At 47.3% G+C, this 437,335-nt stretch overlaps 7 protein-coding genes, 2 long non-coding RNA genes and 7 other non-coding genes across 45 annotated transcripts; 7 read left to right on the forward strand and 9 right to left on the reverse strand.

Moving 5' to 3' along the window:
* The first annotated feature begins 251 nt into the window (after positions 1–251).
* Positions 252–9,301, forward strand: BEST4 (bestrophin 4). 2 transcript variants are annotated; one of them, XM_016961438.3, is made up of 11 exons: positions 252–375; positions 3,009–3,126; positions 5,165–5,328; positions 5,416–5,510; positions 6,185–6,418; positions 6,653–6,807; positions 7,205–7,282; positions 7,576–7,773; positions 7,896–7,976; positions 8,102–8,256; positions 8,402–9,299. In XM_016961438.3, exons 3-11 carry the CDS (start codon positions 5,177–5,179, stop codon positions 8,673–8,675), a joined length of 1,422 nt encoding a protein of 473 aa, XP_016816927.1. In that variant the 5' UTR covers positions 252–375; positions 3,009–3,126; positions 5,165–5,176; the 3' UTR covers positions 8,676–9,299. The 2 variants fall into 2 exon arrangements, with proteins under 2 accessions (XP_016816927.1, XP_063658858.1); XM_063802788.1 differs by lacking the exons at positions 252–375; positions 3,009–3,126 and having other exon boundaries at positions 4,712–5,328; positions 8,402–9,301.
* A 2,814-nt stretch (positions 9,302–12,115) lies between these two features.
* On the forward strand, positions 12,116–13,659 carry LOC129137041 (small ribosomal subunit protein uS8-like). The gene has a single exon (XM_063781298.1). It carries the CDS (start codon positions 12,160–12,162, stop codon positions 12,550–12,552), a length of 393 nt encoding a protein of 130 aa, XP_063637368.1. The 5' UTR covers positions 12,116–12,159; the 3' UTR covers positions 12,553–13,659.
* A 504-nt stretch (positions 13,660–14,163) lies between these two features.
* Positions 14,164–17,423, reverse strand: RPS8 (ribosomal protein S8). The gene is made up of 6 exons (XM_513132.6): positions 17,292–17,423; positions 16,752–16,858; positions 16,128–16,227; positions 15,113–15,288; positions 14,773–14,902; positions 14,164–14,326 (listed from the first exon to the last, which is right to left on the reverse strand). The coding sequence occupies exons 1-6, from the start codon at positions 17,293–17,295 to the stop codon at positions 14,217–14,219; spliced, it is 627 nt and encodes a 208-aa protein (XP_513132.1). The 5' UTR covers positions 17,296–17,423; the 3' UTR covers positions 14,164–14,216.
* Positions 14,444–14,512, reverse strand: LOC112207303 (small nucleolar RNA SNORD38). Its single transcript, XR_002941734.1, has one exon. It is a non-coding gene; the product is annotated as a small nucleolar RNA SNORD38 (small nucleolar RNA).
* On the reverse strand, positions 14,990–15,059 carry LOC112207304 (small nucleolar RNA SNORD38). Its single transcript, XR_002941735.1, has one exon. It is a non-coding gene; the product is annotated as a small nucleolar RNA SNORD38 (small nucleolar RNA).
* Positions 16,309–16,412, reverse strand: LOC112207305 (small nucleolar RNA SNORD46). The gene has a single exon (XR_002941736.1). It is a non-coding gene; the product is annotated as a small nucleolar RNA SNORD46 (small nucleolar RNA).
* LOC112207296 (small nucleolar RNA SNORD55/SNORD39) lies at positions 16,949–17,028 on the reverse strand. Its single transcript, XR_002941727.1, has one exon. It is a non-coding gene; the product is annotated as a small nucleolar RNA SNORD55/SNORD39 (small nucleolar RNA).
* Positions 17,424–25,141: 7,718 nt separating the features above from the next.
* Positions 25,142–53,929, reverse strand: KIF2C (kinesin family member 2C). 4 transcript variants are annotated; one of them, XM_001151337.7, is made up of 21 exons: positions 53,270–53,929; positions 52,256–52,350; positions 45,766–45,867; positions 45,551–45,599; positions 42,862–42,984; positions 39,622–39,744; positions 39,043–39,143; positions 38,038–38,133; positions 36,901–36,955; positions 36,647–36,809; positions 35,244–35,334; positions 34,919–34,982; positions 34,750–34,841; positions 33,543–33,685; positions 32,408–32,612; positions 32,189–32,299; positions 30,907–30,974; positions 30,439–30,544; positions 30,232–30,345; positions 25,938–26,061; positions 25,142–25,789 (listed from the first exon to the last, which is right to left on the reverse strand). In XM_001151337.7, the coding sequence occupies exons 1-21, from the start codon at positions 53,337–53,339 to the stop codon at positions 25,707–25,709; spliced, it is 2,178 nt and encodes a 725-aa protein (XP_001151337.1). In that variant the 5' UTR covers positions 53,340–53,929; the 3' UTR covers positions 25,142–25,706. The 4 variants fall into 4 exon arrangements, with proteins under 4 accessions (XP_001151337.1, XP_063637350.1, XP_009454392.1 ...); XM_063781280.1 differs by having other exon boundaries at positions 32,189–32,296; positions 32,405–32,612; positions 53,270–53,585; XM_009456117.5 differs by having other exon boundaries at positions 53,230–53,568.
* Positions 31,840–32,540, forward strand: LOC129137045 (uncharacterized). The gene is made up of 2 exons (XR_008539189.2): positions 31,840–31,929; positions 32,373–32,540. It is a non-coding gene; the product is annotated as an uncharacterized LOC129137045 (long non-coding RNA).
* An 8,184-nt stretch (positions 53,930–62,113) lies between the features above and the next one.
* LOC112206944 (U5 spliceosomal RNA) lies at positions 62,114–62,229 on the forward strand. The gene has a single exon (XR_002941420.2). It is a non-coding gene; the product is annotated as a U5 spliceosomal RNA (small nuclear RNA).
* Positions 62,230–67,639: 5,410 nt separating this feature from the next.
* On the reverse strand, positions 67,640–118,978 carry ARMH1 (armadillo like helical domain containing 1). 18 transcript variants are annotated; one of them, XR_010146788.1, is made up of 13 exons: positions 118,706–118,902; positions 105,251–105,374; positions 103,671–103,898; positions 96,394–96,462; positions 95,335–95,501; positions 92,449–92,645; positions 89,376–89,460; positions 68,980–69,102; positions 68,832–68,904; positions 68,556–68,685; positions 68,392–68,469; positions 68,014–68,198; positions 67,640–67,940 (listed from the first exon to the last, which is right to left on the reverse strand). XR_010146788.1 is itself a non-coding variant. In XM_513134.7 (13 exons), the coding sequence occupies exons 3-13, from the start codon at positions 103,874–103,876 to the stop codon at positions 67,828–67,830; spliced, it is 1,323 nt and encodes a 440-aa protein (XP_513134.3). In that variant the 5' UTR covers positions 103,877–103,898; positions 105,251–105,374; positions 118,706–118,941; the 3' UTR covers positions 67,640–67,827. The 18 variants fall into 18 exon arrangements, 10 of the variants coding, with proteins under 10 accessions (XP_513134.3, XP_009454358.1, XP_016816838.1 ...); XR_010146795.1 differs by having other exon boundaries at positions 68,014–68,095; positions 68,832–68,887; positions 118,706–118,881; XR_682085.4 differs by having other exon boundaries at positions 68,832–68,887; positions 118,706–118,881.
* Positions 69,039–139,417, forward strand: TMEM53 (transmembrane protein 53). Of its 8 annotated transcripts, none has more exons than XM_054682327.2 (5): positions 69,039–69,189; positions 71,194–71,274; positions 86,158–86,236; positions 133,305–133,426; positions 138,388–139,417. In XM_054682327.2, exons 2-5 carry the CDS (start codon positions 71,215–71,217, stop codon positions 139,036–139,038), a joined length of 912 nt encoding a protein of 303 aa, XP_054538302.1. In that variant the 5' UTR covers positions 69,039–69,189; positions 71,194–71,214; the 3' UTR covers positions 139,039–139,417. The 8 variants fall into 8 exon arrangements, with proteins under 8 accessions (XP_054538302.1, XP_054538305.1, XP_063637511.1 ...); XM_054682330.2 differs by having other exon boundaries at positions 138,478–139,417; XM_063781441.1 differs by lacking the exon at positions 69,039–69,189 and adding an exon at positions 69,545–69,676.
* Positions 71,330–71,448, forward strand: LOC112206943 (U5 spliceosomal RNA). The gene has a single exon (XR_002941419.2). It is a non-coding gene; the product is annotated as a U5 spliceosomal RNA (small nuclear RNA).
* A 2,469-nt stretch (positions 139,418–141,886) lies between the features above and the next one.
* On the reverse strand, positions 141,887–388,003 carry RNF220 (ring finger protein 220). 2 transcript variants are annotated; one of them, XM_016961307.3, is made up of 15 exons: positions 387,569–388,003; positions 380,372–381,113; positions 179,313–179,445; positions 170,814–170,859; positions 167,196–167,297; positions 161,218–161,260; positions 158,015–158,058; positions 157,441–157,573; positions 148,804–148,900; positions 148,517–148,603; positions 148,322–148,377; positions 148,110–148,188; positions 143,833–143,941; positions 143,645–143,719; positions 141,887–142,907 (listed from the first exon to the last, which is right to left on the reverse strand). In XM_016961307.3, the coding sequence occupies exons 2-15, from the start codon at positions 380,994–380,996 to the stop codon at positions 142,836–142,838; spliced, it is 1,701 nt and encodes a 566-aa protein (XP_016816796.1). In that variant the 5' UTR covers positions 380,997–381,113; positions 387,569–388,003; the 3' UTR covers positions 141,887–142,835. The 2 variants fall into 2 exon arrangements, with proteins under 2 accessions (XP_016816796.1, XP_054538199.1); XM_054682224.2 differs by lacking the exons at positions 167,196–167,297; positions 170,814–170,859; positions 179,313–179,445; positions 380,372–381,113; positions 387,569–388,003 and adding an exon at positions 161,395–161,636 and having other exon boundaries at positions 157,937–158,058.
* Positions 148,133–158,365, forward strand: LOC104007758 (uncharacterized). The gene is made up of 2 exons (XR_682045.4): positions 148,133–148,238; positions 157,146–158,365. It is a non-coding gene; the product is annotated as an uncharacterized LOC104007758 (long non-coding RNA).
* Positions 388,004–402,260: 14,257 nt separating the features above from the next.
* LOC112207003 (U6 spliceosomal RNA) lies at positions 402,261–402,362 on the reverse strand. The gene has a single exon (XR_002941482.1). It is a non-coding gene; the product is annotated as a U6 spliceosomal RNA (small nuclear RNA).
* Between the last annotated feature and the right edge of the window lie 34,973 nt (positions 402,363–437,335).

Here is a 437,335-nt window from a genome sequence, read left to right on the forward strand (position 1 = left end):
GGGCCCACACCCAGGCTGGGGCTGTGAGCTTATTATCTTGTCTTCCTGTTCTGTCTTTTGTTGTTGTTTGTTTGTTTGTTTGTTTAGATGGAGTCTTGCTCTGTCACCCAGGCTGGAGTGCAGGTGGTGCAATCACAGCTCACTACAGCCTCGACTTCCTGGCTCAAGCGATCCTCCAACCTCAGCCTCCAAGTAGCTGGGACTAGAGGCATGCGCCACCACACCCGGCTAGTTTTTTGTATTTTTTGTAGAGATGGAGTTTTGCCATGTTGTCCAGGCTGGTCTCGAATTCCTGGACACTGTGCTTGGGCCAGAATCTCTTGAGTGTCAGGTCACAGAGGCCAACGGAGGAGGGTCAAGAACAAGAGATGCCAGGTAAGGTTAGGACTTAGGAAGGGCTATTGGCTTCAGCAATAAGGAGATGGCAGGTGTCCTTGGTGGGTGCAGAGGTGGAAGGGATAAAGCCAACCTGAAAGAAGAGATGTGCTGATAGCCACAGTAGCACTTCCCACTTACCTGGTGCTATTGTGAGCACTTTATACTATTAACTCACCTAATACGCACAACCACTCCATGTGATAGGCATTATCATCCCCGTGTTCCCATGGGGAATTTTTTTTTTTTTTTTTTGAGATGGAGTCTTGCTCTGTTGCCCAGGCTGGAGTGCAATGGCATGATTGGGGCTCACTGTAACCTCCACCTCCCAGGTTCAAGCGATTCTCCCACCTCAACCTTCTGAGTAGCTGGGATTACTGGCTCCTGCCACCAAGCCCGGCTAATTTTTGTATTTTTAGTAGTGACAGGATTTTGCCATGTTGGTCAGGCTGGTCTCGAACTCCTGACCTCAAGTGATCCACCTGCCTTGGCCTCTCAAAGTGCTGGGATTACAGGCGTGAGCTACCGCACCCAGCCTCTCATGGGGAATTTAAAAGGTTCAATGGCTTTCCCAAAGTCACAAAGCTTGGTGACTTTGGTGACCATGGTGAAGCATGGACTTGGGAACCTGGGCAGTGTGGCTCCGGAATCCATTTCACTGCCAAGCCATATAACCACTTCTCAGCTGTGAGGAGGAGACAGGGGAATGGGTGGGCAGGACCAATAGGGAGGGAGAGGAGAGCTGGAGGATAAGGAAAGGTGGGGCAGGTGATTTATGGGCTGAGTGGTTCCCTCTCCTGCACCATAAACAAAGGGACTGGTCAACAGCTGAGAAGGAGATAAGGTGATTCAGGAGGTAGGGACTGGGTGGGCCTGGGGACCGCCCTCTTCCTCTGGCAGAGGCTTCAGGTCACGTACTTTTATCCCGGGCTCTGTGGGAAATTCACAGACCACAGGGCTGGGAACAAGCAGAGGTGTGAGGGCCACAGGTGCGGGTGGCGGTGCAGGATTGAAATGCAGCCAGCTGGTCTTCCTGGGGTAGAGCTGTCAGGGAGACACGGCCTGAGCTCCTGCACTCCCAGGACCTGGCTTTCCAAGTCCTAGAACATCTTTAAGTGGTAAGCAGCCCAGATGCTCTAGGAAAGCCACAGATCAGAGCATGAGAATGAACTGCCTGGCCATGATGCCTGAGGCCCAGGAGCTGGTATCTCACCCTCCCCAGGTCAGGTCCTGGACACACACAGACACACACACACACACACACACACACACACACACACACACACACATACTCACTCTCTCTCTCTCTCTCTCTCTCTCTCTGAGTCCTGTTCTTTCCTCATATTGACATCTCCCATGGAGAATGTAACTCCAGTCAGGCCATGAGTAGTTTTCCAGATCTTGGCTCATCTGGGAAATCTCACAAAATAGCAGGGGTGGGGTGGGGGACCAGATGTCTTTCATCTTAAAAGGGAAGAGAGAAATGGAGAACAAAAGAGGGGGTGGAGGGAGGCAAGAAGGAGGGAAGGATGAGAAGAAAGAAAGAAAAAGAAGCTTGCTTGGTTTCAAGTCCTCCCCAGCTTTTTCTTTTTCTTTTTTTGTTTTTGTTTTTGTTTTGAGACAGGGTCTCACTCTGTCACCCAAGCTGGAGTGCAATGGCTGTATCATGGCTCACTGCAGCCTCAAACTCCTGGGCTCAAGTGATCCTCCCACCTCAGCCTCCCAAGTACCTGGACTATAGGCACACACCACCACACCCAGCTAATTTAAAAAAATTTTTTGTAGAGACAGGTCTCACTATGTCGCCCAGGCTGGTCTCAAACTCCTGGGCTTAAGTGATCCTCCCACCTCAGCCTCCCAAAGTGTCAGGATTACAGGCATGAGCCACTGTAATCTAGCTTTACCTAGATGAATCAGATTCAAAACTGTTCTCAGGTGTCTCACAGGCTAGAGGGGAGATCTCCCTGTAAACAGATCATAGACCACTGTGATTAACTGCTGCAAGAGAGAAAACCCAGAGGGTTTTGAGGAGTAACCTGGGGAAGATCATGGAAGCCTTCCTAGAGGGTGCTCTGAGCCACATCTTGAAGGAACAGTTACAAATGAGCTAGGCATATACACCTACTATGCACTCACAAAAATTAAAATTAAAAAAAAAATTTATATGAGTTAGGCAGAGACTGGTGATGAGGGTGGAGGTGGGTAAGTCTCAGAGGGCCTTGTGTATTCAGCTTAAAAGCCAGGATCCAGCACTGTTTGGTCTGGGGCAGGTTAGCAGGACATGAAGAAAAGGTCTCTGCCTCCTCATTTCTCAGGGACTGTCTGGCTTGGAAGGCTTGGGAGGCAAGACTGGACCAGTCGTGGGAAACCAAAGAGAACAGATTCAAATTTTCATAGTAACAGCAGCCCAAGCCAACCACCCACAGTGCTTTAGGCCATAGGCATTGTTTCTGTGAATACTCAAAATTGCCCCATGAGGTTAGGCATTCTTGATTCTGATTTGCAGAGGAGGAAACTGAGGTTCAGAGAGATTAGGTAACTTGCACAGTTACAAAGAGCTGGGGTTCAGACCCAGGTTTGTCCAATTCCCAAGCCTGTGCTCCTAATCACCTCTCTATGCTTCCTCTCTTTAGGAAACTTGCAGAAGAGAACCAGCTCACAGTGTAGGGGGAGGAGCTTCCCAAAACAAGACAGAGGCAGGACCACCACTCTTGGGATTTTTCAGTGTTCACTTACCTCAGCACTGGGAGGGTAAGTAAGCTGCCAATTCTCTTCCACTTTGAGGTTCTATTTCTTTTCTTTTCTTTTTTCTTTTTCTTTATCTTTTTTGAGACAAAGTTTTGCTCTTGTTGTCCAGGCTGGAGTGCAATGGCATGATCTCGGCTCACCGCAATCTCCACCTCCCAGGTTCAAGCGATTCTTCTGTCTCAGCCTCCGGAGTAGCTGGGATTACAGGCATGTGCCACCATGCTCAGCTAATTTTGTATTTTTAGTAGAGATGGGGTTTCTCCATGTTGGTCAGGCTGATCTCGAACTCCCGACCTCAGGTGATCCGCCTGCCTCGGCCTCCCAAAGTGCTGGGATTACAGGCATGAGTCACAGTGCCTGGCCTTTTTTTTTTTTTTTTTTTTGAGACAGAGTCTCTGTCACCCAAGCTGAAGTGCAGTGGCACAATCTCAGCTTACTGCAACCTCTGCCTCCCGGGTTCAAGCGATTCTCCCATTGAGATTCTATTTCTTTTTCTTTTTCTTTCTTTCTTTTTTTTTTTTTTGATTACCCAGGCTAGAGTGCAGTGGCACGATCTCAACTCGTTGCAACCTGCGCCTCCCCAGGTTCAAGCAATTCTCCTGCCTCAGCCTCCCATGTACCTGCTGGGATTACAAGTTCGTGCCACCACACCCAGCTAATTTTTGTATTTTTAGTAGAGACAGGGTTTCACCATGTTGGGCCAGGCTAGTCTCGAACTCCTGACCTCAAGTGATCCACCTGCCTTGAGGCTGCCCAAAGTGCTAGGATTACAGGTGTGAGCTACCTTGCCTGGCAGCGGAAGTTCTATTTCTATCAGCGCCTTAGGTATTACTTCCTCCAGAGGTGAAAGTGGCCACTCAAATATTGGGCACCCCTAGGAGTCAGGATGTTGGACACAGGGCTTAACGGGGCCTGCACTCCTAGGCCTGAGCTTCCAGATCTGTGGCTGTCAGCCCCGTGGCATGGATGGAGAAGAGCTTGGCCAAGACCCCAAGCCCCTGTACAAGAAGACTGGGAGTGTGGCCAGTGCACAGGATGGGTCCTGGAGCTCATGCCTTTGCTAGGCCACTTCCAGCCTTGGAAGTCCATCAGCCCTGGCTTTGAATCCTGCCTCCAACATGTTCTAGCTGTATGGCCGACGGCGGGCAAGTCATTTACCTCTTGGAGCCTCATCTGTGAAATGTGGATGATTGATTCCCTACCTCATGGTGCTGTGATGAGGATTTCTTGAGAGGATGACCTAGTAGTGCCCTTGGCATGGTTCCTGTCACTTAGTCAGTGCTCTGTGATCAGCAGCTGGTATTATAACAGTTTATCATGCATCTGTCTTCCCACCTGAAATGTGGGACAATAACCCCTGTAATACTGGCTTGAAGGACATGGTGTCGTCTGAGCTGTGGGGTCAGTATAGCTGGCATTTCTGCCACTCAAAGGCCAGCCCAACCCTACAGGGGTAAGGAGACACACCCAGTTCCCAGCACCAGGGGAAGCTGGATGACAGCTTCAATCCATCAATGATAGGCCTCAGTCCAGCCTAACTTTATGGACCGCAGAGGTACTTAAGTCTGTGGGGGCTGAAGTCTAGCCCAGTTCATCTTCCACACGGGCTGCTGCCCAGAGCAGGTAGGCAGGTATGGGATGGGGGTGAGAGTGCCCTGGGCCCTGGTAGTTCTAGTTAATCAGCTTCCAAAGCAAGGCCCCAAGGAATAGCAGTGGATTTGGGCTGGAGCTGCGTCTCTTGTCCGCAGCAGTTCAGGATCTGGTTATCCCTAGCCCTGCAGGCTGAAGAGGAGCTTGAGGAAGCCTCATGCATGAAGGGACACAGATCTCAGTTCTATCTTGTCCAACTCTAGCCTGGCTTTGCCCATGTACTGCTCAGTTCTGCAGGGGGTGGGGTGTACTTTTCTGCTCTGCAGGCTCCTACCCCCTTGTCCACTGACGCAGGGTGAAGGCTGGGGTGTGTGAGACCAGAGTGGAAGGGAGGTTGTCTGGAGAACTAAACGACAGCCCTGGGGGCAACTCTTGTGACTTCCTGCCCCAGGCTCCCAGCACCATGACGGTTTCATATACTCTCAAAGTGGCGGAGGCCCGCTTCGGAGGTTTCTCTGGCCTGCTTCTCCGCTGGAGGGGAAGCATCTACAAGCTCCTCTACAAGGAATTCCTCCTCTTCGGGGCCTTGTACGCTGTGCTTAGCATCACCTACCGGTAAGGGCAGGGTCTTAGAGCTGGCGCAAGTGGGGAGACTGGGCCACCCACCTCCCTCTAACCCAAGCCTACACCTGCCTTCCCCAGGCTGCTGCTGACCCAGGAGCAGAGGTACGTGTATGCTCAGGTGGCCCGGTACTGCAACCGCTCAGCAGACCTCATTCCCTTGTCCTTTGTATTGGGTAAGGCTCCCTTCTAGTTTTCCCTGTGTCCTCCTTACTGTGTTCCCTGACCTCTGGGTTGGGTTGACAGCTCCGAGGGTCAGAATTACCCAACAGATGGTGTGGTGACGCACCTGCAGTCTCAGCTACTCGAGAGGGTGAGGTGAGAGGATCGCTTGAGCCCAAGAGTTCCATTCCAGCCTGGGCAATGTAGCGAGACTCTGCTAAAAAAAAAAAAAAAAAAAAAAGAATTACTCAACACGGTAGCAGAGCCTTCCTGGTCAGCCAGAGCAGGCCCAGCAGGCACAGGAGCTGGGTGCTGGGTCAAGGACTTCCAGAGGGCAGGGCCCTATCACTTGCTGGACCCTCACTTCCAGCAAGGCACAAGACACCTGCTGGCCTCACAAGCCCACCCTGGGCACTGCAGGGGAGCTGGACAGAGGTGACAACCCCTTCCCCACCCTCCTGGGAAGCAGTCTCCTGGCTTTGAATCCCCACTTTCCCTCTGCTGAAGGAAGTTTGCCCTCCTCCCTCCTCCTGGCCTAGCACAGCAGGGCACTGGAGCTGAATGTTTCCTTCCCCCGGCCACGATTCAACTGGCCTGGACCAGGCCCTTTGCTGGGGGAGGTGAGGCGCTCCGACCCCCAGGCTCTCCACTCTCCCTTCCTACTCCCTCTATCACGGCGGCCAAGCAGGTTTCTATGTGACTCTTGTGGTGAACCGCTGGTGGTCCCAGTACACAAGCATCCCGCTGCCAGACCAGCTGATGTGCGTCATCTCGGCTAGCGTGCACGGCGTGGACCAGCGGGGCCGCCTGCTGCGCCGCACCCTCATCCGCTACGCGAACCTGGCGTCCGTGCTGGTGCTGCGCTCGGTCAGCACCCGCGTGCTTAAGCGCTTCCCCACCATGGAGCACGTGGTGGACGCAGGTGCGCCGCCCGCCGGGAGCCTCTGGGGGCCCGGCCCACGGCCGGATGCAGGTGCCGCCTGGGAGAGTCCTGGGAGCAGGGGCCTCCAGGGAAGGGTCTGGACTGCGACAGGAACGCGGAACCGCGAGTCCTGGGACAGCCGGTGGACGCGAGGGAGGGGAGCCAGACGGCGGAACAGCAGCCTCCCCTGGCGGCAGAGGGTGCAACTGCACCCCACCTGCTTTACCCCCTCAGGTTTCATGTCCCAGGAAGAGAGGAAAAAGTTTGAGAGCCTGAAATCCGACTTCAACAAGTACTGGGTCCCCTGCGTCTGGTTCACCAACCTGGCGGCCCAGGCCCGGAGGGACGGGCGAATACGTGACGATATCGCTCTCTGTCTACTTTTGGAAGTGAGTGGGCTCAGGACCAGACCCATCTGCCCTCCTCCCTCTAATTTTAAAGATGAATAATAATTTTAATACCTAACAGTTGTATGGCACCAACTGTGTACCCTGGCCTTTTGGAAGCCCTGTACCCATGTTAACTCATTCATCCCTTACAGCAACTCTTGACATAGGTACTATCATCCTCCTTGCACAGATGTGGAAACTGAGGCACAGAGTGGAAAAGAAATTTGCCTAAGTTACACAGCTAGTTAGCAGAGCTGGGATTCAAGCACCCCATCTTAATACACCTCTGAGGGCAGAATGAGAAAGCGCCTCCTGGCCGGGCCCAGGCCTAGTTTGTGCTGGGCACCCCTGTTCCTTCCTCACCTCTGCTGACTTCCTGTTCCTGCTGTTCCCCCAGGAGTTGAACAAGTACCGAGCCAAGTGCAGCATGCTATTCCACTATGACTGGATCAGCATCCCCCTCGTCTACACCCAAGTAACTGCCTCTCCCCTCCCGAGTCCCAGTGCCTACTGTATGTCCTGTGCTGTGTGTGAGATGAGAAGAATTAGCGATGGTACTTGCCTGGCCATTTCAGTCCCCTGAGGCACCGGGTTCATCCTCAAAGCCTCCCACCACCCCCAACAAGGTGACCCTGTCCCCACTGGTACTGCCACACCAGGATACATGTTTGATTACTTGTCAGACTTCCCATAGATCCTCAGAGGCAGGGGCAGCATTTCTCCTTGGCCCGCTGCATCCTGCACTGAGCCTGGCTCTTCATTCTCCAGGTGGTGACCATAGCCGTCTACTCTTTCTTTGCCCTCTCCCTGGTTGGCCGCCAGTTTGTGGAGCCAGAGGCAGGGGCTGCCAAACCTCAGAAGCTTCTGAAGCCAGGCCAGGAGCCAGCCCCAGCCCTGGGAGACCCGGACATGTACGTGCCTCTCACCACTCTGCTGCAGTTCTTCTTCTATGCTGGCTGGCTCAAGGTGGGCACTGCAGATGGGCATGCCAGCCTGCTCTGTGGAGATGTGGGCACAGGGGCTGCCCCGACTTTGGGGAAAAGGAGTGGGGCTCTGAACCCAGAAAACCCTGTCTCTGCCACGTATAGGTGGCTGAACAGATCATCAACCCATTTGGTGAGGATGATGACGACTTTGAGACAAATCAGCTCATAGACCGCAACTTGCAGGTGAGCAAGCATCAGGAAGGATCAGGAGTCCAGGGCAGCTCCTGGGCCCCCTCTCCCGGTCAGCTCTCAGCCCGGCCGTGGGAAGGAGAGGAGAGGAGGATCCTTGTAACTTGCTGGTGGCCCAGGTGTCCCTGCTATCCGTGGACGAAATGTATCAGAACCTTCCCCCCGCTGAGAAGGACCAGTACTGGGATGAGGACCAGCCGCAGCCACCCTACACTGTGGCCACGGCGGCCGAGTCTCTGCGGCCCTCATTCCTGGGCTCCACCTTCAACCTGCGGTGAGTGGCTTGCACTGGGCCTGACCCGGCACGCGGGTCCTCGCTCAGCCTCTGGGGCACCGATGCCTCGGTCCTTCCCCGAGAGCCGATCCCGCGTCCCCGCTCCCGCCCTGTGCCCCGGCTCAGCCCGCCCTCCCGCCCGCAGCATGAGCGACGACCCTGAGCAGAGCCTGCAGGTGGAGGCGTCCCCCGGATCTGGTCGGCCCGCGCCCGCCGCGCAGACCCCGTTGCTCGGCCGCTTCCTGGGCGTAGGGGCGCCCTCCCCGGCCATCAGCCTCCGGAACTTCGGCCGCGTGCGAGGCACCCCCCGCCCCCCGCATCTGCTGCGCTTCCGGGCGGAGGAGGGCGGCGACCCCGAGGCCGCAGCCCGCATCGAGGAGGAATCGGCGGAGTCCGGGGACGAGGCCCTGGAGCCCTGAGGTCTCGCCTGCCCCCGCCCGGTTTCCCCCACCCACTGCCCTCCTTCCCTCCCGTGCCCGGTCCTGCCAGCCAGCGCTATTAGAGCAGCTTTTCCTGTGTGCCTTGAAGGCCAGAGCATTTAGGGACAGAACTTGAAAGAGAAGATGGCGAAAAGGGCCTGAGCCAGGGCTGGGAAATGTGTCCACTTTGGTGGGAGAGAAGGTCGGTTGCTTGGGGGACGTGAAGCTAGAAAAATAAATGAGCCCAGGCATAGAGGACTAGAGCCCAGGTGCACGGTTAGCTTCACAGCAACAGGGAGCTAGGCCATTGGTTCTCAAACTTAAGGAAGGATCAGCATCACGGAAGGTCTTGTCAAAAGAGTGCTGGGCACCACTCCCAGCATTTCTGGCACATTAGATTTGGGATGGCGCCCAATAACTTGCATTTCTAACAAGTTCCCAGGTGATGCTGTGCTGCTTGTCCAGGAAACACAATTTGAGAGTCCTGTGAAACGTGCTTGAAGGGGTATACCTTACCCTGGTAACCTTACTCAAAAGAGGGGTCAGTGTGTGCTGGGGGACTTTTGCCTTGTCTGTAATGTTAAAGTTTTTGTTTACATTGAGAATATATTCAAGTTTTTGTTTAAGTGTTGTTTAGTTTTTGTTTATATTGAGAATATATTTATTACTTGTGCAGTTATAATTGTTTAAAATTGAATTGGCATGCATGCAGTAGGATGAAGATGAAGGAAGGGTTTGGGAATCTGTCTTGGAGGCTGATTAAAGTCAGATGTGAAGGCAGCCATCCACCACCCACCCTAGACCTAGCATTTGGACTTCAGTGTGCCAAGCTCTTCTCCACTCCCACCAACCACACAGGGGGAAAAAGTACAGTTTACGAGTAGAAGCCTAGGCCCATCTCCATGGTGGGCCTGCAGTGCTGGGGGCACTCGGCTGATGTAAGTAAAGAGCCTTCTGTGGCTCGGCACAGTGGCTCACGCCTGTAATCCCAGCACTTTGGGAGGCCAAGGTGGGCGGATCCCCAGAGGCCAGGAGTTAAAGACCAGCCTGGCCAACATGGTGAAACCGCATCTCTACTAAAAATACAAAAATTAGCTGGGTGTGGTGGTGGATGCCTGTAATCCCAGCTTCTTGGGAGGCTGAGGCACAAGAATTGCTTGAACCTGGGAAGTGGAGGTTGCAGTGAGCCAAGATCACTCTACTGCACTCTAGCTCTCGGTTACAGAGCCAGGCTCTGTCTCCAAAAAAAAAAAAAAAGTCTTCTGGAAACAGTCTGCCACAGAGCACTACATTGGAATTGTGATAAAACTATGCTCCTATACGATTCTTGCTTTTTAAATCCCAGTCTTCACCTAAAGAAATCAGTGAAGGCCAAAACTGAATATTAAGGCCACAGGATAAATGCCAGAACAGAGGAGGAAGACAGAGGGGGGACACTAGAGTGCAGTGAGTAGACTCCAGCCTCTGGCAGGGTCAGTTGACTGGATTCTAATGCTGGCTTTGCTTCTTTCCATCTGTATGTCCATGGGATAGTGAATATTTCTTATTTATTTATTTATTTATTTATTTGAGACGGAATCTTGCACTGTCACCCAGGCTGGAGTGCAATGGCCTGATCTCGGCTCACTGCAACCTCCACCGCCTGGGTTCAAGCAATTCTCCTGCCTCAGCCTCCCGAGTAGCTGGGATTACAGGTGTCCACCCCCATGCCCGGCTAATTTTTTGTATTTTTAGTAGAGACTGGGGTTTCACCACGTTGGCCAGGCTGGTCTTTAACTCCTTACCTCAGGTGATCCACCCGCCTCAGCCTCCCAAAGTGCTGGAATTACAGGCGTAAGCCACCGCGTCTAGCCAATAGTGAATATTTCTAAGCCTCAGTTTCCAAATCTATAATGTGGAGACAGTAGCACCCCACAATGATGGCCATTCATTCACGAGGTATTTGAGTTTTTTTTTTTTTTTTCTGCAGCTTTTACAAGCCTTGTTCCATGGTGAGAATGGTCATCTGTGAAGGTGGTAGAAATGGAGAATGGATGGATTTCAAGACTTTAGAGAAAGAACCCACTGGTTTTATGGACAGATGTTGGCTCACTGCAACCTCCACCTCCCCAGGTTCAAGAGATTCTCATGCCTCAGCCTCTCAAGTAGCTGGGATTACAGGCACATGCCACCACACCCTGCTAATTTTTTGTATGTTTAGTAGAGATGGGGTTTCACCATGTTGGCCAGGCTGGTTTTTGAACTCCTGACCTCAAGTGATCCACCTGCCTCGGCCTCCCAAAGTGCTGGGATTACAGGCGTAAGCCACAATGCCTGGCCAAACTTCAAATTTAATAAAGTCTCAAGACTTTTTTCCCAATTAATCTTGCATATATTTGAGTACCCAGTATATGTCCATACACTTTTCCAGGTGCCAGAGACACAGCAGGAAACAAATATCCTTGTTTCCCTGGAGTACCATTCCAAAGGGAAAAGAGCAAACTTTGTCAGATTAAGGAATAAAGAGAAAAAATAGGCGAAGTGTAAGACAGTTCAGAGGGGCGACTGCAACTTAGAATATTGTGATCTGGCAAGAATTCACTAGGATGGCATAGCAAAGACCTGGAGGGAATGAACCATGTGGGTTTTTTTTGGTAGAAACAGGGTCTCACTTTGTTGCCCAGGTTGGTCTCAATCTCCCAGCCTCAAGCAATCCTCTTGCCTTGGCCTCTGCCTCCCAAAGTGCTGGGATTACAGGCATGAGCCACCGTGCCCAGTGTCCAGCCCCAAGTGGATATTTGAAGGAGCGTGCCTAACAAAGGGAATAGCACGTGTACATGTATGTTCAGTAAGCTAGGATGGTTGTGTGGTTGATGGAGGGAGTCACTATAGAAGGAGCTAAGTCACATCAAGTCGTAATACTTGGTAAGGATTTTCATTGATGAGATAGGAAGCTGTTGCATTAAAAATATAATCTTGGTGGGGTGCAGTACCTCACATGTGTAATCCCAACACTTTGGAAGGCCAAGGCAGGAGCATTGCTTGAGGCCAGGAGCTCAGGATTAGCCTGGGCAACATGAAACCCCATCTCTACAAAAAAAAAAAAATGATTATTCTGGGCCCTGCACCACAGCTGTAGTCCCAGCTACTCAGTAGATTGAGGCTGCAGTGAACAATGATCGATCCGCTGCACTCCAGCCTAGTGTGAGATCCTGACTCTTGAAACTGAGGAACATGGCAGGTGGGGGCAGACAAGAGCTCAGTTTTGAAAATGCTGGCCTTTGGGAGCCCTATTAAAATATCCAAGCACAAAGCTGGGCGAGTGGCTCATGTCTATAATCCCAGCACTTTGGTAGGCCGAGGCGGGTGGATCACTTGAGGACAGGAGTTGGAGACCACCCTAGCCAACAGTGAAACCCTCTCTACTAAAAATACAAAAAGTGGCCCATAACTCCGTGCGCTCTCCCCTCCCGTCCTCTTTCCGCCATCTTTCCACGCCGTCACAATGGTGCGCATGAATGCCCTGGCAGATGCTCTCAAGAGCATCAACAATGCCGAAAAGAGAGGCAAACGCCAGGTGCTTCTTAGGCCATGCTGCAAAGTCATCGTCCAGTTTCTCACTGTGATGATGAAGCATGGTTACATGGGCGAATTTGAAATCACTGATGATCACAGAGCTGGGAAAATTGTTGTGAACCTCACAGGCAGGCTAAACAAGTGTGGAGCGATCAGCCCCAGATTTGATGTGCAACTCAAAGATCTGGAAAAATGGCAGAATAATCTGCTTCCATCCCGCCAGTTTGATTTCATTGTACGGACAACCTCAGCTGGCATCATGGACCATGAAGAAGCAAGACGAAAACACACAGGAGGGAAAATCCTGGGATTCTTTTTCTAGGGATGTAATACATATATTTACAAATAAAATGCCTCAAGGACAAAAAAAAAAAAAAAAGTGAGCTGGGCATGGCAGTGCACACCTAGTAATTCCAGCTGCTCAGGAGGCTGAGGCATGAGAATTGCTTGAACCCAGGAGGCGGAGGTTGCAGTGTGCCGAGATTGCACACCACTGTAATCCAGTCTAGGCAACGGAGTGACTATCTAAAAAAAACCCAAAAAGCAGGCCAGGTGCGGTGGCTCACACCTGTAATCCCAGCACTTCGGAAGGCTGAGGTGGGCAGATCACCTGAGGGTGGGAGTTTGAGACCAGCCTGACCAACATGGAGAAACCCCGTTTCTACTACAAATACAACATTATCCGGGCATGATGGTGCACGCCTGTAATCCCAGCTACTTGGGAGGCTGAGGCAGGAGAATCGCTTGAACCTGGGAGGTGGAGGTTGTGGTGAGCCAAGATCCCGCCATTGCACTCCAGCCTGGGCAACAGAGCCAGACTCTGTCTCGAAAAACAAAAAACCCAAGTGCAAAGCTGGGTGTGGTGGCTTATGCCTGAAACCTAGCGCTTTGGGAGGCAAAGGTGGTAAGATTGCTTGAGCCCAAGATTTCAAGACCTGGGCAATGAAGTGAGACCCTGTCTCTACCAAAAAAAAAAATTTAAAAAAATGGGTATAGGCCAGGCACGGTGGCTCACGCCTGTAATCCCAGCACTTTGGGAGGCCAAGGCAGGCAGATCATCTGAGGTCAGGAGTTCAACACCAGCCTGACCAACAGGGAGAAACCCTGTCTCTACTAAAAATACAAAATTAGCTAGGTGTGGTGGCGCATGCCTGTAACCCCAGCTGCTCGGGAGGCTGAGGCAAGAGAATCCCTTGAACCCAGGAGGCAGAGGTTGCGGTGAGGCGAGATCACGCCATTGCACTCCAGCCTGGGCAACAAGAGCAAAACTTTGTCTCAAAAGCAAAACAAAACAAAAACAAACAAAAAGGGGTGTAGTGCCTATTGTCTCAGCTACTTGGCAGGCTGAGGCAGTATTACTTGAGCCCCGATGTAAAGGCTGCAGTGAACCATGATCATGCCACTGCACTCCAGCCTGGGTGACAGAGACTGTCTCAAAAAAAGAAAAAAAAAAAAAATCCAAGTGCAGAAGTCAGGCAGGTCAGGACTAAAGATAAGTGTTTGACAGGGCAAGTTTAAGTCAAAGAAGTGACCCTTGGAGACCAAGCAAGGCAGAAATCACTGTTAATCTTACAGTGGGTACAAGATCCTTAAAATTTTTTATAAGCAATATAGCCTGAGATTCTAATCATGACTCAGCCAGCACAATATTGCTGAACCCCAAGGTTGGGATACCCCCTCATAGCCTCTGCCACATCCCTATCCCCACCAAAATGTGGTGAGAAATGTTCCCACTATAGACATAGCCCACATAATAAATCTGGCCTTCAGGGACATGGAGTTGAGAACAGGGACTTTACAGTGTGGTGAGCCTGGATCAGGACATTAGGAGGTAGAGGTTAAGGCAAGGGGTTGCAGCCACCCACCCAGATCAGTTTTGCAGGGCAAGGAAATAAAGCAGAGAAAACAGTCATATATTCAGGCAACACAAATGTGGGAACAAAACAATAAACACCTTTATTACATGGGTGAAGACAAAACAAGGATTTATTTGCCTTTGCGGGCCTTGATTTTCCTAAGATAGAACTCCAACTCTTTGCCCTCTAGCACATAGCCATCTGCTCGGCCACACTGTCCCGGCCTTGAAGCGATGCACGCTGCAAGAGAGTAGGTGATCCTTAGCACAACGACAAGGTGGCCCCACCCAAACCTCTCCACCCCCTTAAGAATCTCTGTGGGTTCAGGTACCCTGGGGGCAAGCATGAAGCCAGCTGTCTCCTCAGACACACTTTATCTTCACTTACTGTCAGTAGCAGAACTGGACAAAATTTTCATCACTGAGACAGCCCCCTCAGCCTGGGCAGAGACTTCCCCAAATACAAAGACTCCAAGCACGGGCCTATACAGACTCTTCTACCCAATGCTTCCCATTTCAGCTTCATACGAATAGGGTGACCAAACGTTCCCCTTTGTGCTTGCAGCCTGTTATCAGTGAACCCTTTAGACCGCATGGCTGGCAGTCAAAGGAACTGAGACAAGGGAAAAGTGCCTCGGCACACTCAATCTCTGCGACTCCCCACCTCCAACACAACAGCCTTCTCACCAAGAAGCTTGCCCTGCTGGAACTGCTCCTCCAGGAGACTGCTGATTTTGGCATTCTTTTTCCTTTCATCATATTTCTTCTGAATTTTTTTAGATCGTTTTTTGTTTAAAATCTCTTCTTCCTCAGGAGTCTGAAAAGGGGATACAAATATATGAGCTCAGGGAAGGAAGGCAGACCCTGGGAGCTTTCTCGAACCCTGCACACCCCAGTGCTGGCCTTCCTCAGCCTAAAAGGCTCTCATCTCTCTCCCTTCAGTAGCAGAACTGGACAGAGTTTTCATCACGAGAAGGCTGGAGTCAGGCTGCCCTCCCCACAACCCCTACAGGGAAGTAACACGCACCAGCTTGGCTCCCTTCTTGCGGCCCAGGGGCAGCGCATAGTGGGACTCGTACCACTGTCGGTACGGTGTGCTGTCGATGAGCACGATGCAATTCTTCACCAGGGTCTTGGTACGAACCAGCTCATTATTAGATGCATTGTAGACAACATCGATGATCCTTGTTTTACGAGTACAACCTGCTCACAGGAGAAATTTGGCATCAAGTAAACTGGAGGACAAATGGCCCTGGCACACTCCTCCAGGTTCTTCAGCCCCATGAGGCCTTAAGGAGAAATAAGGGAACTCTCAGCCTTTACAAGCCACGGGGCATCAGTTCGTCTTCCACAACCCCCTAACCCACGTTTCTAGTTATGTTTGGCAACCCGCAGTCTTTACCAGCCCCAATCTCTCAGGCTGCAGAGTTCAGAAAGATCAGAGCAGGTCGGGCACGGTGGCTCACGCCCGTAACCCCAGCACTTTGGGAGGTCAAGGCGGGTGGATCACTTAAAGCCAAGAATTTGAGACCAGCCTGGCCAACATGGTGAAACCCCGTCTCTACTAAAAATACAGAAGCAGCTGGGTGTGATGGCACACGCCTGTAATCCCAGCTTCTTGGGAGGTTGAGGCAGGAGAATCACTTCAACCCAGGAGGCGGAGGCTGCAGTGAACCAAGATCACGCCACTGGCACTCCAGCCTGAGCAACAGAGACCCAATCTCAAAAAAAGAGATTGGAGCAGGACAGCCTGGGTGGAGAGAACTCCCCAGCTACCTTAAGATCTTTCAGCAAGGAGAAACTTCAAATGCCTTGGTCTAAGCCACAGACTACCTGCTAAAAGCACTTGAATCTTTTTTTTTACTGAGAGTCTCGCTCTGTTGCCTAGGCTGGACTCGAACTCCTGACCTCAGGTGATCCGCCCGCCTCGGCCTCCCAAAGTGCTGGACTTATAGGCGTGAGCCACCGCGCCAGGCCCACTTGGTGAATCTTAAGACCGTTTAGGTGCGTTTTCCCACCCACTCCCAAAGGGCCTCACTCACACTCTGAGCCCCAGGAGAAATTCCCCACGTCCAACCTCAGGGCACGGTATTTCTTGTTACCTCCCCGCACACGGACTGTGTGGATGCGGCGGGGGCCAATCTGGAAAACACAAGGTTACAGGAACTAGGTTACCAAGGAGAGCAAGGCAAGTGAGGGAGAGGAACCTGGGCCGGGAGGAGGCAACAGTCAGTGTAACTATGACAAGTCCTTGCATTGGCAAGTGGCACACAGGTGACCAAGACGGCCACAACCACGCCTAAGGATTCTTTTTCATCACCCTACTTGCCTCCAAGAGGAAAATGCTGAAAATTAAGCCTCTGTAAAAAAAAAACAAGACTAGGCTTCTGACTATTACGCGAGGCGCCACCCTCTCCAGAAGCTCAAGTCCCCACACAGTATCCTTCTCTCTGAAACCCTAAGCTCCAGGTTTGGGGGCCTGAGGGAGCATTCCCTCTTTGGTACTTACTTATCCAACAGCTAAAGGGGGACAGGACACCCAGGCCCTACTACAGAGAAATCAGAGCCCAAGAAAGAACGCACAACTGTCACACGGAAAGACCCGAGCACGCTGGAGAGCGGGGGAAGGCGACGTCCCAGGCGGACAGGCCCACGCTCGCACCCACCTTGGTGTTGGCAGCTGGGCGCCCCAACTCATACTTCCGCTTCTTGTGGTAGGGCTTTCTCTTGCCCCCGGTTTTGCGGCGCTTGTGCCAGTTGTCCCGAGAGATGCCTGCATATGGAAGCGGGGAAGGAAGCTTGAGCCACTGTGACTCGGTGCTAGAGACTCGCCAGCTCCCGGAGACCCCCGCGCCGGGCCGGTCGCACGCTCAGCTCTCCAAGGTTGGCTTCCCCACCGCGCACTCGGGAGTATGCAGCATTACCGAGTTGTCATCATACACGTGCGGCCAGGCCGGGGCCTCCTCCTCGCGGCAGCCATGTTGGCGCCGCTCGGAGCCCGCAGCCCGCGGCCCGGAACCCGGAGCCCAGAGCCTTCGCAGCCCCCAGAGACGGGCTGGGCGGCCGAAACCCGAGGGCCACCACTCCTCGTGGCTGTCCCTGGCCGGGGGTCGGGGCGTCTGGACTCCTCAGTAGGCTGTGAAGCAGGATGGGGCCTGATTGAGCTCAACCTCCCATCACCCGCCTCAATGCAGAGCGACACTCACCCATCGCTCGGCGCTGGCTGGAAAGAGAAACCGCAAAGATTCACGGTTCGGTTTGTAAAACGCTGCCCCGCCCCTTTACTTTACGTTGTTTCTGAGCGCCGAAACAACGTCGGGCGACGAGACTTACGTGTCAGCTGCCGCGCCTAGGGCCACGAGCCTGGGAGGGTCTCGCAGGCTGCCGACCGCTGCCGACCTCTGCCGACCCCCGGCGACTCGCCTCCGACCTTGGGCTGGGGGAAGGGGGTCTGCGGCGTCGGCAGATCTGGGCGTGTTGAGACTAGTTTCAGAGGCTGCTGCGGTCGTTTAGGATGAGATGTGGGTGCGGCTGCGTTGAAAAAGAGTGGAAGGCAATGGAATTGGAAACGAGTGTGGACTTGGGTTTTGTTTTGAAGGGTTTGGTGGTAGATTGGACATGGGGATTGAGGGAGAGGGCGGTGTCAAGGATTCCTAAGATTGTCACTTGATCAATCGGATAAATATTGGGGCCATTTACTGAGATGGGGTAGGCTAAGGTAGGAGCTGTACTGGACACGTTCATTTTGAGATCTTGCTAAGTCATGTTGAGTGGGACTAACAGATAGGAAGCTGAATATTAATGACTGGTCATCCTTATAAGGGATCTGCACTGAAGATGTTATTTTGGGAATCGTTGGCTTATAAATGGTAATTAAAGCCACCAGAATGAACGGAACTTAGGAAGAGAGTATAAAGGAGGGATCAGCTAACTTTTTTTTCTGAGCTAGAAGGATATATATTTTTTAATTAAAAAAATTTTTTAGGCCTGGCGCGGTGGCTCACGCCTGTAATCTCAGCACTTTTGGGAGGCGGAGGCGGGCGGATCACGAGGTCAGGAGTTCGAGACCAGCCTGGCCAACATGGTGAAACCGCGTGTCTACTAAAAAAATACAAAATTTAGTTGAGCATGGTGACGCACACCTGTAATCCCAGCTACTCAGGGAGGCTGAGGCAGGAGAATCGCTTGAACCAGGGAGCTGGAAGTTGCAGTGAGCCGAGATCGCACCACTGCACTCCAGTCTGGCGACAGAGCGAAACTCCGTCTCAAAACAAAACAAACAAACAAAACAAAATTAGCCGGGCGTGGTGGCGGGCACCTGTAATTCCAGCAACTCCGTCTGGAGGCTGAAGGAGAATCACTTGAACCGGGAGGTGGAGGTTCCAGTGAGCCGAGATGGCACCAATGCACTCACTCCAGCCTGGGTGATGGAGTAAAACTCTGTCTCAAAAAAATAAAATACACAAGTTATTATTGATTATAGTCACCCTGTTTTGCTATCAAATAGTAGGTCTTATTTATTATGATATTTTATTTTTGTACCCATTAGCCATCCCCACTTCCCCCTACCCTCCCACTACCTTTTCTAGCCTCTGGTAACCATCCTTCTACTCTCTAGGACCATGAGTTCAATTGTTTTGATTTTTAGATCCCACAAATAAGTGAGAACATGCGATTCTCTTTGCATAAGTGTGTTTTTCTGTGCCCAGCTTATTTCACTTAACATAATGACCTTCAGTTCTACCCATGATGTTGCAAATGACGGGATCTCATTCTTTTTTACGGCTGAATAGTAATCCATTGTGCATATGTACCACATTTTATCCATTCATATTTTTTTTCTTCTTTTTGAGACGGAGTCTTGCTCTGTCACCCAGGCTGCAGTGCAGTGGCATGATCTCAGCTCACTGCAACCTCTGCCTCCCAGGTTCAAGCAATTCTCCTGCCTCCGCCTCCTGAGTAGTTGGGATTACAGGCATGCGCCACCATGCTTGGCTAATTTTTGTATTTTTAGTAGAGATGGGGTTTCACCATGTTGGCCAGGCTGGTCTTGAACTCTTGACCTCAGGTGATCTGCCCACCTCAGCCTCCCAAAGTGCTAGGATTACAGGCGTGAGCAACCACGCCTGGCGCCATTCGTCTTTTTTAACTTTAATTTTAATTTTTTTTGAGACAGTCTCGCTCTGTTGCCCAGGCTGGAGTGCAGTGGTGCGATGTTGGCTCACTGCAACCTTCATCTCCTGGGTTCAAGCAATTCTCCTGCCTCAGCTTGCCAAGTAGCTAGGGTTACAGGCATGGACCACCATGCCAGCAAATTTTTGTATTTGTAGTAGAGATGGGGTTTCACCATGTTAGCCAGGCTGGTCTTGAACTCCTGACCTCAAGTGATCTGCCCGCCTACACCTCCCAAAGTGCTGGGATTACAGGAGTGAGCCACCGCGCCCAACCTGATTTCCTTTCTTTTGAGTATATACCCAGCAGTGCAGGAACCTCCAAACTGTTCTCCATGGTGGTTGTACTAATTTACATTCCCAACAACAGTGTACGAGCGTTCCCTTTTCTCCACATCCTCGCCAGCATTTGTGATTGCCTGTGTTTTAGAAATAAGCCATTTGAACTGGGGTGAGATGATATGGTAGTTTTGATTTGCATTTCTCTGATGATCAGTGATGTTGAGCACCTTACATATGCCTGTTTGCCATCTGTATGTCTTCTTTTGAGAAATGTCTATTCAAACCTTTTGCCCATTTTTTGATCAGATTATTAGTTTTTTCCTGCTTAGAGCTGAGCTCCTTAAATATTCTGGTTGTTAATCCCTTGCCAGATGGGTAGTTTACAAATATTTTCTCCCATTCTGTGGATTGTCTCTTTACTTTGTTGATTGTGTCCTTTGGTGTGCAGAAGCTTTTTAACTTGATGTGATCCCATTTGTCCATTTTTTGCTTTGGTTGCCTGTGCTTATGGGGTATTGTTCAAGGAATTTTTGCCCAGACCAATATCCTGGAGATTTCCCCCAGTGTTTTCTTGTAGTAGTTTCATAGTTTGAGGTCTTAGATTTAAGTCTTTAATCCATTTTGATTTGATTTTTGTGCAGTGCTGTACATGTTCAGAGAAACTTCCCTAGCAACAAACTATAGAAATGATCCCTAAAGTATAGTGTTTAACATTTCTTATAAAGAATATGTAGGAGGCCGGGGTGGTGGCTCACGCCTGTAATGCCAGCATGTCGGGAGGCTGAGGCAAGTGTATCACGAGGTCAAGAGATCAAGACCATCCTGGCCAACATGTTGAAACCCCGTCTCTATTAAAAATACAAAAATCAGGCTGGGCGCGGTGGCTCACGCCTGTAATCCCAGCACTTTGGGAGGCTGAGGCGGGCGGATCACGAGGTCAGGAGATCAAGACCATCCTGGCTAACACGGTGAAACCCCGTCTCTACTAAAAATACAAAAAATTAGCCAGGCGTGGTGGCAGACACCTGTAGTCCCAGCTACTCGGGAGGCTGAGGCAGGAGAATGGCATGAACCCAGGAGGCGCAGCTTGCAGTGAGCCAAGATAGCGCCACTGCACTCCAGCCTGGGCGACAGAGAGAGACTCCGTCTCAAAAAAAAACAAAAACAAAAACAAAAATTAGCTGGGTGTGGTGGTGCGCACCTGTAGTCCCAGCTACTTGGGAGGCAGGAGAATTGCTTGAACCCGGGAGGCGGAGGTTGCGGTGAGCCAAGACCACGCCATCACACTCCAGCCTGGCGACAGAGCGAGACTCCATCTCAAAAAAAAAAATATGTAGGAGCCAGGCATGGTGGTATGCACCTGTAGTCCTAGCTGCCCGGGAGGTTGAGGCTGTAGGATTGCTTGAGCCTGCAATTCAAGGTCACAGTGAGCTATGATCATGCCATTGCACTCCAGCCTGGGCAACAGAGCAAGACCCTGTCTCAAAAGAAAAGAAAAGAAAAGAAAAGAATTGACCTAAGCAGCCTCTCCATCTGCCTATTAAAAAAAAAAAAAAGAAAGAAAGAAATACAAGAAAAAACATAGGTCCAAGGCTTTAGGAATATCTACATTTCGGCTGGGTGCGGTGGCTCACGACTGTAATCTCAGCACTTTGGGAGGCCAAAATGGGCAGATCACCTGCGGTCAGGAGTTTGAGACCAGTCTGACTAACACGGCGAAACCCCGGCTCTACTAAAAATACAAAATTAGCCAGGCGTGGTGGCACACGCCTGTAATCCCAGAAACTCAGGAGGCTGAGGCAGGAGAATCGCTTGAACCCAGGAGGCAGAGGTTGCAGTGAGCTGAGATCGCACCATTGCACTCCAGCCTGGGCAACAAGACCGAAACTCCATCCCCACCCCCCCAAAAAACAAAGGAATGTTGTCATTTCAAGGCCAGATAGAGAAAGATAGCTGGCAAAGGACACAGAAAGAGAAATTAGAGTGACTAGAGGAAAGCCAGCACAGGGTGCTGCCGTAGCTTAATGCTGCTGTGAATGCTAGTTAAAATGAGACTAAAAAGTGATTATTAGGCCAGTGCGGTGGCTCACGCCTGTAATCCAGCACTTGGGGATGCCAAGGGGGTGGATCACCTGAGGTTAGAAGTTCGAGACCAGCCTGGCCAACATGGCGAAACCCCATCTCTACTAAAAATACAAAAATTACCTGGGTGCAGTGGTGGACACCTATAGTCCCAGCTACTCTGGAGGCTGAGGCAGGAGACTCCCTTGAACCTGGGGGGCAGAGGTTGCAGTGAGCTGAGATCACGCCACTGCACTCTAGCCTGGACGACAGGAGCGAAACTCCGTCTCAAAGAAAAAAAAAAGGTGATTATTGGATTTAGTAACCTGAAAGTCCTTGGTGATATTGGCGAGAGCAGTTTCTGTACAGTATAGTGGGAAAAAACTTGAAATAGAATGGGAAGTTAAAAAATCCAATGTATGTAGACAATTATTTTGAGAGGTATGACTTTAAAGGGGAAAGAGAATTAGGTTGTTGGCTGGAAAGGAATGTAGAGCAGAAGTGTAGTGTTTTCTTTTTTTTTTTTTTTTTTTTGAGACGGAGTCTCACTCTGTTGCCCAGCCTGCAGTGGCGCGATCTTGCCTCACTGCAAGCTCTGCCTCCCGGGTTCATGCCGTTCTCCTGCCTCAGCCTCCTGAGTAGCTGGGACTACAGGTGCCCAAAACCACGCCTGGCTAATTTTTTGTATTTTTAGTAGAGATGGGGTTTCACCATGTTAGCCAGGACGGTCTCGATCTCCTGACCTCATGATCAGCCTGCCTCGGCCTCCCAAAGTGCTGGGATTACAGGCTTGAGCCACCACGCCCGGCATTTTTTTTTTTTTTTTAATTTTAGACACAGGGTCTCATTATACTGTTCAGGCCACAGTTCTGAGTCTGCTTTCTAAAGCAGCAACACTCTCTCATCTTTCTCTACCCACTTACTACCTATCATTTGTTTACATGCACATTATCTGTTTTCTCCACTGAAATACTATGTGCATAAGGGTAGAAACTTAGTCTTATTCACTGCCATATTTCTAACACCTATACATAGAATAATGCTTGCTATTTAATAAGTACTCAATAATTTTATTTTTTTTGGAGACAGAATCTTGCTCTGTCACCCAGGCTGGAGTGCAGTGGCACGATCTCAGCTCACTGCAAGCTCCACCTCCCGGGTTCACATCACTCTCCTGCCTCAGTCTCCTGAGTAGCTGGGACTACAGGCGCCTGCCACCACTCCTGGCTAATTTTTTTTTTTTTTTTGTATTTTTAGTAGAGACGGGGTTTCACCATGTTAGCCAGGATGGTCTTGATCTCCTGACCTTGTGATCTGCCCGCCTCGGCCTCCCAAAGTGCTGGGATTACAGGTGTGACCAACCGTGCCCAGCCTTTTTTTTTTTTTTTTGATACAGGGACTGACTCTGTCGCCCAGGCTGGAGTGCAACGGCGCAATCTCGGCTCATTGTAACCTCTGCCTCCCAGGCATAAGCCATCCTCCCACCTTACCCTACCAAGGAACTGGGACCACAGGCACATGCCACCACGCTTGGCTCCTTTTTGTATTTTCTGTAGAGATTGGGTTTTTTTTGTTTTGTTTTTTGTTTTTGAGACAGAGCCTTGCTCTGTTGCCCAGGCTGGAGTGCAGTGGTGCGACCTCAGCTCACTGCAGCCTCTGCTTCCTGGGTTCAAGCGGTTCTTCTGCCTCAGCCTCCCGAGTAGCTGGGATTATAAGCATGCGCCACCACGCCCAGCTCATTTTTGTAGAGACAGGGTTTCACCAGGTTGGCCAGGCTGGTCTCCAATCTGGCCTTGTTTTCCGCCCATCTTGGCCTCCCAAAGTGCTGGGATTATAGGCGTGAGCCACAGCACTCAGCTCATTTTTGTAGAGACAGGGTTTCACCAGGTTGGCCAGGCTGGTCTCCAACTCTGGCCTTGTTTTCTGCCCATCTTGGCCTCCCAAAGTGCTGGGGTTATAGGCGTGAGCCACAGCACCCAGCTGAGACTGAGTCTCATTTTGTTGCCCAGGATGGTCTTGAACTCCTGAGCTCAAGCCATCTGCCCGCCTCGGCCTCACTCAATAAATATTTAAATGGCACTAAATATTTGAGCAAATTATTGTTCTACTCACCACATTGTATTTACTTGGTTTTCCCAGGTTTAATATACCATATTAATGGAGTAAAGGAGTAACGGAAGAAACAAATGGAGTAAAGGAAGAAACAAAACCACCTGATCACTTCAAAACACAGAAAAAGCATTTGACAAAATCCAATACCCTTTGGCGATTAAAAGACTCAAACTAGAAATAAAAGTGAACTTCTGGCATAGTGCAGTGGCTCATGCCTGTAATCCCAGCACTTTGGGAGGCCGAGGTAGGAGGATTGCTTGAGGCCAGGAGTCTCTGTGACTGAGGGCTTCCCACACATTTGCTTGTATGGTTCCTAGGTTAAACCTTTTAGTGGCACCTCATTACCATTCAGATAATCCATGCTCAATGACATGGAATATAGAGTTCTCCAGTTCCTAAACTGTTCATGCCCTATGACTGGGCCCTCAGTCCACTGGACAGACTTTTTTTCAAGACCAAATTGGTGTTTCCCTTTGGATCCTTCCCTGTCCAGCAAGTTAAGTGCTTTCTTCAGCCTTTGTGTGAATGGTAATGAGGTATCACTAAAAGGTTTTAAGCAAATGTGTGTTCAGGGAGCCCTCAATCAGGGAGACTCCTGGCCTCAACCCCACAGAATCTTTTAACAGGCCCTGGGCTGACTGTAATAGGGTGCCATCTTTTTTTTTTTAAGACGGAGTTTCGCTCTTGTTGCCTAGGCTGGAGTGCAATGGCGCGATCTTCGCTCACCGCAACCTCCGCCTCCTAGGATTACAGGCATGCGCCACCACGGCCGGCTAATTTTTTGGATTTTTAGTAGAGACAGGGTTTCACCATGTTGGTCTTGAATTCCTGACCTCAGGTGATCCACCTGCCTCGGCCTCCCAAAGTGCTGGGATTACAGGTGTGAGCCACTACACCTGGTCCTTTTTTCTTTTTGAGACAGCCTTACTCTGTCGCCCAGGCTGGAGTGCTGTGGCGCAGTCTCGGCTCACTGCAACCTCCGCCTCCCGGGTTCAAGCAATTCTGCTGCCTCAGCCTCCTGAGTAGCTAGAACTATAGGTGCGTGCCACCATGCACCATGCCCAGCTAATTTTTGTATTTTTAGTAGAGATGGGGTTTCACCATGTTGGTCAGGCTGGTCTTGAATTCCTGACCTTGCGATCTGCCCGCCTTGGCCTTCCAAAGTGCTGGGATTATAGGCGTGGGCCACCGTGCCCGGCGGCCATCTTCCTTCTACTTAAGAGTTTCTGTTCCCAGGCCTAGTAAGCATCTCATAGACATCAAACAAGTCACAGGAGTCTTCAGCTTGTCATTGGAATTGTAGGCGTGGATATGGCCTCCTGGAAGGAGTACAGAATCAGTACTACCCAGAGGCCAAAGGTACAGTCATGTCCTTAGTCCCAAAAGGCTCAGACTCATCCCAGGCCCTTTCCACACACTTAAACAGCTGATTTATTTTTTCTCTTTATTGTTACATACAATGTATAAACACATAAAACAGAAAACAGTAGGGATCCTCTAGGATCTCTAGGAAGACAGTAAAGTAGAAAGAGGTCTCAGAAACATTTTTTTAAAGTACAAGACATTCAGTGCTCGGCCCAAAGGCGTAGAAGGTTTAGAGCCAGCAGATAGCTGTACTAAAGGCTCTGTCTCTCTCCCCAGAGCCAGGACAACCCCAGGGAGCTCTCCTTTAGCAGCCAGTCCACGCAGGCAGGATGCTGCAGAGAAAGCTCTATGCTGAGAACATTCCCCTTGATGGAAAGAAGGGCAACACAAAAGGGTAACTAAGAGCTCCTTCCTCCCGCGAGGGCGACAACTGAGGAATAGAAAAGGAGTATCCCATGTCACTCTGACCCCCTCCCCAGCTGCCCTGGGCCCAGATGCCCCCATACTTGGCATTTACCAGAACCTGTCCCAGCTCAGACCCTGCGTAGACCCACCAGGTGCCCAAAGTTCTCTGGGGAGGGCCAGGGAAGAGGCTGGGTGTCAAACCAAACAGATTTTTATTTGCAGTCGTCACTGGGGCCGTTTCTTGCTGCTTATTTGTCTGCTAGCCTGCTCTTCCAGCTGCATGGCCAGGCGCAAGGCCTTGATGACATCTGGAAGAAAGGGTAGCGGTACATATGGGGTTAGTGAAGAGTCTGAGGAGCCCCCATTCACTCAGGGCAGAGCTGCCATCACCTGCAGCTGCCCAAGAGCCAGCAGAGGCCACCATCATCCACCTGCACCCCATCCAGCCACACCCACCTCGCAGGGCTGAGAAATGCTTGGCTTGCTGGGCCAGAGCAGATTCCGCTTTGTTCACAAAGGTCTCCAGGTCATAGTCCGGCTGCTCGGTCATCTCAGAGAGCTCAAGCCAGTCTGGTCCTTGCTACAACACAGGGAGGACCTTGTCAGTTCAATAACCATTTAGCAAATCATTCCTGGGGTCCTACCAACTGCAATGCAGACACCTGAGTAAGATGCTTTACCTCTGGTCCATGACCCATACCCTGGCTGTTCACCCTCTCCCCAAGGAAATCCTTAGCTTGAATTCACCCTCTTCCTACCCCAAGCTTGTTTTTTTCGTTTTCTTTTTTTCTTTTTTGAGACAGAGTTTCGCTCTTGTTGCCCAGGCTGGAGTGCAATGGCGTGATCTCGGCTCACCATAGCCTCCACCCCCTGAGTTTAAGGGATTCTCCTGCTTCAGCCTCCCAAGTAGCTGGGATTACAGGCATGTGCTACCACGCCCGGCTAATTTTGTATTTTTAGTAGAGACGGGGTTTCTCCATGTTGGCCAGGCTGATCTCGAACTCTCGACCTCAGGTGATCCACAGGCCTCGGCCTCTCAAAGTGCTGGGATTACAGGCCTGAGCCACCACTCCCGGCCTCCTATCCCAAGCTTATCCCCATCTCTTATGTCAAATGAATAACATCATTGGTCCTGATGCCCAAGCTAGAAATTTGAGTGATTTTATTTTTATTGTTTTTTGAGATGGAGTCTCGCTCTGTCACCCAGGCTGGAGTGAAGTGGTGTGCGATCCTGGCTCACTGCAACCTCCGCCTCCCAGGTTTAAGTGATTCTCCTGTCTCAGCCTCCCGAGTAGCTGGGACTACAGGCACACGCCACCATAGCCAGCTAATTTATTTATTTATTTATTTTTTCTTTAAGACGGAGTCTTGCTCTGTCGCCAGGTTGGAGTGCAGTGGCGTGATCTCGGCTCACTGCAACCTCCGCCTCCCGGGTTCAAGTGATTCTCCTGCCTCAGCCTCCCAAGTAGCTGGGATTACAGGTGCCTGCCACCATGCCTGGCTAATTTTTGTATTTTTAGTAGAGACAGGATTTCACCTTGTTAGCCAGGCTGGTCTCAAATTCCCGACCTTAGTTGATCTGCCTGCCTCAGCCTCCTAAAGTGCTAGGATTACAGGCGTGAGCCATCGCGCCCAGTCAAATGATTCTTTTTAAATAACAGATATACAACTCAGCCTCCCGAGTAGCTGAGACTACAGGTACGCGCCACCACACCAGGCTAATTTTTTTTATTTTTTAGTAGAGACAGGGTTTCACTATGTTGGCCAGGATGGTCTTGATCTCCTGACCTTGTGATCTGCCTGCCTTGGCCTCCCAAAGTGCTGGGATTACAGGCATAAGCCACCGCGCCCAGCCCGAGTGACTTTATTCTTTCACCCTACTTGTCACCAAATCCTCCTCAATTCTGCTCCCTAAATGGTTTTTTTCTTTCTTTCTTTTATTATTATTATACTTTAAGTTCTAGGGTACATGTGCACAACGTGCAGGTTTGTTACATATGTATACATGAACTATGTTGGTGTGCTGCACCCATTAACTGGTCATTTACATTGGGTATATCCCCTAATGCTATCCCTACCCCAGGTTCTTTTTATTATAATTTTTGCTGCACACACCACCTTTGGGATATTTATTTATTTTTATTTTTTGTAGAGATGGGGCCATGTTGCCCAGGCTGGTCTCGAACTCCTGAGCTCAAGTGATCTTCCTTCCTTGACCTCCCAAAGTGTTGGGATTACAGGCATGACTCACTGCACCTGGCCAACTGATTATTTTATTTTATTTTTGAGACACTCTTGCTCTGTTGCCCAGGCTGGAGTGCAGTGGCACGATCTCGGCTCACTATAACCTTCGCCTCCTGGGCTCAAGTGATTCTCCTGCCTCAGCCTCCCAAGTAGCTGGGATAACAGATGCCTGCCACGATGCCTGGCTAATTTTTGTATTTTTAGTAGAGACGGGGTTTCACCATGTTGGCCAGGCTGGTTTCAAACTCCCGACCTTAGTTGATGTGGCCGCCTCAGCCTCCCAAGGTGATAGGATTACAGGCGTGAGCCATTGCGCCCGGTCAAATGATTCTTTTTAAATAATAGATATACGACTGGGCGTGGTGGCTCACGCCTGTAATCCCAGCACTTTGGGAGGTCAGGGCTGGAGGATCACCTGAGATAGAGAGTTCGAGACCAGCCTGACCAACATGGAGAAATCCCATCTCTACTAAAAATACAAAATTAGCTGGGCGTGGTGGCACATGCCTGTAATCCCAGCTACTTGGGAGGCTGAGGCAGGAGAATTGCTTGAACCTGGGAGGTGGAGGTTGTGGTGAGCCGAGATGGTGCCGTTGCACTCCAGCCTGGGGGACAAAAGCGAAACTCCATCCCCGCCCCAAAACAAACAAACAAACAAACAAACAAACAAAAACCAACCAGATATATAGGCTGGGCATGGTGGCTCACACCTGTAATCCCAGCACTTTGGGAGGCTGAGGCAGGCGGATCACTTAAGATCAGGAGTTCAAGACCAGCCTGGCCAACATGGTAAAACCCCATCTCTACTAAAAATACAAAAAATTAGACAGGCATGGTGGCACGCACCTGTAATCCCAGGTACTCAGGAGGCTGAGGAAGGAGAATCGCTTGAACCCAGGAGGTGGAGGCTGCAGTGAGCCGAGATTGCACCACTAAACTCCAGCCTGGGTGACGAGTGAGACTCCGTCTCAAAAACATATATATATAGAGAGAGTACATATTTTGGGGGGTACCTTGTAAGATTTTCATGCTTGTATATCTAAATGGTTCATGAATCTCATGCCCTCATTCCAATCCCATGAACACAGACACAGCTTGGTCTAGGCACTAGTCTCTCTTTTTTTTTTTCTGAGATGGAGTCTTGCTCTGTCACCCAGGCTAGAGTGCAGTGGCACGATCTTGGCTCACTACAACCTCTGCCTCCCTGGTTCAAGTAATTCTCCTGCCTCAGCCTCCCAAGTAGCTGAGATTACAGGCGCCCGCCACCATACCCGGCTAATTTTTTGTATTTTTAGTAGACATGGGGTTTCGCCATGTTGGCCAGGCTGGTCTCGAACTCCTGACCTCATGATCCACCCGCCTCGGCCTCCCAACGTGTTGGGATTACAGGCATGAGCCACTGCGCCTGGCTGGCACTAGTTTTTCTTGAACCCTTTCCAACAATCTCCTAACTGCCTCTACCTTTGCTTTTCCCAAGCCCCCAAACCAGGCTCCACATGGTGGCCATATGATATATCTAAAGCTCTGACATGCCCATGTCACCACTCTGCTTAACACCCTCCAAAGGCTTCCTCATGATGCAGTCCAGGCCTGTGAGATGAACCATCTAGAAGACTCTAGATCAGATCCCTGTTGACCTGTCCACAGCCTTAACTACCCTCCATCACCCGTTCACTCCTTTTGCTCTGACCACGGTGAGCCTCTCATTCATCCTGAAAGTGCCATGTGCTTACAAAACTCTGTACCCCTGAGCACTCCAGGAAGGGGAGGAGAGGCCTGAGCACTTACCCTTCACAGTCCCTCCTCAGTTACACCTGCCCCAAGTTCTTCCTTCCTTCTCTGCAATCCTCTGAGCGCCCCACCATTGGGACGTAAATTCCTGCCTCCCAGTCACTTGCTCTTCCACAGTAGGGATTACAGTAGCAGGGGCACCTACCAGTTACTGAACCCTGACCACACACTGGGTAACTGTGCTGACACTTTATAAGCATATTACTGAACGCTCAAATACAACCATCCTACCTTGACCATTTCAGAGATGCAAAAACTGAGGCCCAGTGAGGCTAAATGAATTTCACAAGGAAATCAGTTTGTTAATGGAAGAGACAGGATTGATCTCAAGTCATACCCTTAGGGCCTATTACCTATACTTCATGTTTTTTGGCCCTTGGATTCAGCACAAGAGTTGCAACATTCACCAAAACACAAGACAAGATCCCTGCATATGGATCACCCTTCAAATCCTCTATCAGGAGCGTGGAGGAGAGACTAGCTCTGGTTAGTGTGATGTCAGAAAGCCTATGTGTGCCAACCTGCAGAAGGGGTTGTGATAATTAGAAGAACAGCTGGGTTAACAGGCAAAGAATTAAAGAGTGCTGGTGTAGAGGGCTGCTTCTTGCTATGTGAATACCTGTGGGAACAAGGCCCAGGTCATGTTCTGGGAATGGTGTGGAGCATACTGAGGGCCGTGCTGCATCCAGCTCCCTGTCCAGGGCCAGCTGCCTACCTGTATGATCTCCTTGAGCTCTTCCACAGCTTTCTCCTCCAGCTCCCTGATCTGAGTCATGGCTTCGTTAAAGCTGGACATCTGGGAAGACAGTTCCTCCTCTTCCTTGGATAACTGAGAGGGCCAAAAAGAAAGACAATTGTGTGACCCAGGTGCCGCCTCAGCAGGCCACACTTCTGTCTTGCTTGGCCCCATCCTGGTCCTTACATTGCCTGGAATCAGCGCCCCGTTAGAGCAGGCTTCCATCTCTTCTGTTTCCATTTGAATCAACTGCTCTCCACTGGGCCCACTGTGGGGGCTCAGCTCCTTGACCCTGAGGAAACAAGGAGGTCTCAGATCCCACAGCACCCCCTTGGTACTCACCAGAGGAATGCGGCACCGCCCAGGCTTCGAGGCTTGAGGCTCCAAGGGGATGGAATGGCAACCTTGCCTTCAGCCAAGGAGAGAGAAAACTAAAGCTGGACTGGAAAAGCCCCTCACCCAGCTGACTCTCCAGCAGGGCCCGGAGAGGATTGGGACAGACCTAGCATCATGGCGGAACTCCCAAGCCTCAGGTTCAGAGTCACAGAGGAGTATACAGTAGGCCCTGAGGCCCCAGAGCCTCCTCCCCTCTCATCACTGCCCTTCCCTTGCCCAGTCCTGTTCCGCATCCCACCTAGCTGTAGGTACTAGTACCTGTCTGCATATCTCAGGGTGTTTAAAGTATATTCACAGGAGCTTATGCCTGGTGAGATCGTGGCAATCTGCAAAAGAGGGGTGGGTGATTAAAGGCTGAGAGGCGCGGTGGGGATGCTACATAGCCTGTCCCCGAGGGGCCTCCAGTCAGGGTGTTTCTTCAAGCTTCGGAGACCCACATGGTATTGGTGGGAGGAGTCATTTAGCACCGCGCTGTGCTAGGACACTTGCCCCATGGGCATTGCAAATTAAGGTGCCTCAGACATTGGTTTCCTGCTTTCAAAGACACGTCTAATTATCTTTTGCTTCATTATTCCTTCACTGAGATAGTCTTGCTACCAAGGTCCTATCTTTTTCTTTTTTCTTTTTTTTTTTTTTGAGACGGAGTCTCACTCTGTCGCCCAGACCAGAGTGCAGTGGCGCGATCTCAGCTCACTGCAAGCTCTGCCTCCCAGGTTCACGCCATTCTCCTGCCTCAGCCTCCCGAGTAGCTGGGACTACAGGCACCTGCCACCACACCTGGCTAATTTTTTTAAATTTTTTAATAGAGATGGGGTTTCACCATGTTAGCCAGGATGATCTCTATCTCCTGACCTTGTGATCTACCTGCCTCGGCCTCCCAAAGTGCTGGGATTATAGGCGTGAGCCACCGCGCCCAGCCCAAGGTCCTATCTTAAAGCTCTGTGGCTTCTGCTGGAAACTTCAGTTCCCTTAGGCCAAAGGATAATGCCTTAGGTAGAGCTTAGTCAGAAAATCCCACCTTCCTCATGAAAGGACTCCTACCCAAAGGGTAGGGGAGAATATTCTCTTGAGGGGAAGGATGGCAGATCTCACATACAGGGGTTTGGGGATAAAACAGGAAAGAGGAAGTCATTCAAGGACACAGCCTTATGATCCAGGCTATTTCTATTTTCTAGGCTGGGAGCCAGTGAACCTGAGGGAGGCCATGGAAAAGACAAGGACTTCCCTCTCCTGCTGACCCAAAGGCCCATCTTCCGAATTCTGGAACCCCCTTTTCATCAGGTAATGCAGGAATGACCTCTCCCAAACCAAGAGCTGCACCTACACATCTTAAAGGGAATAGATCCTTTCCTCCACGCTTGGTTAGGCCACAAGGAGTCTGGTGCATTAAAGCAGGGTCTGGAAGCCCAGTCACGGTACAGCCTGGAAACCCAGGCAGCCAGCAGTGCTGAGCTTCCAGCCCAGGGACAGGACTAAGTGTCTCCGTGGAAAGCAACTCTGTCTCCTCCTGTACCATCACCTTCAAAGTGACCCTACTCACCATGCAAGTCCTAGAGTTCTCCCCAATGAAGGAGTCCCTCAGCACCTGTGTCAGCTTGCTCTCACGGAACGGGGTGTGAGCCTTGTTGTGTCCCAGGGCCCTGATGCACTCCTGTGGGGGGCAGCAGGAACAACTGAGGTCCCTTCTTTCCTTGCACTGATCCCTCCCCATCCCTTCCCAGCAGCTCTCCCGGCCAACCAGCTCTAGCTGCCCCACTACCTTCAGGGCTAAGAGACTCTTGTTGATTTCTGCGCCCTCCATGCGGGTCTGCCGGTCAGCACTGGAAGTGTCCGCGCCTCGCTCATTCCCTGCCAGATCTACCAAAGAGAACTTGCCATGCATTCTCCCTTTAGCTCGAAGAATAATTTGGAAGCACGCGTGGGAGCGGGAGGAATTGGAGTTGGCAAATGTCTGCCCAGAGGTTCTGTGGTAAAGAAAGGTTATGAGATTCTGTGGTCACCAGCCCCCATGGCACCCAAGTCCACAGAAGTTCTCTAGGAAGGGAGGGACACAGGTTAGGAGGCGAAGAAGTCCTGTTTTCCTGTCCCAGGCTTCCATCTTGCCCTCCCTGGGTAGCAATTCTCCCTCCAGCTCTGGACCTAATACATTTTCCTGGCAGCCAAATTAGTACTGGATTCTGGACTAGGGCCTTTGTCAGACCTGGAGCCCTAGAAGGACACGGGGAAGGATAAATTCCCTCTGCTAAAGGGCCCAAAGGGAAGGGGGAAGCTGTCATGAACCACCTGCCAGAACTTGAGGACCCTGTAGAGGGCACCCCCCTCCCTGGGCCTCTATAGCTGCCTAGCGCCCCACTGTACCAATGTCTACAGCCCTAGTGGAAAAGTGCTCCCCTAATTCTGTGCAGAGGGGGTATGACCCCATTACTTCCAGCCCAGAACAGACCCAGAGCTCCCAACTTCCACCACAAAGGGAGGGAAGAGCAAGGAGAACCCAAAGAAGCCAGGAAGCATGCCTTTGGGGTAACACTTTGACTTGTTTTTATTTTTATTTTTTTGAGACAGGATCTTGCTCTGCCATGCAGACTGGAGTGCAGTGGTGCGATCACAGCTCACTGCAACCTCTAACTCCTGGCCTGAAGTGATCCTCCTGCTTCATTTTCCCAAACTGCTGAGATTATAGGTGTGAGCCACTGTGCCTGACCTGACTTGGTTCTGATAAGCCTTTGGCCCTGGGGTCATATGTCTTATTGAGACCCCGTAAAGCAGAGGCCTTCGCAGCCCTTACCAAACTGGGCAAAGCAGCACTCTGTGTAAACAGAAATGTGCTCAGAGCTAGACTTTACTCATAAACCAGACATGAGAAGGTCGCTCCTTCCCCTCACCAGGACTCTCACCTGCAGGCGCTGCCCATGTCGATCATCTTGATGACATCATCAGCAGAGTTAACCAGATGCTCCTGCAGCCCCACCACTTGCACCTGTTGCTTGCCGTCCTCCAGCACGCGCAGCTTGGCCTTCTTGTTGAGCAGGTCAAACAGCTGTGCCAGGCAGGGGGAATGAGGCTAAGGCCACTGGGCACCCGGCACCCCACCCGACTGCTTCCTCCTACTAGCCTGCCCAGCTCAGACAAGAGCCAGCAGCAGGAAAGGCAGAGAATATGAGCTGGCGGATGTCAGCCTAGCAGAGGTCAATATACTTGGGATCTGAGCCGAACTGCCTCAGTTTGCTGTGACTCTGGTAGCTTACTAGCTGTGTGAGCCTGGGCAAGTTAATAACCACTCTAGCCTTGCATCTCATCTGTAAAGCTGAGACAGGTAGTGCTTAGAATAGTGCATAGCTCCTAATATCTTATGATTATTATTATTATTATTTTGAGACGGAGTTTCGCTCGTATCGCCCAGGCTGGAGTGCAATGGTGTGATCACGGCTCACTGCAACCTCTGCCTCCTGGATTCAAGCGATTCTCCTGCCTCAGACTCCCGAGTAGCTGGGATTACAGGTGCCCCTAACCATGCCCAGCTAATTTTTTGTGTGTTTTTAGTAGAGATGGGGTTTCACCATGTTAGCCAGGCTGGTCTCAAACTCCTGACCTCAGGTGACCTGCCCGCCTGGCCTCCCAAAGTGCTGGGATTACAGGTGTGAGCCATCACGCCTGGCCCCTAATATCTTATTAATGATAAATATTAGCTATTTTTATTATCTAGATCCCACTCTAGGGAAAGCAACTCTGCAGAAGCACACAGTGAATACAGTGAGGGGTGGAAGACATATATGGTGGTGCGGGCAGGGAAAGAATGAATATGAGACTGAATGTGCACAATCGGGGAAGAAGGGATGAAGAAGGTCGGCTGAGGGAGGTCAGGACACACACAGGCAAACCTTGCACCTGAAAGGGCACCCTGAGGAGCATTCTTGCCATACTTGTTGAACTTAGGTGCCATCTCACCATCAGATTAAACCACCTACATGTGTATGCCAGGGCAGGGTGGCCCATCAGTGGCTTGACAGCTAATAGGTTTTTGGCCTCAACTTCTAGCCAGCTTCAAGGTTTTAAAAAGTGCTGGGCCCCAACAGTGTAAACAAGGGGCTTCCTGCCAGCTACCTTCCCATTGTAGATCTCGAAGAATGTCACATAGACTTCCAGGCCCAACTTCCGGTAGCAGGGTTGATTCTTCAGGAGGAAGACGTCCCGGGCTGAGGGAGAGAACTTTGCTAAGCAAACAACCTGCCTTTTGGTGCCCAACCCTGAAGCAGCAGTACACAGTACTTACAGGCCATGGCATAGATCCCTTTGGATGCATTCTGGGCTTTCCCAGAGAGGTCTCCACCCATAGTCTGCAAAGGGAAGGGGTAGAAGACCATGGAAAAGGGCTGTTGGCCTAGAGCAGAGCACTACTGGCTCCTTCACCACAGTGGGCCACAACAAAGCCAGAAGGCTGGACCTAAAGCCCCTCCCTGCATCTGACATGGCAAGGCTATCTGGTGATGGGGCATCTGTAACAAGGGGCCTTTCTTAACAAACTCATTGTCTCCCTTTATAGGGAGCCAGGAGTGCACAATGGAAAGGCTCTTTCCCCGCCAGGCCTCAATACTCACATGTGTCTTGCCACTTCCTGTCTGGCCATATGCAAAACAAGTTGCTTTTCCACCTTCAAAGATTGTCTGTACCAGTGGCCTTGCTGTGAACCTAGAAGAGGGGTAGAGTATTTGTATCTGTTCCCAAACTGTGCTCCCTGGAACATGTCCTGCCACCCTTCCACTGCAGAGTTCTAGGGTCGATTCCTCCTTCTAAGAATAGCACTCCTCTCCTGCCTCAGTGGTCCCACCTGACCCCAACCCCACTTTACAAATCTGAAATACTCCTAGCAAACTGGCAGTGGGATGGGTGTTGGGGGATCACTGGGCTGACTACCCAGAAGCAAGCTGATGGCCCATACTCTAAGCCATCTGACCTTTCCTCTGACCCTGGAGACACAGCATGAAAGCCTAAGCTCAGCTTCCAGCAGAAGAGACACTACTGGCTGGGCACAGTGGCTCACGCCTGTAATCCCAGCACTTTGGGAGGCCGAAGTGTGTGGATCACCTGAGCTCAGGAGTTTGAGACCAGCCTGACCAACATGGTGAAACTGTCTCTAATAAAAATACAAAAAATTAGCCAGGTGTGGTGGCACGTGCCCGTAATCCCAGCTACTTGAGAGGCTGGGGCAGGAGAATTGCTTGAACCCGGGAGGTGGGGGTTGCAGTGAGCTGAGATCTCGCCACTGCACTCCAGCCTGGGCAACAGACTGACTGAGACTCCGTCTCAAAAAACAAATAAATAAAAATAAATAAAATAAGTAAATATCCCTATGAGGGTACTGGGTGCTGTATTAGAAAGAGCAGATCTGGGGCCAGGTGCAGTGGCTCACACCTTTAATCCCAGCACTTTGGGAGGCCAAGGCGAGCGGATCACCTGAGGTCAGGAGTTTGAGACCAGCCTGACCAACAGGGCGAAACCCTGTTTCTACTAAAAATACAAAATTAGCCAGGTGTGATGGCAGGCGCCTGTAATCCCAGCTACGTGGGAGGCTGAGGCAAGAGAATCGTTGGAACCTGGGAGGCAGAGGTTGCAGTGAGCCGAGATTGTGCCCCTGCATTCCAGTCTGGGCAACAAGAGCAAAACTCCGTCTCAAAAAAAAAAAAAAAAAAAAAAGCAGATAGAGCAGATCTGGAGTTCCCCAAATCTGTGAACCCCAGTGGGCAATGGTGTGGCTGCATAAGGCACAGGAAGAACCCCTGGAGCCTGGCCAGCCCTGCCTCAGCACGTAACGGGTGATACCTCATTCAGTATCCACTCAAGGATGGGCCACTAAGCTGCCAAAGGGTGTGACCAAAGAAAACACAAGAAGCGAGGAAGAGCCTCAGAATTCAGCACGTCTGTGAGTAGTGTTACCACGATGTCCCACAAAAAAAGGGGATGGAAGGGCACAAGGAGGGAAAAATGGATGCAAGGGACTAACCTGTAGACAACTTCATTCGAAGCTGTTTCATCAAATGCAAAGTCAAAGCAGAATGCTTGGTTCTCCAGATACTTTGTTAAGTCCACTTTCAACTTGGGTTCATGTACCAAGAGGAGACACTTGCTAGGAATGGAAATCACATCAATTTCTTTCTTGGCCAATTCTGCAGAAGGAGAGTATTTCAGGGGGTGCTCCCTGGAAACAGAAGGCCCGTTAGTCAGTCTGAAGCCTCTTCCTGACTGAACAGGACTTACCTTGCTTATTCAGTGGGCGTTTCCTAACACAGACACATATTCTGTGCTCTTCGATCTGCAAGCAGATGAGAGGAGGCAACCAACAGCAAAGGGTCAGAGCAATTTCAAAAGCGAGCTTGTCCAGAACTCCCACCCCTTCCAATCCCATGTCTGGCCCAGTCAGAGGCCAAGATCTAACACTAGGACCCCTGCATCCTCCATTAGATACTCCAGAGCACAAGAAGAGAGCACTGGATTTTGTTCCCATTTTTCTCACTCTGCTGCCTACAAGAGTTTCAGCACACTTTCATGATTCTTACTAATGCAGGAATCTAGCCAACCTATGGTATGGGGGTGGAACCCAGTTTATAAAGATCAGACCCCTCCCATGTGGGCCTCACTAGCTTCAGCCCACCAAAGGATATTAAAAAATAACCTCGGCTGGGCATGGTGGCTCACGCCTGTAATCCCAGCACTTTGGGAGGCTGAGGTGGGCAGATCACGAGGTCAGGAGTTTGACACCAGCCTGACCAACATGGTAAAACCCCATCTCTACTAAAAATACAAAAATTACCTAGGCGTGGTGGCACATGCCTGTAATCCCAGCTACTGGGGAGGCTGAGGCAGGAGAATCACTTGAACCTGGGAGGTGGAGGCTGCAGTGAGCCGAGACCATGCCATTGCACTCCAGCCTGGGCGACAGAGCGAGACTCTGTCTCAAAAAAAAGTAAAATAAAATAACCTCAGCCAGGCACAGTGGCTTACACCTATAATCCCAGCACTTTGGGAAGTCAAGGTAGGCAGATTGCTTGAACCCAGAAGTTCCAGATTGGCCTGGGCAACATGGTGAAACCCTGTCTCTACCAAAAATACAAAAAATCAGCAGGGTGCGGTGGAATGTATCTATGGTCCCAGCTACCTGGGAGGATGAGGTGGGGAGGATCACTCAAGCCCAGGGAAGTGGAGGTTGCAGTGATCCAAGATCGTACCACTGCACTCCAGCCTGGGTGACAAAGTGAGACCCCATCTCAAAAAAAAAAAAAAAAAAAAACCCTCAAAGGTGAGTAAAGATTCCTGCATGCCCTCATTCCTGTAAAGAGAAGTTTTCTGTCTCTCAATTGTACACTTAAGAAAGGGAAGTTCTTTGGATGTACTTACAGGATCAGTCATAGTAAGTGGATGACATTCCAAAGTAGCCCGAAATTCTTTAATCATTCGGGCAAATTCCCAGTTTGGAAAACTACTGTCATACTCCTGGTTTGAGACGAGAGTGAAAAAGGGCAGACTGTTAAGATATAAGTGCTCTCAGACCCCTATGCAGCAGCAGCAACAGCTCTTTGCTCACCACCCTTCATAGTTGTCAAAGTCCCCGCCCTGGCTCTGGGTTGAGAAGCCAGGTACAAAGCACTGGGGAAGAGATTGGCAGAGGGGCCTAAGCATACGCCAAAGCACGCTAGGAACTGGGACTAGGGCCAGTTCCACATTTTAGGAGGCACAGCAGCAGACCGGGCTTCCCAGAAGCAATGAACCCAAATAAGGGGACTGTACTGCAGTCCCTGCCCTCCAAATACGTACAACTTGGGGGAGGATAGGAGAGAGCAGACCAATTGTGCCCTGCAGCCCCTCTGGCCATCATGCCATGTGAGCATGTGATGGGCTTGCTTACTAGACAATCAGCATGAAATGTTCCTCATCTGAGGGCCTTCAGAAACATTTCTGAATTATGTGTTCTCTGAATCCTGATAAACCAGTTAAATTTCCTGGATATCAGAATTGGAGCGTCAGAGGCCAGGCGCAACAGCTCATGCCTACAATCCCAGCACTTTGGAAGGCCAAGCATTCCAGACCAGCCTGGGCAAAATAGCGAAACTCTGTCTCTACTAAAAATACAAAAAATTAGCGGCACATGCCTGTAATCCCAGCTACTTGGGAGGCTGAGGCACAAGAATCACTTGAACCCAGAGGTGGAGGTTGTAGTGAGCCGAGATCACACCACTGCACTCCAGCCAGGGCAACAGAGCAAAAAAAAAAAAAAAAAGAATTGGGGCCTCAAGAACTGGAGCTTCAGAAATGCTGGGGCCCAACTGTATCTCTGTTGCCCGTAGAGTTTCGGTTAAGGACACCTGTCCAAAAACCCTTACCCTAGTCTCCCAAGAAAGGTACCTGAGCTCTCTTCATTCTCATTTCAGAGTTCTGGGCCTTCTTCTCTTCTCGCTTGTTCTTCATTTTTTCCACTTCCTTCACAAGACATGATTTCCTCCGAACTATGAAAACATAAAAAAAAAAAAAGAAAAAAAAAGGAAGCCCACTCTGTTACCAGTTTAAGCCAGCCTACTCTTCTCTGGCTATTTACTGAGTACTGGGCCTTTCCCAGGGAGAGGCCTTCTCTAGATCCTTACTCTTAAATCACTATATGCAAAAAGAAGTAATAGATGTGACTCTCGGGATGGACAAGTCCACAAAGTAGTGGCCTGGCCAATATGAAGTCAAATAGTGATAACTGCACTCCAGTTCTAACTCAAGCTCTTCCTATGCATCTTGGCTTTCTCAACAACCACAGAGGTGAAACAGTTCTTGTTTTGTCTTGATAATGAAAGACTGATTCCATGGCCAGAGGAAAACATGCCCCCACGTGACAAACAGGGCTTGAACTCAGGTGCCAAGGTAGGCCAGGTTTAGGACAGGATGTAAACTATCTGTGCCTCACTAGAAGCAGAACAGCAGACAGCTCAGTGTGCCTACCTGAGTTCACAGGGTTTGCAGAAGAGCTACCTCGGATGGAATGGACTTGCTCTTCCATCTCCTCGCTGACCATCCTCAATGGTATTTCAGCCACTGCAGGGCAGGAAGGCCTAGGGGGGGCAGCTGTAGGGGAACAAGAGTCACTGGAGAAGCAGGCAAGTATACCACAGGCATCTCACCTGAGCCCATGGCCCTGGTTATGGGTGGGGAGAGCGACCTGCCTGCTCGGCAAGGCTTACAGTATGTGCAGAGCTTGTGCTTTTCCCTTCACCTCAGCCCACACTCTCACCCTTTCTGCAAGGGCTGGCTCCTGGGGTCAAAATATCTTAAAGGGTATGTGAACAGTTCAGTATGGGCTTTGACATGAAGGGAAAAGCCTCTGAGGGCGTGAACTCTTTAGACTTCACCCAAGCATGGGTTTTCAGGCCAGGCCAGGTCTGGTCTTAGGGACAAAAGCCAGGCCTTTCTGACTTCTCTCAAGCCTCAGGAACCCAGGTGGTTAACAGGAGCAAAGACTGAAAATCTAGGGTGACAGGGAACTGGGGCAATAACTAACCAGATTGATTCAATACAGAAAGGTCCAATCCACAACACCTCATTACTTCCCATACGTGGTCATGACCCATTCATTTACCTTCATCGTACTAGAGCTGAATTTGATATATGTAAAGTATAATGGTTGTGTGTCTTACACAATTTGCATCTAATTTATATAATCTATTAAAGACTGACAATTCACATTAAAAATTTTTATTTATATTTACTAATTTTCCACACCTCATCTGACTCACTTAAAAAATTTTAAAATTCAATTTATAGCCGGGCACGGTGGCTCACGCCTGTAATCCCAGCACTTTGGGAGGCCGAGGCGGGCGGATCACGAGGTCAGGAGATCAAGACCATCCTGGCTAACACAGTGAAACCCCGTCTCTACTAAAAATACAAAAAATTAGCCGGGCGCGGTGGCGGGCGCCTGTAGTCCCAGCTACTTGCAGGCTGAGGGAGAATGGCGTGAACCCGGGAGGCAGAGCTTGCAGTGAGCCGAGATCGCAGCACTGCACTCCAGCTTGGGCGACAGAGCGAGACTCTGTCTCAAAAAAAAAAAAAAAAAAAAATTCAATTTAATATAGGCCGGGCGCGGCGGCTCAAGCCTGTAATCCCAGCACTTTGGGAGGCCGAGGTGGGCGGATCACGAGGTCAGGAGATCGAGACCATCCTGGCTAACACTGTGAAACCCTGTCTCTACTAAAAAAATACAAAAAAGTTAGCCGGGCATGGTGGCAGGCGCCTGTAGTCCCAGCTACTCGGGAGGCTGAGGCAGGAGAATGGCATGAACCCAGGAGGTGGAGCTTGCAGTGAGCCGAGATTGCGCCACTGCACTCCAGCCTGGGTGACAGAGCAAGACTCTGTCTCAAAAAAAAAAAAAAAAAAAAAAAAAAAAAAAAAATTTTAATTTATATAAAGTACAAAAAGGGCCAGGCGCAGTGCTCACACCTGTAATCCCAGTACTTTGGGAGTCCAAGGCAGGCAGATCACGAGGTCAGGAGTTTGAGATCAGCCTGGCCAATATGGTGAAACCCTGTCTCTACTAAAAATACAAAAATTAGCCAGGTGTGGTGGTGTGCACCTGTAGTCCTAGCTACTCGGGAGGCTGAGCCAAGAGAATGGCTTGAACCGGGGAGGCAGAGGTTGCAGTGAGCTGAGATCACACCACAGCACTCCAGCCTGGGCGACACAGCGAGACTCCATCTCAAAAAAAAAAAAAAAAAAAAGGTATAAAAAGAGGGCCGGGTGCAGTAGCTCACGCCTGTAATCCCAGAACTTTTGAGAGGCCAAGGCGGGCGGATCACATGAGGTCAGGAGTTCGAGACCAGCCTGACCAACATGGAGAAATCCCATCTCTACTAGAAAGACAAAATTAGCCTGGCATGGTGGCACATGCCTGTAATCTCACCTACTCGGGAGGCTGAGGCAGAAGAATCAATTGAACCCGGGAGGCAGAGATTGAGGTTAGCCAAGATAGCGCCATTGCCCTCCAGCCTGGGCAACGAGCAAAATTCCGTCTCAAAAAAAAAAGTACAAAAAGAGGGCTGGGCGAGGTGGCTCACGCCTGTAATCCCAGAACTTTGGGAAGCCAAGGTGGGCGGATCACTTGAGGCCAGGAGTTCAAGACCAGCCTGGCCAACATGGCGATACCCCACCCCTACTAAAAATACAAAAATTAGCCAGGCGTGGTGGCACATGCCTGTAATCCCAGCCACCCAGGAGGCTGAGGTGGGAGAACTGGTTGAACCTAGGAGGCGGAAGTTGTAGTAAGCCAAGATCACGCCATTGCACTCCAGCCTGGGTGACAAGAGTGAGACTCTGTCTCAATAAATAAATAAATAAATAAATAATAAAATACAGAAAGAAAAAAAGCTAATTAATGCTATTAGAAGTCAGGATTATGGGTACCCTTGGGGGAATTAGGAGCTGCAAATATGCCCAACAGGGACTTTTGAAGTTCTGGTAATGCTCTGATCATGTTAGTTACATGAGTGTGTTCTGTTTATGAAAATTCACTGAACTATATACTCAATGCTCTGTGTACTTAGATCTTAGACTCCTCAACTATCTCAGAGGGCTTCTGCCTAGTCTTTCACCTCTTCCGAAAGACTGATTCCATGGCCACAGGAAAACATGCCCCCATGTGACAAACAGGGCTTGAACTCAGGTGATTTGAAGTACTGGTAATGCTCTGATCATGTTAGTTACATGAGTGTGTTCTGTTTATGAAAATTCACTGAACTATATACTCAATGCTCTGTGTACTTAGACCTTAGACTCCTCAACTATCTCAGAGGGCTTCTGCCTAGTCTTTCACCTCTTCCGAAAGACTGATTCCATGGCCACAGGAAAACATGCCCCCATGTGACAAACAGGGCTTGAACTCAGGTGATTTGAAGTACTGGTAATGCTCTGATCATGTTAGTTACATGAGTGTGTTCAGTTTACAAAAATTCACAGAACTAAATACTCAATGCTATGTGTTCATGTCTGTGTGTATGTGTGTGTAATGTTTCAATTAAGTTTTTTAAAAAAAGAGATGATTTCCAAATAAGAAAGCCGTGTTGGTAGGGCAGGAGCAGACCAGTTCTGAAGCTGGGGGAATGGATGAATCTCAGGATATTCTAGCACAGGGACCAAGCAATGTGCTCCAGGGCCTCAAACATGGTGGGTGGGGGCACATTCGTTACTCACGAGGAACTGAAAACTGCTTGCGGGAGTTTGCAGCTGCAGGCAGCTCCACCTCCATGTCATTCTCCTGAGCCGTGACGCGAAGCTCTGAGACAGTGGACATGCGAGTGGAGCGGCTTCGAAGACCTGGAGAACCGAGAGCAGTAGCCAGTCAGTGCTGCACGATCTGGAGGGTGGTCAGGGGCAAACCTCCAAGTTTCTGTACAAGGTGAAATAGGTCCCAGCCACCAGGAAAGGGGCTCACCAACTTCCCATATTCCTTAGAAAGGAAAAATTAGAAAGACCAAGTACCAGTAACCCCAAAACCTCTTTGTCCACATTGTGCAAATCTAGGAGCTCCCGAGGGCAAGGATATCTCCCACAAAGAGCGGCTGTCTTGAGTAAGTACAGGAACCTATAGCTATCCTGAAAACATTTCTGGAGAGAGAGAGACCTAATCTAAGTCCTTGAGAAAAAGTATTATGAATCTTCTTTCACCATGTTGGCCAGCATGGTCTCGATCTCTTGACCTTGTGATCCACCTGCCTCGGCCTCCCAAAGTGCTGGGATTACAGGTGTGAACCACCGTGCCCAGCCCATCTTTTTTGAGAGACAGAGTCTCACACTGCCACCCAGGCTGGAGTGCAGTGGCATGATCTTGGCTCACTGCAACCTCTGCCAAAACCAACTTCTACCCAGTTTCTGAGTATTATAAGTTCAGGCTGATGGCTATATATAATCCATGTTTTGAATTTTTACAATCGTCCTATTTCCCTAATGATTTTATTTTATTTTTTATTTTTATAATAAGATTGAGTCTTGCTATATTGCCCAGGCTGGTCTCAAACTCCTAGGTTCAAGCCATCTTCCTGCCTCAACATCCCAAAGCACTGGGCTTACAGGTGTGAGCCATCACATCTAGCCCCAAATGATCTGTAATGTTTTTCTTTGTTTTTTTGAGACCGAGTCTCACTCTGTCGCCCAGGCTGGAGTACAGTGGCATGATCTGGGCTCACTGCAACCTCCGCCCCCCCGGGCTCAAACGATTCTCCTGCCTCAGCTTCCTGAGTAGCTGGGATTACAGGCACCCGCCACCACTCCTGGCTAATTTTTGTATTTTTAGTAGAGACAGGGGTTTCACCATGTTGGCCAGGCTAGTCTTGAACTCCTGACCTCAGGTGATCCACCCGCCTTGGCCTCCTAAAATGCTGGGATTACAGGTGTGAGCCACCACACCCGGCCAGTTTTTTGTATTTTTAATAGAGACAGGGTTTCACCATGTTGACCAGGCTGGCTTGGAACTCCTGACCTCAGGTGATCTGCCCACCTTGGCCCCCCAAAGTGCTGGGATTACAGGCATGAGCTACTGCTCAGGGCCTTAAAGATTTTTTTTTCCATTAAAATGAGCTGTGTAGCTGGGCATGGTGGTGCGTGCCTGTAGTCCCAGCACTTTGGGAGGCTGAGGCAGGAGGACTGCTTGAAGCTAGGAGTTCAAGACCAGCTTAGGCAACAAAGCGAGACTCCATCCTAAAGAAAAAAAGCTATTGGCTGGGCATGGTGGCTCACGCCTGCAATCCTAGCACTTTGGGAGGCTGAAGCAGGAGGATCACTTGAGGCCAGGAGTTTGAGACCAGCCCAGGCAACATAGTGAGACCTTGTCTCTACAAAAAAAAAAAAAAAAAAAAAAATTAGCCAGGTGTGATGGGGCACACCTGTAGTCCCAGCTACATGGGAGGCTGAGGTGGGAGGATTGCCTGAGCCCAAGAGTTCAAGGCTACAGTGAGCTACGATCATATCATGGTATTCCAGCATGGACAACCAAGTGAGACCCTGCCTTTGAAAAACAAAACAAAACAAAACAAAACAAAAAAAAGCTGGGGCAATATCCTTTGAGGACATGAACACAGAATGGGACTGCCGCGAGTCCCAACTCTCCTGCATGACCTTACGGTACACCCAGCAACAAAGGGCCAGCACCACAACAGTCAGGCCCAAGCTTGCAATGGCACCACCTTCCACTCAGGGCCCCCAGAACCTGAAGCTCCAGCCAAGTATTCTGTGAGTCCCTGAGGTAGCTGGATCATTTCAGGGCAATGATGACCCCTAGACCTGGAGAGCTGTGCAGGTCACCAGCCTTCAAGGTACAATTGGCTTTAAGCTGGATCTTTTGGGAAGCTTACCCCCTAGAGTCACAGTCTATCATGTTGTCAAAGTAGGTTTTCACAGACTACTTCTGCAGAGAGACTCCCAACATCCTAGATGACGAGGCAATGCTGTTATACTCTCCAGCCCCAGCCATCCCTCTCTATAGCGCCACCAACTGTACTTCTACTAAACAACCCACAGGCCTAGTGTCTCCCGTTTTCAAAATCTCTTTCCAAGGCATATTGTTCCCCTGAGGGGGCTGAGCCCTGAGGGAAGAAAAAAGGCCTACCAATGGCTGATTCCCACTCTCCTCAGCATCAGGCTCTGGATTCTACAGAAAAGGTTTCTAGGCCAGGCAGCAAATTTCCTAAATGCACAAGGTCTCTTAAAGGTTGGCCTGATAGCTGTAGATTGGATTCTTCCTCATAGAGAAAGATGCTTGGAACACAGGTAGGACTCAACCCACATAGAAACCACCTGCAAAAGAGGAGCTTCCACAACTCTGAGTCCTAGAAACATAATTCCTGACACAAATTCCATGATAGTAAGCTAGTAGAAATCCACTTACTTTCTTTTGGAGCAGGAATTTTGGAGTTGACGGATCTCCGTTTTTGTTTCTGAAAAACAAATCAAATTGTCACAATATATGGCTCTTATCAATTCTCAAGGGCCTATCCTGGGCCCATGTACTATGCTAAAATGCCAGACAATCAATCAGCAAAGAGTCAATAAGCAAAGTGAATTCTCTGGGGCACTGGTTGCAGCCAGATGACAGGCACCTACCTGGATTGTTACATTTTCCTGCAAGGGCAGATTGTCCTTCGGATGTAAGGGAAGAAGCTGTAAGAGTTCTGGGTTTATTGCAGCCACATCATCAAAATCAATCTGCAAGGAGCAAGTAAAAGTTTCAATGAAACAACATTGTTCAATCCAAATACATTTTTTCTTTTTTTTTTTTTTGAGACAGAGTATCGCTCTGTCGCCCAGGCTGGAGGGCAGTGGTGCGATCTCGGTTCAATGCAACCTCTGCCTCCTGGGTCCAAGCAATTCTCCTGCCTCAGCCTCCTGAGTAGCTGGGACTACAGGCATGCGCCACCACGCCCAGCTAATTTTTGTATTTTCAGTAGAGACAGGGTTTCACCATGTTGGCCAGGATGGTCTCAAACTCCTGGCCTCAGGTGATCTCCCCACCTCGGCCTCCTAAAGTGCTGGGATTACAGGTGTGAGCCACTGTGCCTGGCCCCCCGAGGCTGAGGCTGGAGAATTGCTGGAATCCAGGAGGCGGAGGTTGCATTGAGCTGAGATTGAGCCACTGCCCTCCAGCCTGGGCAACAGAGCAAGACTCTGTCTCAAAAAACAAAAAACAAACAAACAAACAAACAAAAAAACAACATAGAAAAAATTAAATTTCTATAGACAGTGGTACCCCTAAATTCAAACTTTACCAACTTTAAGTTCCACTAAGTATGAATAGCTATAAAACAAATAGTTACTCCTTAATAATGGTTTACCATCTAGATGGATATGGGTTTCTGATTTCCAAGCCAATGGTAGACGTCAGTGATGAGAATGAGGTGAAGAGGAGGGCAGACAGGCAGGCAAACAGTCAGGTACTCCACAGCAGATCTAGGCCACTTGGCTCCCCTGCTGATCTGCTGGGCAGTGAGGTCCTGCTGGGCACAGCCCCCCAAGCACCTCTTGATGGCTGACACGGAGGAGGAAACAAGTTCTAACTGTCTGGTGAGAGTCAAATGGGGGCCCTTTAGGATCTTATGGGCAGGGGCAAGTTCCTGACAGCTGCTACCTAACCCTAAGACTACCTACATTTTCTTCTGGGCCCAGAAACTTCCCCAGTTACGGCTTCCTGCCCATGCCTTACCTATTTCCTGTTGATGCCTGCAATGAGGTCACAATTCTAAGTTTACATCATCAGAGTCCTGCAATTCTCCAGGAACAACTCAAACTTCACCAGGATAGCTTTACAACAGGTTCAGACATATTAAATTTGTCCCAAGTTTGTTATTTGTATTTCAAAATGTGACAGAGCTGAAGCATGTACTCTAGGGTGAGGGCTTTACTGCCTAGAGGTGAAACCTGCAGGACTGGGCGCGGTGGCTCATGCCTGTAACCCCAGCACTTTGGGAGGCCGAGGTGGGCGGATTACCTGACCTCAGGAGTTCAAGGCCAGCCTGGGCAACACGGTGAAACCCCGTCTCTACTAAAATACAAAAAGTTGGCTGGGTGTGGCAGCGTGCGCCTGTAATCCCAGCTACTCAGGAGCCTGAGGCAGGAGAATGGCGTGAACCCGGGAGGCGGAGCTTGCAGTGAGCCGAGATCCCGCCACTGCACTCCAGCCTGGGCGGCACAGCGAGACTCCGTCTCAAAAAAAAAAAAAAAAAAAAAAAAAAAAAAAAAAAAAGAAAAAGAAAAAAGAAACCTGCAGTTATTTGCTGCCTATTCAAACATTTGTTAGGCACCACGAAGACAGCAGCCTGCAGGGGGAAGGTAGTCAAAGATGAATTAAGATATATGTAGGCCGGGCGTGGTGGCTCACGTCTGTAATCCCAGCACTTTGGGAGGCTGAGACAGGCAGATCATCTGAGGTCAGGAGTTCGAGACCAGCCTGACCAACATGGAAAAACCCCGTCTCTACTAAAAATACAAAATTAGCCAGGTGTGATGCATGCCTGTAATCTCAGCTACTCGGGAGGCTGAGGCAGAAGAATCGCTTGAATCCGGGAGGCAGAGGTTGCGGTAAGCCGAGATAGCGCCATCGCACTCCAGCCTGGGCAACAAGAGCGAAACACTGTCTCAAAAAAAAAAAAAAAAAGACATATACAACCCCTGCCACCATGAGCTCAATTTCTAATGGGGATTATAAGTCATATGTACAAAGGAAATCAAAGCAGAATGAGATTTAAATAAAAAAAGGAGGATAGAATCACTAAATGCAAAAGCTGGCAAGCACTTCAGTAATCACACTTCTATCCACACTTCTGGGACAGCCACAGACTCTTGGTACATACCTCCCCCATTTCTAACCCCTAAACTACAGAGAGCATAAACAACAAAGAAAATCAGAGGTTTGTTTTTTTTTTTTGAGATGGAGTTTCACTCTTGGTGCCCAGGCTGGAGTGCAGTGGCGTGATCTCAGCTCACTGGAACCTCCGCCTCCCAGGTTCAAGTGATTCTCCTGCCTCAGCCTCCTGAGTAGCTGAGATTACAGGCACGCGCCACCATGTCCAGCTAATTTTGTATTTTTAGTAGAGACAGGGTTTTACCACGTTGGCCAGGCTGGTCTTGAGCTCCTGACCTCAGGTGATCCATCCACCTCAGCCTCCCAAAGTGCTGGGATTACAGGCATGAGCCACCACGCCCGGCCTGTTTTAGACGGAATCTCACTCTGTCGCCCAGGCTGCTGGAGTGCAATGGCGCGATCTCAGCTCGCTGCAACCTCCACCTCCCGGGTTCAAGCGATTCTTCCGCCTCAGCCTCCTGAGTAGCTGGGACTACAGGTGCGCACCACCACGCCCGGCTAAGTTTTTGGATTTTTAGTAGAGATGCGGGTTCACTATATTGGCCAGGCTGGTCTTGAACTCCTGACCTCATGATCCACCCGCTTCAGCTTCCCAAAGTGCTGGGATTACAAGTGTGAGCCACCACGACCCGCGAAAACCAGAGTTTTAAGCCTTGCTCTGACAATCAACTGATTCTCATGTTGATAATTCAGGGTGAACATCCCAGGAGAAAGGAATAAGAGTGTAAAGGCAGCAGGGAATTAGGCAGTCACAGAGCAGTAAACTGCCTCATTTGCCAGGGCATAGGATATGTGGAAGAAGAGTATGTGGTACAAAGAAAAAGGGTGATTAGAATCAGAGCTTGGGCCAGGTGTGGTGGCTCATGCCTGTAATCCCAGCACTTTAGGAGGCCGAGATGGCCAGATCACTTGAGGTCAGGAGTTTGAGACCAGCCTGGTCAACATGGGGAAACCCTGTCTCTACTAAAAATACAAAAATTAGCTGGGTGTGGTGGCAGGTGCCTGTAATCCCAGCTACTTGGGAGACTGAGTGAGGAGAATTGCTTGAACCTGGGGCATGGAGGTTGTAGTGAGCCGAAATTGGCTCACTGAGGGAGATCGTGCCACTGCACTCCAGCCTGGCGACAGAGTGAGACTTCGTCTCAAAAAAAAAAAAAAAAATCAGAGCTTGAAAAGGCTCTGAATGCCCCACTAAGAAGTTCGGATCTTATTCCAAAAGCAGTATTTGATCTGAGGTAAAACAAGGGATATATTTCTAAACAAACAACAAAAACAAATCACAAAAGACTGATAATAGCTGGTTGAAAGGAATTTTAGGAACCTCTTGATTCTTTAGGGGCAGATAATGGAAAGCATTCAATCCTTTTATTTCTCAAATATACCACCTAAATATCTCTACTATACGTACTATGCTAAGCAAGCTTTTTACATGTTTTATCTTTTTTATTTATTTGTTTTTGAGACAGGGTCTCTGTCACCCAGGCTGGAGTGTAGTGGCTCACTGTAGCCCTGAACTCCTGGGCTCAAGCAATCCTCCTGCCTTAGCCTCTGGAGTAGCTGGGACCACAGGCGCAAGCCACTATGAATGGCTAATTGTTTTTTATTTTTAGTAGAGATGAGGTCTTGCTGTATTTGCCCAGGATGGACTCAAACTCCTGGCCTTAAGAGGTCCTCCTGCCTCAGCCTCCCAAAGTGCTGAGATTACAGGTACTGTGCCCAGCTACAATACATGTATTATTTTATTAAGCTCCATGGAAGAGAGTCCAAGAGTCTGTCTCCTTCACCTCTGTATCCCTAGCACCCAATAAGTGTCTAGCATTTTGGAAGCAGTCCAAAAAACTTGCTGAGTAAATCCTCACAACAACCCTGTGAGGTAGACATTATCATCATCCTCACTTTATAGATGGGGAAACTAAACTTCGAAGAGGGGCAGAAACATGCCTGAGAACACAAAGCAGTGGCAGAGCCAGACTAGAATCCAGGTTTTCATACTCCTAGCCCAGTGACCTTTTCACTACACCACAATGCCACTAGAACAGAAATGTCTTAGTCACAGTGCTCTCCTCAAAATCCTTCCAAGGTTCCCCACTGCCTACAGAAGAAAACCTAACCAGCTCAGTGCCAGACATGAAGACCTTTGTCTCCTTTTTCAGCTGTTTTGCGGCTGCCAAGCATCCTGGGCCCTGCACTGCTCGTGGCCAGCTTCTTCATGGCCCCCATGTGTGCCATCTTGCTGCTTCAGCTAAGCCTTCACACTCCACCCTCTAAGCCCAGCCCATTCTCAGCAAGTTTCCACCTCTGAGCTGCTCTAGCAATGCTCATCTGTGCCATTCATCACAAGTTGCCTTCTGTTAGTTGGTGATTCAGAAACGTCTTTTTGTTTCCTCAACCAGGTTATTGATTTCATTCACCAAACTGATATCACAGGTAGTGTGCATGCAGAACCTAGCTTGGGCAAGCAAAGTTTTCTAAAACCTAAAATTCTGTGCAGTTTGCTTTTTTTTTTTTTTTTTTTTTTTTGAGACGAAGTTTCATTCTGTTGCCCAGGCTGGAGTGCAGTGGCATGATCTCAGCTCACTGCAACCTCTGCCTCCCGGGTTCATGTGATTCTCCTGCCCCAGCTTCCCAAGTAGCTGGGATTACAGGCCCGTGCCACCACACCCAGCTAATTTTTGTATTTTTAGTAGAGATGGGGGTTTCGCTATGTTGGCCAGGCTGGTCTCGAACTCCTGATCTCAAGTGATCCGCCCACCTCGGCCTCCCAAAGTGCTGGGATTACAGGCATGAGCCACCGCGCCTGGCTGCAGTTTGCTTTCTACAAACATACCAGAGCCGGGCATGGTGGCTCACGCCTGTAATCCCAGCACTTTGGGAGGCAGAGGCGGGCGGATCACGAGGTCAGGAGATCGAGACCATCCTGGCTAACACAGTGAAACCCCATCTCTACTAAAAATACAAAAAATTAGCCGGGCGTAGTGGCAGGCACCTGTAGTACCAGTTACTCGGGAGGCTGAGGCAGGAGAATGGCATGAACCCGGGAGGCGGAGCTTGCAGTGAGCTGAGATCTCGCCACTGCACTCCAGCCTGGGCGACAGAGCGAGACTCTGTCTCAAAACAAACAAACAAACAAACAAACAAACAAAACCCAGAAAATTATTGATTGCTTCAATTTAGAATGGACCTGACTAAATAAAATCCCAATGCATCTGGAAGGGGACCATTCTTTTTTTTTTTTTTTTTTTTTGAGACAAGTCCTCATTCTGTTGCCCAGGAGGCTGGAGAGCAGTGGTGCAATTTCAGCTCACTGAAACCTGTGCTTTCCCAGACTCCAGCAATTCTCCAGCCTCAGCCTCCAGAGCAGCTGGGACCACAGGCATGCACCACCATGCCTGGCTCATGTTTTTTGTATTTTTTGTAGAAATGAGGTTTTGTCATGTTGCCCAGCCTGGTCTTGAACTGCTGAGCTCAAAGCGATCTGCCCGCCTCGGCCTCCCAAAGTGCTGGGATTATACATGTGAGCCACTGTGCCCAGCCAAGACGACCATTTTTTTTTTTTTTTAAGGAAAGGTCTCACTCTGTCGCCCAGGCCAGAGTGCAGTGGCTCGATCATGGTTCAATGCAGCCTCAACCTCCCAGGCTAAATCAATCCTCCCACCTCAGCTTCCCAAGTAGCTGGAACCACAGGCGTGAGCCACCACACCCTGATAATTTTTTATTTTTTTGTAGAGACAAGGTCTCAACATTTTTCCCAGGCTGGTCTCGAACTCCTGAGCTCAAGCAATCCTCCAGACCAGGCCTCTCAAAGTGCCGGGATTAGAGGCAAGAGCCACCGCACCCAGCCAGTTTTTTTTTTTTTTTTTTTGAGACAGATTCTCACTCTGTCACCCAGGCTGGAGTGCAGCGGCACAGTTTCGGCTCACTGCAACCTCCGCCTCCCAGGTTCAAGCAGTTCTCCTGCCTCAAGCTCCCAAGTAGCTGGGATTACAGGCATGCACTACCACGACTGGCTAATTTTTGTATTTTCAGTAGAGACAGGTTTCGCCATGTTGGCCAGGATGGTCTCGAACTCCTGACATCAGGTGATCTGCCCGTCTCAGCCTCCCAAAGTGCTGGGATTACAGGCGTGAGTGAGAAGAGCACAGCATCAGAAACTAGGCTCTCACAGATTCCACTTCTGCACAGATCCTTTATGTAGGAAGACATTAAATGTGGTAGAGGAATTTTCATAGAACCTACCTCTTTGCCCTTTGTGGCACCTCCTTCTGCCCATTCCACTGAAACACAGGATTTCTCCAAGTTCACAGTCCTTACATTGGCACTGTGAATTAAACCTATAAAGTATGAAAAAACCAGAGTTACCCATCTCTTTCCTGAGAGCTTCACTTTTAGGATTCCACAGAGATTCCCAAAGTGGAGTTAACCTGAAGGAACAGGCAGCTACCTTAAAAACAAAACAAAACAAAACAAAACAAAAAACTAAGAGAAACAAATAAATCTCCTGGGCTTCACCTTTAGAATATCCACAGTGAGGTGGGCTGGGGACAGGTTTTTAAACTGAGCTGCATGGGATAAGGATTCACCCCTACTCAAGAGAGCCTACAAAAAAAGAGAGAGCCTACAAAAGAGAACATACAAAAGGTATGTTTGAGCACAGGATTCCCCACAGCCCTTAGATGAACTTTTCCTCAACATAGCATTGAGGATCTGGCCCTTTTGGGGTTTTCCTAACTCATTTCTGGCGGTCATATCTGTCCATTTCCCTAATGACACGGGTATCAGACCTGCCAGAACTGCGGTACCTGCTTAAGCAAAAGAGAGAACGACTACAAGCTCCTCAAGAGCAGGGATCTTGTCTGTCCCGTTTACCTGACATACCGCAACTGCGCAATATTTATTCGAGAGTAAAGGGGCCAGGAGACCGAGGTCCCCGTAAGAGCAGGGCATTTTCAGGGGAGAATTTTGGAAGGGAAGTGAATTTAGAAGCCCCAACTTCCCTGGGAGGTCTACCAGCCTTGGAGAAGGTCCGCCCACTCCCAGAGGACTGCGAAAGGGACCCACGTACAGCGCAGGGACTCTCACCCCTGTGTAGGCAAGAATGACTGCCAGTGCAGAGACCCGGAGTGAGTGCGTGTGAAAAGGAGGGAGGGAGAGAAAGAGAGTGAAAGCCCATCTGTGTGTCCGGGGAGGGGCAGTAATTTCAGTCGTCTCACCGCTCACGAGTCCCCTTGACCTAGGGACCCCGCTCCTCACCATTACTGCGTTGGATCTTGATAGCGAGACCGGGAAACAGGCGGGCCTGAAGCGACGAGTCCATGGCCATTCGGAGGGTCAGCAAGGAAGAGAAACGCGCAATACCAAGAAACCTCAATTTCGCTAACCCTACGAAGTCTTAACGCCGCGTAAACCGCCGCAGTTTAAAACCCGCGCGCAAGCGTCCTTAAAACGTCATTCCGCTGTCCCCGCCCTCGCTTCCGCCAGTCAGCGGCGCCCTGCGGAGCCTTGGGGGAGACGCAGTTCCGAACCATCTTCCGACGCTCGGCACCGCCCATGCGTCTGGCCACACCCTCGAGCGCTGTGCCTTCTGGGAACTTCGCCGCTCCGCGGGGTCTGGGGCTCCCAATTCTGGTATTGTCCTCGGTCACCTTGTACTGCGGGGTTCCCGAAAACTGGGAAACTTCAGTATGTATTTGACAGTGAGGGCTCTGGGATCCTACAGACATGGGTTCGAATCGTAGCTTCTTCAATTGCAAGTTCAGTGACCTCGAGCAAGTTGGAGACTTGGCCGGGCGCGGTGGCTCACTCCTGTTAATCCCAACACTTAGGAAGGGAGAGGTGGGAGTGATCGCTCGAGATCAGAAGTTCGAGACCAGACAGGGCAACATAGCCATGACCCTGTTCTCAAAGCAAAACAAAACCACAGATTAGAAACTTGACTTAGTTTTTCTTATTGCATAGTGGAGAAGCATGTTGCCTCATTCAAGGAGTTATGTATAAATTTCCAGAAAGACACTGATTCACCAGATATTTATTGAGTGAAGTCTACCACCTGCTAGGCATGGTACCAGGAAATGGAGATAATGAACTAGACACATAGTTCCTGTCCTTTTTTTTTCTTTCTTTCCATTTAACCCTTAGTGGACACAGCACATGTTTCAGAGAGCACGGGGTTGGGGGTAAGGTTATAGATTAACAGCATCCCAAGGCAGAAGAATTTTTCTTAGTACAGAACAAAATGGAGTCTCCTATGTCTACTTCTTTCTACACAGACACAGTAACAATCTGATCTCTCTTTCTTTTCCCCACATTTTCCCCTTTTCTATTCGACAAAACCGCCATCGTCATCATGGCCCGTTCTCAATGAGCTATTGGGTACACCTCCCAGACGCGGTGGCTGCCGGGCGGAGGGGCTCCTCACTTCTCAGACGGGGCGGCCAGTCAGAGACGCTCCTCACCTCCCAGACAGGGTGGCGGCGGGGCAGAGACACTCCTCAGTTCCCAGAGCGGGTCGCGGCCGGGCAGAGGCGCTCTTCACGTCTCAGACGGGGCGGCGGGGCAGAGGTGCTCCCCACATCCCAGACGATGGGCGGCCGGGCAGAGACGCTCCTCACTTCCTAGACAGGATGACGGCTGGGAAGAGGCGCTCCTCACTTCCCAGACTGGGCGGCCGGGCAGAGGGGCTCCTCACATCCCAGACGATGGGCGGCCAGGCAGAGACGCTCCTCACTTCCTAGACCGGGTGGCGGCCGAGCAGAGGCTGCAATCTCGGCACTTTGGGAGGCCAAGGCAGGCGGCTGGGAGGTGGAGGTTGTAGCGAGCCGAGATCACGCCACTGCACTCCAGCCTGGGCAACATTGAGCACTGAGTGAGCGAGACTCCGTCTGCAATCCCGGCACCTTGGGAGGCCAGGGCTGGCAGATCACTCGTGGTCAGGAGCTGGAGACCAGCCCGGCCAGCACGGCGAAACCCCATCTCCACCAAAAAATACGAAAACCAGTCAGGCGCGGCGGCGCGCGCCTGCAATCCCAGGCACTGGGCAGGCTGAGGCAGGAGAATCAGGCAGGGAGGCTGCAGTGAGTCGAGATGGCGGCAGTACAGTTCAGCCTCGGCTTGGCATCAGAGGGAGACAGGGGAGAGGGAGAGGGGGAGGGGGAGGGAGGGGGAGAGGGGGAGGGGGAGAGGGGGAGGGGGAGAGGGAGAGTTTTTTTTTTTTAATTAGAGACAGTGTCTTGCTATGTTGCCCAGGCTGGTCTTGAACTCCTGGGCTCAAAGATCCTCCCTCCTTAACCTCCCAAAGTGCTAGGATTACATGTGTGAACCACCAAGCCCGGCCTCCTGTTCTTGACGATCTGCCTGCCTCAGCCTCCCAAAATGCTGGGATTACAGGCGTGAACCACTGTGCCCGGCCAGGAAAGGTCTTGTTTGAAGAACTGGTGACTGGAAGGCAGTAGGGGAGAGGAGCATCAGAAGAAGTTGAAGAGGTGGGGAGGGGCAAAATCATAGAGCATCTTGTGGCCTGTAGTAATAATTTTGGCTTTTATGCTAATGAGAAGTCATTGAAAAGTTTTAAGCAGGGGACTAACAAGATCTGATTTACATTTTACTTTTTTTTTTTTTTTTTTTTTTTTGAGACAGAATTTCATTCTTGTTGCCCAGGCTGGAGTGCAATGGTGTGATCTCGGCTCACCACAACCTCCACCTCCCAGGTTCAAGCAATTCTCCTGCCTCAGCCTCCAAAGTAACTGGGATTACAGAGATGCACCACCACGCCCGGCTAATTTTGTATTTTTAGTAGAGACGGGGTTTCACCATGTTGGTCAGGCTGGTCGTGAACTCCCGACCTCAGGTGATCCGCCCACCTCAGCCTCCTAAAGTGCTGGGATTACAGGTGTGAGCCACTGCGCCCTTCCTACATTTTACTTTTATGTCAGTCAAACTTGCTATTGTGTGGAGAGTAGATTTGAAAGGGGCAAGACAGAAGGCAGAGACCACTTAGTAGGCAAGAGATTATGCTGGCATAGGCCAGGGTAGTGATACTGGATTGGAAGTATGGCTGAAAGAACTGATTCAAGATACCCCATGTTTGGGAAGTGAAGTGAATGGGTTTTGCTGATGAGTTGGATGTGAATGACAGGGGTGGTCATGGATGACTCCTGGTTTCTGGCTAGAGCACCTGGCTGGATGACGGACCATGTCCTGAAAAGGGAGAGTGGGATTGTGAAGGAATGAGTTGGGGGTTAAGTCCAGGGTTTCATTTTGTTCATTTTGAATTTGAGATGTCTACAAGACATCTGAGTGTAGGTGTCAACTGAGCAGTTGGATATACAAACTGGGAGCTAAGGTAGAGGTCAAAGCGAGAGATTGAGATTTGGCAGTCTGCATTATGTAGATGGTATTTGGAGTCATGAGCTGAATACTATCTAGGAAAAGAGTATAGATGGAGATGAGAGGAACATGTATAATTGAGCCATGGGACTTGCCAATATTTTGAGGTAGGGCAGGGGAGGAGGAGCCAGCAAAGGAGATGGGATTAGGGTGGTTTGAAGGGATGAAGAAAACAAAAGAGTTGGGGGGAGTTCCTTAGAAGTCAAGGGATGGAATGAAGAAGGTGAAAGTAACTCTGAAGAGCTACTCAAGAGGCCAAATAAGATGAGGACATTCTAGTATCCTTTGGATTTATTAGCACCTAAGTCATTGCTGACCTTGTGCAGTCTTGGTGAACTATTGAGGGTGAGAACCAGACTAGAGAGACAAGAATAGATGGAATATTGTTTAGGGATATGCTGTGGTTTGAATGAGTCCCCCAAATTTTATGTGCTGGAAACTTAATCCCCCAATTCACATATTGATGGCATTTGGAGGTGGGGCCTTTGGGAGGTAATTAGGATTAATAAAGTCATCAGGATGGGGCCCTGTGATGGAATTGGTAGCTTTATAAGAAGAAGAAGAGAGACTTGAGCTGACACGCTCTTGCCCTGTCACTATGTTATGCTCTCTGCCATGTTATAATGCAGCAAAAAGGCCCTCACAAGATCCAAGCACCATGCTCTTGGACTTCTCAGCCTCCAGAACCATGAATGAAATAAATTTATGTTCATTATAAATTACCCAGTCTCCAGTATTTTGTTGTAGCAACAGAAAATGGACTAAGCTGGATGCAGTGGCTCATACCTGTAATCCCAGCACTTTGGGAGGCCAAGACAGGCAGATTGCTTGAGCTCAGCAGATCCAGACCACCCTGGGTGACACAGTGAGACCCCCATCTCTGCAAAAAATACAAAAATTAGCCGGGTGTGGTGGCATATGCCTGTAGTCCTGGCTACTCAGGAGGCTGAGGTGGGAGGATCACCTGGGCCTGGGGAGTTCGAGGCCGCAGTGTGCTATGATCGTGCAGCTGCGCTTGAGCCTGGGGAACAGAATGAGACCCTGTTTCAAAAAAAAAAAAAAGAAGGTGGGCCAGCTGTGGTGATTCACACCTGTAATCCCAGCACTTTGGGAGGCTGAGGCAGGAGAATAACTTGAGGCCAGGAGTTCAAGACCAGTCTGGCCAACATAGTGAAACGCTATCTCTACTAAAAATATAAAAATTAGCTGGGTGTGATGGCACAAGACTGTAATCCCAGCTACTTGGGAGGCTGAGGCACAGGAATCACCTGAACCCAGAAGGCGGGAGTTGCAAGTGGCAGTGAGCTGAGATCACACCACTGCACTACAGCCTAGGTGACAGAGACTCTATCTCAAAAAAAAAAAAAAAAAAAAAAAGGCCGGGCGCGGTGGCTCACGCCTGTAATCCCAGCACTTTGGGAGGCTGAGTCAGGTGGATCCTGAGGTCAGGAGATCCAGACCGTCCTGGCTAACACAGTGAAACCCCGTCTCTAATAAAAATCCAAAAAATTAACCGGGTGTGGTGGCACATGCCTATAGTCCCAGCTACTTGGGGCCTGAGGCAGGATAATTGCTTGAACCCGGGAGGCGGTGTTGCAGTGAGCTGAGATTGCACCACTGCACTCCAGCCTTGGTGACAGAGCGAGACTCCATCTCAAAAAAAGAGAAGGTGGCGGCCAGGAGCCAGTTGTGGGGAGACTGTGACTGCAGCCAGAGTGGAAGAGGGTCAGACACCCTGACATGCGGGGCAGGCTGAGGGAGAGCTCTTTAGTTGTGCTCACCATCGCCCCTCCCTCCATATGCCACTCTTATCCCCCAAGGCCGTGGGTGGGTCGTTAACTGCCCCATTGCCACTGTGAGGCAGAAAACCAGCAGCGCTGTCTCAGTGCCCTAGCCTGGCCACGTAGGAACATACCTGACTTTAGACATAATCTCCGTACCTCCTCCTATACTGTGTATCCTGGGTTCTGGGCTTTTGTTTTCCCCTGTCACAATCACTGATGCCCCCAGGGTGATGTGAAGTTAAAGGGGAACACATTTGCAATAATAGGAAAACGACAGACTGAGAAACTAATTTTTTTTTTGAGACGGAGTCTCATTCTGTGGCCCAGGCTGGTGTGCAGTGGCATGATCTCGGCTCACTGCAAGCTCCGCCTCCAGATTCAAGCAATTCTCCTGCCTCAGCCTCCCAAAATGCTGGGATTTTTGTTTTTGTTTTTGTTTTTTTGAGACAGAGTGTTTTTTTGAGCTGGAGTGCAGTGTCATGATCTTGGCTCACTGCAGCCTCTGCCTCCCGGGTTCAAGCGATTCTCCTGCCTCAGAATCCTGAGTAACTGGGACTATAGGTGCCCACCACCACACCTGGCTAATTTTTGTATTTTCAGTAGAGACGGGGTTTTGCCATGTTGGCCAGGCCTGTCTCAAAATCCTGTCCTCAGGTGATCTGCCTGCCTCAGCCTCCCAAAATACTGGGATTACAGACTTGAGCCACCACATCTGGCCAGAAACTGATATTAGAGGAAGCAGAATTAATAGATCTGATAGTTTGAAATAAGCATAATGGGCTAGGCATGGTGGCTCATGCCTGTAATCCCAGCACTTTGGAAGGCTGAGGAGGGCAGATCACTTGATCTGGCCAACATGGTAAAATCCCATCTCTATTAAAAATACAAAAATTAGCCGGGTGTGGTGGCGGGCGCCTGTAATCCCAGCTACTCAGGAGGGAGGCTGAGGCAGGAGAATTGCTTGAACCCGGGAGGCGGAGATTGAAGTGAGCCAAGACTGCACCACTGCACTCCAGCCTGAGCAACAAGAGCCAAACCCCATCTCAAAAAAAGAAAAAAGAAATAAGCATAATGAACATCTTCAAAAGATAAGGAAGGATATTGTTAAGGCAGGAAGAAGCAACTGAAAATACCAGGTTTGAAAAATTTAATAGTTGAAATCCATACATGAATTGAATAGCAGAATGGTTACAGCCAAAATGAAATGAGGAGCAACAGGATCAAGGGTGAGGATTCACCCAAAAGACATCAGGAAGGGATAAAGAAAATAGGGTAGAAAACAAATGAACCAACTGTTTGTGACATACACTGTTGATGGTTAATTCAGCAGGTATTCTCAACCCCCTTCTTCCTAAATCATCTCCACATTAGAGACTGAAAAAGCTTTATAGTTACTATACTTCCTTTCCCAGACTCCCATGCAATTAGAGCTGGCCATGGGACACAGTTCTGGCCAATGAGATGTAAGCAGGAGAGTTCTGGGGGCTTGTGGGCAAGACTTGTTGTTTTTCTATTAAAAGGGAATGACAGAAAATGCTTTCCTGGTGTCATCCCTTTTTTCTTGCCTTGGACATGGGATGTTCTTTCTGGAGTTGTGACAGCTGCCTTGTGATCATGAGGCAGGAGACAGTAATTTGGTTAAAAGCCAACATGCTCAGGACAGCCAAGTACAGCAGGAAGAGCCTAAGAGCGTTCTTGATGGTTCAGTAGTTGAACCAATGCTAGCGACTACCTACTTCCATATATATACATTTTTAATTTCTATCTCCATATGTCTTTTTTTTTTTTGAGACGGAGTCTCGCTCTGTCACCCAGGCTGGAGTGCAGTGGTGAGACCTCAGCTCACTGCAACCTCTGCCTCCCGGGTTCAAGCAATTCTCCCAAGTAGCTGGGATTACAGGCGTGTGCCACCATGCCCAGCTAATTTTTTATATTTTTAGTAGAGATGGGGTTTCACCATGTTAGCCAGGATGGTCTTGCTCTTCTGACCTCCTGATCCACCTGTCTCCATACTTCTTGTTGTGTGAATAAGTTTCTACATTTCTAGAAAAAAAAGTCAAAAATGTCAAAACTGGCACAAGAAAATTTAGTAAATTTTTAGTAAAATTTTTAGTAAATTTTAGAATATTTAGTAAATGTTTTATCATTCCATTTGCTTTAATAGCTAATAAAGGAATGATCAAAAATTTTCTGGCCAGGTGCAGTGGCTCATGCCTGTAACCCCAGCACTTTGGGAGGCCAAGGCAGGAGGATTGCTTGAGGTCAGAAGTTCAAGACCAGCCTGGGCAGCATAGCAAGATTTCATCTCTACAAAAAATTTAAAAATTAGCCAGCTGTGGTAGTATGCTTCTGTAGTCCTAGCTACTTGGGAGGCTGAGGCAGGAGGACTGCTTGATTCCAGGAGTTCAAGACTTCAGTGGCCCTCGATTGCACCACTGCACTCCAGCCTGGGACACAGAGCAAGACACTGTCTCAAAAAAAAAAAAAAAAAAAAAAAAAAAGCCAGGCGCAGTGGCTCACGCCTGTAATCCCAGCACTTTGAGAGGCCAAGGCGGGCAGATCACGAGGTCAGGAGATTGAGACCATCCTGGCTGACAGAGTGAAACTCCCATCTCTACTAAAAATACAAAAAATTAGCCAGGCGTGGTGGTAGGCGCCTGAGTCCCAGCTACTCAGGAGGCTGAGGCAGGAGAATGGCATGAACCTGGGAGGCGGAGCTTGCAGTGAGCAGAGATCGCGCCACTGGACTCCAGCCTGGGGGACAGAGCGAGACTCTTTAAAAAAAAAAAAGTGTATGATCGAATGGTAATAAACTGGATGGGTGGGGGGGTACTTGGCAAAGCCTGTTTGTTCAGATTATTCTTGGCCTCTGTGTGACATTCATTCCCTGTGGGCATAAGGCAGGACAATTGTCACACGAAGGTCTTCATGGGAGAAGAGAAGGAAAAGGTCAGAAATAACTTCCTGCTTATATAGTTTTCTCAGTTTCCTTGATGGCTTAAAATACTCAGTATGCCAAGGTGCCATATTTTGGGGTATCATGTTCTAAGCCCTGACACCTCTGTAACAACTCAGAATTTCTTCTCCGGGCTTCCTTCAGGTAAGGTGAAAATAAACTTCTTGCTTGTTCAAGCTACTCTTTTTTGGAGTCTTTGTTACATACTGTGGAAGGCAGAGGGATGATACAAAATTCAGTATTTGCTATGATGTGGTTTTCTTTTCTTTTGAGGTGGAGTCTCCTGTTGCCCAGGCTGGAGTGCAGTGGTGCAGTCTCAGCTCATTGCAGCCTCCGCCTCCTGGGTTCAAGCAATTCTCCTGTCTCAGCCTCCCAAGTAGCTGTGACTACATGCGCACGCCACAACGCCCAGCTAATTTTTGTATTTTTAGTAGAGACGGGGTTTCACCATGTTGGCCAGGATGGTCTCGATCTCCTGACCTCGTGATCCGCCCGCCTCGGCCTCCCAAAGTGCTGGGATTACAGGCGTGAGCCACCGCGCCAGGCCTATGAATACAATTATTTTAAAGCTTTTAATTTTTTTTTTTTTTTTACTTTAAGTGCCAATTATAAAATAAAGTCACTGTCTAGTTGGACCAGGCATCTACAGTTCTGTAAATCTGGCTTCCGCTCTGCCCCCTGGTGGTGGCCTAACGCCTAGAAAAAGTAACGAACTATTTAAGGTATTTCTGGAAACCGAGGGGGTGGTGACTCAGCGTCATTTACATACCCACAATGCACTGCGCACAGACCACGTCCTACTTTAAAAGGAGATTCTCCCTTTTTCCCCCTCTTTTCCTTTACCATAATAACGAAACTCCTTTCACACAATCGTCTGAGACAAAAACAGAAGTCATTCTTTTGGGTTAATAGTAACCATTGCTAATCTAGTAGTGACCGTCCCCCGAGGACTGTGTGCAACCGCTACAATATATGTTCTGGTTTCTCTTCAAATCGTATAAATCTTTCGCCTTTTACTAAAGATTTCCGTGGAGAGAAACAGTTGTGAGTTTTAAGCCAATTTTTTGAAGCCCTACGTTGGGGGGGCTAATTAACGGTGTTTCAAAATCAGACAGAAAATTGTGTGTGTGTTGTTAAGTGTGAGATAACGTTGTGTTTGGTCATTTATTTTGGACTGTAGTGGTATGGGTGTGTGGCATTTTTATATTTTTGGAAGTGGGGTTTAGACTAGACTGTAGTGAGCAATCTTTGCCTACCGGCTTCAAGGGATTTTCTTGCTTCAGTCTCCCAAGTAGCTGGGGCTACAGGCGGCAACACCATTACCTGCTAGTTTTTGTATTTTAATAGAGATGGGGATTTACCACATTGGCCGGGCTGATCTGCCCGCCTTGGCCTCCCAAAGTGCTGGGATTACAAGCATGAGCCACCGTGCGAAGATTTTGTTTTGTTTTGTGTTTTTAATTAATTTATTCTAGAAACGGTCTCACTGTGTCACTCAGTCTGGAGTGCAGTGGCACGATTACAGCTCACTGCAGCCTTAAACTCCTGGCCTCAAGTGATCCACCCACCTCAGCCTCCTGTGAGCCACCGCTTCCCGCTTGGCCAGTTTAGTTTTTAAAGGTTTTTTTTTTTTTTTTTTTAAATTATGATCACTTTAGCCCAGTGGTTCCTAGATTTTTGGACTTCCCAATTATTAAAATTTCCGAAAAAGTTCTGGGGTACTATTTTTTTTACCATTATACAAAAGAAAACATTTCAAGACTAAAAAACTAAAACCAAACAATGACCAAAAAGAAAAAGAAGACTAAAAAGTAAAAATGACTTGATCTCTCAGCCTGACGCGGTGGACACGGTGGCTCACACCTGTAATCCCAGCACTTTGGGAGGCCAAGGCGGGTGGATCACTTGAGGTTAGGAGTTCAAGACTAGCCTGGCCAACATGATGATATCCCGTCTCTACTAAAAACACAAAAATTAGCTGGGCGTGGGCATGGCGGCAGCCGCCTGTAATCCCGGCTACCTGGGAGGCTGAGGCAGAGAATCGCTTGAACCCAGGAGGCGGAGGTTGCAGTGAGCCGAGATTGCGCCACTGCACTCCAGCCTGGGAGACAGAGTGAGACTCCGTCTCAAAAAATAAAATAAAATAAATAAAATAAAATAAAATAAAATAAAAAAGGCCTGGCGCGGTGGCTCACGCCTGTAATCCCAGCACTTTGGGAGGCCGATGCGGGTGGATCACGTCAGGAGTTCAAGACCAGCCTGGCCAACATGGTGAAACCCCATCTCTACTAAAAATACAAAAATTAGCCGGGCGTCGTAGCGCATGCCTGTAATCCCAGCTACTTGGGAGGCTGAGGCAGGAGAATCTCTTGAACCCGGGAGGCAGAGGTTGCAGTGAGCCGAGACTGCGTCACTGCACTCCAGCCTGGCAAAAGAGCGAGACTCCGTCTCAAAAATAAATAAATAAATAAATAAAATAAAAATAAAATAGGAAATCCATTTAGCTTTAAAGAAAACATAACAACAAAACATAAATATATTTTGTTAACTTTTCTCTCCTGTGTAGGTACAAAAAGAGGAAAGCTGAGGCTCAAAATAAGTTTGGGGAAAGCAGAACTGCCTTAGACCAACAATGTCAGGGCTGGTGATGCCCTCTTGTGGCATCCTGGAGAATTACTGCCATCTGAGTTCATTTCCTCCGACTTGGAGGGACTATTCCCTCACAATACCTCAGTCACTGATTCATGCATGCCAGGTATTGTCCTAACAGTATCCCTGTCCTCGTGGAGTTTACAGTCAGGTGGAGCACATACAATTAATAAACATAATAAGGTAATGCTATGGAAAAAAATAGCAGAGTAAGGTGGGAGGGGAGGTGGTGAGTATAGAGAGTGGTAGTGTGCATTGCAATTTTAAAAAGAGTAGGCCTTCTTGTAGAGTTGAAGGGAGATGGGGGAGTGAGCCCTGTGGATATATGGGATGAAGTTCTAGGCAGAGTGAACAGTCAGTAGAATAGCGTTGAGACAAGAGCTTGTTTGCCAATTTCTTTTTTTCTTTTTCTTTTTTTGAGACGGCGTCTTGCTGTGTCGCCCAGGCTGGATGGAGTGCAGTGGCGCGATCTCGGCTCACTGCAAGCTCCGCCTCCCGGGTTCACGCCATTCTCCTACCTCAGCCTCCCGAGTAGCTGGGACTACAGGCGCCCGCCACCATGCCCGGCTAAGTTTTTGTATTTTTAGTAGAGATGGGGTTTCACTGTGTTAGCCAGGATGGTCTCCATCTCTTGACCTCGTGATCCGCCCACCTTGGCCTCCCAAAGTTCTGGGATTACAGGCGTGAGCTACCACGCCCGGCCTCTTTGCCAATTAAAAAAAAAAAAAAAAAAAAGAACCAGCAAGGGAGTCCAGTGTGTCTGGAGCAGAGTGAAGGACAGACAGAGGCAGAAGAGTTTAGAGAGGTGATGGGAAACCTGAGCACCTAGGGTCTTCATTCAGCGAAATGGGGAGCCCTCCAAGGTTTGAGCCCAGTGATAGAATCTGAAGCTTAAAAGGATAACCCTGGCTGTCCTATTAAAAAGAGAACAGGTATTGACTGGGCACAGTGGTTCACGCCTGTAATCCCAATACTTTGGGAGGCTGAAGTGAGTGGATAATTTGAGGTCAGGAGTTCGAGACCAGCTTGGCCAACATGGTGAACTCCTGTTTCTACTAAAAATACAAAAATTAGCTAGGCATGGTGGCGGAAGCCTGTAATCCTAGCTACTCGGGAGGCTGAGGCAGGAGAATTGCTTGAGCCCAGGAGGTAGTGGGTGCCAGTGAGCCTAGATCGCACCACTGCACTCCAGCCTGGGTGACAGAGTGACATTTCATCTAAAAAAAAAAAGAAACTAAAAGAAAAGAGAACAGGAAGAGGGAGAAAAGCAGAATAACATTGAAGAGAGATGATAGTGGCTCAGCCCAGAGTATTAGCAATAGAGGTAGTGAGATATGGTTGGATTCTGGATGTATTTGGAAGATAGAGCCAACAGACATAATAGATATGGGTGCTAAAGATGGACATTAAAAAGCACTCCACTATTTTGTTTTGTTTTATAGGAAGGATGAGTTGCCATGAGTTGAATTGGGGAAAGTGGCACGGGATTAGGAGTTCAGTTTTAGACACGATGAGGTGGAAATATTTAGCTGGAAATAGAAATGTAGGAGTCATTGGCCTATAATGATATTTAAAGTTCTGAGACAGGATGAAATCAGCAGGGTGTAAAAGCAGATAGAAGAGAGACTCCAGACCAGGAGCCCTGCCTCACTCCAACTTGAATGAGACTGGATTGAAGAGGAGAAATCTTCAAAAGAAAAAACAACACCATGCACACTCAGGCCAGGCACAGTGGCTCATGCCTACAATCCCAGCACTTTGGGAGGCCAAGGCAGGAGGATCACTTGAGCCCAGGAGTTGGAGACCAGCCTGGACAACATAGTGAGACCTCGTCTCTACAAAAAAAGAAAAAAATATTAGCCGAATGTGGTCGTGGTGCACATCTGTAGTCCCAGCTACTCCGGAGGCTGAGGCATGAGAATTGATTGAGCCTGGGAAGCAGAGGTTGCAGTGAGTCGAGATTGCACCCCTGCACTCCAGCCTGAGCAACAGAGACCCTGTCTAAAAAAAAAAAAAAAAAAAAGCTGGGTGTGGTGGCTCACGCCTGTAATCCCAGCACTTTGGGAGGCTGAGGCGGGCAGATCATGAGGTCAGGAGTTCGAGACCAGCCTGGCTAAGATGGTGAAACCCCAGCTCTACTAAAAATACAAAAGTTAGCTGGGTTTAGTAGTGCGTGCCTGTAGTCCCAGCTACTCGGGAGGCTGAGGTTGCAGTGAGCCGAGATTGTGCCACTGCACTCTAGCCTGGTGACACAGCGAGACTCCGTCTCAAAAAAAAAAAAAAAAAAAAAGACTATGCACACTCCAGCCCCTCCTGGAAGAACCTACCTTTTTCCAGAAATCCTCAACCCAGTCTCCACCTACCTGCCCTAAGATCCCTTGAGACTCCCCCTTTACCAGGCCCCTCCCCCTGGGAGAAGGTGCTTTGAGCATGAGCTCCCCTTCCTCCATTCCTATGATGTAAGGTTTTCTTCTTGGTCACTTTGCAAGCTGGGGACCTCTGGCCAGCAATGCCCTGCCACGTCTCACTCGCCAGGCTACCTGCTGCAGGAGATGGCCTTTACTTGCTGCAGGAGACGACCCACCCACTCAGTCCAGTTGGCGGAGTCTAGCTTATGCACTGGTTCCCGAGTTCTCGTCCCACGAGCCCAAGAAGAATGAGGATGCACTGGCAATTGAAGAGTGAGGAAGGTGGGGTTTTACTGAGTGATAAAACAGCTTTCGGTGGCTGTGGGGGGTGGTCCCCCTACCTGAAAGTGGGAAAGTCCCCCTAATATGGCTGAGTCCAGGGCTTCTATGGGCTCAGAATGGGGGAAGGGCAGGCCATAAGTAGTATTGGAAAAGGCAACATTCAATTGGTTAAAAGGCATTATTCAGAAAGAATCAATCAGGAAAGGGCAGGCAAACAGAAACAGAAGTTCTCACTCTGGGTTGTGGGTTTCATCCAGGACCAGCAGTCGGTCTTTCAGCCTTCAGGCTGTTTTTGGTTTGAAGGTGGGGTTCACTGGGGACCCACCCCTATCTGCCTAGGCATTTGGCCGCCTCCTGTTGCTATCTCCTAGATCAATGAATAAAGCTTCTGCTCTGCTTTATGGAACCTGGCCTTGTTCTATTGGTGCAAATGGTTCCAGGCAAGGAAAGGACCCATTAGGATCAAACGACCCCCTTTAATGTCTGTAACAACCGGAGAAAAACCAGGTAGGTAGGGTGTTCTGGAGGAAAGGGTGCATAGGCCATCAGGGAGTGGAGGTGAGGCCCTCTATTCAGGCCATGCCCTTGAACCTTCCAGGGTGTTGGTGGCCCTTCCCTCTGGATCTGCTTTTTTTTTTTTTTTTTTGAGAATGAGTCTCACTCTGTCGCCCAGGAGGCTGGAGTGCAGTAGTGTGATCTTGGCTCACTGCAGCCTCTACCTCCCGGGTTGAAGTGATTCTCCTGCCTCAGCCTCCCAAGTATCTGGGATTACAAGTGTGTGCCACCACACCCGGCTAATTTTTTATTTTTTATTTTTTTTTTGTAGAGACGGAGTTTGACCCTGTTGGCCAGGCTGGTCTCGAACTCCTGACCTCAGGCGATCCGCCCACCTCAGCCTCCCAAAGTGCCAGGATTACAGGCATGAGCCACCGTGCCTGGCCTGTTTTTGTGATGGGGTCTTGCTTTGTTGTCCATGATGGCTTCCAACTCTTGGGCTCAAGAGATCCTCTTCCTTCAGCCTGCAGAGTAGCTAGGATTACAGGTGCAAGCCACCGTCCTAAACTTGGACCTGCTTTTTAACTTGAGGAGCACAGGCACCACAATCTAGCATCATAGCTCTCACTTGACCTCCCTTCCCCCTCCACACACACAAAGAACAGACAGGTATCAAGGCTGTTTATTGACTCTTCGCAGCCAGCGGCTCTCCCTCTGCCCCTCTGGGGTGCCTAATCCCCGTCTCCCCCTTGGAGCCAAGTGGAGTGGCTCTGAGCTTGACCCCAGGCGCCTTCCTCTTGCCAGGCTTCCCTGCCCCGCAGCCTTGGCCTTCCTGGTTTGCCACAGGGGCTGTTACTCCTTTGATTCTACATCCTCCTCGAAGTGTGTGAGGTAGGCCATCTGAGCCGAATCACGCGAGCCATAGAGAGTGTTCATGCTGTAGGAGCTGCCATGGAGGCACAGGGCTGCAGGCAGGAAAGGCAGGCGTGAGGCTGTGCTGGCGGCGCCTGCGCCCGGCTTCCCTCGTCCCACACTCACCTTTGGTAACATTGACTGTGTTGGCCGCCAAGATGTCCGCCTGAATGCTGTCTATTTTCATGTACAAGTCCTCAGCGTTGCTCTGAGGACAGGAGCAAGGGGGACCCGGCTGGGGTGCCAGGGCAGTCTGGACTTGGAGTTGGGCTTGGCAGAGGGATGTTGCAGGTGGGGGGCGGGTCGGCAGCCTGACCGAAAGGGCAGGAAAGGGAACAGGAAGGTGGCGGGTGGAGGAGCCTAGGCCAGAGCAGTCCCTCCTGCAGCTGGTGGCCAGGTCCACTCTGCATGTGGCGCGCTCCAGGATGGGGACTGTGTGAAGGGGCATCACACTGTCCGAGCCGCCATCTGCTCATTGCGGCGGGGCAGGAAGGGCGCACTTACCAGGAAGAGCTGGTAGAGTTCCTCCCCCATGCACTTGCGCACGTGCTCCGCCACCAAGGGGAACATCTGCACGAAGCACTGCGGGCGGGGCGGCGTGACTGAGGGGGCGACGGGGCTGCGGGTGCCGCCGCCCTTCCCGCCCCCTAACCAGCCGCCGCGCGCACCTCCAGCGTGAGGCTGGCCAGCCGCTGGCTGTTGCTGTGGTCCGTGTTGCCCATGGCGGCCATTAGGCCACGCACCACGCGCAGGTACAGCAGCTCCTCGGCGATGCTCATGTCGTTGCGCGCCAGGACCCTGGGCCGGGGGTTCAGGCTGGGGCGACGCCCTGGGGCTCACCCGGCGCACACCCCCGCCCACCCGGCGCACGGAGCGCTCCCGGGGCCCGCCGGCAGCGCCAAGCCAGGCTTGCTGCAGCTACCCACTAACCCCTGCCCGCTTACCCGATGGCCTTGGCGGCCGCGGCCTGCTGCAAAAACATCGGCAGGCTGGGGGTGAGCTGGAGAACCGAGGGGTCTGAGGAGGGGGCAGCCGTGAGGCAAGAGACCGCCCTCCCGTGGCCCAGGCAGCCCCATTTGAGCAGGTCCTTACCACTGAGGATCTTGGCCTGCAGTTTGGAGGTCTCCTTGACCGACGGTATCAGCAGCGCCACGAGGCCTTTGAGCAGCGCCTGGCGCACATCGTAACCGACCAGGTCCTTGATCAACTCGATGGCTGCGGAAGGGCAGAGGTGCTGGAGAGAGGCCCCAGGCCCCTCCGCCACCGAGGAAGCAAAGAACCCCGTGAACCAAGTCGCCACTCGTCAGTGTCCTCCTCTTTTACTGATCAGCACTGTGCAGGGCGTGGGGGAGCTGGGAAGGCGAACCTCAGTTGAAGAGCAGGAGGAGGGGGCTGAAGGGGGAGGAGGAAGGGTTGGATGGTGAGCCCACCTGTCGAGGCGGCCTAGGATGTCAGCGCTGGAGGCTGAGATCCCAGAGAGGGGGGCCTTCGCCTTGGAGGAATCCAGGTTTCATGGAGGAGGGAAGGGCTGGGTCTTTACAGGAAGACAAGATGGAGAAAGACAAGGGGTGAGAGGGAGACAGAGAAAGTGGGTGGGAGACTTGTGGCAGGAAATGAGAAAGGGGAAGGAAGGTAGGCGGCAGTTTAGAGAAACTCTCCTTCTAACCATCATCGAGCCCTCTCCACCAGGCAGGGTGCCAGGCTTTCCATACAGCACCCGTGGAAGCTCACCAGAACCAGATGAGGTTCACTTCCCCATTTTACCTTTGCCGAAATTAGACACAGAGAGGTAAACCACTTTGCCTAAGTTACACAGCTAGGAAGTGATGGAAGCAGAAGGAGGGGAGGATTTGGTTAGGAAGGAGAAGGGGACTAGAATTTATGGAGGGCATTTCCTGCAGGGCTTTCCTGTAGATATTTTACAGGCAGTCATTCATTCAGTCCAGCATTCACTCAGTCTTTCGGCACGGCTGCATGTGAACGCCTATGGTGCCAGGCGCGGCATTGGGTGTTGAGGATACAGACTGAATTCATTCATTCGACCAACCCTCCTTAAGCGTGCACAAACAGGCAGCGATGATATGGTGACAGGTGCTGTGGAAGGAGCCAGTGATTGGGCTGTGGGAGCACAAGAGAAAATCGGCAAGGATTGAATGTTTTTGTAAAGAAGAGAAAGGAACCACAGAGCTAGAGGGGGCAGGAGGAGAAGGAGATGCTAAGATGATGGCACACCAGCGTAAATGCTACCTTTTTTTTTTTTTTTTGAGACAGAGCCTCACTCTGTCGCCCAGGCTGGAGTGCAGTGGCGCGATCTCGGCTCACTGCAACCTCCGCCTCCTGGGTTCAAGCAATTCTCCTGCCTCAGCCTCCCGAGTAGGCTGGGATTACAGGCACCCGCCACCACACCCGGCTAATTTTTGTTGTTGTTTTTTTTTTTTGTATTTTTAGTAGAGATGGGGTTTCACCATCTTGGCCAGGCTGGTCTTGAACTTCTGACCTCGTGATCCACCCGCCTCGGCCTCCCAAAGTGCTGGGATTGCAGGCATGAGCCACTGAGCCCGGTGGGCCCAGCCAGTAAATGCTAGTATTTTTGTTTGTTTGTTTGTCTTTTTGAGACGGAGTTTCACTGTCATCACTCAGGCTGGAGTGCAATCGCTCACTGCAACCTCTGCCTCCTGGGTTCAAGTGATACTCCTGCCTCAGCCTCCTGGGAAGCTGGGATTACAGGCGTCTGCCACCACGCCCGGCTGATTTTTGTATTTAGTAGAGACAGGGTTTCACCATGTTGGCAAGGCTGGTCTTGAACTCCTGACCTCAGGCCTCCCAAAGTGCTCAGGCCTCCCAAAGTGCTCCCAAAGTGACTGAGGCCTCCTGCCTCGGCCTCCCAAAGTACTGGGATTACAGGCCTGAGCCACCACGCCTGGACTTTTTTTTAAATTTAAATTTTATTTTTTTTCTGAGACAAGGTCTTACTCTGTCGTCCAGGCTGGTCTTGAACTCCTGGGCTCAAGCGATCCTCCTACCTCTGCCTCCTTAAGTGCAGGGATTACAGGTGTGAGTCACTGTGCACCCGGCACTGCTATTCTGAACACATGTGGCTATATGGAAGACAGGACTTGGCCATGTGCTCTCCCCAGCTCAGTAGTCAAGTGCCTCTCTCCATTTACTGGTAAGAGAGAGAGGGTTTAGGGGAACTCTTGTTCCGGCGCTCAGCTCATTTGCATCCCAGAATGCAATGTAGATATGAGAATTATTACCAGGGTTATCTGTTTGAATAATAATATTTAAACTTTTTTTCTTTGTCAGGAGATTTTACCCAGTGAGAACATGTTTAGGACACTTTTCTACAGTGGAAGAAAAGCTTCTGTCTGCAGGTCCAAAGGCACCGTAAGTATAGGGAGACCAGTCAATAGCTGGGAAGCCAGGCAAAAGGACAAAAGGCAGTCTCTGGTTTCTCTTCATAACGAATAAATCTTTCGCCTTTTACTAAAGATTTCCGTGGAGAGAAACAATTATGAGTTTATAGTCCAATTTTTTTGAAGTCCTGCTTTAAGCAGGGCTGAGTGTTCTGTTACTAAAAATAGATGTGTGGGTGTGATGTTTCATACTTGTTGGTTTTCATGTTTTGGGAGGGTAGGATAGCTCCACAAAGTAGCTCAGTATGTTGGCCAGTATTAGTAGTCCCAGCTGCTTGGTGGAGCTGAGGTAGGTTAAAGGTTGGAGGATTGTTTGAGCTTGGGGAGTTAAATTAAGATTGGGGTGATAGAATGTGTCACTACACTCCAACCTGGGCAGGACAGCAAGGCCCTATCTCTGTCTCTTATCAGGCCACTGGGTCCAGAGTCTTCCTTTTTTGTTGTTGTTTTTTTTTGAGATGGGGCCTCTCTCTGTCACCCAGGTTGTAGTGGAGTGGTGTGGTCGCGGCTCACTACAACCTCCATCTCCCATGCTCAAGCAATCCTCCCACCTCAGCCTCATAAGCCTGGTTAATTTTGTGTACTTTTTGTAGTGCCTGGCCTACTGTCATATTTTTTTTAGCTTCTTGTAAACATTTAGGAAGCTAAATGTTTATAAGATTCTTTTTTTTTTTAAAGAAAACCTAGTTTTTGACAGTCTGTATCTAATCATTTGGCTGAAGTCTTATGAGTCTTTCTAGTGTGCTAGTTCCAATTTATAGTGACGACTTTGTGTGCATGATTATCTTATACTTTGGACTGGTCTCATATTTGAAAAATTAAGTGTAGGAAAAACTTAAGAGTTAGGATGATGATACTTTCTTCCAGAGATAGTTTTCTTTTGTTTTTATCAGGTACCTGGGGGCACAAACAATTCTGGACTACCTTTGTCCACATTCAACACTTGAGGTTCTCTGGACCACCTGGTAGTTATATAATCCATACAAGACCACCTGAGGGCCGGCTTACTTTTGGCCCACCTTGACCTTGAGGGTACTGTCTTCTGGGGTCCAACTTAAAGTATGTATGCTAGAGGTATTAGACTTCCCACCGAGAGCAGAATCTCGGTGCCTTCTCTTTCTTTTGCCCTTTTTTTGTTTTGTTTTGTTTTGAGATGGAGTTTCACTCTGTCACCCAGGCTGGAGTACAGTGGTACGATCTCGGCTCACTGCAGCTTCCACCTCCTGGGTTCAAGGGATTCTCCTGCCTCAGCCTCCCGAGTAGCTGGGATTACAGGTGCGCACCACCACGCCTGGCTAATTTTTGTATTTTTTAGTAGAGACAGGGTTTCACTATGTTGGCCAGGCTGGTCTTGAACTCCTGACCTCAAGTGATCCACCTGCCTCGGCCTCTGAAAGTGCTGGGATTACAGGTGTGAGCCACCACGCCCGGGCTGAGAAGTCTTCTTTATCTGGCTATTGCTACTCATTCTTCTAGGCTCAGCTGAGAAATCAACTTTCAGGAAGCTGCCCCTGGCCTGCTCTCCTCTGTCTTCACTCTTCACTCAGGAGTAGATGTCCTATGTCTCTGATCCCGTAGCACCGTATAGAATTCTTGCTATAGAATTCTAGTACCATCCACTAAATGGTCTCCTCACTAGTGTGTGAACTCCAGTGAACACATCTGACACATCTCACTTCTGTTTACCTAGAGCCTGAAACCATTCCATGTACACAATGCATGCTCCATACATCTTGTTGAAAAGACCTCATTGGATTCTGCATTCCAACAGGCTAGGCTTGGGTCATGGCAGCCTAGGACCACGCTTAGAAACCACCAGCCTGGTGGTGGATGACCCCAGAGGAGGCTCTGCAGTGGCCACTGTGGTCCTCATTCACACAGCTACAGAACTTTCCTAGCTTGAATCTTGGACAGGCTGGAGAGCCAAAACTGCGGCGGCTGTCTCCCCGTATACCCCATGGCCAACTTTTTTTTTTTTTTTTTTTTTTTTTTTGAGACAAGAGTTTCGCTCTTGTTGCCCAGGCTGGAGTGCAATGGCACGATCTTGGCTCACTGCAACCTCTGCCTCATGGATTCAAGCGATTCTCCTGCCTCAGCCTCCCAAGTAGCTGGGATTATAGGCGCCCGCCACCACGCCTGCCTAATTTTTTTGTATTTTTAGTAGAGACGGGGTTTCACCATGTTGGCCAGGCTGGTCTCTAACTCCTGTCCTCAGGTGATCCACCCACCTTGGCCTCCCAAAGTGTTGGGATTACAGGCGTGAGCCACTGCACCTGGCCCCATGGCCAACTTTGAGAGTGCTTTGAAGCCAGGACCTTATACTTCTTGGCCACCCCAGAACTGGGCACCACTCTATGGATGCTCACATCATACAACCCAGGCACAACAGAAAGGGGAAGAGTGTGGTCCTTCTCACAGTGGGAGACACAGGGCACCTGGTGAGATGGTCAGAGAAGTGGACTGCCTGGATTTACAGAGCACACAGAACAGGTCTCTGCTTCAGCTCCTGCAAACTTTACTTGTTTAACTCCAAACAGACATATGCTGCCTAAAAAGGAACACATGCTGGCGATTTCTAACTTTGTCAGAAAACTATCATTGATGATTTCCAAAAGAGCAGTGGTCTGGGAAGGCAGAGGGAGCAGCCACATCCTGTGTGCTGCAGGCTGCATGCTCAGCTCTCCTGGGTGCTGAAAACACTGGCGGAGGGGTGGGGAGCTGACTTCTCCACTCCAGGGCTCAGAGTGCCCTTCGGCAGGAAGAAGAGAATGAGTTTTGGCTGGTGTGTCAATCTAAGGAAAGGCATGGAAAGGCTACTAGTAGAGAACCAGCCTGCCTCCTCAAAATTGCCCTTGTGCCAGATCCTGCTCTCCTCTGCCTCTTGCCCATCATCCTCAGGCTCCAGAGCCTTGAGGCACACTAGAGGGGGCCTGGTCCTGAAGCCCTATACAAAGCTAGTTTTGTCTCATCCTGGTTTTCCCAATCACAGAATCAAAGAATCACCTGGAGGTGGAAGATCTTCGAAGACATCCTGTGCTACCCCTTCCAGTACTTATTCACCCTTTGGGGGACAGACCTTGTGGGGCAGACCCTTTCCTCTGAGGACCTTCCTGATTTAGAAATAGTGGCTTCATTCAGAAATGCTTTTTTTTTTTTTTTTTTTTTTTTTTTCCGAGACAGAGTTTCACTCTTGTTGCCCAGGCTGGAGTACTATGGTGCGATCTTAGCTCACTGCAACCTCTGACTCATAGGTTCAAGTGATTCTCCTATCTCAGCCTCCCAAGTAGCTGGGATTACAGGCATGCACGACACTGGCCAGCTAATTTTTCGTATTTTTAGTAGAGACGGGTTTCTCCATGGTGGTCAGGCTGGTCTTGAACTCCCGACTTCAGGTGATCCGCCTGCCTCGGCCTCCCAAAGTGCTGGGATTACAAGCATGGGCCACCATGCCCGGCCCAGAAACGCTTCTTATGACCAACCAGCCACTGCCGCTGGGCTGCCTCTTTCTTCCAGGTCTTCTAAGGTAGCCCTCGCAATCCCATCTGCCCACCCTCTGCAGCCTCTGGTTGCCCAGATGTGGTCCTATTTTGGAATCAAAGGCCCAGCAACATTGTGGAGGGAAAGGGACCAGCCCCGGGAAGGGGCAAAGCACTTGAGCTTCCCTGGCTTCCCCCAAACACTCTCTGATCTGGACAAAATGGCAGACCGGACATCTCTGGCTGCTTGGCAGCCGTAGCCTGCACTGGCTGCTGCCTGAAACCCCAAAGTATTTCTCACTTGTTCTACCATTTGGTTTCTTTCCTCTTCTTGAATTGGTGCAGCTCATTTTTTTGGAGCCAAGTGGTCTGGCCCCTCATGCATCTGATGACACTTGGCTTTGTCGCCTGCAGCACGTCCCTCATTAGTAGCTGGGCTCTTCCCAGGCACAAGCTGGCAGTGTGTAATGCCAGGACATCCTGGGCAAATGTCTGCCTGTGCCCAAGAGCTCTTCCTGCAGCGAGACATGACTTGGTGGACACTCAGGGTAGAAACGAACGGGTGAAGATATTTTTATGAAAATTTCTTGACCACAAATAGCATTTTCTGCCCATGTAGAACCAAATACTCCAGGAGACAAATGTCTAGTTCTGACTATTCACTTTACACTAAATGCTTAATCTTTTGCTAATTATGTCTTTGTAACACTCGGAGCTACTTAGAAAAATGAAGATTTATTCACTGAATCATTTCTGACTGAGTTTTAAAATTCACGGCTGTCACTGTTTATACCCAAAGTGAAAGTACTGGTCTCTGCCCAAATGTCTTCACAGGAACCACAGCCAGTTACAACTCTTTATATATCGTGCTAGTTACTAGGAAGGGCAATTCCTTCAGAAAGCAAAGGACAACAAAAGACTATCTTTGGCAGCTTTGCCTAAAGCCTGTGGTGCTGATAACACCCAAATGTCCTAAAGCTGAGCAATCACTGATTTATTCATTGATTCATCCATTTATTTAACAAAATTCTCATTGAGCATCTTGTCTGTGCCAGGCCTCTGGGCTAGGGCTATGAAGAGGAAGAAGATCTAATCACTGGCCTTAGGGACATCACAGCTGAGTGGGGGATACCAATAGGGAAACTGGCATTTATGAGGCAGTGTTATCAGGGCCATGGGAACACAAAGGAAGCCAGGTTGGTTGATGGAGTGGAGATGATAGGGGATGGAGAATCAGGAGAAGGATTCCTTGGAGACGGTGATGCGTGAATTGGCAAAACCATAGGGAGAAGGGAGGGGCTGGAATGTAGAATGTGGCAAGTGCCATGTTGGATAGTGCCATGTCACATTTGTGGCCAGGCAAGGGAGATCTGGCTGGGAAACAGGGATGCTGGGTCATGCATCAGAGCTAAGCCTGTGGAGGCAGGCCAGCCCCAGCTTCTGCAGGGCTATGCATGTGCCAACAACCCGATACAGCAGGCATTTTTCTCATTTCATTTCAGAGAAAAGGAAGGCTCAAAAAAGTTGAGTAGCTCGCTCAGGATCAGATAGCTAATAAGAATAGTTCTGATTTCAGGCCGGCCGTGGTGGCTCACGCCTGTAATCCCAGCACTTTGGGAGGCCGAGGCGGTTGGATCACGAGGTCAGGAGTTCAAGATCAGCCTGGCCAAGATGGTGAAACCCCGTCTCTACTAAAACTACAAAAATTAGCTGGGCGCAGTGGCAGGTGCCTGTAATCCCAGCTACTTGGGAGGCTGAGGCAGGAGAATATCTTTTACCTGTGCAGCAGAGGTTGCAATGAGCTGAGATCGCGCCACTGCACTCCAGCCTGGGTTACAGAGTGAGACTCCGTCTCAAAAAAAAAAAAGAAAAAAGAATAGTTCGGATTCCAAGTCCCATATTCTTCACCACTAAGTCTACTGCCTCCACTCTGGTAGTGGACTAGGAAAATGAACTGTGTGTGGGCGCCATACTGGACAGATGAAGATTGGTGTAGAGGCCAGTGCAGGTGAGCAGTATGAAGACCTGAATTACAGCAGTGGAGACAGAATGGGGAAGAGGGAACACATCTGAATATTGAAGAGTTAGAATTGACTGGTCTTGTTAGAAGTTGGTTGAAGGTGGGAAGCAAAAAGACAAGACAATTACCAATATTTCTAGCCTGGGCAGCTGGGTACTTTCCACTGAGATTGGGACCTTGGAGAAGAAAAGCTTTGGAACTGGAATATCAGAAGTCCACTGGTGACATCTGAGGGGAGGTGTTCAGAAGGCAAATGGACACACGGGTCTAGAGCTGTAGAGAGGTCACTCAACTACTCTGTCCTCCACCCATAAAATGGGGAAAATAATAGTGCCCACCTCCTTGGCTTGTTGTGAGGGGTAAATGAGTAAAGATCAAGGGCAGTATCCAGCATAGAGTTAACACTCTATAAAGATTAGCGACTATTGTTTCTGTCATCAAGGTGGTAGGTGGTAAATAAAGTCGTGGTAATTAAAGTTGTGGGAGTGAACGAGGGGCCATAGACAGCAAAGAAGGAGAAGAGGACCTGGAGTTGAATGCTGAAAAAAAAAAAACTGACACCTAGGGGACTGGTAGAGGAATGGGAATGTATAAAAGACCGAGAAGCAGTTTCTAGAGCCATAGGAGGAAGCCAGGAGAGTATGGGTTCAGGAAGGAGGATGAGAGTATTCAAGGAGGAGGTATCATCAGGAGGGTTTGAATGTTTGAGAGTTCAGGCCCCATGAAGCTGAGAGGATGCTCTGTGGGGCCCATGCTCATGCATTTGACAAACAGGGATTGAGCACGTGCTAGGTGCAGTGCTGGTGCTGATGAAACAGCAGTAAATGAAACAGATGTGGCTGGGTGCAGTGGCTCACGCCTGTAATCCCAGCACTTTGGGAGGCTGAAGCGAGCAGATCACTTGAGGCCAGGAGTTGGAAGACCAGCCTGGCCAACATTGTGAAACCCTGTCTTTACTAAAAATACAAAAATTAGCCAGGTGTGATGGTGGGCGCCTGTAATCCCAGCTACTCAGGAGGCTGAGGCAGGAAAATTGCTTGAACCCGGGAGGCAGAGGTTGCATTGAGCTGAGATTGTGCCACTGCACTCCAGCCTGGGCGACAGAGTGAGACTCCATCTCAAAAAAACAAAAAACAGATGTGAGGTCCTAGCCACTCACACTCCATGGAAACTTTAGTGGTGCAGGAGACAAATTCATTCCTCCAATCCGAAGAGGAACTTTGGAATCCACAGCCTATCAGCATTAGAGGAAACCTCAGTGATCACTGGTCTGATCATCTCATTGAATAGACGAAGAAACCAAGAACAAATGACTTGCCCAGGAAACCACAATGAACAAGAGACAGGGCTGTAGCAGCAGGCTTAGTATTCCTTTGGCAGAAGGAGCCATAGAAATGGCATTGTACCTGGGAACTGTGGATATTCCATGCAGCCATTTCCAGGGTGCTAACAGCATTGATCATTTATAATTCTTTGATCCCAGAGCCATTTATAATTCTTTGATCCCAGAGCCTTGCAAAACCAGGGTTCCGGGTCTTTCTCTGCAGGTCCAGACAAGACGGCCACCTACTGGACACATATGAGAAGTGCGCTTCCTTACCGAGGTTTGCTTCCTTTTCCAGCAGGGCACTAGCATGAACGTGTTTGGCACGTTGCACTGCTGTAAGAAACAGACCAGTCAGGCGTGGTGGCTCATGCCTGCAATCTCAACACTTTAAGAGGCTGAGGCGGGAGGATCGCTTGAGCCCAAGAGTTTGAGGCTGCAGTGAGCTGTCAAGCCACTCAACTCCAGCCTGGGAAACAGTTAAAACTGTTTCCCCCCGCCCCCCAGAAAAAGAAAAAAGGCCGGGGACAGTCAAATCAGCTTGGGCAACATCGTGAGATCCCATCTCTAAAAAGAATAATAATAAAAAAAAATTAGCCAGGCATAGTGCATGTGCCTGTAGTCCCAGCTACTTGAGCTCAGGAGGTTGAGGCTGCAGTGAGCCGTGCATGCGCCACTGCACTCCAGCCTAGGTGACAGAACAAGGCCCTGCCTCAAAAAAAAAGGAAGAGACCAGTGTCAGGCATCTTCTTGACATTCTGTAATTAATTCTGTCTCTGATTTCTGTATACCCTGCTACCTTTTTTTTTTTTTTTGAGACGGAGTTTCACTCTTGTTGCCCAGGCCGGAGTGCAATGGCGCGATCTCAGCTCACCGCAACCTCCGCCTCCCAGGTTCAAGGGATTCTCCTGCCTCAGCCTCCCAAGTAGCTGGGATTACAGGCATGCGCCACCACGCCCAGCTAATTTTGTATTTTTAGTAGAGAAGGGGTTTCTCCATGTTGGTCAGTGTGGTCTCGAACTTCCGACCTCAGGTGATCTGCCTGCCTCGGCCTCCCAAAGTGCTGAGATTACAGGCATGAGCCACCAGGCCTGGCCCCTGCTCCCTCTTATTTTATTTATTTATTTATTTATTTTTTGAGACGGAGTCTCGCTCTGTCACCCAGGCTGGAGTGCAGTGGAGCAATCTCGGCTCACTGCAAGCTCCGCCTCCCGGGTTCACGCCATTCTCCTGCGTCAGCCTCCCAAGTAGCTGGGACTACAGGCACCCGCCACCACGCCCGGCTAATTTTTTTGTATTTTTAGTAGAGACAGGGTTTCATCGTGTTAGCCAGATGGTCTAGATCTCCTGACCTCGTGATCCGCCAGCCTCCCAAAGTACATGCATGAGCCACCGCGTCCGGCCCTCTGCTACCTCTTTAACTACATCCTGTTCAAAGCTCAATGTTGAAACGATAAAAATATATTTTATGCATACCTTTTGTTTTTAAAGCCAGGCAACAAAGTAACTAATGTATGTGCCATGGTGGTATTTTTATTGCTGGATCAAGAATTACTATGGTGTGTCTTCCACTGGTATCTGCTTTCACCCAGCCCAACCAGTCCGTGTACTGATGTTTTGAACTATCCCTGAGACTCGAGTCAAGCACCAGTGTCCTCAAAAAGGACGCAGTATAAGGCAAGGGCAGGATGCAGATGTTTTGAGGGGCAGACAAATGGGGAAGTTAGAAATAAGATTCCCCCCAAGATTTTCACTTAAATCCCCTGGAAGACTGTTTTATAGACTTTTATAAACGCTGAATAAAGTGTCACAGTTGAAGTGCTCATATACTTTTGGGGAAGTAATGCATCTTTTAAAAATAGCAGGTTTTTATGTGAAAGTCTCCCTCAGTGTCAGAGCCTTCTGACTGCTGTTCAATGAAGCTGTACAGGACAGGTGGCCTCTTATACAGCAGGAAAGGCTAAAATTACTGCCCATGTCAGCTGAGAAGTACAAAGCAGGGTGGGGTGCAGTGACTCATACCTGTAATCCCAGCACTTTGGGAGCCCGAGGCGGGTGGATCGCTTGAGCCCAGGAGTTGGAGACCAGCCTGGCCAACATGGTGAAACCCCATCCCCGCTAAAAATATGAAAATTAGCCAGGCATGGTGCTGCATGCTTGTGGTCCCAGCTACTCGGGAGGCTGAGGCACGAAAATTGCTTGAATCCAGGAGGTGTAGGTTGCGGTGAGCCAAGATCATGCCACTGCACTTCAGCCTGGGTGACAAAGCAAGACTGTCTCAAAAAAAAAAAAAAAGAAAGAAAAAGAAAAAGAAAAAGGCCGGGCGCAGTAGCTCTTGCCATTGCACTCCAGCCTGGGTGACAGAGCGAGACTCCGTCTTAAAAAAAAAAAGTGCAAAGCAAAGGCATAATGTTCTGTAAGGCAAAAACACTAGTTTTTAAATGAGACCCAGGCGGTGCAGTGGCTCACGCCTGTAATCCTAGCACTTTAGGAGGCTGAGGCGGGTATATCACCTGAGGTTAAGAGTTTGAGACCAGTCTGATCAACACGGTGAAACCCTGTCTCTACTAAAGTTACAAAAATTAGCTGGGCGTGGTGGCACATGCCTGTAATCCCAGCTTCTTGGGGGGCTGAGGCAGGAGAATCGCTTGAACCTCGGAGGCAGAGGTTCCAGTGAGCCAAGATCGCACCACTGCACTCCAGCCTGGGCAACAGAGGAAGACTCCATCTCAAAAAAAAAAAAAGAAAAAAGAAGAAATCCTGATGTATTTGCTTAATCCTGTGAGGGGTATGAAGCTAAGAAAACATAATTTTAAAAATATGGTTTACTGTAATCTTAACAATGTTGTCTGTCCTTTTTTTTTTTTTTTTTTTGCGGTTCCCTGTAGCTGGGACCACAGGTGTGAGCCACCATGCCCAGCTAATTTTTGTAGTTTTAGTAGAGACAGAGTTTCATGGAGTTTCGCTCTTGTTGCCCACTCTGGAGTGCTGTGGCACGATCTTGGCTCACTGCAACCTCTGCCTCCCAGGTTCAAGTGATTCTCCTACCTCAGCCTCCCAAGTAGCTGGGATTACAGGCTCCTGCCACATATCCAGATAATTTTTGTATTTTTAGTAGAGAGAGGATTTCACCTTGTTGCCCAGGCTGGTCTCGAACTCCTGGCCTCAGGTGATCCGCCCACCTTGGCTTCCCAAAGTTCTGGGATTACAGGTGAGAGCCCCTGCGCCCAGCCAGGTCTCAAACTCTTGGCCTCAAGTGATCTGCCCGCCTCGGGCTCCCAAAGTGCTGGGATTAAAAGGGTGTCCTTGGGTTTTTATCTACTTCTCAAAGCTGGTAAAAACAAGGCAAGTCTTGTTCTAATACTGAAGAAAGAATAGTGTGGTGGTGAGGGGATGGGCGCAGGAGGCAGACTGACTGGGTTCGATCTACAGCTTTCTCATTTATCATTTTGAGACTGTGGACAGGTTATTTAATTGCTTTGTGCCTCAGTTTCCTCATCTGTAAACTGGGGATGAAAATAGTACCTACTTCACAGAGTTGTTCTGAGGAATAGATGAGATGATAAAAGAGCTTAGAACAATGCTGGGCACACAGTCATTGTTGGTCACTAGTAGTAGTTATGAGTTAACATTACCATTAGTATTACTGTTGTAACAAAGCTCTGTGAGAACAAGGACTTGTTTCATTTGTCACTATACTCTCAGTGCCCACCCCAGTGCCATTCTTTTTGAATAAGTAAATGAATAAATGAGAAACTTAAATCATTGAAAATGAAAACAACAAAGGACATTATCAAGAAGGTGAAAAGAACCTACAGAATGGGAGAAACCATATATTTGATGAGCACAGAAACTAGAATATATGAAAAACTCTTACAACCCAACAACCAATTTTAAAATGGAAAAAGGACCTGAATAGACATTTCTCCAAAGAAGAAATACAAATGGCCAACAAGTCTATGAAACACGTCTATGTTCAACATCCTTATTCATTAGGAAAATGCACTTCGCATCCACTAAGATGGCTATAATTAAAGAATCCCCAGAATAACAAGTGTTGGTGAGGAAGTGGAGAAATTGGAATCCTCATATATTGCTGCTACTGGGAATGTAAAATGGTACAACTACTGTGGAAAACAGTTTAGTGGGTTCCTCTACGAGTTAAACAGAATTACCATATGATCCAGCAATTCCACTCCTAGGTAATATACCCCAAAGAACTGAAAACAGGTACTCAATTACATGTATGTGGATGTTCATAGAAGCACTGGTTCACAAGAGCCAAAGGCTGGAAATAGCCCGAATGTCTAATAATGAATGAATGGATAAACAAATTGTGGTAGATACATACAACGGAATATTATTCAGCCACAAAAAGGAATGAAGTACTGATGCATGTTACAATGTGGGTGAACCTTGAAAATATTATGCTAAGTGGAAGAAGCCAGACATAAAAGTCGTGTATTGTATAATTCCATTTATGTGAAATATATGGAATAGGTAAATCCATAGAGACAGAATGAAGATTGGGGCTTCCCAGGGACTGGAGGGAGTGGAAGGGGAATAGCTGCTCGCTGAATTCAGGGTTTCCTTTTGGGGGGATGAAAATGTTTTGGAACTAGATAGAGATGGTGGTTGTACAACACTGTGAATGTATACTAAATGCCACTGAATTGTTCACTTTAAAATGGTTAATTTTATGTTATGTGAATGTCATCTCAGTTAAAAAATGTGCTTTTATGAAGAAAGAAGTAAACCAAATCTGTGATTAATTTCTTTTCTTTTTTTTTTTTTTTTTGAGACGGAGTCTCGCTCTGTCGCCCAGGCTGGAGTACAGTGGCGCAATCTCGGCTCACTGCAAGCTCCACCTCCTGGGTTCACGCCATTCTCCTGCCTCAGCCTCCCGAGTAGCTGGGACTACAGGCGCCCGCCACCACGCCCGGCTAATTTTTTGTATTTTTAGTAGAGACGGGGTTTCACCGCGTTAGCCAGGATGGTCTCGATCTCCTGACCTCGTGATCCACCCGCCTTGGCCTCCCAAAGTGCTGGGATTACAGGTGTGAGCCACCACGCCCGGCCAATCTGTGATTAATTTCTAGATCAATCATACCTCTTAGAATTAGGAACCTAAGTAACTTTACACAGCCAAGAACCGAAGGAAACTAACAATGAGGTTCTTGCGACCACCAGTCTCTCCAGGTTTCAGGGGGCCAGGGGAGGTGTCACACATTCAAAGCCTTGTCCATGTCTGTTCGGTTTGGTCAGTTAGGGCCACTGTTTCCCTGCACTAGCGTCTCTAGAGGATTCCACTGTGTTAGCGTGAGAGTTCGCTCAGCTACAAGCCCCACTGTTGTACTTTGGGGCTGATGAACCATACTTTCAACTTCGCTATTAATATATGAAATGATCATTTTATTAGCAAGTCAAGTTAATTCCAGGTTCTAGGTCAAGTAGACAAAAATTGTATTCTACAAATGACCATTTTCCAAATTCATAAACAGTTCCATTTTACCATGGACTTGATTCTTATACATATTTGTTAGCATATTTTCAGCAATTTTTTTTTTGAGATGGAGTCTCCCTCTATCACCCAGGCTGGAGTGCAGTGGCATGATCTGGGCTCACTGCAACCTCCGCCTCCTGGGTCAAGCAATTCTCCTGCCTCAGCCTCCCTGAGTAGCTGGGACTACAGGTGCGCACCACCATGCTCAGATAATTTTTTTTTTTTTTTTTTTCTGAGATGGAGTCTCACTCTGTTGCCAGGCTGGAGTGCAATGGCATGATTTCAGCTCACTGCAACCTCCACCTCCTGGGTTCAAGCTATTCTCCTGCCTCAGCCTCCCGTGTAGGTGGGACTACAGGCGCATGCCACTACGCCCGGCTAATTTTTTGTATTTTTAGTATAGATGGGGTTTCACCGTGTTAGCCAGGATGGTCTCGATCTCCTGACCTTGTGATCCGCCCCCCTTGGCCTCCCAAAGTGCTGGGATTAAAGGCATGAGCCACCGCGCCTGCCTGAGATAGGGAAAACAAGAAGGACAGGCTTTGGGAAGAAACTCAAGAATTCTGGCCATAAATTTAAGCTGTCTGTTAGACATCCACATGGGAAACCACTTAGGGAAAAAGTATACAGAGATGAGAAGGAAGAGGGTGACCTAACAGTCTGGTAGAGAAACAGGAGAAACAAGCAAAGGAGACTAAGGCAGAACCAGACGGTGGGAGGAAAACTTCTATCACAGAAGCCAACAAAAGAAAGTGAGGGAGTGATCAACTGGGTCGAAAGCAGCTGGGAGGTCAAGTAGGAAGGAAATGGTAAAGAAATGAATAGCTGGGGGGCAACTTGGGGTCAAGGAGGGGTGTACATCCCTAAATGCTATAATTTTACCTTTTTGGTACATGTCTTTTAAGTCTCATTTAATCCATAAATTCCCAAAGAGGGGCTCTTTTAAAAATGGAAGATAGAGAGCATATTTGCACGTCAATGGAGATGGTCCAGCAGAGAAAAAGGGAGAGGCGAGCTACAGAAGGGAAGTCTTTGAGGGAATGTGCTTCAGAGAATAAGCAGAAGAGAGGGCCTGTGATAGGAACCAGGGACACTCTCATAATGGGAAGGAGAGCAGAGGACGTGGCTAACCTGACTCACCGGTCAGGCAGGTTGGTGGGGGAAGGTGGCGTTCTTCATAGAAAAGGAGGTGACGCCACCAGCAGCTTCCTCCATCACTGACACCCACTGTAAGATAAACAATCGCCAGGCCCCCTAAGCCCCTCCGCCTCCTGTTGTCAGTGGACACTGCCCTGAGGATGCCACTTTCCCTGTAGCTTTCTAAGGGAAGGATGCCAATAACCTCCCACTCTGCCCCACACACATGCCACATGGGAGTGGAGTGGGCACCCCCGACCCTTCTTCCAAGACATTCAGTTTTCCCCTTCTCAATGCAAACAAGCAAACACAAAACCCCAGTGTCTGGTACAGTTCTTGGCACATCACAGATATTCAGTAAATATTTGTTTAAAGAAACAAACCAACCCTGCCCTTTTGAGATCAGTCCCTGTCACCTACTAAACTCTTCTCCCCGCAGTCACTCAGGCTCCTCTTGGACACAGGCTGCTTCTCCATGCTGACTACTGCCAGCATCCTAGGGCTTCACTCTGGTTTTAAAATTTGGTATACTCAAACTCAAAGAAATTACTCTCTAATCCTCTCCGGTCACCCACTGTTTAGGACCACATGTAGGACCCGTAGGAACTTTCCTTCCCTCCCTCGGGCGGAGTTTCAGTGGAAACTGAAGGCGTGCGAATTTCTTCTCTCCCTTAACTTCCGGTCTACTCTAACCATGTGAAACAGTGCCCCCTAGTGGGAAATCATTGCATACGCATTCTCTACATTTGGAGTTATAGGAAGACTATTTTGAAGCGCCTGGTTAAAAAAATAATAATACATTCATTCAACAGACATTTTTTTTGTGCGCACCTGTTATGAGTCTGGTATATCTGAAATTACCTTGAGGCACGTAGTTTCATTGTTATCACATTGTCCTATAACAAACCAAATGCAGTCACAGAGTCACGTTCCCACTGCCTCTTCCACGCTGTTAGTTGTTACTGAATAAATGCAGAAGGACTCTAACTTAGGCCGATATTGGAAGAAGCTGTGGCCAGTTACAACTCTGGAGGACTTCATCAGCATAAGAGGTTTTGTTTTGGTTGGGTGCAGTGGCTTGCGCTTGTGATCCCAGCACTTTGGGATGTGGAGGCAGGAGGATCACTTGAGCCCAGGAGTTTGAGGGCAGCCTGGGCAACATAGGGAGACCCCATCTTTACAAAGAATTAACTGGGCATGGTGATCTGTGCCTGTAGTCCCAGCTACTTGGGAGGCTTAGGTGGGAGGATGACTTGAGCCTAGGAGGTCGAGGCTGGAGTGAGCCATGACTGTGCTACGGTGCTCCAGCCTGGGCAACAGGGTGAAACCCTGCCTCAAAAAAGAAATAAGATTTTTTTTTCACAGACTTCTACTGAGCACCCATTATGTTCCAGGTCCTGAGTTGGAAAAAGATGAATCAGACCCAGTCCCTCCCTGGAGTTGCTCAGAGGTCTGGAGGAGAAAGGCATAGAGGTGAGTAATCACTAATGCAGTGCATATGTGCAGTACTCACTCACTCACTCACTCACTCACTCACTCAGCAAACATGCAATGAGGACCTAACATGCTGGGGACTGTGCTGAGGATATAAGGATAAAAGCCATGATGGCTGAGCTGAAATTGCACACAGTCTATGTAAGGGGAAGGTACCATTTTAGAGAACAGCGCTCTGATGGAGGGGGGTTAAAGGAGGGGAGGTGGGGGCAGGGGTGGTTCAAAGGAAGAAGGGCTGACATTTGGGCAGGGGTTGAAGGCAGGGTCAGGGAAGGGCTTAGAGAGTCAATGCTTAAGCTGAGAAGTGATGGATGGATGAGGAGGAGTGGGCAAGTTTGCCATACAGAGGTGAGGTGGGGAGAGGAAGGTGTCAGTGCTACCCAATCTAGTCTTTGGGATTGTTTGATTAAGCTTCCTAACATGATTCTACTACCAGGTCATCCCCTTGCTCCAATGCCAGTGACAACCCTCTGGTGCAGGGTCTGACTATTACTTAGGTCCCTGTACCACTCTACCCCTTCACTGGCAACTCCTCTCCAGCCAGGACACTCTGCTCCAGCTGCTAACAGATTTTAGCATAGCATTATTTCTCAACATACAAGGCCCACATATGCACAAAGACCTTGCAGGGGTCAAAAAATACAAAACCGACAATGTTGCTGAAGGAATAACATGCCTGACATTCAGTTTAAGCACTGCTGCTCAAAAATAACCTAGGTTGGAAGTGGCCTCCAGAGCTTTGTTGATCTTCCCCAGGATCTCACTTGCGTACCTGAACCTCAGTGCCTGGCTGCTCCTTATGCTCTCCTCCCCGGGCTTCCTGAACCTGGGGCTCAGCCTGTCATCCTGGACACAGGAGTCCCTATCCCTATACTGATGCCCAGACCATTCCTGCTTACTGGGGCTGTCTGTCCCGGTCTCCTGGGCCCTGCCTAGTGTGACATCCATAAGCTGCTTCATTCTCCTCACCAGGCAGTCCCCTGTGCTGTCCATGCTCTCTTCCTGGGACTATGTACCCAGCTGGGCCAGCACATTCTTATTTTGTCATTTGAACCACCCCAAATGCCTCCTAATTGGCCTCCAGCCTCAAGTGGTTCCCTGTGGCTCTGACCCACCTGGCACAGCACCACCCAGGCCATCTTCGGAGGCACTGCACTCGCTCAGCCCTCACCTGTGCACAGCTCACTTTTCAGCGGCTCCATGCTGCATACTGGAGAGACTGCCACCTACCTACACGGCATTCCAGGTGCCCTTCCATTGCTCCTAGCCTACCTTTCCTAGACATAGACCTTTACCATCCCTTCTCTAAAGGACCCACCCATTATTCCCAGGACACACCTTGTACTTCCCTGTCTGCCTTCCTTTCTCCCATTCCCCTTTCCAGAACGAACTCCTCTCCTCCTTTCGACCTTCCCAAATCCTCCCTATTCTCCACGGCTCAGTTCAAACACCACCGTCTCGGTGAACGCTTCCTTAATCTCCTCCTGTTGAAAATAGAATCTCCTTCCTCTTAACCACTATAGGGAAAGGGAAGGAAATTATATCGTTTAAATATCTGCCATGTGCTATATGTTAAAAGCATAAACTTTAGAGTCAGGCAGATCTGGCTAGAATCCAATAGCTGTGTAACCTTGGGAAGCATACTTAATCTCTCTGTGCTTTATTGTTGTATCTTGAAAAACATAAAAATACGTATCTTTACCATTCATTCATGGAAACATTTGAATACCTAATATGTACCAGGCTTTGTACTCTTATGGTTATTTTGTTGTTATTGCTGTTGTTTTGTTGTTTTTTTTTGAGACAGAATCTTGCTCTGTCACCCAGGCTGGAGTGCAGTGGCGAGATCTCGGCTCAGTGCAACCTCTGCCTCCTAGGTTCAAGTGATTTTCATGCCTCAGCCACTCATCTAGCTGGGATTATGGGCACATGATACCACCCCTGGCTAATTTTTTTGTATTCTTAGTAGAGACGGGGTTTTGCTGTGTTGGCCGGGCTGGTCTCAAACTCCTGGCCTCAGGTGATCCGCCTGCCTCGGCCTCCCAAAATGGTGGAATTACAGGCGTTAGCCACCATGCCTGGCCTCTTATGGTTATTTTGAGAAGTAAATGAGGTGATGTATGGAAAGTGGCTGGCACATAGAAGTTCTCAATAAATAGGCTGGGTGCGGTGGCTCATGCCTGTAATCCCAGCACTTTGGGAGGCCGAGGCGGGTGGATCACGAGGTCAGGAGATCGAGACCATCCTGGCTAACGCGGTGAAACCCCGTCTCCACTAAAAAATACAAAAAATTAGCCGGGCATGGTGACAGACGCCTGTAGTCCCAGCTACTTGGGAGGCTGAGGCAGGAGAATGGCGTGAACCCGGGAGGCAGAGCTTGCAGTGAGCTGAGATTGCGCCACTGCACTCCAGCCTGGATGACAGAGCGAGACTCCGTCTCAAAAAAAAAAAAGTTCTCAATAAATAAAAAAACTCCTGGCCGGGTGCAGTGGCTCATGCCTGTAATCCCAGCACTTTGGGTGGCTGAGGTGAGAGGATCGCTTGAGGCCTGGAGTTCAAGACCAGCCTGGGCAACATAGTGAGACCTCGTTTCTGCAAAAAATTAAAAAGTTAGATGGATGTAGTAGTGCACACTTGTGGTCCTAGCTACTTGGGAGGTTGAGGAGGGAGAATATCTTGAGCCCAGGAGTTTGAGGCCACAGTGAGCTATGATGGTACCACTGCACTCCAGCCTGAGCAGCAAAGCAAGACCCTGCCAAAAAAAAAAAAAAAACCCAGCAAAAAAAACCAACCAAATACTACGACTATTCAGTTTAGTTTCTTAGAAGAAGGACATTCCTCAGGGTGATTTCTGTTTAGCCAGGAAACATCACATAAGACTGGGAGCCACAGCCAGCTCTGGACCCAGGCAGATTCTCGTAACCGTTCAGGCACCCTAGGCACCCTGTGGCTGACGCAAGGCATAGGTGTGACTGACATTTTCTGAACCAGTGTCTTCCATCTGCCAAGGCTGTCCCACACTCAACATCAAGGCTCTTTGTGACTAAGAGAAAGCTTTTGAGAACTGATATGCCTGGCTCTCGGTGCCCCCTTCTGCAATCTGGAGCAGCCTCCCTACCTTCATACTGGACTTCCAGGTGCATCGTGCCCAGCACCTTCAGCACGCAGTCCACGATGCTGGGGTGTGTGGTCCCAATGATTGGCTGACCAGACAGACAACAGGACAAGGTGGTTAGTCTTTTTTTTTTTTTTTTTTTAAAGATGGATTCCCGGCCGGGTGCGGTGGCTCACGCCTGTAATCCCAGCACTTTAGGAGGCCGAGGTGGGCAGATCACGAGGTCAGGAGATCCAGACCATCCTGGCTAACAAAGTGAAACACTGTCTCTACTAAAAATGCAAAAAATTAGCTGGGCGTGGTGCCAGGCGCCTGTAGTCCCAGCTACTCCTGAGGCTGAGGCAGGAGAATGGCGTGAACCCGGGAGGCAGAGCTTGCAGTGAGCTGAGATCGCGCCACTGCACTCCAGCCTGGGCAACAGAGCCGTCTCAAAAAAAAAGAAAAAGAAAAAGAAAAAAAAAAAATGGATTTCCACTCTGTCACCCAGGCTGGAGTGCAGTGGCGCGATCTCGGCTCACTGCAACCTCCGCCTCCTGGGCTCAAACGATTCTTCTGCTTCAGCCTCTGAGTAGCTGGGATTACAGGTGCCCGCCACCATGCCCAGCTAATTTTTTTTTTTTTTTTTTTTTTAGTAGAGACGGAGTTTCCCCATGTTGACCAGGCTGGTCTCGAGTTCTTGACCTCAAGTGATCCACCCGTTTCAGCCTCCCAAAGTGCTGGGATTACAGGCATGAGCCACTGTGCCCGCCCAAGGTGGTTAGTCTTTAGATCTTGTCTACCTGTTAGAAAGGAAACGCAGACTTCCAAACAGCCAGGTGCCTGGGTGAATGGGGGAGAGGGAGGGAGGGCAGTGGTGGGTCACTGGGCCTAGGCTGAGGCTGCCACTGAACTCTCTAGCTCAGGAGGCATTAAATGAGGCTACCTGCTAGAGGTGCAGGAACAAGGCCGGCTACTCTGATTGGGGGAGAGAGGACACAGGGCAAGAAGAATGGAACTCATCCAAGATCGTAAAATCTTCTCTTCCTCAGGAACCTCATCCCATCAGACAGCCCCTTTTTTCCTCTCTCCTCAAACTTTACCCATGCATTGGTTCTTTTCTTTTAGCATTAAACATCCTCAAGCTCATCCATATTTAACAACATCGTCCTTCAACTCTGTCTTCTCCTTTGCTATTGCTCTTTTTTCCCTTTACATCTAAGCCTCCCAAGAGAAGCCACTTCTTCATCCCCTATTCATCCTTTGACGGGCTGCTGCGATTTAATTTTTCCTGCCATAGACAGTCTTCTAATTCACCAAAACTTTTCCTGCTGGGACTATCTTTCTCTTCTACCCTTACTGAATGCCTTTGTTGCATCTGACCCCAGCTGATCATGTCCTCCTTACGGAAACTCTTTTCCCTTGATTTTCCAACCCTATTTTTCTTCTATCACTGTCATTGCCCTTTTTCTTTTTCTTTTCTTTTCTTTCTTTTTTCTTTTTTTTTTTGAGATGGAGTCTCGCTGTGTCTCCAGGCTGGAGTGCAGTGGCGCAATCTTGGCTCACTGCAACCTCCGCCTCCTGGGTTCAAGCAATTCTCCTGCCTCAGCCTCCCGAGTAGCTGGGATTACGGGCACACACCAACCACACCCAGCTAATTTTTGTATTTTTAGTAGAGACAGAGTTTCATCATGCTGGCCAGGCTGATCTTGAACTCCTGAACTCATGATCCGCCTGCCTCGGCCTCCCAAAGTGCTGGGATTACAGGAGTAAGCCACTGCGCCCAGCCCTGTCACTGCCCTTTTTCGAAGAGGCAGAGTGGTATGTGGAAAGAATAAGGACTTAGGAGAGGGTGGATTTAAATTCTCGATTGGTAAACACCTTTTACTTAGCATGTGGCCTTGGATAAGTCACTTAACACACTTTCCTGAGCTCAGTTCCACCATCTTTGAAAAAGGGAGAATAGTATCTGCCTCCATCAGCTATAGCGAAGACTAAGAGAGAGCGTGTAGATAAGCCCCTAACACAGTGGCTGGCATGTATGAGGCACTTAATAACTGGGAACTGTGGAAATAAGATAATGATGATAATCTGATCTGTTTTTAAAATTGTTTTAGAGACAGGGTCTCACTCTATCACTCAGGCTGGAGTGCAGTGGTGCCATCATAGCTCATTGCAGCCTCGAACTCCTGGGCTCACACAATCCTCCCACCACAGCCTCCCAAGCAGCTGGGACTATAGGCACATGCCACCACAGCCAGTTATTATTATTTTTGAATTTGCTTTTTTCTTTTTTGAGATGAGTCTCACTTTTTTGCCCAGGGAGTACAATGGCATGATCTTGGCTCACTGTAACCTCTGCCTCTCAGGCTAAGCGATCCTCTGAACTCAGCCTCCCAAGTAGCTGGGATTACAGGTGTGCACCACCATGCCCAGCTAATTTTTGTATTTTTAGTAGAGACGGGGTTTCATCATGTTGGCCAGGCTGATCTCAAACTCCTGACCTCAAGTGATCCACCCACTGCAGTCTCCCAAAGTGCTGGGATTACAGGCCTGAGCCACTGCACCCGGTCTGATGGTTCATCTTAAAGCCACTTTTTAAGCCTCTATCCCCTCTTTACTAGGTACGATGTCTTCGTATGCTCACCATGCCCCAAATTCGGTTTTCACTTGCATCCGAGGGTACTGTCTGAGAGAAGGGCAAAAGCCAACAAGAAAAAAAAAAAAGCCTTCCCCAGCACTGGAGATCTGGCCTCTTCACTTACATGCTGTCTACAAATGCACCATTATTCTTTCCCTATCAAATCGACTCCTTTAATCTTTTCTACAGCCCTTTCGTCATCCTTGTTGCTTGTCTCAACCACTTTTAAGTCTGCCAACATCTTTCTGATCCTTAAGTAAACAGGACAAATCACTCTGCTGGGAGGCATGAACTCTCTGCCCTACCTTGGCCTTCTGGAAGTAACGCTGATTGAACAACAGACATGCAGTGGGAGGCTGAGCTCCGTTTCTCATGCCTGTGTGGAGTGCAACTGCGGAAGGTAATTGTAAGATTATTGCATCTGAATCAGAACCACAGGAGCATGCAGCCTTGGCTCACCTGGGCAGTCCTGAGAGTCTGCAGGGACAGCTGCTGGGCTTTCGGGGACTCGCAGGGCAGCAAAGCTATTAGACCTTTATACACTTGATTTTGGTACTTGGGATTGCCGTGGACCAAAGAATCCAACAGAACCTGCACTTCCTCCTGGGTCTCTTCTGACTTAGACTTTGCCAAAAATTCTGCTATGGATCGTACACCTGAGCAAAGAAGAGAGGAAATGCTAAATTGGAAGGGATTTATGAAAAAATCCCCACTCAAGATTACATAATATGAATAGGATTAAGAGCTCTTCAACCAAGCCTGTTCAACCAAAGCAAAATTGAGGCCTGGTTCTCATGTTGCATCACTGTCTTGTTTACCTTAGAGTTATGTGGCTGGAGGATTTTATTTCAGCATAGGCATGTCAAAACCTGTTTTAAAGTTTAAAATGGCTCTGCACAATTTACAAATAAAACATGCATTTTTTAATTGCTATATGGTAACTTTTTTTTTTTTTTTTTTGAGATGGAGTCTCTGTCTGTTGCCCAGGCTGGAGTACAGTGGTGTGATCTCGGCTCACTGCAACCTCTGCCTCCCAGGTTCAAGCGATTCTCTTGCCTCAGCCTCCCAGGTAGCTGGGACTACAGGCGTGTGCCACCAGGCCTGGCTAATTTTTGTATTTTTAATAGAGACAGGGTTTCACAGTGTTAGCCAGGATGGTCTTGATCTCCTGACCTCGTGATCCACCCACCTTGGCCTCCCAAAGTGTTGGGATTAGAGGCGTGAGCCACGGCGCCCGGCCATGATAACACTTGTATAGCACTCAGGAGTTTGCAAAATGGTTTTACAAATACTAATTCACTTAATCCCAGAAACCATACCAAGAGGAAGGTGTTTCTCCCACTTTATGGATGAAGACACTGAGGCTTCGAGAGGCCATGGGGTAGACAGGCAGGAGAACCTTGATGAGAATGCAGGGTGGGAAGTGCTTTGAAAAAGGGAGATGTTCGTCAGGCGTTGTGGCTCACGCCTGTAATCCCAGCACTATGGGAGGCCAAGGCAGGTGGATGGCTTGACTTCAGGAGTTCGAGACCAGCCTGGCCAACATGGTGAAACCCTGTCTGTATTAAAAATACAAAAATTAGCTGGGTCTGGTGGCACGCGCCTGTAGTCCCAGTTACTGGGGAGGCTGAGGCAGGAGAATCGCTTGAACCCAGGAGGTGGAGGTTGTAGTGAGCTGAGACCGTGCCACTGCACTCCAGCCTGGGCTACAGAACGAGACTCCAACTCAAAAAAAAAAAAAAAAAAAAAAGAAAAAGAAAAAGAAAAAGGGAGATGTGGGGGATGGCATCTCTTTTACATGCCTCACTTCATAGACTATATTAAAATTATTGAGGGTGTGGTGACTCATGCCTGTAATTCCAGTACTTTGGGAGGCTGAGGTGGGTGGATCGCTTGAGCTCATGAGTTTGAGACCAGCCATGGCTAACATGGCGAAACCCCGTCTCTACTAAAAATAACAAAAATTAGCCAGGCATGGTGGCACATGCCTGTAATTCCAGCTACTTGGGAGGCTAAGGCATGAGAATTGCTTGAACCTAGGAGGCAGAGGTTGCAGTGAGCTGATATTGCGCCCCACACTCCAGCCTGGGCGATAGAGTGAGACTCCGTCTCAAAAAAGAAAAAAAAAAACTATATTATTTACTTTTCTCACCAGACTCTAAACTGTCTGAGGACAGGGACTATATTGTATTCATTTTTGTATCCCTAGCACCTGGCATATACCTAGCACACAGTAGGTATTCCATAATTTTATTTCAAATTTATTTTATTTCCTTTTTTTTTTTTTTTGAGATGGAGTCTTGCTCTGTAGCCCAGGCTAGAGTGCAATGGCGCGATCTCGGCTCACTGCAATGTCCACCTCCCGGGTTCAAGCGATTCTCCCACCTCAGCCTCCCAAGTAGCTGCCATTACAGGTGCGTGCCACCATGTGTTTGAATTTTTTTTTGTATTTTCAGTAGAGACGGGGTTTCACCGTGTTAGCCAGGATGGTCTTGATCTCCTGACCTCGTGATCCGACTGCCTCTGCCTCTCAAAGTGCTGGGATTACAGGCGTGAGCCACCGCGCCTGGCCTAATTTTTGTATTTTTAGTAGAGAGGGGGTTTTGCCATGTTGGCCAGGCTGGTCTCAAATTCTGACCTCAGGTGATCCACTCGCCTTGGCCTCCCAAAGTGCTGGGATTACAGGTGTGAACCACTGCGTCTGGCCTTCAATTTTATTTATTGAGTTATTCATAATTCAATTTCTTTCTTTCTTTTTTTTGAGATGGAGTTTCACTTTTGTTGCCCAGGCTGGAGTGCAATGGTGTGATCTCAACTCACCACAACCTCTGCCTCCTGTGTTCAAGCGATTCTCCTGCCTCAGCCTCCCAAGTAGCTGGGATTACAGGCCCCCACCACTGCATCAGGCTAATTTTTTTGTATCTTTAGTAGAGACAGGGTTTCTCCATGTTGGTCAGGCTGGTCTCAAACTCCTGACCTCACGTGATCTTCCCGCCTTGGCCTCCCAAAATGCTGGGATTACAGGTGTGAGCCACCGCGCCCGGCCTCATAACTCAATTTCACAAAAGATATTGGGCCACAGCTCAACAAATCTTTGAATGGATGCCTGAAAGAGGATATATTTAAAAAGAAGAAGTATTTCTAAAACCACTACTGAAAAATGTGAGCAAATGATGAATCAGGAGAATCATAAATCTGGGTCTTCCAGTGGTGACATGGACAGGAGCACAAAAAGCTTCCTGTTCAACCAGTTTCATGATGTGTTTTTCCTATAGCAGTGGTGGGTTCTGCCACCATGTCATTCAGGCCCCTAGGGAGACACATCTTGTCACACACAGTACCCACCATAGCTTTCACAAATGAGCTCCTTGTATGTCCTGCCAGAGTTCGCAATAACCTGAAGTAGTTTGACAGATTCCTTCTTGGCCTCCTCCTTGATCTTCTCTAGCCCAAGTATTTCCAAGAGTGTTAGGACACCTCCAACCTCAAGAAATTCTATAAGGTACCTATTACTGTCCAGAGGGATAGAAAAGTAGAAATAAAAATCTTGTCAAGTTCCTTTGCACTGAGCTTTCAAAGAGATCCCAAGGTCCCCTCTTCACATACTTTGCCCTCCTATCCAGGAAATGTCCATAGGTAAAGTGACACGAGTGTGGAAATTCTTCCTTCCAGCAGGAAAGACTGGAATTACATACTAGGGACAGTTCTTGGTTTTGCCATTCCAGCATCTCTTCTTCTTCTTGTAATACCACCTCAACTGTCACTTGGGGAATCACCCCTCTGCCACTCATGGGCCATGTAGTTTTGGTGGGGTGAGGAGGTGACAGGGTATGTCACCCTTCTGACTGCAGAAGTTCGTTTGGGGCTGGGCATAGGACCTAAATTGGTCCAATGAGGCTCAAAGCCTGGGACTTTCTTGGGAAGCTGTGGAAAGGATCTGCTCTGTTTTTGGTATGTCTAGAGCTCCTGAGGACCATGGCATACAGAGGTCTATGAACACAGAGGAGAAGAGACAGAAATGGGGGAAAAGACAGAGAAGGAGGCCAAGTACTGATGACATTGTTTGAGCCCTGGATCTAGTTAGGGCTGAAATATGTATTTCTACCCTCTGGGTTTTTCCAGTTAAGTGAGCCACTAATTTTCCTTTTTCTGAGTCCAATATGAGTTGGTTTTCTGTAATTCACAACCGAGAGGGTGCTGACTAGTGAAGCGCCACTGGAGAGAAAGGGATGGGGGAGCAACTAGAGCAGGAGCCCGGTGGACATTACCTCTGGGCCCATCCCAAGAGCTACAAGGAACCCACTGCTAACAGGAATCCGTGGCCCTGGGCGGTGTGAATGCCAAAGACATCATGAGCCTAAGATGCCACTGAGACCCCCAGAATCACGCTAGAACAGAACTCACCTGCTTACAGCTGATAAGAAGATGCCAATGGACCTGAGAAGCTTTTCTAAACATGAGTCAGTCATATAGCTGTATGACACGTTAAAGAGTGAGTTTCAGGGTGGTTTTTCACACAGAAGCCAGAGCCTGTGCCTGATCTCTGGTACCACCCCGGGCCCAGGGTGGCCAAGTAGCTGAACTGTGCCTCTTTACCCTGAGAGGAGCTACCAGCTGAAGGGGAAGTGGCAGTACACACAGGGTTGGGGGAAGAAGGTGCTGGCTGTTCACTGTTCTCCAGGAAGCTCCTCTGTGGCAGTTCAGCCACCTTGGCTCTTACAGGCTTTCTAGGGAACAAGGAGGCTCTGATGAATTAAGGGTCCCTGGAGAAGGCTGGGGGTCAATATCCCAAAGCTCTCTAAGCCATGCCCATTGCATCCTTGGTGTCAGCATAGTTCATGACTTTGTGCCTCATTCTTAGATTTCCCTAAAAAGAACCAGCTTCATCATTAATTCTCAATTTTTGTACTTGTTCAAAGTTTTACACTGGAGGTCACTATCCTTATGAAGAATTGGCTTCCTAATAAGAATAATAGGAGATGGTGGATAAATTAGACTCTGATTTAAAACAACCTCAGTATTTAATGTTATTTTTTAATGTGAGTCTTTGCAAAAAGCCTCATTATAATTAAGTACCCAAAGCACGCATCAGCTCAGATACAAGGTATGAAATCAAGCCACAACAGAAAAGGAACCAGTCAACAATTACTAGGCTCATAACACATCAGAGGCTCTTAGAACACTTAAGAAATTAGCTGAAATTACTGCAGCTCATGGAGGATGACTGAGAGCTTCCAAGGCTGATAAAGGCTAATGTAATGGGTTGGAGGTAATGGTGCTTTGTTTAGGCGGGGGGTGTGTGAAGCAAATTATCTCTGCTGCACCCTGGTTCCCAGGATGCCAATAGAAGTAGAGACAGATTGGCTCATTAGGAAAGGCTCTTTACTGCAAAAATAGTGTTTGCTCTGGAGCCAGGCTCCCCTGCCTGTTGCTGCCATAGTTGGGGCCAGGCAGCAGCCCACACGGTGGTCTTTTTATTCCTACATTGTCCCCACCCTGCTCCCTCAACTTCTGCCCCTGTTCCTTCCTCAGTGCATTCTCCCCTTTTTCTTCAGGCTAGGCTGGCCAACTTTTGTTTCTGTCACCTTCTGTTTCCTCTGTCCTGGGCTAGTCTTTTTTTTTTTTTTTTTTTTTTTTTTTTGAGATAGGGTCTCACTCTGTTGCCCAGGCTGGGGCACAGTGGTGCAATCACAGCTCACTGTAGCCTTGAACTCCTGGGCTCAAGCAATCCTTCTGTCTCAGTCACCTGAGTAGCCGGGACTACAGGCACGTGCCACCATACCCAGCTATTTTTTTTCTGTATTTTTTGTAGAGACAGGGGTCTCGCTGTGTTGCCCAGACTGGTTCGGACTTGTGAATTCAAGCAATCCTCCTGCTTCAGCCTTCCAAAGTGTTGGGATTACAGAGGTGAGCCACCATGCCAGCTTTATTTTTTGTTTGTTTTTTTCTTCCTTTTTGTGGAGAATGGAGTTTTGCTATGTTGCCCAGGCTGGTTTTGAACTCCTAGGCTCAAGCGATCCTCCTGCCTCTGCCTCCCTTAAGTATTGAGATACTGGCGTGAGCCACCACACCCAGCTAGTCTTGTTTTCATAGTCACTCACTATACATATTTCTGGTCTATTATTTCCAGGAATTAGTTCCAGAACACATGGTTTGAGTCCTGGATCTAGAGAACAGGGGATGAAGGAGCAATGTTGGGGCCACAAGATCAGCAGTTGCTAACAAGTACCAGCTCCTATTGTGTGCGGGGCACTGTGCTAACTGCTTTGCTTGCATTGTCTCAAATAATCCTCACCATGGCCCTCCAGTGGGTGCTATTAGCATTTCCATTTACTTCCTGAGTAACATGAGGTAACAATCTCAGGTCAATAACTTGTCCAAGGTCCCACAGTGAACTGCTGGAACCGGGATTTGAAGCTAGGCAGTCTGACTAGGATTCTAACTCTTACTGTTAGGCCTTCTGGCTTGTAGACAAATGGAGGGAGGGTGCTTTGCAGATGAACTCCCAGTGTGGTGTCGCAGGTGGAGCTGTGGTCTGCACGGTCCACTGAGTAGGAGACACGATGGTGTATAGGCTTTCGGACAGACACCCGGTTCTAACTTTATCTCTACCATTTGCTAGTAAACTACTCAACCTTTTCAAGGCTCATCTTTCTTATCTATAAAATGGAATAATACCAATCACCTATTAGGCTGGGTGTTAGGCCCAAATGACATAATATTTGTACAGTATATATCTCAGTGCCTAGAACATAAAAAGACTCAATAGGCTGGGCCCAGTGGCTCACACCTGTAATCCCAGCACTTTGGGATCCCAGCACTGAGGAGGGTGAATCACTTGAGGTCAGGAGTTCAAGACCAGCCTGGACAACATGGTGAAACCCCGTCTCTACTAAAAATATAAAAATTAGCTGGGCACGGTGGTGCATGCCTGTAATCCCAGCTACTCGGGAGGCTGAGGCAGGAGAATCGCTTGAACCTGGGAGGCGGAGGTTGCAGTGAGCCGAGATTGCACCACTGCACTCCAGCCTGGGCAATAGAGTGAGACTCTGTCTCAAAAAAAAAAAAAGAAAAAAAGAAAAAGACTCAATAAATGGTAACTAATTTTATCATTTAATATAGAAATGCTTAGTTTTACTGATCTATTCTGAAAGTTCAAGGTTGAAAAAAGGGTTTAGGCTTATTGGGACTATGTGGTAGTCAATTTTGCAAAAAATAATGATGCTATGATGCTATTATATTGACTTGTTTTCCTCCAAAATCCACCATAACTGGAGGGCTGAGTAGGAGAAGTGGGTTTGCTAATTCAAAACACTGTTACCACATCACGCAGTCTATTTTATCTGTTGTATGACAAGGCTGCAAAAAGTTAGGGAATTATGAATAATTCTAGGTGTAGAACACTGAATCTACAACTGTTCAGTAAAAGCATGGTTCATTCATTTAGTAAGCACTGACTGAGTACCCACTAAATTTTAGGCACTATGATTGGCACTTGAGAAATGAAGAAGAATGATGTAATGCCTAATGTAATAAGTGCAATGACCAAGTAAAAAAGCACAGAATGCTCAGACACACTGACATTTAAGTGGGGGATTGGAGTGGGAGAGATCCTGCAATAGCAACTGAGAAACAGCGGGAAAAGGTAGAAGAGAGGACAGCTTAAGAAGGGGCAGTGGTCAAGCAAGGCCAGGACTAGGGTGAGGTGAGGGAGGCACTTCCTTGGGGTCTGAAATTAAAAGGGGCACCAAAAAACTCAGTAATCAAATAATATTTCAACGCACTATTTAAAATAATCAAATTAATATAAAAAGTCCATGATGGGCCAGACATGGTAGCTCACACTTATAATCCCAGCACTTTGAGAGGTCAAGGTGGGGGGTTGCTTGAGCCCAGGAGTTTGAGATGAGCCTGGGAAACAGCAACAGCAAGATCCTGTCTCTACAAAAACATAATAAAATTAGTTGGGGATGTGGTGGTGCATGCCTATAGTCCCAGCCACTTGGGAGGTTGAGGTGGGAGGATGGCTTAAGCCCGGGAGGTTGAGGCTGCAGAGCTGTGATGGCACCACTCTGCTCCAGCCTGGGTGACAGAGTGAGAGTGAGACTCTGTCTCAAACAACAACAACAACAAATCCATGATGAAATGAATAAGACATCACAGTGTTAAATAGACAGGATCTGACCCTGCACCTGTACCACCCTGCCTTACTCATCTCACCCTGTGGCCAAGTGGAAAATATTGTACAGTAAGACAAGGAAGGAAAAAGGAACTCTAGATTTGGCCACAAAGCTAGGGACTTGGTGAGGCTAGTGTCATGAGTTGTGGGGACAGGAGCCAGGTTATAGGCAGCAATGTTTCTCAAAGCATAACCCGTGGACCACTGGCACTGTAGCCACACAGAGTACTTGTTAGAAATAAGGGTCCAGGGTTCCACCCTCAATCTACTAAAGCAGAACCTTGGGAGTGTGGGTGGATAGGTAACTGGTAATCTGCATTTTAAACCTCTTTTATGCACAATAATATTTGAGAACAGACCGGGTGTGGTGGCTCACACCTGTAGTCCCAGCACTTTGGGAGGCTAAAGTGGGAAGATCGCATGAGGCCAGGAGTTTGAGACCAGCTCGGGCAACATAGCAAGACCCCATGTCTAAAAAAATTTTAAAAACAGAAAAATTAGGTGAGTGTGGTGGTGCACGCCTATAGTCCTATCTGCTTGGGAGGCTGAGGTGAGAGGATCCTTTGAGTCTCCAGGAGTTTGGGGCTGCAGTGAGCTGTGATTGTGCTGCTGTACTCCAGCCTGGGCAACAGAGGAAGACCCTGTCTCAAACAAACAAACAAACAAACAAACAAAAAAAGAACATTTGGGTAAACCTACAGATGTATTCCATGGTTATTCCCTTTGGCCTGTGTTACAGGCCTGAGTCTGAAAAATAATTTTATCAATAACTTAAATGTAAGAAAGAGAGCAGTGTTTACTTAAACCTTTAATTCTTCCCAGCTGCAGATGCTGGGTCATTCATTCCTCTACTCAGCAAACATGTGCCAGGCATTGTGCTACATGTTAGAAATATAAAGATAAGTAGAACAGATGCGATTCTTGCCCACTGGATCTAAAATCCAGTGGGGGGAAAGAGAGATATTAAGCAGGTAATAACAATAAAATGTTATGATTATTAAGGCAGAGGAAGTCTATGAATATATATAAGAAGGGAACCTAAGCTAGCCTGGGACTCAGAAATGGGCTTCCTGAGAAAGTGATGTTTAAATTGAGACCTGAATAATAGAGTAGGAGTTGGTCAAATAAGGAGGGGGTTTATTTATTTTTATAGAGATGAGGTCTTGCTCCATCACCCAGGATAGAACACAGCGGTGTGGTCATAGCTCACTGCAGCTTCAAACTCCAAGGCCTAAGTGATCCTCCCTCCTCAGCCTCCCAAGTAGCTGGGATTATAGGTGTAAGTCACTGTGCATGGGTCAAGGAGGGGGTTTAGAGAAGGTGAGAGGGTTCAGGCAAGGACAGAAATATACAATAAAAGGGTCTGAGATAAATCCGTAGAGTGCTATGGGCACACAGAGCAGGAATATCCTCAAATCCTCCTATAACTTGGAGGTCACCTTGACGGTGACCAGATCTGTCTTTAGCCTTGACCTGCCTCCAGGGATCCTGAGCACAGACATCTCAAACTCAACATGTCCCAAAACAAGCTTATCTACCCTCAAACTTACTCCTCTTCTTATGTTCTCTTCCACATAATGGCACCATATTCCCCTAGTTTACTAAGTCAGATATGTGACACTCATCTTGTGGCATATGAGTGAAGATGGATATATGGGTATGGAATAGTTGGATATATAGGTATGGAACTCAGATTCAAGAGAGAAATTTGGGCAGGGATACTTATTTGAAAGCCCTCATACAAGAGTGGTGTTGAATCTTGACAATGAACTAGTCCCTCAGGGAGAATCTGAGAGTGAGTAGAGAAGAGGGACGAGGATGGAATCCCAAGGAACAGCATTTAAGGGGTGGCTGAAGAAGAGCGGGAAATGCATAGACACCAAGATAATCGGTATCAGAGAAACCAGGAGTGTTTTGAGAAGTGGGAAAGGTTGATTGACAAATGCCACTGAGAGGTCACCTATAAGGACTGAGGATGCAGTCCCTGGGTTTTGCAACTGGAAAAACATGGGTAACCTTAGCAAGACCTGCATCAGTGGAGTGGGAGGCACTGAAGTCAGATGGCAGCAAGTGGAGAAAAGGGAGGAGAGGAAGTGGAGACAGGGAGACTCAACAACCTTTATTTTTATAATTTTAAAAAACTGTTTTGAGATGGAGTCTGTCTCTGTGGCCCAGGCTGGAGTACAATGGCGCGATCTTGGCTCACTGCAACCTCCGCCTCCCGGGTTCAAATGATTCTCCTGCCTCAGCCTCCCGGGTAGCTGGGATTACAGGCATGTGCCACCATGCCCAGCTAAGTTTTGTATTTGTAGTAGAGACGGGGTTTCCCATGTTGGCCAGGCTGGTCTCAAACTCCTGACCTCAGGTGATCCGCCCACCTCGGCCTCCCAAAGTGTTGGGATTACAGGCGTGAGTCACCGCGCCCCGCCCCTCAACAACCTTTTCAAGAAGCTTCACTGGGCGCGGTGTCTCATGCCTGTACTCCCAGCATTTTGAGGTCAGGAGTTTGAGACCAGCCTGGCCAACATGGTGAAACCCTGTCTCTACTAAAAATACAAAAATTAGCCAGGTGTGGTGGTACATGGCTGTAGTCTCAGCTACTCAGGAGGCTGAGGCAGGAGAATCGCTTGAACTGGGGAGGCAGAGGTTGCGGTGAGCTGAGATTGTGCCATTGCACCCCAGCCTGGGCCACAGAGAGAGACTCTGTTTCAAATAAACAAACAAACAAAAGAAGCTTCACCATGAAGGGCAGAAACTGGGGTTGGGTGGAATATAGATTTGAAACAGGGATTCAATTTTATTTTTTAAAGTAGAAGAGATTTCAGCATATATAAATGCTGAAAAATCGCTGGTTATGAGGCAAAGGTGAAAGCTATAGGAGAGAAAGAATAAGGAGATAGGAAGGGGTTCAAGTGCAGTACAAATAGAGGATTAGCCCTAGACAGAAGGTATACCTACTTCAACTCTGATGGGAGCAAAAGAGGTTAGGGGTGAGAAAGAAATACAATTATAGGTTGGGAACACAGGAAGCTGAGAGAGTTCTTGACTCTAAGGATTTTTTTTTATCACTTTTTTTTAACACCAGATGTCTGTTCTAAAATATCAGAATCAAGAGAAAACCCCTTTGACAATCTCCTCTCCTTTTCGTTTTTGAAGGCTGCCTAATTTTTGTTTGTTTGTTTGTTTTGAGACAGAGTCTCACTCTGTTGCCCAGGCTGGAGTGCAGTGGCATGATCTCGGCTCACTGCAACCTCTGCTTCCCGGGTTCAAGTGATTCTCCTGCCTCAGCCTCTTGAGTAGTTGGGGTTACAGGCACCTGCCACCATGCCTGGCTAATTTTTGTATTTTTAGTAGAGACAGGGTTTCACCATGTTGGTTAGGCTGGTCTCGAACTCCTGACCTTGTGATCTGCCCACCTCGGCCTCCCAAAGTGCTGGGATTACAGGCGTGAGCCACCGTGCCCGGTGCCTAATTTTTTTTTTTTCTGTTCAGCAAAGGATACGTGATTCTAAGCGAGGTGGTCAAGCGTACCAGGAACAAACTGGCTCCCTGGGAAAACTCCTGCTCCAGTTCAGGGGCAGTCTTGCCTTGGTTGGTTTCAATGAACTTGTCGAGGATGTGACTCCTTGCGACTTTGCCAGCGTTGTCCCACTCCTGTAAAAAACTTAAGAGCCTGCTAATTGCTGCCTGCTCCTTTATAGAAGTCATGATCAATCAGTCCTGAAGTTGGCTACAGAGGGAGGGAAAAGAGACAGGTTATCGGAATGTTTAGAATCATGCAACTCCATTATTTTTCTAGCAATCAACTGCAGGCAGGGTGTGGCTTTATCATGCAAATGGATGTAGTTATGCGCAAAATATACTCTAGAACTGGTCACCTGCTGCTTGAACAGGGAGGCTCTAGCTGGAGTGTAATGGGATTAAGAATATCAGTGTGCTAAATGTCTGCTCTTTAAGAACTAAAATTTTAGCTCTTTGGCGTCTCTATGATGCCAGCAACTAAAAGACCAGAGCATCCAGCTGAGATAAAAGTGCTTGCTAAGGCCGGGCGTGGTGACTCATGCCTGTAATTCCAGCACTTTGGAAGGCCCAGGCAGGTGGATCACCTGAGGTCAGGAGTTTGAGACCAGCCTGGCTGACATGGCGAAACCCTGTCTCTACTAAACATACAAAAAATTAGCTGGGCGTGGTGGCAGGCACCTGTAATTCCAGCTCTTGGGAGGCTGAGGCAGGAGAAATCGCTTGAACCCAGGAGGCGGGTTGCAGTGAGCCGAGATCGCGCCACTGCACTCTAGCCTGGGCGACAGAGTGAGACTCTGTTAAAAAAAACACAAAAATTAAAAAAAAAAAAACAAGAAACAAAATCTGGGCCTCTCTTGTGGCTTACTTCATACAGGGTCAGAGGCTTGAGGTCTTGAGAGACATGGCCTCCCTCTTATGCCAATCACCTAAGTTAAAGTGCCCCTTAACCTTGTACCTCGGGCTTTTACACTAACTCTTAAAAACAACTTAAAAAAAAGTTAGTGGGAAGAAAAAGTTCCCATTCCATAGTTGGATTAATGGGCTGTGGTTTGTAGGAGTCTGTGTCCTTGGGAGAGTATTTTCAGTGGGGGGAGGGAAGGTTTAAGATAAACCCGTTTTCCAAAAATAGTTGTGATTGAAAGTGTTATTATCCATAACAAATGTTAGTGCTGATGGGAGAGAGGCATGTGTGATTCTTTTGTCTAACAGACAAGTGAAAGTCATATTTCACATTATCATGGAGTTTTCTGTGATTTACAGAATATTTGTGAAACATTACTTGCAGGGGCCATGATTGATATGGAGAGAACAGCTTGTGTGTAGGAGAGATGTGTATTTCACGAAGACTGTTCAACATGAAATTTACAGTCCCATAAAGTGCTTCTACATCTTCGCCAGAGATCTAGTTAAAAGGACTTTACAGTCTGAAACATCCTAAAATTGATTCTAAATTAACGTTTCCTCACATGTATTTGAGATATTGATGGGGCCCAGCTATCAGAATTTTATTAGGAAGCAATAATCTGAGGCATGCGGAGACAGACATACATACACACCAACCTCTACTACTCCCCAGAGGACATGGGATGTGTGCTTCCAGAAGGGCGTCCACGCAGCCTCCGGGATGGAGATAACCACGAAATCTAGCTGGCCTTAAGAACCAGGTGAATGACTGCGGACCAACCTGAACACAAAAATGACCAAACCCCCTCATGGGATCTTGCATCAATCGCTATGAATGCCATTGCAGTCATAAATCTGAGAATAACCTAGGGAGGCTGTGGCTGCCTTCAGTGGCCAAACTGACATCAAGAAAATGGGGGTGAATGGCTGTTCTAGACCCCAGGGAGGTGGGGCTGAGGCACCACCACTAGCTTTATCAGGCAGGAAAGCACCGTGTGCCCTTGCCCTGCCTTAAATGGACCCTTTCTAGTATCAAAACTCAATGTGCCATTAGAGATGCACCCAGTGATTCCAGGACACCAAAGGCAGGGACCTCTAAGCAGGGCACATTACGGCCCCTCAATGTTTCCTTGGACCTCAGTCTCCCCTATCTTCTTTGAAGACAGGAAAAGAAGCATCAACAAACGGCAGCTTTAAACGTCACTGTGATGCAGCTGTAAATCTTATGTATGTGGTGAAGGCCCATCCTGTGGCTCTGTATAAGGTACCGTGGGAGATGCAAAGATGAATACGATGCTGCAGGGCGCTGGAGGAGTTCCTACTCTTGGGGGAGAGTGGAAGAACATGAGATCTGGAGTCAGACAGGGTTCAAGGCTCAGCTCCGCCACTTGCTATTTTGAAAAAAATCAAATAGTAATAGCACCTGCCTCATCTATTGCTGCCCTCCAGTCTCTCCTCACAGAGGAGGCTACTTTAAACTCTTTTGGCTATTTTTTCTGCTGTTTACCCCTGTATTTCCAAATAACGAGCTTATACTACTTGTTATGGGCTGAACTGTGTTTTCCCCAAATTCCTATGTTGAAGTCCTAACCATCAGTAACTCGGGATGTGGCTGTAAATGCAGATATGGTCTTTAAAGAGGAAATTAGGTTTAAACTATGTCATTAGGGTGGGCCTTTATCCAATATGATTGGTGTCCTTATAAGAAGAGGTGACTAGGATACAGACATACACAGAGAGAAAACCAGGTGAAGACACAGGGAAAAGATGGTCATCTGCAAGCCAAGGAGAGAGGCCTCAGAGGAAATCAACCCTGTGACACTGTAATCTCAGCCTTCCAGCCTCCAGAACTGTGAGATGATGAATTTCTGTCATTTAAGTTATCTAGTCTATAACACTTTGTTATGGCAGCTCTAGCAAACTAATACACTGCTATCATTCGATGTATCAACCTTAGGCAATATTTATGTATTTATCATTCTGGCAGGTGAGGAATTAGGTCTTCATTTTTTTTTTTTTTTTTTTCTGAAATGAGGTCTCACTATGTTGCCCGGCCTGCAGTGCAGTGGCTATTCACAGGTACGATCATAGTAAACTGCAGCCTTAAACTCCTGGCCTCAAGCAGTCCTCCTGCCTCAGCCTCCTGAGTAGCTGGGGCTACAGGCACATGCCACCTTGCCCAGCGGAGGAATCAGTTTTATTGCACCACTCTAACTCCCATTTTTTTTCTTTCTATCCTCCAACATTATTTCCCATACTTTATAGTTAAATCAATAGTGTTTACATTATTATTATCATTTTTTGAGATGCAGTCTCACTCTGTTGCCTAGGCTGGAGTGCAGTGGTGTGATCTTGGCTCACTGCAGCCTCTGCCTCCCAGGTTCCTGCGATTCTCCTACCTCAGCCTCCTGAGTAGCTGGGATTACAGGCATGTGCCACCACACCTGGCTAATTTTTATATTTTTAGTAGAGATGGGGTTTTGCTGTGCTGACCAGGCTTGTCTCAAATTCCTGAGCTCAAGTGATCTGCCTGCCTCAGCCTCCCAAAGTGCTGGGATTACAGGCATGAGCCACTGAGTGCGGCATGTTAACATGATTGATCAAGCAAATAAACTCTTCAAGTAGCAAACTACTATTACATTTTTTTCTTACAGTTTGGTTTTACCTGGAGTTAATAATTGTCATTTTTTTCCTATTGTTTGGTTTGAAGTACCAAGGGCTATTTCATTCCAAATGTCCCAAATATGTAGTGATTATTTTTCCAAATGTTCAATCTGTAACTGATTAATTCCATCTTTTCCCTGGAAACCTCTGTCCCACAGATCTCTTTCTACTATAGTTTAGACTGGTTGCTCACTAAGGCTGGTATGCAAATGTTGTCCTGGGATTTCCTCTTGCCGAGTTTTTCTGACGGATGCCCATTTCCTATCTCTCACATCTTCTTCCTTCTTTGTGTACTCCCTTGTTTTGTCCCGGAAAGTCTAAAAATATTGTTTTTGACCACATGTTGGATTGGCTGGGTATATAACTCCGCGTTAGAAATAAGCTATCTGGGCCGGGCGCGGTGGCTCACGCCTGTAATCCTAGCACTTTGGGAGGCCGAGGCAGACAGATCACGAGGTCAAGAGATCAAGACCATCCTGGCCAACATGGTGAAACCCCGTCTCTACTAAAAATACAAAAATTAGCTGGGCGTGGTGGCGCGCGCCTGTAGCCCCAGCTACTCAGGAGGCTGAGGCAGGAGAATCACTTGAACCCAGGATGTGGAGGTTGCAGTGAGCCGAGATTGTGCCACTGCACTCCAGCCTGGTGACAGAGTGAGACTCTGTCTCAAAAAAAAAAAGAAAAAAAAAGAAATAAGCTATCTGGCCAGGTATGGTGGCTCATGCCTATAATCCCAGTATGTTGGGAGGCTGAGGCAGGAGGATCACTTGAGCCCAGGAGTTTGAGACCAGCCTGGGCAACACAGTGAGACCTCCATCCCCTCACCCCCAAATTAGCCAGGTATAGTGACACACACTTGTAGTTTCAGCTACTTGGGAGGCTAAGGTGGCTGAGGTGGGAAGATCGAATGAGACCAGGTCGGGGCTGCAGTGATCTATGATCCCGCCACTGCACTCCAGCCTGGGCAACAGAGCAAGACCCTGTCTCGAAAAAAAAAAAAAGCTTCCCTCAGATTCACCCTCCCCAGTTGCTGTTGCTGATGAGAAATCTGAAGTCATTCTGATTCCTGTGCCTTTGTCTATTTTTTTCACTCCTGATGATTTTGAAACCTTTCTGAAGTTGTATAATGATATGCTTTGGTGAAGGTCTTTTTTCATTTACTATAGTAGGCCCTTGGTGGGCTCTTTAAATCACTGTATCCTTCAGTGTTTGGATATTTATTAGGCAACTAGTCTTCTCACTGGGGAATTCATAAATGTCAGTCAGTGGAAGGTTTTTTTTTTTTTTTTAACACCCTCATAGAGATATCAGGGTCTCTGGAGAAGACTTTCCTACTTTCCCAGGGAGGGTGAGAGAGCAGGGGTGAGAGAGCAGGGAGGGTGAAAGAGCTATTACAGACACCTCGCCATGGCATGTTGGGAGTCAGGTGGGGGAAGGGCTCACACAATGCTGTGTGTAGACCTTCCCTCTACTCATCAGTTTTCAACTCTATGTCTCATTCCTGCCCTTCAAGCCCTGCCTGAGGTCCCTGTGCAAGGAGGCCTACAGAGTCCAACTTCCTTCCTCTTCATGCAGCAAGAAAGTTTAGAGTCATTTCTTTCTTGGCGGTTGAGGGTCTGGAGTGCGGGCAAGTGCTCTGCACACAGAGGTCAGTGAATCCCCCTAGGTTGGGCTCCATACCTCATTTCTGACCTTCAGTGGTAATTTGTGCTTTCAAGCATTAAGCCTCTTAGAGGTCAAACTGACTGAATTGACTGGTTTCTTGTTGGTAAGCTCCCCTTGTTGGCACTTGCTTGCAATTTCCTCTGCTTCAAGCCAGTTAACCTCCCTGCACCTGCCTTCTACCTTCCAAATATTTGTTGAATTCTTTCATCTCCTGTTGCCTCCTTCCATGAACTTTTGTGACTGAATGCTTTTTTATATTTCTTCAGCGGGGTTATGTCACTAAGGTTTTTGAGAAGTAGGGGGAGATAAAAGACATTAAGTATATTTAATTAAGAGCCTCCAGTCATGTATTATTTATCTCAACCTTTCTTTAATAGTAAGCTTGATGAGGGTAAAAAAAGACCCATTAACTACCATTTTTAAAAATAATTAATAAGATGAAAACAGTGGAAAAAAGACCAAAATGTGTCAATTTCAAGAGTCAGTTGCTGGGATAAATTGTATCTAAGCTTGTTGACCGCTAAGGAAAAAGTGATGTTAGCTGTGTTTCCTGGTGAAGGCAGAAGGAATGAAGGCAGGGAGAAGAAACTGACATTTTTTGAGTGTTGATTAAGAGCTATCCATACACCATACGCACACACACTCACACACACTCTCTCTCTCTCTGTGCTTGTTTTTGTTTATAGAGATGGGGTCTCTCTGTGTTGCCTAGGCTGATCTCAAACTCCTGGCCTCAAGCTATCTTCCCACCTTGGCCTCCCAAAGTGCTGGAATTACAGGTGTGAGCCACCGCACCCTGCCTAAATTCTTTGTTTTAATCCTCTTAAGATCCTCAGGAGGTCATCATTATCCACAACTTTCAGATGAAGAAACTAAGGTTTAGAAGGGTTTGCTCATTTATTGAAGGTCTCAAATAGGGATGGGAATGGGATTTGAACTTAGATCTGTATATAACTCCAAAGTCCAGGTTTTTCCCCACTAAGCCAAGGGCATGGATCCTGTTCTCCTCTGTGCTCCAAGGTGTCACCAATAATCTCCTGTTGTCAGATTTAGTGGTTTAGCTCACCGTCCCACCGTGCTTGGTCTCTCTGATGGATTGTGAATGACTCTTTTCCTAACCCCAGAATCCCCTGGTTCTACTCCAGACTCTCTGAATCCTCAGTTGCCATTGCAGGATAGTGTCTTTGCAGGTCGTTTTCCCATTCTTAGTTCTCTTCTCATGCTTTGTAATCCCTGGGTGACCTCATTCACCCCATCACTTCAAATTACATTTATAGGCGCACGACTCTCAAATCCGTCTCCTCAGTCTGGGCCTCCCACCTGAGCTCCAGATCTCTTTATGTACTTAAGTGACCGGCAGACTCTTCACTGGTATGTGTCACAGGCTCCTCAAGTCAACAGGTCCCAAACTGAACTCATCAACTCACACCTGCCCCTTGCCCTGTGTTGGTCCTATTTCAGTGCTTGGGTCACCACCCTCCTAGTCAGCCAAAAGTTGTCTTTGACTTATTCCTCTCCCTTGCCCTCATCTGAACTGTTGCCAGCTCCTGCCAATTACATGTCCTAAATTTCCCTGAGATCAGTCTATCTGTCTTCACCTCCACTGCCGCTATTTTAGTTTCACACCCTTGTTCCTCATATGGATTACTGCAACAGCCTCCACTGGTCTTCAGGCTTGCCCCAGCCTAAACTCCACAGTGATGTGAGATTTTTTATTTTTATTTTTATTTTTGAGACAGGGCCTTGCTCTGTCACCCAGGCTGGAGTGCAGTGGCACAATCATAACTTACTGCAGCCTCAATCGCCTGGGCTCGAGTGATCCTCCCACCTCAGCCTCCTGAGTAGCTGGGACTACAGGTGCATGCCACCATGCCCACCTAATTTTTATTTTTATATTTGTTTATTTTTTGTAGAGGTGGGGTCTTGCTTTGTTGCCCAGGCTGGTGTCAAACTCCTGGGCTCAAGCAATCCTCCTGCCTCGGCCTCCCAAAGTACTGGGATTACAGGTGTGAGCCACCAGGCCAGGCTTTGATGTGAGATTTTTAAAAGTACAAATCTGACAGATTTCACTGCTTCAAACTCTTCAGTGGTTCCTTACTACCTGAGGATAAAGCTTCAAACATTTCAGGCCAAAGAATTTCCATCTAAATTCGGCCCCAGGTGAAACCTGACACCCCACCCCACCCCTTGCCTCAACCCATGCTGCTGCTGCTTCTAAATCAGGAAGGGGGCTGCCCACTATCCTACACCTCAAACACCATTCTCTAAATCCCTACTACTGTTCCTGAACCCTTCCTCCTCCTCTGAGGTCAGGCCATCTGTCTTTCCCTCTCTACCTTGCCGCAGTGCTGATCAATGACTTTGACACGTTAAGCCTTCCTGTTTACTCAAGAGCCACTAGGCAATTTCAACATCAGTGTGCTCCATCTTTGTAATTTGGGTGGCTAGCAGGGTCTCTGGTAAAACACAGGCACTCAATAAGTGTTATTTAAACTGACATCCAACACACTGTGCTCAGAATGTGCACTTTAATTTCCTTAGCTCTGCACATTAGTTAATTAAACAGATTCCCAGGTGCCAACTCTGAGCCAAGCACTGGGCTTGGGATTGGTTAACATGACAAACATAGACCTTGGCCTCGGGTGCTTACAGACTGGCAGGGCAGAGAGACAAGCAAAAAGGTGATTTTAATGAACAGTGGAGAGCGCTCTGATGGGATATATCCCAGGTTCTGTTGGCGCACAGAGAAGAGACATGGAATGCAGACTCCAGCGACCTCCAGCTTTCACCTCCAACCAACACAGCTTTCATACCCAAGACCCACACCCCAAATCTGTGACTGGCTAGCACCATCCCACCTATGAAGTCTACAATTCCAAGCTCCTTACCTTCCCACCTCTTCCATCTATTCTCAGAAGGCCTACTTTTGGGTTTAACAAAGAAAGTTATAGGCCATTAGGTAAGAATGTCATCATACTCCTCTTCTTTCTTCATCTCTATCCACATCCATCCTTCTCCTCTCCTTCTCTAGCCATCTACCAGAGCTCTGCATCCATCCACCCTGCCTTCTCAGGGCCCTCATTCTACTCATTACTCCTGCCTCCCTTGTATCCTTAACCCCTCTATTTAGGCATTTTTCTTGTTAGCCTTGATTTTTACCTATCTTTATTATTATTTATTTATCAATGTATTTATTCGAGATAGGGGCTCACTCTTGTCACTCAGGCTGGAGTGCACAGCACCGTCATAGCTCAATGCAGTCTTGAACTCCCGGGCTCAAGCGATCCTCCTGCCTCAGCCTCCTGAGTAGCTAGGACTACGGGTGTGCACCACCATGCCTGGCTAACTTAAAAAAATTTTTTAGAAATGGAGCCTCACGGCCGGGCGCAGTGGCTCACGCTTGTAATCCCAGCACTTTGGGAGGCTGAGGCAGACAGATCACGAGGTCAGGAGATCGAGACCATCCTGGCTAACACGGTGAAACCCCCTCTCTACTAAAAAATACAAAAAGTTAGCCGGGCATGGTGGTGGACGCCTGTAGTCCCAGCTACTCGGGAGGCTGAGGCAGGAGAATGGCGTGAACCCAGGAGGTGGAGCTTGCAGTGAGCCAAGATCACGCCACTACACTCCAGCCTGGGTGACAGAGTGAGACTCCGTCTCAAAAAAAAAAAAAAAAAAGGGGATCGGAAGGGGGCAAATTGGAGGTGGGGGCACCAGTTAGGAAGTCATTCCTACGGCCTTGACAAAGATGCTGATGATATTAGGGTTGGAGAGAAGTAGAAATGTCACACCATTTGAAGAAACAGGGCCTGGTGACTGACTGGCTGTGGAAGATAAAAGACGGGGAGGAATCAAGGAGGATGCCTGGATAACTTTGCTTCCAACTTCACAGAGAATATAGGGGCCATCAAGCACAACCCTCTCCTCTTAAGATCATCATATCAGCACCCACCCTCTCCGTGTGCACTAGGTTCTACTCCTATCTTCAATCTTCCCATCTTCCCTGACTCCTCTTAAACACTTGCTCAATCCCCACCAACCCAAATAAATATACAAACAAAGCCATCTCCTAACTACTTTTTCCATAAGCTTCTACCCTTCCTACTTGCTTCACCCCCAGATTTCTCCATTAGCTCACTGTGGCCTACTGGATAGAGTCTAAACCCAATATGGCACTCAAGGCCCTTCAAAACTTGGCCCCAGCTGGGCGCAGTGGCTTACGCCAATAATCCCAGCACTTTGGGAAGCTGAAGCGGTGGATCATGAGGTCAGGAGTTCGAGACTAGCCTGGCCAACATAGTGAAACCCCGTCTCTACTAAAAATACAAAAATTAGCTGGGTGTGGTGGCACGCACCTGTAGTCCCAGCTACTCGGGAGAATCACTTGAACCTGGGAGGCTGAGGCTGCAGTGAGCCGAGACCGTGCCATTGAACTCCAGCCTGGGTGACAGAGTGTCTCAAAACAACAAACAAACAAACAAACAAACTTGGCCCCAATCTAACTTCATCTCTAGTCACTTCCACATTACAACAACCTTGCACTCTCAACTCCCCAGGCCCTTCCAGGGCCCTCTGCATCTCAGTGTTGCTCTGCCATCAGGAATGGCCAGGTTCCTTTTTGCCCTTTGGCAAACTCCCTGGGACAACTAGGGGTTTGCAGCTCTGGTCCCATCCATGCCACCTCTTCCTCTACTATGCTTTAAAACTTACCCATCCTTCCCACTAGAGTGTGAGTTCCTCAAGGGCAGGGGTTGGTCTTCCCTGTCTCTGTGTCCCTAGGGCCTGGCACAATGCCTGGCACAAAATAGATGTTGAATAAATGCTCGCTGAGTGAATGTGTGAAGAAATCAGCCAGCTCCTGTTGAGATGATTATATCTGAATGTCCATGATATGCAGGTCCATAAAACTACCAACTTCCCAAAGCTGCCATGTGCGGAGTGGCAGAATCTCCATCCAAGAAGGCCAGTGCAAAGTCTATGAGGTGTTTTACAGCTATGACAGGAAACAGCAATGTCAGCAGCGGTGTCATCTTTGGACACTAAGGACAGGGATTCAGTGCCATGAACGGTCAGTTAAATTGTAATTGGAGTGAACTGTTCTTCTGTAAACCATAATGTTATTTAGCTGCAGCCAAGTGGCATTCAAGAAGGGGAGAAATTTTTTTTGAAATGTCAAAGAAATTATTTCCAATTTGGTGCTCACAACCAGAGACTCTAATGATCAGTGGAAATGAGAAGCAAACAAATTAGCACTAATGGAAAATGGCTTTTGGAAAAGAAGATTTAATTTATAGTCAACTGATCATGGCATGCAGCATGCAGTAAAAGTCAGCTTCACCAGCTTGATCATAAGAACTGGAGCACACATGGAATGCCAGAGAAAAATATATGTATGCCATCATGCTTATTGGGATCTCTCTGTAAGTGGCAGCCAATTAAAATAGTCATTATTTTACCTCAGAGAGAAAATGGTGCGAAAAATCAAGCACGCGAAATTAAAAATCCCGATTAGGAACCTCGGTCCAAATTGGTTTGTTTGTGGCCTTCTAACCTTGGCAAAGTCTTCTGCAAGGATAACAGACCTACTTTGTCTTCAGCCCAGAGTGGACTCTTTGTTTTTAATTTCCTCTCCATCTTCAGAGGTGATTAATAAATCTGGACTCATCCACAAATCATTTCTATAGTGGCCAAATGGTTCTTCTTCATGCAGGGAAACTAAAATCACACAATCTCAAAAGCCTCAGCTCTCATGCTAAGCCAAAGGTCCTTGGCAACAAGCGAAGGGGAGGTATTAAAAATCAAGAGGTCAATAGGTCTTGTTTCTAAATAAAATTTCCCAGAGGGCTTCCCCACCCCCCGGCAAATCAAAAGACACCTTCTGAAAGCAAAGAGGCCTCCAAGGCATGGGTTGCCAGCCTGGCTCACTGTCCCCACATGGCCTCGGAGACAACAAGCGAGTCACTGCCTCCTATTCCTGTAGGTTTCACATGTAGAATGAGACAGGCCTTCTCCTTGGGCTCCCATCCCTGACTCCTAACTCTCAGTTCTCCATTCAGAGATAGGGAGAGAGAAACATTATCTCCTCAAACTTCCAAACAAGGTGTCCTTATTTCTCTCCCAGGGGCATATGCACTCCAATTTGTCACTTCCTTCTCATGGACCCTCTTCTGCTCCCCAGTCATACCCTGACAGATACCCCTACCCCTGCTACTCATCACTTCCTGGTAGACTCCATCTGCCCCTACCTTTTCCTCACATCTGTCCATTTTCTCCATCCTCTTCCCACAAGAACTCCTTTCCCCCATCTCCTTCCTATGAAATCCTCTGCCTTCATCTTCTCCCCACTTGCCCTCATTCCTACCCACAGCCCCCACTCTTCTTCTCCCCAGACTCACTTCTGCCTCCAACACTGCTCCACAGACCTGCCCTCATCCTCTCTCCACAACATGTAACTGGCGAGGTCAACCACACTCTCCTTGCCCCTTCACTGCTCTATGCTTCATCTTCCTCGACCCATTTCCCAGCCTTCCTTCCCTTCCCAACCTTTTTACTCTGCTCTTGAAAACCCTTCTTCCCAATCAGCTAAGTCTCCTCCATCCTCAGCCTCTCCAGTCACCTGCCCACCTCCAGCCTGCATCCAAAGCTGGCTCTACCCCAGGGCTCCCCTTCTGCATGGCCCTCCTGGTAGAATCTGTTTAGACTCTTACACCCCCAGGATTTCAGGTTTAGGAGGGGGCCTCATGTCTCCTTGCCAAAGCCCAACTCAGTTCCTTATTCCACCTCCTTCTTGTAAAAGCCCTTACTACTTCAAGGGTCATACCATTTAGCTGTCTCAGCCTTTGCCCCTCCTCATGCTGTCACCTAGAGACTCCAGAAAAACCTGCTCTGCCCATCAGAGACCGGTACCTAGCTCACGGGCATCCTCTTCCCTTCCCTCCCCTCAAGTCTTTCTATCATCCAGGGGGAGTTCAGTGGCCACATCAGCATCCTGACTGTCTCCTGTACTCCACTTTGGCCACTGACTCCCACGGCCACACAGTGGACCTTGTCATCACCGGAAACTACTCAAACTTCATTCTTCCACTTTCTGATCACAACTCTCTCATTCAATGATCTCAGATATGGATTCTCTGACTTCACTGGGACCTCTAGTCCATACATTTTTTTTTCACTCTCCTATCCAGTTTAGATACTAAGGCCCTTCATTTCAATCACTGTTTTGCCACAATCTTCAACTTCCTTGTCCTTTGTCCTTCCATTGTATCCGCCTGGTAAAACCCAAACCTAGATCAATTAAACTAACCTCTGTGTACCCACTTCTAGGTGGCTGAATGTTGTTGAGGGAAAAATGCATATTACACAACCTTGCAGACTGCTGCTTCCGAAAATTAATGGTCACTAACCTCGACAGGGCCATGATAACTGCCCAGAAATCTGTTTGCTACCTTAGTCATCTCACTGCCACTCTCCAGTGCTGCTATTTTAATCTTTCTCTGCTCTTTTCAATCTCGCACACCATCTCCAATCCCACTCTCACTGGCTGATATAATGTTCTTATTTGACAGAGAAAATGGAAACCATCAAAGAATTCCCTCAACTTCCTGTCACCAAACCCACCAATTAACCTCAACGTAATGCTTCCCTTCTGCCACAAAACAAAAGTTCCTCCACCCTTCTAAGTGAATTTCTTCACCAACACTTTGGTGAAGTCTTTTTTTCAGGGGCACCATTCTCAGTTATCTTCTTTCCCTTATAGTTTTATCTTTTTCCCCTTTGCTGGATCCACACCAACATTTCTTCCATCCGAATAAAAACCTGTGTTTCCTTCCAGATATTGCCTTCTTTTTTCTTCTCCTAAATAGCCAAGCTTTCTGAAAATGTATCTTACATGAATCTTCACTTCCTCAATCCCATCTGCTTCTCAAACCACTGTAATTTGACCTCTGCTCCCATCACTCCACTGAAACTGCACTTGTAAAGGTCACCAACAACTTCCTTGTTTCTAAATCCAGTGGATTCTTTCAGGCCTTATTTTACTTGATTAGTCATAAGCCTTCAACACTTTCCTTCCTTGGCTTCTGAAACACCACATACTACTACTGATCTTCTTACCATTTTGGACACTTCATCTTGATTACCTTTGCAGGTTCGTCCACCTTTGCCAGACCCTCAAACTTGGGTGTTTCTCAGGGCTCTGTCCTAGGTCTCTTCTGACTCTACACTTACTCCCTGGGCAAGCTCAACAAATCTATTGGTGTGGCTGGCATCTATAAGGCCCCATAGACTCCCACACTGCAACTTCCAGTTAGACTTATCTGGCGAACTCCAGTTAGGCATATCCAATGGCCTTCTGGATACCTCCACTTGGATGTTCCATTGGCACCCCAAGCTCACCGTGCCCAGAACTGACCCTCTCCGAAAAACCCTTGCTTCCTCTCCTTCCTGTTTGCCCAAACCAGGAATCTAGAAGTCATCCTTCATTTCCCTTACTTCCCCCACACCCAATTAGTAACCAAGTCCATTTTTTTCTAGCTATAAGTGTCTAAGGAATTCATCCTGCCCTTTCCATTTCAGCTGCCACTCCATGCTTTATGCCACCATAATCCTTCCCCACTACTGAAACAACCTCCTAACTGGTCTCCCTCCTTCTCCCAATCCTCAATCCAGTTCCTCCACTAATCTTTCTTTTTTTTTGAGACAGAGTCGCGCTCTGTCACCCAGGCTGGAGTGCAGTGGAGCAATCTCGGCTTACTGCCACCTCTGCCTCCCAGGTTCAAGCCATTCTCCTGCCTCAGCCTCCCAAGTAGCTGGGATTACAGGTGTGCACCACCATGCCTGGCTAATTTTTGTATTTTTAGTAGAGATGGGGTTTCGCCATGTTGGCCAGGCTGGTCTCGAACTCTGACCTGAAGTGATACGCCCGCCTCAGCCTCCCAAAGTGCTGGGATTACCAGGTTGAGACACCACACTGGGCTCTTTGTTTTGTTTTTTGAGACAGGGTCTCACTCTGTCACCCAGGCTGGAGTGCAGTGGCACAATCATGGCTCACTGCAGCTTTGACCTCCTGACTCAAGTGATCCTCCCACCTCAGCTTTCCAAGTAGCTGGGACTTCAGGCATGCACTACTATGCCTGGCTAATTTTTAAAATTTTAATTTTGTAGAGATGAAGGTCTCACTATGTTGTCCAGGCTGGTCTTGAACTCCTTCAAGCCATTCTCCCGTCTCGGCCTTCCAAAGTGCTGGGATTACGAGTTTGAGCCACCGCGCCTGGCATGCAAAGAGTCTTTCCCCCTCCCTATCTCTAAAAGTCTTTTAAGGCCCAGCTCAAGAGCCAACCCCACTGCCATAAATGCCCCTTCTCTGATTCTGAGCTCCTCAAATCCTTACTCTTCTGTAGTATTTATCTCACACGCAGAATCAGAGTTGCTTCATGCATGGTTTCTCTCCCTCTCCCGTTAAGACATGGGAGAGGGAGGGCCAAAAGCTTGATCCTCACTAGGGCCTAAGGAACCTTATTTAGCCCACCCAGTCTCTGGCACATAGTATGTAAATATGCTGGCACATAGTATGACACATAGTAGGTAAATATAGATAAATGCAAGAAAGTTGCACTCCCAGCTCCTCAGTGGGCCCTATCAACAGGGCATTCTCTAAAGTCATCAACTGAAGACTGCTTCCCATCCACCCACCCATCCATTCATCCATCCAGAATATGCCTCAACCCCACTGGGTGGAGGTTGGGTCGGCACGCGCCCCCTAGGCCGTTTTGTACGGTTTTATACCTCCAGCCCTCGCAGTTGCGGCTGGTAGAGGATGGCAGAGGTAGGTAGACGATGCAAGTCAAAGGGCACACGCTTCCGCCGCGTAGGATAGGACTCTGTTCGGACAAGTGACCCTGCCCATTCCCAGAATACAGCAACTCTTCAGCCGCCTCTCACCTACATGAGAGGGTGGGGACTCTTCCTGACCGGCGCCCCGGCTGACCAATACCTGATCCAGATCAAGCGAATTAGCCAATGGCTGCGGGTCAGTAATAGGGGCGGGGCATGGTTGCTAGGGCCGAGCTAGTGGGGTGAGGCGAGAGGCTCTGGAAGAGACTCGGTGGTTGCTAAGGCGGGAGGTCACAGAGCGCGGCGCAGGGATTGGGCCGTGTTGGGGGAGGTGTGTGGTGATTGGGCGGCGCCCAGGAGGCGCCCGGGTGAGGCACGGGTGCGCAAGCGGGAGTTCCGGCTGGAGACCCGTGCTCTGGGCCGGCGCCTTCACCATGGCCTCGGCAGAGCTGGACTACACCATCGAGATCCCGGATCAGCCCTGCTGGAGCCAGAGTATGGAATGAGGGTTGGGTCCAGGCGCGGGGAGGTGACCTCATGAACCTGTGGGTTGCGAGCGCAGCTGTAGCCCCGCCCCTCATGCGGCCCCGCCCTCCCGCGGGCCGCCCCCTCATAGGGTCTGGCAGGTCCTAGACTTAGAGAGGCTCAGAGAGCCCCGCCCCTCGTAAGTCCCGCCCCAGAGTGTTCCTCCCTGGCGAGCCCCGCCTCTGCCCCGAGTCAGCTGCTCGCTTGGGACCTCTTTTTCTGTCTTTCCTGTCCGGGGTGCTCAGGTCCATGCCCTTTAATCACTTCTCATAGCTGAAGGCTGCCGAAAGCTGGATCCCTCCTGATTCCTTTGTTTGGGATTGGGCTTCCCACATCTAGCCTATCACTTATTATTTTCCCGAAGGCGTGGAGGGGGAGCCTCGCGGGGTCACCGATCCTCGCAGAAGCCCGGGACTCAGAACCCTTAGCCATCCCTCTCCACTCTTCTCGGCAGTGGTTAACAGTGCAGTCTCTGCCGTCGGGTAGAACTCGACTGAAATCCTGACTCCTTCCTTTAGGAGCTGGATTACCTTTGGTAAGCTACCTTCTCTGAACTTCAGTTTCCTCCACTGCAAAACCGGGATAAGGATAGTAACCTTCCTCATAGGGCTGTTTGGGGCCATCTGGAGATTGTGTAAAGGGCCTGGCATGGAGTGAGTTCAGTAATTGGCATTTACGATCAGCATTGTTTCTCTCCTTACATTAAAGAAAGACATGTAGGAGTCTCCACAAAATTAGGATTGACAGCAGGCCCGCATCCATGACAGTGTGAGTAGATCGGGGTCCAGAGAGTGGAAAGTTTGGTCTCTCTGGGAATTCTGGCAGAAGGGCCTTGAAGTATGATCAGCCTGAGGCCAGCGTGTCCCTCACTTGCATTAGTCCAGCATCGCCTTCACGCCTCCTGTCTCACTGCCTGCAGCCCAGCCTCTTAAATTGCTACCACAGTGATCTTTCTAATGCAAAGGTTTGATCTTATACTCTGCTCTCCATAAAACTTACCTCCTTAAGGAGAGCCTTCCCAGATCCCTCCCGTAGCATCTCATGTTCTTTGGTTGGAGTCTAGGAGAGGGCAGCCCTTAGACTCCCACAGAACAGATGGCCCCAGACCAGCTGTTTTTCCCTAGAGCTGGATCTGCTGGCTTAGCGCTTTTGGGTTTATAGATGTAAAAATACTTTGGACACGTTTTGGCGTCAGCAAGCCATGAAGTCAGTTAATATTATTTCCTTTGGAGAGTCTTCGGCTGCAAAGGGTTGGAGCTGCCTTCTGCACGGCCAGGAGGGCAGCCTCGTGGTCCTGGTTCACATTTCAGCTCCATGTCTTACAAGTTATGTGTCTTTGGCAAGCTATTGAACCTCCCTGAGCCTGAGATTCCTCCACTGTGAAATGGGAAGAGTACTAGTGCCTACCTCCTCGTGGGATTGCGAGGGTTACGAGGTAGCGTTTGGATGTGTGTCCCTGGCACAGTGCAGGTGCTGCCATTGCATTGCTCCCCTATGGTTCCCCCTCCGCCCCCCTTTCTTTTTTTTTTTTTAAGAGATGGAGTCTCCCCTGTCGCCCAGGCCGGAGTGCAGTGGCGGATCCCATGGCTCCCTTTGCTGCTCCAGGAGGCTGGGTCTTAGAATTGGAAGAAATCTCAGAGACTGTTTTGTCCTGCCTCCCTCTGTTGGCATGAGTGCATTCCATTGCTAGCAGACCCTTCCCTGGGGCGATGCTTCTGCCCAAACATCCTAGCCTGTTGGAGGCAGCTGGGATTGTTAGAAAGCACTTCTCTTTCTTGAGCCACAATAGGCCTTCCTGTAATTTCCGCTCTCAGTTCAGTATTTGCTGTGTCCTGGCTGTGGGATCGTTGTTGGCCACTCAGAAGTGACTCACACGCCTAAGGAGCTGCGGTTTTGGGGAGGGGAGTGAATTTATAAGCAGGTGGTTTCAAAATGGTGTGCTAACTGCAGAGCTAGAGCATTGTGGTGGGAACGATACACAGCAAGGAATCTCTCTTCCTCTGTTCAAGAGGACAGCTTCGTGCCTTCACATTTCCTCCAAGGGAAACACCTCCACGGCTTTCAGTTGTTTCTCCTCCTTATTGCTCCTCCTGACTGGCTTTAATTCATTGCCCTTCCCTCTCACAGTCATGCTCCAGAGGAGAGCTAGAGGTTGTCAAACCCCTCAGAAGGAGATCACGACGCTGTGGTCCCCTGAATCCATTTGCTTCCTATCTGCAGAGCTTCCCTCCAGGCCAACATGGCCTGATAGAGTGACAGTCTTTTGGAGCCCCAGAGATTGTCTGTCTTTTGCAATTACTGTTTAATGGTGGAGAAGTGTGTAGGACATTCATATTTAGTTTCTGAAATTACTTTTTAAAACTTTTTTTTTTGAGGTGGAGTCTAACTCTGTCGCCCAGGCTGGAGTGCAGTGGCACGATCTCAGTTCACTGCAACCTCCGCCTCCTGGCTTCAAGCAATTCTCCTGTTTCAGCCTCCCAAGTAGCTGGGACTACAGGCACCCGCCACCATGCCTGGCTAATTTTTGTAGTTTTAGTAGAGACAAGGTTTCACCATATTGGTTAGGCTGGTCTCGAACTCCTGACCTCAGGTGATCCACCTGCCTCAGCCTCCTAAAGTGCTGGGATTACAGGCGTGAGCCACTGTGCCCAGCCTTTAAAAACACTTCTTTTTTCAGTTTAAAAAATTTTCATTTTCTTATATGGAGACAGAGTCTTACTGTGTTGCCCAGACTGGTTTGAAACTTCTGGGCTCAAGCAGTCCTCCTATCGCAGCCTCCCAAAGTGCTGCGATTACAGGTATGAGCCACTGCGCCTGGCCTGAAATTACTTTTCCCCTGTATTTGAAAAATCGAAACCACAGAGCCCATCACTGCTGTGAGCTGACAGAGAAGCTGATGCTGGCACGTTAGCCAGCTGGAAGGCAGCTGCACATCTGGGGTCATTCAGAGCCCTGGGCCTTGTAGGTCAGGCTTGGCAGCCCAACATCCTTCTGCTGGGAATCCTACCAGCCAGTACCTATTGGCTGCCCACGCCGATGGTCGTCTGCCCAGGCCTTTGCTAAAGCCGGTCGTTTGACCCAGAATCTGTCTTCCCTCTTCCCTCTCTTTTTCCCAGGCCAGTGATCCCCTCAGTCTCTCAATACCCTCTCTTACTTCATTTCATTTGGGAAGGGTCTCTCCTGGGGCTCCCATAAGCACTATATTTTCCTGTTGTCGTGTTTTTGATGGCTTCACTCACTGTCACCAGGGCCTGGGAGGGATGAGGTACCAAGTGAGCTGAATGGAATCACTTGGCAGCACTGTAGGCCCAAGCCAGAGCTGCTCTGACATCCCAGGCCCAGGCCGTGCCACCCCTCCTCCCATCCAGAGAATGGTCAGCCAAGTCCCACTTAGATCCCCTCTGTGACTTGCTCATAGGCCAGCAACCTTCTTAAAGGCACCATGTGGCTCTCATGTTCAGTAAGCATAAAGAAAAATTCATTCATACAATTAATGGGGCTGGGGCCTAGGCCTGAGACAAACATTTTGCTCTTAAAGTAAACAGAAGGTCTTAAGGGGATCACAGAGAGGGGAAGTGAGGGGGTTTTTGCTCCCCAGGTTTTACCGCGTGCCTTTTTTCCTTTTTTGCTCATCACTGGCTGAGGTCAAAGAAATATAGACATCATTTTAACCCTCAGGAAGTTGTCTCGGACACCCAGGAGACAGTGCTGAAGGGTCTGGACCACCATGGTGGGCCCTGTGGTGGGAGAGGCTTCCTGGAGTAGAGCAGCCCAAGCTGGACCTGAAGCTTCAGGAGGGCTGACAGACCCCCATGGTGAGCAGCAGAAAGTGCGGAAGTCAAGTCCATGGCCATACCACCTTGAACATGCAGATCTCAGAAGCTAAGCAGTGTCAGGCCTGCTTGGAACTTGGATGGGAGAAAGTGCAGAAGTAAATCCCTGAAGTGGGACAGTGAGTGGCTGGAGGGAACAGGGGCCTGGCAGGAGGCTGCACTGTGCTTTTGTGGGTGGAGAATGAGATGAAAACCTGAAGATCTGTCATGATGGACAGACCTCAAAGACCCAGGCGAAGAGAGTCATTTGGGATTTGATCCTTGTCTTGTCTACGAGGACCCCAAAGGTCTTTTTTTTTTTTTTTTAAATACAGAGGAGTTGTATTTATTTTTGGAATCATGATCTCTTTTCTTTCACCTCTAGATAAGAGCCCTTTCTGGCTGGGCGTGGTGGGTCACACCTGTAACCCCAGCACTTTGGGAGGCCGAGGTGGGCGGATCACCTGAGGTCGGGAGTTCAAGACTAGCCTGACCAATATGGAGAAACCCCATCTCTACTAAAAATACAAAATTAGCCGGGTGTGGTGGCGCATGCCTATAATCTCAGCTACTCAGGAGGCTGAGGCAGGAGAATCGCTTGAACCTGGGAAGCGGAGGTTGCAGTGAGCCGAGATTGTGCCATTGCACTCCAGCCTAGGTAACGAGAGCGAAACTCCGTCTCAAAAAAAAAAAAAAAAAAAAAAAAATAGAATGCTTTCTAAGTGTCTGCTCTATGCCAGGTGCTGGTGCTGTACTAGACCCTGGATTTGAGATCCAGGCCTCTTTGCAGGCCTCCTTTTCTCTGAATGTCTGTGGTACTTACACTGTTAACCATGTTCTATCCACATGCCAGGCCCACCAGGAGCTCCTTTCATTATTTTATTAATCCTCACAACCACCTTGTGAAGTAGGGAGAACCCTTAATCCTGTTTTACAGATGAAGAACAGACGCTCGTGGGGAGGTAAAGTGTCTTGCCCAAAGTAATTCCAGATTTCAGCTTAAGAGCCTTACTCCAGAGCTTGTGCATGCCGAGATTTCAGTTGCCATTAGGAGGGGCTGCCTGAATACGATGCCATTTCTAGGAAACAATTAGGGACATGCACAAAGAAAGGGGTGTCCATTAAAGTATTTTTATAACAGCAAAAAATTGGAAACAGCATCATATCCAATAATGGGAGATTTGGTCACCATAAATTATGAAACATTCTATAGCCTCTCTGAAGCCACTAAAAATAATGGTGTAGAAATATATAAACTGACAGGGAAAAATGTTCACAATATATTGCCAAACGGAAGAAAGCAGATTACAAACAATATGATTCCAATTTTATTAGATATTCATTTTCTACTTTTTCTACAGTGAGTATGCATTACTTGTGAAGTAATAATTATTTCAATTTATTGAACTCTTTCCTTCTGCCAGGCACCATGATAAGCCCTCTATAGCTATTATCTTATTTAATTCTTTGTATCATTGTCCCCATTTCACAGATAAGGAAATTGAAGCTTAGAGAACTTGATTAAGGTCTGTGTCATAGTTATTAAGTGGCAGAGGCAGAGATTTGAACCGAGATATGATTTTGTACAGTATGTACTCTTAGATACTATGCTACTCTGCTCTGCTCTTCTTTTAAAAAGTAAATAAAAAAATAAAGAAATTTGGCCAGGTACAGTGGCTCACGCCTGTAATCCCAACACTTTGGGAGGCCGAGGGGGGTGGATTGCTTGAGCCCAAGAGTTTGAGACCAGCCTGGGCAACATGGCCAAACCCTACCTCTGCAAAATAATACAAAAATTAGCTGAGCATGGTGGTGCTTGCCTATAGTCCCAGCTACTTGGGAGGCTGAGGTAGGAGGATTACCTGAGCCCAAGAGGTCGAGGCTGCAGTGAGCCATGACTACACCACTGCCCTCCAGCCTGGGCAACACAGAAAGACCTTGTCTCAAAGAAGAAAAGAAAAATTTGATTTAAATATAGGAACTGTGAGACACTAGAAAGTTTTTCTGGGGAGTAGAGAAAATTAAGACTCTTTCAATTTTTTGCATGTTATTTTATTTTTATTTTTATTTTATTTTATTTTTGAGACAGAATATCGTTCTGTCGCCCAGGCTGGAGTGCAGTGGTGCGATCTCGGCTCTGGGTTCACGCCATTCTCTTGCCTCAGCCTCCGGAGTAGCTGGGACTATAGGCGCCCGCCACCACGCTCGGGTAATTTTTTGTATTTTTAGTAGAGACGGGGTTTCACCTGTTAGCCAGGATGGTCTTGACCTCCTGACCTTGTGATCCGCCCACCTCGGCCTCCCAAAGTGCTGGGATTACAGGCGTGAGCCACCAAGTCTGGCCAATTTTTTGCATTTTAAAAAGAAAACATGGTTTCTATTTTCATTCTGGCTTGCAAATAAAAAAGTACATATTGTACTACAGACCCTTATGCCTTATCAGCCCATTCCTTTGTCTTCCCCATATGCCCCTGGGATATACACAATCTAATTTATGCTTGAGTTTTATGGCTTGAACTGTTGTACAATATACGTATTTGTAATTCTTGCACTATCTGTGTCAGTGTTATTTGTTGAGAAATTCTAGAGGACAGGGAGCTTGTGAGATTAAATTGTTTTGTGGGGTACTCGAGAAGTGCTAGGGTTGAAAAGAATCCTTCCACATTGCTGAGGGGCTTCTGGGCATCCCTGGCCTCTTTGACTTCTCAACTGCTTTTGACTCTGCTGGACCACCTCCCCTGTTGTTTGAGATAATATTTTAACTCTCATTGCAGAAGTTATACATACTGATTTTAGAAAATGGGAAAAAAATCATGAAAAAGAAATTGCCTCTAATCCCATAAATAATTGCTATTAATATTTGATGTATTTTTTCTATGCATTAAAAAAAATACGTGGCTGGGCACGGTGACTCATGCCTGTAATTCCAGCACTTTGGGAGGCCGAGGTGGGCAGATCACCTGAAGTCAGGAGTTCGAGACCAGCCTGGCCAACATGGTGAAACCCCGTTTCTACTGAAACTACATAAATTAGCCGGGCATGATGGTGGGCGCCTGTAATCCCAGCAACTAGGGAGGCTGAGGCAGGAGAATCGCTTGAACCTGGAAGGCGGAGGTTGTAGTGAGCCGAGATTGCACCATTACACTCCAGCCTGGGCGACAGAGTGAGACTGTCAAAAAAAAAAAAACAAAAAAAAAAGTGTGCATTTGTGTAGTATGTGTGTGTATATGGGTATTCTGTTATGATATTGCTTTATAACTTGTTTTCACTTAATGTATTACTATTATTTTTAAAAATAATAACATTATTGAGAAATAATTCACATACCATAAAATCCACCCTTTAAAAATGTACTTCTGGCCAGGTGCGGTGGCTCATGCCTGTAATCCCAGTACTTTGGGAGGCTAAGGTGGGAGGATTGCTTGAGCCCAGGAGTTCAAGACCAGCTTGGGCAACATAGTGAGACCCTGTCTCTACAAAAAATAAAAAATTAGCCAGGCGTGGTACCATGTGCCTGTAGTCTTAGCACTCAGGAGGCTGTGATGGGAGGATCGCTTGAGCCTGGGAGGTTGAGACTGTAGTAAGCCATGATCTCACTACTGCATTCCAGCCTGGGTGACAGAGTGAGACCCTGTCTCAAAAAAAAAAAAAAAAAAAAAGTACAATTCACTGGCTTTTGGTATATTCACAGAATTGTAAGAGTATCACTGCTATTTAATTCCAAAACATTTTCATCATCTGAAAAAGAAACCCCATTCCTGTTAGTAGTCACTCTCCATTCCCTCCTCCCCCCAGCCCTTGGCAACCACTAATCTTTCATTCTCTGTGGATTTGCCTATTCTTGATATTTTATATAAATGAAGTCATATAATATGTGCCCCTTTGTATCTGACTTATTTCACTTAGAATGATGTTTTCAAGGTTCATCCATGCTATCACATGTATTAGTACTTCATTCCTTTTTATGACTGAATGGTATTTAATTGTATGGATGTATCACATTTTGTTTATCTGTTCACAGATGATAGGAGGTATGTTTCCACCTTTTGGTTATTATGACTGCAGTGAACATTCATGGGCAAGTTTTCATGTGGATGTATATTTTTAGTTCTCTTGGATGTATCCCTAGTAGTGAAATTGTGGGATCATGTGGTAACTCTACGTTTAATTTTTTTGAGGATCTGCCATACTGTTTTCCAAAGTGGCTGCACCATTATGCATTTCCACCAGCAGTGTATGAGGGTCCTGGTTTCATCCACAACCAACACTTGTTTATTATCTGACTTTTTAATTATAGCCATCCTGGGTATAAAGAGATACCTCATAGTGGCTTTGATTTTGATTTCCCTAATGGCTATGATGTTGAGCATGTTTTTATGTGCTTATTGGCCATTTGTAAATCTTCTCTGGAGAAAGACCTGCTTAATATATTCAGGTCCTTTGCCAATTTTTGAGTTGGGTTTACTTTTTGCTGTTGAGTTTTAGGAGTTTTCTCTGTATTCTGGATATTACTCCCTTATCAGATACATGATTTGCAAATATTTTATCCATGCTGTGGGGTTTTTCTTTTTTTCACTTTTTTTGGATTATGTCCTTTGAAGTAAAAAGTTTTTATTTTGATGAAGTCTCAATTTATCTCTTTTGTTTGTTTGTTCCTTGTACTTTTGGTGGCATGTCTATGAAACTGCTGCTTAATCCAAAGATTTACTCGTATGTTCTCTTCTAACAGTTTTGTAGTTTCAGCTCTTACATTTATGTCTATGATCTGCTTAATGTATTATTGAATATTTCTCCATGATTTAACGTTTTTCTTTCTTATAAGTGGAATTACCAAGTCAAAGATTGCATGATATATATATATATTTTTTTTTTGAGATGGAGTTTCGCTCTTGTTGCCCTGGCTGGAGTGCAGTGGCACAATCTCTGCTCACTGCAACCTCCGCCTCCTGGGTTCAAGTGATTCTCTGCCTCAGCCTCCCAAGTAGCTGGGATTACAGGCGCCCACCACTGTGCCCAGCTAATTTTTTGTATTTAGTAGAGACGGGGTTTCACCATGTTGGTCAGGCTGGTCCCCAACTCCTGACCTCAAGTGATCTACCTGCCTCGGCCTTCCAAAATACTGGGATTATAGGCTTGTGCCACTGCGCCTGGCAAAGATTGCATGTTTTTGAGACTTTTGATACATGTTCCAGAATTCTTGTGACCGTTTTCTTCCTGTCATTTCTACCCCTCCCTATCTGTCTCTCCACTGCTCTGGTTCAGGCCTTCACCATTTCTTGCCTTGAATTTTACAGTAGCCTCCTACCTGTTCCTGATGATGTCAGTATAGTGTGTGTTAAGTGCAGTGGTGTGGTGGTGGGTGCTGTGACAGTACAGACGAGGGGCACCTCACTCAGTCTGATGGTTTGGGGTGGGGGGTGGTGAGAAGGGGTTGGGGAGGGCGTCAAGGAAGGCTTCCTGGAAGTAAGTAGTGAGCTGATTCTATAGGTGGAATGGGCATTAGCAAAGCATGAACACGGAGCATCAGCATCGTGGGCTGGAGAGCAGAGAGCAAGTGCAAGGTCGCGGTGGTGGAGGCGGTAGAGCACGCTGGTCCGGATAGTGGGCGCTGGCTCTGCTGCTTCCTGGCTGTGTGTTGTTGGGCGAAAGGGACTTCCCCTCTCTGTGTTTTAGTTTTCTCTTATGTAAAATGGGGATAGTAATAGTAGCTAACTCCTAGGATGGTTGCAAGACCAAATGAGGCAGCATATATTGAAGTTCTGGCTGGGAGAAGCAGGTAGATGAGGTCATTTATGGGGTCTCTTGATGTACAGGAGGCAGCCATGTATACAGGTTTGGAGCTGAGGTGATGGAGATGGTTTTGTTATCTACAGGGCTGGCTAGGATAGCGGATACAAGCTGGTCTTTAGAGTCAGACCAGCTGGGTTTGGATTTCAGCTTCACTGCTTGTTAGTTATGTAACCTTGAGCAAGCCGTTTCGTATGTGCCTCAGGTTTTCGTCTGTAAAATGAGAATTCTTGCTCATAAGAGTATTGCAATTTTTTTTTTTCAGATGGAGTTTCGCTCTTGTTGCCCAGGCTGGAGTGCAATGGCGCGATCTCGGCTCACCGCAACCTCCCCACCACCAGGTTCAAGCGATTCTCCTGCCTCAGCCTCCTGAGTAGCTGGGATTACATGCATGTGCCACCACGTCCGGCTGATTTTTGTATTTTTAGTAGAGATGAAGTTTCTCCATGTTGGTCAGGCTGGTCTTGAACTCCTGACCTCAGGTGATCAGCTTGTCTTGGCCTCCCAAATTGCTGGGATTACATGCGTGAGCTACCACACCTGGCTTTTTTTTTTTTTTTTTTTTTTTATAATAGGGTCTCATTCTGTCACCCAGGCTGGAGTACAGTGGCATGATCATGGCTCACTGCAGCCTTGATCTCCTGGGCTTAAACTATCCTCCTGCCTCAGCACCCTGAGGAGCTGGGACTACAGGCGTGTGCCACCTTGCCCAACTAATTTTTATAGAGATGAGGTTTCACCATGTTGCCTAACCTGGTCTTGAACTCTTGGGCTCAAGTGATCTGCCTGCTTTGGCCTCCCAAAGTGCTGGGATTACAGGTGTGTTGTGAATAATAAATGAGTTGATATGTAAAATGCTTACAATAGTGCCTGACACATCATGCTGTGTGTTTTAGCACTTTTTGCTGGAGAAGTTTTTAATGGTTTAGGAACAAGGTATATTTGATTGCTTGTTCAGGGTTCTGGTAAGTCTGAATAGAGTGGGAGATCCAGCCAGGGGCCAAAGTTTTCAGTGCCTCAAAGTTAGCTGCCAGAGGCCTGCAGATGTCAGCAGCAGGAAGGGGAGAGGGTGATACGGCCAGTGGAATAAGTAAGAAAAGGGGAGGAGTTTGTACAAGAGGGTGGAAGAATCATGATCCTGATGTGGCAATGAATAACAATAGCCATAGCAATGACTTTTGGCCAGGTGCGGTGGCTCACACCTGTAATCTAGCACTTTGGGAGGCTGAGGCGGGTGGATTGCCTGAGCTCAGGAGTTCGACACCAGCCTGGTCAACATGGTGAAACCCCATCTCTACTGAAAATACAAAAATTAGCCAGGTGTGGTGGTGGGCACTTATAGTCCCAGCTGCTCAGGAGGCTGAGGCAGGGGAATCTCTTGAACCCAGGGGGTGGAGGTTGCAGTGAGCCAAGATCACGCCACTTCACTCCAGCCTGGGCGAAAAAGTGAAACTCCTTCTCAAACAACAACAACAACAACAAAAGTGTTTTTAAATGAGCCGGGCCATGGTGGCACGTGCCTGTGGTCCCAACTACTCAGAAGTCAGAGGTAGAAGGATCGCTTGAGCCCAAGGAGGTTGAGGCTGCAGTGAGCTGTGATTGTGCCACTGCACTCCAGCTTGGGCAACAGAGCGAGACCCTATCTCCAAAAATAAAGAAATCAATAAAGAATATTACAGAAAGCTTGGGCTATGGGAGTAGGCAGTCTGTCCAGGGTGCCAGAATTCTGAGGGTTTCTTCGCCTTCATGGAGGGTGAAGAGTCATTCCTGCCTGAGTTGGTAAAGCCAAGGTTGCCAGCAAAACGGAGTTACAAATCCCAGCCTCAGGAGGAGGGGCAGTTGGGAGGCCCAGCAGCAGCTGTTTGAACCTCTGGCAATTGGGAGTGCACCATCTCTGCTGGTGGGGGCTGGCCTTGACATCCCGTGGCTGCCAGGGGATGTGACCTCCCTTGGTTGCTTTCTCTGTATTTGCGATAAATCCCAAAGCCCTTTGCTGGTGTCTCGGTGGTGGCACATGGGGGCAACCCTGTAGGCAGGGGAAGGGGAGCCTGTTCTCAGACAGCTGCAGAGGTAAGGGAGCCTCCCAGAACAGGGTCTTGGAAATCGAGTTGCTGGGTCTCGAAGATGCAAAAGCAGGTTCAAACGGTAGCTGCTGATTACCCTCCATGAGGCCGCCGCAGCCTGCGCCTCGTGGGCAGAGTCAGACCCAGCAAGGTTGGCCTGGGGCCCCACTGAGGCCCAGGGCCTCTCCACCAGAAAGGCCAGTGCAGGTGAAGAGCCATCTGGCAGAAGATGGGGACACTAGGCTGAGAAAAGTGGTGAGAATATTTGGAGCTGCTTGAGATAGACCTGTGGGACTGTCTCCCTTATCAGAGGCCAAGCCAGCACCTGTGGAGGCTGGGAGGGCTGGCAGGTGTCAGCAGGGGACTGAGGCTTTGGCAGCTTCTGCTCCAGGCTGAGTTGCAGCCAGGCCTGGGACCCCCACCGGTGCGGGCAGTTAATCTCCGAAGGCCAGAGTCACCACCACTAGAGAGCAGGAACATTGAACTTTTCAATCACATTAATTTCCACAGGAAATTGTTGTCTTCCTTTTGTCCAAAGGTTAGTGATTTATATTTACCATCCTCTTAACTAGCCTTGAAATTTACTGTTGCCAGGTCACCGCCGGCATCCATAAATTTCAGGGTGGCAGCTGAGCATAGCCAAGTGGCTTGGTCCTTGGAAGGGTGCATGCCGGCCCTTTTGGGAGGGCAGATTAACTGGCTACAGACGGTCCTTGTACAGAAGTCCCCCTGAGGGGGCGGGTATTCACTTTGCAGGGGAAATGAGATGAGGTCTGTTTGACAAGGTTGCAGGGAGGCTTCCTCAAAGGCAGCCCTGGTGGTGGCGGCGGTTGGTTTGTGCCTCTTAGCATATCACCAGCTGTGGATGGGGTGGCAGCACAGATGGTGCTGGAGTAGTTTAGGGTGGGGAGCAGGGGCCAGATTCCCAGCCCTACACTTTGCTTAGACAAGTACCTTAACCTCACTCTGCCTCAGTTTCTTCATCTGTAATAAGAGGACCTGCCTTAGAGTATTGTTATAAGGGTTAAACCTCAATAAATATAGGCTGTTATTCTCTGGCAGGACAGGGTAGGTGGCTTGGTATGGGCCAGAGTCAGCCTCATGTCCCTGCCTGCACTGTCCTATCCATTTCTCCTTTTAAGACCTTCTTGTTCCCGGGAGGCTGAGGTGGGCAGATCGCTTGAGGTCAGGAGTTCGAGACCAGCCTGGCCAACATGGCAAAACCCCTTTTTTACTCTAAAAAAAAAAAAGAAAAAGAAAGCTGCACATGGTGGTGGGTGCCTATAATCCCAGCCACTCAGTAGGCCGAGACAGGAGAATTGCTTGAACCCGGGAGATGGAGGTTGCCCTGAGCTGAGATCGTGCCACTGCCCTCCAGCCTGGGTGACAGAGCAAGACTCCGTCTCAAAAAAGACCCTCTTCTTCCATCTGCTCATGGAATTAGAACAGGGGCTGGCAAACTTTTTCTGTAAAGGGCCAGTCAATATTTTAGGTTTTGTGAGTCACTCGATCTTGTTGTAACTACTCTACTCTGCTGTTCTTAGTGTAAAAGTAGCCATAGACCCTAAGTAAATGATGAGTGTGGCGTGTTCCAATAAAACTTTAGTTGTGGACAATGAAATTTAAATTCCATATAATTTTCACATGTCACAAAATATTCTTTTGATTTTTTTTTTTTTTTTTTTTGAGACAGAGTCCCACTCTGTCGCCCAGGCTGGAGTGCAGTGGCTCAATCTCGGCTCACGGCAAGCTCCGCCTCCCAGGTTCATGCCATTCTCCTGCCTTGGCCTCCTGAGTAGCTGGGACTACAGGCACCTGCCACCACGCCCAGCTAATTTTTTTTTTTTTTGTATTTTTTTGTCTTAGCCAGGATGGTCTCAATCTCCTGACCTCACGATCCGTCCGCCTCGGCCTCCCAAAGTGCTGGGATTACAGGCGTGAGCCACCGCGCCCAGCTGATTTTTTTTTTAACCATTTAAAAATGTGAAAATTAGTTTAGCTCGCAGGCCATACAAAAATAGGCAGTGGGCTCAGTTTGGCCCCGGGGTTGTAGTTCGCTGAGCCCTGGATCAGAAGAGGAAAGGGCATGGAGAAGGTATTTACTTTCCTCACTTGGGCTGTCTTCGAGTCTCTAAAGAAAGGTGCCCTTGTGTTGGTTTGTCCGGTGACCCCATGGTGCCTCCTGCAGAAAGGCAGCTGGAGCAGCACGGGGTGGGAACTGGTGCATGCGTGCTGGCAGGATGCCTGGGCCTGGCACCCGTTGTTCCCTGCCTGCAGCAGCCGGAGCGCTGCTGACTCTGGATTGGGCAGTCACCCCCGCCCCCACCCCAGCTCTGGTGTTGACAGTCCACATCTGTGTTTCAGAGAACAGCCCCAGCCCAGGTGGGAAGGAGGCAGAAACTCGGCAGCCTGTGGTGATTCTCTTGGGCTGGGGTGGCTGCAAGGACAAGAACCTTGCCAAGTACAGTGCCATCTACCACAAAAGGGTGAGTACTCTGGTGCCCTCTCCCCTGGGCTGCCGTGAGGGCTGACCACCTTTGAGGCAGGACTGGGAATGGCTTTAAGAACAGCCTCTAGAGTTCGAGACCAGCCTGGCCAACACGGTCAAACCCTGTCTCTACTAAAAATACAAAAATTAGCCGGCATGGTGGCGCGTGCCTGTAATCCCAGCTACTTGGGAGGCTGAGGCAGGAGAATCGCTTGAGCCCAGGAGGTGGAGGTTGCAGTGAGCAGAGATTGTGCCATTGTACTCCAGCCTGGGTGACAGGGTGAGATTCCGTCTCAAAAAAAAAAAAAAAGCCTGTGAGGAAGGCCATGGGGTTATAGGGACTTGGTGGGATTATCCCCACTTGGCTGCCAGCTCTGTGGCCTGGCGTGACCCCTTTGGTCTCCTGATGGCTTCCCCTTCCTTCCTCCCTGCATTCCACAATGGGCAGCCCACCCTTGATGTGCCCTACAGTTGTAGAGTCGGCCCAGGCTCCAGTCCCTGTTAACTGGCCAGTGCCTCTGCGGGCAGCAGGAGCCAGGGCTGGGTGTCTGGACATAGCTTGTACTCTCAGGACCTCCTCCTTTCCCACCAGGTGAGTTTCTGTCTTATGACTGCCCATGGCACCTTTCACATTCCCAGACTAGTAGGGCCTCTTGGAAAAGAGATTCACGCTTCTTCTCATCCAACCAAGGTTGGATATAGAGACTGTGGTAACTGCAGAGGGCCTTAGCAGGACCTGGTTATATTTTGGAAGCCTCTCTCACATCTTGGGCCTCCAGCTCCACCTTCCCCTCCTCAGCCCAGATCTCTCCCCTAAACAGCCTCCTGCGGGGGTACCCATACAGACAGCTCCAACTGCCAGCTGGAAGCCTTGGACTGAGCAGTGCGGGGGCACCTGGGAGAAAGGCCAGCTGAGCCCCCTTTCCCTCAGCATCCCTCCACTCACCCACGTCCACATCCCGCCTGACTGAGGGGTGTGGTGGCCCTGGAATGGGAGAGAGATTGGGGGAAAATGTAGTTCTGAGCTTGAAGTCTCTCCCCAACCTCCGAGGCTGGGGCTCTGGTGTTGCCTTTTACAGACAGCCTCACTGCGGGCAGTTTCAGCTGCGAGTTCTGCTCACTGGGCTAGGCTTGTCTGGCTTCTTCATTAGCCTGAGATCCTTGAGGGCAGGCAGGGGGACCAGGAATAGTCAAGTATGGCTGGGATGAAGAATGAAGGGACAGGTACCCAGCAAGAGGTGGGGTTTGGAGGGGGTCCTCAGGGTATTTAAGCAGGGATGTGATGTTAGATTCGTGAATCAGAAAGTCCCTTTTGGCCTGGCGCAGTGGCTCATGTCTATAATCCCAGCACTTTGGAAGGCCGAGGCGGGCAGATCACTTGAGGTCAGGAGTTCGAGACCAGCCTGGCCAACATGGTGAAACCCCATCTCTACTAAAAATACAAAAATTAGCCAGGCATGGTGGCGCACACCTGTGGTCCCAGCAACCAGGGAGGCTGAGGTGGTAGGGATCGCTTGAACCTGGGAGGTGGAGGTTGCAGTGAGCCGAAGTCGCACCACTGCACTCTAGCCTGGGCAACAAAGTGAGACCCTGTCTCAAAATAAACAAAGTTCCTTGCTGCAGAGTAGCGGGGAGATTGGAGGGGTGGGGCAGGAAGCCAGAAGTGAGTTTAGAGGGGCTTGCCATGATCCAGGGACAGAGGGTAGTCAGGACCTTGGAGTTGGGGGTGTCGGTAGAGGTAAGGTGATGGATTGAGGAGTTTGTCAGGAGGTAGAATGGTAGTTTAATGAGAGATTGGGCATGGGCACAGGGATAGGGAGGTTCCCAGGGTAATGCCAGGTTTCTGGCTGGGCACCTCCTGGGTAGAGGGGGGTGTGTTTTTTGAGACCGGAACACTAGAAGAGAATCCATAGGCTCTGGAGTGGATGAGATCCCCCAGGGAGTGTGTAGAGGGACAGAAGAGGGCCTAGGACAGTCCTGAGGAACCCAAACTTAATGGAGTGGAAGATGAAGAGGGTCCTACAAGGAAAGGAGGAGTGGCTAGAGATGGATATGAAAACCCAGGAAGGTGTGACAGAATCTGCACAAAGAGTCTTTGGGAAATGGGCCGTTGTACAGGGCAGGGGTAAAGATGCTACTTGGGCAGAAGGCACGAGGGAGAAAGTAGATGGAGTAAGATCCCAGAGAAGGCAGAGGTGTTGAGGTTGCAGGGTTGGGGGAGGGGTAGTCTTGGAAAGGAAGACTTTCCAATAGGGAGGACAGGATGAATGTAGAGAAAAAAAAAAAGTCCAACCCAAAACTCTAATATTTTACTATTTAAAAGAAAACAAGGTGGATGCTGTGGCTCATGCCTGTAATCCCAGCACTTTGGGAGGCTCAGAAAGGAGGATCACTTGAGCCTAGGAGTTTGAGACCGGCCTAAGCAGCATGGTGAAACCTGATCTCCACAAAAAAAATTAAAACAATTAGCCAGGCACGGTGGTGTGTGTCTGTAGTCTTAGCTACTTGGGAGTCTGAGGTGGGAGGATCACCTGAGCCTGGAAAGTTGAGGCTGCAGTGAGCTGTGATCGTGCCACTACACTCCAGCCTGGGTGATAGAGTGAGACCCTGTCTCAAACAAAACAAGCAAAACAAAACAAAAACACCATATTCTAGCACCTAGAGATGACCTCTATTTACACTTAGTGTATATCCTTCCAGCTTTTTTGGGGGGTATATCTTCTCTTTACCTACATGAGACCTATTGAATGTACTGCTTTGTATCCTGCTTTTTTCAGATCATGATCTCCACCTTCTTGTTTGATCTCATTTAGTTTCCAGTCCATATTCAGATTCCCTAATTGTCCCTAAAGCATCCTTTACAGCGGATGTGCCCAAAACAGGATCCAATCTAAGATCACACATTGCATCTAGTTATTTTGTTTCTTCTTAAGGCTCTTTTAAATCCAGAACTGTTCCCCTCCCCACCTGATTTTAGATTCAAGGTCTCACTCTGTCACCCAGGCTGGAGTGCAGTGGTACAATCATAGCTCACTGCAGCCTCAACTCTTGGGCTCAAGCAATCATTCTGCCTCCAGCCTCCCGAGTAGCTGGGACTGCAGGCATGCACCACCACGCCAAGCTAGTATTTTTGTTGTTGTTCTTTTTTTTTTTTTTTTGAGAGAGAGTCTTGCTCTGTCGCCCAGGCTGGAGTGCGATGGCATGATCCCGGCTCACTGCAACCTCTGCCTCCTGGGTTCAAGCAATTCTGCTGCCTCAGACTCCCAGGTGTCTGGGATTAGAGGCATGTGCCACTACGCCTGGCTAATTTGTGTATTTTTAGTAGAGACGGGGTTTCATCATGTTGGTGAGGCTGGTCTCGAACTCCTGACTTCGTCATCTGCCCACCTCAGCCTCCCAAAGTGTTGGGATTACAGGCGTGAGCCACTGTGCCCGACCATTTTTTTTTCTTTTTTAGAGATGGGGTCTCCCTATGTCGTCCAGGCTATAGAACAGCCCCTTTTTTCATGTTACTGGCTTATTGAAGAGACTGGGCTGCACGATAATATTTCTAGGAGTATGTGATTCCAGATGCTGCCAGGGAGAAACATACAGTGGGGACTGAAAGGCCTCTGTCAGATTTGAGCATTTGGGAGAATGTGGGTGGCCTTAAGCAGCCTCCTCTTCAGAGTCTTGGGAGGGATGCTTAGGCACTCCAGGGCTAGGAGGTCAGGCGGCTGATGGCAAGGTACCTCTGCTGACCATCCCTGTTTAGCCATGGGTCATTTAACTACTGTGGCCATACGATTTTCTCCTTGTCACTACCACGTCACTAATTACTGCTGCTGTTGGTTGAGAGTTTACTTTGTGTCAGGTACTGCTTTGATCATTTGAGATACATTTTTTTTCATCTAATTTTACCCATAACCTTATGAGGTGGGTGTTATCCCAATTTCACCGTAATCTTATAGATGGGGACCCAGACTCAGAAAGTAGTAAGCTGCTCCTTGTTCTTACTATTGATACATAGTGGTGCCAGGAGTTGAACCCGGACCTGTCTGACCCCAGCACTCTCCAAAGTCACATTCCCCTGACAAAAGGCCCTTTGTCTCTGGAACAGGAGGATGAGAGGGGATTAGGAGCCAGGCATGGTGGCTTTTCTAACTGACCTAGAAGGGGACCTGTGTGGAGATTGTGGCACCCTTGGCCCAGGCGTGAGGAATATAGAAGCCTAGAGGGAGTTTGGGCCCAGATTTTAGAATTCGAGGAGCAAGTGTTTACTGTATTTGGAATTTCAGGGCAGATATGAGGAGTGATCCCAGGCCGGGGAACCAGGGACATTTGAGTGTCAGGTCCCTGAGTCCAGAGAGTATGGACTCTGTTTTTAGGAGCCTGGGAGAGAGGGAAGGTGACAGTGACCAGTGATGAAAGTGATGTGGGCCTGGCTCAGAAGTGGCCTCTGGTGGTCAGGGCTGGCGCCTGCAGGCCAGCTCTCGGGTACTGGTCTCATGGGGGTACTACTTGTGTCTGGGAGGTAGGGACAGTGCAGATCTGAGGTGCTGGGACAGGGTATAGCCAAGCAGTGAGGCCCCGCCCCAAATGTGCAAGGCCTAGGATGGGAGGGCGGGGCGCAGACAGGAGGGAACCAGAGTAAAGAGACTTCCTCTGGTCAGCCCAGGTGTCTCCAGTACATGCTTCAGGCTCTGGGCCTCAAATACCACTCCAGGCCAAGAGGGCTTGGCCAGCATGAAGCAATTAGTCCAAAAATGGGCCTTAAGTATACCTTCCCTGCCCAGAAGGCACCTGTGTCTGTGGGCGGCGGGCTGGTGGGCTCAGGCTGAAGCAGGACCCAGAGCATTGCTGACGCTGTGGGCCCCATGGCCTATGTCCTACAGGCTGGGGTTGCTGGGCCCCTCTGACTAAGCTTGTACCCACTACCCCCACCTCATCTGTGAGGACTGACCTGGCCTCTCTCCCCAGGGCTGCATCGTAATCCGATACACAGCCCCGTGGCACATGGTCTTCTTCTCCGAGTCACTGGGTATCCCTTCACTTCGTGTTTTGGCCCAGAAGCTGCTCGAGCTGCTCTTTGATTATGAGATTGAGAAGGAGCCCCTGCTCTTCCATGTCTTCAGCAACGGTGGCGTCATGCTGTACCGCTACGTGCTGGAGCTCCTGCAGACCCGTCGCTTCTGCCACCTGCGTGTGGTGGGCACCATCTTTGACAGCGCTCCTGGTGACAGCAACCTGGTAGGGGCTCTGCGGGCCCTGGCAGCCATCCTGGAGCGCCGGGCCGCCATGCTGCGCCTGTTGCTGCTGGTGGCCTTTGCCCTGGTGGTTGTCCTGTTCCACGTCCTGCTTGCTCCCATCACAGCCCTCTTCCACACCCACTTCTATGACAGGCTACAGGACGCGGGCTCTCGCTGGCCCGAGCTCTACCTCTACTCGAGGGCTGATGAAGTAGTCCTGGCCAGAGACATAGAACGCATGGTAGAGGCACGCCTGGCACGCCGGGTCCTGGCACGTTCTGTGGATTTCGTGTCATCTGCACACGTCAGCCACCTCCGTGACTACCCTACTTACTACACAAGCCTCTGTGTCGACTTCATGCGCAACTGCGTCCGCTGCTGAGGCCATTGCTCCATCTCACCTCTGCTCCAGAAATAAATGCCTGACACCTCCCCACAACCTGCATCTGTGGGGCACTCTTCTCGTTCAACTCCCTGTAGCCCTTTGGGACTTTGCGGTCCCCTAAGTAGAAAATTCCTATGGGCCTGTCTCCTGGGGGCCTCCGTCTGCTGGTGGTCTGCTTACCACAGAATCCTAAGGGGCAGGAGTGCCTGGGCATGTGTCTATGGGAGCCTTGCAGTCAGTTGTGTTTGGACAAGTGCAACAATCAGGCTTCTGATTCCTGTGGCATGCAGGCTGTAGAGGTTGACAAATGGAGGGGGGTGTTGAGGGTGAGCCCTAGTTGATTTTTTAAAATTTAAACTCTGGTAAGAACATTTAACATGAGACCTACTCTCTTTTTTTCTTTACTTATTTATTTATCTATTTATTTCAAGACAGGGTCTCACTCTGTCACCTAGGCTGGGGTGCAATGGTGCAATCATGGCTCACTGCAGCCTCAACCTCCCAGGCTCAAGTGATCCTCCCACCTCAGCCTCCCAAAGTGCTAGGATTACAGGCATGAGTCACCGCGCCTGGCCAAGATCACCTAACAAAATTGTAAGTGTGTACGATACTTAAAATTTAAGAGATTATGTGCACGGCAGACCTCTAGAACTGAATAGTCTTGCATCTTGCATAATTCAGAACTTCATCATCTTGCATAACTGAAACTTTGTGCCTGTTACCAGAGTTGAGTTTTGATTCCTTGAATGGAAGGTGACCTTTGTGGGGAGATGCCAGAGGGAAGGTATCTCGGTCAGGGGTAGCGTCAGGCTGCGGATAGGGGCTGTGATCTTTGCTCCAGCAGGGCGAAGCCCTACAGTGTAAAGTACCATTCACATGGCTCCCACTTGGCAGTTCACTCAGAGAGGCTCCTCTGACCCCATTGCCTGGGAGTCTGAGGTAGAAGCCAGATGAGGAGCTGAGGTTAGGGGCCTGCCTGGCTCTACCACACTTTGCTAGGAAGCCGCTGGGTCCGGGAAAGTTGCAAGCTGAAAGTTGCCAGAGACAGTGGGGGGCAGGAAGGCAGCAGCATTGTAACAGGAGCTGGGATGAGCTAACTCCCAAGCCCTAAAGACCAGAACCAGGGTAAGGGGATTTGGGCTGAAATAGCAAACTCCTTCATCTTCTGGAAGGGAGACCCACTTAGATACTCTCTAGGCAGAAGAGGTGAATTCAGCCTGATAGTTCAGTATCATTTATCATTCTAGAAGTCACTACTGCACAATGTTGGCATACAGTAGGTATTCAATAAATATTTGATTGAATGAGCTTACCGTGGTGATCACGGGGCTTAGGGGGCAGTGAAGGAGATGGCTAGAAAAGCTCTGGATGGGAGCTGACTCTTGGAGATGATGGATCCTTTGTCCCCAGAGCCGCGTTCTGTCTGCATCCCATCAGTCCTTGGTGAGTCCCCACTATGGTGGCAGGGATTCCCATGCCGTGTGGCTGCATTCCTAGCCATGGCCAACAGGTGGCAGTGCAGCCTGTGCCATGAGACAGCTCAAGGCTCCCACAGCAGGGCGGGCTTCAGTGGAATGCCCTCACTCTGGGTTAATGGCCCCTTTTAGAGACCATATGGCCCCCAGGGTGGCAGTAACCAGCCATCAAGGACCTACTGAGTCCAAGCCTGTGGGAGGGGAGACTAAAGACATCAAAGAAGTCGGCCTGACAGGAACTGGGCATTAAGAGCCTCCTCTTCATCTCTCTGTTGCCCTCACCTACCCACTCTTCTCTTCCAAACCTGTTTCTTTCCCAAACCCTCAGTCATCGCTGGAGCTGTTCCACCCGCCTCGACAGAGGCTGTGTACATCCCCAGAATCCCTGTGTTCAGGATATTGGGTGCCATCAAACTGGGCGTGGAGCTGTGAAGGGCCTTTGCTGGGCTCCAAGGGGGACTTGTCTGTGCTTCATCTGGGTGCAAAGGGTGGCAGGAGCTGCCAACTGGACCCAATTCTGAGGAATTCACTGTGGGTATCCCAGAGAAAATGGGCAACTAAGGCTGGGGATTTGGGCAGATGGGCCTGGTGTGCAAGGTGTCAAAGCAAGTCTGGAGTCATGGGGCTACTCTGGGGCCTTGACTGTTTTTCTCCAAACAGCTTTCTGTTGTGGGTGAAGACTTACATGTAACTTTTAGCACCTGCCTGGGAGGCATCTAGGAAGCTGAGCTACCTCACTGGCAGTGGGGAGCTGTGGGGGTCAAAGTGCCATTTCTCCAGTGCTAGCTGCCAGCCTTGGTTCTCTGAGCACATGGGAGACTTGAAGGCCCATCCTGGATAATAGGGTTTCCATTCTTTCCATTTGAGAATCTAGGCAGTAGCTACACTGGGGTGATGGTCACTAGAGATACATTTGGAGAATAGAACAAAAGCCTGGGAGGCTGATAGGGTGATCCCACTGTGGTCTCTGGTATGTTTCAGGGGACCAGAAAGGGATAGAGGCCTGGGGCTTGTGTTTGTACCCAAGCTTGTGGCCACGCCTAGCCTAGGTTGGGGGATAGAGCTTGCATCCCCTCTGTACCCCCCAAGCTCTGAGCTCTTCTGTGATTAATGAGCTGACGATTCTGCATCGATAAAGAATTAACCTAGAGCCCCTACCCATCAATAGTCAGGAGCCCAGATCCCCAGCCCCAACCCCCTCCAAACCAAATGCTCCACGGCCCCAGAGCAGACCAACCCTGCACAGTGTCATACACCTATAGCTAAGTCCTTTCCCCCATCCTGCCACCAGGAATTAACCCCTTAATTGCCTCAGCCCACCTCCCCTAGTTAGCTCCCCCACCACCCCACACACATAACACACAGGCAGCAACTGTTTATACTGGTTTAATCCATGTCAAATGTAGTTTACAAAGGGAAAGGACAAGTACCTTTGTATAGAATATACAGACACAGCATCACACCATAGGGCCCACGGGAGGGTCGGGGAGACGACACTTTTTCCCTGGGAAAGGCAGCTCTAATCCCAGGAATGGTTCTCAGCAGAGGCTGGGTGGCCAGGAGCACTGTCCTCTAGCCCCCTAACTCAGCCTCTGCTTCAGCTCGGTTCCCATTTCCTGCCTCTACCCCCCCAACTCCTTATAAAGAGCCCCATGAGCTAAGACTAAGGAGAGGATCATGTCCCTTGGGGCGTGTGCCCCATGTCTGGGAGAAGAAATATACACCACTGAACACCGAGCACATGGGAGAGGGAAGGGACACCACAGGAGAGAGAGAGGCAGGTCCCCCAAGAGGTGGATGGGCCGAGCCCCCAGCCAACCCTGAAGGAGGCACTGCTTCCAGGGGTTCTTAAAAAAGAAGAAAATCATACAACCAAAGGGGGAGGGGACAGGTAGAGGGCGAGGAGTTGTCCCATTTATACACAACATTGTAAACATACACGGTCTATATTACATGTGCTTCAGTCTGGTGTTTGCATGTCTGTCTGTCCATCTGTCAGTATGGGGGCTGGATCTTAGGAGCCGTGCCCCACTACTCCCCCAACCCCCACCTCCCTGCCCCACCCTGGGAACAGAGCTGGAACAGGTATGGCCCCCAAACCATAGGTGGGAGCCAGCAGGTAGTGCCTGGGCCACAGCCTCTACTCTGGCTCCAGAGTCCTGCGTGTGTAAATGTGTGTGTGTGTAAGCATGTTTGAGTATGTGCATGTATGTACATGGGGAACCTGTGTGCAAGTATGTACAAAGGGAGACGGTCACTGTCACAGAGGCTGGGGGCAGGTGGGGCTGCTGGAGGCGAGGCCTGCCTGGGGCAGATAGCTCACAAGTAGATCCTCCGCAGGTCTCCGGGCGCTGTGATCGTGTTGCACTGAGGGCAGAGCTTCTTGGCACCCTGCAGGGAGAACAGGGAGGGCTCTGGTCTACACAATGAGCCATGTGTGCGCATGTGAGCACCTGGGCCTGCAGCCATGTCTCTCTGCACCAGTGTGTGCTGAGACCTTGGTCCTGTCAGCCCAGGCTGGGGACGCATAGGCAGCTTCTGTGAGCAGGCAGGCACGCTCCTGTGTTGGGGGGACGCCAGGATCAAACCGCCTGGCCAGCCCCGCAGCAGGAGCCCCAGTAATGAGAACAAGGCTGGGTCCAGCTGTGGCAGCCGCAGCCCTAACGAGATTACACGCGGCCTTTGATCAGGACACAGAGCCCACGTCCAAGCCTTTTATTGCTGTCTCCGGGCGACATTTTAATGGCTGCTCCTGAGCGAAGAACAGGGGCAGGAGCTTAGTAATGGGAGGGGGAGGGGCCAAGGTCCTGGTCCTGTTTACCTACAGCCAGCCTCCTCCTGACCCCAGGCCTCACCAGTCTGTGTGATGCAGTGGGCCTTCGGGGACCAGGGCGGGGAAGGGAGAATGCAGTGAACTCATGGAGGGGGAGAAGTTCCTAAACCTGCAGTTGGGGAGGAGAGGCAGCGAGCCTGGGGGTAAATATCCTGCGGGTAAATATCCTGGCTCCTGGCTCTGTTCTCCTTTGCGCCATGCTCCCCACTTCCCCCAGGCAGGCTCAGGCATAAGCACAGACATCTGGGCAGTGCCCGGAGCGGCCTCCCATTCCCCGACCCCCATGCCACCTCACCAGGGTCCGCAGCCAGCACTCCTCGCAGTGCACGTGCCAACACTGAATGGACGTTAGGGGCATCGAGTACGAGTCCTAGGGAGGAGGGGGCAGAGAAGGGGTCACTCTGAGGTAGGCCCACCCTCTCCAACTCCCCCAGAGGGCGTGGAAGCCTGACCAAGGGCACCCCTAGGTTCTTTTCTACTCACCATGCAGATGAGGCATTTGTAACGGTCCCCACGAGATAGCTGCCGTTCAAGTTCTCTGACCCGAGCCTTCAGAGCCTCAAACGTGGTCACAGCTGAATCTTCGGTGATTCTGTAAAAAGGAAGGCATGGTTGGGTAGCAGGCTGGCATCTCTCATCTGCACCTCCAGCCTACGCCTCCCTTGAATTCCAGAACCAAATACATAAATGTCCCCTAGGCATCCCTGCCTGCCCCCTTTCTCTGATAACCTGAATCTGCAAATTCCACATTCCAGAACTAAACTCCTCACCCTCTCTATTCCTCCATTCCCATTCGGATGAATTTCTACACCAGATACCAGGGAACCATTTTCAACCATTCCTTCGCAGTCTTCCCAACAACCCAAATCTGTCATCTCTCCTAGTATCTCCGGCATCTCTCCTCACCACCACGAGTCCAGGCTCTCAGATGTCTTCCACCAATTCCACCACTAACTTTTTCCAGACAGCCTTTCTGCCTCCAGGCCCCTCATCTCCATTCCACTCTCCCAGCGCCTAGAAGAATTTATGTTCTCAAAGCAAATCTCTCGTGGTGTGACTTCCAACATTCCAATGTCCCCCTTGGAGTAGAGAGCTCCACTACACTCCTTGGTCCGGCCCCAGCCCGCCGTACCCCTGAGGACCTTGCCACGCATTTTATGCTCGACTCCTATGTGTCACCATCCACGCCACCTTTTTCACTGCCTTGGCCTCTGCACTGTGATCCCTCTGTACCCCCTCGCCTGACTCACTAGCTCTGCCTCATCATTCAGATCTAGTTTTGTTCCCATGCCCTCCCAGAAGCCTTTTCCAGACCCCTGAGCCAGCACTGCACAGTGGCTCTCACAGCCCCCCGTGTGAACTCCACCACAGCAGTGTAAAGTTCCTGAGTATGGGTTCCCTGAGGGCGGGCTGTTCACTCCACCAATACTGACTATGGCCAAGAGCCCCACCTCAGGCATGGGACGTGAGCAAACACCTGCTGAAGAAAGGGCCCGTCCAAACTCCAGGGAGAGGGGGACAGATGCAGGGACTAGGCGTGTCCCACATGATCTAGGTCCCTTTGCCACAGGCCTGGCCTGCCTCCAGGGCTCCTTGTTACTTCCTAGATATATCAGATGCCCTGGTAGTCCTGTGTGTGGGCCAAGCCCTGCACCCGAAGGTCCCTCCTGCATTTCCAGGACTCCTTGGGCTGCAGTGCTGAACAGGGAATAGCTAGGACTCTCTCAAGGAACTTTCCCACCCTCCTAAAACAAATGAACAGGATCCAGGGGAGCTCACAGATGGAGAAGGATGCTTCCTGGAAAAGTAGAAAAGATGGTATAGGAGACTGGCCTTAGGGAATAATAATGATAATACAAATAAAATAGCTAAAATTTATTAAGCACTTACTAAATGCCAGAGATTGTACTGAGGGATTGATAATTATCTTATTTACACCTCACAAAAACCCCATGAGAAGATTCTAATATCTCCATTTTATATACAAAGAAACTAAAGCACAGAAAGATTAAGTAGCTTGCTCAAGGTCCCCACAGAGTCAGGGAGATGGGATTCAAACCTGGCAGACTGATTCCATGATCAACTAATAACTGTGTGATTGACCATGACTATACTGGCTACACCCAGGAGGAGGTGGGGCTCCAGGCCAAGGGAACAGCAGAAACAGAGGCCACGAGGCCCAAGAGCCCAGTCTGGCTAGAAGGCCCACATGTAGGCAAAGTGCTACAGTAAGAAAGGAGATGGCATGCAAGAGGACCTCAAATGCCACACCTGAAGGCTGAAGTTTATCTCGTGGACAGCAGGAAGCTGCTGAGGATGCTGGAAGAGTGGGGTACGAACAGCTCAGGTTTCACAGATGTACTCAATCAGGAAGCAGAGGCTGGACTGAGGCGGGGGAATCATAAGGGACGTGGACTTTGGGCAAGGACAGTCTCCTGGGGGCACCTGTTCTGCAGTTTAGGGGAGACAATTGGCTCAGGAAGCTTGAGAGCTTACAGGTGGCCTGTCATTGCTGGATGTGAGTGGTAATGGGAGTGCAGGGAGGGTAGTGGTCCCATTTCATGGGCAATACTTCAATCTCTGGCCTTTTTCCTTTGGGGAGCTAGCAGCAACACAGAACGTGACTCCTTAGTGGCTGTGTCCTTGTATCAGGGACACTTAAATCCATCACCCTAGGGTCCATGATTCCCTCTGCCTTGCCTCTTTCCAGGGATGCCAAGAAAGGCTCTGACTCTTTCCTCCTGGTACTGGCTGATTCCCTGGGGGCTTCCATTTAGCTCTCTGGCTCTGGAAGCCTTTACCATCCCTTCCCTCCTCACAAGCCTCCGAACAGCAGGCTCCTTCCCTGGCATTTTGCACAATGCCATATGTGCCATCCCCATCTGGATTACAGGTAAATTCCTGATAAGGAGACAAGGATTTGTAGCTGTGCTCCCTTCCACTCCAAGGACTAAGCGAGAATTTGCCTAGTCCTATATAGTTATGTCAAAGATGGGGAAACTAAGGCCTGCAGCTGGGGGCAGCCTACCCCAGAATGGAGAACTAACTCCCAAACCCCAAATCAGAGAACTAGAGCTGGAATGGCAAAGAAGGATGAGGCCAGGAGAGAATGAAGCCATTTCCCATGCCATCTCCAAGAGCTACAAGGCCCCACTGAAGGCCAATAGCCAACTCCAGAGCCTACCTATCCTGGATGTGCTCAGCACACACCTGCCCTCCAATCTTGGCTCTGGCGAAATACCCAAGCCTCCAACCCCTGGTCCAGGCTGGCTGTGAGCTATTCCTGAGTCCCTCCAGGGCATGGGGTGGGGAGATTCCTGGAGGAGCCATGGCATCCTACCATTCCTTTTCCCTGAGTAGTAAAACAGATCTAGGGCAAGAAATAGAGAAATCACGGGGACTGATGGGCCCCAGTCTCAGCAGATCCAGACCCAGTGGAGAGCTCTGCACATGACTGAGCCAGTCTCCACCTCATCATAGAGATCCCTGCCTACGGGTGCCTGTGCTCACACAGGTGGGACAGAAATCCTGGCTCCCCCCAGCCTTGGGTGGGTTGTACCTTCATGGAAGCCACTGGCTCTGCCCCCACCTCCCCCTCGGGCGCCATCCCTGATTAATGATCTTGTCTTACTGATTTATGAGCAGCCCCTCCAGACGAGGGTGGGTGCCCCTTACAACCCCGCCCGCCCTGCTCAGCTGGAGTAGGAGAGAATTATTAAATAAACATCCATACGTCATTCCTCCCCCCCACAAGCTGGTTGCGCCGAACCCGTACGGCCCGCTCCGGCGCTGACACGGAGCAGCTGCGGTGATTCATGGGCAGCCGGGCCCTGCGCCGCGGCCCATACATCATGCCAGCAGCACTCGCAGCCCCGGCCGAGATAAACTGATCAACCACAACGGGCTGGAATGAATTTATGACAACACAAAATGGAGGGAAACAAATGGGAGGTGACCCTGGGCCACCGACCCGGCCCTGCACCGGCCTCCAATCCACTCTCCTGGCAGGAGGCAAAGATGGAACACTGGCCCTGGAATGAAGAGGCTGCCTTTTAACCCCAGGCAACCTAGCCTGCAGTCAGAAGGTGGGGTGGGTACTGGAGTTAAGCAATGACCAATGGCAGCAGCACCAGGCAGCCTAGACTGGACAATGCCATCTCCTGAGGCCAGAACTGGCCTTCCTTGGGCTTCTGGGAAGGCAGGAAGATGCCCAGCTGATATCAAATCTTTGTGGTTCCCAGGGATCCAGGCCAGGGGTTGCTCAGCCCTGGGCAAAGTGCTAATGGATCCCTTTTCCTCTGCCAGAGAACCCAGGCCAAAAATTCCTACCAGAAGTGATGATACCCAATGTTCCTGCCTAAAATCCACTGCGAGTGCCACCCGGGACAAGAAAAATGAAACCAATTTAGCTCCCGATTAAGAAACAGAAACTGGAGATGAATCAAGTGTGCCGGCTGGGCTGGGCGGCCATACATCACATTCCCCGGGCGAAGGCCGCCGCAGCAGGCGGGCAGGCAGGCAGGCAGGCGGGTGGACTGCTCCTCCCACCGCCAAGGCTTCCGGGGCCGTGGCCCAGTGATCAATTCACAGAGTCACGCTTAGCACCAGCTGGGCTCCACTGCCGGCTGTGTGCCCAGGGCAGCAGCACTGAGCTGCACTTGGGAGGGCCAGAAGCCCTGGCAGCAGGCCTTCCTGCTAGCAAAGGCCCCCTCCTCCCACTGAACTGTGGTCCCAGGGCCCTCTCCTGGCCAAACACTTACTTCTCGATGTCGCTGTTCTTGCAGGTCTTCTGCATGGCCTCCTGCTTGCTGCTTTCACCATTGCTGGTGGATGGCATCTCTGCTGGGACAGAGGGGCAACTCACACTCCGGCCAGACTGGGCAGCACAGGTGAGGGGTTGGGCTTGAGTCAGTCACCACCATCCAGGGATACCCCCTCTCCCCCATTACTCCTAACCTGGGGCAGGACTTACCATCACTGGCCCATTTAGAGAACTCAGGTGTGATGCGCGTGCTGGGAGGGCCGCCACTGGAGGAAAGGAGGGAGGAAGAACAAAGTGAGGCCTGAAGGCGGGCAGGACAGCCCTGAGGGTCAGTACTGCGTTAACCCCTGCCTCAGGGCTTCCTGTTTCTCTGCTCCACCCGCCCAAGCCTGTGCCCACACTTGCTTTAGGACTGCGCCCCGAAGTGCCTCTCTCTCCTTGGCTTCACCAGGCTCCTCGCCTGTGCAGGGGATGACATCAGCCTCCGTGTATCTGGCATGGTGGTCAAGGACAATGGATCCTAGTTTGCAGCAGGCTATGAGGGTTGAATCCTCAGGAGAGCATGGCCCTCCTGGCCAAAGCTGAGACTCTGGCCCGGGGGGTGGTGCAGGTGAATACTAGAAGAGCTACTTTTCTTATTCCCTGTGCCTGCCCTATCAGCCCCACCAGCCCCCATAGTGCTCCAAGGATACTGTGGCTTCCCATACTCCAGAGTGTCATCCCCATCCACATCCAAGTCAGCATCACTGTCCGGGTTCTCTTTGCCGCTGCACATGATGAAGCCAGAGCCTGTGGGAAGCAGGGTGTGAGGAGGGCCTGGGGACAAGACGAGGCCAAGGGTGCCCCTCCTGTTGCCTCCAGGTAGGGGTTAGGCTTTGGACCTGATAAGGCCCAGAGGGAAACCTGGGCCTGGGATGTATAGAGCCAGATACTTCAGTGCCCCTGACCCTGACATTTCAGGCCCTTCACTCTGCAAACCTCATCTTTCTCTGCTACTGCATGCTGCTCCAAGTGGTCTCTGCTCATAAACTAGCCCATTCATATATTATGTCACGTCCTCGGGGGACACTCAGCCCAGGCCTGCTGTCCACCTATCTTCCAGGTCTAGGAAGAACAGTAAGAGGACAGAAAAATTCAGGTCTAGGAATTTCACAGGAAAAGAGTGGGGCCTCCCCTATGCCCCATTATCCAGCCTGACAAGTCCATCAGAGGAGAGAACAGGCTGGCTAAGGCCAATTAGAGCCACAGAGTGGGACCCCCGGCCAACATCCTGATTTTGGCCGCTAGGTCCTTGCCAGCAAAAACACCAGGCAGCTGTTCAAATATTTGGTGTCTGAAGCGCCTGACATTAATTATTCATCTCCACCTCACTCAGCCCAGATTCCTGGACAAGTGCAGTTATAAAGGGATTAAGAAGGGACAGACGAGGGAGGACAGGCATGCACACCTACTTCTCAAAGCAGTCCATGAAGGCAACCAGGCTGAGCGGAGGCCAGGCCATGGGCCAGGCAAGTGGCTGACCCCTGAGGTGCATCTGGCACAGCCACAGACGGACTCTCAGCTCAGAGGGAGGGGCGAGCTGCTGGGGCTACACCAGGCCTGCTCACCTGCCAGGCGATCTCTCTGACATCCAGGACCACCCTTCCTGATAGCCTAGGGTCAAGTGCTATAGAGCTGTTCCCCCCAGCTCCCCACTTCCTCCTGGTGGGTCTCAGACCACACCTCACTAGCCAGCACAGCCCTGCCAGGGACAAAAGAATGTGAGACTCTGTGGCTACTGGGATCAGCAAGGAAATCCTTAAAGAAGTGAGGAAGCAGCTCAGTATCTGCCTGATGATTTCAGACATTTCTGCTTGTCCACTCTTTCCTCTCAGGTCCTTATACTCTCATTAGGGTATGTCTTGTAGGGGGTCCTCCGGCCTCTTATCTGTTCCTTCATTCTGCTTACCACTGAGTTCTGACCACCTTTCCTCCTGCTCCAAAACCATTGATGGCTCCCCACTGCATGCACAACCAAGCCCAGGCTCCTCAGCCAGATCCATGAAGATCTGGGTCCATCTATGTCTTTACTCTTGCTCTCTACTAATTCACTCTGTAAACCCCATGCATGTGCACACACAGGCTGCTCACCAAACCACAAACATAGCCTGTATATGCTGCTCTTAAGACCCCTGCTCATGCTATTCACTCCATCTGGAATGTTCTCCATTTTTCAAGCCCTGAAAAACACTGAGTCTTGATCCTTCTCCCTTCTACTCCACCAGTCTCTGGTCTCACAAAGACACCACCAATCCCAAAGGTAAGCAGCATCGGGAAGGAAAGATGCCGGGCACAGCCTGGACTCCACCTCTCCCTGACAGTCCTCATTTGCCCTCTACCCTGAGGCACTGACACACTTGGGGCAGCAGGCAGGTCAGGTCAGCAGCAGGGCCATTAAGCTGAGAAAACACCAAGTTACAGCTCTGTCTCCTGTTCACGGCCAGGTGTCCTGACAAGCAATTCCCGCCTTGTGGGTGAGTGGCACCTCCATAAACCCTCTGACAGTTTGGGAGACAAACTCCACCATCAATCAGAATGTAGCTATCAGGTTCACTTACAGCTTGCGGCACCCAAGCCCTGCCAACCCCCCTTCCCCAAGTACATGCAGCTCAGCAGCTGGCCTCACATCCTCTGCTCGGCCTGGCCCTGCCTAGCCCTGCCTTATAAGTGGAAAGCAGAGAACCCTGGCACCACATGTGAGTCCAATATGGCTCCATGGCAAAGCAGAGAAAACAGGGTACCCCAAAGTTGCCAGGAAAAGCCCCAGCTTCTCAACGCAGAAAGCAGCCCTGTAGCCTGAAGTCCTTTTCTCTGTAGTCTTACTGCCCACCATGCCTGGCCCAGGACTCATACTCCATTAAACAGAGCTACTGTGGTTTCCCAAATCCTGTGCTTTCTCATGCCCCCATGCCTCCGCACCTCCTGCTCTCTGCCTAGAACCTTCTCCCTCCTGGTCTACAATACACATGCCTGCTCCTTTGGCAAGTCTGACTCAGCCCAATCATGCCTCCTACCATTAACTCACAGTGCCCACACAGAGCAGCTGCTCTCTAAATCCCTGCTAAAGGAAAGAACTCTCACCTCAATGCCATTCTTTCAACCTTTATTGGGCTCATCCTCTGTTTGGTTCCATGTTGAGAATAGAGAGCTTCAAGATCTGATCCCTATCCTCATGGTGCTCTGCGTGGCAGATGGGGCTTCCCAGGTTCTTATACACAGGTGTCCCTTCCCTGGTGTCCACCCAGAATCCTGTGTAACTCCAAAATCATATTTATTACCACCTATTGTCACTGTCCCTCACCAGAGTGGAAGCTGCAAGGGTCCCAAATTTGACTCACTGTTGTGATCTCAGCATCACCCAGCAGAGCTGGCCAGGCTGATGGCTGGTGCCACACAGCACACCCCAGCAGTACTGGCTAAACATTGGCGACACTGCTCTATTAGGTCCTAGTTAGCTGGTGGCCTAGAGAAATCTCTCAGGATACAATTTTCCTTATCAGATCCCAGCTCCCAGCCGGGCAGCAGCTTTCTGTTCCTCTGGCCAGTGAGGCAGGATGGACAGCACGACACACTTTGTTTGCCAAAGAAAAGGCCTCTGCCTCTGGTCTGAGCCATTCACTCTGACCCTGACCCCATCCTCCAGCTGAGACAGATGTTGGGAACCTCTCCCTACCCCCACAGGTGTTCAGAACAGGCTGCTGCTGCCAATTTCACTCTTGTGCTGCCCCAGCCTGCTCCAACCTCTTTCCCAGCACATTAAACTTTATTTTCTTAATGAAATGTCACTTGCTGACTTCTGGCAGAATCATAATAAAAAGAAACGGCCATAAAGCCGTTTTATGCAGACAGCGCCCCCGCCAGCTTGCCCCCCCTCCCGCTTGGAGAGGAAGGCTCCACAGTCGTTTGATGTTCTCAGCTGCTGGAATATCCCAAGCCAGTACTCAGAGGCAAGATGGCACAGACAGCTCCTTTCCAAGTCTCTGGCTCCTCTTCCATGTAGCTCCAGCGATAACAGGCAAACTGCCACTCCTACTACTGCTATCTAGGGAAGGAACTCAGCCCCCAGGACCTCCAAGATGGCCCAGAGTACCCTTCAGTCACCAGGGAGGGCCTCTTGCTACAGTTCTGCCCCAGCTTAAAGTGGCATAAAGGCCTGAGCCCCCACCCATAGGCAACCTAAGCCTGATGGTCAATGATACCCAGCAGGGTGGTGCCAGAGTTGTCCATTCCTGGCGGGGTGGGCAGTGCAAAAAAAAAAATCCTTCTCCTCACAGTGAAAACTTAGCAACAAAGAGGGAGAGAGTTAAGTGCAGAAATGAAACACAGGTCTACGTTTTATAAAAACAACCCTTCTCCCATAAACTTATTTCTTCCTGGGTTATTGAGAAGGGAGAAAAAAAAAATCAGTGTTAATTTAATCAATTGATCAGATGATCGATTGAGAAACTGGAGATGCCCGTTTACTGGGGGCAGTATCGTCCTGGAACCTGAAACCACAAAAAAGGAGGCATCGATTTCCTCACCTGCTGCTCCCAACAAAACCAGAGCCCAGGGAGAAAGGAAACGTCTCGGGGCCCTCCAGAGGCCTGCGCTCTCCAACACGGAGGGCAGGGGCAGCAGCTTCCGGCGAGTTTTACACTGGAATTAGTTACAGATGCAGTTACGGTGTCTTGTGTAAACGCCATCGATTGGGGAGCTGACAGTCTGGGGAGCTGCGATGCGGGACAATCAATCGGCCTGCAGTGTCACCTGCCACCTCGCTGAACAGTTGACAATGCAATTATCCAGTGTGGAGGCAGGGAGTTGGCGTGTGTCAAACGCACTTAGCCACTTTCTGGGCCTCCTCGATAACGCGTTTCACTGCCTCACGTCAGGAGAGACGCAGAGAGACAGACGCCGTTTAAAACCATTGATACTTGCTCCTTCTGCCTGCACTCCCTCTGTCCTAGCTTAACAATTGTGTTCCAAAAGGCGATTAAATCCCGTCAGTTGCCACGGGGGACAGAAGGTGCCTTGCTCCTTGCCACCTCTCCTCACCCCTCCCAACAGGCGACAGAGATAACTAAAGATGGTAGGGAGTCACAAGGCAGCAGCCCAACCCTCTCCACTCCAAGACCGCCTCCAGCAGTGTGCTGTTCCAACATCTGTCACTGGCTGGACCAACAGCAGAGCTGCACTGGGGGACATTTTTAGCACCTGGGGCTCCCTTCTTTTGAGAACTAGCACACCAAAGAAGGCAGCAGCTAGGGCAAGGCCTATGTGCCCATGCCCTGGGGCTTACAACACCTCTTACCCCCTTGCCCCATACTTCTGGCGCTGAAGTTTTATCAAGAAATAGCCAGATAAAAGATTTGTGCCAGGCCGGGTGTGGTGGCTCATACCTGTAATCCCAGCACTTTGGGAGGCCGAGGTGAGTGGATCACCTGAGGTCAGGAGTTCAAGACCAGCCTGGCCAACATGGTGAAACCCCGTCTCTACTAAAAATACAAAAATTAGCTGGTTGTAGTGGCACATGCCTGTAATCCCAGCTACTCGGGAGGCTGAGGCAGGAGAATCTCTCGAACCCAGGAGGTGGAGGTTGCAGTGAGCCAAAATCGTGCCACTGCACTCTAGCCTCCAGCCTGGGTGAAAAAGTGAGACTCTGTCTCAAAAATAAATAAATAAATAAAAAGGAAAAGAAAAGAAAAGAAGAGAAAAGATTTGTGCCACAGCTGCTCTGCCTGTTTGCTTCACGACTTCTCATCCAGCTACTTGGAACCGGCTTAAATGTAAGGAACTCATGAAAGATAAGAAACGCTTCAGGCCAGGAACTGAGCAGGACAAAGACCCTGCACTGCTGACTGTCTTAACACCCTTCTTTTCCCTACCCACTCCTCCTGCTTGGTTCAGAGGGGCTTCATGCTGGATTGTAGCAACGCAGTCACCGCCAGGGCTTAAAGATACAGCTGCAGGCTTCCATTTCCTGTGAAGCTTCCTGGGAAATTTCTCCATCTCACCACTCTTGTGCCCACATCATTGCCACCTTATTTGAAACCAATCATTCCCATGTCCTCTTTCCAGCATGTCCCTTCCAGATATGAGGAGCTCTGGGCTCCCCAATGCAGTTGGGTGAACTCTCACTGGCAACCAACACACAGGAGGGACCACAGTTCACCACTATAGGTCTCTTCTCCAGGATCCAGGAGCTGGATGGAGGACAGGAGAGGAAAGGCATGGCTCCTTAGTCACACACCTCCTTAGACTACAGGTGGAAGCAGGCTTGTCTTAAGGGCTGTATAGTTAGGTTCCCCTGTAGTCTGCTTCTCTAGCCTAGAAGCCCCTTGCTCTGCCCAGGTTTGGCATGGTACCCAAGAAAAACATCTTTTCTCCCTAACTGCGGATCTCTTTTAGTGGAATGTTGGTGGCGCACTAGGCTCTGTGTGCTGTCCTTTATGTAAAGAGCAGTAGCAGGTTAGAAAATCTATGGTTCTGAAAGGACAATCAACAACTTAGACACACAGCTTAAGTATTTCTTCTAGAATTGGGAAGGTCAGAGTGCCTCCTAGGCAGCAAAAATTCCTTCCAACTTACTTTCTTGAAGTAATACCTATTTCCTTTAGTCTTTTCAAAAATCTGTTTCCAGTGGGACCTACCTCAGTGCTCACCTGCTCTGTCTGCTTTTTAATTTTGTCCTAAAATATCAATCCGAGTACTCCCAGGCCTGAGATATCTGGAGCTCCTCCTCAGTAACCACAGGTCCCCATCTCTAAGGCTTGTTGCCCTCAGCCAAGTGTCTCCACCGAAACTCTTGCCCGTTCACTGCTTCCCACAGCAGATTACATTTGAGGTAACCGATCTGATCCATCAGACCAACCTCCAGGGGCCTGGTGGGAAGCTTTGCTGAGGATGAAGAAGAGGCCCTAGTCTGGGAGGAGGGATGGGGGTGATCGGATACAGGAACTTATCTGCAATTCTTCACTTCTTTCATATCTAACAACGACAGCAATCTCTGTTCTGTCAGCACGCACAGCGCAGTTTAAATGGGCCTCGCCACTCGCCTGCTCATCCTGCCTCTGCCTCCTTCTCTCTGAAGTCGGCTGGGCAGCTTCTTCAGCTGGCGTTATCACTCCCTCTAACCGGTCTTGGCAGGCAATCTAATTCCTCCTGAAAAGGTCACCGCCATTTTAACTGCCTTTCAATCACATTAAGCACGCGCTGCCCGGCTTGCAGCCCGGCCCGCCCGGCGGGCGATCAATGCGCTGCACTGACACCAGCCCGCCTGGCGAGGCCACACCCAACCCCCCAAGAGTTAGGGCCTATCAGTCCTGGCCAGGGAGGGTAGGCTGACAGATGGCCAGCTTTTGCAGACAGGGTTTTGGGGGCAGAGGCAGTAGGGATCAGCCAGGGCCTCCCTTTGATAGCCCCCCCACTGAGGAGCCTCAGCCTCCTCCGCTCTACTGCGCCCCGCTCTCTGCCTCGTGGCCCCCGCTGATCTCGCTGTAAAACAGCCTTTCAAGTCTGCCTGTCTTTTGACTGCACTAAGCTGTTTAAGAGGCGGCAGCAGCTTCTATCAGGAAAGCTGGAGCAATTCTCTGCAGATAAAGGCACCTCCGGCCCCTGTTCCCTCTTCAAGTCTCACTCTCATTCTCGCTCTCCAAATCGCTCAAAGAAAAGCCCCCTTTGAACTCCCCTCAGGAATTCTTGAAAGGAACAACCTCACAGTGTAAACACTCAGGGAAAACGGATACCCGCCCGGGGCCTAAGAGCCCCTCACACTGCTCTGCAAGTGCATCCCGGCACAGGGGAAATACTCTTGTCAAATCAGCAGGCCCTTTGCAGCTTTATCCTCCATAAGCCCTGTCTGGTGCCCAGAAGCCATCAGGTCCAGGTCTGTGCCAAGGAACCTAAGAAGTTGCCACAGCAATGGAGGATGTGAGCAGTTGCAGCTGCCAACAGAGCTAACCAGAGCAGCACGTTGAAACTGACCCTGTGTGGCTGCCATCCGACACCCATGTGTCCAACTCATGGGACAGTCGTCAGCCCTGCTGCTCACTCTTCTAGGGCCTCAGATACTCGAAGGCTCCAGTACGGGATGAGTGAAATGGCAAACTAACACTCTCCAGCTCCGGCTCAGGGAGACTGTTTGATCTGACTAACCTTCCTGATTTATGTTTTGGCTTGCCCCCAAACACCTGGGTAATGTGAGAGACGCCCAGAGGCATAATGTCTCATCTGGGCTCTTAGCCCCTTCGTGGAACCAGTCTGCACTGGACGGCCCTGCAGAGACCACTCCTCAGCATCTGCCCAGGTAGCACGGCCCCACGGAGGCAGAGAACTTCTTCCCAGCTGCTGTGAGATTCCCCAGGGACCATACACAGCAGTATTCCCAAAAGTGTTGCCCAGAGAGAGAGGCAGACGGGAAGCAGATTGGCTCACTTAATGACCACAAGCTGCAGTACCAGCTGTGCTTGTGCACAGAAAGAGAGAAGAGCTGGAGGCCAAGAGGCAGACAGCTCCCCTTTTCCCCTGCCCAAGGCTGGGGAGTTTAACAAGTCACTAACCCTGGGCACCCAACCAATTCTGCTGTCTGACCTGGTGGGGGGTGTCAAGCCTTGCTCTTCCAAGGAGCTGGGAGGGCACTGGAGATGGGCAGGGCCCTGCACACTCCTTTGTAGCAACTGGGGAGAGCCCAAGGGAAGGAGGGAGCAGCTGGGCCCAGGCCCCTCTTGCTTCAGGGCAGAGGGCGCCCAGGGAGAAGGGATGGGATCAGAGCTAAAATTAGATTCACCAATGAAGCTCATGGGAGGTCAAATTTTGCCATAACTCACTCTCCTCTGTAACTGATTTCCCTGACATAGGGCTGAAGAGGAGGAGGAGGAAAATCCAATGTGTTTGCCTGGAAGCCCTCAGGGCCCCCAGTGCTGGAGGTGTACAGCAGGTTGCTGGATTCTCATTTATCAGCCTTAAGAGGGATGGAGTGATAAATGCATAACCGTCCCTTTAATATTTTATGCAGGTGCTAACGCGGCTTGGCTGTCACCTTCAATGCATCACCCGAAGCTGAGAGCCCCCCTTCGTCACTCCTAGCTTGCAGCCTCACAATTCCATTTCCCCACCCAAATACATCCATTTTAATATGCACATCACAGGCAGGCAGCACGGTCACAAAGGAGCCCCACCAGCAGCAGTCCCCACGTGGTGGAACGGATGGATGACCAGCCACCAGCCTCGGCCTCTTGGCTCCCAGCAGATGGATACCCAGCAGAGGCCTGGCACCAGAGTGCCACTGTCTATGTGTCAGCTGCTTGTACCTCGGAAGCCACCTTCCAGGAGAGTGGTGGCCCGTATCCGCTTCTGTCCACACCACTCATACTCCTCAAAGCGGTTGTTGTTCTCATGCTCGATGTCCACAGCATCATCCTCAGCCATGCAGGAGCCTTCCCTCTGTGAAGAGCAGAGCAGGATCATGCTGGGCCCAGGCCATCCCCACCTGCTCCCCACAGTCTGCAACGAAGGCACAGCTCTAGCCCCAGCTGTGGTGTGCCAAGTGGGCCCTCAGCTCTAGGGCTCCTTTGAAGCAAACCAATTTAGAGGTCAAAGACCTGGGCCTCTTCCCAATAGTTTTCCGCTGGAGCCCAAGGAGGGAATGAGTGAGAGTGAAAGCAAAGGGAGAGAGCAGTGGTCAGAAGGGAAGAAGCTGCTGAGACCACATGGAGACCCCAAGAGCCCACAGATTCAGGGGCAGTCAGCAGCTAGTGTCGGGGGAAGGGAGCGGGGAAGGAAGGTGGGTGGTGATGGCCCCTCTACCTTAGAAAGGCAATGCTCCACATGCCTACTCATCTCCTGCTCCGATCCTGCCAGGGGGCGGTTGCACAGGGGACATACCTGCCCTTCATCTTGCTTCCTCCGTTTCATTTTCCCAATCCGAGCTGCACGGGGAAACCGAAAACAAAGCACAGAACAAGCAGACGGTCACTGCAGCCCCCAGGGTCCCAGTGGAGCTGACACATCCTGACCTCTTGCCAGCCATTGGCCTTTTTATTCAGTGCCTGATCTGGCCCTCATCTTGAAATACCTCCTGCTCCTTTGGGGACTGGGCTTTGCCAAGAGCACCTGGGGAGGAGACTGGTGCTAACTAAGCCAGTGAGTAAGTCCACTCTTTGGCTGCAGCTGGTGCAAGGTCTACCCATACCTTTCTATTTGCAGTGTTTAATAAAAGTCCAATGAGCAAAGACACTCCATGTTGCTAGGTATCTCTCCAGAAGGCCAAGACCATGAACTCTTTTGGTGTCAGGAAATACAACTCTAAAGAGCATCTCTTGACTAGAACCTAACCCCTCCGATGGCCTGACTTGGCCTGCTGTTCACTCATCAGCTAAATCCTCTTTGGTTCCTGGGCCAAGAGCCCTGAGGTACAGCTCCTAGCATCCCACCTAGAATCTTATCAGGAAGAATTTCTCTGAGGTCCACTAATCCCATTTCACAGAAGAGGAGACTGAGGCCCAGTCATAAAGGTAAGACGGTCTGGGTCAGACCTTTGGCAGCCAGGTCAGAAGGCTCAGGGAACCCTGAGAAGGCAGCCCTTATTGTGCCCACCCGAACCTGTTCCATCATTTCTAATCAGTACAGAGGGGCTGGCAGGCCCTGGAGGCAGAGGGCTGCCTGCCATGTTGTCCCACAGGGGGCTCAGTTCCAAAGTGCACACTGCAAGCCCACAACACTGCTAATTAATGCTGAGCAATGCAATCATTTCTAATTAGCTCACTAATCCCTCTCTGTAGCCCTCCTGTCACTGAAGCAGGAAGGGGTCAAAACAAGAAACTCTGTTCCCTCTAGTCCCTTCCAGAATGCCACAGCAGGATCAGAGATGGCTACTCTGGGACCAGACTGATGGGGAGTGGGGAGAGCCAGCAAAGGAGGGAAAGGTTCCCCAAAGCAGGGCCAGGAAGAACTTTCTCATGGACAGTGACCCTAACGGGAAGCTCATGAATGCAATCTAGGAGGGGAACACAGGTGAGAGCTGCTATGTTACAATTTAAGCTTCTACTGTGTGTCAGGCTCACAGCCAAGTACCTTACCCAAGGTAGCTCATTTACTACCACTTGCTGAAGCTAGATTGCATTATCCCATTTTAACAGATGAAGAAACCCAAAGCTTAGAGAGATCAAGGTACGTGTCCAAGTAGCTAAAAAGTGGCAAAGGCAAGATAGGAAACCAGAACTGACTTCACAACCTAGAGTGCCCTCCTGTTTCAAGGGGACCTCCTAACTGAGCAGCATCAACAAAGACTGGTCCCAGTGAGTGTGCTAGGGCTCCAGCTCCTGCCTGTTGTGAGCCTGAGGCAGGGAGCTACTCCAACTCCAAAACAGAGCAACCCCAGAAAGACCCAAACCAAAAGGAAAGCTACCATCCTGCCAGAACTGGGCATGGAGTTTGAGGAAACTTGGTCTGTAGCCCAGTCCATCTCTTCACTTTCCTGTGTCTTCACTATAGGTGACATGACTGTGTCCTAGTGCCTCACTTGACTTTGTGGACACAGATCGAGAACTCTTCACTTTGGCTGCCCTAACTCTTGGAATCTCAGACTTAGGTAGCCTTGACACTCTAGAGCCAGGGCTGGGATGGAGAATGGACGTGAAACATCAGAAAGGCATTGAGCAAAGGACCCTGAGAGTTCTAGAAGTGTAGTAAGGAGCAGTGTGCCAACACAAAGCTTCCTCCCTACCATGCCTACACCAAGGGAATGCCTCCCTGGGGAAGAAGGTGCTGATGATACCACAATGTTCAATGACTAAGGAAACGAATCTCATGGAATGGTCAAGAAAGGCACAATACTGGATGCGCTCCTTGATCAGGACACACAGGCCAGCAGATGATCCCTTGTTGTCCCTGGAAAGCACCCCGATGGACTGGGCTTCATCTGCAAATTCTCAGAGAAGGAAGGCAGGTTTGGTTTTCACCTTCCCATTCATCTTCTAAATCCTGAATTAAGCTTACCAAAGTGTGGTAGGGAAAGTTCTGTTCTCTATCCAGAGGCTACGTACGAGTAGGAAGAATCACAGCATTTGCCAAGGAGGTAGCATGGCATGGTTGGAGAAACACGGGCTTTGGTGGGAAACAAACTTCAATTGAATCATGGCTCAGTTACATCCCAGCTGTGTACTTTTAAACAAACCACTTTCACCTCTCAGAGCCTGTTTTCTTATTCACAAAAGGTGTGTAATACTCTTCTCAGAGGCGTTGTGAGAATGGTGCTTAACATGGCGCCAGCCCATCATGAATTTCTCCCTTTTCCAGACTAGGGCTCAGCCTGGCAGCAGAAACCAAGTGATAAGAGCTGGGGATCTTGAACTCCATGGCCTCTCTCACTTACCAGCTGACCCAGAGACCCTAAACCCCTTACAGCCACCCCCCAGATACCACACCCCAGTAAGCACAAAAAGCTAGGATCATTCAATTGTATTCAGCAAACAGGAATGCTCCAGAGGTTTGAATCCAAAAGGGGGGCTGCTAGGTAGTGCATACACGGCCTGCTTTCAGAGAAGGCCTCTAAGAGCTGTCGAGCCCACGCTGATCACCTTTGTGAAATGTGGGCCGACTGATAACTCAAAGAGCCCTGGGATGAGTTAGTTCCTGTTGCCGTGGGAACTCCAGATCTCACTGTATTGTCAAGTCTCAGCAGAGAGGCTGTATTCACACTACTGGGCACTGATTAAAAACTGGAAGAAAAACATTCTCAGCGCCCTGCAGGTTTGTATAGTGAGGTCCCAGCAGTTTGCAAATTCAAAGCTGAGCTCCCGAGTAGAATTGTGTAGCTCGTTCCTCATTCTCCGGCACTTATTGCCCCCCCAGGGTTCTTCAGGGCCTTTAGAGAGGTTTGGGCAAGAGCTGGGCGCCATACCTCCATTAGACAGACGGGGAAACTGAGAGCGGCAGCTTTGGTTTGCGCATACTCAGGCGCCGTGACTGCGAAGAAGCCAAAGGGCCCCAAAGTCGAAGAGACCCAGGCAAGCTAGGAGCGGCAGGCAGTGAGGGAGGGAGGGAGGAGGCCGGGGGTGGGGCGGAGGGAGGGGCCGGGCAGGACTCACCATTCAGTCGGGTCTGCCGGTTGGCTCGTACTCGCAGAAAGGTCTGGGAGAAGATCGCGGGCAGATGCAAGAAAAGAAAAGAGAGCGTCAGGCGCGGCCTGCAGTCCTGGCCCCCGCCCCAGCACCGGACCCCCGACCAAAGCTGCTCCGCCCCAAACAGCCCGTAAACAAACCTACTTCCTCCCTCCCGCCGGCCCCTCTGCTCCTCCGGCCGCTCCGGGCTCTCGGCATAGCCGCCGGGCGCTGCTCTAACGGGACCCCGTGGCCGCTGCGCGGTGCCGCCCCAGCCCTGGCCTCCGGCGCTCTGGGCCCCACGGCCGCCCGGCCGGCGAGGGCGGCGATGCGGGCGGATTCCCCCCGGCTGCCCGGCGGCGGCGGCACTTCAGCTCCCAGCGGCGGCGGCGGCCATGTTGGCCCTGATCACGTGATCTGCCGCCGTCGCGCGCTGGGGGTGAAAGTTCACAATGCGGCGGGGGCGGCCGGACCGAGACCAGGAAGCTGCCGTTTGTACTCCGGTAGCAACCGGCAGAAGCCTCCCCGGGGTCCCTCCCACCGCCCGTGAAGCCTACCCACCCAATCTTTAGCGGCTGCGAAGTCCTTCCACCCCACTCCACGACCCCTCCCGCTGCGGGGCTCCTTCCGCCCCATCGCCCGGCCCCGGCTCCCGCCTCCTGTGCCTGCCTTTCTCGCGGCTGCCCTTAGGGCAGAGGCATCGCGTTGGGCGCTTTACAGGGGACAAGGCGTCCGAATTCCCTATCGCCTGTGGGCGATCCCCGCCCAACCCCTAGGCCATCCAGTTCTGTTATCAGAGGACTCCCAACATGTCAGCTGTCTGCTGCACGGCCTCTGGAGCTCCCATAGGCACTGCATACCCACACAGCCAACATGGCCAACATGGAACTCAGTATCCTCCAAATAGAGGCCTTCCTCTTGGTTTCCCTGTTCATAAGAGGAAGCCACTATCTACTCAGGTGTGCCCACAGAAGAAAGTTGAGACTCGTCCTGGACCCCACGTTCTCCATCCCTCACACTCAATCCTTTTCTAGATCCTGAAAGTGTACATTGAAAGGTCGCTAATTTTCTCATCTCCACCTCTGTATCTCCTACTCATCCTTCCAGGTCTAACTGAAAAATAGCTTTGCCTTGTGTAAGAGTACATTCATCTCTGCACCGTTATCATCGCTTGTGAAGTTTTTATCAGTGGACTGACCACTTCAGGGTTGGGGCCGTATGTGAGTTATTTGGGTGAACCCAGAGCCCAGGATGGCACTGGGCAAAGGCAAGTCAGCCCTGAGTTCTTCTTCCAAGGTTGTACCTACCTTGGTTGTCGTTGTGCTCCAGTCATACATAATCTTATGAGCTCTCTAAATTTGCAGCTGTTCCCGTCTCATCTTTTGGTCTCTAGCTTCTCTCTCTGCAACCCATCCTCCACACTACACACAATGTGATCTATTGGACAAAATTAACCCTCTCCTTCTTTAAATCCTTCAGTTGGTTCTCCACCAAGGCATATAGGCCTTCCCTGTCTGCCTTGCCAGACTCTTCTCCCACTCCTATTCTCTCCCTTTACATTCCTGACACTCAGCTTTGCAGAGCTAACTAGCTCTTAGAGCACTCCATGCTCTGCACTCCAGGCCAGAGAGCCTCCATGCCCTCCAGTATCCCTTGCTTGGTTAACTGTTGTTCATCCTTCAGGACTCTGGCAAGACTTAGTTTTGTCCCCCAAGCCTGGGTTTGATGCCTCCTCTGAGTTTTCGCAGTTCCACTGCTTCTCTTTGATCATGTATATTTTGACTGTTTGTTTACATATCTGTCCCTTGTACTTGGGAGGTCATCTCTAGCCATTTACCCAGCACAGCGTCTTGCATGAAGGAGACACCAGTGGGAACGGGAGAAAGACTTTATGAGATAAGCCCTGAGCCCAGTGATGGGTTGGGAAACAATCTCGGATTTAGGGCCAAACAGACTCAAGTTCAAGTCCTAATTCTGTTACTTACAATTTATGTGTTCTTAGAAGATTCACCTCTTTCTAGGCCTGTTTCCTTGGTAATAGACTGGGCATGATGAATACAGTTGCTATGAGGTTTAAGTGAGGTAATGATAAAGAGGGTTAGTTAGTCAGCAGGGGCTAAGTAAATGAGAATTCAAACCAGAAACCAAGGCTCATGCCTTTAATCTTAGCACTTTGGGAGGCCAATGCAGGAGGATTGCTTGAGCCCAGGAGTTCAAGACCAGCCTGGGCAATATAGTGAGACCCCGTCTCTATGAAAAACAAAAACAAAACCCCAGAAACCAATACCCCCTGCTTTCAAGGCCTAGCTCAGTGACTTTAAAAATCCGACATAGCTGAACAACTACTACATGCCAGGCCTTGTGTAAAGAGCAAGGGATGGGATACCCAGCTAGTCTCTGGGTTGCTTTCCAGCTTCACCTACTAACTTTCGTTGCATTCTACTTTCTAACAAAAGCAAACTGCTAGCAGGTCCCCAGATACATCATTCTGTTACACCTCTATGTTCTCTACATAGTGTTGTCTTTATATCTGGAGTAACCTTTCTTCCTTGTCTGCCAAGTGAACTTCTGTTCCTTCTCTGAGTCCGTTTTCAGTCATTACCTCCTGTGTGAAGCTTACTCTGATTTTCTTCTCCTTCTACTATAGTATCCTAGAAACGTATTATTTATTATTAATTTTTTTATTTTATATTTTTAGTAGAGACAGGGTTTTGCCATGTTGCCCAGGCTGGTCTTGAACTCCTGGCCTCAAGCAGTCCACTTGCGTTGGCCTCCCAAAGTGCTGAGATTACAGGCATGAGCCACTGTGCCTGGCTCCTAGAAACTTATTTATACTCCTGTCATAGCACTCAAGACACTGGACCATAATTGTCTATCTGCAAATCTAACCCCTTGAAGGCAAGGACACTAAGCTGAACATGAGTCAGTACTAAATAAATGTTTGAGTAAAGGAAGGATAAGACAAGGTCCTTGCCTTGGAGAAACTCCAAGTCTAGTGGAATCAGATTCATTGTGAAAGATTAAATATGGCCAGAATTATTTGCATCTTCTCCTATCAAGAGCTGCCTTTCCTCATCACTCGATTATAGGCTAGCTTTGTGACTTGCTTTGCTTAATAGAAAGTGGTGGAAGTGATGTGTGAGTTCCAGATTCTAGGCCTCAACAGGCCTTGCGGCTTTGGCATTTACCCTCTTGGTGTGACACTGCCCTGAGACTGCTAAGTAAGAAAGCTGATTGAACATACTGGAGGATGAGAGGCCACATGGAAGAGAGCCAAGACACCCAATCTCCCAAACATGCGGTGAGGCCATTTTAGACTTTCCAGCCCAGCCAGTCCTCCAGGATGAATGAGCTGCATGAGTGAGGAAATGCCCAGTCAACCACAGCATCATAAATAATGAGTTGTGTTAAGCCACTAAGTTTTGGGATGGTTTGTAGATAACGGAAACATACCTGAACAGGTGATCACAATGTAGGGTGACGGGGCAATAACCAGGACACACAAGGGTCAAGAGATAGCTAATCCAGAAAGACTTCCTGGAGGAGATGATATTTGGGCAGGATTTGGAAGGATAAATAGAAATTTGATGTAGTGGGGTAAAACAGTTCTGTTAGAAGAAATAGCATGTGAAAAGACATAGAGGCAAGAAAGGAATGCCTCATCCAGGGAGTGTTTAGCATTAGTTCAGTAAGCATAGCCCATAGGATTCATGGACAGTATTTGGAATGGAAGCTGGAAATATAGGTTGAATCTATATCACAGAAGGCCTTGCTGCCATGATAAGGAGCTTCAGCTTTATCTTGTAGGACACAACCTAGTTTGATTTGCCCTTTCGGAGGTGTGCTTAGAGTCTAGAACAGGGTCTTGGGTCTTAACCTGGGCTTCAGAGATCTCCAAGTGGTATTGGGATGGGATCTAGAGCTTTCCTAACCTCCCGAAGTTGTATGTATAACACTGCATGTGTGTGTGCCTGTGTGTATGTAAAAACACATGCGTATGTTTTTAGGCAAGAGAGTCCATAGCTTTCCTCATAGTCTCTAGGAGATAAAAGAAATACTGACATTTGTGGGGAGGAAGGTGGGTCAGGGAGTTGAGGCATTGTTGCCTGATGGTTACTCTTTCCTAGTTGAACAGATGGCAAGGCGCATGCCGTGAGTGCAGTACAGAGGACAGGCCTCTGAAGGTGGGGCTGTCTATTCCTCTGGACCAGAATGCTCTGGAACAAAGCCTTGTCTCTGTTCCCTATCAGATCAGAATTCCCTGGGGTCTGGTCATTTCTCTGCCTTGAACCAGGGTTGTCTGGATCGGGGCAGTGTCTCCCAGGGGCTTATTGGGCTTCCTTTCTGAAACTGGGGTTCCCTTAGAGAGAGCAGGGATCCCTTCCCAGGGCTTGCACTTTGGGCTATGCAGTTTGAGTCCCATGCAAAGGCATTCGGCGGAGTCTGTCCAGCCGTGCTGGGCACTCTACTCTCCAAGCTCTGCACCCTGTGCCATGCCAGGATGTGTCAGCTGGAAGGAAGGGGTGCAGAGAACACCTTTCTCTAATTCCCACAAAGGGTCAGGTGTGCCAGCAGGGCCCCTGGTTCTCTACCCAAGCTTACAGGTCCCTGCAGCCCTGTCTTTCTGTATCAGATCAGGGCTGTTCTTCCCTTCTCACACTGGGCCTCCCTGCGAAGCCCTGTTGCCATTTGGACAAATGTTCCTTGGAATAGGGCACTGTTCTCTTTCATCTAACGGCTCTGGGGTTCTTAAAGACAGGGCTCTGCCTCTCCTTAGACAAAAGTTTTGGGGGAAGTTCTTTGTCCTTCCTACTCCAGAGAAGGTCCGTTTATAGGTAAGATGCTACCCTTAGGCCCCTCTGCTATGATATTGTAGGACTGTGTGATGACTCCCTTCCTATTTGCCCAAGACACTCACAGGCAGTGTCTGCCTGTCTCTCTATCTGGGCCTGATACCAAGGTTTGGCAGAATTGAATGGTTATTTGCTTAAGGTATCATGCTTTTTTTTTTTTTTTTTTTTTTGAGACGGAGTCTTGCTCTGTCACCCAGGCTGGAGTACAATGGCGCGGTCTCAGCTCACTGCAACCTCTGCCTCCCGGGTTCAAGTGATTCTCCTGCCTCAGCCTCCGGAGTAGCTGGGATTACAGGCGCCCGCCACCATGCCTGGCTAATTTTTGTATTTTTAGTAGAGATGGGGTTTCACCATGTTGGTTGGCCAGGCTGGTCTCCAATTGCTGACCTCGTGATCCGCCCGCCTCGGCCTCTCAAAGTGCTGGGATTACAGGCATGAGCCACCACGCCTAGCCTTTTTTTTTTTTTTTTTTTTTTGAGATGGAGTCTCACTCTGTCGCCAGGCTGGAGTGCCGTGGTGCAATCTTGGCTCACTGCAACCTCCATCTTCTGGGTTCAAGCGATTCTCCTGCCTCAGCCTCCCAAGTAGCTGGGACTACAGGCACACGCTACCATGCCCAGCTAATTTTTGTATTTTCAGCAGTGATGGGGTCTCACCATGTTGGCCAGGATGATCTTGATCTCTTGACCTCGTGATCTGCCTGCCTCGGCCTCCCAAAGTGCTGAGATTACAGGCGTGAGCCACCGCACCCGGCCGGTATCATGCTTTTGAAGTCTGAAATCTTCAGGTGATTCTGGGCTATGTATCTGGGTCCCTTATGAAACCAAACCCCATAGGATACTTCCTGATGGATAGAATGATTCAGAGGTGCTCAGAGCCCATGGAGCCCATGTGACCTTGGCATCTCTCCCTAAAATCCATCTATTTAAGGCCTGTTCCCTGACACGTATGCCTCCTGAGTTCACTTAGGGGCACGGGACACAGGGGGAACCAAACCCAGTTCAGGCCTCTCCTGTGGCCTACGGAGGAGAGGAGGAGTTAGCACCGGGCAGGCTCTTGAAGCCCTCCCCCAGGTGAGCTTGCTTCTCATGGCCACTCACCACCCCTCCTCACCTGGTATCTGTCTGAATGGTGGAGGTCATCGGTGGCAGATGAGTGGGGTGATGCCGTTGGAGACTCTCCTTCCCTCTTGATGGAAGCAGACAACAGGAGGGACTGGAAGAAGAAAAAGGACATGTGGCCTCAGGCCAAATGAGACCTACAGTCAGTCCCTAGAGTTCCCAGTCCTGTGGTGCTTTGGGGAGCCAGGCAAAGAGAAGGAGGCTGAGGGATAGAAAGACCACTCTTGAGATTCTAAAGGCATGGGGTCAAGTCCTGGGAGTGTGGTTGTGGGAGAGCATGGCTTGGTTTTAGGGATGGGTAGAGACCCCTTGAGGGACCCTGCTTAGGCTAATCTCTGTCCCAGTGGAGTGAGACTCCCAGTCCACTCCGAGTAGGCTGAGACTATATATGTTTTGTTTTCCCTTGGAGAGCAGAGACTCTGGGATCCCCATGAAGGGTTGTGGGTAAAGCCATATACCCGCTACCCCGCCTGCCCTTAATACAGGCTGATGGCAGCCCCACAATGGAGACAGTAAATTAAATAGCATGTGAGTTTCCCACGTGCAGCTAGGGATGTACGTGGGTCCATTTGTCCCGGTGCTACGGTGATGACCCCAGCAAAAACCCCAGCAAAACTAATCCCCCCATGTCAATCTTGTATGGCCTCTTCTACATACGCCTGCAGTTTAGATTAATAAACTGTCTGCTTGAAATTGTGTGCAATCACCACAATTCTAAATACCACATGGCACATTCTGCCTGAGAGCCCGCTCTTGCCAAGGCCTGTTCAGCTGCAAACTGGGTGCCTGGAGGCCTGAAAGCAATCCATACTTCCTCCCCCTACCTTCTCCAGCCTGTACAGCTCTGAGCCGGAAGCACACAATTCCCTAGGAGTCTTCCCCAGCTTAGAAAACCACGCCAAATCGCCAGTGACAGCCCAAAGAAAGCAATTTGGGAAAGATGGAGCAGCCATTTATCCTTCGTCTCCGGCTGAGCCTTAGGATGTGACCCGCATGCGGTGGCCATGCTGCACATCCTCAGGCAAGGGCCCTGGAAAGGGAAGGGACAGCTGCTGGTCTGGCAGGGCTCCCTGACTTGCCCATACCCCAGGAGCTGGAGGAAAGAAGAGGCTGGAAAGGGCCTGCATGGGATTCTCTGCAACGTGGAGCTCCTTCTTCACCCATCCAAGCCCAGTGGGAGGCCTCATGGGTGACCCAGCCCTCAGCTCAGAAAGGAGGTGCTCTCAGGCAATGTTCTTCTCCTTCTCTGGTCCCAAGGAAGATGCTAATGAGGGGGAACAGTGTGGGTCACCCCGACCTCCGGCCCATGAAAAAGCTCCTGTTTGTGCGCTTTCTCTCTCTCTCTCTCTCTCTCTCTCTCTCTCTCTCTCATTCTCTCTAGGTTAGAAGCCCTGAGAGGCCTCAGCATTACACCTGGGGCAGGCGGAATAAAAAAAGGTCACTGGTGCTTTTTAAACATGGACCAAAAAGCAGTAAAATGTGTTTTGAAAAAAAAATCCCGGCATTAAATCATGACTTTTTGCCTGGCTCTTCGCCTCATTAAAAGTGGCCTTTTGGAAGGTAAAATTATCATTGTAAGCGATAAGATCTTTAAGAAAATAATTCACGGCTTCTTCACCCTTTAATATGATAGCCGCCACCGGCTAATTTTTTTCTTAATGGCAACGAGGCCATCAATCTTGTCTAAGGCCCCCTCGCCCTCTCCTCCTCCTCCCTCCCTCCTTCTCCCTGTCCTTTCAGTCTCTTGCTTGAACCTTCTCTCTCTCGCCTCTTCCACTCATGACCTGCTTCCCTAAAGCCTAGGTCAAGGCAGAAGATAGACCCTGAACTATTCAGCTTTGGGGGTGTGGGCATATATCTGGAAGTGGGTGAGCAAGTGTCCCTTATCTCTGTGTCTGATGGTCAGTATGCCTGTGTCTGTGGTTTCAGGACACATGTTTTAAGACTTCCTATGTCTGTATTCTGACCTGAGTGTGTGTGTGGGTCTGTATATGTGGGGAGCTAGGGACGGAGGTAGACTGTGTCTGCTAGGGGTTTGTCCTTAGAACACAGGCCTCACTGATGTCCAAGTCCCCAGCCCTGCCAGCCATGCTCAGGTGTCAGCTGTCACCTGTGGTGGCCGACTTGGAAGCTTGTCTCTGACTTTCCTGAACCACACCATTAAATGCTGCAGGCTGGGCCACACTCAGTGAGTGTAGCTCCCTACCTCTGTGAGTCTGCAGCTGCCTGGCACCCCCAGCCTCCCCTTTCTCTTTGGGGCTTTGACTCCTTGGCCAAGGCCTATACCCACCCAAGGCAGGGCTAGGTGCTCTGCTCCTCCTCTCCCAGCTTGCTGCAGGTGAGCAGTTTTCTAAACGAAGGTACACGATCCATTCCTATACCTTTGAAAGGCTTGCAGGGTATTTGGGTCTACCCCATGGAAGTGATACTTGTCACTCTGGCTCCTTTCCCAAAACTGCCCTCTTAGAGGTCACCAGTCACTGCCAGACTTCTAAATACAACGGGCCCCTTCTCCAGTCTTTTCCTGTTTGACTGCTGACCACCTGATACATTTAGAAACTTTCTTCCTTAGGATCCTGAGATACCATGCTCTCCTGTGCCCCTCTTAACTCACTGAGTGTTCCTCCTCTGTCTCCTTCCCTGCCTCTTGGACCTTATCTTGACACCAAGTGCAGGAGTCCCTCAGATTCTCACCTTGGCCTTTGCTCTAATCTCTCCAAACACTCTCCTTCACTGATTCCACCCATTCCCAAATCTTCCATAGTCATTCCTCACTCCTTATAAAATGGGCTAGGGGTGGTCTCCTGTTCTGAATAATTGTGGGAAAAAGGATGCAGTCTTCTACCGAGGAATGGGGAAGGGGATACTCAGTGAGTGAGGGTTTGGTTCTCCCCATGTATCCATCCCCTCAAAACCACCTTTGGGTAAGTAGTACCCACTGTGTCCGTGGCCATCTTTGAGGAGTTCTTGATACAAATGTCATTGTGCTAAGGCCTCTTGGCCCCTCCTTTGAGCCAGGTATTTGCTCTTCACTTTCCCTTTCTCCAACTGATGCTTTCAAGTCTTTCTCCCACAGGGTTTGTTCAGAGAGGCAGACTAGCTCCCCAAAAGAGTCCAGCCTCTTCCTTGGCTCCTTGTTCCCCTCAGGACAAAGTACACACAAACACACACACACGCACACACCTGCACATTCATACACCCCCGTGCCCCCATAGTCTGGCTTCTAGGGCCCTGCACTATCTTGACCTGCATTTCTTTATTTTTCTTCATCTGCTATAGCTCACTTTCTTCCTTTGAGTCTTCTCACCCTTAGTGTCTGGGTCACCCACATCTCCCAGGCCATTCTTGGCTCTGACCCCTCTCCTGGCTGGAAGAGGAGGAAGTCAGATGAGCATACTCTCACTCATGCACAGACCACACATACTTACACACACACACGGTGCAGCCCTAGGCCTCAGGGTGATGTTCAAGACCTGGAGATAGTTGAGGATATTAGAAAAGCTGGAGATAGTTGAGGATACTAGAAAAGCTCCTTTTTCTCAGGAGGAACCAGTTCTGGGTAGGCCTAGGTTAGTATGGGCAGGAGGAAAACATGTAATTGGCCACCTACCTTGGGGGTGCCTGGAGCCATGGCATCCTTCAGAAGGGAATTCTTGCTGCCAAGAAAGAAGAGAACAGGGTAACCATTCTACCTGCTGCCCAGGGCATGCAACGGTAGAGTAGCAAGAAGACCCCAAAGACAGAGAAGGCATAGACTGCCTAGCCCAGCCCAGCTTAGCCAAGCTCCACCCAGTCCTTTCAATCCCAGTGGCCCAGCCTCTCTCATGGGCTGAGTGGCTCAGCCTCTGTCTTGGGCCAAGGGCTAGTGCTGGCCCCTGGGAGGGAGACACAGACACTAGGCATGGTAGATTTCCCAGTGGATCTGAAGAAAGGGGCTTTACCTGACTCCTCGTATCAGCCCTGAAGATTCTGCCTGTCCTGGAGACCCCCTTCTCTCCACCCCCTGTTCCCAGCCCGCTCTTAGCTCCTGTGGGATTGGGGTGATGGAGCTGACAGGGCTCTTGTCAATTCTCCCTCCAACATGCTGCAAACTGTGTTAGGCCAGGAATGATCTCCCCCTGATTCAATTTGTCAGCCCCAGGCCCTCCGGCATCGGGCACGGCAGGCAGGCGGGAGCTGGGCCCTGAAATATGGTGGGCGGCTCAGAGCAGGCGGGGGCTGGGGTGGGAGGTGATGGATGGGCTGTGGGGGAGGCGAGGACTGTGTTTAATAACAAAATTGGTATGCAAGGCCACATCCTGCGCTAAGCATGAGTGATCCAGAGCCACAAAGTATTACAAATCCCTGCTAAACAGATGCTGACAATGGAACAAGACGTATCAAATCAGATCCACTTCAGAAACATTAATATCCCTGTTCCTGTCCCTCCCTGCCTGCTGCCCCCACTACGCTCGCCACATCTGTGCTCGCACATTCATGCGCATGCACTCACACACACACACACATGCTCACAGAAGTGCTGGCTGATGAATGCACGGAGGCAGACACAGCCCATTCACATAGGGTCCCTGCACAGACACACATATGAGGTATAACGTACAGCACACCTGCAGATATACCCGGAAAGCACAAGAACACACAGACACACATCCAAGGCAGAATGCATGGGGCACATAGGGACTTAACGAGTGTAGACATAAGGAACATCCACAGATGAGCTCAGACACCCACAGGGCCAGACACAAACGTACCGGACAAGCCAGCAAAAGCACAGGCAGATTCAGATGCAGCAGTGACTCTCAGTGGGGGACAGGGGAGAAGGGGAAGGGATGTTCGCCTGCACAGGGGACATCCAGCAATGTCTGGAGACATTTTTGATTGTCAAAACTTGAGCGGAGGAAGGGGAGGTTGCTACTGGCATGGAGTAGGTAGAGGATGTTAAACAGCCTACAGTGTACCAGACAGCCCCTCACAGCAAAGAATTATCTGACCCCAAATGTCAACTGTGCCGAGGTTGAGAAACCCTGGTATAAAGGCGCACACATATATACCCATAGACTTTCTATAATTCTGCCAACAGGCACAGATATAACCAGTCACACCTGGAGATTCAGACACGCATACAGATGCACAGGGCCACAGAGGCATATTCCCAGACACATGTCCATAAAGACAGATGCATGGTCTGGTGCAGTGGCTCACGCCTGTAATCCCAGCACTTTGTGAGGCCGAGGCTGGTGGATCACCTGAGGTCAGGAGTTCGAGACCAGCCTGGCCAACATGGCAAAACCCCGTCTCTACTAAAAATACAAAAATTAGCTGGGCGTGGTGGCAGGTGCCTGTAATCCCAGCTACTCGGGAGGCTGAGGCAGGAGAATCGCTTGAATCCAGGAGGGAGAAGTTGGAGTGAGCCGAGATTGCGCCACTGTACTCCAGCCTGGGCAACAAGAGTGAGACTTTGTCTCAAAAAAAAAAAAAAAAAAAAAAAGATTCACAACAGCCACACAGATTAGATGAGAGCTGCTCATGTGCACAAGTCCAATAAACACATGTGTAGATATGGACACCTGTGTGTACCAACACACACCCAGATGCACATGTACCCACAAATGTAGACACAGATGCACAACACACATAACATATGTATATCCCAGTGCAGAGGCCACCAGGCCCAGCAGCAGAGTGAGGCCAAGGTCTGAGTGTAAAAACAGAGCTGTCAGCCACAGTGGGGGCATCACAGACTAGGAAGGCTAGCTACAACAGGTTCCATTCAATTATGTTTTGCTCATAAATGGTTCATGCCAGCCCTGATGTAGGCACTGGGGATTCAAGAAGGGCACGGAGCTGCTTTTGAGAGCAACTAGTTTTTGAGTTTATGGCTTTTATCATTCGTTCACTCCTTCATTCACTCAGTAAACAAATACTGCCATCACCATTCCTGGTACGGAAATGAGGTATCTACTGTACAACACCATGCTTGCTCTGCCTGGCCTAGGATAAGAGTATTATCTCCAGTTGGATCAGGTGACAGCAGAAAAGGAAGGAATGAACAATGATTGCACACCCACTGTATGTGACAGGCGCAGGCCTTAACATGTGTTATCTCATTGAAACTTCACAAAATCTCTACAAAGTTGACTACCAGGTCAAATGACATTTCTATGGTCACACAGTCCGTGGAGGGTTTGGGATTTGAGTTGGCGTCTGGCCAAGCCCACAGTGCTGGCTTTTAATTGCCCATGCTGCCTCCCTAAAGACACTCAGGGCTTAGGATAGAGGGCAGAATCCAGTTCTTTTTCTTTGCTTTCTGTGTGACTTTGGGGAGGGGAACTGCTGACTCTGGGCTTCAGTTTGCTCTGCTGGTGAACAGAAACAGGGACATTCAGGGTCAGAATGCCCAGCCTGTCATTTGGCAATCCACTCCTCTGGATCTTTTCCTAGCAACACTCTTCGCTGTCCCTTGCATTGCATTGGTACTACCTGAGACTCCTTGCCTCTCTCTGAGCAAGGGACCCCCTCCCTATCTTCCCTCCAACAACCTGATTACCTCCCAGTGTGCTTGGCCCCCAGAGGCTGAGGAGTCTGCTGAAGGGCCTGCCTCATAGAAGACAGGTCTGAGGTCCGCAGCTGTAGGCAGCCTGGCTCCCGCCCAGCCCATCAGCTCTGCCTTCGTCCCTCCCTATTTCCACAGCCCGCCCCCAACGATTTCCTCCCTTGCTCAGTCACTCGCTGCCTAGTGATCCATGGGTTTTAAATTATAACTGGGACCCAGGAAACGCGTTCCTAAGTACAATATTCATGGGCTGGGCTGACACTTTTAATTAAGGTGATTTACACTGAATTATCCTTGGAAATAAAGAAATGGTGCACTGCCCGGGAATAAACCATCATCACCAGCCGCCTTTGTAAGTTACACTTCGTTTTAATCTATTTGGGGAATTGTTTATCTAGTTCATTACCCAACCAAACACCGAGGCCAGCCTTAAATAAGGCTTAAGTGGGGGTGGGGGCACTGCCATCTCCACACCCCGCCTCTTCTCTAGAGTCACCCAGCCTCCCTCTGGCTTCTTTGAGCCCTTTTAAAGTGCTGGCCAGAGAGCTGGCTTCCCAGCCCAGAGGCCAGATCTTGAATGGCTCCAGAAACCTCCCAGAGAATCTCTCTAAGTTCAGGCCCCACCAAGCCAAGCCCAACTTTTAGCTTTGTGCAATCTCTCCATGCCCAAGGCTACTTCATCTCTCTGGATGGAAACTCCTGCCTGAGGGCCACTGGGAAGTCTGGGGGCCAACTCCTTCCTCCACCCCCGCCCTTCAACCTCCAGCCCCCATCTATCTGTGTCCCTGCCTGTCTCTCCACACATCCAGTCCCTCCCCCATCACCAACCCAGAGACATCTTAGGCTGAGCTTGCCCAACATCCCCTCCTTCCCTCAGACACTTGCTTCTCTGCCACCATCACTCTCCCAATCATTCAAGTTAGAAAGCTTCCTCCCAATAAGCACCCCAACTAAGTCCTGTGGCTTCTTCCTCCACCTGGTCTGTCGTCATTCCCTCTTCTGCATCCCCACTGCCACTGCCACTGTCCTGGGTCAGCCTCACCAACTTTCCCCTGGACCCTGGCCGACCTCCTCCCTTGCCTCCTGTTTCTTCCCCCAACCCACACTCCACACTGGCCTTGCAACCATGCCCCTCCCACTTGTCTCTCTCTGACCAGGCTTCACCCTGGCTCATGAATGTTCGGCTTACTCTCCACCCCATCAAGGACGTCCTCCAGCATTGAAGGCCCTCCACAATCTGTCCTCCATCTAACTTTGCCCTCCTTGTTCTACCTGGCCAAGTTCTGGGGTCTAATGGAACCCCTGTGAAGGGGTTGAGCAGGGGAAAGATAAAGGATGGGGTGAGGGAGAGAGTGTTAGCACAGCCTCTGATCTCAAATGGAAAAGTGCTTTGAAAAGCACTTTTTTTTTTGGCAAAAGGACTTTGCCAAAGGAAGTTCTGATTGCTCTTCCTGTAAGTGTCTGTGCACCCATGTACCCGTGGGAATGACACCCATGGGACAAGGCTTCTTTCAGGGTGTGTGTGTGGGCACATCTGTGTGTTGGAATGGGTGTGTGTGTGCACCTGCATGTCCTGTATATGTTTGTGTCTGTGTCTGAAACACAGCCAGCCCTGGCTCTGGAGCTGGAAGGTTCCTGCTTCTCTCTGTGAGCCCGTGAGTGTGTCTGAAATAGCAGCCTGCTCCTAGTGGGGTGTGCTTTGTGCTGTTGGGCAAAGGGAGGCAGGAGGTGGAACACCAGGCCAGTCTGAAGAGCCCCTTAGGATGCAGTCAAGTGGAGGGGGGACGTGTCCAGGTTGATGGAGGGCACCTGGCGGCAGCATCCACAGACTCAGGAGCTGGCTAAGCTGAAGAAGGCCAGGGAGGGCAAAGGAGGCAATGGAGGCAAAGGCAGGGTAGGAGAGGAAAAGGGACAATTGGAGGAGAGAAGAGGGAGGAGTCAGCAGGGGAAAGAAGGGCTGGGGCAGAGAGGAGAGGGGAGGGGAGGAGGGAGAGCTGGGGAGGAAGCCTCCAAAGATGTGCCTTTGGTGGATGGAACTGCCCTGATGTGGGCTCTGCTAGGACCCTGGAAGTGAGGCACACACAGGCTCTGCCCTCCTGCGGGCCTCAGTTTCCCCATCTGTGAAATGGCTGGTTTCAGGCCCCTCTGCTCAGGGAGCTGATGGTGGGGAGTGGAGAGGGTGTCTCAGGAACCCCAGTGTGTCATCTTTTCCCAACCTCCTCTGCTGTCTTGGCTTCCCGAGAGCGGGCAGGGGCGGGGCAAGGGCAGCCAAGGCTGGGGCCCTCCCCACGCTCCCCGCTGCGCGGCCGTCAGCCCGGAGGGAGCTGACACGCTCCTTGGGAATTTATCACGCACCCAATTACAATGTTAATTGGCAAGTTCCTGAAATCAATTAATTCGCAAATTTTTTCCAATTAAAAATCCAGATAAATCACGAGGGCGGCGGCGGGCCGGTCCAGCCCACAGTCCGGTGGGCGCAGCGGCCGCAGGGAGGGAGGGCGAGAGAAGCGAGGGGAGGGGGCGCGGGCGCGGCTGCCCTTGAACGCCTTTGCCGGCCGGTCCAACTGTCAGCGCGCCGGGCGCGGCGGGGCCGAGACAGATAAAACCATCGACCCGTCGCCGCCAGCGCTTCGGCTTTATCGATCCGACGGGAATTTCACTTGCTGTGCAGATCCCGCTGTCCGGCTGTCAGACACCCGGTTGGAGGGGGGCGCGTGCCGGGGGCGCAGGGCGTGCACAGACGGAGGGGGCATGGGCGTAGGGGTGCTGGGCTGGGCCGCGACGTGAGGGGTACAGATGCGGGGACGCAAGACATAGCCGTGAGAAGCATGGAGCTTGGGGTGGGGAAATGGACACGGGGATGCTCTGGGAGGATATGGGGGATAAGGGGGTTGTGCAGAGTCATGGGTGGGGGTGTGGAAAAAGGAAGGCTGTTGGCAGAAGAGCATGCCCTGGACATTGCAGGTGTGGAGCACCTGGGACTGCACTGTAGTGTGGCCCTCACCGAGGAGGCAGACAGAGAGCTGGGGGCCCGCATTCTCCAGGCCCTTAGCGGGCACACTGCTTTTACAAGGCTGGGCATGCTCCTCTGGCCTCTACCTCTATTCTCTGACCCTGTTAGGAGAAGTCCTCCTCTGGGAGCAAATTACACAGGACCCCTCCTGGACAGCCAAAATATGGAACTCAGCTGCAGAAGGATTTTTTTTTTTTCCACTTTCTGCCACTGGCAGGCCAATCCCAGGTGTGTGTGGGCGGGGTGTAGGGATGGGGAGTGATTAAGAGCATGGGTACTGGAGTCAGATTACTTTAGGTTTGAATCTTATCTTCATCACTTACTAGCTGTGCAACCTTAGAGATGTCACTTAACTCCTCTGCACCTCAGTTTCTTCCTCTGTAAAATGGGAGCAATTATTGTCACCTACTTCAGAGGGTTGTTGTGAAGATTAAATAAATTAATGCAATGTAAAGTACTCGGCACATAGTGAGCATTCAACAAGGATTATTATTATTATCACTGGTATAGTCTTATATGCCCATGGATTCTTTCATACTCCTCCCTTCAATGGGTAGAGCTTCTAGAGCTTAATTCTTCTCCCTTGAGAATGAGCTGGACTTGACAACTTGCTCCTAGTGAACAGAATAGAATAGAATAGAGTAGAAGCAACAGTGTGTGACTTCCCAGACTAGATCATAAGAAGCACTGTGGCATCCTCCTTAGTCTTCTCTTGGACTGCATGCTCTGTGGGAAGTCAGCTGCCATGTCATAGGGAAATTCAAGCTGTCCTATGCAGAGACCCACATGTGGGGGAACTGAGGCCTCCTGCCAACAGCCATGTGAGTGAGCATCTTGGAAGCAGATCCTGCAGTCCCAGTCAGATCTTCAGATGACCGTTGCCTTGGTTGACATCTTGACTGCAGCTTCATGAGAGACTCCCAGCCAGTAGCCACTACTACCCACAACCATCCAGCTAAGCTGTTCCTGAATTGATGACCACAGAAACTGAGATAATACATGTATGTTGTTTTAGCTGCTAGGTTTTAGGGTAGTTTGTAACACAGCGATAGATGACTAAATATTTCTTCCTTCAAAATTCAGCTCAGGCCTCACCTTCTGAGGAAGGCTTCTTTGCTCTGTGCTGGGTTTGGTGCCTCCTTGATACCCCCCAGCTCCAGTTCTTCCCGTATAGCAGTCTCCATCCCTCTGGGTTTGTACTGCCTGACCCTCCCTACCCTCATGCTATGAACTTCCAAGGGCAGGGACCATTCTGATTCACTATGGGATCCCCTGCACCTTGCATGGGGATTCGGTAAGAAGGTAGAAGGAAGGAGGATCAGTCAAGTCTGATGACTTGAACTGAATAAGGGTCGGACTGGGAGGAGCGGGGCAGGCCGTCCCTCAGTAGCAGATTATATTTTCCAAAGACGGCATCAACCATATCTTCCATCCCACATACGTTTCTACAATTTGACCTTGCCAGTCCTCCCATCAAAAGGGGGGTGTATGTCCTCTCCCCTTGAATTCTGGGTGGTCTAATACTGCCTCAATCAATAGAATACAGTGGAAGTGAGATTCAGTGACTTTCAGGCTAGGTTATAAAAGGTGATCCAACTTCCATCTCGTTGGCTGGAACATTTGCTTTTGGAGCCCAAAGCTGCCATGCAAGAAGTCCAACCATCCCGAGGTTGGCAAGCTATGAGGAAGCCCAGGCCACATGGAGAAGCCCTGTGTAGGTGCTTTGATTCCAGCCTCAGCTGAGGTCCCAGCTGACAGCCAGCATCAACCCCCAGACATGTGAGGGAAGCAGCCTTCACATGACCCAGCTCCCAGCCACCAAGTCTTCCCAGCTAAGGCCCCAGACATCATGGAGCAGACATCAGCCATCTCCTCTGTGCCTTATCTGAATTCCTGACCTCACAGATTCCACGAGCACAGTGAAATGGTTGCTTTAAACTGCTAAGATTTTAGGTAATTTGTCACACCTCTCCTCTACTCTTTTTGATAACCTGGCTCCTCTACCAGGCCCTTGAGGAGGCTCAGCCCAGTCCTTCAGGCAGGGACAAGGGAGGGAGGCTGGGGGTGAGGTGGGGTGGGACAGTGGGGGACACACCTGAGCACATTCATAAGATTGTCATCTTTCAGACACTGAGATTCATAGAGAAGGTAGTGTCCACCCCCCTGGAGGAAGGACTTGGCTGCACTTCTGAGGGGCCTGCCAGGCCTAGGACCTGCTTCTTTTATTCTGCTCTGAGGCTCAACATGGCAGTGCTGGGCCTTTGGCAGTGGCTCACCCCTGTCTAGCTCCTCTCATGTTTTCCTTTGAGGCTGGGGCCTGCGGGGTCACTCTCCTCCCATCTCCAAAAATAGAGCAAGAAGAGGAAGGTGGCTCCATTCAGCGGAAAGATCTGAGGATTGAAACAGAGTTGTGGAGAAGGGTGGCAGGGTCCTGTCTTTTCCCGAGGGGCTGGGGTATGGGCCAGGCGGCTGCTCCTGGGATCTGGTGGCCAGAACCCTGAGTGGACTCCTCCAGCAGGCAGGCTCCCTGGGAGGTGGCTTACCTCGAGGGCAGTTGGGCTAGCTGCTCCAGTTCCTGCTCCATATGCTCCTGCAGCTCACTGGGCCTCAGCAGGACCTGGCAGATGGGGCAAATTGGGGCCTGGCTGTCGAACAATGCCGCTGCTTTCTTCTTACCTAGTGAGGGGAGAAGAACAGACAGACGCGTAAGCTGGGCTAGTCCAGGAGGCAGACCCAGCATCCCAGTCCTGAAACCCAAGCCTGTTGCTGCCCTCTAGGGCTTCTTGGCCTAGAGGAGGGGCCTGAGGGTTTCAGAGCCCACGAGCACCCCTCCTCCTTGCAGCTCCAGAGGCTGTGGCCATGAATGGTACCTCCTCAGCCAGCCACCCCTCTCAGAAATCTATTAGGACACATCCCCCATGGGATGTCTATTTTTTTTTCTTTTTTAAATCAATTAATTAATTTGAGACAGAGTCTTGCTCTGTTGCCCAGGCTGGAGTACAGTAGTGTGATCTTGGCTCACTGCAACCTCTGCCTCCTGGGTTCAAGTTGTTCTCCTGCCTCAGCTTCCTGAGTAGTTGGGATTACAGGCATGTGCCACCACACTTGGCTAATTTTTGTATTTTTTGTAGAGATGGGATTTCATCTTGTTGGTCAGGCTGGTCTCAAACTCCTGGCCTCAAGTCATCTGCCAGCCTTGGTCTCCCAAAGTGCTGGGATTACTGCGCCTGGCCTTATTTATTTATTTTTTTTATAGAGATGGGTTCATTATTTTGACCAGGCTGGTTTCGAATCCTGGCCTCAAGTGATCCTCTCATCTTGGCCTCCCAAAGTGCTAGGAGTACAGGCATGAGCCACCGCACCTGGCCGGCTGGGATGTTTAAACCGCCTCTGTTGCCACTTGTGGAGACACACAATGCTCTGTGGCCTCTGCTTACAGGTGTGGGGTTGAGGAGCCCTATTAATCCAGAAACATCCCTGCATATCCATGGATGCTCTGACTGCACAAAGGACTTTAGTTTGAGCCCAGATTTTCCTTCCTTCTTCTTCTTCCCACTGGTTCCTGGAGGGGGTCAAAATCAGCTTTCAGAGAGATAAAGGCCATGCCAGACATGAGCAAGATGGTTGCCTAAGTAGGGTTGCCAGATTCCACACAGGATGCCCAGTTCAATTTGAATTTCAGATAATAATTTTTTTTTTTGTATAAGCATGTCCCAAGTACTACATGGGACATACTTATACTAAAAGTTATTTATCATTTTCTAGAATTTACCTGGATGTCCCATATTTTCTAATTTTCTAAATTTACCTGGATGTCCCATATTTTTATATGCTAAATCTAGCAACCTTGTACTTGAGGAAGCCTCAAGTTCAGGCTGAGCACAAAACCCACCTCCCTTTGACACCAGACTGAGGATGATTACGGCTCCCTTGGATGCCCAGATAGAGTCATCTGAGGGCTAAAACGAAGGAGGAATTCTTCGTTTGGCTGTGAGTTTTGAGGACTGGAAAAAAGAGAAGGTTTAACCAAAGAAGTGAAATTTAAGCTGTACCTTAGAAGTATATCAGGCAATTGAATGAGTTAATGAATAAGTTGTGAGTTCCTTGTGGGACAGACCATTTCTTATCTATCTTTATATTTATAGACAATTTATATCAGGTCTGGCATAGCCTAGATGCTCCATGATGAAGCAAAAGAGAGGAAAAGAGAAAGGGGGAGAAGAAAGGTGGGGATGAAGAACAGACTGTCCTAGAAGCCAGATAACCGTTGGAGGGCTGGGACAGCAGCTCCAGCCATCCAGGAGGCTTCAGTCCGTGTGGCAAGGTCTCTGAGGAGGGGAGGAAGTCCTACTGATCAGGTGGCTGTGCCTCGGATGCTCGGGGACAGCTGGAGGGAAGCTCTGAGTAACAGCAGCAGATGTGGCCCAGGTCTGGGAGGTGGGAGATGAGGCGTCCAGTCTCAGCTCTGCTCCTGCCTTCAGTTAGCCAGAGAATCTCACAGGTGAACAAGACCCTAGACATTCTCCAGGCCATTATCTTTACAGCTAGGGCAATTGAGGCTCAGAATGGGACACAGACCTCTGTACTCGGCTTTTGATTTCACTACTTCATTCATTCACTCAGCAAACATTTAACAATTATTCTACGTCAGGTATTATTCTAGGAGAAACTGGAGCTCAGAGATAAATATAATGCATCCTTGGCCTCGAGGAGAACACAAATTAGTAGGAAAGGCAAAAAGAGAGCCCGTGACTGCAGTCAGTGCTGGTGAGAACTATGAGGAGGATATGAAGGATTTGTGGGAGGGTGGGAAGGGGCCAGCAAGGTTGGCAGGATCTGTGGGCGAGGTGACGCTCAGTGGGAGGCACGAGGAGTGAGTAAGGGAGTTGACAGGTTGTTGGAACAGATAATTGAGGCAGGGACTGGGGTCTGAAGGGGGCAATGGTAAGACAGGAGAATGGAGAAAGAGGTGGATCCCAGACATGGGGTCTGAGCTGAGCTGGAAATATCAGGGGTTCAGCCCCCATTAGCCTGGTACACCAAGTCTGGTTCTTAGGGCTTCCTGGAGCCCAGATGTCTCACTCCAAGCATGGGGACCAGGCGTCAGCATTCCCACATACCTGCACTCAGTTCATCTGCTTTGCTGCCACAGGGACATTCTACTTTTCTGAGCTTGGCCCCAGTTTCCCTATCAGGACAACAGGCCCTCTTCCTGCCTCCAAGCTTCAGGAATAGCATTGGCAAGGATCAGCAAAGGGACTCTGCAGCCTCTGCCCTCCATCCCACCCCCATTTTCTCAGGGGTTAGAGTGGCAGGTGTCAGCATGGCCATGGGCCCCCTTTGTCCCCTCCCCCGCTGTGTTCTCTATAATTTTATATTGAGACCTGTGGTCATGACGTGGGTTTTACTGCACTAACGACATGGCCTGCCCAGGTTTAATGACAAAATCCATACTCTGGCCCTGGGCCTGCTCCTCGTTTGCATAATTCCCAGAATACAGCTCCCTGAAGCTTTTGACCTGGGCCATTACAGTGGCCATAAAACGGGCCATAAAACCGCTGGGGATGGCCAAGAGGAGGGGGCTGTGGTCTTGCTGGGGTGGAAATGAAGCCCTCAACCCCATACTCTTCCTAGGCTTGGGAGGAAGCATCCTCTGGCTCTTCCTTTCCACAGCTCCCAGAATCTGGAAGTCCATTTCAGGCTGGCGAGGCCCCTGGAATCCTTAGTTCAGCTGCCCATTGGATGCAGGAATCCCTTCTCCAATACTGCCGGCAGCACCACAGGTGGGCAGGCCGAGCCCACCAGAGGCAGGCTGTCAGCAGGCATCCTCTCGAGTGTTCCTCTCTCCAGCTCATGACACCCCCCAACCCCCAAAAGCTGGCCAAACCCTTTTGCCACATGTGGGTCTAGGTCACACAGGCCTGGTTGAATCCTGTCCCTCCTCAGGAGGCCTCGCTCCCTCAGGAGGTCAGAAGCTGGGCTGAGCAGCATAGTGGGGATATGCGGGAAGCACAAGGGGATGGGGATGGGGACAGGGACTGGGATGGGCTGTCAGTGCTAAAGATGATGAATGGGGGAGGTGAGGCGGGAGGCCCAGTGTTATCGGCAGAGGATGGCGGGTGCGGGCGCTTGCCGTTCCTGCTAATCCCCGGGCGCTGCCTCAGCCCTTGCACTGATAACGAGGAAATGGGACTGACAACAATTTTTAGCTGAGAGATTCTTCACCAAAATGCCAGGCGGCCGGAGGTCTGACAGCGCCTGATTGAGTGTGTGAGTGCGTGGGGGGAACGCCCGCAGCCCCCTCCCCTCCCATGCAAAGATGGATCGCTCATTCCGCCTCCCGTCCACATTCATTACCGCACCTCCCTCCCCACCGCCCCAGTCGCGGAGTGCCTGCCACCTCCACTTCTCTGCTTGCCACAGGTATCCCTGCAAGCAGGAGGAGGGCAGGGAGGGGAGGGGCTCTGACCCCATCCTCAGCCTTACACAGGGCAACTCCAGCTCCAAGAGCAGGGAGGTGACTCTGTAGAGGCAGGGACCGGGAGTCAAGGGAATCAGGTCCCAGCCTGGAGGCTCCCTGAGTTGTATGACCTCCAGAGAGTCCCTTTTCCTTGCTGAGCTGCTAGAATACCTTTCCTGCTGGACAACAGTGAGGCTCCAACAGGGAGTGACTGATGGTAAGCTGCGAAGGACAGGCCTGTCGAGGAGGAGAGGAGAGGTCATGCCAAGGCAGCCCTCTTCCTAGCTTGGGCCAGGCTCCAGCCAGCCCAGCCCTCTCGCCTCGAAACAAGGCCTCAGGTACCCGGGGTCCTAGATCAGCCCTCTGCTGCCCTCCTCTGTTGGGAATGGTTGACCATTGGGAACAGGCAACTCAAGTGCCGGCACAACCTGCTCCTTCCCTGCCATCTTCCACAGCGAAGCCTGGTGCAGAATTGGACATATAGAGGTCGGGCGTCTTGTTCAAAGGGAAAGCCCTCCCCTCCTTGACCACTCACCCACGTCTGGCCTTGCAGCTCCCCACCGTGTGATTGCCTCTCTGGCTTGGCATGTTTGGTTTTGTCCCAGTTCTTTTGCATGAGAGTTCCATTCTCGCCTCTGCTTGTCCAAGCAACAAATTCCATCTCTATTCTCTTTTCTCTACAGACCACAAAAGGCATGGCTTGATCGACTGGTGTCTGACAGGGATGAGGAGGGTTGAAATGAGGGTGAGGGTGACTGTAATGACAGATGGCCATGGAGGCTGGGACTTTTAAGAGTATGTGTGTGGGTATATGTGTGTGTTCATGTGTACACACGTGGGTCCTACCCCCACCCCTGCAATGGAAAGACTTCCATTTCCTAGTGACCAAGAAACAGGAACTTCAAGCAGAATTCAACAGAGCTGCCTCTTGCTAGCTGTGTGACCTTGGGCAAATCACTTAACGTTATTGAGCTTCATTTCTCCTTGTGTGAAATGGGGATAATGATATCTAACTCCCAAGACTTCTGTGAAGATCCAGTGAAATCAGGGCTGTGTACAAGTGAGGAGTCATTAGTGCCTCCAGTAACACACTAGCAAAGTTTGTTGTTTGTGCCTATATCTGCCCCATCCTGACACCTGCCCTGCCTTGCCTATATCTGGCCTTCTTCCCTTCTATGATCCAGATCTTTTACCACTCAGTAGGTGCCCTGGCCCTAGCTCCTCTGGCCCCCATGGAGTTCCTTCTTCCTATCCATCATTACCCATATATCTGGTTATTGGTTTATATGTCGGTTTATCCATCTGTCCATCTACCTATCATCTATCCATTATCTGTCCATTTGTAATAACAACAACTGTCTATCAAGTATCATTATATATTTGGCTGTAGGTCAATACTACACATACTTTATCTCATTAATCCTTACAGCAGTTCTGTGAGGTAGGTGTTACTGTCTCTATCACACTGATGAGGCAAATGGGGCTCAGAACAATGTGGTGACAGCTACAAAGTTCAGAGCAGGGATTTAAATCCAGTTCTGTCTGAATCCAGACCTGAACAATACCCAACTACCTACCTACCTACCCACTCACCTAGCTAATGATTCAATATGACTCCACAGATGTTTACTGGATGCCCACTAGGGGTCGCTATAGCACAGATGCCAGACAATAATGAAGACAGGCGCACTCTCTGCCCTCAGGGAGCTTAGGACCTAACAATGGATAGAAACATGAAACGATTGTCCCCAGAGTGGTCTTAGGAAAAGAAAAGTACATGGGGCCGGTGTGGTGGCTCAAACCTGTAATCCTAGCACTTCGAGAGGCCGAGGTGGGAGGACTGTTTAAGGCCAGGAGTTTGAGACCAGCCTGGGCAACACAGTTAGACCCTATCTCTACAAAAAAATTAAAAAATTAGCCAGCTATGGTGGCATGTGCCTGTAGTCCCAGCGACTTGGGAGGCTGAGGCAGGAGGATCACTTGAGCCCAGGAGTTTGAGGCTGCAGTGAGCTATGATCGCACCACTGCACTCCAGCCTGGCCTACAGAGTGAGACCCTGTCTTAAAAAAAAAAAAAAAAAAGTACACAGAACTAGGGGAGTATATCATCTGGTCTGGAAGGTGAAGGAAGTGACATTCAGCGAAGGCTGAAGGATGCGTGGGAACCAGTCAAACAGTGATTGGGGGAAGTGGTGCTCTAGATAGAAAACAGCACATTTGGCCGGGCGTGGTGGCTTACGCCTGTAATCCCAGCACTTTGGGAGGCCGAGGCGGGCGGATCACGAGGTCAGGAGATCGAGACCATCCTGGCTAACACAGTGAAACCCCGTCTCTACTAAAAATACAAAAAAAATTAGCTGGGCGTGGTGGCGGGCGCCTGTAGTCCCAGCTACTCGGGAGGCTGAGGCAAGGAGACTGGCATGAACCCAGGAGGCGGAGCTTGCAGTGAGCTGAGATTGCGCCACTGCACTCCAGCCTGGGTGACAAAGCGAGACTCCGTCTCAAAAAAAAAAAAAAAAAAAGAAAAGAAAACAGCACATTTGAAGGTACACAGGAGAAAGAGCCTAAGTGAGGAACTGGAAAGAGTCCAATGTGGCTGGAGCACAGAGAGTGAGGGGCAGAGTGCTGAGGTATGATGATAGAGAGGGTGCATCCTGGAGGACTTTTAAACTACATTAGTGATTTTGGTTTTTTTTTTAAACATACAATGAGAAGCCATCAGAGAGTTTTAAACAGGAGAGTGATATATCAGACTTGTATTTAAAAAAGATTATTCTAACTGCAAAGTAGCCAGTGGTCTAAGGGGCAAGAGCAAGTGCAGGAAGGCTGTTTAGGAGGTTATCTCACTAACTCAGGGGAGAGACGATGGCGGCTTGCTCTAGCATGACGATGCCGGAGATGAACAGAGGCAGATGGATTGGACGTGGAAGTTAAGGGACAGAAAAGAGTTAAGGATGACTCTAAGGTTTCTCGCTTGAGCAACCTCTAGGTGGTAGACCATTGACTGATTTATGGAATGGGAGGAGGAGCAGCAAGCTTGGTAAGGAAGAAAATGAGTTGAGTTTTGGATGTACTTAGCTTGAGGAACTATTAGACATCCATGTGAAAATGCTGCGTAGGCACTCTATGTGAGCCAGAGCTAGAGTTCTAGACCCGGGAGACATTGACATAGAGCACCGAAGCTCACCACTGTGTCCTCTGTGCCTGGAACAATGTCTGGCATGTGGTAAATGTTCAATAAATATTTATTGAATAAATGAACGAATGAAGTTCAGAGTAGGCAAGATCACCTAGGGAGAGAGAATACACTAGGAAGAGTGTCTGGAACAGAACCTTCGTTTACAGTTAGAGGAAGTTTAAGGCATCAAGGACTAAGAAGGAACAGCCAAGAGGTAGAATGAAAACAAGGAAAGTGTGATGTCATTGAAGCCAAGAAAGGAAGAGTTGCAAGGACTCTACTGTCCTCAGTAAGGTCAAATGCTGTTGAGAGGTCAAGGACATAAGGCATGAAAAGTGTCCCATCCACTCATCTTATCCATAGCACAACCATCTACCCTCCAGTTCATCCACCTGTCATCCATCCAAACCACCTAATTACTCATCCTCTCTCCCCTCACTCAGTCCCTTCCTCCTTCTCTTAAAACTATGATTGGCGCCTCTGCTGAGTATGGGACAGCAAGAGTTAACATGCTGACAGATGGCATTTTTTACCTTCAGTCAATATGAACGAGGCCCCAAGACTATGATTCCAAACATCTGGATTTCATCAATATGTGATCTGTCATCGTATATTGGCATTCCCCAGTCTCCGGGCCAGAGCAATGCGGCTGGTTTTATTAATACGTCAAATACATTATCCGTGTAATACACTTGTCTGGCTGGGGCCTCCCGCTGGGGCGGGGCAGCGGATTTGAATGTATGATGAATCAGTTTGCATTACATGTTCGTAAGTCATCATTTGTCAGGATTAATAGGCATCCCCGGTTGAGGAGGTGGGGGTAGGGCGGGCAGGGGAGAGATATGTATTTAGCTGTGGCCCATGCTTTCTTCTGGTGCCCAGGGATGTCCTGGGAACAGCTGTGCACCCTCTTGCCCAGACCCCAGGGTAGTGGCCGGTGCCCGTGGGGCAGAGGTGACATTTTCAGCAGTTCCAGAGTCACTTGGAACCCAATAGGCCTATTTGTTTCTGCTTTGGGCTTGCTAAACAACCAAAAAGGATAGGACAGGGGCTAGTTGCACAAGCTGGCTAACTCTTCCTCATCCTTTAGGATGCAACCTAGGGTTCCTTCTTCCACGTGGCCTTCCCGGACTCCTCCAGACTGTATTGGGTGCCTCCTCTGTGTTCCCGAAGCCTCTTGTGCTACTTCTATCACAGCGCTTGTCACAGTGTCATTATTGCCTGTTATGATTCTATCACCTTCTTTAGATTATAAATTTATTGAGGGCAAAAATTAACTTGTTCCCTGCTATAGCCCCAGCATGTAGCAGAGTGCATAGCCCAAAGTGAGAAAATAGTCATAGTAATAGTAGAAATCAATAAATATTGTTTGAATTAATGAATAAGTAATCACTGACCTCGCTAAATCCCCAAAGAGGCAGATGCCAGCTGGGAGATGCCATGGGGTTTTTCTCTGATTCCTTGTCCCACCCTGACTCTGGTCTAGTCTGGTCAGCTATCCTTCTATATATGCTTTTCTTTTCTCTTTTTTTTTTTTTTTGAGACGGAGTCTCACTCTGTCGCAGGCTGGAGTGCAGTGGTGTGATCTCAGCTCACTGCAACCTCTGCCTCCCGCGTTCAAGTGATTATCCTGCCTCAGCCTCCTGAGAAGCTGGGACTATAGGTGCCCACCACCACACTCGGGTAATTTTTGTATTTTTAGTAGAGACGAGGTTTCACCATGTTGGCCAGGATGGTCTCGATCTCCTGACCTCGTGATCCACCACCTCAGCCTCCCAAAGTGCTGGGATTACAGGCATGAGCCACCGCGCCCGGCCCCTATATATGCTTTTCTTTATCTGTTCCTCTTCTTTCTGTAAGACATGTATAGACCCTCTCACACAGCATGAGGTTCCTTACATGTGACACACATACCTAGATATAATACACAGGTGTGAAACATTCATGCCTACATACCCTTGCCATCTTTCCTTCTCCCTCCATTCTGCCTGCAGAAACTCAAGGTTGGCACTGCCCATTCGACATGGCCTCCTGCCAGCTCCAGGTACAAGAGCCTGACTCCTATGGTGATGCATGCTATTTACCATCTCTAGCAATAGAAGGTGCCTGGATTGAGCCAGACATGGCTCCTGGGTGGCCAGTGGCAAACATCTGCAAGACAGCCAGGTGAGGTCAGTCTATGGACAGGTTTAAGCTCAGACTTGGGCTCAAGCTGGAGCCAAAGGCTCCAGGCCAAGGCACAAGCAAGCTCACTGAGTCTTGGTCATAGGAGCTAAACCCTTGACCCCATGAGCCTTTGCTCCGGCCAAAGGCACCAGCCAACCTGTTCAGAGACTGGCGGGGCTTCAGGGGCCACAGCTGTTTCACACCCATGACCTTGGCTATTTCAAACATAACTACAGCCTCTGTCCTCTTGTGGAGCTACAATTCAGTTTCTCTCCTTTAGCTAATAACTTCCAGACATCTCCCTGGGCTGGGCTGGGCCAGTGGAGGGTGGGGCAGGCAGGGCCTCCCAGAGTTCCCTGGGATTAGGCTTCACAGACTACATTGAAGGGCCTGATTCTGGAAAATATCCACATGTGGACCTGCACATGCATCCTCTCAAGTGTCTGGACACACACATGCTTGTGCTGGCACTGGCACACACAGGTGCTCACACAGTGTGGGTATTTTTTTGCATTTAGACAAACACCTGAGCACCTATCACTATACCTGCCTATTCTCCCTAGCCTGCCCACACACTTCACTCTCTCTCATGCCTTCCTTGCCATGCAGCCAAAATGCTAAGACTGTACTGTTTAAAGGAAAGTAACTTCAAGTGTGCTTTACCCCCTGCTGGTTCTGACGATGGGCTTATAAAAATGAAGTGGGAACCTCCGCAGCTGTGGGCAATAAATCCTGAGCTGCCAAGGAGGGCAGTGTTACCTGCTTTCTAGGCTGATGGGTGGACCGTGGGGCACTGATTACAAGTGCCTGCAGGGCTGGATGGGCAATGGGCCAGCTGCCTGGCCTCAGGCGCTGCCTGCTAGCACATCCCAGGCCAGCTGCCTCCCTCACACCTGAGGGGTTAAGAGACCCAGAACCCTAGGGAGGGAACAAGGACTACGAGAGCAGCAGAGGGAGGTAGAGGAAGAAAAGGGCTGGGTGGGGAGAGTGAGCAGCCAGCCACGTGCTGCTAAGGCTGAGGGGAGCCCTTGCATCTGGAGATCAATTAGCATCAATTACTGACTTCATTTAATTGTCGTCCAAGATGAATTTGTCATTTTTAGCTGGGAATTAATGGGAGACCTTCACCTCTCCCTGGCAGCAGCGGCGGAGCCAACAACGGTCACCTCAGCCTCCCAGGAGCTCTGAATCCTGCTTGGGTCTGGGGCCAGACTTGGGCAGGCAAATAGTGGGGCTTCTGCTCCCTGGGTGAGCTCTGGCCTGCCCCAGGCCCCGCTGGCCTGGCCCACTGTAGCCCGGGGCCAAGGTGGGGGCAGTGGGTCCTGGGTAGCAGTTCTTTGCAGCCTCTGGCTTCAGCCAGAAATTAATTTGCTGGGCTGAGCATGTTTACCTTTTCCCAGCAAAGGCGAGACAGTAAACAGCGGACCGGCGGCTGAAATTGAATTGATAACTGCATCAACGTGCCAGATAACGCCTAAAATAATACGCCGATAAGGAAATTCGATTTGATTTGCTGCTGCGCATCAGATTGGCCCCATCTGTAGCTGCCTGTAATCATTTTCAATTGCGTTGGGAAACCTTATTTGTCCTTAAATATTTCTGTCATTTTTCATTGCTGGCGACAGATCCTTGGGCAGGTGGCAGGGGTGTGCTGCCTCTATGGGCGCAGGGTGGCGGCCGGAGGAGGAGGAGGAGGGGTGGTGTGGACTCGGAGAGGAGGCAGGGAGCAGGCAGCCGGGCGGTGACAGCTGTTCCTCCAATCAATCACACTGTCGACAGGGAGGGACGACTGGCTGGCAGAAATTGAGTTTGCCTCACAGGGGACGATTGAGCAAATTAATAGCCCATTAGCCAAGCAGTGACCTGAGAAATGAAGGTGCAGGGGTTCCTGCTCACTCAGGCCGGATGGGGTGGGGCAGGGCAGGGGAAGGGTCTGGAGAGGAGAGAACTAAGGAGGAGTGTGGGAAGAAGAGGAATGGATGGATGGATGAGATGAGCGGTATGTGTGTGTGGGGTGGAGTCGGGAGTCAGTGAAGGAGGAGAGACATCAAGTTGGGGAAGGCAGGCTAGAGATGCAGGCAGTTCTGGGAGGGATGCAGTGGACAGAGGGTAGTGGTGGAGGTAGCTCCGACTGATATCTCTCCACTACCTTCCCAGCATGACCTCTGGGACAGAGGACCATGCCAATAAACTCCTCTCCATCCGCAGTCTCTAGATACTCCCTTTACTCTCTCTGCTCACTTTCCCCGGAACCTGGAGATGCTGCCACTCAGTTGCTGTCCTCTCCACTGCAGGCTGTTTATTCTCCCAACTCCATGCTCCTCAGGCCAGGCGGTGGACTCAGTGTCTTCCAGCTCATTGCTTCTCCACCCTCTGGACTCTTTGAGGTCAAGTACCATGCTACAGCCCACCTTGTCAGTTACCTACCATTCTCTACACTCACCCAGGACTTTCACACTTGCCGCTCTCCCCGAAGCCCATCACTGTCCTGACCTCCTCAGCTCCTATTATTTTTTTTCCTGTACTTGACTTCCTCCTGGAGATCCTTGTCATCAACCTAAGTAGAACCCGTGATGGAACTCCTTCTCCCCCAAGCCCTCTCAAAGACTTGTACCCATTAAACTTGCTCCTCCCTCTTCCCTTCTCCCAACTCCCAAGCCACCACGTACTCATGGATGCTAGCCTGGGTCCCTTGTGCACCTTCAACACCATCTTGCCAACACACTCAACTTCTTACTTCCTTTGCCTTCTCCACAACCCAACTATTCTCCTTTTTGTCTCAGACACTCAGGCGGCTAAGCACAGCTGGGGAAAATCACAAAACCATGCAGATATGTGCCAATAAAAATTCACAGTTTCCAATCTCAGCACCACTAAACAATCCTTTTGCATGCTCTTGGTCAGCTCCGTCTCCTCTTTCCCACAGAGACAATTCAATAATATTTTACTATCTTGAGCCGCCTCGCCATCTCCTGTCCCCCTCTCTCTGCTAGGTGGCCTTGCTTCCTCCTTCACTCTGAAATTTAGTCCTTAGGCATGAATTTCCTCAGCTTGTGGATCTACTCTCACCTCCCTGTTCCCTCCAGTTTCAGTGGAATAGGCATCCTCCTACTTTAGCCTAATCACTTCTCCTGGGCTTTGATACCAATCCTGCCTATGTTCCCTGGGAAAACCGTTAAGTTCTCCCTCTCCACTGCATCTTCTCCTTCCCTTCCTCATGCTTCCCTCCATCAGCATATCAACTCCCACGTCTTTCCCATATTACAGCAACATCAGCATCAACAACCCAGCTCTCTCTTCCATATGGCACCCTTTTACTAATGGCCTTTTCTTCTCCTTCTCTTCTCACCTAAGATGCTCCAAAGACTCTTGCTTGCTGCCCATACTTTTTTACCTCCTAACCACTTCTTAACTCATCGCAACCTGAGTTTCATCCCCACCATTCTATGGTAACTACTCTCAATGAGGTCCTTGGTGATCATCCACAATAGATACTCCAGTTATATTTATTTATTAGCCCAATAAATATTTGTTGAGTGCCTTCCATGTGCTAGGCAATATACCAGGGTCTAGGGATACAATGAGATCCATGTCCTTATGGAGCTAACAGTCTAGTGAGAGAACAGATGCAATAACATACTTGTACAATTGTAAAATTGCAATTGTACCAAAAAGAGGTCAACAGTGCTGTGGGAGCCTGTAATATAGATATTTGCCTTGTTCAGAGAAACCTAGAGACACAAGCTGAGGTGTGATAGATAAGTACTTGTTGAAGAGATGAGGAAGAAGGGAAGTGGTAACACTAATCAAATGCTTACTCTGTGGCAAGCACTGTACTTTTTTTTTTTTGGGACAGAGTCTTGCTCTTGTTGCCCAGGCTGGAGTGCAATGGCGCTATCTCAGCTCACTGCAACCTCTGCCTCCCGGGTTCAAGTGATTCTCCTGCCTCGGCCTCCCGAGTAGCTGGGACTACAGGTGTGTGCCACCACACCTGTCTAATTTTTGTATTTTTAATAGAGACGGAGTTTCATCGTGTTGGCCAGGCTGGTCTCCAACTCCTGACCTCAGGTGATCCATCCACCTCGGCCTCCCAAAGTGCTGGGATTACAGGAGTGAGCCACTGTGCCCGGCCAGCACGGTACTATTTAATCCCTATTTTATAAGTAAGGAAACAGAGGCGTAGAGAAGTTCTTAGTTTGCCCATGGTTACGAGGTAAGTGGCTGTGTGGGACTTATGTAATACCACAGCCCCATGCATGCTCTTAGTCACGCTATTCTGCTGCCTCTGATGTTAGCTATTGCCCTTGTCATCATTCACTTCTCCCTCTCTCCACACTCTATGTGTGATCTCTGAAACTCTGGTTTCATTCCCTCAGCCTGTACCTCCAATCTGAGCCACGTACAACACTGTGTAGAAGATGCTCTGCTTGGATGTCCCATAGGCTCTTTAAGCTCAACATGTCTGAGATGGGACTTACCTTCCTCTAGACCTGCCCTCCTCCTGCTTTTGGTTTCAGTGAATGGTACCACTATCCAGAGACCTCCCTAAATTGACAATCTTAATTTTTACTCTTTACTCCAGTCCCTACATCCAGTAAGTCAACATCTTCCCTGTTTTTACCTCCTAAGTACTGGTCAGAATCATCTTCTTTTCTTGATTGCCCTAGTTTAGGCATCTTCATATTCAGTCCCTACTCTTAGGTCTCCTCATGTATCTCTCTCCCCTCTAATCTATTCCATCCCTACAGTTACAAGGATCTTCCTAAAACACAAATCAGATCCTATCATTCAGCTGCTTAAGATCCTTCCCTGGTTCCTAAAGCCACAGCATACATTCTGAACTCTTTATCATACATGCCCCTCTCCAGCCTCCTATCCCATCTTGCAATAGTGTGTGCTCTGGCTGGACAAAATGTAGCTCTTCATCTGGTATTCTCACTGCCAATAATGCTCGTGCCCATGCCATCATCTCCCCGTGGGCAACTTTTAACTGTGATTTATTCCTTTTTTATTTTGAGACTGGGTCTCACTCTGTTGCCCAGGCTGGAGTCAGTAGTGCAATCACAGCTCACTGCAATTTCCACTGCTGGGCTCAGTGATACTCTCACCTCAGCCTCCTGGGTAGCTACAGGCACACACCACCATGCCCAGCTAACTTTTTGTAGAGATAGGGTTGTGTCATGTTGCCCAGGCTGGTCTTGAACTCTTGAGCTCAAGCAGTCCGTCCACCTCGGCCTCCCAAAGTGCTGGGATTACAGGTGTGAGCCACCATGCCTGACCCTATTTATTCTTGAAGACCACACTCAGACAATGCTTCCTCTTTGAAGCCTTCCCTAATAATTACTCTCTTTTTCATGCTATGTTCCACATATGTCTATATGTCGATTATTGCATACATCATATAATATTGCAATGATTTATTTATCTGTCTTGTCTGGGAGAGTCTGAGCTCTTTGTTTTATTTATTTATTTAATTTTTTTACTGCTCCTTGTGGAGCAGGGCCACCCCGTAGGCAGTGTGCCCAGAGTAGCTGATGCTGAGCTTCTTGAGGGCAGAGAGATTCTCTGATTCATCCTGGAACACTCAAGACCCTAGGCATACAGTCTGGCATAGGGTGGGTATTAGTAACTGTTAAATGATTCAGGGACTAAGTGAATGGGAGTGAAAGGCCTGCAGGAGAATGTCTGGAAAAAAAGAGAGATGGGGTGGGGGAAGTGTGAGGGTGAGAGAGGTGGGGATAGGGGAAGGAAGGCAATTGAGGCAATGCCGAAACCTTCTTTTGCTTAAATGAAGCCTTGCTTCATGGTCAGTGAGAGTCAGAGGCCCTAAGGGTGTCAAAGGGTAGAAGCTCTCGAAAGACAGAAGCTCCAGAACTGCTCTCCTTACCAAAATATCAAGTGGTCATAGACCTGGTGGGAAATGGGTGACCAGTGACCATGTGAACATAACCAGACAGCAAAATCCCATGCCTAGAAACACTGACAGACATGCACACCAGGACATATGGCCAGTCACGTGCTCCTAGAGGGTCCCCCAGCAGCTCCCCTATCCCAGAGCCCTCGGCAGGCCTCTCTGTGGGCCCAAGCCCCACCCGGAACCCCTGGGCTGCACGCTTTCTCTCTCTCACTCAGCAATTTCCCTACCCAAGAAAGCTCTAAGGGTTTCAATTACCGGCGTGTGGGATTTAGTGCCCTGGGCTTCTCTGACTGGAGGAGATTTATTTGAAGGTTTAGTGTCGTGGAGAATTCACGTCTTCACTCCCAGGAGCCCAGCTTCCGTCCTGAGCCCCTAAATCAGGAACCAAGATGGGCTATTGTCACTTACCGCATTAGCCTCGTTAGCGGACCAGGAGGGGTGATTAATAGCAATACACACACAGCCATCTTGCTCGCTTGCAGCTCCTGCTGCTGCTCATGACCTGGGGAGGGGTGGGGAGGAGCTGAACCTGCTCCAGAATAACTGAGGACTCTGGGCTTAGCCCCCTCCCTGTTTCCCCCTCCCCATCACCAGGCAGGAAAGTCCACATGACCATTCAAGATCTGGGGACAGTTCAAAGATTAGCAAGCCTAGCCAGAGAGAGCACATCTGGAGGCCTGACTCTTGGGGGGGGGGGGCAGGGGGCATGAGGGGGCTGGTTTCAGGATATGTCCCAAAGTGTACACCTGTGTTCGAGAGAGAACGAGAGAGAGAGAGAGGTGGGTGGGGTGGGGTGTGAGGAGACAGTGGGGGGGTGTATGTGAAGGAAGTAGACAGGTGTATGTTTATTTCATTTCCCAAACTCTCTTTGAGACTGGAGATAGCGCACTGAGGAAGACAGACAAGGGCGCCGGGAAGAGGAGGTGTGTACATGAGAGAAAGAGGTCCATGTAAGAGTGAGAAAGACCAAGAAGTGTGCAAGGAGAAATAAAAAAGTGTGGCTGAGAGAGGGGTGAATATGTGCATGTGAGAGGCTTCTATGAGACAGAGAGGTGCGTGTGTGCCGGAGCCATCTGGGAGACATTCGTGAGAAACGGTGTGTGTGCAAGAGTGGGTGTGTGAGGGGAGATGAGAGAAAGGGGTGCATAACAGACATGTTGTGTATGAAAAGAACGTGAGAGGTGTGGATGGGAGGGAGGGGCACAGCGTGAGAGAGGGAGGTGAGGGAGGTTCGTGTGTGTGTGTGTGTGTGTGTGTGCGCGCGTGAGAGAGAGAGAGAAGGGCGTGTATGTATGTTGAGACAGAGAAGGATGTACGTTTTCTGTCTTGTTTTCCTTTGTCTCTTCAAATTCTCCCCTCCTTACCCCTTTTCCCCCCAAAGTTTTTGGAGCCATGCTAACCTGGGTTTGAATTTCACTTCTGGCTACTTCATTCATTTATTTATCCATTCATTCACCAAATTATTACGGAGCATCTGCTAGCTTTTACCTTCCTGTGCCTCCTTTTTCTTACCTATAAAAAGAAGATAATAATTATACTTGCCTAACAGGGTGATTAGGATACCTTGGTGGTATAACTTACATAAAATGTCTCGAAAGAGCACAGAATTTGGAGCTGGATGCACTCTATAGCACAGCATCTGGCATGTGGGTCAGGAAATGGTAGCTACAGAGCTGCAGCTCCTCTGCCAATCCCTTTCTCTCTTCTTTTTCCATGTCCCTTATCCTCCTCCCTTCCTCTCTCCCACTCGTTCTCTCTCAATCACAGCTGAGCCATACTATTAATTATTAGAACCAATTGACTGTTTAGACTCTGATGTTTTAACTAATCACCACTAATGGCAAACACTGGTGGGCAATCACATTCATTTAGTTCTTGGGCAAACTCCTCATAGTTGAGAGCGGACTAGAGGGAGGGGATCCAGCAATAACTGGCATTTGGGAATGATGGGGGGGAGGCTCACTGCTGCCTAGAAAGAGGCCCTTCTCTCCTCCCTGGGCCAGCCAGGTCCCTTGGGATGGGTCAGCTGAGCCTTGCCTTGGAAGTGGGTCCGCTTCCTTCCCTATCTTTTTTCTTTTATTTTTTTTGAGACTGAGGGAAGTGGTAACACTAATCAAATGCTTACTCTGTGCAAAGCACTGTACTATTTTTTTTTTTGGAGACAGAGTCTTACTCTTGTCCCCCAGGTTGGAGTGCAATGGCACGAGGGCTCACTGCAACCTCCGCCTCTCGAGTTCAAGTGATTCTCCTGCCTCAGCCTCCTGAGTAGCTGGGATTACAGGTACCTGCCATCACACCCAGCTAATTATTGTATTTTTAGTAGAGACAGGGTTTCACCATATTGGCCAGGCTGGTCTCTGACTCCTGACCTCAGGTGATCCACCTGCCTCAGCCTCCCAAAGTGCTGAGATTACAGGCATGAGCCACCGCACCCAGCCCCTTCTCTATCTTTTTACTTCTCTGCCCTTTGGCCTCAGTCTCCCCTTTTGACTTAGAATTCTTTCATGGGAATCTCCAGCAACCACTACAGTGGAAATATCCCAGAAATATCCTACCTGCTCCCCTTCCTTGAGTTGCTTTTTAGTTGTTGTCCTTCCTAAAAGTCCATTTCCAGAAGAGTCATTTAGACATAGGTTCAAAAATCTTTGCTCATCGGCCAGGCATGGCGGCTCACGCCCGTAATCCCAGCACTTTGGGAGGCTGAGATGGGCGGATCATGAGGTCAGCAGATCGAGACCATCCTGGCTAACACGGCGAAACCCTGTCTCTACTAAAAATACAAAAAAATTAGCCGGGTGTGGTGGCAGGCGCCTGTAGTCCCAGCTACTCGGGAGGCTGAGGTGGGAGAATGGCGTGAACCCGGGAGGTGGAGCTTGCAGTGAGCTGAGATTGTGCCACTGCACTCCAGCCTAGGCGACAGAGCGAGACCCCATCTCAAAAAATAAAAAATAAATAAAAATAAAATAATAAAATAAAATAAAAAGTAAAATAAAAATCTCTGTTCCTCACAGGGCATCTGCTTGATGCTGGTTGGAATGGAAAGCTGTACCCTGTCCATTCTGGCTGAGGGTTTCAGTGAAGAGAGCAGACAAACACGTGCTCAGTATTGCTGAGTCTGGAGAGAACACCAGGGCTGGGGATGTGATCTGAGCATCATGCCCCTGAGAAAACACCTGCTTACTGATCCTGTCTTCTTCACACTGAGGCCCCAGAGCCCCAGCCTGCACACAACCCTGCTGTGCACTGAGCCCTGGCCCATCCTGTACCTGCTCCCCTAGCCTGTCCCGGGGAGCCAGATTCCCAGAACTGAGGAATGCCAGCTTCAGGGTGCAGGACTGGCTGGGCCAGATGGACCACAGGGCCCGGGCGTCCTGGAGTGGGTGGCCTAGGTGTCCGTGGCCAGTAGGTGTCGCTGTGGCTCCAGCACTGGGAGGGGGTGTTAGGCAGGGGCCCCGGAGCCGTATGAGGTGCTGGGTGCCCTTTGGCCTCCCACCCCTACCTCGGGCCTTCCTTCACTCAGAGCCTTCACCAGGCTTCTCACACTTTCTTTAAGTGTCCATGGAACACTTGGAGGTTAATCTAAAACGCAGATTCTGATTCAGCAGCTCTAGAGTGGATCCTAGATTTTGCATTTCTACCAAGCTCCTAGGTGAGACCAGTGCTGCGGGTCTGTGGATGCTCTTTGAGTAGCAAGGTCCTAACTAAACAGCTCCATAGTGGGGAGGCACTGGCTCTGCTGTCTTCCAAAGCCAATCTTCACCCTCACTCCTATGTCTTTAAATAAAGCCCCGAATCAGAGGCCAAGGGTAGAGCCCCCCTTTTTTTGGAGATGGGCTTAGCTAGACCAGCATGAGTTGGGCAGTTTCTAGAGAAGCTCTGAACCTAAACCTAACTCCAGTACTTTGAACCAACCCAGCCCTACCTCCTAGCCCAAGTCCTAAACTTCAGTCCAATCCAATCCCAATTCCCCAAATTAACCCCAGTTCCCAGTGGGCTATTGATTGCTTCAGTCCTGTCCCAAGACCGAATGCCCCCTTAGCCTCTCTGATAACCTTCCTGGTCCTCTGCCATACCTTCTTCTGGATACCAGCCTGAGCCAGGGCAGTGGGGCAATAGGGTCTGGGGACACATGCCTGGATCAGGCTCTTACAGAACTCAGCAAGGGAGCTCAGGCATTGCTCCAGACAAAGGAAAGAGCAATTTGGCAGTCTAGTTGAGAACAGGCATTCCCCAGACTCTCCCTGCAAGGCCATTTCTGTCGGGGAAAGTTCTGTCTCTGCCTTACCCCGTATGGCTCTGCTCTGCCCGATGGGCTCCATTTCCTGGGATGTGGGGAAGGCTGGGAGGAAGCATGTCCATTAGCCCAGCCCCAAGTGCAGGTGAAGGGGGTAGGATGGAGGGAGTGAAGGGAGGAGGAGGGAATGAAGTAACAAGGAGGGAGGCGGGCAGGCAAAGCGCCCTCCAGGGCTTTTCTTTTCAAATCAAAGTTTCTCTTGGGGGCCTTTCACTTTCCTTTTTCTGTCCGCTGCCTGGCCCTTCTGGGTAGTGCAGAAGCGGATTCCTGCAGGGGTGGTAGGTTGTTATTCAAGCTGGACTATAAGAGTTTATCCCTTTTTTTTTTTTCTTTTGAGATGGGGTCTCACTCTGTCACCCAGGCTGGAGTACAGTCGCGCCATCTCAGCTCACTGCAACCTCCGCCTCCCAGGCTCAAGCGATTCTCCTGCCTCAGCCTCCCAAGTAGCTGGGATTACAGGTGCCCACCACCATGCCCCGCTAATTTTTGTATTTTTAGTAGAGTCAGGGTTTCACCATGTTGGCCAGGCTGGTCTTGAACTCCTGACCTCAAATGATCCACCCGCGCCTCGGCCTCCCAAAGTGCTGGGATTATAGGCGTGAGCCACCATGCCCGGCCAAGAGTTTATCCCTTTTAAGTCTCATATTTTGTGATTTTTAAGAGTGCAATTATTTTATTTTATATCATTAAAAAAATTTTTTGAGACAGGGTCTCACTCTGTCACCCAGGCTGGTGCAGTGGCGATCCTAGCTCACTGAACCCTCGAACTCTTGAGCTCAAATGATCATCTTACCTCAGCCTCCTGAGGAGCTGGGATACAGGCCTGTGCCACCATGCCCAGGTAGTTTTTATTTTTTGTAGAGACAGGCTCTCACTATGTTGCCCAGGCTGGTCTTCAACTCTTGGGCTCAAGCGATCCTCTTGCCTTGGCCTCCCAAAATGCTGGGATTACAGACATGAGGCACCACCCTGGCCTGTTATTATTATTGATATCTTGTGATATTTAGCACTTTAGATATGAAAAATTTCTTTAGATAGGGAAAGGTAAAAGTTGCCTGAGGTCATGTTGGTAGAAAGCTTAAAAATGAAACTTTGGGCTCCTAATAGTCCGATGCTGTGTTCTGACTCCTACACTGAAAACATCTGGTCAAAGAAATCCTTATCAGGACTGTGATAGGACAGTGGGTCTCATCTCTTCCTGCCCTCTGCAGGTCTAGGGCATGGGATGGAACAGGGAAAAGGGCTTTGCCAAACAAACTGGTGGGTCCCTGTGGGCTGGCTCAGGCTTGGGTCTGTGTTGGGAGAGAAGATTGGGTATGGTCTGCTCCTGGATCTGTTCTGTGTCTGCCTGCTGGGCTTCTGTGACCAAAAGAGAGAGCTGTAGAGACACCATGGCAGCTCTGGGCCCATCCCCCCCATCAAAAACACCTTCCTCTCTCCTCAAGCTTATATCCTCATTTCTCTCCACATGGCATCCCCCTCTACTCCCACTCCCTGCGTCCTATCCTGGTGGCTCCATTGTAGGCAGAATGCGAGGGCCAGGGCTGGGCTGTCATAGGGAACAAGAGTTAGGCAAGGAGCTGGGAGGGCAGAACATGAGCTTTGGCCTCAGGGGAGACCTGGTCTTGAAAGCACCTGGAAGCATGGCTAGCCATGTGTCTTTGGGCAACTGCTATAACCCATCCGAGTCTTCTTTTCCCCACCTAGAGACTGAGGATGATAATACTCACCCCCACCTTGCTTTAACAAATGAATGAGAGGAGCGTGTACCACCTGAAGCACAGGGACTTGCAGAGTGGCTCTCAGCATGCCTTCCTGCCCTAAGCGGGGAATCACAGAGCAGGTATGGGCCTGGGAGTGCGGAGGGCGGGGGCTGCCAACCTGGGAGCCCACAGGCTCTCGAGTTCCTCCTCCCAGGAAGGCCTGGCCCTTCCCCAGGCACAGTGGTCAGTGGCCAACAGGACAACACAGGGCTGTGTCATGAGGAAGGCAGCTGCGTAGGGGGCTGGGCTGGATGTTGTGTGCAATAAGGGCCTGAGACAGAGGGGCAGCTGGGAGGCCTGGCCAGGCACAGCCTGTTACCAGCTGCGCAATGGGCCTCTCTGCCCTGCCACCACCAGCTCCCCCTAGCTGAAAAGTGCCAGTCCCAGGCTCCCTTGCTCTCCTAGCTCTTGGTTCTAAGCACAGAGTGGGGCTGCGGGAAGGAATTCGGGGAAGTATACCACGACTGAGGCTGGGTTGGCTTGAGGCAGAGTCTTCCCTCGCCCTCTCTCTCTCTGTCTGTTGGTCTGTTTCTCCCTTCCTTCTTCTCTCATTCCTTTCATTTTTATCATGTCCTTTTCCAAACTTAGTCCTGGAACACCCTCAAAGATTGTGGGCCAGTCCTCTGGGGGTGTGGAGTAAGGAGTGAGGCCCAGGCTCAGAAGCTCACAGGATGGGGGATGGCTTGAGCACCTAAGATACCACTGTGAGGATGAAGTGAGGAGTAAGGAGGAGGAGGAGGAGGAGGTCAGGGCTCGGAGGTGGAGAGGGCTTCCTGGAGGAGAGAAGTCTGGAGTGTCAGATGGCAAGAGAAGGAAGAGTGGAGTGAAAATTAAGACAAAGGCCCAGAGGCAGCCCAGCAGGACTAGTACGGCTGGAGGAGGAGGAGGACAGAGGAGTGAGAGGGTCCAGGCTCTAAAGGTGAGTGGGGCCTCCCATGGGCCTTCTTTCTGCGGGCATTTCAGAGCCGGGAGGACTTATAGACCATGTTGTTGCCCCCTCAATATTTAGACAGGAAATTGTGGCTTGTGACTAGAATATTCCTTTGCAGAAGTTCACGCTCTGGCCATGCCTCTAACCACACCCTAATAAGCCAGGGACTGGCCCAGCACAAAGCAGTTGGATCCTTAGACATGGCGGATGTAGCTGGAATTACTGACCTCACTTAGTAATAATAAAACCAAGACTCAGAGAAGTCAAGCAAGATACCTGAAGTCCCACTGCAAGTGCATAATGGCTCTGGGACTTGAAAGAGATTAGATTCCTTAGCAAGGCCTGCAAGGGCATTGCGCATGGACCATAGGTGACCTGCCAGCCTCCTCTCTTGCTGCCTCTCACCTTGCACACCATTGTCTTGGTCCCACTGAATTCTTTTGGTTTCTCAAATGGGTCTTTAAACATGTTGTTCCTGGTTGGGTGCAGTGGCTCATGCCTGTAATCCCAGCATTTTGGGAGGCGGAGGTGGACAGATCATCTGAGGTCAGGAGTTCGAGACCTGCCTGGCCAACATGGTGAAACCTTGTCTCTACCAAAAATATAAAAATGGCGTTGTGGGTGCCTGTAATCCCAGTTACTCGGGAGGCTGAGGCAGGAGAATCGCTTGAACCTAGGAGGCGGAGGTTGCAGTGAGCTGAGATCATGCCACTGCACTCCAGCCTGGGTGATAAGAGCGAAACTCCATCTCGAAGAAAAACCAAACAACAAAAAACAAAACAAAACAAAAACCATGTTGTTCCCTCTGCCTGGAAAACTATCTTCCAGGGCTCAGCTTCAAGGTTAACTCTTCTAGGAGGCAGTACTATCAGAAGCATCTGGCTAGATTGTGTGTCCTCTAGCCCCCAAGACTTCCCTAATTGTGATTACACTTTTACTTGTCTATTTCTTTAACAGGGCCTGGCACAGTGAGTGACGTCAAATGAATGAATGAGTGGAAGGTGAATGAATCCTCCCTGGCCCTCCCGCTTCCTATTCATCATCTCTGGTATCAGCAGCATCCACTCCCCACGGCCTCCTGAGTAATAGCACTGGGCATGGAGCTGGACTGAAAGAACAGAGCCTGCCAGGGGCAAACATTCTGGGGAGCGGGGAACCGGACACAGCAGAGAATCACCCAAGTTTAGTTCAATGCAAGACCTAGCCTAAAGCAGGATGTATTCAGGGCCCTACATATAAAGCCACTGTTAAGCCATGAGAGCTCTGAGGAAGCATGGGGCTCCTGCAGGCTGGGAAAGTACCACTGAGAGGAAGCCCCATGAAGGATGGAGAATACTGAGATCATGGAGAGCACAGGACCACAAGCTTGGGAGCAGGGGGACACAGTAGTAGCAAAGTTGGATGGAGGAAGGATTTCAGCCCCTCCCCGGACTTTCCTTGCCCAGCAGGGCTTGGGCTGCCCAGCTCACCAAAGGGCCTCATGTGAGTGATTGCCTGGAAGGCTGGTCCTTCTAACATGCTGAGTGGATGAGCTGGGATGTCCTAAACCACACCTGTGAATCCTGGTACCAGCCTGCTCCTTGGCTCAGGGATCATCACAGAAAACGCATTCTCTGAAGACCATACCTGGGCCAGCATCCGCACTGCCACAGAACCACACACATCAGCCCCACTGTGCCCTGTCCATCCCCATATCTGGCTTTGCCTTGGGCCCATGACCTTCACCCATTTTTCCTGTAGCGTTTTGCATCTTAATTTGCACCAGGGTCCAGAGCCTGCTCACCTCCCGTGCAGCCTTAACTTAAACCAGCTGATTGTGTGCACCCCTTCTCCCTGCCTCATACCCCCAGACCACGAGCACCTTGAGTCAAGGAATCATCATATTCTTTGTAGTCCCAGCTTAGGTGTTGTTTATAAACATATATTAAATTAACTGTTGGTAGAGACAGAAATATAAGACACAAGGGATGAGGATTTTGCCTCCTTAAGCCAGTTTTTCCATGTAAAATTGAGACAATAATTCCTATGACCTGGGAATCCTGTGAAACCTAAGTGAGGTCAAGACTGTTATGACTCCACCTTTAGGAGGTGGATATTCCTTTTTTTTTTTTTTTTGAGATGCAGTCTCGCTCTATCACCCAGGCTGGAGTGCAGTGGCATGATCTCAGCTCACTGCAAGCTCCTCCTCCTGGGTTCACGCCATTCTCCCGCCTCAGCCTCCCGAGTAGCTGGGACTACAGGCGCCCGTCACCACGCTTGGCTAATTTTTTGTATTTTTAGTAGAGACGGGGTTTCACCATGTTAGCCAGGATGGTCTCGATCTCCTGACCTCATGATCCGCCCACCTCGGCCTCCCAAAGTGCTGGGATTACAGGCGTGAGCCACCACGCCCAGCCAGGAGGTGGATATTCTTGTTATACCTATTTCACAGATAAGAACACTGGGGCTCAGGGAAACACGGTGACTTGCCGAAGGTCACACAGCTGGGAAATGGAGGGTTGGGATTCAAATGAATGCTTCTGGCACTGTCTCACTGTATAGCTTCCTGGGGAAAGTGAAGTTTGGTGGGAGGTGTAAGTCATGTCTAGAAGACAGATATGGCTTTTCATCTGACCAGTGGGTTTAAAGTTCAACCTGCAGCACACAGCTGAGCAGGCAAGTCAGAAAGGAGAAATAGTGGGAAGGGGCATGCCCCGGAGCCAGGGGGCCCCTCAGAGAGAAGACACAGCCTTGTCCTGGGAAGCCTGATAAATTCTAGGAGAGGAGGCAGGCCTCAGGCACATGACAGGCAGGGTGAGGGTTGGTGGAGAAGTACTTCATGGCAGGAGAGGCCTGAGATGGCAGAGTCTGAAGGTGGGAGAGCCACTAGAAACTTATGGCAGGAAGAAGTCCACCCCAGCCTCGGTAGTCATGACCTGAACCCCAGGTAGGGTTGGGGTTTGGTCACCTGCCACCCTCCTCACACCTGTGCTGGGGCCCTGCTCATAGACAGCCCTAAGCTCCAGCCACCTCTGCCCCCTGGCCCAGCAGTCGGCCCAGCTGGCTCACCTTCTCAATCAATACTGTGCTCTTAATGGGCCCAGCTACCAGCACCAACCAGGGGCATTAAATGTTAATTATATCTATTTGGATTTGAAAAATTTTATTACTCGAGTTAATTATGGTTGGAGTCATAAAAAGGTTTCAGAGTGAAAGGACTGCCTTATTGGGGCCACTTTCCCCAAGACAGATTGGAAAGGCAAAGAAGAAATAAAAGCATCTGGCTTAGAGGGCGGCTACTCCACATCCACCAGGCTGAGCGTGCTGGGCTAAGGACTCTGAAGCCTCCAAGGGAAAGGCCTGAAGAGCAGCTCGCCTACTGGCCGTGCTGGTGCCCGGGATGCAGGACAGGCCTGTCTTGGCAGGGCAGGTCTGCCGCTTGGCAGCCCCAGCAGGAGAGATGCGGTCAAGTAGAGAAGGGCTCCCTGCCAGCGAGCCTCCATGGGAGCTGCAGTCCTGCTGAGAACAGTCCGGCTCCCAGAGATCAGGATTGCAGGATATGCCCAGGGCTCCTCTCCAAGTGGTCCAAATACTGGGACCTTCTCTTGCCCAGCTCTACCCAGCCCTGCCTGATTGCTTCCTGCCAGCGCCGCTTATGATTCATGGGCCTGACCTTGGGCTATAAAGTGTTCACTCTAGCGGGTACAGAGGCAGGATTTATAGCCTCGGGGTCAGCTGTAGGCAATGACACAGGCAATAGCTGACTCACAAGGGTGCCCCATCCCCAGCCCACACATAACTCTCCCTTGCACACACAGGTACACACACACATCTGGACATAGCCGCAAATGCACATTCATGCCAGGAGCTATCTCACGCACGCATCTGGTAATTGGAGTTCATTTGTGGAGCAAGCACTGTGTCTAAGGTGCTTTACAAGCATTTGTCTAATCCTTAACGCTGCCCCTGTAAGGCCGGTCCAAGCCAGAGCTACTCATTTTACAGAAGAGGAAACAAAGGCTCAAGCAGGTTAAGTTATCGGAACACATGTGCCCTAGAAGAGAACCAGCCCTACAGAGAACCCTGATGCCTGTCTGTTGGCCAGGGAAACTAATACCACCAGAGAGCTAGACTACAGCAGCCTGCGGGGCAAGAGAGACCATTCCACCCCCTCTCCCTCTTCCCTGTCAAAGGAGCCAAGGCCAGCACAGAGGGGGCGGGAATGTTCCCCATCTCTTTCCATCCCCTCCTTGCCACAAGGTGATGAAAAGAAGGGGAAAAATGCCTTAAAGAAGATACAACAGTGGCCGGGCGTGGTGGCTCATGCCTGTAATCCCAGCAATTTGGGAGGCTGAGGTGGGCAGATCACCTGAGGTCAGGAGTTTGAGACCAGCCTGGCCAACATGGTGAAACCTGTCTTCACTAAAAATATAAAAATTAGCCAGGCGTGGTGGCAGGTGCCTGTAATCCCAGCTAGTAGGGAGGCTGAGGCAGGAGAATGACTTGAACCTGGGAGGCAGAGGTTGCCGTGAGCCGAGATTGTGCCACTGCACTCTAGCTTGGGCGACAGAGCAAGACTCCGTCTCAAAAAAAAAAAAAAAAAAAAAAAAAAAAAAGAAGAAGAAGAGAAGAAGATACAATAGTGGAATTTCAAACTGCACCAACTTTAAAAAAACAGAAGGAACTGGGAATTAGGGGGAATTTGCCCATGTTGTTAAGGGATCAACTGCCCATCCAAGGGCAGTTGAGGTGTCTCCGGTAGAGACTGGAGGGGGACAATATTTCATATATAAACTTTTAATTATCATTGTTATGATGCGGTTACTGAGAACACCATGTAAAAGGAGTTAGCCACTTCTCTCTTCAGCTTAATATCCATTGCCTCCACTTGATTTTCCATCTTCCCTCAATTTTCAGAACTTTTGTCTTTTCTCCAAAACCAGTGCCTACTGTCCCTTAGAGCCACTTCTCTCCATCCTCAGCAGGGACCTTGCCCTTGCGATATTCCTCTCGCTCTTGCATTTTTGCTGCGAGAGCGGTCCTTTCTCCTCTGTCTTCTACGTTGTGTATAACTGTCTCCTAAAAGGGCCAACCCTTCCCTGGACCTTGCCGCTTCCTCTATCTCCTTCCTTTCTTCTGTCTTCTAGTCTGCCTCCTGGAACAAGGACCTGTGCCTGTCGCCTCATTTCCTTCCCCACTGTCTGGGATGGAGCTCTTGTCACTGTCCTGGTGTCATCTGCAGCAGCTCCCTGGGTCCCTGGAGCTGTGACCCCCTCCTCAGGCATCTGGGGCTCTTCCTCAGCGCTCCTGTCCTCCTTTCCACACCACCCTCTATCCTTACCTTGTCCCTCACGCCTCTTCCACTGACCTGATCCAGGGACCTTGTCACTCCTGTGCCCTTTGCTCTTAGAGAATTTATCTTTTTACCCTCTTGAACGTCAACTTTCCAGGACTCCCAAACCTGCCTCCAATTTGATGTCTCTCCTGAATGCCCACACCGAATTGTCAACTGCCCAAAGGACATGTCCATTTGGACTCTCCACTGTCACCTTCAGTGAAACATGTTAAGTCAGAAATAATTATCTTCTCTTCAAAACAGCTCCCTTTCCACCACCTCATTTCTTCCCATTAAATAACTACCTAGACTCCCCAAACACAGAACTACTGATTAAATTATTACATTAAACAAATGTTTTCCAGGTAACTACCCTATGCAAAGCCCAAATAGCACAGGGCAATGGGGGTGGAGGTGGGAGGCAGGAAGAACAGGGAGGCGGCCTGATGACAACAGAGAGTGAAGGTTTTGGAGTCAGGTAGATTTGGGTCTACAGCCTGGTCTGCTGCTTGCCAGGGTATGATGTTAGGCAAATTACCTAAACCAAACATAGCCAGAGCACCTGCTGTGCACCATGCTCTGACCTAAAGGTCAGACAATCTCACAACAATCTTCCCAACGGTGCTATGATTATCCCATTTTAGAGATGAGAAAAAGAGAGAGGTTAAGGAACTTGCCCAAGGTCACACAGCAGAGCCAAGGTATGAACCTAGGTGGAGGCTGTGCTTATGGTCGCTGTGCTATATTTAACTTCTCATGGTCTCTGCTTTGCTCTGTTTTGCTTACTCTTGTGTCACCAGCCCCTAGGATCCCACTAAATATCTGTTGAGTAAGAGATGACAAACAAATGACTGAAATGCATCTATTGGATTTGATAGTTTGAAGTTGTGGCTGACCTTGGCAAAAGCAGGGTCAAGGGAGAGGTAGGGACTTAGGTAGAACAGCCATGGTTAACAGAGTGAATGGGAGGGAAGCAGTGCAGACAGATGTCAGGCATGACACTGTTCCAGAAGTTGGAGGGAGGAGAGAGAGGGATGCTGTTGTCTCAGGAAGCACAGGGTCTGGATTTTCTTTTTGGTGTATGAAAGAGAGTTGGAGCTCCAGGACAGAGGATCACTGCTGGAGCCAGGCTTCAGACGGACATGAGGAAATGGGATCCCAAGTGCTAGGAGAGGGAACAGTTCCTGCTAGTGAGGGACATTAGTCTACTGGAGAGATAGATGGCTTAAACAGACCTGGGGACGAGAGGCACTAGAGGAAACCCACAGGGCCTGGGGAGTCAGGAGATGGGAGATGACATCTTAATACCATCTTTGTCAGGAGAGCCAGGTGACCTGGTGGGTAGACATTTGGGCTTCTCTCCTCTGCCTTTCCCCAGGATGCATGGTGACAGCTCAGGCAACTGGATTAGAAATGCTACTTCTGGGCCGGGCGTGGTGGCTCACGCCTGTAATCCCAGCACTTTGGGAGGCTGAAGTGGGCAGATCACTTGAGGTCAGGAGTTCGAGACCAGCCTGGCCAACATGGTGAAACCCCGTCTCTACTAAAAATACAAAAAGTAGCCAGGCGTGGTGGCAGGCACCTGTAATCCCAGCTACTTGGGAGGCTGAGGCAGGAGAATCACTTGAACCTGGGAGGCAGAGGTTGCAGCGAGCTGAGATGGTGCCACTGCACTCCAGCCTAGGCGACAGAGTGAGACTCAGTCTCAAAAGAAAAAAGCAAACAAACAAACAAAAAACAAAAAGAAATGTTACTTCTGGCTGTGCCAAGACAAGCTTGGGGAACAATTCTTGGGCTACATATACCTGAGCCCCACGTTCCAGTACCTGCAACTACTGAGGGACAGCCAGCTAGGGTTTCCCCACCATCCTGACAACCTTCAGGGGAGCCAACTCCTATTTCCAGAGCTGGAGCCAGCTAGGCTTTCCTGAGTGCAGCAATAAAAGGGGAAAATCAACATCCCAATGATCTTGTTTATGGTGCTAAGTAAGCTGCACAGCTTAATCCCTACTAGGTTAATGAATTTACGACTTGCTTTGGAATTTGACAAGGGCTATAAAAGAGGAATGAACCGCGCTCTGGACAGCTCCTTCCTAGCGGCTGCTAGGGTTGGACTAGCTTGACCCGCCCTGATGAAGGAGGGGCGAAGACGTAAGTGGTGGGTTCATGGCCAGTTGTCTGGGTTCTGAATTGAGTGGACCAAAGGAGGGACAATCCAAGGGCCAAAGGATATTTCCTGTAACCCTCTGGCTAGGTCAGGGTGAGCAGCCTGGGCTGCTCGAGCTGGAGTTCCCAGGTCTTCAGGTGACCTTGGTGTCTTGGGCAAGTCATTTAACCTCTCTGAGCCTCTGTTTCCACATCTGGAAGAGACACGATGCTATGTACCTCATGGTGTAGCTGTGAGAATGATGTGAGAGAATGCATGTAAAGGAACTAGCATTGGATTTGTATATAGTAAGTCCTCAATAAATGTTAGTGGCAGTAATTATCATTTCATTCTGTCTTAAATCATAATTTGCTGTCTACTTGTCTATGCCCCCACCATTTATCCATCCATTCAGAAATTCAATAAATCTTTACTGAGAAATTAGACTGTGTGCCAGGCCCTGTGTCAGATACAATTTGGAATGAGAGGCACATACCTTAAAACACATTAAAAAGAAAGGAGATCGGTGCTGGGAAGGAAGGACGTACAGGTTACCCTGAATGCACAAAGAAAGAAGTGGCTGAACCTGCCTCTCTAGTCTAAGCCAGTTTTGAATAATGCCTTCTACTGATAGAGCACTTAGCACATCACAGAAGTGATGTTCTTTGATTCTTTTGATTCTCGAAATAATCCAGTAATGACCACATTTTCTAAATCAAAAATTAGAATCCAGTGTGACTACATGGTATGGCAATAGGTCAAAACATTTGGAATAGGGACAGGTTAGAAAAGCTGGGACATGCTGAACTTCATAAACAGAGAGGGCACAGATTTCTAGTATCTGTTTGAACAGCTATGAAAATGAAGCTAAAATTGTCAGCGGGAGAAGTGAGGCTTCATCCCATTCATTCACTGATTACTTTGCGAGAAGCCAAGGGCAAGGACTGTGCTGCTTACTTCTGGGTACACGGAGCCTAGAATAGAACCTGCAGAGATTAGAGCCTCAATAAATGTTTCTCACATGAATAATGAATCTTTGTATAAGTATATATATATATATATATCTGCTTCTGGAAGCAAAATTCAAAAGAGAAACTGATATTCATCATTTTCTCTTTTTCCCCTCTCATATTCTCTTGAAAGCGCTCTGGCTGGGATTGACAAGCGTTCCCTTTTTGCCAGTTCTGATGGTTAAGTCTCAGTAATCCTCACCAGACTCCATGGACAGTGACTTGAGCTCAGTAGATCACTCCCTTCTTCTTCTTCTTCTTTTTTGGAAATGGAGTTTTGCTCTTGTTGCCCAGGCTGGAGGGCAATGGCGTGATCTCGACTCACTGCAACCTCCACCTCCCGGGTTCAAGCGATTCTCCTGTCTCAGCCTCCTGAATAGCTGGGATTACAGGCTAATTTTTGGTATTTTTAGTAGAGATGGGGTTTCACTATGTTGGCCAGGCTGATCTCAAACTCCTGACCTCAGGTGATCCACCCGCCTCGGCCTCCCAAAGTGCCTTTTTTTTTTTTTTTTTGAGATGTAGTCTCACTATGTTGGCCAGGCTGGAGTGCAGTAACGCGATCTTTGCTCACTGCAACCTCCGCCTTCCGGATTCAATCAATTCTCCTGCCTCAGCCTCCTGAGTAGCTGGGATTAGAGGCGCCTGCCACCACGCCCAGCTAATTTTTGTATTTTTAGTAGAGATGGGGTTTCACCATATTGGCCAGGCTGGTCTCAAACTCCTAACCTCAAGTGATCCACCTGCCTCGGCCTCCCAAGGTGCTGGGATTACAGGCGTGAGCCACCGCGCCCGGCATCACTCGCTTCTTCTTGAATTTTTTACTTGGCTTTGGGTACCTCAGTCCCCTGTTTCTTCCTGCATCACTGGGCACCCATTATTCTCTTTGCTGGAGGGCCCTTCTTTTCCCATCCTTTAAATACTGGACGGCAAGAACAGACATATAAGAGGGGTGCATGGATGTGGGAGTGCATGGACATTGCCGCTCAGGAGCAGGACCCCTGCTTTTGTGGGCTGCCAGTTTCTCAGGCTTTGCCTTAGGGTGCATCTCTTTCCCGTTCCCCTCATCCAAGCTTACTGGCTTCTTGGTTTCCAGCTCTAGTTTTTTCAAAGTCTTCTCTCTTCCTTTGACTGTCCTCGTTCTTCCACTCTGCAACTAGAGTTCTTCTGTGATCTGGTGACTCCCATCAAACAAACCAACAGCCCAAGGATCTGAGAAGCAGCTCCGTTTAGCTGTAAGGAAGTAACTTCCCAAGGTGAGTGCTGGCCAGGCCGCATGTCAAAGTCAGGGAGGCATAGATGCTGGTGCTGGTGGGCGCTTCCCTTGGCCACATTGACACCAGCATTGACAGAAAATGTCCATTTCCATTGACCTGGCTAGTGGGCACAGCTGCTTCACACCTAGAGATGAAACCCCAGCACACAAGGAACACAAGAATGGAGCAAGAAGACCAGGCTTGGGTCCTAGCTTTGCCAAAGAGGAATGAATAGAGAATGCCAGCAGATCCCAGGTTCTAGTCAGGTCCCCAGAGGAAGGCCCAGGATCCTGCCCACCCCAGCCCCCTAGGACTCTTTCTTCCCTCATGTCCTTTGCCTCCTCTTTGCATCCACCCTGTCCCTCAGCTCTCTCTCCAGAGTCCCTCAAAGGTCCCTCTCTGCCAAAGGATGATCGTCTTAGGAAAAACACCGAGGGTTTGGTCCTGACTTCCCGTTTCCCATGCACTCCAGACCTGAAAGCCATGGTTGCCTGGCCAAAGGTTTCATTTTTTCTGGCAACCACCCTTCCCTACTCCCCAGGCATGTGTGGGAAAGAGCTTGGCCAAAGCAGGGATTCCCTGGCCGGCACCCTGGGGAGGCCCTTTGCTCTCCAGGGAGGGTCCCTGTAGGCTCCACCTGTCCAACTGGCCCCACTGCAGGGGACAAGCAGCTGGGACCTGTCCTGCCGGCGTAGAGGCTGAAACAGGCTAATGAATCCTGATGGGAGAAGTGACCTTTTCCAAATGCCACATGTCATTGGATTTTATATCACACAAGGACAATGTGCCATGGGTATTAAAATCGTTTTTCCAATAGTTATATATGTGTGTGAGTGTGGTGCAGAGTCCGTATGACGAGAGGAAAATCCTAATGAAGATGTCATCAAATGAACCTTCCCCGATCAGCACCAGACAGGCAGTCCTTCAAGACACTCTCTCTCTCAGCCAAGGCTTGGCCTAGACCTCAGCTCTTAAGCACAGATGAGCCTTTCTCCCATGAAGTTCTCCTGGCCCAGACTCTGGCTCTGGGCATGGCCTTGACTCCACTTCCTGCTCTAGGAAGCTCTATTCAAAATCAAGGGAAGAGCAAGGCCTGGAGAAGGCGGCCACACAGCGAATGGACACAGGCCCTAGGCATGCCGCTCTCCACTCCTCAGTCTCCTGGAGAAGCTGGAGGATGCTTTGGGAAGGAGGGACACACAACCAGCAGAACAGGTCAGGCGGCAGGTGCGGCACTCAGCAGCTTCCAGAGCTCTGAAGGCTGAGAGAGGCTGGGATTTGGAGCCCAGAACCCCAGATTGTTCTCTATAAAGCCTCAAAGGGTCTTATGGTCTAGCCTGTCTTCACAGTCTTCCTAATAGGTGGCCTGCCCAAACACCTCCGAGGCCAGGAGGCTCCAGACATCCTCAGGTGGCTTTGCTGCTCTGGGGAGCTTTGGCTGTTTAGAAAGTTCATACACAGCTTGAGCTAAAATCTATTTCCCTGGAAGTTCCACCCACTGGTCTGTGTTTAAACTCTTGGGCTCAGACAGAAAAGGTTTGATCTCTGTCCCACACAATAGCCTTTTGGAAATCTAAAAACAACAATAATGTCCCCTGGAGTCTTCTTTTCTCTAAGTTGAACATTTCTAGTCCATTCAGTGATTTCCAACATGACCCGATTTCAAATATCCTGACCCATAGGCACTCCAGTTCTATTCCGCTGAGAACGTTAGGCCCATTTTCTATTGTCATGGTGGGGAAAGGGGAAAAAAGCACAGCATCTGGAGTTGGAGGCCCAAGGTTCAAAATCCCAGCTTCATTATGTAATAGCAACATGAATTTGAGTAAGTTTCTTCATCTTTTTGAGATTCAGTTTCTTTATCCTAACACTAGATGAAGGGACAACCTTCTCCATGGAACAATTTCTTCTTTCTTTCTTTCTTTTTCTTTTCTTTTCTTTCTTTCTTTTCTTTTCTTTTTTTTTTTTTTTGTGAGACAGGGTCTTGCTCTGTTGCCCTGGCTGGAGTGCAGTGGCATGACATGGCTCACTGCAACCTCTGCCTCCTAGGCTCAAGTGATCCTCTCACCTTAGCCTCCCAGTAGCTGGGACTACAGATGCACGCCACCACACCTGGCTAATTTTTTGGTATTTTTTATAGAGATGGATTCTCACCATGTTGCCCAGGCTGGTCTCAAACTCCTGGACTCAAACAATCTACCCACCTCAGCCTCCCGAAGGCTTGAGCCACCATGCCTGGCCTGGAACAACTTCTTCAGGACATGGTCCAAAGATAGGTCAGGACCTCAGTGGGGACTTACTTAAGCAGAGGAGGTCAGCAGAAGTCACAGTATGAGGAGAGGAGCAGAAAGAATAAACAATATCCACAAATAGCTGGTTGTCTCGGATGAGTGTCCAGAACCAACTGTCCCAAAGTCCTAGCAAATAGCTTCAAGTACACAGTTTTCCCCATTCTTGCCCTTAGACAAACAGGCTCACATGTAAGAGGCTGCCTGCCTCAGTGATGGAGCCAGCCCGTTCTTAGGCCCCATAGCGCCAGAACTCAAGAGTCAAAGTTCAGACTGGGGGTCCAAGTCTAGGGAGAGATTAAGATGCAGCACAGTAGCACTTACTAAAGCAACTAGTGTTGATTTCCATCAAGCCTCCCTATCCTTTCTTTGCTCAGACTCCTCGGTAGTCTGGGTCTGAGTCTTGGTCCTACTGCTCAGTGACTGTGTGGTCTTGGTCAAGTTACTTAAGCCCCTCTGCCTGCTTCTTCATTTGAAATATGCAGTTAGTCTACCCATCTCTTGGTTGTTATGAAGATTGCATGATTTTCTTTCTTTCTTTCTTTCTTTTTTCTGAGACAGAGTCTCGATCTGTCACCCAGACTGGAGTGCAGTGGCGTGATCTCGGCTCACTACAACCACTGCCTCCTGGGTTCAAGTGATTCCCCTCCCTCAGCCTCTCGAGTAGCTGGGATTACAGGCGCCTGCCTGTAATTTTTTTGTATTTTTAGTAGAGTTGGGGTTTCGCTGTATTAGCCAGGATGGTCTCAATCTCCTGACCTCGTGATCCACCCGCCTCGGCCTCCCAAAGTGCTGGGATTACAGGCGTGAGCCACCGCACCCGGCCTGAGGATTGCGTGATTTTCTGTGTGGAAAACAGAATAAAGAATGTTGGGCACACTGTGAGCACTCAATAAATATTAGCTACTGTTATTATCCCACTCTCAGGATATTTGTGAAGATCAAGGATGCTAAACCATAGGCAGGTGTCATTCTTGGCAAACTATCAGGGTCTGTGGTCTGTGGGAGTGATTAGAGTTGTTGATCAGAGTCTCTTCTCCCAAACTGGACATTGTCCTCCAGGTGGATCTACCACTACCTGACAAGTGCAGAGTGGAACAGAACTCTCTATCCCCTGAAGTGTTCTGGGATCCAAATAATAGTAGATGCATGGGGGCCCATAGCACTTGCCGACTTCTTCTAAATTTACTATCAAATAACCCCCAGAGCTTCTCTTCAGCTTAGCCTTCCTTCCCTTGGCATGGACTCAAATTCAAATACTTATCCCACTGGCCAAGCGCAGTGGCTCATGCCTGTAATCCCAGCACTTTGGGAGGATCACTTGAGGCCAGAGTTCAAGACCAGCCTGGCCAACATGGTGAAACCCCATCTCTGCTAGAAATACAAAAAATGAGCTGGGCATGGTGGCCCACGCCTGTAATCCCAGCTACTTGGGAGGCTGAGGTCAGAGAACTGCTTGAACCCGGCAGGTGGAGGTTGCAGAGAGCCAAGATTGCACCACTGCACTCCAGGCTGGGAGACAGAGCACGACTCTGTCTCAACAAAAAAAAAAAAAAAAAAAAAAAGGGAAGAAAGAAAGAAAGAAAATCCCAGTTGCATTCATCTGGTTGGAAGATTCTACCCATCATCTGAGCCACTTTGGGAGGCTGAGGTGGGAGGGTTGTTTGAGCCCAGGAATTCAAGACCAGCCTGGACAACATGGTGAGGCCCTGTCTCTACAAAAAATCTAAAAATTAGCTGGGACTGGTGGCTGAGGTGAGAGGATCACTTGAGCCCAGAAGGTCGAGGCTGCAGTGAGCTGTGATCATGCCACTGCACTCCAGCCTGGGGGATAGGGTGAGACCCTTTCTCAAAAAAAAAAAAAAGGCATTTGACACGCCCAACTAATTTTTGTATTTTTAGTAGAGATAGGGTTTCACCATGTTGGCCAGGTGGGTCTCAAACTCCTGACCTCAAGTGATCCACCCGCCTCGGCCTCCCACAGTGCTGGGATTATAGGCGTGAGCCACTGTCCCCAGTATTTTACCACGCTGTTTATTTCCTTTGTGGTACTGATCACTCCCTTAAGTATCTTGTATCTTTTCATTGTCTGTTTCCCACTTCTAAAGCAAAAGCTCCTTGGTAACAGGGTTTTGTTCGTCACTATTTCAAGTGTTGAGAACACAGAGTAGGTGCCTATTAAATATGTGTCAAATGAATGAATGGCATAGGATCAGGGATGGACACATAAAGTGGTGATAAAGGGCACTAAGGTTGAGGTGGTCAAGACCTGAGAATCTGCTTTAGATGGCAGAAAGGAAAAGCTGGGAGGAGAGGTGGCAGTGGGGAGAGGGGAGAAGCTGGGAGGAGAGGTGGCAGTGGGGAGAGGGGAGAAGCTGGGAGGAGAGGTGGCAGTGGGGAGAGGGGAGAAGCTGGGAGGAGAGGTGGCAGCGGGTAAGAGGGGGTGCACTGCAGTTTGGGGCTGAAAATACTGGAGAAGGCTGCAGGGGCTTGTACTTGGGCAGTGGCCGAAGATGGCTGGGATGTGAAACCTGATAGGAAGACAGTCCTAGGGTTTCACATGTAACTTTGGTATCAAGATTATTGGAATGTAGAGTGAACTTTCCTATGAGAGCCAGAGTGGGGCTATCTGAGCCAATGTTGGACAGACTGTCTTGACTATTTGAATCTGCTGTATCAGCCTCTGCTCTGTGTTCTAACAAGACCTTGGATATACCTCTATATATACTTGGCAAATGCTCAATTCCTTACCCTCCTGTCGGCTCCTGGAGCCTGTCCCCACTTGTCTGCAGTTTCCGTCTTTGACCCCTTTCCCAGAAGTGAGCCTAGAGTACAGAAGGCAAAGTGAGTTGAGCTGAGGTGAGAAGAGAGGAGATGAGGTAAGGAAGATCATTGAAACTTCAGCTTGGCCCAGCCCAACCAGACCCACAGTCAGCACAGCAATTGTCCGGCTGAAATAACAAGTCAGAGACGAAAAAACTGGCCATCCCTCTTTGTTTACTCAGCTTTTTCCCCCCCTTTTTCTTTGGACAATGCCCTGCTGGGCTGGGGCTGTCCTGCTGGGTTGTTGCTGGGCTCCCCTGCCAAGATGGAGCCCAGCTGCTCAGCTGTTTACAAGGCAAATCCGGTTTACACTGGGGCCCATCCTGTCCTGGCTGGGCTGGGGAGCTTCAGTCACAGCCCAGCCACTGGCTTCTCCTTGCCCAGGGCTCCCCAGACTTAGGCTGGGGGCACTAGAATTGGGAGGGAATCCTACATGCCCAAAGGCCAGGGAAGGCATCAGCCTCAAGATGGAATGAAAACAGTGTAAGATCTGGTCCCGCAGCCAAACTTCTGCCCTTAGGAGCCCCAGAGAAAGGAGAACTGCTGGAATTCCATGGCTTCCATCTCTGTTCTTTCAAGTGGTGAACTTGTGACAACAAAGTTCACCAACAAAGTTCACTCCTCCTGGCCACCCCCTATTCTCCCTGGTAGCTAAGGTCTGGGAACTAATCTCTGCCTTATCTACCACTATCCCCCAGAAACTGCTATAAGGATCAAAGAAAATTATGTGTATGCACAGACTTGGAAAGCATTTGTTGCTCTGATGAAGTGATGTATGCTAGTTCACCCAAGTGATCTATGGTAGTTCACCCAAGTGAAATTTGTTGCTCTGATGAAGTGATCTATGGTAGTTCACCTGAGTGAAGTGGTAGATCACCCAAGTGATCTCTACGGATGAGGATCAAGTGGCTAGACTGGCAGTTGCTCAAGGGCAGGGACCATGTCCTCGTCAACCTGGTGGTCCCAGGGCCCATTATGGAGCATGTCACACAGTGGGACACAATTATTTCATTTATTAAACAAATGTTTCTTAAGAAGCTTGCAGACTAGTGGGAGAGCAGGCAATAAAAAGCACAGTGATCCCTTTGATATACTGATTTCTTCCCTTTGGATAAATACCCAGTAGTGGGATTGTTGAATTGCAAGGTAGTTCTATTTTCAGTTTTTTGAGAATCTCCATATCGTTTTCCATAACGTCTGTACTAATTTACATTCCCACCAACTGTGTATAAGAGTTCCCTTTTCTTCGCATTCTTGCCAGCATCTGTTACTTTTTGTCTTTTTAATAATAGCCATTCTAACTGGGTAAGATGGTATCTCATTGTGGTTTTGGTTTGCATTTCCCTGGTGATTAGTGATGCTCAGCATTTTTTCATGTACCTGTTGGCCATTTGTATGTCTTATTTTGAGAAATGTCTGTTCATGTCCTTTGCCCACCGTACTTGACTCCCATGTTTATTGCAGCACTAATCACAACAGCAAAGATACAGAGTCAACCTGAGTGCCCACCAACAGATGAATGGATAAAGAAAATGTGGTATATTATTTAGCCATTAAAAAAAATGAAATCCTGTCATTTTCAGCAACATGGATGGAAGTAAAGATCATTGTTTCAGTGAAATAAACCAGGCACAGAAAGACCAATACTGCATGTTCTCACTGATATGTGGGAGCTAAAAAAGTTGATCTCATGGAGGTAGAGAACAGAATGATAGTTACCAGAGGCTGGGCAGGGAGTGCATGTGATGAAGAGAGGTTGGTTAATGGGTACAATAATACAGTTAGATGGAAGGAATAAGTTCTAATGGAAGGAATAAGTTCTAATGTTTGATAGCAGAGTAGGATGACTATAGTTAACAATGATGTATATTTCAAAATAGTTAGAAGAGAGGACTTGAAATGTTTCCAGTACGTAGAAATGACAAATACTCGAGGCGATAGAAACCCTAAATACCCTGATTTGGTAATTGCACATTCTATGCATGTAACAAAATGTCATATGTGATCTGTAAATATGTACAAATATTATGAGTCAATAAAAAATAAAAAAAACACAAATGCAAAACAACAACAACAAAACCACAGCAAAAGCAACAATCCCATAGGGGTTAGCACAGGCGGCTGAGGAAGCACAGAGGAATCACCCCACCCCGGGCTGGAGGTCAGGGAAGGCTTCTCAAAGGCAGTGACATCTAAGACACAGCAAACAAATGTGCTTATTAAACAAAGGAGGAATGAACGTGCAGAATCCCTAATGGCAGTGCAGGGGCAGGCTGACCTGGGTGCTCTCTCTTACTCCTTTACCCTCACAAAATAGCACTGAAGGGCCAGGCTTTAGGCTCTTGGGCTTTGGGGCTGGTGAACTGTCTAGGTTTGGCTTCTCTAAGTAAATGTATTAAAGATTCACAGTGAAGCCCTGAGAGGCTTTTTCTATGTTACCCAGTCTTCTTAAACTGGAGCACAGAAGAGGGTAAGAAGGTATACTTATGAGTTGCAGGAAGCACAGGATAAACATGTGTTCTGGACTTTCTCAATGGTAAGAAATTTAAAGCTTAATTTAAAAATATGACCCGAAGGACAAGTAAGAGTTAGCCAAGTGAAGTGGGATAGGGCAGAGGTCATTCCAAACAGAGGGGAGAGTTTAGGAAAAGGCCCTCCAGAGGGCAAGGGCTATAGGAGGAAGAGCATGGCCCAGTTGGGGAAATCTGAGTATTACAGTATTTTTTATTTTCTTATTTATTTATTTATTCATTCATTCGTTCACTCATTCATTCGTTCATTCACTCATCCATCTATTCATTCATTTATTTAGGACAAGGGTCTCACTCTGTTGCTCAGGCTGGAGTCCAGTGGCATGACAGCCTCCATCTCCCCGGGCTCAGGTGATCCTCTCACCTCAGCCTCCTGAGTAGCTGAGACTACAGGTGTGCACCACCACACCCAGCTCATATTTTTTGGTATTTTTTGTAGAGACTGGGTTGTGCCGTGTTGCCCAGGCTGGTCTCGAACTCCTGGGCTCAAGCAATCCACCCACCTTGGGCTCCCAAAGTGCTGGCATTACTGGGGTGAGCCACCACGCCCAGCCCTGAATATTACAGTATGACCAGAGGGAAAATAACTCCAAGAGGACATAGGGATGATTCCAGAGAGGTAAGCAAGGGTTAGATGATGTAGGGCCTAGTAAGCTCAGTTTTTTGTCCTGTTGGAGACATATTTCCATGAAATCAACTACCATCTATAGTCTATTAATTCCAAATTTTCTATCTCTACCCTTGAGCCCCTCTTGGGAGATCAGACCCCTATATCCAACTGTCAGCGGATGTAAACTCATTAAACTCATGCTATCTGATATGAACTCTCCTGATTTCCTTCCAGGCTTGCTCCTGATCCTCCTTTAGGCCTCTGCTCCACTCCAGGTCTGCTTTCCACGATGCCCACTGCTAGGTTTCCTTCTGTAGATTCTGGTTTCTTCTCTTCTTTCTGGCCTGGTGTCCTCAAGGACTGATAGCTCAGTAATAACCCCTGGGCTGTCCTGATCCTGACATCTCTCTTTTCTAGATGCAGCATTCCACGGGCAGGGCCCAGGCAAATCTGACCATGCAACTCTCCTTCGAAGCCTTCAATGGATCCCCATTATCCTCAAGATAAACAAGAATAAGTTCAAACTCCTTGGCACCCAACGCATAGTGTTCTAGTGAAGGGTAAATGAGATAATGCATGTGAAGCAGCTGGCACATCGCCTGGGACATTTTAGGCATTCAATTAATAATAGCCTTTATTACTCTTATAATAATTATATAATTTATATTATATCATTATCATATTATAATTATATTATAAGCTCCCCCTACCCTGTACCACATTCTGGCACCTGTCTTTCTCTTCAGTTCTCCTGCATGCTTTCTTCTTTGAGGGCCTCGAGAACTTCTCTTTCAAGTCTCCACATCTTTATCCATTTCATTCAACGTGATTTCCACCTGGAGGATCTTTCCCTTCATTGTTTACTTGGTGAACAACATCCTTCCTCATGGGTATCTCTCCCCAAGTAGAGTAACGGTGCAAAATTATAGGGACAAACATTTCTCTTAGACAATAATGGTTACTTGGTATTGAAGAGAAGAGACACAAGCATGACCTGAATCCTTAGCGGCAGCAGCTGATGGCCGATATCAAAAGCTACTCTTGAGGCAATGAGTCACAGACACCGAAAGAGCTGAGAAGTGGCTGGGCCAAAGAAGACCTGCCTGGGAGAATGGCTGGTCTTGCTGCTGCAGAGGCCAGCAGATCAGAAGGAGGTAGAAGGAGCAGTAAATAGGATATTGCAATGTACAGAGAGAGATTCACTTTGTCATTGATTTCACAAAACATTATTCAGCACCCACTTTGTGCTGAGCTTTAATTATGAAAGAGGGGCTTTTCATTTAGTGAAGAGTCAGATGAGTAAACAGGAATTACAGAACCACATGATGCATATGATAAGAGCAGTGGCGGGGTGCCATCGAGGCTGGGTTTCAAAGAGTCCCTTCCCTCGTGAATTTCAGGGTACAATCACATGCAACAAACATTCAAGAGCACTTGCTCTGTGCCAGGCACTGAGCTGGGTGCTGAGGACACAGAGGCTATAAAGATGAATGAGATGATTTCTGCCACCTAGTGGGAGGAGACAGCTATGTTTTAAAATGCCACAAAGGTAGTCAAATGTCACATGTCCCCAGACTGCCTCCTCTTCCATTTAATGTGAGAGGAGTCATTATCATCTAATTCCTCAGCTAGAAGCCTGGATATTATCTCTGACTCCAGGATTTATGTTTTAGATTAACCATAAAACATCCTGTAGAGGAAGGACCGGAGGCAGGGAGACCAGCTGGAGGCTGTCCCAGTCACTGGGGTGAGAGATGGCAAGGTGGCCTGGACTAGGCTAGCAGCCTTGGAAATGGAGGGAAGTGGACTGATCTGAGAGCTATTTAAGGGTAGGATGAATGGAATTTAGGGATTGATTAGATGGAGGTCTGAGAAAGGAAGAGGGGTAATAATCTCAGGTTTCTGGATGGGCATTTAAGATTGTGGTGCCATTTAATGAAATGGGAGCTAAAGAAGGGAGAAAAATGGTATGTTCCATTTTGGACATATGTGTGTTAGACATACGACACATGGGGAGATGTCCTGTAGGTGGCTGCAAAGTGAGTTGGACGCTCAGGAGATTGATTTGGATTGAAGTTAAGATTTAGAAGCTGCTGGCATATGGTGTAGCATTTACATGGAAGATCATGAGATCACCCCGATAGAACATGTGCAGACAAAAGCAGAGCAAACATTCATTCATTTATTCAAGAAATTTATTAAGCACCTACCATGTTCCAGGCGCTAGAAATCTAACAGTGAATGTAGAACTTACTTTCTACTGCTGGAGTAGATAACCAACAAATAAAGACACAGCGGCATGTCAGGTAGGCACATGCAAATTGAAGGAAAATGAGCAGGGTAAGGAGATGCTGAGAGTGACACCAGGTGGCCAGGAAAGGCCTCTCCGAAGAAGTGACATTTGAGCAGATATCTGAGTGAAATGAAGAAGAGAGTCATGAGGATCTGCGAGGGAGGAGTGTTTCAGGTAGAGGAAATAAGTTTAAAGGCTCTGATGGGGAAGGTACTCAGTGTATTCAAGGAACAATGGGGATAATGTGGCCGTGGTAGAAAGAGCAGGTGGAAGAGGGGCCAGACTGTAGGGTCTTGTAGGTTGGGAAGAGGACACTGGATTTTATTCTGTGTGATAGGAAGGTCTGGAAAAGTTTGGAGCAGAGCAGTAATATAATCTGATTTATCTTTTTTTTTTTGAGATGGAGTCTCTCTCTGTCACCCAGGTGGTAGTGCAGTGGTGTGATCTTGGTGCACTGCAACCTCTGCCTCCTGGGTTCAAGCTATTCTCCTGCCTCAGCCTCCTGAGTAGCTGGGATTACATGTGCGCACCACCATGCCCAGCTAATTTTTGTATTTTTAGTAGAGACAGGGTTTTACCATGTTGACCAGGCTGGTCTCGAACTCCTGGCCTCAAATGATCTACCCGCCTTGACCTTCCAAAGTGCTGGGATTACAGGTGTGAGCCACCACACTCGGTCTGATTTATCTTTTAAAGGCTTATTTTGGCTGCTGTGCAAAGAACAGATCGTGGGAGGGCCGGTAAGGAAGCAGGAAGATTGCAATAGCACAAGTGTGAAATGACAGTGACCTGCATCGCGACATGAGCGTGAAGGAGGGAGAAGTCTGGATGCCTTCCCATTCCTGATACATTGGATCAATAAAGTAAAAAGAGGTGCCAAGACTCAGAGGTGAAATAGAAAGGAGGAGACTTCGGCTTTAGCCTGTTCTGATCTAACCACATAGTCTCGGGGACATTATCCGACCCCTCTGTACTTTACTTTCCTTAGTCCAACATAAGTCCTTAACACATGGCGTGCCTCCTGTGTGGTGGACATTCAGCGCCAAATGGAACGGACAAACAGCTACATTCTAGTAGGGAAGAAAACAAGCAATTTTAAGAAGAAATGTTACCAAAGATCCCCCAGAATACTGTCATAGAAAAGTGGACAAGGGAAAGGGACAGCGCTGGATGGGGTGTGTAAGAAAAGCCCCAGTAAAGGCGTCATGGAAGGTGAGTCAGGAACAGGACCTCCACCCTCGCCAGATCTGCCTCTCAGCTTTGCTGCTGTTCACTGAGACGAGGGATGGAAAAGCACAGGCACTACAGCAGTGACAAAGGATTGGACTGCCTGAACTTCGCTCAGCTCTCCTCCCCATTACCCAAAATATATACCCATCGCTTCCATTCGGACCTGAAAAACAGCAACTCCTTCCTTTGTGCTGCAAAGGCCTTTAGGGGCAGCGCCTTCTCTGGCACCTGTCTCTAGGGGCCTTCATAGGATGGTCCCAAGGGTGCCCGATCTTCTAGGAGCTCACAGCATCTAGAACCACTGCCAAGTGTAATACCACACACCATCATAGGCCTGCTACCCCTTTCAGACTATGAACTCCCGCTGGGGCCCAGGACGATGCGGGTAGAGGGCGTCTAAACAAATGACTATTGAAGGAGTGGTCTAGAAAGAAATGCCCCTTTTGTCTCCTTTTCTCAGCTCCCCATGGCCTTCCTTCTCCCTTCCTCCTTGTTCCCCCTCAGCAGCCCCACATCCCTTCCCACCAGACCCTGGCTTCTCAGCAGGTAGTGTAGAGATCCTGGCTCCGCCAGGGTGGGGTCTGAGCTGGTGCCTAAGTCAGCAGGCTTTGCCCACAGCCCCATCCTGACAGGCGGTGCCTCTGGCAGCAAAGTCATGGCCCTGATTCCTCTGTCTCCACATTTAAGAACATCTCTAACTGCTCCTTGGATAGCTCAATTAGTAAAGTGAATATATTATATAAAGTCTAAAAGATTAAACTATCATCGTCAGCCCATAATTTCATGAAGAAGTCAGGGGACCGTATCCCTCTTATTAACTCTATAACAAATGTGATGAAAATGTTCAAATAGAATGTTAATGCAATGTTACGTGTAATTTTCCCAGGCGGTTTTCTGCTGAAATATTTCTTTATTAATAGTAATTGAGGGTATAAATTATGAATGAGGTGATTTTCTCCTTTCAGTAGGAAAGACGTACTAATGGCAATAATTCTTTATAATAATTTTTGGGGATAGTGGGGCGGGGAGAGAGGCTAGTCTAAAAACAGACAAAAGCACCTTTCCAAAGTCTCCCTTGGGGAGACAGTGCATTTGCCACAGACAGCCTCTCTTTAGCTTCCACACACCTCAGACTGCCTGCAAGTGAAGTCTTTGTTCTTCATCAGTTTTCCAAAAACCTCAAGGTCTGTTTAAAGGGCTGGAAGGAAGTTTTTGCCTCTAAGTTCTGAAATGGACCAAGTTCTGAAGCCAAACTTTTCTGCTTAGAAACTGCACTGCCAAAAAGACCAAAGCGAGGCTCCTTTGCTGAGCTCCCAGACCCAGTCTGTCTGGACCCAAACCATCTTTTGTAGCATCCTAGAATATTCAAGGAGGAATAGCCTCCGAAGCCTTCCCATGGAATCCCCCATCCCATCCCATAAATGAAAGAATAAAAGGGCACAGAGATAATAAGTTCTAAGCTACACAACATGTTGGTGGGGGAGCTCGGACTCCACCCAAGCAACCTTCTGCACGCGTCCCAGCCTCTCCTGAACAGGCTGCCACTCTCCTGCCTTCGCAACTCCATCCCCGCTGATTCCTGGCCTGGGCATCTGGAGAATGCTTCAGGAGGGCAAGGACTACAGAGAAACGCCTTCCAAATCCTGCAGAGGAGTTAGACTAGTACATTTCTCTAGGGTCTTTCTTCATTCAGGGATATCCCAGCTCACATTTGCCCATTCATTTATTTGGCAGACATTAAACAAACATTTACCATGTGGCCAGGCACTGTGCCAGGGATGGGGGTTACAAAGGTGAATTTATCCAACAAGAATTAAGATAAATTCAGGGTGCTCAAGGTCACAGGTGGGAAAGACAAGCATCGGTGCACAGATACCTATGTGAGATAATACATGTGAGTCATATCATTAGAATGTTTGAGGAGCTGCCACACGGCCAGTGTGGCTGGAGCAGAGTGAGGTGGGGATGAGTGCAGGGAGGCTGAGGCAGGCAGAACTGGCAGGGCCTTGTGGCCACAGTAAGGATTTTACCCTGATTGGGAGGGCTCGTTACTGGAGGATTCTCAGCAGAGGAGTGGCACAGTGTCACCTACATTGTTGAAAAGGACACTCTGATGGATCTCTAGTTGGATGTGGAGATTGAAGAAGAGGGACTCTAGGAGGAACCAGAATTCCAGCAGTGGTGACACAGCGCTGATTCTCTGTGTGCCATTCACTGAGTTAGGGACGCTCACTGGGGAACAGAGTCAGAGGCATGATCACATAGTTCAGCTTTGGACAAGTTGAGTCTGAGGAGCCTGAGGGTCAATGGGAACCTCCAGGAGTCCGGGTGGAGTCTGGAGCTGCAGGGTGAAATGGGGCTCCCCAGGCAGGTTTTCAGCAGGGACTCGCACAGCCTCTGGGTTCACATGGCGCCTGGTACACTGAGTTTCATGTCTGTTCAGAAGTCTTTCTCCCTAGTAGATGTGAGCTCCATGAGCTCCAGTGAAAGTGTACTGAGTGAGCAAGCGAATGAATGAGTGAAGGGAGGAAGAGAGAACAATGACTTATGCTGTGTGAGGCTATCCCTAGGGTCTTAGTGGCCACCTCAGAATCTCTCTTGATTGCTGCTAAACAGTCTATTTCCCTCACCCTCCCACCCCTGCCCCAGGAAGGGTAGGCTCTCTCCAAGTCTCCTGATCTTGAGAAACGATCTTCTCAAGATCGCTTGAGAAATGCTGTTGATGACCTCAACAGGCATTCTTGGTGTCATTCACGGGGCTTCTCAGTTGGTCACTGCTGAGTGCTCAGCCCCTTCCCTGGAGCAGGAGAAAAGGTCCCCTTCAGGTCTGAGACTCTGGCGGGGGCTATGTGGCCAACTCTTGTCCCTGTCCCAGGATCATACACAGCTGGGAATCTCATCACATGCTCCTCCCTTCACCCTCTTGCTATGTTCTAATCCCCAACAGCTGGGTCAGAAATGGGGTCACTGTAATAAGCAAGTCTTGTTTTGCTCAAAACAACACTCTTCCAAGTCTTCTGTTTGTACTCCTCCTGGTTCCCTAACCAGAGTCCATGAGCAAGAGCATCCCACCTCCCGCACCCTGATAAGGAACACTGACCCCTCCACTCGGTCCCATTCCCAAGAACTCAGATTTCAGGAGAGAAGCTTGGTAAGTGTCTTACGGATGCATTAAAGGAGTGATTCTCCATCCATTCTTCTCTGCCCTTCACCATCTCTAGCTTTTCCTCCTCTTTAGACACAAGAACCTTAGCAGGACTATTCTAGGGGTCCTTGGCAGGGGCAAGGGCCTGGGCCGGTATAACGAGGCTGGCTCAGCTTTCTGCCCTCTGAAAACCACAGGGGGATGGGATAGGAAATGGAGCTATGTTAGTGGTGATCTCTGAGTGGCCATAGTGACCTCTTGACCACAGGTCACTGGGGTGACCTCCAAGGGCATTTCTGTGTCTCCCCCAGCAGGTCCCAGCCTCCAGAGGTCTTTTCTCTCTCCTTCAGGGAAATCCATCCATTAGCAGCCGCCCTCCAAATTAGGGTAATGTGTGTGTGTTCCTGCACCAGGCCCCCTACTGTCTAACAGCTGGCCCTAGGGTTTCTCCAGCTTCTGTTTCAGATCCATACCACTTGTCTGGAGAAACCCCATCCCAGTCTCAGACTTCCATCCCCCTTTCAATCCTAGGTCATTTCTAGAAAGGGAAAGCTCACAGCTAGCCCGAGGCAGCCTTGACGGGGAGGGCCAGAGGGACTCTGACAGCCAGGATGGAGACCCCCAGCTCCAGAGCCTGTCTTCTGGTCTCTTCCATGCTCCATAGGCTAGGGCGCTGGATACAGGCAGGCTTAGCCAGAGAGGGGCTGGGGACTTCATTCACCCCCTCCCTCCACACTTAGTCTTGGCTCCCCTGGGTACCCACCTCCCACCTCAGCCCCCTTCCTTGTTGAACCAACAGCTCGATCTTGATCTCTTGAACTGGAAGGTCGACCCCAGAGGGACCCTCTCTGAAAGCCAATGCTAATCCAGTTAGGGGCTGGGCTGGGCGCTGCACTCCCTCTGCAGGACCAAGTGCAAGTGAAAAAATGCCAATTACCAGATGACAAAAAGGGTCCCTGCCCCTGGGGAAGGGCAAGCTAGGGGGAGGGATGGGAGGGACAGAGTAACTGAACACCTTGCCGGAAATAGCTCCTATCAGTCCACTTAGGGAGCCATCAGCCCCAGCAGATTTATGGGCAGCGTGTGCCCCTCTGATAGATCGGACTATTTAAAGGCAGCCGAAGCCTCCATTTATATCAATGTGGAGCAGAGAGGGAGGGCGAGAGGCTGAGGTGGGGAGTGAGAAGCAGCAGTGGGGGCCAGCCATGAGGTGGGATTCAAGACTTAGCAAACTGGCTTCAGAGGACAGGTAAGACTGCGGCAGGAGGACTGGGTTGCAGGACGGGGATGGGAGTCTCCAGATCCAGTCCCATTGGCACCCAGGGAGGGGCAGGGAAGGCAGTGGTTCACAGATCTTCCAGCAGCATCTCTTTAGCCCAGCCTCTATGCAAACCCCTCCAGCTAAAATGGGTAGCTCAGGCTAATACTAAAGTGGAACTCCTGATTGGATTTCCAGCCATGACCCCCACCCTCCCCAGCTGCGGGGCATGCTTGCCCTCCATGCAACCTCCCCCTTGCCTGGGCTGAGGGAGAAGGAAGGGGTAATTGTGTTAGGCTGGGGGCATTAGCGCTGAGGAATGGGCCCGCTGCTTCCTGCCTGCTGTCCCCAGCCTGCACTTCCTAGGGGCAGATTAAGCGGCTCCTGCGGCTCTCTCTGGCTCTGCCTGGGCCCTTCCTCCCTAACTCCATTACTCCCTGGCTGAGGTGCTTGCCCGACCCATGGTGGTCCCTCTGATAATTCACCTCTCAGGAAACTCTGCCTTTCTGACCTCTCACTGCCTCCTTCTTCCCTCCCTCCCTCCCTCCCTGCATTTTCCCCAGGCTTCCAGATTGGTACCCAACTGGCCTTATTCTCTTGGTTCAGTGGTGAACTGCTATAATTCACCAACATATTCCTAGGCACAGAACCAACATCTATCTGTCAGTTTGTTGGTTACTGGTTGATCAGTTTGTTCACTCACTCATTCATTTATTCACGGAGTGCTGACCAAGCATGTCCTAAGGCCAGGCCCATGCTATGCGCAGGGGATGGAGTTGATTCAGGCCAGGCCCATGCTATGTGCCGTGGATGGAGTTGATTCAGGCCAGGCCCATGCTATGTGCAGGGGATAGAGTTGATTCAGGCCAGGCCCATGCTACGTGCTGAGGATACAGTTGATTCAGGCCAGGCCCATGCTATGTGCAGGGGATAGAATTGATTCAGGCCAGGCCCATGCTATGTGCTAAGGATAGAGTTGATTCAGGCCAGGCCCATGCTCTGTGCAGGGGATAAAGAGTTGATTCAGGCCAGGCCCATGCTATGTGCTGGGGATAGAGTTGATTCAGGTATCGTCCCTTTTCTAAAGGAACTTACAATCTAAGGGGCAGACAAGCAAGGGAACGACACCACCAGACTTGTGTTTTATAAGGTTCCCCCTGAGCACATGTGTTGTGGAGAACAGATTAGTGAGGATGAGAACAGAGGCAGGAAAACAGAATAGTGGTTCTTTTTTTTTTTTTTTTTTTTTTTTGAGATGGAGTCTTGCTCTGTTGCCCAGGCTGGAGTGCAATGGTGCCATCTCTGCTCACTGCACCTCTGCCTGCCAGGTTCAAGGGACTCTCCTGTCTCAGCCTCCCAAGTAGCTGGGATTACAGATGCATGCCACTGCCTGCGTAATTTTTGTATTTTTAGTAGAGACAGGTTTTTTCACCATGTGGGCCAGGCTGATCTCGAACTCCTGACCTCAGGTGATCCACCCACCTCGGCCTCCCAAAGTGCTGATTACAGGCATGAGCCACTGCACCTGGCCAGAATAGTGGTTCTTCACCTTGGCTGCACAATAGAATTAACTGGGGTGCTTTAAAAATGCTGATTCCTGGGCCACGCTGAGATGAATTATATCAGAATCTCTGGGGAGAGATCCAGGCTTCAGAGTTTTTAAAAAGCCCCACCTAACTAGGGGAGTCCAACGTTCAGCCCACTTTGAAAACCACTGAGTTAGAAGGTGATTGCAATGGTCCAGGCAAGAGATGGCAGTGATCTGAATAAGGGTGGCAGTGACAAGGTAGAAGGGAGGGGGGAATTTGAGAAACATTTCTCTGATAGCTATTTTTAACAGTTACCACTCTCTGGTCCCCCATTCATCCCCTACTCCCACCACTCTTAGCAGATGACCTCAATTCCAACTTCACAGAAGAAACTGGGGCCATTGGGTAAAACTCTACAGGATTCCAAGTCCCTGAAGGCAGGCATGGGGGCCAGTGGCATTCTCACAAGATAGGTATCTAATAAATGTTGAATTGAATTGAATCTAGTGGGCAGCTGTAAGTGTGGGTCTCTAACTCAGGAGGGAGCTGTGAAGAGAAGATAGAGATGTAAGAGATGTCAGCTCTGGGAAACCCTAAGGGGCTCATGCAAGAAAAGGAGCCCAGGAACAAGACTGGAGGGAGCAGTCATAGAGGTTAGGAAAGGTAGGGGTGGAAGAAGAACACAGACGTAAGGCTGTCCTGGACACTTCACAGTCATCATCTCATTCGAGGAGTACAACAACCTTTTGAAATATGGACTATTATCTCTATTTTGTAGATGGTGAAACAGGTTCAGAGAGGGCAACTTGCCTAAGATGTTATCAGAGATTCAAATTCAGGAGCTAGGATTTGAAACTATATCTGTCCAGCTCTATGGTGTCTTTGCACTACATCATACATACTACAGGACACACTAGTGTCACAGAACCCAGAGTCAGAGAATTTCAAGAACGAGGGAGGAGTCCACGGCGGCAAATGCAGCAGCTCTCCCTCTTCCTGTTCATCTGGCCCCATCTCCCTGGGTGGACTTGAAACAGGTACCATCAGGGCCAAGGGAGGGAAGCGGGGCCCCCTGAAGTCCTCAGCTGTTGTGGATGGAGCCCCTTTCTACCAGAGTTACTGTGCCACTTCAGCCACCTCCTGAAGCAGGGGGGCCACCAGCTCAGGGGGCCCTGCCTCAGCATCAGCTCAGACCAGTTAGAGGAGGCTCAGCTCCAGCAAGGCCAGCCCAGCCTCGCCCCTGAGGACCTCGGAGCTCACCAGGAAAAAGGGGCTGCCTTCCCTCTGCCCAGCTCACACAAATCCTCATTCAACAAGGCCCAGGTCTGCTGTTACCGTCTTGGAGAAATATTCCCCAGCTTCTCCCCATTTCCTTGGCCTCATAAGTGCATCCCCCTCTGGGTTCCCACCAAAGCACTTCATTCGTGCCCATGAGAACTTTTATTACCATGTTTTTTGGTTACAGGGTAGTGTCTATTGTTCCTAGCCCCATTCAGGTCCACAGCTCCCCCAAGACAGAGAGCAAGTATAATTCTTGACTGTATTTCCAATGTCCATTTGTGATGGCATTGGATAAATACATAGTGATCAATGAAGCAGGAGAGCAAAACTCTTGGATGGGGATGGAAGAGGACACTTCGGGGAGAGGAGGGGAAGAAAGAAGTGAGGCCTGCTTTGATTTCTAATGGCCCAGGCAGTGAAAACGGCTCCAGCCTTCCCAGTGACAATTTCCAAAGAGCCCTCGAGGGCATACAGGGAGCTGTGCCTGCCTTTTTGAGGTTCCTTGAGCTAGGCATGCTCCAATTTCCTCCAGGCACCAACCCCCCAACCCCGACTTAGCCCCTGGAGCTGTCTGGGACCTGCTCAGGCTGAGGCAGACACTGAAATGGTGGCAGCAACAACATGGCTAGAGAGACTGAAGGCGCTCCTATATCTTTGCTCAGGAAATGGCCTCATAAAAGTGACAGAGAGACGTACCTATGGATGCTTGTTAAAGTTTTATTACTAATCACCTCCAAAGTCAGCGAGGCAGAGGGAGGGAGCTGGGAAATGGAGTCATCAAGGCCTGGGAGCAGGTGTCAGCAGCCTCAGCATCACAAGCGGGCCCTGACACATGGGTTTAAGCAGCCACGGCTCCCTGCAGGGCCCTGGATTCCCCGCACTGCTCCGGGTCCCCCTGGACAAGGCATTCTGTGCCCTCTCCCCTCCTTGTGAAATGGACACCTTCTGGTTGGTTTCCTATATCTAGCAGGGTGCCAAACTACGTTCAGACCTCATGCTGGGCCATCTGGTCCCCTCCTTCCTGGTGCTGCTGCCCTAGTCAGATGGCACCATCTCTCACTTGGACCACTGAGATGGCCCCTCTAGATAACCCCTCTTCTGCACTGCTGCTGAGGTGGTCTTTTCCCTTCACTGACCCTGCAGGAGCTTTTAGAATGGGTCTAACTCCTTAAGGAGTTAGCTTTAAATTAGCTAAGTTAAGTTAGCTTTAAATGTAGCTGGGAAATTCCTTTGGGATTTGGTCCTGCCTAGCTCTCTCCTCTCTCTCTCTCTCTTTTGAGACAGGGTCTCCCTTTGTCAACCAGGCTGGAGTGCAGAGGCGTGAACACTGCTCACAGTAGCCTCAACCTCCTGAGTTCGAGTGATTCTCCTGCCTCACTCTCCCCAGTAGCTAGGATTACAGGTGTGCACCACCATGCCCAGTTAATTTTTTAATTTTTAGTAGAGACGGGGTCTCACCGTATTGTCCAGGCTGGTCTCAAACTCCTGGCCTCAAGCAGTCCTCCTGCCTCAGTCTCCCAAAATGCTGGGATTACAGGCATGAGCTGCTGCGCCTGGCCCCTGGCTGGCTCACTAACACTATTTTCCACCATTCTTTTTCCATGGCTGACCTGTTTGAATTTCCCCTCAAATCCACCTCTCTTGGCCTAGAAATTCCTTCTCCCTGAATGCTTAGCAAACATATGTTCTTTTTTTTTTTTGCTTTGTGGCCCAGGCTGGAGCGCACTGGTGCGATCTTGGCTCACTGCAACCTTCGCCTCCCGGGTTCAAGCAATTCTCTGCCTCAGCCTCCCGAGTAGCTGGGATTACAGGCGCCGGCCACCATGCCCAGCTAATTTTTGTATTTTTAGTAGAGATGGGGGTTTCACCAGGCTAGTCTTGAACTCCTGACCTCGTGATCCATCCACCTTGGCCTCCCAAAGTGCTGGGATTACAGGCGTGAGCCACCGCGCCCAGCCACGTATGTTCTTTTTTAAAGACTCAGTTCACACATCTTCAGGAAGCCTTGCCTAACCCTCAGGCACTTAGGGGTTAGTTCAGTATCTTTATTACACTGTTTCTAATCATCCATTTACTTGTACAGGTACCTCCTAGACTGTAAAGTTCTCTAGGGCAGGATGCATGTCTGATTCATTTCTCCATCCCCAGGAGTCCAGCTTGGCATCACTGTTTGCTGAATGAAAGAATTAATGAAGAATTGTTATGACATTTACCTTTCATGAGGCGATTCGCTACACAAGGGTGGGACAGAGTTGGTTTCATTCACTGAGGTTGTAGTGCATGTACAGGCCTGGCAGGAAGTAGGAGGTCAGCAACTACTGGCTGAAGGCTGGGTATGGTGGCTCACATCTGTAATCCCAGCACTTTGGGAGGCTGAGGGGGCAGATCACTTGAGGTCAGGCTTTCAAGACCAGCCTGGCCAACATGGTGAAACCCCATCTCTATCAAAAATACAAAAATTATCTGGGTGTGGTGGCATACACCTGTAATCCCAGCTACTTGGGTGGCTGAGGCAGGAGAATCGCTTGAACGCGGGAGGCTGTGGTTGCAGTGAGCAGAGATCGCCTCATTGCACTCCAGCCTGGGCAACAGAGTGAGACTGTCTCAGAAAACAAAAACAAACAAACCCCAACTACTGGCTGAATCAATGAATGAGGATTAAATGAGATCCTGTGAAAATGCTCTGAAACTCTACAGATACTGTTTTTATTGTTCTGTTCACATAGTTTCCAGCCGGCATCCTTTTTTTTGTCCATTTGGTCACCACCGACTCTACCTCCAGGAGCCGAACTGATGATGGCAAGAAAGACCATGAAGACACTGGAAAATCTTGTGGCTGTTTTTTTTTCCTGTTTGGGAAACAGCACCTGCCCTTCCAGTCACACCATGATTCTTTCCCCTTCCAACATCTGAACTGGGGAGAGCGGTAGAATTTTCACTCACTCCATCAGCCACCATCTAGAGCTTATCAATAAGAAGCCTTCCGTGGGCCAGGCTCCAGGTTACTGCCAGGGACATGGATGATTTAGACCCAGTTCCCCACTCACTGGGAGTCCTCCCCACATCGCAGGAGGTGACGCCGTCATCAAGTAGCTGCAGCTTTTTCAAGGCCACTCCTCTCCAGAGCTTGCTGGGGTTGCCTGCCTGATGGGCACTGAGGACAGAAGCCAGAGAGCCGGGAGGTGCTGAAGGAGCCGTGGCTCCTGCTGGGCTGAGGGGGGCCCTTGGCAAGGCTCAGCTCCCACCCCAGGAAAAGCCCTTCCTTGGGGGAGCTCAGAGCTCAGGAAGCAGTCACCCTCTTGCCTTCAGAGTGGGCAAATAAAGTGGGTCAAAGTTCTTCAGAAATTATGTTCCTGGGACAAAGACAGTGACATCGATGCAGAGAAGTGGGCATTCTCTAAAGTGGGCCAAGTCCCCTCTATCTGCTGCCTCACAGAGCTAGCTAGCACTGACAGCTTCCAAAGCTCCCTCGCGCACTGCGCAGGCCCCCTTCCTTCAGCTCCGGCTTCCTGGAGTCAGGGCCGTGGCCCCCTCTTCCTAACAGGCCTGCTCATCTGTCCCAGCCCCACTCCCCTTCCTCCCGGGGCTAGACCGAAGTCTCCCCCGGGATGCCCCCTGCATCACCGCTGGAGCGCAGCCTGATCCTGCGGTGCCGCCGCCCTCCCTTCCTCCTTCTCATCTCTATATATCTGTCTAATGAACATTTCAATAAGCCGAGCACAGCTTTTTCCACTTAATAAGCAGAGTGCTGACTTCATTGCGGGTTTGCTCTTCACTTATCTGTTCAGGGCCTTAAATCATTCCCAGGAAAAAGCTTAGCACAGGGAAACCTGGCATCCTGGCTATTGGCTGCTCCTGTCAGCACCTGCCCTGCTAGGGCCGAGGGGAAGCCCTGCTTCCACAGAACAGCGTGGCAGTGTGAATAAAACTCCTGGGATACCCAAGCATCTGGAAGGCTGAGGACTGGGGCTGGGGGATGTTGGAGCCATCACCACTGAAGGAAGTTCTGGAGGCAAGGTGGAAAGGGCAGGGGAGTAGGGGAGAACTAGAAAGCAAGTGAGGTTCTGGAGCGAGAAGGCAAGTTTAATGAGCACTTACTATGTGTTGCGCATTGGGCTAGGCGCTAGGGACAAAACACTGAACAAAACTATCATTGTCTCTGCCCTCACGGAGTTGCCTTCTAACAGGAAAGGAACACATTACACAAACAATTGCCTAAACAACAGCTGTGAGGGAAAGAACTGGCTTTATGGGAATGCATCCTGGGGGCTGGAGAAAGCTTCCCTTAGGAAATGAACTTTAAGCTAAGGTCTGAAAAAGTTAGGTTGAGACAGGTGACAGGTAACCTAGAAGAGACCAAAACAGTCCAATAACTGATCTCTTTCACCGGGGCTATAACATGTCATGTTGATTGCTATATGTTGAGATCATGTAAGGTGGTGGCAAAAAACACAGGCTTTGGAGTAAGACACACCTGGGTCTGAATTCTAGCTCTGTAAACTTTCTAGCTGCGTGATCTTGGGGGAGGTTGTTTAACCTCTCTGCTTCATTTATCATTTATCAAATGGAGTAAAAATACTCACCTTGCAGGGCAGTTGTAAGGATTAAAGTCGATACTCAATATAAAGGATGTATATAAAGCACCTGGCATATAGGACATGTTTAATATGCAGTAGATGCTACCACTAATGGTACTATCATATGTGTCTATTTCTTCCCCAAGCCTACTAGGAGGTCTTTGAAGGTTTAGACAAAGTCTTACACATTTTATATCTGATTGAATTAGACAGGGAGCAGTGGAAAAGATTCTGGTATTTCACTTGGTGCCAGAAAAGAGCCCTAGGCATCCAGCCAAAGGTATGGCCCTTGGTGTGCATACGCATATACAGTGGGGGCTGGGCCATAGATGTTATTCTCTATTCTCCAGCATCCTTTTGGATTTAGTTGGCAGGATGATTTCAGGGCAAAAGGGTACAGACTCAATTAAATGTGGGCAAGTGCAAGGCAATGCCTTTTGTGATGAACACATCAAAACCCCCTCTCCAGTGCTCAACTCTGCATGGTCAGCCACGGTTCTGGCAAAGGACCTAGAAATCCTTCTTCATTTAGACAGTTCCCTGAGGCTGTTGGCCAAAAGGCTAAGAGAACTGTGAATAAGATGTGACGGAAGAAGGAGAACATGTTCCTTGAGGTGCCCAGCTGGAACAGTCCTACCAGCAGGGCTCAGCCGTGGCACTCTGTCCCACCCTGGAGAAGACGCAGGGCATGCAAAAGCTCCTCAGTGGGGAAGAGTCGATGACTCACCACCCAGTCTGGAAGTGAGAAGGCTGGTGGGGGATGTGAAGGAAATCACAAATCACAAATGGTGTAGAGAAGGGGACTAGAAACTTATTCACAGGATCCTGAAACTGTAGGCAAAGTGGGTTTGCTTTGAAACTCGAACACATTTGGGATGAATAAAGGTGATTTTATACCGTGGCCAGTGAACTTAAGAAATTCATTCTCCCAAATGGTGGGTCTAGCAGAAAACATACATGAATTTAAACATATTTGGACAAATTTATGAGACACAGTCATGTACATCCCTTAATCAGTTTGTTCAGTGAATGAATGAATGAATGAACAAATGAATATGGATGATCCTAGTTTTCAAGGTATTTCAGTTCAGAGTGCCTACTATGAGCAAAGCATTGTGCAAGATGTAAAAATGAACAGTTTCGCTCTCCTTCCTTCCTTCCTTCTTTCCCTCCCTCTCTCCCTCCCTCCCTCCTTCCTTCCTTCCTCTCTCTCTTTCTTTCCTTCTCTTTCTTTTTCTTCCTTTTTTCCTTTTTGACAGGGTCTCACTATGTTGCCCAGAACTGGTCTAGAAAGAATACCTAGGCTCAATCGATGCTCCCATCTCAGACTCCCAAAGTGCTGGGATTACAGGTGTGAGTCACCTCGCCCAGCCAACACAAACAGTTTCTATCAAGAAGCTTATATATATATATAAAATATATATTATATATTAATATATACATATGTATATATATTATATATACATACATATATAATATATACATATATACATATACATACATATATACACATATATATGTATGTGGATTGAGAAAGAAGCTCCTTCAACTCGCAGAATGAGGGCCCAGGGTCCCCTATTAGCGGAGGGATTGTTTCAGCCATTTCGGGCACCCTGGGGTTCTCACTGGGCAAAGACATTCAGCTCAGTGATATAGTGAGCACCATGGGTTCCCCTCCCTGTCTAGCAACATCTGTAAAGAGGAGAACTTTGCTTAAAAATGAACAGGAAGAGGCTGGGCGCGGTGGCTCACGCCTGTAATCCCAGAACTTTGGGAGGCCGAGGCTGGCGGATCACAAGGTCAGGAGATTGAGACCATCCTGGCTAACACAGTGAAACCCCGTCTCTACTAAAAAATGGAAAAAATTAGCAGGGCGTGGTGCAGGCGCCTGTAGTCCCAGCTACTAGGGAGACTGAGGCAGGAGAATGGCCTGAACCCGGGAGGCGGAGCTTGCAGTGAGCCAAGATCATGCCACTGCACTCCAGCCTGGGTGACAGAGCCAGACTCTGTCAAAAAAAAAAAAAAAGAACAGGAAGAGCAGACAGGAAAAGGCAAGAGAGGGAAGGAGATACCCTAAATAGGTCCAGCCAGTCTGAGGGAGTTGCATTAAAAAGAGGGCAGGTTTACCAGAGGACAGCAGGTAGAGAGGGGTGTCATTTGTTCATTCAGGTCATCATTAATTGACTAGGGAGCATGTTTTATGTGCCAGGCACTGTGCTAAAGCTAAGGAAATACACTACCTTTCTTTAAGAAGCACATAGCACTGGGTGTGGTGGCTCACACCTGTAATCTCAGCACTTTGGGAGGCTGAGGCTGATGGATCACTTGAAGTCAGGAGTTCGAGACCAGCCTGGCCAACTTGGTGAAACCTGTCTCTACTGAAAAAACAAAAATTAGCCAGGTGTGGTGATGCATGCCTGTAATCCCAGCTACTTGGGAGGCTGAGGTACAAGAATTGCTTGAACCTGGGAGGCGGAAGTTGCAGTGTACCGAGATTGTGCCACTGCACTCCAGCCTGGGCGACACAGCGAGACTCCATCTCAAACACACACACAAAAGAAGCACATAGTCTGGTGGGGAGAAAAACATGTGGACAGATAATTAGAAAATGATGTGGTGATAGAAATACATTCTGGGTAGGGGCACAAAGGAGGAGAAAATTAACAACATCAAGGAAGGCTTCAAGAAGGGTGTATCACTTTAGCTGGGTCTTGAAAGATTAGTAGGAGTTCAACAGGCAGATGAAGGCATAGAAGACATTCTAAGCAAAGGGAAAGCTATATGCCCAGTCACAGAGGTAAAAATAAATTGGTACATTCAGGCCAGGCGCGGTGGCTCACGCCTGTAATCTCAGCACTTTGGGAGGCCGAGGCAGGCGAATCACGAGGTCAGGAGATTGAGACCATCTTGGCTAACACGGTGAAACCCTGTCTCTACTAAAAAATAGAAAAAATTAGCTAGGCATGGTGGCGGGCGCCTGTAGTCCCAGCTACTCCAGAGGCTGAGGCAGGAGAATGGCGTGAACCTGGGAGGCAGAGCTTGCAGTGAGCCAAGATCATGCCACTGCACTCCAGCCTGGGTGACAGAGCGAGACTCCATCTCAAAAAACTTAAAGTAAATAAATACATAAATTGGTACGTTCAGTATAGCTGGAATTTAGGGTATGCATAGAGGCCATAGGAACTGAGACTGGGCAGGTAGGTGGGGTCAGATCATACAAAGTTGAAGGCCGGGTGGAGTGGCTCACCCCTGTAATCCCAGCACTTTGGGAGGCCAAGGCAGGAGAATCGCTTGAGTCCAGGAGTTCGAGACATTCCTGAACAACAAAGTGAGATCCTGTCTCTACAAAATGTCAAAAAATTAGCTAGGCGTGGTGTCGTGTGCCTGTGGTTCCAACTACACAGGAGGTTGAGGTAGGAGAATGGCCTGAGCCCAGGAGGTGGAGGTTGCAGTGAGCTGTGTTATGCCACTGCACTCCAGCCTGTGCAACAGAGTGAGACCCTGTCTCAAAAAAGAGTTTGAGTGCTATGCTAAGGAGACTGGAGTTGATCCTATAGGCAAAAATGAGCCATTGAAGAAAGTTAAGCAAGGGGTAAGACATGACTGGATTTACATGCTAGAAATATCACTCTTGAAACAGTGTGGAGGAGGAATTAAGGAATCAGAATTGTGGGCAGGGAGACAAGTAAGGAAGCTATTGCAAAAATCTAAGAGGAGGGACAAAGACAGGTCTGAACTAGAACAACGAAGCAGTGGAGATAAAAAGGAAGAGACCAAAAAACGAGTGAAAAGGTAGGTGGGGAAGGTGAGCTGGGAGGGCCGTTGCCTTCTACCTGCTTGCTATGAAATTCCAGCTGGAACTCAGACTGGCTCCCCACCTGGATGCATGCAAGGAACTGCTCTGATGCAGGGCACTGGGTTCCCAAGCCCCACAGGTTTGCTTCAGATGATTTCTAGGGAAAGGGTAGATCTTCCTGACTCTCCATTCTCTTCTCAGCTGATTCCAAGTCCCAGATCAATGGGATCCCCTTCAGCCCAACTGTTTCCTGTCCTTGGGTCTGACATTGGAGCTTCTTTCTCCAGGACAGAGAGCTTTGTTGAGTATGAATACATCAGAGAGCACAACCTTGAAATTCCTGCCAGGATTCCTATTCTGTCTCAGCTTGGGATCCAGTTCTAGGCTAGGGGAGTAAGACAGCAAAGGAGTAAGGGTAGGCGAGAAGGACATGTCCTAAGCAGTGGCAAGCATTCCTCAATTTTTTTGCCCAAGTCCCTCCTCAATGCCTACCAGGCTGCCAGCTCCCAAATTCTGGGCTTTGCCTCTTTAATGGCTCTTGCTCTCTGTCCTGGGTGAAGCCTGAGTGGATAAGAAGACCCAGCCCTCCTCATCTCCATCCTTCCTCCATTCCTGGGGGCAGGGGCCAGAGAGATATCTGTTTGCTTCTGCAGATACACACATCACCCTTCTCCATTCTGTTCTGTGCCCTGAAAGCTGATTTCCGTCTTCTGCCCCAACAACCAAGCTTGCTTGCCTTCAGGATTCCTATGGGGTTTGACACATGGAGGACATTAGAGAACGAGAGGAGAGAAGCAGTTGGGGTGAGTATTGCCCTGGCTCCTTCTCTGCCAGCCAAGGGTTAGCATTCCTTTCCTGAAAGTCACAGCTCCTCCTGCAGCCGTGGTCATAGCCGCAGTTCTTCCTGGGTGCTGGTATATGCTCCTTCAATCCCAGGGGTAGTAACAGCTCCCCTGTCGTTGCTAGCTCTGAAGTACTTCACCTTCTCTTTATAAATCGTCCTTTCCTTAAACTTTCCTTTGTTACCCCATTCGTGGGCCTCTGTTTCTTGCTAGAACACTGACTAGTATAGCAGGCATTCTCAGAGATGGGACACTAACTGGACCATATATTTATTCCAGAAAGTTTTCATCAGTCTTATCCTACTTTGTCTACCATGAGTCTTTCAATACTAAGTGCCTCCTCCTGTTGATGGGCAGAGTGTAGAGAAACCAAACAGCAATTGAATCCCATGCCCTTGGCCTAGGCAGCTTCTCATAGCCACTAGGGGTTCATTTCTACAGGTTTGCAGAGAGTACAACAATGAAAAAGAAGTCATCTCATTTTTAGTGAGAGAGAAACTGAGACTCAGAGAGTGTCAGGACTGGGTAGCTGGATGCCATGAAGCATTCATTCATTCATTCATTCATTCATTCATTCTTATACTCAGCAAATATTTGTAGGGCACTTATCATGTTCAAGATACTATGCTAGTCACCATGGATACCACAAGCAATAAACAAAATATAATCCTGATGTCACTAAGCACACAATTTTGTTGGAGAGACAGACAAGCAGGGAGGCAATTACAAGAAGATAACCTTATTAGAAGAGTGGGTATGAGGAGTGCTGTGGAAATACACAAAAGTGGCACCTATCCTACTCTTGCGGGGTGGACAGAAGAAAGCTTCGCAGAGGAAATGAGTCTAAGCTAAGATCTGAAGGAAATCTTGGAGTTGACAGGGGGAGGAAGAGATAGGGAGAAGAAGAAGGGAACAGTATGTGCAAAGAGAGGAGCTGGAACACAGTGCCTTGGGAAAAGGAAAGTAACTCAGCACAGCTGGAATTTGTAGCTCAAGGCGGGGCGTGATGAGAGATTAGGCTGGAAAAGTGGTAGAGATCAGATGACATGTGGTCTTCTAGGCTGCATTAAGAAGTTTAGAGGCCAGGCGCAGTGGCTCGTGCCTATAATCCCAGCACTTTGGGAGGCCGAGGCGGGCGGATCACGAGGTCAAGAGATCGAGGCCATCCTGGCTAACAAGGTGAAACCCCGTCTCCACTAAATATACAAAAATTAGCTGGGCGTGGTGGCGGGTGCCCGTAGTCCCAGCTACTCGGGAGGCTGAGGCAGGAGAATGGCGTGAACCCGGGAGGCGGAGCTTGCAGGGAGCCGAGATTGCGCAACTGCACTCCAGCCTGGGTGACAGAGCAAGACTCTGTCTCAAAAAAAAAAAAAAAAAAAAAAGAAGTTTAGAATAGCAGGGAGCCATTGATGGGTTTTTGTTGTTGTTGTTGTTGTTGTTTGTCTGTTTTTTGAGACAAGGTCTTGCTCTGTTGCCCAGGCTGGAGCGCAGTGGCACAATCATGGCTCACTGCAGACTTGACCTCCGAGGCTCCTACCTCAGCCTGCCAAGTATCTGGGACTTGTATGTGCTGCCACATCTGGCTAGCTTTTTCTATTTTTTTGTAGAGGTGGGGTCTCACTCCTGTTGCCCAGGCTGGTCTTGAACTCCTAGGCTCAAGCAATCCTCCCAAAGTGCTGGACTTACAGGCACGAGCCGCCACACCCAGCAGGAGTTTCATTTTCATTCGTGATGGACACATCTGAGACAGCCTAAAGGAGGCCATTGTGAGGATCTGGAGTTTTCCTGCTCACAAGTTCTGAGCCTGCTGCGGAGCCTTTTTGAAATAGTCTTAGATGAGGCTTATAGGACCCAACCAAGTAGCCTCTATACTCCAGTTTCAGTAGCCTGCTGTCCACGGTTTGGTGATATATACCAGGCACTAGAGGGGCAATGGCTTCCACTGGCACACATCAAATGACTTCCAGCTTGGAGTCAGGCCCTCAGAGGAGGTGGCTGCCAACCATGCCCCATAAGGAGGTAAATATGGAGGTATGTGTTAGGAGGAGACTAGATCTAAAGCATAGCTTGTGGGAATGGGAGCTTGAGGTGTTCAGTTTATGCAGCAGGCAAGTTGGGGAGCAGAGCTGAAGGATTCTGAGTGAAGAAGTGCGCGGTAAAATCTCAGTCTTAGGATGTATAACCTGGTGATTATTAACAAGGTGAATTGGAGGTGGAGAGACCAATGGGAGGTTGCTACCATAATGCAGAAAGATTTTTTTTCCCCTTTGGCTAATCAAATTAGTAAAGATTTAAAAATTGATAATGTGGATGATGGTTTAAGAAAATGGGTATAATCATTCATTGATGATGAGATTGTGAATTGGTATAACCTTTCTAGAAAGCAGTCTATCAATACGTATCAACAGCTTTTTAAAAGTTTATACCTTTTGACCCAATAATTTCTTTTCTAGGACCCTAACCTAAGGAAATTATCAGACATTCTCAAAAATATGAATGCTCATCAGTGCTATTAATAATAACAAAAAAAATGGCCGGGCACGGTGGCTTATGCCTGTAATCCCAGCACTTTAGGAGGCTCAGGTGGGTGGATCACATGAGGTCGGGAGTTCGAGACCAGCCTGGCCAACATGGTGAAACCACGTCTCTACTAAAAATACAAAAATTAGCCAGGCGTGGTGGCCCGTGCCTGTAATCCCAGCTACTCGGGAAGCTGAGGCAAGAGAATTGCTTGAATCCAGAAGGCGAAGGTTGCAGTGAGTCAGGATCATGCCATTGCACTCCAGCCTGGGTGACAGAGCGCCTCAAAAAAAAAAAAAAAAAAAAAAGGCAAGAAGTGAAGATGACAGTAAACTTGGGCGACACTTCCAGACGTACAAAGGATAGGAGAGGGGCCAATTTTGGCAGGGTTTAGTGGGAAGACAATGACTTTAGTTTCTGCTCTGCTGCGATGGAGGTGCTAGGAGATATCCAAATCCCCTGAATGCCTGAGTGATGGATCTGGGCTCTGGAAAGCATGGTTCAAGTGTGTCATGTGACACTAGGAGACCAGACACATGGGGGTGGTGAGTGAAATGAACAGGGGATCCAACCTGGCCATGGAGAAGCATTGCAGGGACTAGAACAGGCCCAAGAACGCCCTGAGCATCTCCACTGAATTGCTGCTGAAGCTACACATACACTCAGAACTAAAAGGGCTGGAAACCTTCATTCAAAGCCTAGCTATGTTATACTTTGGTACAGCTCCTGTAACTCAACCTCAGGCTGGGATAAGGTAAGGTATGAATGTGGGGCAAGTCCTGAGCTGCCATGATTTTGTATTGTAGAGAGGTTCCTACTCGTAAGGATGGAAAACAACCTTTCTGCATCTCTTCAAGGTATCTTGCTCTCCTGATTCCCCATTTCTTATTCCTCCTATCAGCCCATCACTGTTGAGAGGGCCGCAGATTCTCCCATGCACCTAGGGGAGATTTGCTCTGTTGTCCCTGATTTCAGGGAACTGAATGCTGTCCAGAACTCTGCAAAACCAAGACCAGCTGCATGGTACTCAACAGCCTTCCCAGCTAATGTGCAGCCCGAGAGACACAGCAGGCTCCTCCAAGGGGATGTCTCCATAACCCCAAGCATCTCCACCCAACACCTGCCTCTCTTGGTTGCAGTAGAGAGGTCAAGTCTGGGTCATCTGGGCTTCTTCTCGAGCCTTCTTGGCCCACTTCTCCAAAAGCCCCTGGCCCTCTTGGCTTTGCCAAGGGGACTGTGGAGGGACACCAGTCAGGAATCAGGAGGGCTCAGGCCTACGCTCATGCTATCTTTTTGGCCTATTTGCTCTCTTTCTATCCCTTTGGGCAATTGAGCCATAGGGCCTGAAACATTCCCAGGCTTCTACCCTGCAGGGGACAAACTCCCAACTCTGCTTGGCTCTAGGTCCTCACAGAGCTGCAGGCTGAGGACAGGGCTTCTCTGGTGGCTTGGAGTCCTTGCTGCTTCACTTTTTGGAGACAGGACAGATGGAGCCCAGGCGTAGGATAAATAAACCAATGAAATCTGAGAAAACAATGTCCTGCTACTTCTCTTCAGAGCTACTGCCCACCCCCTACTCAGGGCGAAGGTGGGTCTGTCTGCCAGCTAAGATGCTGGTGTGGGATTCTCCCCATCCCTGGCTGGAGACCCCTCATTCAGGCGGCCCCTGCAGCTTGGCATGTTTACCTAACGTGGTGAACACATGCTCTCTCTGGAGGATCATTGTTTTCCCTCTGAGGCCCTTCAGTCACACTGGAGTCCCCCAGTTAAGAAGCAGCAGGAGGAAGGGGAGGAAGGGGTCACTAGAATGGGGAAGCAGAACCGGGAGGGAAGAGACATCAGGCTGATCACGCTGGGCAAGGAGGGAAGAGAGAGAGGGAGTTCCAAGGCTTCAGGACCTGCTGGCTGGTGAACACCTCTTACTGTTGGAAACACCAGGATTCTAGGAATGATGGGTTGCGAGCAAGAGACTATCACTCTTGGAATTCACCCTTTTTGAGAACCACAGAAAAGGTGGAGAGAGAAAAATTCCCCTTGGTGATAAAAGTTCCTCATGTGCGCTCTGCCTCCTTCGCTTAAACTTGACCTTCACTTAGCAATTGTTCAGAGAGCCTCCTATATGCAAGGCATTGTGCTAGGGACTGGGGCTAATGAAATGAATAGTTGGGAAAGATGGCCTTGTATATCAACATTGCAATGCTACATCATAGCTGTTTTTGTTTGTTTGTTTGTTTTTCCCGAGACAGAGGCTCTCACTCTGTTGCCCAGGCTGGAGTGCACTGGTGTGATCTTGGCTCACTGCAGCCTCCATCTCCTGGGTTCAAGTGATTCTCGTGTCTCAGCCTCCTGAGTACCTGGGATTATAGGCATGTGCCACCATACCTGGTTAATTTTTGTATTTTTAGTAGAGACAGAGTTTAACCACATTGCCCAGGCTGGTCTGGAACTGATCTGCCCGCCTTGGCCTCCCAAAGTGCTGGGATTACAAGCATAAACCACCAGGCCCGGCCAATCATAGCTGTTTTGAGAGTGTCAAGAACTAAGTACAGTAGTTGCTTACTAGAAAGAAAGGGTTTCCACTTATGTTTGGAGGGGTTAGGGAAGACAGCATCTCTGAGCTGGGTTTTAAAGAATGAGGCTGGGCGCAGTGGCTCACGCCTGTAATCCTAGCACTTTGGGAGGCTGAAGTAGGAGGATTGCCTGAGGCCAGGAGTTCGAGACCAGCCTGGGCAACACAGCAAGACCCTGTCTCTACAAAAATAATTTTTAAAAATTAAGCCAGATGTGGTGGTACCTGTAGTCCTAGCTACAAGGGAGGCTGAGGTAAGAGGATTGCTTGAGTCCTGGAGGTCGAGGCTGTGGTGAGGTGCAATCATACCACTGCATTCCAGCCTCAGTGACAGAGTGAGACCTTGTCTAAAAAGAAAAAAAAAGAAAAGAAGAATTGGGAGAGTACCAGAGGCTGAATGAAGGAGTCTAGGTGGGGAGCCTGGAAGGAAGAAACATTCCAGGTAAAGGAAATCTTGTGTGCAAATGCTAGGAGGCATTAGAGAGCTCTGATGTAATCCTGGAAGCAATGAGGAGCTGTTGGAGTGTTTTAGACAGGTGTTAGAGTCACGTTTTAGGAAGATCATGTGAGCAGCAGTGGGGAGGATGGACGGTAGGGAGAAAGACTGGATGGTGAACACTGGTCAGAAGGATTTTTTAGACAGTATAAGTGAGCTACAGGGAGGACCTGAACTAAGTCAGTAGCAGGGGCTAGAGATAAGGGGACACATATAAGGGACGATAAGGAATCCACAGGATTTCGTGACTAACGAGACATGGGGGATGTGAGGCCAAGAGAGAAGACAGTGAGGATGCCTAGGATTCTGGCTTAAGGGCCTGGGACAATAGCGGTACTGTTCGTGGTAGAAAGAAAATGAAGGAAAGAGAACAAGTTGCGAGTTGATGTGTGTGCGTGCTGGGGGTAATAAGGCTGTGTTAAGAGTCTGGGTTGAGATACTCAGTATGCAGTAGGTAGATGGGCCTAGAGCAGCTATACCAAAGACCACTTCAAGATCTCATGACTGGATAACTGAGAGGATGACAATGTCATCAACAGAAATAATGACCGCTGAAGGTGAATTATCATGGGAGTTGGGGCTACATGGCGGATTGAATTTTGAGATGTCTATTGGACAAAGCGCTGAAGATATTCACCAGGCAGTTGGAAAAATGGGACCAGAGCAGCACGAGGTCAGATTTGGAGCTTTATATTCAGGAGTCCTCTAAATAAAGATGATAGCTGCAGCTGCAGGAATGGATGAGCTCATCAGATTAAAGTGTGCACCGAGAGAAGAGGGTCAAAGGTAGAACACTGGGAAACACCTACTTTTATTTAGGGTGGCAGGAGGGCAAAGAGCCAGAGAAGGAGCTGTCTGCAAGGAGAACCAGGAGGTGGTATGAGAGATGCCGAGAGAGAAAAGGGTTTCAGGAGGGTGACCGCAGGGTTAGGCGAAGAGATGTTAAGAAGGGTGAGCACCAACATGGACTTGGAGATTTGGATGAACAATCTTTAGGAGAACAGATACACCAAAGAGGTAGGGACTGTGGCAGAAACGAGCCAGTGGAGAGAATGGAAGTGGTTAAATATAAAAAAGCCTTTGAGCAGTGAGGCAGTGAAGGGGACAGAAGCTCAAGGAGTGAGGAGGGTTTAAAGAATGTGTTTTTTAAAATGGGGAAGGCTTGGTCCAGTTGCACTTTTGTGAAACACACAAGGAGACATCTTCACTTCAGCTCTGTCTCACAGGGCTGTTGGCAATGCCTTTTCCCATCCTGGGGGCTCTTGTGTTCACAGATTCCCAGGGCCTAGTGTGCCAGGCACCCTGGAGGAAGCATCCCTCTCAATGTGTGACAACATGAACACCTTGGTTTTCTTCTCCCTTCTTTCTGCCCTGCTTCCTTCTCTTCCTTTGCTTATTTACTTGCTGAACCCCTCCTTAGTGTCATCTGCCTTGAGGGGTATGACTCTGGGACTGGGGCAGGTGAGAGAGGACTGCCAGGAGGCGCCTGGAGAGGCTGCTGTAGCAATGCAGTTGTCCATAGCAGGTGGGCTGGAGAGGAGAGTGGATTTGGGAGAGGGATTTGAGACTAACCAGACATGGGTGGAGGGAAATGCAGGGGCAGAGCTGGCTCAGAAGTCCCAGCTTTGGGGTGCCAGCGAGGGGTCAGGAGTGATGCCCGAGGTCTTACTTTTCAGAGCCAGAGCTCGGTGCATCAATGACTCTGAAGCAAGCACTCCATCTCGGGGTAACATGATCCTGTAACGCAGGGCTCCTCTGATGTGGGCCGCTTGCCTTTTACAGCATTAGGGGAGCAACATTTCATGGAAAATTCAATAAATCCCCCTGTACAGCCAGACGTCTGTAAACAATGGCTTCCAAATTCAATCAGGCTGGGGACCCGCAGCAGCATTTATGAGCTCTAACGTGGAATATTATATAGGGGAGTGAGTAGCAGGGGGCTGGGGGAAGGGACTTCCTGGAAGAAGAAAGCTCCCGTGTGGCTCCTGCTCTCAGATGCTGCGGCGGAGGTGATTCTCCAGGTAGAAGTCTAGCCATGCGACCTCTTAGGCTGGGCCTGGGGGGCCACTGAGCCATGGCTCTGGGCCTGGGGAGGAGGACAGGGATCTGGCCTTCTGGTACTGGCCATGAAGAGGCTGGGTGGCCGGAAGAACCAGGACTGAGAGTGAGCTCGCCAGCTTCTCCTCCCACGTCCTGCAGCCCATGCTTACCTGGCAAGCAGTGTGAGTCATCTCGGGTGCTTATTGTCTTTGTCACACCTTCCACCTCCTTTTATAAACCTTCTACCCACTTTGGTTCTATGGTCTGGTGATGATCTTCAGAGAACTAGCCCCTTTCTCTCTCAGGTTCAGAATGCCCCTCACTCAGTTCAGAAAGGTTTGCAATGAGGTAGGAGAACATGCAAGAAAGGGTTTCTCCTCGTCTCTACTATAAATGCAAAATTAGCCGGGCGTGGTGGCGCATGCCTGTAATCCCAGCTACTCGGGAGACTGAGGCAGGAGAATTGCTTGAACCCAGTGACGGGTTTGGTACCTGGTTGCAGTGAGCTGAGTTTGCGCCATTGCACTCCAGCCTGGGCAACAAGAGTGAGACTCCATCTCAAAAAAAAAAAAAAAAAATTGGGTTTCTGATGAAGAGGTTGCAGTATGCTGTTTTAGGGAGGCTCAGAGGTCTCACCCATCTTTAGGCCCCCTAGATATCTCCTCTCCTTGGCCCTGTGAACCCCTCTACACTCTGGTCAGGTCTCCTAGCCTCTGCACCCCCACCCCCACTGTTGCCCTTGCACCCTCTGCCAGGCTTTCTCCAGCAAACCACATGGAGCATAATTGGGCAAAGGGAAGAACTAAAGGTCTGGATTCAAATCTAGTTCTTCCCATTTCCCTGTTATGGATCTTGGATTAGTCACTTCCTCCTCTGAATCTCAAGGGGGGAATAACGTGAACTGCCTTGCTGAGTGCCTGTGAGGATAAAATTAGATAATGGATGTAAAGTGCCTGAAAGTTAATGGCATGGAATCAGCATGAAATACACAGTAGCTTTCTTCTCCACAATTCTTCTCCTTTCAAACCTCCCTTCAATAAAGCTTCTTTTAATCCTCAGAAACTGCCCTCCCTCCAACCGAAGGTACCAGATGTCCCGTCAGCTCTTCTCTCTGTCCTGCACATCTCCGAGTTCCCTTTGTGACTGGCTCTTCTGTGAGGCCTGATTTGAATCCAACAGGAAGAGCATAGAAGATCACAATGGACCATGGCCACATGGAAGGGGTGGAGGCAATGCTGAGGTGTCCCGCTTGCCTTCCTAGAGAACTACGGCGTAAGCTCCTCAAGGGCAAGGATTTTAGCCCGCTTTGTTTGTGGCTCTATTCCCAGGGTCTAGAGCCATGCTTGACACTTGGTACATGCTCAATAAGTATTTCCTGGTTGCATTAACTCATTCAGCATCTTCTCACCATTTTCCTGTGGTTTTTCTCTGTACCCAGTGGGAGAATGGAGAGATTGCATTCCAGGACATACAACAACCCCTCCTGGAAATCAGAAATCCTCTCTTCCTTCAAAATGTCCTTGGAACACTGGTCAGGCATCCGCCGTGGAGTGGGCATGGAGCAGAATCACAGCCACAAGGCTTCTCCTTGCAGCCCACTGCTAGAAACAAACATGTCTTGGAAGGCAAAGTTCCACAAGGCTTTAGGCTAATCCATGCCCAGCCTTTGGAGATTGAAAAGATAACTTCCAGAAAGGTGAGCTAGAGATGCACTTCCCTCCTTCTCCAGAGGACAGTTCTATAGAGCCCTCAGTCAATCTTAAAACACAGGGCAACAGGGAGGAAAAGGTTGGCTAGCCCCAGAGCAGTGCTGAGTGGCATTTATAAAGGATTTATCGTGTGCCACACTGCACTCAGCACTTACATGCATGAACTCATTAAAACCTCATGCTGGCTAGTACTGGTATTAGTCTCATTTTACCTATAAGGAAACTGAGGCTCAGAGAGGTTAAATAGCATGCCAAGATCACAGGGCCAAGAACAAGAGGAACAGGGTGATCCCAGGTCTGTCTGACTCCAGAGCACAAGTGACTACCCACTATAATCTACAGCCTCAGAAGACGGGGATGGAGAGCAGTCCTTGGCTCAGATGGTTCTGGGGCCCCGGCAGAGATCAAGCATTTTCCTGTCTGCTCCTGCTCTGTTCTTCTCCCACCCCTGCTCCAGTTCACAGTGGGCAACTGAGATCATTGTTTGGGAGTGGTTGTCTCCTGTGGTCCTCCCGACCTCTTGCTGGGTATTCCCTGGGGATGAGGAGGAAGATGGGACAGGGTCAGGGGAGAGCTGCTGCTCCCTGACCCCAGCTCCACAGGCCAGTGGGATGCTCTGATGTCCAGCTGGGACCAGTTCCGGGCAACTGGGCATAATGCAAGAGTCCTCACCCCGGGCCCAGGCTGGAGATAGGCTGCTTGCTCCACCACTCGCCACTGCCCAGTAATCCCACTCATCTGGAGGAAGGAGATTCTTTGGGATCAGAGCTGGCGTTGACCTTTTGGTTTTTCCATTTGGCAGGACAGGGGAGGGGTTCAAGAAGGCAGATCCCAGAGATATCTCCCCCCACAGCCAGATACCCAGCTTTCGGGGTTCTGGGATTGACTCCTGAAGTCATTACATGTGAAATGCTTGCATGTATTTTTTTTTAATGCCCCAAACATGATGCAATGTTTCCTGTACACCCCGGTCACGTACTCTTGTACATGCACACACGGCTTCCACGTTGACTTCTGTGACTAGCCCCTTCCGTGCTCCGGCTTGCTTTCGCTCTCTCTACTCCCCCCTCCCTCTCTCTCTCTCTCATTCTCCCTGCTAGCTGCTGTAAGGATCAGTCCCCAAAGAAAAATGCCCAATTTGTCATGTCATGTCCAGCTGTTAACCTCCCGTCGGTAAGCCATGGGGAAGACTTACTTTCTCCTATTTATTTATTTGCCACTTGGACAATAGAAGGCCCCAGGCCTGCTGAGTTCTCCATAATAAAGCCACCAACGATCTCCCCCATCACCCCCTCCCCTCCCCCCAGCCCCATGTCAACAACACTAGCCAACCTGCAGGTGTCACTGGGCATTAACCCCAGGCTTAACTCTGGCTCTGCTCAACCGGAGGGAAGGGGGAGGGGGTAGCCGGCGAAGGTGGGGGGTCTGACGGGGAGGTCTCTGCACAAAGAGGAAGGCCTGGGGATGGGCTGGCTCAGAACCATCCCTCCGGAAAGCTCACTGTGCTGAGGCTGGGGGAGGGAGGGAGGGATCAACCAAATAATGCAGCTCCTTCTTCCCAGCTCCCCGATGGTCTCCAGGCAGAGCCTTGGCCAGCCGGTGGCAGGCGCCTGGGCTCACCGCACCTAGCAACACTGCCGAGAGACAGGGCCCTCCAGGAATGAGGCCCAGTGCGGCTGGCCCTGGAGCGGGCCTGGGAGGGGCTGGGGCAGGGAGGGGAGGCGCAGACCCTCCGGCCCCCAGCCCCACTCAAGGTAACCACTCCTTTCTCCAGCACTGCCTTCCTCCCCTCTCCAGCCTTCTTTGGTCAGCCCAATTTGCTACAGGAGAACTCGAGGGTTCAGGGGAAGCTGCTAGCAACGTCCCAAGGCTGGGCTCCCTGTCTCCCTGTGGATTAAATGAGAGGTGGTGGGGCAGGGGCCTGGGCAGCCCTTCCTTCTGTTCAGATGTCAGAGTGAGTTACGGATCACCCTGAAGTGCAGCCCCCATGGCCTTTCATCTGGGGCTCCCAGCCCCTTGTTGTCAAGAACACCATCCTCTCTTCCTGGAACCCTAGCTCCCCCCTGGGGACACGCTGTGGAGGGAAAGCACAGATTAGGATTAGCTGGGATTGTGCGCCCGAGCCTGGTTCCCCAGCCATCTCTGTGGTAGCTTCTTACTTTCTGCTAAATTCCCTATATCCTCCTCCCTCCCCCATAGGACATCCTAAAGTACAGGGGCATGGGCAGGGCATTTTCCAAGGCTAGTCACTCGAGGCTCAGTGTGTAACCCTCTGCTGACTGTCCTCAGTGAGGCCACAGCCTTGGACTCACGGCACCCAGATACAGATGAAAGACTTGGTCAGCTCCTGCCCACTGAGGTTTCTTGTGCATCTTTGTTCACTGTCTGATTGACAGTAGGAAGTCACAGCTCAATGGAAAAGGAAAAATGATGGTCACTGTAAAGCTCCCTTGTGAGGGTCCACTGGGTCTGCACTGGTACCCCCTCTGTTCTTGGCCCAGTGCTGGCATCATGTGAAGCAGCTGGAGAGACCAGAGAGCCTAGAGGACCAATGTATAGGAACAGAGGTCCAGGATCACACAGGCCAGGCAGAAAAGGACCCCAAAGGCTTAGTTAGGTCAAGCCCAGGCTCTGCCATAGCATGGATCCTGATTGTCACAGCGAGAGATGCAAAGGTCTTGCTCCACCTGGGGGCATTCTAAAGTTAAAATTTTTCTTAAGAGGAATCTCTCAAAATTTAATTTTATAAAGTTACCTATATCCAGGAGACATATGGGAAGAAGGAATCTGACAGTGGCAATGTTCCAGAGCAAGGTGACTGAATGGGAAAGCACCTGACCAAACAGGAGAGGCTCAGATGACGGTTCAGTGTGCAAAGGACTTGTGGCTGTCTAGAACTGCTCTGCAGCGCCCTGGGCTGCCTTGAGAAGCAGCACCTTCCAACAGGAACATGGTGATGACCGTCCGGAACAGAAAAGGGAAAGCTCCTACAGTGGATAGAAGATGGGACCGTGAAGTAAGTCTCTGAGGAACCTTCCAGTTAGTGCTCAGAAGTTATGATTCTAGAGATAGCATGATCCAGTTTAGGAGACAATGTGGTACGGTGATAAATACTGACAATGTTGTGAGATGGACCTGGATTTGATTCCCAGTTCTGTCAGTTACTAGCTGCGTGACTTTGTTTTTTCTTTTTTTGTTGTTAAGACGGAGTCTCACTCTGTCACCCAGACTGGGGTGCAGTGGCACGATCTTGGCTTACTGCAACCTCTGCTTCCCGAGTTCAAGTGATTCTCCCATCTCAGCCTCCCGAGTAGCTGGGACTACAGGTGTGTGCCACCACACCTGGCTAATTTTCATATTTTTAGTAGAGATGAAGTTTTGCCATGTTGGCCAGGATGGTCTTGAACTCCTGGTCTCAAGTGATCCACCCACCTCGGTCTCCTGAAGTGCTGGGATTACAGGCATGAGCCACCACTCAAGGCCTACTAGCTGTCTGACTTTGGAAAAGTTACTTGACTTTTCTGAGGTTCAGTTTCCTCTTCCATGAAATAAGCATGAGGATACCTACCTCTCAGTTGTTGGGAAGATTAAGTGAAAGAATCTAAGGGAAAACACCTAGAATAATGCCTGGCAGATTGCAAACACCGTAACAAATGTTAATTACTGTCTCTTTTCCTTGTCTGAAACTTACTTGGTTCACTCTCTGCCCCAAAAAACGAGGAAATCAACTTGCTATATCTAGTGGCCTGCACACCAGGGAGACCTGACTCGTGCTCTCAGAAAGTTTGGTCTTTCTTGGTCCCTTCTTGTACACCTCCCTCGGTTCTGGACAGAGACACTGGCGTGGCTGGTTTGCGTGGGAGGCATCTACACATTTCTTGTCTGGCCTGAATAGCAGGCATTAAAATGCATTTTGGTTCACCCACGACAATAAAGAAAAAAAAGGAAGCTTAAAGTCACTAATAAAAATCAAATGTAGGCAGTTTGCAGGAGTGATCAGCTCAGAGCTTTGCTGTTCTCTTGTTAAGGGTCTAGAGCCATAAATAACTTCCCCATAGAAGGCAGAGGCGAGGGGGAGTGAGTGAGAGGGAACGCAACAACACAAAATTTTTCATTTTTCTCCATAAATCATTTCAGCGTGCGATAATATTTGTTTTTTCTAATGAGTCTCTTGTGATCCATTCCAGGAGCTAACATCAGGGCCTGTCAGGGGGTGATGTGTGGTACAGTTCAACGCTTTACAAAAACTGCCTGCTACACAGATTTTTTTTTTCTCTCTTCCTTATGCTAAGTATTCATGAAGCCCATTATTCTGTGCTCATGCTTTACAGATTCTTCCTTTCTGATCTTCTCCTTTGGGCAGCAGCCGTCCTGTTCTCTCCTCTGTCTGCCTGTGCTGTGGGGTCTTGCTGCAGCCTGGGGAAGAGATGTGGGCAGTGGTTGAGGAAGGCTGCTCAGAGGTATCCTGCGGAGACCATCAGGCATAGACTTTGAGCTTGGCTGCATAAGGGGAGCATTCTTCAAAGTTGAAGCCAGTGTGGAAGAATGCCTTTAAATGATGGATTTCTCATGGCCCAGTGGTGGACCCTATCACAGTGGGCAAGAACACCTGCCAAACAAAAGGCCCTCAAAGAGAGCTGGCAGGCTAGACAGAGGTCAGGTTAGTAGGAGACAGTATTCATACCACGCCGAAGAGTTTGGAGTTTATCCTAATAGGCAAAAGAGGTCAATCAAGAATTTTACAAAGAATCAGATTTGCATTTTAGAAAGACCTTGCTGCATCTTTAGTGTGGAGCATAGATTGGGGGAGAGGTACAGGTTAGAGGAAGCAAAGAGTAGGATGGGAATCAGAAAATTCTGGAACAGTGTTGCATTAATACAGATGAAAAATGATAAGGTATTGGATTCAGAAATGAGAGATTTTGGGGAGAGCTTAGTAAACCCTACTCATCCTTTAAGACTGACTTTAGTGTTACCTTTTCTGTGAAATCATTTCCACACTCTCCAGGTTGACTCACTAGTTCCTCTTGGCTCCTGTAATGTCCTTCCATACTCTCCTCTCTGCAGACACTCATTACATTGCATTATGATGATTAGCCTGAGCTCCTTGACGGTGGGCTCCAGGCTACGTGAATCCTTGTGTCTTGCTCTCTCATATGGTGCATGGCACGTAGAGTGGCTCAATGGTATTTATTCACATTTTGAATGAAAAAAAAGAATAAAAGGAGGGAAGACAGAACTATAAGTAGAAAGCTCGGGCATTTGGGGGCAAGTGAAAGAAGAGGAGTCACCCAAGGAGACTGAGATGGGATGCTCAGAGAGTCAGGAAAGACCTGGGAGAGTGACATCAGGGCTCATGGCAAACGAAAGGAATAGAACTTTATTTATTTATTTATTTATTTATTTATTTATTTATTTATTTAGAGATGGAGTCTCACTCTGTCGCCCAGGCTAGAGTGCAGTGGTGCGATCTCGGCTCACTGCAACCTTCGCATCCCAGGTTCAAGTGATTCTCCTGCCTCAGCCTCCTGAATAGTTGGGATTACAGGTGCCCACAACCATGCCTGGCTAATTTTTGTATTTTTAGTAGAGACGGGGTTTCGCCATGTTGGTCAGGCTGGTCTCCAACTACTGAGCTCAGGTGATCCGCCTGCCTGGGCCTCTCAAAGTGCTGGGATTACAGGCATGATCCACCGCGCCCAGCCTTTTTTTTTTTTTCCCCTAGATGGAGTCTCACTCTGTCACCCAGGCTGGAGTGTAGTGGCATGATCTCAGCTCACTGCAGCCTCCACCTCCCGGGTTTAAGTCATTCTCCTGCCTCAGCCTCCCGAGTAGCTGGGATTACAGGTGCCTGCCACCACGCCCAGCTAATTTTTGTAGTTTTGGTACAGATGGGGTTTCACCATGTTGGCCAGGCTGGTCTTGAACTCCTGACCTCAGGTGATCCACCTGTGTCGGCCTCCCAAAGAGCTGGGATTACAGGCATGAGCCACTGCGCTTGGCCAGAATAGAGCTTTTTAAGAGGGCAATGATTTTTGGTGCCAAATGCAAAAGTGAAATTAAGACAGACAAAGACAGAAACATGTCCACAGAATTTGGCAATTCCGAGGTTGTTACTGCTGTTTGAGAGAGCAGTTTACTTGCAGTAGCTAGGGCAGAAGCCATACCAGCCAGCTCACTTCTGGATGAGATGTGAGAAAGTGGAGACCAATCTTTCAAGAAATGCAACTAAGAAGAAAATGACAAAAATAAGAGTAGCTTAAGGGGAAATACAGGATCAAGGGGATCCTTTCAAGAAGGGGCAGGGGTTAAAAAAACATTTATAGGGTAAATCAGACGGAAAAGAGATGACAAGAGAGAAAACACTGGAGAAAGGTAAGTAGATACAGAGCTGGCTGGATAACCACACCCAAAGAATATTGATGAGAGTTTGAAAACAAGGTCTCCAGTGACATATGACCAGATTTGTCCTTTGTCCTGTACAGCATTTTTATCAACAACTTGAAGGCATGAACAGCATGGCTAACACATTTATAGTCAGATAAGGCTAGGGACAGCCAATAAGATGAAGTACAGGATCAGTATTCAAAAATCACTTCTGCAAGTAGGCATACAGGTGAGATTTAACAGACGAAAGTAACTATTCTGCATGTAGGCTAAAAATAGAATTTCTGGAAGTATAGGTTTGAGAAGTTACGCCTTGAGAAGGTTCATGGGAAGAAGATCCAGGAATTCTGGTTGAGTTTACATTTGCCAAAAGACTTCTGAAGACTTCAGCCACATTGGCAGAGGCGCAGTGCACAGAACAAAGGCGGGCTGGTCACACCACAAACACAGTGGGAACATTCTGCACTTTTCTGGGCTTCGTACCATTCAGGTGATAGGTGACTAGGGCGAGGTGGGTCAGGATGGAAAGATGTCTTGGAACCCTGACTTGTGATCATTGGTTGGGGAAGTTGGGGAAAGAATTTGAGAAATGCGACAGGAATTCTTAAGTATTTGCCAGTTTATCATATAGTAAAGAGAATAGACTCCCTCTGAAGAGATTCAAAGGGCAGAACTTTACTCCTAGGGTAACGAAAGGCAACTTTTGGCTCAATATGAGGTAAGAAGTCTATGGATCCCCCTCTGTGCATGGGTTTAGGGTCCCTAAAATGGAATATAAAATGTTATGTAAATGTTAATATACATTTTTTTTTGTAGAAGGTGTTCATGGCTTTCAATACATTCTGAAAGGAGTCTGTGACACACACACACACATTAAGAACCACAGAAAAAGGGAGAATTTTCTTTCAATTATGGTAATTGGAATGGAACTATGGCTTCCAGAAGGAGCAGGATTCCCATCACTGGATATGTTCAAACAGGGGCAGAAAGACCTAGTGAACTCTATCAAGTTTAGAGGTCTGATACAAGAAGGGGTTGGTTGTAGACCATGCAAAGAAAGGTGTTTGTGTGTGTGTGTGTATGCAGGGGGTAGAAGAGGGGGAGAGAGAAAGAAGAAGGCAAGACAGAGGTAGTGAGATAAACCCTGTCATGGGCCGTTTCCATCATGTACTCACAAGAGCATAATAAAGCCCTTGTAATATACTAGAACTTGTGTGGTCCCGGGGCCTAATTTGCATACTAATTACTGAGTGCAAATGGGACCGAGGGGTAGGGAGGGAGGGTGGGGGAGGCATGCAGGGAGCGAGGGGCCTGGACTGTTTGCTCTGCCATTTCATATCATGCTAACAAGCTAATCCGGCGTGCAGTTAGCTCCTGATATATAACTGCTCATTAGTATTATAATAAAGTACATGAAACAACCATAAAACGTTATATACTGCACAAGTGTTGTTTTCTTGCCAATTATCTGCAGGCGGATTTATCACCACAGTTGTTTCGAATTCCCCTTGGTGAGGTTTGGGCGGAATAAAGAAAGGTGTTGGTGGCGGCAGCAGCAGAGGGGGGCCTTTTCGAGGGGCAGACCATGTGTTTTCTTAAGTAGCACTTACTGATGCGCCATTTCATGAGAGTGAAGCAAAGAGATCCGTCCTTCCCCAGCTCCGCAGCCCCAGAGGAAAGCGACAAGGGTGAGAGCTGAGAAAGGCTGCAGGCCCACGTTCCAGGGCCCTGGGGACACAGGGCCCACAGCCTGCTGGACAGCCCAGAACCTCCAAGTATAAAGGCCTGTATCAATCCCACGGGCTGTTTAATGAGGTCTTGTAAATCTGCACCACTTGCTGCTCTCCAGGCTTCCAAGCTTGCTGCTCAGGTAGCCCAGTTCAAAGCAATGTTTCACCCCCACTGCCTTGTTCCTAAAGCACTTACTGAATGAGCTCTAGTGAAGGCAGCCTTGTTCTGAGAAGATGTTCTGGAGATGCGTCGTTCTTGCAAAGAGTTCGTTTCTGCCTCTGGGCTCTCAAGGGACTCTCACAACACAGCCACCCACTCAGTGTTCTGGGAGGAGTACGGAGGGAAGCTCTGACTTTCCCAGACAGCCTGTAGGGCCCAAGTCACACCTCCTAAGGTCACCCTACTCCATCATCACCAGCGAATACAGGAAGGCCCTGGAATTGGGAAGTAGAGAAGACCCCTTTCTCAGTTTTACTCTAGTAGATTAGAAAAGAGCACCCTTGCTTAATAGCGAGTTGGGATGAGGTTTCAGGGCCCTGTTACACTTCATCCTTTCTCACCGCTCCCCAGGCTGAAGGAAAATTTGCAGAGTTCTCATATATTCTAGGAAGGCCTCTTGAACTGCCTGGACCCACAGCACGTAGCCAGCTCCCAGCAGCCTCACTGTTGGGAATGGGCCACAGGTTTGAAGAAGCCAATTCTTCAAAGGTCTGCTCGCTGACCAGAAGTCCCAGCCAGGCCCCATACAATCTCCCAGACCTCTACTAAGTAGACATCAGCTTCAGTAGTCACCCAGGAGCTGCGCAGAAGGATGGCGGGTCAGTCCCACTTTGCCTGTGCTGTGCTGGTGTATCGAAGGACTGATGTGGGTATTAGGAAATACACATTAACTTCAAAGACTAACATGAACAGCCACATTTCCTTTAGAGATCCATAGTGGATGTGCTAATTCACAAACTAAATTCAAATTGTGAACACATCTGGCCTGGGCTCTGGGCTCCTCTCAAAGAACCCTAATAGTAAACAAGGCAAGGAACATCAGTGGGAGTTCTCACAAATTTCTCAGAAGAAGCTGCCTCCTGGCCGGGCACGGTGGCTCATGCCTGTAATCGCAGCCCTTGGGGAGGCCAAGGTGGGCAGATCACAAGGTCAGGAGTTCGAGACCAGCCTGGCCAATATGGTGAAACCCCGTTTCTACTAAAAATACAAAAATTAGCTGGGCATGGTGACATGTGCCTGTAGTCCCAGCCACTTGGGAGGCTGAGACAGGAGAATCGCTGAACCCAGGGAGGCGGAGGTTGCGGTGAGCCGAAATCGTGCCACTGCACTCCAGCCTGGGTGACTGAGTGAGACTCCGTCTCAAAAAAAAAAAAAAAAAAAAAAGAAGAAGCTGCCTCCTGAAGCCCCTCCTCACACAGAAGGAAATGTAATGAAGTTGTTCCCCCAGTTCCCAGCCCCTACCCCCGATAAAGCCAGAAAGCTTTACTCCTCCTACGGAGATTAGCAGTAACTTGCTCCCTGGTCACATCGAGTCTGGACAACTCAATAGCTCCCCCTTTCCCGCTCTAAATAGCATCTCCACTTGAAGAGCTTAAAAACATTTAGTAAATTTCTGTTCCAGGTATGTTCTTTGTTGTTTTAGTTCTCTCCAATCTTTAAATGTCTGTCCGTATCAGATAACAAATGACTAGAGACGTAATGATTTGACTATTTTCTAATGGGTGTGCTTTGATATATCACAGACTTGAGGTTAACGAACTGGAGGATCACCTTTCTCTTCCATATACACTTCTAGGTTTCATAATTCGGCTATTATGATGGCAACCATGATGATGATGATGGCAGTGATGATAAAGGAATGACCACCTCATTCTGATACTTGATAATCCCCAAATCTAAGGAAAGAACAATGGGCTGAAAGGCCATTAACATCTCCAAACCAGATTAAATGCCAATGCTTTGTCAAAGTCCAGCAGTGAAGAAGTGATATTTGGTATTTAGATGCAATCGTAATTTGAATTGACTAAAGAATCAAGTTCAGGGAGAGGGGAGGGATAGCATTAGGAGATATACCTAATGCTAAATGACGAGTTAATGGGTGCAGCACACCAACATGGCACATGTATACATATGTAACAAACCTGCACATTGTGCGCATGTACCCTAAAACTTAAAGTATAATAATAATAAAATTAAAAATAATAATAATAATAATAGAAATGTAAAAAACAAAAATCAAGTTCAGGCCAGGTGCAATGGCTCACACCTGTAATCCCAACACTTTGGGAGGCTGAGGCGGAAGGATTGCTTGAGCGCAGGAGTTCGAGACCAGCCTGGCCAACATAGCAAAACCCAACCTCCATGCACAAAAAGTAAAAAAATTAGCCGAGCATGGTGGCACATACCTGTAATCCCAGCTACTCAGGTGGCTAAGGCACAAGAATCACTTGGACCCGGGAGGCCAAGGTGTAGTAAGTTGAGATTGTGCCACTGCACTCTAGCCTGGGCAACAGAGCAAGAGTCTGTCTCAATAAAAATAATCAAGTTCAGACTCTTCAGCTGATCTTCCATGAAGTGGCACCCACCTCCTTCTTCGGGCTCATCTCCTAGGCCCTACCTCTATGTCCTTGCAATGCTGACTTGGGTCAAATTCCCCCTAAAAATGGATGCTTTCTTTTACCTCTCTGCTTTTGCTCATTCTGATCCCTCTGCTTAGAATGCTTATCCACTTTTTTCCAGTGCCAACTCCTCCTAACTTGGGTCAGGTGCTATCTCCTGCAGAAGCCTTTTCTGACAGTCCATCCCTTGTCTGATCTAGGTGACCCTTCATGTGCCGGAAGCACCCCGTACTTCTATCTCATGTCAATCAATAGCTTTTGAACCTCTTCAGGGCAGGTGTCTTATTCTTTGTGGTCCCTGCAACTCAGTATGAAGTACTGGCCCAAAGCAAGTACTTAATACATGTTTCTATCTATTCCATAGTTTGGGAGAACCAACCTGGACTAAAACTTGTTTTCTTTTTCTTTTATTTTTTCTGAGACGGGGTCTCACTCTGTTGCCCAGGCTGGAGTTCAGTGGTGCCATCAGGGCTCACTGCAGCCCTCCCAGGCTCAAGCAATCCTCCTGCCTCAGCCTCCCAAGTAGCTAGGACTACAGGCATGCACCACTATGCTCAGCTCATTTTTCTGATATTTTTTAGAGATGAGGTCTCACTATGTTGCCCAGGCTGATCTCAAACTCCTGGGCTCAAGTGACCCTCCCACTTTGGTCTCCCAAAGTGCTGGGATTACAGGCGTGAGCCACCATGCCCAGCCTGGACTTAAAGCTTTAAACTCACACCAATATGCTGACCTAGAGCCTTCAGCGGACTTTCGTTTACTCTCCCCTTTAGGACTCAAAGCTGGGCAGTTCTTTCCAAGACCAAAGAGATGGGGCAAACCCTCATGTCTGTGACATTGGAAGTCCTCTATTTTATTGCCATCTATTTCCTCCTTCCTTTTAGCCTGGTCTTTAAAGGTGCAAGCAGGGACTGACCAGGTCCAGGGACTCAGTGGCTCAATCCTACAGAGCAACGCAGCTGCACCCCGACTTCCCCTAGGGAGCTGGAGCTCCCCTCTTCCTCCCCTGCTGTGACAAGAAGGTCTTCAGGGGCAGGACCATTCAGCAGAAAGCCTCAGTATACCCTTCTGCTTTGAGCTGTTCCCATTTGCAGGAGACACAGGTGGATAGCAAGTAGATTACTGATGTTTTTCATAAGATTGCTGTGGGGCTTAACGGAGATAATGAAGGCAATGCTCCTATCACTGCATCAGTCATACAACAAGCACTCAAGTCCTACTGTTCTGCTCCTCCTTCCCCTTTGAAAGGCACATTGTTATAATTCAAACAAAACAGAACAAAGCAAGGCTTTGAAGTCATAAAACAATTAGGCCTCTTATAAGCTATTCAACTTTGCAAAAGTTGCTTCCCTTTCTTAACTTCAGCTTTCCCACCTGCAAAATGAACTCATAATGCTCACCCACAGTTTTAATAAGGAATAAACCATGTGATAAAAGATGCCAAAATACACATATGTCTGAAGTGTCCACCTCTGGTATATAGTGGGGACTCAATAAATAGTAGAAGTAAGGATAACAATAAATGTAAGAGTCTGAATTTCTATCTAAAAAAACAGCATAAGGACAGGATGAAAGAGACATGACTCAGCAATGAAACAAGGTAGGGGTTTTAGTTGATAAGGTCAGTATGAGTCAGCAGCTAATGTGACTTCCAGCCGCATTCATAAAGTGGTGACAGGCTCACCCTGCTGCGTCCTGGTTTGGCCACCTTGGACAGGGCAGGTCTGCGCACCATTCTTTGTGAGCTCAAAATAATAATAAATGTATGTGAAGGCCCGTTGTAAACCATAAAGAGCGTATATATGTAAAACATCATTATGAATCATCAGCAGTAGAGTATTAATTGAGAGAGAGGTCATCTGCACTGACTTTAGAGGGATAAAGCAGTACAGTAGAGGGGGGAGTGAGACTCAGCACCTTAGAAAAAAGGGGGGCAGAAAGAGGAGGCTTAGAGAGGGGTGACACAGGCAGAGGAAGCTGATTCTTATATGTCCCCTGTGAGCCAAACCAAGAACAGTTGGTGAAAGTTAAAGCTAATTAGGCTCATTTTAAGAAAGTATTTTCTAACAATCAGAGTACTGCTTTGAAGAATAATGAGCTCCCCCTCATAAGAGGTATTCAAGCAGTGATTGGATGATAATTGGTCCTAATGGAGGGAATTCAAACATGGAAGAAGAGACCAGATCATCTTGAAGGGCTCTTCTGACCCCAAAGTGTCATGGCTTTGGGGGCTGTCTCTCTCCTGTTCTCTCTCATCACAGGGGAAGGGAAAAGTCAGAAATCTTCAATTTAATAACTGATCTGATATTCCTCAAACACCCACTACCTGCCAGGCATTGTGCTAGCTGCTGAGAAAATAAGCAAAAATAAGGAAAAGACTTTGGCCTCTGCACTCTTACAGTCTAATGGGGTTAACTGGCAAAGAGCTTTGGACACACATCAGAGAGAGCAACTAAATGCTTGGAACGGAGTGAGTCCACCAGGGAGATGATACTGGAGCTGAGTTTTGAATAAATAATCTTCCTAGATGGAAAAGGGAAATAACAGGACAACAGGTAGAAAGGACAAGACCTGCAAAGCCATGGAATCATGCAAAAGCAGACAAAGTTTAGGGGAAGATGAGCTGCATGAGAAATGGGACAGAAGAAATAGTTTGGGCTGGATTGTGAAGCACTTAGTGAAACTTCTGGAGGACCCCGGATTTACCTTGAGGATTACAGGAAGCAAGGGAGGAATCTACAAAGAGCAGCCCAGTCACACCTGTGTTTTAAAAGGGTTTGGATCATAATTCTGAAAGACACAATCCTGAATGCCATAATTCTAAATGTTGACATCCCAAAAGATCAAAATCTCTAAACGTAAATCTCTAATGTCCAAAATCTCCAAGATCACAATCACAGGTTAGTTTTCTTTCATTATTTTATTTTATTATTTATTTAAGACGGAGTCTCACCCTGTCACCCAGGCTGGAGTGCAATGGCGCAATCTCGGCTCACTGCAACCTCTGCCTCCTGGGTTCAAATGATTCTCCTGCCTCAGCCTCCCAAATAGCTGGGATTACAGGAGTGCACCACCATGCCTGGCTAATTTTGTATTTTTAGTAGAGATGGGGTTTTACCACGTTGGTCAGGCTGGTCTTGAACTCCTGACCTCGTGATCTGCCCACCTCGCCTCCCAAAGTGCTGGGATTACAGGAGTGAGCCACTGTGCGCAGCCAGTTCTTTCACTATTTTAAATTGTCAGCATTATTTGTTATAATTTGCTGTGCTACGTATTTCATCTTTGCATCATTTCCAATACTGGAGGTATAAATTGTGTAGAGACTTTTAAGAGAGTTGTAATTCTTTTTATGCTTTTTTTTTTTTTTTGCAGATTTGACTCCATGAAAGTGCATTATCACAAAGTTGATTTTGTGTATCAGCATTGCGCATCTATGTAAAAATGTTGAAACTTCCTCAGTAAATGACGAGATGTCCTTTTTGTACATCTGCATTTGTGAAAGACAAAATTTCTTGAGATCTCTGCTCTTTGGGTGACTGCATATGTGGTGGTGACCCACAGTGGTAACCCATTGTAGTTTTTGCTCCATCTTGTCAAAAGACTTAGGTTGTTCATCATGGTATTTCAGATAACCACAATTATAAAGCTGATGGCACACAATTACCAACTATAGTGAAATGTGTTTATACATTTCCCTCTTTGACCTATTTCTTTATGAATATGGTTCGTCTGATCATAAATGCTATACTCATGCAACTTTTGTTAGTATACCTAAACGTTTATGCTCACAAAAAAATGTATGTTGTTGCTTATTTTTTATTATTTAATTTTAATTTTTTTTTTTTTTGAGATAAGAGTCTCACTCTGTCACCCAGGCTGGAGTGCAGTGGCACAATCTTGGCTTACTGCAACCTCCACCTCCCTGGTTCAAGCGATTCTCCTGCCTCAGCCTCCCAAATAGCTGGGAGTAGAGGCGCCCACCACCATGCCCAGCTAATTTTTTTTGTATTTTTAGTAGAGATGGGGTTTCGCCATATTGCCAAGGCTGATCTCGAACTCCTGAGCTCAGGCAATCCGCCCACCTTGGCCTCCCAAAATGCTGGGATTATAGCACTATTACCAGCCTATTGTTGCTTATTTTATTGTGTAAAGTGGCCTATGAAGTGTTCTGTCGTGCTTTTATGTTTTTCAAATAAATCTCCTTTTTAAAATATAAATAAATATCTGGCCAGGCATGGTGGCTCACGCCTGTAATCCCAGCACTTTGGGAGGCCGAGGCAGGTGGATTACTTGAGGCCAGGAGTTCGAGACCAGCCTGGACAACATAGTGAGACTCCATCTCTACTAGAAAATACAAAAAGTAACTGGGTGTGGTGGCACTTGCCTGTAGTTCCAGCTACTCGAGTGGCTGAGGCAGGAGAATCACTGGAACCTGGGAGGTGGAGGCTGCAGTGAGCCAGGATCGTGCCACTGCAGCACTCCATCCTGGGTGACATAGCGAGACTCTGTCTAAAAATATGTGTGTGTGTGTGTGTGTGTGTGTGTGTGTGTGTAATTCCTTTTTTTTCCCCATGCATAGTTTTACTTAACATTATTTTAGGATCTCTGCTGAAATATTCTTCAAATATATGTTTTTAAATGGCTGAACAATATTTTATCATATGATTATACTACAACTTATTTAACCATTTTATTGTTGTGGAACATTAGGTTGTTCTCAGATCTTTTCTGCTATAAATAATACTGAAATGATGATCCTTATGCATAAATCTTTGACCACATATCTAATTATTTTCTTAGAATAAATTCCAAGAAGGGAATTACTAAAATAAAGGATATGAATATTTTAAGGATTTTGCTACACATTACAAAATTGCTTCTAGAAAGGTTATACAAATGTATGCTTTTACCAATAGTATATAAGAATGCCTGCCTAACTCTACCCTTATTAGCACTGAACTTTATAATTTTAAAAGTTGCCAATCCTGCCCAAACGCGGTGGCTCATGCCTGTAATCCCAGCACTTTGGGAGGCTGAGGTGGGTGGATCACCTGAGGTCAGGAGTTAAAGACCAGCCTGACAAGCATGGTGAAATCCCATCTCTACTAAAAATACAAAATTAGCCAGGTGTGGTGGCACATGCCTGTAATCCCAGCTACTTGGGAGGCTGAGGCAGGAGAATCACTTAAACCTGGGAGGTGGAGGTTGCAGTAAGCCAAAATTGTGCCATTGCACTCCAGCTTGGGCAACAGAGTGAGATTCTGTCTCAAAAAAAAAAAAAAAAAGTTGCCAATTTGCAGGGCCGGGCGCGGTGGCTCACGCCTGTAATCCCAGCACTTTGGGAGGCCGAGGTGTGTGGATCACAAGGTCAGGAGATTGAGACCATCCTGGCTAACACGGTGAAACCCCATCTCTACTAAAAATACAAAAAATTAGCCAGGTGTGGCAGCATGTGCCTGTAGTCCCAGCTGCTGGGGAGGCTGAGGCAGGAGAATGGCATGAACCTGGGAGGCGGAGCTTGCAGTGAGCTGAGATAGCGCCACTGGACTCCAGCCTGGGTGACAGAGTGAGACTCCGTCTCAAAAAAAAAAAAAAAAAAGTTGCCAATTTGTATAGGCAAAATATCACCTCATTTAATTTACATGAACTATATTAATATGAAGGTTCATATTTCTTTTATTAACTGGTTGTTCATTACTTAGTCCATTTTATATTGAGCTATTAGTGCTTTTTATTGATTTGTAAGCACTCTTTACATATTATGGACATCAAATGTTCTGCTATACTTACTGCAAATCTTTGTTTTTCGGGTGGCATTTGCCTTTTATTTTTGTTTATGGTGGGGCTTTTGTTGTTGTACAGTAATTTAGAATTTTTGGTGACTTCATTGCATTCACACTATGAAAGTTCTTTCCAGATACATAGCTATGATTTTTACCCTTTGCATTTAACTTTTTGTGTGTGTGTGTGTGATGGAGTCTTGCTCTGTCACCCAGGCTGGAGTGCAGTGATGCAATCTCGGCTCGCTGTAATCTTCATCTCCCAAGTCAAAGAGATTCTCCTGCCTCAGCCTCTCAAGTAGCTGGGACTACAGGCACCCGCCACCATGCCTGGCTAATTTTTGTATTTTTAGTAAAGTCGGGGTTTCACCATGTTGGCCAGGCTGGTCTCGAACTCCTGACCTCAGATGATCTGCCCATCTCAGCCTCCCAAAGTGCTGGGATTACAGGTGTGAGCCACTGCACCCAGCCCTGCATTTAACTTTTTAATTCATCTATTTAATGCATTACTTAAAAAAAATAAGACAGGGTCTCGTTATGTTTTCTGGGCTGGTCTTGAACTCCTGGACTTAAGCGATTCTCTCATCTCCGCATCTCGAATGGCTGAGATTACAGGTGTACTTCATAGTGCCTGGCTTAATTCATTAATTCTGATATAAGGTACAAGGCAAGGAACTTACTTCTCTCCTACTTCCCAAGTTTTACTTATTTACTCCCTCCCTCCCTTTCTTCCTTCCTTCCTTTCCTCCTTCCTTTGGTGAAAGAGGACAGATAATGGGGAAAGAAAAAGGGAAGACTCTAGGTCAAACTAGGTTTCTGCTTGTGTGGTTAGATGGTGCTGATGGATCATTTAAGTTGCAGGCTTGGAAGAATATAATGATGTCAGTATTGAATATGTTGAGTCTGGAGGTGCTCTGCAAGGATTCAAGGAGAGATAGTGAGTTGGCAGCTGGAATATGGGCATGAAGCTCAGGAGAGAGGTTGAGGCTGAAGTTGCAGCCATGGTATTCATCAGTGTTTAGGTGGCAGGTGAAACTACAGGCATGATGAGCTCACCCCGGGAAGATGCGTAAGTAAGGAGAGAAGCGAAGCAGTGTACTCCGGGCAGCAGCGATACTGAAGGGGCACATCAAGGAGAAGCTGGGGAAGGAGAATGAGCAGGAGTAGAAGTAGATAAGATCCAAAGAGATGAGTCAGAGAAGCTAAGGGAAGAGCGGCTTTGAAGAAAGAAGAGGTGATCAGAATGTCAGTGAAGAAGTGGGATAGAGCTCATTGAGTGAATGGGCTGACTGAATGGGAGGTGGGGAAGTGGAGGCAATGTGAGTGAGATGTCTTTTGAACAAGTTTATCAGTAAAGGGAAAGAGGAAGAGGGGACAGTAATGTGCTTGGAAGTTAAGATTAAAAGAAGATTTAAAGGGGAGATTTGAGGGTGTGTGAAGGCAGAGAGAAAGGCATTGGTAGGAAGAGGGATATTTAAAATGTGAGAGAAGAAATGGTGGTGCCAGATTGAAGGAGGAGGAGTGATGGGCCCAGGTGGAAGGATGAGTACTGAGTTAGGACACAAGTACTGGATAGTACTGAGTTAGGACAAAAGTGCTGAGTAGTACTGAGTCAGGACACAAGTACTGAGTAGTACTGAGTTAGGGGACAATTCAGTGAAGATGGCCTCCAAGGTGAGGCCAAGGTTAGGGAGGGAGAAAAGTTGTGGCTGTTTGGCCTTTATTCTCTCTGAAAAGCAGGAAATGAAGTCATCTACAGAGAATGAGGTAAACAGAGGCAGTGAAGAGAAATATTTTGAGAGAGGGAAGGGTTTACAACAACTGCTGTGGGAAATGGGAAATCATTCTGGGACAAGTACGCAGACTGTTGAGACTTAGTCAGGGTCTGCTAATGGTGACACCAGTTGAAATGGTTATGCGCTTTTCTCCCCGGAGCATCACAGGCCGGAAATAGAGGAGAAAGTAAATGCTTTCATGGATTTGGGATCTGAGGTAGGCAAACAGGTGGGACAGAAAGGCAAAAGGGTGAGGAAATGGCACGAAGAAATTCTTTAAAGATATTGATCAAAGGGTCAAGGTCGGGCAGGAAAGAAAGTGAAGCTAGGAGGGGAATGGTGGGCTTGTTAAATTAGGAATGGTCCAGGGACTGAAGGTCTAAATGAGGTCAAAAACAGATTCAGTGGGAGTGAGGAAGGGGAACAGACGTAAGGACAGCAGACGCAGCTTACAAAGTGGGATTCAGAGTTCATTATTTTCGAGACGAAGAAATTGTGGGAGATGGTCAGACTGAGGGCGGGGCTGTGTTTCCATGGAATCTGCTGTAGGAGTGCAGGATGCTGCAGCAGAGGATCCCAGGATGTGGACAGTCCATGTGGGTGCTGCAATTCACAGGAGGAACGCAGAATAGGGGTGAGCAGGGAGATACTGAGTGCCAACGTTCCTGCTGAATAGAGGGGAGATGTCATCAGCAGATGACAGTGACAAGAAAGTAAAGTAGAGAGGATCGAATGGCCTCAAAAGAGCAGGGATGTTTGTATGAGGGTGAAGGAACACATGTGGACAGTGGTATCAGCAAAAGTCACTTGCTACAGTAGTAGGGGGGTAAACAGGTACCTGGCACAGTTAGGCAGACCAAAGCGGGGCAGCAGTTTCAAGGTTCTGTTATTTTTTGTGTGTGTTTGTTGGTTGGTTCATTCAACCATTCATTCAAAAAGGATTTGATGAGATGCGTCTGCTGAGCCCTGAGCACTGTGCTAGGCGTGCAGGACGCTGCCTCTTCCACAGGAATGCACACCAGCCAGCAGCCTTTCCCCGTTTTGCCAAAGGTGGCCCCCCTCTCGCTCAGCAAGCCCCCCACACCAAAGTCCTGGCACCAAAGCCAGGCAGGCCCTGACACGGCTGGTGACCAGTAGGGGATCTTCTTGTTACAGCTTTTTCCCCAGAGATAAATAGGCCACAGTAAAAAAGATTGCTACATCCTTTCAATAAAGATTTTTTTTTTCTTTTCCAGACAGCTTGAGAAATGTTTTAAAAGCTTCTCACATTTCCAGTGAAACCCACAGAGAAGAATTTTGCTTGTTATCAGCCCTGGAAGCCTCTGATAGACGGGTGACATTTTTTTTTCTTTTTCTTTCTCTTTTTCTCTTTTCCTTTTTTTCACCAGCTGAAGAGAGAGTCACAGTGTGTTTTATAACTGGCTCTCTGCATTTCAAAAGCTCAACGAGAGCTCTCTGCTAACCCCGATAAGCCTTGGGCTCTTAGCGTCTTAAATACCTCTGACAAGCTATACATTACAGCGCTAATAATTTGCCAAATTTGCGCCCATAATATGATATCTGTAAAACGTCAAGGGCAGTAATGCGATTAGCGGTCTCAAATGAAATATCGAACATTCAGCGTTTAGGTCCTGAATAGGGGGAGAAAGGAAAGGAAATCAATTTCAAAAGCAGGAGGGAAAAAGGCGATAAGCGTGTAATAAAAATAGAGAGACAGAGGAGAGATGCGGAGGAAGAGACGGGCAGAGCAAGACGCAGGGAGAGATAGACCAGCCTGCATTCGTGTTTGAGGCAGGTAAGAGATGTAAAAAACTTTTACAAAGCAGTTCCAACACGAAGCTGGGAAATAACATTTGGTCACCACAGCAACCGGGTTTGGGTGGAAGGAGGGAGGTGGGGGCTGGGAGTTGAGGAAGGGGTTGGCCAAGCCTAGGGACCGGCCTTTCACTCTCTGCCCCCAACAGCCTGCTTCCATAAAACACAGGAAGTTGAATTACAAGGAGTCTGAGGGTGGGCTCTCACCCTGCCCCCACCCACCCGAGGTGGGAGAGTCGTAATGGACTAATTATCTGGCCAGCAGAGGCGGTGGCGGCGGCAGTTCGCAGGAGAGAGGGCCCGGGCTGTCACATACCAGGCTCTAGACTAAATAACAACATCTCACACCTGCAGCTTTACGAGCCCTTGCTGAGAGGAGCCAGTGCAAGCCCTCCCCTCCCTTTGCCCCCCTCCAGCATCCCCCCCATTCACATTTGGGCCCCCACTCTAGCTAGGCTGCTGCTGGGGCACCAGAGTGGCAGGGGGAGTCTCCCCCTTGCTGAAGCTAGGACCCATCGCTCAATCCTTACAACTTGCAGGTATCTCGACTCACAATGCCGCTGCTCTTGGGTCCCCCAGCTAATTCCCCAGGGACCTGAGCAAGGCCAGGGGACTATGCCATTAAAATACCCCATGCCAGAGGTCACTGGCGAGCAGGTTTGTCTGCACCTGCAGTTATGTCTCAGGCTCGGGATGGACGAGGATGGGGCTGCGCTGGATGCTGGATTGTGAGGGCAGAAATGACCAGTGGATCCTCTTGGGCCCTGGGGGATAGCAGAGGCGGGAGCCCTCTGAGCCGCCTCAGCACATTTCTCTGCTTTCTCCTTCCATACCTCTCCCTAGCACCATGCGAAGCAGGTTCTTTCAAAGCATGGTGTTCCTGCTCCTTCTGCACCACTTGGTCTTGGACCTGACCCCATAACCATTAGCCTCATTTTGTAAAGAGATGAGGTTTTGGCAGAGCTGTGTCAAGAGAAGAACGCAAACAATGACAGATGCAGGAGCCTGTGCCTTAGCAAGGGGATGGCATTCAGGAAGCGCGGGACCAAGTCCTATCCCCACTCTAAATGTCCAAGGCCTCTAGTCCCACTGTCTCCCCACAGCTGGAGGCTCCCAACTAGGGTTCAGGCCAGCTCACCTAGGCAAAGAGGAGGTGAAAGGTGCTGGCTGGCCTGGGGTGGGAGGAGAGCAAACAGGCTGCCTGGGGCCTGCCCAGACCCTTCCCCGGGGCAGCCTGGAATGGCCATTACAGGGCCACTTCTTGCGGCACCACGAGCCATTAAAGCAGGAGTGCTCGGGGAGCCATCAGCCCAGTGCAGATGACTTCCCCAGATGTGGCAGTGGGCAGGATGTGGAAGCCCCCAGCCCCAACTCCACAGACAAAACATTCCCGCACTCACCATCCTCGGAAACCCCACAGCCCAGAGCCCCTCTTACAGATGCTTTCTAGACCATTTAGCAGGAGGCAGTGTTTATTTTTGAACATATGTTCTTCCCCATCTCTCGCCTTCCTTCTCCCTTACTAGTCCTTCCAGACCCAAAGCTGCTCTCTGGATGGGCTGCTGTTGGTTGTGACTGCCAAGCTCCAAGGCCAGTGTGGGTAGCATGCTTTGTTTTGGCTTTGTGAGTGCTTAAGCATATGCATGCATGCACACACAGTCCTACTTGCTCTAACTACCATTAGTGGAATGTATGTACCACACCAGCTCCAGGAGGGCAGGGCCTCAGAGGTTATCTAAGTTTGTGAGCAAATTATAAACTAAGATCGAGTTCCCCTACTTTCCAAAATGGGTATACTAGTCAAAGATGGTCCCCAGGCATTGCATTCCTTTTGGGAAGGTGACATCAAGCACAGAAGGTCCCCCCCACCCCACCCCACAGGAGGGATGTTTCTACCTGAAGCTCAGATTGGTCTCTACTTGGTTCTCTCTGTCCATGCATAGAGCCCAGCCCAGTGCTGTGCTCAATTATTGTCCACCCCCCTCAATTAAGGTCTCTCTTTTCTTCAATAAAGTAGAATCCTCCAGTCCTTAAGTGACCAGTTCGACTTTTACCCCCTTCAAGAAGTCTTCTGTAACTCAAATGCTCTGAGTTCTGCTTCTTCTAATAGGTATGGGGCCTCACATTTATTGGGTGCCTACTGTGTGCCAGGCTCCATGTTAGGCATTTTGCATGTCATTCCATTTAGCTTTCAGGACTCTGAATATTATTAGTTCTACTTTATGGATAGGAAAAGAGGCTCTTAGAAGTTCAGTGATTTGTCCAATTCAGTGAACACGCGACAGAGCTGGAATTCAAACCATGTCCATCTGATTCAAATCCCACCATCCTTCCATCATGTGATGGAGCTTCCCACATGGAAATGTTTTGCAAACATTTGTCATGGTCTTTTCTAAAGTGTGGCACCCAGGAAAGAAAACAACACTGTAGGTTTAGTCTGGCCAAGACAGAGTAGAGACAAGATTTTTCTTAATAAATCCTAAAGTTGCGGCCATCTTGCTTTGTTGTTTCATGCATAGCCGGCAGTTGACCAAACACTCAGATTTTCTGAGACACTCAGTCTCCCCTTCACTGTGTTCCCAGACACATTGGTCTTTGGTGCTTGTTCTCTCTGATTGGAATACCCACTTCATTCATTCATTCATTCATTCACTCATTCATTCAGTAGACATCAATTGAGAGCCTATTACATGCTAGGTACTGTATTAGGCAGTAGAAATACACTGATGAGCACAGGGACAGGTCTCTTCACCGTGCATACAGTCTAGTGGGGGCCTTGGGCATTGATCAAGTCATGGCAGAAATAAACACGAATCTGCAGTAGAGGTAAGTTCTGTACGAGCGATCCATGTGGCCACAGAAGATGTGACCTCTTCAGAGAAGTCAAGGAAGACTTGCCTAAGGAAGTAATGATAACAATGCTGAAAACGCTATCTCACCCCTGCCCCCACCCACACCCACAGAGGCCCAACCCTTGACTCTGCCTAGAAAACTCCAGCAGTCTTTCAGGTCAGCTTATACATCACTTCCTCATAGAGTGCTCCTCTATGGTCCTGACCAGGTGAGGTCTCCATTGGACTCTATATTGTTCTCTACAGCATTTCACTTATATTTGGTTACTTGTTTAAAATTTGTCATCCCATGTGTAAACTCCATGACGGCAAAGAATGTGTCTCCCTGGTTTCCTGCTTTATGTCCCCTGTCAAGCACAGTACCTAGCATTTGCTTGATAGTCCGGAGGTGTTTGCTGAATAGATATCTTGCTCTCCTATCCTGTACTGGGGCAGCTAAAGTTTTAGATCCAGGTGCAGGAATTCACATTTATTAAATTTCACCTTAGGTGGTGGCTCATGCCTGTCATCCCAGCACTTTAGGAGGCCAAGTTGGGAGGATCACTTGAGCCCAGGAGTTCCAGATCAGCCTGGGCAACATGGTGAGATCCTGACTCTACAAAAAAATTAAAAAACTAGTTGGGCATGGTGGTGCACACCTGTAGTCCTAGTTACTTGGGAGGCTGAGGTGGGAGGATCCTTTGAGCCCAGGAGTTTGAGGTTACAGCTAGCTATGATTGCGCCACTGCACTCCAGCCTGGGCAAGAGAGTGAGACCTCATCTCAAAAACAAAAACAAAAACAAATCACATTATTAGATCATCCCAGTTTATTAGCATTCCTATAAATTCCAATCCAGTACTCACTGAGTGTTTGCCATGAACAATACCTGATGTCGGGGATACAAAGAAACTTGTACAGTCTTAGCCTTCAAGGAGTATATAATCTAGTTTAGGAAACAGATGAGAAACACAGTAATTATAATGTAGTTGTTATGTCCAGAATGATATAGCAGCCTAGAGAATGAAACTGTTCAATCTGTCTGGGGGAAGAGGAGTAGGGAAGGCTTGAACTTGAAGTTTTACTTTAAGATGGGCAAGACGCTGGGAGGACTCTTTTAGCAGAGGAGGCAAAATGTGTCAGGGAAACCCAAGGCAGGAGAGGCAGATGGCAGGGAGTTAAGTTGCCCATGAACGTCAGAACTGAGAGTCATGTAGTTTCTTTTCTTTTTTTGAGACGGAGTCTCGCTCTGTCACCCAGGCTGGAGTGCAGTGGCACAATCTCGGCTCACTGCAAGCTCCACGTCCCCCGTTCATGCCATTCTCCTGCCTCAGCCTCCCGAGTAGCTGGGACTACAGGCGCCCGCCACCATGCCCAGCTAATTTTTTTTTTTTTTGTATTTTTTAGTAGAGACGGGGTTTCACTGTGTTAGCCAGGACGGTCTCGATCTCCTGACCTCGTGATCCGCCTTTCTTGGCCTCCCCAAGTGCTGGGATTACAGGCGTGAGCCACCGCGCCCAGCCCAAGACTCATGTAGTTTCTTATAATCTCTCTCTCTCTCTCTCTCACACACACACACACACACACACACACACACACACACACACAAAATGCTGGACTTCAGCATCTTCTTACCATTCTATTTTTTTCCAGTCTGAAGAATGCCTTCTTGACAGAAAATATAGTCCCTTCTTGTCATGTCCCTGCTAATCCATTTTTCACACTAGCCCTGAGTTATCTTTCTAATATATGGATCTGATCATGTCACCACCACCACCCTCCCAATTAAAAACTTTCAGTGGTTACCAACTGCCCCTAGAAGTCACACTCCATTATGGCAGACAAGGCTCTTAACAATTTGGTCCAAGGTTATAATTTCAACCCTACTTTCTCCTCATTTCCCCTCACACATCCTACTGTGAGTCACAGGGACTGACTGACACCTGCACTTGACTTTCCGTGCAATCTATTCTTCTCTCTACATGGAGAGATGGAGGGAGGGGAGTCAAGGAGGTTCACAACTTGGGCCGCTTACTACTGTCCGTGGAGCACCTTGAGCTCGACACTGGATTCCCACGTTGCTGAACCATCTGGAGTTCTCTGAGTGCTTTTCTTTCTTTTGCTGCTGGGCTTTTGCACATGCTACTTCCTCTGCTTCGAACACCCTTTCTCTGGCTTTCAGTCTGGCTAGCACCTACTTCCTCCATTCCTCAGGATGCAACTGGGGTGTTACTTTCCCCAGGAAGTCTTGCAGCCTCCGCTTCTGAGGCCCCACACACAGCACCCTATGCTTGCTTTGATAATGGCATGAGCCACTCTGCATTTTAATAGGTGTTTCTTATCCATTTCCTTTTCTTGACTTTGTCTGATTTATTATCATATGTTCAGTGCCTAGCGTAGTGCTTGACATGTATTAAGCTTTAAATAGATATTTGTTGATTAATGACTAAATAAATGACTGAATGAATAAACTTCTCATTGTTCTCAAAACACAACACGCTTATTGACAACTGTGCCTTTCTCTGCATGTCATTCTAAAACTAAACTCTTTTTTCATTTCTCCCCACCCCTCCCAACCCAGCCAACAAATCTGCTCTTCCTCTCCCTCATCTACCTCAGTGAACGGTGCCCCTGCCCATTTGTTCAAATTAGAAACCTGTGAGTTTCTCATGGTTCATTTGTTCGTTCATTCATTATTTATTGAGCATCTACCCTGTGCCAGGCACTTTACTAAACAATGAAGACATGGCCTCTAGCTGCAAAGAGTTCACTTTCTAATCAGGATTAAGTTTTTTTTTTTTTTTTTTTAGATGGAGTCTTGCTCTGTTGCCCAGGCTAGAGGAAAGTGGCACAATCTCGGCTCACTGCAAGCTCTGCCTCCCGGGTTCACGCCATTCTCCTGCCTCAGCCTCCCAAGTAGCTGGGACTACAGGCACCCACCACCACGCCTGGCTAATTTTTTGTATTTTTAGTAGAGATGGGGTTTCACTGTGTTAGCCAGGATGGTCTTGATCTTCTGACCTCGTGATCTGCCTGCCTTGGCCTCCTAAAGTGCTGGGATTAGAGGTGTGAGCCACCGTGCCTGGCCCAGGATTGTTTTTAAAGGCTTTCTGTCTCTTCTCTGAAACAAACTCCAGGAATACCGTGCACTGCCTGATGGCCCGTGTTGGATTTTCCCCCACTGAATGCCTGAGGAAGAGGAAAGATCATGAGCTTTGGCATCAGGAAGAGGTGGGTTTATTTGCATATTTTTAGAGACAGGATCTCACTCTGTCACCCAGAGTGAGTAGGGTGCAGTGGGGTGATCATAGCTCACTGCAGCCTCCAACTACTGAGCTCAAGCGATCCTCCTGCCTCAGATTCCTGAGTAGCTGGGCCTAGACGTGCTCACCACTGCTCTGGCTAATTTTTTTATTTTTTATAGAGATGGGGTCTTGTTATGTTGCCCAGGCTATTCTCGAACTCCTGGCCTGAAGCAATCCTCCCACCTTGGCCTCCCAAAATGCTGGGATTACAGGTGTGAGCCACCACACCCAGCCTAGAGGTGGATTTATTTATATTTTATTTTATTTTATTTTTAGACGGAGTCTTGCTCTGTCCCAGGTTGGAGTGCAGTGGCACGATCTCCACTCAATGCAACCTCCGCCTCCCGGGTTCAAGTGATTCTCCTACCTCAGCCTCCCAAGTAGCTGGAATTACAGGTGCGCACCACTATACCCAGCTAATTTTTGTATTTTCAGTAGAGAAAGGGTTTTGCCATGTTGGCCAGGCTGGTCTCGAACTCCTGACCTCAGGTGATCCACCTGCCTTGGCCTCCCAAAGTGCTGGGATTACAGGTGTGGACCACCGTACCTGGCCCTAGAGGCGGATTTAAATCCAAGCTCTTCTTTATCCTGAACACATTTAATTTAATATTCCTTTTTAACAAAAATATGTAATGTATTAAAATATAACATTTAAGTGCTTACTCTCTGCTCAGTGCTGTGCACAGTGTTGATGATTCTGGATGACAGAGCAAGACCCTGGTCTCTAAAAATATAAAGAAACACAGTGCTGCCCTCACAGAGCTTACACTTAGTGAACAAGACAGACATGAAACAACTAAACAGGCAAATAAATGTCTAACTACATTTGTCAAACACACTTGAAGACAATAGATAAGAAATAGAAAAGTCGGTGATGACAACAGTCAAAGGCCAGGTTAAAAGAAAAAAGAAAGAAAGAAAAAAACAGGTGAAATCTTTTATAGACTGGGACGAGTTCTCTGAGGAAATGGCATTGAAGCTAAGATCTGAAGGATGAGGGGAAGCAGTCATGTAAGGAGGCTGGAGAGAGGGAACTGGGCAGGATGAAAGACCCCGAGGAGAGATGGGGGTCCGGGAAGACAGGGGGCAGGTCTTGCCGCGTTAAGGATTATGGGCTTGACTCTAGGGGTCATATCTCTTAAAAAGATTCCTTAGCTGCCAGGTGGAGAGGCTAGAATGGGAAGTGGCAAGGATGGAAGGGAGAAATCAAATAGAAGACAGTTCCAGCAGTGACAGAGGACAGATGCTGATGCCTGGATTTTGGGCGGTGCCAGGCAAGCTGGGGAGAAGGGAATGCATTTGAGATAGGATTTAGAGGTAGACTGAGGGGCTGAGGAACAGGGAAAGGCTGAAGAGTGATTCCCAGGTTTCTGGCTTGGACAAGTGGATGAGGAGGTGCCATGGGAAAAGGGGAGAGGGAATAGTTTTGGTGGGAAAAATGATGAGCAGCATTCTGGACTGGTGAGGGCAGAGTGTCTGTTAGAGATCCATGTGGTGGTGGTAAATAGGCAGTGTGGAGCTTCAAAGAGAGGTCTGAGGTAGGGTTAGCATGAGAATGGGGACAGGAGAGGACAAAAAGGTGAAGTTAGGTGAAGAAATCATTCATCTCTCTGAAACATATTGACTTAATGTATGGAATGGAAATAATATGAAATGAGATCATGTAAAACCACATGGCACATAATAGACACTCAATAAATATTGGTTTCCTTTCCCTTCTCTTCCTCTTTCCCTTCACTTTCCTCCCATCTTCCTTTCTCTTGGTGGTTCTTCGAGCCCTTTCTTTTTCTCACTATCCTTATATGCTGCACACAGCTATCACAAAAATGAGGACAGCAAATTTCTTAGAAGCTGCTAAACATATTAAGGAACAAGGGGTCAGGAATAGTTGACTTAAAATTCATGCATTCAACTATCATGCCATGTCCTTTGCTGGGAACACCTTTCCTTTGCTCTTTGGCTGCGTAGCAAACTTCTTAAAGATTAATTTTAAGCTTTGCTAATTCTGTGAAGTCTTCCTTAAGGTCTCTAGTTGATTTAGGTGTTTGCTTCTTCTAGGAGGTGCTGCATCTTACATCTATCTTAGCACTTACCATAGTGTTTTGACATTACCTCTTTGGCTGGCCTGTCTCCTTGGTAGACTATGAATTCCTTTAAAGGAGAACTGTTTTTAAACCTTTGTATTTCCAGCACTTAACTTAGATGAGGCAGTTTATTTAAAAATATGTTGCATCATCTCCAAGGCTCTGAGATTCCATAATTTTAAGCAAAAAGTTTAGATGAGTGAAAAAGCAAACAACACCCATATCTCCTTTGCTATCCTTTTAGAAGGAGATGGTGTAGCAGCTAAGATCACATTCAAGGGAGGCAGATCTGAAGGTTTTAGCGTCTCATCTTCAGATCTGCACTGACGGGCAAGCCAAGTGATACCCAGAGGCACCTGAAGCGAAGTCATTTATTTCAGGTCCGGGTGAAAGGACTGTATTTTAGGAAAGTGTATGTAATTTACAATTTTAATATTCCTACACAGATGTAGCAGATAAGGACAAGGGTGCCATCTCTGTGCTAAATGTCAAAGGAGGAAACTTCTGTAAGCTGCTGCTGTTTCCTAGACTCTTGGAGCATCTACAGAGCTCGGAGAACTCTGAGATTGCCAAGAGAGCCTTCTCATACTGTGTGATTTTCATGGATGGAATGTTAGCCATTTTCCCCTCTACTGGCACCCTCAGTTCATCACACAAAGGGAAAATAAAAGGGAAGTGACTCAAATTAAATAGTAGGCCTGAAGAGCTTTGACTCAGCATGATACCTGGAATAGAGCAGGCGTCCTATAAATGTTGGGACAAATAAATGGTTCTGAAACCCCAAATGCCTCAGTTTTTCTTTAAGAACCTGTATTCTCACCACAAGCAATGACTTCTTCATTCCTAGAGCATGCCAATCCTGTGGATCATTTACGACTTTATCTGCTATTACTGTACCTAACACAATAATCACCACACAAACTACACCTACATTATTCAAGAACCATCTACTTAATTGTGTTGACCTCAGTTAATCTCAGCAACTGCCACAGCTCTAAGAGCCCCATTTCCATTTGATTCTCTACCCTGCTACCCTTCTCCCATCCCCAGTGACATCCACCCCGTGTTCTGGATTCCCCTAGTGGTCTTGAAACCTCCTGGTTTGTCTGGGCTGAGATTTTCTTCAAACATTGAGGCAAAATGGGAAGGGAATAGACTGTTGGCTTGGTCCCTGCTGCTGATAGCTATACATTTCCATTCAACACCAGCCTCCTGGACTTGCCTTTCAGAACTTATTTCCAGCCTTCATAGCCACTCCCTGGAACAGTCTTGCTAGGTCTTCCCTTTCTGTGTTTGTTCCCCCATGACTGACCCATTTTCAAGGACTGGTCCTTGTCCAGCCCAGCTCCTACCCCTTTGCTTCTTGACTTTAAACTCTACCTGCCCTGCTGGACGTGCCAATCTTTGCATCTGGAGCATGAGAGGTTACTGTAGAGGTTATGCACACAACTAGTAAAGCATGAACTTCAGAACCTCTAAAGCCACTCCCCAATCTGTGGTTCTGTGACTCGGGTACTTCCCTTGAGCTCATGTGAATAAAACATTCAATTTTGTTTCATTTATGGGTCTTGTTATCATGTTAGCCAAAAGATATATCTTTTTTAAAAAAATCTAAAAAGTAGCCCAATAGCTGGCTAGTTCTTAGCTTAGTCCATAGAGAATGCCTAAATCCCAAGTAAAACAGGGAGCAGCAGGACATTCTGCAGGCCAGAAGAGGAGATCGTTTCAACACTAGCATGGTCATTAGCATTAAAGAGTCAGTTGGGGTTTGACTGTAGAGCTTCTAGTGAAGCTCACAATGCAGGAAGCCTAAACCATTCTGAACCAGGGATGAATGCCTAATATTCTAGCTTCACTGCCACCTCTGAAGTCTTCCTCTCAGGCCACATTTCCAACAGGCAATGAAGAATCAATTATCTGAATATTCTAGTATTGTCTAGTTAGACAAAAGTCTGATTGATCAGCATTTTCTACTCAGGAAGGCACGGGCTTCCAACATCGCAGCTGTCCCTCCATAATTCCATTATTTTAGGCCGCTCATTTAACAAATCCTGCAAGCCTGCTACATGGGAGGCACTGTGCTAGGTGCTGAGATTATGGCACTTAACAAGAGAAACAGGGTCCTGCACTCAAAGAGCTCACAGTTTGGAGTGGGAGTCAGACACTAAACAAATATAACTACTTGATCTATTACTTGGTTATATTTAGGACTAAGCGATACAAGGATAAATACAAGATGCTACACGACTATATATTGAATCCAAACAAGGTCTGCTGTGGTGATACTATGAAGGGTGGCCTGATCTATTACTCGAATGGTTCTTTTCTCCCTTCTTCTCTTAGGCTCTTTCTGCTTTCTGAAGGGAAACTTCCAAAGCTAACAAACGCCGCTATTCCAGGAAGAGCGGAAGTAGAAGACATTGGCGATGTGGCATAAGATGCCCATATACCTGGGGAGACAGCTGCACGGGCATGTGTGCACACACGCACACAGACACACGCGCACACACGCAGAGGATGACCCATGAAACATGCCCTGAGGGGAAGAAGAGGAAGAAAAAAAATGAAATCCAAACAGTCTTTTTCACCCCGAAAACATATAATTTTGTGTAAATTTTTACTTTAAACATCTCTCTTTTCCTGAGCTGTGATATGGGCCCTGTCAAAGCCAGGGCCAATTACTGCCATTAGGTTCCCATCATGTCACCGCTTCTCCCCCCGTCTGGAAGGCCCTCGCCTCACAGGCCTATAATCTGCACTCACTTTCGCTCCATCACTTTCAGAAGGAACAAAATTGTTTTGTGTGTTTTTTTTAAAAGGGCCTTTATTTGGCCCCTGTCAACTCTGAAAAGAAGAGAGTGAAAGAGAGAGAGGGGGAGAGAGAAAAGAGGAGAAAGAAAGATTGTTTAAGTGTTTAACCGTGAGATTGCCAACAGCAAGCATGCGGGAGGCAGCCTGGCTGGCCCCCATGGGCCAGGCTCGGGACCCCAGGGACGCCACACCCTGGGCCTTGCCACTTGCTTCCCCTTTTGGGTGAGTTATTTCCATTCCCAGAAGAGCTCCTCGCACAGGTTCTGATCTCATAGCCTTGGAATAATCTATCTGAAGACATCATCAAAGAACAGGCAGGTTCTGAATTGCCAAACCAGCTACTGTGAATGTCTATCACAGGCCAGAAAGTGGGGGAACCTTTCTGGACTCCAAATCCCTTAAGGGATTGGCTGCAGTGGGGGCAGAGAGTCAGAGAAGACCCTTGGGAATGCTGAGGATGCTGCTAGCAAAAGGCAAAATGAAAGCTGGTCTGTTGGGACAGTGCCTGCACCATTGGGTGGGTTGGCTTGGTCCCTCCCTTGGCTCAGCCGGGATGTTCCTAATCCTTGCTCTCTCTTCCTCAGGTCAACTGGCTGCTCCAGGAGCCACCGAGCTCACTATTGGGAAACTCGCTGCCGAAGGGTGAGGCCCCTGTGCCACCTGAGACAGCCGCTCTTCTTCCACCGTAGTTACACCTTCCTGAAATCTGCAGACGGTTATCACACCCCTCCGCTTGGCCAGGCTGCCCAGCATGCCTCTCCACTCCCGCCGCCTCCGTCGTCACTTAGCCAAGCTAAACAGATTTAGCTCCTTTAATCTTTCCTCATTAGCTGGCAATCTGGAAAGGAAACAAATGCTCACCCCATACAGGTTCAAGCTGTTGCTTTAACCTTGTAAAAGTGTGTAGGGCGCTGGGGCTGTGGAGTCAGTTAGGATCATTACCATGAGGAGCCACTCCCTCTCAGCTAACCCCCTTAGGGGCCGTCCCCATTCTTTTTGAAACCACCCCAGTGTGTCACCTCCCTTCTAGGTCCCAGAGCTCCACATCCAAATTGTGTGCATGCAACCCCCAAAGCAAGGCAGCTTCCAGGGCCTTCCTATGGCTTTTTTGGATGAGCAGAGATTTCCTCCCACATATGTTCATTTGTTTCAACCCACCGCCTCCCCCCATAATCAGGTGTTCATGTGGTTGTTGACTTCTTCAGGTTCCTGAATTGTTCCTCAGCCACACCTACCTATCAGCTTTTTCAGTTACATGCAGCTTTCTCCCCATCCAAAATGAGACCTTATGTTAAATTGGTTCAGAATACTCTGTTCATCCAGAGAGTGTCCCTCTCTCTGAATGATTCCCTGCCATCGATTTTTCTTTTCTGTGCAGTTTTCACTTACATACCTACAACCACAGTGAAAACCTGAACCTGTTTTAACAACAGCCACTTGTGGCACACCCATTACAACACATCTGTTTTTCTGTTTTCAATTTGATCACTTAGCGCTATTCTGTTTGGTGTGGTTTGGCCCTTAGGCATACTTACACACACACACACACACACACACACACACACACACACTCTCTTCTCAATTTTACTTTCCTCCTGGAGATGACAGATTTTTTCCCCCTTTCATTGTATCCAGTTCCAAACTGACTGGATGAACATTTTTAGGCTTGTTTACCATTTTTTAGAAGACAGGAGTCACATCCGTTTCACTTCTCCAGCCTCCTGATGGCCCCTTTTACTTTCTATGATTTTCCAGACATAATTATAAGTGGTTCAATCAGCGCCCCGCTTAGCATGTTCCCAGAACACTAGCCTTAATATCTCATGATGGATGTCATCCTGGCTTGCTGATTTGTGAAACCTTTACATTTTCTGAGTATTCTCCTACCTGCTTTCTATCAGGAACGATTTTTGCACAGTCTGCATTTACTTCCTAATTATCCAAATTCCTTTTTGTCATTTTTCTTCTTAAAGACTGATCTAAAAAATGAGCTGAGCATCTCTGCCCTGTAGGAGGTAAGATGAATCTCCCACTTCTCTTCATTTATTAGCAGTCTACATGCTCACTGGTCTGTCCCCCACCTTTCCTTTCCCCTCACCCTCAATACATTGCTAAACATGTTTATTCCCTTTAACCCTTCGCTAGTGAAAGTTTCTCTCTAGGGTTCAACTTCTTGCCCGCAGGCCCGGGGATCTCTCTTCTGGTGGCTCCTGTAGCCAATCCCTTTATTTTGTAGAAAACTACGGTGACCTCACCCAAAGCTATTCCAGCAGGCAAAGCCTTTTCTTTTCCCTTATTCTTTATCAGAATTGGCTGTAGTCTTTCGTGTTCTCCCTCTAGCCTTCTCTTCCTCAGGGCTCCAAAAATGGACTGGCACCTTTGAAAAATAAGGAGAAAGCTGAAGTGGGCTGCATGCTTCCTTGCCTCACCAAAAGGTCCTCAAACATCACTCCCCGTCATCCCCCCACTGCGAGAGTGTTCTCTGCACCATTCAGGCCAACTGGCCTCCGTTTTGGGGGCCTAAAGAAATTTCCTAGACCTCGAAGCAACAACCGTTTCTCACCTTTACCTCTGGGAAATCTTGGTTTTCATTTTGCTCATTTTCTCTGTGAGTTACTACCTTTCCCTTTTCTCCTTTCATTCATTCATTGACCGTATTAAGCCCCTCAGTGCCTCCCAGAAGCACTGGGAATAGAGTAGTGAACAAAATAGCAGGACACCTGTGCTCACAGTGCGTAACGACTGGTAGGGGAGACATGGTAACTACTGCCCCACCTCATCGTGCCACTAGAAACCATGATACGTTACATCCCGGAAGGACAGAATGCTATGAGAAAGTGTAACCGGAAGACAAAATGTACATTGGGACAGAAAGGCTTCTTTGAGCAGTAAAATTCACTGAGACAGGAAGGAGGGGTAAGAGTCAGGGAGGGTGATGTTAATGTCCTGAAAAGCAAAGCCTGCATATTAGACAAACTGAAGGAAAAGCAGTTTGGCTGAACTTAGCCCAGGAAGAGGAGAGTGCCCCAAGCTGAGGCTAGAGAGCAGTGTCCTTAACTGAGCATGAAATACAAGACAAGGAACAGGTTTGGGGAGGAAGGTGCTGCTCCACTGTGCCCTGGGGTAGCTGAGGGAGCAGCTCATGTCATATCCTTCCTTCCTTCCCCTCCCTCTCTCCCTCCCTTCCTTCCTTCCTTCTTTTCTCCCTCCCTCCCTCCTCTCTCTCTCTTTCTTTCCTTTTTTTTTTTTCAGGGTCTTACTCTGTCACCCAGGCTGGAGTGCAGTGGCGTGACCTCTATTCACTGCTGCCTTGACCTCCTGGGCTCAAGCAATCCTCTCACCTCAGCCTCCTGAGTAGCTGGGACTACAGGTGCACACCACTATGCCTGGCTAATTGTTTTATTTTTTAATAGAGACAGAGTCTCACCATGTACCTCAGGCTGGTCTCAAACTCCTGGGCTCAAGCGATCCTCCCGCCTTGGCCTCCCAAAGTGTTGGGGTAACAGGCATTGAACCTGTAATCATTCTATGCTGATTTTCTTTTCTTTCTTTTCCTTTTCTTTCTTTCTTTCCTTCCTTCCTTTCTTTTTTCTTTTGACAGGGTCTCGCTCTGTCACCCAGGCTGGAGTACAGTGGCACAATCTCGGCTCACTGCAGCCTCTGCCTCCTGGGTTCAAGCAATTCTCATACCTTAGCCTCCCAAGTAGCTGGGATGACAGGTGTGTGCCACCACACCCGGCTAATTTTGTGTTTTCAGTAGAGATGGCGTTTTGCCATGTTGGCCAGGCTGGTCTTGAACTCCTGGCCTCAAGTGATCCGCCTGCTTTGGGCTCCCAAAGTGCTCGGATTACAGGTGTGAGCCACCGCACCCAGCCTATGCGTATTTTCTTTTTCTTTTCTTTTCTTTCTTTCTTTCTTTTTTTGTTTTTGAGACAGAGTCTCACACTGTTGCCCAGGCTGGAGGGCAGTGGCATGATCTCAGCTCACTGCAAGCTCCGCCTCCCAGGTTCACGCCATTCTCCTGCCTCAGCCTTCCAAGTAGCTGGGACTACAGGTGCTCACCACCACGCCTGGCTAATTTTTTGTATTTTTAGTAGAGATGGGGTTTCACTGTGTTAGCCAGGATGGTTTTGATCTCCTGACCTCGTGATCTGCCCTCCTGGGCCTCCCAAAGTGCTGGGATTACAGGCGTGAGCCACCACACCCGGCTGCCTATGCCTATTTTCTAATACCATCCTCCTTGTTGCTCGGATAAACACCAGGACTGGTGAAAACCCAAATGAAACCATTGGCTTTATTACCTCTTTTGCCTCAGCTCACTTGAGTAGACTTCCTGATTTTTCACACCCGTAAATGGGACTGTCTGTATTTAGCTAAAGGAAAACGCAAAAGATATAATTTCATTAAGAAACCCTACTCTGGGGTGAAGGTAGGGGCAGGAGGAGTGAGGACCGTGGAATCTCTGGGTGGGATGGATAACTGAAAAAGACCCCTAGGTGATGCTGCTGTGCCCTCCAGGGGATGCCCCATTTTTCAAAATTAATCTCTCTTGAGTCCCAGTTTCTTCATCATAAAAAAGGGCTTACTCCTTTCCATCTATCCCCACAGATTAAAAGAAGACTCCCATGAGTTCTTTGCAAACTACAGAGTGTTCTTCAGGTACGAACAGTCATTATGGTGACAGAAGTTTTCCACCACGAGGGTCTAAAGAAGAGGTGAAAGCCCTCTTCTGGTCACTATGTGGAGTGAGAAAGAGATCAGAGAGGGGTGAGGAAGACCTGCTCCCAGTTCCCAGGGAAAATGGAGAAGGCCAGGGCATGCAGCAACAAGATGTGAGAAGGATACACACTGGACTCTGACTCTGACTTCTGGTCGTGTTACGTTCTGTGGTGCTAATGAGACAGGAACGGAAAGGCCTTTAGAGCAAACGCCACCTACAGCAGAGTCCCTTCTACAGATGTTCTTCCAACTTTTGGGGCACCCAGCCCAGGAGCGGAAACTAAGATGCAGGCGTTCCTGAGCAGCAGAAGGGAAGATGGGTAGAGAAAAGGGGCAGCCTTTGAGGGAGGGGTGAAAAAGATTTCCATTGCTCGGCAGTGAGCCTTCATCCACCTGCTGACCCCACACGACTCGCCCATCTCTCCTTATGACGAACACCCTGGAGATGCACTAGCAAACCCTCTCTCTACACAGATGGGACCTCAGGGGCCAAGGACACCAAGAGCTTCTGGAATATTCACCAGGAGGGGGTCCCCCGCCTGGCCCGAGGAAACAGTTCCACTGCTCCCCACCCCCGCCCAACCCTGCCTCGGGAAAGAAAGGTCATTCCCTCCTCCTCTGCTCCACACAGCTTTTCAAAGGTTAAATTCAACCAGCCTGCTCCACCACCCCCACACGCCCACCCCCAAACAAGAGAGGAAAAGTTAATTGAAAATGCTGTTTAATTTTTCAGCTCCAGTGGATCCTACCCCAGCACAGATGGCTCCCCCAGGACTGTCTGTCCCGAGCCCATCTCCACCACTCCATCGCCTCCCGCCCCAAGCATGGGGGCAGAGGCACAGCCAGCAGTGGCTCAAAGGGAGAAAAAGAAGGGGGAGTGTGGTGGGGGGGGGGGCACCTCCACACAAAAGAGCATTCTGAGCCCTTGGTTCCCTGGCCAGAGAACAATGCTACCGACTTGATCCTTTCATAAAGAGAGTTTCTGGTGTCAGGAGACAGCCGCCCAGTGCCCAAGCCGCCCACACCGGCCACTTCACTGCTCACCACCAACTGCTGTGCTGGCGGGGCTTCATTCCGTACCCCCCTCTGCGTCCAGCTGGAAGTAAGTGTGGTATCAACCCCCACGCCACTCCAAGCCTGCCCGCTACTTGTTGCCCCCTAAAGGCTCTGACAGGGCCCCCGAGAGGCTGGCCAGCTGAGATGAAAGGCTGGGACTCTAACTGGATTACCCCGACCAGCCCCAGGACTGACGAGGCCAAGAAGCCCTAATTAAAGCCATCCCCTCTTCCCCCTTCACCCCACCCCCAATCACCGCAGCATTTCTCCTTTCATCCCAGGTTCTCCACTTTGTTCAAATTTCCGCTATTGATGAGTTACTAGGCTCTGGAGAGGTGGAGTAAGTGGAGAGACACACAAATCCTCTCAGCCTCCTGTAGCTTAAAGCCACTGGATATCAACTTGCTTGGACTTTGTTGTCCCCTCCATTGTAGCCAAGGAGAAGCCCTAGAGGAAGAAGAGGAGGAATGGCAAGAGAAAGGGCCAAAGCAGAAGAAGGGGTTTTGGCTGGAGGGAGGGAAGAGATCCAGCCGCTAGGAGAAGGCATTCCTGTAAGGTGGGGTACAGCCTGTGGTCTTCCCTGAGGCCTGCCCCATGGAGGACAGCAACACTGGTTTTCTGCTCCAAGATAGCTATGGGGCTGGAGGATCTCTGCCTCCTTCTTCTCCTTGTCATTGTACCACCCCAGCTGCCCCTCCAGTCCCACCTGCTTCTCATCCTTACCCAGAAATAGTCACTGGCCTTTGGCCTGAGGGCATGATGGGTTATTTGAGACTCCAGGATCAACAATCTATGATTGGTTCTGGAGTCTGTATTCACTCATTAGCTACTTTTGATCTTCCCAATAATCCCATAAGGCAGGGATTTTTGCCCTCATTTTACAGATGAAACCGAGGCAGAACGTTTCCAAGGAACTTCTGTGTCTACGAATTTACCACACCGGGCAAGTCAGTGGGGAAGCTCAGACAAGACCACAGGACTTCTGGCTCCTACTCCAGTGTTCGTGCTTTGGCCAAGCTCTCTGAACATCGAAGAAGCCCAGTCAGTCAGAGCGCCCGTTTTGGGAGATGCTGGACCTGCTTTCTGCTACAGGGAAGAGGTTTCACTTGGCTTGGGCCATCCGGCCTGCAGGGTATTGCTGGAGGCTGATAGATGACCCCCAGGGGTAAACAGATGAAGGCCAGGAGGATCCACTTCTGGCAAACCAAAAGGCTGCCCCAAGTGGAGAGGTCCTCACCCCACCCCTGCCCTCACTCCACTCCTGTGCAGACAAGGGAAATATGTGTATGGCACATGGCGGCCAGTGCCAGTGGCCTTCCTGCCTTGGTGTGATGGACCGAAGAGAAGAGGAAGAGTCCCACTGGCCACTGAAGACCATCACTCTCTCCCACTATTAGGAAGGAGCTGGCAGACTCTGCCCCCTTCACCCCTCCACACCCGCCACCAGCAACCCTGCCACCCTCCCAAGTCCTTCTGCACACCCAGCCCTCTCTGACCACTGTGATGCTGGGCACTGGCCAGGATACCACATCCTTTTAAGAAATGTAAGGGACAATAACTTCTGGGCTAGAGTGCCTGGGCATTGCTTGGGCACCGGGTCCATGAAAAGAAGGCATCTTTTATGTGTTTATCTGTTTTGTCTTGTTTGCTGCCCAGAGAAGAGGTAAGGAATAGGAGTGCTCTATTAACCTTATTTTCAACAAAAGGAAATAAGGGGGTAAGATGGGCTACCTTCTAGAGGTGTCAAGGATGGGGGAGAATGATTCTCCCAACCAGAGTAGGGCGGAGACTGGGGCAGGGCATGGGGGGAGGGGAGCGGAGAGGATTGGAGGGAGGTCAAGGGAGAAACGAAGAAAGAGGAAAAAAGAAAAACCCAGCAGTGCGCCATGTCGCATTGTTCATGCTCAGCCCTTCAATTTGCTCTCTGCATTCTCCTGCCGTGGGGAGAATGTTACGCTGGCTTAAGGGACAAATCAGACACAAAATAAAGACCAACACTCAGCAGTAAAGCAATTATCGCAACATTTTATGCCAGGACTGTTCCTTTTGAAGGCAGCCTGGTGCTACCCGCATGTACCTTAACCCGTTCCTAATAACCATAAAGTTACCATTATTTACGGTACAAGACATTAAATAAATAATGCAAACTCAGGCAAGCGAGCAGTCCATGCAGAGCTAGGCAAGAGGGCTTCCCTGCTGTGGGCCAGCCGCAGGGGTTAACGCGTGATGGAACGGATGCTGACTGCAACCTGTCCAGAGGCCTGGTGGCTTCACTCTGCCTTCTCCCTCAGGAGCCCACATAGAGCCAAGGAGGCGGAGAGGCCAGCTGGCCAGGAGAAATCAGGGAAGGCCTGACCAGAGTCTAATCAAGAGGGAATCCAGCCAGGACCTACAAAGCTCGTGGACTTGGCCAGAGTCCTGTTTCCTTGGGGTTGCCTGGGAGGGAGCCAGGACCTAGAGGATCTCTCCTGATACAGTGTGGTAAAGAGCAGCAAACACATGCTCTGAAGTCAGGCAGATCTGGGTTCAAATCCTGACTGCCACTTAGAAGCTGTGTGATGCTGCACAAGGGACAAACTCTCCCAACTCCAGCTTCCTTACTTATAAAATGGGGGAAGTAACATATAGTGTATGGGGTTGCTATAACGATAAATGAGGAGCATCATGGAAAGCGAGGGGCACAGTGCTTGGCTATTTCATGTCTAGTTCATGATAGTTTTTCTTCCCCTCTGAAAGGAATTCTTGGCCTTTACTTTTACAGGTCAGAACCAGTGATGTGGTTGCATCAATCTCAAATGGCCCTGAGGACACCACATGTTTCTAGCTCAAGGTGAAAGGGAACATTGGGAGAGGGAAGAGAGGCCAGAGACAAATTTGAAAAAAAGGATAGGTGCCAGCTTCTTAAGACAGATATGGTCACGTGCTTTTGGCAAGGGAATTTTCCAAAAAGAGATTCTCGGTCTGTGCCAAAAAAGATACTGATGCCAATGAGACACAGGTGCTGGGATATTGTCACTGAGGTATCAGAAGCTGCTTACAAAATCGGATATGGAAGAGGGGACTTTGCTCTCTCCCTCACTGCTCTTTCCAATTCTAACCATCCTTTCATTATACCCGCCCACCCAGAAACTCCAGAGAGCCAAATCGTGTCATGTGCTGTCACAAACCCGGATCCCTAAGAGGACTCTCAAAGGGACCTGCCATACTGGATCAGCCCCTCGAACTTCTGCCAGGTCCCATGCTCTCAATATGAGCACAGGGGGCCAGTCAAGGCTCAGAAGGGTCAGGGCCCAGACATCCCAGATAACGGGGTCCTTAAAAGTGTCTGTGTCCCAGCCATTCATATCCACATCCTTGGGCAGATTAGCCCAAGAACTAACCAAAAGACTTAGGTGCTGGGCTGGATTGGCCCCCATTACCCCCCTGGCTTCTACCAGAGCAAGTTATTTTTGAAGTGCATCAGGAAGATCTAACCAAGGGTGGCAACATTGATCAGCATACCTAGAACTTTACGGAGCATCAGAATGATCTGAGAGCCTGTTAAAACACGGATGGCGGCCGGGCACGGTGGCTCATGCCTGTAATCCCAGTACTTTGGGAGGCTGAGGCAGGTGGATCACGAGGTCAGGAGATCGAGACCATCCTGGCTAACACAGTGAAACCCATCTCTACTAAAAATAAAAAAAGTTAGCTGGGCATGGTGGCACGCACCTGTAGTCCCAGCTACTCAGGAGGCTGAATCAGGAGAATCGCTTGAACCCGAGACGTGGAGGTTGTAGTGAGCCGAGACTGTGCCACTGCACCCCAGCCTGGCCAACAGCAGACTCTGTCTAAAAAAAAAAACAAAAAACAACCCACGGATGGCTGGGCCCCACACCCAGAGCTTTCAGTTCAGTAGGCCTAGGGTGGCGCCTAAGGATTTGCATTTCTAAATTCCCAGGTGATGCTGATGCTGTTGGTCCAAGCTTTGAAAACACTAGCCTAAAATTCTTCCTTGGGTTAACTTTCTCAATGCCTTCTCTTCACCACAGATCTGGCCTTGAAAGGGGAACAGAATGGCCTAGGATAGCTGTTTCTCTCCTGTGGGAGGTGATGTGGCAGAGGGCGGAACAGGGGGTGTCTGAGATTATATGTGGCTGCAAATCAGATGGAGAAGTAAACCAGCAAAATACTTTTAATGTGGTATTGGATGAGGGCAGTGTGGGCATGGAGGTCTTCCCAGCACACTAATGTATGCACACATGGACATTCTCCTCTTTCTTCCCTTGGCCTGCATTTGGAGTCCAATCCTCTTTTTGCTTGGTGGGACACGTTTTCACCTCCAAAATGCTTTCCTTGGTAAATGCTTCTTTTTTTTTTTTTTTTTTTTTTTTTTTGAGACAGCATCTGGCTCTGTCACCCAGGCTGGAGTGCAGTGGCGCAATCTCGGTTCACTGCAACCTCTGCCTTCCAGGTTCAAGTGATTCTCCTGCCTCAGCCTCCCAAATAGCTGGGATTACAGGCATGTGCCACCATACCCAGCTAATTTTTGTATTTTCAGCAGAGACGGGGTTTCACCATGTTGGCCAGACTGGTCTCGAACTTCTGACCTCAAATGATCTGCCCACCTAGGCCTCCAAAAGTGCTGGGATTATAGGTGTGAGCCACTGCGCCTGGCCCTTGGTAAACACTTCAAATGCACCAAACATTAAAGTAAAAAATATCAATGAAATCTTAAAAAAATGCAGCCTGGGCAACACAGCAAGACCCCATCTCTCCAAAAATAAAAATAGAAAAAATTAGTCAGGCGTGACAACGTGCTTCTATAGTCCCAGCTACTGGAGAGGCTGAAGCAGGAGGATCGCTTGAGCACAGGAAGTCAAGGCTGCAGTGAGTTACGATCTCATCACTGCACCCAGCCCGGGCGACTGAGTTAGCACTCTGTCTCTAAAATAATAATTTAATAATAATAATAATAATAATTCACACGTTTTTCTGTAGTATTCGCTTGTCAAATGAAGTTAAATGTGATGTATGTTACAATGTATTGTGTGGCATGTGTGATATTATCTCATTGGATTAGAATTATTTATTCTCCATTTGCTTTTCTGTTTAAGAATAAGCTCCTTCAGGGCAGGGACAGCTCTTATTTCCTCTGTGTCTCCTAGGGCCTGGCACGATGTCTAACACAAGGAATGCTGAGCAAATTATTTAATGCATGAATATTTGCTCCAGGAAGATGAGGCCTAATACCATGCAGATGGTTATTACATGTCGAAATAAGAATAATCCCATTTTTATATTCTCTTTCCCTCTTCCTCTGATCTTTCTCCTCTCAAATATTTTCAGGCTGGAATTCAGGGATTGGTTCTGGAGTTATCTTTATGGTTGTAGAACCCCTAGAGCTGAGAACACACAGTGGTGCCATTTAGAGAACTGACTGCCCCAATAGACTCCCAGAATACACTGGGACTCCCAGAACACTGGATCATGCGGCAGCCTTAGCCAGGAGCCTCATAAAGTGTATGTGTGTGTGTGAGTGTGTATGGTGTGTGTGTGTGTGTGTGTGTGAGAGAGAGAGAGACAAAGGATCATACTGCAGCCAGGAGCCTTACAAAGTGTGTGTGTGTGTGTGTGTGTGTGTGTGTGTGTGTGTGTTTCAGTGGTGTGAAGTCAGCTGGGGAATGCCAGGTGCCCACTCCCCAACTTGGAATTGCAGATCTCTAGCCTGCTGCGTGGCTGTAGCTCCCTTCCTCCTCCTTTTTCTCCCAACATTGAGAAAGCAGTATGCTGCCTATTTCAAAGAGTACAATAGCTCCACATTTTTATGCTTCTTTTTGGAGCAATTAGAGTGCAGAGGAGGGTCAGCAGAGGGTAAGAGCGGAGAAAACAGCTGATTCCTGAGCACTAAGAGGTCCCAAGCCACCCAGCCCCCTTCTCCTGCACCAACCAAGCCTGCACTTGTCACAAAGTCAGCCCTGGCAAGTGCTCTGCCGCCGCCGCTGTGCTTGGGTGGAGTAGAAACGGAGGGGAGAGAGGGAGGGAACTTCATTCTTTCCTGGCTTAAAAAGTCAAAGGCTCTGTAAGGCATGCAAAAGGAAGAAAGAAATTGTCCTGCTTGGCCGCATTGCTTTCCTTTCTTGACCAGTTCTGCCCACACCCAATAACCCCATGCTTCTCTGCCCAGCCTTCCTCCACCTGGGCCCGGGAAGGGAAATGGGACGCCTGCTCCTCCTCTGCTCACCCATCCCCAGCCTTTCTGCCAGCCTGGGTGTCCCACAGCTGACCGGCCTGCAAACAGGACTCTATCTGCAGAATCCACCCCCTCCCCCTCAACTCTAGCATTAACCTTTCTCTTTCTTTCAACAAAAGCCAAACTCTTTCAAAGCCAACCTGATTGAAATTCAAAAACTTTCCAGGGCCTCTGCACCACTCTCTACTCCTCCCCATACTGACAGCCGCTGGTCACCCCCCCACACCCTTCCCACCCCCCACCCCCAGCAATGTAGAAAATAGCGGGACAAAGGACTCTCCCCACCCCCTCCCCCAAGCACAAGACTCTCCCTTTGTGTCACTGTGTCACTCGGGCTGGTGGAAAGGGAGAGCTGGCTCTGGGCTCTCCTATTGTCTCCCGATACCCCCACCCCCACCCCCACAGCCTTCTGCAGCCTGGAGGCCTTGTGCTGGGTCCCGCTCAGTTGGCCAAATCGAGGGGCCTCTATGGGGCCCCCAGGCCCACTCTCTGACAGGACAGAAGAGCCAAGGGCCCGTCTATGCCCGAAGGGTGCCTCGCCCCTGGCTCCCGAGCCCCACGTTGTGGACTCCAGGGTGGACCTGGAGCCGCAGACCAAAGCTGGCTCCCTTATTTTCCTGGACACCAGATGGAGCTCCTCCCTCCCTCCTCTCTCTTTAGAGACTCCCTCCCTCGGCAGCAGCGGCAATTAGAATGGTCTGGCAGGCTCTGGGGAGGTGGATGCCCAGGTGGTGGCCAGGAGGCTATTAGAGAATGGAGACAGGCAGCCTGGGACACCTCCTTGTACACAGCTGCAGCCGCTGGGGAGGAAAGGCCTAAACACGCTTCCATTAATTAATTAATTCAACAAGTACTCATTGAGCACCTATCATACACGCTCATTGGGGAAACAGCAGTGAACAGAACAAAGTTCTCCTTGCAGTGCTTACATTCCAGTGGGTGAGACAGACAATCAGCAAATCAATACATATTTCAGGCGCAAGTCCACCCAGAAAAAGAGAGCAAGACAAGGAGCCAGAGAGTGCCAGGTGGGGAGTATGTGAGATGCGGGTAGCAGCGGGGGTGTGTTAGGGAAGTCTCCAGATACGGGCAGAATTTAGACATAGGAAGGAGCGTCTGAGAAAACAGACTTCCAGCCCAAGGGAACTGCAAGAGCAAAGGCTCTAAGCTGTTAGTTAAGGAACTAAAAGGCTAAGGTGGAGACCCAAGGGCAGCGTGTGTAGCCTGTGAGCCCGGAGGGGCAGGGAGGCCAGAGAGGGTAGGTCTCTCATGCCTGTAGAGAGGTTTGGATCTTACTTTGAATGAATGGCAAGCCAGAGGAGTCACAGAATTTGATTTATGTATTAAAAGGGCCGGAACAAGGGTAGAAGCAGGAAAACCTAAGGACTCTGTTGAAATTGTCTAGGTGAGAGATAGTAGTGGCTTGGTCCAGGGTCATGTGGTAGAGATGGAGAGAAGCTGTCAGATTTGGGAACCAACAGGATTTGCTGATAGGCAGTATGAATGGTGTGGGAGACCAGAGTCCAGGATAACTTCAATGTTTTGGCCTGATCCAACTGGAAGACTGGAGTGGCTATTGACGGGCAGGGTAGAGATAAAGGACATAATCATTTGATCCTGTGCAGTTAGAATAAGGAGTTCAGTTTTGGACTTAACATTTGAGCTGCCTGTTAGACAACCAATTGGAGATGTCCAGTAAGCAGTGGAGTTGGTGAATTTGTAGTTCAGGGGAGAGGTCTAGGCTAGAGATATAAATTTGGGAGTCACCATGGAGCTGGTATGAAGCCCTGGAGGGATCACCTGGGAAGGTAGTGCGGATAAAGGAGAGTGGAAATCTGAGGACTAAGTCAAGGGTACTCCAAAGTTTAGCATCACTGAAAGGAGGAGGAACCAGCAAGAGGAACAAGCAGTGAGGAAGAAGGAGAACCAACAGAGGGTGTGTCCTAGAAGCGGAGTGAGGAAAGTGTTTCTAGAAGACGGGAGTGACAGATTGAGTATGATATGCACTGAGGACTGGCTGTTGGATTTGGCAATAGGGAGGTCACTAGTGACCTGGACAAAAGCCATTTCACAGGAAGGATAGGAAAAATCTGACTAGTGAGGGTTCACCTGAGAATGAAAGGAGAGGGGGTGACCTAAAGGGGAACAGAGAAATGGAGAGGTAGCTACAGGGGGAAATGGAAGGCTTTTAAAATAGATGGTAAATATTTTTGCACGTTTGTGTGCATCAGAGCTTCCAGCAGAAAGGGAAGCTCTGATGGTGAGATTCGGGGAGACAATTACTAGAAGATAATCTAAGCTACATTAGGAGAGAAGTTAGGTGAGATGGGGTGGGGGACATGAAAGGCAGGCAGGGTCAATAGGGTGCAGTCCTTCCCATTGGAGTTGGAATTGGGTCACTACCAGGAGTAAATCGGCAGTTGGAGAGCAGGATGTTTAAGTTGGTTATTAGGAAGGGGTACAATTACTGGTAATGACAAGATTTCGAGATGAATATCAGAGTCTGTGACTGAGGTGGGATAGAGGACAAGTTTATTGGGGGAGAGAAGGTCAAGGAACCAAATGAGCAGGATATTGAAAATGATTATCTGAGTGTGGCCCTTGGAACAGCAGCACCATCAGCACCACTTGGGAACTTCTCAGAAATGCGCATCCTTGGGGGTCTCTAGACCTACCGAATCAGAAACTCTGGGCGTGGGGCCCAGCGATCTATGTTTTAACAAGTCCTGTTGAAAGACTTGATGATAGTAAGTTTGAGAATCCCTGGTATAGAGGGTTTTGATGGGTTGTGGCAGTTGAGGAGGGGCCAGACATGGGGTCAGATGAGGGCAGCAGGTCTCAACCACGGCTGCACATTAGGATCACCAGGAAAATGAAAACTCCCAGCTGTGAGCCTGCGCTCCAGAATCAATTTCCTTATGATCTGGCAGGGAGGGGGACTTCAAGGATATCAGTATTTTTGAAAGTTTACTTAGTGGTTCCAACATGCAAGCAAGGTTGAGCACCACGAGATAATGGGGTATACAGAGCCCTACAGGAACGAAGGCTTCCTGGGAGTCAGGGAGCTTGTGTAGTGACTGAAGCAAATGGAGAGCTTGGTGACATTGGTCCTGGTACACTCTTGGGCAGAACTGGGTGGTGAGGTTGTGTGTGCTGGAGCTTGGGGTAGGACAGTATTATCAAGAGCATGTGGACCTCTGGAGTTACACCGCACATCTGCCAATGGTTCTTTCTTTTCTAGGAACCCAGAAAAAAGTGTAGATTGGAAGGATGAATCTATAAATGAAAGAAATAGGGACCTTCGCCACTCACCAAATATATCCCATAGTAAATGTTGCTTTCCTTCTGGCACGCCTGGGTCTCCGGAAGCAACCACTGTCAGAGCTCGGTCGGGGCCAGGCCATGGCTGATCCATGGCTCCAGCCAGCAGCCTACTTGGCCAGGCCAGGCTTTTCCCCACTGGTTTTTGCTTAACGTGGAAGCACAAGCAGATTTCCAAGTATCAAGCACCTTTGCCTTTGGCGCCAGTCCAGATCCCTTGGGAGTTCAGATGAGAAGAATTATAATTACCTTTGCAGAAAGATTTATCCTAACAATTAGGAAGCAACTTCCAGCAGAAAGAGGGGAGACATGAGAAAAGGGGTGCTTGCAGCAGTATAGTAGGTGCTCAATAAGGTGGCTAGTAAATGAACCAGGGATGAGGGGAATTGTTGAACTTGGGGGAATGGAGAGATTTGCATGTACCAAGGAAAGGGATGGGGATGATCACATACTCACGAGGTCTGACCTTAATACAGGAAGACCTGTTTGGACAGATTGTCTCATACAATTAGACAATATTAAGGCTGGAGACGAGGATTATCACGTGGTGGTGATGGGACAAGAAGGGATTGTCACCCACAGGTGGATGAAAGGAACTGGCACAAACTGTGGGCTGATCACACCCTGATGAGATCTGATGTTCCCTCAAGACTTGAGGATATTATCCCACACTGGTGGTTGAGACTCCTAGGGTTTTTTTATACAGGAAAACCTTGGTCTCTAAGCACAGAATGACCAGGTATTAGCAATGTAATACTCTGTGTGTGTGTGTGTGTGTGTGTGTGTGTGTGTGTCAGGGAAGGGGAGATTATCATATAGATACGTGCCAAGAACCATGAAGACCCTTAAGAAAGTATCTGGACTGTGGGTAGGGTAGGCACAACTGGAAAGGATGAGACAAACATATCAAATATGTCTGTCATGATGGCATTGTTTTAACGGGACCTCTAGAGATGCCTTGGGAATTCTAGGCTTGAAGGCCCAGAATTTATTGGAAAGGGGACACTAGTGTAACCGTTGCTTAGCATCTAGGGAAAATGGCAGAACTGGCCAGAGAAGAAACTGTCCCAGGGGTCCTATCCCCATCCCTAGGCCAGTGTCACAGAGGAGACATTACAGGCCAGGACTCTTCACCTTTGAGGCAATCACCAAGCCAGCAGGAGGCAGGCAGCACCGTTTTTCCATCCAACAGGAGTTTGGAGGACCACAAGAAGGTGGAGGTGCCGCCCGCAGCTCTCACACTGTCTGCCCCAGCAGTTCCCTGCTCTCTGGGGTGAGCTGCAAAATTATTCCACATCCCCAAGTGAGCTGGCTTGATTAAGTTTTAATTTTAGCAACTTGCTAGGAGGATGGGGAGGCTGTTTCAGTGCTGGGGGGAGGGGAAGAGCTAGAGAAGAGCTGTGCTCTGGGCCATCAGCCCACACCACATGCATCTGCTACACAGCAGCACCACCCTGGACTAGAAAACCATGCCACTGTGGAGGTGGCCAAGGGCAGGGGTGAAAAGTGGGACCTGCTGAAGTGACAAGTCACCCTTTCCTACGCTGGGGCATGTGGCTTTTTCCCCTTGGACTCAGCTCTGCAGCATGGGATTGAGAGGGAGCAGTGGTTCATTAATTTAAGTCTTCCCCTTTTTTCCTTAGCATTAATCATTCCTCAGGTCTTTAGCCAAAGCTGTTCAGAGCAGGGCTTTGCATTTCATTCATTCATGAATTCATTCATTCTCATGCCTGTCTATCCCTCTTCCAGAGATATCTCATTCACTCCCACAGCTTCAGTTATAAATATTAGTGACTCTGACTCTCTATCATCAGCCCAGATCCCTCTGATTTCCATCCTCACAAAACTCTCTGTATCCCCAACTTCACTGGGATTTCCCACAGGCACCTGAAATTCAGTTTGTCAAAAGCTGAGCTCATTCTCCCCTTCAAATTGATTTGTCCTTCCACCTTGGAGGATGGTGCCCCTGTCCACCCCATCACCTGGGCTATCCCTCAGCTACTCTTTATTCTCCACTTTGCAGCTACACGGCTCCTTCTAAAACCCAGATCTGAGCATGTTCTGCCCCTCTTCAGTAGCTTCCCGTAGTCTTTAGGATTCAGTGTAAGCTTCTTAGCAAGGCATATATATAAAAGCCCTGCACGAACTGAGCCTTGTCTACCTCTCCAGCATCATCTCTTGCCACTGGTTCATTCACTCATTCATTCATCCATCCAGTAAGCATATGCTGAGTGGTTACTAAGGTGCTAGACACTCCTCTAAATGCTGGGATACAGCAGGGAGCAAAACGGATGTCTGTCTTCCCAGAGCTGTAGCTCTCCTGATCTATTTTCTGTTACCCTCTTACCTCTGGGCCAATATATACAAAGTTTATTCTGCTAGAAAGCTCTTTGTCGGGCCAGGCGCTGTGGCTAATGTCTGTAATCCCAGCACTTTGGGAGGCCAAGGTGGGCAGATCACAAGGTCAGGAGTTTGAGACCAGCCTGGTCAACATGGTGAAACCCCGTCTCTATTAAAAATACAAAAATTAGCTGGACATGGTGGCGCACACCTGTAATCCCTGGCTAACTTTTATTCATTTTTTAGGTCTCCCGCATTCTCCTAACTAAATTAGGTTACGTTCCCTTACTAACTACATGCTTCCAAAGCAATCTGTACCAGCCCCATTTCATTGTAACTACTTTTTAAGTTGTCTGTATTCCCATTACACTATCTATTCTTTGAAAGCAGTCTTAGAGATCATCTTGCTGTAACCTTCGTGCCTAGCACTACTGAATTAATTAAGTAGATATTTAATTATCAACTGCTCTGTGCCAAGCACTGTGGTAGTCTAAAAATACTTATCTTGCCAGCCAAATCTATTCTTTTTTTTTTTTTTTGTATCTTTTGTTTTTGGTTTTATTTGTTTATTTGTTTTTTGAGACAGGGTCTCACTCTGTTGTCCAGGTTGGAGTGCAGTGGCATGATCATGGCTCATTGCAGCCTCAACCTCCCAGCCTCAAGTGATCCTCCCACCTCAGCCTCCGGAGTAGCTGGGACTACAGGTGTGTGCCACCACACCCAGCTAATTTTTAAATTTTTGGTAGAGATGAGGTCTTGCGATGTTGCCCAGGGTGGTCTTGAACTCCTGGGCTCAAGCAATCCTCCTGCCTCAGCCTCCCAAAGTGCTGGGATTACAGGCGTGAGCCACTGTGCTTGGCCTGTTTCTGTTAATGGTGCTATTCATTACTCCCAGGCACGCATCTTAGAAATTTCATTGTGAAGTGATTCCTCTTTTTAAAAGACAAGTTAGAGATTTGTTTTTATTAAATTCTATCTACTTTTTTTGATAGGTAATAATACATTGACAGGATTCAAAATTCTAAAGGTACCAAAAGAAAGAGCAAAAGTCTTCTTTTTACCCAGCCCCTGGAGTTTGCTTCCCAAGAAACAATTTTATCTGTTTCTTTTGCAGATATTTTTTTCATATGCAAACAAATACATTTCCACAAATGGAGGCATATTAAATCTAGTGTTCTGTATCTTTTTTTTTTTTTCTTTTTAACAATATGTCTTGGAGGTCACTGCATATTAGTAATCTCAACAGCTGCCTCATTCATTTTGGTGGCTGCCTGGTGCTCCATGTTATGCCTGTACCATGCAAAAAAATTATGATTTTTTTAACCTGCTCCCTTGAGAGGAACATTTAGGTTGTCTCAAACTTTTGCTGTTTCAAACAATGCTGCAAATGCTATTTCATGCATGTCTGAGAATATCTCTAGTTGAATTAATTTCTTTTTCTCGCTTGTACATCAATCATATTTTTAGCAAGTCTAATAGATTGTCTAGCCCCGTAATGTCTCTTAAGTTTATCCCTTCATCCCTTCTCCACCATCCCCACCATTACTGCTCCAGTTCAAGTCCTCATGATTCTTTTTTTTTTTTTTTTTTGACAGAGTTTCTGCTCTTGTTACCCAGGCTGGAGTGCAATGGTGTGATTTTGGCTCACTGCAACCTCCGCCTCCTGAGTTCAAGTGATTCTCCTGCCTCAGCCTCCCAAGTAGCTGGGATTGCACGCACCCGCCACCATGCCCAGCTAATTTTGTATTTTTAGTAGAGATGGGGTTTCACGATATTGGTCAGGCTGGTCTCGAACTCCTGACCTGAAGTCATCCACCAGCCTTGGCCTCCTAAAATGCTGGGATTACAGGCATGAACTACCGTGCCTGGGCCATTTTTTTCCTTTTTTAATAGATACCTTTATTGACATATAATTCATATGCCATACAGAGACCCATATGAAGCATAAAATTCAATAATTTTATTTGAGTTTTTACTTTTTTTTGAGGTGGGGGAATCTCCCTATGTTGCCCAGGCTGGTCTCAAACTCCTGGGCTCAAATGATCCTCCAACCTTAGCTTCCCGAGTAGCTGGAACTACAGGTGCATGCCACTGTGCCCAGCTAAAATTCAGTAGTTTTAGTACAGGTTGCATATCCCTTATCCGAAATGCTTAGGATCACAAGTGTTTTCGGATCTGGGATTTTAGAATATTTATATATACATAATGAGATATCTTGGGGATAGGATCCAAGTCTAAACACAAAATTTATTTATTTATTTATTTTTTGAGACGGAGTCTTGCTCTTGTCACCCAGGCTAGAGTGCAATGGCACGATCTCGGCTCACCGCAACCTCCACCTCCCAGGTTCAAGCGATTCTCCTGCCTCAACCTCCCGAGTAGCTGGGATTACAGGCACCCGCCACCATGCCTGGCTAATTTTCGTATTTTTAGTAGAGACGGAGTTTTACCATGTTGGCCAGGCTGGCCTCGAACTCCTGACCTCGTGATCCACCCGCCTCGGCCTCCCAAAGTGCTGGGATTACAGGCGTAAGCCACTGCTCCAGGCCCATTTATGTTTTACATATACCTTACACACATAGCCTGAAGGTAATTTTACGCAACAATTTAAATAATTTTGTGCATGAAAGTTTTCACTGTGTTTTGATTATGAACCATCACATGAGGTCAATATGGAGTTTTCCACTTGTGGCATCGTGTTGGTGCTCAAAAATTTTGGATAGCCAGGCAAGGTAGCATGCATCTGTAGTCCCAGCTACTCAGGAAGCTGAGGCAAGAAGAATGCTTGAGCCCAGGAGTGTGAATCCAGCCTGAGCAACATAATGAGACCTCATCCATATATATAAAAAAAAAAAAATTCAGATTTTGGAGCATTTCAGATTTTGGATTTTCACAGTAGGTATGCTCAACCTGTACATTAAAACAGTTGGCTTGCCGTCACTACAAATGGCTTTTAGAGCATTTTCATCACCCCTGAAATCCATACCTTTAAACAGTCACCCCCAATCCTCCCCTCACCCCAGCCCTAGGCAACTACTAATCTACTTTCTGTCTCTATAAATTTGCCTGTTCTGAATATTTCATATAAACGGAATCATATAATACATGGCCTTTTGTATCTGATGTCTTATAATTAGCATGATGTATTCAACGTTCTTCCATGTTATAGCATGTAACAGTATTTTATTCCTTTTATGGCTAAAAATATTCCATTGTATGAACAAATCACATTTGTGTTTATCCATTCATCAGTTGATGGCTATTTGGGTTGCTTCCACCTTTTGGCTATCATGAATAATACTTCTATGCATATTAGTGTACAAATTTTTGTGTGGACCTAATTTCAGTTCTTTTGGGTATATACCTAGGAGTGGAATTGCTGGGACAAATGGCAACTCTATCTTCAGCTTTTTGAGGAACTGCCAGACTGTTTTCCAAAGTGGTTACACTATTTTACACCCCCCCGGGAGCATATGGTTCTTCCAATTTCTATACATTTTTTACCAGCACTTGCTATTATCTGACTTTTTGATTATATACATCCTAATGGGTGCAAAGCAGACTCTCATTGTGGATTTGATTTGCATTTCCCTGATGACTAAAGATATTGAATATTTTTCGTGGGTTTGCCAAGTATTCATACATCTTCTTTAGATAAATATTCAGATTCTTTGCCCATTTTAAAATTGAGTCATTCTGTTTATTATTGACTTTACTTCTTTCTTTCCAATCTGATGACTGTTATTTTCTTGACTAATTGCCCTAGCTAAAACCTCCAGTACCATATTGAATACAAATGGTAAGAGTGGATATCCAGCCAGGCACAGTGGCTCACACCTGTAATTCCAGCACTTTGGGAGGCCGAAGCGGGTGGATCACTTGAGACCAGGAGTTCAAGCCCAGCCTGGCCAACATGGCAAGACCTCATCTCCACTAAAAATACAAAAATTAGCCGGGCGTGGTGGTGTGCACCTGTGGTCCCAGCTACTCGGGAGGCTGAGGCATGAGAATTGCTTGAACTCAAGAGACAGAGTTTGCAGTGAGCTGAGATCATGCCACTGCACTCCAGCCTGGACGACAGAGTGAGACCTTGTCTCAAAAGTAAAAAAAAAAAAAAGAGTGGACATCCTTGTCTTTTTCCTGATCTTAGGGAGGAAGCATCCAGTCTTTCACCATTAAGCATGGAGGAAGGCCCCTTCTATTCCTAGTTTGTTGAATGTTTTTATCATGAAGTGGTGCTGAATTTTGTGAAATGGTTTTTTTGCATCTATTGAGATGATCATATAGCTTTTGTTCTCTCTTGTATTAATATGATATATTACATTGATTTATTTTGTATCTTACACCAACTTTGCACTCCTGGAGTTAATCCCACGTGGTCACAGTATATAATTCTTTTTATATGTCACTGGCTTTGGTTCACTAGAATTTTGTTGCAGATTTATATACACATATATATATATGTTCATAAGAGTTATTTGTCTAAAGTTTTATTTTTTTGTGATATGTTTGCCTGGTTTTGGTATCAGAGTAATAGTGGCTTCATGAAATAATTTGGAAAAGGTTCCCTCTTCTTGTATTCTTTGGAAGACTTGGTGAAGAATTGGTATTAATTGTTCTCTAAAATGTTTGGTAGAATTTACCAGTGAAGTAATCTGGGCTTGGACTTTTCTTTGTGGGAAATATTAAAATTAGCAATTCAATTTCCTTAATTGTTATAGGTCTATGCAGATTTTCCTTCTTCTTGAGTCAGTTTCAGCAGTTTGTGCTTTCTAGAAATTTGTCCATTTTATCTGATTTATCTAACTTTTTGGCATATATTTGTACATAATATTCTCTTATAATGCTTTTTTTATTTCTGTAAGTCTGGTAGTGATGTCTCCTCTTCCATTCCTGATTTAGTAATCTGAGTCCTCTCTCTTGTTCTTATTCATTCTAGCTAATGGTTTTTCAATTTATTGATCTTTCCAAAGAACCAATTTTTGGGTGTGTTGATGTTCTTCTTTGTCTTTCAATTCTATATTTCATTTATTTATGATCTCATCTTTATTTCCTTTTTTCTGCTTGCTTTGGGTTTAGTTTGCTCTTTTTTTCAGTTTTTAAATTGGAAGATTAAGTTATTAATATAACATCTTTCTTCTTTTTAAAGTATAGGCATTTACAGCTATAAATTTCCCTCTGAGTGCTGTTTTAGCTGTATCTCATAAGTTTTGGTGTTGTGTTTTCATTTTTATCTATTTAAAGGTACCAATTTCTATTGTGATTCCTCCTTTGATACCTTATTATTTCTTTTTTTTTTTTGGAATGAAGTTTCGCTCTTGCTGCCCAGGCTGGAGCACAATGGCCCAATCTCAGCTCACTGCAACCTCTGCAGTGAACCTCTGGGTTCAAGTGATTCTTCTGCCTCAGCCTCCTGAGTAGCTGGGATTACAGGCGCTCGCCACCACGCCCGGCTAATTTTCTTTATCTTTACTAGAGACGGGGTTTCATCATGTTGACCAGGCTGGTCTTGAACTTCTGACCTCAGGTGATCCACCTGCCTCGGCCTCCCAAAGTGCTGGGATTACCAGGCATGAGCCACCACGCCCGGCTGATACCTTATTTATTATCTTTAACTATCCTTAAGAAACATATCCAGTATTTCCCTTCCTAGTTGATTTCATATTTTGCTACTCAACTGGTCTTACGAAGAACGGTTTAGCTTAATAATATAGAAATTCAAAGATAGAATTATGTGTAAAACAAAAAAGAACATAGAAAAGAAAGTAATTAGTTCTAACAAAGTACATTTTACAATAGGGATAATGACTGAGCAGGGTTTGTAAGGACAAATAGTAACACACCAGCTAGGCAAAGAGATGATAGACCATTTACCAGGTGGTGGAAACAGCATGAGTAAAGACTTAGAGCTGCGAGACAAAAGGGGATATTCAAGACTACCCTTTCCCCTATTTCAGCCAATGGGACTCTGGTGAAGCAGATTCTGCCCTTGCATTCAACTGCGGGGTCATGAATGTGACCCAGGCATTACACAGTTGAAGGATGACTTCTCCCTGGCCTCAATGATTGGTTCAGGAATGGGCGTGAATCAAAGCCAAAGGAATGCGCCAGGACTTTCCCTGAGATTTTGAGAAAAAGACTTTTGCTTTTTCGTGCTGAAAAATGTGCAACAGGCAGCTGAAAATCTAAGTCATCCTCATATGGTTTTAACCAGGTAGATGGATGACAGCCAAGGGCAAGTGCCTGGCACATAGTGGGAACTCAATGTATATTCACTAAATACATGAATGCATGAACAATTGTATAACAGAATCTCAAAGAATACGAGAAGCTCCCAGCTGAAAGCCATCTCCCTTTCCTATCGAATTGTTCTTACAGTGTTTACTATCTTCTGCTTCATAGTATGTATAGTTATACGGAAATGTGTATTATCTCTTAGTATCAAATGCTTGTCTGATGCTACTTATTTGTAGTCTATATAAGATTTTATATCATGTAGCCCCTTACCTACCTCTTCAGTACAACTTTTTTTGCTCCAGCAGTGTTTTAGAACTTGCTGTACCCTGAACATGCCATGTTCACGTGTTCCTTTTCCTCCAGAATACAAGAACGCTTCAACTCAATTACTAACCAAGTGCCTTTTGCTTGCAAAGTGAGATCCATTATTGAAGGATGATATCAACCTAGAGTGGTAATGAGCACTTTTTAATTAAATACAATAGAATAGAGCCAGGAGCGGTGGCTCACACTTGCAATCCCAGCAATCTGGGAGGTCAAGGCTGGCAGATCACTTGAGGCCAGGAGTTAGAGACTGGCCTGGCCAACATAGCGAAACCCCATCTCTACTAAAATTAGGAAAACTTAGCTGGGTGTGGTGGCGTGCGCCTGTGGTCCCAGCTACTCGGGAGGCTGAGGCAGAAGAATCACTTGGACCTGGGAGGCAGAGGTTAGAGTGAGCCCGATAGCACCACTGCACTCCGGCCTGGGTGACAGAGTGAGACTCCGTCTCAAAAAAAAAAAAAAAAAAAAAAAAAAGAAAAAGAAAAAGGCTAAGTACTATTTTTGTGAAACTTTTTTTTCAGTTGATCATGTGTACTGAGTCATGATGTAAAACATATTTCTTACTATAGAGCACAGTGCAGGCTGGGTATGGTGGCCCACGCCTGCAATCTCAGCACTTCGGGAAGCTGAGGCAGGAGGATCATTTGAGCTCAGGAGCTCAAGACCAGCCTGGGAAACACAGCAATACCCCATCTCCAGTAAAAATAAAAAATTATGACATGGCGAAACCCTGTCTCTACTGAGAATATAAAAATTAGCAGGGCATGGCCGGGTGTGGTGGCTCACGCCTGTAATCCCAGCACTTTGGGGGGCCGAGGCGGGTGGATCAGCTGAGGTCAGGAGTTCGAGACCAGCCTGGCCAACATAGTGAAACCCTGTGCTCTACTAAAAATTAGTCGGGTGTGGTGGCGCACGCCTATAATCCCAGCTACTCGGGAGGCTGAGGCAGGGGAATCGCTTGAACCCAGGAGGCGAAGGTTGCAGTGAGCCGAGATCGTGCCACTGAACTCCAACTTGGGCAACAGAGTGAGACTCTGTCTCAAAAAAAAAAAAAATTAGCAGGACATAGTGGTGCTTGCCTGTAGTCCCAGCTACTCAGGAGACTGAGGCAGAAGGATCACCTGAGCCTTGGGAGGTCGAGGCTGCAGTGGGCTGTGATCATGCCACTGCACTCCAGCCTGGGTGAAAGGGCAAGACTCTGTCTCAAAAAAAAAAAATTACAGTGCCAAAAGGCTACCACTCTAAGATACTCCTATTACTAAAGTGAGCAGGTCCCTAGTTTATTTATTTTTATGTTTATTTATTTATTTTTGATACAGAGTCTCACTCTGTCACCCAGGCTGGAGTGCAGTGGTACAATCTCGGCTCACTGCAACCTCCACCTCCCAGGTTCAAGCAATTCTGCTGCCTCAGTCTCCTGAGTAGCTGGGATTACAGGTGTGCGCCACCATGCTCAGCTAATTTTTGTATTATTATTATTGTTATTATTATTCTTATTCTTCTTATTATTATTATTTTAGTAGAGATGGGGTTTCACCATGTTGGCCAGGCTGGTCTCAAACTCCTCACCTCAAGTGATCCATCCTCCTCAGCCTCCCAAAGTGCTGGGATTACAGGTGGGAGCCACCATGCTCGGCCCACGTCCCTACTTTATAACTCAGACAAACAAGGACGCCCAGGGGCTTCTCTCCCTTTATCTCCATCCTAAATTTTGAGACTTTACTCTCAAAACCCAAATTCTGCAAAAGGGTCACAAATCAGGGTATAGTCCTTACTTCTGTTGCAGCAACCACCATTTTATTTTATTTTTTATTTTTTAAAATTATTTATTTATTTATTTATTTATTTTTGAGACAGAGTCTCGCTCTGTCACCCAGGCTGGAGTGCAATGGCACAATCTCAGCTCACTGCAACCTCTGCCTCCCAGGTTCAAGTGATTCTCCTGCTTCAGCCCCTCAAGTAGCTGAGACTACAGGCATGCACCACCATGCCTGGCTAATTTTTGTATTTTTGGTAGAGGCAGGGTTTCGCCATGTTGGCCAGGCTGGTCTCGAGCTCCTGATCTCAGATGATCTGCCCGCCTCAGCCTCCCAAAGTGCTGGGATTACAGGTGTGAGCCACCGCACCTGGATGACAATTTTTAAACCGTCCTTCTAATTCTAACACACAACCTGGGCTAAAGCAGTTTGCTGCTGTTAATTGTGTTACTTATAATAATAGTTAACATTTATTGAGCACTTGCTGTTTGCCAGGCATTGTTCTAGGCTTTTTGCATGGATTATCTTATTTATTCCTTAGAACAACCCTAGAGGTGGATAATATTATTGCCAATTTCATTTGGTAGATTGTGAAGATTGACTCCTGGAGACATTGGCTCAACTTCCCAAGTCCACACAGCTAGGAAGTGGTGGTGGAGCTAAGATTTGAACCCAGGCAGTCGAGCTTCCCAGCCCACTCTTAGCCATGAAGCTCCATGGCTTCCCAAGTGGGCTTTACTGTTCAACAGACACATGGACGTGTCATGGAACAGCTCTTCTGGAATGGCCCTAGGTAGGTATTGCTGAAGACTATTCTATACTGTGATGCTTATTTTTCCTAACCAACCATTTTGATAAAAAACCAGCCTGATTTATTTGGCCCTGGGTCCATAGTTCAATGTTAATCTGCATGTTGGTTTAAGCTCTCACTAACCTTGGAGAGAGAGAAAAGAAGAAGAAAAATGAGGCCAAAATTCATTTTAAATTTTAAAGTTATTTTTAAAAAGAAAGATGATGGGGGAAGAGAACATATGTCTGTCTCTTGAAAGGAATGAGCCTCTGTCTATTGCCCGTGATTTTCTCTGACTTTGAAGCTCTGGCCCCTGCTGGAGCCTCTGAGCTCTCTCAGCCTATGTGCTCCTGTTAAAGGTGATGAGGACAAAATTGGGACAGGTCGCCCAAAAGACCCCCCCTTTCACTTTGTTCTGGGCGAATGCTCTCTCTTTCTGAACATTCTCAGCTTTAGCTAAGCAAGGAAAGGGCAGCCCCTATTTCATAAGAAGAAAGGAAGACGGTCTGGGAGACTGTTCCTTCCCCAAGTATTCAGAGAGCTGCTGAATAATAGGGAGAAAAGAGTCAGAGAAAGGACAAAAAAATAAAAAAGTAAAAATAAATAAAAAATAAAATGACACAGCATAGCTCTAAGCCCTCTCCTATCAGGTTTTACAGAGGGGCAATAGATTTTCTTCATTGCCAGTCCTGACTTATCACAGCCTTGTTTTTAATGAGGTATAATAAGGGGAACATTTTGTAACAACACGGTTCCCCTATTTTATCCCACAAACAGCTGTGTCATGCTTGTGGCTGGAAGAATGAATCATATCTCTGCCTGCATATGCTAACTCCCATGTAATTACCCCAGCATCTTAAATAAAGCAGGCCCTAAACCTGTCGCTCACATTACAAGCAAACGGTGCAGACCTCGTAACTGGGGCCTCTATTATTACAATTAATTTATCACAGAAGCGACTGAGATTAGAGGCTAGAATTAAAACCCAGAGCATGGAGAGTCACCGCAGTGACACTGAAAAACAGGCTCTTGAGAGGTGGCTGGCTCCAGCGGCTGCCTGACTAATGCCTTTCCTGGGGAAAAACGGCCTTAGTTGGATTTTGTTTTCTTTATATTTTTCCCACTCGAAGATTTTACTACAGTGATTTCGGTGCCTCTCTTGATTCAAAATGATGTTGGAAAAATTCTACCTGCTACTTAACCAGAACCCTGAGCAGGAGTCACCATTTTCTCATTCTTACACAACCACTGTCTCTCCATAGGAACAATCCCGGGAGACCTCCCATTTGTTTTTGTTATTAGAAAGGAATTTCTCATGACATCAGTTTGTTTCCTTTCAGGGCGCAGGAGACTGGGGGGAGGCAGAGAATAGTCTAGAGCATTTGCCTCAAATATAAAATGCTGTTTGCATCTCTTCAGGCAGGGGTTTCTCAGCCAGGGTTCCTCAACTGAGCCACAAAGACAGAACAATTACCTAAGCAACTCTTTTCTTTTCTTTGTTTTTTGATGGAGTCTCGATCTGTTGCCCAGGCTAGAGTGCAGTGGCGCGATCTCAGCTCACTGTAACCTCCGCCTCCCGGGTTCAAGTGATTCTCAGCCTCCCAAGTAGCTGGGACTACAGGCACGTGCCACCATGCCCAGCTAATTTTTTGTATTTTTACTAGAAATGGGGTTTCATCGTGTTAGCCAGGATGGCCTCGATCTCCTGACCTTGTGATCCACCTGCCTTGGCCTCCCGAAGTGCTGGGATTACAGGCGTGAGCCACCGTGCCCGGCTGTCAGAGCAACTATTTTCTTAGTTCTCCCAAGGATAGTACAACTTGTACATCTAGACTGTACAATCCAGATGCATAGGAGAGAAATTCATTAATTACAGTCAATGGCTTAGGGCATTTGTGCTTACCATGGTTGAAAAAGGTTGAAGAGAGACAATCAGATTGACCCAGTTACAGCAATACCGAGGGACCCCACCTGAGAACCCTCCTCCAGATGTGAGTCAGCTCCCATTCTGTTCAAAACAGTTCTTACTCAGCCCCTGGTGCCCAGGCTCCTTTCGTTCATGGAGTGGCCTCTGCCAGTCCTCCCACCTAAAGCCCCAAGTACGTGCTATGTCTCCAGACACGGCCACAGGGGGATCCTGTGGCTGTTGCCTTCGTACTCGCTGGTGCTCAGCAGTCTACTGTCTTTGTCAGTTCTACCCACTGTGCGGCAGTTTGCTATGTGCTCACTTCTTCCTCTTCTTCCTGGGCACACAGCTCGACTGCATTCCCAGCCTCCCTCGCAGTTAGATAGGAATTCCACTCACTGGATCGTAGGTGGAGGTGATGTAAGCCATTTCCCCTGGGCCAATAAAAGTCTCCTACTTGACCCTTCATGCTCTTTTTTTTCTTCTATGCCAGTTACAGCATCCAGCAGGGGGATCCTGAACCCTAGGGGACGGCTCAACCTGAATTCCAAAGGCACCGCTATGTGACTGCCTTCTAAAAAGGATTTGTTGGATGTAGTCATTAGCCTACCCTAATAAACCCTGAAAATGAGATGCCTCGACCCCACCTCAGGAGGCTCTACAGCTTGTGAAGAACAAGGAAGGAAGGAGAACCAGCCCAAGGCTGGGAAACAGTTATTCCCAGATTTTGGAGACATTTCACTGCTTGCCTAGGAAAAGCAAGGGTAAGGGGCTTAGGAGGGCCAAGGCTAGCAGTGAGCCCAGACTCCTGGAAAGGGGGCTCACAGCTTCAGGGGTTTCTCACACACCAGACAAGCTGCATTCTGATACGTTTTGGAAGGCTCAAGGCAGAAAAAATCCTAAGAGGGAAGGCTATGAACATCTGATTTAAACAAAATAATGAAATATGCAAAAGCAAACTATAAATCATAATCTCAAATCAGATCAAGTTGCACCACTGCTTATACTCTTTGGCCCTCTCTGATCTGACCCCTTATCTAGCCTGCCACCGCTATGTTCTCATAGCTCCTCAGACATATCTTCATTGAACACCTCTTCAGAGTAACCTGCTAGCCCACTAGCTCGGGAGTTCTTCAAGGTCTGGAGAAGAGCCTCATTTACCTCCATACCCCTTTAGCTAGCTCTGGGCCTGGAACCTGGTACTAGCTCAGTATCTGCTAAATGAATGAGCACAAAGCACTGTACATGTTAGTATGATGAGCATATTTTCTGATATGGGCATGGCACTTCTCCCTTTCCTGACTCCATTGTTGAGATGCTTTCTAAAATAGTGCTGTGAGCCTGGACATAGTTCTTCCACACATTTTCATTTGGTTTCCCTTCTGATCTAGAACAGTATTTAAAAGCTGGGCTTCTGACATTGAGCAAGGTAGAACAGGTCTAACCGGCTGCAAAGGGATGGAACTCATCCTTTTAAAAGGTGTGTATTAATACTATGCTTGGGCTGGGCATGGTAGTTCATGCCTGCAATCCTGGCGCTTTGGGAGGCTAAGTCGGGAGGATGGCTTGAACCCAGGAGTTTGAGACCAGCCTGGGCAACAAAGCAAGACCCTGTCTCTACAAAACATAGAAAAAGTAGCCAGGCGCGATGGTGTGCACCTGTAATTCTAGCTATTCCAGAGGCTGAGGCAGGAGGACTGCCTGAATCCCGGAGTTTGAGGCTGCAGTAAGCCACGATCGTTCCACTGCGCTCCAGCCTGGGCTACAGAGCAATATCCCATCTGGACAAAAAAAAAAAAAAAAAAAAAAAAAAAGCTGGTTGTGGTGGCTCACTCTTACAATCCCAGCACTTTGGAAGGCCGAAGCAGGTAGATCACTTGAGGTCAGGAGTTTGAGACCATCCTGGCCAACATAGTGAAACCCTGTCTCTATTAAAATACAAAAATTAGCCAGGTATTGTGGCACATGCCTGTAATCCCAGCTACACAGGAGGCTGAGGCACGAGAATCGCTGGAATCTGAGAGGCAGAGGTTGCAGTGAGCTGAGATTGCGCCACGGCACTCCAGACTGGGTGACAGAGCAAGACTCTGTCTAAAAAAAAAAAAATTTACTGAATTACCCTAGACTATGCCAAGGATAAATGTGAAGAATCCTATTTCAGATCCCCTAGAACTCAAATGCCTCATGACAACCAGAGCATAGCTCCTTTCTTCCTACAGAAAGATTTCTAGCTCCACTGAAGCTATTCATTGCTCACTGAGAGATGGAACACAAAAATTCTTTGAAAAATATGCAGTATCTAAAAGGCGAACGGACTGGAGTTAGTATCAGTCTTCTCTCCCCACTTCCTTCAAATGTCTTCACCACAGCAACTGCCCTCCACCCCTCCTGCTCCCCTGAGAAGGGAGCCCCAGGGATCCAGACTAGACCAGGTCTGGTCTGCAGGCCGTGTATTCTTAGTTTTGTCTCATTTTTTGAACATTATTTCTCTATGGAAAAATGAATCTGTTTGGAATAGAAATCAAATGTGGGTTCATGGTCAGATGGATGGGGTTTGAATCCCAGTTCTGCTACTTGTAAGTTGAGAAACTTTAGGAAAATTAACCTTTTAAGCTTCTCTTTTCTTGTCTGTAAAATGGGAATGAAATAAAACCAAAATCAAGGGGCCCAAGTACTGCATGCAGAACTTCTGGCGCAATGCCTGACACAGAGCAGGCACCCAGGAAAAGCGGGTGCTCATTGTTTTGGCTTCTTATCTCTGAATTAACTTCATCTGCTCCTTGTTCTCTTCTGTTACAACTGAGAGAATGACCCTCTTACGACTGAAGTCTAATCCCTCACACGTGGTCTGGATTCCATCCCTTCTTGTCTTTTAAAACTGCTTCATCATCTCTGTTTCTTGACTGTCAGTCTTTTTCTTTGCCTGGATCACTTCCACCAGCACACACACACATGCACTGCTATCTTCTCTCAAGAACAAAAAAGTTCTCTCTCTTGATTCCACATCCTCTCCACTTGCCATCATATTTTTCTGCTCTTCTTTTTTTCCCCCTTTATTTCTTCTAAAGAAAAACAAACCAAAGAAAAGGGATACATGTGCAGAACGTGCAGGTTTGTTCCATAGGTGTATGTGTGCCATGGTGGTTTCTGCTCCTATTGACCCATCCTCTAAGTACCCCCCGCTCAACCTCCAGCTCCCAACAGGCCCTGTGTGCGTGTTGTTCCCTTCTCTGGGTCTATGTGTTCTCATTGTTCAACTCTCAGTTATGAGTAAGAACATGTGGTGTTTGGTTTTCTGTTCTTGTGTTAGTTTGCTGAGGATGATGGCCAACCCAGGATGGAGTGCAGCAGGGCGATCACAGCTCACTGCAGCCTCGAATTCCTGAGCTCAAGTGATTCCCCCTGCCTCAGCCTCCCAAGTAGCTGGGACTACAGGTGCACGTCTTCAAACCCAGCTAATTTTTAAAATTCTTTTGCAGAGATGGAGTCTCACTATGTTTCCCAACCTGGTCTTGAACTCCCGGGCTCATGCAATCCTCCCACCTCAGCCTCTCAACATGCTGGGATTACAGGCGTGTGCCACCACGCTCAGTCTTCTGCTCTTCTTTATCCCCAGACACCTCCAAGGTGTTGTCTACATCTGCTGCATACATTTTCTCACCCCCTATTAGCTCTTCAATTCATGTCAACTTGAATTTGCCCTGTCATTCCACTAAACTGTTCTCAAAGTGACCTATTGCCCTCCATATTGCCAAATCCTGAAGACACGTACATCTCTGTCCTTGATCTCCCAGGAGCATTTGACATAACTCATCATTTTCTATTTTATTTTATTTTACTTTATTTTATTTTTTGAGACGGAGTCTCACTCTGTTGCCCAGGCTGGAGTGCAGTGTTACAATCTCAGCTCACTGCAACCTCTGCCTCCCACGTTCCAGCAATTTTTCTGCTTTAGCCTCCCAAGTAGCTGGGACTGCAGGCATGCCCCACCATGCCCAGCTAATTTTTGTATTTTTAACAGAGACAGGGTTTCACCATGTTGGCCAGGCTGGTCTTGAACTCCTGACCTCAAGTGATCCCAAAGTGTTGGGATTACAGGCGTGAGCCACTGCCCCTGGCCCATTTTCTCTTTTAAAACACTCCTTTTTCCTCCTTGGTTTTACGATCTCTATTGTCCATTCCTTCTCAGACTCCTTTCTTCTTTTCCTCTACCACATCTTTAAATGTTAGAGTTATCCAAGGCTTGGGTCTGTGCCCTTTTATTTTCTCTCTTTTACACCATTCATTTTCATTTCATCTTTTGCAATCACTTAATTAATTAATTAATTAATTAATTTTTGAGACAGAGTCACTTTGTTGCCCAGGCTGGAGTGTAGTGGCACGATCAGGGCTCACCACAGCCTTTACCTCCCAGGCTCAAGCGTTCCTTCCACCTCAGCCCCCTGAGTAGCTGGGACTACAGGCATGCACCATCACTCCTGGCTGATTTTTTTTGTATTATTAGTAGAGATGGCATTTCACCATGTTGGCCAGGCTGGTCTCAAACTCCTGGACTCAAGTGATCCACTTGCCTTGGCCTCCCAAAGTGCTGGGAGTAGACGTGAGCCACTGTGCCCTGCCTTTGCAGTCATTTTAAATAGCAAGGCGCTGTTATAACTACAACAACAAAACACAAAGATATGTGACATTGGCTTTGGGACTAGGCAAGTGGGCAGCAAGGAAGCTGGTATAAAAGCCGGGAATAATAGCAACTTGTATTATTTAGTGGTAAACTTGTGACTAAACTACAATAATTTGGAAGGCAGGAAATGTATCTTATAAACTAGCAAAGGTGAAGGAGGGGATCTTAAGGCAAAACATTGCAAGCATGAGCTGGCTGCTTTTAGCTGTATTTGATGAAGCACTAACAAGAAAGTGATAAACTCAGAAAACTGGCTAGTTTGCAAGCAGGATTCAGTGGGAATATAGAGAACCCAGAATTTGTGGGGCTGAAAAATGAAACTTTCTCATCTCCAATCTCTCTAGTAAGAGATTTTCAAATTAAGATCCATCCTGGGGCTAAAGACCTAATCCAGAGTGCGGCAAGAACGATACTGTTTCCGGGTGAAGTCAAAATCAAGAGTATTAAGCTCTGAAGGAAATCAGATGGCATCTAATAGGCTCTTGCAGCTGAAAATGAAGCTTGTAGAAAACTTAAGAGCAAGGTTCTACAGCAGCCTGACATTCCCAGTACTTAAGTCTCGGTAGATTCTGTCTTGTAAAAATTGTGGGTGTGGCTTGTGGTACATAGAGTTGATAAGTATAAAACACATAAAAATCCACAAAGTTGGCCGAGCGCGGTGGCTCACACCTGTAATACCAGGACTTTGGGAGGCTGAGTTGGGCGGATCACGAGGTCAGGAGATCGAGACCATCCTGGCTAGCACGGTGAAACCCTGTCTCTACTAAAAATATAAAAAATTAGTTGGGCACTGGTGGCAGGCACCTGTAGTCCCAGCTACTCGGGAGGCTGAGGCAGGAGAATGGCGTGAACCCGCGAGGCGGAGGTTGCAGTGAGCCGAGAATGCGCCACTGTACCCCAGCCTGGGCGACTGAGCCAGACTCTGTCTAAAAAAAAAAAAAAATCCACAAAGTTTGTGAGAGAGCTGTATTGGCGAAAGACTGCCTGCTCCAACGGAAAGAAACAGAGACTATTGAAGATGTAAAAAGATTTCTGGGGCCCCAAATTTCTACAAGTAGGCAGTAGGCTGAAAAAAGCTGCACACCCACAAAAAATATTTAATATCTTTTTCAGAAGTGTCCATGGGTGATGTCCAAGGATGATAGAAAAGGAAGGTCTTCCAGAGGAGTGGACCAACAGCCATGGGGAACAATGGATGGGAGATCCAGAATCAGAGCCTAATCAGAGAGCATTCTCAACCCCTAGGACCGTGGGACCTGTCAACATTTGCCCAGTAGAATTTCAGAACTGCTATGGACTGGCGATTTCTGATTTCATTTCTCTCTCTTTTTTTTAGAGACAAAGTCTCGCTCTGTTGCCCAGGCTGGAGTCCAGTGGCATGATCTCACCTTGCTGCAACCTCCACCTCCCAGGTTCAAGCGATTCTCTTGCCTCAGCCTCCCGAGTAGCTGGGACTACAGGCATGTGCCACCACGCCCAGCTAATTTTTGTATTTTTAGTAGAGACGGGCTTTCACCATGTTGGCCAGGCTGGTCTCGAGCTCCTAGCTTCAGGTGATCCACCCACCTTGGCCTCCCAAAGTGCTAGGATTACAAGCAGAAGCCACCGCGCCTGGCAGTTCTTCCCTTTTTTTTTTTTTTTTTGAATGGAATAATTTATTGCTGCTATCCTGTATTCTACCACTGTATGTTGAATGGGATTTTTTTAAGTTCTTAGGTCTTCAGATCAAGAGAAACCATATTTAGGCCTGATATACAGATGATAAGATCCTGGATCTTAAGCCAAGTACCATGATTTGAGTAAAAATTGGGGGAGGCTGCATTTGGGAGGCGGAGGCAGGGAGATCACTTGAGGTCAGGAGTTTGAGACCAGACTGGCTAACATGGTGAAACCCCGTCTCTACTAAAAATATAAAAATTAGCCGGGTGTGGTGGTGCATACCTTGTAATCCCAGCTACTTGGGAGGCTGAGACAGGAGAATCGCTTGAACCCAGGAGGCAGAGGCTGCAGTGAACCGAGATTGTGCCATTGTACTCCAGCCTGGGTGACAGAGCGAGACCCTGTCTCAATAAATAAATGAAATAAAAACTGGGGGAGTCTTGGGATTGTGGGTGAATGTATTTTGCAGGTGGGAGGGATGTGAATATTCACAAAGAAATGTACTGTTGTAGATTAGATTATTGTTCAAAAACATTTACTCCCCAACTACCTCCATGGAGAAGTTTACCTGCTTCTTGACTTTTGACTCAGTTTTGTGATTGTTTTGGCTAATGGCACATTAGCAGATGTGACCCAAGCATGTACTTGTGTGCTTGGTCCTCCTGGAGAGAAGAGCTCTCCCCAGGTAGCTACTGTCTTTTCAGCCTAAGCTGCAGAATGAACATCTTTGGATTAGACCTACTACAAGGAGCAGAGATTCCTGGCCAAGCTGAGCTTAGATCAGATCACCTACAGATGCATGAGAAGTAAGTGCTGTTGTATGCAAAGGAGATTTTTGTGGTTGCTTTTTATGTAGCAATAGCTGATTGGTTCTTTCTCATTCTTCAAATGCAAACAAGCATTTTTCTGCCTCAGGACCATTAAAATACCTGTTCCTTCTTTTTGAAATGTCCTTGCTCATTGCAGGCCTTAACTTCAGTTCTTAATTTAAATGCATTTCATCAGAGACCACTCTTGATAGATCACCCTATTATTCTAGATAGTTGTGCGATTTATTTCACAGCATTCATCCGCATTTGTAACAATAAATAATTCTATGTTTACTTCTTTTCCCCACTGGACTATAAGCCCTACAAGGGAAGGGACCATGTTCATTTATTCACCAATGCATTCCCAAAGTGTAGGATTAAGACTGGTGGATACTGGACTGCTAGTAAATATTTACTGAATGAAAGAATTTTTTAAGTGAGTGAATGAACTTCATATGCATATGTTAGGAAACACTTAGCATACTCTTTGAGCAGCTTTAGAAAATGTAATTCAATTTCTTTCCATTCCTCTTATTTTTAATAAGAATGATTTTGTTCCCTTCCTAATGAGCTGTGCTTCCCAAGGAATTAGGTTGCTTGCTTGGTAGCTTAACCAACCAATTTGGCCAAAACACATAACTGATGGGCTCTTTGCTTACACTTTCCCTGCTTGCTTCTGGACCAGCATTAGGACTCTGGGTCAAAGATGCAGCTCAGGCCATCTGCTGTTTCTGCTAAGGCCAGAGCAAACTTTTTCATAAAGTTTGATTAGTCTATCCACCCTGAAAACACAAGCACGCTCACAAAAATCCCATAGACACACAGAGCTTGCCTCAAGGCTGTGACAGAAAGCTGAAGCCCAAGGCTATCTCTAGCCTGATGGTTGCAAGCCCACAACCCAGTGACTCTAACATCTGCCTTCCCTAGGCTCCCTCGAGCTTCCTCCCTGTAGTATTTGCTGCCCCAACTACAAGGTCTCAGTAACAGTCTTTGCAATATTTCTAGGGCCACAGACCACACACTGTGAGAGAAAGAGGGCCTGGGAAGCCTGGAGATCTTCTCCTAAGGACGGGGTAGAAACAGCAGTCAGGGCATGGATCCCGGTACAACACCCAGCTAAGCTCATCGTTTCTGGAGGTTTGGCTTTCTGGCTTTTCTAACTCTAAATTTCTTCAAGTCAAGATCTTTGACTTTAATCTCCGTACTTTTCTATTTTCTTTTCCTTCTTCAAGGCATTAAACTTTTATTAAACATTATATATGAGTTACGTGAAAGTTATGAAGCCCAATAAAATGAACATTTGTGAACCACCATCCCACTTAAGAAATAGACCATGACTACTCACAGTTGGCATCTCTTATGTGCTCCTTCTGGACCCCAAGTCCCTACTTCCCCATCCCACCCACAGAACTAGCATCTCAGATTTTTCTCCCCCTCAGGTCCCTATTTTCTTTATAGCTTACTAAATATATATATGTTCTTAAGCAATATATTGCTTAGTTTTGCTTGTTTTGGAACTTTATAAGCATGTATATCATACTGTATATATTCTTCTGCAACTGATTTTCTTTTTTCTTTTTCTTTCTTTTTTTTTTTGAGATGGAGTCTTGCTCTATTACTAGGCTGGCGATCTTAGCTCACTGCAACCTCTGCCTCCCAGGTTCAACTGATTCTCCTACCTCAGCCTCCTGAGTAGCTGGGACTACAGGTGTGTGCCAACACACCCAGCCAATTTTTGTATTTTTAATAGAGACAGGGTTTCACCACGTTGGCGAGGATGGTCTTGATCTCTTGACCTCATGATTCACCTACCTCGGCCTCCCAAAGTGCTGGGATTACAGGTGTGAGCCACCACGCCCAGCCTCTGTAGAGATTAATACACTCAATAATGGCACCCAATAGATGATAAATCCTATTACAGAGAAACTCTCTTATTCAATGCATTGGATGATTAATCTGAAAAGTCCTGTATATCATTAAACAGAGATATATACTTACCTTGAACTTTTTTTTTTTTTTTGGAGACCGAGTCTCACACTGTTGCCAGGCTGGAGTGCAGTGGCTCGATCTCGGCTCACTGCAACCTCTGCCTCCCAGGTTCAAGTGATTCTCCTGCCTCAGCCTCCTGAGTAGCTGGGATTACAGGCATGCGCCATCATGCCGGCTAATTTTTGTATTTTTAGTAGAGACGGAGTTTCACCACGTTGGCCAGGCTGGTCTTGAACTCCTGACTTCAAGTGATCCGCCCGCCTCGGCCTCCCAAAGTGCTGGGATTACAGGCATGAGCCACCGCGCCCAGCCTGAACATTTTATTTTAACTTAAAAAATATAAATATGGATTCATTCTCCAAGTTTTTGATGTAGGGCCAAAGGTATGTGTCTGCTGACTAGCTTTTCAGATCTTTCCTGCATAAATCACACCCATAACACATTGTCTACAATTTTAGTTTTTAGTGGAACAAGAACTTAAAGCAATTAGAGTGCAAATTCCTAGACTGTTGTGATTTTTTTTTCCTCAGTCTTACCCACATATCTTTCAACAGCAATTATTTTAGGGATTCGCCATAATTTTCAACTTGGCTTTCATAGAAAAAAAATTCTCCAATTTATATCACTGCGTTTACAAAATACAGTTGTCCCTTCATATCCATGGCGGATTAGTTCCAGGAGACCCTCCAGACACCAAAACACTTGGATGCTCAATTCCCTTATATAAGGTGGCATAGTATTTTCATATGACCTTCACATATCCTTTTGTATATTTTAAATAATCTCTAGATACTTATAACACCTGACATAATGCAAATGCTATGTAAATAGTTCTTATATTTATATTTATATTTATTTTTGTATTGCTGTTTTTGTTTTTATTTTTTCAGAGACAGGGTCTCGCCTTGTCACCCAAGCTGGAGTGCAATGGTGTGATCATAGCTCACCGCAGCCTGGAACTCCTGGGCTTAAGTGACATTCCTGCCTCAGCTTCCCAAGTAGCTGGGACTACAGGTGCATGACACCACACACAGCTAATTTTTAAATTTTCTGAAGAGACAGGGTCTTGCTGTGTAGCCCATGCTGGTCTTGAATTCCTGGTCTCAAGTGATTCTCCCTCCTTGGCCTCCCAAAGTGTTGGGATTACAGGTGTGAGCCATACCACTCCCAGCCTATTATTATTATTATTATTATTTTTTTTTTTTTGGAGACAGAGTCTCGCTTTGTCACCCAGGCTGGAATGCAATGGTGTGATCTCGGCTTACTGCAACCTCCGCCTCCCGGGTTCAAGCGATTCTCCTGCCTCAGCCTCCCAAGTAGCTGGGATTACAGGCACACACCACTAGGCCCAGCTAATTTTTGTATTTTTAGTAGAGACGGGGTTTCACCATGTTGGCCAGGCTGGTCTTGAACTCCTGACCTCAGGTAATCCACCTGCCTCAGCTTCCCAAAGTGCTGGGATTATAGGCGTGAGCTACCACACCTGGCCTATTATTATTATTATTATTATTTTTCTTGAATATTTTTGATCCGTGGTTGGTAGAATCTGTGGATGAGGAATCTGTGAATACAGAGGGCCGACTGTACTTAATGAAATTAGGTAATTGCAATAATAACTAGCACTGGTATAAAGAGGCTTAGAAACAAGTACAGCTGAGTTATGGTAAGCACACAAGATAACGCATGGGAATGGCAGTAAGTGGCCATACTGTATACTAGCAAAACCATCAGCCAATAGTATGTTGTGGGCATCAGTTAGAATGTTTTATACAGGATATACAGAGTGTCGGTTAACCAGGCATGTAAGTTAGGTGGAAGTTGGATGAGATAGCTACGATATTATTATTCTCTTTGTTTCTACCATTGACCTAGTTACAGAGCCCAATTATCTTCTCAGCTGACCCCTCTGAAGGAAATTATCTTCAATCAGGCTTGGTTCACTGTTGAGGTTTGCCCCTGGCCAGAAAGGAACAGAGGAACACATAGACTCCCCAAGAAATGAAGCCTAGTAAGTTGGAAGAGATTTTAAAATATTTAGTTTTCAAAGAGTTACTCCTGATTTCTGAGACCCGCCCCGCCCCCCGCCCCCGCCCCCGCCATCCCTGGTGAGCTGAGATGGGGAGAAAAGTTCCACCTTTCTACACTGTCCTGTGATGGGGCACCGCATTGTGGAGAGGAAGAAGGTCTGACTTTAATTAGTCAGACCATCACCCTACTAAACTCCACTGAAACCAAAACAAACCAGGCAGTCCCATATGTCATAAGAATTAAAGGCATGGTTCCCACTTCCTAACGATGCTTTTACAGAAACCGTTCCACTGTAAAACTTTATGATTTGAATCTTTATAGCCGCCAGCAGAGCACATGTTCACTGCCTTAAATTATAACTTAATCACAATAGAAGCTGACTTTCCAGCCCTTTGCAGTCAAGACGGGAGAAGGAAGGGGCCTCCAGAACAAACGGCTGCTGTTCCTCTGCCCACCTGCCTCCTCCTGCCCTGCCTAGTGTAGTCCCAGGAAAGCAGAGGACGTGGGGAAACACACACCTCACAGCCCAGGAAAACCTCAAAGCCAGAACCTTCCAGTATGGTCTAGAGACATGAATATCATCCTGTCCGGAACTTATGTGACCTATTTAGGGCAAAGTGAGTGCTGCCGAGAAGCAAAAGGCAAGAAGGATCAGAGGGAGAAAGGCAAGGTGGCAGGGAACCACAGGCACGCGCACCCATCCCATCACCCTGCTGGCCCAGCTCACTGCATTCCTTAACTTTGGTTGACATCCTCTATTGTTGCAGACTAGTTTGACAAAAAAAGGAAACAAAAGCAAAATATCCCCACCTCTCCTCAGTTCAACACAGCTAAAACAGAAAGTGTGAGAAGGAGAGTGACAGAAGCTGTTGGACCGGAAGGCTGAGGCCAGATCCTGAAGGGCCTTGTGTGGCACACTCAGAAATGTTTATTTTATCCTGTAGGCAATTGGGAACCATTCAAAATGTTCAGTACTGAAGCAACCTGATGAGACTGCCTTTCAAAAAGACTCTACATTCAAAGAAGATACACAAACGGCCCCAAAATGAAAAGATGCTCAGTATCATTAGTCACTAGGGAAATGCAAATCAAAACCACAATGAGATATTGCTTTACACCCACTAGGATGGCTATTTTTTAAAATCCCAAACAAAACATAACAAAAAAAAACAAACCAGAAAATAAGTGGCACCCAGGAAAACTGGAACCCTCATGCAAGGCTGATGCAGGAACAGTGTAAATGGTGCAGTGGCTATTGAAAAGAGTTTGACAGTTCCTCAAAATGTTAAACATACAGTTATCACGTGACCCAGCAATTCCACTCCTAGATATAAACCCAAGAGAATTGAAAACATATGTCCACACAAAAACTCATACAGCAATGTGCATAGCAACATTATTATAATAGCCAAAAGGTGGAAACAAGATCCATTCCATCAACTGATGAATGGCTAAACCAAATACGGTATATCCATACAATGGAATACTATTAAGCCATAAAAAGGAATGAAGTATTGAAACATGCTACAATAGTAGTAAAACTTGAAAACATTATATTAAGGGAAACAAGCTAGACACAAAAGGCCACAGGTTTTATGATTTTATTTATGTGCAATGTCTAGAATAGGTAAATCCACAGAGATGGTAAGCAGATTAGTGGTTGCCAGGAGATGGAGAAGAGGGGGAATTGAGAAGTACAGGGCTTCTTGTTTTTGTTTTTTGTTCTTTTTTTTTGAGATGGAGTTTCGTTCTTGTTGCCCAAGCTGGAGTGCAATGGTGCGATCTCGGCTCATCGCAGCCTCTGCCTCTCGGGCTCAAGTGATCCTCCTGCCTCAGGCTCCAAGAAGCTGGGATTACAGGCATGTGCCACAACGCCCAGCCAATTTTTTGTATTTTTAGTAGAAACAGGGTTTCATCATGTTAGCCAGGCTGGTCTTGAATTCCTGACCTCAGGTGATCCGCCCACCTCAGCCTCCCAAAGTGCTAGGATTACAGGCATGAGCCACTGTGCCTGGCCAGTACGAGTCTTCTTTATAGCGTAATGAAAATGTTCCAGAGTTAGAGGGTGGTGATAGTTGAATGACATTGTGATTATACTAAAAACCACTGACTTGTACACTTTATTTTATTTTATTTTGAGATGGAGTCTTGCTCTGTCACCCAGGCTGGGAGTGTAGTGGCACGATCTTGGCTCACTACAACCTCTGCCTCCCAGGTTCAAGCGATTCTCCCGCCTCAGCCTCCTGAGTAGCTGGGATTATAGGCAACCAACACCTCGCCCAGCTAATTTTTGTATTTTTAGTAGAGACGGGGTTTCGCCATGTTGGCCAGGCTGGTCTCGAACTCCTGACCTCAGGTGATCCACCAGCCTCGGACTCCCAAAGTGCTAGGATTACAGGCACGAACCACTGCACTCAGCCAATGACTTGTACACTTCAAAATGATTAAAATGGTGAATTTTATCTTTTTTTTTGAGATAGGGTCTCACTCTGTCACACAGGATGGAGTGCAGCAGCGGGTCACTGCTCACTGCAGCCTCGAATGCCTGAGCTCAAGTGATCCCCCTGCCTCAGCCTTAGTGGAGGTGGAGGTCAATGCTGAAGTCCAGTGGGTTGGGAATGAATGGGAGATAAAGAAGCGGAGAAGGTCACCTTCTCAAGTATTCATTGAATGTCTCCTATTTGTCAGGCCACGATAGAGAGGAAATCCTTCCAGCAAGCTTTGGAAATAATAGGAAGGGAAGAAATAGGAAAGTAAATGAGGAGGATGCAGGAAGAGGACGGGAGGGAAATGAGAGAGCCAAAAGGACAGAAGGGTCCAGCTAGAGAGCAATAAGTTTAAGGTTGATGAGTTCTTAGTGATGAGGTTCACAGTGTGGCCATGGGACTGGACAGTGAAGTGGAGTGGTGGTTAAGGTCTATAGAAATTAACAGGCCAAGAAACTACAAATGTGAGGGATCAGATCATTCCATCCAACAAATGAGGAGGAGTGGAGACTGTCAGAGAACAGACAATGACAGAAGTGAGAAGACAGTAGAATAGTGGAACAGCAAGGGTCTCGAAGAAGGGGGAATTGTGTGTATCCATTTTATTTTTCTTTTTTACACATAAATAAACCTGTATATTCCACTACTAGCTACTTAGTAGACACTCCATAAATAAATGTTGCCAACTGACTGACGTGTGCTCTCAAAAGCATCTCAAAGCTGGCATGTTCTAAACTGAACTGTGATTCCCTTCCAAACTTAGTTCTCTTCCATTGTTATCTGTCTCATCGATTCCACTGCACATGCCAAAATCTTAGGAAGCATTATTGACGTATTTCCTTCCTCTTTGTCACTCTTGAGATGGAATCCATCATCAAGTCTTAACAATTTTACTTCCTAACATCTCTCACATATGTCCACATTGCTCTACTTCTACCATGGTGGTCTAAGCACCCATCATCTCCTGTCTACTTTATCTGCCTCCTTACTCACCTCTGCACATCTGCTCTTGTTTCCCTGCAATGCATTCTCTACTCTGCAGCCAGAGTCATAGTTTCAAAATGTGAATCTGATCAGGATGTGTGTCCTTTATGCCTTCATCCCATTCAAACCCTTTAAGGGATTCCCATTGTTCTTAGAGTAAGAACTCCTTAATGTCAGACTCTTCTGCAGCCTCACCTCGTACTATACTTTCATACTATTTTCACTCTTTTCCAACCTAGTGCTTGTCACTATTCCTCCTGGTAGGGCCTTTGCACCTGCGATTGCCTCTGCCTACTGTTTTTCCTCTCTGTGGCCTAAACGCCTATTCATCCTAATCAGTTCAACTTTCCAAAAATTTTTGTCTGGGTAATATCATACTCAGGCTCTCATAGCACTACATAATTCTACTTCACAGTGCCTGCTACAGTTGCAATTTTACATTTGACTAATGCCTGTTTCCGTGAGGACAGGGACTGTGCCTCACACGTAGAAGGAACTCAGTAAATATTTAGTGAATGAATGAATGAATAATATACCAATAAACTTGCTCAGTGGTGTTAAGTGGCAGATCTGGGACTGTGTCCCAAGAGGAAATGTATTAGGGGGGAGGTTTGAAAAATGAACTCCAAGATCCCTTCCATTTCTGAGATTTGTGCTTTCTAGGTGAACTTCTATTATTTTCCTTCCCTTCCTTTTCTTAGGCTGGTTTGCCTGGCCTTATCTATACACCTCCACTGGGTACCATAAAGAATTAAAGACCCTATAGATTGGAAGGAATTAGTTCCTTCAGATGTTGGAAACCTTTCCTTTATCAGATGATTCAAAGAGACTCCTTAACAACAACCTTAATAATTGGTTATTTATTCTCTACTTAAACACATCTAATAATAGAGTTCAATTCTTCTCCAAAGGATTCTCTGTGGGTTTTCTTTCCTTTAATAATATATAAATTAGGCATCTTTTTCATATGATTATTGGCCATTTATATTTCTTTCTAAAATGAGTTCTCATATCCTTTACCCTCTTCTGTTAATTTTTTAGACTGATTTATAAACTCTCTGTAGATTAAAGAAATGAGCCCTTTGTCATATTATGTTGTAATATGTTTTCCAGTTTGTTGTTGATCTTCTGATATTGTTTTTGGCATCTAAACAATTCTATTCTTTTTTTTTTTGAGACAGAGTCTCGCTCTGTTGCCCAGGCTGGAGTGCAGTGGTGTGATCTTGGCTCACTGCAACCTCCGCCTCCCAGGCTCAAGCAATTCTCGTGCCTCAGCCTCTCGAGTAGCTGGGATCACAGGTGTGCACCACCATGCCCATCTAATTTTTTTGTATTTTTTTGTAGAGACCGAGTTTCACCACGATGGCCAGGCTGGTCTCAAACTCCTGACTTCAAGCAATCCACCTGCCTCAGCCTCCCACAGTGCTGAAATTATAGGCATGAGCCACTGTGCCTGGCCTAAACAATTCTATTCTACATGGAACAAAATTTAAAAGATAACAAAAGATTATATAATGAAAAATAAATCTTCCTTCACTCTTGTTTTCCAGCTCAATTCCCCTCTCCAAACGCAAGTACTATTAAAGTTTCTTGTATATCTTCCCAGGGCTTGCCTAAGCAATAACAACTTATATGTATAGCTGTTTATCTTCCTACAACACACACAAAAGGCAATAATGCACTCCGCTTCCACATCTTGCATTTTCACTTACGACACAAGATATATCAGAGACCTTTCCATATCAGTACAGGAAGAGCTGATAGATATTGCCAAATTGCCCTCCATAGAGGTTGAACCAATTTACACTCTGATTAGCAAAATATGCGAATGTCTCTTTCCACACCTTTCACCGGTACAGGCATACCTTGTTTTATTGCACTTTGTAGACATTACATTTTTTACAAATTGAAGGTTTGTGGTAACCCTGTGTTGAGCAAATCTATCAGTGCCATTTTTTTAACAGCACGTGCTCACTTTGTGTCTGCGTCACATTTTGGTAATTCTTGATCTTTGATATTACCATTATAATTGATCTGGGGTGCCATGAACCACACTCATATAAGATGGCACACTTAATAAACGTTGTGTGTGTTCTGACTGCTCCACCGACCAGCTATTTCCCCATCTCTTTCCTTGGGCCTCCGTATTCTCTGAGACACGACGATATTGAAGTTAGGCCAATTAATAACCCTACAAGGACCTCTCAATGTTCAAGTGAAAGAAAGAGCCACACATCTCTCACTTTAAATCAAAAGCTGGAAATGACTACGCTCAGTAAAGACGGCATGTCAAAAGCCGAGACAGGCTGAGAGCCAGGCCTCTAGTGCTGAACAGTTAGCCAAGCTGTGAATGCAAAGGAAAAGTTCTTAAAAGAAATAAAAAATGCTATGCTAGTGAACACATGAATGATAAGAAATGAAACAGTCTTATTGCTGACAGAAAGTTTTAGTGGTCTGGATAGAAGATCAAACCAGCCACAACATTCCCTGAAGCCAAAGCCTAATCCAGACCAAGGCCTTAACTCTCTTCAATTCTATGAAGGCTGAGAGATGTGAGGAAGCTGCAGAAGAAAAGTTTGAAGCAGCTGGGTGCGGTGGCTCACACCTGTAATCCCAGCACTTTGGGAGGCCAAGGTGGGCGGATCACCTGAGGCTGGGAGTTCGAGACCAGCCTGACCAACATGGAGAAACCCTGCCTCTACTAAAAATACAAAATTAGCTGGGCGTGGTGGCGCATGCCTGTAATCCCAGCTACTCGGGAGGCTGAGGCAGGAGAATCGCTTGAACCCGAGAGGCGGAGGTTGCAGTGAGCTGAGATCGTGCCATTGCACTCCAGCTTGGGCAACAAGAGCGAAATTCCGTCTCAAAAGAAAAGAGGAAAAAAAAAGTTTGAAGCTAGCAGAAGTTGCCTCATGACGTTTAAGGAAAGAAGGCATCTCTGTAACAGAAAATTACAAGGTGGAGTAGCAAGTGCTGATGGAGAAGCTGCAAGTTAACCAGAAGATCTAGCTAAGATAATCGAAGAAGGTGGCTGCACTAAACAATGTGTTTTCAATGTAGATGAAACTGCCTTATATTGGAAGATGCCATTCAGAGCTTTCAAAGCTAGAGAGGAGAAGTCAATGCCTCAAAGCTTTAAAGGACAGATTGACCATGTTAGGTGCATAATGCACTTGGTGACTTAAAGTTTAAGCCAGTGCTCATTTGCCATTCCAAATATCCTAGGGCCCTTAAAAATTATGCTAAATCTATTCTGCCTGTGCTCTATAAATGGAACAACAAAGCCACGATGACAGCACATCTGTTTATAGCATGGTTTACGTAATATTTTAAGCCCACTGTTGAGATCTACTGCTAAGAGAAACATATTCCTATCAAAATATTCCTCTTATTGACAATGCACCTGGTCACCCATGTGCTCTGATGGAGATGTACAAGAATATGAATGTTGTTTTCATGCCCGCTAACACAATATCCATTCTACAGCCCATGGATCAGGGAGTAATTTCAACTTTCAAGTCTTATTACTTAACAAATACATTTTGTAAGGCTATATCTGCTATAAATAGTGATTCCTCTGATGGATCTGGGCAAAGTAAATTGAAAATCTTCTGGAAAGGATTCATCATTTTAGACTCCATTAAGAACAGTCGTGATTCATGGGAGGGGGCCAAAGTATCAATCTTAACAAGAATTTGGAAGAAGTTAATTCCAACCCTCATGGATGACTTTGAGGGTTTCAAGACCTTAGTGGAGAAAGTAACTGCGAATGTGGTCAAAATAGTGAGAATTACAATAAGTGGAGCCTGAAGACGTAGTTGAATTGCTGCAATCTCATAAGAAAGCCTGAATGGATGAGGAGTTGCTTCTTATGGATGAGCAAACAAAGTGGTTTCTTAAAATGGAATCCACTTCCTGGTGAAGATGTTGTGAACATTGCTGAAATGACAACAAAGAATTTAGAATCTTACATAAACTTAGTTGATAAAGTAGTGGCAGAGATTGAGAGGACTGACTACAATTTTGAAAGAAGTTCTACTGTGAGTAAAATGCTATCAAATAGCATCACATGCTACAGAGAAATCTTTCATAAAAAGTCAATGTGGCAAACTTCATTGTTGTCTCATTTTAAGAAATTGCCACAGCTACACCAACCTTAAGCAACCACCATGATCAGTCAGCAGCCATCAACATTAAGGCAAAACTCTCCACTAGCAAAAATATGATTTGCTGAAGGCTCAGATGATCATTAGCATTTTTAAGCAATGAAATATTTTTAAGTTAAGGTGTGTACATTGTTTTTTAGACATAATGCTATTGCACATTTAATAGACTACAATATAGCATAAATGTAACTTTTATATGCACCAGAAAACCAAAAGTTCATGTGACTCGCTTTGATGTGATATTTGCCTTATTGTGGTGGCCTGGAACTGAATCTTCAACATCTCTAAGGTATACTTGTGCACTATTAAAACCTTTTTGATCTCTGCCAATCTGATAGGTAAAAAATGGCATATTGCAGCCAGGTGTGGTGGTGCATGCCTGTAATCTCAGCTACTCAGGAAGCTGAGGCAGGAGGATCACCTGAACCCGGGAGTTTGAGGTCAGCCTCTGAAACATAGCGAGGGTCCACCTAAAAAAAAAAAAATGGCACATGGATTTATCTAAGAGTAAAGTTGATCATTTTTCAATATATTTAATATATTTATGGCCATTAAAATTTTTTTATGGCTTCTAGACCTTTCCATTTGAGAGGAATTAGGATTGGGAAGGATTATTGTGACTATGGGAGGAAGAATCTTTAGTTAATCTAGATTCAGTAACCTGCTTTTCCACTGGTGTCGCAGTGGGAGGGTTTGAGCTGTGTCCTTATTTTTATCAGCAACATAGCTGTGACTAAAGATATATTATGATAGTGTAGAAACAGTATGGGTTTTCAGGTCATGCAGACTTGAACTGAAACCCCATCTCCTTTCTTTGATTCTTTCTTTTCACATTAATTTATTGAAGTTTTACTATGTGTCAGACCCTGTGTAAGGTGCTGGAGATTCAAAGGTAAATAAAACACATTTCTTGCCATCCAGACACTCTCAGTATAATGAAGGAGCCAGGCACATAAACCAGTAAGTATAATGCAAAATAGGTAACAATAATGATGATGTGGATGCTGATGAGATACGGATAATAGCTGGCAGCTCTGTGAATGATGAATCAGGAAAGGACGAGACCAGAGACAAGGAGAGCAGTTAGTAGGCTATAGCAGCAATCTAGGCAAGCAATGTAGTGAGAATGAAGAAGAGAAATCAGATTCTAGATGGAATGAGGCAGTCAGTAAGAGAAAGATTTTGGTAAGAGTGGGGAGTGAGGATAGGCTTTCGTGGGTTGAGGACTGAATGAGAGATGAGGAAAGTTGCTGTTTCTTTGATATAATAGCTATTGTGGCATATTAGTTCATCAAATATCCATTCCCTTCATTCCTCCGCCTCCCATCTTCTCTGCCACACAGATGTGCTTTACTCATATGACTTGCTTAGTCTTCAAAGCAGGATGAAGTGACATTCCTACCCTCTGACTCTGGGCTTGGCCATCGACTTCCCTTAACCAGTGGAATGTTAGCAGATATAATGCAAGTAGAGATTTTAGATATGCACAAAAAAAGAAAAAGAAAAAGATGCACATGCAAAGTTGGCCTTGGTCTCTTGGGCTCCTGCCTCCCACCATGAGAAGAACATGCCTCTGGTAGCTGCTGGTTCAAGGACAATAAAGGACACGTGGAACAGACCTGGACCTAATCCACAGCTTAGAGTCAGGCCCATCTGACCTCAGCCTAGACTAGCTGAATCTCAGGTGATCTATACAACTGTACACTCAAGAAATACATATCCATCATCTATGACACTGAATTCTGAGTAAGTTTGTTATACAATGTTGTTGTGGCAAGAGCTGCTGATATAGGACTCTAAAAGTGGTATCTTTTCTCTAGGCTAAATATCCCTATTTTCTGCAACTGTTCATAGCATGCCCCCTCCTTTCTTATTTCTGTCAGATTTCTCTGCAAGATATGCCAACTGAACCAATTAGGAGGCACCCCTCCAAAGAATCACCAAATTAGAATTCTGCACACATGTGACCTTCTTCCTCTCCTCTTCAACTGTCTCCATTCTAGAGGTTACCCTATGGAAAAGGAAAGACTCTGTCCCTGGAGCCTGGGCTCAGGGTGAATCTAGAATGAGGAGGCTCAGGAAGATTAAAGCTCAAACTCCATGAGTGAATTAGAAGGGAGTGGCTCTCAGCTCCTGGTTAATTCTGGAAACTCAAGTTAGTCTAAAAACAAAGAAAGAGGTCAGGAGACATCTAAAATGTCTACATGGAAGCCAATTATACACCAATTGTCTATAGTTTGGACTCGAGATGATATTGCTTTACAGCCCAAACCACCTAAAGCCAGGCAGATAAGGAGGATATGGGGCAGATTCACATTCTGTGGCATCCGAAGCTTAGCACATGACTTTGAGGACTCTCTTAAAAAAAAAAAGAAACAAAATTACAAATATAAAATTAGGTTCAAAAGTGAGTATTTATTAGAACGACAAATCATTTCACAACAATTACAAAGTTTTAAAGGTTGAGGAAAATGAGAAACATCATAAAAATATCCCAATGACATAATTTTAAATTAATTGATACACTTCTAAGTGCTTATTTCCTGTATTTTCTTTCTTTCTTTTTTTTTTTTTTTTTTTGAGACAGAGTTTTGCTCTTGTTGCCCAGGCTGGAGAGCAATGGTGTGATCTCAGCTAACTGCAGCTTCTGCCTCCCGGGTTGAAACGATTCTTCTGCCTCAGCCTCCCAAGAGCTGGGATTACAGGCATGTGCCACCACACCTGGCTAATTTTGTATTTTTAGTAGAGACGGGGTTTCTCCATGTTGGTCAGGCTGGTCTCAAACTCCCGACCTCAGGTGATCTGCCCACCTCAGCCTCCCAAAGTGCTGGGATTACAGGCGTGAGCCACTGCGCCCGGACTTTCTTGTATTTTCTTTTTTTGTTTTTTGAGATGGAGTCTTGCTCTGTGGCCCAGGGTGGAGTGTAGTGGCACAATCTCAGCTCATTGCAAGCTCCGCCTCCTGGGTTCATGCCATTCTCCTGCCTCAGCCTCCTGAGTAGCTGGGACTACAGGCGCCTGCCACCTCACCTGGCTAATTTTTGTATTTTTAGTAGAGACAGGGTTTCACCATGTTAGCCAGGATGGTCTCGATCTCCTGACCTTGTGATCTGCCCGCCTCGGGCTCCCAAAGTGCTGGGATTACAGGCGTGAGCCACTGTGCCCGGCCTTTCTTGTATTTTCTAAGCTGTGGACTCTGACTCTTCATGTGAACAATTTTGAAGCATCTATACTTCATTTTTCTATAAAGAAAATAGAAAATCCTACCTTTTTTCTACCATTGTTGACCAAAACTTGTTTATAACTGATAGCTTAGAGAATTTCTTTCCACTTCAAAACCCCTTACTAGTACTGTTATATAAATGTCAAGGATTAATGTGAAATTTGGGGAAACCTCTACCAAGTTTCTTTCATATAGGAGTTGTAAGATTTCATGGCCTTTCAAATTTTCCTTAATATTCTCAGACTTTATTGATACTCTTTTACAGCTTATTATTGGTGTCCTGGTTATAGCGACATATTATGAGTTTTATGTTACCTTTGGTCAATATTTTGGAGATGTGTATATAACTTCACATAAGAATGCACTCATTGTTAGTAGTATTGCTACAGACTTATGCAGTATAAACACAGGAATTTTAATAAATTCCATTTCATGTGATTCCCATTAAAATATATATATATGTCCAGGCGTGGTGGCTCACACCTGTAATCCCAGCACTTTGGGAGGCCGAGGCGGGCGGATCACTTGAGCAGGAGTTTGAGATGAGCCTGGCCAACATGGTGATACCACATCTCTACTAAAAATACAAGAAAAAAAAATTAGCCGGGCATGGTGGTGTGCACCTGTAATCCCAGCTACTTGGGAGGCTGAAGCAGGAGAATTGCTTGAATCTGGGAGATGGAGGTCACAGTGAGCCAAGATTGCACCACTGCACTCCGGCCTGGGCAACAGAGCAAGACTCTGGCTCAAAAAAAAAAAAAAGAAAGAAAGAAAAAAGAAAAGAAAAAAATATGATACATTTACAATTGTATACACTGCATTAAGATGTATTCCTGACAGATGCGAGGTTTCATTTTGACCAGCCATTAACAAGAACTAAAATTTTCACTTACAATTTTATATATGTGAGGACTAGTTTCTGGATCCATACATTTTAAGCTTTGTTTCTCTTCCATTGCAGAGCATCATAGGACACATTCATGTCCCCTGACAAGCTCTCATCATGCACCTTCATGGCCTGACCCAGTTAATTAGCATAGTAGGCAGTAGCAGTACTCCTGAGAGCCATATATATACCAGGACAGGCAGCAGTAAGTTAACTCTACACAGAAGAGACCGCAAACCACATAAACAGATGCATCAACTAAATACAAAATATACTCAAATAAACTAAATATAAAATATACTCCCCACTCTGCTTTACCTGAAACAGATCACCAAAACATCCACAGCCACTCCAACGCCACTCCAGGAGGGGAAATATGAACTCAGACGGAAAACAGTAGTCTTAATTTTGATTAAAGTATTTTATTTTTGCAACGTGAAAAAATGTAACCATGTAAAAATATTGCTACGGCCTCTTCCAGGGTCTTTAAAGGAGTTCATGCAAGTAAGGGACCTGTAAGTTTAAATTCATTAACTGCATAGAAAATCCACTTCTAGAAGGATAAAAATCCTGGTTTTATCCTTTTCTTGGTGTAGCCACCATCAATAGACAGCATTACCTGTTGCTGGGTATTTTTGCATTAAATATGCAATATTTATTGAGTACTGACTAGGCACCAGACACTAGGGATACAATAGTGCTGAAATGAATACCGTCCCTGCCCCCGGGAGCTTAAGCTTTAGCTAAGAGAGAGACATCAATCAAAGAGTTATTTAGATGAATGTCCCAGGAAGGTTCCTTCTATGGGGCAGGTCTGTTACACCCAAACCAAACTAATTATTGAGATGTGCTGACAGGGAAGGGGGAAGGCCAGGAATGCAAGGAGTCCCTCAGCAGCGGCAGACCCCTCAGAAGGTCTCCTCTGACCCTTGTGGTTCTCCTAGAGTTCAGAATCTGGCCACCGTGTTCCACACGTGTCCCAGTCTGCTCTGCAGCTATATTCAATCTACTCCTCTGGCACTTCAAGCTTAGAATTGCTAGCATGTGAGGCTGTACCAGCACGGCCTCTTTAGCTGGGGAACCCAGGACCCAAAGTCTAGCAGAGGAAACACTGGGCGCTTGTCTGGGGAAGCTAAAAGAGGATCCTGAAGTAAGAAGTGGTTAGTGCAGCTGACCTCCTCTCCCCTAATTAAAAACAGGGAAGTTTTGTGAGAACCCTCAATGAACCCTCAATGATCGGAGAACCCTCCGATCTCCCATTTTACCCTGTTTTTTCCTACCCTTCGCAGAATCAGCCTACTGACATATTTTTTATCTTTTCAGCCAAACATCTTGAAATAGTTACCTACACCCATTTCCTCCACTTCTCACTTCCAATTTCCTACTGCTCCACAGCAGTCTAGCTTCTGCCAGTGAAACCGCAGGTACCAGGTGTTAGAGGATGTCACTGCCCTACCAGTATCCCCTGCCCTTACTACTTCAGTGAACCCCAGGCTTCCAGCCGCTGGTACCTGCATTCATTCACCTGAGGGATTTCTCTCACAGCCGGGGTCTGTTCTGCTGCCCAAGCAGCAGGCTGGAAATGTCAGTGAATTAATGCCCTCTAAGAACAGCCCTCAACCAATGACCTGAAAGAGCTCCCTCACCCCGTGAGACGGGGAACGATGAGGTGGGTGTTCTGCACTGACTTCCTGAACTTTCCCGTTGGGATTAAGCTATAATTGCCCAGGGTGGCTGCTGGCTTAATTCACCCTTTACTGGCCGTCCCCTCCCTGTTCATCCCCCTCTCCCACACACACCAGTGTTCTTCATCTTTCAAACAGACTAATCCTTGTCTCAGGGTCCACTTTTAGGAAAACTCAAACTAAGCACCAAGATCATCAGTGACTTCCTGACTGTTTCGGTCTTGGTGAATCCATCAGTTAGCAAGTATGCATTGAGAACCTACTAGGTTCTAGGTATTGTCTAATCTGACCTCACCTCTTTAATACACTTGACATCCATAATCACTCCTTCCTGAAGCTCTCCTTCCTTGGATTCAGGCTTCCTTGCATGTGGATATTCCCTCTTTCATCGGCAGTTCCGCTCCACCTACCCCTTACACAGTGGTGTTCCCAGAGTTCTCAGTCCAGCTCTTGCTCTTCCCACTCTACATGCCTTTCTTTGGCCATGTGGCCCACCTGCACAGGATCAAATCTCACTTTTTTGTTCGAAGATCCCCAAATTCCTTTATCTACCCTTACTTTGTCTCCTGGGTTTTAGATTTTGTGTCTGACTACTTTTTGGACATTTTTACCTGGAAGCTACAAAGTTATCTCAAATGCAGTATACCCAGTTTTGGGGGGTTTATTAGGGGGGGTTCTGTGTGAGGACAAGTGTGTAAGGAAATCGGGTAGAAGACATTGGCAAGACAGCATTTAAAAGTGGTGGATCATGAGATGTAGGCTCAGTAGGAAAGGAAGTAATTCTGGGAGAAGGCTGAGAGGTTGGGAAGAAATGGAAGCGTCAAAGGCAGTGCTGGATTACTCAATAGATAAACACATTCTTAGGGCATCCAAAAAGCAAAGTGAACCCCCACAACATATTTTTAGAAAAACCTTGAAATTAAAAAAAAAAACCCACCAAAAGAATCACCATGGTAAAAGTCAGAAATTTATTGAACTTCCTTACACTTATTTTACAAGTTAGAATTGTTTTCATTTTAAATTACATAAGGGAACATTCCCTTTTTTGGTGCTTTGGGACATTAAAGGTCTGGCTTGGATCTAGGCAGTCAATGAGATGAAAGCACAGTTATAACAGGAGCAAGGGAGAGAGGAAGCTGCAAGGTAGAGGCTGTTGTCCAAGAGTGGATGCTCTCTTAACCAGCCTCTTCCCTACAGACTTACTGGGTTAACTAAAACTTTCCATTCCAGCTGTAATATGTTCCAGTTAATGGACACAGTGCTCTGAATGCTCATGGCTGGCAGGCCACTCTTCCACACACATATACTACTTCCACTTTTACCAGCTGAGTGTAAGTCATTGTGATTGTTCCAAAATTTCTTTATTCCTGTGGTAGTAGTTATTACATTTACATAATTTAATTAAACATTATGTAAACCAATCGTGCAAAAAGAAAGAGAACTGTTGTTTCTAAGAACACTAAATCAGATACTTTGGGAAGTTTCATAAAGGTAAATCTCTTTTTTAAATGCTATTGAATTGGGTGTGGGTAAGACAACTAGAAAACAGTTAGCATTTATTGAATGTTTACTATGTATCAGGCAGTACATTAAGGCTTTATATAAAATAGCCATTTCATCCTCACAATAACTCTCTGAAGTGGTTACTGAGGAAACTGAGGCACAAAAAGGCTAAGGAACTTACCCAAGTTAGGAAATGGTACATCCAGGATTTGAACCCAGGTGGTCTGGCTTGAGAGACTGTCCTAACCATTATGATATCATGTAAAAAAAAAAAAAAACTGGAAAAATCCTAACAATGGAGTCTGTGCAGAGGCTATTTCATAAGAATATTTAAGTTTCTTGTTATTTTTTTTTTTAAGAGACAGTGTCTCACTCTGCTGCTCAGGCTGGGAGTACAGTGGCATGATCATAGCTCACTGTAACGCCTGGGTTCAAGTGATCCTACCACCTCAGCCTCCTAAGTAGCTGCAACTACAGGTGCCTACACCATGCCCTGCTAATTTTTTTATTTTTTATTTTGTGTAGAGGGAGGGTCTTGCTATGTTGCCCAAGCTGGTCTCAAACTCCTAGGCTCAAGCAATCCTCCCACCTCAGCCTCCCAAAGCACTGGGATTACAGGCGTGAGCCATCACACCTGGCTTTCTTGTTCTATTGTAAAGAAGCTGAAGCCAAAATCCATAGACAAGTCGGTATGGATATGGTTGTTCAAGAATCAAGGACTCCACACTTGATAAAAGGCCCTGACACTCTACCCAAAGACTAGCAAGTGGTTGTGCATTTCTAAGTTAGAATGCAATGTTGAAAGTATATATGTAGTATATGTGGTACTTTTTATGATGTACCACTTTAACTGACTTTGATTAAGCAACCTAGTAGCAATGCTGAATGAGAAGGACTTCTCCGTTTCAGAACTTAAAATTTCAGACATGGAACAGCCCTAGATGAAGAATCAGCTATCTTCCTAAAACGCAGATCTAAATATAACGCTTCCTTGCTTAAATACTTTTAATTTCCACCATCTACCCCTACTCTCAACCAGAAAAAAAAAAAATCCAAGGTTATAAGTAGTATCCCGCCTACCTTTACCATCTTATTGTAAAGGAGCCAGTCCCTCTTGCCCGTCTTTCTAGTCATCTGCCAGTTACTTCATTCATGCTTCAGTATCTCTGACTGTGTCATTTTCTTTGCCTGGAATTATCTTCACTCCCTCTCTAATTGGAGAAATCTTACTCATAATTTTTTTCATTCATTTTTTCATTCATTCAACAAATCGTTCTGGGCACCTATTGAGTGAAGAATGAACTAATATATTTCTATAATATATATAAAATGATGTTTCCCTATTGAAATGTTATGATAAGCTATTCTTTTCCTTTGAAGCATTTATCTCAATTTACTATTTTATATTTATTTGTGTGTTCATTTGTTTAGTGTTCAAGGGAAGGGGCAGAGAAGAGGAGGAAGAGGAGAGAGGAAGGTAGAGTGTTGGGAGGGTGTTGGGAGAGTATATATAGCTTGCAGGGAAGGGGAAACGGTTGGGAAAACTCTAAGGAATTAACATTGGAGCTACAGCTGAAGGATATGTGGGTGTAACTGGGCAAGACTGGCGGCAGTTGGGGATAGGTAGGAGCAGGAGGGGTTGGGGGGACGTGTGTTCCAGATCCAGGGAACAGCGGGTGCTAAGACACTGAGGCAGAAGGAGGGGTGACATGATGGAGAAACTGAAAGAAGTCCAGTGTGATGGGATTGCAGGATGTCCTACCCCAGATGGAAGAGACAGAGGGGTATGAGGCCAGAGAGGGAGAGGGCTAGACCCTGCAGGACTATGCAGGCCATGGCAATATAAGTTCGATCTTCATCAGAAAAGCAAAAGGGAGCCATTGGTGAGACCTAAGCAAGGGAATAACGTTTTCAGGTTTGTGATTTTAGAAATCTTCTGGCTGCCACGTAGACAACAGATAGGAAGTGCAGCAAATGTCACTCCTTTCTTAAGACTTCCTTGACCCCATGTGCTCCTACCAAAACTTACGAAGCTCCTTGAGGACAGGGACTTGGTCTGTTTTGTTCACTGCTGTATTCCCAGTGCCTAAAACAGTTCCCGGTGCTTAGTAGGTCCTTAATAAACGTTTCTTAAATAGTGCAACTTTTTAATGTCATTTCTCACATGACATTTATATAGTATCTCAACTCCATGGGCTTTCCGGCACTCTGAAAAGTGAATGATCTTTCTTGTGAGGGAAGGACTAAACTCATAGTTAATGTAATGTGAAAGCCATGCACAAAATTCATATAATCTGAAGGGAAAAGACATCTGTCCTGCTACCATTTTTTCCTTCTTCTACAACATGCAGTTACCTTACTTCATAATAGGAACATTGGACCCTTGGTAACCAAATTCCATTAATTCTTCAGTGGAAAGGAACTTCTTTCTCTCTTAAATTAAACACCTCCAGAGACTAATGGTAATTGTCTTGGCTTGGATTACCCAATGGCTTTTGTGTATTCTTTCCCCTTGAAGGTCTTAGGGCCTTTCTCCAAATTAAGAGAATCCTTATTCTAAGAATATCACACTCTAGCAATATTTTCACAAGCATCACAAGATCTGAAAGCTAGAGGGATCTTTGGAGGCATTTAATCTACCCCTTACTCCCACCCCAAAGCTTACACTCCCTCAGTACCACTCCTTCCTCATCACTTAGCTGTCTGGCCCCAGGGTGTTGTGAGATCGGTTCAGGTGTCAGTCAGGGACAGATGGCATGTGCTAGAGCTAGAGAACTCAGAAGGTCACCCTTGATCTTCACTAAGTTCCCGTGTTTATTCCAAAACAATCTGTGTTGTATTTATGTAGTTTTATGACTAGTTGATTATCTCCAGTGCCAACCCCTCTTCTTATTCCAGACCATTAAATCAGTTTTCAGGGTTCTTCTTCTCTCTCAACTTATTCATCTTTCCATGTGGTTTTCAATGTTTTTACTGTCTCCAGTTCATGCCTTTGCAGTTCTAACAAACTTGTTTCTTATAACCTACTTAAAATACCAAGCTCCATAATGAATTAATCAATCAGTTAATCAAATATTTATTAAATCCCTACCACATTTTTTTCCATCCCATAAATTTTTCTTTGAGAGCCCCATGAGCCCCCAGGAGACTGGCAACAAGACTATTAGAAAATCTCACTGCTAGCTCCATGCACTCACCGCTGCCTTCCTATGCATCATTTTATTTTCATTTCTTTTCTTCCCCTTCTTTTGCTCTCCGTTTTCCTCTTTCTTATTTTTCTCCTCTCCCTCCTATGACTCCATTTTCCCATCCTGTCACTGAGGTGTCCTCCTTGGCATTTTGTGCTTGAGGCATTTTGGTGTGTCCTATGCCCTCGCTAAAGGGAATCATAGTAAGGAGTCTAAACTCACATCCCAAAAACAGAGATTTGACAGAAGCAAAGGAAAGAGCAAAACAAATAGTAAGCAAATCTAGTGAACAGAGAATGACAGGAAAATGGCTTGGCAATTTCTTATAAAGTCAAACTTAAACTTACCATTTAACCCAGCAATTCTGCTCATTGTTCTTTACTCAAGAATAAAGAAAACTTATGTTTGCACAAAAACTTGTTCATAGATGTTTATAGTAGCTTTATTCATAACTGCCCCAAACTGGAAACAATCTAAATGTCCTTTGACTGGTGAACGCATAAACAAATGGTGGTATATCCACATAAGGGAATACTACTCAGTAACAAAAAGGAAGAAACTACCAAAACAGGAAACAAGATGCCAGGAGAGAAGAGGCTGACTACAAAGGGGAATGAAGGGATTTTTGAGGATGGTAGAACTCTTCTATGCCCTGATTGTGGTGGTGGTTAAATGATTATATGCATTTGTCAAAACTCACAGAACTGTACACTGTAAAGGGTTTTTACTATATATAAATTATACCTCAATAAATCTGACTTAAAAAAAAACCCACCAAAATAAATGAATTAGTAAAGATAGACTGAAAAACAAACAAAAAAAAATAAACTTGAGTAATCATACCAAAAAATGTTCTTTAAAACACACTAACACACAGCAATAAAATAGTTAAACCCAAGGCAAATCCAAATGAGAATAAAAGAGAAAATACACAGGTAAATAGTATTAGAAGGAAAAAAAGGGGGATTTAATTTTCAATAGAAAATCTAAAAATTGTAATGTAAGCATGACTTTACTCTTAAAGAAATGAAAATCTACATGAAATTCCATGATTTTCCAGTATACATAAATTTACAAATTGACCCAAGAAGAGATATAAAACCTGAGTAGACCATTAACTGTAGGGGAAATGGAAATGATAAGCAAAGATATACCATTCCAAAAACCATCAGTTTCAAATAATTTACAGATGAGTTCTACCTTCAACGCATAAATAATTTCTAAGTTACTTATTTTAGTACATAGGAAGAATGGTAAACTCATTCTGCCATATCAGCAGATCTCAAAGTGTAGGTTAGGGATATGTGAAGATCCCTGAGACTTATCTGGGAGTCCACACACCCAAAACTATTTTGATAATGATACTAAGATGTTTTGACTCTTTCCCTCTCATTCTCTCATACAAGTGTAAAGTGGAGTTTTCCAGAGGCTAATGGAATGCCATGTGATGATGTCATTGCTCTGGCAACTATTAATAACAAAATGCATGCTTGTATATTCTTGTGTTTTAAAATTTTCTCCATTTTAATTTCTAACATTGATAGGTAACTTACATAAACAAAGTTCTCTGTGGATCCTCAATAATTTTTAAGAGGACAAATGGGTCCTGAGACCAAACGTTTGAGAACCATTGCACTAAACTAATATTGCTCCAATATAAAAAATAGACAAAGATAGCATAAATAAAGAAGACTACTAGCTTACTTAAGAACATAAATGCAAATATCTTAGACTTAACTGTTCTTAAAAAAACAATTTTCATGACTAGATAAAATTTATCTAGTAATGCAGGGGATGGTTCTGTATTTAGAAATCTATTAATATAATCCATTACCTTAATAGTTTACAGGAGGTAAAACCTCATGATCACCATGAAGAGATCCTTCAAAAAGTTATATATATTTTAATATCCATTCCTGATTTTAAGAGGCAAGCAGGAAAACAAATAAAAAACAAAATAAAAAATGTAAAACTCTTGCAAAACCAGTAATAGAAGAAAATTTATTTAATTTGTTAAGAATATTCACCATACCTATTGAAGTCAGGAACAAGATAAATATGGCAGCTTTCATTGCTATAGTTGCAACTACTAAATATGGCACTGGAAGTCCTAACTAGTGCAATAAGACAAGAAAAAGAAAGACCATCACAAAGAAATACATAAAACCATCACTATTTACAAGTGATTTAATTTTCAACTTAGAAAATCTAAGAACTGTAAAATTTAAAACTAATACTATATTTTAGTAAAGCCTTAATAAAAGATCAGCCACAAAAATTAATCCTTTTCCTATACACCAACTATAACCAAATAGAAAGACATGGTGGAAGATGTACAATAGCAAGCAAACTGTAAAATACATGCAACTAAACTCACCAATATGTCCAAGATTTATATGAAGAAATTGTAAACTTTATTGAAAGACATTAAAAGAAGACAAAAATAAATAAGGAACGCATCATATTCCTGGATGAAACTCAAATTAAACTATAAATTTAATGAGTTTCCGATCAAAATACTTATAAGATATTTTATGGAACTGACAGATTTATTCTAAAGTTCACCTGGGAGAAGATGTATAAAAGCAGTCAAGAAAAGTATGAGAACAAAAACTACTGAGGCAAAGAAAAAGGAAAGATAATAAGAAGGTAGAGGCTGGGCACAGTGGCTCACGCCTGTAATCCCAGCACTTCAAGAAGGCCAAGGCAGGTGGATCACTTGAGGTCAGGAGTTCGAGACCAGCCTGGTCAACATGGTGAAACTCCGTCTCTACTAAAAATCCACAAAGTAAAATAAAATAAAAAAGAAGGTAGAATACACAGTTTTTGGCCCCATACAGTTTATTTATTTATTTATTTATTATTATTATTATTATTGAGATGGAGTTTCGCTCTGTTGCCCAGGCTGGAGTGCAGTGGCGCGATCTCGGCTGACTGCAACCTCTGCCTACCAGGTTCAAGCAATTCTCCTGCCTCAGCCTCCCGAGTAGCTGAGATTACAGGCGCCCGCCACCAAGCCCGGCTAATTTTTGTATTTTTAGTAGAGACGGGGTTTCACCACGTTGGTCTGGCTGGTCTCAAACTCCTGACCTCAAGTGATCAGCCCACCTCAGCCACCCAAAGTGCTGAGATTACAGGCGTGAGCCACCGCACCCAGCTGGCCTCATAAGGTTTTTTAAAAATTCTATAATGCTACAATAATCACAACAGTGTGGTGTTTGCACACAAATGGACCAAAAATAAAAAAATCCAAGGAGTAGAATAGAATTTAGAAGCAAACCCATGTACAACCTGGCATTTTAAATCGGCAGGAAAAGGATGATGGACTATTTAATTGTGTTGGGACTACTGGAAATTCTCTTAAAGTTATAAACCTAATTCACACTACATACTATCAAATTATTGAAAGGAAAATTTAAAACATATAACATCTTCTAAGGGGTAGGAATACCCTTCCTAAGCAAAACACAAACTTCGGAAGCCATAACAGGAAAGACTGACAGAAGAGTTAAGGCCGGGTGCGGTGGCTCACGCCTGTAATCCCAGCACTTTGGGAGGCCCAGGTGGGCGGATAACGAGGTCAGGAGTTTGAGACCAGCCTGGCCAACATGGTGAAACCCCATCTGTACTAAAAATACAAAAATTCGCTGGGCGTGGTGGCCCATGCCTGTAATCCCAGCTACTCGGAAGGCTGAGACAGGAGAATCACTTAAGCCAAGGAGGCTGAGGTTGCAGTGAGCCGATCACGCCATTGCACTCTAGCCTGGGCGACAAGAGCCAGACTCCGTCTCAAAAAAAAAAAAAAAAAAAAAAAGAATTAAAACCTTATGTATGATTTAAGACAATGTAAATAAAGACCAGCAAGAGACCAGGAAAAAATATTTGCAACACATACCACAGAGAAAGAATTAATATCATAATGTAATGGAGAGAACCTTCAAACTAAAAAGAATAAGACAATCTAATAGAGAAAAAGACAATATAAACAGGCAATTCACAGAACAAATAGAAATAATCAATAAATATATGAAAGCATGCTCAATTTCATTAGTAGCCACAGAAAATCTATAAAAGAACAATATACATTTTTTATTCATTAGATTTGCAAAAATTAAAGGACTGATAATATCCAGTGTTGGTGAGATGTGTAATGATTATTCTCATTATGTAAATGAATATTCTCATTCTCTGTTGGATGGGAATGTAAACAAGTACAGTCCTTTTTTTTTTTTTTTTTTTTGAGATGGAGTCTCGCTCTGTCGCCCAGGCTGGAATGCAGTGGCCCGATCTCGGCTCATTGCAACCTCCACCTCCCAGGTTCATGCCATTCTCCTGCCTCAGCCTCCTGAGTAGCTGGGACTACAGGTGCCTGCCACCACGCCCCGCTAATTTTTTGTATTTTTAGTAGAGACGGGGTTTCACTGTGTTAGCCAGGATGGTCTCTATCTCCTGACCTCGTGATCCGCCCGCCTCGGCCTCCCAAAGTGCTGGGATTACAGGCGTGAGCCACCACGCTGGGCCAAGTACAGTCTTTTTTAAGGGTAAGTTAGCACAGCCTCACAAAAACACCTCTTAACTCAGTACTTCCACTTCTAGAAACTTACTTGCAGAAATAACTAGATGTGTCCATAAAAACCTATGTGCCAAAAGTTCGCTGCAGCGTTGATTGCAATTATGAAAAACTGGAAGTAAACTACAAGGCTTCCAACAGGAAAATAACTAAATAAATTATGGTAGTTCCAAAATATGGAATACCATTTAGGAGTTAAAAAGAATAAGGTAATTCTATTACGTATTGACATGGAAAAATTGAAAACACACATGGTTAAGTGAAAAAAGGAAGAAGCACATTTATGGTATCATCCCATTTGTATAAAAACTGTATTTCTATCTACATAAATATACATAAATGTATACATGTATAAATAGAAAAGGTCTTCAAGGGTACCTATTAAACAGTAAACAGCGCAGTTATTTACGTTTGTGGAAGGGAGTAAGATTAAAGAGGTGGAGTAAGCGGCTTTTACTTTTTAGTTATTTCTGTAATTTATTTTTTTTTGCAATGGGCATGAATTTATGTTTTACCTATACATTTCAAAACCAATAAAAAAAACCCAACCTCCTGCTATATCTACAGTAAGAGGCAATGCAGGCTTCAGCAAGGGCACTGGTTTTGAAAAGAGGACGGGAAATCTCTTTCAGACTTTTTTTTTTTGACATGGAGTTTCGCTCTTGTTGCCCAGGCTGGAAGTGCAACGGCGCAATCTCGGCTCACTGCAACCTCTACCTCCCAGGTTCAAACGACTCTCCCGCCTCAGCCTCCCGTGTAGCTGGGATTACAGGCATGTGCCACCACGCCTGGCTAATTTTGTATTTTTAGTAGAGACAGGGTCTCTCTATGTTGGTCAGGCTGGTCTCGAACTCCCAACCTCTGATGATCTGCCTGCCTCGGCCTCCCAAAGTGCTGGGATTACAGGTGTGAGCCACTGCGCCCGGCTCAGAAATTTTTCTTTTTTAAACATACTTTCTGTATCTCCATTACGTGGATCATCTGAAGTCTGCAGGTACATATGTATTTGCTTCTACAGACACAGAAACTGATAAGTATTCATCTCTGTGACTTCAGTGCCTAGCAATGTGTTAGGTATTCGGTAGATGTCACATAAGTGTATGTTGAATGAATCATAATCTGAGAGAAAATAAAAAGGTAGAATAGGAGGGGCACCATGGCCCATGCCCCAATCCCAGCCCTTTGGGAGGCCTAGGGGAGGGGATCACATGAGTCTAGGAGTTAGAGACCAGCCTGGACAACATGACAAAACCGTGTCTCTACAAAAAATAAAACAATTAGCTGGGCATGGTGGCACATGCCTGTAATCCCAGCTACTTGGGAGGCTGAGGTAGGTGGATCACCAGAGCCCAGGAGTTTGAGGCTGCGGTAAGCAGTGATAGCACCACCACACTCCAGCCTGGGTGACAGGGTGAGGAAAAAAAAAAAGGTAGAATATACAGTTTTTGCTAACTCTTTAGCTGAGATGGCGTGAAGAAGAGGGTTCAAGTGGATAATGGTATCATTACTAGACAGGAAAAACTGGAAGTTTTGGGGGCAATTATGGATGATAATAGCTAACATTTAATGATTACTGACTGTGTGCAGGTATCGTGTTGAATGTGCTGTATCCACTATCTCATCGAATCCCAAGAGTAAACCTATATTTCCTCACACAAAGAAAGAACAGTTTAGAGACTTTCTCCAGGTCATTCAGCTAGCTAGAGCTGTGACTGAAACCAATATCCCAGACTCCATGCTCCTAACTTTGAGGTTATGCTGCCTCTCCAAACATGGAAAGTTAATACAATCAGTTTTGACATGTTGAGTTTGAGGTGCTGACGGAAGATTCATTGAGGTGTGGTTGTACAGTGAGTAGCTAAATATCCTAAGTCTGCAGCTTCTTAGAGAGGACAGAGCTAGAGTCAAGCCTATGAGAGAGCAGTGTCTGGGAGGCCAATACTCAATAATCATTCAACAAATATTTATCAAGCTTCCACATAAAAGTCAGGCTCAGGTATATCAAGCATTCACTTGAAACCCATTTGGACACACAGAACGTTTACTATGTGAAAGTACTGTAATCCGGTATTTTGAATTGTGGGTCTTAAAAAACCTCTAATGTTCTCAATTACGTTGGAAGCATCTTGAGGGCAAGGGCGAGACACTAAATTTCTTTGTATTCCCCTTGTTATAGGTCTCAAGACATGTTTGTTGATTAAATGCTTGAGAAGTTTCCTAAATCTCAAGGAAACCAAGTGTAGACAGTCTTCATTTCTGTTACTATCTAAAAGTCTATAAAAGCATCCAGGTTTCAAACCAAATAAGATTTTTCATCAGTGTCATCAAGGTTAATTGCAGGCATCAGAAAGTTGCAGCTTGGAGCAGCAGGTTGGCTGCAAGAAGGCTTGTGCCACATGATATTGCCCTTATCAAATTTATCAAAGACCAGAGTCTGGCCCTCAGCCTTGCTAGTCCAGAAACTCAATCCTGTCAGAGTCCAGAGAACCCAGGCAGGCTCATGCATCTAAGTCTGAAAAAAAATGAAGTATAAAACCAGAATGTTGATTTACTTATTTATTTATTTTTTGAGACGGAGTCTTGCTGTCACTCAGGCTGCAGTGCGGCGATCTCGGCTCACTGCAACCTCTGCCTCGCAGGTTCAAGCGATTCTTGTGCCTCGGCCTCCCAAGTAGCTGGGATTACAAGCGCACACCACCACGCCCAGCTAATTTTTGTATTTTTAGTAGAGACAGAGTTTTGCCATGTTGGCCAGGCTGGTCTCAAACTCCTGACCTCAAGTGATCCGCCCACCTTGGCCTCCCAAAGTGCTGGGATTACAGGCGTGACACTGCCCGGCCAATGTCAGTTTATTAATATACTAAAGGGAATGTGACTGTCAGGAAAATCAGATATTTGCATCCACCATCATCTCCCCATAGCTAAGTGACGTGCAAAGCTGTTACCAGGAGTGTACAGTAAGCCCAGAAGGCAGGGACTTAGAAATAGGATTAGAACACCGAACAGCACAGGCAGCATGAAGCAGGGGCAGAGCATCAGCTTTGGAACCAGAGAGGCCTGGACACACATAGAATTATTCACGTCCCAGCAGAGTGGCAGTGGGCAAGTCACTCACCTTCTCTAAACTCCAGTTTTTAAAGGGTGAATAATACTTCGCTGGCTTATGGTGAGGGTTAAATGAGATAATGCATAAAATGCTAAACCAGTCCCTGTAGTATGATACATATTCATCTCCATACCACACATTCATCCATGGTGGCTACATATTCATCTCCATACCAGGGACACACCTGTTAGTGGTTCAAGTCAGCTTTCACAACATCCTTTGCTCTGAACAAAACTAGGGCAGGCAAGACTGGAAGCAAAAGACCATTTAGAAGGGTGCTAAATAATCCAGAACATAGATGCTAGTGACTTAAAATAGGGCTGTAGCGGGGAGAACAGAGATATGTATATAGATTTGAAAGATATTTAGGGGGTAGGTACTATCTTGGCTGTTTTACGTAATTATTTATTGTCCTGACAGCAATTTGTAAAGTAGGTAGCCTATTTTTTAGATGAAAGTCAGAGATATTAAGCAGCTAGCTCAGGATCACAGGGCAATGACTGAACTGCTATATGAATCACAGCTGGTGTGACTCCAAAGCCTCTCTTCTTCCTACAAACAAAATATACTGCTGTACATATCGTTCTCAACAAGATGTCAATTGTCAGGAATATAGTAATTTCTTAACACTAATAATTAAAGTATTGAACTTTAGAAAAATGATTTGCTTTTTAGGAAATAAAATGTGGAGCAGATCAAGGTTATCACTATAATAATTAATGTCACTATTGCTCACTTCCATTACAATACATCTTCTTAAGGGAGAGACAGAAAGAAGTGGACGTAGAGCTCATGGACCAGAAATTATGCATCGCTGCAGGTGTGTCTATGAGACAGTGTTATCTGCGTAACTTCATCCATTATGCCTTATTGAAAACAGTTTAAGAATGGTTACTCCAGCTGGGCACGGTAGCTCACGCCTGTAATCCCAGCACTTTGGGAGGCCGAGGGGGGCAGATCACGAGGTCAGGAGTTCGAGATCAGCCTGGCCAGCATGGTGAAACCCCGTCTCTACTAAAAATACAAAAATTAGCTGGGCGTGGTGGCATGTGCCTGTAATCCCAGCTACTTGGGAGGCTGAGGCAGGAGAATTGCTTGAACCCGGAGGTGGAGGTTGCAATGAGCCGAGATCACGCCACTGCACTCCAGCCTGGGTGACAGAGCAAGACTCCATCTCAAAAAAAAAAAAAAAAGGTTACTCCAAGGAACGGCCCGGTCCCTCTTTTTGAGCAAAGACAGTCTTAGCTGAAACATCTATAAGATTTCACTTTAACAGTGACAAGCTCTTCAGACTGCAGACACAGGTGCTAAGCAAATCATACTCTCTTTAGCAGAATTTTTATTTTCCCAGTCACGTTCACACACAAATTACAGTTCACCGCAAAACTTAATTTTTTAGATGAAAGACAATACCATATAACAGATTTGAGCTTCTTTTCTATATGAACTGACAAGTTAGGCTTTCCCCACTTTTACCCCTTACTTTTTAACCGAAGCATAAAACATTACATTTGTTCTTATAAAATTTTACTTTGAACGAGTTTGAGCCTAAGATTTCATCTTCATGAGATGGATGTAAACCAGCTTTTTTTTCTCTGCAAAGTTAATACTCATGTTTTTATGTTCCTACTCCAAATACTGCTTAAAGCAATTGTGATTTTCAGAAGTTTTTCATAAGTTATTAATTCACTAGACAAATGTTACCACATGCCACCAAGTACCAGGCTCCTCAAGGAATTTACAGTCTAATAAGGAAAACAGATTGGCACCCAATCATACCCAATACAAGTAATAACGTTAATAACAATTACTACTATTTATCATATCCTGCTCTGTGCCAGACACTGTGCTAGGCGCAAGAACAAAAAGATGATGAAGCAATTCCTCTACCTTCAAGGGGCTTCCCATGGCTTGAAAGGACTTATGTATAATATGATGGAAGAGGCAGGCATATTAACCAATAAATGCAATAAACAGGTGCCTTGCTAGAAATAAAGATAGTGTGTTTCGTAGAATACAAGATGGAGAGAGGATCCAGCAAGAGCCGGAGTAAGAAATTAGAGAGTAGATGATCAAGGATCTCACAGCCCATGTTGTCCTTCTCTTAACTTCAAGGGCAACGGAGAGTCATTGAAGAGTTTTAGGGATGGGAATTACAACAACAGGGTTTCTCTTAGAACTCTGGTAGCTATGAAGACGATGGAATCAAAGTGTTTGAGACTGGAGATACAGAGATCAGTTAGAATATATATTTATAGGAGATATTAATGAGTTGTAATAGTTGAACAGGAGAAATACTAAGCCTACATTAAGAAATTAGGAAAGAGACAACCCAACAGAAAAATGAACAAAACATTGAACAGGCACTTCACCAAAGAGAACATTTAAATGGCCAATAAACATATGAAAAGGTGCTCTAGCTTATCAGTAACTACGGGAATGTAGACAAAAACTAAATTTACATATCCAGAAAGATGATTAAAAATTAAAAGGTCTGACAATATCAAGTACTAGTGGGAACATGAAACAACAAAAATTCTTATATACCGCTAAAAATAGAACAAATTGGTAGAACCTCTTGGGAATACAGTTTGACATTAGCTAGTAAAGTTGAAGAAACACTTTCCCCAGGCGGCAGCAATTCTACTCTTGGGTCTCTACCCTCAGGAAACTCAGGCCCTGTACACCAGGATACACATAAAAATGTTTATAGCAGCATTTTTCATAAGAACCAAAGAATTATAAATAACCCAAATGTATATCACCATCAGAATGGATATAGAAATCAAGGTAGGCCGGGCATGGTGGCCCACTCCTGTAATCCCAGCACTTTGGGAGGCTGAGGCAGGCAAATTGCTTGAGTCCAGGAGTTTGAGACTAGCCTGACCAACATGGCGAAATCCTGTCTCTACAAAAAAATACAAAAATTAGCTTGGCGTGGTGGTGCGTGGCTGTAGTCCCAACTACTCAGGAGGCTGAGGACAGAGGATCGCTTGAGCCTGGGAGGTGGAGGTTGCAGTGAGCTGAGACTGCACCACCACACTCCAGTTGAGCAACAGAGTGAGACCCCCATTTCAAAAAAAGAAAGAAAGAAAGAAAAGAAAGGAAATTAGGGTATTACACAGCAATAAAAATGAAAGAACTCTAACTACATGCAATAATATGGATGAATCTCACAAACTTAGTGATGAACAGAAAGAACAAAACACAAACAGTACAAAAAAAAAACATGATCTCTCTCATTTGAACGTCCCAAAATACAACACTATATTGTTTGGGGATGTTTACATGTGTGATAAAATTATTTTAAAAAGCAAAAAAGTAATCATCATAAAAGTCAAGATAGTGATTACCTAAGTAAGAGAGGATGGGTTATAATCAAGGAGAAACATACAAGGGGCTTCTTACATGCTGGAAATGTTCTATTTCTTTCTTTCTTTCTTTTTTTGAGATGGAGTCTTGCTCTGTTGCCCAGGCTGGAGTGCAGTGGCACCATCTTGGCTCACTGCAACCTCCGCCTCCCGGGTTCGAGCAATTCTCCTGCCTCAGCCTCCTCTGTAGCTGGGATTACAGGCATGCACCAACATGTTCGGCTAATTTTTGTATTTTTAGTAGAGACAGGGTTTCACCATGTTGGACAGGCTGGTCTCAAACTCCTGACCTCAGGCGATCCGCCTGCCTCGGCCTCCCAAAGTGCTGGGATTACAGGTGTGAGCCACCGTGCCTGGCTAATGCTCTATTTCTTGAGCTGGATGTGGTTTCATGAATGTTCATCATATAATTTTTTAACTGTACACATATGTCTTGTGCACCTTTCTGTATGTATGCAACATCTCAAAATATAAAAGAAAAAATGTACTTGGGGAAAAAACCAAATACTCATTAACAGCTACATACTGCAAGATATGCTTATAAATGAAAAGCTAAGAGGAGAATGGTGAGAAAAGAGCCTGGAACGGGAGGCTGAAGAGTTGTGGGCTTTTTTGTGATAGGAATGAGGGGTGTTAGGTAGGCAGGTGACATGAACAAGTCTGCATGTTAGCAAGACCTTTATCAGTAGGGTATACGGAATGAACTGGAAGAGAGCAGATGCTAATGCCAGAGCATGTTAGGAGCCTACTGCAACAGTGTGCTAAGACAGCAGGAGAGTATGAACTATGGGAAAAGAAGTAGGGACAGATGGAGGTATTTATTAAGCAGAATTGTTAGGCCATGAAAATTGATTAGTTATAAGGGGTGAGGTAATGGAGGGATCCTGTTTCTAATTTGAATAACATTAGCATGATAAATCAAAATAGGCAATACAAAGGGAGATACAGGTTTAGTGGGAGAAGATGGTAAATCTGGTTTTGGTCCTGCTGAGTATTCAGTGCCCGCATGACATCCAAGAATAAAAGTCTATAAGGCAGCCAGATACACATGAGTGAAGCTCAGCAGCAGAGATATTTGTTCTGGATCCTGATGATTCAATATCTAGGTCTCAAAATTGTGAAATGGTTCAATGTGGTTTGGGCCACTACCAGTTATTTGAGAAGTCTTATTTCCACTAGGCAAGAGGGTGGAGTAAGAGGGCCCTTGGGTACAAGAGTGGAAAAGCAAACAGGGAGGGTTCCTAACTTTTCAGCCAAAGCAATTGGGTAAACAACAGTGCTATCATCTGAGATGGGGAGACATAAAGAAGCAAGATTATTTCTGGCTTTGTTTATTTTTAAAGAGGGGTAGGCCAGGCATGGTGGCTCATGCCTGTAATCCCAACACTTGGGGAGGCCTAGATGGGCAGATCACTCAAGCCCAGGAGTTCAAGACCAACCTGGGCAACATAGTAAAATCCTGTCTCTACTAAAAATACAAAAAAATTAGCTGAGCATGGTGGTGCACGCCAGTAACTCCAGCTACTCAGGAGGCTGAGCTGGGAGGATTGCTTGAACCTGGGAAGTCAAAGCTGCAGTGAGGCGAGACCACATCATTGCACTCCAGCCTCGGCAACAGGAGGGAGACCCTGTCTCAAAAAAAAAAAAAAAAAAAAAAGTGTGAGTGGTGTGGCAGTGGGGCAAAAAATCAAGAGCTCTCCTTTGGACTCTTTAAGATAATATGCAGGCTGGGCACGGTGGCTCACACCTGTAATCTTAACACTTTAGGAGGCTGAGGAGAGTGGATTGCTTGAGCCCAAGAGTTGGAGACCAGCCTGGGAAACATGGCGAAATCCCATCTCTACCAAAAATACAAAAATTAACTAGGCATGGTGGCGCACACCTGAAGTCCCAGCTACTCATGAAGCTGAGGTGGGAGGATCACCTAAGCCTAGGGAGTTTGAGGAAGGGAGGCCGAGGCTGCAGTGAGCCATGAGCATGCCATGAACTCCAGCCTAGGTGACAGAGCAAGATCCTGTGTCAAAAAAGAAAAAAAAAGAAATGTCTTTCCGACATTCAACTGGGGACATCAGGTAGGCAACTGTGTGCACCAGTGTGGAGCTTAGAGGACAAGGTCAAGGTTAAGAGTTATAATTTTGGGTTTCATTAGTATAAAGACAGTATTTAAGGGTTTCCTGACCTAATAATTCCAGGCTGGGTGCTACTCCTGTGAACTATACCATATACTTATTCCTCTTAAAATGTGAACCTCAATGTAACGTATTTGGCTGTTTCCATATCTGTGTTCCCCATAAGAACTGTAAGATGCTTGAAGGTAGAAGTCAGGTCTCCTTTACATTGGATTCTTATGACCTAATGGCTCCTAGCACATAGTAGGTACTCAATAAATGTGTGGAATGAATGATGAAATGCTGCTGACTCCTCTTATCATGTCTTAAGTATTCTCTGCACTACATTTAACAGAGATCACTAACCTTCTTCATACACTAAGTTTCCAGCTGCTCCTCAATTCTTTCCTCCCAAGTTCTCCACAAATGTTTCTTACTTTCAAGGCAGAGGCCACTAGCATCTCCCTCCTCATCCATTTAAAATGTTCTCTTCCTTCAGAATATTGCTCATCTCCAAGGCTCATCCTCCTCCCTATCATGTTGACTGCGTCTTTTACTTCTTCCTTAGATTTACGCCCTTTATTATTCCTGTTCTGTATGATCATGCATTTTATCTTCCCACATAGCCATTCACTCATGCCAGCTTAGAAAATGTGAAGGTACCATATTTACCCTAGAAAATACTAGATCTTGAATTTAGGGAGACTGACTAATCCAGAGTTCACATTCAGATGGTAATGTTCTCCTTAACATCCTGCCAGGCATGACTTTCCTGGCTCAGAAAAATGCCTGGAGCTGTGACAGCAAATTAAAAGCCTCAGTCCCTATGGCTGCTTAGGGATGGGGAGGCACGGCCTGACACACTCTTCTCTCAACTGCTGGACGAGATGGGATTGCACTAGGGCAAGGATTTCCCCCCTTTAACTGGGGATCAGCATTCTTTCTTTCCAATGATAATATCTTGGAAGTAGCCATCACAACAGGTTCTAGGTGAGGGGATGAGCCAAGTCATATATTCTGATGTCCAGGGGTCCCCCTTGACAGGCTTCACATGGGACTCCGCAGGCCAGCGGCTCTCCTTGGCAATGCAGTCCTGATCTGAGGGTTAGCACCTGGGAAGAGCTCATCCTTGAATCTGGCTAATGTCAAGGCCTCTGGAGCACCTGGAGGAGTTTTTCTTTGAGACTCAGGGAACAGGAGGCACAGCTCCAAAGAAAGCTCTGCTCTAAGCTCTTTTACTTCCATGCTGGGTCCCAAGCTCACCCATGATTAATACTGCCTCAACAGAAAAAGCATCAAGTTGAGAAGGTGTCTGTTCTTAGTCAGAATTCTTTCCATCCTGATCTAAGAGATCACTGGGTAGAGCTTTCTGAAGTCTGCTGGAGTGACAAAAGGGGAAGAGCACAGATTTTTGGCATCAGACAGGTCTGTCTTTGACTCCCAGCTCTGCCACTAACTAGCTGTATATTGGTCAAATGTCTTAAATTCTCTGAGTCTCAGCTGCATTATATAAAATGGAGACAATGTCTACCTGCAGGGCTGTTAGACAGTAAATTTTAAATTTATTTCCTCTTTACTTTCTCTGTAAGAGCACCTGGCTAGGAACATTAGCCCCAATGCCAGGGTCAGCTTTGACTAAGTCCCTCCATTCTTTGCCATGTCCTCTTCATCTTTTGCCACTCTCCACCCTTGCACACTGCATACCTGCTAGAGTGAACCCTTTTCAGTTCCCTGAATGCATCAAGCTCTTTCTGGACAGAGCTGTCCAACAGAACCCTCTGCAATGATGAAAAGGTTCAGTACCTGCTCTGTCCAATATAGTAGCCACTAGTCACATGTGGGTAGTCAGCCTTTGAGCTGTAGCTGATGGGACTGATGAAATACAAATTTAATTTTATTTAATTTTAATTAATTTAGATGTAAATATACCCACATGGCCAGTGGCTACCATGACTTCTAGTTCTAGACTGTAAGTCTTTGCATTTGCTACTTCCCTGCGTGAAATGTATTTCCCCACTCTTCACCTAGCTAACTTCTACTCAGTCATAAAACCTTAACTTGAGCATCTGTTCCTCCAGGATGCATATCCTGTGTCCCTGGATCAGTTAGGTTTCCCTTTTGTTCCCGTCTCTAGCATCTACAATTCTCTTATCTCACTCATCACATTTTATTTCAACGACTGGTCTGTCTGTATTTTCCACTAGCTGTAAACCCTATGGCCCTCCTCTCTCAGGTCTTGGTACCTCTCATCTTCCCTTTGAGTGGACATCCACAGGAATTTAGGATCTAGATTTTTTCCCCAAAACTGGGGACTATCTTTGAGATAACTAGGGCACATTTGAATAGCTTTAGGGATTCATTAGAAGTGGCCTTACAGCTTTCTAAGGATAAGCCAAAAGGGGAAAAAAAAATGATAAAATGCCTTGTTAAAAAGTAAAAACTTAAGGCTATTCTGGACACACTGCCTATGGGGTAGCCCTGCTCCACAAGGCATAAAACTAAATAAAATAAAATAAAAATAAATAAAAACAAATAACAACAACAACAAAAAGCTCCACCACCCTAAAGTACCAAGACAAATGATAAACTGAAAAAAAATGCAACAAATATTATAGATTAAAAAAGATTAATATCCTTCCTATTAACAAGAGCTCTTAAAATCAATTAGAAAAAGATGGAAACCCTGTAAAGGACATGGATAAGCCATTCAAAAAAGAAGATAAACTAATCCCAATAAGTGTTTTAAAAAATGTTTAGCTTCACTAGTAACTAAAGAAATACAGATTAAATAAATAAGAAACCATTTTGTCTACTAAATTGCCAAAGATTAAAAATATTTATCACAATGTGTTGATAACAGCATAAAGAAAAAGGTAATCTGGCAATCGGCATAAAGATTTAAATATGCCTACCTTTTTATCTAACATTTCTACTTTCGAGAATATATCCTAAGAAAATGATCAGACGCTTGACAAAAGTAAATTCACAAAGATGTTCTCTGTAATGTTGTTTCTAATATTGAAAAGCTGGAAACATCCTAATTAGACAACCAGAGATTGGTTAAATAAAATGTAATGCATCCCTGCAATGGAATACTAAGCTTTTAAGAGTAGTGATGGTGATGGAGATTTATGTTGACATAGAGTAGTATCTGTAATAAATGAAAAAGTGAAAAAGAAAGTAACAAACCAGCATTTGGTATGACCCTACTTATATCAAAACACACTGATCTACTTACTATCTACTCATTAAAAGGAAGCTGGAATGATATATACCAAAATACTAATGATTTTTGTCTATGTGTTTTATTCTCTTTCTCCTCTAAAAATCATGGCAGATAGCCAGCGGGAGGTTGTCCATAGGATTCCCTGGTATAGGGTTTTTGTCTCCTTAAATGGGTCACAGGCCACCTAAGAAACATCAGTACTAGGTTCCCTGGCTGATGTAGCTGTAAGCTCAATGGGAGCCTAGACCTTACCTGTATTATTCATTACTGTATCCGGAGGGCCTAAAATTGCCTGGCACCTAGTAGGTATTCAATAAGTACTTGAATTAATGAACCGTACCAGAGTACCAATTTTACTTAATGATAGGCATATTAAAACATTATTTTGACAAAGTAAAACTGAAGTACAGACCGGACACAGTGGCTTACTCCTGTAATCCCAGCACTTTGGGAGGTCAAGGAAGGAAGATCGCTTGAGCCCAGGAGTTTGAGACTAGCCTGGGCAACATTGTGAGACTCCATCTCTACAAAAAAAAATTTTTAATTAGTCAGGTGTAAGGGTGTGTGCCTGTAGTCCCAGCTACTTGGGAGGCTGAAGTGTGAGGATCACTTGAGCCCAGGAGTCTGAGGCTGCAGTGAGCCACAATCACAACACTGCACTCCAGCCTGGGTGACTGAGCAAAATGCTGTCTCAAAAACAAAAAAACAAACTAAAGTACGAAATTTACAAAAATTTAAGCTAAAAACAAGACTTCTAATAGTTGATCCTTTCTATACACGATTGCAATGCTGGAGGGCAGAAGTTAGTTTTCTTCTATATGTGTATTTTCCCAGAAGAGTTTGAGAAACAGTAAGTTAGTGTCTCTGTTTAAGGCCTTTCCCAACCCCTCATGAGGCCAGGTATTACAATCTTTAATTTACAGATGAGAAAATGAAGGTTCAGTGGTTGCAAGATCACACAGTTACACAGTGGATTGAATCAGGATTCAAATCCAGGCCTGTCTGTCTCCAGAACTCATCTGTGGTTTTGAGAGGTTGAAAGCGAGACAATGAAAAGGACATTGCAGATCATGACAGCTACTGTCTGCACTTCCTAACAAGTCACCATCCCTTACCCCTGAGCTCCCAGGTCTAAGAGGTGCTTTTTCTTAACCCTTAGAGAATCCAGAGGACGATTTGTCACCAGGGTTATTAGCATTTCTCCCTGGATATCGACAGCTTGTCTTTCCTCCCTCCAACCAGTGACTGATTTCTTCAAATGCTCGCCAAATACAGCCCAAGTCACCATGGTAAATGTATTGACAGACTCATATTAACAGCTACTGAGCATTTACAGGGTTGTAAGTTATGCGGGGTGGGGTGGGGGAAGATAAGAAAAATCACAGGGAAATAAAACAAGTTCAATCAGCAGTGACAATTATTTATTTAAAAGCTGCTGGTTGGAACAGTTTTTAGAATATATTTTAATTGCTAATTATGGTTTCTAACAGGAGAGTGGCCTCAATCAGAGTTGCTCCTCCTTAAAGCTAATCATTAATATTTTAGCGGCTTGGCTCAGAAACTGTGCTCATGCAGTTGGCCCACCCACAGCTGTGTCTATGCAATCGACTTTAGCTTTAGCTGCTCACTTGGAAACAGAAAGTCTACCGCATTGGTTGGTTTGCTATGCCACTCCCAAAGCGTGCTATTCCATTTGCCATAAGGCAGTAGTAGTCTTCTAAATACTTACTTCTCTGAAGATTGAGGCTCGTTCAATAAGCAAAATTGTGCTCTAAGCCACCCAAACAACTGTCAGCTTTTCAAAGGAATGACCTATCTTTTCTAAGTTAATTTACACCTTTTACCGGGGGACATAAGTGTTGCCTTAGGCAAGATAGAGAATCCTGAAGAGTTTGTTTTCAGTTTCTAATTCCCTGGGCACTTCTGTGTGAACTTCATAACAAATAAGGTCAGCCTCCAGGCCCAGGGAGGTGCCAGGGGTAAACAGACGAGAGGGCGCTCTGGGGTCCCAAGAGTGTGAGTATGTTTTGGCATAGCCCCATCTCCCAAGTTTCCAACTTCACATGCTTCTTAAGGAGAATCTAATCCTCAGGGGAGAATTTAATCTGTTCATTTGCACGCATCTCATCAGCACCCTGCTTTGTTGTGGACTGTTTGATGTCCTAAGGAAAAGACTTCGAAGTCTTTTAAAGCCTTTTTGATGTGAACCAGAAAATCACGTTTTGTCAAGAGTGCACTCAACTTGAACCTCAAAAGGTTCAGGACTCAGAAACCACACGGTTCAAGTGGGATTTAAACTGGGCAAAATCACTTCCTTGTCTTTCCCTGCAAGTCCCTCCCCTGGCCTTTGTGCTAGCAGTTGCTGTACACTGTTGGGCCTTTTCCTCTTTCTTTTTATTCTCTCTCTTTTGCTCACACACGTGTGTGTGTGAGCACACACACGATCTCGACAAGAAAACCTAGGGAAAAAGAAAAATATATTACCCCCCCTAAAACTGGCTGTCTTTCCACTAAGGGTAAAAGCCATCTTCAGCTCCACTCTGTCCTCCCAGATTCAGAATGGTCATTGCTGGGCCCCCCAGAGGCCCGGGCTGCTTTAGGTGAGGGTCAAATGATTTACAGAGCCAAACAACTATGATTACATCCTTAATCGAGGCATTTAACTAGATACAAGACAAGAGCTCCCTGCGCTCCAGGGAGCTTTTGCAGAGAAAAGTGGAAACTTGCTTCAGGGACTTTGTGTGTCAAGGAAGCATATACATTAGGACGGTTCTGTTAAACTTGGAAATGGAAGGAGAGGGATTTGACTCCTCCTAAAATCAGAGGGAAGAACTGAGCTGAGAGAAAAGATTCTAACCCTAACCTATCCAAAGGTTTCTTCCATTTTATTTTCCTCTTTTTTCTTTTTTTTGATATGGAGTCTCAGTCTGTCACCCAAGACGGAGTGCAACGGCACGATCTTGGCTCACTACAACCTCTGGTTCCAGTGATTCTCCTGCCTCAGCCTCCCGAGTAGCTGGGATTAAAGGCATATGCCACCATGCCCGGATAATTTTTATATTTTTAGTAGAGACGAGGTTTCACCGTATTGGTCAGGCTGGTCTCAAACTCCTGACCTCAAGTGATCCGCCCACCTCGGCCTCCCAAAGTGCTGGGATTACAGGCGTGAGCCACCATGCCTGGCCTTTTTTTCCTCTTTAGACTTGAAAATCCAATTATTCGAAGGCCAGCACAAGTTTAGATTCAGGAGACAGAGTTTCAACTGTGAAAAGGTCCCAAGTGTTCCTCTTTATCCCAAGGAACGCCGGTGCCTTGTTCCCCATGGCTGTAATCACACTGAAGTTTCACTGACCACAGTCTCAAGGTATCCTCATGTCCTGCTAACTATAATAGTCACTATTTATTGAGTGGCTTACCATAAATCAGGCACCATGTTATAAATACATTATCTCATTTAATTTGTTCATTAAAACAAAACAGTGAGTCATCTTATTCCCATTGTGCAGACATGGAAGCCCCAAGCTCTGGGAGTTTAAATTACTTGCCCCAAAGCAACATAGCTAAGAAGTATCAGAAACGCAATTAAAGCCCAATTTGTTGCTCTCCAAAGTCAATGTTCTTGGACTAGCACCATGTTGCTCAGCATGTCACACTCCATTGCAGATTTTTTGGTGTTTTTTTAGGCACTTCACGTTTTATAAATTTATTTATTTGGCATTTTTGAGTACCTACTATGGGAAAAGTACTGTGGATATTTCAAAAACTTTAAGACATTATTCCTTCCTCGTCTTTTTTTTTTTTTTTTTTTTTAAGAGACAGGATCTTGCTGTGTTGCCCAAGCTAGAGTGCAATGGTGCAATCATAGCTCATTGCAGCCTTGAACTACTAGGCTCAAGCGATCCTCCCCACTCAGCCTCCTGAGTAGCTGGGACTATAGGTGTGTGCTACCACATCCGGCTAATTTTTAATTTTTTTTTTTTTTTTAGAAATGGAGTGTTGCTATGTTGCCCAGGTGGTTTCAAACTCCTGTGCAATGGCCTTTTCACAAGTCTTCTGTTACTAACACTTTCCCTACATCAATCTGTTAGTCACGCAACAGCCAAAGTAATCTTTTTTTTTTTTTTTTAAGAGAGTCTCGCTCTGTCGCCCAGGCTGGAGTGCAGTGGTGTGATCTCTGCTCACTGCAAGCTCTGCCTCCCAGGTTCATGCCATTCTCTTGCCTCAGCCTCCCGAGTAGCTAGGACTACAGGCGCCCACCACCATGCCTGGCTAATTTTTTTTTTTTGTATTTTTAGTAGAGACGGGGTTTCACCGTGTTAGCCAGGATGGTCTTGATCTCCTGACCTCGTGATCCGCCCGCCTCGGCCTCCCAAAGTGCTGGGATTACAGGGGTGAGCCACCGCGCCCAGCCCAAAGTAATCTTTTAAAGTGATAAATCACAACATGGTGATTTATGTTTAAAACACTCTGTGGCTTCCTGATGAACCCAAAATAAAATCCAACTCTCCGTGGCCTAAAAGATTTACAGAGGTCTGGCTCCTCTCCATCTCATCTCCTGCCATATTCTCCCAAATTCATTCTGTCCCAGCCCTCAGGCCTTCTCTCTCCTCCTCAAACATTCCAGGACCCCCTATTCCCAAACCCTTACATAGTTGTGCCTGGCTCATCATTTCATATTTCAATTCAAACAACATTCCAAGGGCATTCCAATTCAAATATGTTCCAAGGAACATATTTGACACAGCAGGTCATTTTTTAAATGACAAATAACTAATCATGTAATAATCAGTCATAATACTTTTCTTGATTCTTTAATTTTAATATAAGCAGTTAATGATTTTAAAAATATGTTTTATTTTATTTTATTTTATTTTTTAAGACAGAGTCTCGCTCTGTCACCCAGGCTGGAGTATAGTGGCACAACCTCGGCTCACTGCAATCTCTGCCTCCCAGGCTCAAGCAATACTTCTGCCTCAGCCTCCAGAGTAGCTGGGACTACAGACGTGCACCACTGCAGCAGCTAATGTTTGTATTTTTAGTAGAGATGGGGTTTCACCATGCTGGCCAGGTTGATCTTGAACTCCTGGCCTCAGGAGGCCTCAGCCTCCCAAAGTGGTGGGATTACAGGCATGAGCCACCACACCTGGCCATTATGTTTTATTTTTAAAGATGTTCAAATTTAGTAAACTATTTACTGGGCAAACTAAAATTTGCACATACCAAACAAAAATATTACACCCTGCAGTTCACAGTTTATTTCACTGTTTTAAAACTTAAACACATATAAGAACTCCAAGTAGTCACAAAGAACTGCAGAATTGGAAAGAACTCCAATTTTCATGTCTTTATCTTTACAGTTCATGTGCTATCATTGTTTATTTTGAATATACTGTGTGAATGCAGGAAGGAATATGCTGTGTCACGGGAGTTGGAGACACAAACTGTGTCCTATGGAAGCTCAACTGATTCTGAACTGTTACGTACTTTTACCCAAATCAAGCTGAATTTGCCAATGTCAGGGGCCCACAGTACAACTGGAAGTTCTCCAAATTCTGCCTTATAGATGACAATGTTCATTAAAGGACAAATAATTTAAAAATGCTAATTTGGCCAGGCATGGTGGCTCACACCTGTAATCCCAGCACTTTGGGAGGCTGAAGCAGGTGGATTACTTGAGGTCAAGAGTTCGAGACCAGCCTGGCCAACATGGTGAAACTCCATCTCTACAAAAAATACAAAAATTAGCCAGGTGTAGTGACGCACGCCTGTAGTCCCAGCTACTTGTGAGGCGGAGGCAGGAGAATCACTTGAACCCAGAAGGCGGAGGTTGTAGTGAGCCGAGATCGCATCACTGCACTCCTGGGTACAGTGCCTGGGCAACAGAGCGAGACTCAAAATTGAAACTGAGCAACAGAGCAAGACTCAAAAAAAAAAAAAAAAAAAAAGCCAATTTGAAACTTACATACATACCAAAACTCAAGAGTAACCACAGCATTTTTTTCAAACTTATACCAACAAAATATTTCTGTGGGGAGAAATATTTTCCAAGTGACATTGTTTAAAATTGCCAGCACATGATGATATTAAAAAGCAGACCAGAGCCTTTTGTGGTGGTGCACACCTGTCGTTCCAGCTACTGGGGAGGCTAATGCACGAAGATCACTTGTGCCCAGGGGTTTGAGGTTGTAGTGCACTATAATCACACCTGTGAATAGCCACTGCACTCCAGCCTGGGCAACATAGCAAGACCCTGCTTCTAAACAGACAAACAGGCCGGGCATGGTGGCTCACGTCTGTAATCCCAGCACTTTGGGAGGCCAAGGCAGGAGGATCACTTGAGATCAGGAATTCAAAACAGTCTGACCAACATGGTGAAACCCTGTCTCTACTAAAAATACAAAAATTAACTGGGCATGGTGGCGGGCACCTGTAATCCCTGCTACTCAGGAGGCTGAGACACAAGAATCACTTGAACCTGGGGGGTGGAGGTTGCAGTGAGTCGAGATCGCGCCATTGCACTCCAGCCTGGGCAACAGAGCAAGAATTCATCTCAAAAAATAAATAAAACAAACAAAAGCAGACCAACTTTTAGTTGACTGTTGTTTTAAAATGCCTCTACAGAGTAGCAGGATCCTGTTCCCCTCCCCAATGCACACTTTATCACAAAAAAAAAAAAAATTCAAAGTGCTTTAACATGGGGAAACACAGGGTATTATGACAGCAAAAACGTGGTTGAAGAAGTGGAAGAACAATAGGAGTATAATGTCGCAGAAGCCACGGTAAGGGGAATTCCAAGAAGGATGAAGTAGTTGGTTGCAGCCAATATTACAGAGGATCCCTCTTTTCAAGCTGGGTGCCAGGGCCAACTGGGAGCAGGACCCAGAGATCTCCCTCTCTACTACATGAGAAGGTAAAACCCAGGTGCCTTCCTCTGGCTGAGATGTGAATTAATTCAAAGGGAAAATGCCTTATATTTGGCCTTAGCCATGCCTTACTATCAGCAGCAGGATCAATGAGCACATATCATATTGAGCCAACGGCTCTGTGCTCTCCAGACTCTGATCCTGCAACAAACAGAGCCGATGGCCACCACCAGGCCTGCTGGTGCATGAGGAGGGAAGAGACTCCACTCAAAAGATGGCCAGGGATGTAGTCTTCTTGCCCACTCCTATGTGGCTCTAGCGCCAACTTAAGTGGAGAAAAAGTTTCATAGATACAGCCACAAACAGAGCTGGTTAAATGGAATTCCATTTAGCACTCACATCTGCTGTTTACCCCATCTTGCTCACTTGAAGAAAGCAGCAAGCATTTGACCACTTCAAGTCTTCTTTTTTTTTTTTTTTTTTTTTTTTTTGAGATGAAGTCGATGAAGTCTTGCTCTGTCGCCCAGGCTGGAGTGCAGTGGCACGATCTCGGCTCACTGCAACCTCTGCCTCCCAAGTTTAAGCAATTCTCTGCCTCAGCCTCCCGAGTAGCTTGGATTACAGGCGCAGGCCACTACACCTGGCTACCTTTTTGTATTTTTAGAAGAGACAGGGTTTCACCATCTTGGTTAGGCTGGTCTTGAACTCCTGACCTTGTGATCCACCCACCTCGGCCTCCCAAACTGCTGGGATTACAGGCATGAGCCACCTCGCCCGGCCATCTTATTTCATTTTTAAACTACCTTCACTATATAGCTCCTAGACCAGTCCATGCTTTTTGGACGGTAAAACTGAAATAACCATCAGTTAACCTTTTTTACAAACTAACTCAGAAGAAAAAACAAATTCAGAAAAGAAAACTAATTTTGTCAACACACACACACAAATCAGACACTTTCCCAGCAATTGTGACTGTAATCACATCCACTTGACCATTTGGAAGAAATAGAACCAAGTAGTAATTATAGAACCAGAGGAATCATTCAGTTTTATCAATTCATCTCTCCAAGATTCAATCATAAATGCTAGGTTATAAGCCTGTCCCATAATACAGTCTTCTGAATCATCTTTTAAAAATAAACTTTTGGCGGCTGGGTGTGGTGGCTCACGCCTGTAATCCCAGCACTTTGGGAGGCCAAGGTGGGCAGATCACGAGGTCAGGAGTTCAAGACCAGCCTGGCCAAGATGGTGAAACCCTGTCTCTACTAAAAATACAAAAAAATTAGCCGGATGTGGTGGCAGGCGCCTATAATCCCAGCTACTCAGGAGGCTGAGGCAGAGAACTGCTTGAACCCAGGAGGCGGAGGTTGCAGTGAGCCGAGATCATGCCACTGCACCCCAGCCTGGGAGACAGAGCAAGACTCTGCCTCAGAAAATAAAAAATAAAAATAAATAAAAATAAACTTTTATTTTGGAATAGTTTTTAGATTTATGGAAAAATTGCAAAGATAGTAGAAGAGGGTTTCCATATACTCTTCATCCAGTTGTCGCTATTATTAATATATTAGTAATATGGTAGATTTATCAAAACTAATGAACCAATATTGATACATTATTAACTATATTTAGATTTCCTTAGTTTTTTCCTAATATCCTTTTCCTGTTCCAGCATCTCCAAATTAACTTTTTAAAATCATAAACTAAATTTTTTAATTATAGAAATAATACATCACATGTTAACTATTCAAATACCGCAGAAGAGCATACAAGAAAAAGTATTACTCGCTTCTTCCTACCTAGTCATACTTCCCAGGGGAAACTAGCATTAACAGTTTCATATGTATCCCTCTGACATTTTATATGCATATATAAAGATAGACATGAATGTATCTTTTTTTCTATGAGGTTTTTTTTTTTCCTCTCTGTATCTTGTTTTACATACAAGTACTTATGGCTCTAACTCATTTTTTTAACCACTATGTAGTATTCTATAACATAGATATATCATTATTTATTTTACCAATTTCTTATCAATGTACATTTAGATTGTTTGTTTGTTTTTCACATTACAAACAACATTATAAAGAACATACATCTTTAAGTACTTAACCCAATATATGCAGGATAAATTCTTAAGTTGAATCCCATCAAAGGATATTTGTATTTAAATTTTTCATAGACAGACATTGCTGAAAGGCCCTCCAAAGAGACTCTGCTGCTGCCTTATAGGCCTATCAACCACACGTCCCCACCCTGTTTCCCCACGCCTTCATCAACAACTGTAGGCCATCAAACAAATTACTCACAATTCCTTGAAATGCTTCACATTTTCCATCTTCCCACCTCCATCTTCAAGTTTTCCCTCCTTCTTTTCAGCTCTCTGGCTACTTTTGGTTTTCTTCCCACCTTCCCTGTGAAGGTTGTCCTGTACTTTTCTTTTTCTACATTTACACTCTTGACTCCCCTTCTCACTTCTCTAATATCATTCTTCGTGCTCACAAATGTCCCTTACGATTTCCTCTGCAGCTCAGCATGATTAAATAAAGAAGAGACACTTCCTCTGCTCTCCCAGCCTGCTGGCCCTCCTGAACCAAGAGAGAATGTTAATAGGGACACCTGAAAATCCTTAATCTGGGTCAGCATATTAGAAGGAATATATTTAACTTGGTGTAATGCTAGGAGAAAACATCTGGAAGAATTTGCATTGTTTCTTTTGTTAAAATCTTATCTGTTATTTTTTTTCTACATTCCACACCTGGATAGGATTCCTCTCTTTAAAACAATTGCTCAAAATTGTTATTCATTACTCCCCCCAGCTTTTTTTTTAAGCTAGTGTTGGAGTGGAGGCATAAGTAGAGGTGGAAGGAAAGAAAAAAAAAGTCCACAAGTGGCAGACTGAAGAGTAGGAATGAAAGTGCAGGGAGGGAAGAGGTGAGGAGGCAAAAGACACTTTTGGGGAAAATGTCAACCTCTTAAGTCCTCTAAGAAGAGTTCTTTACTTAATTTCATCACCACTTCCTTCATTCAAAAGCTCTAAAAACAGAATGGGGCAGGAGTGGGTTGGAGGGTGGGGCACAGTGGAAGGGGGAGTGAAAGTATCCAATTCCTCCAACTGCAACTTTCCCCGACCCCAACTTCTTATCCAGCAAAGCTCTATCCACCAAGAATCAGCTTAATAGAATAAACCACTTAGGGCTAAGACTCAGAGGAAGTCAAAGACCCCACAATCTCCTTGCCTATTAAGCCTCTTAGAAGTTAGAATACTGCTAAAGAAAAGTGATATTATGGCCGAGCTACTTAGAAAGAACACAAGGATGCAAAGTCGGAAAGAGGGAGGCCAGTTTGGGGGTTTATGAGCATCCATCGTTAACTAAAGATGATGGGGCGGGGTGGGATAGTGGAGTGGGAGCGAAAGCAGCCAGCTGTGAGAACGGTGCTTGGAAGTCATCAAGTTGAGATTTAGGAGAAGAGTATTTGTAGAATGTACAAATGTGATGAGCTCTAAATAGAGCAAAAGCAATTTTTTCCCCTTAAAGGGGAAAACACAGTCTTAAGCATTATGTAAGTTATTAGAAAATTGGAAAAATAAAGCAGCCTGCAATGGTTCCTTCCCAGTTCAAATTTCCCAGTGATTCTAGGCATTCTATCACCTCCTCATCCTCTCCTCAAAATAGCTGGTGAAGAGTAAATGGTCCATAGACTTGCTATCTGAGTTGGCTGACCAGGCAGAGGCATAGAACAGGATTCGTCAAGCCCTTTACTAAACCCAGAAAAAATTCCTTCTGGCTTACTGTCCTTCCTCGGGTAGGAGTTTAGTGTAGAATTCTAGTCATTTCCACTCTGTGCCTTTTCGGGTATTTTAAAAAGGTGGTCATTGGGTGGGTGCTAAACTCATCCCTGCTCCAGCCCCCATATAACTGAAGCCAAGAAGGAAAAACAACATTATAGGTACCAACTCCTGAATATCAATTGGAAGATTTTTCAGCCGTAGGAAGACTTGTCATAAACTGCACAAACTTATAAGAGTTCAGGGCTTGCTGGAGTCACTGTCCCCATAATGCAATTAGGAGTAGAGGTAAGAGTTGGAGGAGCCTGGTTTAAGAGACCTCAAATCTGTGCCCAACCCCTTATCATATTAATTATAGCTAACATTTATTGAAGGCATACTTTGTGCGAGGCACTGTTCCTAGGACTTTATTTGTATTTTCTATTAACTCATTTAATCCTTATAACACCACTAAGAGATGGATACTAGTGTTCATCCCACTTTATCCTGAGGAAATGGAGGCACAGAAAGAGTAGGTGCATCTGTCTCATCTCACAGATTTAGCTCTTCTTAAACTACTATGTCTGTAAAGCACATTGGGCGTTAGCAGATACTAAATCATCTTCTCGCATCCCACCAAAGGGTATGTTTGACAAACTTTTTTTCTTAGATCATAACTAGTAAGTTCCAGGCAACGCACTGGGTACTAGGAACAGAGATCTTAGAATAAGACACAGTTCCCATCTCAAGGAACTCACAGGGCAGGGAGGGTGAAAAGGGCTTGTGAGTGGGCCAAAATAAATTGTGCCTAAGGGCTGCCACACTGCAAAAGGCTCCTATCAATTTTTCGAGTATGGAGACAGCCTGACATACATATATGAAGTGCTCAGAACAGTGTCTGGCACACAGTGAACAAATACAAGTATTATTCTTGTTACCTCGTGAATCTGACCCATAGGTCTCCCTCTCCTGGAGTGTCCTTCCTTCTCATTGACTCTGGAGTCAGACTGCCTGGATCTGAACCTCTTCTCTCACACCTGCTTGTGTGACAATGGGCATATTGCTTAAACACTGTGCATCAGTTTCTTCATCTGTACAATGGAGATAACACCTATCTCGTAGGGATTTTATGAGGATTAAATCAATTATTACCTGTAAAGCACTCAGAATAGTGCCTGACATATAGAAAGTGCTTGAAGTGTCAGCTATTATTATTAGGAGTGATACTATGTTCTTCTCTTTGCTTGCAGTCATTTCACTTGCAATAAAAAGACTGAATTTAAATGCATCTGGCTTGGTTAGTTTAAGGTGGATAGGAAGTCTCTGGGACTAAATGGGAGGAGAACAGGACCCCTGGGAACTTGGAGGAATAACCCTGGAACTTGTTAATTAAGATCTTGTTAATGAATCTGCTTGTTAATGGTCTATTAAATAATCACACAATGAAGTTTACCGCACAAGTAAAGTCTTTTTCTTTCTTTCTTTCTTTTTTTTTTTTGAGACAGAGTCTTGCTGTGTCACCCAGGCTGGAGTGCAGTGGCACAATCTTGGCTCACTGCAACCTCTGTCTCTCGAGTTCAAGCAATTCTCCTGCCTTAGCCTCCCAGGCAGCTGGGATTACAGGTGTGTGCCACCATGCCTGACTAATTTTTGTATTTTTAGTAGAGATGGGGTTTTGCCATGTTGTCCAGGCTGGTCTCGAACTCCTGACCTTAGGTGATCCTCCTGCGTCAACCTCCCAAAGTGCTGGGATTACAGGAGTGAGCCACCACACCCGGCCTAATAAAGCCTTTTTCAAATTCTTGCTCTTTCCAATCCTCCTGGCCCAGCTTTAACTTCTAAAGATCTTGCCTAAGGGGCAAGCCTTTCCAAATCTGACAGGGACCTCTTCATCTTGTCATACTGGCCGATAAAGCATGGCTATTCTTGCAGCCTAGGAAAGATCTCTAGGGCAGAAAGCCCTCTTTGACTTGGTTCTGCCTATCATTCCTCAGGCCAAAGCACTGTGCCTCTGAGCCAAAACATCTCCCTCCACAAAATAGGAATAGAGTCACTGGCCCTGGAAACAGAAAAATAAAGATGCTCCGAGCTTTGCTGAGAAGAAAGGCAAAGGGTAAACTTCTTTCAGTGGGGATTTAGCAAATAAAATTTCAGCTGAGATGTCACAGATCTGTATAGAAAACGGCCTGCCAACTTACATTCACAAAAAGTCTACAAGAGTTGGGTAACTTTTGCCCCAAAACACCTAGAAAAATAGTGCTGCAGTCGGTCTCAGGGAATGCAGACTGTCTTCTGTAGCTCAGCTTCAAGGAGGGAATGGCATGTCAGAGGGCTCCCTCTAGGTTGAACACTCAGGCATTTCATAAACTATTTTAGCCCCCAAAGACCATTTTGCTCTTGAGACAGACGTAGATAGACATCTTGCATGTACCTATGTGTATGTGAGGGTGTGGCATTTATACGGTTACTTTTAGATTACAAAACACATCTGGATTATCTATTTACTCAGCAACCCTGTAGGGTAGGGCAGGGATTATCTGCCATCTCCCATTTTATATATGAGGAGCTGGGGCTCAGAGAAACAGGGACTTACCCAGCGTCACACGGCTAGTAAATGACAGGCCCAGAGCTTCTGACTGTGCTGTTGCCCTATTGCTGAACCGTTCCTCTATTTCTAGTCACTACCTCCCACTTGTAAACATGCCAGGAGGTGCCCAGTGTTGTGGTGGATCCTGTGTGGCCCTTCAGACTATGTCCAAGTGAGTAGAGCCAGCTGGCAACTCTGCAAACTCGGCAGAAGAAACAGTGATCCTGGGTTCATTTACTTTAACAACAAATATTTACCAAGCTAGGCACTACGTGAGGGGACACGCTAGATGGAGTCACATAAGGAGACAGACATGAGCCCATGGGAGAGGCACAATTAAGCAAATAATTACAATTTAATGTGATGAGTGTTTTTAAAGGGGGAATTATGTTGGGGGAAAAATACCATCCCCAACTCCATAAGCAAAGTTGACGAGAGCATCCCCTACTGCCCAGGTACCCAAAACCCCCTGAACCTCTCAGAGCAAGCCCCTAGTCACAGCTCACTGAACCTTCTACCCGGTGGCAGCTGCCCCCTGGAAGGGTTAAAGCTTAAAGCAGAAAGCCAATCTGCAGGTCTTGGTGACTAATTCTGACACTGACAGATTCCTCTAACCCTCCAACTTTTATTTCTTTACAAATGAGCATTTGAAAGCTCAAGGGTTGCGGAAGAGGACAGAGGAGGCTGGCAAAGCATACACACCAAACCCTCTCCAGCCCCTTCTCGGCAGAGCAACAGCAGTGAGAAGATAAGCGGGCTGGAGCCCAAGGGGCACCGCAGCGCACACCGGCCTCCCTCACATCTGGCCAAGCACCTCCAGACCCTCTGCTGGGCCACCTCATCATAATAATATTGCACCAAGAAGGGGAGGTCTGGGCACATACAGTCACTTGATCAGCAATAAGACAGGCAGAAGGAGGCAATCCGAGGAGGAGCAGTGGCAGAGGGGGAGCCGGGACAGGTGGACAGATCCTCCCCAAGACAGGAGACTGGATGAGGAAGGTACTGTTTGTGAGCAGATGCTGGGTCTTCACCCTTCCCCTGCCTGCCCAGACTCCTCAGTGGGTTTCCATCCTCTCCTTTCCTCCCCACTAGTCCTCACTCCCCTTTCTGCAAGGCCAAACACCTCGGTGAAACCTTCCCCCGAGACTTTCACCCTAGATGAGTGATTCCTAAACCTTAAGGAACACAAGAATCACCTAGGATGGCTGCTTGCTAAATACACAGTTTTTAAGCTGTATTCCTTGTGATTCTGAAGATGAAGTCTAGTGTGGGCCCTGGGAATCTGCATTATAAATAACATTCTTCACCCCACCCCCATCCCTGTCCCCATCCTCCACTATCACCAGCACAAGTGATCTGAAGCAGGCAGTCCTTAGATCACATTCTGGGAAAGCCAGCCTCAGGGATGACTCTCTCTCTCTCTCTTGAAATCCTAGTGCCCTTACTGTCTGTTATTTTACATTATCATTTCTTTTTCATATATACAGTTTAGCTACTCACCTTAACCATAAGGCTGTCAAGAAGAGGAAGTATCATCTCCTACTTCTTTGATTCCCTTGCAAACAGCACCGAGCACAACGCTCTACACACAGGAGCTCAGGAAATGTTCGTGGATGTAGAGCGATGATGAAGATAAGAGGCCAGGGAAGGAAAACCACAGCGGGGATGGTGGAGTACAGAGGCCCCGGCTGGAAGGAACTGTTTTTAGCATGCCGACGTGTGCCAGGCTAGAACAACGGTTTGCTTCGCTTTCTTTTTTTCCTACTTCAATAGTCTTGGCACTACATGCCTAACCTCCCTCGTGAAAGTCAAGCCTGAGCAATGCACCTCCCAGAGGAAACTTTGCCAAGAAACTCTGCCAAGAATCCCGGGTGCTATGTGGCTTAGTTTAACGGCCAAGCGAGTACTCTAGGCCCTGAGACCTGTCACATTTCCGGGTAGGGCAAAGGATAGAGCTAAGCCTGAACTTTAGTAAAAAGATGAGGACCCTTAATCTAACTCACTAAACATCAGCAGGGCAATGGCCCTCCTTCATTCAGCAAATATTTCCAGAGTATCTACTCTGTGCCAAGCATGGTTCTGGGTGCTCACGGGTCCTCTGGTGGTTAAGATAGCATATGTTATCAGAAAGCATTTTCTAGTGACATATCTTTAGAAAGTTACTTTAAAAGCAGGACCCTAGATGATGATGAGCCTCAGAGCCACATAAGCACCAAATGGATATTCTCAAGAATGCCTGGTTATAGGATGAAGTGCTATAGACATCCAAGGTCAGGTCTCAGGTCCTGCCAGGGAACAATTCTATTCTCACTTCACTGTGAGCAATCCTTGGCAATTCTGGAGTTCTTTCTTCCACTCTCAGATACTACAGTTTGTTCAAAAAAGCCAACTGCTACCCCTAGCTCCTTTGAATAAATAACTCCTTCTTGATTTTCAGATATCAGCATAAAGGTCACTTGCTCCAGAAAGCTATCCCTGACTCTTAGACGAGATTAGATGCTCCAACTTCTAAATCTCATGGCATGTTATATTTCCCCTATGACAGTACTTTTCGCAGCATCCTACAATTGCTAACTAAACTTTGAAGTCCAGTAAGGCAGGGGCTATAATCTATCTTGCACATCAGTCTATTCCCAGTACCTCGCATGGTGCCTGGAACAATGTAGGTACGCAGTAAATACAGCTGAATGATTAAACCAACTAATGAGTGCATCACATTTGACCAATGATATGGCAACTGAGTCATGTCTCACATACTCTGCGACAGTTTTATCCACTGCCACCAACAAACAGCTAAGATGAAGCAGTACTATTCCTTCTGTGGGACCAGTATCTTATGGAGGTAAAACTGGGGCTCACAGCAGCACCCCAGTACAGACTCCAGGAGGCACTTCCCACGATCAAAGATGGATTCAATACTACAGAGTCAATATAATGTCATCAAGAGCCTGAGAGCTATTCTGGCCATGAGCCACAGACTTGAGTTTCTTACAAGTCACTCAACTTCTCATAGGCTCAGCTTTCTCATGAAGAGGACAGTGGGTACTTTAGCAGCAGGCACTCACTTTAAATAAAGAAGAAATGACAATAAAAATCTCCCCATACCATGATGGTAAGTTAGAAGGAGGAGGCAGCATTTGCAATGAAGCATCTCTGCGGTTAGGAAAGGGTTAAACCCATGTCTGGGTTCTTTTCCCCGTAAATCAGCCTTGACTGCTGCTCAGTCTGAATGAAGCCCCACCAGGTTGGCCTGTCAGGAAGGAAGCCCATGCGTCCAGACTTTTGTTGTTCTAAGGATTTTTTTTTAATTTTACTGCTCAGGAAGGAAGCTGAAGCCTAGGCCCTAACTGCAGTCCTGCTGATTCCTCAGCCGAGCATGCGCCACTGCCCTTACCGCTCCAGCGACCTCTCAGACTCCGCTCCTTTTCTAGAATTCCTTCTGAACCATGATTTTGGCATTTGGACCTAAATCCCAGACTTTCTCCTTCTTTAAGAACCAAAAATTAAGAACATTCAGCATTTCCCTTCCTACCTAGTACACACCTTTGTGACTGTATGTGGGAAGGGCTGAGGACAGAGAGGGAGGAGAATTGGGTGCTGCATGACCTTCAGTGACACTTTACTTCCAAAGGTGAGCTGAACCCTTCCTTTAAATGGAGCCATGAAGGAGTTGATAGAGACTGAGGTATCAGATGATTCGCTGCCAACAGCTATTTCTGCTACAAACATGTGTGGGCATGAGGCTCTTCAAATATGAGCTACTCTATTTAAATAACAGACTCAAATCCGAGGTCCTCAGGCACAGGGTCAGTCTTCCCCACTCCCATCCTCCTACTCCCCACCTCTCCCACTGACATGCAGAGTCATTCTCTGGTATTCCCAAGTCCCATGGGGCTTTTTTTCTACAAAGAGAAAAACACTGAGTTTATTTGTGCGTTCAGGGTAATGGACAGCCCTCTTTTACTCCTAGGAGAATGCACACAGACACTATGCCCCGCCCAACCCTGCCCTCCCCTTCCCCCTGCTAATCCCTCCCCAGGCACCCCCCCCATCTCAGTCCTGCTGCTGTATTTCTCTTCTGACCTACAAGGCCCCTTCAAGCCCCGTCCTAAGCCTCCCCCAAGCAGAGACAATCCATCATGCTGTGGGACTGTGACACACACAGATGGGGGAAGGTTCACAGATTTGTCTCACATAGGCAAGAGGGTAAAACTGTCTGTATAACTTAAAATCTAAGGACACACGAGAAACCCAGGGATTGTGAATTCTAATACTAGTCAAATACTATTACAGCAAATCTCATTACATGTAGTCCAAATCTCTATCACACACAAATTCTAATAACCCATTGATTTCAAACAATATCCAGTAATATAAAATTTCAGAATAAGAAAATACCATGAGATTTGGCTTTTTTAACCCGGGCCACTGCCTAGATATCCAACCCTAGTCAAATCCTCTCCCGACTCCCAGACTCAGTTTCTCTAACTCGACTATTACCTTGCTTCTAAATAAAACAAGGGAGAAAGAGGTCAGGAGGACACCAGGGCTAATCCTGGTGGATGGATAATAATGAAGGGAGGAGAAGCAGCTGGCCATCACAGAAAAGGGCTTTCAAGCCTTTCTCCCTCCCTCTTTCCACATTGCCATAAGGCATGAGTGTGTGAAAGGACCCTACATACATTGCTAGTTGTTAATGACCCTGTGTTTGGCTACATCAGTGCTTCTAACAAGGAAGGTTTTACCACCAGATTGTCCTTGAAATAATAACAGTAACTAAGTATTGAATACTTAGTATGTGTGAGAAACTGTTCTAAGCATTATCTGTGTGTTTAATCTCATTCAGTCCTTCCCAACAACCCTTTAAGTCTGTATAACTCCCATTTTGCAGGCAAGAATACTGAGGCCCAGAGAGATTAGGTAACCTGCCCAGTATCAGAAAGCAAGTAAGCTAACAGGTCAGGACTTAACTCCAGAGGCCAAACTCATAATGACTATGTTACATTGCCTCCCCACCTTTGATCTGAAACACCTTCGAGTTGAGGCTCAAAGGGGGCAAATACAGCTTTTATTCCTCTAACAGGTATTTATTATGCTAGGCCACTCTGACTTGCTTTAAATCAAACCCCCAGAAGCAAGGTCAAATGAGAGCAATATAGGATTAGCTGGCACCTAAATGGGAATCATATACCTGAAAATAAAGCAAAGGTCTCTCCAGGGCTGGCCCTTGCCCCCTCCCTACAGCTTTCTGTCTCTGCTGCACTAAGATTGATGTAAAGCCATAAGTCTAGCCTGAATTTCAGTGGAAAAAGACAACTCTTGCCTGGTAAGTCACACTCAAACTTACTGGCCTGGATTTCTCATAAGACTGTACCAAAAGGTTCCTTCTTCACTCACATAGCTCCAGATTTTCCTAAAGCTTCAGATCTGTTAACAGAATGTACTGGACACAGCACCATGTCTCCCCAGCAAAAACACAACTTTCATTTCTTCTAGGTCATCTTAAACCAGAACGCATTCCACAGAGAAAACTGACAGCCACATATCTGAATTGCCAGATGGTTACATGTGTCTACAAAACCTCCACATCACTTGACTGTTTTCAACTTTGGCCAGGATCTAGGTAGAAACTTTTTTCTAAAATACACACCAAAAGCAGATCCGTATGTGTGGACTCCACGATAGGGGATGTAATGCTGTGGGAAAACATTTGGAAAGGGGATAGGCTCCAATCTTAGGATTCTAAGGGTTAGGAGAAAAAAGTAGATTTAAATTTTTGTTAAGTTATGAACGATTTTGTATTAAATCGTAATACAAGTAATAAAATAAGTCTATATTTGAGAAAGGTGATTTCACAAATTCTTGGAAAACTCCCTCCCTACCTTCATCATCATGAAACCTCAAGGCATAAATAAGTTCTTCCTTTCTTTCCTCAAACCTCTACGCCTTTGGGATAGCATACATAGTCTTACAGATACTGTTCTGTGCAATGCTGAAGAGTGGTAAGATGATGAAAACTTAAAGTAAAAACTAGATTATAATCGCCACCATTAAGGTATTCAATATGCAATGAACACTAAACCCTTTTAGATGATTGGTACCAGACAAAAAATAATAATTTTTTTAAACACTAAAACTAAAGTAGTGTGATTAAGATAACAGAAAAGTCCAATCCATTGGGTAAGGCTGGAAGATGATAAATTCCTTCTGTTTACTTAGCATCTACCAGGTGTTCTGATTCATACTACAGCCTATCATTTCTCCAGGCTCAACATGTAGTCCCAATCCAGGATCTTTTCTTGGAAAAGGTGTAAGAAAGTTCTTTCGCAGAAAATTCTTCTTGCTGCAAAGAAAGAGATACTTACAAATTCCTACCCTGTAGCACACATGTGAAGTTACAAAGGATAACAACACATTCTGTTCAACCATACATGCCACAATTTAAATGATACTTAAAAAAATTTTTTAAAGGCATTTTAGCTAATATATAGCAATAAATTATCCTTAAGTCTGCAGTTCATCTCTCTTTAAGATGGGATAAAATGGCGCTGGGAAATGCTGTTAAACTCTTAGCAGCAAAAACGCAAGTCCAAACAATATTGCTATTTTGGTGTTTAAAAATCCTGTGGATTTTACAATGCAATGTACCATCACTCCAAATCTCAAGTATTTATAAAGAGCACGTCCCAACGTGTGCTTTGATATTTATTAACCACATGGATGTGGATGTGGTTAATAAGAGTTAAAAATAAGAAAAACTATTATAAAAATATAACTCCATTAAATATGTTGTCACTCCAAATCTGAATTATTTACAAAGAATACATTTCAATGTGTGCCAATATTTATTAACCAGATGGATGTAGTTAATAAGGGTTAAAAATAAGAAAACCAATATAAAAATATAATTCTATTTTTCAGTTTCCTCTTCCCTGCCTAATGAGGAAAGGGGGTGGGGAGGGACAGCAACTTTTGTTATTTGGATACAATGTGTGTGTGTGTTTTTTTTGTTTTCAAACAAAAAAGGGCCACCAAATAATCAACCTGGGGCCGCTGACCGGAAGGCAGCCCCGGAAAACTTCCCGTGGGAAGAGTTCCAGAAATTGCCCAGACTTTAACGAGCCCCGCTGTGCTGGCTGCGAGCCTCAGAGGCCACCGCGACTCGCCTTGCCCGAATGCCAGCAATCCCGCCGAAGGACGGAGCCCTGGACTTGGGAAACATTCCCCGGAACATTTTTACAGATTTGAAAAGCAGGAAGGGAAAAACATTTCAAGCCGAAAGGAGAAGCCTCAGAGTCCTGGGGGCACCAAGGGGCCAGCAAGGTCCCCAGGCGCTGTACACACGTCCAACCTCCCTCCTCCACGCGCCCTGCTCCCCCAACCTCCTCCCATCCCTCCTTCTCCAGGCAGAACCCTCCCCGCGCAGTGGCCATCCCCACGCCCGCGCTGTGTCCCCCTCACGCCCCGTGCACCCACTAGCGCCTCCCGCGCGCTCCCATGCACCCCGACGTCGCGTGGGCGCCCCCCCTTATCCCTCACCCCGGTTCCCACTCTCTTCTGCTCAGACGGCGTAGAGGAAACCGATCGGGGACTGGGTTCTTAGTGCGACTTGGGGGGCGCAGGGACGTGGAGGGCGAGGCGGGGCAGGGCGGGGGGCGCGACGGGCCCTCGTGTGTGCGGCCGCGGGCTGGGCGCTCCCGGCCCTCGAGGCGGCGCGCGGAGTCCTCCTGCGGCCTCCAAGTGCTGCAGAGCGACGGCGAGATCACCAACATTTCTGAAACCACTTGCAAGCCGCCTCGGTGGCGGAGGCTGGGAGTCCCTTGCAAGTAAGCGAACGGGGCCCACCCCGTGGCCTGGCCTCCCCGGGGCCAGTTCTCGCGCCTCTCCGCGCCCCCTCCCCCAGACGATCAATTACCAGCCACCCTTCTGCCGGCAGCGGCGAGGGGCTGGCGGGCGGCCGCGAGAAAACGGCAGCCCGGATCACTTCTGCATGACAATTGATGGGAGGGAGGGCGCGGGGCGAGGAGGGAGGACGGCTGCGGTGTCCGTTTTCTCACCATGGTGATTAGGCATTCCGGCCGTAAGAGGAGGCAGCCGCCGCACAGAGCGGCGCGGCGTGGAGCGAGGGCAGGGGAAGAGCGGGAGCACAACTACAGCGAGCCCAGCCGCCGGGCGAGCGGCGCGCCGAGCCAAGCCAAGCCAGGCCAGATGGCTCTGCAGCCATCAGGGACTGCTCCCGTCCAGCCTGGCCCCACTTTAGCTGTGCAAACATTTCTTTATCCCAACAAGACAATTAAACCCAGCAGCATGAAAAAGAGTCTCCATGGCTGTGTTGGGAGTGAATAACCAGAAACAACCACACACATCACAGGAGTTCTTGCCCCCGGGGAGTAGGGGAGAACCCGGGAGCAGCTGAGGGAGAGTCAGGCTAGGTCTGGGCAGTCAGGACAGAGGGAAGCATCTGACCCAGGTCTTCTGGCGATTTGCTGACCCTTTCCCAGTGGTCATCTGTCCCAGCTGCAACCCAGAGGTGCAGCCTGGCCACCTGGCATGCCCCAAACATTCTCCCTAGCAAGAACAACTCTCCTAAAAGCCCAGTGTAGAGTCCCTGCCCACCCCAGTCCCAGAGCCCTTGGAAAGTATCCCCCGTCACCCCAGCCCTCCCCATTCCAGGCTGCCTTTGGCCTAGGTGGGCTCAGCTGATTTGATTGTTAGAACACAGGGTCTTCAATGATACATGCCTTTATATAAAGACACAGAGTACAAAATACCATCTCCTACTCAGGGCTTTTGGGACCCAAGAATGGCTGTTCAAGTACATCAAAGATGAGAGCAAAGCAGAACATCCAGGAGCTGCTGTGAGCCATCAGGTTTCCTGCCTACCTGTGACTCTGCCCGACCACAGTGAAGGTCAAGGAAAGAGGGCAAAGCCAAGCCACTTATGGTCAGTCCCAGGGTCCATCCCTGGGGTAAGCCAGAAGACAGGGCCAGTCGCCGCTCCACGCGGGCAGTTCTGGGCCCTCTCAGTCCTGTGGTGAGCATGTATACTTCGCCAACTCCAATCTGGGCTGAGTGGATAGGCTGGCAGGCTGGCCAAAGACTGTCTCACACAGGCAGGAATCTGGGCACAGGGGCAGCCTGAAGAGGACCATCAGGAAATGCACATGACAGGAGCCAGAGTGCTAAGGGGGTAATAAATGTACAGATTCTAACACAAGACAGCAGACAATACTTATCTTCCCTTTTGTTGTGAAGTTTCCTTAATGAGGAAATGTTTATTTTAAAGGCCCTGGGAAACATGGCTGTAGACATTTCATATGTAAAGCACACGTGAACTATTTGTAATTGGTCCATAAATTTTAGCATTATTTCCCTGGACAATGAGTCTTGGGGACTGATTCAGGGAGTGACAATAAACAGGAGTTACCTCAGTCCCCTTCCTGGGGAATTATGCATCCTCCATGAATGGCTTCTCACAAAACACTTCTCCCATTTTCCAGGGCAAGTAAGTCAGTCCTGCAGAGTAAAGGCTGCTTGTTTTTCCATAGAGCACAACACCTCCCTCAGGAATCACCTGTGAAGCCAGGTGGATGGACAGGCAAGCAAACCAGAATCATCTATCAGGAAAGATGATGCTTGACCCAAATCGCTATATTTCTGTCTATAAAAATGCATGTTTAACCACAAAAGAAATCCTGCCTACCAGTACCCAGACTTAAGGAAAGAACATGTGTGCATTACACCATGTCTGCAGGCCTCTCTTTCCAGTGGGCTCACAAGTGGACATATCTGCATATTGATGTAGTGTGTGAGCAGGGGGTGGCTGCAACAGTAAAAACTGTCAGTGTTTCCATTATACAACTGATTTCTTAATGACCTAAAACTCAGTCATAAAAACTTCTGCTCTAAGTAAAGGACACACACCCCCATTCTCATCTCCCACCCCCACCCACCAACGAAACTCTAAAGCTAAATGCTTACTTCGGAGTTTGACTGCTGCACTTAATTAAAACATTTTTAAAATATTTTATGAAAAGATATTTATATGAAGAGAACTGAAAAATGAGTCAACCATATCAGCAATTAACTCTAAATTTTAAGAATATATATACATATATACACATATGTGTGTGTGTGTGTATATCAACCATATATGGTTAATTTGGGCAATCTGGCGAAAGCACTGTATCCTATCACTCTGCTCGTCTGAACACTTTCTATCCTCTGTCTTTTCATATCCCCATCCCCCGTCACTGCCCCCATCTGCCCCTGAAGCTTTCTCTCCCTTTGGAAGCAGTCTTGTATACTGTCACTCGATTATCTGAGAAATATTACTTATTTCAAAACGGTTCTGTAGGGAGGACCTGAAAGGCATCTAGTGGGAATAATCAGGCCTTCTAACGGCCCTTAAATATGTATTTACATAAAACAGACCATAAATATTCCAACACACGTCGGCATATGACAGGAGCCAAGAAAGCTGCTGCAGACTTTGTCTTACTGCCTCTTCAACCCTTCCTTACAGAAAAATACTTCTCCTGCCTTCCAAAAATTCACAATCAAAAGCACAAACGCTATCTAGTATGACCCAGTGAGGGATGTGCTAACCACCTAAGGTAAGGAAGGGAGTAAAGAGCACAACTCCAGGGTGACCACAGGGTAGCACAGCCTCCTTTTCACTTTGCACCTTTGTTTTTTATTAAAGATTAGTCACAAATGCAACTCTGGATAATAACGTGGGTGTACAAACACCCTCCCCTCACAGACACTCCTATAGGTTTTATGCTTGTGTACAAGAAAAAAAAAGGAGAACACAGGGTACTCTATAAGGGAAGACTATTTTAAATGAATAAAAGAGGAAAGGACTCCAATTTATATAACACCGCATTGGAAATAAAGAAGTTTCCCCACCCTTCTGATCAGAATCTCATTAATTTCAAGGTCAGAATTCCATTTCACTTTGGGAGACAGACTCATTTAATTTTTCTCCACCCAGGCGTATTCCTGTGTGAGGGATCCATCTCCATGGGGGATGCCACCACCACACAATGCAAACCAGGCAAACAGAAGAGTTATGGCTTTGACACTCAGAGGGGAATGGATATCCACGTCTATGAGTTCTGACTTGACTAACAAGCTTCCTCCTGCTCTGGAGTCGGATACAGGTTTGGGCTAAAAAGATAGAAAAATGGAGACAAGCTGGATCCGTTAGGTAAGAAGAAAGAGATCTCAATCTCCAGATGTTACTTTGTGGCATATTAGCTATGAGAAGATTTCATTTTCAACTTGTATTTGGAGAAAAAAAGGGGCGGAATCTGTCACACCCTAACACAAGGCAGTTTTGGCTGAAGGTCACATTATAACTAGCCTTGATCACTTGCACATCACTGGACAAATGAAAACTAAAATTAAATAAAATCAAATGAACCAACACAATGCCGATACCTGTTCAGCAGGTATATCCAAGAAGCAGGATCACAAGACACACAAGTCAACCGAAAGTGAAAAGGTGAAAGAGAACCAAAGCCAAAGTGAGAGGGCAACACTAGCAGTAGTGCTGTCAGCCAGCAGCCTTCTCCCTTAAGTGGGGAGGTCTCCGGCTTACAGACGCTGACATAAAAGACACACTTGCAACATATTTCAAAACCAAAGAGCGATGGATTTACAAGGCAGGTTGATTTTATGATGACTTTTATTGAAAAGGTACGCTGGGTTTAGGCAGATGCCTTTTAGCGCAGGGAAGTTAACACAGTGCCTAATTCAAGGAGACAGCCTGAGGAAGCAGTGGCGACAGGGGAGAGAGCTGCAATGTCTCTATTACTCTCCTCGGCATCATAAAGAGGAGGGAAAAAAATGGTATTCGTGTTGGTGGTTATAGAGAGGATGGGAGCACGAAAAAATAGAGAAAAGGGGAAGGCAAACCTCAGATGTAGTTTTCTTAAGAAAATAAAATGAAGCAAATCTGAGAACAAAGGGTTGCGTGGAAAAAACACCCTCAGTTCATAAATTCTCACCAGGCTTGAAGAAAACTGCTCTGTCTACCCACAGCCCAAAAGCTTCAAAACACAATTATTTTCTGATTATATTAGAGCAAAAGATTGCAGGGTTCAGCATTCCTAGTCTACAAGTTCCAAATAAAGGCTTAGTTCCAGCTATAAGTGTAGCCAGAGCCCAACAAGGCACTTGGAGAACATGAGAAAAAGCTGTTTCATAAGCAGAAATTAATAATAGTTGTGAACATCAAATATGGAGCAGTCACACAGGTCAACCGTGTCTAGTCCTAAAAGTGAGCCCCAGGATAAGCATCCAGCAAACCTGTGAAATCCCAAGAGAAGTCGGCTTTCTAGCCTTGCGATCGCAAGGAAAACACAGCTGTTTGAAATGCTTTATGGTGATTGACGACACCTTTGTCCTTCTCTGAAAAATAGCCTGATGTGGACAAGGGCTGAGAGTTGTGAAAATAGAATCACGTGGAGTCTGCTGGATGTGATACAATAGAAAAGCTAAAAAATAACACTGAGATCAGACAAACATAACGAGGACAGCAAAGAGAGGAGGGGTGGACATGTTTCTTTAGGCCCCCCAAATTCCCTAGGAGCCGACACTTCTTAATGAAATGACATTCACTTCAGTACATCGGTGGCACCCCTCTTCACTCAAGTCCTCAGAGAATAAGCCCACTAGGGTCCGGAGAGAAAGGCTGTGCTGGGGCCAACTTGCCTCTGGCTACTTTCAGAAAAACATTTCAAGAACTATCAGTGCTCACTGATAAGAGACAAGCAAAGGTTAGCACTCCACAGCTAGTGAAAGGGAAGTAGTTGGCCCTTCCTATTACTAGGAGCATGCAAAACGCCACCGACCTGTTGAACATCACGGTGAGGCAGGGCTTACTGGGGGTAAGGGAGGGCTCGAACCAAAGTACTTACATCTGTCATTCCGATCCTCTGGGCTAGATGAGGCTTCCCGATCAGAAATGAGGCCAGAGACAGCAAAAATCTTCTTCCCAGTGTCATCAACCTTTAGTGAACCGGGGGAGCTAGATGGCAGCTGTGTCCCAAAGTCATATTCCTTGCCATCTGCATCTGAGAAGCGCAAGTGGGGAGACTCTGTGTCATGGCAGTTCTTAAGTCGCTTGGCTGGCGTAAAGGCTGACTGATAGCTCTCCCGGTCCTCGGTGGAGGCAAAGGGCCGGAAAGCCCCCACACCACTATGATTCAGCATACTGATTGGGGTGCAATCTAGATTTGGGGGAGCAAATTGAGGGTGGAGGTGTAGTAGAGAAGGGGGGAAATCACGATTGGCAAAAGTGCCTGGCACCCCACCTTGCCGATGGTACATAGAGGCAAAGGTATAGGAACCGTTGGTGAAAGGAATATGCACGTCCTTGTCAACTGAGACAGGTACACCAAAGGGTCGTGGCTGCTGACAAGGGATGGAAGCATCACGGCTGGCCTCAGCCGTGGATGCCAGGACCATCAGTGCTGGGGATGCCAGAGGGTTGGGAAGGTAGGATGAGTTCTCCATCTTGAAGGCTGCCCGGTGTAAGTCCATCGGAGTCTCTTTCTGTGGCCGGCGTTACACAAGAAGCAGTCTTCCCTGGGAGGGAGGCCAACCAGCACTTTGGGTCAGGGCAGGGAATATTACTGGGGAAACATTCCCTCCTAAGACCTGTAGAAACAGCAAAGAGAAAAAAAGAAGGGGGAGGAAAGTCAGGGGGAGGAAAAAAAGGGAAACCCCAAGTGATTGAAACACCATCCTTCTGGCTCACAGATGCTCGGGCAAGAGACACCACAGGCTTTAGGAGCCAGTGGGCAGCAGCATCAGACCATTTTCATTCAGGAAAATCAATAGACAACTTACTGTGATGTACACGTAGCTGACTTTGGTCCCTACACGTTCCGGGTGAAATGCGCCTGAGCCCAGCAAAGAAAAAAATATCATAAAACCTCCAAATACGATATTCCCTGAACAAATGAGCTTTGGAAGGCCAAGCCATCCAGTAGATGAAGTGGGGGTCTATGTTTTAAAGTGCTTCCGCCTGCATCCACCACTCATGGCAGGCCTGATGTTCAGAGACCACATTCTACCTATACGATTCCCCACATATGCATCCTCTCTTCATCTCCCCTAACAACACCCTGATACTGAAATATCCCTAATTCAAGTTCATCTAGACCAGGAACACTTGTACATATTAGTTAGTACAAAGTATACACATGGATAAAAGATACACATTGGCACATACACACACACACATCTTCATGTATCATCTAAGACTGTTTCCAGAAAAAAGTGCTATGTGAACAAACAGCATTAACATTTATTTTGATGCACACCCCTCTCTAATCACATGGGCTTTCTATTTCTCTTTTCTGAGAAGGAACAAAACCTTCATCAATAAAATGCCTGGCGTCTCTGACAACCTTTAAAACCATAATGGGTGCCTTTGGCATACGCTCTCTAGAAGCATCTGTCTTCTAAGGGCAGCAAAGAACAGATCGGTAATTTTAGTTACTAATGCACTCACTCTTAAGTAGATTTGTAAACTGCCTTGGATTTGCCATTAACATTTAGAACAAAATGTTAACAAAATTTCTGACTTATTTTGCTCTGCTTATTGGCCCAGTCAGAGCTGATGTCCAATAAAGGCCCCCGGAACAAATTGGAGTTCGGAGAGACTTCTTTCAGTTTCCCTTGTAAATTTAGGTTGTACATTTTCATAGTCAGTGGTTCCATTCCAAAGTGTATTTTGAGTGGGGGCTGGGAGAAGGGCTATATATCAAAAGCCAGCACAACATAAGATGAATACCAGGACTTATTAGTGTCAAAAATATACACGAAATAGAAACTTAGTGAAACTCAAAGCACAACCAAAAATCACCGTCTGCTACAAATTATACCTTTAAATTGAGAGTCATATCAGAAATAAAATCTACCTCGTCCCTTTTAAAAAGCCCACCTGGAGTATCTTTGGTATTCCCTCAAACAGAGAAACATCAGTTAAACGGTAGATGAATCCTCCTGGCTTAATGCAGTGCAAAGAGAGTATTTCCTTCTCCCATCCTGTAGCAGACCTGTCAATGACTGTTATTAATTGGGAAGATGAGTGGACACCATCAGACTGCTTCCTCATTTGGCATCTTTCCTTATAGACATCATTGCTAAATTACCAGATTATGTATCTCACATTAACGGATTTTTCTCTCTTCCAAATTTTAAATAACTTTCCTGTCAAGCTATAGCAGTGCAGGGAATGATCTGCCAAGGACAGCCAGTTAGGCTGACAAGTCTGGGAATCCTGTTCTTGGCTGTTTTCTAGTCAGATTAATGGTCATACAACATGGACGCTCTGAAAGTGGGTCTAGGGCTGTTCCAAGGGTTCTAAGCAGCTCTTCACAACAGAAATAGCTACTTGTCTATCAACAAGCAATATTATATGAGGCAAACTGGAGAAAAGAAATGTGAAGGGAGGAATGTTTCCCCCTCAAAATACGACCCCCCCCCCCAGGATTCACTTGCTATTTTTACTTCCTAGATCACCTCATTATCTTAAATGAGTTTCATAAATTAGGAATCTGGTGACAGCACCGGACACTCCAACAGAACCTGGTGAATCACTCAACCCTGGTTATTCATTTGAAAACTTCATTACACTGAAAATAAATCAACAATATTTTTCCAGGCCACATCTCTTTTACTTCATTGCGTGGGCGTTGGTCTCCATGGGGGAGGGGGGAGTGCTTTTTTTCTTTTCCCTTTTCTTTCTTACCCTCTCCTCACATTAACAACTTGTATAGATGAGGCTTCAGCTGACCACAGTCATTATGAAAATCTATAGTTAATACACTCCCAATGTCAAAATGTCATGGGTTTAAACACAGAACCCAAAATAAGAAAACTAACTGACCCTCTTAATTAAAAAAATATGGATTGTAAGATAATCAGCTTGATGGAGCATTTGGGTGACTGTGAAGAACCCGGCAAAGGGAAAGTAAGTAACTGTTACTTTTCTGCCTCTATGCTGATTTTTTTTAATTTAGCACTTCGTGCAAATCCAGATTAAAATAACTCCAGCTATTGATCCGAGCAGTGGAATTGACATTAATTTTAGTTCACTTCTCACTTTGCAAAGGGATCAATAGGAAGTAATAACAGCTGACATCCCCGCTGAAAGGAGGAGAAAGAAGGGCTGAAGACAGAAATCGAAAAGCAACCAAATAAATCATCAGCTACTTTTCCACGGCATCAGACAAACTCCAAACAGATTGCAAAAAGTCTTTGTTGAATTAACTAAACAAGGAGGAGGGATCAATCCACGAAACTAAATAAATTGTCTGGCAGGCAGTGAGGTTGGACGGAGGGACCAACAAATATTGAATTAAAAAATTTCAAATCCTTGACGTGATGGGTTTGGTTCAGTTCCGTATCTGTGGGAGTTTGTTTGTTTCTTAAATCACACTCCTGACCCTGGTTTAAAGTGATTGCAAAACGCCAGCTATCTGAATAATTAGTGAGATTACTAATTGCCTGGTTAAACACGCCAGAACCAAGACAAATGAAACGAAGACGTCCGCGTTTGGAACGTGAAAATGTCTGAGGCTGGGCTGATGCGCAGCGCTCCGCGCTCTGCGGAGCGAACTAGCCACTTTCGCACAGAAAAACCGAAAGCCCAAGAGAAAGTCTCAGAGAGTAGGTAATCTTCCATCCCATCCTCTGCCCATCCCGGTCCAAGGTCTGGGCTTCCTGACCCGCGCCCGGGATCGGCATAGAAGGAAGCGGTGCTGCTGCCCCCTCTGCCTCCGCCGTAGCTGAGAGCCAAACCCCTTTGCAAATTACTGCCACAAAGAAAGCTGCAAAGGTTTGCTCTTTCCCGGAGCCGAGCTCAGGGCGCCCACCAAACTACGGCTCTGCTGGCAATTAAAATGCACACACAACACTCCTCTGCTTATTACAACAGGTGACATTTTTGTGGTCTCTGAACCGTTTCCAAAAGCCAGGAATTAAAATAATAGAACAAATTAAACGATATTTTTCCTTTGCATAAATAAACTTTTAAAATTAACAAGGAACTTAAAAAGCAAAGAACAATGGGAAATGAGGCAGAGTAGTGGGGGGTTGTTAAGAACGCAGGAAAGAATTTTTTTTTTTTAAGTTCACAGACTTCTTCGCTTGAAGAGAATTCCCGCACACCAAATGCCCAGGGGGTATTTGGAAACACCGCTCTAACAGAAATTTTACCACCATATGCGAGAGCTCAGGGAACATAAGGCTAACACAGTTCCCGGGCTAGGGCCGACGCCTGTGTTTCAGGCATGGCCGGGTATCGTCCCAGATTTGGACCCGGGTTCAGGCCCAGCTTGGCCAAAGGGTGCGAATCCGAGACAGCCCGGGCCAGTCCGAGAGTGCGGGGTCGCGGGATACTGGCTCAGCGAGCGGGTGCATTATTCAGCTCGGAAGAGTCTCGACTGGGAAAAAAAATCAACTCTTTTAGGGAAAACGGGGGAAGAAGAGGTGAAGGCGAAACCTACATAAACTTGGGCCCAACGCGGAGCCGAGCCCACTACTCTTTGGCCCGACCTCTCCCTCCGGCTCTCGGTTGCCTTTGTATATAGAATACTCTGGGTCCCAACAACCTCCGCACGAAACAATCTGCGCCCAACTTTGGGCAACCAAAGCGCCAGTCCAGGAAGAACCGACACGTGCAAGGGCCCCTGGTCCGCAGCCGCGCGGGGCCCGCGGGGCAGGGGCTCAGAGCTGCCAGCCTTCGACCAAAGTCCAAGGACCTCCAGCCCCCGAGCAGCCCCGCCCCGGGGGTCACCCGGGTCCCGCCGCCGCGCGCACCACCGCTTCAGCGGGCAGCCGCGGACTCCTCCACTCCCGCTTCTCCTGCAAATGCGGACCGGCGCGGGGCTGCCGGGCCCTTCCAGCTCCTGGACTGCGGATGCGCAGTGCGGGAGGGAGGCTTCTGCGGCCCGCACCGCGGCCGTCCGGCCGCCGCACACCGCGCGGCTCGCAGAACAGGTGTGTGTCCCCGCTCGCTCCGCGCCCGGCCCCGGCCCTGTCGGCCACCAGCGGCGCGACGCGGCGCCGCCCCGTCCTCGGCCTTCCCCAGCCTTGCCTCGAAGCGCAGCAAGCGAACTCGCGCCACTTTTGCCCGGTCTCTGCGGGCCAGGAGGGATCGGCACGGAAGACGCCAGCACCGCTTTTCCTCGACGCTCTTTCTGCCTTTCCCCCCACTCTGCTCATTCCCCTTTGCAGGAAGAGCCCGCGAGACGGAAAGAGGAGGCCAGGCAAGGCAAAGCCCCCCTGCCCACTCTGCTCCCCCCAGTCCCCTCGCTGCTTCCTCACTGCCGCCCTTTTTTTTCTTTATTTTTCCTTTCTCTCCCCTTTGCCCCTCAAGCCGAGTCCGGAGCGGAGGCGAGAGGCAAGATGTGGCTGCTGGGCGTCGTGGGCAGCGAGTGCGGTGCTCTCCCCCTCGGCGGCTCCCGGGGCAGTGGGCCGGCGCAGACCCCAGACGACCCGGGCCGGCCAGGTAGGGCTGTGCCCCCACACCTATGGCCCGGGCCCCATGCACCCACCCAGTGCGACGCGCGCCTGGCTCAGGGCCGGAACACGGGCTCTCCGCTGGAGCTGCATCCACGACCCGAGAATGCAGGGTGTGCTTAACGGGAAGCGAGAGCTTTCCCCCTGCCTCCTGGCTGCCCTAGTCCCCGCTACTTCCGGACTCCTGCGCGCCCTCGCCAGCTGGGGTCGACCTGGGCCGCGAGCTCTCGGAGAGGCTCCTGGACTGGGGGATGAACCGGGCATCCCCTCGGATGGCCTCACCACCGTGGGCGGCCTCGCCCGGGGGGCCACACGGAAGCTCTCCGCCCAAGTTTGTTGTGCCCTGGAAGAAAAGGCTTTCTCTTACAAAGCACAAAGGCGAAACGCCCAGGCCGAGCCCTGAAAAGCCCCGGGTTGGGGGGCGGGGGTGGGGTGGGGGAGGCCAGAGGCTCCGGAGTGCGGTGGCGGGGCTGGGTTCCGGGCAGAGAAGGTCGCTCGGCCCGGGCTGACAAGCGCGGCGGCAGTGGCCGCAGGACCGCAGCGACCGGCGTGCTCACTGAAAAGTTTTGTTCTCAAGTCAGAAGAGAAATTGTTACTCAGTTTAAGGCAGGTCTAAGATAAAAATAAAACTACAAGTAGAGTAGTCGAGTAGCCCTCGTCTCCACGATCGTCCTCCCGCCTTGCTCAGTAGAACCGCTGGGAGAGGGGGTCCCGACCCCGAAAATCCCGGGAGATCCCACGTGTCGGGCTACTCTACGGCCAGGCCGGTCCAGCCCAGCGGAGTGGGGAGTTCACCGGTGGCGTTTAGAACGGTCCGCCTCTATGCTAGCACCTGCCTCCTTCCTGCCCGCAGAGGATCCATCCATCCTACCCCACCTCCCTCCCTCCACACCCGCCCCCGCTAGGAAAAAGTCAGCCGAGCCCCGGGGTCCAGGGCTAAACAGCCACTCCCCGGGTATCCCGCGGAGCCGGCTGTGTGTGGGGTGGAGGCTGTCGGGGTAGTTTCTCATTCGGATCGCCCCTTCTCCATCCGCCCGCCGCCTCGGGCTCCCCACTGAGTACCACCCAGCCCTGGCCTCGCCGGAAATCAACGCGGGGTACATAGGGGAGCCCGGAAATCACCGGGGGGTGCACCAGAGAGCCCGGCGAGAAGGCATTCTCGCGATCGACCCGAACAAAGTGGGAATGGGGCTTATTAAGAGATGGAGAAAAGAAGTCCTGCTCCCTTCCCTTGCAGTGCCCTCACCCTCCCAACTTGTCCAATTCCCGCGTCTGGTCCCTCCCCCTTGCACCTCCCCCCCTCCCCAAATAAAACACATTAAGGAAAACTCAAGACGGAAAGTTTGAGCGAGGCAGCGCACGGAGCGCGCAGGGCGCCGATGCCGAGAGGCTCCGTCGCGATGATCCAAGACGCGCCAGTCCGAGTCCCAGTCCCTGCCCCCGTCCAGAGGGAACCGCCCGAATCCCTAGGAAACGGACCCGGAAAGTTAGCCAGGTTCCTGAACAAGCCGGCCGCCCTCGCACCCACCCCTCTTGGGTACGCACACACGTCCACACCCCTTTCTGATCTCCATACTTGCCGTGGAAATTCCTTGGGAGAACGGTCGCACTTTTCAGGACACGGAGGGAAGCAGGCGGAGAGTGTGGTGCATGAAAAGTCCCGGGTTCGCAGAGCCGGCGGAGGCAGCGGCGGCGGCGGCGGCGGCAGCGGCAGCAGCAGCAGTAGGCGGCTGGCCCCGGGTTTGTGTTCGCGAGCTGCCTGGGATTGCATGTACAGATCAAGAGACTCGGTTGGCGTGAGAGAAGGAGCAGTGCTGCCTCTCAGCGCTGGATCTAATCAGTGAATGAGCCTCCACTCTCCCAGGGACTCGGAGACACACACACGCGCGCACACACACACGCACGCACACATTCTCTCACACTCACACACATACAGGCACTCTGAGCACTGAATACATTAGGGCACTAAGGGACTCTGGGAAATGAAGTCCAGACCCAGGGCACTCCTGGAGAACAGACCTGCTGGCCCTCACCAAAGAGCTTGGAAGTCTTGGGGTCGCGAGCCATTGTGAACTAAAGAGAGCGTTGGCTTTTGTTTACATCCCTCCTCCCCCACCCGCAAAGGTCTCAGTGAATGGTTTCGTGCTTATTGTTCTTCCTTTCCTGAACCAAAAGGGACCAAGAGTAAATGGGCAAAGCTTGAAGACTGACATCCACTGCTGCTTAAATGACCCCCAAATCCTGGGTCCCTCAAAATCTCTGCCTTTTCCCAGAAAAATCTTACCTGCTGCTTTGTTCCTGGAATGCTTCTCTGGGTCTTTGACTATAATAATAAATAATAAATGAATATTAATAAAACTGTAACTTTTGGAGGAGGTGAAGGCCTAGTATAGCATCCAGATGTGAGAATAAAATTTTTTATTGGTGTTTTATTGATGTTTATATTACAGTTCATTTCAGATCATTTCATATCATCCTATAATTCATCAAACACAAAGATAAACAGGGGAAATGGATAGAGAACTAACATTCCTGAGTGCTTTCTAGGAGCTCGGTTATGAGACTAAATGCCTTTACATAATTTCATTTACTCCTAAGATTAATTCTGGAGATAATAATATTACCACTAGTTTATAGAAGAGGAAACTGGGGTTGAAAGGGTTTTGTAATTTGCCCATGAAAACGTGGTTAACAAGTCTTGGATAGCAGGTAGTTCTAGTTCTGAAAGCAAAGTTCAACCAAAATCAAATCCTGGTTTAAGAAGTCATTCCTGGCCGGGCGCGGTGGCTCACGCCTGCAATGCCAACACTTTGGGAGGCCGAGGCGGGCGGAACAAGAGGTCAGGAGTTCAAGACCAGCCTGACAAACATGGTGAAACCCTGTCTCTACTAAAAATACAAAAAGTAGCCGGGCGTGGTGGCATGCGCCTGTAATCCCAGCTACTCAGGAGGCCAAGGCAGGAGAATCGCTTGAACCCGGGAGGCGGAAGTTGCAGTGAGCCGAGATCACGCCATTGCACTCCAGCCTGGGTGACAAAAAAAAAAAAAAAAAAAAAAAAAAAAAAGTCATTCTTTTGTTTTGTAGTTAAGTGTCTAAAACCTCAGATTTCTCAACTGGAAAAAAAAAAGGGAGGGTGGGGAGAAATGGAGTACACACTGATAATCCACTTTACAGAGAACCACATAGGATTATAAATTGTCTAAAAAGAATGAGACTCAAAATCTCATTCTTGCTATTATTTCATTGTCCTTTTTACTTATGTTTAACATTAAGGTAGCATCTAAATATTAAGTATGTTTACATATATGTGTGCTGTTGGTATTTTAAAATTTTAATTGGCAACTCTAAATAAATTGTTAATTTGATCACTTAGAGTTCTACATTTACAACTATTTCTATAATTCGTGATATCAGGATTATTTGTTGAGGAACTTTATTTTTATTTATTTATTTATTTTGACATGGAATCTCACTCTCTCGCCCAGGCTGGAGTGCAGTGGTGTGATCTTGGCTTACTGCAACCTCCGCCCCGAGTTCAAGCGATTCTCCTACCTCAGCCTCCCAAGTAGCTGGGATTACAGGCATGCCCCTCCATGCCCAAATAATTTTTAGTAGAAATACAGTTTCACCATGTTGGCCAGGCTGGTCTCAAACTCCTGACCTCAAGTGATCCGCTTGTCTCGGTCTCCCAAAGTGCTGGGATTACAGGGGTGAGCCACCACGCCTGGCCTGTTGAGGAACTTCTAATCCATGTTTAATCATTCATTCATACACCAGCATTTATTATGTTAGGCTCTATTCTTTCCACTAAATTATTATTTCCTGCTGGATTGTAAACTTCATGAAGTCAAGAACCATGTTTGTTGCATTCTACATCATACCCTAAGCACCTTACAGCATCAGTCTCTTAGTTGAATGAATAAACGAGGATATAAAAATGAACTCCTGTCCTCAAAGAGCTCACCATCTAGTAGAGGAGACAAAGAAAGAGTTAGAAATCAATTTGATAACCACTATAATAAGGATGACCTTAGAATTTATTGATCTAACTGAGACAAGTTTGATGATAAAAAAGGGACACTTTTAATAATTACACTGGGATGACAAATGTGAACAAGGGCCATCCTGGGCCAAGCAGGTTGAATGGTCACCCTAGCTACATAAGGTATTTCATTCATTCATTTAACAAGCATTTATCGAGAACTCTCTTGCGTGGTGTGTTAAAGGAATTATAAGCCACTGATTTCCCTCAAAATTGAAATATGAAACATTGAGCAGCAAGAGATAGGCAGGAGAAGTGGGCCAAATCACAAAAGGCTTTGTATACTAAGCTAAGGAAAGTGGACGTTATCCTATAGATGATGAGAACCCCCTAGAGGGTTTTAGGGTTGTGACAGGGTAGGATTTCTGTTTTAAAACAAGCACTAGTTGCTGGGTGGACAAGATGGAGGTTAGACAAGAGGCAGGGAGGCCAATCAAAAAGTCTATCTCAAGTAATTCAGTTGAGATGAAGTAGGGCCTGAACCAAGGTACTGGGGCAGAGTGAGTGGAGAGGAGGGGACACATTACAGTGAGATCTAAAAGGTAGAATCAACAGGATTTAGCCATTTTAGTATGGTGGATGAAGGCAGAAGGAAGACTCTTTATAAATCCTAAATAAGATTTTATTATTTATAGCAAAAGACGTTGTCAGTACTTTAATGTTTATCAGTAGTAAAAGGCTCCCTCAGACTAACTTAGAGAGTTCCCGTAGATCCAGTGCACATTCTCACAGATAGATGATACAGATAAGAAGGCCTGTTCAATCATCAAGCCAAATATTTTTAGCTGTTACCACATGCAGTGGTCCTCACTACGATGCAAGTACTCAGAAACTAGAATTAATCACTGTCTATAACAGCAATCTAAACGAATAAATTAAATGCAAATTCCTCATAAAATCAGAGCAAAATTATGTAATGCAAAATTGAATATGTAATACCTCACTAATTCACAGGTCATATGTCCAGCAACCTCAGCTATCCAAAACACAATGAAGCAGGAAATAAGCAAAAAGGGTCCCAGAATAGCCAAAATAAACATTACAAAGTCCATGCACTAAAGTTAACACATTTCCCTCCTAGGAGAATTACACAAGCCTTCATTCAGAGCCGATTTATTCTTTCTTAGGTACAATTCTAATAAGCTTGATTATTTGGCTTTCCCATTCACAGCTGATTAAGATTGTCAAATTAAAAGGGGGCAGCCATTAAAAAGAATGATATAGACTAGGATGTGTTGACATAGAAGGATACCTATTATATATTGTCGAGTGAGAAAAGCAAGTCATACAACAGTATGTACAATATGATTTGATATTTGTCCGTATACGTGTACACACACATTGACAGAAAAAGGCCTGTAGGGATACATTAAACCGTTAACAATGGTTATGGCTAGGGAGTGAGAGTGTGGACGTGACAGGGTAGGGGGTTAGACAGGAATGAAGGGAGGACTTTGACTTTTTACTCCATAGACTTCTGTTTGTTTTCAGTGAACATATATTAGTTTTGTAATTTTAATATCCGTTAAAACGTATATAAAAAGAGCAAAGGGTAGTGTTGTTAGAGCAAGAACACTGACAATGAGAAATGGTGACCGAACTATAAGAAGCAAGCACCATAACTCAAAAACTACAACAAAATAGGGTTATTTGGTGTGAAGGCAAAAAGCCCTATCCCATCAGTGCTCCCAGCGGATGTCATGAATTCCAACCAAACATACCCTGATACTTTTGGGGATAGGTCATCAAGGAACACATTACACTTAGTATATTTTACTTATGAGAGTAAGCACACGTGTGAAAATATAGAAAAATAAATTCCTACCAAAATGATTTAAACAGAAGATTTTGATACTTTAAGAAGTAAATTTCAGTTGTCTGGAAAATATACTTTTGTGTAACACATCATTCCCTGAAGATGAGAAGTAAAGGAGATATCACTTTATATAAGAACAGAGGTGATGCAGAGTAAGGAATGGTCCACAAATTCAACAAACATTTATTGAGTGTCTACCAAGTGCCAGTCACTAAGAATAGAAAGATAAATAATAGTGCCTGCCCTAGAGAGGTTTATAGTCCAACAGCAGAGATGGATTGGAAAGCAAATACATATGGCACAATGAAAGCAGTGCTATAATGGATATTCTGAGTATAGGGTGGTAGAAACACAAAAGAAGGAGGTGCTGAGTCTGCCTGGAGCTATTAGGAAAGGAGGCAGAGACACAAGTGGGTGTTTTAAAAAATAACTATCATATGGGATGACATTTAAGCTTCGTTAAAAATGACTGTTATATGGAATGACACTTAAGTTGGGCTTTGAAGGATAAGTAGTTTATCAAGGGAGAAAAATAGGAAGAGCACTCCAGGATGAGCAAATAGCGTATGCAAAGGCACATGAAATTTCCTGCCACATTCCGATAGTACATCTCAAATTTTTCCTCAAGAAAGAGGTGGTGCAGGTGGTGATGTCTAAGGGCAAGCCTAAAATGGCTTGCCACTAGCTTGAAATTTATGTATCCTGTTTTATCTTGAAAAATGAATGAAAATTTTGCCTTCAATTCCACAAATATATTAAGCTTTAATATAAAACCATGTTTTAAATTACTTATCATTTGATAGAACTGATGCTCCAGAAAGATGCACCACATTTATTTGGTGCTTTCTCACATCCAAAGCACAACACTAAATAAACCAGGGGCATTCATTCCTAATTTGAAAAACATTCAGAAATTGGGCTGGGAGCTGAAAAAAAAGATGTAGAAGATATAAGGGGAGACTGGAAAAATAGATTAATGGACTGTGAAAGATCTTGTTTGTCACATTAAGGAACTAACTGGACACTCCCAGTGTCTAGCCAACTCCTATTTATACTTCAAGACTTTGTTTGGGATGGACTCTTCCAGGAAGCCACCCTGCCCACCAGCCTCTCTTCTCCTCAAACCTGATTATCATAGCAGTCTATGTATGCATCTATTCATTTATCACATTGTACTGGAATTATCGATTGTTTTCAGGTTCCTCTAATAGACTCTGATCTGCTTAAAGCAGAATTCTGTCTTAATTGTTTTGCGTGGTACTTAGCACAACAGATACTGGTGTCTGTCGGACTCAACTGATTTAGATAAAAGGACAAGATTCAGAAAGTACTACCTGGTCTAGATTCTAAAGCTTCTTGAAGGAAGGGCCTGCTTGCGTACCACTGCATCCCAAACACTTCACACTCACTGGAAACATCCAGTAGGTGATTGATAAAAAGTGCAGAATGAATGAGTGAAAATTCTCAAAACAGGAATGACATGATCAGATCAGGGCTTAGAAAAATAAAATTGGAGGCAATTTTAAATGTAGACTGGAGATGAGTAAGACTGGAGACAAAGAAATTAGGGAGAAAAAATGCAAAAGATACATAGGACAAATTGGTAAAAGATTGCCTTTTCTTAAAAATGTTTTTCTAATTGGCTAATTTGATTAGATGTTTATATTTATGTTACAAGACTGGTCTTTTTATTCTCTTAGGATTTCCTGATGGAGGATATTCAGTTGCCTTGTTCCCTGACCCCAGCTGCCTTCAGGCTGGTGTCTTCTTGTACATCTGGAGGTCACTGAGGGCAGTGACTATGTCTTATTCATCTTAGTATCTCCAATGCCTAGGACATGCCTGCTCAATAAATGTTTGCTGAATGAATGAACACATAAATTGATCTATTAGTATACTGTACTCAAGCTCCGACCAAGACACAGAGGACCTAATGATCCCCAGTGTGTGGGTTTCTGGATACAGGAAACAGAACAAATAAAGCAAGACTGGATACAAATGCACACCTATTCCACAGGTAACACAGGGTAAATTTCTCTCTCTGACCCCTCCATCCTCATTCTGAAGAATAACTCTCATTGAGTGAAAATCAATAAAAGTCATTTTAAGGGAAGTAGGTTTAGAAAAAGGCCCTGAAGGAGGAGCAAGGAGGAGGGGAACTTCAAGTTCGAGCAATTTGGACTTTTAAAATATATATATAAGGACTTGTAAGCTTCAAAAAACCTTCACAAAATAAAAAGTCTGCTTTTCTACACTCACTTTCAAAAGGAATCTCCCTCATCTATGCCCAACACACAAACCAGGAGACTTTTTGAGATTTCCAGTTTTATCACCCAAAAAGAAAAAATAAATTCACAGTAGAAATAATAAATCCTCCATTTTTCATATTGACTCCAACAAGAAACTTTCTGAAGTAGTTGCAGGCAGCTCCCAAAGACATTCAGCCAATATCAATGCCAAGATTGACCGTCTGGCAATCTAGCAACAAATATTTACTGACTACATACTATGTATGAATCAAGGCAGTAGGAAGAAGCTGTAAAAGATGCCCACCCCATCCCCCCAAAAAGGCACAAAATGCACTTCCTATCCCCCAAGAAGCTTGTAGAATTGTAGCATTAACTCATAATCAAAAGAAAGGTTAAATAAACCCAAACTCAATTTTATAATGTAGATAAAATATATCAAATGGGTTATACAGGCAAACTGTTGTAGGTTTTCAAAAGCCAGAGAAACCATCATGGTTTGAGATGTCCTTAAGTGTTTTGGACAAAGATAAGATTTTTATTATTATTATTATTATTATTATTATTATACTTTAAGTTTTAGGGTACATGTGCACAATGTGCAGGTTAGTTACATATGTATACATGTGACATGCTGGTGCGCTGCACCCACTAACTCATCATCTAGCATTAGGTATATCTCCCAATGCTATCCCTCCCCCCTCCCCCCACCCCACAACAGTCCCCAGAGTGTGATGTTCCCCTTCCTGTGTCCATGTGTTTTCATTGTTCAATTCCCACCTATGAGTGAGAATATGTGGTGTTTGGTTTTTTGTTCTTGCGATAGTTTACAAAGATAAGATTTAAGTAGGACATTAAAAGATATAAAAGTTGAATATTGAAGAGTGGAAAATATTACAAGAATAATGCCCATGGTATGTCAGGGAACAATTTACCCAAGAGTTGTGTCATAAAGAGTATTTGTAGTGATGAGAGTTATTAAAATTTCATGGAATTATAGCATCATAGTTAAGAGCAACTGAAGGCAGAGCTGGGTTTGAATCCTATTTCAACCACTTATTGGTTGAATGACCTTGTCACATTTACCTTCTCTGAAGCTCTGTTTCCACAAGCTTAAAACGGAGACAATGTTAGTAGCTTCATGAAGTTGATATGAGGATTAAATGAAAGGTACTCACCACAGTTATTGGCAAATAGTAAGGGTTCAATAGGTGAGAGTTCCATGTTGTCCCCTCAAAGTGCAAGTTTGTGGCTTGAAACTTCTAGAAATTGAAAAGGATTTTTTTTAAAGCATAGATCAGAACAGACCTGTATAGAACAGATAGCCAGCCATTTTGCTTTCACCTTATCCAACACAGCGGCTATTCCATGCTGATTTCCATTTGGAGCAAGATTTTAGTATCCTTGTTGTTTGATTTGGAAACATCCTTCTTCCTCTTCCTAAAAGTACTCTGAATCTTGCTCACCTTCACTGTCATCCCCAAGCTTCTCTAGACAATAGAATGCTTCCGGAGGAAAAGAGGGAAGTGTGCAGATTTCAGAGTCATGTTATTTGCTTGTATTCATTCATCAACTCAATAAATATTTATTGAGCAACTATTTTTGAAAGATTAAAAGCTGTCAAGTGGAAACTACTTCAACTTCACACCCCTTACTTGCACCTGTCCCCTCTTTCCTTGTTCTCTCCTGGTACAGAGAGGGAAGAAGCCCTTCTCCAATGAAAGACAGGACAACTCCACTTTGCTTTGGAGCCCTGGTCTTCTTCAGGGGTCTTTGCACCTGTAGCACACTTTTCATGTTTCCAATCTCTTTCTCTTTAATAATTGTTTCTATTCAGCACTTAAACACACTGAAGTATTTCTCATTCAAAAGAGAGAGAGAGAAATTTTTTAAAAAAGAAAGAAAAATCCTCCTTAGTCCTTCATCCACATCCTTCTCCAGCTCTAATGCTCTCTCCTCTCTCTTCTTCCCGGTCAAGCTTGTGAAAATGTTGCTTCCAGACCCCGTCTTTACTTTTTCACCTTCCACCTACTCTTCAAGCTCATCAATCTGGATTTTCTGTCTGCCATTCCTCAAAAAAATGGCTTTCAGTAAGGTTATCAATTTTTATTTCCCATTTTACCTGACATTCCTTCTTCGAAATGCTTTCTTCCCTTGACTTTGTGGACATCACGCCTTTCTGATTTTCTTTTTACCTCACTAGTAGCTCATTCTTACCCATTTTTGACACATCTTTATGGACCATTCAATGTTTTTCAGGGTTCTGTTGAATGTACACTTCTCTTCCCACTTTGAGTTTTTCCTGAGGTAAATGTATTTACTCCTATGGCTTTCTTACAATGGATATACCTAAAGCTCTTCAATCTGTAGCTTCAGACCCTCATACCCAATAGCCTACCTAACCTGAATATTTCACTGGCACCTCAAACTCTGCATACGCAAATCTGGACTTATCATCTTCGTTCCCAAACCATCTCCTCCTTTGGTGTTCCTCAACTCAGTAAATAACCCTACCAGCTAACCAGTGGTTCAAGGCAGAAATCTGAGAGTCATCGTTGACTACTCCTTTTCCACCATCCATACCATATCAATTATTAATTTTGCCTTTTTTCTTTCTTTTTTGAGACAGAGTTTCACTCTTGTTGCCCAGGCTGGAGTACAATGGCACAATCTCAGCTCACTGCAACCTCCACCTCCCGGGTTCAAGCAATTCTCAGCCTCCCGAGTAGCTGGGATTACAGGGATGCACCATCACGCTGGGCTAATTTTGTATTTTTAGTAGAGATGGGGTTTCTCCATGTTGGTCAGGCTGGTCTCAAACTCCCGACCTCAGGTGATCCACCTGCCTCAGCCTCCCAAAGTTCTGGGATTACAGGCGTGAGCCACCATGCCCGGCCACTAATTTTGCCATTATACCATCTAGATATTTCTAAAAACCATCATTATTCTCCATTTTTTAAACCAGTATCACCTGTTGTCCAAGCTATTGCAACAGCCTCCTTTTTAAAAGAGCAAATCTGTATATCACTTTTAATGCTTAAATTATGGCTTCCCTCATGCCTGTAACCCAGCACTTTGGGAGGCCAAGGCAGGTGGATCACCTGAGATGGGGAGTTCGAGACCAGCCTGACTAACATGGAGAAAACCCATCTCTACTAAAAATACAAAATTAGCCAGGCATGGTGGCGCATGCCTGTAATCTCAGCTACTTGGGAGGCCGAGGCAGGAGAATTGATTGGACCCAGGAGGCGGAAGTTGAGGTGAGTGGAGATTGTGCCACTGCACTCCAGCCTGGGCAACAGAGCAAGACTCCGTCTCAAAAAAAAAAAAAAAAAAAAAAAGGCTTCCCATTGACCTTTGGATAAATTCCTAAAATCTTTAATATGATCCACAAGGTCTTGTATGTTCTGACATCTACCTGCATTTCCACTTCTCTCTGTTCTCCAGCCATATTGGTCTTCTCTCAATGCTTCAGTGCTTTGCATGCTCTCACCTTAAGACTTTGCTCTCTCCCTCTTCTATCAATCTCTACCTCCACCTATTTTAATAGCTACCTAGCTAATCCTAGTCATCTTTTCAGGTTTCAGCTTAACTGTTCTGGAACTGGAAGCATTGTTGGCTAGTTCCCTCTTTGTGTGTTCACAGGATGCCTCATCCTTTCTTCTCCTTTTTAATACCCTTTGCTTTTATACCGTCTGCCTTCCCTAATAGTCTATAAACCCCAGAGAGACAGGGCCGATGCCTGTCTTGCTTATCAGTGCATTCCTGGTACATAACATAGTATCTAGCATATAGTAGGTAATAACATGTTTATTAATTCATACAATCAGCTACAGGTAGAGTTTGCCTTTATTTCCTCAAAACCTTCCTGGAACCACCCCAAGCAGAGTTGATAACTTCCATGTTAGCATCTCCACTATACCAAAGACTCTCTTTTGGCATTTACATTGTATTGTAATTATTTCTTTACATGTTTAACCTTTTTCTTTCTTTTTTCCCTTTTTTTTTTTTTTTTTTTTTTTAAATAAGGTCTCACTTTGTTGCCCAGGCTGGAATGCAGTGGCTCGATCTTGGCTCACTGCAACCTCCACCTCTGGGGTTCAAGGGATCCTCCCACCTCAGCCTCCCAAAGTTGGGACTACAGGTGCATACCACCACACCTGGCTAATTTTTTATGTTTTTTTTTGTAGAGACAGGGTTTTGCCATGTTGTCCATGGCTGGTCTCAAACTCCTGAGCTCAAGCAAACCACCTGCCTCAGCCTCCTAAAGTGCTGGGATTACAGGCATGGGCTACTGCGTCCATCTGTTTTAACTCTCTTTCTGAAAAAAATGAGCTTCTTGTACATCAGGATTATATCTTATTTGTAGTTTTATCCCTAGCACTTCACTTGGCATCTGGCACAAAGTAAATGCTCAATAAAGACTTATAGAATTAAATAAACAAACTGCCAACTGACTGGATATGAGACTTGAAGGAATACGGAAAATCAGAGATAAACTCTGAAGTGTGCTCTAGTCTTTGACGGAAATGGAGAAGTCGGTGAAGGAGACTGGGTGGTTTAGAAAGTAAACATATGCAGTTCCAAGCATAGGTACTGATAGTGGTGGTGACAAAGGGGAAAATTTATACTCAGCGAAGAGGTTAGAAAAGAAATGGGGTCCTGAAAAGGGCACCATGAAAGTAATTCCAAGGTAGAAAGCAGAGTCTGCTACAGCCAGGAGAGGGCTGATAGGCTACATTCTAATTTGCCTAAGACAGTCCCAATTAACACCTGTTGTCTTAACATAATAATTGATGGTGCCTGCCCCTTTACACTCTCAAAGTGTCCAGATAAGTTACATGGCCGGCCTGCAAGAAGATTACATGAATTTGGAAAATTTGAGTAAATTACGGGCAATAGCATTTAATACAAGAGCATGGCAAGGAATTAAAGTTAGTTCTCGTTGAAGGGATGTACTAAACTGAATTTTTCTTTTCTTTTTTCTTTTGAGACAGAGTCTCACTCTTGTTGCCCAGGCTGGAGTGCAATGGCGTGATCTCGGCTCACGGCAACCTCCACCTCCCGGGTTCAAGCAATTCTCCTGCCTCAGCCTCCCGAGTAGCTGGAATTACAGGCATGGACCACCGTGCCTGGCTAATTTTGTATTTTTAGTAGAGACAGGGTTTCTCCATGTTGGTCAGACTGGTCTTGAACTCCCAACCTCAGGTGATCTGCCCGCCTCGGCCTCCCGGAGTGTTGGGATTACAGGTGTGAGACACTGCGCCCAGCCTGAACTGAATAATATTTTATGAAGAGCCAACTATGAAAGGAAGCAGGTATTCCACTAGCCACTTTTAAGTAAGTGGTGTCACTTAATATTCACAAAAAAAACCCTGATAGGTAGGTATTTTCATCCATATTTCACAGATAAAACAGTTGAAACTCAGATCAAGTAACCTTCTCAAAAAGTTAACATGGCTAAAAAAGCAAAACAAACTAACTAAATATAAAGAAATAATTGAAAAAGGAAGATCAGGCCGGGCACAGTGGCTCACGCCTGTAATCCCAGCACTTTGGGAGGCCGAGGCGGGCAGATCACCTGAGGTCAAGAGATCGAGACCATCGTGGCCAACATGGTGAAATCCCGTCTCTAAAAAAAGAAAGAAAGAAAGAAAAAAAATTACCTGGGCATGGTGGCACGCACCTGTAATCCCAGCTACTCGGGAGGCTGAGGGAGGAGAATCGCTTGAACCTGGGAGGCAAAGGTTGTGGTGAGCTGAGATTGGGCCACTGCACTCCAGCCTGGCAACAAAGCAAGACTCCGTCTCAAAAAAAAAAAGATATTATTGCAATAAAAATAAAAGCAGGAAAGGGGTAACCTAACTTAAGGAGAGCCCAGAAATCAATACGTAGCAGTGAAAGTTCCTCCAAAAGTCGAATAGAAGCTAAGCAATGGAGTGGCACGAAAGAGAAATTGCAGAGGAGCCACGTGAGACAAAGGAATAGAAACACATCATGGGAATGACTTAAAGGTTCTAAGTTGGAAAATGGGTTGACTCTTGTGATGATTCCTTTGAAGTCGGAGAAAATTGCATTTTTGCAGTAAATATCCTTCAATCTTTCCCAAGAGCTAAATAAGGTGCTCTTTACTATGCAATAATACTAGTTTCACTTTTTACTGCCTCCCTCATTGAACGACACCTAATAAGCAATTATACTTCAGCTCTGTTGTATCTTTTCCATTCCTTTCTTTTGAAGACTAGAAAGAAATGAATGCAGCAGCACATATGCAGTTAGAATTTCACTTCATGGCAATCACTTTTAAAAAGCACTCTGCAAAAACGGGTTGCATTTAAGAATGCATTTTGTATATCTGCCTTTCCATGGAACAAGAGAGTCTAGTAAAAAGAACGAGTACTATAAGCAAGAAGCCAAGACATTTACTAGTTGTAGAACTCAGGTAAATCATATACTCTCTCTTCTAATAGATTTTTCTTCCTGTGTTGCAGAAATTTTTTTGTGTGTGTGACAAATTTTACACAAAAGTAAGGTAGGTATTATTAAGGAATGCCTTTTAAATATTAAATCCATTTTTAAATATTATAAAAGCAGGCAAATAATTAAATTTTCCTTATTCATTTCTTTCTTTCTTTCTTTTTTTTTTTTGAAATGGAGTCTCTCTCTGTTGCCCAGGTTGGAGTACAGTGGCATGATCTTGGCTCACGCCAACCTCTGCCACCCAGGTTCAAGCAATTCTCCTGCCTCAGCCTCCCGAATAGCTGGGATTACAGGCATGCGCTACCACACTGGGCTAATTTGTATTTTTAGTAGAGGTTTTGCCATGTTGGCCAGGCTGGTCTAAAACTCCTGACCTCAGGTGATCCACCTGCCTCAGCCTCCCAAAGTGCTAGGATTACAGGCATGAGCCACCATGCCTGGCCCATTTCCTCTTTTTTGAAATGATCTCACATTTTATTGAATTAAAAACTTATGAACCTTAAGAGTTCGAGGATGTGCTAGAGGTCAGGTTAACATTTGTATTTAAGTAATAATTTGAATTATATGACCTCTTCTTAATTTACATATAATCAATCAATAAACAAACATTTTTTCAGTGCTTACTGTGTGTTAGGAATTATACTAGGCTGTTTGGGGGAGTGATACAAAGTACTGTACATTATCAAATCAAAGATAGTTTAGATTATAAGATGCATCCCCATTTCAGAGCTGTTAAAATGTGGGAAAATATGCATCTTAAATTGATTATATATAGATAAAAAACAAAAAGCTTCCACAGAGAGAAAAGAATGGAATATATCCGTAAAAAGTACCAAGTGAGTATTAGAGACAAAAAGGTTCTCAGAAATTCAGTGGAGCAAGAAGTTACAAGGAGCTGAGGGTGGTGAGGAAAGTGCACTGTGTATGATACTGGCCTAGTTCTGCTAATGTATTTTCTATTGATTCTATAAAGTGTTGGCAAGGAAAGGACAAATTAAAAACTAAGCTTTATACTTTACCTCCTGAAATGTGACAACTTTCAGTTTTGTTAAGACTTCTGAATTCTATCACTATACCAACTCGAAACCAATATTTATTGTTGACATTAACTTAATTAAAAACAATTACTTAAATTAAAAATTAAGCAAATATAGAATATGCTAAAATAAGAGTAAAATTTGGGGAAAATGGCCCAAATAATTTAAATATTTAACCTGTAAGAACAAGTGAAAATATTTAAAAATAATAGTTTAGCTGTTATATCTATACTTGGGGAGTAAAATTAAAACTTGTAATACAACAGATATCCGAAGTTCTAAACTGTATCTGCACCTATAGATCTAGGGTCAAGAAAAGACCATTCTTTGGCCAGGCGCGATGGCTCACGCCTGTAATCCCAGCACTTTGGGAGGCTGAGGCAGGAGGATCACGAGGTCAGGAGTTCAAGACCAGCCTGGCCAACATGGTGAAACTCCATCTCTACTAAAAAATGCCAAAAAAAATTAGCTGGGCATCGTGGAGCATGCCTGTAATCCCAGCTACTCGTGAGGCTGAGGCAGGAGAATTTCTTGACCTGGGAGGTGGAGGTTGCAGTGAGTCAAGATTGTGCCACTGCACTCCAGCCTGGGCTACAGAGCAAGACTCTTGTCTAAAAAAAAAAAAAAAGAAAAGGCCATTCTTTTTTTTTTTTAAATATGAAAGGCTTCACAAATGTTTGTGTCATCCTTTGTGCAGGGGGCCATGCTAATCTCTGTATCATTCCAATTTTAGCATATGTGCTGCTGAAGCACTCCTGGGCCACCCTTCACTTCCTCCTTTCACATCCACCCTATCCCAAGCTACAAACATCCAGACCTCCAAGCCTCGATTAAACAGGGTACCAGTGGATCCTGGGTCTAATCCAATCTTGTTAGAGCCACTGTTCATCCCTCTCCTCAAAGAACCTTGAACTTCAAGCTTTTTTGTTCCCTACTATTATCCTCTGCTGCATCTCCTATGACTAATCACATCTCTGCGTGAGAAGAAATGTTTGCAGGACTTTCCAGACCACAGCTGACTTTTTTTTAAGCCCTTGTGTCCACTCTTCTCTGAGGGCTAAGTGAGACTAAACCTATCAAGTTTCATTCCTATTTTCATAGGTCAAAGCTCCAAATATAGATACTTTGTCTCTTCCCATATTTGTCCTATATGAGCTATCATTCCTAAAATGCTACATACTTCCTTAAGTGTGGAAGTATCCAATCCCTCTCTTCTCTCCCTGCCAAAACTTTCCATTTGCCCTTTGGAATTTCAACTCTCCTATGCCCTCAAACACTTTTCTCTGAATGTTCTTTCCACCTCATGCCTTATCTAAACCTGGCTCTCTCTACACCACTTACCCTGCAGCTCCCTCAAGAGAGATCCGCTCATATTCTTACACCTATGTACTGTCAGGAGATGAGGATGCTTCCCAGTGCTACTTAGAGTCCACTGCTTTTCCACCCTTTTGTGAAAACCCCTACTACTCTCTCCGTGATTGGTAACTGTAATCTCCCCACCTCACAGAAGACAGTGGCACTTGGCTTACTGTCTTCTCTTGTGCCATGAGTACTGCCATCATCCTAAGTGACTTCAGAGTCCTCAAGAGAGACCCAGAGTATCTCCCATGTCCTCCTACATTGCTATTCAACCACCCACCTTCACAGTCGCCCCCTGGATCTTGTCATCATGACCTAAAATTCTCTCTACTTCTAAAATCACTAATTCAGATAGTCTACTTTCTGACCACAAGCACCTATGCTTCCAGCTCATTATTAAGCTAGTACGACTGCAACTATTCTTCCCTTTCATTTGAATATCAGTTTATTGACCCCTTTCTTTCTATTACTCCCTTCTTGTCTTCACTTCCCCATTTGTCGAGCTTACAGTTCATGGCCCATCATTTCATTTGCTCTCTTAGAATTACCCTGAACTCTCTCCTTAATTATTCTCTTTCCTGTCTTCTGAAACACCACACTCTCCCAATTCCTCTTATTTCTCCAGCTGCCCTTTTGCAAACATTTTTGCTGACTCCTCCTTTGTGTTCTATTAAACCTTTAAGTAGGAGAGTTTTTCAGGGATCTGTCCTAGGAGTGCTTCTCTTTTCATTCAATATCCCTTCCTGAAGTAATTTTAACTTTTCCTATGGCTTCAGTTACTAACAACATGCATATGCTCCTCAAATATACCTTGCTGTTGGAGTTCTGGACTGATATATCTAACTGCTTACCTGACTTCTTCAAATGGATATCTCCAAGGTACCTTCAACTCAGCCTGTTCAAAAGTAAACTCATCAATATTCCATTAAATCTATCTCTGCCAGAAAGCTGAGCCATCTTTGACATTTCCTGCTCTCATCTCTCCATATTTAAATAATCATGAAGACCTGTTAATTCTGTCTTCAAATTATTTCTCAATTTTTTTCACTTTTTTTTCCATCTCTACTGCCATCCCTCCCAACCTCCGTTCAAGTCACTATCATTTTTCATGGACAAGTTTCATTCCACTTGTTACCTACCATGTGCCATGCACAGTAAGGTGCTAGAATACAGAGCTTCAAAGGAGCCTCTCGCCTGGATGACATAAATAATGGGTCTTCCTGCAATCATTCTTTCCCCCACTGCAACGGTTAATTTTATATGTCAACTTGACTGGGCTAAGGGATGCTCAGATGGCTGGTAAAACCTTGTTTCTGGGTGTGTCTGTGAGACTGTTTCTGGAAGAGATTAGCATTTGAATCAGTAGATTGAGTAAAGAACATCCACCCTCACCAATGTGGGCTGACATCATCCAATCATTGAAGGCTCAGATGGAACAAAAAGATGGAGGAAGGGTGGATTCACTTTCTCTCTTCTTAACTGGAACACTTATCTTCTCCTGCTCTCAGACATCAGAGTTCTAGGTTCTTGGGCCTTCTGACTCTGGGACTTACATCATTGGCTCCTCAGTTCTCGGACCTTGGACTCAGATATATTACACCACCAGCTTCCTAGGATCTACAGCTTGTGGAAAGCATATTGTGGGACTTCTTGGCTTCCATAATTGCATCAGCTGATTCCCATAATCCCGTTATCTATCTATCTATGCCCCGCCAATCTGTTTTCTACATTAAAGACAAACTGTGCGAGTGTGTGCTATAAATGCAAATCTCGTTTTGTCGCCACTTGATGTAAGGATTAAACTAGATTAGGTATGTGGAGGATTTAGTGTCTGGCACATGATAAATAATCACTAAATGTTATCAGTGGAGATACATTGAATAATTCAGCAAAAGATTTTGGAATAACTGTCCAGTCATTTGGAAAAAAATAAAGTTGTATCCTTACCTCACTCCTTAGACCTAGAGAAAAACATAAAACCATAAAAATACTTGAAGAAAACATGGGTAAATATTTGTATAATCTTGGAGGTGAAGAAGGTCTTTCAAAACATATCCCAAAACCCAGAAGCCATAAAGGGAAAATATTAACTACATACAAATGTGCACATTCTGCCTATCAAGAAAGGCCATAAATAAGACTGAAAGACAAATAACAAATAGAGAAAATGTTTATAATATTCAATTTAAAAGAGCTAATAACATATATCCAATTAGATCATAAATGAACAAGAAAAAACTAACAACCCAATAGAAAATGGTGAAATTGCATGATGGACAATTCCCAAATTAAGAACTACAAATGGCTAATAGCCTAAATAAAAAATATAAATAAAACAATGAACTATTATATTTTACTTATAGGTTGGTGAAGACTAGGAAGATTGACCGAATCCACTGTAGGTGAGGAAAATGAGCACTCACCTGCACTTTTCTTGAGGGTATAAGTGTGAACCACATTTCTAGAAATAGTTTGGCTATGAGTAACATAATATAAAATGTGTGTACCTCTTGACATAGTAATCCTACTTCCATCAATGTACTCTAAAGAGATCATTTAAGGGCAAGGAGAGGGAGAGCATTAGGACAAATACCTAATGCATGCGGGGCTTAAAACCTAGATCACAGGTTGATAGGTGCAGCAAACCACAGTGGCACATGTATACCTAGGTAACAAACCTGCACGTTCAGCACATGTATCCCAGAACTTAAAGTAAAAAAGAGATCATTTAAATGACTCAAAAAGATGTATGCTAAGAATATTCACTTCATAATTTATAATAAAATTGAAAATAAATATTTTTTGAAACAATTATCTTCTTTGGCTCTGTTCTTGATGCTGCGGATACAGAAACTTAACAAGAGAGACAAGGTCCCTTCTGTCATGAAACTTACATTCCAAGAGTCAGAGAAACATTAAATAATAAGCAAATAAATAAGATACTCTGAAATAGTGACAAACGCTTTGAAGACACACAAAGACCTCCTCAGAAGTGCTGTAATAGAGTAACTAGAGTTTGGGTATCCTTAGGAAAGATAGTAAGAGAAAGCCCCTCAAGGAGATGACCTGTGAATTAGAGTTTGTTTTTTACCTAAGAGCTAGAGTTTGAGGGTGGACTAGGCTAGTCTACATATCCGTAGCCTGACAATATATGGTGAGGGTAAGGGAGTGCTTAGCTGCTATGACTGCTATCCGAAGTATTTTATAAAGCACTTTTCTGAGGATTCAAAACCAAGGCAATATAATGTAGAAAAGAAACAAGGCATATATTATCAATTGTCTTAGAACACTGATTGGTCTTGCCTGTGTATGTGCCCACTCCTGAGACTAGATAAGGTTGGATGGATATCATGGAAGAATTCCTCCAAAACATCAGTATAATAAATGTGAAAATATAACATAGCATAATGAAAAGGAAAAAGAAACAAAGAAGGAAATGAACCATGGAGTGAAAGAAAAAAAAAAAAAAAGATAAGGAGTGGAGTGTTGAAAGTAACACCAGAGGAAGAGAAAATTGTCCATGAGTGCTTCATGCTGTAGAAGAAATTTTAAAAAACATGAATTAAATGACTGGGCACGGTGGCTCACGCCTGTAATCCCTACACTTTGGGAGGCCGAGGCAGGTGGATCACCTGAGGTCAGGAGTTCAAGACCAGCCTGGCCAACCTGGTGAAACCCCGTCTCTACTAAAAATACAAAAATTAGCCGGGCATGGTGGTACACACCTGTAATCCCAGGTACTCAGGAGGCTGAGGCAGGAGAATCACTTGAACCTGGGAGGCGGAGGTTGCAGTGAGCCAAAAAAAGAAAAAAAAGAAAAGAATAAAAAACCATAAATTAAATAATTAAATAAAAGAATGCAAAGACAACATGATAAAACAACAGAATAAGATGAAAAGAGACACTGTAGAGCAGAGGAGACAAATTAGGGACCCAGTTAACACTATACATAACTTATAAATAAAGAAATTCATGATCTAATAATAGTGAATAAGAGAAAATGGTCAATTTTCTAAAAAATTTGAAAGAAGATTTAAAAATATAGAAGAGGCCGGGCACAGTGGCTCACCCCTGTCATCCAGCACTTGGGAGTCCAAGGCAGGAGGATCACTTGCATCTGAGAGTTCGAGACCAGCCTGGGCAACATAGCAAGACACTTCTCTACAAAAAATAAAAAATTAGCCAGGCATGGTGGCACATACCTGTAGTCCCAGCTACTTGAGAGGCTGAGGTAGGAGGATGGCTTGAGCCTGGGAGGTTGAGGCTGCAGTGAGCTCTGATTGTGCCACTGCACTCCAGTCTAGGTGACAAAGTGAGACGTTGTCTCAAAAAGAATAATATATAATAAAAAAGAAGGCACATAAAGATGATATAGCCAAAAGAAAATTGGCATCCTTGAAGAACACAACAAATTAAAAAGAAGAGGGTTTTGTTTTTTTTTTTTTTTTTTTTTTTTGAGACGAGTCTTGCTCTGTTGCCCAGGCTGAAGTGCAGTGGCCCTATCTCGGCTCACTGCAAGCTCCACCTCCCAGGTTCGTGCCATTCTCCTGCCTCAGCCTCCGGAGTAGCTGGGACTACAGCTGCCTGCCACCATGCCCAGCTAATTTTTTGTATTTTTAGTAGAGACGGGGTTTCACTGTGTTAGCCAGGATGGTCTCCATCTCCCGACCTCATGATCCGCCCCCCTCGGCCTCCCATAGTGCTGGGATTACAGGCGTGAGCCACTGTGCCCGGCAAGAAGAGGTGTTTTAATATATAACAGAAGAAACTTTTCTGATATGAAGAACTATGGAGAACTGAATCTCTACATTAAAAGGATATACTGTGCTCCAAGAAAAACTGATAATGCATAATTGAAACCAAGATCTATCCTGATTAAATTATTCAACTTTAAGAATGAAAAAGGAAATCATCATTCTCAGTAAACTATCGCAAGGACAAAAAAAAAACACCGCATGTTCTCACTCATAGATGGGAATTGAACAATGAGAACACATGGACACAGGAAGGGAAACATCACACTCTGGGGACTGTTGTGGAGTGGGGGGAGGGGGGAGGGATAGCATTAGGAGATATACCTAATGCTAAATGACGAGTTAATGGGTGCAGCACACCAGCATGGCACATGTATACATATGTAACTAACCTGCACATTGTGCACATGTACCCTAAAACTTAAAGTATAATAATAATAATAATAATAATAATAAAAAGAAAAAGGAACTCCTCAGTCATCCAAGCAGAAAAAGCAGGTCACCTAAAAGAAGGAAGAATCAGGCTGGCCCTCAGACCTCACAGAAACATTCAATGGTTGCAGTTTCAGGAGACATAGAGTGAGCCTGAGAATACTATATCTGGTCAAGTTGTCATTTATTTATACAAGCCAAAGACAGACATTCTCAAACAAGTGAGAATGTAGGGAATAAAGGGCATAAGATCCTTTTCTGGGGAAAAAAAATACTTAAGTTGAACCAACCGAGATGAATGAAGCTACTGGGGTAAAAGAACTAAAGCAACGTCAGAGAAACAACAGGACAATGACTTCGAGTTCTGAGGGGAAGAAAATAAAGTCTATGAATTTTGTTAGCCAGATTGTCCTTCAAGTATAATAGCAAGAGGCACAGTTTGATAAATGCTTTAAAAGAAGCTGTACCAACTTATATCCCATTAGCAGTATTTGAAAATATCGGTTTCCCCACACCCTCATCAACTGTATATCAATTTTTCAGTTGAATAGCAGTGACACATCTCTCTGTTGTGGAGTGAATGTTTATGTCCCCTCCAAATTCATATGTTGAAATTCAAACCGCCAATGTGAGGGTATTAGGAGGTAGGGCCTTCAGGAGTTAATTAGGTCATTTGCAAAAAAGACCCTAGAGAGCTCTCTTGTCCTCTTTCAACCAAGTGAGGATACAAGAAGTCTGCTGTCTGCAACCCAGAAGAGTTGGCTGTGTGCAACTGTGTTGTCTGCAAGCCCTCACCAGAACCCTGATCTCAGGCTTCCAGCCCCCAGATCTTTGAGAAATAAATTCCTGTTGTTTATAAGCCACCCAGTCTATGATACTTTGTTACAGCAGCCCAAACTAAGACACCCTCTCATGTATCTTTTTAAAATTACATCAATCTTATGGAAGGGGCATATCACTGCTAATTTAATTTCATTTCTTTAGTTAAAAGTGAACTTGAACTATTTTTCAAATGTTTATTAGACATATTAATATCGAACATATTTTCTGTGACTTTTCTAATTCATATCCTTCTCCTGTTTTTCTTTTGGGTTGGCTTTTCCTTATTCATTATTAGGTTCTTTTCATATATTATAGCTATTAATCCTTTATTTATTATGTATGTTGCAAATATGTGATCCCAGCCTATCATGTCTTTCAAATTTGTTTATAGTTTTTTATTATATAGTTTTAAATTTTAATTTTTTTCCTCTACAGCTTCGAGATTTTATGTCCTACTTAAAAGAAGCATTTCAACCACAAGTTTTAAAAAATGTTCTATATTTTCTCTTGGTCCATAATTACATCTTTTTCACTAAGACCTTTACCTAACTATCAGATTCACATAAACTGAGATTATGAGACTTAGATAATCAGACTCACAAAGAATAAATTCAGAAGTGTAAACCAGAATACCAGCTCATTAAGTCACAATGAAGATATAATTTTCCATTGACCAGAATGTATTACATCTTAGCAGAGACACCTCACCTCAGTCTGTGGGTACCTGGAAGGTAGAATTAGTAAACTAGTACCCTGATTGTATTCTCACAACTCATAATAAAAAAGAGAATATTTCATCCAGGGGATCAAAGATGAGAAGAATGCTAAGTACCTTAACCAGAGAAATATAACAGACATAAAGCAGGACCTCTTACCAGCCAGAAGAAACAAATAGGCCTGAAGGAATGATTGAAATTCCCAGGCTCCCCTATTTCCAATATCTTTGTCCCACAGATAATGTTGGGTGCATCCAGCTAAAGTTTATCTCTCTGGCTTTCCTCTATTCCAAGTCGCATTGCAGACCACATCTTTCTTTCCTCAGATGTGTTAATACCACTGATTAGTGGTCAAGTAGCTGTTCCCAAGAGCCTCAGAGAGGTTGGGCTCCTTTCGTCACCTGTTGATTAAGTTAAATTCTCTCAAAGGCAACCTTATCTATAAGTTCTAAGTACTAACTATAACAGTTTCAGCTGAGATGAGAAGACTAACTGGAATAAAAATTACTGAATAATATAAGATAGTATATAGCAAATGAAGAGGTAATAGCACAAGGTTTTCAGGCATGGGAATGAATGATGAAAATGATGAGGAAGACTGGTTTGTCAGTCACATGACGGTGGAAGCTGGAGCCAGGGAATAGTGAGGGACAATGCAGGCAGGGAGACTAGGCAGGAGGCTGTTATAGTCACCTAAACTAAGCCAGCTCCAAATTCTAGTCTCCAGAGTCTATGACAAACTCATCTCTCTATCCTCAGCACTTAGCCTAAAGCCTGGCATGGTGGTTTTCGATGAGTGGTAAGTGGTCAATTTTAATCAGCATAGCAATTTTCAAGTGAGTTGGTACTTCCAAGGCACTTAAAAAATTTTTGTGCCAAAATATTGTTTATCTTATTAATTTATTAATCCTATTATTTCTGCTCAGCAATATCTTTATGTGTAGTAATATAGCCACTTATTAAGGGCCCACAGTATGGCAGACATTTAAAATTTTTAATATAATTCTTATAACAACCCTATAATGATCTATAGATATAGCAAAGCACAGTTCAGATAATTTTAAGAAACATACAAGTTTTCATAGTTAGAAAATGACAGTGCAGACACTAAATAACATATCACAAATTAAGAGAAATAAAGTTTCATCTTATCACTTTTCCAAAAAACAATAATCCTTTTCATTTTATGATGAAAAAACCTGACCCACAGATAAGCTAAAATAGCGGTCCCCAATTTCTTGATCATGTCTACCTATCTGTAAAAAAAGTTTACATTCCCCTAATATACATATGTTTATTTATAAATTATCACTATCAGCTAATGTCTTATGGTACAATATATGCTTAGGGCAGAATTCATTAGAATGTATGTATATCTATGTTTCAAATACTCTTCTTAATAATTTCAAAAAGTTTTTGCTGACTTCTTGTCAGATCTGATTAGCTTGTAATTGCTTATATCTGATCATCTGGCTAACAGCTCCTACTAGGAGTAGAAGTGATGGCTTGTGTTTGAATTTTTGTATTATTTTCAAGTCATGTTTTCTTTGCAGAAATCTTTTTTTTTTTTTTTTTTTTTTTTTTAAGACGGAGTTTCCCTCTTGTTGCCCAGGCTGGAGTGCAATGGTGTGATCTCGGTTCACTGCAACCTCCGCCTCCCAGGTTCAAGCAATTCTCCTGCCTCAGCCTCCCGAGTAGCTGGGATTACAGGCGCCCACCACCACGCCAGGCTAATTTTTGTATTTTTTAGTAGAGACGAGGTTTCACCATGTTGGCCAGGCTGGTCTCAAACTCCTGACCTCAGGTGATCCACCCGCCTTAGCCTCCCAAAGTGCTAGTATTACAGGTGTGAGCCACCATGCCCGATCTGCAGGAATCTTTTTAAACCATCTGTTCATTCTATGGACATGTTTAGCTAAAACTGGTTAACATAATCAGCAAATCGCTTAACTAGGCACATGCTAACTGCAACATATCATAGGCACCACTGTCAACTCTTACATTGTTGAGGTCTCCATCTGCCTTCAGCGTGCATCGTGTCCCTCACATGACAGGTGACCAAATGACTTAAAAAGTGAAGATGTCCATCTCAATGCTCATGTAAAATATCAGTAAAGCTCATTATTTTAACAGTAAAACTACATATAAATTGTAGTTCTACTATTTTCTTCCTGACCTAAGGAATCACCTTTGAAGACCTCTAGGCAAGAGGATCGCCTCAAGTAATAAGGTCAGAAGTTTTCCCATTGGCTTTCTAATTCTTAATCTAGAGTCTTCCTGAAAATGCTGTTCCAAGGAGGAAATACATACCTTCTTGGCTGGGCAGATCTTCTGGGTCTTTTTGCACTTGCTTGGTGAATGAGCTTACTCTGAGTCTGGAGTGTAGGGGAGGAGCTGGGGGTTTGGCATGATCATCTCAGTTTTAAGATTGGGCCTAGAAGAGTCATAGCAAAACCCTAGAATGCAGCTCTGCTCTCTCATTTTCCTGGTGGTCACCACAAGAAGAGACAGAATCACAAATGGACTTGTTGATGAAAGAGGCTTTCAGAGGAACTCTGTGAGAGCCTCTTGTTTCACTGAAGAGGGAGATGTGGCACTACATGCCCCAGGACCCTCAGCCTGTGGGCCTGGGACTTACCAGGACCTCACCAGGGATGAAGTTTCGTTGCATGCCTGGCTCATTTCTACTTCATTTCCCCATTGGGTCAGGGCCAGGAACCCAGATGTCCCCTCCCTTGGTGCAGCCACTGTTTCAGAGTCTCTAGGAGGCAGAGAGCCTGGAGGGCAGTGGGGGCGGGCAGGAGGAGTAGGGTCCTCCAGTCCAGCTGGTCTGATGGGGGCTGTGTCCTGGACTAGGGAGAGTCCCCCAGACTATGCTTGGAAAAGCAAGAGAATGCTTCATTTTCCTTACTACCATTTGGTGCAACATCTAGTCCAGTCAAAGGAGTTGTTGGGGAGCTTCCAATCTCCAAACTTGATGCACACAGAAAGGCTGAGGGTCTTTGATCACCTGGAGCACAGCCCTTTCCCCTCAAAGACCCCTTTAGAGGTGGAATTCTCTGGACTTTACTAGGAGGCTCCTCAATACCCCACAGCACACACCCCTGTTAGCCTAAATCTTGAATCCCTCTCCCTATCTCCCTCACTTTGAATGACTTGGAAATTTACTCCCAAATACCAGGCCCTTCCAAGTCTCTCCCAATAAATAATAACAGCTAACTCTTAATGAGCACATGCTAAATGGCTTATGTGGATTAATTCACTTAATCCTGACGGCAAGTCTGATGCAGACACTACAGTTATCCACATTTTATAGATGAGGAGATTGAGGCACAAAGAAGCTAAAGCCCTTGCCTGAAGTCACCTAGCTGGTTAATGATGAAGGTGGCATTTGTAGCCAAGCAGTCCACCTCTTGATTCTGCTCTTAACCACTATACTATGCACTATGATATACTTCATGTTAAAAATGGATGTTTTCTCAGCTTCCGTAAAGTATGACTAAAAACACGTTAGGAAACATTTGATCTGTATCATATGAGCTATACAAATGTAGCTTCAAGGTACATCTCCCCAGCTGCCTTCCAGCCAAATGGCTGCTGCCCCAAAGATGCTCCTACCTTAAAATTCTAGAACTACTGCTGCAAATGCCCTTCGTTTTGATCCTCCTTGAGGCCCTTGGTATCCTCATGGATACCTTCATTGGTGGTCTTATGTGCTGTCAGTGATATTCCTTTCCACTCAAGGGAACACCTGCAGTGCTCACTAGCTGAATGTTTACTCCTCTTTCTGGAAGGAAGATGAAAGCAAGCAAGGAGAGCTGGGTACACACACATCCATCAACTGGGCTTTGATCTCTCTGCCTGGGAAGCAGATTTCACACTCAAGCCAACTGCAACAAGTTTTACTAGTGCGGTCTCCTATGATATCCCATCCAGTCTGAAATTGAATCTGCACAGTAGTGAGTCTCCTCAATGCCATGCTCCCCAAGGACCCGGGGCTTGCTCTCATGTGGGTAAAGTGAGCACTCAACAAATGAACTGAGGCGGGACGTGCAGTCAGTTCCTGTGGAGTTCGAGCAACATCAGGCCCAAAACTCGGAGCCCCTACATAGTAGAGCCCCTACTGTTTGCAGAGTCCATCACGTGTCCACACTTGCAGCCACAGCTAGCAGAACAGGAGAGAGCCTTGTTGGGCACCAAGACCCACCCGACCCATGGCTGCTGCCCTTAAGCCCTTTAATTCTGATGCAGGATCAGGTAGGTAACATGGGCACAAGTGAAGACACTGTCTCATGGCTGTCTGAGGTAAAAGGGATTCAGTGAACAGATGAAGGAGCTGCAAGGAGGAGACGCCAGGTGGCAGCTGGAGAAGAAAAGCAGTCAGTGAAGACAAGAAGGGCAGGGGACCAGCTGTGGAGAGGCCAGACAGCTGGCTGGCCAGAAGAAACCCTTTAGGATGTCGTTCGGGGCCTGAAACGCACCCTCAGCAGCGTAAGTTATTGCAACGCCCTTGCAAATATAAAGTGCTGTACAAACACTAAATCTAGAATGGCTAATAATTTTGTTATGTTAAAGCATTCGTGTCAGGTAATTAATGTACTCATTGTGATCATTTAATTTTATGGCAGGTAGTATAGGGCTGGACAGAAATAGGGCTCTTTGGCCCAGTCCTCTCATTTCTCATTAGATAAGCCAACAACGCGGCCTCCCTGGTCTGCTGCGCCAAGGTGTTGCTGGAGAGAACTGCTGCAGGAGGCTCAGAACCTGGACTTGGGGCCTTCATGAAAGGGGATTTCATTTTCCTTGGCCCCTGGTGCCTAGAGGCCCTAGTGCCCCCTGGTGGTATCTGAGGCACCATTTCCTCAAAGGAAATTCATAGCTGAATTAGTGGGGAAACAGACAATTAGTTGCCTGGATAAAAGCTTCTCCCTTGACAAGTGTGCCTCAAAGCCACAAGGGTGCTGTGCACAGTAAAGGTGGAGTTGGCATGGCTGTGTGGTGCTCCTTGTGCGGGCAGGCCAAATGGAAGGCTCTGTCACAGTTGGAGCATCTGGAGGGAACTAGGAGGCCTGGCCATACTGCCCCAGAAAGCCCTGCAGGGAAGCTGTTCAGGCTCCTGTCCACCGCAGGCCACTATGGTGCTCTGGTGGAAAGGGGATCTCTCCTTGTTCCTTGCCCAGTCTACTGAGGGCTCAGCTTGCAGCAGGGACTCCATCTTCCATCTGTTCTCTCTATTCCTTCCCAGTGCCCATCACCCCTCCAACCCCTCAACACACCCCAAGCCAAGGCAGGTACTCCTATTCCTTTCCCTAAACCTTCCTGTCATCTCATCCATTGTGAGCCCTTCTTCACTAAGTAGGTCCCAAAGAAGAGCCTCACCTTCCATCTGCTCTCAGTCCCAGTTTGTATGCCAGCCTGAAGAGGGGTTCAAGAAGGTGTAGGGCTAGGGCTTGCCCCAGCCCTGAATGAGCCCCCAACCTCACACATGTCTATATTCATGTAAATGCAGACATCTGTCTCTGCCTCGACCTTCTCATTGATCCTTTTGTGCCTAGAAGTGGTGACCAGTCGGCTTCTCCATGCTGGATATATTAAGGTTAACTTGCATAGAAATCGAGTTATGACTTACAGAATCCTTGGCTGTGGTCATTGCCCCCGCCTCCCTCTCTCTCCGTACTCTGCCTGGATACCACCTCACTTCAGATTAAAGGTATAGCAGCGGGTTGACCAATAACTAATATATTTATTATGGACCCAGAAAGGTTTGGGTCTTAGTATCTTTCTTTGTTAAAGTCAGCAACAGTTATCTGGATGACCCATAAACTCCAGGTTACTTATAACCTGGTGGGTGAGGGCACAGGGAAGACAGTGGGTTTGCTAGTGACAATGGCCCTGAACATCTCAGAACTGGTGTGTCCTTAGGAAGCTCTCTGCATAGTATGATGACTACTGTCTTCCAGACTAGTATTTGGCCTAGAGCTCCATGTTCATTAGCACGAGTCTCACAAAAATAATAGCACTGGCACTACTATCCATCGAGGCACCACTATGTGCCAGGAATGCAGAAAAGTACTTTGTGTATTGTCTCATGTAATGCACCCAACACTCCTATGATGTTGGGGTCATTTGTGGCCTCATTTACAGGCATAAGAACTAAGTCTCAGACAGGTTACGTAGCTTACTTAAGGTCATACGGTTGCTAGGTGGCAGAGCTGGAATTTGAACTTAAGCAGTCTAGGACAAGAATCCACATGCATAACCACTACTCTACATTGCTTCTTTCTGTGCTATGCTGTCTGGATACACTGGCCTACTATTCCAAAATAATTATTTTAGTCTACTCTGTTCCAGGGACTGTGCTGGGCCCTTGAGAGAGGAGGACTCTATACAAGATTGATGGATTTATTGATATTTCCTATTTGCCAATCACTATGCTAAGCTGTACTGGAGAGGAATCTATTATCCGATGAGTAGCTGCTACATCTACAGCTCTTGACCAAGAGGAGGGGCCCTGGGTGCTTTCTTATGTATAGATGACCGTATGTGGTATTAAGTGACTTTACCACCCTGGCCACAGCAAACTGGATCAAGGATGAAGACCTGGCTGGGTGCGGTGGGTCACACCTGTAATCCCAGCACTTTGGGAGGCCAAGGTGGGCGGATCACCTGAGGTCAGGAGGTCGAGACCAGCCTGGCCAACATGTTGAAACCAGAATTGGTGTGTCTCTACTAAAAATACAAAAAAATTAGCTGGGCGTGCTGGTGCGCACCTGTAGTCCTAGCTACTCGGGAAGCTGAAGCAGGAGAATTGCTTGAACCTAGGAGGCGAAGGCTTCAGTGAGCCAAGATTGCGCCATTGCACTCCAGCCTGGGTGACAAGAGAAAACCTTTGTCTCAAAAGAAAAGAAAAAAAAAAAAAAGATGAAGATCAGACCCAAAGACAGCCAATCTATTGGCTGACCAAGAATCCACAGTGTGGCTCAACAAGAAATCTCTGCCCAACAGAGTTAGTGACTAGGGTATGGTCAAACCAACAAGATCCTTTTCCTTGGAAATATAAACTCTTATTGGTTGGAAGTGTTGGGTGCCATAGAAGCAAGGACAGAGTACTAAGTGACCATAACGGTGAAACATAAGAGTAGAGATCAATGAATGCCCAATTCAGAGGCAGCAATGAAATCACCTAATTTCTAGAACTATGCTGTATCCTGAACCAGTTCTAGTTCTCTAAGTTTTTTTATGATCTCTGTGAAGTCTAACCGTGTGGCTATATATCTTGACTTGACTTTCTTATTTCTGTCTATATCCTCACAAAGATCCCCTATAATCAACATAATTTCAGTGTGTCCTCATGGAGCTCACAATTGAGCAGGCAATACAGATGATAATGAAGCAATTATTTACCATAGATAAGTGCTACTACGGGGGAAGCCCAAGAGGCTGTGAGAGTACAGAGGCACCTAATCTAACCAGAGACAGTCAAGGAGGGCTTCCTGGAGGAGGATGAATAGCATACAGTTCTCATTTTATTCAAAGCAAAATCCACATCTTTAAAATGGCCCACAGTCTTTAAAATAGCCTACATAGGCCGGGCACGGTAGCTCAGGCCTGTAATCCCAGTACTTTGGGAGGCCAAGGCAGGCGATCACCTGAGGTTGGGAGTTCGAGACCAGCCTGACCAACATGGAGAAACCCCGTCTCTACTAAAAATACAAAATTAGCCAGGCGTGGTGGCACATGCCTACAATTCCAGCTACTCGGGAGGCTGAGGCAGGAGAATTGCTTGAACCCGGGAGGTGGAGGTTGCCGTGAGCAGAGATTGTGCCATTGCACTCCAGCCTGGGCAACAAGAGCAAAACTCCAACTCAAAAAAAAAAAAAAAGAAAAAAAAATAGCCTACACAATCTGACACTCTCAATTCCCACATTCCCTCTCTAATTTCTATTCCTATCACTTTATTTCCCTTCTTGCTCACTCTACTCCAGCCTCATTGGTCTGCTGGGTGCCCCTGAAACACATCGACTCCTGCCTTAGGGTCTGTGCTCTCGCTTTTCTCTTTACCTGTAATGTCTCCAGATACCCACTTGTTCAATTCTCTCACCTCTTTTAAATTTTGCTCAAATATTATTTTCTCAGTGAGGTATACCTTGACCTCTGATTTAATACTGCATCCTGTTTACCATTGCCTACTCCTATACCCAGACACTCTTGATCTCCTTACCCTACTCTACTTTTTTCTCTTTTCCTTAGAACTTATCATCTTCTAACATATCTAATGATTTACTTATTTCTGATATTTGTGGGTTTTGTCTGGCTCTCCATGTTTAGAAAGTAAGTTGAACATGGACAGAAACTGTCTTAGTCTATTTGGGCTGCTATAACAAAATACCATAGACCAGATGGCTCATAAACAATAGAAATTTATTTCTCACAATCGTGGAGACTGAGAAGGCCAAGATCAAGGTGCTGGAAGATTCAGGTTCTGGTGAGGACCCATTTCCTGGTTTATAGATGGACAGCCATCTTTCATTGTGTCCTCAGATGGTAGAAGAGGCAAGGGATCTCTCTGGGTTTTTGTTTTTTTTATTTTTATCTTTTTTTTTCCCACCCTGTCTTATGGTATGGATGGGATTTCTTTTATAGGGCACTAATCACATTCCTTGAGCCTTCATGATCTAATCACTCCCCAAAGGCCCCACCTCCAAATACTCTCACATTGGGGATTAGATTTCCACGTATACATTTTGTGGGGGTGGGCCACAGACATTCAGACCATAGCAGTGATTTTATTTTGTTTATTGACTGTCATAGGTTGTGTTACCCAGGAAGCAGATTCTGAGACAAAGTGTAGCATGCAAGTGGTTTTTAAAGAGTGTTCTTGGGATCAACACCGATGGAAGTGAGGGAGGCAGTATTGGTGCAGAGGGAGAAGTTGAGCTGTGATGCAGTCCCATCAAAGGCCTCAAACAATCCTATAGGAAGCTCTGGAGCTGGGGTGGTCTTTCAAAATTATTTGAATTGGGATAAGGGGGCTGGGATCTTTATATTCTAGTGTTGATCAGCCCCTAGAAGGAGAAAGGATGTTAGCCAAAGAAGTTTTTCTTCAACTGCAGCAGTCCCTCAACAAGGCTAACACAGCTGAGGCCTAGCCATAAACAGCACTCCCAGCAACTGGTGAAATAATTCCTTTTCTTCCTGAAGGTGGATCTAGGCAACAGACCACAGCGACTACTGCAATTTTTCCTGGTGCCACTTGGATTTACTTCTTTTTTTTTTTTTTTTTTTTTTTTTTGAGATGGAGTCTTGCTCTGTCACCCAGGCTGGACTGCAGTGGCACGATCTCAGCTCACTGCAACCTCCACCTCCCGGATTCAAGTAATTCTCCTGCCTCAGCCTCCTGAGTAGCTGGGATTACAGGATCGTGCCACCACGCCTAGCTAATTTTGTATTTTTAGTAGAGATGGGGTTTCATCATGTTGGCCAGGCTGGTCTCGAACTCCTGACCTCAAGTGATCTGCCCTCCTCGGCCTCCCAAAGTGCTGGGATTACAGGTGTGAGCCACCATGGCTGGCCGGATTCACTTCTTTATATAAATTGTTAGAACATCTCCTCAAGGATTTTGGTAGGCCTCTCTTTCTAAGAAAAATTTAGAAGAGAAAGGTTTTCAGAATAGACTATAGATCCCACTGTTACAGCTAGTCTCAGGGCCGCAACTTATTATATTCCCTTTCTACTAACAATTCTAGACTCCCCTTACCCTCAGGTAATGCATTTGTTGGTCTTGGTAGCTTCAGTTGTGGCATGACCCAGACTGTCATCACTAAGGGATCTCAGGCTGGTCACCATGCCCTTCTCAAACTGCGGTTGTTGCACTTGTCCATATATCATCAAAACAGGAAGGCAGGATCAATAAACGCTCAAGTACCAAGTGGATCACTCTTGGTTGCCCCCATTGTGTAATGGCAGCCTACTGCCTTCCAATGATTAGAATCAATTACCTCTGCCAAGATAGGGTGACTTTTCTTCTTGCCTCTTGGTCCCCTAGCATGAACCATATTAAAACCATATTATAACCAGGCAGCAACCATATTATATAGATCAATGTGAATCTGGCTGTGTCTCCGAACAGAAGTGTTTCCCCTTTGGCAACCAGCTCCTCTAAATTTGCAAAGACCATAATTTCCACAAGTGGATCATTAGGAGTAATGGTAAATGGGGCTACTCCTGCTTCTATCCCTTGGTTCCCAGACCCAGTTGCAGACACATCTCCATATAAAGGTCTTTGACTTAAAGTATATACTGTGTCCTAGAACAGCGTTTCTCATCTTTGACACTATTGACATTTTGGACTGGATAATTCCTTGTTAGGGGGTGCTGTCCTACATGTAGGATGCACATCCATGGGCTCTACCTACTAGATGCTAGTAGTATTATCTTTCCTCTCTGTCCCTACCCCCCAGTTGTGACAGTAAAACATGTATCTACATTTTCTTTTTTTCTTTTTTTTTGAGATGGAGTTTCGCTTTTGTCACCCAGGATGGAGTACAATGGTGCAATCTCAGCTCACTGCAACCTCCGCCTCCCGGGTTCAGGAGATTCTCCTTCCTCAGCCTCCTGAGCAGCTGGGATTACAGGTATGCACCACCACATTTGGCTAATTTTTTGTATTTTTAGTAGAGACGGAGTTTCACCATGTCGGCCAGGTTTGTCTTGAACTCCTGACCTCAGATGATCCATCCACCTCAGCGTCCCAAAGTACTGGGATTATAGGCATGAGCCACCACATCTGGCCTTTTTTTTTTGAGACGGAGTCTCACTCTCACCCAGGCTGGATTGCAGTGACACGATCTCGGCTCACTGCAACCTCTGCCACCCGGGTTCATGCCATTCTCCTGCCTCAGCCTCCTGAGTAGCTGGGATTACAGGTGTGCACCACCACACCTGGCTAATTTTTTTGTATTTTTAGTAGAGATGGGATTTCACCACATTGGCCAGGCTGGTCTCGAACTCCTGACCTTGTGATCTGCCTGCCTCGGCCTCCCAAAGTGCTGGGATTACAGGCATGAGCCACCACACCCGGCCGTGTCTCCATTTTCTCAGTGACAGACCTCAGAGAGAGAAAAAAAAAAGTCTCCAGACATCGCCAGACATTGCCAAGTGTCCCCTGGAAGGCACAATTGCCTCCAGTTGAGAGCCAGTATCCAAGAAATGGTGCCCCATTCTCATAAAATATCACATCGTAGCTGGCGTTTCAGCTATGTCAACAGAACATTTCACTTCTCTGTTGGGCTGGCAGTTCCTGGGTTCTGTAGTATGTGATATGAACAATCAACGGATCTCATTTATGGGCTCACTCTTGCACCTCCTTTGTTGTAAAGTAGGTCCTTTTTTCTGTTGTGGTGGATACTATATGAGATCCTATGCTGGTAGATTAAACACTCTGTGTAAGCCTTCACTAAGTGGTGTTGGCTAAAGCCCTACAAGGCAGAAAAGGCAAACTCAGAATATGGGTCTATTCCTGTCAAAATGAATTTCTGTTCCTTCCAGGATGTAAAGGGTCCAAAATAATCAGCTTGCCAACAAGTGGCCAATTGATCTCCTCAATGGACATTGCCATCTTGGGGCCTTAGCATTGGTAGGTTGGACATTCTGCAGTGGCAGTAGCTAGATCAACTTTGGTAACTGGAAACCTGTGTTAGTTGGCCCATGCATAACTTCCTTCCATCCCTGCCATCATGGCTACTTCATCTATGCATTCATTGCACCAACATCAGGGCAGCCAATGACAGAAGCTGGCTGATATCAACTGGCTGAGTCATTTTGTTTACTTGATGGTTTAGTGCCTCTTCCATGGTGGATGCTCTCTGAAGGGCATTAACAGGTGATACAAAGATCTTCACACTTTGTATTCATCCTCATATGTCCATTCACCTGCTACTACCCCAGACTGTCTTGTCTGTGGTCCTCCAATCTTGCTTCCAGGCCCTGGCCAGTCATCCCAATCATTGCCCACTGCTCATGAGTCCATATATATTCTAACCTTGAATTACTTCTCTTTCCAAAGTAGATGACCAGTGCTTTATTCACTGGGATGATTTTCCCTCACCTCTGTCTTTCAGCGCAGCCACTGTCCATTTTCAGCTTGTACCCACATACTGGGTAAACCCATCCATCAAAGTAGGGCTTTACCCTCCTCTTCCCTGATCATAAGGCACTTCTTCACACAACCTATATGTGAGCAGAGGAGAGGCACTGATGCCATGTGGTAGATGACATGGGGGGCTGGGATACCTGCTCTGCAGCTTGCTTGTGTCCTCCAGTCCTGTTCATGCTCAATCTCACCATGTGTCTCTTCCATCTTAGGATGAATTATTACTTGGCCTGCCTAATCTTATGACTTGGTAGGTCTCAGAACCCAGTTTGTTATTTTTATTTTTGTAGAGACAGGGTCTGGCTATGTTGCCCAGGCTGATCTTGAACTCCTGACCTCAAGTAATCCTCCTGCCTCAGCCTCCCAAAGTTTTGGGACTACAGGTGTGAGCCACTGTGCCTGGCCCAGAACCCAGTTTTTATTATACAGTTAAATGACCTGCATTAAAAATCATGCAGGGGCAGAGAGAGTACAGGCCCATAGAGAAGGTTTGAAAGGACAGTGGAGATAAGGGGAGAATTCAAATGTCTCCTGTTTTCATTTTACTGATCCTGCTTTATGTAGAACAGTTACTTTCTGTGTGGCAGGTATTCTTCTAGGCTCTTTACATGTATTATTGATGTAATCTACACAACCTATGAAGTAGGTATCATTATATCCATTTTACAGAGAAGGAAACTGAGATTTAGGCAGGTTAAGGAACTTCCTTAGGAGTTTAAGTTGGTGAGTAGTGGAACAAAGTCTGAATCCCAGGACTGTCTGACTCCAAGGTTTATTCTTTACATAGCCATACTGTTATCCATTCTCTTAACACCAGCTGCCATGAGATAAAACGAGGAAAGAGGTGTGTATGTATGTATGTGTGTATGTGATGGGGAGTAGAGGAACCTTTTCTAGCTGCGGCTGTGCTGTGCTATGCTGAAGAGCCTCCAGTTTCTTACCAGTTCATTCAGTCCTACATCCAGCAAATGTTCACTGAATACCTCTCTGATACAGAATAAAAAGGACTGAGACAGATGTTTTGCTTCTATACCCTTGCAACTTCCCTTAGGGAGGGTTTTCCTACAAGGGGAGGGTTGCTACTCACATTTTGAGTAGAGAAAGCAAGGCCTCTGTAGGAAAGGAGGTATTCACTTGCCCAGGATAGCTTTAAGGGCTGGAGAAAGGATAAGAAGGCTTGGCCATCTGGCCCTAAGATGCAAACTGCTCTCCTTCCCTGCTTCCAAGAGCAGCCCTGCAGGTCCTGGGGAGAGGTGTTGACAGTCTGGTCCTCAGAGTTCTTTTTGATATAAGCCTGTGTGTCAGTCTTCCCCTTCTCAGAGGTCTCGGGTCCCTGATGTCTCAGCAGTACCCTCTCCCACCTCATCATTAGAGCTATTGATGACTTTCTGCCTCATGCACCTGAGCTTCTACTTATTAAGTAGCCACCTGTCCACTCAATCTTCTGCCACTCCCTGGGTGCATTTGGAGCTGCAGTCAGACCCATGGGCCAGGTTTTTAAATTCAGCCTGGGAATATTAACCACCACAATAATAATCACGTACATTTAGGCTGGGTGCGGTGGCTCATGCCTGTAATCCCAGCACTTTGGGAGGCTGAGGCAGGCAGATCACCTGAGGTCAGGAGTTCAAGACCAGCCTGGCCAACATGGTGAAACCCCATCTCTACTAAAAAAAAAAAAAAAAAAAAAAAAAAAAAAAATTAGCCGGGCATGGTGGCGTGTGCCTGTAGTCCCAGCTACTCAGGAGGTTGAGGCAGGAGAAATTGCTTGAACCTGGGAGACAAAGGTTGCAGGGAGACAAAGGTTTCAGTGAGCCAAGATCATGCCACTGCACTCCAGCCTAGACAACAGAGCCAGACTCCGTCTCAAAAAAAAAAAAACAAAAAACACTTACATTTAGTCAGCACTTACTGTATGCCAGGCCTTGTGTCAAACCCTATACAGGAACGATTTTCTTTCATCCTTGGGGCAACGCTATAATGGAGGCCCTGCGCTAGCACTGGAGGTGGAGAATGCAGTTGGCATGCAGCCGCAGCTCTTTCGGGAAGGATTCTGCTGCCCCTTGACTCCCCCAGCCTCACTTGTCCTACACAGCCAGACCACTGCAGGACCTGCTGCTCTGGCCTGCCTGCAGCTTTGGGCTGGTTTCCCTTGCCCGTTTCCTTGCCTGAACAGGCATCTCCACCGGGTCAGCTCCTTCCCCTCAGCTTCCCTTGTTCTTTTCCTGGCCTTGGCTCATGCTGTTCCTTCTGCCCAGAATCCCCCTTTCCCCTTGTCTGCCTGGCGAAATCCATACTTACCAAGCCTTGCTTTAATGTCATTCTGACCTCCCTGCCCTCCCCTGTCAGGATGAATTGCTCCCTCCTTTGTGTTGCTGAACAGCACTTATCGCAGAGAACTGTAGTTACTTGTTTCACCACTCAGTCTGGGAGAAGAGACGGCAGAGACTGGTCTGATTCACCTCCTTGTCTCTAGGGCTCGGGGGCTGCCCAGTGTTTGACGAAGCCCATTGGGATTGGAGCGGGGGCTGTGAAGTTTGGCTGAGGACATCTCTGGGATGGGACCTTGGTTCTTCCTGCATTCTGATCTCTAACTTCTCTCTCCGTGGTTTGCAAAACTGGATTTCAGAGACTAAGACAGGATCTCTCCCTCAGCTGGAATATGTTGACTGTCTCTCCCCTCTAGAAGAACCTCTTTCTTTGGTGGCCAACTTGCTGCCTGTGTCCTGCCTGGTATCCCCTCCAGCCTTGGTGCTCCCAGCTCTCCCCCATTTAGCAGCATCTGCAGATTTCATTAACTTGCTACTTAACCCCTCTTGCTCAGATCAGCTGTGAAGATGATAAATCAGGCCCAGGGCTCATCCCTGCAGTGGCCCTCTTCTCCACACCCCTCTCTAACAAGCCTCTGGCTGCCCCTATTCATCACCAGCTGCCCTCTCTTTCTTCTGCAGTTTCATGGCACCCCTCATTCCCCTCCACCACAGACCATGTCAGGGTTACAGCCCAGCCACTTTGGATTGAATTCTGGAACCACACTTGGAGACAGACCCTGGAGCCTCACCCAGGGGCAGCAGGAGGTCGTAGGCCCTGGTTGGGAAAGGATGGGGAAGGCTAAGGGAGCACTGGATCCCCTTTCTAGCCATGGGACCAGGTTCATTTGTGTTTAAGAAGGGGTAGGGCCGGGGTTAGATTGGACCTGTGTTCTCACTCCCTTACTCAAGACCTCACCGAATCTGCTATTCTGCTCACAGGGAGGGCCATCTGGACCTCAGTGGAATACCGGAGTTAGGTCAGTGTGGCAAGCAGTGTGGTTTGTCTGGAACTTAGCAGAATGGCTCTTTTTCCTCCTGGGTGGGAGCCACCCTGGCTCCTTTCCTAAGCTCTGCCTAGACACTGACTCCAATTTTCCTTCTTCCATGTGTTACCTTGCCCTCTCCTCTTCTAGACTCCAGGTCTCTCCCTTGACTTCTTTCTCTTTCCTTTCCATGCCTCATCTCCTATTTCCTTCTCTTAATTTTTTTCTAGGTATAAACTCCCTAGAAGGAACCATCCTAGATGTCAGGGGCCTAAGCTTTTTGTAGTTCTGAGCAGGGCCTTTCTGCTTTTTCCCATCCCCCAGAGATCCCTCCTTTCCTGGGTCCCCTTTATTTCTACATCTGCCCCCATTCTTGCTCTCCTTTTATCCCCCAATTCCTCACCTTCATTCTCAGCCTTCACAGGAGACAATGTCAGAGAATGTGGAGCATCCTGCCCGGGCTCACAACAGGTTCTTGAAAAACATCCATTAAGCCCAGATTGGAGTCTCCCCATCTTTGTTTCTTCCTTGTCCCTTCCCAGGCCCTGGACGATCCTCCACCCTCCCTGCTTGTAAGCAGGAGGCCCCTCCACTGGCACCCTCCTTCTGTCCAGTGAGGGGCAGGGGCGTCCAGGCCTCTGGAAGCTCATTCAGCCCCTCCCCGCATGTGCGCTTTTGTCAGGTGCTATTTCCACAATGTCTTCATTACCTCCTAATTGGCCAAATCTCTTTTCTTTATTTTTCTTGTTAAAGACAGATTTAAAGATTGAGTTCAGCAGCTCAGCCATTTTCAGACCATCATTAATTTCCCACCTTCTTATTTATTAATGGGGCAACTTCCTTGCTGGTATTTCTTATTCCCTGGATATCTCTGTAAAAGCCTGCCTTGCTCGTGCAACCCCTGGGACCAGTGCTAACTCACTCTGACTTTGTGCTGCCCTCAGCTGCTCTGGCATTCCCTCCACAGCCCTGTTGCGCTTACAGTCCTACCACCCACAGCTTGCAGCGAGGAGAGTCTAGAACGCCCCTGCATTCTAGGCACAGAGGCTTCCTTCCTCTGCACAGAGTGGAACGAGACTCCCAGTTCTCTCCTCCACCCTTACCTTCTTCGACTGTATTCCAGGTCCTACACTAAGCTGAACATGTACAGTCTCATTCACTCAAGACCTTAAGGAACAAAAGGGGAAACAGAAGCTCAGGGAGCAGCAATGACTTGCCCAGAGTCACTTTGCTCAGAAGAGGAAGAATCACGAAGTGAGCCCAGGTTTGCCTGGATCCCTGGCTTGAAGTTTACCTCTATGCCAGCCCACCTCAGGGAGGAGGTTATGGTTAGGATAAGTCTTGATACAGAAAGAGAAACGAGGACCAGTGAGACAGCAGCAGCACTGTGGGAGATAGCAGTTGGTGACCTGAGGATTAGCAGGACTGCAGTCAGCAAACTGTGTTGGGTGACCTGCCTCTCTCTTTTGTACCTTCACCTCTGTGGGTTCTACAGTTAAAGGACTCGTGTTTTAACGGCGATGTTACTAACACTTGGGAGCAGTTACCTGGGAACCCTCTGCATGCCTCTGAAGGGTAAGCCTGTACACACAGCTCCCACTGAGTCCTTCCAAATGGATTCTCGGTAGTTGCCTTTTAATTCTGGTTCTCCAGGAGCCTCAGCCCATTTCTCCAGGTGAGTGGGCTAACCTGCTGCTGTCCATGCATGAGTGTAGGTGAGAGTCGGTAAACACTGGACTCCTTGAGCTGACAGCTACTACCATGGAGCCCAGGTCTTGGTCTGAGCACATGCTTAGTCCACTGATGGTTCCTAAACCTTCTCTAATATGAGTGACAAGGACTTGTGGTGCAGTCTTGTTAGGATTCCTCCTTGGGTCTTTCTATAATCAGAAATACTCTTATTATCCCTAGGCTCTGAGCCCAGACTCCAGGTGAGGGCCTATTTTGCCCAGGGCCCAGTGGCTAAGGCTGCAGCTACCTCCACGTTGCTGGTGAGTGGTGAGATGATGATGAGGACAGTGATCCCTCGTCAGGGTACAGGCCTAACACAAAGACAGCCTGGAGGTCTCATGGCTGCCTCCAAATGCCAAGTCATTGCTTTTCCTGTTGGAAATGGAAGCTTTGGGCAGGCCCTTAGGAGGCTCAAGGGAAGAGAGAAGAGAGAGAACTCAGAGCAGAATCTTCCTGCCCAATCTGGAACTTCAGTGGCCCCCCAGCAGCAGCAGCCCAGGAGCAGCAGCAGTGCTAAGAAGGAGTTCCCTGGGACCAAGCCCTGGAGCTGTGTTTTTACACTAAAAGACCTTGTTTCTTGTCTCGTCCTGGTCATAACCCTGCTTAATAGAGACATTAAGATGAATGATTGAAGCTGCCTCTCACTGCAGCTGGAAGGAGGGCAGCCTGGGTGACCCTGGACTGAGGGGACACTATGGGGATGGGGTTGAGGTGGGAGGGGATCTGCAAAGCATCCCCCCTCCAACACTGAGCCTCAGCTTTGGGAGCTGAAACCTCTTGTCCCATAAGAGCTTTCTGAAGGCTGCCTCATCCAGCAGGCCTTTTTTCTGGGATGAACATCTCCGGCTGTATTCTGCCTCCCCAGCATCAGGGAGGGGATGATACAAGTAGGAAAAGCCACAGGTGTATAATGGACAACAGTGACTTTTACAGATACAGGCTTTCAAAGAGCTTTGATAAGCTTCCATGCACATAGCTTTTCGTATCTATGAAAACAACAGATAACACTGATTGGGTGTTTCCTGCGTGTTTCAAAGGCTGTGCTTTATATGCATTGTTGTATCTGATCATCACCACAGCCCCATGGTACAGGCCAAAGTACTGTCCCCAATTTACAGATGAGAAGACTGAAGCTTAGAGAAGTTAAGCCACTTGCCCAAGTTCACTCAGCTAATAAGTAGTGGACTTGGGCTATGAGCCCAAGCACTCTGATTTCAGAGCCCGTACGCGTAACCACTGTCATCGTTCACTGCCTCTGGTTTTACAAATTGACCTAGCTTGGAATTGGGAGAAGGGTAGGGGAGGACTGAGGTTTTGTATCAGATAGGGAATTGATTTAGAGGTCAGAGACAATAGTTAGGGATAAACAGGCTCATCTCTGGATGGGGCTGCAGAAGCGGTGGGACCCCAGGGAGCACTGCTGAGACAGGCCTCATTTAGCATGTTTATGACAGGTCTGGCAGAGGGCAGCTCAGGAAAAGCTGCCCCTTCAGAGATGGAGATGACACCAAACACTTTGGGGCAGGAAAATGTCTTGCTTTTTATCTTCCCCCAGCCCCCCACCCTTACCCCTTACCTGATACCTCGCTGGATATGGAACAAATATTTAATAAACGGCTTCTAAAATATAGATGCTAAAAAAAAAAGTAAGAGTCACAGTAGTCTTAAACCAGACTCAGCAGAAAGAAAAATGCTCTGTGCCTACTGATGTGAGTGGACATGTTTAGGGGAGGTGGGAAGGTGGGAAGGTGGGGAAGGTAGGCCAGAGAGATAGCACTACTAAAGTAGGATGATTGTGCCCTCAAAACCTTGCTACTCAAGGTGTGGTCTGAAGAGCAGCAGCACAAGCCTCCCCAGGAAACTTGTTAGAAATGCAGAGTCAAGGCCTTTTCCTGACCCACATAATCACAATTTACATTTTAACAAGATGCCCAGGTGATTGGAATGCACATTAAAGTTTGAGAAGCACTGCCCTAACACAGAAGCTCCAGTAGTGGCTCTCTATTACCCTCAAGACCAAGTCCAAACACCTTAAGAACTCTCAGAAGACTATGCAGGATCTAACTCTTGCCTATGTCTTCAAATTCCTCTTTCGTCACTCCCCTTGCACACGTTCTGTTCCAGTCCTACTAACTTTCTTTCCATCTTCACGTGGGCCATTTCTTTGCTTAGTGCCTTTGCTCACGTTATTCTCTTCACCTGGAATGCTCTCCCCTCTTCAATCCCTTCTCAGTCTAAGAAATTCCTACTCAACATTTAAGACTTGACTTAAATGTCACTTGTTCTAGGAGGGCTTTCCAGGCTGTAAGGGATGCCTCATCTTTAAATCCCTGTTGCAAGTGCTGTCTATAATCACAGTTGTCACTCTGAATGACAATTATTTCTTTACCAGTATGTCTCCTTCATTCAAATGTAAGCTCTATGAGGGCGGGGACTGTGTCTCTTGTTCATGTTCCTGTCTTGTGCTTTTTCATGGAACATAGCACAACATATGTATTCAAAGAATGTTTGTTGAATATTGAAAAAGTATATACTTGGAAAAGAATGGGTTCAAGGTCTTAGGACTCTGCTGGGGTTGCTAGAAGAGATGCTCTGAAGGCTTCAGATGCCTTCCTAAAAGCCCTCTAGAACTCTCAGGTCTTGGGGCTGTGGTCAGACACTGGTTAGACATTAAGATTGCTCAGCAAGCCCCTGCCCTGTGGATTACAGAGTGCTGTTCAGGGCAGAAGATGCAGGAAGGGCTTGGGGCACTCAGAAGATGGGAAGGAACTGCCACTAAGCAAATGCTTCTTGGAGCAGGGCATCATTCTCCAGGAGTTCAACAGGTGGAGATAGGAATGGGGTAGGCACCCCCTTTGAGAGAACAATGCTAGCAAAGGCTTGGAGGCTGAAAAGTGCAAAGCACCCTGACGAGTAGTAATTTGTCCCTTGGGCCTGGAAGAGAAGATGAGTTAAAAGAATGACTAGAAAATGAGGTTGGAAGCAGAGGCTGAAGCATGAGGATAGAGGATCTGACTGCCAAATCAGGACCAGGAAGGAGGACCTATGAAACCACAAAGAGTCCAGTATAATGAACAGGCCCTGCTAGTCTGGGAAGGCAGGGAAAGGTGGCTGGCAGTAAAAGCAGCTTATTCACTAAATCCTAGGGGAAGCATGTAGTATAATGGAGTCCTAGTAGGTTTGCAGCCAATACTTGGCTACATCCGGTGTGGGAAGGGAAGTAACATTGTCCGACCCAAATATCTATTTCAATGCACTAATTTGTATGGGGGCTGAAAAGCCTCTCAGAGCAAAGCAAGTAAATTTGAACCAAGCCCATAACTGGATCAGGTATATACCAGCACAATTAGAGTAAGGGTATGTGGTTAAACCAATGGACACCAAATTGCTGGAAGGACAGCAGAGCTCCAGCGAGTGACTTAATGATAGAGGAGGGTAGAGACTGGCAGAGTGAGCCAGTTTCCACAGGATTAAAGGTTGAAAAGAGATCACGCCTCTGGTTCAGCATGGCGGCTCTAAATAAACTCATCCTACCTTGGCAACTCTGGTGGTAGTAGAGGTGCACCGTGAGAAGAAAAAGGGCTGTTAGAATATGTGGAAACAGCTGTCTCTGAAAGAATGAAGAACTCGAACAACCCTGCTGTGGGGCTCCACATCTTCCTACCTGTAATGTGGAGGGAGTTGTCTTCTTTGAAGGAGAGTGCCATGTTCTCATGCTGTCGTGGTACCAGAAGAATTGGGCCCATTAAGCAGAAACTTCAAGGACAGCATCCACAACGCACCTAGTGGTAGAAACCAGTGGAGCACAGTACCTTGAGTTGATGGGTACAATTGAGAATTTGGGGGAGCACTGCTAGGGATTTTTTTTTTTTTTCTTTTTTTTTGAGATGGAGTTTTGCTCCTGTTGCCTAGGCTGGAGTGCAATGGCACAGTCTCGTCTCACCGCAATCTCCGCCTCCCCTGTTCAAGCGATTCTCCTGCCTCAGCCTCCTGAGTAGCTGGGATTACAGGCATGCACCACCATGCCCAGCTAATTTTGTATTTTTAGTACAGATGGGGTTTTTCCATGTTGGTCAGGCTGGTCTTGAGCTCGCGGCCTCAGGTGATCCGCCCACCTCAGCCTCCCAAAGTGCTGGTGTTACAGGCATGAGCCACTGCGCCTGGTCCCGGATTGGTATTTTTATAGGAACAGGTGGATGCCTACAATTAGCAAGACTGGTATATGAATGAATGTAAATGTAAACACATTTGTACTATGAGCCAGTATAGACTATTGGCCTGAGAATATCTGCATTGCTACAGATGAACTACAAGGCAGTCTAGGGAATCTGACTTTTGACTAGAAACAGAGCCACCAGGAGGCAGCAGTTTCTGAGTGGGTTTGGAAAGATAAAGGGAGCCTGGCCTGGAGGAGAGAAGTCAGCACCACTCCAAAGGGACCCGGGTGAATGCTGACCTCTGATCAGTGATGCGAAAGCCCTAGTAGACAACAAGAGAGAGCTGAACTTGAAGCTGAGGTGGGAACAGGAGAAAAGTAGGAGTGTTCGTGGTTGACAACGAAACTCTAAGGAAAATTGATGAAGGAAACTTTACTCACTAAGTACCTACCTTATGCTGGGTGGGCACTTTCTTCACTATATTGGTGATATAGGCATTATCTCTATTTTACAGTTGAGGAAACAGGCTCAGAGAAGCTGTCTTCAGTTATTCATCAACTATATGCACATGGAATATAAAGATAAGACACAGTCCTGTTCCTTGAGGATCTCAGAATATTGTAGGAGAGAGACACGAGGCAAATCACTTTATTACTGTGCTCCCCAGACAAGAGTAGATGTAAGCAGAAGGTGCAATGAAACCACAAAGAGATTTCCCAAGTCACAGAGTCAGTCAGTAAGTGTCAGAGCCAGGATTCAAATCCTGCACTGTCTGGGTCCAAACCTCAGCATCTTCCACCATTCTGGCGCACAGCTATAGTTGTCCAGACCCTTAAGTCATAGTCTGAGTTCTGAGGAAGGGCAGTAGTAGCCTTTGCTACCAGCAGGGATTTTTTTTTTTTTTTTGAGACAGAGTCTTGCTCTGTCGCCAGGCTGGAGTGCAATAGCGCGGTCTCGGCTCACTGCAACCTCCGCCTCCCAGGTTCAAGCAATTCTCCTGTCTCAGCCTCCCGAGTAGCTGGGACTACAGTCGTGTGCCACCACACTGGGCTAATTTTTGTATTTTTAGTAGAGACAGGGTCTCACCATACTGGCCAGGCTGGTCTTGAACTCCTGACCTCGTGATCCACCCACCTCGGCCTCCCAAAGTGCTGGGATTACAGGTGTGAGCCACTGCACCCGGCCTAGCAGGGAATGTTTAAGAACGAGGCGAGGACATTGGGAATTGGGATGCGGCTCACAAACGTGATGCAGCTGCATATCAGACCCAGAAAGGATAACGGTGCCCTCAGGATTACCAGGTGTGGGTCGGGTGGGGTGGTTCATGCCTATAATACCAGCATTTTGGGAGGCTGAGGCAGGAAGTTCACTTGAGCCTAGGAGTTTGAGACTAGCCTGGGCAACATGGTAAAACCCTGTCTCTACAAAAAAACACAAACAAACAAACAAAAAGTAGCCAGGCGAAGTTGCACAAACCCATAGTCCCAGCTACTCGAGAGCCTGAGGTTGAAAGAGTGCTTGAGCCTGGGAGTGGGCCGTGATTTAGCCACTGCCCTCTAGCCTAGGTGACAGAGTGAGACCCTGTCTCAAAAAAAAAAAAAAAAAAAAAAAAAAAGAGATTACCAGGCATGGAGACCCTCCGCCGGGACAGGACTGATTCAGATCCTAGAAGTGGCAGTGAATGGTTCTAGCTACGGGAGCCCCTGGGGCACTAGAGAGTGCTGGCTGGTCCTTAGGCAAATTGGGGCCAGAGAGAGGAGCCTCAAAAATCAAGCTGCGATTGAGAGGAGGGGGAGCCATATTGGGAGTAGCATTGGGACTACGAGAATGAAATTGGAAAATTGTTGGGCTGGAAGGAGAGCTTGCACACTCTCTAGGATCACCATCTCCTTTTTACTTCCGTTGAGTTCAATACATCCTGGCAGGATCGTCTGCCTCTTTGAAAGCAACTGCTTTGCTTTCAAACTTTGCTTTTTCCTCCCTTCTGAGCACAAGATATGGAAGAAATCTGGGGCCCCAATCTTTTCTAGGGCTGCTTTGCCTCTGACTAGTGGCTGGATAGCCCAAGCTGACTTTGTACAGTTGGGACAAAGCTGTGGGATTCATGACATTTGTGAGCCACACCTCTGGGGCATGTGAATCATGACTCTTTCTGGGCCCGGGGGCAAATCAGGGTGGAGTCACAGGATTTGAGGTAAGGACACTGGGACTAGAGAGGGGACAGAGAGTAGGCAGAGAGTGTCGCAGCCTAAGGAAGAGAACCTCCCTGGGCAGGTGGCTCCATTTGATTTCCGATTTAAAGGGGAGGCTTAGATAGCCAAGAAGAAAAAGGCTAATAAGAAAAATATTAAACTGCAGTGTGTGTGTCCCCAGGGACTTCCTGTTGCCATGACTGACCTCCCGGAGAGCGCCATTCGTTCCCAAGCATGGCAGCTTTATAGGCACTTGTAGGCCTGCAAAGAACACCAATTTGCTGCTGCAGTTTGTTTTGATAACTGAAACTTTCAATAAATCTATATTAAAATCAAAGGGAAAATTAACTAGGCCCTAGTGAGGGGCACGGAGATAAGGGAGCACATTACCACCCTGGCCTCTGCCACCCCACATCCATCTCTTAGTTCAGATTCAGGTCACCAGGGAGATGAATGGCTCAGGCTCTTGGGGAACAGCTCTGGGGAAAAGCAGGAAGAAGGCGGCATGGCCAGATCCAGCCCTGACTCCTCCCGGAGTGGCAGAAGACTGCTAGGGGGTTGGGTTGGGGAGAAGAGGAGGTGAGGTGGTGGTGGTCATGGTGGGAAGAGGGGCAGAAGAAAGGGGTAGGGGAAGGGTGAGAATAATAGTAATAGCCACTGTTTACTGAACTCTTTATTCTAGATAGTGCTAAGCAGTTGTATATTTAATTCCAATAACAAGTAGATACAAGTATTATCTACATTCTAGAGATGAAGAAACTGAACTTCAGAGAGGTATGTGACTTGCCTAAGGTCACGGATGGAGCCAGGACTCAAACCTGAACAGGTTCTCTCTGAGCCCACCCTCCTATGCTGTTTTATATAGCTTACAGGGACTACGACAGCAGTAGCAGGTCTTCCAGTTGCCACATAAAACGGTTTCAGACCCAGTCTGGGTTCTCTCAGCTGTGCCAAGGTTTGCGGGCTGCCATGTATTATCCTTGGGTCCTGCACTCTCTGTGCTTTGACAGCTGGTTAAGGTCCTAGCTTTGATGACCACCTTGCTGCATTTCCTGGTGGTTTGACAGGGTATAAGAAGACCTAACTGACCAGGCGTGGTGGCTCATGCCTGTAATCCCAGCACTTTGGGAGGCCAAGGCGGGTGGATCACCTGAGATCGATAGTTTGAGACCAACCTGACCAACATGGAGAAACCCTGTCTCTACTAAAAATACAAAAATTAGCCAGGCCTGGTGGTGCATGCCTGTAATCCCAGCTACTCGGGAGGCTGAAGCAGGAGAATTGCTTGAACCCAGGAGGCGGAGGTTGCGGTGAGTTGAAATTGCGCCATTGCACTACAGCCTGGGCAACAAGAGTGAAACTCCATCTCAAAAAGAGAAAAAAAAAAAAAAAAAAAGGCTTAACTTGGTCCTCTCTTTTGTTCTTGCTCTCAGTGTTCACTTTAGCTCAGTCACTCAATCCAGCAGCTAGGGTGTCTGTGTGTCTGTGTATTGAACTCAATTCATCTGCCTCCCCAAATTCACTTGCCCTTGCCTCATCTGCATCCCCAACTCTGGCCATTGGCCACTTGTTTATTGCACAGCTCAACTGCCACTCCCACCTCATTTACTAACACCTCTGGTTGTCTTTGTTTCCCTTGGGATGACGGCTAGGTTTTGACACAGCCTCCAATGTGCCCACTGTGGCGGGACTGCAGTGGACCTAATCTGACCCAACCAGAGGCTTTGATTCCTCTCACCGTTTCTAGTCTCAAATGAATGACTGTGCTTCCAGGTGTGGAATCTGGCACCCCCTGTGGCTACGGCAGTGGTGGGGTAACATAACCCTTCCTTCTCCCTGTCACACAGGATGGTTCTACACACCTTGTACGACAGAGCAACTAGTTGTATTTTCTTTGAGGCACTGGCCAACTTCTCAGTAAGACACTATCTTGTACTTTCTTTCCCTCCTTCCCTGCTTCACTTCCCCCCTCCCCCACTCTTTTATTTATTTATTTAAGTCACGGAGTCTTGCCATGTTGCCCAGGCTAGCCTTGAACTCCTGACTTCAAGCGATCCTCCTGCCTCAGTCTTCTGCCTCCTGAGTAGCTGGGACTACTACATGCGTCACCATACCCGGCTCCCCTCACTCTTGATGCCTTGGGATTGAACTCCCCAATTAAATTTGAGCACATAAGTTTTGCCTCAGGCTCCGTTTCCTTTTTTTTCTTTTATAGAGATGGAATCTTGCTATGTTGACCAGTCTGGTCATGAACCCCTGGGCTCAAGCAATCCTTCCACCTTGGCCTGCCAAAGTGTTGGGATTACAGGCATGAGCCACTGTGCCCGGCCCAGGCTCTGTTTTCTAGGGAACCAGATAGCACACAACAGAGCCATGGCTTGAGAAAGCCAAGTGCTGTGTTAGGCGGCAGTGTAAGATACCAAGTGTATACTGAGCTGTTAAACTGTTCTATTATTTGAATCAATTTGCCTGGTCTTTGTACAAAAAGAACTTACAGTGTGGTGAAGTCCTGGAAGCTGTACAGTTGAGCCCTAGTGCACCAAGGAGGAAAGAACACATTCTGGGGAAGTCAAGGGGACCATGGAAGGCTCCACAGAGGATGTTGGGGCTGGGCATTACATAAAGCCTTGAATCCAGATACTATAGATTTACTTCATTCTTACAGCCAAGAAGATTGGCTGTGCCCTACTCTCAGGCCATAACTCAGTATATAACAAAGCTATCTCACTGCCTCTTGTCTTATTTTTATATTTACTTGTTTTATTATCTATTCTTCCTCCTACAGCCCCTCTCCAATTTATTTATTATGGCTCACTGCAGCTTTGTCCTCCCAGGCTCCAGTGATCCTCCCACCTCAGCCTCCTGAGTACCTGGGACTACAAGCACGTGCCACCATGCCTGCCTAATTTTTAACTTGTTTGTAGAGATGAGAATCTCATTATGTTGCCCAAGCTGGTCTTGAACTCCTGGTCTCAAAGGATCCTCCTGCCTCAGACTCCCAAAGTGTTAGAATTACAGACGTGAGCCACGACACCCAGCTTCCCTCTCCAATTTAAAAGCTCCTTGAGAATAGAGGTGTGTCGTTATTCATCAATGAATCCTCAGCAACAGAAACAGTGCCTGACACTTAAGAGAGGCACTATAAATACAGATGGACTGACTGACCAACTGGGGTTAATGTCTAGGTAATAATAGGAGAATCTGTTCCAGCTCCAAGAGTTGGGGGATAGTGCCTCCACTTTACTGACCTCGGGATAAGCCTGTCCCTGCTGCTGGATATTCCCTCATTTGTTCGCAGACATTTATTGCGGGCCTTCTTTATACCTGCCCTATGCTGTGTATTACTGATACAACATGAACAATATGGAAAAAATGCTTTTCCTAAACGACTTAAAACCCTGTGGGAGCGACAACAAGGAAACAGACAATTATAAGACAATATGATAAATGCTATAGGTCCACAGCAGAATCACCTAACCTATGACGTGGGTGGGATTAAGGAAGGCATTCCCTGATATGGGGATTACCAGGCACTCTCAGCTCAGGTGGAAACAGTTATGGTAAGGTCCGCTCTCAGAGGTGGTAGGGCCCAGAAATGACATCATCCTAAGTGTAAGTATGCAGACAGCACACAGAGGGGCTTGGTAACTGAAGCTGGGCCCAGAGGATGGGGTCCTGACCGATTGGGAAGCTGTCAAAGCCATCATTCCCAGCTCATAACCTGGGACCCATGACTACCCAGAAAGGCATAACCAGGATGAAGAAACACAGGTCTCTCCAGCTTACTGGAGAGACTGACTGGGGAAGCTCCTCACAGCTGAGGCCAGAAACCTTTTAAACAGAAGTTTCCTCTGAGTGGACCTGAACAAGCCAGTTCCCTCTTCCTTAGGACGGCCCTTCACAAATCTAAGCATTTTCCTCTTAGCTTAATCCCTCCTTGTCTCAGGTCTCCCCCAGGCCCACATCCGAAAGTAGATGACAATAATTACTTGTTGAATGAACGAATCATGAGGAGTCATGTAAATAGAATTCTGTCACGTTGTGAGCCCACATTCACCTTACGGGTATATTGGAGGGCGGGAAAACGGAGATGGGGGGCTCCACTAATGTGTGTCTG

The sequence above is a fragment of the Pan troglodytes genome, chromosome 1, assembly GCF_028858775.2.
Source record: "Pan troglodytes isolate AG18354 chromosome 1, NHGRI_mPanTro3-v2.0_pri, whole genome shotgun sequence".
Taxonomy (NCBI): Eukaryota; Metazoa; Chordata; class Mammalia; order Primates; family Hominidae; genus Pan; species Pan troglodytes.

Excerpts from the sequence above, each read along its gene's own strand:
- BEST4 (XM_016961438.3), top strand. The coding sequence starts at position 5,177 with ATGACGGTTTCATATACTCTCAAAGTGGCGGAGGCCCGCTTCGGAGGT. Across the intron at positions 5,329-5,415 it reads GTGCTTAGCATCACCTACCG|GCTGCTGCTGACCCAGGAGC; the intron begins GTAAGGGCAGGG and ends TGCCTTCCCCAG. Across the intron at positions 6,808-7,204 it reads CTCTCTGTCTACTTTTGGAA|GAGTTGAACAAGTACCGAGC; the intron begins GTGAGTGGGCTC and ends CTGTTCCCCCAG.
- LOC129137041 (XM_063781298.1), top strand. The coding sequence starts at position 12,160 with ATGGTGCGCATGAATGCCCTGGCAGATGCTCTCAAGAGCATCAACAAT.
- RPS8 (XM_513132.6), bottom strand. Across the intron at positions 16,228-16,751 it reads GCCCAGCTGCCAACACCAAG|ATTGGCCCCCGCCGCATCCA; the intron begins GTGGGTGCGAGC and ends TGTGTTTTCCAG. Across the intron at positions 14,903-15,112 it reads GCAAGAAGGGAGCCAAGCTG|ACTCCTGAGGAAGAAGAGAT; the intron begins GTGCGTGTTACT and ends TCCCCTTTTCAG.
- KIF2C (XM_001151337.7), bottom strand. The coding sequence starts at position 53,339 with ATGGCCATGGACTCGTCGCTTCAGGCCCGCCTGTTTCCCGGTCTCGCT. Across the intron at positions 34,983-35,243 it reads CAGGAAGTGGCAAGACACAT|ACTATGGGTGGAGACCTCTC; the intron begins GTGAGTATTGAG and ends TTCCCTTTGCAG. Across the intron at positions 33,686-34,749 it reads TCGAGATCTACAATGGGAAG|CTGTTTGACCTGCTCAACAA; the intron begins GTAGCTGGCAGG and ends TGCCTGGCACAG.
- TMEM53 (XM_054682327.2), top strand. The coding sequence starts at position 71,215 with ATGTTTAGGACACTTTTCTACAGTGGAAGAAAAGCTTCTGTCTGCAGG. Across the intron at positions 71,275-86,157 it reads TCTGCAGGTCCAAAGGCACC|GTCCTGAGTTGGAAAAAGAT; the intron begins GTAAGTATAGGG and ends ATTATGTTCCAG. Across the intron at positions 86,237-133,304 it reads TGGAGGAGAAAGGCATAGAG|AGAACAGCCCCAGCCCAGGT; the intron begins GTGAGTAATCAC and ends TCTGTGTTTCAG.
- ARMH1 (XM_016961326.3), bottom strand. The coding sequence starts at position 103,876 with ATGACTTCTATAAAGGAGCAGGCAGCAATTAGCAGGCTCTTAAGTTTT. Across the intron at positions 68,704-68,831 it reads GCGGCCGCCAAGGCCATCGG|CCTGAACCCCCGGCCCAGGG; the intron begins GTAAGCGGGCAG and ends GCGTCGCCCCAG. Across the intron at positions 67,941-68,013 it reads CACAGTCAATGTTACCAAAG|CCCTGTGCCTCCATGGCAGC; the intron begins GTGAGTGTGGGA and ends TCCTGCCTGCAG.
- RNF220 (XM_016961307.3), bottom strand. The coding sequence starts at position 380,996 with ATGGACTTACACCGGGCAGCCTTCAAGATGGAGAACTCATCCTACCTT. Across the intron at positions 148,189-148,321 it reads CTCTAAATGGGCCAGTGATG|AGATGCCATCCACCAGCAAT; the intron begins GTAAGTCCTGCC and ends CTGTCCCAGCAG. Across the intron at positions 143,942-148,109 it reads AAGAACAGCGACATCGAGAA|AATCACCGAAGATTCAGCTG; the intron begins GTAAGTGTTTGG and ends TCCTTTTTACAG.